This window comes from Pipra filicauda, unplaced genomic scaffold (genome assembly GCF_003945595.2).
Source record: "Pipra filicauda isolate LSUMZ 115617 unplaced genomic scaffold, ASM394559v2 scaffold49_size4853605_pilon, whole genome shotgun sequence".
NCBI lineage: Eukaryota > Metazoa > Chordata > Aves > Passeriformes > Pipridae > Pipra > Pipra filicauda.
In genome coordinates, this window is record NW_024104642.1 from 470,066 (window position 1) to 1,046,781 (window position 576,716).

Genomic DNA, 576,716 nt, shown 5'->3' on the forward strand with positions numbered 1-576,716 from the left:
TGCCAAGAGAAAGGGATGCTTCTTTCTACAGTGTGTTGAGAGGGTTACCGCGATCTCCTTGCTGCAATATGTCAAAATTTACCTGGCTTGGAAAAATCTGGAAAAGTCCTGGAAAAGAGGTTACACAAAGACTAGCTTTGGTCCAGAAAGTCCTTGAACCATGAGTCACTGGAGCCTGGGAAAATACTGTTGAGAAATATTGCTGCACACTCGCCTTGCTTTCACAGTTTTGTCTCTGTATTCACTAGTACTCACTCCTCCCATCACCCTGATCCTTCAGGGGCACTGCATTGCTATGTCAAGGCACAGAGCAAGTCCCAAGTTTACCTTGGATATTATACCCATGTAATATCAAGACCTCAAACTAGAGATATGTCTGGCATTAAATTGACAAGAATGGATACTACACTAGATCTTGGCTAAAAGGCCAAGAATTTATGTGGAAACGAGATAGCAAGCCGGTTTTATCGAGAATGGCGGTTCCTATGGTCTCATTGTGGAGTTAGTCCTGTCTGTGTCTCTGTAGAGAAAATCAAGGACCTCAAAATACAAAGAAGCCACTGTTCTGTACTAATGCCATTACTGGTGCGAGATATCAACGAGTGGAAGAAATACATGCCTTCACTTTTGCCTCCACATTTTAAAGTATGTAAAATTGTATTTTAGATTTTGATAATGTCTTTCTTCATTTGCTAAATTTTGTTTCCATCCTAACTACTAATCCATTTTGCTTCTTTTCCTCATTTTTCCTTAGTTCTACAACGTTTCAACATACCCTCCCATTTCCTCAATGAATCTCACTTGATTGCTATAAACACAGCTCTTCTGGAGCTCCTTCAGTCTTAGATTCTTAGAAAATAGGAATACATTTGGCCCTTTGTCATCCCCAAGATTTGTATTGTATTAATCTGATTTTTAACAAAGAAGCTTTTGCCACAGAAAAATTAGTGCCTCATCAAAGTCTGTGATATTTGTGGAAAAGAAGATAAGCAGGTACCAGGCTGCTTGTCCCGTGCTCTATCCATAACATATTGCTGCATCCTTCAGACTGGAACCCACAGAAAAATACTTCTGCTATTGTTGGTCTGAAGACAGCTTCCTTCATACCCTTTCCTTACCAAATGATGGTAAATCCAGCAATTCTAGGTTCCTGAACAAAGTGACAAGGCTCACTTTTGTGGAAAGAGGATTTAAAAACACCTAAAACTGTGAGCAACTGCTCAGTGAAATATACACATCCTCCCACCACAGGTCAAAGCAATAAAATTCAGAAACTCTTTCATTTGTATATTCACAAATGCTCCTATATTCTAGACTGAAACAAATGGTCAGAAAAGGCAAGATGCAAGAGAGACTTCAGGTGTGTTCGCCCCAATGATGTTGCCAGTTAGCAACCCACTTTGTGCAAATTATGTAATATATGCTCTGTGAAACATGTGACTCAAAAAATGTTTCAATAACACAAGTTCACTTCATCCCTTTTGTACCAGACAATACACGTGGCACCAACTTTGTACCAGATTTGCCTGTAAATATCGCTTCAACATTCCTTTTTTTGAGATTTTTCTCTATCAGACTGAATAGGAACCATCTGCAGATGGTAGTTACCTTTAGATAAATCCTGATAGGTACCAGATATCCTCAGTCAATGTGCCATTTTCATTAAATGAGCAAAGACAAACATCCCATTTAAAAGAAAACTAATAACTTTTGAGAAAAAGGGAAGGGCTTGATGAGATGATACCATACTATAAGCTTTTGTTGTGGGCAAACAGAATCCTATAGTTCAAAGTAATTATCTCATCAGGTTCCACCTCATTAGGATTGAAACTAGACATCATAATGAACAGTGGACTAATAATTCACCAATGAGAATTTGGTTTTAGTCCAGCTTGATATCTTTTCTGTAATATATTTGTTGGTTTCAGCTCATCACCCCCAACTTCACTGGACAGGATGACACACCTCTTCATTTTCTATTCATCATAAGCCTATGGGTGAATTAGTAAATTAGATTAAATTTCCTTTCCCAGTGCCAGAGGGGCACTGGGAAATTTGCATGAGCTCCCTTCCCAGGACAAGGCACGTGGAGAAAAGGGAGAAGCAGGAATTGTCAGAGCAAGTTCAGTTTTGCCCCCTGGACCTTCTGCATTTTTGTGGAGGAGGGCAGAATGTATCAACACACCCTCTCTTCCACTCCAAAAAGATAGTGCTATGCCGATAAAGTGGAAGATCACTTCATAAATCAGAGGTGGATACAAAATATTTTGGGACATTAAGAACTATCTGCAGCAGGGCAACTCTGTGGTAGATAGGAAATGGCAGAGTACAGATTAGGGAGTTATTAGTCATGCTATCACTAAGAGGATTAAATTTTGATACTTTCTTTTCCTTAATATTCTTCTCCCCACTGTGAGTTTTTTTTTTTACCCCTGCACCTGCCCTCTAAATACTAGATAACCTGAACATGAAAGAGAAGAACCTTTTTGACAGTAAAGCTGAAATCCTCCTGTTTCGTCATGCATTCAAATGGGAACCAGACCAACTGAATCCTGACCTACTTATCAGACTGAAACTCCTGCTGGGAAGTATCAATAAAAAGGCCCACTGGGAGGTCATTCAGACTGGTCACAGTTATTATGGGAATTGTGAAAGAGAGGGTAGCTATACTAATAAAAATTCATTTTTATGTAGTCTTATTTCTTAAGTATGTACCTATCCAAAGCGTGATAACTTTCCACTGCAGTTTTCCTTTAAAATAAGCTTCCAGGTCAAGTTCCAGTGGCAATAAATAAGTCTGCCTCATTAATCAGACTACAGCACTTAATGGACCACTTAACAGAAATTGTTTCTCTGAGGGTGGCCAAGGGTCTTCACTGGCAGTAAACACAAAATGGCTGAAAGCTTGCACAGTATCCCATCATGTTTAGCACACTCCTTAGAGCACGTAAAGTGATTTCAGACTTTTTAAAAAATTATTTTTAGCCCACAGAAGGTAAAATAAAATAATCTCACTGGAATTTTCACTAATAACTTTTTAAAGCAAAAGATAAAAGCATTGCAGCTTCAATCCAGCACAGATGCAGTGAGTAGCAAAGCAGGCGGCTCCACACTTGTTCCTCAGCATGCATGTTTCTACCCAGCCTTTTCCCACAGTAGGCACAGGGAAGGAGTTTTCAACAGCCCTGCAAACGGCTGAGCGCCTGGCCTGTTTCTGCCTTTATAAAATGAGCCCCAACCGAGAAGTCTCTGTCCTGCATTACATTTTTGGCAATTTCTTCAGGGTGAGGCAAGTTGTTTCTCTCTGCAGGCCTCTAATCCCTCCCTGTGCTGACTTAATATCAAGTATAAACACTTCACCACAGAGGCCCATGATGAGTTGCATGTGAAGGTCATGCTACCTTCTGCCATCCTTTCCCAATTTTCCTGTCAGTCTATATACCCTTTTAAATATGAGGTCATCTCTATGGTGGTGCCAACTATTATGACAAATGAAAAGCATTTTAAATGTGTGTCCGCACACACACCTGTGTATTTTTATATATATACATGTATGTATGCATTCTGAAAACAAAACATAAATTAAAATTACAGTCTTAATTTTAACAAAGAGTCAGATTGAGTTGAGCACAATGAGGGATCAAAAGAAAAAAAAGAAAGGAATAAATCTCTCTCTACTTTTGAAATTTAGCCCAAGGGCAGCAATCACTGAGTTAAATTCTCTGGTCTGTGTGATGTAGAAGGTCAAACTATATGGCTGTAATGGTCCCTCTTGGCCTTAAATACCTACAAAAAAATATGGTACAGCTTTGCCTTTGCAGCAGATAGTAGGACATTTGCTTTATCCCCCCGTGTTAGGAGCCTGTGCCTGAAATCTGCCAGGGCAACATATATTTTTATTAGTAATTTCAGATTAAAAATATTAAGCACAGCAGTCAAGAAATTCATAGAATCATTCAATACTGTTTTTAAATACCTTGTCTATGATCTCATCGTTGCTACTAAAGCTTATGCTGTTTCCATGGCATTTAAGATTTACCGGTGACCCACCTTCTAAACTGTTTAAATTCTTATTAATATAAATTGAAATATATTTGCGATTTTCATCGTTTTCACTCATTTATGTTAACTAGAGCTTATTTACAAGAAGTATTCTTCAGTTTATTAGATGAGGGTACTGTACGTCTTCCACAGCAGGAAGCCCCTTCTTTGTTCAACATAGGTAATATCCTACACATCCCAACTTCTCTGTGTCTCATGATAAGCCTCTTGCATCCACAAAATAGACTTAGCTGAAAATGTCCCAATAGCATCTAATTATATTTATTTTACCTTACCATTAAAATGGTTACTTTATGTTCTGTTTATAGGGCAGTCGGATCTAGAAACAATTAAGATTTTGACAGAAAATCCAAATCCAGTGTATTTTCTTCCAACAGGGCTCTGGTAGCATGAAACAGCTCTGCTGGCTTGTGATTTGGCAACGTAATTTCTTGATTTTGAGTGATTTAAAATACATATTACTTAAATATTTATCAGCATTTTATAATTTTGCACCTAATTTTAAACATCCTCCTCCACTGCACTCTGCCCCAGAGGCATGAGATACCACATAAAGGTAGAACTAGTCAAACAGCAAGAGAAAATACCACAAGACCATACATAAACCACAAATATAAAAGAATTTTTGTGCTTGGTGGAAAGAGGGAGAAGTGTAAGTGATAAGACAAGTACAGGGTCCAATATTTAGTTGAAAATATTTCTGCCTTTCCTTTGGATTTTTAGAACAAGGAAACAATATCCAAAGAGGTGGGCATGGGCTTTGTCATTTGAAAAACACAGTTTAAATGCTATCACTCTTTCCATTAATATGTTGCAGCACAAGGTAATGGAAGACATTCCAGTATCATAGTTTCAGCTTGAGAGAGATGCTCAGGTGTATTTTTTTCCTGGATCCTGGAAGGCAACATATGAGTGGCTATTAACATATTCACTTTCAGGGAGAGGACACACTACTTTGAGCATCTAATGACACCTTTTCATGATCTTAACTTTTTGGTTATAAGTATAATGTCTACTCACTGTTCTTTGTGAAATAAAGCTTATGAGCAGGGAAGATCTTGAAGGGATTTAACACTTCATCTAGCAATATTATCAGCTCCTTGCATTCAAATATCATGAATCAGCCTCTCTAAAATCACAAGATTTTATTAAATGTAAAAGGTAATTATGCTGTATTTTAGTTTTTTGGTTTTGGTTTTGGGGTTTTTTTCCCCTTTTTTTTGGCTAATTCACTTTAAAAGAAAGGAAAAGAACTCTTATGTAGACACTTCAGCAGTGTTTCCAACTATTTCTTGGCAACCACAAGGCAAAGAAATGTGCTTCAAGAGAATGCAAGCTAAGATCATCATAAATTTAGGTGATACGTACTGGGACTTGGTGAAGAAGATTCTGAAGTCATCCAAGCTTACAAGGAAATATGATGCAATTATAGAAGGGAACAACTACAAAACTCAGCTCCTCTAACACTTCTCTAAACCCTTGCTGTCTATCAAAGACTCCAATTTCTTCTTCCCTTATCCTAGCTAAGCAAATTCCCAAGCTTATCCCACAGGTTATGGCACTTCTGTCCTCATACAAACACCCACAGTACTGAGAGTCAAGCAAATGGAGATGTCTCTGATATGGTTTTCAGAAAGCACACTTAACTTGTTAAAACAAATTCTGTAAAAATTCATGGGTATAAGGAATAAAACTGCAAGTGCCCAAATCCTAAGCCCAACAGAACTGCAATGGCAACACCAGCCCAAGATCCCCTGACCACCATGAAGTACCACAACTTTTTTATTGAGCAAAATGATGGGAATTGCAAATGCAGGTATGCTGCACCAGCCATGCAGACTGAACAGAGCAAAGAAAAAGCCTGCCAGTCTTGCAGCTGATGGGCCCAATAGCCACAGGTAAGGACAATACAGTACATTAAAAATGACAACTCGGCACCAATGACTAATCAATGACATCTCTAAACTGCTTATTGAGGTTGCCATAGCAGCCTTCCCAAATGGAAAGTGCAGCTTCTCAGTGTACAGAGAGTATCTCCTTTAAAAAAAAATAAATAAAGAAGACTTTTTGAATTTTCTAAAGAGCCCTTTCTGAAATACTAATTTTTTTCTACTTCTATTTATTTTAACCAAGTTTCAGTAGTTGAAAAGACAGATAAAAAGAATAATTAACTCCTAACAGATAGGAAGAATTGCAGTCCACAGTTATGTTTTCTTTTCATTTTGTTGGTTAGTAGGTGACTTTAACCGTGAGCCTGATTGAATTAGAGGTCAATGAACAAGCTGTTCTGAGGTTGATACTGGTTTTTTTCTTGATTTAGAAAAGTGAGCAGTGGCAGGCAGGATTTCCGCCTCACAAATTTGTTCCACAGTCCACCAACAGTAATTGGGTGTTGGTGCAAAATTTTTCCACATCTCTGGCAGTTGCTGTGCCTTCTAAAAGGACTACTCACTGGTCCTCCTGGACACAAGGAGGCAGACTGTGCAAGTTCATTTTGAAGACTGCAGTATCAGCAGTCTGTTAAGAATAATCTTTTATTTCTCTCTGAATTATTATCTAAGGAAACAGGGGAGGAAGTAAGGCTACCTCAGTTAATGAAAGGTTCTGGATGACACCATGCTCGATGATCTCGGAGGTCTTTTCCAACCCAATCGATTCTATGATTCTATGATTCTATGCTGAGACTCAGAGGAATGGTCTAATCTCTCGAGAAGAATAAAACATTGAGTCATCTTTGTTACAACATGAAGTCATATCTTTCAGATGTAAGAAGAACAGGGAATCTCCAGTGAAGCAAATATGCCTTAAATAGTCTACCATAGGTAGACTTCTCCTGAGAAGCATATGACCAGGAGTACAGCCATAACCACTTCCTCAGTGTCATACCACCGAAGCAAATAGCTGAAAAATAGTGTTCTGTAGGAAAGCACGGCATTACTTTCATGAGGCCTCCATTTCACAAAGGAGCTGAATGAAAAGCGGGGATGACAATCATAAAGGCCATCAGAGCATGGGGAAGTCATACTCACTATGTCATTTAGAAAGTTTTACTGACTACAGTGAACAAATGATTATCAAAAAAAAAAAAAAAAGAAAGTAAATCATCATGTGAAAAGGAGGCAGCTTTTCTTAGCCATGATTTTCAGAAATCTGAAATTGAACCACAAACCAATGTTCCAGGCCAGCTAACAGACTGGAGGGATAGACTGGGAAAGCAGGAAATACTTAACCTCGTTTCACAGTCAGGAAAAACCTCAACTTTCACTATCAAGAAAAGAAACATACATCAAATCTACTGCCAGAGATGAGGAGAAATTGGAAGCACAAATCTTAAATACTCCAAACCACAATAATGACAAATAAAAAGTACAATATATTTATTTTTAATGGTATTTTCTTTTGATTATCTTAAGAAAGATACCATCATATCCAAGAAGGTTATTTTTGAACACAGAGCATTGGCCAAAACGTTAGTTTAAAAAAAAAAAAAAGAAAAAGGAATGAAGGTAAATTTTTCATTAGATGCCATGTTATGTTTCTTGTATATTAAAGACTGCATCTGTTTCCCAAATAAAAATGGGCATTTGGTCTACGCACCAGCCAAATCCCTTGTTTTTAAAGTGCAAAAGAAACTTCGGTGAGGGCCAAATGGATTCCTGCTGGCATCTACCTGAACACTGTTCAAAAGCCTCCATTGCTGAATCCTTGTGTCCTCAGCATAGTGATGCCCCACATGTGAGCAACACGTGCACGTGAGACTTGCCAAGGGTAGGCTCTACAGTCACTTTAACATGGTAGTCCATGAAGTGTTCCTGTTGGACATTATTTCATGATATCCATCTATTTGCTAATTTGATTTGGCCTTGCTTTCGGAATGTAAACGAAGTGCTTTGGCTGTATAAAGCCCAGTTTTTTTGCCAGATCTGCTCCTGTTCCCCACACCTTTTTTCTCACTGTTTTTTGATATTTATAACTGCAACATTCAGAGTTGCATAAGTGTAAAGCAGGGTGTCTTTCTGTTTTCATGCATCTGCCCACGTGAAATTACCTCATTACTAATTACCTCATTATTAAAGTAAAAATGCGGCTAACATAGATTGCTTTTGCAGCCTTATTACTTCAGAATGCCTTAAGACAGTGTAGAAGGATATGTGTCATTAAAATGTGTTTTCCAGAAAAGAAAACTGATTTCCTTGCATATTGCTCGCATGAGCTTTATCCCTCCCCCCTTTAACAAAACTTAATATGGGATGAGCATTTTGTCACTTACTACTTACATTGCAATACTGCATGGTTCTGACCTTGAGAATAGAAAGCAATTTTGGTCAGCTTAAAAAAAATTTCATCCATTTTGTTCTTAGAGGCATTTTAAGATAGTAAGCCCCTAACCTTTTACTATCACATTTCTGTCCAGTATGGCTGCAAAGAACATACAGGCTCTGATTTCCAACTTGTTTATACATGTTTAAGAGAGAAGAAAACGGAGAAGGCAGAAGTAAAAAAAATGATTTTCCACGGTCACAAAAGCCGGTCAGAGAAGCACAGCTGGGTGTCGGATCAGGATCTCTTGGCAGCCAGCCACAAGAGATGCACAACAGAGAAAAAACATTTCCTGTAAGGAAGCATTTGATTTTCAAAGCTGCATGAAATGTTCACAAGAAAACCATGTAAATGCCCACTGGATTGGAGGGTGGGGAGGGGAGGATTTCATTAGTAACTGGAAACCCTCTCTTGTTTCACCAGAAGATTTGCTTGTCACAAGCATTGCCAGCTAGCCTGAGGTGATTTTCATGTTTTGTATCAAAACCAAGCAAACATGAAGTCTCTAGCAGTTTCAATGTGAATTTGCTTTGAAGTTCATTTCAGTGAGACACTAGTAAAATTCCATGGATAAGGAAGGATTTTTAGTTCCTAAAGAAAGACAACAACATTTTCCTGAGTGTCTGCAAAAGGAAAGGACAACTTTCTCTGAAGTGCTAGTGAGTATAGTGGTGCTGTAAATACATACTTAAACTGCAAGCAGTTGCAAGGACTGAAGACATTACAGCTGCTCCTCCTCTCCCACACTACGGCTGTTTTCCACCAACCCACTATCAGAATTTACTGCCCCAAAGGCACCCCAGTGGGTCCACACATGCCCCCCCAAGCCTGCAACAGTGCACACCGAGCCCTGCCATTTTAAGCCAATAAAGCAGTTTGAGATAAGCTGATGAATCTGTGCTGCAATAGATGAAGGTGTGCTTACATCATCTTTTTCATCAGCATGGCAGTGGGGCCAGCTGCCAAGTCCTTAAATGCACTGGTTGTATTTGGAAGTGCTGCAGAGTTCACGGATATCTCCCCCAGTACACAGCCCAGCTAGTGGTATCCTTTGGGTGATGTCACTAAAACTCACATCCTCAGGTTTGGGCATGAGCTATGTCATGTAGGAGCAGAAAGAGATGTGATCTCTTCTGAGTGTGGATGAGCCAACTGTGGGTATAAAGATACCAGCAACTCTGCTTTTCTCTTGGATTGCTTATTTCACCAGAGGGAAGGTGACAACTTTACTGTGCTACTACACTTACAGTGCTTTGCTTTTACAGGTGCATTCCTTCGGCTTAAGTATTTATTACTGAAGTGTTGTAGGAGCCCGTTTCACAGACCATGTTCCCCTTGTGCTATGTGCTGTACCTGGGCAGAACAGCGTGACAGTCCCAATCCAAAGAATTTATGGCCTGTGCATAAAATATTGGGTCAGAATGGCCAGGGAAGGGAGTAAAATAAGCAAATGTCAGCCAGCCAGAAAGCCTTTTAAGAAGCAATGTGGAAAGGAAGAGTCCTATGAATGGATGATAGGATCCAAAAGAAGCTGCTTTGCAGAGCTTCACAGGATGGTCCTTCTGAGTGTGAAAAATGTTTATAAATGAAATGAGTGCTCAGAGAAGACCAGGACTGTGTATTATCAGAGGTGGAAGCTAACTCTTCAATACTGAGGAGGTGATTATAGGTGGGGAGAAGACAGGTCACGATAAGCCTTGAAGTGAAAACAAGTAGCTTAAGTTTCTGGAGCAAGGCAATGGGAAAGCCCAGAGAACAGACAACATGGTTAAACTTAAGCGTTGGGAAAGTTATCTTTGCAGGAGCACTGGGGATTGGTATGGTACATCTGTCAGATTTATGATGGGATGAGTACAGTGATTGATCCATAAGATAACAAGAGCTGAAGTTGTAACAGCAAAGTTGTAGTTGTCTGGGTAGAAAGAGAAGTATGTATTGCATAGATGGCATGCAGAATGAACTTACGAGACTGGGTTATAAATGGAAGGGATAGAAGGGATGTCAAAAACAGTGAGGCTAAAAGAGTAGGCAGTAATTCAGATTCACATCTTTCCTCTTCATGTAAAAAGGATAAAATGCCTTGGTTGTGCAGCCATTGCTGTGGCTTGCCACTGGAACAGAAGAGCCAGTGCCAAAGGAGTTCCATGGCTCTGAGGCTGAACAGCATCGTCTGGCCCCAGTGCCCACAGGGAAGAAAGAAGGATAAAGGTGGAGAATATAATGAAATATAAGCACTGAGACAGTGGCACAGGGAGGGGCCACAAAGGAAAGTGGGTCAATGACCCTGTTATGGATGGTATAAATACACAGTTGCAGAGAAGAGGTGTGGAGGATAAGCAAAGGAAGAGAGGAAGATGACACATCTGCTCACTTGCTTTTGTGAGAAATTTGCAGAATCAAACAAAGGATCTGGTCAAAGGGGTCAGTGTCTAAAAGACCATCAGTAACAACAAAATCTTTTACCTGTATAAAGTGATCGTAGTCCCACACCTGTGAAATGCTCCTAATGTAAACTTACCTCAATCTTGCTGTTTAAAACAGTATCCGTCCCAGCACACCTCTTCTGCTGCAGAAATACCAGTACACAGCACAGTGTAGTGCAGGATGAATGCTTCAATAAAGGCAAAACTGCTTCTCTTATCAACTCAGTACTAATCCTTCCCTTGGCAGCCTTCCTTACATACAACCAACACACACCATAGTAAAAACAGAACGCTCCTCAAAGTGTTTTCCACTTTCTGTGGGTCAGTGGTACAGGAGTGTCAGTCAGAAGCGGTACCATCACTGTCTTGTTCACATCAGACTTCCAATATTGCTCTGCCACAGGTTGTCCCCACTTATCTCAATTGTGCCTATGCCCTTGCCTTCCTGCGCCTCCACTCCCACAGCAGCGTGGCCAGGGCGTGCACTGGGAGAAGGAACCCTGCAGGCCCTGCCACGTCTTGCTGCCTTCACAGGCATCCTTGGTTCTGGATGTGTTTTCTCCAACTCCACTGTACATGTTCCAGTCATGTGGCCCTATGCCTGGGGACCTGGCCTGTAGGCCTGTGCAGGCACTATATACCTCGAGAGTTCATTAGAGCTGTGATTAGTCAGGACACGAAGCACATGGTAGTCACTCACATAATATTAAGCTGAATTCCAGGGATTCAGTTCTCTGCTTTAAGAAACAGGGATTCCAGCAATTTCTCCTTCTCTGCTCCACTGCTGTTCCTGTTTTACAAAGTTCCCCGCCCCATGCTTACTTCAGCATGATCCCAGCTAGAGAAAACAGAAAAGGGAAAACAGCTTCAGTGACTAAGTTGTTTGGATGCAAAATAACATTGTTGCATAAGATTTTATTTACCTCTTGGCTAAAAAAAAAAAATTGGGGAAAAAAGGCCTGAAAACAGAAAGCTTTCACCTCTTAGAACTGAGTTCTCTTGTTAAATCTGAATCCCCACTACTCTTAGATAGAGCACAGGCTTACCTGAGTTATCTGTACCTTGGCTCATGATTCTCTAGCAGCCAGAACCCCATTCTCCCAAGTTCTGCTACCTCCCACAGCAAAATGGCACCAGATGACACCTGGTTATGCCCAAACTCCAACTTCTGCCATGAGGATGAGGAAAAAGACTACAGTGCCAAAGGCGTTGTGCCTATGTAGGACATCTTTTTTTTTGATTGCCTTGTATTTTTGCTGGGGTGTGAAACAGAACTCTGTCCTTGCCTTTTCTGCTTCCTGCTGTTAGGAGACTGCTTAATAATTCAGTTATCTCTCCCCAAAGGAAGCTCCACTGGCCTGCTGCTTGCTCAAGCCAGTTATTGCTGCTCAGCAATGAAGTCTGAAGTGTCACAGACTTCCAGGGGCCCCTTTGGCACCAACTCTTTTGTATTCCAGTGGCCAGCAGCAGCTCCTTAACTCTTTGACAGTCAAAGCTCATTATCATTTTTGTATAATTAAACAGTGCTGCTCATTCCCCTCAGTAGATTATCACAGCAAATTGATGGCTATTTGAAGGAACTACCACAATAGGAGACAAAACACTGGCAACAGATAAAACAAAAGGATGCACACAAAGCTCTTTAATTAAACTCTGTGAAGAGATATGAATTCTAGCAGAGATTTTAGTTACCCTGCTGAGTCTCCTTCTGATTAGCTACAATGCATCTGCTGGCTTTCTTAGTATCCATCTGTACTGCTAAAGAGAAATTTATTCTGGCTGCAGAAGATGACCTCAAAGATGTCAGTTGTGGATAGTCTAATAGTTTACTTACGTTGACAAAGTGGTTCTGAGTTCTTCGCGATGTGTTGAAGCGAAGAACCTTCCTCTTTACATATAATGATGTGCTTAATATGCGCACGCACACACATGTGTGTAACCACAGACAAATAACAATGAGAGGGTAGCATGAAAGCCAAAAAAGGCTGGAAAATTGTGAGGGAAAGGATTTTTTTCTCCAGGTTGCTAAAACTTCTTATCATCACAATTACTTTTTCTTTTGGCATATGTTATCTGTTTCCTCCCCTCCTTCCCTCCAGCATCCAGGTGCAGAAACTACAGTGAAGGTTAATGGATGGGACAAGGAAAAAAAGTCATAGGATACATACTGTAAGGCATATTAATCATAAGTTAGGCTGTCACTTTGAAGTTTGTTTTTCTTTCAAACAATTAAGGAAAAAAAAGAGGAAAAAAAGAGAGAAAGAATAAGAATTGAAAACAGATCTGTCATGGAGCACTTGTAAGAGCAATGCCACAAAACCCTTTGGGGCTTTCCATTCAGGTCATAAGAGATCTGCTTAAAATCGCATTGGTCCTTAATCCACAGGTAATTGACAGCGCAGCTCTCAATGACTCAGTGTGGTATACTGCTGCAGTGCTCATTACTATTGCAGACCTTTAATCAGAATATTTTTAGTCACATGAACCTATTGGGACAATAGACACTATTTAGTCACAAGCCTATTGAGACAAAAGACAACTTGCACATTTATCATAATTAATTACCTGCTGACATATTAAAAGTCGTTACCATCTAGCATCCAATTCAGAGGAATGTATTTGATGGAACGAGGCCAGACCATATGATGTACATGTACAGCCTCAAAACACTCATGAGAAACAGTTGTTCCCTGTGCAGGCTTTTTTCCCTTTACATGGTGTAGGCTTTTTTCCCTTTACAGTCCCAGGAACTTGGGTGGATGAAAGACATCTTCCTCATCCCTTATGGAGCTCTGAAAATATCCCAATTCTGCCTAATTTATACAGCTCAGTCCTCAGAGTCCTCATCAGTTGCCAATATCCTACTGTGAAGGCTCCATTAAATCTTTTATTTATTTGTCCATAGAGGCCACTGAAGAATGTCACAAGGTATTTCCTTTTCCAAAGTAGATTCAACCAAACATGAATTAGGCCCTAACATTATTCTGGGTAAGGGTATATTTTTGCCAGACTACCAACAGTCTGCAGGGAGTAAATATTCCCATGCTTGATTTCTGACCACCTTATGTGCAAGTAGGTGCAGATTTGTTACAGTCATGACTTGGCAGTATTTTACATTCATGCTTTGCAATGTCACATGCAAATGAACACAAAGTTCAAAACAATGGGGAAAAAAGTATCACACTGATTCTCTCTGCATATGCCTCAGACTCTTCTGTCCCACTGAGCAAGCTGAAGTCTAAGGCCAGATTTTTTTTTAAATTATAAGTGAATAGTAATTAAAAGTGGAATGTTCCAGCACAGTTCTGTCAGAGATTTCATTTCAGCATTAAACAGTAGGTTTACTGGTAACTCAGACAACTGCCCACCTACAAAAAACTCTCTTTAGCTTAATCATCCCCAAGGATTTCTGTCCTGAACTATGTTCAGAAACAGCTGAACAAGAGGCTCTGGCCAGTTTCAAGTACCACCAGAAAGGACCAATATTTTCCCACTATGAAAACACAACTCAAGAGGATCTCTATTTTTTTTTACTAATCACATGCAATTCTTATTACAAAAGTAAAGTTGGTTTTCCATTTGACTCAGTCTGGGTAGAAAATACATTCCTCAGCTGTAATGTTGGTAATGCTCTGCTGACTCAAACCCTAGCAATTCAGTTCAGGTATTCTGCACAGAAAACAACTCCACCTCACCCCCAAATGCCCCAAGTGCTTTCAAGGTATGCTTTTAGAGCTTGTCTCCCTTATAGCTTCTGTCTCCAGCTTCTTATCCTCGAAGTTACTTAATTCCTGGCACCTTCTGCTTCCCTAGGTATAGAAGTCCAACGTCTTAAGGAGGGATTTCAGCACTATTACTGTAAATATCTGGAAGCCAGTGTGATGACTGGTTACTTGTATTTATTTAAGTGTTCCTGTGTAGTATCCAAAGTCTGTTGACACTGAAGAGCATTGCATTCTGCAAAATGCTTTAAAAGCAATCAGAAAGTAAATTTCTGTTTCTGACAGTTAGTTCTTTTAAACTTGGAAAGTCATAAGCTAAGTGGTATATTTCCAGGTCACAGCAACCTTTTATAGCAGCATGAACTACAAGCATAATTTTCTCACATCAAGCAGTTTGAGGAAAACGAATCTGCTTCTCTATCTATTTCCAGTGTTATGAAACCATGATATAGAAATACCCAATGGATGTACATAGCCCAAAAACATACTTGCAATCTGGAACAGCTGAAGTAGTTGATAAAAGCATTTGATGACTTATGCATAATGTAAGTAATACAGTTCCCGTTATAAATTTAAAAACCAAGTTACGTTGCTGAAACAGATGACGATGCAGATGACGTACATGACCAGCGGCCTGGCCCTTCCTCCTGGACAAGTCTCTTACTGCTGTTGATTATTACGAAAGCCCTGAGCTGTGAAGGACAGGAATTGTCCCTGGGACCTCAGATTCTGTGGGATGCTGTTAACAAGCTAAATACATTAGGTTTTGCAAACTCTGAAAAGCGGGACTGTGATATATTGACCCAAGAGGATTTTCCAGAAGGAGGTTTCAGTGTTGCGCTGCAACAGGGCCTGAAAAAAGGGTCAACCCTGTTGTCCTGTTAGGTTACATATCTTTCCAAGAGTTAAAAGAAGGGGAAAAAGAGTTCAGAAATTATATGATAGTTAGTTCCTTCCAGCTACAGCATGTCAGGCCTGAGTACTTTAGCTAGGTGAAAGACTGTCTGAAGAAAAGCACTTTTGGGAGGCTTGTTCAGTAAATTGTTTTTTCATGTATTTCTGAAGAGGAGTTCCTGGTACTTTGCAAAAGTTGGCATGGAAGTCCCCAGGTGCACTGATACATTCAGTATGTACAGCTACAAGAGCTACGGAAAGCTTTTTTTCTATCGAAATTTAAGTACCTGAGGCAACAACTGCTCTCCAGTCTGGAAACTAAGCAGACACTTTTGTCTGTTTACTCCTAAGGGAAAGTAATGTGATCATCATAAGGCTGTGAGTTACATCAATTTTAAAAGATATTGCTTTGAATTAACAGAAAAGTGACTAGGAAAATTCTTCCTCCTGCAAATCTAGTCCTCAGCTGATTATTTATGTGTTGATATTCATTCTTTCCAAGTAAACAAAGCAATAAGCTCTTCTTACAAGCCAAGTGAATCAACATTAGTGGAATGAAAATCATTCTCTTACATTAACTATTTTTCCCCTTCCTCCAAGCCCTTAAAAAAAGGCCAGAAAACACACCTCAGAAAAAAAAATCTGTCTGTAGTGACTTTATAAATTAAAACAAAAAGAGTGATAAAATAATAGGAAGAGGAGGATTTAATCTTTCATTTAAAACATGCATTAGAAAGAATTTTATACTCTAATGGATATTTGCAGAGAAAAATGAAAATATGCCCTGTCTAGTGGACAAAACAATATGAGATCAGCAGATGTATCCAAAAATTTGAGTTTTCAAAAAACTAACTTTGCATACAGTTCTGGTGCTGCCTCTGTACCCCAGGAATGTAGTCAGTGTAGGAATCCTTGACTCATATAAATCCAATTCCAAATAAGAGGGAAGCAGGTCCTTAAATCACTTTGCTCCATTGGAATTAAATGAGCCCACTCAGTTCTGCCATCAAGATTGTCTCATTCTGACAGCTATCTCCAGCTGCAACTGCTGTCTATGGAGCCTCATGCTAAGTGCAGACATTGACAAGTCACTAAAACTCATCCAACTGCATTTTAAGTAGACACCAAACAAATATCACAACAATGAAGTCTGTTTGTGAGCGATTTTTCATTGTCTGCAATATAAAAGTCAATAATGGTCCCAAATATTGGTAAAATGCCATTTCTAGTAGACACAACTGAAGGGGAAATTCACACTAGAGAAGACACAGGACAACAGAGAGAAGTTTCCCCTCCTAAGGCAGGGTGAGGTGAGGAGTATCCTCCCAAAATCTTACAAGATCATATGGCATCTTAAGATGCCAAACTTTTTAGCATGGTTCTGTTCCAATTCTATGACAGCTAATTATGAAGGACACTACATAGTGGAAACCATCTGTGTAATTCAAGAACAGCACAAAGCTTTTTATTTCCTGTACATGGTCAGAGCAACAGGCAGTGATATTAAATACGTCAGGAAGATTTTTTATTCGGAACATAAGTAAGTAAGAAGTCTGCCAAAACTCTGTGATCACTGATCTTCTGTGAAGAACTGTTTCAGCCTAATGCAGAACAATACCAACAACAGCCAAAGCAAAGATCACCAGCTCACCAGCACTGCTGTGCCTTTTTGTAGTATCTGATCAGCCTGCTGGCTGCTATATAAGCCCTAATGTCTGTGGCAACTCCTGTTTTTAGAACGGAAATAAAAATCGTCTTCTTTATAGCACTAAAATTAAAAATCTACATGTTACTCCACAGCTTACCTTCAGCCTTACCCTAGGCCCACTCTCCTCAAAAGTTGTACAGTCCTCTGGAAAGCCTTCACAGCCCAGCTTCACCCAGTCCCACCCCAGGCTCAGACATCTGCAGTCTCCCAGCTTGCTGTTTCCACACCCACCAGGTCACCTACAACACACGTGGATCACGTAAGGCATAAGTACATAACTGCATTTCTGCAAACGACAGAAAGCCAATGGCAGCCTTAGGTTTTTAGGCTGGCTGTGGAGGGAAAAATGATACTTTATGTGGCACAAAGCCTACTGGTAGAAAGTCAGCTGCTTGACATATTTTCATCTAGCAGAATGAGTAAGTTTACACAAGCTCAGTGCTTTGTGTTTTTACTGTACCACCAAAACACGGTTAAAGAGTACACAAGCCTTACCATTACTGACTCCTTATCTTTAAAATCTTCTATGTGTATTTCATCCAAGTTCTTTAAGTAACTACTCAGTGTGTGCAGTCCTGACCTCCCAGGACTGGTGATATTTGCACACCCCAGAAACAATGGAGCCATTTGTCTTGCAAGCAGGCCCGGGCAGGGGAGACAGCTCTCTCCCTCACAGGCCCCAGCCAGGACATTTGTTACAAGAAACTGAAATGACTGAATTTCAGAGCCTTTAGAACAAGACACAGTACTGCTTCTTAAACCTCATTTTCCTCTTTCTAAACTCAAGCAAGCCTTCTCAAACCACTGGCTAAAGAATGAACAGGAGAAAGAAAAAAATAGATCAGAATACATATACAAACAGTGTATATACACTTAAGTGACTGCAATTCAGGGTAAAGACTTGCAAAAAAATGTAGTTTTAGAAATAGCAGGATGCCCATAATACTCCATTAAGAATACTGATCATAAAGTGCTCTTTTTTTCCCCTGCTGTTTCACAATATAAATGTCTAGCCACTTACTTGCCACATATTATGGAAGCACTGGACAGAACATCAAGCAAGGACCATTTCTCTTCTCACATATTTCCATTAACCTCTCACTGACAGTCATTGTTTTCATAAATGCTCTCAGAAAACAAACTTGCATGTACAGAGTTTCCTCCTTTACACTAATTGGGCTGTTTAAAGATGTTTTCATCAAAAGCATGATAGAAACTTTTGAATTGTACCCCTTGAAATGTTCTGCTGAATTTTTGCTAACATTTGGTAACAAATCTCATGAGAGCCTTTAATGGAAGTTAACATTTTTTCATGTGTCATACTGCAAGTCTTCAAAGCAGAAGTTTATAACAAAGCCTTAATGTGAGTTTAAAGCTCCAAGTCCTTTTCTAGATATCTGCTTTATGTTTGCTCACGTTGCTGACTGCCCAGAGTTGGCTGGCTCTGACCAGATCTAAGCACAAAGGCAAACTGAAATGACGCAGAACTTACTTCTTCCTCCTTTGAACTTCCTTAACAAATAGAAATTTAGCAGCATGTGCATCGGGAAAGTAAGCAACAAGAGAAAAGAATCCCCAAAACCATAAACAATTCAAACCACCCACTCACTTGCCAGTTGTTTTTTAAACTGATTTCTACAGCTAACAAAAGAGACAGATTGGGAGTCCTGAAAGATGAAGTCTGTTCTACCCACATGAACAGCACTTCCTGGAGGCAACCAGCATGTTGTTCTTTCAATTAAAAAAAAGAGAAAGAGAAAAAAAAGTCATATTATGTATGTATCTCTAGATATCAAAAAGGAGTTACTAGCCTAAGGGAGAGGACAGGTTGACAGAAACTCTGTATGTTCTTTATGATCCACTAATCCTGAGCTGATCATAAAAGATCACTGAAGTAAATCCTGTAGTTTAGCAACATCCTGTCTGCACTGTGGGCCATGACCTTAGCTCTGCAGTTCCCGAGCATACCTTACCTCTAAAGCTGTGTGGAGGTCTTCAAACAACAAGTTTATGGCTCTGCTCCACAGTGCTTGTGCAATACTACTCTGCTTTCAGTCACATATTTGTGTGTCCGCAGCATGCTACTGCAACTCTAATTCAAATAAAGTGGTAGAGTAAGGACCTTTTCAAAGCTGTACCAGCAAGAGGCAGTTCAGACACACAAAGACACAGAAAATTCTCTCTGGCAGTTCGAGCCAATGTAAATCAGCCCTTTCCTTGCAAAGATGCTCACAGCAACATGAGCCATCTCAAAATGAACTCCACCAAAACACGGTTTCAGCTGGATGAGCCACTCGAACTTCTCTTCAGGCAGTGTCATGACATTACTGCTGGTGCAAGCAAGAGCTGTCAATAGAAGGAGGCAGGACAGAAAGGCAGCATCCTCAGTTTAAATCTCGTTGGGCCACTCCACTTACTTCCTGAGGTTGCCATATTGATTCTAGTGTCCGGGAAATTAGTTTCAGCCCATAGAAACTATTGTGACTCAAAATTTGTTTCCGTAACAGTACCGTATGAGTTGCAGCTATTCTATTTTGAAATGAAAATGTTTAATCTGCCAAGAATTGAGGGGAAACATAACATTAAAAAAAAAATCAAAATACCGTAAGTGGCCTTTTAATGAATATAACACTTAAAATGTAGTTTTAAAATCCACATTGCACAACAGAATATAGTTATTTAAAATTCTTCCTTTGTTTTATTTAAAGCTTGTCCCATATCAACAGTTACAAGGTACAGAAAGAGCCATCTATAGCATTGCTCTTTCATACAGCCAAAACTGTTGCTTTCCAACCAACTATGAAGTGCCTAAGAAAAGATGAGAAAAGTTTTACACTTTCTTTGGCCATCACACCAGCTTGCTTTTATGCCTGAAACATGAATAGCATGTTCAGATAACTGAACTCTGACAATTGGAAAATCAGACTAGTTACTGCACTGTCATTTCTTTTTAAGCTAGGAGACCTTGTCAATTCTACCTGTCAAGTGAGTCTGGACCAGATTGATAAACATTTCAAGAAAACAGAATAAAACCTGTTCCCTCCATGAAGCAGACTTTCATTTAATTTCTTTGCTCACAAGCACACCATTTGAGAGCACAGTGCAAGACTGTCCACAGGACTAGACTTTATTCCTGCCATTATTCCAGGTCTTTTGCTCAAGCTACTGCTGTGAGTGGGAATGACTAGGAATTCAGTTCCATGGATTTCCTGGCAGATAAGATAATACTTATGAGTTGCCTTAGCATTCCTACATTTGAACCAATATGTAGTATGATTGGCAGCAACCCAATTTCTTTATTCTTAGATGAGTCAATAAGTGTGGAAAGAGAAATGAAATGGGCAGTTAATCAACACACACACACACACAGATCAGATATTTTGAGGCCAAGAAAGTATTTATATGCTGATGACTCAACTTTCGCAGCAGTGTTTGAACCAAGAACAGGAAATATACTACTGAACCCTCTTATGACAACAACTTCGATGTGAAAGGCTGAAATAGCTTATTCTCCCTGCTGTGACTCAGAAAGCTGGAACTGTAATCCTAGATTTCTTTAGAATATACTCACAAGAGCTTATGAGCTCATTAAAGGACATCAGAGAATACAAGGCTTCTGCAGGATACGTGGTAAGTAAATGTCTTTCAAAGACTATGGAAAGAAACAAAGGTGGCCAAGGGCTGGCCCTGGAAGCTCTGCCACTGTTTGACATAAAACATATATAAGGCTCATCCACCTCTACAGTGGTGGACCATTGCTGCTATGGGGCAGCAGGAGAGAAGAGGTCCTCCATCCTTCTCTACTGGCAGGAAAACTTATTATGCTGGAGTACAGCTGATAGCCATCCTAAAACAGACTTTCAGAATGAAAAAACTACAACATTTGAATATGAACATTTGTACTGAGGCTCAAGACAGCCACTTCTTTACAAAGTTTAGGAACTGCCTCTTATCTGCTGCCTATTGTCTGTTTTTCTTCTTGCCCAGCAGATGTCATGGAGGACGTGGTGAGAGCAATGTATAATACCATTGATCTACAGCAATAATTCTTACAGCAGATTTATGCTGGGGCAGGGCTATCAAATTATCTGTGTGTCTGATTTTAATGACACTATAAATTGGTAGAAACTGGAAATTTGTCAGTGGATTTAGATTACTTAGCTTCAACAATTTTTAGTATACAATACTGGCAAATCTCTAGATAAAGACAGTAAATATACTAAACTGATTGCCAGCCAAGCTTGATTTTCTTGATCCCCCAACCACTACTCCAAAAATCAACTGAAAACTTCCATTTTATGTTCAAATCAATATAAAAATTAATCCCACCCCTCCTACAATTAAGATACTGGTTGATGCAGGCTCACAGGGCATGTAACAAAATGCCAACAAGCTTGATCTTAAAAACAAAAGTATAAGTGAATGAATTTTTCAGTACTGTTTCAGAGTCAGATAAAATAAAAAGGTATAATAAAAAAGGTGTTTGCAGAAAAAAAATGCCAAAGAAATTCAAATCAAAATAAGGAGATGTCTCTTTAGAGCAGCATGGGGAGAAGATATGGAAGCACAGGAGGTTCAAATTTGTACAAACAATTTATTTCTCACATATTCAAGGCTGCTAACTGCTGTTAGGCTCTGTTTTATCCTTCTGCTGGAGACTGACATTCAGATTGCCCTTTTTGCCTGCTAAACAATCCAAGCAGGACAGAAGCAAATTAATGCTGCTGCAGCATGACCAAGCTGCTATCTGTCTTTTTTAATTTCCTTAATATTATCGTAATACTTGGAGATTAAGCTGTCCCTCGAGTGGGAACATCCTTCTCTCTGTTATTGGTTATCTGTACAGTTGGCTCAGTAACTTGCTCACTTGTTTCCCTCTGCAGTCTCATACTAATACTCTGCAGACCACGCACGTGCAGCCCTCTATAATCTCTTGTATAGAGATCTTGTAGTTAGCAATTGCTAGTTATTGACTTTTATGGCTCATAAAGCCACTAGTGGATATCAAATTTTATACTTTTAACTGACATCAATGATGTATTTCTTGCCCCGAATCACTACATTTCTGGTGTTTGCAAGATTAATATAGCACAACAGAAATAGGCCTTTTAATGCTGCCTACTAGCAAATGGGAGTTTCTGACATACACAAAAGGCTGTGGCAACCAGACAGCACACAGTTAAAGGACAGACACTGCAACACAACAGTTTTCAAGCACTGATACCTCTGGCAAATCAGCTCCACCAGAGAAGTAGCATTCTTGTTTTCAGGGAATAAGCCACCTTGCTCAGACTAATACTTGCCCTTTTGAAGACATGTCATCTTCCATAAAACAAAATGAGTTGCTTGGAGAAAGTAGTGGAAGAAAGGATAAGAGCAAACACAGGCTCACAATGGAATGCAGGTACTTAAAAACCAAACAAGTAGTCAAAGCTTGCAACCACTAAATAGCATGACTAATTTACTGAATGCCATTGGACAGAGCAAGTTTCTTTGCTGGTCACAGTTTACTCATTTTCCCTACAGAGCAATGAGACAGACATGTAATACTCCAACAAAGCAGGGTGAGAGGTATTAGAGTTGGAATGCCCTCCTCCACAAAACTGTATGTTCCAAGTTCACAACTCTAGGCCAGGTGAGCTGGACTGCTTTTCTCTGGCTGTGACATTAGAGTGGTGAAACAGGCTGCTCTATCACACCACAGTAAGCCCAAGAGTTATGAGCAGTTGGGAAGGGTGTCTGTGCAGCAAAGCCTTCCAAGCACCATAAAAGTTTTATTCTTCAGATTACACTATAATGAGATCCTAACTATGCAAAGTTAAATTTCCCATCATGTCATAATTTCATCACATTAATTTCTCTCAGATCCCCAACTCCTACTATATGCCAAACAATCATGGCCCTTTTTTGGTGTGTTTTATCATCTCCAAGCTTCTCCTATAATCTGTAACCCATTGCCAGCTAACATTTGTAAACCCTCCCCACAAACACTACTCAGGAAGGGAGCAAACACAATATTTTATGCTCAGTTGAGCACAACTAGCCTGTTTTCACACTCAAAGACAGATGGGACATTTAAAGCATGCAAGTTGTAGGCACAAATCTGCATCACACACTGGTCACCAACATGGAAATTCACTCCATTACCTACAACCAGCATTCAGCAAACCATGCGAGGCAGATTGTCCTCTATAAAACATCATGTTAACACCACTCTATAATTGCTAAGCATTTTCCAACAAAATAAAGGTTGTTGAAAAGATACTCCAATATTACTCTTTCTCCATTCACGGGACCTGAATGGACAGCATTAATGATCCAAGTCCACAACCGCAGTTTCCCAAGTGGGAATTAACAGACTTTGAGATACCAGCACATACAGTGACATGATTTTTTTTTCTTTTTTGTATCGGGCTTCTTTAAAATTAAAATAGGACGATTCATAATTCATCTCCCCTCTACCAGCTACTGAAGCACCTTCATTTAAAGATAAAAAACATTCACTTGAATGTTAAAAGAACACATGGAACTAAAAGACATTTAATGATATTTGCAAAAACACTTTCCAGCAATCATTCTAATTTTAATGATCTAGTGGATGAACCCTGCCTCTGAACAAGTCAAAGGGTGTTTTGCAGCCAGTCCCCAACTCTGTGGGCTGTGTCTCCTAGTTCAAACTGGCTCTGCAGCTTTTGCACTAATATTTTTCAATTTGCACCCTAGCTTTACAGCCCCTCAATTTTTAACTCTGTCTTTGATTTCTAAATGCTCTTTGTTTCTATCTATACAATCAAACACAGTACATAGAAAACATAATGTGGGATACAAATACGTGAAAAAAAAAATTTGGGAAAGTTGCAAGCAATTTTTCTAGCAAAAAATACATGTTCAAAGAGCCATAAATAAAGATTTTAATAAGCCTCACAGAAACAGGCACATGCCTACTCATTCCTCCAAATTCTCAGAGCTTTTGAATAAGACTTCTTTTATATTCATCTTAGTCCCTGAAGTTACACACGTCTTAAAAGTTAAAAAAGATAGACTTGTTAATAACACACAAATGTTCATAGACATAACATCTTTACAGATATCCTCTGTGAGCAGATCAAGCCACCCTCCATATGTATTTAAACGTAGTGGAAGGCTGGAGTTTTTAAGTTGTCAGATCCGTGCCTGGGTAAGAGGGGCTCTATTTTCACTCTTCGAGCAGCAAGAGATTAGCAGCTTGAAATCACTTTGACAGTTTCAGTTACTCTACTGCATACCACAGGGAATTTTAATTCCAACCTGTGAAATTGTAATTGCTTCTCAAGAAGAGCGGAAGGATTCTGGGTAATGGCCACAGCCAAGCTCAATGTCAGAGTTGCCAGTTGCTGCCACTCCAGATATTACTTGCTGTTATTCAAAAATCACTCCAGCTTTCCATATGGGAAGTTGAACTGTGGAGTGAAACTAGATTAACAGAAGCTGTCAGATGTTCAGAGATGTGCAAGGAACGATGTGACAGAGGTGAATGCACTCTTCTCAAAAGGTACCTTCTTTTCCTTCTTTCTCTCTCTTGCTTTATAGAACTACCTTTACATAAACCATTTCTTCTATTTCATATTCTTTTTCTTAAGAAGTATACATTAATAGAAAGCTACAATGAAAAGATTAAATGAAAAAGTCCTCCAGCATACAATGCACAAGTAAAAAATAAAGTGTGTACTTAATGTTGTTCACAAGAGATTTAAGATGTCTTTGCTATTCAGGGTCCTGTGGTTTGCAAGATTCCTCATTGGAAACTACCACAGACATTTAAGAAAAATAGTTGACGCTTTCTTGGTACCAAATGGAAGTTATATACTTTTTTGCTTTGAAAAAAAAGACACTGAATGTAGATTGCTTATTAACAGACACATTCTCTAGTGATGAGTGTGTTTAGGATGTGAAAACGTGTGACCAACTGACTGTGGGGAAACTTCTCCTGCAATGACCTTGATAAGTTGGAGTACAGTAGATTTCTCACTCGCACTGATGGTTTGTAAAGAGAATCCTTGGTGGAAGTAGGCCTTAAACATAATGTCGAAGGAAAAATTAAAAATGCTGCCTGGCATGGCAGTTAGAAGCATTCAGGGATCCAAATGGGGTCAAAAATCACAGATCAAATATGTTCAGGTCAACTCGTTCCATGAAGTAGATATACTTCTGCAGTTCACTTTACACTCACTGAGGCTTCCCAACCTGCACCAGTAGCCCCAGGCACCATGCAGTCTTGGCTTGGCCTGAAAGTCAAGGTGAGCTATTTCACCAGAACTAATTTGTTCAGCTCAGAGGCTTTGAAAGCTATAGTTGTACATAAATGGAAAAAAAAAAAAGACAAACACACTACTGCCCTACAACACAAAGTGTCAAAACTCCCTCTCAAAAATCTAAAGGAAGATAGCAAAATACTCAATAAACAACACTTCCTACTTATCAGATTAAGACAGTTTATGAATATACTGCATCTGCAGTGGGCAATGTCATTTACAAAGTCTTCTTTGGCCTCTTTCAGTATATTGCACTATTTCTAAGGAAATAAGCTGGTCCCATTAAAGTACACGATGCACAGTATCTAAATCACAAGCTCTGTAAATCTCTGTAATAGCTGATGCAATGAATCTGCAATTGCTACGATTAGATAAGCTAGAGTGGCTGACAGAGAGAATGCTAGAGGCATAGAACATATCTGCATAGTTTATTCTCATCACATGCAAAAATTTGGCTCAGACATAACGATTTTGTCAATCTGTAGTTTTCCTGAGAATCTTGCAATCTGTGGCACTTTCCTGAAAATTTCAACTCCCTCAGTCAAGCTTGTGCTTTTTTTAAAGAATTTCTCAAATTTGTTAAAAATGTAAATTACTGATAGTTACATATTCCTGATTGTAAAGAAAAGCATGGAAAAAAACCAAACCAAACAGAGGCAAATCAAAGGCACAGTTTGGTTTTGGTTTGGATTTTATTTTTTAAAATCTCATGAATTTTGAGTCGTGGCTCAAGACCTTCCATGGTAGCAATAAGAAGTATAATATTTGAGTCATCACATACCTGATTTCCTGAAGACAGTTACATCTGTTGTTATAATTTACAGGCTGTACTGAAAGCATCATGGTGGAACTTCCTGATTAATTGCCTGTAATCATTATGCATGCCCAGCTTATAAAGTACAAAGCATTCTTACTAGTGGACTATTCGCCTGCAGTGTAGAGACAGTGCACTGGTTTGGGCTGGGATAGAGTTAATTTTCTTCATTGCAACTGGTCTGGGGCTATGTTTTAGATTTGCTAACACAGGGACCTTTCAGGCTGTTCCTGAGCAGTGTTTGCACAGTCAAGGCCTTTTCTGCTTCTCACGCTGCCCCACTAGAGAGGAGTCCAGGGATGTGCAAGGAGTTAGGAGGGGACACAACCAGGACAGCTGACCCCAACTGACCAAAGGGATATTCCAGACCATAGGGTGTCATGCTCACCAACAAAAAGTTTAGGGGAAAAAGGAAGGAGGGGGCACATTTGGAGTGATGGTGTTTGTCTTCCTGAGTCACCGTTACATGTGATGGAGCCCTGCTTTCCTGGGAAGGGCTGCCCACCTGCCTGCCAAAGTACTGACCGAATGAATTCCTTGGTTTGCTTTGCCTGCCTGTGCAGCTTTTGCTTTACCTACTTAAGTGTCTTTATCTCAGTCTATACGTTTTATCAGTTTTACTCTTCTGATTCTCGCCCCAATTCCACAGGGAGGGGAATGAGCGGGTGGCTCTGTGTTAGCTGCCTACTGGGGTTAAATCACGCCAGCCATGTAGGCAGTTCCACTCCATCTGGGTACCACACAAACATCCCAGAAGTAAAAAAACCCTAAACCCTAGAGTTCCTGTTCTTAATATTTTAAACAGCCTTTGCAAAAAGAAGTTTAGATGAAGATTCAGAAAGGTGACAGGGCATGAACAAATGAACAATATCAGGCAGAAGAACTGGGCACACAGTCCAGCCCCTGACTGACCAGTACACTCTCAAGATGTATGGAGATCCCATCATGACAAAAATGGCTTGAAGAAAGTAATTAGAAATTTCCAGTGTGCCCAGTGCAACCTCCCCACTAACACAGCAATAGTCTTATATACAGCATGATCCAACGCACAACTCATAGAGATTCACATGTACTTCTCTGAGCATTGTATTAAATCTATAGACTGTATTAAATCCATCTTTTAATAGAACTCTACATATTCCCATTCAATTATAAAACCTTTAAAAGAATTTCTATGTAAAAAATAATTCTTGTTCTATTAAGAATAATTCTTGTTGCATTAAGAAAGCCTAGTGATTCACTGCGAAGTTGAGAGAGGTAAGACGGCAGGCAAAATTCTTTCAGACATGACAGCAAAATAAATAGCAACAAATGACAAACTTTAATGGTCTTGCAGTGTTTGATTCTAATGTAAAAAGACACATATCAAACCATCACACTGCACTAAGAAAAATCTTTAAGAAAGTTTTAAATATTCTGACCATAAAAGATTACCAACATCACTCAGTGGAAACATTTCTTATAAACTTCATGCAATTTTACCTGATACAGCAGTTATGAAAAGAGTATGCAATGCAAATATTGCATCATTTCAGAAAAAAAAGAAAAGGGAAGATGCAACAAACTGTTCTGCCAAACAAAGATCTCAGGTTTTGACAAGATAGGTCTCCCCACAGCTTATTAACATTTTCTCCACTGAACGACAGGAAAGGCATAGAGTGAGTATGAATTACTGCCCAATTTATATTATTTAAAAAAAAAAAAAAAAGATTTCTTGGTAAAAGTGTTTCCTTTGAAGATTTTAAACAGCAGTTTTATTGTTTTCATAAAAGCCTCATTCAGTTCACAGTCCTGTTTTCATTCCACCGTAGTAAAACATAACAAGAACCGCCAGTAAAGCCAGGCTGGCAGACAGTATCTTCAGTCCACCTCCTTGTTGCCATGGGAGCTGCAAAGCCATCCACGAGCTGAGCGGTGTTTTCACTGGGATCTCAGCAGAAGGGTGCGTTTTGCAGTTTGTGCCATTCTGTGCTCCACATCTGAACTCCTGTGAAGAAATGCACATATTAAGATTGAAACAGTGTTATGTATTTCTGATTGTACATACCAAATACAACATCCTCTTTATACTGAGGTTCAAATTAATATACCTTTTCAAGACAAACAACAGTTCAACCTGCATTGCGTCATCAGGTCATCAGTTTTTCATACAGAAATCTTATCAATGCCATACAAAATCAATATTTCTAATGAAATTAATCATCAAATAAATTAAGGTGTTAGCAACAGAAACAAATCTCCAGACCCCAATGTCATCAAAGAGAGTTGTTTGACAATTATTTTTTTATTTGGTTTGCGTTATCTCACTACTTTCCCATTTTTGGCTTCTCCAAAGGAAATGTCTAACCAGTGATAAAGGGGACCACAACACTACAATCCTTTGCACAGCAGGGCTCTTCTAAAGTCAATCATCGTCTCCTGGTGTGCCAGCTCAGTGGTGCTTGAAAATCCTCCCACAGGGCTTTTCCTTTCCTCTGACCCTCAGGAGTGCTAAAACACTCACCTTCTCATTCAGCATATTGCATCTGAGTTCCCTGCTGTGCCTGCCATTACCATTCCCAACCTGACTGCAAGCACCAAGATCCCCAAGAATATGAGGTCTTTTAACTGCAGCACGTTACAGATAGTGAGTCAGTATTTCAGCAGAAAATCCAAGTGAAAAACAATAAAAAGCTCTTCCCTCTTACAACCTTGTTCAGTTCAGCATGCTAGCCTTGTAGATACTAAAAAATAAAAGCATCCATTGCAACTGTAGTCTGATGACATTTGCAAGAGGTGTAAGTAGGAAAGGTGTAATTAAACAAAGGTGTAATGATGTTGCATCATAAGATTCAGTATTTCTGTTGATAATTGCTGTTTCCTTACCTTTATTTCAATAATCTCTCAGGAAGTCAACTGAGTTCAGCTGGATTTCTAATTGGCTTGAAATTTTCCAGTTAAAAAAGATTTTTTTTATCCCCCCCCTTCACATTTCATATAAAACAAGTCAGGAACCCAGAAGGTACCTATCTGGATAATATTGTATTTCCAAGAAGCTGAAACAGAGCCACATGAAAATACAGACCAGATGCCCGCTCCCTCTTTTACCAAACATATTTCTGGGCAAACTCAAAGAAATATCAAAGTTCCAAGAAAGGTGCCTGCCCACAAAAGTGTGACGGCACAATTCAAACTGTCTGTTACTGCCTCCTGTTTTTGCATTTCTGCAATCAGTTCCATTGTAATAATAGTAAAAGGAGAATAATGATTACTACTGGTTAGGTAAGTAAGCATCAAAGGGACAAATGACAGCCCGGAGTAAGTCCTACTCTAATATCTGAGTTATTGATGAATTAGATTTTAATTCACACAGGCAAAGGGTTACTAATCAAGTGAACTATGAAATGAGGATGACTTGTCATACATACTGCACCTAGAACATCATCAATTGGGTAAAGAGAGGAAAGGCAATAGGTAAGCAAATTGGGGTGTAGTAGTTCTTTGCAGTGTGAGGCACGATAAGAACAGTACTCCAGGACTTCAGTCTATACTGTGACAAACATGTTACCTTCATCAAAAACTAGGAAACTGCTTCATCCTGTTATTAATTACAATCAATTTCTAAGGCATCTGAAATTTTAGTACCTGGCCACAGCTATTTTATCCTCCCAAATCAAAGTTGATTAACCTCTGCCTGCAGAATAAACTGGAAAATGTACAGGATTCTTTATAAATCAATTCCTTTGCAATTTATTCTTTCTAGACATTTATAAAGCCTTTCTTCTCTTTGCAAGTCTCACAAATCTCTACCAATCTACAGAGCATAATTTATGGTAATGACCAGCTTTTACCTGTATTGTTGTTACATTAACACTAAGGCTAAAGTGATTTAAAAGAATGAATAAGGCTGTAAAAATATCACTGTAACTAAAGCCTGATTTCTTCTGATATTTATTTTTCACTGATTCATGACTTAAAATTTGCCTGACTACAATCAAACTACCAACTCCTAATTAAATATTTCTACACCGCATGATAAAAGTCCTGAATATTTAGTTGCATAGGTCTAGATGCTATCCCTTAGCAAACAGATAAAAAGGGCCAGTACCTCATAAATGATGTAATTTTCTCCTCAATGCTCAGCTTCAGTTCCTACCTACCTGTATCTGTGAGACTAGGGATAGCCAGCAAAACGCCCCAAACACGAGTTACAAGTTGTAAAATGTTTTGAGAGTTTTTTTTCTTTTCCCCTTCACTAACAGTTAAACACATCAGTGTCTCACGCACCCATTCATGTTTCTGTGCCGTAGTTTTCAGTACTGATTTAACTGGCATGTCATTTATGTTTTACAGCTTTTCTGTTTTCCAACGTAAAAACAAACAGTCTCATCTTGCTGGTATAATTTTGATCATGCATAGCCTACACAGCCTTTTTTTGTTACCATATTGTTTTCTTATGTCTCTATCGCAACATGCAATGCATATGCATTAGGTAGTGCTTCACGCTGCTTATAGGACAGAATGGCAAAACAGATTTTAGCAAGGTTTAAAAAGTTCCAGCAGTGGTGAACACCACTGGCCCTATGTCCCAGTAGCATTTCATCTAAGTCAGTTGGTAAACCTGTGAGACCCACTTTTAACTTACTTTATCATATTTCCCATAAATGAGATGATCATACTGATACACTAAACCCCATTTTTTATTTTCTTTCCGTAGATGAGATTTTATCTCACGGTATTTAATTAATATCAAAACCTAACTTGGTTAGAGGTACAATTATCACAATTTCACTCTTCTTTTGTTTTCTTCCTATCTTACATTTTGAACTCTGATGCAGTTGTTTCTATTGGTAGTCACATTTTCTAAATTGCTCAAAACTTTAGTTTTTTACAGTATCTTAGCTCATATAAGAGATTATCAAACAATTTAAACCAGAAGCTTTTTTTCAATGGATGCATACATGAAATACTACTCCTATTATCTTGCTAATATGATTTCTTCACAAATTTTCTCATGGATTAAACAGTTCTTATATGGACAAAACCTCAACAGTTTGCAAACTGAAATGACCCTTTTCTTAAAGATGCACTTCACAGCTTACCACTTAAAACACTACTGCATTTCTGTTTGATAATGCATATGTCTTCAGATGATCCTGCCAAATACTTTCTTAGAAGAAAAGTAAAGAATATGTTAATCTGATCTGTATTTTCTAAGAACTATTTGCTAGATTGGCCCAAACTTCTGCCTTGCAACATTGACACATGGGTAATACCACTGGCTCCCTTGAAAATTTCCCTCATTATTGTCACAGAACATGTATTTGTAAAAAAAGGGTACATCTGGTTCCCTGCAAACGAAAGGCTCCTTTAGCAAATGGCAGTCTTTTGTCCCCCTCCTGAGATTCATACAAGAGCATTTAAACCCAGGATAATCACTCAGAGACACCTGCAGGTGGATGCCTCTTCCTAATAGTCTGCTGTGCAGCTCTGCAGGACATGGCACAAAACTCTCAGCGGGAAGAGGAGTCTGCTAAGCTGACCATGTTAATGCACTCTCGTACTCCTGAACTAAGGGCTGAGTGGCCCTCACTGCACTCTGGACAACAGTGAAGGGCCTGCCAAAAATATAAGCAGTTCTTCCTAACACACAAGTATCATATAAAACAGATGTATTAGTGAAAAATACTACATATATAATCTCATTTGGGCAAAAGGGCTTCTGCAGGCTCTGTCTGAGGAATTAGTTTTCAGGTGAAGTATACAGTAGTGTATATTGCACTCACAGAGAAGGAGGGGAAAGGATGAGGCTACAGAAACTAAAACTAAAATTAAGCCTTCTAGGGTAGACAAGGCAAATTACAAGAGATTATGGGGGCTATCATATCAGCTTCAGAGTTTGCAATACTGTAGAGCTTTATTCTGAGATCCTCCCATACCTGTTTTTTCCCCTAAAGCTTTCCATATACTGTGCCTCGAAGAGCTATCCAAATCACCTGCAGAAAAGATCTTTCATGTTTTGTGAGGAGGGTAGTTTTCTACAGAGAACAAAGTTTATTAGAGCTCTTTCATGAACCTTTGGTGTAAAAAACCTGGGTTGAGGCAAAGAACTCATTTTTTGAACTAGTATTTACACTGGTCCACTCCCCGTGCTCTCACTTCATAGAAGTATTAACTCTGAACAGCCCTTATTTGTACCTCTAGATAAAATATTTACAGTACACTAGCTTTTCAAGGAAATCTTTATGTCATTTTTGTTATATTCTGAACTGATATGGCTGCGATATTTACCATACACAATCCTTACTAAGAGTGCAACAGTTTCTTAAGCTGAGCTCAGAAATCATACTTTTGTAGCTGCAAGACTCAGGAAGATTACCATAATGAGTCAGTTCAGTGGAATTTAGGACTAAATTCAAAGCCTCTTTTAACCAAAAAATACTTGGAGGAAACCCTAAGGTAAAGAAATTCCAAAAATATATGTTTATACTAGTTTCAGTCTTGATAGGACATAAACTCTTTGGTAGACTTATTAAGGAGCATTGCTCTCACTAAAAAGGACCACTAAAAAGGAAGGAAAAGGTACTCTAAGATTTCACACCATAGACTATTAATCAAAATAAGGGGAAGAAGGGAAATTATGAAACTGAAATGTGAAGACAGACACTTTGAGCTAAGCATCTTGTATTTCCATGGAGGCAGCCTTTCATCTTGTTTTGGCAGTCACAAAGTAAACACAAGACTTTGCTAATAAGGTATAATATAAATTATTAAAACTTCTGGTGTATGATCAAATGCATTTCAGATTATTTTTTGAATAATTCTGCCTTGACAACTGCCAGGAGTAATAAATTTTGTGTACTCTTCCACAGACCCATTGATTGCTGTCTTTCTGAAACTCCAGTCCTAGAACTAAACCACCGTGCATGAAAGAAATATATAATCACATCAAAACCTAAGATTTGGCATCTGTCGATCATAGGCTAGCTTTTTGTAAGATCTCACTTCATGTTAGTCAACAAAGACATGAGAGAAACTCTTTAGCTCTGAGCTGAGGTTTTAATAGATTCAAAACATTTCTTACATGCAAATTTCTTTTATGGCTCAGGGGCACTGTTAGAGCTTGAAGTGTTAGCTAACTGCTGAGAAAAACTCCTTGGCTGAGTATATCTCAAGATAAATTAGACTTCTGAATTTTTTAGCCCAACCAAGTACATTAGACCCTTATACTACTGGCTTTAAAAATATGGACTTTTATATAATCATGCACAACAAGTCTGTGTGACAAATTAAAAGAAAACACGTTAAAATATGCATTACATATCCTGCTGCACCATTTGAAATTCTGGGCCATTACACTTTGAAGGCATTTTTCAGATTTAAAAAAACAAACAGTTACTGAAGGTCACATAGATTACACATCCAAAAAATATGTAAATTGAATTTTATTGAATAGTTCCGGAAGACACATTTAGCTCTGTAGGTATTAAGAGAGCTCCTTTGATTTATTACTTGAAAAATTCCACCAGTCTTCTGCAAATGTGGAATGCTGACCTTAATTGACAAAATAAATGGCATAGAAAATGTTTTTTCCTAGAGGAATTAACACAGTAATTCCTATAAGCAGCATCCCTGCCACCATGTATTATAATGTACAGTGCTATGTTGTTAAGAGAAAATGCTGTCTACAAGCATGCTTGTGTCAGATGTTATCAGCTGTAAACGATTCCTAGGAATTCAGTGATTCCCAATACCAATTTTAAGAAATGGGAAAACTTGAAAAAATAAATAAGCCAGCACTTTTGCAAACGAATTTCATATTGTTTCTTCTTTCTGTGTGCATATATACTTGTGTGTTTGTGTATGTGTGGGATGTATGACTGTATGATTTAATATATAAGTGAGGGAACAGAACTGAGCCGAAGGATATACAGATTTATTACTAATTTCTAAGTAAATGGTCAGAGTCTTAGCAATGATTAGAATTATTAATCATTAAAACTGATGCTATAGCAATAAAACAAATTAAGCAAAGTATCTTGGAAATAGCTGTAGTCACTTAAACTGTCTTAATGCCTCTCATAGGATCCTGGGATAATTCAGACTGTGTCTGGTCCATCTTCCTGCTCAAAGAAGGGTCAGCTATGGCCTAGTTTGCTGAGGGATTTAAACAGCTGGGCTTTGAAAATGTCCAAGGATGGAGACTGCACAACCCCTCTGGGTCTTTGTTCCCCTGCTTGACCGTCTTCACAGGGAAAATGTTTCCCTTCATATCCAGCCTGAACCTCTCATTTCGACTTAGGCCCAGTCTCTCATCCTACCACATGTGCCACTGTGAAGCACTTGGCTCATTCTTCTCAGAAACTCTCCCACAGGCACTGCTTGGCCTCCATCAGGGTGTCCTCAAGCCATCCCTTCTCCAGACTCAAACAAACCTGGTCCCTCAGCCTCTCCTCAGAGGCCAAGTGCTCCAGGACCTGACCATCTCTGTGATGCTAAGCTGAACTCATTCCAGTTACCAATTCCTAATTTATGTCAAGATCACTGCAAATGACTCAGTCAAATCAGATCAGCAATACTCCTAGCAGCTGGATCATGGCCAAATACTAACACACAATACATTTAATAACGGGAGGATATAGAGATTGATTTATCTTAAGCTCATCTGCCTTAAATATGGCAGTTTCTTCCAGTTGCCATCCCTTATGGAGACCATCTTTAGAGGGCCTACTTCTAACCTGCATAGCAAGTCAGCAAAATCTTTTTTCTTTCCAGTAACACCTGCATGATCTGTTTGATTCCTTTGATCAGCATAGGAAAAAAAACCCCTTTCTCATTACTCAACTAGCTTTTGCCTTGATCACTACTACAATCCCTTCTGTCTCTTCTGTTTTCTTTCCTTCTGCTTCTCCCCCCTCTCATATCATCTGACCATACAGCCTCTCATAATAAACAGAGGCAGAGATGCCAGTAGGAACACAAATTTGGAATGACATGTCATATCATGACTTTCTGTCCCTGTCACACAGACATGTATCTGGAACTTCCTCCTCCTAAATTAACATTAAATTCAAAGTTGAATATCCCTATTTAAAAGTATAAAATAATTCAAATTTCTCTCTGTAAATTCCCACCATTACTGTAAGGCTCCATTGGTGTTTTTCTTGGCAGGTATCTCTCTGCTCTCTTCCATATTCTTATCTAAGGGTAGGCCCTTGCCTACCTACTTCTTTTTCTTCATCCAAACAGTCTTTAAGGATTATTCCCTTAATCAGCCCTCAAAATTCATAAAACACTTAGAAGCTAGACAGAAGGTGGAGTAACTGGAGCTTATTAAATTACTTCCTTTTTGATGTACACTTTGAGGAGGAGTGAAACAACCAAAAAGCTCAACTAACAAAAGAAACAATAAAAAGAGAGAAACAACCAACTGAGAAAACACAAGCCAAAAACCACCTCCAAAATGTTTAAAACACAGTCTTGTACTGTTTTTCATTAAACCCACTTGTTTTAGCCTGTTTCTTTATATTTATTTATAAATGCTTCCAGCCAGGAGTTGACTTTTTTTTTTTACTTATTTGTATTTTATGCTGCTATTAAGCTTGGTGACTAAGTATGCTTCCACTACACAAGCAATGCACTGTCAAAATAACTTGCCATTCAAAGTCAGACACGACATTTTTAAAAAATAGTGTGATGTCTGGATTCTGAGCCTTTTTTTTTTTTTTTTTTGTAGTAAGGTGCGGGGGGTATGTGTGTGTGTGCCAATCACTCTGCCCGAAACAAGGGACATGCAAGCCAGCATTCCAGTCAGCACTTGCAACCACAACAGAACTGAGAGACCTTCTAAATGGAAGAAGTTTACGATTCAAAAATCACAGTCATCCAAGTAATGACTTGAAGAATGAACCTAGCAGCACAATGTGGACAAATTCAGGATAGGGTTCTGTCACTATTTATCTCCCTGTGCACAGCACGGTTTTATGAAAGAGATGGCAGGTATTTGCTCTGGGCACTTATCTGGTAATTAGCTGGCTAACAGACAAATCTGTTTCCTAGAGATCACCAGCACAGGCTTCACGGCTTTGAAAATACATTACAGTGAATTACAGGATGTACATTTAGATGTAGTAACACTAGATATAATATTTCAGTGTGCATACCATGGCCTGTCTTACTGGATATCATTCCAAAGGATTCCATCTTGCTCCTTCTTTAAAGGATCACAGAGATTTTTTTGTTGGTTTTCCTGGTTGGGTTTTGTTGGGTTTTTTAAAATAACTATTTTAAGGTTATAACACAAAAATTTCCCCAGTTTGTTGGATGATGAAAAAATGACAAAAGGCTAGCAGTATGTGAATGTTTGAAGACTGTTCTACAAATGAGATTATCAAATGAAATATGATTACATTTTTTACAGAGCTTTCAGAGATCATCACCTTTTTTGCTTCCCTTTTAAATCTTGAAATAACAATGACAATTATATGGAGGTCAACGGTAGCTACAGGCAAAGACACAAAAGGTTTCAAACAGGAGCACCCCAGTAAAATGAATAGCTAGATCTGAAAATACATATTCATGTCACGAGAACCACTAATATAACTGAATGATATTCACGTATCAACAGTGAAATGAGTAATACTGCTTTTACTCAAGGGATGTTCTCTCTCAAAATCAAGAAAAGCTTTTAAAGATCTTTCACGTGGAGTAAAGTAGAATAAACTGATATACATATTCTTGGCTAAAGCCTTCTCCCTAATCCCAGAATATGTCATAATCCTGAATTTATGGTGTTTTCATATCTTTCTACAGAAGCAAACATTAAATTGGAATGTTTCACATAGACTTATACTATATAACAACCCCAGAGACAAAAGGATACAGCCCTCATGGATAATAAACATGGTTAAAAAAATAGCATTTTATATATTTTGAAATGATACTAGGTTCCAGAGTTTCAAATTCCATAGCAGTAGGTATCTGTGGGATCTACATGCCTCGCTCGTTTTACAGGCAGAGAAACAAATACAGAAGATTGAAGTGCCTCCAGTGCCACAATGCATAAGTCAGCAATCAGGCCTCTATAACTCCTGCCTCAGATTCCAGTTGCCACTAGAAGCCAAGATAGCCTGTAAAACCTTTTATCTCTGTTAAGTTTTAGTTCTAAATACATTTTCTTAAAGCTAGGCAGTGCCTTAATATGTCGTCTCCTGAAAATTTCTCTTACGTTTATTTTTACAGATTTTTCTGTCTGGTATTAAACACCTCCAGTTCCTGGGAATGCAAATGCTCACCAAGCACAGCCGGAATCAGACCTTGGAGAAAAGAAGCATTTCATGTAAGCCTGAAATTTAACAGTTAATAAAGTGTCACTGATCTTGACCAATTTTGTGGGTTCAGTGATAATACAAAGGTTTTCTTTTCATATTGTCATGGTCTCTTTCCTTAGTTGTTCTAGGAGGTCTCCCACACTGCCAGTTAGTATAGTTTTGAGCACCTAAGGGAGTGTCTGGAAATCTGAGTCTCTTTTTTAATTTCACACTCAGTCAAGTTCAACTGCAGTTAATGGAGGACTCTCTCATGGAAACATCAAACAGTGGTTACTTTCTGTGATTAGCAAGCCTAACTGCTCTAACACAGTCTCTCTATCCTCAGTCTCTACAAATGATTCGTCGGCCCTTCCCCACAATAAAGATTACATGAGAGAAACCTTTCCTGGCTTGCTGTGTATTTTATGCTAGATAATCATGATAGCACCTTGGCGCTCTGTCTAAGACATCAAAGAACAGTAAGTATCCAATCTACAGGCTGTAACGAATATCTACCCTCAGGAGAGCATTTGTATCATTCACAGGGTGGTCTGACTAGACAACCAACTTCTGTAGCTGTAAAAGATTGAAGTGCCTGCGCACGAATTTTTGTCCTGTCACACTCAAATACTGGTAATTTGTACCCACTGGACCTCAGTCTTCTCTCACACTGGTTTTACATGATTGTATCTGATTGTAACAGATTGTATCTGATAATTCCTAGGATTAGCTAATGAGGAGAAAATCAGTTCCTCTGGAATTAGCCATGAAGTAAAAAGTACTAATTTCCTCTATTTCTTTGAGACTTCATCCCCTGGAGTTGGTTTCTCTTAAATGCTGAACAGTCACTGCTGCAACTTGCTTGAATATATGCTACAAAATTTTCGTAAGTATCTAGTCCCAGGTATCTTTAACTGACCACCATCAAATTTGTTTTTCAGACTGACCTTCTAGTGAACACTTTGAACATCTGCCTCATCCTCACTTGTGAAATGGGAAGACAAAAGCTGCATTTCAGGAGGATAATAAACATAAACTTATTATTGTTTCTGAAGCACTCAGAAATTTAGTTATGGGGGTCATAGGAAAGGTTAGAAAGAAATTAGTAATTCCCTTGAAAGTGAGGTTTGAACAGCATGTAGCAAATAACACTGTCATTACATGACAAACAATGAAGAGGAAAAATACCTAACAGTACCTTATTAAACTGGATATTAGGAATCTTTTTTTACCAAAAAGGCTGTTAAGTATTGGAATGGGCTGCCCAGGGAGGTGATGGACTTGGCAGGGCTGGGTTACTGGTGGGACTCGATGATCTTAAAGGTCTTTTTCAACCTAAACAATTCTGATACGAAATTAATAGTCTCAGCTCTGTGCACAGGGGAAACAAATTTGCGTGCTGATGTGTGCGATAATACTGCATGAGCACCTAATTAAAGACTGAAATATAATACTGTTGGCATTTACATGGAAATGAGGACCTAAAACTCTAGAATTTCCTTAGTTCAGAGTAATTCACTTAACACTCCAAATAATCCGTGCACACGAGAAATAGAATGCTTACGTTCTTCTTGTTATCACATATTATAGGTCTTCAGTATCACTGTAGTGTTCTTTTCTCTATATAGAAAAGGTTACTGGCTTGTAAGAATACAACCCATAGTATTTGAATACAGCTTTCTTTGATGTTTTGTTGTTGGTTTTGTTTCTAGGTGAATACAACTATTAACATCATTTTACTGCTGGGCAAGTGGTGTACACACCATTTCAATATCTCTGCCCATCCTAGTAATATTTGAGCTTACTCACTTAGTTCAACAATAGGAGAACAATCCAGTAAGAGTCATGTCAAGGGCTGGTAAGAAAACCTCACCCAAATCTTAATCACTGCTCCTGCTGGGGGGAAGGCCAGACCCCAGCCTCCACAATCTGTTTTATGCCATCACCCTGCTGACCAGCTGGTACTCCTAAAACTCCAAATCACACACAACAGTTACACAAGCTGGGAAAAGAAATTAAGAAAAATGGAGAAAACCACAAATAAAACAGAAGACAACCTGAAAACGGCAAACATATACCAGGTGTGTCTACAGGGCTGGCTGAGAAATGCAAGCCCAGAGGATAACTGTGGGGCTTAATGCAGTCTTCTAACAAATTGATGGGTTTGGATTTTAAAGTGCTTCATGTCTCCATACTACAGCTTAGCAGCACTACAACAGGCTTTTTTAATCACACAAGATACTCTCCCAAGTATAATTCATTCCTTTCCAGCTATTAAGAGCTGCACATCTGGCTTTCCCCTGTGGTTCTGTGACAAAATCTGATTATGCTACAGAATCTTAAGCACTCCTCACTGAAAAAATAATGAACTAATGTTTCTTTGGACAGAGACACACGAGTTGAAAAAGGAAAAGAATTCCTGTCATTCTAAGCACCACTTCCATCATTTTACCAAATTAAAGTTCTTGTATTTTGAAAAAACTATCTGTGTCAGAAATGGATATTCACAGCTGTCCTTTTTGTATGATAATTACGTTATCTGCACTTATCAGAGATTTTGTATGTGAGAATTGCAAAATAGTTTCCATACGGATAAGATAAATCACAGTCACACTGACTGAAATGACTTACAATCACATATGAAGTCATGTCAAAACAAGGACGAGATTTTTAAAAAAAAATTCTCCAGTCCTGATAACAAGACCCTTTATTGAGGACCAGAGATCCATCTGGTCGCTATTATGCATAGGTAGTTTTTGTAGCTATGTGATTTCTTTGACAAAAAGAGCTGAAATGTACTGCCTACACATCTTTTTTCCATCAGAAGTACTTTCACAAAAATTTCCAAGTCCCTCCAATCCAAAATGGAGCATTTGCTCAAGTTCTGCCACAGTGTACATATACAGGTATGAAGAAGAATCCATCATTTGAAAGCCAAGACATTTAGTGAATAATTTTCTCCTATAATATTGTTCCAAGGGCCCCTTGGTTCTACCGAGACTAAAGAAAAATAATGGTCATTTCCATGGGGCTTTTCCTTTTTATTTCACATTTGACATCTGGCTCTCTAGCCAGTCAGGTTTCATTCCTCTCACTACTTATCAACCCCCCCTTACATCTCACGTTGTAGCACTTGGGTGGTCAGACCTTTTTGAGAGGTCACATGAGTCTACCAAGACCCTTACACCACCATGCCTTGCCAATCACACCCCCAGACATAAATGCATCATGTGACTAATTCATAACTTCTAGCTCTCCTTCTCCACGTCACACACGCTCCACCATATGTGACGCCGACCTTGTAGCAATTGGAAAAGAAGGTATTGGATAACGCCAAATGAGGCAGGTGAGCTCTTTAGGTTGTCCTATGCCAGAGGCTGGCCATTTCTGCACTAGAGTAATGACAACATGCTCACACACCTGTGGAGAAGGCTTCTTTATAGGCCAAAAAGCACAAAACACTGTTTCTACTGGTAAGACCAGGAAAAAAGGCAAAATGAAAACTGTCATAAAGAAGACATTGATAGCACAGTAAAATCAACACTCATTACTGCATTTGTTCACTTAAGTTGAGCCAGAAATAACTATTTTATAACTATAACTTGGAAATAAATATTTTGTTATGGGTTGATGGCTACCTAGGCCAAAAAGGTTCTGCCATCAGGCCCTTAATTATTCTGTGTGATTGCCATCACCAAGAATAACTAAAAATGTAAATTTCTTTTTAAAAAAAGTTTATAATTGAAAAAATTTTAAATGTATGTTTTTATTTTACAAAGGATTTGTCAGCCCTTCTCTACAATAAAGAATACATGAGAAAAATCCATATTATTTCCTTTATACCTCAGTGGCATTGATCACCATATAGAAGTTCTCTATCAACCTGCACCTCAGGAAGTCCTCCATCATCCCCATATCACCATTGGCCACTCAGAGCTCAAATCAGTCCAGCAGTTTAATTACCTAGGCAGTCTCATCTCGGATGGTAAGATTGATGGAGGGATAGACAACAGGTTAGCAAAGGCATACAGTGCTTTCAGAAAACTCCATAGAAGAGTATGGTGTAATAAACACTTGAAGAAAAGTACCAAGATCAGTGTTTACAGAGCCATAGTGCTGTCTACTCTCCTGTATGGTTCCGAATTGTGGGTCATCTACCGCCACCACCTGCGTCTCTTAGAACACTTCCATCAACGCTGTCTCCGTACAATCCTAAACATCCACTGGTCAGATTATGTGACCAATACATCTGTTCTAGAGCAAGCAGCAGTCCCAAGTATTGAGGCCATGTTGCTGAGAACACAGCTGCGATGGGCAGGGCACGTCTCAAGGATGAAGGACCACCACCTCCCTAAGATCCTGCTTTATGGTGAACTTGCCACCGGCTGCCGCAAGAGAGGGGCCCCGAAGAGAAGATACAAGGACTTCCTGAAATATCATCTCAGCCTTGGCCATATTGATCAACGTAACTGGTCTACTCTGGCCTCCAATCGGGAGGCCTGGAGACACACCCTCTATAACGCTGCTGATGCCTTTGAGAAAGCACACAGGATCACTCTTGAGGAGAAAAAGCAACGCAGAAAGAACTGTGTCTTGCAGAATATTCCACCTAAGGGTCTTTCTGCTGTGCCTTTTGCAATTTGACATGTCTATCTCGTATTGGTCTTTTTAGCCACCAGTGCGCTTGTAACAAATGTGGATGGAGCCTTTCTCAAATCTTTGTTCACGAAGCCTAGCCATGATGATGATGATGATGATGAGTTCAACTTTGGTTTTGACTTTACACCACTATATTCTACTGAAAAATTACTTCATACCAGTGCTTGTGATCTCAACAATTAAAAGCTGAAGCAACAGTGAAGTACATATATCTTCCTCACAATAATTCCAAAACCTCAGGTTTTTATAATATCTAGTACGGAAGAAATATGTCCTAGATAGCAATTTAATTATTACACCAAATCTGGGTCGTGATCCTGACTCCAGTAAAAGAAATGAAAGTAAATATGCTGAAATTTTAGAATCCCGTGGGCTTGAGTTTTGAATACAGAAAAGCTGTGCTTTAAGCCCTCTGACTCTTTTGGAACCTCAAAACATGAACTGTTTCTGATGCTAATCTGCAAATTTGCTTAGAGTCAACTCCCTGTGAAAATGAAGAACAAGGTTTGGAACATGTTGTGTTGAAAAAGAAAGGCATAATACCTAAAGGACCGTGCAAACAGATGTAGCACTAATTTTACTTTAGTGGGAACATGTACAAGATTTGAGCTATCTACACTTAACCCTATCATAGCACCACCATAACCTTTCATGCTAACTTGAATACATCTTTCAATGCAAAATTCCTTCATCCCAATGCTGAATCAGACAACTGCACCAAATCTAGTAGTAATTTCTGGATTTTTGCTAGTATGAGTGACTGACATTGGAATAAGTCAGTAGAAAACCTTTTTCCGCCTTTAAGAAAGGTTCTAACATCTGAAATAAGAAATTACAGGTGGGGGAAGCCTTCAAGTAATTTAAATACACAATGGGAAGTAGTTAGAGGAAGGTTATCAAGACTAGTGTACTGTACACTAACCACAAGTAAAGCTGTCTTAAATGAAGTACTTAAATAATCGGTAATTTTTCTGTTTCTTTTACTTAATGGTCTTTGATAAAGCCCACAGGAACAGCTTGCTTTGGAACTGGCTACAAATAAGAACTGATCCTAAGGTCAAATTTAAGAGTCAGGTCTTGTGAAAACTAAAAGGCAATAAGCCAAGTTTCTTAGAGAGAGAATGTAAACTTTTAAAGCAATTATGCCTCCTGCAGTTTGAGAGGACTCCTTTAAACTTATCTTAGGGGGAGAGATTGTAGTAGGAGGGCAAGGGTTTATTTCTGTTGTTTTTTGGTCCAGTAAAACTGCAACAACATGCTTTAATGGCTAATGGCATGATAAAGGCTTTGATCTGGTTACAGGACAAAGGATTCAGACTGGATGTTAAACTTGATATGGAATACAGCCTGCATAAACACAAAGTTACTGTATGCAGCCTTCGAACAAGCACTAGTTTTCTAAGCTTACATAGATGCTACAACATTCTGTGGACTGTCTTTGAGGATGCAATCATTCTAACATATTCAACAGCCACAGTAAGTTCTTCGGATATTCTAGTGAAACTAGGAGTATATTCTTGGTGGACTAAATTTAAGGCTCTGAATTTCACATCCACTTCACTGAAATATGGTATTTGAATATTTTAAGATACCATTTCTCCAATGTAGCCACCAAATACAATCTCATCCTTATTACTCAACTGCAATTCAATTTCAAAGATATAGTCACTGCTATATATTTTTATATGTCGATATCTCCCCAACTATAATTTAGTACTGACGAACCTTAAAAAATCTGTTTCTTTCTCTTAATGACAAGCCTTTTCCCCCCTTTTCTCTATCTTATTACCCTTGACACCACAAAAAAATCTCTTATCTGATGTTACAAGTATATTAAAAGCACAAACATAGATCACTGTATCCAAATATTATAAAAGTCTGACTGGGAAATTATGATTACAAATGGATCTTGGTTTCCTACTATGACTCACAATTAATCCTAATATTGCTGGATCAGTTCAACAGCGTTTCAATAGATATGTCAGAATAAAAAAAAAAGCTATTTGCAAAATTTATACAAATCTTAGTAAATACTCATTATCATAAAGGGAGTCAATAAGAACACAAATGTTGATTTTAGACTATTAGAAAGCCATTAATATACTCAGAATTCAATAAAAATTCTGAACGTGTAATAATATTAAAGGATACAGAAGACTCCAGTTTACCTTTAACGTGGCTTGCTAATTTCTTTGAAATGAGATACACTTTAAAAACAGTTTTCACATAAAAAATAGATTAATCTCAAGTCTGTAATTTTTATTGCTTTTCAAAACGATCTCAAAGGTAATGAATCATCTGACCAAAATGGTTCTGGCAACAAATACAATTCTAAGGGGCTGAAGTTGAACATTCCAGAACCTGGTATGTGTAAAATCAAACCTCCTACTGACCTTTGGTGATGGGGAAAGTTATATCATAGGTTCCATGTGCCTTTTACATGCTGTCTCATTCAAGTATTCATGTAGAAAGACTACTATGATTACAGCTTCAATAGATGAGGAACAGATAGAAATAACATTCATCCAAGACAAAAATATCTGATGCCTCTGACTGTGTGTTTGCTTGCAGGAAAAGGAGAGAGAGGGAAGAAATTGAGAGAGAAATACTGTCAGTGTGCGCTTTTTGTTGATCTAAAGAGTACTAATAAAAAGAAAAGGGATGACTAAACATTACAAGCAGAGATAAAATGTACACACAGACTGAATATCCTTCGCCTACCTTTGTATTAAACTCTACTGGAGAGCTATAAAAGTCAAACCTATAATGACTTTTGTAAATTGGAAGTAGATGACCTCCAAAACAACATAAAAATTGAGAAAAGTTGTGGCTGCTACATTTTTCCCCTGAAAGCCAATTAAAACTTAGTGAACTTATAACCTGGTACATTAAATAATACAGCATTATTAAAAAAACAAATGCCTTTTGATTCTTTCCAAAGAGTCTGCTTGTTGGAGCTGTGATTAAAAGGAAAAAAATATTTTAAAAGGAGCTCCTAAATATTACAGGGAGTGTCAAGTAGTTAAAATTACCATGGCTACACTCTTCCAGTTTGCCCCTATGCCAATAGAGAGCAGAACCCACCCCCTCATCCTACAGTGCAGCATCAGCAGGTTAAGTATGAGAAATAATACACAAAAATGGCAGAACTATTTTAGCACTTGGAGTTTTACTTCTGGAGGCAGAAGCGGGAGAACACTTCTGTTTAACTTTCTCTTATTCTCCAGAAAACGACTTAAAGTTGAATCATCCCAGCCATTACTATTTCCATTTACTGCATGCACTGCACAGGATTAACATAATTATGTGATTTAAAGTGATTAAACAGTGACATTCAGCCAAATAACACTGTCTGTTGAGGAAATTAAAAGTAAACAAACTAAAGTTCAGATATTTTCACCTGAAATGGACTTCAGTGAGCATTTGTTTGAAAAGGAGCTATGTAATAAGAGCTGTTTCAGCTGAGCTTTGATCACTGTAGTTGAAATTCAGCCCTGCCAGAGGGATGGGCAGAAAGACAACATGCCCATTAAATTAAAGACCTCAGGATAAAACTGCTTGGTGAAAGTCTTATGCTGGCTCTTGGGTTTCCTGCCTTAAATCACCTCTTTTAGTCCTCTAACCAGTGCAGAGAAATGTCTCGGATCAACGCATTACCTTCTATTCCAGTTTTCTTGTCTTCAAATGATTGTTGGTTTAATTAAAATGTTCATAGAATTATATAAGATAAGGCTGGAAACAAAGCTGAGAGGTCATCCTGCCCATACCCATGACCTAAGGTGGCTGACCTGCATTTCAAGTGTTTGTTATGTAAATTTGCTAATTATATTCCTAAGGACCAGCAGTGATTAAAGTTCCCCAACCACTTCATGTGATCCAATTCAGTGTTTATCTAAACCCAGCAAGAAAAATCTATTCTACCCATAAGAAATAATCCATCCCAAATTTCTGATTCTAAACTGAGAAATGTTGGGCTTTGAGGTAGAAGAAAAATTCAAATCAACTCAACCCTCCAAATAAACACCACCAACACCGCATGCAGATAATGTGTAGATCACAAAAATCTGCATCTAAGGAACATCAGATTAAAAATTTTTGTTCTTTTTCCAGGAAAAAATAAGACTTTTGAAGGTTCTTTTTAAAAACATCCATAGGTGGCACTGAGCTCTACTCTTCAAAAGGAAACATCTCTTTTATTATGTTAACTTTATAGTGACCTTCATGAAATAACTGAAGAAAACATAAGAAAAAAAGATTAATTAAGAAGGATTTAACACCATCTTCTATGACCTCTATATACAACCTGAAGGGAACAGAAGTAACACATTAAATAAAACAGATTAAGACATGCAAAACCACTATCTACTTGTATGCCTTGCACTACAATCCGTTCTTTCTGAGAATCATAGAATGATTTGGGTTGGAAAGGACCTTGAAGATCATCTAGTTCCAAACCTCCTGCTGTGGACAAGGACACCTTTCACTAGACCAGGTTGCTCAAAGCTCCATCCAGCCTGGCCTTGAACACTTCCAGGGATGGGGTATCCACAACCTCACTGGACAACCTGTTTCAGTGCCTCACCACCCTCACAGTAAAGAACTTTTTCTGCATATCTAACCTAAACCTACCCTTCTTCTGTTTGAATCCATTCCCCCTTGTTATGTCACTACATGCTCTTCCGAAAATTTGCTCCCCATCTTTCTTGTAGGCTCCCTTCAGGTAGTGGGAGGCCACAATTAGGTCACCCAGAAGCCTTCTCTTTTCCAGGCTGAACGTGCCCAATTCTCTCAGCCTTTCCTCATAGGAGAGGTGCTCCATCCCTCTGATCATCTTGGTGGTGCTCCTCTGGACTCAATCCAACAGGTCAGTGTCTTTCCTGTGCTGAGGATCCCAGAGCTGGATGCAGAGCACTCCAGGTGGGGTCTCACCAGAGTAGATTAGAGGGGTAGAATCCCCTCCCTCACCCTGCTGGCCATGCTGCTTTTGATGCAGCCCAGAACCCTGTTGGCTTTCTGGGCTGCAAGCACACAGTGCTGGCTCATGTCCAGCCTCTCACTCACCAGCACCCCCAAGTCCTTCTCAGCAGGACTGCTCTCGATCAATTCATCCCCCAGCCTGTACTGATACTGGAAGTTGTCCCAACCCAGGTGTAGCACCTTGCACTTGGACTTATTAAACCTCATGAGATTCCCATTGGTCCACTTCTTGAGCTTGTCCAGGTCCCCCTGGCTGGAATCCCATCCTAGAGTTGTGACAACTGCACCACTCAGTTTGGTGCCAACCACTCAGCCTGGTGTCACAAAAGGGGCGTCAAAAAGAGGGAGAAAGTGCAACTGAGACAACAAAAGGTATGCTCCTAAGAATGGAAGAGCACCAAATAGCACACCACATTTTCATAAAGCATTACCAGAAAATGATTTTACATAAAAAATGTTCTTTTATTTTTTCTGTCAGTATGTTTCTCTTAAATAGAAACTTCCCCACTTGTTTCTCAAATTGCCCCTTCTTGGACTTCATGATACAAAGATCCCTTTGTAAAGTAGCTTTCCAAGAGAGGTAGAAGGTGTATTTTATATTAATTTATATTTCTTCTTTGGAAATTCCAATCTTTCATTACCATTACTCATATGTTCTACAGTTTCTGCTTCTGTAATTTTATGAAAGATTCCTCTCCTCACACCTCCATGCCATTTTTTGATCTAAAATTTGTTTCCTCATTCTCTTTTTTTCCTAAATCTCTAATCTCTACTTCCTGTTCAGGAACCAGATTTTCCACCAGTTTGAAACTCCAGCATATGTAAAAACTGTCCTTAATAATTAATGCACATCTTCCACATTTCCTTCCAAGTCCTTGAAGGAAGTTTCCAATACAGAGATTTCAATTCTGACATGATTTCTTTCATTTCTGTTCCAGGAGAAGATATTTTCTTCCCCCTTCTCCATTTTGATTTGCCTGCAAGTGAAGCACCCTTTCTACCTGAGATCAGAGACTTTCCTTTAAGCTATGCTTTGTTGAATTTTCTTTCTGGCAGCCTATAAAGAAGTCTTTGATATATGCATCTTTTCTGTTTTCTAACATCAGAAAAAAGGCTGGGTAATGTTTAGAGGTCATCTTTTGCTAATGTAACTAGAACATACTTGTGGCTACCTGGAAGATCAGGAACATAAAGCTTCTTCATTAGTATCCAGAAGTACGATACCATAATAACCTACTCCAAAAAATGCAGGCAGGATGAGGAAAAAATCAGCAACAAGCAGAACAACCAAATAATTGGTTGCTAACTGAAAATCAGTAGCTCATTCCTCATTTACTGCAAAGAGCCCAATGACTTCAATAGCTATTAGCTTAAGAGGCCAGCTGTGGATATTACCATGGCCTGGGAGCCATCGAGATGTGCACCACGATCCCAGACTCACTAAAAGAGATATTGCAAATGGAAGCTCTCAGAAGATGTTGATTGCAGAGGAAGAGAATGTTATCACATAAACCAAAGGAAAACGGAAAATTCAAAGATGTGCCTGTATTTGTTTGAAAAGAAAGTCAGTCATAGATGCCTTACAGAAACAGGAATTATGAACATAATCTTGACTATGTAATTAAATAGCCTGTTAAAATTATATTTTCCTCTTGCCTTAATTTTCCATCAGATTAAAATTTCCCACCAAAGATCCTCAGACTTATAGGGCTTTGATTCTGGCAATGCATTGCAATTCTGGCAGGTAGCAGTACTACTGCAGAATTCTTTTCTTTTTATCCCCCAGCCCTTTGGTCTCTTCTTCATACATTTATGATCTTACAGTATTTTTTCTCCTCTAGTCACGGATCATATGTAAACAACTAGAATTATTTTTGGAGTACAGCAGCATAACACACTCTATTTCTGTTTCTATCAAGAGATCACATTCTTGCAGATTCTTACTTTTTTTCAGTTATTAGGTTTGGGCAAACATTTGTCTGTCAAAAGGATACATTTATTAGGTATTTTATTTTATGCTTCCGATAAACTGTCAAGATCCCTAAATATGGCCAAATAAAACTAATAAAAATATTAAATTTTTTTTTTAATTAGATTACATTCCTACAGTTGACACACTTTGCTGACTTTTCAAAAACATTTACCCAGTGATAATATACTCAGTACTATGTATATTGCAAACCCATCTCCAAAATCTCAAAGACAAGTTTACCAAAGCACTTACAAACATAGAAGACATGCTAAATTGCTTTTCTGAATCTTAAAAGGTTGAAGTATGCCCTTAATGATTTGTCAACTCCAAGCCTATGTAAATGAAAGGGTATCACATCTGCAGCATTTACATCTTCTTTTTTTTCCTGTGAAACTTAGTAGAACTGATTCTCGATCTAAGCTTTGAAACACTTATTCACCAATATTTTTAATTGCAGCTAGTAACTTGTAACATGCTTGTTTTCTCTGAATGTTCATTTTTAATGTTACTGTCACCATTTTAAATGCCCAGTTCACATACATCCTATGTTAGACTTACTAGAACCAAATCTAAAAATGCCTTTATGCATGTGCCCATGCTTGATTGATTTCAACTTTCACTCATATATTCTCTGCTATATATGTCTTTTAAACATGGTTTTATTACTGAATCAGCAAATGCGCATTTTAAAACAAAAAAAATCTACAGAAGATCTGAGTTAAATGAAATTTCTGAATGTGTTTGCCCCCCCGAAATAGCCCTCCTGTAAAATTTTGTAACTTGGAGACATCATTCCCTTTTGAGTGACTTTTATAAAGAAAGCATTCTGAAATAAAAAAAAAAAAAACACCACCAAAACATCCTGGCAAATATCTGTGCATTTTGCTACTTACCACTCAGTTGGTAAGTCTGATTGTTTTGACAGCTTTTTAACCTGAGTTGCTGATTCTAAGACTCCTCTGTCCTTCCTGTCCCAAATTCTGCCACAGAATCTAACATTACTGAATGTCAAAACCTTACTCAAAGCCCATCTACTTAGTCACAGTTTTTGCCTTAAAGAATATAATAACCGTAAGACATTCTACATCATTAACACACTAATGGATATACACATTAACTGTGTTTTTCATACACTGGAAAAGCATGAAAAAAGATATGCTAGAAATACTCTGAATTAATTCTATCAATATTTGCCTCCTTATTTGTTACAGATATATAATGTGCGAGTATTTTATGGAATCTCTAAACTATCCATTGTATTTTTGCATTTTGCATTCCCTCTTTTTCAGGCAAATCTGTTCATTCTAGCTGGTAACCTACTTTATTTCTTTGCACCAATTTGCCACCACAGTCATGTAGTCAAAAGGGTAAGAAAAAGGCCTACCATTGTTCCTTCGGATGCCCACGTTGCTTGTGGTGCTCCCTCTAAACTAAAAATTATTGAGGAACGTGTATGATGAGAAAGAGAGCACACAGCTGCAGATAAACTCTGATCTTTTGGAGGTACTTCTCCTCACAGCATCTACAGAAGCTTCTTCGTGCTTAGCATCCATTTGTGACTGGCTTTAACATCCTCACATTATGGTGCTCTCAATTTTTATAACTTTATTTTTTAGCCATATGATTAATTTCCTTAAAAGCTACAGATTTGAAAGCTTTCTGTGAACATTCCTCATTAGAGAGAAGTGCAGATTTTACTGTGTCCTACGCAAGCTAATGAAGACACTGTTAATAATAGCAAGTGATGCCTAGCATAAACTACAAAAATAGCATATTTTAAACTGCTGCAGACTGTCTACAATCACGTAACAGTCCTTGGCAATCTATCCCTCTTTATCACAGTACCTGCACAACACGCTGAACTGTAAGGTATGCACTGCAGCCCCAGCAGTACACAGGGTCAGGAAAGAGCCAAGTGCTTTCTTGAATGGGAAAAGACTGAAGCATAGGAATGTTTTACTGCAGTACGGCCTGTTATCACATTCTTTTGATCTAGATCACCTCAATCTACAATTAAATTCGTGTACTTCTCTGAACTAGCTCTCATCATGGACCAGCAAACATAAAGCAGTTCAGAGGAAGTCCTAGCATCAACAGGGTGACACTGGAAGTCCACTAGAAACTTCCTGAGCACTTCAGACAGCATACCAGCTACAGGATGTTAGCTGCTGCCTAAAAGAGCTTCTGCCCAGTTTATATCTGTGCTGAACAATAGAAATGTGCCTGGTTTTAAAAGAGCCACCTGGCAGCTGGCTACTCATCCTTTCTAGCCTGGGAATGTAAAGCAGACCCTAATTCTTGCTCATTTGTGTTCATAGGACATACGTTGCCCTTTTTATCCTGTTTATAGCACCTTTGGTTAGAATTATATGTCTTGAGCACACCTAGCAGGAAATGTTTCCCAGCAGTCCAACCAAACAGAACAACCCAAAGAACATCTTGCACCCAGCCAGAAGCCCACATTAACTTTTGTGACAAAATGACTTTTTTTCCTGAAAACCTAAAGAAAGTTCCTGATTTGCTGCTTACATATAAAATTTGTCAGGAGGAACTTCCCACTAAAAGTTTCAGTTCATGTTCTATATATTATACATTGGTCAAGTGTGATTAAAAGCTTTCAGCTGCAGTTTCCATGTACAAAAGACATTCCACTTACTGAAATACCGAGATTCTATTTCTTCCATAAAGCAAAAGTTCCGAACATTTCCAGTGGACCAAACATAAATAAGATGCTCCCTTGAAGGAGCACTGGTAACCACAAAAGTCATAAAAAGCAATTTGCCTTATCATTTGCTTGCTGCAGCCATTTACTGGTGCATTCCATTACTTGTTCATACCTATTCAAAGGGCAGGACCAGATCTATGTATCTCAATGAGTTCTTACGGAAATTATCAGTATTCTTGATTTTAATAATTTTATCTCTCATTTTTACCATAAAAAATTTCAGTCAAGAGTCTGCTTGCTTGTCACCATGCTACAAGCTTCTGGCAGCACGTAGTCAGTTTAATGACAGTCTTGGTTCTATTCCAGCAGATTATTTAAAAGAAAAATGTCCTGATGAAAAAATCAGCTGTGTTTAAATAGCTACGTAGCTCAACCAGACAATTTGAGGGCTTTGGCTGTTTTTTCCTCTTACAGACCCTTATCAGGCCAATATACACATACACACGGACAGTATTCAATGGAGGGCTTAGCAGTGTGTTTGTGCTTAAGTTTCATGATCTGCTGAACACATTACAGTAGGTGCATTAGAGAGAATGCATTATTTTGTTGCTCTATGCTTCCATAGCCAGGCTTATTCAAGGGACTACGGAGCTTAGCTTAACACTAGTCACCTAAGGTATGTCTTGATAATGTATTTTAAATACGAGTACTTAGAACTTAAACAAGGATATGTATATACTTTAATACTTGCCAGCAACTTACTGCAAAAGCAGTAAGGTGGCTGATAAACTGCCAATTATCCTTCTTCCATGTGCTACATATTTTTGGAGATCCTAACAACAGTGCTGGAGAAAGGACATCAAATGATGCTTAGAAATGTGATACACATTTTCATTTCACACTCCATCAGTTTTTACAACTAGAGCTCCATGAAATGTATGAGAATACTTGGCAAACAGTCATATCTACTGAGGTGTAAAATAAGGATCAGATCTCTTTTTAAAAGAGTTTCATTTTCTTTACATGACTAAATCAGATGTTGACCTTTTTCCAAAATATATTGTAAATATTCCATACCTCTACCCATCAATTAATTTTGAATCTCTGAATTGTGTTTTGACCTGTTTTAATAGACATGTAATCAATACACATTTTTTAAAAACAGTTAGGTAAAGAAAAGAAAACTGATTCATCCTTCCTCTAAACTGAAATACATTGAGTTACTGATGTTAAATCTTTTCAATTCTAGTAAGTTCTTTCCCCATCTTGCACCTTGAAAGAAGAAACAAGTGTATTATCACCTTTATAGTCAGCAAAGCTATGGACATCAGTAAAAACATATTTTGAATTCAAATTTCAATCTGTCTTAAAAGACTAAAGCTTCATGCATATATAAATGGGAACTATAAAATGATAACAGATACATAGCATGGAATCATGTTGCTTGAACAGCTGTTGATTTACCAGTGTAGCAAAGCAGAAAATGTCTTTTTCTCACCTCTCTTAAACCAGAAACTTCTCCTTTTGCTAATGGTCTGGTGATGGATGCAGTGTGAACTCTGGCATCTGACACTGGTTGCCCCTTCATAAAATGTTTTCCAGCTTCATAAATATTCACTTCTACCATCTTACCCATCAACAGAGGATCCTTTGGCACAAGGACCTTTCAAATAAAGATAAAGACATAATTACTAAATACCACAAGGAACATCAGAGTCTCCAGTTTCCACTCAGAAAACAGATGATAAACATCAGAGAAAATTCTAAAACTTTAAAATATTAGTCATCGGCATACACTATAGACCCTGCCACATTGACCAATAAGATCTCCAGCTTGCATTCTTCAAGAGCTTTGCAGTGTTAGCTCAGCATTTTTCAACTCCAACTGTGAGTCCTGTTTTTTGATTGATGAGAAAGTTGGGCCTCAACTGCAGTTTTCGAATCCAGACCCAAACAGTTCCCAAGGGTACTCATAGTACACAGTTCTAATAGCCTGTAAAGCTTCCTGTTTTCATGTCCATGCCGTAACACTTCTTTAAAAAATGTTTTTGAGTCTGTAAATGCTTCTGGACAGAAATTATGCCCTTGTTTCTCTTTGCACAAGCCCTTGTTTCTCTTCGCACAAGCCTTTATTTTGACTGTGCAGAACCTTTGCAGCTGAGATGCATGACTGACAATGAATGCCTGTAAAAATGGACGAGTGCGTTTCTTGGGTCAGCAACTAATGCCATCCTTTTCTGAATTTGCACAATCATGATATCAGAAAGTCCCATTTCATAAAAAAAGCAGCACACAACAGATATTCCTAGCTCATGTGTCTTACAAAAGAAAGAGCCCAACATAATTGAGCGATATTTTTTGCTGGAAGAATAAAGGGAGTAAAAAAGGCTTTAAAAAGGTTCTAAAATAGACAAGCAGTTAAAAAAGAAAAGTGGAGTAATTTCTTGGTGAAATTATTTTTTATTTCTTGGTGAAATATTTTACAGTGTTTACAGTGAAAAATTGAATCATGGGAATTTATTTAATCACATGTACTTGAAGCTCATCCACACACAGAATCTCAGAGTGGGTCAGGTTGGAAGGGACCACACTGGGTCATCTGATCCAACTTCCCTGCTCAAGCAGGGTCATCCTAGAGCACACTGCACAGGACATTTCTGGAATATCTCCAGTGAGGGAGACTCCACAACCTCTCTGGACAATCTGTTCCAGTGCACAGCCACCCACACAGTAAAAAAGTTCTTCCTCGTGTTCAGGTGGAACTTCCCGTGCATCAGTTTCTACCTATTGCCTCTTGTCCTATTGCTTGGCACCACTGAGAAGAGCCTAGTTCTGCCTTCTTGGCACCCTCCCTTCAGATACTCATATACACTGATGAGGGGTCCTCTCAGTTGTCTCTTCTCGAGGCTGAACAGGTCCAACTCCCTCAGCCTTTCCTCATAAGAGAGATGCTCCAGTCCCTTAATCATCTTTGTCATTGTCCACTGTACCCAGTCCAGGAGCTCCCTTTCTCACTTGTACTGTGGAGCTCAGAACTGGACACAGCACTCCAGATGTGGCCTCTCTAGAGCTGAGAAGAGTTTTTCAAAGATCACATTAATATATCTTGATTCTTTGATGCTGAAACTGAAGTTCCTTAAAATTACTTGATTTTTAGACTGCCTGTGCAGACGATTTTCAGAGAAAAATTCTGTGCCAACCACATCTGGAGAGCATTTTGTTGCCAGGCAATGCCTCTCCATTTTCACCTATCACAATTGTTGATTGTTCTACTTGGAGGAAATCACCACCAGTAGTTTCCCAAGCATCTTTTTCCCTAAAGGCTCAAGGTGTTCATGACTGTAAGTGTTTCCAGATCGTAGGATTCTGATGAACTTCCTAAGCATCTTACAAGAAAAGCAGACATCTTTGCCTTTCAGAGATGGGCAAGCTGAGACTAAACAAACACAAAGTCAGAGTCCTAATGCTGGGACAATGTTACAATACAACTAGATCAGAGTTCTTCCCATGTAATTCATCATGGGCAAATTTAAATCAAAAGAAAATTAGGCAGCTAAGTATATCACTGGGCTTGTGACCGCTGTAAATCTTTGTGTCTCCATATGCAAAAGGACAGTAACTAAGTTTAAATGTGACTTCAGAAAAAGAAAGACGTTAAGTGAAAATATCTGGGAGGTTCTGTAAACAACCAAGCAGCCAGGCCTGACATACACTCAGACATTTTTTTTTGATATCATTATTTGTAAGGGGAAAAATCCTCAACCATATTTCTAATAAACAAAGTTACACCAATAGAAACCCTCATCTTGACTGTTGATCTGGCAAAGTACCCTTAGTCAGTTTAGACTATTCTGTTCAATGCAAACTATATTACCAAAGCCTCCACAAATGTAAGGTGCAGCTCTACCAGGAAGTCTGTCAGTGTAGCTCTATCGATGTGGCTTTGATAGCAAAATCTTTTAATATAGATGAGGTTAGTGAAGAGAGAACAGGTTTGATAACTATTTGAGTTAAAAGAACATTACATCAGGACTCTGAGCTTCACCTTCCAAGAATATATAAAATGATACTTAGTGACTCTAGAGTGGTTTTCAATTTACTATCATTCAATTTACTGCTATTAATCTTAGTCACTAGCACCAAGTCTTGTACTTACCTGGGTGAGCAGTAGGATATTATCCTTGTGAAACACACCCTACATAGGATTTTAGGGAAAAGACTTACATTTTAATAATGAAAAGTATTTCTTGCATAATCGAATTCAAAATTACTCCCTATGTATGTTACTATGTGCACGTTGTGTATTTTTTACCAGTCCCAATGAGGAGCTGTATTAGGTGCTGTACAAACACATCATAAAACATCAACACATTTTTTTTCCTGTACATATTGCTTTTCATTTAATTAATTAGGCTTTCATCAAACAAGCACTGAACACTGAAAAGCCCCAAGCAATTTCTTTTTAATCTCTATATGGAAGACTGTGTTTCTCAAATCTGAGTGATAAGCTACAAAAGCAAGGAACAGTGATACATAAGACTTAGACAAGAAGTGAAATATGTAAAAAACAAAAAGGAGATTTATCAAAAAAAGAGAAAGTGAGGAAAAAATAATTATTGAACCAGATATCTAACAGAAACAGATATTTCATGAATAGTAATGTTCCTTACTACTAAGAAAAAATAAATAAATGCTGTAACACAACCCAAAACCAGAAGAAAGCACTATTGGTGACTATGTAAGCACACCTATAGCCTCTCCAGGTTCAGACAACTGAATACCTAAAGGTAGCAAAAGCGAACGGTAGATAGCTCAGTGCAAGGAAACGGACAACGACCCAAAGGTAAAATGAGAATAAAATCACAATGATTCAGAAAAGCAAATTTTCTTGGGTCTTAGCAAGTCATCTGCTTCCGAGTAAAAGTAATAATTCTGTGAAATAGATGTACTTTCTTCCTAGCTCAAAGGTAATCTTTTTGTGTGGAAAGAATTTCCTTATAGAAAGTACATAGAAGGAAATGACAAAAAACAGAAGGAAGGGATGCCATTCAGGAAGGCCTAAACAAGCTTGAGTAGTGGACCCACGAGAACCTAATGAGGTTCAACAAGTTCAAGTGCAAGGTGCACTTGCACCAGGGTTGGCAATCCCAGACAGGAGTACAGACTGGGAGAAGAACTTATTGAGAGTAGCCCTGCCGAGAAGGACTTGGGGTTCTGGTGGATGAGAGGCTGAACATGAGGAATGCATGTAATGTGTCTTGCAGCCCAGAAAGCCAATTGTATCCTGGGCTGCATCAAGAGGAGTGTGATCTCACAAAGTTCCATGCTTTGTCAAGGTCAAGGTTGGCAATTCTGCCCCTCTACTCTGGTGAGACCCTGCTGGAGTCTTGGGTCCTCAGCATAAGAAAGACATGGACACAAGACAGAGCAGTTTTAGGGGAGGGTCACAAAGATGGTCAAAGGGCAGGAGCACCCCTCTTATGAGAAAAGGCTGAGAGAGCTGGGGTTGTTCAACTTGGAGTAAAAAATGATCCAAGACCTTATAGCAGCCTTCTAGTACCAAAAGGGAACTTATAAAAAAGAGGAAGAGTGACTTTTTACAGTGTCAGATAGTGATAGGACAAGGGGGAACAATTTTAAACTAAAAGAGATTTAGATTAGTTGTTAGGAAAAAAATCTATACGCAAGAGGGTAGTGAGGCACTGGAACAGGTTTGCCCAGAAGAGAGAAGTTATGAACACCTCATGCCTGGAAGTATTCCAGGCCAAGTTGGATGGGATTCTGAGCAACCTGGTCTAGTGGGTGCCACCCCTGCCCGTGACAGAAGGGTTCAAACTAGATGATCTTCAAGCTCCCTTCCAACCCAAACCATACTATGAATCTATGAGATAAAACATATCACGCCAAAGTGGTAATCTAAGAAATTTTCTGACCCTTCTATTCCTAGAATTATTTTTTTTTTCCAATTGGATTGCCTGAAATACTTTTCAGAAAGATGTATGGAAACTATCATGACTCAACTATTCAGAAAACAATGCTTTGGGGTCACAGTAATTAACATTGCTGCAATAATTAACAGCTTCTTAAACCATGCTGTATACTCAAACAGCCACTGTGCATTTCTTAATGTAATTTCAGGTTAATTATATTTATAACACAGAAACAAAATATCTCATAAACAAGTCTTGTTAGTCACATGTTTCCTGGAAAATACTTATTTCTTTCCTTGTTTTTTTTGTATCGTAACACACTGTGCTGCTGAGATTATCAGAAAGCAAAGATAAAACAAAAAGATGTTATCTGGTTTATTTAACTGTACCTGCTCATAGAAAGGATTGTGAGCAACGTAGTAATTGGAGTCAAATGATTCTTCTGTCACCAGAACTCTCTGCCTCTCACCAACCTGGAACATAGAAGATGAGAGAGATGACTCAGAAAGGAAAAATAATTAATTATGCTGAGAAGAGAACTGCAACTACAAACAAATGCTCTTAGCAGAAATAATCAAATTCTCTGAGGAAATTCTGTGTCAGCAAGAAAGTGGAACAGGAAAAGCTCTATTTTAAACTGTCTAAAACTGACAGGGTTAAAAGTCAAAATTAAGGGCTAGAACTGTGGTGCTATAATGGCTTAACATGAAAATCATGTTCAGAAATATATACCGATTTTTACTTATTAACATGATAACAAATAAAAATGGTAGATATGCACAGAGTCCATTACATCTTCATCCAACTAATGAAAAAATTGGGCAATCAATTACTCAAAAGGTATATTTTCTTTAAAGGCCACACTTGTTATTTACAATGCTAGGGCATCTCTTTATCCCTTTTTGGTGATCTCACCAAGCTGTGCTTGCAAGATCACACTGATTTCCATTACAGTGGAGCCAACACTGCATATTACAAAGACTCAAGAAGAAGAGTTTTTAACAACTCTCAGACACAGCGATATTATGTAAGGCAAAATGGTGTAAAAAGCCCTTTATTTAAAATTCCCGACTTCCAAATGCTCCAATAGAGTTTAAGGGAAGCACCAGTTTTACATTTAGTTAAATGGAAGATGCCAAGACAAATCATTTGCATTTAGGGGCCAAGTAGATATGAAACTAAATCTGAATTTCCCCACTGTTCAAAATCTCCCACATAGCACCTTTTGATTTTGTCCATTACTGAGTTGTGTAATGAAAATGTATAGCTTAATTTCTACAAACCTTGAAGACATTTAACTCACATTTTTAGTCTGAGCTCATCTCTATTTTTTTCCATCTAAATGTGCCCTGGATTATTTCCAAACTATTTGACAAATGCATTCTGCAAATGACAACTGTCTAGCAAGTTAAATTTACTCACTGCTTTTATTACTATTTTGAGACTCAAAAAGGTTTCACATTTTACTCCAAAGTTTTAATATCTATGAGTAAAGTTACATTCAAGACTCTTCCCCCTCCCTGAAAGACTTCCACCACATCCTAATGGCAGTTGTTACTTAGAAGTTTTAAGGCCTCCATCATAAGGTTGATGTGAACTAGCAAGAACTTGCAGATCAGATAATAATGTTTTGATTTTTTAAGGTACAAGCAGTAAAAGTAAAAGATAAGATTAGAAGTTTCTCTAACAGTCAATGGCAGAAAATAGAACATTAAGAAATAAGAACAGCAATATCACACCTACATTACAGTATATATATACTGTATATATGCATATATATATATACACACATGATACATATATAATTCTGCACTTGCTGAACAGAAAGACTTCATAGAATAACTCTTGCCTTCTCTTCCTTGTGCACATATCTAAATATTCCCAAAGTAAACCCTGGAGAGAAAGGGAGACAGTAAGCACCCAGCTCACTTCCCCCAAGGCAGTTAGAGTTCATTCTCAGGACTGCAAGTGTGGGGTACAGCAGAAGGGGTAAAATCCCTGACTTCCAGGCCCAGTAACAGAATGTGAATAGCAGAAAAGATGTATATATTTGCGTACTTTTAAGAGGTGTTTAAGAATTCTTTATAGCACATTTAGAATTTCCATGCATGTTTCTCTAGGAAGTCTGCAATTACATATAACAACAGATACAACATACTCAAATTTTAGTAAAAATTCGGTGTAACCAACAGTGAGGTGGTTTTTTTAAATTATTTTCAAGAAAACAGTTATTCAGTTCAAATACCCAAAGGAGTTTTGCAAAACATGTCAATAAGACACTTGAGATAACTACTCCAATAATAAGATTTCCCCTAAACTGAGAGGTTGTGTTACTTCTATAATATTTGAAACCATAGCTTTTAAAAATCACAATTCAATATCTGCTGTAGCACTAAAGTGCTAAAGTCTCAGATGTCATGCGATATTATGAAAAAGAGGAGGACAAAATAAGCAACATTCACCCTTGGGCAAACATGCTACCACTGAAAAGCACCAAGGCCAATCACCAAGTCACATCCTCACATCGCATTCATTATTTACTGATACTTAGCAAAACTGGTTCAAAGCAATACTGGGCCTGTAACTCATTTCACAATTGTCTTGTGGTTCCCTGGGTCTCTCTTATCACCACATTCTGCCCTTATTGCCGCTATGAGTCCTGCCCATGAGGTAGGCTGAGCTACATGTGTTATCTTCATACTCTCAGATGAAAGAATGGCAACCATATTATTAAAAAAAAAAATCAGAGGGAAGAAGAAAAGAACACCTGTGTTAGATCATTTGAGATAAATTGTGGTTTCTTCAGAGACACGTTGCCAGTTTTTCTCATCTTTGCTTCCATGAGCAAAAGAGGTCAGGTCTCCATGTCCCAGTGGGCTAGACTGAGCTTTTGGGCTCAGAATTTCTTGGGAATGGGAGGAAATCAGGAAGACTAAATTTTTAACATAGCATCAGAACTGTGGCATTTAAATTGAGCACCAGAAATGCAGAGGAGCCAAACAGCCTATACCAACTTACAATACACACATACAGACAGACAGGCACACAAGACTAAGATGGCACACTGCAGGGAATGCAGGTAAACCCAGTAATTGTTCACTCGATGAAGGTACTGGATTTGTAGCCTTGGCCAAGACCAAACTCACAGAAAGATACAATATTCAGCCATTTGCAGACTCTTTTGCCATAACAACAGAAAAGGAAAATTCCATTTAATGAGTTAGGCCATTGAGTATTCATGATCTACAAGACTAATTGGCTACATGCATTTGTAAGACAGAAAATGACTATCTATCCTGCATCCAAGCATAATTAAGAAGAAATGTAAGTACGCAGAATGCAGCTTTGGTATTGAAATTTGTTCAAGAAGTGTAATATGTCATCATTTCTGCAATTATTCCCCTGGGATCCCTAAGTGCCTAAGTTTCACCTCTCTCAAAATTTAAATACGCAGAAACCAGACACGATATCTAATAACAGTCATAATTATAATAACCTTTGATGATTTTTTTCAGGCATGTACCAGCAGAAGTAGTTCAGTATCTTATTTTTATTCCTATTCTTTCATCTCCTTCCACAGGTACGCACGAGTTCCAGCTCTCAGGGAACTACAATTCTGCCAAAGCATCTGGAACTTAGGAAACTCAGCCCTGACATCTCAATTTGGAAAGGTTTCCTATAGAAGCATTACTTTTTTTTCTTTATGGATGGCAGTATGAAAATTCTTATGAATGACAGCAAAAAAACTTGCCTGGCAGCCTCCCCCATCCCAAGGTGGACTGGTCATATAATTTACACAAAGAGAATTTGTTTTCACCAAAAACAGTGCAACAAGCGCTGCTGGTCGTATCACTTCCTACACTGAAACAGTTACCAGGAAGTTTGTAAATCTCAGAGTTAGTAATGAAATCACTTAGGAACTTTTATTTCATTTTCATTTATCCTACAGGAAATTCTGACATGATAATTCTTTAACTCAGTTTTTCCTTTACTGGAAGTCATGAAAAGCAGTTTTTCCAGCTGGCTGATTTTATAAAATAATTGAACAGTAAGATATTTCCAAAACCCTTATTGGCTGCAGTCAAATTAAGTTTCTTTTTTAAACCAAAACTGACTGAATCACCTAAAACACAAGACTGGTTTTTAAACTCTGCAATAGTTTGGTTGTAAAGGACTGTCCCTTTTTTACATGCTTTGACAGAATATTGCTACATAATGTCAACAGTGGCCTGCTGTGATTTACTTAGATAATTTATACCTCTAATTTTTTTTTTACTTAATGAAAACTATGATTGCACCAGTTTTGATTTATTGCTTATTACAGCCAGAGCATGCAGCACACGATCTTTCTCATTGTTTTCTTCTCATTCTTTTATCTGAATTTTGTTAGCTTTGTTTGTAAGAGCCTCTGTTGGGCTAAAAAAAAAATAAATTAATAATCACTGTCTTTCTATATTTCTCCCATAGAAGACAACACGCTGCACATGTAGCATCACCACTGATTTAGAGACAGTTGCTAAAGCCTCCTTCAGGTTGAATTCAATTCATAGTCGAACTGATGAGCATCTCTCAATTCATGTTGAAGGAGGCTGGCTTGGATTCTGACCCCAATCATTATGGAACATACTTAGTACAAAGCTTGGAAGCCACATAAAAAGTTGCTTTCCTGTATTTGTTATTTAAATACATCATAAAGCAGGCAATAAAAAATACAGACTGTCACAATTCAAGTGAGTATATTTTAGTAGATTATTCTGATGTACAGAATATTTCTGGTAAACATGCATACTTTGACCTTTACTAAGTATAGTAAAGTTTAAGCAAAAGTAATTTAGAAAGTGTTCATTCTACATCAGTTTTGGTGTACTTCTCTCCTGATTTTTCAGTTGCAGTCTAATTATTTTAAATATATTTTAATAATTATGCAGATGATGTATTCTTCCCCATAGAGCAGGCAAGAACTGCAGGACCTACTTTTTATGAATCAAGTGAATCCTTCTGTAAATAGAAGCCAAATTTCTTGAAAATTATAATTAAGCATTCTCTAAGTCTTTTATTTATACATTGTAGGTATTTTCTCCTCCCGACAGAGAAGTCTAAGTGCGCCACAACCTCCCTGAAAAAAGATGTTCATAGAAACTTACAAAACGGTCCCATTTTGATGTCACCAGAACACATCCCTTTTCAAACTCTCCTTTGTACTGCTTTGTTCAGCTATGCAGCACTGCTCCTCCAAATTTAGGGTGTATACATACATCCCTTTCTGAAGGTAGTACGGGAGAATGGACTTGTCTCAGAGCTTTTCTACAAAGTTGTTAGGGTTTTAAATGTGGAGACTGAAAAACAGTAATATTAAAATAGTTCAGCTCCTGAGCATGACAATTTTTATGCCAGGATAAAAATACTTTTCAGCATACAGCATAGACAGCTGCCACTTCACTACGGCTTATGCTACAACTGCTGTCCAATTCCAGATGGGTAGGTGCCTCCTTTTTATTCTGTTATGTTCAGTGCATAACCCCGTACAGAAATGCAGTAACACAGTGACATGAATATTTAAAATTCTGTATCTTTTACTTCATACAATAATTAATCGGATTAATCTTTATAACATGTGTCTGGCCCATTTTACACCTGAGGAAAGGAACAGAGAACCTGACCGCTACAAGTGCTGCAGAGTAAGCAGCAGATTTCACCTCATGGGTTTCAGATGTTCCTGCTTCCTCCTCCCAGACCTAGACATTGCTACCTCAGTCCTACACCACCACTGATCAGCAACAAAACCAAAATTCTCAGTCTCTTACATAGATTACAGAGCTATGGATGCTCTTAAATTTGTTAATTGACAGTGGATGTTACTGGTCCCCCTTTACACAGCAGACTGTTTTGTACTTATGTCCAATGCGCTAAATTTTACCATTTCACACTTGCTATGAGTCAGTGTTTTTCCCTTACTTACACTGCTCAGTTTTTTTGCAGCCTTGGAAACAGCATTGGGTGGTCATCTTCACACATAAAAAAGCACTTAGCTCTTAACTAGTGAACTCTAGAATCCCAAGTGAAAAGCAGACAATCTTCATCAAGGTGTCTCATTTCACTGTCAACCAATACAGCTTTGTTAAACCACGAATATTAAACTGCCCATCTTTAAACAAAGCTGCCGAAATTTTACTTCAAAAGGATTGTGTGAAATGTTTGATTTATAAAATGCCTAAGCAAATGGCCTTTTTTTTGTTTTGTTTTAGGCACACTTGCTTCAGACACGCTGCTCTTTCCACAGCATCATTCAAAATTCAGAATGGACACAGGCAACAGATGCCCACAGGACAAACTCTTTCAACCATTTTCCAGGCTGGCTTGAGACTGTGCAAGCAGGAAAGAAGGATTAGATATAAATTAAAAGACAGCCAGCTCTGATAGCACACAATCAGCATAACAAAAAAGTGTCTCAAGCCTTCAGCAGCAGGCAATGCAGCTCATTAAAAGCAAGTGAACCTCTTCTCTTTGGACCCCTTATGAATTTGTTGGCATAGCAATGGGGGAGGGAAAAGGTAGGGAGAGAAGGAGGCGAGAGATAGAAGTAGACTGTTTCTGCTGTCTTGGCCCATTGCTCACGCTTCAGGGTAAATAGATCCTTTCTATTACTGTGCACCTGCATCTGACTGCTTCATTTTGATTTGGTCTCCTGCTGTGAAAATGTAGCTTCTCCCAGCACATACAAACTCTGCCATGCAGCTCAGATGAAAATTATATTCAGAGATGTGAGCGGTGACCTAAAAATGACAACTGGTCCTCAAAATATCTGATTCCTTTTAAATTCTGTAAGTTTGCATTTTGCTTGTCTCTTCTTTTCATTGCCTAGAAAAGGGGTAATAAAAGCAGTATTTTGACAACTCTGTCATACTACCATTCTAAATTTCATTGACTGTGTACAATATTATAAAAGGAAAATAAGTTTTCCGAAATGGGAGATATATTTCGCCCCAAAAGCAGTCTCTCTCATTTGGATCTTTCTGTTGTAAACCTGGGCTTAAGCAGTAAAAGGATGAGATGTCAGAATCTGGTTTTATTCTGGATCCGGCACAATATTGCTAAGGCACTCTGTCTGTTTTCTTGTGGTCTCTGAAACGCTGTTTTCACACATGCAAAATCCAATTCTGATTATTACACAGAGTAGTGACCACAAAGATGGGGAAGTTGCTACAGTAATATAAAATACTCTAGGCAGAACTGGTATTTGAAACTATCACATAGCACAAGCCCTCAAGCAACTGCCTTAATGTAATTCTGGCAAAAGCCTCTCCCCTTGTTTTTTCAGATGATCTTACAATCCCCATAAAACTGTTGCAAATACCTACAGAAAAAGTCCAAACGAAAAGATCAGCTCAAAATAGGAACAAGAAACATCTGAGAAGGTAAAATATGTTTAAGGTCTTCCTTTCATACCCCAAATATTTCACAAACAAAACAAAAAACTAGACAAAGAGTCTTCCCCTAAGGAAACTTGACATTTAAAATATAAATATGGGAAAGCATACTATCAATGCTGATCTTTTAGAATGGAGGATGGCATTTAGGAGAATATTTTAAAAATATTTTCAGCTTCCAGTCAATTTGGCAATCAGATGGATTATGGTGTAACAAGTAAACAAATATTTAGGTTCTTTAAATTTTATTGGTTTTTTTTCCTAACAAGCTAAGCCTGTGATGAAGTGAGGTGACCAAGCTTAAAACCATGATTGGTCTTTGTTAGGGAAGGCCATGTTTTATACTTCTTCTGTGAAATTATTTAAAATTACTTAAGATTGGGTGTTTCTGTTGGAAGCAATGCCTTAAGATACACTGCATATTTCCAAGTGATTTAAGCACAATATGAAGTGGCAGTTGCTAAGGCAACAATATGCAATTCCTGTTTCAGTGATCTCTTTTAACAGCTGCATAAGCCTAGACAAGTATCAGTTATATGAGAATTTATAAATCATCTTGGTAAATACCCTATCAAATAACTCCTCCAGAAACTGCTTTAGGAACTTGCAATACCAAACTGTTTATTCAGACTAAAGTCTTGTCTACACTACGGAAATAAAACTGCTCACCAGTGGCTCTGTCAGAAGGGTGCTGATGTAGCACAGGCTGATCTAATACCGTGTTCAGCAACCCCAGCTGTTGGAGAGAATTGCCAGTAATAACAAAAGGCCCTAACGTAAGCGTCACTCCAGTAAATTGCAGGCAGAACCGCACTTTGCTTCCTCACAGACAAAATAAAGCAGGAAAAAGTTAGGAATAAATGGAAATACTGGATTGAAGAACACAGGTGACAAAATGAACACAGCACTAATACACAGCACTAACAGCCAGTACTGTCTTCCCTGACATGATACTGGAATCCCCACAGTAAGACTGGGTGCTCCTAGAATACATCTATAGTCTGATATTTTTTTAATTAAATACACCAAAAAGACTGCTCCAAAAAGCTGAGTTTCTCTCCAAAATATCACTACAATTTTTCTCACCCTACAAGTGAGGCCAGTCTCCTCTGTTCATCTCATCTGAGAACAAAGGGAGAGCAGATGGGATAAAACAGAAAAAACAAAGGTCCAAAATGACCCTGGTATGCAAAGCCAAACCCAACTCTCCCCCCAAATTCACTAAAAGCTGTGTTAATATGTTTAACAACACACAAAATACGTAACATAACATTGCTGCAAGGTAATTAACTTAGAACACAAAATGGTGGCACTAACAGAGAGAGTTCAAAAAAAAGGTATAAATATATATCAGCTTTCTTTTCAAAAGAATAATAAAACTCCTTTTGCATACACGAATCACAGACTACTAAAAAAAGCAACTGAATATCGTCAGAAGCTGATAATGTTAATGAGGATAGGATAATGATATTATTTTATTTTGAAGGTAGACGCTACATGATCAAAAATTGCACACTTCAGGGGGTTACTTCAATCTAAGGAAAGGTAAGACCCTAGAACTGCTGACACTTCCAGAGGCATAGTGCTGAATGACAAATAACATCAAGGGCTTACAGAGGGAACAAAGTGAATGATTCATTAAAGAGTGATAAATGTAGTGTGACTTTATGTTGTTTAGAATATAATAGTCACTACTGTCAAACTAGTTGTAATGCATTTTACTATTTTTAAACTATATGCCAATCATATGCATCTGAAAAAAGTAAGTAAAAGAAAGACCTCTTCATTAGCATACTAGAATAATAATTCTAACCAATTCTTTATTATCCATTAAAGGAAGTTAAGAGAAATCAGTTCAAGAAAATTGTAAGATAAATCACTTCTGTTCTAGAAAAAAAAGAAAACCATTACTACTATGGACTAAGTTTTTAGTTTTTCTTTCTTCTCCATAACCTACTCAATTCTCAAGGCTAAGCATAAAGTTATCACAGAAACCTCAATCGTGTGCTGTTGTATATGCCTGAGCACACTACCTTTTGCATGACATTAGAAGGAAATATGTCAAATTAAAGGCTTCACTACTTTGTAAATTCTTTTCAACACCTATACCACTATGTGCAACCTTCTTCTCTTTAAAAAAGTCCTTATGTAGACCAGGCAGTAAGAAAAATTGGAATAACACTAGGGGTTTTTACAATCTTTCAAAATAAGCAGACTTTGCTGTAGTCAGATTTTAACGAGACAAAAAGAGAAACCAGCCGGACAATTTAATTGCAAGTGAAATTAATTATTGAGATGGGTCAACAAGAAATATGCTAGAGTTTCTAACACAGATGTTAAGGTCAAATTATGAACTCCTTTACTAAAAAAAAATTACAGCTGATGTCAAATATTTTGGCTACATTTCTGTGCATATCACACCACTAATCAGACTATTACATTCTCACCTAGTACGTTTCCAGTTCCACACCAAGTGTACCAGTTACATTATCAGTAAAACCAGCAAAACAGTTTGGATATATACACTAAACGATACAATGCCTAGACAGGCCTGAAACTTCTTACAGTGCAAAGTCTTTGCTAACAGATTAGTACTAGGAAAATAATGATTGTTCAGCAATTGCATGACAGATCTTTTTAACCCTCTCTGTGGGTATGGCAAGAGGGATAATATAAGTGTATATGAAAATGGGGATTCAGAGGGAGTTTTACACATTGTTCAGCAGTCTTGGACAGTCAAGAAAGGAGTGATCCTGCCTGTCTTTATGATCTTTGCTGACCATTCACAAAGGAGGTTGATGGCTGTAAAACAGGGCCTCAGGAATAAAGAATCTTCTCAAGCCTCTGTGACAAAAACCTGCACATACAAATAGAATGTGTCATGTAAATACCACAATGCTCCAAGGGAAAAATATTTCAAAATTCTATTTATGGTCATTCACTTTTGTAAGTAATCTGCAATTAATCACAGTCAGAACGCAACATAAAATCAGAGGCACAGGAAGCAAATCACCTTTCATTAAGAGAAATGTATTAATGAATGTGGCACACTAGGCAGAAATCACTGTTGTATTCTCATAACTGCTGTAAATCCTGTATTCTAATGTTCTCAAAGCCAGACTTATGAATGTAACAGAATTATGTGGAAATACTTGTGAGAAAAGTTCATCCATTTGTTTTTGCTGATGCCTTCAATCAATTTGGATAATATCAGAAGGTCAGTAGTATGCAACATTTTATTTTCCTACCCTGACATTTTTCTCTTCAGTTTCCACCTTTCAGAGTATTATTTTACCCATACCTGACTGGAATGAAAGTAAACAACATTCCCACTCCTGAGAAGAACTCTCTAAAAACTCAAGAATGGCAAGACTTCTCCTAGTTTCTTTCCTCCTTCTGCCTCCATCTTACTGATTTGCCCAATGTTATTACACTTTTCCACCATGCCTGGCCTAAGACAATTGTTCTTTTTATTTTCCCTGAAAATTGCTCTGCTCCTGAAGGGACTCTGTGAACCAGTTTCATGTATGGAAGAGGAAGCACAAACCATTGTTTCAGTTTCATCCACATTGAGATGCTCCAAACATGGAGAAGGAAAACTGATGCCTCCATGAAAAAAAATGAAACTTACTGTTCTCCACTTTCAGAATCTACACCTCTTTCCCCTTTTACACCTCTCTCTCTATTGTACACCAGTAAAGGCAACAAAACAATAAGCTGCCAGTTTTCAAAGGCAAAATGCCAGTAATTAACTAAAAATTGCCTTTTAAACAACTGAGATGGAGCACAAAATGAGACAGGCTTAGGTCTTTTTAGTCCTTCTTACACTTTAACAGCTAGCCACGAATTCTCCAAAGAGAATTCTGGATCAAAATCAGCCTTTGTGTTTTATCTCTACGTCAGAAACAGCAAGAAGAGAATAAACTACTTTCTGTGAGGTAAATACACAAAACAGGTATGAAAGATAGGAGAACAGAATAGTAGTTAGATTTTACACTGTTTCGTGCCATTATGAAGACTAAGGTGCTTTGCACAATACCTATAGCTGGGTTAATCAGCAGTACTGGTGAACAGGTCTGGGCTGATGCAAGCTTTGTATTACACAAACAAAAAAGATTGTCAAGAGCACCAACACGGGGTCTAGAGTTTTATTATAGTATACCATAATGAGAAAGAAATGAGAATGAAGTTTACTGCCTAAAAATAAGAAAGCTCTTGGTTAAAAAAAATTAGGATTGTTCCTTTCTCCAAAATGATGTGGTAGAAATGGCACCACAATTCACCACATTAAAAAACATCATATCTTCACACAAACCTGGATACTTTCATCAGTTCTAGCTACCAAACTTTTAACCAGTATCTCCTGCATCAAAGTGACTCTCCGCATATTTGCACTTTTGTCCTACCATCTTTCCTTGCTAATACGGTAAAAACGATACCTCGGGTTCACTGAGGTTTCTCTAGAAACTTGACAAGGATTACAGTAAAGATAGGGATTCATGACGGAAAACTGCGCACAAATTTAACTGAGAATTACTAGAAATCTTTTCCAAATATTTAAATAATATTTCAATGGTGATAACAGAACTGAGCAACACAAAGGCTTCGCACGAGTTTTTTAGAATTAAAGGGCAACGCCCTCATCACAACCGTCAGTTAGTTCAGCAAACCACGTAACAGCGCCAGTTTCAGACGCAACGGCAACACATTTCCATGTTGTTAGGGATATGGTAAATTTACATTTTTGGAGACCAAAGAACAGATCTTAAATTTCAATATTCTCAGAAGCAACGTGATTGACCTGGAGAATTCTCACACTGTCTCTACCACTCAGGGGCACGCTCAGGGCTGGTGCCTATCTGATGGGAGAGGAAAGGCGGCTGTGCTGATTCCAGACTGTTTTCAGTGAGCTAGGCCAGGGGCCTACAGCAAGAGGCTGTCATAGCATGGGACAGGATTTCTGTGGCGAGGTGGTGAGAAGAAACCATGCCATACTTTAGAAACCATAGCAACAAACCTGTGAAAGCAGTTGTTGCCTACTACCACAGTACAGGTTAGTGTTTTGGAACTTTGATCCATTTCATGCAATAAGGGAAGGATCACATTTTTCCCTAGCTCTCCTGTTTGCTGCACTGTTATTTAAATGTATTACATAGTACATGTTATTGCATAGTATATAGAATTCTAGGTGAGTATAAATCATAAAATAGATACCTAGCAACTGTTAATATATTTGGTTCAAAACCTATTATTACATGAAAAGAGTCTCCTTGTCTAAAGAAGTCATGGCATAACAATTTTTGTCTGAACAAAGAGAAACTCTACAACATCTTAACTGTGAATATCAGTAGCTTCATCATTAAGTCAACATGAAGTTGGGCATATTATTAGATTGCTTTTTAGTTTTCAAGATCATAAATTAAAGCAGGTTACAGAGATATCTTCCAAAAAAGCCTTGCCATTTTATATAGTGAATTTTGCTATGTTGCTATGCTTGAAAGCCAGCAGAAAGAGTAGAGTTTTTGCTATATTTTTTGAGGAATACTGTTAAACTTAATGTCTGAAGAGTGCTTCTGATAAAGGAAATATTTTCCCTTTTACTTGTTCTATTTAATAAAGGACAGGATTTCTTCAGGTAGTACGAGATAACTAGCCCCATTTGTATTTGAAGGACTTTGAAAATACATTTTTTAACTTTTGTCATAAAAATTCTGACCATTTAATAAATTTGTCCAACATTTTTCCAAATAAATTCCTTTAAGCTATAATGCGGTAAGATAAGCCAGAGCATGTGCCACAAGTGATCTGATGGGCAAAGAAAATGCCCCCAAACCAAAAATTCATTCTAGAAACCTAGAATGGTCCCAGGTCTGTTTCCTTTTATCAAGGCCAGATGGCAAGGCAGGAAATATAAAGGCTCATGACTGCTAGTACCTTGCAATCCTCACACAACAGAAGCCTGAGCGCTGAAGTACAGTATTTATGAATGACATTAAAAAATGGGACTGATTAAAAGAAAACAAGGACTTCATAAAGAGGCAAGGAAGATGAGGGGCCCTGGTAAGTCATGTAATCTACTCTGTCATATAAAGAGCCCATTGCTAAGAAAGGGCCTAACTCACAGGTTTCCCTATTTAGATGGTTGCTATTGGTAATAATTGCTCACAGTTGATATTCCCTCTGCTCCAGGGTTGAAGAAGAGGTAATGCCTCACTTTCTAGGAAATTATTCATGACCCAGCTTCAGTGAAGAAGAGGTTAGCCTCTCAGAGAGGCTGAGATGAGTTATATGATCCAAACTCAAGAGAGCATGAAATAAATGCAGAACCTGGGAGAGAGGATATGCCATTTCATTTACACAAAGAGAAAGGAGATTGAACGAGGAAAGAAGTCAGTAACAGAAAATCTGTTTATGAAAGAAGCGGATCAAGTAGAACAGAGTATCTGGAAGGGCTTTTTGCAAAATACAGATCAAATAGCATTATCTGCTCATACTTCAGGCTTCTCATGCATCAAGTATAAATTATTGCATGGAAGAGAACATGCTTTCAGAATCTGTTTATTGAAGAGAGTCAGGCAAAGAGTTTGCTGCCCCGCTCTCAGAGAGAATCAGCTTTAGGCCTTGTCACATCAATGATTTATAGGGTGACACTAGGGAAATCAATTAAGCTCTCTACGCGCCCCAGTTTTCCCATCTGTAGTATAGGGGCAAGCCGTTATTCAAGGAGAGTGCTTTTCCATTTTATAGCCTTTCTTCTTGTGTTCAGGTGTTCGTTATTTTGCTAGTTTCTATACTAGCAAAAATATTAGTCTTATATGAATGTGGTTTTTATTTTAGCATTAGACTACAACTGTTCTTCCTTCATTTTAACTGTTTTGTTTTTATATAACTTCATGAGTACTTCTATAATTTCAGCAGCAAGATCAAAAGCATGGTATACAATGTGAAGGGAACATATATTTTTCCTAGAATACAGATCCTTCCAGAAGCTATTAAAAGAATCTCATGGTAGGCATAGATAGAAAATCCAAAGATAATGAAGTCAGGCAACTGTGGAAAACTGCCATTTGTTTTCACTTTAAATTGTTTAACAGTTTTGCAGCATTTTAACATTTCAACATTTAATGATTCTTTAAAAAAAAACTTCACAGAAAAAAATAATTGACAGAATACAGTCTAATCCTCTCAGGCATCTTGGAAAATAAACATATAGTTGTCCTTCGGCTACTTGTTTCATAGGTTTTTCTTTGTTCTCTGGTGTCCACAGAGCAAGAAATCTACAAGTCAGCAGCAACGTCTAAATAAACACCTTGCTCAGGTTTTAGAATGGAAAAGAAAACTCAGTCTGGGACAGTGGTACCCTTCTTATTCCTACACAGAGACATAAAATACACAGGCCACGGTTGCCTTCATTTTTGTAATACACTGCTTAAAAAATGGGGTGAAGGATGGGAAAAAAAAGAGCAAAGTAGTTCAGGAGCACAAAGATCTAATTATTTATGAATGACTGTCAGGAGGACTTATATTTATACAATGCTTTTGCCTGTACGAGGAAATTTACCCTTTTGCCTGTAGAGGTAATAATACATTCAAACTTGTAAAGTGGGAAGAAAACAGCTAAGGAAATGTTTTAAAACAGAGTTTCTGCTTCAGTATCAAATACTGCAGTCTCTTCTTAGGAGGAAGTCAGTGTGAATGAGATTGGCAGATACAGTAATAAGGATTTTTTCTGTCCCTGCCACCTGAGCCCTCTCTTACACTGTGACTTGCATGAAAAATAATGATATAACTGCAAGTCCAGTTATAACAGTCTGACTCCAGCCCTTCCACGGTTTTGAAATTCTCCAGCAGGCAGCAAAATTTCAACAACTAGGTTCTTCAATTATTGGAGGACTGGGAGATTAATTTAATGTGTTTAGATACTTGTCTTGCCATTGCAAATGTAATCTTCTTACTCAAGACACACCAGCTGCCTTGGGCATTAGAAAGAAAATTATTATTCTGCTACGGATGGAATGGTGCATAGGACATTGGCTGAAAATAAAGAGAAATGATGGTAAAGCAAACATCAGTTTGTGGTTACATTGAATCCTCGGCAAATGGCAGATGACTCTGAACTGGCAAATCCTTTTATTGTTGCAGTTTTTACAGCAATCTCAAATCTCTCCTTTATCTGCTTGTTTTTTGGCTTGTTTAACACAGAGACTGGTGATCAGTGAAGCAAATGATTTAGTTTAAAGGTGTCAGCTAATATCTACAACAGAACTGCCACTGCTCTTCAAACTGGCTTTACAGATAAGAGCTGGCTGCTTGCTGGGTGGCCACAACAATATTATTTGAGAAAATATCTTAAGGTGTTCATATTGGCAACTGGGCTGCAATGCACCATTCACGTGTCCAGAAATGTTATCTAAAGTCACTGAGAGGTTACCAGTAAATATGTATGCTTTGTATACAAGATACTATTTCAGGAGAACACTGTGGTTGGGTGCTCTGATTTAAGCAAACCAAGTCGAGTCATCTCATGGAGCAGCCTGTTTTTTTTTTTCTTGTTTTGTTCTTAACAACTAATTCTTTTAGCTTTGTTGACTATAAGGTACCTTCTGTTTTTAATCCCATTGCACTATATTTTAAAAGAGAACACATCTCTGTAGGCTTCCATTCAGTTGATACACTCCTCTTGACTCTAGCCCTTCTTCCACAGATTGCTCTTTACACAAACTGCACTGCCTCCTCCTCGGATAAAGCATTCCAAAAAGTTGCTGCAGCTCATTCAGTCAGTGCAGTTTTATATATAAAAGCAACAGTGTAAATTATAAACAAAAGAAAGCTAGTCCTGAGTATAACCTGGAGACCCGAAGTATGTAGCTGGCTGGATGACAGTCCACGGCTCTGCTTTCTGGTTACAGTGACACTGTATTATATTTCTGATTGCTCCAGCTGAGCACTCGCTTCTCAAAGATCCATGCTAAAAGTCACTAAATCTCTCTGAACTCACTGTTACATGAAACTCTGAAAGTACTATCTTACTGTTCACGCATGCGCGTGTGCGTGTTACTGAAATAACAGACCACACAGTAAAACTGAGTTCACTTTAGCCATTTAAGTTTGAATAACATTTTTGTCATTTAGGATAAGATGGGATAAGAAATCTCATGTAACAACAGTCAATGTTTTCACAAAACTAGTCTGAATCAAGATCAAAGAAGCACCTACTTGTTTTCACTCCTCTCACGGTTTGAAACTTATTTCTATTTCTTGTGCATGTGCTTGAGGGAGTTAAAAATAAATAATGAGTTTAAACAAACTTCAGAAAGAAAAACAGATAGAAAGGAGGACTCCTTTCAGAACTTTAGTGTATTCCAAGGAGAATTTCAGAGACTGCACAGTAAAGCCCCATAATTTAAATTAATTTTAATTTTATGATAGACTGATGCAACCTTCCAGAGAATTATTTTCTTTAAAGATCATATTCGTTTTAAAGGTGTATGACACACAAGGGAAAATGGATAGTGAGAACAAAATTCTCACTAGGAAATACTAAGATTAGAGTAAGAAGACTTGTGTCTTTCAATACTTTACATTGTATACACCTGACATTTGGATTACATAATAAATACTCATCAGTTTAATCAAAAGGGATCTATTTTAAAACAGGAAGACATTCTATACAATTCTTAAATTATTTGAAGAATCTAGGATTTCTCAGTACAAGTGTCCCAGAGCTGCACATAAGCTGTACATATGGATGCAATGGCAATAAATCAGACACAAAAACGTAACACTTGAAAGTAGACAGATTGCTTCTTTACAAAATGTAATACCACATATTTCCCTGCTTTCCTAGAATTACACTGACAACTCAAAACTTTTAGAATTATGGGTTTCACACCTTGAACACATGTCACAGAAGGCTGAGGGAGGCACTGCACACAGTTTACTATATAAGATGGAAACCTAAACATTTGCTTGCATCATATATAAAAGAAACACATGTACAGTAGATCCATCTGACATTTTCACAAGTATTTCAAAAGATCTCTTCAACTTCCTCATGATTTCAGTCTACATTTAGTTCATTACTAAGTCCTGCAATTGCTGAACTAAAATTAATCAGAATCCCATTTACTTTCTGAAGAGCACTCAAAAGTCTATGATTTTAAATTAATTTATGCAAAGAGAAAAGCTCTTGTCTTTGTAAGTATAATTCTAAGCCATATAAATCAAAAGTAAAGCTTTAAACCCGTAATGACCCCTTTTCCATCCAGTCTTAAATGGAATAATTAAGCAATAACTTCCATTCCATCTAAGTACATGCAGCAGTGATGGGTGTCTGCTTGCTGACTAAACCCTGAAGCATTTAATTGACCTGTGGGAGCTGATTATTGCAAGTACAGTCATATGGCATAGAAGCTATCTACTTTTTACTAGAAGAAATCTTTCAAAGTAATTAATAATTTTGGTAATTTAAAAAGATTATGCATAACTATGCACTATGAAGAGACTTAAGCTGTAGTCAGCAAGCCTGCTACCGATTTTTAAAGATAATAATATCTGTAGGTGTACTCATCTGAGTTGTAAATTTGACTCTTCAGAGTAATAGAACAAAAATGAGTCACTGGCCAAGGGCTCAGTTCAGAACTCATGAATTATCCCTGGATTTTCCTGGAGAGACTGACAGTAAGGCATCCCTCACTGACTTTGCTACAATCTGATATTTGCTATTTATATCCTTGCAGCAGCATTAAGAAATCTCCTAGGTAAATGAAATTCATACAATTGCAAACAGAATGCATGCTGTTTCAGGTACCCTTCATAGTTGCATACAAGAAGAGACCAGTATTAGAAAAGGCAATCTTCTTGAAGCATGTGTTCAAAAGTAATGAGACTGCTGAGCATACAGAGAAATTACAGTTGCTACAGATAATGCAATATACATGTACTTTCTTTGGCCAACCTGCACTGCAGACTCAAAAAGGATATAAAATTGCTAGAGGAAAAAAAACCTGAAAAAACCCTTCTACTAGAAAGTCACGGTGTGTGACAAAAAAGGATTTAGAAGACATTTGTTTGGAAGTTCCCTTCTGTCTAAAGAATAGCAAAAGAAATTAATTTTCAGTACTGTGTCCATTGCTTGCTATTAATAGATACTGTCTCTGGAGTACTGGGATCAAAAGCAGATGAATGTTTTCTTAGCATCTCAAAGCTCAGGTGATATTGAAATCCTTCTCAGCTCAACTTTTTTAAAACAACTAAGAAAAATTACAAAATGTAAATACCCAGTCACAATCGTGGAGTACTTAGCATATTAGAAAATGAATACTACTTGGTTTTCTACCTAATGATCCACCTAAAAAAAATACCAGATCCTAAAACATCTTGGAAGAGAGGAGAAAACTTGGTAGTAATTTGCACAAGAAAAGCAAGCTGTTCCTATCAAAAAGTTTCCTCTAAACAAATCTTTTCTCATAAAATAGCTGAAAAAGATGTAAAGGTCATTGAAAACGCAGTTCAGCTGTCCTCAAGGGATTGTCTCACCCTTGTCACTAATGCAGACCTTCAGATGGAAGTTGATCATCTCAAGCAGCTTCTTAACAGACAACATTGACCACACGGACCTGGTGGAATTCAGATTATCAGATCTCCTACCTTACAAAAATGAGCATGCTCAATTAGAAAAAAAAAAACAGCTTAACAGCCAATTGTTTTTTTTTTATTAAAGACTGGGATGTGGGAAGGAGGGGTATGGTGGGTTTGTGTGGTGGTGTTTTGCTGTTGGATTTTTTTAAACAGCTGTCAAAACTCGGGGGATAAGAAAAAAGTCATAAGTACAATAAACACTCCTTGGTAAAGCACTTTATAAAGTATAGCACAAATTACCATTGAATAAGATTTTGTATATATATTTTAAGGACAGAAACATTGTCACATCCTAGTAATGGAATGGGAATTCTTTGTAAGAGACAAGCTGTAATATCTTAGATTTGTTGGAAGCATCAGATGGAAAATATCAAAAATTCAGCTATCAGTTACACATCCATCTTTATTTAATATATTCATGTATGATCTGGAATAGGGAGTAAGTAATATAGTCTTGAAATTCATGGAGGACATTAAAATGGAGGGGATATGCAAACACTGTAAGAGAAAACAAATTGAACTATGTACAGAAAAACAAGATTCCCATTCTGAAAATGTCAACTAATCCATTTGGAAATATGTAATCTGAAACACAGATGCTCTCTGGGAAATTTGGAAAGCAACAATGCTGAAAAAGATTGTTGGGAGGACAGAACACTGGACATGAATTTGTAACGTGACACGGTAGTGGAAAATAACACAGGCCTACAGTATTTTAGAATAAATATGCATATTTTTTATATCATGAGTGTGGCACTGAGCCACTAAGCCTAAACATTCCTTCAGGGCCCTTGAAAAAGAGCTGTATTTTTTCCTCTCAAAACCAAAACTACTAACACTATCTCATTCCCCTGCCCTTTTTGTTGAAAGTTTTGTTGAAAGTTAAACCTACACTAAACTAGAAATCACTGCAATTTTCTAAGGCTTATTTTGCCAGTATTGAAAAGAGAAAAATGCACAGATAAACAGCCAATCAGATGTGAGCAATGTTCTGCTTTGTGGTCACTGGACCTCAGTGTATGGGTTAAAGCCAGACCAATCAAAATATTAAGAAAAAAACCTGTGGTACACAACCTGCTGCAGCACGTTTTGCCTTTGAACGTCAGGTGGTAATGATGGCCCTCAGAAAGAAGATACATTTTCATCTTGAAATTGGATTGTCATATTTTAAAGGAAAACATTTTTTATTTTCTCTCTTTGGTGCCATCAACTTCAATATGTTGCTCAGTACGTGAAGCCTGTCTACCATTCTTTCCACTTGTATTAGCAGTTTGCTTGTGGTGTTTTCATTTAATTTTTTTTTAATCAAAATAACTTTCCATTCTGACAATTAAGGAACGCTATGTGCAATTGTTTTCATCCCCATTTGAGTTTGTGTAATAATGAAGTGAATTTTGCAGTTTGTTATCTAATCTGTAGGGTGTCTGGCACCCATTAAGTATAAGTCATCAGAAAAAGGCCTCAGAATTCTATCCAAAAGAAAACAGGCCAAGACTATTTTACCTAGCACTAATTTTTATCACCCTTAAACACCCTGCAAGAGTTTATGTTAAAAAGAATCAAATACACTTAGTATTCTCAAAAGTTCTCTTTGCTTAGCTTTACAATTTATGTGGAGTGGGAACTGTCAAAAAACCTTACACTATTATGTAAAAATAATAAGCAATATCTTTTTCAGCTTAAATATAGAAAGAAGTTTGGCGAGTATAAAGCAGCAATGAGATGGAAAGTCAGTGGCATGTGCTCATCTTTAATGACCAACCCTTTAATACCAATGCTTCTCTTTTAACTGTATCTTTTGCAGAAACCATCATAAATGAGGCTGGTTCTTAGTCTGCATTACACACACAGTTTTTCAGGCAGTATTGGTTCATATTCTCTGATGTGCTATGAATGCACTGTTGGATGACAGGAGCTTTATAAGATGTCAATCAACCAAACTATTCCAACTTTTAGATCGTATATTCATTCAGCTTCTCATATTATAATGAGAAGTAGTGGAGGGAATACATTTTCTGGTATTTCTAATGCTAATTTGCTCATCTGCAGCTGCAAAAGTCGACTTACTAGATTTTGGGGGCAAAGTGAAGGTTCAGTATTATTTTCCTCTCTGACATTAGCCAGCTCTCAGACAATGAAAGGTTCAACTTTTCTAGCAGTTAGAATTCACTTTGGATTCAGTGAAACGTTATTGGAAACTTTGCAAGAGTCACCTTCGACACAAAGTATTCTGTCCCAGCTGACAACCCAGCTGTATCCCCAAGACAGACATTTGTACACTTTAGGGAGTAACTAACAGTAATCTTTAGTTGGCAAAAGACTGCAGCCACTTTTGGAAGGTTATTTAAGCTACAATTGGTGGTGTTTACTCTTGCCAACTCGGCACTCACAAACTGTCCTCTAGCCCAGATGACAAATAAATAAAGGAATATTTTGGAACTTGAGTCTGCTTGCAATTCAAATATCTAAAAAGGCATTAGCACTAGAAAGTATCAATACTATGTTGCCAATCTTCTCATTTTACAGATGGAAAAGCTGAGACTAGGCTGAGAACAAATATCTAAAATTTAAGAAAGCCCAGAGACAGCCTCCCTGGCTTTTGACTCCATAGGGGTGCTAAACACAGGCAATCTCTGCATCCAAGGACACCTGCTTTGTGGTGAATGTGCCTAACAGAACTGTAGTTTGCCATCCTGAAATACTGAACTATTCCCGAGTCTCCTACCCAAAAGCTGTGTCCCAACAAGCCTTTTGAAGACAAACAAAAAAGTTATTTCCTGCCTTTTAATATCAGTCCTTTTAGTCTACTTAATATCAAACTACAATGGCCAGAAATATTTTTAGAATATGTAAATTATACTAAAAAATCCATTCACTTTGAAGGCACTGGAAAAACCCCCACTTTGAAGTAGAAAAAGGGACATGGTAACAAAAAATCCCCCAAACCTTAGAAGTGCTTGATTTGTCTCTTAATTATGTTTCTGAATGATCAAACCTACATATAACTTCAAAAAGACTATCTGAATGCAAAGATCATGTAGCTATAGCAATAAACTCAACATAAATCCTTCTATATTTCTTTGTCCATACTCTCACATTTCCATTCAGTTTGTGCCTAAACAAGACATGTCCCTGTCAGTTTATGTTCACAGTTCACCTTCATCTTTAACCTTAAACCTAACCAGAGCTGATAGCCCCTCTTTCAAGTCAACACGTATTTTGTTGGATTGATCCAACCCCTCTGCCCTTAACAGAACGCAGCAGCAGCTGGTTTCAAACTGCTTGAAACCTTGGAGATCAAAGTTTGATGAACTCCTGTCATTTCTCCAAAGAATTAAGATCTGTGAAGAATGTACCTTCTCAGGCTCAGATTTCAGAAATACAGCAACTGAGATGAAGAGAATTTGTTTATTAGAGAACCATGCTGAGCGTGTTCACAATGCTACAGTACATATTTTCAATTAAAACAGATAGTATGTGGAAAACTGGCATACTGGCATAAACCACATACAATAATTTGAGGTTTCTCTTGTCAACTAGATGCTGTTTATCATGCTATCTTTCAGCAGTGCTCAATATACTAGAGAGTTTTATTAATAATCATTAGGTTGCCTTTCATCATTCAATAAGAAACAACTACTACCTATTTTGATTGCAACCTAACTAACCAAAAAGCATGACTGCCAAGACCTGAAACAGTCTGATGAAATAAAGGGTGAAGCAAGATCCCACCAAAAGTACTTCAAGGAAAAAAAAATCAATCTCTGAAAACAATTCCTGTCTCTCCTATTGGATGCTTTGTAGTCAGGGTAGACATTTGAATTTATATGTTCAATTAGCAAAAAAAGGTGCTTCATATTTGCTTTAGCTTTTAAATGAAAAGATACTTTACCCAACAGTTAAGACTTCTTTTCCCTGTAAATGCACTTTTTGCTGTATGATGACAACAAATGCAGTTCTTTAGAGAGTTACTGAAGTCCTGGGTAATATTTCACACAACCTAATTATGATATATAGAAAATCATGTCAAATTTGCATTTTTAAATGCAAGATTTTACAAGCGTAAAATATTTTTGTTTTCAGCTACCTTCTTCTCTGAATTAAGACATGTATGTACATATGTATGTACAACTGATCAACATAAATTGAATTTGCTCTGCCATATGTACAAACACATACACACAGACATACACTCTAAATGTCACTCTGAATGTGAAATTCTTCCATCATATCCATTTATTTATCATATGGTCCTGGAAGATCAATCTCTCTTCAAGATAATTGTACACACCATATGCAACCTCCAGTGACTAAAAAAAATCCTCCCTAAGAAAACAAACAAAAAAGCCAGAAAAAAAAGCACGTTATCCTTTAAGGATCAAAAGCTGCAGAAGGGAGAACAAGTGCATCAGGTTTTTGTGTGCTGATCATTACCCAGGGTCCTACTTCCCCTCCTGCATTCTGTGCAGATTCAGTCTCCTTAACACAAGAATAAGAGTTGGATTCATTAGACTGAATAGCATGTGTGAAATGTGAGTTTCCTCTTCAACACAGGGAATTGTTACAAAAAACCTGTACACACATGTTAGTGTGCTTCTCACTCCCCAGATATTTCTCCTCCATGCAACAAACACAACTAATGAGCTAGATGTAGCAAACTGAACATCTGCCAGAACACACGACATCCATAAACACAGCACTCTGTTCACAGATCAGGTGACCATCAGTGACAAAGTGGGCTTTAGGCAGAAATTTGACTTCTTCAGTTAAAGGAGGAGAGCATGTGCTATGGGACACCTAAGATCCTGGTGTTCTTTACATGATATTTGATGAATTATACCGTTTATTTCTGTTTGGTTTATAAGCTGGAAAGTACTTTTTCTGTTGCTAGTATGCTATGCTTTGACTAAATTTTTGAATTGGCATCCTTGCTAAGGATCCTTAACAGATAAAAAGCAGCAAGAGCAAATCTTACCTTGGCAAGAAACAATTTCTACTCAGACACAAACAATGAAATCCTTATTCAGAATATCAGATACTTCTGAATATCAAAAATTAACCTGCTAATCACTTATACTTTTTATTGTCCAGTGTTACTTGATACTCTCCAATTTTTCACAGTATAAGAGGGCAAAGTTTAATTTTAATGAATGCAGAAAGAAAAAAGAATTATTAGTATACGCCAAATTTACTGAGCTACTTTTTAGAGTGCCAAATCGCATTTAACTGTGAAATCTAATCTTCCCTGGTGTTCTCACATCCAATTACTTAACTGTATGGAGCCCTAGAATTAATAAACAAAACATTACATTTGTTGAATTATTTTCTATAATACATTTCCCATATTGATGATGTGTAAGAAGTACAAATGGCAAACAGAAAGAAGCAAATCTTTGTTACCTCTGAAACTGCTGTACTAGTGGAATAACATATCATAATGTTATAAGAGAACCTCTAATGTTAAACTCTGAGCTTGGATCTCCAACTTGAAATTGTGCAACAAATCAAGATGCATAATGAAACAGAAACTTCTTTTTTTCTTTACTGAACACATAAGCTCAATATCTTTGTAAATCAGGCTCTACAGTCATACTGTATACTGTCAGAAAAAAATTTTAGGTAATTCTTCAGATTTTACTTTCTGAATACAATTTTACTTCACTATTCTAAGTAGATACTACGGTACAGTAAGATGTGTTACAATACCACTCTTAGGAAGAGTCCCTTTAACAATCTTAGTAAGAACTAGACTACACACTTATAAACCAATCTACATTGAAGAATGAATTCATTATTATCAGCTCAGTTATTCTGATGCAAAGAAATTGTCTCAAACACTTGTCAACAAACAATGTGATCATATTAGTCTGAGTAGTATACAGAAACTTCAAATTCAGCCATGCTGTCCCTATTTGCAAAACAAAGAACAACTTGGTAAATCCCTCAAGCCACAGGTTTTTCAATCTAGAGAAGGTAAGTCACCCACTAGGTGCCTATCAGAGACTCAACATATCACAGTATTTCACAAGCAAAAAACACAGACAAGTTGTCAGGCAGGGATGCAGAGCAGTTTAACATTTACTGTGGGCACAAGCAGTGCTTTGACAAGCCAACATTCAGGATGCAAGCTTCCTATATGGCCAGTGGAGGGAGGCTGAGTCAGAGTCTGAATGAGTCAGAACATCTGAAGAAGACGATTTAGTAACAAATTTATTACCTTAGAAGATGATTGAAGGCATTTTTGTCTTTGTATTTCAGGACATTTTTATAGCAGAAGATCTACAAACCAAGTGCATATAGATAAATTCTGCACAAATGTAAATCAAAGTATTTTTTCAAAAGCATACACCCGAAGTATTTTTAGGTTAAAACTACAACAGTAGAAAACCTGCAACGCTAGAATCCCACTTTTGGGTCTCAGCTTCAAGCGGAAGACTGGATGATGTATAGCCATTACAATTAGTATCACTGGAAAACAACGAAAAAGGTAGAATAGGCTTTACAGTAAAACTGAACACTTTAGAACTGTGACAGGATTCCCCACCTCCACACCCCACCCAGCCATGTCATCAAAGTTCTCTGTAGCTTTGTTAACATGTGCAAAAAATTTTATGTCATCTATGGGAAACCACCATGTAAACCCACAGAGAGAGAGAGGAAATAATACTGGTACACACCTAGCAAAGCCATAAAGTTTTGTGCCATTACACTTTGGAAGATTTTAGTAAAAGAGAAAAGATGTGCAAGACTGGCCCATCACATGGGAAGTCAGAAGGTTTGAGACACCCACCGAATGACTGAGAAGGGTGCAGTCTGATCTCTAGAAGACACCACCGCTACACAGCCCCAGAGGTTCCCAAGGCCTGCAGTTCCCTGGCATGCTGCCCTAATGATGCCTGTTTGATGGTTTCCCCCCGTGTAATGCAGGGGAAGCATATCGGATCCCTGCAGATGCTGGAAGCTGAAGGCAACAGAAAAGAAAAGCTTTGACATTCTGTCATGGAGACGACAGGACAAAATGGCCTGCAATAAACAACAGTTTGAGCAGGATAATTTGATGCATTGAGTCCTTAAGCTTTTCCAGACGCCAAACTTAGCTTGGGATGTGAGATAAGGGGACAGCAATTACTTCACTGAATGGAGTGTGGTTGTGTGAAACCAAAAAAAAGGAACCTTTCTGTGAATGAAGAAGAAATAACCCGCATGCTCTTTTTTATTTAAGACGATTCATGTGCAGGTCATATACACTGCAGACTGAAACAATCAGTGTTTCTAACCAATGTCTAGTAATTTTATTTTATATTTTACACTGCAAAACAAAACAAAACAATTAAAGCCCAATAAAAACCAGCAAACCTACATGAAAATGCTCTTTTCCTTCTCCATCTTATAGCAATCAGATTTACAAAAATAGCTTTCTAACTGCTGCATATGTTTTTAAATCTGTGTAAAGCCCCAGTTTCATACATCATTGTGGCAGTTTAGCATCTCTACACCCACAAAAGAATATATGAGCAGAGTTATGTTTCTTTGGAAATTGGCCCCTTTTATTGGCACATAGGCAGACTCACAGAAAAACCATGCTGCAGGAGTACTTTCCATAAATAACAACTTGTTAACCCATGACTGTTGGGCCCAGTCCATCCTTTCTAAGTAGTTATTTAATGATATTCCACATGCAGGGGAGCTGTGGGTAAACATGCAGGGAAACTGTCTCTCTGCAATTCAAATGAGAGAAAAATTGTGAGCCCCAGATTTACATCATGCTTAAAAAAATAATGAGCACCACAGGTAATTTTAGAGCTAGAAAAAGTATTTGCAAGTCTGATGGGATAGTATATGCTCCTGCAAAAAAATATCCAAAAGGCAAGGATCATCTTATTGAATACCTGGACTGGCCTTTGTATACTGCACTTGATATCTAAAATATTTATTGATGTTTGAATTTTCTCTTGTAATAAATTTAAAGATAACTCCCTTTTGGTTTAACATACTAATTTTAATAATATTACTTATATCACAGGGTGAGTTTAATCTCAAAGACTCTTCATATATTTTAAGATAAAATGAACATCATGCAGTGCAAACCACTGTTATCACAACCCAAAAATACAGTTATCCTGTAAAGATGCATATAAACTGTTCAATCTTATATTGTCATAAGGCATGAGAATTACAGGAGAAGAAATGAGACAGACCACAGTCACTTTAATGAGTTTAGCAAAATACAGCTGACACCAGCCTTTGCCTAAATGGCCAAACTTGGAACACATCAAATTCTTGTAGGAAGTTTTGCAGGAGCAGGTGAATATGGCAATTTAAAATTTCTCTTACACATTACAACCACCTAGCACTACAGTCACAAGAAACAGCTCTGTCTGCAGAACACTGTCACTGATATGTTGGCTTTCATTCGAGGTCATACTAGATAAACACTTGCCTACATTTAGAAAGTTGGAAATTGGTAAAATCAAAATACACAACTGTATCTTGAACAGACAGAATCCCAGCTTTCTGATTACTAAAGATTTGGTAACAAACATTAAACCTACTTGACAGCACAATATAATAAACTAATTGGCAATATGTCTTCCAAAGTATACTAACAATTACTAATGCCCCAAAACTACTAGTCCCAGTTCTCCCCCCAAAAAACAGTTGCTATTCACTCTTTTCCAAAAAAGCTTGCCAGAATTTTCAAATTTCAGCACTTGTTTTAAGGTCAGAATCAGTATCATAAGGGAAATAAAGTATTTCAGAGCACTCTGAGAAAAATGATATTTGAAAATAAATTTTACACTTCATTTGTCAGGAACATCTTAAGGTGTTGTCAACACAAGAATAATAATTTTCTAGAGATGTTTCTTTCATCACCTCAGTTCCAAATTTCCAGGGATGGAGAAATTACTCATAAGATGAATATTTTAGCTAAGGCTATGTCCCTTTTTATGTATCACTGAAGGAGAAAAACAGGGTCATATATGTTCCCACATCTCCCTTCCAGTAACTGCTTGCCAGAAAAGTTTTAGTGGGATTTTGCAAAGTGGTCAACCATTTTAAAATTTTTAATATTTTCCCGGTACTTTTTTTAAATAGCTGAAAAATGAACAAACTATAACCTTCACATATACTTCAGGCAGTATATATCTATATATCTACATATCTCTCTGTATATCTAAGTAATAGATTAAGGATAAGCAACACAGCTACAGCACCCCCTCAGAAACTTAATATTCTACTTCAGTGGTCCAATGCCAACCTGCAAAATTTATATAATATATTCAAAGTTAAGATTTGAGAAATATTTTAGAGCTTTCTTAAGTGGCAAATATACTTAAAAAAAACCCAACAGCTTTTAGTGATTTTTTTTTACATAAAGAGTAGCTGGACATAAACAGGTTTAAGGAAATGTCAATTTTTATCACTTCATAAAATACTCTCACCTTACACAGTTTCACAAGCTGACAGAGACCACTTGGTTACCTAACATTGCTTAATTATACTAGCAATCCAAAATTGAATATTCAAAGGTTACCCAGTACGCAGCATGAATACTACTTCAGGACTGAATCAGCATAACAGTTATTTAGGATTTTCTGCTGAGCTTTCCCTTCCCTAAATCAAGACAGCAGCAGAGGAAAATGGTGCTGAGTGCTATTAAGATTTTATTTGTGAAGTATTAAAGACCTTATTTAGATATTACTGAAGTTTAACAGATGAATAAAAACACCATCTCTGCCAACATCATCTTTTCTGCCTACTCAGCAGACATGTTTTCTCCTTTCTGAATGACTGATTCCCTGCCAAATGCCCTTGTGACTCACTTTTATTTTTGTCAGGAAATAATACCATTTATGCACTTACTTCTTAAGAACTCACTTGTGACTAAAGTTCTTCATATTATCTCTAACTTACAAAATACTACTCCCTGTATATATGTAAATAAATTCTGAAAAAAAGCAGGCTTTAGACACCTACAAGAGAGTAGTCCCGCTCTGAGGCAGTGAGCTAAGGCATTTCTGTAAGGTTTGGTCATCAGCTCTCTGTACTTCAGATCCCTGATTTTAGAGTAGTGCTTTTTCACTATTCTACAAGTACTTGTGAAAAACTTGTGATTGCAGACATGGTTGATGTTAATTATAAATAGGTAGGAGGCCACATGTGGAACAAGGATGATAAGAAACTAATGGACCAAATTCATCGTTCAGTGAGGACTTGCATCCTATGTAGTACATATGATAGCATAAGATCATGTAAACATAATTCAAATGTACAAGGGAGTAGAATTAAAAGCTGTCAGACAACCATGAACTTGGTCTTGCTGATTCAGGGAATCGGACTTTGTACAATGTACGCGACACAGCACAGGTGATGAACTTGCTGCACCAGTGAACACCTGACTCAGGTGTGTGGTATCAGGGCTCTTTTTACACATCTCCCATAACATGAAGACTCACTAAACCTTGAAGGCTAATCATTCAAGTGGAAGCTTGGTGAAACAGTGGGAAGTAAGAAAAGTTGGCCAGCCAAGCTTGCCTAAAGAGGAGGAAGTCTGGGGTATTGGACTACACTTAAAAGGAGAAAAAAGCCTACATGCTACAGCTGGATCTTATACCTCAAGGCACTCAAAAGACTTAGAAAGAATGCATGAGAACTAAAAGAAATAAATGAAGCTTAGGCAAGGGAGAGGAAGAGTGGGTCATATTTTCTTGGCAAAAGTGTATAATCTATCTGTAGGATCAAATACAGTAAAAAAACAACAGGTAAAAATTGGACAAGATGAGGACATACTCTGTGAGAGGAAGAACAATGAATCTGTAGGAGAAGTAAGGCAGAGCAAATGAAGCTGTGAAATGGAGGCAGCCATTTATTACTTTGTCTGGGCTTGTATACTACTTACATAAAGAGTCTGGCATTTGGAACCTTTACAATGTCCATGTGCTTGTTAGATTTAAAGATTGACCAGCCTTGAAGAAACAAGTTTTAATAAGAAGCAGCCACAAACTTGTGCAACCTGAGTGTTTCTGAGCAAGTAATTTAATGCATGACGGCATATGTGACATAATTTTAGTAAGAAATGTATGTTTGTGTTTATATATGATGTTTATATAGATGTACTGGGGAAGCAAAAGAGAAAAGGCATGTTTCTCTTGGCCAGACTCATTGTACATATGAGAAAGTACATATGGATACTTATTTGCTCTCCTGGTATCATTCCCAGGCCTCCATTTTCAGATATTATTTCTGTTATTCTTTCTTACCAGAAATCATGTGCTTTTGCATTCACTTGCTGATACCTTTTCATCCATTCTCTGCCAAGAGCTCTGCCATTTCAAAAACTTTTTGTACACCCCTAACCACATTATCTGTTTCCTTCTTTCTCCCAAAGTCATTACTTTGTTTCTTCTCTTCCAGGGAATCAACTTTACAAAAAATACTGAAATAATGAACAGAATGAGCTGTGGGAGTTACTCTACTAGAAGATGTAAACAAGGCAGAATCTGGTGAAAGTGGACCAAATGACACATTGGGAAAAAAGACAAGCTTTCCAAGCATTCATCTTCAAGTCATGAAGGTGTTAATAACTGCTATCAATCAGGTCTTTCCTCTACAGACAGCTACAGAGGTGAGATGTTTATCTGCTAATTAGGTATCAGTACTTCAATATGTTCTACCTTTTCCCTTCCAATTTTCCCAGAAATAATAGTGTTCTGTCCTCGAAAGTCTAAAAAATCCCTTTACATGATCAGATACCACTTTCAAAATTTGTTTGTGATATACAAGGGTCTGAGCAGAGAAATGTCATCACATCACACATACAGGATAGGAATACTTGCCCAAATATGACCCCCTATCAATATTATACACATGCTGGCAGGCCTCTTACTTTAACCACTTCTCTTTCACTAGATCTGTAACTACTTATTGTAATTACTTATTTTGTAATTTTTAACTGTTACTGTAATTACTCCTTGCTCTCCTTTGATTAACCTGCCAGCTTTACATAAATAATTTTTCCTAGGATCATGATTTTTTTTTCACATCCAGTGAGAGACATTAGCTCTGCTGGCACCTGAGGTGTCCTGCAATAGACTTAAATGAGAATGGAAGATATATCTTGCTAAGAGGTTTACACTGCTCTTTGATCTCTCTGACTAAATCTGTAATGGCTGTAACTCCATGATAAAAACAGCTTGTGAGCAATTAAAATTTCATTTTAATTCATTTCATTTTCACTGAGAGTGAGTATTCACCCAATTTTCCACTATAAGCACCTGGTACAGCTGTATGATAACAGGAGAGTTAACCATAGCGAAGAAAACAAAAATATCCCCCCACAGTTGCCTGCTAGACTCAGATCTATTGTCAGCCACCATTACACAAAAAATTTTTGTCTATTTACCCTGTTTTCCATATCTGATATCTTTTGCCAGAATACTGTATTCAACAGTGATGCAGGGGAGAGGACCAACCTTCTATAAAGTTTTGAGAAAATTGGGTGATATGTTAGCTGGTGAACGGATGAAAGTGAGTATAATGTGAACTACCTACCTAATCAAAAATTCAGACTGATTTATCATACATATTTCACCTTTGTCATTCTCCCTGTTGCTAGTAAATTTTTGCACTACTGCAACTGCAAGAGAAGCTTTAGCAGGCCTTATGCCATCAACCCATATACATTTCGGAAAGGAGCCTCATATGAGCCTGGCCACAACAGTTTTTCCGGCCTCCTTCCAATATGGTAAATTTTAGAGGAAGAGAGCACTATCCAATTACGTCATTGTTTGCCTTGATGGACAAGGAAGATGGAAACAAATTTCTACATAGGATGCCTTTCTCCATAAGCTACAAACAAATAAGGTTCACTTCCACCATGAACTACTGTATTTTTTGATTTTTTGTTAATAGATTTCTATTTGGTTTTTTTTTTGGTGTTTCTTTGTTTTTAATTAAAAGTACAGAAAATGTTACTTTTTGTTAAGTACAAGGCTTTGCTTTTCATTCTTAATTTTTATTAAGTATTGTGCTAAAACATCTGTTTGTCCATACTTATATCAAAAAAGTTATCACACTTTTCAAAGCACTAGAAGAGATTTGTAAACTATTTGTATGCTATCTTTGTTAGTAAGGACATCCTGATACCAGGTTAATAGTCATGGATTAGTCTTGCTGCAATTGAAATGATAATATTTGTTTTAAATTTAGTTCTTACTGGTTAGAGGATACCTGCTACCGAAAAAGCATTGCAATTTGTACCAATGTTATAGTAATTTCTAATTAAACAAACCAAAACACTTGGTTATCTCAAACACTATAAAGTCATATTTCTTCTACAAGTAGCTTTTCTTGTCCAAACTCCTCAAGGCTATGTCAATGCAGCTGTGTGTTTTTCCCCATTAACAGTAAGGTATATGACCATGAACTGCTTACTATGTTTTAATTGCTTATGCACGTGTTTAATTTAATTCATATCACCATTTACCTTCTTGCTGAAATCACACAATTCTTTCAAAATTTTAGCCACCTAACACCAATATAATGATCCAAGCTGCTCTATCAGATTTTTATATTTAAAAGATTTAAAGACAACAGTCATAATGTCTTACTAGACATAATGGCATAATTTCAATGCTGTCCTATCAACTTCATCCTGACAGCTTTTCTATTTCCCACAGCTGCCTTGTTCACTTATTCCTCAGCGCATAGAAATAAAAGTATAAATCCAAGTAATGAAAACAGTCAAGCTGCTCATAAAATGTCATATTACTCTGAGACTGCACATCACTTCTCAAACAGTATCCTGTCAGTCACATGCTCATTCTTTAAGCGACAGAAGCACTGGCCTGAAACATTCTTGGAAAAAAAAAATCCACTCCCAAACAAATAAACAGAGAGCCATCATCAGCAAAATTTAGAAATTTGCCCCTTAGTCCTGTACTTACAAGGCATTCAATACTATTTAAAAAAAAAAAAATTTAAAACAGCTTTATACAAATTGGAGAGGAGAAAAGGTGACAAGACATCACTGTGCTCATTGTGTCACTGACAAATCAATAACCTAGATGTGAGGATATGGAAATACAGCTTTTTTTTTTTTTTTTTTTAGGATTATGAAGGATGGAAAATGTGACACTAACAAATGTCACTGCATTCCTTCAATAGAAATTTATGCTGTGAACAGCAGAGTTTTAAAATGCTGGGGGTTTTTTTTTAGGGTTTTTTTTTTGTTTAGTGTTTTTTTTTTTTTTTGATCTTCAGGAAAGTGGAGTTAACAAGTATGTAACTGCTGTGACTCATCTGTAAGCTTGTGATTAACATCCCTATTTATTATCGATGATATTCCTAAAAAGATTCATCATACTTATGCCAAACTTGCAGCTTTACTTTTAAATATGGCCTTTAAAAGATTAACTTGTATCTCTAAACGACATAAATCTCGCGGCACAGAAAGACACTATGAAAACTTGCAAGATTCATTAACAACACCTGAAAGCTCTGACTGGCCAGTATAATCCACTTCATTTTTTCATTACAGAAGCATACTCACGTTTAAGTACGTTTGGGAATGGTGCACCTGCTGGAAAGTAAGTAGCTCAGGAATCAAAGTTACCTCTATGCATGCTAACACAGTAATAGTTTTACACTGATTGGCATGGTATGGATTTTTCCTTGCTGGTTTATTCTACAAATTGAATGTGTTAATGAACGTAAAAGCACCTCAGTGTGAGGACCAGTTTTCCAACTAACCTCACACAACTGAGATCCCCTTTTGCGATGCACACAAGTGACAGAATCTCAGTCATCATTTGAGAACAGTGAGAAGCTTCAGAGACATAACTGATGATCCCATTTTGTTCAGCCTGTAAATCTGCAAAAATATTCATTGTCATTATTCTCTATGAAGTTCTGATGTTCGCAGAGTACATACTCACTCCTATTACAGGAAAAATTACAATCGTTCTTAACTTCAAATCTTTCAGAATTGTTGTTTATGTGATTTATATCTTGTACATTAGAATATACACAATATGGTCTCCTTAATAACAAAATCTATACTTCTGGAATGTCTTCTTTTGCAGAGTTGCTTTCTCACGATTAACACTGCATTAATTAACAACTCTCACATTTATGCAATTAAATCAAGTGCTTTTAAGTCAGAAGACTCTTTTACAGCACAGTAGCCACGCTGGCCATTCTGGAATTTCGCTAGATTCCACCTCAGTGCTCTGACATGACACAGTCACAGTACAGAACAAGAAGAAACAGGCCATAAAAGCATGCCTATAGCTGAGGCAACAAAACGTGCCATTGCTATTAAAGTAAAGCAACTTAAATGGTAAAATCAGTATATGGAAACTTGATAATTGTGATCTTAGTAGCAACAAGAAAATTGAGGCTGTAGATGTAGTCACAACAGATGCTGCATTACCTGGAACCAGCTGCTTTTGCAGACAGAGCTAGTTCTTCAGCTGCTAGCTAAAGAAAACAGTGAACTATATGAATACTTAGAATAATCAACAAGCAGACATAAAAATGAAAAAATGTTATAGAAAACGGATGTAAGTATGTGGCATGATTTATTTTTGTATCTTTTATTTATCAAATCCCAACATCTGCATCAACTAAAGGCTTAGCAACACCAAAACATGAACTCAGGAATATATTCCTAAGGATCTTTACATGCTTAACTACCACGTAAATGCCTCATCTTCGCTACAGTTCAAAAAGGATGAAGAAACATAAATACTTTTCAGGGCCTTAAATTTCATGTTACAGATGTTACAATTCTTCTCCTTTCTTTTCAGTTTAATCGAGCATTTCCAAGCAATGCCTATGGGCTACCAAGGACCTGCAAGGCATCACTTAGTAGTGAAGCCATGTGAACAGAAGTATTTAAGAGTCAAGTCTCTCTGCATGTGGTACAGACGAGGTCCGAACATGAAAAAGAATTTTTTCCTTAATGTCTGACTGTTATCAAGAATCCTCACAGTGGGCTTTGTATACTGTCTTGCACAGGTTTAAGATGACACTTAAATGTTTTGCAAGATTAAAAAAGAAAACAGAAATATTGTTCTGAGCAAAACATACAACTAAAATTATCACTGTGAAATATAACTGAATGGCTTCACAGTAGCTGAGTTACCTAATAGTCACCAAATTCTTTTATTTATGAACATGAAATATGTCAAATGGCTTTGGCAGATGACCTTGGGCTGTTCTTCTTCATTAATAAAACCTTATCATTTCTGCTCCAAAGAATAGAGCAGTTTGTCATTCAAGCAAGAGTAAAATATATACAAATATTCATTAAGAATGTAATAGGCATATACGATAATTTTAAAAATTATCTGTATTTTAAAATAATTACTGCTACGTGAAAAAGTCCATTGATCAGCAGTGCAAAAATAAGCCCCAGAATTAAAAGGTACCATTGCAAACAACTTCTCCAGATCTTTCTGTTCTCTCTTTTCCCGTTTTACAACAAACATTACATCTACTATAAAATCCACTGAGAGATGCAAATTATTTTTACTTTTGTTATAACTGCATTTTCCATTTTAACATCACTATATTCACTGCTTTATTCAGTGTCAGTAAAGGTCTGGCAATGAATCAGGATAATTACCAGTATTCCCTAACTAACCTGTTTGTGAACTGTGAATACGTTAGTAAGTTGGACAAAGCAAAAAAACAAAAAAAGAAAAAGAAGTCCTTGTGGAAGTGTGAACTTCTTACTAGACAAAGCAACTCCACTATCTCAACTGCAAGATACTTCTGACATGATTCAAGATTTGGGAAAAATCTTTTTTTTCACAATAACAATAAGATTACACCGAAACACATAACTTCCTACTAAACTGTGCAGGAAATAGATATAATAAGTACATATAAGCAAATAACACAAGAATATGCAAAAGCATAAATCTATTAATTCTATGAATGAATAAATCAGGATAGCAAAATATTAATAAGCTTAAGTGATCTTAATACTACCTGCCTGTTGGGAATCTATAATGCCTATGTCTGTCACAGAAATTAAATTAAATTAATAGAGCACCCTGAAGAATCCTTAGCTAGTTATTACTACTAGTGTATCTTATATATAATACTGACTACATATCTACACGTAAAATTCTCTATGCAGCATATATCCTTTAAACACAGACTGCACGTTTTTTACTCTAGTCCATACATTTGCATACTAGAAGATTTTCCTCACCCAAACCAATATTTGAACAATGAGTTTTGCAGGCTATCAGTTAGCCATAACACAACTTACTACATTAGTTTCATTCCCTACCCCAATGAGTTATTAATTTACACTCTATAATGCAGTAGTCAATACATCAGTGCCTAATGCTACTTAATTAATGGCTCTGATCCTGTTTGATCCTAAGCTCTAGTACATGGTGTTGAATCAAGGGTTGGACTTGATGATCTGGGAGGTCTTTTCCAACCCGGTTGATTACATGATTCTATGGAGTAAAGTCCCTCCCACTGTAAGTAAAGCTCAGGTTCTTGACTACCTGAGGAACCTGAATGTACATAAGTCCATGGGACCTGATGAGAGGCATGCCAGAGTCCTGAGGGAATTGGCCAACTTCACTGCCAAGCCACTCCACATGACATTTGAAAAGTCGTGGCAGTCAGGTGAAGTTCCAGTTGACCGGAAAAAAGGAAAACACTGTACCCATCTTTAAAAAGAGTAGAAAGAAGGACCCTGGGAACTACTGTCCTGGCAGCATCACCTCAATGCCTGAGAAGATCATGGAACAGATCCTTCTAGAAGCCATGCTAAGGCACATGGAGGACAGGGAGGTGATTCGGGGCAGCCAAACCAACTTCAGCAAGGGAAAGTCCTGCCTGACCAACTTGATGCCTTTCTATGATGGAGTGACTATATCAGAGGGCAAGGGAAGGCCTACAGTTGTCATTCATCTGGACTTCTGTAATGCCTTTGACACAGTCACCCCTAACATCCTCGTCTCTAAATTGGAGAGAGATGGATTTGATGAGTGGACTGTTCGGTGGATAAGAAATTGGTTGGATGGTTGCATCCAGAGAGTAGCAGTCAACAGCTCAGAGTCCTGATGGACATCAGTGACAAGTGGTGTCCTCAGAGGTCTGTATTGGGACCAGTGCTATTTAATATCTTCATTAAGAAGAGACAAAGGGATTGAGTGCACTCTCAGCAAGTTTGCAGATGACACCAGGATGAGTGGTGGTGTTGTCACACCCGAAGGATGGGATTCCAGCCAGAGAGATCTTGACAAGCTTGAGGAGTGACCCCACGGGAATCTCATGTGGGTCAAGACCAAGTGCAAGGTGCTTCACTTGGGTCAAGGCAACCTCCAGTACCAATATAGGCTGGGGGATAAACAGGTGGAGAGCAGCCCTGCTGAGAACTTGGGCTTGCCCATGGGTGAGGGGTTGGACATGAGTCAGCACTGCGTGCTTGCAGCCCAGAAGGCCAACTGTATCCTAGGCTGCATGAAAAGCAGCATGGCCAGCAGGTCGAGGGAGGGGATTCTACCCCTCTGTTCTGCTCTGGTGAGACCTGCAGTGCTGTATCCAGCTCTGGGGTTCCCAGCACAGGAAGGACATGGACCTGTTGGAGTGAGTTCAGAGGAGGGCCACCAAGATGATCAGAGGGATGGAGCACCTCTTCTATGAGGAAAGGCTGAGAGAATTGGGCACGTTCAGCCTGGAAAAGAGAAGGCTTCTGGGTGACCTAATTGTGGCCTCCCACTACCTGAAGGGAGCCTACAAGAAAGATGGGGAGCGAATTTTCGGAAGAGCATGTAGTGATAGAACAAGGGGGAATGGATTCAAACTGAAAAAGAGTAAGTTTAGATTAGGTAATCAGAAAAAAATTCTTTATTGCTAGGGTGGTGAGACACTGGAACAGGTTGTCCTGTGAAGCTGCGGATGCCCCATCCCTGCAAGTGTTTAAGGCGAGGCTGAATGGAGCTCTGAGACATCTGGTCTTGTGAAAGGTTCAAACTGCTAAATATTTTGTAAATAGAGCGAGAGAGCATGGATGTACTACCAGTAGTTTCCCAATACATGCAGCAATTTACAGAAGATAGAGGGCTAGGGCAAGAGATTTATTTGGGACAGTATTTAAATAAAAAAGAGCAAGCTCAAGTTGGAACAAAACCAGGTACGGATAGGAGTAAACCATTTCCACTACTCCTTCCATCTACTGTAAATTAACTCAATTAGTTCACGAATATTTTTCCCCTCAATTCAAACACCTCCCTAGATCAAAATAGAAAACATTTATTAACTGATGCTTCCAACTGTGACAGAAATTACAGTCATTTTTGTAGTACAGATGGTGTAAAAATGCAATCTAAAATACGATTAAAAGCTCAAAAGATGAGTAACCCAAGTTCATCTTAGAAATGGCTGTTTGGATGCTGCTAAAGAAATGTATTTGGAGTTAATTAGTTTGCTTTTCATCTGTTCGTCAATTAAGAACTTCTTACTCTTCCTTAATCATGAAACAGCCATTAAATTTAACAGACCTGTCTAGATGACCTTATATGAGAAGAATAAATTAATTCAACAATTTTTCTTACAAATATGAGAATCATTTTATGAAAATAATGGTACTAGCAACGTTCTGGTCCTTTTAGACTTTGAATCATAGCAAACCCATTCCATATATAACATGAATTCTTCTTGTAACTCTCATAAAATAAGTATTTTGGAACACTGTTTATTCACATATTTCCTGAGATTACATTAATTTTTTCACTCTTTATTAAAAAAAAAACCAACCAGCCAACCAAAAAACCCAAACCCAAACCAAAGAAACACCATGAAAAAGGTGCTAATTCCTAACAAGTGAAAGAGTACATGGGGGTAAAAAAATGTAGTTTTCCAGTTATTAACATTACATTGCAAAGAATTAGCATAATAGAAAAAAACCCTCTGGAAGATGTGATTAGAACACATTTCTATATACAAAACAAGGACATATCCCCTCAGTGTAGTTCCTTTAAATCCTGCTGTGTTGGAATGTGTTTTTTTGTCCAAGAAAGTCTTCATGTGTCAGAGCAGTTCCTTAGCTGCACTTTCTCCATATGTGAATAAGGAAATAACGAACTACAAAGAGCTACAAAGCTGGATAGTGATGTTCACAGATACATTCTGCTTTCTGATGTATTCTAGAAATATGTTTTTTTTCAAATCATGACAGCAGATCTGCTGTGCCATCTTCATACACTCCAGAATTAATTCACTTGATTAGCAGTCAAAATGCCCTGCTTAAACTTTAGTATTAAATTTTAAAATGTCAACCATTTTTAAAGTAAAAGATTATATTTTCTCGGATCTCAGACCCTTTAAAAAACCCCCACACTGTGTTGTTATGTTCTAGGTTTGCCAAAAATCATGAAAATACACTGTCATAAAGACAGAATCATATTCCTACTCATGCTATGAAGATGGTGGTAATGGGGAAAAAGAAGCACAGACATCCTAAATAAAGTCCGAAGCTGCTTTACCCATCAGGTGGGTAAGCAGGTTAGATGCAGAAGCCCACCTCAAATGGTGTCCATTAGCCACTTCTACCATTTTAAAATTTTCTCAGAATGCAGCTTTGTCCATTATACAGTAGCAGAAAGGCTAGTTCTCTCTGGTTTAATACAATAGCAAAATTATCTTTCAAGCATACAGCTTAATAAAATGATACTGTGCACGCCAAAGAAACAGGTCTTTTAGAGGTATCATGAACCAAATTCGATAGTACTGTAAAATATAGAAGAAACAAAGTATTAAATACAGATGAGAAAGGAAGGCCCTTTTAAGATTGGGGTGAAACGATAAAGGAATGTGTCAAGATTTTTAATCTACGTGCCTGACCTCAAGGCTAATTGAGAGTTCCTGCTGTCTGTACTGTCAGCCCCATATTATACGGACGACAAAAAATAACAATCAAAAAACAACAGTAGTAAAAAGGCACGTTATTCTGATTTGCAAATTTCACCTATTAAACAACTGCCCCTCTTGATGTTGCAAATAAAAAAACATTAGCATTCTTCACCTCAGAGAAGAATCATGATTTTATGCAGCTGCAAATGTAGTTGTGCCAGGCATAAGAGTTATACTGCATTTGCCTGAAGGTTACAGAAGAACAGCTTCAACAGTTCCTTGACTTGTTTTACAGCAGTTACAGCACTGCTGACTATTGAAATAATTCCTGAAAGCATACGATAAAAATGAGGTGGGATTTGACTGTCTCATTAAACTCACTTTCTTATTCTGAACCTAAGTGCAGTGCCAGAAGGCTGAATTTGACTGCTCCAGTACCACCTCTCTTACCAACTCAATCAATCCTTTTTATTTAGAAAAATTATTTTTATGATATGATTATTCCAGTCCCTTGCATTTGATATATCTACTGCTATAGCGTTCTGCAAGTTGACGTCTGTTCACAAAGAACACGACTCAACTGAGTTAAGACCTTAGGATGATAACTTTCTGTAGTCAGGGCAAGACCGTAAGATATAAAATGTGTAAATCCGACTCAGCTCTCATGGTTCATATCACCCTGGGCAGCAGAACAGCACTGAATAACCAAAGGTAGTCTGAACTCTAAGCCAATATAACTAACTTTTAAGAAATATGATTCGAAGGAGATTCATACCATTGCACCACCACCATTAATAACCACCTTCATTCAAAATCTCACTGTGTAGGGTGTTACTGCTATTATTTTAAACAAACACACAATGCCCTGGAAACACCTGGACCCAAATCCCCATAATTCTATGGAATTTACCTCATTTTTTTACTGTTAGTAGAAAAAAACCTGACCAAGTTTACTTGGTCGTTTACTTCCTTCTTGTGCCTTGCAAGAACTGCATGGATACAAAAAAGCACGGGCTTCTTTCTTTTTTAGGTGGATACAGACAGTAACACTGTTAATATGGGAAGCAAAGGTGCAAGAATGGTAAGAAACTTGCTCAAGTCTCTTTAGAGAAACCAATGTTGGGGACAGAGGTAAGGTTGCAGAATCCTCAGTTTCAGTCCAGAGAGGATTTGCTAACTTGAAGCCCAGCAGTACATTTTTGAAAGCAATCTTCTGGTGCAGAATTTTGTATAGCATTCCAGCTCTTTCTATTGTGTCTATGTCACTTCTTTCTTCCTCCTCTCTTATCCTCTAGCAGGGTAAGAGGAAGTTTTTGAGGTGAGGTAGATGAAAGAGATGGGAATCATAAGGGAAGACTCAGTCTACAGCAGACAGAACTGTGGGATTCTCACTCTCATTTGCTCTCCTGCTAGAAGCACAAGACACAAAAAAATTGAGCAGTATTGAGCTATGTTAGCAGAATCACATTTCTGTGTATTTTTTTGTGGAAACAAGGGGAAAAGGAGTATATATCTGTTACATTTATTCAGGGACAAGTCCCTCCTCCAATCCTTTAAAAACAATTCTCATGTGATCTGCTTAAAAGTCTCTTTTGAAACCAAATAAAACACTTAATGTCCTAAGTAATCACCCTAAACGTTCACCTTTACAGCTTCAGAAGTTGGCAAGTGTAAGAGAACACACCAAAGATAAAACATGTGGTTTCCACTCCAAGAAAGAGAACACGTAAACCAAGCCAAGTTGTTTCCATATTTTTTAATATGATTTAAATAACAGACCTGTTTTCTAGGCCTGTACATATCCTTCAACACACATGCTAACAGCATTTCCAAACTGGAAGGAAGACTATTTAGAAACTGCATTCCCTACCACCCACCTCCCGTTTGAAAGTTTCTATCTTCTTTGACCCAAAGCCAACATGATAATTTCACATAAAACAGGAGTGTAGGAGGGTAATATTGGCACTAAAGCATGGGAATAACCTGCAGGAGAAAAATAATTTTTCTTATTTCTTCCTTCTGCAAATAAAATAGGAGGAGTTTGGACAGAAGAAATGTCTATTTTAGCACAAAAAGGCAGAATATAAGGAGGTATAGATGAGAAACAATAAAATACCGGAGGAGTGAAAAGTTTACAAGAGATTACTTTGAAACTGAATTCAAAGCAAGAAATTTATTCTATGTTTAAATAAAGAAAAGCTCAATTTTTTCTTTTCTTACCTGTAACACAGCAATTAGGTGAGCCACAGGGATTTACAGAACGTGCTATATGTGCATGGTGAAGGAAAAAGGGATATCTGTCTGCAGCAGGCATATGGGAATGACAAATACAGGACATAACCAGAAGCAACCAGAGCAAAGAGCAGCACTGCACGGCCCTGGCTCTGCCTGCAATGTGCATGTCTTGGCAGACCCTCCAGTCAGCAAGGCAGGAGCAGTCCCATGGACTTGATAACAAGAGCTCAGTCCTCGAGCTTCCATCAGCTGATAAATGCCAAGTTGAGCTACAGGTAAAGTTCTTTATTTTGCTCCCTTGCTCATACTTCCTCTTACTCATGCCCAGGAATGAAACTCGCAAGGGCAGAATACGGTGATAAAAAAGAACAAGGAAATAAGGAAGCTGATTGCTGATTTTGTTCCCCTTTAACATTGCATCTTGTGCTTCATGGACCTGTGTGTTATATTCTAACTATCTGCACCTATCACTTCAACAGACACCAAGACAAGGCCACTGTCAGCACAACAGCTGGGATTGATTCTTCCTGGTACAGACAGACCCTGCTCCATGGGAGAAGCAGACATTTTTAAAGAAGTCTGAAAGGAGGCTGCTAAAACCAAACCAAGCTTTTTTAGTACCTCTTAGCTTTTAGAATACCACCTGTGTATTTATACCACTGTTTCTCATTTCAAGCATTTTCCTGGGAAGAAAGTTTCCTTTACAGAAACATGGGGAGCCTTCCTTGCCCATATTATGTGTTTTTCCATTTAAAGCAGCATCTGGTCTAATGTGTGTGTTTCAATTAAATGCAATCATTTGTAGTTCTGAAAACCATATACAAAAGGCCATACTGAATCAACATAACTGCAGTCAGTGACATCTATATTCCATAATAAAACAATAAATACTCCACAATAGTATAGTTCTAAGATTAAAAACGGGGGGAGGTAATTTTAATGAATTATGATCTGTGGTTCCTGCCGCTATTTAAAAAAAAAATATATCCTTTGATCTTTGCTATAAAGAACAAATAATACTTGTGCTGCAGTGCAAAGAAAGCCTGGATTTCTACTGAGCTGAGGTTCTATTCATTTATTAAAGAAGGAAAAGGTGACTGCACGGAAACCAGTGCCATGAATCATTCTAATAATTCAGAACTATGCCACCCAGCTGCATATATCTCTTAGAACCATATGCAAAATATTACTGTACACAAGCAGGCAGATTAGCTCAAATAATGCTCTAGCCTAGCAAGACAGACCTCTTTTTGTTGGCTTGAATAAGCTCATACAACTTTATAATATGCAAATCTGAGACCGGCTTAATTGTATGATGCTATGTATGACAAGATATAGAGTTGCTTCTAGTCAGGAAAAAAGTGACAGTTATACCTATAAATCACAATGCTAAAAATAAATATAATCCAAATATTCTGCTGAGAAAACACCAAATTAACATGCTTCCTTTGCTTTGTGTTTCTGTTTCCACTTGCTTCTATATGTTTCCCTCTAGTTATGCAACCTTCTTAACTGCCTGACCCACTGCCCAACCTCAGTCTTGCTCTATTCCTCCTTGTCAGCCACAAGTGCACTACTTCTTCCTTTCACTACTACAAAAGAGAAATTAAAATGAAAAAAGCTACAAAACATTCTGAAGTTGATTGTATATGTTATACTTCGGTACTTAATAAGAAAGTAGTAAGACAGAAATCAGATAACTCTCCTTTTCCCCTAAAACTCAGTTCTGGCATCTTAAGCTATAGCACAGCTCAGGAAATCCAGAACTACTCAGAAAATGAAATAAATAAAATGGGTAGAAATAACCTATCTTTTCGCTGATTTTAAATAGTGGTGGTGTAGCCATAATGATCTAAGGATACAAGAACAGCAAAATTCATAGGGTAAATTATTTTTTAAAAAATAAATTAATACTACGTGATACAGTTGGGAGAAACTTTCAACAGTCTGAGAATTTTTTTAACAGTAGCAATTTTGCTTATAAAGGATATTATCTCTGCATACAGATTGTCTTTATAAACTTTGCAGCCATCTTTACCCACAGAGCTTTCCAGAATGGCACAAGGCACTGTGGACTGGCCAGGATGAGGCTTATTTAACACCAGATACAAACTTCACTGACTTTGATGGACTTGCCCAAATCCTCCACTCAAGATTTTCTTCCTGTAGAAACGAATGGAGATTGTGGGACTATTGCATGCGTCCTCTACAGTGATCTGCAACTCCACAATGGCATTTAGCTGAGGTTTTCAGACAACTGTGATCAAACTCAGAACTATTGCTTTGACCTGCATATTTGACATTTGATAGATTACTTCAATGAACTTCCTCTTCCATGACACTGCGTTTGCGAAAACAATGTGTTTGAATATTCTCTGTATGAGGTTTATGAAAGGCCACTGAACTATCTTGGCCTTTTCTGAAGCAGCAGACATCTGACTATTCATTAAAATATACAAGAGTTAAACTTGGACAAGACAGTGCAGAAGAGGAAAATGGACTTCCATGAAATTTTATCTAAAAAGACAAAAAGTCCAAGAAATATCTGTAAAGGTTTTCTCATTCAAGAGTCCTCCTAGTTAAATCAAGATTTCACATTATATTAATTCTAATGAAAACTTTTTTCTCATTCTGATAGAGAAATAAAATCAATACTTTATTTTGCATCCACAGAAAGATTTTGTATTTAATTTGACCTTGCAAATGTAAACCCCAAACAATTTAACCTTGTGTACTACAGTTAAGTGGAAATGAATTTTACTTCAGAAGATCCAAATTAAAATGGATTAACTGCCTGATCAAGTAGGAATTAAAAAAAAACCAAACCACAAAATAAAATTAGTACTGAGATTCATCTATAAAACCAAATGTACAAACAAAGTTGAAGGCTGTAAAAAAATACTATAAACATTTGGAAATCACTGGTACGGCTTTAAGTCAATGAAATACAAGAAGGAAGCTCCCCTTTAACTAAGTGCAGCATGTCAGGGCAGTGTTAACTGTTGTCTTTTGCTTTGCAGAGGTTTGGTGCATGCAAACATGGAGATGATTGGAAACAACTGAAATATGCCTGTAAAAAACCAGGTAGACGATGATTCAAATGGTATGTAATCTTCTTGGGATTTAGGATTAGGCAGAAGCAGCCAACTAATTATACATTCTGTTTGTTTTAGCTGAAGGAACAATGAAGGTTTTACAGTTGCTACATTCATCACACATTTTTCAGTGTTATGTGGCAAACAATATTTATGTCTTTCCTCCAAGTGAAACAGACAGTGAGTCTGGCAGGACTGTTTTTTCTTTCCCTAAGCATTTGTTTCTTCACCTTCTGTTTTTCTCATATATAAGTCTCTTGAGATATATCTAAAGGCACATTCACCTTGGTATTCATAAACAGTGTTTATATGAGGCACACCATTTACAATGGCATTTCCCCATTCACATCACTTTCTGAGGAGAGGGGCCAGACATTAAAAACGTCATATGTGTTTATTATTGACTACAATGGTTTTGTGTTTTTTAATCTTCTTTTCCTTCTTCTTTCTTTTAAGATTCCTATACCTGGAATATTTCACTGAGAGCAGAGACAGCATATAACATATGCAGGCACAAGTTCTATTCTGTAGAATACTTTAAAGAAAAAAAAGGTAGCAAGACCCTTTTGAGTTTTTTAGAACAGGAGATTGAAGTGTATTCTAGGAACAACTTTTTCTCCTTTCTGGAACCCAGAGGGAAACTTCTCCACGGTCGGGATGTGTGCAGCATGATGTGAGAAAATTCATCTGAGCTCTGCCCTATGCTGCATGCATGTTGGGTTCTCATCATCTGAAGGGACAAAAGATTTATCATTATCTCTACCCCTCCTTTAATTCTATCTTAGAATGATCCATTCCAGTGGATCATTGCTGGCCATTTTATGGAGATCCAGAAAGAGCCCTGCACCATCTTAGCCTCCCTGTTCCACTGGGAACAGCAGCTACTGTAGATACACAACAAAGCATGCAGAGTAAGAAAATCACATCTGAGAACGTACCTTCTTACCTTTCAAAACAATCTGCTCCCCCACCAATTCCTGTATGAAATTCTTATTATATTTTTATATTTTCAGAAACAATAAAGGACTTCTTTCACTTGTGTACAAAGAAAAGTACTTAATTATACCGAACAGACATTTTCAAGATGAAAATATATTCACAAAATTTTCATCAAAAAGTTCCAAGTGACTGATGTAAGTAATGAAGGTAAAGATGCTCCATCTTGTATATTTGTGCCATTACAAAAGTTTTCTTTGCTTTACATAAAGGGTATCTAATTCCATAAGATAGCTTATGTTCAGTTCTTAAAATACAGTTTGCTGTCACTTGGTACATAAAACCAAGCAATTGGGATTCATGGCTTCACACACTGTTTTTATTATGTGTACTCACTGCAAACAGTTACAGTGTGGATATCCCTTTCTTAAAATAGAGTGTTTAAAATAATTAAGTCTTTTACATGAGGTCACCTTTTCTCAAGGCATAATGTGATTTTTAATTAATACTGGAAATCCTGTATCTCTGACAGAAAGACTATGAATGCATAGACTTTATAAAAACGCTTAAATTAAAAAATGAAGCAGGTGCTTCAGATTTCTGCAGAGACATGTGCAGATCTTTGGTTACAATTTTTAAGTGTCTATTCATTAGACCCCTCATAAGACAAAGCTGTGCATAGAGCCAGCTGGCTTTCAGGTACTTTTGATGCTGTCCAATGTATTCAACCATGAAACTGGTGCAGCATAACAATTCAGGATCTGAGAACACGAGTACAGTTAAACCTTAACAAAACTGAAGATGATGAAAATGTTTGAAAGTGGAAAAAGCAGCACTAAGACAATCAGAAAAAATACTACTTCACTGAGAATTCTGGTAAAAAAACAATTCACCCCAAATGAAGTTTGTTTATATGGAAAAAACCAGGAAGGTTGCATTTGAAAAATTATCCAGTAATTTCAAATCTGACCGTGCTGAAATTAAGATAAAGAAATACCTAAAGACACTGTCCACAATATACTATCAGCAAAGAGTTTAAAATACAAAATCACACAGAAGTCCACCTCAATCCCTCCTCCCCCACCCCAACTATTAGAATATCTTTTAAATCTTCATTGTAGATATGCAAGTTAAAGATAATTACTTTATTACTGTGATCGTTAAAAAGATTTTTTCTTATACAGTATGTTTGTATACAGACTTGTATTTGTAGCACAGCATAATATAGCACACACAGCAATAAATCTGTAATATTTATATATACACACTTAGGTGTAAACCCAAATTTACACCCCCAGAGACAAGGGATATCACTACTAGCAGGGCCTCACTTGGAATTTATCCAGCTTTTGAACTGCAGATTAAGTATTATTTTTATTTTCTTGGAAAAATAAGGTAGAATTTATCATATTCAGGCAAGAACAGAATGTCAGGGTTCACAAGACAGATGGTGCCTGAGTACCACAGCAGTTGTCACTTTGTTGTTCACTGCTGAGGAAATACAGCAGAACAATAACTTTGGACTGGTATTTGACTTAGACACACAAATACATGTCAGCCAAGTCTTCTCCACACACTCATACATCCTCACATGCCTGTTATTTTTCCTATGGGATGCAAATTCCTTTTTCCCCCCACAAATAAGCTGCTAGCAATTTTTGATTCTAGATAATTCATAGGCTTTAGATTGGAAGTCAAAAGCTATCTTACTTTCCAGAAGAAAACAGGCTGACACCTCATTTCAAATATTTCACTGAAACTGGGATTTTGAAAGATTCTGAAAGAGGAGACTGTTCCTCAAAAATCACAACCGCCACCACAATATATACACACACAGATATATTCATCAGTGATTAACTTTCTCGTCTCATTGGCTCTCGGTTTTTCTTTTTGTGGAATTATCTTCTCAGAATCCGGGTAAGCTGTAATAAAATAAAAAAAATACACCAAGGCCCAGCAGAGCTCTTTCTAAAGATAATTTGGAGAACATTCTCAGCAGAAATGATGTATATGTATTGGATATAATGGCATATTATCTACCACTAAAGACAAAATAGCTTTTTTGGCAATCACATTATCCTATTTCCAATATGAGTAACTGTATTAATTTGATTTAGATATGAGGCATTACAAAGGTTTTACAGTAAGTACTTTCACTTTCTCTACTTCCACAAAATGTTTTGATGTACAGGCGCAATTTCTTACCAGATGCACTGAGCTTGCACAGTGTACACACTTGCCAACTATTAACAGAGGGATCTACGCTACATACCCACAGAATCCAACCAATAAAGGGTTTCCCCTCACCTTAAAACTACATGCATCACAAGGAAAGGAATTGCTCAAAGACAGTATTTACAGAGGAGTTTAAAAGCAACAAAACCCTGCATATAGTCTCAAGAGAGCAAGAATCCTTTGAAATAATAAAAAAAAAAAAAATCTTCACACGCATACGTTCCCAGATCATTATTCAGGTCAAGTCCTCTAGATTTCTAAATACGAACATGCCGAATTTTTGAAGATAACTACCAATGTCATCTCTTTTCCAAACCCAAACATCCTACAATAAATTGACATCTTTTGATACAATATTGCTTATAATCAGAGCAACAGCAAAACCAGATACCAGTATATTAAATATCCCTGGAAAGGAGTTCATTAAAAGGTTTAGTCATCTCGTTTGCTGATTTGTTATTGGAAAGCTTCATAAAGAATGGAATATGCATACAGAAGCAGGTAAAACTTAACAAATTTTAAGAGTATTTGCCTACTCCTTACATTTCTTTCAACATAAGGAGTGACAATAAAATTAAAAAAGAACAGAACAAAAATTCAACCTCGAATACAAACCGAAATTCAAATCCCTGTGTTCTCCTTATTGAAACAGAAACAAAACCACAGTGGTGATAAGAGAACATGCAGCATTACTACAGCAATGCAGGGCATATTTGTGCAGAATTAATTGACTGCATTGACTTCAGGAAGCTAGGTCATTAAACCTGCACGGGCTAAGATAAGATTGACTGGAGTTGTTCAGCTGAAAAGCATAGGAAAGCCTTGAACTTCAGAAAATATGATAATACAATGTTTCTTCATATTAAGCTGCTTACTCTAAGTTGAAAACACTAGTAGTCTGTATGAGAAGTTGTTGTGGGTTATTTTCCTAAGCTGGCATATACAAATTTGGAAAGAGACAAAAGGAGTTTCACAGTATAAATCTTTCACTTGTTAGGGATTTCTATCAACCATCCTGCAGGCCCTGAACTCACCCTTTGACACTACATCCCAGTGTTTGAATGACAATATCAATAATCCTTCCATTCTCAGAAAGACACTTGCATGCATATATATATATATATATATTTTACTTTTTTCTTCATGTTTTTAAGTGTAATATATCTTGTTCATATCTCACAAAGCTCAGAAGATCTTTTGCAGAATGCTACTATGAACAACTGTCCTTTTCATTGTAGACCTTTGCTATCAACAATGTATTGGGTGGCTCCAGCTTCCACAGGTCTGTACACTGATGCTGCTATTCCAAGTTGGAAGTTGAGTAATGGGAACACCAGGGAGCAGTGTGCATTCTGAAGGCTGGAGGATCCAAGCTTTTATGAATTGCTAACAGGGAACTTAAGAGAAGATACTGATTATGCCTGTTGGCAAGACTTTAACTTTTTAACTTTTGTAGTGTCTCTGAGGTAAACTATATTTACAATGATTCAGGCAAAAGATGGTGGGAGTTCTATATCTGTGAGGCCATGGCAACACTACTCAAGATCAGTTGTTGATTTACTAGAGAACTGTAATTCAACGCTGGGCACAGTTTGATCACTAGTGAGGTCTCATGCATTAATGTTTTCTTGCACATTTATTTTAAAAACAATGTTTGCTTGTTTGTTTGCAGTCTCACAGCTTTTTAGAACAGACATATGGGGTGGAGAGAATCATAATTCACCAATAATCTGTGTTAAATTAAGTATTGGTGCTGAAAATTAGGATAAAGAAACCCTACTTAAGCATTGTTGCAAAACCTGATGACATTCTGTTTCAGAGTATGGTGCTAATAACACCAAGGTTGCAGGCTGGATTGCTATATGGGTCTGTCTTTCCCTTAACAGTTGGATGCAATGGTCCTCGTGGATCCCTTGCAACTCAGAATATTCTGCGATTCTGTGATCTCATGCTAAGTTTAAAAAGAAGCAAGGAAATTCAGCATATCATCAAAGCAGCAGAAAGAAATTTTAAGATTTACATAAAACACTTGAAATGCAACCCAAGTGCGTTAGACAAGCCCACTATTCCTAACAAAAAACAATGTCGACACCAGGCAGTGACTATAAACAGTTGATAGAAAGCAAAATTAAATAAAGTTAAAACTAGGAGTAAAATCGAAATATGGGCATTCGTAAGTAGAGATTTATTTAGAGACCTATTTAACTGAACACAAACTGCACGAGAGGCTTGTTGCTCCTTTTATAAGACTGGAACCTACAGGAATTAAATACACAAATACATATAATCACGCACTTTTCAACATACATCATTAAAAAATCCTGTCTAAATTTTCATAGTTCGGAATATGATTAATGCAGCCTATCAGAAGCCAGATGGTGCAAAACCAGAGCCATCAATCAAAATGAAAAGACCACTGAGCGCTATCCAGAGCGATGTGCTCTCAAATGGAATTTCTGGTCACAGATCCTAATGCACGATGTGAAAGGGAAGTCATAAACACTGTGGCACTGCCCCTGATGAACAGCCAGAAACACAGCAGGCTTTGTTAGGCAAAAAACACTGAAGAATTAGTACTTTGCTGCTGTAGGCTCTGACTGGGAAAGGCTCTGCAAGCCAAATATATGTACTTTAAATAAAAAATTAAAAGCAGTGTCTTTAATGAGTTTAATAATGTTTTCACTGATGACAGTATCTGTCAAACTGTGCACTTGCCATTTGATTTAATATGGGATTGTGCCATACATAAACAAAGCAGCTGCCACTGTCTGTCTGACACGTGAATTGGTATTTAATGTCTGTTCCCACACAGGACTTAAAAATGGTTCATATTTTTAGCTTTATTACACATCTTCTGCAAATGCTATACAGAAAACAAGGTTGGGGTTTGCAATGTAAAACACTGATGGCTTACATCTTGCAAAGTTTTTTACCAAGCAGGCCTATTATTTAAAAAATGAGCTTGTAAAAATAAAAGGCATAAAGAAGCATAATTCACCATACACTTGCTTCATAAATGATCCTAGCAATATTAAAGGAGATGAAAAAGTGAGCAGCAGTAACAACACATAGGTGTTTTTCTCCTGGAACTAGCATGACAGTATGAAATAAAGGATTTGTCAGCATGACTGCTTGTATTTGCAACCTGAAGCATTTTATCACAGCATATCTCTTATGTGTGCTACATATATCAAATTTCACAGAAACATATTTTGTAAAAAAAAAATTAATCTCATGCTCCGATTTAAAGACCAGCATCAACTAATTCCATATCCATTTCTTTTTCTATAGGGCTAGGTGACTATCTATGACTGTCATGATTGCATGAGAAATGGGTGAAAGAAAAATTAAACATGACCTGCAGCAGCATTTATATGAACTAAAATGTCATCTTTAAAGATCAACTTCTTACTTGCTTTCAGTGATATTAGAAAATGCCACACTTATCATGAAGAAATTGTAATGCTTTTGGTCCTTTATGGAGATATAAACCCTCCATTTTTATCCTGATGGATCGTGAGATACCAAACCTTAAATTTGCCATTAGCCCCACAAGCATCTTATACTTCACATAATGCAATTCAAAGAGAGGTAGTCTCTAGAATCACATTTTTGGATGGATGAAAACCCTTTAATGTTCATAAAATATCAGAACACAAGGGAAAAATAATATGAAAAACATGTCATATTAAGGGAATGAAATGGGCTAATGTGCGTTTATAACAACATCCAGGTTTGTACCTCTCTTCCTACTGACAACACCACTCCTTCCAATACACTAAAACTCAAGTACAGCTGAAATTGAGTCATGTGTCTTAGATACTTTCTTGTGCCCTGAACTGCGACCTAAACCTTCGTGGTATGTCCACACTGCAGGATGAACTCAAAGCCTACTGACTGTGGACCTCCACCCTGGAACAAGGTTTGTAAGTCTTTCAGGCTTACACCTGAGTATACGTTAGGATGTGGGAAATTTAACTCAATGTTGCTAGTTTTACTGTAAGTATGTATACTGAATCATCAGAACACTGACATCCTTCAGCACTCATCCTGCAATTTTCAGAAAGAATGAGCAATTAGTAAAAACCACAGGATGTTTTTCTAGTTACATCTGAATACAAACACTCTTGTCCCCTAAGATCATGAGAGCTTCCCTCAGACACAGGCAGACTGAGTGCAAGACCACTGAGAGCAGTGTTTGTGAGAACCCTAAATTTCACACGCAGCTAAAATAAGATGCTTCACTGCAGGTGACAATCACCTAGATTAACCATGCAAAATCCACATGGTTTGCTGGCAAATTCTGAGACTCCTCCTCCAGCTGTCCTTCAAAGTAGAGCATTTCAGGTCACACAGAGTGGTCGAACTGCACTGTGAGGACAGACGGCAGGAGAACTAGTTTCCTGTGCAGAGCAATCTGAAGCCCAAATCATATCTATTGTTTTACATGGTCACTTCACTCAAAGTTATCTTTTCAACTGTGTAACTAGCCTTTCTTCATGCTCTTGAGTGGGATATAGTACAGAGAGGAAATTATAACAAAATAAAAACAAATGGAGTGTTTCTAGTTCCAGGAGTTTATATGACAGCAGAAGATGGAATAGCAGCCAGTACTGACTTATTACAAATCGGGGAAAAATGTGACCCCATCCTTCCCTGACTTATTTGAAATACAGCAAGTATCATCCAGAAACAATCTTGAATCAAAGGTTTTGTTGGTTATGGGGTTGTGTGTGTGTGTGTGTGCGCTCATGTATGTGCATATATGCAAGGCTATGCAGAGGAATATTCAGAGAGGATAAGGAGAGGAACATTTCCATACCTTATTATCAGACACAGAGCCAGCAAATCCACACCTCCTTCACAGCTTTATGTCCAAAGGTCATTAAAACAAGAACATTTAAACAGGAGTAAGTAAGAAGAAAAATAAATGGAATATCCTCCCTCCATGCAAGAAAGTAAAAATTTTACTCAAGATTTCAGGTACTAGAAAATTACTCAAAATCTTCCAGTAATAAAAGTATTGATGCCTTCTTGATTAACATCTAAAATTTTAAATAATATATCAAATTAATTCAAGTATACAGGTCTCCAGTGAGAAGATGGGGAACAGAACATAAAGATAGTTATCATATCTATTGGTGAAGTTCCCAAAATTTTGGTCTCTTGATATGTCATTAGTTAAAAGCAAGCAAGCTCAAGAGCTTGGTCATATGAATATGTAGGTCAATAGCAAAGTTGAAATAGTGAAGAATTCTACTACCACCTCTGTGGATGGGTTTCCACAACAGCGTGCTCATGCACTGCTACACTTGATGCACTGATGCCTTCTCCTCCCACAGCCACTTTAATGCCATGCCAAAGTACAGCTTCACAGGGCAGGTGGATAAAAGTAAATAAGAGAGACAATACAATGTTAATACCTGAAGGAGATATTAAAGAAAGAATAGCTCGGTAGGAAGAAACAGAAAAAAAGAAGGTAGAGTACATAGGGAAAAAAAAACCTTTTTTTTTTTTTTTTAGGGGAGAAATGGCAATAGAATAAAGAAAGAGGCGGGGGTAGGGTGGGGAAAGGAGAGAAAGTGAGAGAGAACTGGGAAATCCAATCCACCACAAATTGTACAGCCACAGAGAGATATAGGTCAAATGAGGAGTTAAGGAACGGGACAAGGAAAGATACCTGAATTGAAATGTCCATAGAACTGTTAGCTAAACACTCCATCACATTGCCAAGATAAGATTGAAGGGAGCTTAAAAAAACTCTAACAGGGCCAGGCCTTTTTATTTTTTGTGATGTAAAGGTTTCCCAGCAACTAATTTGAAAAAAACTAAAATACCTTTCTTTTTCGTACTTTTGTGTCAGTAATAGAGCAATGATGGACAAGGCACATAAATGATACAAGACATGTAGCAAAGGGTAATGCCTCTCTCTGGAAAATAACAAGAGGATTAATGTACATCGAAGAATTTGTTTTACTTGAGTTCATATGGCAGATATTTAATGTCACTGTAAAACTTGTCTCTCATTTTCTGTTTCAATATTTTTTTGGACGTAGAATATACTTATTTGAGGCAATCTGCTCTACCAGGTAGCATTTGCATGCTGTACCAAGGAGAAAACCTGTGAAGTAAATGACCACTATTTTTACAATTGTTTAGCTGAAAAAGTGTATACATGTCTTTACATGGGGGAGACGTATGTGGATTACATCAGCTCATTTACTAAAACTCTTCTCAAGATCGTTAATGAAGATGTTTCAATAATACATCAGTACCTGTGAAACCATGTTTGACATCTAAGCACATACATCACTATATAGCAGTACCTTTATGTGTAGATGCAAACGTGATTTAACAGACTACTGTTAAACAATTTTTTGAAAGACCATTTTAAAAGGACAGAAAAAATACACTCTAGCCTAAAACTGGAAAAGCCTCCCTTCTGGTTGATAATTGAGGTAACAATCCCAAACCATTCAGTTAGCATCAGACAGGGTTAGATGCTTTAAATATCCAAATACAGCAGAAGATACTAGCATTAAATATGGTTTTAACCAAAATATTAATCATATATACCTGTCTGTATATATTTTAGGTTTTGTGTAAAAAAATGTCTACCAACAAACCACTGGTTTTAGAGCAATATATCCATGAATTGGGTTGTTTTTTCATTTTCTGGATGCAATATATACTTCAAATAAGACTGCAACTCTTTTGTCCCAGCATTTCAGCTATACAACTAAAACACAGCAGATTTGTCTTCCTCTATAGAGCATATTCAATGGAGAAGTGAGCCCTTTCATTGTATTGCTTGCCTTGTTTCTTTGTCTGTTCTCTACAAATCCTGAAAAAATTCCCAGTATTTGAACAGTCCTTTCCAAACTGTCTGTATATTAACTTGCTCTGTGTTAAGAGATGGCATGAACTTCAATGTAGCTCAGAGTTAAGTCAAGAATAAGCAGGAGCTTTTCAGGCAATTAGATTTTCTTCTCTATCATCAAGTAATGTTCAAGTGTGCCATTAACACGAGGCCACTGCACTGCTCTTCCAAACAGAAATTGCTTTTCTCTTTCAGTAGTCTTCTTTGAAGCCTCACATTATATCAAGAGCATAAAACAGCTTTATATAACCTCCTCCAAAAATGCAGTTCTGAACATGAGGGAAGGGAACAGATAAGAATGGATGTAGGTTACAATAAGAATATTTCCATAAGACACAGTCATATCTGACATCTGAGCTATTAAATTAAACCTGAAATCTGTTTCAAGGCAGGAGATAGCAAAAGGCTCTGTCCCTTTTCAGCAATAACCTAGAAAACCTTTTCATCTTACAGAAGAACAATTCAAAGCATCTCCTTTAGGAAATTCAGACTATGGCTTATATCACAGGCATTGCAACCTCACATTTGCCTTATGATTTAGTACAATGCTGTTCCTGGAATAAATGAAAGCAGGTTAAAGGATTTTTATTATTTTCAAGAATCATATACCCAAGTCATTATCCAAAAAATCTGAAGGCTGACACAGTATCTCAAAACTGCCTTTTTTTTTTTTTTCTGGATAAAAAGTAAAACCTACACATTCACAGCACTTCCACAGTACATCTTAAAAAACACAGTTAATAACTGAGCAAGATTACTGTCCTTAGGAAAAATGTTATGAATTGTGTGTGGTTTTAAGCGGTTCTGTAATTTCCCATTTCCAGACTCCAAAAAGCATCCAAACCTGGTTTGTTTACACATGCTAGCTGCCATCTCTCACATATAAAACAAACCACTTCATAATGCCAGTAGCTATGAAAGATGACAGCAGCACACACAGAAGCAGAAGATGTCAAAATCTGAGAGATCTGGAACTGTGAACACAGATTACTGAAAGATGTAAATCTCACCTGCCAGATATGTTTAATGCTGCAACTACATTTTAGTCTTTCACCAGCTTCTTTTAAGAAACTACTCTCATAGCAACACTTCCAACTCCACAAGTGTCCAGCATTTCAATTTACATATCCACTTATAAAAGCACATCATACCACAATGCAGAAACATCTTCAAAAACAAAGCTTTTAGGACCTAATTAAAAAGAGTAGTATGGTGATGTCTGCCATTAGAAAGTTAACCAACATGAGGCATTTTAAAGTGGTTTCTTTCCGTAGACTCCAGAATTCCTTTTGTTCAAATCTCTTTATTTGTAAAGGATTCTCTGTACATGGAAGAAAAATGAAAGGATGTAGCTCATCGGCAGGAAAACTGATGCCAGCTGAAGCTCTTAACTTTCCATCTCCCCTCATTTCTGCTGTTTAACTAAACAGTCCTCACCATGGTAAGACAGTTTTTTTGGTTCTTGGTGCCACCACCGCACCCTCCATTCCCCTGCTGCAGCGTGTGGTCCCCAGAGGCCACCACCTACAGCACAGAGGTGGAAGGATTGCAGAACTTGACCTTTTTTTTTATCAGAAGCCAACTGACTCCAAATCCTCACCGTTCACCTGAGGTGTCCATGATGATTACCAGATAATGCCACAGCCTTGGGCATTTCTATGATTAACATGTTGTGCTACTGTCAATGAAAACCACTTAGAGCATACAGTGCCAAAAGAGATCCCACCTATTTGATAGTGGCTCCTGAGATCCCACCTATTTGATAGTGGCTCCTGTCTGTTTCATTGGGAAAACACAGTTTTACTCCTTCATTATTTACAGCTTCTTTCAGTGTGTAGTAGTACAATTTTCAGAAATTTTCTGACACAAAGGATCAACTATCCAGAGGATTTACAGAAGTCAGCAAAAGAATCCTCATCTTAAAGAAGCTAGATTATTTAATTTTCATTAAAAACTGGAGCAAGAGACTGTATACTATTGAAATAATTGATTGAAAACAGGGTAGGTCTGTAAGTGGCAGCAGCAACTGGTACCTTAAGGACAGACGTACATAATCTTGTATTAACATTCCTCGAATCAGTTATGTGCATAACTATCTTTATCAAAGCCGACAAAGTACAGGACATCACACCCCTGCCTCCCAAAATTGCTTACTAGGCTAAGAGTTAACAAAACCCCCCAAAAACCCCACCCCAACAATCCTAACAAGAAAAAAAACACCAAGGAACAAACAAACAAACAAACAAACAAACAAACAAAAAAAGCTTTTTGTTACTTACTTGTGTCTTAACACAGTGCTCCATACAACTTGCCAAACACACATGCATTGTTGAGGGGGTTTTAGTTTTTTTAGTAAACATTTCCAAAACACATTAAGAAAAAATATTCAAAAGCATGAAGATTTTACAATTATATTAGCAGTATTTCATCAATTGAAGCACATTTTGAAATAGGAATTAATTTTTTTTAATCCTGAGCAGTTTCAGTTTGGCAGAAAATATTTCAAAAAACTCTTTTCAAATCACATGAATATTGACTTTATTTCTTACTTGGTTGGACACAGTATATGCTAAAATAAATCCCTAACGCTATAAGACGTGACCTTATTTTTTCATAGATCATGCCCTATTTGAGAGCAAGAGATTCAGGTTGCAAAAGGCAAAACAAATACAGAGCTGAGTTTTAAGCACAACTCTCAGGGGATTTCTCACTGTAACAGCTCCATGCTGCCAGAGGCATGTATGGACATGCCCTAAGGTCTCTCTGGCTATCCTCCCAAGGAGGCAAAGCAGTAAAATGAATAGTACTTCTGCTATACTGTGTTTACTATATGTAAAAACATTCTTTTGCAGAGCATAAATTGAGGATTATAGTTTTAAACAACTGCTCCAGGGCCAGACTGAATACTTAAACTCATCTGACAAAAAGAAGGAACTAGGGCTCTGTGATGCTGAATTTGGACACTTGATGCATATGGGGTCGTGAAACTCCTATTAAGCTTCTCAAACCTGTTGTTCTGACCAGGTGACCTACTATCACAACTACTTTAATAGCTTTAAAAAAAATGAGACATAAATATTAAAAGACAAACATAATTTGGGAGAAAGGTCCAACTCCATCATTTTTAAGTTAAACATCTACTGCAAGCAGAGTAAAATTCTTCCTGTGTGCAATGTGGAACCTCACAGTGTACACACAAAAAAACATTCAGCAGAAATTACTCGTGTGCAAACATAATCTTTCATGAAATGAGCTAGTAGGAAACTGGCCAGATTATAGCTAAGGGTAAAAAGAGTGCTCCTCAACTACCTTTTAAATTTTGAAACACTAAAATTATTGCTGGTACAGCTTCACGAGGATGTCAATTTTATATTCCTTTTCTGACTGTCCTAGAAAAAGATAAACTGTACATATAATTGGAAAAGCTGTTATATTGCTAACTAGAGAAAAGTTACAAAGCAATCAGAACTTGACTCTCAAGAAAAGCCAGACTATACATATTCCCACTCTACATAAACACAGGAAAAAGCAAGTATTTCAGCACAAGGAATGGCTTCATCTACAAATAGAGTTCTATGTATTTTTACACATGCTAAGGGAAATAAGTTTAAACAAATGGGAATCACACACCTGGAACAGTTTTTCATACCCAAGATATAGTCAGCGTTTCTTAAATAATTATTTAGTTTTGAAAAGAATTAATTTTAGAAGACATTTATTTTAACAATAACAAAAGAAAAGTCTATGAAAATGGAACTCTTTGAATGTGTCTGACATAAAGAATTCAATATGTTTGCCAGGCATTCAAGACTGATGCTGCAACAAGCTTTTTCAGTGGCACTGGAGCTGAGAGACCCACAGGTTCTGTACTTGGAGGCTCTGTAAGCAGTATGGTGACACCAGGTTAAAGAGAGCAGGTTCAAATCACCCTGGATAGGATAAGTACACAACCGAAAGGCAATTTTTGAGATTTGATGCTGTATGGTTTCATCTAAACAATGAGTAGGGCAACTAGATGGTAATGTAATACAGAAGCTTAACTACTTCTCCCCTGCTATCAGCAGGAGCAGGATATCTCCCACTATTCCATCCCTTCTGCAGAGAAGAATTTAAAAGCTCTGCCCCCTTTGGTGCTGAATTAACGCCTCACTGGATAAGACTCCACACCTGGAAGGGGAAGGAAAAGTAAATCCTTGTTTCCACCTCCATAAAAGAGCTAGCTTTTCACCTGGGAATGCAGGACCACAAACATTTAAATCTTTCAGGATACAGTGACTTACACTAGATAGGCAAATACATACTGAGGTAAAATTTCCAGGAACAGCTACTATTTCTAAGAGCTATTGGTCTCCTGACCATGCATAAATAGCAATAAGATCAGTGTAGTTACTCCATTAGTGTAGTTACTAAACACTTTCTGTTTTAGGGAGTGAAACACAAGCATGCAAGAACGAACATTTTCTGATTTTTTGATTGATTTTTCTCTTTTCTGTGAGATATCCCATTACAAAAGGAAGACGTACCATCAAGTCTTGGTAGCAAATCCTGTTTCAGCCACTGTAGTTCATAAGCTTTTTACATCTGTTTTAACTACTGCCACTAAGTGCCAACTTATCCTTAAGTTTATCTCTTTTCTACTTTAGAAAGGTTCTCAGGGAAAAATCTTTTAATCAACAAAGTAAGAATCCTGAAAGTCACTAATTCCAACCATTTGTGCCATGATCCTATCTCACCCACACTTTCACAAAGCCATCACGAAATCTCCCTTTATGCACCATGTAAATCAAGCAAAACTGAGCTACAGTAAAACTAATATAGACCTCCACTTGAAATAACTGTACTTCCAATTAATGCTGATTACTGTTAGATTTAATATAAAAATTAAAAGCCCTGGAACAATTGTGAAAATGGCAGCTGAGGTGGAAATAAAAGCACAGAGCAAGAAATCTGCAGTGAGTTTGTTGAAGCCACTACAAATAGGAAGTAGTTAGCAGAAGGAAAACCTTCCCTGTCAAATGGTAGATGAGGAAAGATCATAATTTTAATAAACTTTATTTTAATAAACTTTATTCCTCTTCCCCTTCCTCTTTTACACTCATATATGTATATATATGCAGAATGTGCTTAGGAGCAAAAGAGTGGAGCTTGAAAAATCACTCATCAAACAATTGTGCTACTTTTAATAATTTTTTAAAGGTCCTAAAACAAAGATCAAAAGGGAATATATCTAAGCATTTATATTCAATTCCACATTGCCTGATGACTAATTTGTAAAGAGTGCAAAAGTCTTCACAACTGCAGCCAAAATAATTCGAGGATACTTTGATATAATGCCACAAAGGATATGAGCAGGAAGGCAGCAGGAGTTACAAATGGCCAAGTTCCATTAAAAGTGCTAATAAAAGAATAATGGAATTTCCTTGTACTATGAATAAAAAGTGTTTGGTACAGGAGTATTTAGACATGGAGAGGAATATCAGAGCTTCTTGTTCATCAGTTGCGTCTCCTTATTAGATCTTACTTGACTTGTTATTACATTTACCTTAAAATGCTTCAGTTCCAAAAAGCAACAATCCCATTCAAAAATCTCATCACACAATTTTCCTTTATTCTTCATGTTTCTCCATTTTCACAGGTCCTTAATATCTGGTTTACCAATCCTCATAAATAATGGGAGACTATCTATAAAAAAGTACTTTGAAGTGATGGGTTTAACTTGAAATTATACATAATTATTAAAATTATAGAATATACCTACTGATTGACAATATTTTTTTAAACCATAAATTTTCAAGCTGCTAGTAACTACAGAACTCTCATAGCAACCACCTATCTGATAAATTTTATCCATTAATTTACACACTGTACTTCTTTCTCATAGACATATGTGCAGCTACACACATTTATGCATATGTTCACGCAAAGAGATAGGTGCACATACATACACACTTCTGCCACCTTCTTCTCCCAGATATAAAACCTAGCTGATTTTTCTAATGTGTTTGGTACAGGGCCAGGAAGAGAAGAGGTAGAGAGCAGAACTTTCCTTTGAAATGTCCGAACAGCAACAGAAACATCTCAAATCTTCCTTTGTTTTAATGGATACTTGCAAAATCACACACACTTCACAAAACAGAAGCAGCAAAGATAGACATTTCATGCTGCTGACAAATTGTTAAAGAGTTTTGTGCGCTTGCTTAAAAAATTTGCCCACAGATGCATCCAAGATAAGAGGAACTCCCCAAAAACATTTACAAACTTACTTTACTCTCCTTCAATCTGCTGCTTAATGCTCTCTTTTGCATAAGGTCTACAAGAACACCATGACATAGTTATTGCACAGAAATGCTGTGATCTCTGTCTCTTGGTTCTCCAAAATCTTCTTGTAACAGCTTTATTTTTTTATTTCACATTGCAATGTCTTTAAGGAAGTGACCTTTTTTTTTCCATTTAGTACGAATTATAATATATAAATTTTTTGTTTGGTTTTTTTTTGTTTTGTTTTGTTTGGTTTTTTGTTTTGTTTTTGTTTGTTTGTTTGTTTTGTTTTTGTTTTGTTTTTTGTTTGTTTGTTTGTTTTAAACAGAGTTCCCAGACTTTACAAAGAAGAATCAAGTTATAATGTTTATGAGCATTTCTTCTTCTTCCCCCAGACAACCATCAGGCTGCTAGCAAAGCAGCCTCTTCAAACCATGCTCCCAGAATCAATAGATAATTCACTAGTATCATGTATCTCAGGGCCTAATTGACACAACAGGCTAAGCAACATACTCAAGGGTAACACAGTTTCTAAAGAGAGAGCAAAAAAGAGGGGAATCCAATGCCACATATGGTCACTTTGCAGGATTTAGTGTCAGTCTATAAATTATACTAGACTTCATGAAGTTAATGTCAATCATGGGTTTCACAAATCAGAAAATGCACCTTCTCAAGCTTGGCTTGAAGAAACAAAGAAACATCTATATGATAGCAAAATTTAAGTAAAATGAATACCCTCACGCTTTCAATTTTATAACTTACTGTCATTTTTGTATTAAACATGAAATATAGTTATCACAAATGTCTGGAATTTTTCTTAACAACAAATATAGGTAGTATATTTTTTTCTTACCTTATGATCATATGGATTGTATGAATGAAACAGTTGGGACAGATCCTTTGTTCTCTGTTTTTTCTGTAAAGGAATATTAATAAATAGACCATATTAGAAAAGTTAGGGGAGAAAAAGAGACTACTGATTAAAAAGCTGTATTCAGGAACAAACACATTCTCTCCCCACTTTGTTAATGGAACTGTAGGTATGAAGAGTGGTGTATGCAGATGAAGGACATTAAATATTAGAGGAAATAATTAACATACATATTAACAATGTTAAGAAAATATCCTTAATAAATAATAAACACTAATCTGTGGAACATCAGTGGAATGTGTAAACAATTCAGATTAGTTTTAATTTTGCACAATAAAGTATAAATAACATTTTAGAATACAGATAACAAAACTTAGAGATTAGGCTACAATCTTGCAAAGACTTGTCTACTATTCTAGCATGTACGTGCAGTCTTGCCTTATAGGAGATTAGGTTTAAAGGAAATCAGTTTAAAGAAGAATAATTTATTATTTTTCTATTTCTTTTGATGCTAATACTCTCATTGCCTTGATTGTGGAAAATTAATAGGTGATATGCCATTTAGTGCCAAGGCAAAGGGAAAAAAATGTCTTCCGTCAAGAGCATTGTTCAAAGACAAAACCTGCTTAATCCAGCTTCTACTGAATTTAATGAAAGAGCTTTCAGTGATTTCAGCTGATGTTAACAGACTCTCTCAGCTGCATCCTATGGAGTGGGGGTGGGGAAAAGAGAAAAACACCCTTCATCTTTAATGCAGGGATGAGTCACAAATAAGTTCAAAGTTTTATTATGTCAAAATCAATGTTTACTTATAGTTTGGGAAGACTATGCGTGTTGGAAAGTGTGTTAAAGGCAAGACAACTGCATGAACTCCTTGTTTGTAGTTTGTACCAGTGTCTTATTTAGCCATCATTTATGTAAAAATAATTTTCCAGCTAAATTGGTAGGACCTGTTCATGTTTTCAGCATGCTGGGAACTAAATAGACAGCTGCATGACTGTAGTATTTATTTTAACTTCTGGAAACTACGGAGCAATTTAGTAATTTTTGATTGTACAAGATAAACTATGTATTTCCTTTCTTTACACAGTTTTTATTTTCAATGAAGCATTCAGCAACTTAGTCACAAAAGTGGTAACTTCTGTTACTAGCACAAATTTATGACATCTGGATATTCTGAATCATTAAAGATATCAGATTAATATTACTACTTTTGTCAGGTGTATATATACCTATGCTTTAGACCACCAAAGAGTCAAGAAAATAAATTTTTACTCACTACCCCTCTTTAAGGTGAGGGAGAATGGTAAATTTTGTTCTCAGTATGCAAAGGTTACTTCTGTCATTCACAATTCTATTCAGTTACTATATTTAATATCTAACAGGACTCGTTTCTCTGAGTTTAATACAGGGCTTTAAAACCAACAGAAGTTATATTAAGAAAGACATTTCTCAGTACAGACTTTCTCAGCAACTGAACATGCCTTTGCCATAGGAAAGATCTCCCTTGATAGAAGAAACTTCACCCTCTAACCCTCATTTGATATTTCTTTTACTTCCACTGGGGAAAAAAACCCATGCTCAAATGAAAGCATCAATCCAAATTCCAAACCAATCAACTTACAGTTCAAATCACCAACTTAAAATGGCTTCTTTCCTGGTAGTACCATTACACACAGTCAAAATGCTTAAAATACTATAAAGATGATTTGGAGAAATGTGATAATAAATTAAAAGGAGATATCAAAATTATTAATAAAAATATTGCTTTAAAAACTTATTTAATGTTGTAACATGCAAGAAGACAAAAGCATTTTACTATGGATTATGGAGGCCTTCACTGATCTTTCCAGGAAGAAAACCCTATGAAATTCAGAAAAAGTATAATTCTTGCTTTTTTTCCTGAAGATTATGTCTCTTGTATTCATTTTGATTGCAATAGCTTTAATAACACACAATAAAACTGTATGACAGAAAATGTCTATCTTTCAGACTTTCACCAAAATGCTGGCTACACACTCAGCTAGACTAGATGAAGAATGAAGATGGCTTCCCTTACACAACACACTGATAGTCTTCCACTTTTTATTATAGAAAATTATGGTTCCTTTCCTATCTTTCCACAAAAATTTTGGGTTTTGTACAAAACCAAAACACTCCTGACTAGGGAAATGCTGAAAATCCATAACACAGAAGAACATGGAATAAAACTTCTTGAGATGCACAATGCATCTTGAGATGCAAAAATGTCCCAAAATTCCCAGGATGCCCCATATGCTTAGCTGATGTAAATCTAAACAGCATTCGACAGTTTTGTATGGACTCTGAATACACAGAGATAAAAATGCCTTAAGCAGAGAGTAAAGGTTGCTTAGTGATAATTTGCGTCTTTCTAGAACACCAAGTGCAGTTAAACTCAGACCTTTAAAAAACAGAAATATAAGACATTTCAAAACACAGAGACTAAGGACAGAACAAGGAATTCATGATGCTCTAATGGTAATCTCTTCAACAGAAAGTACTTCAGGAAAATAACAAATTAAATAGCTACACCAAATGCTAAACACTGTAAGCTCACACACGTATATTGCACTTATCTGGTGATCCTTTTTTCATACTCAGGTGATAATTACCTGTCTTTCAGATGATTTTAATGTAGTCTAAAACTTGTTTGTTTTCCTTTCAAGCATGGTATCGTAGGTCTACAATGTTTATTGGGAAGGAGAACTACAATATTGCCAAGGTATTTTTATTACAGATTACTTAGAAGCTACTTAAATGGAATATTGTCAGTTTTCATCTAGGAATAAAAGGGACAAAATTAGTCCCCAGTATGAAGGTATTACTGATTTCCTTTAGACTTAACTTTCAGTTTAATAAAGTCTATTTTCACCTTCAAAGTTCTCAATAATTTCAGCCTAATACTGTGACAGATCTGCAGATTCTAGCAGATCCACTGAAGGTGTCAGCCTCAATATATCGCCAGCAAAGTTCTCCTATCTCTGTTTTTTTTGCTCCTATGATTTAAAATCTCTCCAGTAATTGGGGCTGCCTTCAGTAACACATACCTGTTCTGTTCAAATATTCTTCTTTTCCTTCATGAGCACAGTGAATAAGAATGTGTCAAGGCACCCAAATGAATGTCTTTATTTCAGTTCTCTTCCCTCACCTATCAATCTTCTCCCTCATTTCTGTTCTACATACTGTTGATCAGAATTAATAAAACAATTTTATATTGCCACTGGAATCTTACTTAATTTAGAGCTTATAGAGCATCTCACACCCTTGAGCAAGCTAACAACCAATAGCAATATTGTGTTTTTCTTTCAAACAAGTCTGGAAAAACCACAATACCTCCTTCTGCAGTATCTAATGGATTACATAACTAAGAGTTAAAACCACATTAAACTTAGTGGGTGAAGGAAAAAATTAACTTTGACAGACTTTGGGAGAAGAGTGAAGCAGCTTTGCAAGTATTTTCAGTTTTCTTCATCAGTATAACTGAAAGCATAGAGACTCCAGCATAACAGACACTTGCAAAAGCCATAAGATCGGAGCTTTCTTTTCTGAAAGAGCAACGTCTAATGCGTTTTGTGCTATGGCATTCTCTAACTTCAGCAACATGCATTTTCTGACCAGTAACAAAGCTGTGTCCTTCTTTTTCCCTATGTTACATCTGTGATCTCAAAACTAAAAAAGGCCTTGAGTAGTTCTAAACTCTGAACTTCCATAAAACAGAATGGAGCTGGGAGCACTCTATATAAAAACACCAACTGGACTAACTTTAATCTCCAAAGAGTTCCTTGGCAAAACATCAGTGAGAGAGATAGTAACTCCTCCAACCAAGGCATATTTAAAAGCCTTGCTTGGAGATTCAATCCATAAAGCCTTAAATCTATGTACCTACAACCACAATACAGATATGAGCCAAGCCACTGGAACCGCCATGTTATCGAAGTTTGCAGATTGCTTTTTGTTCTGCAAAACAACTTTCAAAAAAGTGATCAGAAACCAGTGAACCGATCTCTTTTGACCTTGAGTTATTCAGTGCATCACCCTCTTAGAAATGATCCTGAAAAAACCATTGTGCCCCAGCCAGATTTCTTGATAAAATCATCACTGATGTTCATTATGCTCTTGCATCTGTGCCCTGTGAGGTCTGAAAGGGCAGAAGTGACAATACAGGCCTGACAAGTTTTCTGCTTACTATGGCTAACTCACTTCTACTGATATGCTTCCTGTCTTTCTGATCACATCTATAATGAAGCATACAAAATAATTTGGTGATTGGCTAGTCTTTTTGATCTAACCTACCAGAATTACTATGTTAAAACAGACTCACTGTTCTACTTCAATTACTGACACAGGCACATATTCAACTTGCTTTAAGAAATTACTTTCCAATAATTTTTGATCCATACATTGAAAATATCACATCCTGTATAGTGTGTTATTCAGCACTCCCCCTCTATGTTACAGGACAGTGGACATTTTTTCCAACTCCAATTAACGACAGAACTGTATATTGATAATTCATTTTGTATACTCTTATACTGAGCGATTCTTTCAAAAAAATAGAACAGTTTTATGATTTCATGCAATGTGTTTTTCTCTAAAACAGAAAAATATATAAAATTTTACACACCTTTACTAACCATTAATACTAGAAAATTATTACAGACATTAAAGCAATCCTGTCCTCAGGATTATAGCAACACAAATAGTCATGGTTTAGTCTAGTTTACATTTTATGTAGAGATTCTGATTTATGGAAAATTACAGATATTTACAAAAAACAGCACAGGATCTTCATAAGAACATCTGCCAACCTATTTGAAAATAGTTTCTTGAAGGATTCATTTTCAATTAAACCATGTGCATTGCAATTTCCTCCTTATCTCCCATATAATTTCAGCTATGTAATACAGACTCTTCAATCCCATATATTCTACAAACATTGCTGAATTTTATTCCTTCTGGTACATTTCAGTTATTTTAATTTAGTTTAGTATTAATTTGCTATTATTGTCATTTTTCATTAGAGAGATGGGCAAATCACCAACCATACGAAGTTTAACAAGGGCAAGTGCCCAATTTTGCACCTGGGATGGGGCAACCCTTGTTATATGTATAGATTAGGGAACGAGAGGCTGGAGAGAAGCGCTGTGGAAAGGGACCTGGGGGTCCTGGTCAATGGCAAGTTGAATATGAGTCAGCAGTGCCCCGGCTGCCAGGAGGACCAACTGTGTCCTGGGGACATCAGGCAAAGCATCACCAGCCGGACAAGGGAGCTCTGCATTGATGTGGCCTCACCTTGAATATTGTCTGCAGTTCTGGGCACTGCAATGTAAGAAAGACATGAAGCTATTAGAGTGTCCAAAGGAGGGCAACGAGGATGGTGAAGGGTCTGGAGAAGAAGTCATACGAGGAGCAGCTGAGGTTACTTTGTTTGTTGAGCCTGGAGGAGAGAAGACTGAGGGGAGACCTTGCTGTGCTCTTCAGCATCCTTGTGAGGGGAAGAGGAGGGGGAGGGACCGATCTCTTCACTCTCATGATCAGAGACAGGACTCAAGCAAACAGCATGAAGCTGAGTTGGGGGAGGTTTACGTTGGATATCAGGAAAAGGTTTTTCACCCAGAGGGTGGCTGGGCACTGGAACAGGCTCCCCAGGGAAGTGGTCACAGCACCAAGCCTGACAGAGTTCTAGAAGCATTTGGATGATGTTCTCAGGCATATGGTGTGATTCTTAGGGATGACTTGTGCAGGGCTAAGGGTTGGACTTGATGATCCTTGTGGGTCCCTTCCAAATCAGGATATTCTATGATTCTATAAATTATGCAAAATTTATTCTGAAGACTTTCACAAAGAAATTCTTAATTTCAGAAAAGGCCTTCAGCACCTGTTTATCTTAATGGTCCTTAAATTGAGTATAGTTTGTAAAATGCTCTGTCTCACTTTTGGTAGATATTTATGTCTGAAATTCATAAGAAATGTCATAATCTATGTGAGGCGGGTATTTTCTTAGGATGTCTGATGTAACTGATTAGGAAGACTGTTTAGCTTAAAAAAAATTTGTAGGACAAAAGTATCTGACAGAAACTTGGCCTGGGGTATCAGCCATATTTCAAATTAGATTGACACTAAATCAGAAATAAAGTGATTGGTCACGAGGGGTAGACTGATTTTGAATAGTTATTGCAGCAAGTAACACAATAATATAAACCAGAATGAACTGAAAAGTATATTTTAGTAATGAAAAGTGATTTTTATATACACCTATTAAGCTCAGGACATATATGGGCTTACATCCATACACCTAGAAATGACTTATCTGCAGGGCACTCTTCCTTCTTATCATCTGGTGAGCTATGTGTGTGCTCTATCACTCTATCACACACCAGCAGCCTTAAAAGCACCAGGTTTTCCAGCACCCTCAGAAGAACAAAAATAGAAGTGCTGCAGAGGGCACAGCATGGTACAAATAGTGAGCAGCAAACAATGCTCACGTGCTTGCTGCATGAGAGATATCAAATGTGTACCCACTACACACAAATTCACCAGACACACGAAAATGCCCCGCACTGTTTTACCTTAATCTATTATTCAGTCTTCCACTCTACTTCCAGTTTTTCAGCAATTCCAAGTTCCCAGATTTTTAGCCCAATGACCAGAGATGCAGGCACAGCAAGGAAAACAGCAAAACATACAAGTTCCAAAGCACTCATTGACCTGATTGATTGTGATGGCTTTGAAAGAGTGTACTGAGATTATCAAAGACAGATGAAGTTCAAGAAAGGGTCACCAAGAACCCGTCTCAGGATATTTCAGTGTCCTCTTCTTCCAAAGCACATTTTATGGGCCATCGCAAGTGTTACATTATTTGCAAATTATGGACAAGTTTAGTTACCTCCATGATACAAATTAATTCGCTATCTGTGTTAAGTCACAAACTATTAGATCTAAACCACATTGTCATTTGAAGAAGTCCGGAATTTTGAAAATTTTTGAAAATTTTTCTATTCTGATGCCTTACATCCAGTTTAATGGAATAATTTATGGGCAATAGTTCCTTGTGACTACAGGTGTTGGCACTGTTTCAGCTCTGAGCAGTCTGGTTTATAAACTGAATTAAAAGTCCAAATTAAAAAATAGAAAAGTTTTCAGTATTACATAAGTTACCTAGCTGCAATTCAAGCAAACATTATAAAAAGGCACAGTTCCATGGTTCTTCCACTTCACTATGAGCCAATGAAGTGGACAGAAGGACAAAGCATATCTAATCTAAACATCCAGTCACCACAGAGGTTCTTTCTGTATGAGCTTGTGTGAATGGGTTCTATATGCATCTATAGATTTGACGGAGCTGTAACAGAAAACAGCAGGCCAAAGGCAATACCATTACCTGATGAAAACGTAGCAAGTGAAAATTTTCCAAGGACTAATAAGCTCTGAAGACTAGTACTCATGCCAAATCTGCAATAACTAACAAATTCAAGACAACAGCCTGTTCAATCTGCCCAAGGCCACTACGACCAATAGCAGATAGAGACGGACCACATCCAGGAGGGTGGTGACTCCTCTATGCAGAAGAAGACTATAGGATTTCATTTGTACCCAAAGGAACGCAGATCCCCCTGAGGTATTTTCCAAGTACCCCACCTGGAAGCCAGAGGCTGACCCTCCCCATCTGAGCACACAGCTGCAGCTGGCCTCTTACCTGCTGCTCCTCTGGTAACCACAGGTGAGCATGCGAGTGAATGCCGGCAACCAAACAAATGTGTTGTGCAAATAGTTACCTGCTTCTAACAATAATGGCTTGGTTCTACTAATAACAGAAGCTTAATAAGTAAAAGGTGTTTAAAGAAATGTTTGGTTCTCTCTCTGTCTCACTTTAATTCCCTCTCAGGGAAGAGGGAGTTTACAAAACAGTCCTTAAACTTCCTGTAACACTCTAACTTGAAGCCCCAGATCAAAGTACATAATTCATAATCACTGGTAAAGGAGAAAGATGCACAATTTTCAGCTTTTATTGCCCTCATGTCAACTAACTGATCCAATCCTTGTAAATAATGGCAAAGGCTTCCAATATACTCCATATATATATATATTCATGGTTTGTACTGTGATTTAAATATAACAGAAGTAAAATAAATTTATGCATTGATTTTACCCTGATGCCATGTTATATAAACTTCTTTTGCAGAACAATGTTATAATCTTGAAAATTTCAATGAACTAAGCTCAGGTGGGAAATACAGAAGAATGATATACACTTCTGACATTTATAAGCAACTGCCATAGATGCAAACCCATAAAAGCCTACCAAAATAATAATTAAAAAAACCCTCCAGGACACCACTAGATTTGTGTCACTAAATTACATTTCCATATTTTTTTTATTTTTTAATTTTTCTAAGAAAAATATTTATAGTGAAAGGAGAAATTTCCCTGAGACGCTGCCCATATGTATATTTATACTGGAGATAAAAACTGTTTTCTCCCTTAAAATCAAAGACTCTTTTACCTTATCTGTGAGAGTATCTTCCCTCCCTTCTATTCTGCACAGGAGTATGTGGTGTTCCAAACTCCTGATGCCATGTCAGCTTCCTTGCAACTAAAAATCTCACAATAATATTAGACTTTTCAGACAGACTCACGGGGGGAGGATGACAGGTCATGAATGCTCATGGCCACTATAAATCTTACAGGACTACAGTTTCCAAAAAGTAATTTTTTTTATACTGAACTGTCAACATGTGGGCTGCACATGGCTGCAAGTACCAGCCCACAAAATTACATGACTTTAAGAGTACTTTCATAATCTTTGCAAATTCTGTAACTATTTCAGGCTTGCCAGTGAATTTTAGAAAGAACTTTGCCTCTTCCTCCACGTGTATATTCTCCACATTTCACTTTCCAATGTTCCTTAATTGTTTTTCTTAACAATATGGCCTAGATTGAACCCGTAGCCATATTTTACTTTAATATGCTCAAATTTTCAAATTGGATTTATAAAGTTCATGAGGAAGCTGTTGGTAATTTTCATCCCAATCAGTGCCTGCTGTAAAAACAAAGCAAAGTTAAAAAAAGTGGAGGACCAACTTGGTTTCCTAAGTGTATTTCCAATCTAGCTTTGAATTTTGACTTGTTTTCTCAAGCAAGACAGTTGTGCTCCTTGAAAATGTAAGACTTCTATTCTACCAAGTGTCTGAAGTACACCAGTGTAGGATTTAAGAGCCACAGCTCCAGGCTAGAGTAAAAATAGTTTTGTCCTTTCTCAGGGGTCTGACTCTGCACAGTCCAGCTGTTACTGTGCAATTTAACTCATTCCCCAGATTCAGCTATGAACTGAATTTTCAGCAGCTCCATATGCAGATCATTTATAGCTTTCCAAAAGGGTACAACCTATTTTAAAACCTACCAGCTCAACTGTCTCACACAACAACAAAAACAGATTTTCATTTCAGCACCTGGTCAAATAACTTGAAGTGGTATGAACTCTAGCTGAATCTAGCTCCAAAATAAAGCGGTCTTTAAACTTCTGTAAAGTTCTATTTAGCAGCTTTGTCTAACCACAAAACCCCTATTCACAGGTAATTACCTTCCTTTGAATTCATTGCAAAAACCCGCAGTTCTGGCTACACACCAAATGGTGAGCACTGGGGTAGATTTAAAGATACAGCATAAAAGTAGTCAAATGTTTTGACCATATTTCAAAAAGGGGAAAGGAGGAACCTGGCTTTCATGGGTCAGCCAGTTCATATAGTTTCTGGAAAAAAAACACCAGGGAGGAAAACATGCAAAACTATTTGTAACCATCTAGAAAGTAACAAAAAGAACCGACATCGATATGCCACTAACCAACAGATATCCTAATCAAAATAAATCCCATTAGAGAATAACTGGGTTTGTAGATGAGAGAATTCATAGCTATCTTGGTGGTTTGTAGGGCTTTCTGCAGTACCTCACATGTTTTTCTCATAAAAATCAGAAGGGAACAAAATAAAACTACTAGAAAGCAACTTGCTGGAAAATGTTAACTTGGAATACTACAATAGTTCAGTGAAAAATATGAAGAATTATATATTGTTTTTTTCTTCATGGTCTGCCTTCCCCTCCAGCGTTCACATTTTTAACTTCCTGCTCCCAAAGTTGCCATAAAAGTCTTCACTCAGGTCTTTATTCTGGCAGAATAGCAAGCAGTAAATATAAGTGCACTGCTGAAAAAACAAAGTTTAGTACAGAGGTTCAGCAGTCAAACTCAGACATTAATCAGTCTTGGCTTCTCGAACACATGAAGTACATTCTGCATGTTACACCATGCATTATTGCATGTGTTGGGGAGGGGGGATATGTGTCAGGAGCCAAGAATCTTTGATACAGCAGAAACAGTTACCACAGCTGCATCTAATTCCTGGGGCATGTAATGCCATTTAGTCACAGCACTTAACAGGGGAGCTCAAAGGTAGTGATGGTAGGCTGGAGTAGCAGTACTGCTGAATAAGCGGCATTGTTCCTTTTTCTACTCACTTTTTTTCCTTTTCTCTCACCTTCTCATGTCCCCGTATTTTGGAAAAAGAATATCCCTACATAATCCCATTGCATGATCTTTAGATTGGTCACCGTTAAGCTAAGGCAAGAAGTATTGGTGACTCTGCTATGCCCATATTAGAAATTAGATGGTTCCTTCCTTTCTGGGCATTTAAATCACGTTAACTAATTAACACCACCCCAAGTTGCACTCTCTCACCTGCAAGTGCTTTACAGTGCCACTGGTTCTGTCAAAAATCACAGAGTACATGAAACCCTATCAAGGTATTTCTAAATCCATCCCAGATAGCGGATGAATTCTTTCCTTGCCTTAGCTCTAACCCTGGCTTCCGTAGGCACATTGTGCTACATCACTACCCACTAACATCCAAAGCACACGCTCAAAGGCAAGAGCAGTCCTCAATTGTCATCTCTCCCTACTGTCTGCTCAACAGGGAGCTTACCAGTCTGTTCTTTGATGGTACACCTACAAGGTCCAGCTGTGCTAGCTTTCCTTTAGAGTTCTGAATAGAGCATAAGGTGTCCCTTGTACAAGCAATGCTGTGCCATTTGCTGTCCTGCTGCCTGGAGTTAAAAAATGCTGAAGGAGAGGACAGCTAATATTGCCCAATACAGGACCGGTTATTTCTCAATCAGGCTGGGACAGTCTAGTGACAGATTGACAATTATTTATTTTGAATAGTTAGGAGCACATGAGCTACCACGGAAGATTCAGCTGTTTGTGTGTAGAGATGCATGACTACAACACCTGTATCCATCCAGCAAAGGAGGAATTAAACATTATACTGTATCCACTGTATCCCAAGAATACCTATTGCTAGTGCCTTGCAGAATTTCAATCAAAGAGAGATATGGTGGATCTGCAGCCATTCAAGTCATGCAAGTGTCATAAAACTTCTTGGAGACCTCCTAAAGGGAAGCAAAAGCAAAGCAGTCTAAGAAAAATAGGTAGCCATCATACAATAAAGGCATAAAATACAAGATGGTTGGTTTGCTCCCACAGAAATGTCAAGTACAACTTGTCTGGCAGACAACACTGAGAAGGTGTACATTGCATTATGCTATCCTTACAGAAAAAAATCTCAGTGCATTATGTACTGCTCCTACAATTGATAAATATAATGACAGATCTAAGTGACAGTTTGATTAAATGGAGGGGGACACGATGTCTGATTATAGATAATTTTTTTCTACTAATAATGATGAGTATATTAACAGTGTGCTCCTTTTCTAACTCTTCTGATTCTCTCCCCCTGGCCACAGGGGAAGGGTGAGTGAGCGGCTGCATGGTGCTTATGAGTGGCAGCTGAGGTTAAATTACATCAAACACATAAAATGCCCAGTATAGATGAAATTTTAGAATCAGGAGAATTTTTGCTTGAATACAGTATTTGTGGGTAGATGGATGGCAGAGGGGCAAACCATGTGCAGTGTGCTTGGATGGACATGGTACATTCCTGTGGAAAAGAAACAGACTGTAGGCCTGGCTGTCCTTGAACAAAAAGCTAGCCTAGGGCAAGTACTGCTTGCGACAAAGGCTGCTGAAAACTGAGCTTTTGGAGAGTGGGTAGACACTTGCAGACACTTTGTCCACCATGGACATGGCATGCCCATCACTCCCTTCATGTACTGAAAGACTTCAGTAATTCCCCACTACAAACCATAAAAGACAAGATAAGCACCACACAGCTGCTCATCTGCTCCTCCCTCCCACAGTGGGATTGGGGAGAGAATCAGAAGAGTAAAAGTGAGAAAACTCATAGGCTGAGATAAAGAGAGTTTAATGGGATAGAAACGGAAGAAAATTATAACAATAATATCCTCCTCTGGCAATATTCCAAATTTGATTTGTTTGATTGTCCACCCTCTCTATCAAGTGAGGAAGAAGAAAAATTTCAAACGAGGCCTTAAGCAACAACTAGGCTTTGAACAAGGGGACTGCTCATGCAGTAGTCCTCAGGCCTGTCCAGACAGGGCAAGACGGAAAAAATGTGCTCTACACTGCAGCTGAGGAAAATGGTCATACCTGGAGCCTCTGGTAGAAAGCACCAGGGGAGCCTCTAGGTTGACTCCTAGGGTGATTTTGGAGCTGGAGATACAAAGGCTCTGAAGCCTGCCATACCCCCAATGGAAAAAGAGATACTGGCAGGGGTTTGAGCTGCTTTGGAAGTGGTTGGTACTGTAGCACAGCTCCTCTTAGCATCCTAACCGGCAGCATTGAACTGGATGTTCAAAGGACAGGTCTCCTCCACACACCACCCAACTGATGCTACATGGACTAATTGTGTGGCACTGATCACACAAAGGGATTGAACAGAAATGCCAGTCATCCAGAAGTCTTGGAAGTGATCATGGACTGGCAAAGATGGCAAAGATTTCAGAATTGCCAGAGAACGAGGTGATTCGTGTTGAAGAGGCCTCGCATTGGGTGCCAAAAAGCACTCCTGTGTTTTAACCCCAGCTGGAAACTAAGTACCACACAAAGCTGCTCACTCAATGCTCCCCACCTGCCCTCAGCAGGATGGTGGAGAGAATCAGGAGAGAAACAGTGAAAAAACTCTTGGGTTGAGAAAAAGACAGTTTAATGGGACAGAAAAGGAAGAAAATAATAATAATAATAATAATGATAAAAGAAATAGAATATACAAAAACAAGGGATGCACAATGCAATTGCTCACCACCCTCTGACCACTGCCCAGCCAGTTTCCAAGCAGCTGCCCCTGGCCAGCTTTTTATACCAAACATGATGCCACATGGTATGGAATATCCCTTTGGCCAGTTTGGGTCAGCTGTACCAGCTGTGTCCCCTCCTAGCTTCTTGTACCCCTCCAGCCTTCTTGCTGGCAGGGCATGAAAAGCTGAAAACTCCTTGACTTTGTATAAACACTGTTTAACAACTAAAAATATCAGTGTGTTATCAACATGATTCTCATATTAAATCCAAAACACAGCACCATCCCAGCTACTGGAAAGAAATTTAACTCTATCCCAGTCAAAACCAGAACTGTTATGAAGTTTGTAACTTGGTTATTCACCTCAGTATAGTAAGTATAGTGCTTAATACATCTAATAAAGAGAGAAAAATTTAATGAGACACTTCAGAGGAATTAAAGTAACATTCAATAGTTGAGTGTCTAAATTTTCTAGGTAGATGATATACGAAAAGACGGAAGGAAAGAGAAAGTGAACATGTAGTCTTATCCAGATATCACAATGCCTTTTTTTAAAATCTAATAATTACACCAATAATTGAAACTGAATTGCTTACACTATTGAAAATAGATAAAGATTAGAATCCACACTGCAGTTAATGGCAGTGTAATCATGAAGCTGCAGTCACATTACTGCTCTCAAAACAGCTGCCATCTATTATTCTCAGTAGAGATTAACCTAATTGTACTTTACTATGATTCTTATTTTCAAAATGGCTATTTCCTCATGTAATTTCCAAGTGACAGAAGTTGATCCTGAGATGACAATCTCCCCTAATGTTTCAGAAATTGTAATGGATCAGATCACACAGGATAGAGACAAAACTTTCCTTGCAAGTCCCCACATGAGCAATAGCTGCCTTGAAAAAATAAAGAACAGAGAAGTTAAAATTATCAAGAACATAAGGTGTTACACATCCTTAATTTTAGAAAAAAAGAGTAATTTTCACACTTAGAATTAAAGTATTTTGATCCTTTGTAATGCAGCTAAGTATGAATTCCCTACCAAACACATCTAAATCATGTTCTCTTAGATTGCTTATTATATTATTAGTTTGACTAGAATCTGTAATTTGAGTTATACAATTATCAGCACTATCATTTTTATAATTAAACACAGTAAATAAACGGATAAATTCAGATATATAATAATAATAATAATAATAGCAGCAATAACAATACACAAAACAGCATTTCCTCATTAACACACTTCAGAAGGAGAATTTTCTACTGACAGCCCACTGGACATAATGAGCATCCAGACTCATCTCTGAAACAGTTTATTTAGCAGTAGGTAGATAAGATGGGGGCAAAGGCAATGAAAAAAATGGGATAGTATTTAAGTTCTGAACAACATCTTGTCTTGTTTTCCACATACATGACTCAGCATCACCGTAATTGCTTATCAAAAAAATAAATCATGCCTAGGTTTGTTCTAACTTTTCTCTGAACTGGAGAAAATATTTATGGTAAGCGTAATCTAATTGATGGTTATGAAATGATGAGACCATTTAGACAGATGTCTGATTCTCCATGGACATTCTTTCTCTAGGAGAATTAAGAAAGGCCTGCAGCCTTAACTGTTTTTTCTGAAATTATGGTGGCAGAACCGTCCATCTAGATTAGTGTCATCTGCCCTTTTAGAAAAATACTGGTGCCTGTAAGGCTTTCAAAGATAAATTATCTATGTGAAGGGATGATTCCATGTTGAGCTACTGATTCTTTTTCTATTAAGATAAACTCAAATGGGGATCTTCTCCAAAAAGGCAATTACATTTAAGATCTCCATCCAAACTATGCACTAAAAATTTGAAAATACTAAATATTACTGTGCTTAATATTCTACCGATTGTCCCTAGAAGTCATAAGGTCTTCTGAAAAAAACTAACCTAAAAGGAACTGACATGGCAAATATCTTATTATTGTGGCTGTGATACTCGAGTAGAATCCCTGAAGTTGTTGTGAACCTGAGTTGGAGAAGCGGAACTCACTAAAGTGGAGCAGTTTGCAAATAACAACAGATCTGTCCGCTGCAGAAGTATTGCAAAACTGAAATAACATAGCACATACATGCAGTCTTGAGAAAAAAAATCCTACAAGAATAACAATTGTCAAATAACTTGCTCGCTGGTCCAGCATCAGTAGTTAAACAATACAGTCAAAATTCTTTTCCTATAAAGAAATCCTACCAACAGATCCATTGCAGAGGATAATGTTATGAACATCCTATAAAAGCACTAGCTCACAAGTTCAGACTGGTGATACAACATACCACATGCACACTCAGACACTTGCGTGGGCCAGTTGTATGTCAGTTCATGTGCTATTTCTTTCCATAGGCAAATGCAATAAAATAAATTTATTAACATGGATAATATTTTACTGGAGGATGAAAGGGTAAGAGTGCATAATGTGGATGATCATGTGCTACTTCCTTTTCCTAGCAGAGAAACATACGTAAGTTACCCTAGGCAAGGAATGACAAAGTAAATGCCTGTCCATTCTTGGCAAAGCAGGAAAGACCATCAGCTGCTGTCTAGAAGTAATGTGAATATAAAACATAAGAGATTAGCACAAGCTCTTCCTGCTCTGTTTGACTAGTTACTCTCCATTTCTCCTAAGAGATAAAAGAACAAAGGATCTCATAACACAGGATTTTTGAAGGACTACAGGGGGGGAAAAAAAAGAAAAAAGAGAAACAAAATCTATTAATTACAGATTTTCATCAGCCCTGGATTAGAGGCCCCATCTTCTTTGAAGGTTCTAATTCACTGAAAGCAATAAGTACTAGTGCTACAAAGAAGAAGAAAGAATGTAAAACTGGGTTAAATTGACAATTACCATTTTCCAAGTAAAACTTCTAACCACAGAAAGCTAATGTTCTTCTAATAATTTAGCTCTTCACATACTGTCTCCCCATAGCACTCAGTTAAACAGAAGAGGGTAAATTAACTTAAGCTCTTTGTACCTCTTGTGAAAATAACACGTTTCAGAAATTGTGAATGAAGGAATGCAAAACAAAAATATAAACTGATGTTTTGATTTTTAAGCTTCCTACCTTCCAAAAACTAAATTTCCAATTTTTTTTCATTTACTAAGGTCTATAAAAAGCATTCAAAACTAACAAAAATAATGCAACAGTGTGAGTTGGTTACACTAAGTAGACTATCTCAACAGCAGCTACTTATATTTGAAAACACTATTTCCTGTTATGACATGGTCTATAGTAATTGAACAGTCATTGCTTAAGCTGTACTTCTCTAAACAATAAACTGAAAAAGCCGAATATAATTTCATTTTATGTCTCCACCAGCTGACACATCCTATGGAATTCATGGTATATACTGAGAGTAATCAGAAATACCTTGTTTAGCTTTCAGACATATAAACAAAGGGATACAAGTTCTGCTATACTGTTTTGACTTCATGTTGGTGTACCAGGATACATACATTGAAAGAAACAGGTTTTTATTTAAATTGATTTACATTGCTGGCTGACTTTCATTCTTACACTGAAAGGAAATATGAATGTTATTTATGCTGATAATAATGAGCAGAATTACTACAGGCATCAGTCTTGTATGCTTTCCTGTTTTGAGATTCAGATTACAAAAATAACAAATTCAATTTTTTTTTAAATAAATCAAATCATGCCTCTAGATATGATTGCTATTATTATTGCTTATAAATAGCTATTTATATCAAGGAAAATACAGTCAATAGCCATCTACCCTCTATATCAGAACAGGTTGTTTTCCTCATGGGAATTTAAAATGAGAATGTTGGCAGTCAGGAAGTGTTGAAAGGAAGGGAAGGAGAGGAAGGAAGGGAAGGAGAGGGAAGGAGGGGGAGAAGGAGGGAGGAAGGAAGGCAGGCAGGCAGGCAGGAAGGAAGGACAGAAAAAGAGAGAGAGAGAGAGAGAGAGAAAGAAGGGGAAGAGAGAGAGAAAGAAGGGGAAGAGAGAGGAGGGGGTAAAGAGGGAAACAGAGATAGGGAGAACGGGAACATCTAAAACATGAAGGATTAAATGCAATTTTCTTAATGGCCTCTAACATGCAGGCTGAAGGAAGTAAAGTTTATGAGCAGAGTATAAGGAGAGTCTCAAGAAGCGGCCTGCAAATTTGATATTTGACAGATAAATCAGAGACTAACATTGCTCTATTAATAATATTTTGCATAATTATTCACAATAAGCTTGAGATTGATGGAGTCACAGAAGTCTTAAAATGGAAAAAAAAAATAATACTTGTAATCAATCAGCTATTGCTCTTGGTACGCATTCACCCCAAACTTGATAGAAAGCAGACAAGACCTTCAGTACAACCACGATTTTACCCTTCCTAACAATCTGAACAAGTCACATATATATGAAAATGCATTCAGTGATCTAGCTAACATCTAAAGGCAGTTCAACAATTAGTCACTTACTGGACTGAAATAAACCTTAAACTGAATTGTGGCACAGTTATGTAGAAAAATCTCCATTTTCATGTACATGCTTTATGTATTAAAGGCATTTGAGTACATTGTGTACAGCAGCATAAGAAAATGGATCTTACCACTGCAGCTGGAACTTGAGGCATTTTTGCAGCTGGTGTTCCTGGGCGTGGGTAAAACTGATTAATAAACAAGCTTGGAAACCTGTACTGTTCTACAAGTTTCATTGTTTCTCGAAAATCTTCATCTGTCTCTCCTGGAAACCCACAAATGATGTCTGTAGCAATTGTTATTCCAGGCACTCTGCAAAGAAAGTACAAAGGAAAACTTAACCAAGGAATGTAAAAGTCTTCCTCCCTTAAAAGCTCATTTACACAGACTTACAACTCTTCAACTTTAGCTACAGAAATTAAGACCTAAAATGATTTTTGGAAAAAAAAAAAAAGAGATTTTAACACCATTGCTTGGTAATGAAGGATGCTTTTGGTACTCAGTTGAGAGTGAATGGAATAGAAGAAAGATATTGCAGCAAATATTGGATTAGGATTGTGACAGAAGAGTGAAAACATCTGGATCAACACTTCCTTCATTTGAAATTAGAGGTGATCAGCAGAGCTCGTTATTTCTTGAATTCTAATTGTTTAATACATAACATTTAAACTGTTTGAGACTTAGGTGCTAGAAAATGTCAACCATTTAATGTTTTACAATGCTGCTATCAGAGTAGAACAGGGTATCCAAAAGAGGGGACTGGCATGTCACATAACCCAGCAAATTCAAACAAAATTGGCTTATGAGCAAAAAAGACATCTCTTAGTCCCAAGTTAATTTCTAACTCAGTACTCTATAAAATCAGCCTATGCCTTTCTTCAAAAGAAAAACAAAAAACTTAAGTTCACAAATGCACAAATGTTATTTAAGCAAGGTCAACATTTCCTAACCGTTCCCCTTGGACTGAATATGCAGAACCCACACAGCACACAGCAGCTCAAGAGAGAGCAGCTAACAAGAGGCAGCCACCACACACAGCAGGTAGCACAGAAGGATGTACCAAAGGGGGTGAAGTGAGGGGGCCTTAGCCGAAATTGTGCCACAGTAACAGTCTTGGACATGGTGGTAACTGGTCACTGAGCGTTTTCCCCAGCAGACATTGGAGCAGCTGTCAAGGATCTTGACCAACCTAAGGGATTGCAACTGCAAAATATGCTCATCACCCTTAAAGTTGAAGTGGAGGCAGATGCGACGACAAGCAAAGTATCTGGCCCACCTAACCCCTAAACCATGCAAGGCTACCAGGAAGAAGCATTGAGTCACCATAATGGGTGACTCCTCACTGTGGCAGACACATGCACTCACTCATGTGTTAACCCAACCAACCACCTCGAGAGGTTTGCTGTCTGCCAGGGGCAAAGATCCAGGATGCTGTGAGGCTTATCTGGCCCTTTGACTGCTACTGTCCACTGTTACTTCATGTGAGCACAAATGATCCTGTAAGTGGAAACCTGGACAGTATTGTAGAAGCGATTCCAGAGCTCTTAGGGGCGGTTGTCAAGGGCACGGGGCTCAAGTGATGCTCCTCATCAGGAAGCACTTTTGGACTGAGAGTGACTAAGCACATGTTGCTCTGGGAGGTCATGGAGTCTCTCCCTCCTTGCAGATATTCAAAAGCCATCTCATCACGGTCCTGTGCAACGGCAGTAGGTGGCCCTGCTGGAGCAGGGGGGTTGGACAAAATGAGCTCCAGAGGTCCCTGTCAGCTTCAACCCTTCTGTATTTCTGTGACATGGCCATAAAAAATGAGTCCTACAATCAAGAGATTACTGCATAGTACTTCCAGAATACCCTATGGGACCCAGGAGATATCAACTCAGTTTTCCAAATCTGACACTAGTCAGCTGGATGACCACTGCCTTGGGAGAGACTGTAAAGCCACAGCACTGTTTTGTATTCGGCCTGCTTGTGTAGAATGGGAATAATGGTAACATCTTCTGCTGAGCACATATAGTGCTCAGTGCTCCCTACTGACATAGATGGGACTACTTCCATAAAGCAGAGTTGATTCTACACTGTCAGTAATGACGATTTATGAGGAAAAGTAAGAACTCTATAAAGATATTTGTGGTACGTGACTTAAAACTGTCCCTGTTTCAAGTGGGGGAATAGATGAGATATCTTCCAAAGGTCTCTTTCAACCTAAATAATTCTACAGTTCTTAGGTAGGCAAGGGAACAGCTGAAAGAGATTCCTTTAGGGGTGAATGGCAGAAGGAGAACTGTCACAACCAAAGCTCACACCTGATCTTAAGAAGGGATCTCCAAGACTGTCCCCAACATAAAGAAATGGCTGGAAGCTTCTATTCCCCTCATTAGGACAAGAGAATGCAGAACTGTAAATACCAATGATAGCCAAAGAGAACTATCATTTCCTATTATACAGTACACCACCACAGAAAAAAAAAATAATGCTGTGATTACAGTGGGTGAAGAAACTTGAGTTTGAATAACTGAAAGAAACAGTTCCTGAAACAATGAGCTCTAATGGAAAAGGTGAATCTGTTTGCAAAAGATCCAAGAAAAGGGAAGCAGAGAATACTGTTCTTATTAATTTGATTAGGTGCAATATTAGAGCATAGTTCATATTCACCACAATGGCCTTCACACAAATAGTACATGGTAGTAAATATATCCTAGTTTGTTTTGTTTTTTAACTTATATAATTTTTTGGTTTTTTTAAGTATTGGCAATAAGTTTATACTAAAGCAAATGTCCTCCTTTTAATACATGTCTGCATATATAGGTAGCAGCATGGGAATTTGTAAGACATATTATTAGAAACTTCTTCCACATTCTCCTTACGAAAAATCCCCACCAAAGAAACCAAATTCTATCTATTTCTCTCTGTGTTGATGAATTCAGACTCCACCATTTGAGATGAAGTTAAAAGATGGCATTTGAATGACAAATCAAAACCAGTAAAAACCTGAATATTTTCAAGGCCTTGGTTCACTAACCATAAGTGGTAAACACAGGCTGAATATTGTACAGAACAGCAGAAATCTCCAGACCTGTTGGCTAAACAGTCTCAATTACCACTGCTCTTTTAAGACTGACAAATGTCAAGGTATGAAGTTCTCCTTGATATCAACAGAATCCATTAGCTTTAAGGACCGAGTGAACAGCAGCATCTTATTCTGCAACATGATTTTTTTCATATCATAAATATCTTGTGCAGCAATAGTTAGCTCATGGAAGAAAAAGTACATTCCTTTATGAATCAGTACCACCTAACATCAGCTGCCATGTCTCAGAATATGAACAGAACATTCATTACATTTGACAAAACCATTATAATGAAGTTATTTTAACCATTTTAATGACACAATTGGCAACAGTCAAAGCATTTATTACCAATGGTAGTAGTAATACCATCCTTTACAAAGGCTTGGTTGTTTCTATAGCAACATGAATTATAAGGTCCAATCAAGCTAGATACAATAAAATATGCTCTTTTTCTCCATAACACAAGTTGTCATTCAGTTAAAAGGAAATTACATATTTTAAAAATTCATAAACTCTACAAATGTCTGAACTCCATTTGCTGATAAGGTGTTAATTATCTTAGTAATTAGATTTATTCCTGGATGGAATTATTACACACAAAGAAAAGCTTGGGTATGAAAAGAGAATAAGAACCACAGTGTATTCAGCAATAGCAATTAATTACAGTTCAATCCAGTATAACTGCCTAAAATATGACATTGCACAGTGCATTTTTATATCATTGTTGATTATGCTGTTTTCAAAGAAGTTTAAAAAGGGGAGAAAAGCATAAGATTTCACTCAGAATAAAATCCAAAATGTCAAAAATCAAGCTCTTAGTCTTTTTCAAAGCACTGATGAACAAAAATATGTACAATTAGTTCCACATGAGAAACATAATTTCTTAATGAAAAAAAAGAGCGGACAAAAGATATAACACAGAAAAATATAGAACACACACTCTTGAAAATTGAAGTGACCTTTGCTCTGACAGCCTGAAAGAAAGCAGCACAAAATTCTTTATTACATAGATTCAGATGATGTTTAAAAAATTGCCTCCTCTATGAAATATGATGGAAAACTACACTAGAATAGGTTCTTGTGCATCAGCCAATATTAAATTTTTTTACATGAAATGCAGTTCATCTATTTTGAAGTAAGAAAAGAAAAAACTGCTGAACATCATCAGTAAGCATTTTGTAACATCACATAAACGCATTTACAGTCAGTCTAAAAATTCAATTGCAACGTGTTTTCTAGGATGCAGGACAGAAGCTCTGAAACACATTGTTCAGTGAATCAGGAATGCACAGTGGCTCTTATGAAAGTGAAAGCAATTAAAAAAAACCCAGGAAGTTGCTTCAAACATACAGAACTTAGGATGCTCCTTATTAGCATAGCTAATGGACGTGGTGAGTCTGTTTCAGTTCTTCTGAGTATAAAATGACTAAAGCTTTGCCAGCCATTTTAAACCTATGTAATTCTGACAAAAGTGAGAAAGATTGCAGGCAATCATTTTATCTGGCAATCATAAATCTTGTAAGACTTTTTCTCTGAAGACATACAATTGTCTCTATTTCAAGTTGACTCTCAGTTGGAAAATTTTACAATAAAATTGTGGACTTCCAGAAAAAAAGATTAATTTGACGAATAACCAATGCCATGTATGAGATAATACAGCCCTAATACTTAGGATTCCTGAATATTCTCTCTTTTATGTCCCTCTGCATACATAAATCCCTTCCATCTACTCAAGCAGATTTATGCTCTGTCATCCTGAAGTAGATCAGCAATACAATCACTGTTATCTTGGGCAATTCTGACCATCCAAGAAGAAGCAACTACTTCATCTTACGGGGGGGAAGACGTGTCCATTTCAGTGTGATGCTATAAGGACCGGCATACCCATGAACAAGTGCTGACAGCACAAATATCCAAAACCTCACAGAAAGAAGGAACAAATGTTTGAAAGAATACAATGTTTGAAGAAAAGCAACATCTTACCCTCTACCTAAGGAAGAATCAAGTCAGCCACTTGGGGCACTCTACTTTCCAAAGGAGTGACTGATGCCTGGAAGTCACCTTGTGGTTAAGTAAAGCATGTGCTGTGGGTAACTGCGGCCCTGAGAATTGCCTCCTCACATCTCACAGGTATCTGAGTCAGCTCGAAACAAGTCCAGAAAAATAAATCAGTCTGAGGTGAGCTCTGTGCTAGTACAGGTGGTTCCTGGAGCTCTGTTTGCTCAGGTATCTCTATGGTGTTATCAATAAGCAGAAAGCAGTGCAGGCATACCCTTACAGTGCAGTTACCTGCTCTTTTCTGCCCAGGGGAGAAAACAGACACTGAAAAAGCAGTGACAGGGAAGTATAGGAGATATTACAGCAACAGTCACCACGGACTGATTCACCAGTAAGGGGAGTTAAAGAACTCTTGATGGAAGATAAGTTGGGAGTGAAATGCAAAATTCCTGGTCATTTGATTTAAGAAAGAGATAAAAGTGTCTAGCTGCCAAAAATAAAGCAGGAAGTCCCTTCTCTTCCCCCCCCCGCCCCTCCATTTTCACAGAGTAAGATTTCTAAGAAAGCAGCAGCAAAATTGTGAAACTTTGTGGGATTCACTTGTTACTTGAATTATTTCATGTGGTTTTAGTTACACAAAACATTTCCTTTAGCAATAACCATTACAAACCAAATCCATACTCAGAGAAGAAATTATGTAAAGAAGCTAAAATTATCACCTTCAGCTACTCACATGACCACTTGAAATTCTTTTGCATGATCACATATTCTTCCCACTTCCATTTCAGCAATTAACATTTAAATCCAGAAATTACTTAAAGCCACCAACTTGCTCCTAAGCAAGATCACCCACCTCCACCCTTCCCAGCATAAGAAAATACTGGATTAGAATAAAAAATTATATGAATAAATTTAAAACACTATATGGTCTTACAGAAGGGTATTAGAACTGCCTGGGTAATCTATAGTAACTAAGGTCAAAACAAAAAATGTGAGGACCTAGCAACTTCTTGGTTCGTAAGTTCGAAATTTACATTGAAAAAATGTTAGGGAAAAAGAGTGGAATTCCCATGAAAATAAAACCAGTCCTCTCTGATATGCTATTTCAGCATCATAAATTATTTTACATTTTAGAACATTTCTGCAGTATTTCCCCATTTAGAGAACATGCAAATGAAATGAGGTTAATGGATGAAATAATTTGAAGGTATGTGAGTTAGTCTTTCAAGTATATTTACAGAACCTAACAGGCACCGCGCCATTTTGTGTTGGAGCTGAAGGAGATGTTTGCATCTTCCCCATGACCACACACAGTCCTCCAAGAGCCCTTTTCCCCCCTCTTTCTCTTTTCTCTACAAGGCCTAGTCTTGTGGGATTTCTGACTTCAACTTGAATTGCTCACTGCAGAGTCACACGAGCTGGAGCTCGCACAAGAGAAACAGACTGCTCAGCTGGAAGCACTGCCTCTTTCAAAGGCTAATAACAACATGAAACTTCACCCTGCTCCTCTCTTGACTATATGGAGATTAACCTGAGAAATAAGCCATGGAAAAATCCCCACACTTTTAGAAAGGAATTCAGTCTGTTTCTGTTCTGAAATCCTCCTGCACTTCTCTCTTTTTTTCCACAAACTATAAATGCAGTACAGGTCAATATATTCCTAATTTAAGTGTCTGGAGTTACAGGACTAAACCTGAAAATAAGTTCTGAAGTAGGGGGTTTTCCATCCTTTTCAGTTTTCGATTTACCCTAAATTACACAATGGATGAACAGGCTTCTAATAAATGGATATCCACTGACAATGTTTTTCTTAGTAATCTTTTCCATATGTGTTTAAAAGTAGTCCAGGATGTACAAAGTTCAAAACCTCTGCGTCAGAAAAAAAGAGTTCTTCTGAATCCTCATATCAATTGCTCAACTGATTTACACATGGAGTGAAAGTGGAAAGTATGTTGGTTCAATGACAATAGACATGTCATAAACATTTCTGTGTGAAGCCTTTTAGATGCTAACAGACTGAGTCATGGCTAGATATAAATTATCATTTGGTAAGACAGCTTATTCAAATGCAGTTTTTATGTCATGAACATCAATATTTAAGAAAATATGTAAGAAAACAAGTAGTACTTGTAAGAAAACAAGCAGTTCACCACAGAGCCTATGCACTTATTTTTTATATGAAATTCTATTTAATGCTGCCATTTCCTTTTCTGGTATTCAGTTGCTTTGGACACACATAATGACATCATCAAATTTCCAGGACAATTATCCCACAAGAGTGGGAGATTTTGCAATTGAATGTATGGTGAGTAGGGAAGATCCAACCATAACTTCGCAAGAAAGATATTCAAAATACTACTATAAAATTTAGCAATGAAAGTGTAAATGGAAAGATAGGACAGCCATTTCACAGACTGCAACACAATTTAAAAGGACAAATGGCAAAATATTAGCGTGAACCTGGCCAGGGAGTTGGACTGCAGTAAAGTAAATATAAATGATGCAAGAGTAGTATCAGTTTCCACTCTTCTATAATTAGTATTAATATCTTTGACTTCAAGTTTTGTTTAAGTCTGAGGGTCCTTATGTTTGCTTCTATCAAACCATTCCTCAGATCACGGCAACTGAAAAGATGAATTTACTGCATTTTGATTGACTTTCTATTGGAAGTGTAATAAAGGGTATTGGAAAAAACCTAAATGTATATTACATCCAATAATGTCAGATCCTGAGAGCAATGGGTGAAAGCCAAAGCTTCACTCTCTAAAAAAGATTATTTAACAAACTCTCAGGCTTAAACTTAATTGTTTTTAAATTGTGTTGCATGTTAGTTTTTCAGATCTTCTGTTTTAAATAGTTTTACCAAATTTAGACTTGTTTACAATGTATGTATTTCTATTAAATACAATAGCATGAGATTCCACACCCTGGCAGGACACCTGCTAACATATTTTATTCAGGTACATGTTCCCACTGCAAAGCCAATTACATTATTTCAAATCTTTTAAAATGTTCTCTATTACTGCCTAACACAACACCAGGTTGTCTCACAAATCAAATCTCCTTCACATCACAGTTTGCCTGCATTAAAGCAAAGAAGATAACTTTATGTTGTTATCGTATGTAAAAGTCTGTAATGGTTTCATTTAGAAGTCAACTTGCTTACTTTCACTCAAATATTGAAATGCTGAATACTAGCAAATGTTTAAGTAAGTCATATTTTGTTTATGTGTGTAAATGTATAATTTTAATACTTTTTTTAAAACTTATTTTCATAGCTTGGATCATATCTCTCTGAAATGAATGCCCAAGACACAACAAACCAGAAAAAGAAATTGTAATGCCATATTGTTTATATGCCTGTTTTGATTAAAAAATAACAAAACAGACAAATGAAATCCAGACATGACCACAGAGAAATGCTCAGAGAACTTTTTCAGACTATCCTTGCAGATTTCCCTGACAAAAGGTATATGCACATGGGAGATGTGTATATAATTGGAAAGACCATTAAATCATACCATTTAATTTGGAGGTGATTCATAGTGAAACACTTTAAATTTCAGGGTGTGCTGATTTTGACTGGAGTAGAGTTAATTTTCTTCATAGTGGCTGGTATGGGGCTGTGTTTTGGATTTGTGCTGAACACAGGGTTGATAATATAGGGATGTTTTTGTTATTGCTGAGCAAGGTTTATATACAGCCAAGGCCTTTTCTACTTTCCATATTGCCCCCACGCTGTTGAGGGCAATGGGGTTGCATGGGAAACTGGGAGGAGACACAGTCAGGACAGGTGACCCAAACTGACCTAAGGGATATTCCATACCATATGACATCATGCTCAGTATATCAAGTTAGGGGAAGAAGGAAGAGGGGGACATTTGGAGTGGTGATGTTTGTCTTCCCAAGTAACCATTACATGTGATTGGACTCTGCTCTCCTGGCTGAACACCTGTCTGCCCATGGGAAGCAGTGAACTAATTCCTTGTTTTGCTTTGCTTGTGTGCATGGCTTTTGCTTTCCCTATTACACTGTCTTTATCTCAACCCACAAGTTCTGTAGCTTTTACCCTTCCAATTCTCTCCCCGATCCCAGTATTGGGAGAGTGAGTGACTGTGTGGTGCTTGGTTGCTGGTTGAGGTTAAACCATGACACAAGGGTGGCAGAAACTATGTATTAAGTCTAAACAGCTACAGACTCACTGGGTGTATTCTGCTTTTTGCATTCCACATCTTACAAAGCACTCACGGCTGCTCACAGTGGCAGATCCCACAGGGAACACATTACATTTGAGCTTTGTGACCTGCAGTAATGTCCAACGGATTTGCAAGTGCAGCTTAATAGGCTGGGTTTGAATTTGGAGTCATTTGGAGTCAATTTGGAGTGGTTTGGTGTAAGTCACCTTAAAAAGGCTGTAGAATAGTATCTGTGATCAAGACACACAATCTAACAGCTCTTACAGTTTAATCGAGGGTGAGAATAGGCATTTTTTATGACTGTTCTCTTCCAAACCCACCTCCTGCCCCCAGAAGAGCTCTTTCAAAAATTGGGCTGAATGACACCTGGAGGCAGCTAGGAGACCTGATTTCCAGAACTCAGCTTGAGAAGGTATAGGTATGAAGGACACTGTGTGAGTAGGGACTGGGTTGTCCTTGTTACGGGGGAATAGTGACCTAGATAAAAAGTATATTTCATAATTAGCATGGCTCACTGCCTGAGGATAAAAGAGTACACAGAGTTTTACTCTCTTCAAACAATTATAGTGAAGGTGGCTAGAGTTTCTACTAGATGCAGGCCCAATGTTTTAGAAGAAACTTTGTAATACTTCCTATTATTGATTTTCTTAAAAAAACCCAAACAGTTGGACTAACTTTATTCAAATACAAGCCATTCTACTCTCCCCATAAACATGAAACATTTTAAAGAACTTCATTACAGATTTACAACTTCAGATCATTATTGTTTTATGATTAAAAAATGAGTGACTTAAGACAAAAAGCTCAACATCTTTAAACTTCATTTCCATTCAATCTCTAATAAATACCATCTGCTGTGTACTTTAGGGATATAATACCCGTCAAAAACTCAGCCGTATTATGAGAACCGGCACCAAGTTGATCTGAAATGCATATTTGAACAGATGTGTTTAAATTACATCTCTCTGTCTATCCACACACATAAATTCAGAATAAGCGTGTGTTGATTTAAAATGCATAAAAAAGGGATTTGGAGATGCATCAAAAGTGAACAGCATCTCAATGGATCAAGGCTCGCATTACTAAAGGTCATCCCTAAAAATAAAGTTTGAATTTATTATGGGTTGCACCAGGGAACTGTTCTTGGGAACTGACTTAATGTTTGCTGCACTGAAGCAGCCATTGAAATTACACTAATTTTCTATGACCCTTCATTGTTTAACATTAGAGCTGTCAGGCATGGTCAGAAATAATAGGATCTCAGCCATAAGTAGCTGAGAATATGATATACTTTTTCTCAGTCTGACACAATGCTTATCACCAATACTAAACATCTTGGGCTCTGAGGACCCATCCACGTCTGTTCCAGTGACAGTCATTTAGCTCTTCACTCTGACACAGAAATCAGGCACATAAAACAAAATTATTAACATGCCTTTTTGGCATGATGAAACCAAATGAAAAAATTGCAAGCAGCACTCCCTTAACAAATGCTAATTAAAAAACAAACAAACAAACAAACACTTTCCGAACTTGTCTTTTTGCCTCTCTATAATCTACAGTCCTGCAATGTTTCAGGGACTTTGAAGATAAGACAGACCAGTCCAAAAGCCCACCTGAGCCAGTAGTCTACTGATAGCTATGGGCAGCAGAAGCAGTCCAGGTTTAAGAAGCAGAGGCCTTCAGAATACCTACCTCTTTCCAACAACTGGATTTTGTCAGAGAGATGTTTTTGTAAGCAGTAGCCTCTGATGGACTTCTCCATTAACTCATCAGTCTCCCCTTGAATCTAAACCCCTCCATATCATAACCACTTAAAAGAAAAAAAAAATCTCTCCTGAGCCTGCCATCTGCTAATTCCATTTGATGTCTCCTGATTGTTATGCTGGGTGAGATCAGTAACAACTCTGTTCACCTTCTTGGTACTCCTCATGATTTTACTGACCTCTGTTCTAGTCCCTCTCAATCAGCGCTTTTCCAGACTGAAGAGTTCTAAATTTTCTTTGTGTGACAGATCTGCCATATCTCTGATAATCTCTGTTAGTCTTCACAGTAACATTGCCCATTGTAACACATCCTTTCTGAGAGAGGTGTTGACAGCATCTGTTGGTTCTACTTCAGACAGAAGCCTGTATTGTGCCTGTTGACAATACAGGCACAAGATAAAAATCTCTTAAAGTACTTCTAGAATTTAGATAAATGACTTGCTTTTAAAAATTTTCTTTCCATTTTGGGTTAATTTGTTTTCTAGTACGCAGGTAGCAAAAAGTATTGTACCTCATACAAGGTAAAGGACGAGAGAGAAATACCAAAGACGGTTGTTTATTTGTAAGAAAATGCAAGTGCAGCACTGGGAAACATTCCACACCTAGAGAAACATTACATCTCAAAATCATTAAAATACACTAACGTTGCAACAGCCATGTTCTGAAATTTGCTTTAAGAGCAAAGTCTGCAACAGGGGCTACAAACTGGTAAAAATCTCTATCCAATACAATCAGTGTTAAAATTGACAAAAAGAGGACTCATACTACTGCTTTCCTCTGCTATGGGAAAACAGAAATTGCCAAATAAAAGATGGAAAAAACAAAGTCTCTCAACAGAGACAGAAACACTATGATGCGTCCCAATGTACCTTCTTCATATGAGAAGCCCAAGATTACCAGCATATCTACACCTTCTTCATATCAGTATCAGCCTTCACTTCTTTCTGAGCTATTACTGAACAGAAATTCAGAAAAAAACCTGTCATTAAAGAGACCGAGCAATGAATATGTCTTCTCAAAAATAAAGCTGAGCAGAGATGCCATCTCAAAAAGTCAAAGACTGTGCAGCTGACTTCAGCTAGATATTAAATAGTTGAGGAGCAATAGCCCTCTCTTAGTATCTTATTTCCCCCTAAGGTATGAATCTGATGGAAGTGAATAACTTATTGCAGAAACACACTGGCTAGGTGAAGCTTTAGAACATCAATAAGTTAGAACTGAAACTGAAAAGAAGGCCAAGCACGTTTCAAAGACAGGCCAAAGTCAGCAATAGGGCAGTAAAGGGGAACAGAAGAAGTTGTCAAAGAGTAGTAGTATGACAAGTTGCAAGACTTTAACAGAGAATGTAAGATTTCTGTCTGAAGTAGAACCAAGAACTGATCAAGAAAAAAAAATTAAGAACTAAAATTGCCACTGGGCCAGATGTTTTATTCCAAGGTTTTGTTTCAAGATCATTTATATTAATAACTTCTACAGCACAAAGAAAGAGAGGAGAATGGCTGCTGCAAGACAGACATTAAAGCAAAGCAGATTTTGAGGAAAATATGCTCAGCTCGAAAGAGTTACCCCCAAACAGCTGATAGATTTAAAAAAGACACAATTCTTTCACATCACAAGCTAAACAAACAATTTGAATGGACATTTTTTGGTCTTATTCCTTTGTGAGAAATCATCACATGAAAAGTTTTCTAGTTGCAAACATTCACAGGACTGATACTGTGAAGGAAACACCAATTAACAACATATGCATGATGTGCACTAAATTTAACATAATCTCCACTGCATTTTCAAACTACCTAAAGAAATACAACTTGTACCCCGCTAGTTGATCATCCAAAACACAGCACCTTATATGCTACATCCTTATTGAGAAAGTACTTAAAAAAGATGTTGTTAGAATTAAATTTCAGAGTCACAGCTTTAAGAGAGAGCCACAGGCAGGTTGTTTGGGGCAAGGTTTTAGTAGCCATAAGCAGTTTTCCTGAATGTTAGCCAGAGACATTTAAATCATAGTTCATGTACTCTAAACAGTGCTGCAGTTCTACACCAGTCAGTTTTTGCTGTACATCCCTATACATTCCTAAATGTGAATTTTTCAGACCCTTATACCTCATGAAATGCAAATGGTCCAATTTTCAGGGATGCTTTCCACTTACAAATGTAGGACACTACTATCTCTGAAACAACAGGCTTTGAATATCTGAATATGGAAGAAAAGACTAGTAGTTAAACAAAGTTAATCTGATATTAAGAGGATGGATCTTGAAATTAAGAACAGAATGAAAAATAACAAAACAGAACAGCACTTTGGATAGCAAAGCTATGATAGCTATAATTGTACATCATAATTCAGAAATGTTCACAACTGCAGACTTAATACTTGTAAAGCCAGATAGTTTTCAGGACTAACAGCTGCACAGAAGATGTAGGGGGCTGGAAAATGTTTCAAGGTAGGCTTGAAATTTATGGCTTTGTAAAGGGAAGATCTGGTAGGTCAAAACCTTTTACTATCACTGCTCTACAACATTTTTTTCCTTAAAGAGCAATATTTGTACATGACCACATGGAAAAAGGCTGCACAGGGAACTACTACTTCTGCGAGCAACAAAAAAAGCAAATTTGAATAATAAAAATAAATTTGTCAGTTCTAAGAGTAAGTGTAGTATTTGGCTCAAAACTCTATGCATACAACCTCCCGACTCCATAAAGATTCAAAGCTGCTATTGTGCAACTCTGAAGTTTTTCGGTTTATGCTACACTGACAAATGTGACTATATGGTCTTAAAACTTCAGACCAATGTGTGACACAAGGACTGTGATGTGCTCAGAACACAGCCCTATATAGCTTCAGAATTAAAGTTTCAGAGGTAACATTTCAGACTTACAATCAATAATATTTCCTTATTAAGCCAAAACCCATGAGCTTAACTTCAAAGAAATCCAGTGTGCTTTACTAATGGAAGTGTGATAAGATAAAGTTAATTATATTTCTATATAATCATATTTCAATCAACATAATGCAATACAACTTAGATCACTGGGAAATAGAGAATTTACCTTGCAAGAATTAGTTTAAAGAAATTATGAAGTTAGTGTTCCAAAGGACATGTGTATAAAGAATTATTCACTTGTTCCCATAAAATATTAATTGGAACAATATACAGAAAGAGCTGGGCATGACTGCTAAGTTAATGGGCATCACCAAAGTGATAGCATACTACAAATACTGTCTGTAGATCATGGTCTCATTTCATTCATTATATATTCTGATAGCAATCTGAATTTAAAGAAAGCACAGCAGAAACAATATCAACCTCTGCGAGCAAGCACAGTACACTTGGCTAACTGGAAGGTGGCAGAATGACTGTGAGAAGTATCTGTTTTGATCTTAGGTTCACCCAAGCAGCGAGTTCAGAGTATAAGAGATCCCACAGGATCGATGCATAACAATAAAACACTAATTTATGTATCAGTTAGTAAAACATAATTTAGAGAAAAATACTGCGGCTTCTCTTCCAAGTGGAGGAATGCGCTTAAGTTTTCTATGCAGTTGAGGACATTGGGCAGAAAGAACAAAATCATCAGGAAAACAGCTCTAAAATCTCCTAGTTCACCTCTCAGAAAGATGGACTCAACCAGCCAGGTTCTCACGTACGTTATGTTCTTAACCCTTTGGAAGTAGCTTCCTTTGTCTAGAATTGCCAGTAACTTAAGAACATTTCTTTGTAAAAGACAAAATCCATTTAGTATATTGGGTTCAATAGAAGTAAACGCATTCCTTGAAAAGTTTTGAAGAAGAATGTTCAGATTTATACATGCACACCATTCTACACATACAGGACATTACAAGCAAAATCAAGAAAAGATGATATTTTAAATGCAGACTAGTTTGTCAACGACAAAGTTAAAACCATACAAAATCAATAGACACTGTTGCCTCAGGTATGCTCTTACCCATTTCTCTCTGTTCAGTTCAATGAACTACTTCACTTTCTGTGGGTCACTGGCTGCAGATGCCTTAAAGATTACAATTAGCATAGTTTACCATGTTGTTATCAGGACAACAGTATATTTTGTCACAGTCAAAAACTTCAAATAAAATAAAGGTCTGACCTTCACAGGTTGCACACAGTCACAACTCCTAAAGTCATTCAAGCAGTAACTTTGCTGCCTAAAGGTAGGCTCACTACGTGGGAAATTAAAAAATATAAATTCAGACAAATTTAAGAGGAATGATGCTCATCAATATGAGGACAGGTATCAGCAAATAATAACAACAGCAAAACTATTCAAGAAGTCGAAATAAATTTTACAAGTTTGGAAAAGATAAGATAAATGAAATCACCCCAACTATTTAAATGGAAGCCTGAAAGGTGGTCACCTGAAACATTTTGGGCTTCTATGTGTCAGATGTACTCCATTAAGGTGGAGAGGGGGCACAGTACAAATGTGTTACCACATTTTAAAGTAAAATAGCCAGAAAATGAAACTTTCAAAGTTAAAAAACTCATACTGTGGAGGAATAATTAAGGAAATTTGATGTTGTGAGCAGTTACCTCATTTGACCTATCAGTGACTGAAAGTTAAAAAGAGAAGTACTAGCACAAAATCATTAATATGCTGTTATCACTGAAGAACCATCAAAGACAAAATTAAAAATATGTTTGATGAAGAATTCAGAGATATGACAGCACTCCAATTATGGCAACCATTTTTTGGCATCACTGAACCATTAACATTGGAATAGGTAATGTATGAAAATTGCATTTAGGGAATAAGGTTTCAGGTAAATTTAATAGCAGTGTAAGATGAATAAAGATGTAGCTGAGAAGAATTACTTCTTTCTCATATATGAATATATATAATTAGATAAGAAATCGGTACCAATTGGGTTTAGCAACTTGATTCAAAGCACAGGAGTAATATCTAATGATTAGGGGAAACAGATTTTCTTGTATCTAGACAGGGTAAGACAGAAAGATCTGGCACATGAAGTCTCAGAACCCAAAGAGAGTCTCTGAGGCTCCCACAATTAGAAAATTAGGCAGGATGATTACCATGGAAAAGGAAATAAGAATCAGCATGAAGCAAGGCAACTGCTTAAGAACTAGCATCAGTCATATAGAGGAAAATGGTAAACTTCAGAAAAACCCCAAAGAGGTGATAAAAGCCAAGAAAGCAATATTTACATAAGAGGAACAAAACTGAAAACCTTTAAAAACATCATTATAAAAGGACATCAGCAATGTCCTCAGACAAGAATACTAAATCTTAATATTAAATACTTCTGATAAACAAAAAAAAAACACTTTTGTTACTAAAGAGACAATTACAGAAATAAAGAGAGAGTATCTTGATAGCGAGACTGACAGAGATGAAACAAGTGCTATTTTTCAGGTTCCCAGTATTCTAATTAGAGAATCATATTACAATTTGCAGGGGAAATAACCTCTCCAAAACAGATGCTGACAAACTTCTTACTTACTACTACTGGAGCAGGCTTCAGCTGCAGAATTAAATCAAATCAATACTGAGAGACCCAAAAAATGTTTCAAATTAGTGGAAAGAGGTGGTTACAAATATTCAATTTTGCATGATGAACACAAGTTTGAATTTAATAGTTACCATGAACTCTCCCTGTTAAAGTCTACTTAAACATAATGAATAATTACATGAGATGTGCACACTATGATACAGAGGGAGTAGAATACAAAAATGGAATCTAATCAATTCAGTGGACACAGCAGTGTTTGCATTCAGACCATATCCCTGAAATCAATTTTATCAAATCACATAATGTTCCCCAATAGCCTTTGGGCATCAGTTAAAGAACCTGAAAAGCCTGCCAAATGCCCACCAGGCACAACAGTACCCCTTTGGCTCTGCAATGACAACACGAGACATGAAGAATTCTTAGGCAGAAAGATGGATTCACAACAGTGGTGCAAACACTGTAAATTCCCTGAAAGCTGAAATCAAGTGTCTGGGTATAACTTGGTGGGCCTAACACAGACACTGGTTTTTCTACTTTGAGAAAAACAGAAGATACAGTATAAAAGGAGGTTTGAAGGAATTGGCGAATTGGGATCACCGCAGATGGAACAAGCTGTATCTCAGACAATTTAAGCTCACTTAGTATGGACAGAATACTGAGCAACTAATACAAAACTGCATTCCGAAAATACTTATTCCATGTGGGTGGGAGGTTCAGATATATTTGAGTAGGTGAAAAAAACCTGAATAAATTTAGAAATTATTTATTGATTTAACCTTTGAGTCCATTAATGAAAACTATTTCATCCTCTGTGATCTACTGTAAGTCTTTAAAGTTCAAAACACCTCCCTTCTCTCAGTTTCAGTGCCACTACTGAAATTCCAGGAATTTCAGTAGATTTGGTTTACAGCTGGGTAGTTAGGCCTCTCATTAACGATTTTTATAGAATTTTACCTTAGCAGGTAAAAATCTCATTAACGATTTTTATAGAATTTTACCTTAGCAGATTTTTATAGAATTTTACCTTAGCAGAACATTATCTTAGAAGAACATTTGAAAATATTTATTTTATTTTACAGTTCTCACTGTCTAGGACATTTGTGTTCTCTTTTAGACGATACCTCAATTTTCAGCATAAAAATAGGTTTAAATGTTAGTATTTCTCCCTTTAGGGAAAAACTGAATATTGGAAACATTAAAAAAATTAAAATCTCTTTGGCATTTGGATTGCTGTTAACAAAAATTAACAAAGCAGAAATGTTCTAGGGAGAAGGCAAAGAGCAGTTATCCACCTATATACCACTTCAGAGAAGATGAGTTATATACAGTGGTATATGCAAACACTGTGAACTGTGATGTGTTTTATGTCAGCAGTATCCAAAGAAACATCCTTCAGGCCCATATGTTTCATCCAGAAGCTCATGAAGGGAACTTTGCTCAGCTCCCTTCAAAGACAGAATACACAGATTAGACTGAATGCTAAGAAACACAGCTAAATGGAAGGGTTAAACGTGTACATAGCATATCTCAAGGTAAAATCTGTTATGGATAAGTAAATAATCTCTCTTCTTCAGATGGACTCTGGCAGTCACTGTAGATAATCCAAGAGTATGGAAAATATGAAGAAAGGTACATTGTATCTCTAAAGACTGATGGAGAGCTATCACTCCTAGGCAGCCTCCTCAGTAGAGTATCACTTAGCACAGATGTAAATGGTTTCAAATGTCCACTTTGCATATAAAAATACAAAAGTATGATGCAGAGTATAGTTGCATAAAATCTAACTGAAGGAGCTGTTAAAGAAACAGCAGGTGAACCCTATTCATGATTTTGTAACATTCCTCTCATCTCCTGTGAGACTCTCAGGAATCTGCTAAGCTGTATGAACTCTTCATCAATGGACACAAACAGTTCAGGGATTGCTCCTTGGGGTTGTCACCTAAAACACAGAAGGTAAAATGTAGGTACGGTACAAAATAAGCATCCATACAGGAAAGCAGGAGGTTTAAGGAGAAAAGCAAGGCACATTGACTTTCCTAAAATAACTTAAGTTGGATGTCATCTTGGAAAAGCACTTCTGAGATTCTACATGGGTTACCTTGTCTTTACGGAAAAAAGGAACAAAAAGAGAATCAACAATTAGAGTGCAAATCCCTTTTTTCCTTCCAGCTAAAGAACATATTACCTTCACAGACAAGGATGACAGTGAACTCCCAAAAGGTACTGAAAGGCCTAAAATCCATTGAACTTTTGCAAAGGTGGATAGAAAGATTCAAAATTTTAAAATCCTATGGTCCAGACTCCCAGTTAATAATTCCAGAATAAACTTGTTTTGGTGAAAAAGGTAATTTTGCATTACCTATGTAAGCCTGCAGTGTGCAGCAGTGGGATCTCAGTACAGCCACGGGCTATGAGCATTTATCAAACTTGCAAAGACAGCATTTCCCACTGTGAAAACATCTCTTTTGGCCTGCTTCGGGTCTCAGAAACTAGGAAGAAAGTTGTGTATGAAGAACACACACTCCTCTACCTTGGAGTTGTGCCTCGCCAAGCCCTCAAGTCTGGCTTTCTGTGGAGCCAATGCAGATGCTATTGGAGTAATTGAGAACTTGCACTGTGAGTGACTTCCTTGACAAAACAACACACTAAATTTAGGAAGTAAATACTTTGAAGATGCTATTGCAAGTTTCTGTCTTAGGGTTCAATTATCAGAACGATAAGATATTTAGATGCAACGCGTTCTTTCTCTCAGAAAGTAAAGGCAGTTTATTTAATTATGAAGGAAATATACAACAGAAAATTAAAAAAGGTACATACAGGTAAATAGGAAAAGTCAAATCTATACCAGGTCAGAAATTACATTCTTGTTTCAAGGGAATGAAAAGGCAGAATGTCAGAGGAAAAACCTCAGGATAGAAGTTTAAAATGAAAGGATAAACTATTACAAAGAATTCATTAGGAGTATTAGAAGAGGATTTAAATTGAATGTGAAACAAGTTTTTGTGACAGGGTTAACAAGTGAAAGCAGGATGCTCAAACTCAACCAGATGTCTAATGAAAGAAAAATTAAATTCTGTGCAAACTTTATGCACGGGATGGGAGCATATACCCTACAGATGCTACATTACAAAAAAAGAACTAAAAGTCCCCAGATCATTGTCATTGTATAAACATAATCACAGTTGGAATGCACATTTAGTTCAATAAACAAAACAATTTTTTGTTCTTAAGAATTATCTGAACATTTGCCTTACAAAAAAAAGTTTATTTGCATTATTCATGAAAACACAAAAATATTATCTCATTTAATGTGATAATTACTGTACTTCACTTTAATACTGTCAAGTAAAAGCTGTAGTTTGTGAAAACATACGTTAAAAGACAGCCTTCAGCTTCTGCTATTCTTGTAATGATGAAAGCCCTCAAAATACCTCAAATAATTTTGCATTCTGTAGAAAGTATTACTAAATGATCTAAGGTAACCAACAAAAGCATACTGACTTATTGCCATCAACTCCATAGGATATTTAAGACAAATCAGAAATGTAAATCTTAACACAATCATGTCTGATTTTTTATGTCAAATTTTAATGTTTTTGAAGACAACTCAGACACTTTCTTTGTACATCACTCTGAAATACTCTGGTACAGCACTAAATGTTCTGCTCACTAAGTTATGATAAATGGCAACAAGGACTTTTTTTTCTGCAGAAAGGTGTACTGGGCTTGTGTGGCAAGGCTCTGGCAGTGGGGGAGGCTGCAGGGGTGGCTTCTGTGAGAGGATACCAGAAGCTTCCCCCTTGTCCGATGGAGACTATGCCAGCCAGCTCCAAGACGGATCCACCACTGCCAAGGCTGAGCCCATCAGGGACAGTGGTAGCACACCTGGGATAACAGATTTAAGAAGGTGGAAAAAAACCCTGCACAACAACTTCAGCCAGAGAGAGGAGTGAGAATATGCAAGAGCAACAACTCTGCAGACCCCAAGTGCGTGAGGAAGGAGGAGGAGGGGGTGCTCCAGGTGCCACAGAGATTCCCCCGGGGTGAAGACCATGGTGAGGCAGCTATGTCCCTGCAGCCCAGGATGTCCATGGTGGAGCAGAGATACACCTGCAGCCCGTGGGGGACCCCACACGGGAGCAGGCAGATGCCCAAAGGAGGCTGTGACTGTGTGGGAAGCCTGTGCTGGAGCAAGCTCCTGGCAGAACCTGTGGCCCCTGGAAACAGAGGAGCCCATGGTGGAGCAGGTTTTCTGTTAGGACCTGTGACCCGGTGGAGAACCCACAGTGGAGCATTTCATGAAGAACTGGAATCTGGGAGAAGGACTCGGTTGGAGATGTTCATGGAGAACTGTCTCCTGTAGGAAGGACCTCATGCTGGAGCAGGGGAAGAGTGTGAGGAGTCCTCCTCCTGAGGAGGAAGGAGTGGCAGAGACATGTGATGAATGGAATGCAACCCCTGTCCCCCATCCCCCTGCACTGCTGCAAGGGAGGAGGTATGTTATATCATAGAGTGATCTGGAAAGGTAAATGTACAAAAAAAATCAGTTACTAATGGTAAAATTACATTATTCATTACAACTTTTATTTACTGTGTCCACTGGATTTCAAATTAAGCCACGCACATAAACTTCTCTTCATTACATGTAACATTTTCCATATATCTGTATTTCTGACTTTTATTGAGAATCCGTAGATTGGGAACTGTTTCAATTTGTATGAATCGTTTTTTATACACATAGCTCAAAATTTTTACTGTCTTATTATAGATATATAGCCACCCTGCTTCAAGTTAAAAAACTGAATCTAATATACAGAAAAGTTGATAGAACACTGGTAGGTAGCTAGTAGGTATGACCTGCTACCATTTTTAGAGCAGATGAGCTGAATCAGATATTAAGAGAATGGTAGAAGAATTATTTTCTGTTTCTAAACCAGCTTGTATTCAGATTTAGAACTGCTGTATTTATTAGGACAGACAAAAACGGAAAATGAAAGTTTAACCTACATTCTGTTTAGATGGTATGTGATGAGAGGGGTTAATACAAACTCACCTATAAGAGATATGAAAGTAGTTCAATTCAGCAAAATACTTCAAAGTAGTAAACATTCAAAAAATGCAAACAAAATGTCATAATAGTTTTGTTCAGGAATTTAAAAAGTTTTGATGATCATTTCCTATTGTAAGGAGTTAAGGAAATAATCCAAATGACTGGCAGTAACACAGTTTCTCATTTACTTTCATCTTAAATTTGAGCTAAAAATGATCCTCAGGGAAAGTACTCCCTGCTAATTTCTAATTAATGTTAACTGTCCAGGGATTGCAGGCTTCCGTGGACGGGAGAATACAAGGTTAAAATTAACTTCTGCTGCGTAAGACACAAACCTTGACTCTCAACACCTACGTACATGCAGGTCCTAACATAAAACCTAAGGGAAGATGATATCCTCATGCACGGGTACACAATAAAATGCTTCAAGAAAGCAGATAAAGAAATAAAATTAAACCCCAAATATTTTAAACTTGGTTTTCTTCTTCCATGGTATGTGTGAATAACATTGATTAGGAAGTGGAACGACTCGCAAAGATATCTGCCTTCAATTACACAGGGTTGTCAATGCTGAAACAGTGCTCTGCAAATTTGGGCTAGAAACTATCTCCTCTTGTTTCAAAGATACAGAAAACAATTTTATGGAATATCAATTTGAGTGATTTAAATATACTTTAAACATTTCAACCCAGCTTTTAAAGTTTTGTTACAACAGCTTCTGCATTGAGGATCAGATTTCCAAAACACGTTCTCCTTCTTCTAGTCTTGGATGAACGTGAGGCACAGTTAATATTACTGTTGCATTTAAATTCATAATTTGCAATCACAGTCAAATGTTTACATGTTTAACTAAAACTAAGTGAATCCATAGCAGCGCATGCACCCAAGTATCATGCTGATAAAAGTCACAAAATCACGCTCAAAATTTTAGTCTACAAGGTTTCATTTACAAATTATTCTAAACATATTTCTGCTGATAGCAATATTGGTTAAAGAAAACTTCTCTCTCACAATATTTAAATTACAATGCACTGCATCCACAGTGTTCATTTTGTACACCAACACACACAGAATTAAGGTATATTATTGTACCTACTAAATGGAGCCATAAATACACCCCACAACCCACCCCCCCCAACAACAACAAAAAGCAGCACCAAAACCAGTAACCCTTGCACTTTCCATTTTTGTGTATTTAAATTCCAATTTTCTTTTGCCTGTGTCCTCTCAGCTATTCTCATGCCTATTCTAATTATCACATAAGATCATAACAAACTTTGGTGACAATAAGGTTCAGACTCCAATTCCTATGCAGGCCCCAGTAGATGATAAAATGCTGTGGCAGAACTCCCTAAGCCATCATTCTTCGTTGACTGCAAATACATTATACTACATGGTGGTTACAGCCTATTACTACAAGAACTAGTAGGTAAGGAAATGTGAAGGAAGCAAAGATTAAAAGGAGATTTAACAGAAACTCTATTTGCTTGCTCTCTTTTTGGAGAAAACGAACATTTTAAAGTGTTGTACCATTAAAAAGGAGGAATCTCTACTGCTATGTTTTTTCCCAGCTGTTAGGATTTTACAATCAGTCTCAACAGTCACACAAGTACAAACCAGAACTCAGACAACTAAGCAAAGGACAGGGTTTATTTCCCTCCATTCCAAAGTTATGTGGGTACACAGTAAGTGACAGAGTGAAATGAAAGAGAAGTCTCATTCTTCAAGTGTTCAGGTTTATAACCTGGGTTTCTTGGTACATGGTCTAATGCAGGTGGGGGAGGCCCAAGAATATGCTACATGGAAAAACAGTTTGTTGGTCACAGTTCATAGTCCAGCTGGCTTCCTTAGCAATTTTTAGGATTGAGTGTGTGAGTCAGGTACTCCCAAAAACTTAAACCAACAGTGTGGGAGCGATCATCCCACTACAGCGGAGAAATCATGCCAGCCTATTGTTCAAACCTGAACCTACAATCCATCTGTCTCCCTCCCTGACCCTGCAGAATCTTGCATACAGCCAGACCGTGACAGACAGTAGATCTCCTCTCACCAAGCACTAGGGCTAAAAAATAACTGTGGCCAGTTACTGTGGGACACAGACACACACACTCAGATTCAGCAGTAGAGCTACAAACAATCACATGACCCATTTTTCAAATGTATTTACCACTTCTGTAAGAAAGTTGAAGGCTTATGTTGGAATTTGACTCAATGGAGACAAATAGTTCAGAGAGACCACTATTTTTCTTTAATACAAAGCTTTTTGAAGGAGACTGATTCAAATCTGTTGGGGTTTGTAATGCCCAAAAGTTATTAGCCCAAAGCTGACTGCAAGTCTGTATGGAACTGTGCTCTGATCTCAAAGTTGCCTCTCCTGCTAAGGGTCATGAATCATTCGAAAGTCAACCAGGGAAGCATCTGACACAGCAAGCCAGAAGACATTTAATTTCTGTGGCTTTTGAGTCTTGACAGTACATATTTTTTCCAGATTTAAGATGAAATGGCTTACAATCAGCCACTCTGGCTTTATATTCTTCTATGCCTAAGGTGCTTGGACACACTAACATATTTTCCAGCTTGAACTTGCATCTGAATCACAATTTTCCAGTAAGTGGTTTCAGAAGAATTTATATTGCTTCTTGTGCCTTTACATATAACCATATTTCCAATATTGTCTTCCTGCTATGAAGTAATTTGACAGCTGTACTTTGACAATTTCTCCTACTAAACAAAATGAGAATTCTATAATGATGAGAAGTAAAACAGAAAGACAAAAAAAATTACAAGTGCATGAGATAAGCAATTCAGCTGTGGAAAATAAACTTTCCTCTGCTATAGCCACTACTCTTATGCACAAATCTTTTAAAATTTCATGTTTGTGATTACTTTGCCATGAAATAAATAAGAAGTTTACAACTATAAATTGCACTCTCATTAAAAAGAGGTGAATCATCAACTCATGAGTACAAATTACAGACCAATATAAGATGCACATGAACACAAAATTGAGCTTCCTTAAAGTAATTTGTGATCTCATTGTCCCCAAATGAATGTACACACAAAAATTCTGGATAGCAGAACTACCATGCCTATTGCATGCAATGGTGTTTTAATTACATAGCTACACTTTTAAAGTGGCTTAACAGCTTTTTCGTATTTCCACATACTAGTTTTCTTCATTTACTCATCTTAGGTTTAAAGAAATAACCATTAAAGGGACTGACTGGCTACAGAAGTATTGCTTTTTTATTTCTTCAATATTCTTTCCAACTTATTTTCACTGAAAGCGCGACACAAATGTAACTTCAACCAGCGCTTATCAGCTGGCCAACTACCACCTTCATCAAAAATTCTTTTGTGCTGTATTGTCCTACATGGTCAGAATAACATGGCTTTCAAAATTAATTTATTACCTAGTACTATGCCTAAAATCAGAAACATGTACACAACTAAATAAACAAATACTTTTCTTAAATGTATGAAATATGAAAATTTAATACTGTCATCAGAATTTTCACATCTGAGCACTATAATGTATACACATATCTTGGATTTATATGTATACTAATATGCTATCACAATAAATACTTATGCATCAACATACGTTTGGATATGCTTAAAAACACAGGAGCAAATTAAAGCTGAGCATTACATGTCAAATCAATCTGCTATTAAGCAAATTGACATGAATTAAAGTTATTATTGTTTTAAAACCAAATTCCACTCCCTCTTAAGTTCTAGGTTCTTTGTTTCAAGACACTGAAAAATAATGCAAATATTTATTCAGGAAAAAAAGTGATTTTAGTTATTTTGTTTAAAAATACTAGAGAAATATAGTATCTTAGTAAGTAAAAGCAGGCATTTAAACATTACAAATATTAAATGCTCTAAGAATACTTATTTCTACTACTGCAGGATGCTTAAAATTCCTCCCTTTTATTCCTTACTACAGATTTTACATAATTACTTCCAAAAAAACACATTTACACACCTTCAGGGTGAAGAGGAAAAAGAAAAAAAGATACCATCTTGGTACACTTAAGAAATGGAATTGGATGTACTTTACTAATTTCTACTCTATCATCTAACAATACTGCCACTAGGATTTTGCAGAAGGAAACTGCAGATAAGGTTCCCAGAAAAAGGAAATCCTAACCATAACTGCATATGGAAAGTATCACTCCAAATGACTTTATGGATTCTAAAAAGAGTAAGCCAGCTCATATGAAAAGGATAATAATAAGACTAAATTGTTTTTACATTTAATAAGGGTGTGTATCTTCTCTTTTCAGCAACCATTCAAAAAATGATTCCTCCAAATTTTGGCCAAAGCAGAATATCACAGTGTTGTGATCTTCAAGCATCCGAACTACAAATGCCCTGTGTGCACACCAAGCCTGCACTCAACAAGCTGTGCTCATCCTGGGAACTTTATTTCCCAGGTTTCACCCTCCAGTTTTTACTATGGGAGTGGAACAGTAACAGGAGTACCAGGAAAAAAACCCAAACTAACCCTCTCATAATGATTCTCTTATCTCCAGATAAATATGTGTATTATTTAGAAGAAAATGCTGTAAAAGGTGAATATCATGCACATCCTGCTTAAACAAGTCAATTGCTCCAGAATCCAAAAATATTTCATATAAAAAATTAGGGAGCATATGGAAATTTTGAAGTCATAAGTTTCATAAACAGTATCTTCCCAAAAAATAAATAGGTGGAAGCTACATTTAGTGTCCACTAATTTTCAAAGTAGTCTCTAACTTTACGAATCAAAGAATACGCGGAGTTGGAGGGGACTCACAAGGATCATTGAGTCCAACTTTTAGAATTACTTTAACATCACATGAACAACACTCTGACAGATGGACAAACAACAGAACAATTAAGAGCCTACAGCCCAGAAAATTCTTAATATCCTTGATGCATTTGGCTAGAAAACGGTGACTAGTGATTTATAAAGTGGCAACATTATAAATATGAACCATGACAGCAAAATGTCTCTCCATGAACTAACTGAAGCCTGGTTCAACAATGTGTAGAAAGTGAAGACAAAGATTAAGAAGATGCAGATATTTGTAAGTGACTTTCCTTCCCTCCTTCCATTCCCACTCTAGGAAAGTATATGTCCTTGCTAAAAAGTAGGGGTACAGTAGCAGTAGCTGAGAAAAGGGCAAGCGAAAACAGAAAGACTGCCCTCCTAAAACAACATTCAGCTTCGTAGAAGTAACGTTACAGTAAAAAAACCAAAACTATCCTGAAATGCCTAATGCTTGTCTCTCCCCAGTCAGTTCCAAACAAAAAGAAACTTTTAAAATTCAGGTAGTTGCATGTTAAATATTAAAAATATCATAATGAAATTAATGGACCTGAAAGTGTTCATCACCTTTGAAACCTCTCGCCTACTTGTATCTCTTTCCATGACCTTGTAAGGCAAATGCAAGGCAGGAAGGCTTATAAATTTGGCAACTGCTTTAGGCAAGCCCAAATTTAAATTTCAAGACACCTAAAGACAACTAATCCTGTGGTAAAGGGAGCTTATAGTCCATCAGAAACTACACCATGAAACACTAGGCTCAAGTCTAGACACAAACTTAAATGTACCTTTGTGCTGTATGTGTTTGGTGAAAACCAGCCATGTTTTAACTTTTGGTGCTAATTCAATACTTTCTAAAAACACTCAATTCATGTAAAACATAAAAAGAGACACATTTGGTAAAGTGATTAGTTCAGACTCCAGGAGCAGACAAAAGACAGAGTGAAGAGAAGAGTCCAGAGACTGAAGTATAAAATTACAGATAAGTACCAAATACACTCAGCAATTTCTTAGCAGAAAACGTCATAAGGATTTTAAACAGATGACATTTGCAGTAGTTAGACTGACAGAACAGATGTACTAAAACCCATTAAAAAAGCTGAAATCTCCAAGACTTGTCACGGTTTGTTAGGGACACGATTTGCACATCTGCAAAATGAGCTCAACAATGTCTCTTCTCTGAGAAACAAAAGTGCATTTTGAGAAAGAAAATAAAACATATTTATTTACACTGTAAAAACGTGAGGGATTTGTTATAGTCTACTTCATAATTACCTGCATTTTGAAACTGAGTAGAAAAACATATATAAATAATAAATGGTTCTTTAAAAATTATTGCCTTCAAATTCTAGTTTCAGTAGCAGTCATAATAACGCGATAAAGACAATACTACTGCCACAACACTTGAGATAGCTTCAAAACTACAGGTTGTCTGGAATAGCTGCAAATTTGATGATGATTCATTTAGCTGTTTATCTTTCCTTGTGGATTTAGCAATATTCAGGAGCTCACCATATGGACATCTTTCAGAAGAAAATTATTTAGAGTTACAAGTTACATGCAAATATTGCTGTAAAAACTGACTAACATGACTGGGAGGAGACAGCAGCAGGGTCCACTTTGCTCCCAGCCACACTACTTTACCCTGAAGCAGTCTGACAAACACCCAAGTAGATGAAGCCTGACTGCAACAAAAGAGACGAAGTCAGGGCAGACAAAAAGAAACACAAGACAGTCACTCCTGAATCCCCCCAAACCCTTAAAAACAGAATTAAGAATGGCCTAGGAAGCTGCTGAACCTACATTTGCTGGCCTAACTCCTTGTAAAGCAACAGGGAAGAAGGGACTCTCACTGAAGCCAGCTGTCCCAAAAGGACTATATAACACCTTCTCTCAATTTGGACAGTATCTCTAGTTTCTTCAGACGGGGCAGTTGTCTGTAACTGCTGTAGGCAACGAGGATTTGAGTTTACACTTGAGTGATTAATTTCCTTCCAAGCCTGTGATTTATTTTCCACTGCACACGTTTACTACTTTTGGTCCTTTACTGCCTTTTTCCAACTGCCTGTAATAATGTATCTACATATGCTGAAAAATCAAGAGTTGATTACAATTAAATGGAGGCTAGGAGAGCCTTACTAGCAGGTCTTATTTTAATGGAGAAACAAGAACCAGTGAAAAAAAGAATAGAACTTTCCGCCTGGCAGAGTTGTGGCTTCCCCTCTGGCAGCCCAAGTTTGCTGGCTTTCCAGTGATATTGGAAAGCTCAGATGTTTCCAGCTTGAATTATGAGACAGTCTCAAGTGAGCAGCAGCAGCCACCCACAATTAATATTATGCTTCTCTCTCAGAACACAAACAAAAGCATACTGGGAGGCAAACCCAGCTTTTCCTCAGTATTACGCTATTTTCCAAAACAGAAAGATATAGTGTTTCAGTCTAGCTCTAAATTTCTTTACTTTTTTATTCATCTAGATTTTGGTTTTACAATTCTCTTATCAAGCAGCAGTAATAGGAAAGATGAATATAAACTTTGATGAACACCGTAATCACTTCACAAACTATAAAGGTAAGAGAATACAGTCTGGACACCAAAAGCAAACAAGACATTTGGAAAACACATTATCAGTCTAAGGATTTTTTAATGGGTATATATTCACATCGCTGATTATTCAAGCAATTACAGAATATGACATTCAGATCTCAGGTTTCTTTAACTAAAATATATTCCAATTGTTTGCTTTTATCAGCAAAAGTAAATTTCAGGGGATTAAGTTTCAAAACTTCGAGATAATTAAAGCTGTCTTGCTCTTCTTGCAACTACAAACATCACCTTTCAGAAATATAATCTATGCTGAATCTTGAAAGTTGAGATCACTTGAAAAACAACTCACATTTTGATATAATGACACCACAATTAAAAGACTTTCTGATATAAGACTGAATTGGTCTCTGGATTAAATTTACCTAGCAGCAATTTCTAAAGATGCTGTATGTAGTTGCAAACACATTGAAACTAATATCTCATCCAGGAATCAGTCTTGCAAATACTCCCTCCAGACTACTGTACTAGTTTCCAAAAACCACAGAGTAGGGCACTAGTCCTTAATCCCTACAGACTATGTACAGCCCTTAAATTAATCAATGCATCCTCACTTTATACTGCTGCTCTCTAGAGTAGTTTACAATTATATGCGCGGTAAATACAGACACACATTATATCTGTAGATCAGCTACTGACATATCAACTGCTCGATGGTATTTTCTTGAATACCTGAATTTAGTGAAATTGCAGTGCAAAAAAGCCAAAATATCACAGAAGGAATTTCTTTAAAAAGTATAAAACAAGTCTTCTGTACTTCAGTTTTTCACAGTCTAATGGATTTGCCTCTCTTGCTTTATATGCTATTAATTTTGCTAACTGAGCTTCATAATAAACCAAAAATGTTGTCACCTGGCTGGGGAGAGTGGCTCTGAAATACAAAGTGTTGCATATCAAAAGACGGTGCTAGAATGCCAATACTAATTTTCAAGTTCATTTCTATGGTTCATGCCTGAAGAAAGTCTTCAAAGAGAGGAAAAAAGCGACATTTCTAACCTCACAGTCCCAGAGGGTCAAGAATGCTTCATTCTTTTAAAAAGTGAGTTTCAATATAAAGAGTACTCTAACTAGAGTACTCTTGGAGAACTCTAGCTTCTCTGTAAGGTGTACAGTGCTCAGCAGGATATAAATAAATCCCTACTCTGAGAAGAAGATACGTCTGCACTCACTCATAGCTCCACAAAGGAAAGGTATTTGCTGCTTCTTGAAGAAAAAAGCCCCACAGTGTTTTGTTGGCCCCATTGAGAAAAAAATTCAGAAACCACTTGGTATATCTTTGAGATTCCAAAAGCAAAATTATGAAATGGGTCATTCTTTTGCTTTTTCCTTTCATTTTTACGGACTTAGATGATTGAACGCAAGTCGTTAAACACTTAACAGATAACCATATAGTTCCTCGCTGGGTGGTATCACTTCTTCAGCAGATCAGCCTATATAATTATTGGTTTAATAGAGTTTTTGGTGAATCTACTATCACAGCAGACATCACATTCTAGAAACAAAGGTGCCATTTGGAATCCACTGATAGGCCCCCATACATTTTGTGTAGGAAGCCTCCAGACAACTTTATGGCCCCAGCAATAGAGAAAGGAGATATAGGGAGTTCTACTTTGTTTTATTTTTCCTTTTTTGATAAATGGAAGATAGAAATAATATCTTTTGGCTATTAAAGTAGTTAAAGCACATATTTAATTTTAGCTATTCTGGCTCTAGGCTCTGGAGTTCTCTGCAGCAATGTTGAGTTCTGGCAAACTTTGTGCTGAGATCTTTATAGGAATATTTACATGGGAATGTAATAGCTGGCTGCTGCCCTAGGACTAAAGCCTACAGACGAGGACTTTATGCTTTTAAGTGCAAAGAAAAAAAAATTATTTTACAGATAAGCACGTGTTCAAATATCCAAAATATTTTCTCTGCCTTGCATAGCTTCTTTATACTGCTGCCATATGGTACCAAGAATTTTCCATCTTAATATCTGGAGACTATTTTATAACAGGAACTCCTAGATAATTTGGTAGTTTCTTAATAAGCAGGATAAATAAAGTTTATTATTATTTAAAATTAAGACATCAAACCAATTATTTCTTCCTTGCTAAGTTCACTACAAAAAAGCCCATGGAAAAATACGTATGACATAGATTACTATATATTCAGTGACCAGCTGTTTTAAATTTGGATATTAAGTAATTCACTCTTTTCTGTGTGCAAGAGCTGAATGATTTAATAAATTCCCATATGCCCCAACATGTGCCAGCTATACTAGGTTATCGAAAACCCAGCTGCTGTTATGATAATAGTTGGCAATGCTAAAACTATGGAAGAGAATAATGAATCAGCTTCAAGTCAACTAAGACATAAACCGACACAGTTTCACTTAAGATACATGGGAATACAATATATTTATTAATTAAAATCTAGTGCCAAGAATCTATGGGCATTGTTCATGGTGGAAAATTAATGCAAATCAGGCTGTATGAAGACAAGCAGCTCCATTTTCATCAGCTGTCCTAGATGCACGGGAATGTCCTGTAAATTACACATATAGTTTGCAAAACAGATTCTATTGTGTCACAGTTCGCTTTTCTTTCTTACATATCATATTACATTACATATTACATGATGTGTTTTACATAGCTAGACTTCTAGATTTTGCAATAATAATAAAATGGTTATGAAAATGATAATGACAAATTGATTGGTTTATGTACAAGTATTTTAACATGATCTAAGAGACAAAGGTACAACACCACTGTCCTTAAGTCATTGAACAGGCATACAAACAAAGGAAGTAAAAAGAGATGAAGTAGCCAAACAAGGTGACAGAAATAATTCTATCTCCACACACATAATTTTTTGACAATCAGTGCAGAAATATCCTTCAAAATATGTCACTATTAACATTTTAAAAACTAAGAAAAAATTTCCTTGGATATTAAATTATTACTTGTAGTTACAAAAGCTTTGCAGGTGGATGCAACTTTCAACTTCAGGCCAGCACAGTAAACACATTAATGATACATTTTATTTCTCGCAATTAGCTCAGTTGCTAAGAGAAATAATTTTGAAATTATCCTACAATTAATCAGTCCCATAAGCAAGATTGGAGTATTATTATATTGAAGTAAATTTACATAAGATATAGAACATAAAATACTTATTAAAACAAACAAACACAAAACCAACCCATTTACATTTGCTGGAACTGGAACATCTCCAGTGCACAAAGTATAAAATGCTCAAAAGCCACATTAAAGACAACTTCAATAACTCCAAGAGATCTATATATAGTATTTTCGGTATAAAAAATTATTTAAGAATGTATTATTTGAAAAAGATTAGGAATATATTGACAAATTAAAAGCATGTCATGCAGAGATTTAAGACGCTTATAAAAGCTCAAGTAAAGGGGCAAACCACATCAAGCGGCTTACAGAAAACTCGAAGACTTTGAAAGCTTAAAGAACCTCATTCTTTTTCATACCTTAATTATGAAGTTGCAAATAACTGTTTTCAGCCACATGTTCTTGACATTGCAACAAACCCAACACTGTTATTTTTGTCAAATATTAGTCGACTTACTTTTCTTTAAGGAAATCCACTACTTGTTTGAAGTCTGCCACGCAGTATTCTCTCTTCATGTCCATGAGCACACTGTCAGAGGCTGACTGGACTGGTATGTGCAGAAAAGCATACACCCTTGGATGATTGAGAATCTTTGCCATTTCCTAAGAGTTATTAAAAAAAAAAAAAAGAAAAAGAAGCTTTAAAGTATTAGGAAAACAATAAAAAAAACCCCTTTAAATTATATGGGGTAAGTATTAGTAGTAATGCTTCTGAAACCCAAACAATACTGAATTGCAATAGCCCGGTTTGGAACAGTAGAGACAGGTGAAAATATTTTAAAGCAATTTTGTTTTAAAAGAAAGTAAGAAGAAAGAGATGAGATTGAATTTCCTTTAAGATAGGGATCACATTCCCTATGTAGCACTGATTATGCAATTAAAAGAAAATTTAAGAGGCAAACTATTGTGAAAATTAGTGCTTTCAGACAGCGGTTGTTTTCAGCCTCAGAAGACGGCAAGGGTTAGTTGCTTTCTTGCCAGAGTGAAATAACTTCTTAGATACCAATATGAGAATGTCTCTAATTGGAGTACCCTTAAAGGATACTTGGCCATTTGGTAATTAAGGTACACCTTGTCATTTGCAAAGCTGCTCCAGTACTGGTCTGAAATGTTACCTCTGTTATTTCAGAGAAGACTCCAATAATTAAAAGTGCTTGGCTATAAAATGAATAGGATTAATCAGGGGCAGCTTAAAAGAAGAGTGACGGCTTCAAAAGAGACACAGGATGCTACACATTTTGTATAAATGCAAAAGGTCGGAAAGAAAAAAAAAAAGTAAAGGTAAAGTGCAACCAAACCTCCAAATCAAAGCCAAACTAAACCCCCAACTGAGGCTTAGCAGGGTGAAGGAACGTGAGATGGTGAATAGAATATGGCAGTTGCATTTCTTTAATTATTATTATTTACACAATTAAGGACATACAGTCAACCAAGAAAGTTCAAATATTTTTAAAAGTTGATACAAACCAGAATCTAGACTGTGTGCAATATGGTACCATATAGCCTTTAATCTTTATCCTGCAAGAAATAAGTGAACTTGGATAAAGAACCGTAATACATGCACAACCAGGTTTTCACTTCAGGTTTTCCCTTTTTCCCTGTGCTGTGATCATATAGGAGAAGGCCTGGGACTGGGCACTGCGCTGCCTGCTCTTCTGCCATGTGCATTCTGCACACTCCAGTCAGGCTCACTCAGACCATTTCTCCTTTTTTCTTTGTTAGCATATATTCTGTCTGACAACACATACTGCTGCCAGATTTAGTTATTAGATGCAACTATTTGCAAATTCTTTCCAATCATTAATCAGCAATATTAGTTGTGCACCTAGATTTTCTCTCTCTATTTCTACAAGGTTGGCCTAGATTGTTCAAAGAGAAGGCAAACATCCTCATGTCTGTTAAAGTTCAGGAATACACCTTTTAAAAGCACTGATTTTTAGACCAAGAATTAAAAACGCTCTCTCAACACTCACCTTTCATCTGACAAACACATGTGTACAAACCCCAAACTCTATCAAATCACTTCTGAAAGCAGTTTTGAAAGTTTCTGTCTAAGATCCTATTACATAAATGTCTAAGAGAAGTGGTTACATTGTTCAGCTATTCTATCTCAGGCATGTAAGCTCGACATTACAGTAACAGCTATACTGATAATGGATGGCACACAATTTGATTCACAGAAAGGCTAAGTGCAGTGAACTTGGCTCTCACTGGAAGCTGGAGGCAGCTGGTTTCATGAAAAAAAGAGTAAAGAAAAGGCTACCATGCATGCAGACAAATTTTATATGCCCACTTCAAATGGAACAACTTGCCTATGCCCTTAATAATTTCAGATGTTCAGCTAGAATGTATTTTCAAAAATGAATGGCATAGAAGAAGTTCTGTAAAATAAAGCAACAAAATTCAGAAAACTTTTATATTTTTTTAAGCTTTAGAAAATCCTGTAAATGTAATTTGTATGAAGCATCCCAGTAGTTATCTGATTTTTTTGCTTATCAGTAACAAAATATATTTCTAAAATACGAGAAATAGCAAAAGGGATGAAACCTGAACTATGGACCACAAGCCTACTATTATGCTTATCTCTTAGTTCCAAGTACTTAATTTAATCCTCAAAAACACAGCTATAAGAAACTAATAAAAGTCAAGTTTCATAACATGTTTCTGAATCTGCCAAGTTCTTAAAAATAACTCACCCTACAACACAGAAAAAGAACTTAATTCTTCGCAACTCCTCTCAAGTTTTGCATCTTCTGATTAACAGCCTCTTCAAAACATGATTATTTTGTAAATTCTTTTTGAAAGTAATAAATGATTTATTAGAATTTCTAGATCCAAAAGTGTTATTTTTCCAGCTTTTGTAAGGCCAAAAATCATTTCATAGAAAAAAAAGTACCAATTCACTGTGTCTGTTTGGGATAGAAATATCACATTTAAAAAAAAACTACGTTGTTTTACCACAAAGTTTTGATTTTTAAAGTCACAAGTGTGGAAATTCTCTAGTTACATGAAAAGGTCAGCTTCATTTCTCTTCTTCGCCCTAAAAATGAAAATTTTGCTGCGAAATATGAAGAGTGAAAATCAAATTCTAAAATCTCAAAAGTGTTTTCCTATCCAGAGGATTATAAAAATGCCCCCACCAAATCCCAAACCCACTAGTTGCTTATCTTACAGTGACATGCAGAATCCTGCTGGTCTCACATTTGATCTCCTTCAGGGGGATGTGGCCAAGAGGGAGTTTATACTTCCTCTGCAAGGAACTAAACCGATAGTGTTCAGCAGCCATAGCTAAACAAGACTAATCAGAACTGCTTCTTCTAGTTATCCCCCATGTGAAAAAAAACAAAACCCACATCTTCTGCAATCACTGCTCTCGATTACTTTCAAGACTAAGAACACAACTGTTGTCATTTAAAGTAATTTCCCTTGGTTCTGTACTAATGGGACACAAAATGCCTGGCATTAATTAACTGAACTTTCCAACTGTCACTACAGGTCCCTGTATGCAGTGACAGCCACAAATGTAAGCTCAGAAACATTACTGACTATTCCACTGCATCATTTTGGTGTAAAAAGATGCACATCAGTCCCCCAATATCAAAAAACTCGCATCCTTCAGAAAGTAAATTTCTTGTCTTATGTATCAGAAATGCACATACAACACACACATTATGTATCTGGGAACCCTAATACTATCTAGCTGCTTGTACTTCCAACTAAGAATATTCTGTGAACTGTGAAAGAGATGTAGCAGGTGGTGTTGCAGGGACATCTCATCCCACCCACAGCACTGAAAGGTTTCAGCTATGTTTTAGATACTCAAATCTTCTAGTGATGAGGAGGTTGCAAACAACTCCACTGTGAACTCCATTCTTTTCTTATTTTCTGTATCTAAAGCTAAAATATGCTGCACGTGCTTTGAATCAAAGGTCCTACTGATGTCCCAGCAGGTACTTGAGGACTGTAACAATTAACTTTGTGAATTTAGCAGAACACAAATTATTAACACAAACCAAACACAAGACAGAAATACCTCACGACCCACTGTTTCATTGTCATTCACTTTTAGGTACCACTGATGGTCTTAAATTTACCTTTTAAAATCAGAAACTCAGAGTGAGGCATTCAGAAGGAAATAGAATAATGAACTAAACAAAAGCTTTGCATGATTACATCAGAAATCCAGAGAAATCAATCTTTCAAACTTTGCAGTGTTCAGATATAAATATCATATTTTAACTTGAAGCTTTAAGGCAAGTTTGTTCCAGTCTTACCTTTTATTCTCCCTACACCTAAAATGACACTGAAGTTCTTTACCATATAGGTTTGATTAAATTACAGTTACTATGCACTGAACAGTCATACTTAGTTAATGCAGTCCATACCACAGATTGCACATAGAATACTATATTTCATCACTTAATAAAACTATTAGTTAATATCATAAAGAGTATTTGAAGGACATCAGGGGCTAATGCATAACTGTACTTCACAGTATCTCAACATTCTAAGCTTAACATCTGTTTCCTGGTCTTTTTTATAAATATATATATTCTTTTTTTACAAAGTGCTTTGCATTACTAGATATAATGACATATTTCAGTTAGAAGAAAAAATGCAATATAGAATTTTATTTCCATCTGGAAACAATAAATGAAAAACTTTCTGAAATTATATGACTGTGAAAGAAAATTTCTGTCTTTCATCATGACTGAAAAGCTTATTGCCTTTTCTCCCTCTTCCCTAGAATCTGATAATACGTCTGTGAACGAAGGGACACAGCACACAAAAATGACATTTCGTGTAGGAATGAAAAGGTCAAAGAGTAGCACAATTTGTTTAAACCAGACTCTACAAAACACAGGAATAATCTACATTTGGAATCTAACAATGTATGTGAAACATCCTTTAGGATACTGATCACATAGGAAATTATTTTTTTCCAGTTTTTAGCAGCTGGAGTATATCAGAACACAAGGCACATTACCAGAATTATTTCTATCTAGTCAGTATATTTTATCCTAGCAATTACAGTACACAAATTTAACCACCTAACCAGAAAATCACTTCTCCTCTTTGTAATGACACCACGTGCAAGCACAGAGAACCACAGAGACAATAAACATCAGTTTCTGTGCATCTTCATGTCAGTACCAGCAAGCTGTTCAGTCAGTGATTCTTCCCCCATACCTAAAGTAGGCAAAAATCCAGTATTTGAATTCTGCCTCGTGTTTGAGTCATGATAATGTGAATAACTTGCTTCCTAGCAAAAGGATTTTGTCCTCTGCCAGCAGTGAAGTCCAAAGAAACACTCGTCCATATGGAAACATGACAAAATGGCACTCCCTCAAAACTTCATCCCCTTGTGGCAGATGCTAGTTTGGGATATGTCATGAGGGGTGTCTGTTGACTGTTTTTTTTTTCAGAAGCCGAGTGGTGCCACCACCAGCACAGTCTGGATGAAAATCAAGTGGTTGTGGCCCATTTTATAAATTCCTCTGCTGCAGTGCAGCTCACGAACAGATGTGATCTTGTGATGCAGGCACGGGAACGATGACACAGTATGATCGAGTCTGGAAAGCCCATAACACGCTCCTGTTTAAACTAATGAACAGGGAACTCTCCCCCCCACTTCCCAGCCCCCTGTGAGTAATGGGGCTGTAAAAACTTAAGAACGTGTGGGATGTATAACCACAAACCTCCCCAAGGACACCGGCTGGAAGGCAACGCCTCTCCCTCATCTGTGTATGAAACGGGGGAGATGTAATGAAGCTGCATGATGGGCAAGCTTAGTGGCAACCCCTACCTCATGTAATATGACATGACAAACTCAGGTCTTTATCCTATCATTAGGATAAAGGCAAGTCACACTGGAGCAGTCAGAAGCCCACGCAATTCTAACCAATGTAATTTGAAACTCAAAATCAAATCTTTGGGTTGCCAGATGGAGGGCAAAAATCTGTTTTGTCATATGGGAAAAATGCCTTCTACATTACCAAACAGAAAACTGGTATTAGCTCAGGCCACCCTTAGAAGTGGATATAAACCAGACTGCAAGCTGTGACTTGCTGATAGGAAAACTAGCCATGAGAGCCATATGCTCAGCCCTAGCTGTTCCCAGCTGTTCTCCTATGTGCGGGATCTCTCTGCTGCTTCCAACCTCAGAAAGCAAACAACCACAGTTAGCTAAGCAATTTTTTCTCCCTCATAGCTACATACTAAGCCTCATCTCTTAAAAAACGAAACCAAGCCATACAAAAAAAAAATAAAATCTAATATGCTTTCAAAAGCTTGCCACATCTTCCTTTATTAAAAATGAGGACAGGCTAACTCAAGTTCTTGCACAAAAAGTGATATTCAGATAGTATCACAATACAATAATTGTATTTCACAGTCCAAAGGTTCACTTGAAGTTTGTTGCTTCTCTTCTCGTGAGTCAGTGTACAAACAAGGAAACACACAGCACCTGATTTTTAAACACAAAACCATCAAGAACTCTCCTACTTTGTTAACAGGTACATACATTTCTCTTCAAGATTATACATGGTATACCCAAGAATAAAAAGAGACTCCTTGCAGAGTACCCTTTTTTTGCATTTATCTGATAAAAATGGTGACTCCCAGTACAGATTAAACGCGAGTTACTGGAACTCTTCATAATAAGCAAGTTCATATCCCTGTCACAACATGATTCCAATATTAAAGTAGGACTGACTTTACATTGGGTAAAATGTTAAGCATCAGCATCTGCATTGGTTAGATTGCTTATTACTCAGTCTGTAGTGAGCCCTGAGCCCAAGCACATCTGAGTCTCTGCATCATCAAAACACAGCTGGTTCAGTGACACATTCAGCATTAATACCGCACTAATTTCCGCAAGGTATTGCACACCTTCAGTTCCCACAGGAACTGATGGAAGTTGTGTGGCTGGAAACATGCAGTAAAATGGTTCAGTGCTTTCAAAGATGAGAACTGTTATTGTTGCTGCTGCACCCATCATTACAATCCTAAAGAGATCTTTATGAAGCTTCAGAGTGCAGTTTGTCCAGTTTCAATAAATTGATTCACTTTAAGATAAAATGTACATTTAATTAATGGCTAGAGTGATGGTTTAATGACTTAAAGCCAGCCAACCAAATACTAATTCCTTGTGAAATGATTAATTCTGATGTGCAAGAAAATACACACTTTTTCATTTTCTCTATGGTGCTCTCTAATTTCTCATCATTAAGCACTCCTCATATTAAATATTTTTTTCCAGAAGTAAATTAATACTCCTCTTTGCAGTATGTATTAGAAACACATATTGTGAAGTTCCCTAAAAAGGTGATTTATTGCAATAACACACTGCTACTTTAAATAACTCTCTGTCTCAATCATACTTTATGCTAATAAAATCTTGAAAATAATTAAAGCATAGAGAGGCACACACAATAGGCGAGTAGGACTGTCACACTAACTTTTTGTCTTCAGAAAGCTGGATGAGTGGAATGCTCATCCACATGCTAGTTTCATCCACACTACGCATTTGTTCACCACCTCAAACATGAGAATCCCATAGGATAGAAAAGAATTGATGGTTCCTGCTCAGAAGGAAGTCATAGAATGAATGGCACACCCCTACAGAATTCAGCTGTACTGAGACAAAGCAGTGCCAGGAAGCCTCTCTCTTGTTTCTCTCTATTTCTAAAAAGCAAGTAGAACACCTAAAATAGCATCTGCTTTAGCAGTTTCCAGTGGAAGAAAAATAGTGGAAGGTTTTAATCAGAACTTAAACCTTTAGGCAAGCACTACCACTTTCTTTTGTGAGCTGACCTAAATTTCATAATAAAACAGAATAAAAATATTCTAAACCATAATGACAAGATTGATTATCACAGAATTTACATTCTTCAGTAGCCCTTGCACATTTAACACAACTAAATCAATTGAATTCAAAGACTGGGTAGAAGAAATTTTATGTCTTTTCCTCAGTTAATGGTACAGGATGGTACAGAAACCCAAAACCAATATTATTGTGCAGTTTTATTAAAGTTTCTAGAACGCATTATATTTCCTTCTTCTCATTTTTAAAGAATAATCACCTAAAAAAAGATCAACCGTTTTTTAAACAAATGCCAAAGCCTAACGAAGCAAGCAGTCTTACTGAAGATTATGTAGATGATGTTGCAAAGCACAGCAAATGTGACAGCTCATCTATCAAAGAAAACAAAAGGGTTTATGCATCTAAACTAAACAGAAGCTTTTGGAACAGCGTGGAGAGTAGTTGGTAGAACTTTACTTATTATAATACAAATAACTAGGAAAGTGAAATCTTATTTGTTTAACAATGAAGGCAGAAATATTAAAAGAAAATGGCATAGCTTGTTATGCAAACTATATATTTGATAATAGCTTCTACCTCAATGCCTTGAAGAACATGGCAACTGATAAAATTCCCGCTTTACTGAGCACAAATGCAGTGTCCCATATATGCATTACCCATTCTGTGAACATATTGCTCAATTAATGGTGACTTTTATTTTCTGCTAGTAATTCACCAAAGCTCCAGCTCCAAAGGACTGCTAGGATGAGACAGCATTATAAGTAATTGACAGACAACCTGACACTCAACACAAGATTGAGTGTGGATCTGTCTGCATTTAAATGCTCTTCATTCTTACGCTATCTAACGAGCAAGAGAAACATTCATATGAGCAAATCATAATTAAGGTACAGTTAATATGCACACCTTTAACTGGTCAAATAGTGTGCTACTTAATGTTAACTCCTTTTTGCAACACCAATTCTTATTCACAGATTATTTAATACAGCAGAGCAATAGATGCATGCATAAAATATTCCATCTTGATGGAAAACTGAATTTTGCATAAACAAAACCAGTTCTTTCTCTGTTTATCTCAAAGAATGTTTTCTACTAGTGTTTATAAAGAACAGGAGCTTTGTTCCCAGTAACACAAATCTTCCTTCCACATTGCCTGGAAGGCAACCTTTATTGTTCATCAAAGTTCTCAATACAATAACATTTTTAAGATTTTTGAGGGCACCCAAGATTCACAAATACAACATAAAACCTTCAGGAAGAGTAAAATGGGTTCTTATTTTGACATTTATTAAGCCAAATCATATTCTACCAGCTGGAAATGAACATGTCAGCAAGCATTTACAGACACTAGGATCTGCTGAGTCTGAGATCTTAAAACGCTAGATTAGAGGAAGTGGTATGACAAAACGTATCCCAAAGCACAGTACAGTTTCATCCACTTCCTAACCCCATAATATCAAAAAATATATTCACTCTGAGGTGAGCTCATGTTCCCATGACACCATGTCTTAAGGAGCAATTGCAAGGAAATGTGCTATATTTGAAAACCCCAAAGACAAAGAACACTATCAGAGGAAGAACAGGAGAGACAGATTATTTTAGTACTAAAAAATAAAAAGCAGGAATACACAGAGTAAGCAAAGATGCACACACAGCTTACATAGGACGAATAAGCACTTAACATAATACCAAAGAAAATAGTAAATGTCCCTTCATTCCCCCCCCATTTTCTTTCTTAGAAGCCCAGATGCAACTGCCCCTGTCCTCCTCCCTTTAGTATCCGAGATTCCTTTCAATTATACTGCTATCAAAACAAATGCAGTTTGCATAGAGACAACTTTGTAATTATGGTAAGGGAAAGTTGCATGGTCCATCGACTACAAAACGCTACAAAACTCACAGTAATAAGAAGTCAAGAGCTTAACTATTCATTTATTTAAATGTATGCTGCAGTTTTCATTTTTTCTGGTCAAATCAACAGATTTTAATTGGCACTTTCAAAAGCAGCAGTCTATGAAAATGACAAAAAAATAACACTAGAAACAAAACAAATACATACCCTAAAGGCCTTTTAATTCTTGAATAATGCTGCCCTTTTATTTACCATTGAGAAATGTGTGCATATTATTCCCTTTTTAAATGCAGTTCAAATCAGCTTACACTCTAGGTTATTCAAAACTTGCTTATGCACAATGCTCAAAAATGCTTGGTGCACTCAGAGGAAAAAAGGACAATATAGAAAAAAAGAAAAGTGAATTAGTTATTTCACTGTGATACATTTCTATGTGCTGTGTCAGGGCACGTTTGAGGGAGCCATCTGTAGGGTATCAGCTTCAATGAGGGTACGGAACATGAACACTGAGCTGACGTGAAAAATCAAAGCAAAAGAGCAAAGAAATACTATTGCAACTCGTGGTACACTTGGCACACCTTATGCATTTAAAGACACTGCTGCCATCCAGACTCCATCTCAATGGCTGGTGTACCACTCAAATGTCCTGAATTAATAACGGAGATAAAGCCCACAGATGGCATATAGTATGGTTTGAGACAGACTCATTTTGACAGGTGACAAAGATGACTACTCATCTAGTCATGTGAAATTAAGCACTTACGGGAATGGCAGGTGTGAACTGCCTCCTTTATACAGATTTGGAAGCATCCCATCACTCACAGAAAGTGCCATACTAAAATCCCAGACAACTCTGGAAGTACAGTTAGACTTAAATCTGCAAGAGAGGTAAACTGAGGCTGAGACGTGAGTCCCTGCCTTTTTAGAGTCTGGATGATCTATATTCCCTTGTGATTTGGACAGAGCCCCAGTTACTTAAAAAGAAAATTCAGTTATGGAAAACTGAAATATAATCAGGGCAAAAATTAGTATCTAACACTATGCCACAAACATTAATTAATTTCAAGCTGCTATACGTTTGGCCTTGTTTCTTACTTTTCAGACTAACTCCCTTTCATCGTTTATCTCCTGCCACTGTTTTAATGGACTTTTTCCAACCCTCCCAATCCATCAGTCACTGCAAGTGGATGTTAAACACCATCTCACTGGAGCACTAGCGAATAGCTTTGTAACAGGATTGTAGAAAAAATGCCTGGAGGTTACTTCTAAAGCAGGGTGTATTCCTTACGTACTTCTGCTACATGTTGATACTATAAGATGATAAAATCTTTGCCATCTGGCAGTGTGTGTAATTAGAGCAGTAGCTCTGTGCAAAGACATATGGGCAAGAGTACACAAGGTAACCACACACACATGCATTCCTTTTAGGTTTTGCTAAGACTGTAAAATGGACTCTAACGCTAACCTTCTCCTTCACCTTTAACATCATATAAAATTTAGAAAAAAAAATAAAATCTGAGCTAAATTATTTTTCCCTGACCATAGTTCATGTCTGTTTGCTAAAATTTTCTGCCATGTAGATAAAATTCCAAGTTTTTCTCGATGCTGTGTTGCACCAACATATTAAGAGAGGACTGACACTGGACATATCTCCCACTGCACATATTGCAAAATCTCAGTTTGAGACCAAACTTCAAATAAGCAAGCAACATGCTTCATTATGTATATGTTCAAAGAGACTCTAAGACTGCGAAAGAGCACTTTGGAAAACCACAATACTACCTCCATTGCTCAGCCAGATTTTCTCCAAGAGGAAAACTGAAAATGTCCTCTGCAGGTAAACCACAAGCTCCAACTTTTTTCTCAGTCTTAGTACTACGATCAAGAGAAACAAATGTTGAGGTCTCCAGTCCTTCAGTTTCTTTAAACACACCAAATAACCCTCTCTGTCATACCAACAAACCTCATGTGGGAGAAGTCCTACAACGACTGGCTGCGTTCACATTCATTGCCTGTTGAAAGCAGCAGTGAAATTTTAAAGTGCAATTTCCCATGCTCCCTTTATGGCCATTGGTTTGTTCAGTCTGCAGGGTGACCTTGTAGTGGGCAAACTAAATTCACATCCAAGGAAATCAGTAGCCATACTCCAGGTTCACAGTGAGTGTACTCCATTGGTGGGAACAGAGGGATTCAAATCAATGGTCTGTCTTTGAAACAGCTTTGGATCATAGGTAGTGGGAAAGTCTAACAGAATTAGACTGATTTTGAAGTAAGGACTCCAAAATGCAGGTAAACCTAAATATAGTGGTTTCACTACCAAATTTTGTGATTTCCTGATCTGATTTTGCTACTTCATACTACTCACTAAAGTAAGTGCAGACATCATTTGCAGCTGAAGAAAATAGCAGATAAAATATTTAGTATTTTTACAGCCTGAATAGTTGTGATAAAGGCTCTTTTTGTAATGACTCAGCTCAGTATGCAGCATATCAAAAGGTGTTTAATATTTTGCATGACTGTAAAAAAATGTATGGTTCCAAATATTTCTTTCTTTACAAATAAAAAGGTCTAACTGAATGCAGAATTTACAGTTTGAAAACATATGGTTGCTTCTCATCCCAAGACTGGTCATGCTCAACATGGCACTATTACCCCCATATTTACTGAATAAAAAACTAAAGTACTAAATTGTGAGACCATACAACACAAGCATATTGAGGACTTTCAAGAGATTAACAGCATCCCCTGAAACAACAACCATCTTTAAGTACAGGATGACATTTACCTGACAGCAGCACCTGAAGGCACTAGGTATGCTCAGTATTTTAAATCATATGAAATCTTAAACTGACTCTGTTCAATCACATTATCCATAAGTGCAATGTTTTCCTCATTCACTGAGGACATTAGCATTGCTGCAACGTTGTCCAGGGAGTTCTTTGCTTCTGCTGCATCTGTGCCATCAACAATTCACCACGCTAATCTGCGCACCCCTGTTCTTTTTATCTCCAATCTCCTCACATCCTGAAAACTGAAAGGTGCAGACACTCCAGCAAAGAGTAAAATAAACCTGTGAATTCCAAGGACATAATCAAGCCAATGACCTGATGCTTTGAATGATGAGTGATTAAAATGTACAACAACTGGAAGGAAAACAGATTTTTGTAAATTGTTAAAAAACCTCATAATTGAAGTAGCTAACAAGTTCTAATGATAGAAGAGTCCATGTATTACTACAGATCAGTATTGAAAAAAATATACATAGCATCATCTCTGGAAACACATATTTTTAAAACATTTAACTTACAACTGAGTGTAACTGGAGAAAACAAATATATGTTAATAAACTTTGTTACTAGCTTTGGAGGTTAGAAGAATAAGACAGACATAAAACTGGCCAAACCTTTTACCTGCAGGTAAGCTCCAATAAATATGGGAAAAGTGTAAATGAATCAAAATAATTGCTTTTAGACTGAGTCTCCAGGGAAGCTCTGTCTAGATCTTAAAATTAATTTATACTTTTACATGACTACTGTTGCTCTATTCTACATATCAGATGTGTTAATTTCTAAAGTGAAATAAACTCTTGCCTAGCAGTTGCATATGTTCAGTTGTATGCAAGCTGTATTGCTGAAAATTTCTGATTTTTAAAAACAATAAATGACTGGAATAACTTGGTCCTTTTCATTGTATATAAAAAGTGACACAAGATTAGTACATTTTCCAGTGTAAAATTTTTTCACAGAAAGCCAAACAACATCCTAATTAGCAAGATGATTTCTAACAAAATAAATTATTAAAATGCAGTACCTTTTAAAACAATTAATGAAAGATGTTTGCAGCAAATAACCCAACTTCATACCTTTCTTAAGAGATAACAAATCTACATCTGGATTTTATCCTCATCAACTGACACAAAGGTTAATCACTTTCTCATTTAATTTGGGGCTTTTTTTAACAAATTATACTTTTACCCTTTCCTCAACTGAAAAATTAAAAGCACATTCTCCATAAAAAGTTTATTTTGTTTAGTGAAAATGTATACAGAAGACTGCTAACACTGCCCAGTGATCCTTCAAAGACAAGTCTGGTGAGCTTAGAAGAGGAGATAAGATAAAAATGCAGAAGGCAAAAATGTTTTTACAAATTTAGTTTGTCAAATCATCAAAATTATGTCACCAAATTTCAAGCTCAGAAATTCTTAGTCACACGTGAAACACAGAATTGTGATTAAATAATCCTTTAAAAAAAAATCATATGAACTGGAAACTGTATGGAACACTGAAGATGACAAGCAACAGCAGATGCTTTCATTATACAATAAGGCTGGTGCACACATAAAGCATGCTCTGCACAGCGACATTCAGGACACTCATTTTCAATAGGCTCTCATGAATTCCTCATGACACCTAAAGATCCATTTTTAAAGAAATGAGAGTATTTTTCCTAAATATGAGTCAGATAAAAGTCCTACCTATAGCACTTTCTAGAAAATTTAGAAACAGGAAGAACAGAGATCACAAATTTACAGACTTGTGAACAGAAAGCTCACACTCACTATGTTGGCTACGGATTGAAGCAAAGCAATATTCTTTCCACTTTTCTCAGATTATATCAAATTAAGACTACTACAGTGCCTCTTACCTGGGCAGAGCAGTTTGCTATTTACAGCAGCTGATTTTTCTTTTTTTTTTTTTTTTTTTAAAGCTTCTAAAAGTATGATGACCAGCAGTGACAAAAGCAGCAGCCTATGCCAAACTATTAAATAATAATGCAAATAAAAAATTTAAGCAAAGACACTAACTAAAAGCTTGATTTGCTTTTGTACAAGATGCTGAAAAATGTTAAAATAAAAAAAAAAGAAAAGAAGAAAAACTTGAGACAGATATGAGAGTCTGAGACACAACACAAAGCTCTCACAAACAACCACACCACTTCCTAAAGGCTTCTGTCAGGTCTGCTGTTAAGACTCTTAGTGAAGCGTATGTTAAACCAAAGAATAAAATAAGCCAGGAAGTTTCTTGCAATTTTCTGCACTTTGTGTTCTGTAGCTGGAGAAGTGAAAACCTGCTTATTCCTATCAAGATGAGATTCTCCTAGTCCACATGCTTCAACATTAGGGAAAGGTACAGTTATGGCACTCTGGTGAGAAAATACTGCCCTTGACACCTTAAGGAAACACAAGTGCAACTATTAATGCTATAATATCTCTGGCAAAGCAGCATGGAACACCAGCTATTTATCTGGGTATTGCTGATGCACATGGTTACAAAATTTACCTTAAACTACATCCTTCCCTGCTTTTTTCTTCCCTTTAAAATTGGGTTCATTCTGTGAACAGTTCCTAGGAATTTCAATAAATTCATCTGGTGACAGAATCCAACAAAACCAACCCAACTTTGAGAAGAAACTCTCATTTCCTCCTCTCTATGCACAAGATACTCTTTCAAATTCACACTTTTGTACACTCTGTAGCTTCTAATCTCATTGAACTACTTTGTTACGTTTTTTATTTAAATACAGTTATACACTTAGATTTCTATTTCTTATCATTAAGTCTACAGACTCTAAAAATAACATGTGAAACAGGATAATGAATACACCATTGAGAGAGACCAGCATATAGTGTTTCTGGAAATATTTGCCTGAGTTGTAGCAGGAAGGCAAATTCAATCGCAGAGTCTATCACCTCCTAATGACATTTCCTCTAGTTATTGGAAACACTAGTCATACACAAAAATGAACATCACTACAATAAGGTCCTACACGTCAGAGATCTCAGTAATATTATGATTCCAAAATCATTTGAGTATCTTATTATTTCAATAACTTGCTGTGTCAGGCAAATGGCTTAACACTTAGTCTAACTCTATAAATTTACGTGAAGTCTATAATTTTTTCGAGCTACCGCTTAAAATGAAACACACTGCACACAAGGTTCCATGCTGACTCACTCAATGAATGTCTACGTCGGCACATAAATGATTCTCTTTTCTTCCTTACCTCCAGATGCTCTAAAATATAGGGAGGGTTTGTCATGCCAAGCCTCAGCATAGCTCCCTCAGGAATAACTTCAACCAGCTTCCACAGAAGGGTGGGGAGGTCTGTGCCAATGTCTCTGCCATAAGCCCCTGTGTCTTCACTGGTCAGCCATATCTCACAAACACCCTCTGCGAATAAAAGAAAGAGATAATTAACAAATCTGTTTTAGAGCTGTTTATTTTATCATACAGCTGCTCACTCTTTTAAATGCAGTATTTCACAAGGCTATTATGCAGCCAGACTGGATATTCAATTGCAAGGGGGAGGGAAGGAGAAGGAAGGCTTATCCCATGGGTAGCAGTGGGTTATTAAGTTCATTTTATGAGCACAAGAGTGCTACAACAATGCTGTAAATTATCATTGCTGTGGAGTGATTAACATTCACAGCCAATGACTAATTTTGTGCTGCCTCTACAGCAAGTCAGTCAAGTTTAGTACTCTATTCTATTTTTTGAGCTTAATTCATTAAACACCACAAGTGACATTACTCAAGTAGAGTTTGCATTAATGGTTATTACTAGCAGTTAGCTTATTAACTGGTAAGCTTCCAGTAAGCAAATGCAGCTCTAAAGCACTGTGATTAATGTTCCTCCTAGAATAAATATTAAAAACTTGTATTCTTTAAATTATACAATTAGCAATGCAATATCAAGGTTGTATTGAAAAGGTTAGTGACCACTGAATGATAGTACAGGAAAACCTGCTTCCTGGCAGTTAATGCTTTTTTTCTCCATCAGTCAGAGCCTCTGGAAGCAGTATATTTGATTTATATTGTAAAGAGCAACCTTGAACACTGATATGTGGTAATAATATCCTCCTACTCAAAGAGGGGAAAGATTGTACCACCCTTTAATAATAGTTGAAAGGAATAAGGTTTCATGCAGCCAATTCTACTGGTCTGCGCCACTTTCATCCTTTTTGCATTGCAACCCCTCTCCCCTTTCCTTATCCCCCCAGAGCAAGAAACAAGCCACCGAAAACAGGATGTCTGTGAGGAATACACCTGTGATTCCTAGCCAGATAAGATACCATTAACTCAGTGAAGAGTTCAATTTCTAAAAGGACTGATGAACTGGTAAAGGACACATCCAAACACCAGAAGGTGCGTAATTCATCAAAGAATTCTTTAGACCAGCAGAGAATGTATCATAAAATGTATATATTACGCTACAAATATATACTTAAGATGAGGAAAACATAAACATGTACATAGACTTTAATCACATAAAATGTAATAAACCTAGAAAACCAGATGTTTTACAAAATGCAAACTCAAGACTGCTACTCTTAAACTCACACTGTAACAATAAAGGCAGAGAAAAAGTTTTGCTAAACATCAAAATTAATCCTGTTTGTACAGAAAGGTTTTCAAGGTCACTTATTATTTAGAATCAAAAAACTCATCACTTTTTAAGTTTAGCTTCATGAATTAGTCAGTAAGAGAGATGTGTAATTCTGATCTTGTAAGATGTCTGGTATAAAGCATTCCTAATTTCTCCTTGGTTGTCCAGTTGCAGTCACAACTTTGTAGTTCCTCTCAAACTGAGCTCCCCATGCAGAATCTACTAGCAGTACACAATCACACAGTGGATTCTACTGCACATACTCTAGGGTTTGCTGCCTGCCCTACATTTTCCTGAAATGGAAAAAAAAAATGACTTGTATATGCTATATGCTAAAAAGAAGAGAAGTGTAAAGGATCTAAATGATTGCTAAGGTCCTGTTACATTTGGTTTAGTTTTGAGTCTTCAGTCTGCACTGCAAAACTGTTATTTATTTGCTGAGTCTCTACTGTCACAGAGTAATTCTCATTTGTAAGCTTTCAACCTAAGGAGTTGCAGGGGTTTGGATTTTCTTTTTTTTTTTTTCCCCACATGAAAATGGCTAATGGAATACTGCCTCACAGTTACCAGATGAACACTGAGGAAAAAATAATAAATCACTGGCTAGGAATGGAAATAACATTCCGGTGGAAAACAACAGTGAGCTTTTAAAGCTGCATAGGTGGGGACCATTAGCCCCCTGGTGGGCTGAAACTTCAAATTAAATCACAAGAAGAGGAAGCAGCTGTAATAGTAAATCAGCAACAACAGGAATAAATGTCTCATCTGCTCTCCGATCAGGGTGTTGAACAACAAGCAATGGGAATAATTCATGCTGAGAGAGCCAAGGACGTAATCTTAACGTGGGGGAGGGCAGGGAGGAGAAAGGACACCTGTATTTTAGGAGAATGTTCATGTCCCAATTTCAGGTTGACAAAATGAATCTTCAAATACTGAAGTGATAAGTGAGTGATAAGTCTTTACAAGCAATGTAAACCAAATTCATGCAAAACTGTGTGTGATAGAGGTTTTGTGTCAACTGTTTTTAGGCTGTTTATTCTAGTCCTTTGCATCTCAGTTTAGGAGTCTAAACTTACACCAGGTAAGAGGAGAAAATAACAGATGTCTCAACCAGCATTAATGAAGTCAACCAATAATTCCAATAATTCCTATTTTCACTTTACCCTGTTGCCCTCCAAACTTCAGCCCTAGGCAGAATTCTTTTCCTTTCTTTTGCAGCGAACCTCACTCGATCATTCACCATTCTGTTACTGGGTAATTTTGGTGCTAACAAAGGCAAGCTGATTTTGTAAACAAGAAAATTGATCAAAACGGCAGAGTTCAGATGTGCAAACTCAGAGCATTTGTTACAGTATTAAGGCCAATTATCATTATAGCCAAATAATTACAAGTCTGCCTTTGGTCACAGCTCGTAGTTTATTTCTCACCCTGCCATCACTACCCAGCACAAAAGAGAAACCTCAATAGTTGGCTTCTGATCTCTGCTCGGCTGTAATCAGAGGTGACTGAGAATGAAAAATGTTGGAAAAATAATAGGTTCCAAGGAACTGAAGGAAGTTCTGAGCCTACTTCTTCTCCAATTCTCTATATAAAGAATATTCATAGCAGATTATCTGACATGAGTTTTAACTTCACTTATGTGGGGTAAACAATCCTTGTCATAAAGAAGATAAATCCTACAGTTATCACTTTTATGAGATATGTGCATATCTGTTTCAGAGACCACTTGAAATAAATAGTTTTTCTAATAAAAAACTTCCAGCATTTTTATTTTGCTTTATCTTCATGTCACTATTGTAAACACTCTTTTCAGTGGTACCAAACATCCTTTAAACTGAAGTGAAACCTACTCCATCTGAAAAATTAATTTACTTCAATCTACAAAAACACCTGAAGATGTTAAAATATTGGACACTTATCCCAGTGAAATTCTCCTATTTGTTAGCCTGCTGCACCTTTGTACAAATTACATTCAATACCCAAAGCCCCTTCTTTTTTATTTCTCCTTCCCTTCATTCTCTTCTTTCCTGGCAGAGTTTCTAATGCGAAGAGGAGTGGCTTTTCCAACAGCACAATGCTCTGCAGGCTGCCTCAGTGGGAGGCCCCCGAATCTGACCTTCTCAGTAGCCCACATATGCTTATCAATAACTGCCTGACCTCCTTGCAATTCCTTCTCGAACAGTGAATTCTTATGGCAGCCTGCAGTGCTGTACAGACCCCAGAAATACCTCCCCCACTGCACCACAGAAATCGTATAGACCATCTGCCAAGGGGAGGCCTGACTTCAATGTTTGTCAAAAACTGCTTGCAGGCTTGAGGTCAATCAATCTGACCATTAGAATTTGACACCCTTAGAATTATTAAAAAAAAAATTATTAAAAAAAATCATAGCCAAAGACAGAGAAAAAGGCTTGGGAAAAAAAATTCTTTTGAAACATGCTCATTGTTCAGAATGAGCTTAGCCCACATTAATTTATTTTGCCTTCAATTATCTGAGTTTCCCCTTCTTTACTCAGTGTGGATTTTACAGGTACTACTTACATACCTGATGCAGTGCATGTGCTAGATTACTTTGCTGAATGAGTGCCTTAACTGGGAAATTGTGAAGGCATCTGTGCACAAAGCATATCACTGTATCAACCTGAATATAATGCAAATTTAAACAGAAACTGAGATTTGGAGGAATCAAGTTCCTCCTATAATTCTGAAGTACTCTGCAAGCATTGATTCACCATGTAAGACCCTCCTCTTAAGACAGCCTGTTCAACCACACAGACCAGCACTGAAGCATCTCATTGCAGAAACCTACTGAAAGAGAAAATCAAGGGAGCAACTCACTGATGCTAATAGAGGTTTAGAAGGATTCATTTCCAGTTCATCAAGAAACCCTCATTTGATCTGTATATATACAGGGCTTCTAGAGGAGAGAGAGAATGGAGTTAGACACAATCCTGTACAAACTCACCCCAGTTACTCAGGAAGTAACTCACACCTAACTGTCACAATTGGAAACTACAGGATATCTGTCAACCAGATGACAAAAGAAGCAGACTGAAGAAAAAAATACAGATCTAGGTGCAGAGCTGGTGAAAGACGCAAGCTGTCAAGCCTGAATTTCTAGAGGATCTTTATTATGTCAAAAAATATTTCCTCTTTTCGAAAGATCTATCTTTTCATCCTTTTGGACAGTCTTAAGGACATGAAAAATGATTATGCACTCCTGTTTTCTTAATGCTTGCCACAAACAGGAAAACAACATCTGAATGACATTACAAATGTGGGCTGACCTACTGGAATGCAATGCTTGGAGAAACTACTAGATCCCAAAACTCCCATTAAAAGAGAAAGTTTAGCAAAATGAAGGCTGGCCTAACCAACCCTTCACATCACAGGAGGAAGCAACGGCAGGTTGAGCGGCCAAGAAAGGCTGTTCAGAATTAGTGCACTTCAAAATGAGGACCAGAAAAATATTTCTCTGAATTTTTGCTATTAGACTCATAATCAAGAATTTTAAAGTACCTCTTTAATAATATAAATTGATCTGAAGCATTGATTAGTATTACATAAGGACCTGCTACACAGAGTGACTTAATCTAAAAGCCTGAACAAATTCTACTTTATGTGGTCATCAGGAAAGACAATTCTGTACACACAGTGAGAATTTCTTTTCACTGGATCACAGAATAGCTTAGGTTGTAAAAAACCTCTGGGGGTCATCTAATCCAATCTCCTGTTCAAATCAGGTCCAATTAGATGAGATTGCTCAGGCCCTTCTGCAGTTGCGTTCTGAATATTTCCAAGGACAGAAATACCACAGCCACTTCAGGTAATCTGTTCCAATATTTGACAACCCTATGGGTAAAATATTTTTATTTCCAGCTAATTGCAATTTCCTGTGTTCCAACTTGTCCTGTTACCTCTCATCCTATCTCTGCAAGACCTGTCTGACTACAAGACAGTCTGGCTCTGCCTTCTCCATACCCTCCCATTAGGCAGTCATAAACAGCAATAAAATCTCCTCTTAGCTTTCTTTTCAAAGGCTCCACAAATGCGTTTCTTGTGTGCTATGTGCTCCTAATCATTTCAGTGCCCCTCTTCTGAACCGCTGCAATATGTCAGCAGCTTTGTCCTGGGGCGTCCAACACTGGACAGAGCGCTCTCTCTGTGAGATCTCATAACTGCCAAGTACAAGGCACTAGTCACTCCCCAGGGCCTGCGGCTGTACTCCGGATAACAGCATCTAGGGCAAAGCTTATAATTGCTCAGGGGTTCCACTGCTGACTCATGGTCACCAGTTTGCCCAGTGAAACTCCAAAGTCTGCAAAGCTGCTTCCCAGACAGTCAGCTCTCCACATCCACAGTGCAGCATGGTGTTACTTCACCCTAGATTCAGGACATTTTACTTGACTTTGTTGAACTTCATGAAGTTTACAGTCAGTCCATTTCTCCAGGTAGTTGAGGTCCTTTGCAATAATAGCCATACCCTCCAGACAGTCAAGTACCCCCCTAATTTGGGTATCATCTCCCAGATTCCTCAAAATGCACTCCATCTCACTGTCCACCTTAATAATATAGACAGGAAACACTGGCTCCAATATCAATCCCTGCAGAACATCATTAGTATCCACCAGCTAGACTTTATACCTTGGATCACTACCCTGGGAGCCTGACAGTCCAACCAATTCCTTCAGCCACCTTACCATCCACTTATCCCATCCACATCTCACCGATCTAAGAATATTGTGGGAGACTATGCTGAAGTCATAGCTAAATTCAAAGTAAACAAACCAAAACAAACCACACTAAAAATAACCAAAACAGAAAACCCCAGAACAAAAAAACCCTCAACTCCACTGCAAACCCCAATGACAAAAAACCCCCAAAACACAAAACAACCAACCTACTAAACTTCCCCCCAAAGAAAACCCCAAAAATACCACAAAACCAACCCACCCCAAAACACCAAAACTCCACTGCTTTCTTCTCCGCTACAATACCAGACACATCCCATCAGAAAAGTCACTCGGGACAGTCACAGGATTTGCAGTTGGTAAATCTATGCCAGCTGTTCCCAAGGACCCTCTTGTCCTTCCTGTCCCTAGAGGTGACTTCTAGGAGGGTTTGCTCCACAGAGAGTGAGGTTCAGTTGCCCTGAAGTTCCCTAGACCTTACTTCTTGCTCTTCCTGAAGGGCAGGGTGACATTCCCCTTCTTCCAGTCACCGAGAATCTCCCCTGGTTGTCACGTCTTTTGAATGATGAGAGAGAACAGCCCCATAATGACATCAGCCAGCACACTTGGTGCACTTGGATGCCTCTCATTGCAGGATTATTTCTATTACTTCTGGATGTCAGTCTGCAGTTACAGAGACTAGAGCTATGTTTTGCTAGTGCTCAGTACAGTATAAGCCTTTAAAGCAGTTGTGGTTTCTACTACCCACTGGATGACACATATATTAGAGTGCTTAGGAAATGAACACACTAAGTTTTATGGTCTACATATTTTTGAGAAAAAATGTTTGGAAACTAATGCAAAGTGACACACAGACCAAGTTATACTGACTGATATTATTCGACCCATGTAGGATAACGGTATTTTAAAAGTAGAATACTGACCAATATCACTTTGGAAGATTCTGTTTGGCAGTGTTGTCTACTTAGCAACACTTAGCAACAAAACTCAAGATACTTCTTCTTTCTCCTTGCCAACATACTTCAGTAAATGTTTACACTAACAAATGATTCAAGTTCTCATGTATTTATATAAATGCTATACATTAGTATATATTCATGGTATGAAAGTCTCAAATCATATGAAGCCATAACAGGAACTTGATTTAAAGGATCATTTACCATAGACGTGACATAGGTACTTACAATAAATTCCTAATCCTGCAAACTAATGTAAAAAAGTTTGAGCTATTCTTGCAAACTGCAAGACAGAAAAATTAATTGCATCTTGGATCCCCTTAACTCTTCCAGCAATTACTTTTTCAAAAGTATGACACACTTTTTGAATTTTGGTTAGATTAATTTATATTTTAAAAAAGTAAAACGTGTTCACTCTCTCACTTCCATACTAAGTTGTAATCAGAGCTTAAATGAACTGTGATGCAAAGAGCTAAAGAAATGCCTTACCAAGCAAAATGCAGAAGAGTTAAAGAAACAGCTTGGCTCCATCTCAATGTAAAAGTGTTATTAAGTTTTAAAAATTTTAGGTTTTATACATTTTTTCCCCTCAAAGTGCATCTAATTTCTCTTTATATATTTTAAAAAATCAAATTAGAGCTGAATCACAGTGAAAAATTACAATCATTACAAATAAGAACTTTTCTTAATTACTTCTACAATAAAATAACAACACACTGTGGGTTTGTATATAATTAAAAACCAAAAATACCCCCTCCCCTCCTACAACAAAACATATGCACCCACTTCTGCTACCACCTTTCACATTAATTTTTAGGGTTACTTCAGAGATTTTATCAAAACCTCCATACTTAAACTAAGAATTCTGGCCCAGATACTTACCTACTCTTTAGTAACATCAAGGCAAATTTTATGTAACAATCCTCTGTCATCTGTTTTATATTTAGATGTGAAGTCTGATAGAAGAACCTAATAGCCATATGACTAACAGTGGCTTTCCATTTTATTTTGTATGGTTAAGAAAATGGAAGCTGCAAGAGGATTTACTCAAAGTTTTACTTTTCCAAAGTCATGCATCTGACAGATGAAACTGATGAAACCATTTAGAACATAGAATTTGCTTATTTAGCTAAATCCCTTGCATAAACGTCTCAAAACCAGAACTGCTCCTTTTGCAGAAAATGTTTTGCCATCAAGGTGAAGGAAGTTTACTACCTGCGACTGTTGTAGGGTTTAAGTTTTACAATTTGTATCAAACAGTTTATTTTGTTCACTTGTGCTACTATACTGTAAGCAAAGTATTTTGATATGAGGATTTTTTCAAGAAAAGGAATAAGAAAGCTTGCAATCGTACTAAAAGTTTCATTTAAATTATTCCTTCTTCTTACAGTATTAACATAAAAGAAAAAAGTTTGAGAGTTCCCAATAAAAAGCATGCATCACATAGAGCCAAGTAATCATTAAATATCAAAGCAAGCATAAAAGGTTTCTCTCTACCACAAAGCAAACTCTTGTCCTTGCTTATAAAAGAGGTCATTCTACCCCTATAGGGACCTCTGTTCCTAACAGCTTACTGCTAGAGCATGAACTAGCAGCCCTGTCTCGCTCGTTTTCTAGCTATAGCACGTTAGCAAAGGGGAGAGGAAGGAGGGGAAGGGAATGGAACAGTATAATAGGTCACTTGCTGCTGCAAACAGCATGATAGCTAAACTCATTATGAGTCCAGCTTCATTCTGCTAGAACAAGAGACTCAAAAGGGCGTGAAGACAGGCCGCAGAAGTTTGCTCAGTGCCAACACTGCAGCATTATGCATCTTGCTTTCAAGAAGGATTAATGATACCATACATCATGATGATAAATTGGGGTTTGTAGCCACTTTGAAGAGAAAGGGGAGGAAAGGATTTTTTTTAAAAAGGAGGTAAAAAACCAGTTGAATTTCATGAGTTGGTCCTATTTTTCAGGTTGAGGAAGTTGTTCTTTAAGAGAGAGGTCTGTGCTTTTTCTATTGGTCATCTGCCTGTGACCCTCCTATTTCCAGGCATGTGTGTTATCTACACAATGGCCTGTTTTGAAAGTTAGCTCTTGCACAAATGAAAAAATAAAATAAATTTTTAAAAATTTGCACTTAATCATTACACTTGCCAGCTGAAAGGAGATAAAACTAAACTTTGCCATTCCATATAGAGACATCCTACAAGAATTCAGTTGGTTTTCACAGACTATGGACATCTATTGTCTGAGTTAAGAGAATAAAAGTCTTATATGTATTAATGATCAGGGGCATAATTGCTTGATGTTAATTAGTTCTTTGCTGAACCAAGAATATTATTCCAGGAGCAAGTTAATGATAGGCAATGGTACCTGCATCAAGAAAATAAAGCATAAAGGGGTGGGTGACCATAGGGAACGGATTTGCAAAAAGAGACCTAAATACAGCAGAAAGCTATCTTAGAAAACACAGGCATGAGTTTAGAATTGTTCTGCACCCCTGAACACAGCACACAGATATGCAGGTCCCTGAAGTGTGGAATTATTGTTCTCTGCTGTATGCCTCACAAATACGCTTTCTGAACTATTGACACGCTCATGTTGTTCTGGTACTACAAGCAGACAGAGAATAGTCGACCCTCCACCAGAAGGGTCAGTCCAGCACCCTGCAGAAATACTCTTTAGCTACTGAAAAGAGAAAGAACAAAATTTCCATACACTTAAAAACTGAAGAACTAAAATTTGTTATTTCTATGCCTATTGTCAAAACACATATGAAAAACCTGCATTGAGCTCTGAATTCAAAATGAGGCATACAAGAAATCTTGTTTATGACTTTGAAATTCATTGGGAAAAAGAGAGTAACGTGCCACTCATTATAACATACGCTCGCTGTTTTAAACCCAAAACATAGGCTATCGTTCTGCTGTAGATGAAGTATCAGATGCAAAAGGTCACACACTACACAAATTCAAGGAAATGGTCACGAGCTGTAGGCATATTACAGGATGCAGTGCTAATTAATGGAGGCTTTTTACTGAGTATCCATCTCTGTAGTGCTAATGAGTTTGGATTAATTTAAACAACATGTTTTCGTGGAAACTGATTAATTCTTGGGAAGTAACGTGGCATACCAAGTTTCAGTCATTAAAAATGTTTGTAGCCAAGCTAAATAACCCTCTGAATCTGAGTATATTATCATATAATCTTCTACAGAAAGAGAATAACTTACAAATTCTAGAATAGCAGCTTGCACACAAGCTACCAAGGTGCGTTAGAGGTAGTTGACATGGAAATTCATAGAGCATTCTGCTGCCAAAATTTCTTGCATTTTCAAGATTTGAATCCTATAGTCCTACTTCATTCAATGTTTTTGGCTTTTTTTTTTTTTTTTTTTTTTTTTTTTTTAAATAGATGAACAGCAAGAATAGAAAGAAATCACATTTTGGGTATTTACAGATGACATTTTAAGTCTTAGCTGAAAATCAGCTGGAAAGAATTTGGGTTACAGTAAAATGTTGGTATTTTAAAGTGTAATCAAAGAAAGAAGATAGATTATGTCTCCCTTTGACTGAAAAGCTAACAAGAAGGAATAAATAATCTCTGTTCTGCTACATATCCCAGGATTAGGGGAGATGTCTTTTAGAATGTTTCATGTTCTAATCATAAAAACCCCCCTAGAATTCAGAACAAAGTACTATTGTAAGGGACAAATATAGCAGTGTCAAATGCTTTCTTGCATCCTAAGTTATGAGCCAAGACATAATAATGGAAACCTCAAATGCAGTACAAAATACAGAAACACTTTAATAAAAAAAGCTTGCTTTGCTTTGTTTTTCAGTAATTCTTCTATATATCACCATCACTTTACATTGAAGTACTGAATTCTAACAAAAAGACTGATTTTAATTACAACTATTCTTTGTATGAAGTATGAAAACAGCTCAAGGATCTGTCAAACTGATGTATCATAGAAGAAACGAAAGCAGGGGAAAGAGTCAGCAACTGCGAGGGCAAGGTGGTCAGCTAAACACGGAATGGACTTAGGGGATTCCAGTTCCATAAACCAACAATACAGATGGGTAAATACCATTTCCAAGGATGATAATCCTTATCTAAAGCATAGAAAACATCATTCATTCCTTAGGGCCCGTATCTACAAGTGCGCCAACTCATTGCTGCACCTGACTACAAGCTAAAACAGCTATGCAGCGAGTCACAAAGCAACAAAACTAAGGTGGTGTTATCTTTTTCTTTTAATGAGAAAAACAACAGTCAGGAAAATATATATTACAAATTAGAAAGCCTACAGATAGAAAAAACAACATAATCCCCTGATTTCTGTCAAACCCCTCTTTTAATGGTCCGTATTTCTTAAAATACTTTCTCAAATTAATGGTATTTTCTCTGCAACTTTAAATGGGTCAACTTGACCAGAAAGGAGACTGCTTGCACTGCACTAGTAATATAACTTCCCCAATTCTAAATCATGAATTTGTTTAATTATATCCACTGAATTCGCACAGAGAACTCAAAGCCTCTTTGCTGTGTAATCACCTTAATCTAAATTTATTTTAAGCATTCAGTGGTAGACCACTAAAATATATCATCAGCAGAATGCAATTAAAATGTGTTGGAGATGTCCACAGGGAGGTCAAAGTGAAATCATTCATGGGTTTTGGAGGATATTAATGCATTTTTCTCATACAGATTAATGCCAATAAAGGTCTCATTCTAAACAATAATTTACCTTTTGATTAACTTCCTATATGGCAACATAGGAATATGAATTAAATCTAAGTTAAGAGAAATGAGCTTCTATCCATGAATCTTTCACAAAAGAATATTCAGAGTGGAATTACCGAATCTTTTAAACAGTAGCATTCAAACAAGAGCCTAGTCACTCAGAAAAAGTTTATTATTCCATCTAATAAAAAAGCCCACCAGAAACACGACACTAGGGAAAAAAAAACCTTAAAAATATTATTGAAATAATCTAAGAATATATATCACTGTTTGTTAAATAATTTTTCTTTAAACTTTTGGTAAAAGTCTCCCAAGTGTTATACAAGTTTACCTTTGTCTTGATTTAAAATTTTCTGAAGTATGTTCCTTATAGCTATTACCAACATCTTTTTAGCCTATATTTAGCTCTGAAAGACAAAACTCAGCAGCGCAACTTGAGGAAAAAAACTGTAAAGGTATCAAACTTCAAAAATCTTACAACAGCTGCTCAGCTGCATTAACTGTTAGAAACTCATCATTGGGGAAATCTTGATTAAAAAAAATAACACAGTAATGAGTTATCCCTAACACTAGGAGATCCCATTTCCCTTCAAACCAGGTAATAGCATTTAAATACTACTTCTCTGCATGGTAGTTTTAATGGTTGAGGAATCACGCTGCTGTTACTTGTTCATTTGTTTCCCAAGATGGTGTTTCCATCAGGAGTACTTTCCACCATTTCACAGAGCGTTCAGTTTTAGAAGACTCCCCCAGCCCACACCGGGCATGTCAAAGCACCAGTTTATGGGTGACTATGAAGAGAACATATATTTGATTTTAGAAAGTGGAAGAGCAGGGAGGGAAGGCCAGGTTCCAAAGCCTGACTGTGGTTCGTGCACATGTGCTCCAGCGACACATCACGGGACAGGAACACGAAAAACATCCCAGTAGTTATGGCGAGTGGTGCAATATGTCTGGCATGGTACTCTCGCCAATGATCACTGCTTACCAGAAGTTTCAAGGGGCATGGAAAAATTACTTTGGAGAAAAATTCTTCCAGGCAACATCAGTTCTGTCAGTCAGCATGGGCATGCCTAAGAAGCTGCATTAAAGTATTCAGACTTTCAACACTTACAATAATATTAGTACAGCATATCAATTAATACACTTAGAAGTAGGATTGCAATCAAGCCATAGACATCTACAACTGATATGTGGCTTCAGAATTCCACAAATACATTACTTTTAGAGGAACATCAAGAACCATTTTCTTTCAGAACCCTTTGAGCCCTGAAGACGAATTCTAACCCAAACCTTCTAGAGCAATCCCAAATCAAACACAAATGCTACTCAAAAATGTTTCTCATTTTTCTGAAAGAAATACAATCCAGCAGATAACGGAGTAGTTTTCTGCATATGTTCATATTTTTTGATAGTGATAGATGGAATATTTTGTAGAACAGTTTTACTAAAAATGCCAAATGCATATCACTAAGTTGGATAAAGAAATAAAATACAGACAATGCACTACAAAGTAATCAAATATCCAACCCAAAGCAAACTAAAAAAATAAAAATGTCTACTATAATATACTCTGCCCTGCTGCAGAAGAAACATGCTGCATGTGCATATGCCATTTGTCACTTCTACATATAAAAAAAGCTTTAGCAATTCTAGAAACAAGAAGAAACCTCATGAAAGGTCTGTTCTTAGTCTATTTTAGAAATGGGAGAAATGTAATTTCTTACATAGCGCATCTTGACTGCCAATAATTCCGTTTTAACAACATGAGTTTTTAGCCCTAGGTCATGTGCTGTAATTTCCGAATAATCTAATAAAGGGTTTACAGTAACTCTTAAGTTGTAGCATAACACATCTTTTTGTCCCTTTGCAACAATGACAATTTCACTGCAACTTCAAGCATGTTAAACACCTTTACTTTTTTTTTCTATGAACAGGAACGGTTGGTTAATAGAGATTGGAATTATTGAGTTTACTATATTTTCTGAAAGATTCTTTCTAGTATTTCCTCTCTCCTACCTCCACTGTATAGTAAAATACAGAAAGCAATTATCTATTTCAACCTTTTGCCCTGAAGAAAAATTAAAAGGATGCAACAAATTCTAAATACAGACAAAGAATACAGTGAAATATGGAAGCATAAAGCCAAAAGTGATGCACAGGACGAAAACACTTTCCTGAAACCTACAGAGAAGTCCTTGACATACGTGCAGTATCTCAGCTCAGATACTGTTTGAGGTTCAGCCATGGGAAAGAAGCCTTTCAAGAATGAGTGCAAACACTCGAACACACACAGAAATCAGAGAAATTAGCAAAACTGACTGGGTTAAATAACACCACAGAGTATTAACTACAGATTGGCACAGAAAAATAAACTGAAACCTCTTAAAAGAAAATTTTCAAAAGAAATACATTCCTTTCCTCCAGCTGAACAAAAATATCCAGTCATCTTGGGATTACAGTGAAGGTTTCCCTCATTTGTTTAGGTTTAGAGTTACTATTCCAACAAGGATTTTGATGCCACTCTTACTTATGAAACATTAGTTTAAATCAATCAGATCAGTTTCTAGGAATACAGAAGAATGGACAACGTTGAGCTTCTATTTTTTCAAACAACTGCTGTTTTGCTTTTACTAGGAATTGAGTTACTGGATCCCAGTAACTGGAACTCAAGTCTCCAACATGGACTCAGATTCCTTAAGCTTGTATTTAAGAAGTATATCTTTAATCAGGATACCTAAGAAAACAAGGCTTCCGTGACCATGCTGTGCATGTATCATTCTATCCCAGTAACTTCTAAATCCACTGACCAATTTCTACCAAATTTAACAGAAAAGCAGAATTCTCAACAACAGTAAGTTCCCAAAAGTGTAATGAACAACAGTAACCAGCTGAAGAAGCATTCCCCAAACATGTGTCCCACTTTAAGAGAAGGCAGGCAGGACTCTGCCACTATTCAGTTTATTAGGGTGCAACCATCAGGCTGGGATGTCACAGGCTCCATAAGGAAAAGAAGTGGGGTTCATACCGGTGAAGTCTATCAGCATCACAGGGCACCAAACTTTAGGCTTTATCACATCACATAAAAGCTGATCTTCAAATAAATACCACAGCATTGCATAAATACAAGTACAGACTCACAAGAATCTGCAACTTGTAATTACAGTTACTTGTCCAAGTACTTTACCTCTACTTAAACCTAAAGAATAGTACATTACAACAGTGAAATTGTCCCATACTAATCAATAGTATGGGACAGTGAAACGATTTGCCGTCTTCGGGTTGTTAATATCCTTTATAACTAGGGCTCCAAGCAATTCATCATACCATATGCTTGAATGCAAGCCACTGGAGCAATAGTTTTTCTGCATATTCTCTCTGTGTATGTTTCTATGCATGACAGAACAAATATTGAGACTATCTGACAGTCTCTATTTTATTTTGCAGGTCTGTTCCAACACATTTAACCACAATGCATATCTCCTCTCTTTCCTCCCCTTCAACCTGCCCTGTCGATGACCTTAAATGCAATTTAAATGAACCACTCTCTGCTAGTAATGAGAAATAATTCAGCCTCAATGATGGTTTGCTAAGGCTTCTCTCATAAAAGAAAAAGAAAGCACACATATCTTTTCAATCATTTTGAATCATACAAAGATTTTTTGGCTTAAAAGAAATCATTCACTAGTGACGTTATGGAGGTTGGAGGTAAGTCAAAATTCAAAGTAAAATAATTTATTTGTTCCAGGCCCTAATTATAAATTCAACGTAAGGGACTCATAGCATGGGCAATTTCTATACCACTGTTTCAGAATTACTAAGTTTTGCTGCTCTCCCAGATTAAGAGGAAGGATTTAATAATTCTACCCACTGCACACTAATGCCTTTTCCCCCTCTAGGAAAGAGCACAGAAAACACACAAAATTAACAGTACAAATTGCACAAAAGGAATACACTTGTAAGTCCAATAAAGACAATTAATACCAAACTTTTCTCAACTATTCTGAAATGACTACAAATGGATGCACAAAGGGATTCAGTCTCCCAGCTCCCATTGATATCCTTGAGCACTGATCTTTGCAAAGCCATTTAAACAACTCTGAGCTTATTTTCAGGATATATGAACAGGGAACCTTGCTAGTACACTTTGTATGCAGTTTGTAATTCTTCTTCAACTTCACATGAGAGATTCTGGGATCTTTTTTGTTTAATCTGATCATTGAAACAGAATGATCCGGTATGACTCAAATTCTGGACAAGAAGCAAAAATTTGCAGAAATAGACTCCACTTTAGCCCGGATAAACAATTTAACATGTAAGGATCACAATGTAAAAGTATTACTGATTTAGAGAAGGATAATTCATATGAAAGTGCCTCATTAAAAACAGGATCATAAAACAAAAAGCTCTGTGCTGCTAGACAAACTGCATTGTGTCTTGCAGAAGTGTCAAGGCTTGGCTAACATCCAGTTGCTGAAACATTGCCAGGCACATCAGATATATATTAATGCAGAATAATCTGTAAGAAAAGCATTCTTTCATAAACATTTTTTTCTTTGTAAAACCATCAATCAACTTCCTAGCTAAGCACCATGTGGCTCAGCTTAAGAGATCCTCAGGAATGCTTCAGTGTCTATAAACCACTAACTTACTTCACAGACTTGGTGCCTTTCAGTGCCCATTGTCCTAAGTATTTGCTGAAGTTATTTGGCTGGCTGTCAGCAGCTAATTCTGATTTGTAACTTGGGAAACGAGCAGCAGGAGGTCCTCAGACCTGACTAGTGACATCCTCAGCACCAATTAGCCAAGGTGCAGACTGCCAGTAAAGAATGTTTTGCAGTTCCAATTATTTTAGAGAAAGAACAGGAAGATACAGGACCACCTAAACATCTGTCAGAAAAAAAACTTGACACAAGCATCTTGTTATTTAGCCCACCTTAAACTGCAAAGAGAAACAAAATGATACATGTTTTTGTTCGAAAGCTGTGTTTCCTGATAAAGATATATCCTAACAAATACAAGTGCATTGGCAATTCAAGATACCAGCAGTGCAAAAATAAAACAAAGCACAACGATTCCAAAGAAACCTTGCTACAGAACAGTAATTTTACATGACTTATAAGGACTGAACTCATCTATCCAGGGAATAAATACATTGAAAGAATGGTTGAAACTATTTCTACACCAAAAGGAACTCTACTAATGTTCTGTGGAGTTCATCTCAAATTATCAATACCTGGTCATTTACTTAAGAATCTGATCTTCAGGGCCACTCATTAGTTTCTGATCCAAAGCATTCCAATGTTATTACTTAAAATATATGTTCCAATTTCGTAACATAAATTAAAGCACTGTTATTTCTATGTAAGTTCACAAAAGTCAGGATGAGGAAATTAGCATTGTTTAAGTCAGTGGGAGAAAATACAAACAACTTCACTATAGCTGTAACTACTGGATTAATTTTTTGCAGTCATATTTATGAAATATGAGAGACTGGGTGATTCCATGTAATGGTAATAATGCATTCATCTCAGACTCAAGAGTAACTTGAATAGAATCCAATTTAGAGGTGACTAAAAACCTGAAAGATTTCTGATGGCTTACATATCACCAATTTGCTGCCTGTATGAAGTTCTCAACAAAGGGTTAATTTAAAGAAATAATACAAACTAGTGCAAACATCCTGCATTACTGTTTTTTCTTGGACATGTCCAAATGAGCTGGCTTACAGCAGCCACCCCAGGCACTTATTTATAGGAAAAGAACTCAGAAGAAACCTATTAGAGAACCTTGACAAATATAATGGTGACCTGAAGTTAAAGTAGTGCAAAAAAAAAACAAACCACCCAACCGGTGGCTTATTTCAAGTTAAATTGTTTGTGTTTATTCTGCAGCTATGCTTGTAGTCTGGTCATATTTAATTTCTTTTAAAATGGTTCTTTAAAAGAGTCACATCACACTCTGTGATATTAACATTATTTGTTGATACCTGAGTGATCTCAGCAAATAAATTACATTCATCTTATGCTATAAAAAGCACTTAATTAGCTCTCTCTTAAACTGAAAACACTTCATGGCTACATCATCCAATGGAGATATGCTTTTTACTTCAAATAATTAATGTATTTTAGGAATGAGAAAATAAAAGTGCTTTTCTGAAAGAAAGCCCTTCCTCTCATTTCTGTTTCTATAACTAAGAAGTCAATAGATAAGTTTTCTTCTTACCATAATTAGTTCTAACATAGTCGGAATGCACATGAGTCTAATCAGTGTCAGGTACTCTGTAAACATCAACCCAATGCATCTTTTCTGGAAATCGCACTCTTACGTAACCAGTTCAGATATTGGAAATGAAAAGCATATACATGACAGTTCTCAGAAGACACATTTGTCTGGAGCAGTTATTTCATGAGATATTTGTCCTTCACCCCTCCCTTCAAAGCCACCTTTATATGATATGAAGTTATGACACAGCAGTTTCAGTACTGCTGCAGCCTAAAGGCAGCTCTCAGTAGACACTTCTTTATCAAACACCAGCACTGCTCTGCAGACAAAGCCTGACAATCACATCTACTTGCCTTGCCAAGTCTGTTCTGCTTCTTCCAAGTCCTTGTTTTGCTTCTAAGGGTCCCATCCTACAAGAAACTTCAGAGGATCTATACTGGATCTACAGTGGTCCCATTCTCCTATCTGCTGCATGTTTATGTCCCCTACCTTACCTTTGCACAAAACCAAACAGCAAGCTGAGAAGTCAAGGGGGTTTTTTTCCTCTTCTCTCTGGCCCCCCTTCTTTCTTATTTTTCTGTTGAGAAACAGCTTTCTCATGTGGCCTCCTGTTTGGCTACTCAGTAAGCAATGTAATCAGAAAAGGGAGTTGGAAAGAAGAGCACGTGACAGTGGACAGCCCTGACAGTGACCAAGGTAGAAGTGCTGGAGATGAGCACCCTTAGAAAGAATGAGAAGATGTGTTCAGGGAAACAAAAATGACGAAAACAAAACAAAAAAGAATGGCATGGCATCTTAAATAGTCACAACTTTTCTTCAGCCACCTATTTCTCTTCTCTTCCATTCTGCAGTGAAAAGGATAAAGACAATAATTGGCTAACAGTGACTAAACCTAACCTCTCTGCATCCTCATAAGGCTACTTTTAATTTGGACTAGCTCTCCAGATGTTCACAGAGCAGCGATAGAGTGCATCATCTTAAGGGAGAGGACAACATAGGAACAAGTACAAATGACCAGGTGTGGGAGGAGACTGAAGTTGCCTCCTGGAGCTCATGCCAAGCTTTTGTTAGCTTTGAAAGTAAAAACATTTTGCCTGTTCATTTTAGGGCTTCTTTCCCCTTAAATCAACTTCACATTTTCCAAGATAAGCTCAGTAGCTGTTCAACAATGGAAGTAGCTACTGTGTTCCACTTACAGGCTCCAAAATTTCAGCTGTCACAAGTGCTGCAAAGTGTTTTTCATTATACACACAAAGTTGATAAAGAGGATCTAGAAAAAGTTCTGTAGTAGCTACCATTTCAAGTTTAAGCCTAGTATGGTGCAAATCAAATCAGACCTGCACTACACCAAAGGACATGAGCGATATTTAACTCCTCCATTCCTGATGCAAGAGTGCAAGCCCTACCGAGTTTCACTATGGCTTGTTTTAATAATTGATATGCTGCAAAAGCATTCTTCATAAAGAATGCATCTATTAAGTATTTAAACGAAGAATTTAAAATTAAGTACTGAAAATACTATGAAGAATTTAAAACGTAAGAGATTAAATACCTTTGAGCCCCAAATTGCATGTTATACGTAGGTGAGTCTTACATCTTATTTTGGTACCATTATATCTACATTCTTAACTAACCCCCCTGTATTTATGTCAATGTTAATCCTTATGCCTGTGTGAATTCCCACATTTATTACACTTTTCCCATAATTTAGTCAGCATACAGACAAAACAGTGCATATGGATTTCAAAACAGTTCTCAAATGTTCTTCATCAATAACTTGTAAAGAAGGTAGTATCTCACAGGATAGAGGCACTGATGCCTCTTGTGGACTGCCTTGCTACAGACAGGAAGCAACTGTTAGGAATAATTTGCCAGTTTACACAACAGAAAGAAATTACCAGGTTTCTATGAGGATTGGTGTGTTCAACAGACACACAATCTGAAAAACCTGTGGAATAGGAACACAAGAAAAATTTGTGATGACAAAATTATCCATACAAAGTCAAAGCTAAATTCACTGCAACAACTTGCAGATGCTACAGAGAATTAAGGGGTAATAATAGTAATAATGCAGCTCCATAAAAAAAAATTAAATGAAGCCCTGAAAAGGATGGGCTTAAAAATATGTACTACAGCCTGGATAGAGGAGATAAATTTTTCTCTAGATATTTTTTTGAAAGCATTGTCTGACTAACTAACACCAATCAAAAGAAGTTGGCAGAATGCTAACACTGAATAAAGAAAGAATACAAAGCTAAGGGGAAGCCACTGCTGTGCTTCTTCACACATCCTTGGTATTTCAAAATTCTGAATTTCATTGTGACATTTTTTCATAAAAACTATCATAAAGAAGATTGTAATAAAATGGACACAAGAAAATGGAATGAATCTCTCATTAAAAAAAATTATCTCCTCAGTAAAAAGAAAAGTTCTCAAACAGTGTATTATTGTTGATAACAGAAACCATGAAACTGGTTGCTATGGGCGGCTACAGAAACTGGAAATAAAGTAATAAAGTATAAGAAAATTTAGGGAAGAGGAGGTTATTAAACACTATATTCAGACTGCAATCTCTGGCATGGGTGGGCCCAAGAAGCTCTGAGACTACGCAAAGCTTAAGCTAAGCCTCACCTTGAGCTGCCTCACTTCTTTCACTCTTCCCAAAACATCCTGTACTGGCCATCACTGGAGAAAAGCAGAAGGAGCTTACTGTGTATTCATGGCAGTTCTCTGGTACAACAGAGCAACACTTACAATACCTACTTCAGTCATTTGTCAATATGTAAACAAGGCAGGAGAAAATGCCAAGTTAACTGATTATAGATGAACCTATGATTTTATAATAAAAGACAGTGTACTGAACAGCAATTTAAAAGATGGCTACAATTCTCATATCCTCTCTATTCCAGGCTTTTGTCTCAATTCAAGGGAAATGTAGGTTTAGGAAAGACATACTGAGGAATCCTGTGTTCTAAGGCAAAATCAAGTACAGATTTTGCTCAAACACCTTGTCAGGTTGAAAACATAAACCAACTTAAAGACAAACTGAAATGTCACATTAGAAGAAAAGGTAAGTGCTACCTTAGCACTAACTAACAAAGGGCTGTCTAAACTATATCACTCTTCTTAATAAAAGGAAGTGTTTCTATTTAGAGTATTAAAATATTTGCACTTGAAAAGTGAGACAAAGACATGCAATTAGGATGCTTAAATGTTGATATTTGAATTCAGTCTGGTGATGTGTATCAGAATGTCATTAGGCATCTAAACAGGACAGGAACACTTCAAGACCACTGAGAATAATGTGTCACAGAGTATGACATGATGCAAGCATGGCAGAGAGCATCAGTGGTAAGTGCAGACAACTGTGCCACCTGGATCAGGCAATAAGATGTCCACCACTTTGTTTTATTCCAAGGAAAAAGAACTAACAAAAACTAAGAGGTCTGGGCTTGCTTTAAAAATACTCATCCAATTGAGATGATTTTAGATGAAAGAAAAAGGGAACTGTGTAATTATATACACTTACCTTGACAAATAGAAAGCAATCTGTGATTAGAACGTAGTAATTAGTTACAAAATGCTTCCCATGGATTTAATTACCCATCAGTCTACATGTTTCTTAATTACTTTTATCTCATTGCATCAGTAAAAATTTCTGCCTGGGGCAACTGCCACTCACTTATTTACACAGCTTTTAGTTTTTACAGTGAATATATTACAGCAACATGGCCAAACAATGCTAGAATTACAGTTTAAATTTCATGCATAAGAAATTTCTCCCTTAATTTCCTGGAAATTAAAATCACGGAAATGATTTTCTTAGGTTTGAATTCAGACTTGACTTTATTATCCATGTGTTCAAGAAGTTTCAAAATATCCAGTATGTCATTTAAAAGAAATTCAAAGAAAAAACCACAAGTTCTTAAGTAAAAAAAAAAAAAAACAAACAAAAAACCCCCCCTAAAATACACTATATTCACATAACTGAAAAAAATGGTTGACAGGCAAACTGTAAACCTAGTTATACATACAACTTTTCAGAGAAATGTAGGAGATTTCTAAATTTGAATAACATTTTCAGATATAAGAACTTCTGAGGAAGTGAAACTGCCTCCAAAACTGCCCTGTTGTTGGTGACATGCTCCAACACATGCACGTCCTCTTCAGTGCCATATTAGTTAAGGTCAAGAGATATGATTAAGTCACCCAACCTGCACAGAATACACAGCTGTTACAGTGATTCACATGGACAGAGAACAATTACAAAAAATGAACCCAAATTTATAGTTGCAGAAGTAATAAGAATATCTAATTTGTCTACACAAAACCTGGAAGGGTCAATTCATTTGCTTGCATTTTGGGTATAGCTACTTCTGCTGTGGTTACACACTTTTTGCTCTGACAACAGACTCTTTGTAGCAAGAACTTTGGGCCTGATGGGCCCAATACTCCCAATATGAAATAAATAACTACTACACATTGTATACATATTAATAAGGTAATATGCAGAACAAAACTAATTTTTTCCCAATTGAACTTTTCAGAATCTATGAACAGCAAAAGCATAAATATGGTTTAAGTGGCAAATATTAAAAAGTCCAAATTAAAATAATAAATATGCTTTACAATCAGAAAACACGAGAATTATTCTAGCAAAGAACAAGAGCAAAAGGTAGATTCCTCTAGGTGGTAACACATTTCTTACTATATTTTTCAAAAAAACCCTTTCCTAAATGGCATGCTACTACTAAGAAGCTTGACTAAAACAATGCCTTCTCTGCTGAAAGGGGTTTTTTGGGTTTGTTTTTTTTTTCTGTGACTATTATATCCTAGTCAACTTTATCTGCCTCTTTATGCCAGTATTTCTGTAATTTCTCTTCCACATTATTATTTCTGATACCATCAATTTCATATTCTCACACATTTACGACTTAATGAAGAAAAAAAACCCCCACATTAAAATTGTCTTTCACATGCTATCTTCCTGCATGCTTTTCTAAATGTTTCTCTATCATTTTAAGTTTAATTTTTTAAAATGTAAAGTTATCAAAAAAGGCAATGACAGATACGCCTTTAGTCAAATTAATTCAAGTGTCTGTAAAAGACTGCATCTCTTATACTATGTTTTTATTTCTAGAAAACACACCAGCTTAGATTTATTTTCTCATGCATATGGGTATCAAAAATGTTTCCATGAGAGTAAAGGAAAAGGGGTTAGAGTATAAGCCTCTAGCAGGAAAAAAAGCAAAGTCAGTCCTTGCATAGCAGCAGAGATGCTCATGGCATCTTTTGGAGAAATAGCAATATGAAGCAGTAAGGTCAGCTAGCTGAGGCAAAGTAGTAGTCAACATCAAAAGCAACCTTTGAGGACCTGGGACACCTCACCTGCCTGACACAACATCATCCCTTCTGCCCTGCTCCTCTTACACCTGGCTAGCAGAAATCCCAAGTTACCAGTGCAAGTCTGAAAATACACGTCTCAATCTTGTCATCAAAAGCCAGATTTTCCTCTTAGCTTTAGTATTTAAAAATCAATGAGTAAAGTAATCTTAATGTGCAAAAGTTGCAGGTCTGTTGAATTATTAATAAGCAATACAACTGTAAATGCTTTTGTTCACCATTCTTCAGTGCACTTGCAAATGATTTCAAAATGAAAGGTGCTGAAGCATGAAGATTGTAGGCAGCCATTGCCTTTTGAAATCACAGTGCAGGGAATTGGTGGAATTCTTGCCTGCCTGGGTTATAATCAGACACTGTGAACTTTCCTTGAAAGCAGACTTCAAATTCACAGGGGTCCCCAGCCTTCAATCAAGAAAATGCTTGAAACGACCTCCATCTGCCATTTTAATGTATTCTTTCCAAAGACTTCCATAAATATTTAATATAAGAAACTCACTGTTTAAACACAATGAGTAGCTTGTGAAATTAAAATTGGCTGACGGATTACACGATATAATACACAGTAAACAATGGTAGAGAAACCATAGGCAGAGCCACACTTTCCTTCTGCTCTTCAACTAAATGAATCAGAAAGGAACGTGAAGGCAAATTTCATGACACCCTTATTAAAGATATAGCAAGCCTTGTACAACAGCCTTAATACAGAGCATGTTTCTAATCTCATATGTGCACAAGCACACAACAGACGCTTGCCTGTCAGCTGGAGAGAAGACATACACAGAATCTTTTTTTTTTCCTGAATCGCTTCTTTGCAAGGCAATAAGCCTTCCTCCCCAGCCTCTTCAAAGCCCTACAGTGACAAAGCTGGGAAGACAAAGCTCTGTCCAAGATCTTAAGTTGGGGCTTAAAAGGTGCATAATTAAACGACCCAATTTTGAAAAACACAAGACATCATATGACACTAAAACCATAGCAAATGCTTTGCAGGCTACCTGACACACAGCCTCAACCAAATCACACTTAGACAACTGCATTAGCAAATCTGTCAACAAAGCACATCCTAGCATTTTTTTCACACATTTGCACTTTCTGGAAAAGCGGTGGTATGTAATTTACAAAATTCCCAAATTTAAACATCCACAATGAGCTTAGCAGTGTGTGCTGCTTGCTCTGTGTGCTTGTGTCTGATATTTACATATAGATACATATACACACATATACAGGAAAAGATATAAGTTTATGTTTACCCCACCACATTCACTATTTTGACTCTCTATAACATCTGAAATACCTAAATATAAAAGCACAAATATTAAAAACATTTGTATGTTTTCAACCCAAAATCACATCTCTTAAATATTTCAAAATACGTCTCTGGTAACATAACATCAGAATGTACTTTTCCACTAAAACCTACAGTGTTGGTTTATCAGTATTGCTTCTGCAAAAAAAAAAATAGTTCTTTTCCAGAAAACATTATGTCCTTTTTAGAAGAAAAAAATCCCCAGCATACGTAGGAAAACAATCCTTACTCCTAAATGGAAATGTATACCTAGATATACATGAAGACACAAATATTGAAATTCACTGCAGAAACCAACCCTAACATTTCTTATATGTGTGTGTACATATATGTGTTTGTATATATATATATGTATTCATATGACACATATATACATTAATTGTTTTGAAGATTACTCAAATTCAGAACCTTGTAATTCTGTGAAAGTACCAATAAAAACACACATACAGTACTAAAACACTGTAACTACAGTCCTAATTTTTATAGTAACCTTATATACTTGCTTTTTAAATAAATAAAAAATTAATTTTAAAGCATATGAATTTTAGGAAAACAAATGGTTCTACTAGATGTAATTTTTTATTAGTAGTATTTTGATTCCTGCTTACCTACAATTTCAGAAGAGGCTCCTTTTCTCCTTTTTGAAACCTAAAACTCCATTAACAAGTAACCAAATTTTATTATAAAAGCAGTTACAGATCAAACTGATACCTAAGCATTGCCAAACTCAAGTCTTCCCAACCGAGCTGGCGAGATCTAAATCCTTTAAACTGTAACTCATTATAAAATTTACACTTCATATAATTCTAAATCTCAATACATTTAATTTTCTCAACAATTCACAAAATTTCACAAAAATTTACTTTACTCTCTCCCACTCTTTCTCTCTGGATACACACATATCTGCTTCCAAAAAAAGCTCACTTCGATTATTACACCAAATACATTTTCTGTACAATATGCAAACCAAAGGTTTTGGAAACTTGGTGGATGGTCCACTAAATAAGGTTTCTAATCACTCTTGATTCAAGGACATAAAAACTAACAAAAGAAATCCTACTGCACATACTTCAAAAATGATTCCTGGTTCCCTCACACATACATCATTATACATACCTATAATGACATATCTTTAATAGATAGCAGTTTCTGGCAGACAGATGAAGGTGTGACAGGGCCCAAGAGGATAATCAAGACAGCATTTTAAATCCCTTAACAATTTTCAGTTCAGCCAAAAGATTCTAATACAATACAGAGCAACATGAAATGATGGGAAACGTCTGTTTTTCCCAGTTTTATTCACAGGCCTATATTGATGGGTTGTTGGTCAAAAAAAGAAGAAGGGAGATATTAATCTTTGGAAGAAGGAGAATAAAAAAGAATAACCCTGAACATGCAGAAAAACTGAGAGGAGACAGAGTAGGAGGAATGCAAAAGTCACAGAATAACAGAGGTCACGAGTTTGGTGTTTCCGCGTGGCTCAGAGTACTAAATCTGAATTTACTGTTGACCTCAGAGAGTAAAAATGTTCTCCAGTTGTTCAGACCCATCAAGCAGATCATAAAAATTAAGATCTATAGAGATGCTCCTACTTCTAAGGGCAACTGCTCTTTATCATCTTCACTGCAATTAATTCAAAATACTTTAAAAAGTCCATGAACTAGGAAATTACTGCTTTCAAGAACAGATTACAACATTAGATAGCAGTGGCTTAATTTGGATTGCTGACAAGAAAATCCAGAAAACTCATTAATTTTATAACAGATACAACTCCTTATTTCATTACCTTGTTAACGTTTTTTTCTGCTTAATGTCTTCTTTTTGGAAGAAGAGCCTTGCTTCCCCCTCATCTAAACCTAATAATCTGGTCCAACAAAACCACTTAGCTACATTCATTTGGAATGAGTTTCCTGTAAACTGGTAATAAGTAAGTATCTAGTTATAACCACCAATGTACAAAAAATACACAAGTTTTAAATGTCAAAGAATATCACTTATAAATTATTTCCTTTTCAAGATATTTGTAAAACAGTCAAGAATTTAAGCACCAGGAACAATTAAATTGTGTTTTTTCTAAAAAAAAAGTTACACTGCCTCAACGTTTATTAACTTTTCCTTCCTTGTAAGTAACATACAGAAACATAGTTTTGGAGAATTAAGCCATTGTATCACTTTCAAAAATTAACAGACAAACCAAACAATGCTCCCAAATGATTGGTCTGCATTAAACTGAAAACTAGGTTTATTCTCTTGCTGGTAGAAATCTTCTGCTTTGAGAGAAATGAAGACTGATAGTGGAGGCACAAATTTTGGCATTTAACTGGCAGCATGGGCCAGTTAAAGAAGTGGTGCTCCATAAATGCTGTTTTAAGTAAGTGGTGCCCATAGACAATGATTTAAAGAAAAAGCAATGCTTAAACACTAAGCTGCAGTTACTCCTATGCCAAGTTAGAGTAAAATAGCTGGACTATTGCTATTAGTGGGACACAGCCATCATAACTGACGATATACCATGACTGCACCCTTACACAATTCTGCCAGTCCAAAGAATTCACAAACATTACGTTATAGACCATAAAGGGTGAATTTCCCCATTTATAAGAAGTTAGAAAAAGCAGATTCAGTGGTGAGTCAAGGGACAGAAAGCACCTAGGTGGGCAGTGCTGTGCTGAAGGTGGTGCATCTGTCTTCCAAGAAGCCAAGAAATCAAAAAAATCGACAAAGCTCAAATAAATGCTTATTTACGAAAAAATCACCAATAGTGATGAAAATTAAAAATGGTACTGAATACAAATAATATCAAAGGCAAAGGCATTTGTTGGTATTCTCAACATCCAAAATGCACTACATCTCTCTCAGATCAACTGGAAAAACATATATTCTGAAACCTATTCCTGCCTGAATAGTATAAGGTAGCAATGAAATTTTGCTGACTTATGAATCAAAGTCCATCTTTTTCCACCAGGTCAATATCCAGGACAGAAATATTTTATCTGATTTGTGGAGTAGTAGAAGCCTTCAACAGGCCTATAAATCCACAATACTTAGTATCTTAAAATGATGTATTTTGTGGATGAAAGTGATGCTAATAAAATAAATTTTCAAAGAGACTTGGGAATAATCACCAATAAAAGCAATTGAAACACATTATCTTCAAAAAAAATAGAATTTTGTATAAATAAAAGTTGCCATTGAATAGTTTCTGCTTGAAACATTTTAAACTGAGCAAACAGTCTCCCCTCCCCCATCCTTTTTAATTAATGTTTTCAATGTACCACTCACTTGGAAAAGTGACCTTACTTTTACCCTGTATCTCCCTCTGGTGGTTTCCTTTTCTGTCTATTTAAAAGCAATTGTAATAAGTAGATTCTTCTTCCTTGTTCTAAACCAAAACACATCCTAAGTTTCAACTATTTTCATCCCCTCCTCCTTTCACTAAAACTGAACTAACACAACTAAACTCAAGCTGTCTAACGCTCATCTCCTTTCCCCGCTGTCCTTGCCAAGCCACCTTTGTTGTTTCTCTGTCTCTTCTTTGTCTGGCCATTCCTTCAGCCATATCCTTGAACACCCATCAGTTTTCTGAGAGAGGGAATTAGCAGAATTACAGAAATGCTCTTCAAATGTACATAGTGCAAACATTAATGCTCTCTAATACACTGTAAATATTTCCTTATATATCAGCATTACTAGTTGTCTTCTGATGAACTTGAATTATTGGGATTTACAAACCTGAATTGCGAGTACTCCCATAAACTGGCGAGTATAAGACAAAAAACCAGGTAGATCTGCAACAAAACGTGCAGTTTTTACTAATGTATTTATAAGGAGAGATGTTGGAGAAAACAGCTCTCAAAAGACTTGATGAGACAGTAGCAGCTCTCAGATTTCTAAAGGATGTCAACCTTTAGAATGAATTGAATATACAGACACACACATTCCTGTAATGTAAAATGTAAATCTCAATTAGTATTGAAAACTTGCTCCTACAACAAATAAAAATCATCAACCAGTGCACATAAATATCAAATTTGCTACATTTCATGATTCTTTATCTGGACTGTTTTAGGTTTTTTGTCCTTCTAGTGGCCATTTTTTCATCACTACTTTTTATATGCTGAATAATCCCAACGATGTCTGATGCTCTTTGAACTTTAAAAGAATAAAGCCCAAGTTTTGAAGGGCACTGGGTAGTGTTCTGAGAGGTTCTCTAGTATTTATATCATTTTTAACTATCAGTGGTTTAAGTTGGTAAGCCATTACAGATGGTTCTGAAACTTCTTTCCAAAACCTCATTTTCCTTAACTTGGTTACACTAAAACCATTTGCTTTTCATAACACATACAAATAGTTTCTAGCTCTGAAGAGTCACTTTAGATAAATGATTCCTCAGAGGCTTACAGGGCAGTAGAGAGCAGAAACTGCTACTGTAGCAAAAAAGAAATACTTTAGAGTGTTAGATGAGGAACTAACTACACAAGTTGTTTCAACTCAAGGAGAAACATTCAGGGAAAATATTCATCAAGTGGAACATGAGAGCTTTCCTGGCTTCAGAAGAATACAGAAAACAACGGAGAGAAAAATGAAACGTGTTGAAATGATTACACAAAGTCTTTTCAAATTATATGTAACATTAGCACCATCCTCCTCTCTCTTTTATACTCCTGAGACACACGTCAGTGTACCAGAGAAGCATCAATCACCGAGCAAGAGAAAAACATAAAACCTATCAAACTGTAGGGTGGTCTTTTCTCAGGAAAAATGTCAGAGCATTTCACTTTGATCTTTTTGGTTTTTTTTCTTTCAGAAACAGAACAGGAAAACTTCTCCACCCTATAAAAATAATAAAGCACAAAGCCACACAACTTTCCAGTCCAGAAAATAATCTCTAATAAAAAATGTTTCTTTCCAATGACACCAAGTGACAAATTAACATTAAAAATGCTGGATCACAAATGTAACAATCAATTTCATTTAAAAGCAGAAATTTCTGCTTTGAGCATTGATCAGTAAGGAAAAGGAAATACTGTTTTAATAATGACACCAACAGACTAATTACACATCTAATTTTCAGTGTCTAAAAACCTACAGACTTCATTGTGTCATGTCCAGAAGCCTGTAAATTGAATATAATCAACACTATAATTAAGATTTCAAAATAGTCTTTATTGTAAGAGTTTGCCTTTGGTAATTAATTACTTTCCAGGAAAAAAATAATCTTCTGGGATTAAATGACAATTTCACTCAGGAAAAAATCCAACACAAACACACACATACACACATTTTCTATATATAATTTAAGTAAACTTATGTTCTGCATAGAAAACAGACTTCTCCTGAAAGTTTTTTTCCTCAGCTGAAAAGCAGACTATGACCCAATAATTTCTTAGCAGCTTGAGAATACAACTACTACATTTTAGTAAGAAACTGGTCACAGTTTTCTAAAGAGAGAATACTCTGATGAGCAGAAACCTGGAATGCCAGCAGACACTTCTGGAACCTACAACTAAACTTCAACTGATGAGAAATACAAGTCAAATGCACATTTTCGATGAAGCATGTAGTCTTGAGCGTGATGGGCAAAGTTTGAATCTTTAGGCAAAATTCAAGTCTTTCCCTGAAGGTTTTTTTACCCAAGTTAGGTGACTATCAGAATTTTAGAGCAAGAAGTCAACTCTAAAAAGAATTGGTCCCGAATCCTTATATGTCTACAATGAACTGGGAAAGCAAACCTCAGCATCTAAGTCTATGTAACATCCACATGTTAAGAAACAGCTAGAAATCCAATTACTGTTCTGGATCTGTATCGTATTGAAGGCATTGAAGTAAATGGGTAATAGATCGGGAGAGTAAAATACAAACATATAGAAGCCACTTTTAAAAAATCTGTATGTTAACTTCACTGTTAAGTATTTGCAGCACCTCGCAAAAAACATCCTCCGCCACAGAAAAAGAAACAACCAAGAAATTAACTCCTGAATTTTCAGAAGTTTATTTTCCTAATACTAGAATGCAGTTAGATATGCATAAGCGTTTCTTGTTATGTAAAAAAGTAAATGAAACATTTTTATTGTAAAACTTTTCTCCCTGTTCCAGGCTTTAGCAAATAAAAGTCCGAGTCATGCAAGTAAACCAGGGAATGGTTAATGACCCAATATTGAATGAAATTTCCCTCTTTGAAATATATGGTCATTAGAAGTCCCAACATACTAGTAGTACACATATTTCAAAACCATATTTTGACAAGAATTAATCTTAGCATATTTTTCTTCTATACAGAAAAGATTTTTACTGTGTGACTATTAAAAGAGCCTGTCATTCCTGTGCAATAACTGATCTATAAAGGTATTCAATCACCTGATCCTCAGTGAAATTAAAAAGCAGTTGCGGTAGGTAGGTATCTAAATGCCTTTACGGGTCATGTACTTCTATATTTTCTTGTTACTAGACACACAGAGCTAGGCTGATTTCACTGAAGGTGCATAAATGGTATAAGCAAGTAACAGAAGCCTGAAAGGTAACTAAAAATGTTGGTGTAATTATGGATCCAATGACATATGTTTTCCTATCCAAACTAGGATATAAACTGCTAACTTAAAGCTCAGATAATGGTGAATATGATCAAGATTATCCCACAATATTAGTTTCCCATTCTTCCATTCAGCTGGAAAAAATTCAGGTCCACGTGGCTGAGGACGAATGTTCAGTTTGGCAAGGAGAAGGGCATCCCCTATACAATCAATACATTGGCCTCATCAGGGTTTTTTTACAGTCCTTTGAAACTGCTGACCCAACATGGCAAGAGCATATCGTGTCCAGTAGCTCAACTCTGATTAAAGGAATTATGAGCAACATAAGCAACAGAAACAATATGAAAAGTAGCAAGTCAATATCCAATCTCAAAGGAAGTTCTTACTGAATGAGGCTAAAGTCTGATATAGTTTACATGCAAATATGGAAGAACTATAGAAATACTTATTTCAGAAATCTAACAGCTCAGCAGATCTGTAGTAAGAAGCCTTTTCTATTTATCCCTCAAGTATTTTAAATTCTAGTTGGGTGAAAATTATCATCTCCAGATAAGACATTTTACCTCGGTAGAAACAGAAAAGTACAGAAACTGATGTAATTTCAAGAAGTCCTTTATGCTTGCAGGAGAAGCCCATAAAATTGCTCAGAGACCTCTACAGTCAGCAGTACAATCACATGAGTTCTTGATTATGTTCTTGAAAACTAAAAAAAAAAACTGTATAGAATTCAGAAGCGGCAGGAGATTTACTCCTGAGCCAAGGAATCTTCAAGCAGACTCACAACACTCCAGCAGAAACCCTCCTTCTGCTAGTCAGAAAGAGAAAAGAAAATGCCAGAAAAGGAAAATTTAGAATGAAAAATGCTTGTGGCAACTGCAATTTAAAGTGCAATAACAATAAGCTGGACAGCAGTACAACTACCATGCATTACGCACAGCTGCAGAACTCCTGAAGACTGCACAGAAAAATAGAAAGAAGGGGGTGGGCTTATGGAACTGTTGCCTACTAAGCATAATCTCCCACATTTAAAAAAACCACCCCTGCAATAAGCAGTCACAAAGTTTGAGCAGTTTATTGACAGAAAACAGCAATAGATACAATGCTTCTGTCACAAGTTCCATATGTTCTTATCAAAACTCTACTTACTTCCCAAAAATCAAGATTTTACTATTTTGGACTACGAGGGAAGTCTGGACCACATAAAGCTTTTTGAACAAAATCTTGATGTTAACTTGAAAAGTAATAAATGCTATAAGCATTTGCAATTTTAAGAGTTTACCAATTATCAATACATATCTTCTATAGAAATTATACTAATCAAAATGCACAAGAAGAACAACAATAACAACAAAACAGCAAAGAAATTCATCTATCTATGCAGTATATATGTAAATGCAATCAAAAGTGTATGTGCTCTGTCAGGACTTAGACAAATATCAGTTACCTCATCAGCTGTAATTTTCATTTGCGAGAAAGTCAGCCCAAGGCAGAGGTAAGTTAATTCAATTTAGATTCATCTGCAACAGGACGGTCTGAATTCTGTGTCTGCCTATGATACAGTGAAGTTCTAGCAGTTCTCACAGATGTAAAGCTAATATATTTCCAAAGAAACAACAAGAAGATAGTTACATATAGACCAACATCTTAGTTATAGCTGTGAAAACCTCATCTTATGGAAACAGAAATCTTAAATCAATACATTTAATATTAAAGGCTAACATGAACTTTATGAAGTTTAAAATACTGGAAAATGGAGAAAGCTATATATTACATACACTGAGCTTTTCTTATGCTTATTAGGTCTTATATTAGCTGTAATGAAGTATTTTAAGGTAATGATGATAGAGTTATGATTTACCCAAATAACTACACTAAAGTCAGACACCCCTAAAGAGGATCACGCAGGACTGAAGTCTTCAGCAGTCATGAGTGGTTTATACCGAATCTTTTTATTGCTGTTTCTATTAAAATTACATTTGTATAGTTGTATCAGCTGGTTTGGTTTTTTTAGTGCAGCTAAAAATATGTAGGATTTTTTTCTTTGTTTTCAACCATATAAACATGGTACTGACAAGGACTTATAACATCAGTTCAAAGGACATAATAAAACCTTTAAAACTGAAAGGTGTATAAAGAAAGACTGTCTCCTGAGATCCAAAATAGTACACCAAAAAACTATTAGCCATTACAAAGTCTACTCTGTGATACAAAACAGATGACAAATTAAGTCCTATCCAATCTGCTTGCTGCTACAGTTTCTATATTCTCTTGTTCAAAAGCATTAGTTGCAAATAAAGAGTATTAATAAACATAATCTCATATGAAAACTTGGGGGGAAAATGATTGGACAGCCATTATATTAGATCTAAACGCTTTCAAAATACTTTTAATTTGAAGCTTGCTGTACAAAATCTGAACACGTCAATTTAGTGGCTGAGGCCTTTTATGCAAGTTAAGCAGTGTTGCCTTTGCTAAAGAAGTACCAACAGAAACGTTTCTGCAAGCAACAACTGCTTTCACTACATTCATCAGTCACTCTGAAAAGTTATATGTTAAAGAAGCTTCCCACTGGCATACCAGTGCCATTGGAATTAATAGGTCTGTATTGTATCACCTGCAATGGTAGCAAATAACAACACTGTCAGTGAAAGCCTGTCAATACTGGCAGAAAACAATCCCACACAACTTCAAGTGAAACCACATCCTTAAACTCAAGGTTCAAGGATAGCAAAAAGAGCTGCCTGGACAAGAAAAGGAAAACAAAACAAAACAAAATAGCAACAAATCATCAAAAAACGTGCTAATAACTTTGTAATACTCTGAACCACAACAATTTAAATACCAGCACGCTCTAAACAAACAAGTAAATTTTTTGCCATCTGACCTACAGCAGTTATTCACAACTTACCCTACTAGAAGTAAAACCTGTTTACATGTCTGGTGTCTGAGACAAATAGGAAATGAGTTGCCTTCCCATATTTTCCAGTAGTTACGGAATTCAACAGCAGTCAACTATGCTTTCTACCAGCGGGCTTATATACTTCAGGTTTTAGGACATATGGATACAATGGAACCTCACTATATATTCAAACAATTCCCTGTGGTTTATGATAGACAGTGTGCATGACCCTTGCGTAGCTTTAATAAATTTTAAAGTTTGGATAAAATAAATTTGCACCTAAAAATGGATTGTTTTAGATGCTAATCCCTGCAGCTACCCCTAACAAACACCTCGCAATGAGTTTTAGCATTTGCACAGGGAGATTATCACAGTATGCTCCTTGACATAGCAGAGCTCGCAGTGATAAAAAACAAAACACGTCTTCCCCTTCTCCCTGGGGGTGTGCTGGATTCTGAACCATTAGCAAATACAACTCCATTATGTGGGAAGGAAGTGGGAAATGGTGGTGCTCCGCAGGTGTTCAAAAATACATTTTCAGTTAGGGAGCAGATGCTTGAAAAGAAACAATTCAAATAAGCACATGGCACCATAATCAGTCTTACTACTGTATTTGAAAGCAACTGTCTTCCTCTCAAATATACAAGTTACTCGGTTTTGGCATCACATGTATTTACTGCACCTGCAAGTGCTTGAATATATTACACTTCCACATTTCAATGTACATTTTTTTTAAAGCAACAGGACACAACATACACAACATATCACAAAAAATGATGAACAAGTCACGATCCTGACCACAATAAACCTTAACAATTCACGTGGCACAGGGAGTTGCCTAAAATGCATTCTAATTTTCAGGCTTTAATGCCATTAATGTATACAGAATGAGGTGTAATAAAATGCCATTACCTTCATTTTAGATGTTTCTGCTACCTTATATTGCCAGATAGCATTTGCTTGTTATTATACTCTGAATATGTGGAACAGTCATTGTTACAGAACATCTTGGTTCAATTCATCTAGAGGAGCCAACATATCCAGACAGAGCCAAAGTGCATTGCCTCATAAGTAAGCGTAAGGAAAATTAAAGTCTTTCACTGCAAATGTAAACCCAAAAATCCAAAATTTTTAAATCCAAAACTGGATCATTCAAAAATGCTGAGTAAAACAGCATTTAAGATATCCCTTAGGGGATATCTGAAACAAAATCATAACTTAAGTGGTTGAATTTTCTTATCGGTGCATTTTTCTTTTACACAGAGACAGGACCAAAAAGTTACAGGATAGTGCTATGCACAACTACTGCCTTTTAACAAAGTTTCATTTTCTTCTGAATCCTAGAACTTGAGGACTTCTAAATAAGACACTCAGAAACTCTGACCAAATCCTCAATTAGTGTTAAAGGCATCTAAAGGACAAACTGTTGATTTATGATTTAATCATCTAGCATTGGTCTAATAGTTCCAGACGATGGGTTAAGAACTGAACAGCTCAGAAGACTGAACTGTCCTCTGTTTATTCCCAGGTGGCCTTTGCAGGTGAAGAGAGAAGGGTATGATTGGGCCAGAGTCAGTCTGCCTCTTGTCATACTGAATTAACATTTAAGGAGAGATACCAGTCTCCAACTGCTATTCTGATACTTCTCATGAATATCAGACCATTGTTTTGCTTTTTAAAACTGCTTAATGATTTTCATAAGAAGCAATTTTTAACTGCCTTAAAACCTGTTTTATATTTTACTCTTTGTAAATGAAACATTTTCTTTGCCTGCATGCATGTAGATTCTTTGCATTAAACCCCCCCCTTTTTTATTTCCCCTCAGGTAGTACACCCTATCTAGGTAGGCAGCTGTCTTTATGCTAATAAAAATCAATTTTAACTTGAACCAGTTCCTCCTTCCTTTTTCACTCAGACTAACAACATAACCCCAAATGGAAAGTTAACTTCCACCCTTCCCTTTCTAGGCTTGTTTTTTTTTTTTTCCATGTTCTCTGGGGACTCTGTTCACCATGACTGTTCCCTAGAGCAAAATTCAATGTCAGAACAGCTGCTTCTTTTATCTATTTGAATTCCTCAAACATCCTAAACCATTTTCGCTCTACCCTGATTGTTCAGATCTATTTCTAATAGGCCTACAAATAACACTATCAACTTGAGAGTAACTACAGAACTCTTTTCCAACCTGTTAGGCTATAAAATAGATACTGTGCTACCAGATCAAATTTTCACCAAGTTCCAACAATCTTTCAGCAGCGACAACATTTTAATAGGTCCGTATTCTTATTTCAAAGATTTCTATTTCAAAAGTCAGTATAGCAGTTGGATTTTCCAGATAACTCTTCTGATCTGTCTGGGTTCTTTACTTGCATCTGCCACTCACATTTACTCTACCCAAAATCAGTTTCTCTCAGATGTTATTCATATTCTGAAGGACAGAGTAACAAGCACACCAGACAGGTTTGATAATCTAGGCCATTCACTGCTTGTTACTTCAAAATCCTCTGTTTACAATGCTCTCAGAAGTTCAAGGAAGCTCAATAAAGACACAGTGTGTTTTGACTTAAATTTATTCTCATCATGGCTAATTACAGTTATAGCTCCTTTAATATATAAATGATGCACAAAATCCTACAGAGTCCCAGCAATGAAGAAATTAAAATTAGAAATTTCATTACGTTGAAGTATAATGAATTCTCTTGTGGTTTATCTGCTCTCTACACTTAACTATTCCCTAAACAGTACTATTGATATACAAACACTTTGTACACAACTATGCCTTAAAGAAAAAAAAAGTTGTAAAAGTGCCCTTTAAAAGTCAACATTTACTAAACCATAGTACTGACCTACAGTGGTATTTCCTATGCTTGGTACACACAGTGCAGTAATATATTTGTATCTTAAATTTTCCACTCTAACTGTTTATCATTAATGTACTTCTGCTTCATAAAGGGAGGTAACAGCAAGAAAGTCTCTTTCTGCCGTTCAGTATTGATAACACAGCAACCACAGTCCTTTATAAAAACAATAAAGTAGTATTACTTTCTATTCTATTCTCTTCACCCTTTCACCTATTGCTACACCGCCGCAAGCCACACAAAGGAGTTAATGTTTTCTAAGTTAAACAACGGGCTCTCTGCTTATCTGAAAACTTAGAGTGGTGCAACTTCCAGCTACCTCCGAGCAAGCACAGCGCCCTAGCAACCCTGCAAAATGCGAGGGCTCCAGGTTTAAGTCTTGTCGCGTGCCTTCGAGCGAACATTCCCAGTCTGAGCAGGCATCGCCAGCACCCTTCCTCCCCACTGCCTACTTGCACTGTAAACTGTGCTTCAAAACAGCTAATAAAGCCAAGCTGCATAAGGAGGGGGGGGGGGGGAAGCAGATATTTGGGCCAGGTCCAGGCCCACCTACCGGATAATCCCGGTTTACATCCGACAGCTGTTTATACTTACCTGATGTGTGGCAGGTGCAGGACAAAAGGGTCACACAGCCCTGCAGCACCTGCTGCCTCCACCCCTGCCCAGGCCACCCGGTAGCACCCAAGTACCTTCCAGCACCTCAGCCTACTCCTGGCAGTAGGGCATGGGGAGCATGGTCCACCACCCTTGCCACCGGGCTGTGCCCCTCTGAGTCAGGGAGGCCCTGTGGAGAGCAACCACCATCCCGCCCTTGGCTCACCAAGGGCAGCAAGGCAGCTGAGGAGGCAGCCTGAAGGCTGAAGACGCCCAGCTGAAGGAGCTTGCTGAGCTTCACTGGTTCCTGCTGCCCAATTTGGGATGGGGCACAACTCCATCTCACCAAAGGGGTTCCTCCACTCAACACACTGGCTGAGGCAGCTCCCCACACTCTACACTAAACACTACCATGCAGGAAGTACCAGCCCACCATGGCCCCCTCAGTGCCTCCTCCAAAACACACTTGGAGAATTACTCTGGCTGTGCAGAGTGAAAAGCCAGCTGCTGGTGCTCATGCGTTTCTTTTGGCTCAGTCTTAAAACCCTCAGAAGGTTTTTTGATTTAATTTGCCCAAAGTGCACAGTGAGCACAATTTTTGGAACAAGTCCTCAAGAAAAAAAGAACAATAATTTAGGTGCAACAGTCAGAGGGCTGGAGATGTCACTACTCTTTGTTCTAAGACAGCCATTCAATCATCATTGTGTTGTGCTCATTTTGGTGCTCCTTTAATGCAGTGTGCCCAAATAATTCTTTCTACATGAAATATTACTGGCAATGCTATGTTACAGCCAACAGTGTTTTCAAACATTTTCCAGCTAGCCACAGTCAAGAGTCCTTGATGAACAGAGCTGACAGTCTTTCTTCCTCTTTCATGGGTGAAACAGAAATGTGCAGGACAGGAAAGAACTGGGAAATGACTGACCAGGCCTAAACATTACAAGATATAGGACTAAGGCAGCACAGAGGCCTAGAAAGAAGGAGAAATGAAAAAAAACCCTAAACCCAACAACAAAAGCCCAAAGCAAACATGATGGCCACAAGTGCTACTTTTATATAGGACCATAGGATGATGTTTTCATGAATGCAATTTAATGAACTAAACTGATTTCACATACAGCTCTGAACATTTTTGTTTGCCTGGAAGTCCATGAACTTGTGCAGTTAACTGAACAAACCCCTCTGCTTTTTCATGGGGGAATCACACAGCTAGTTTCTCCAGATTAAGAAAAAGAATCTAGGATCGTTTGATCTAGTATCTCACATCTATCATAGGAGAGAAAAAAAAAGGAGAAAAAAAAAAATAAAGAAAGCTGATGGTTTTAAAGAAAAAAAAAAAAAAAGAAGCTCCTAAAACCTGCCTGCCTCCACCCTCAGAACTATCTATGAGTTTTACAAAAGAGGGAGCACTAACTGCTTACACTTGGAGGTTGGGCAACACACATCTGAAAAAACATTTAGTCAAAGTGGTAGAGATGCTAAACCCAGCTCAACCTGTGGTGCATTTGACCAACTTTTCAGATATGTTAATTATAAAATGTACTCATTGCAACTAGTACCTGACCGAAAAGACACAAGTACGTAATTCCGTAATTGATATTCCAGAGGGGGGGAAAAACCCAGCTGTAGGTGTTATTAAAAAAAAAAAAAAAAGAGTAAAACGTGGAAGCACAAGAGCACTGTAGAAAAAACTAAATAGTAAATAAACCTCACTTAAGCACATGGAGAGACTTTTACTGTTAGAAGAATCAAACCCTACACAAAGCCACCCAGAACCCAAGGAGAGACAGCTTTTACAACATAGTGTTAAAAACATGACACGTATCTTGTTCAAGTACATACCTTAATCCAAACAGTGTACTCAGTAATAATACAAAATTAACAAACCAACTTTTTGAAGTATTTCATAGAAGATTCGGCACTTACATTATATATATTAGTTGCAGCATGGGTCATAACAACTACATGAACAATTGTGAATGACTAAGTAACCAAAAGCAGCTGATAGGGCACAGTCTAATCAAACTAGGACCAGATTACATTTGTCACGGAACACTTTAAATGATTACCTATTACTACAGTGAGAACAGGAAAAGATGATCAAAGTGTCCAGCAATATTTCCTATGAAAACAAGACATACAATATTTGAAAAGAAATCCAAAAGTAACCTTGTAATTAAACATGAATATTGCAATCAGTAACCCAACTAGAAAAATGGAAGTTTCCAGAAATCAGATTGTGTAAATTTGGTTTACATTTCTGCATTTTACACAATAGTAACACATATTCTTTTCTTAACACCACATCATAATACAGTCTAAAGAAACTCCTCCGACTTAATAATATCAAATTAACGGTAATTTATACATTTCTCATAGTAAATTGGCCAGGACTGTCGGACGTTTATCCTGCCAGGTACCTCTTATGACTGAAGAAGTTAACATTGCAGCCTGCCCTGCAGGTAAAGAGCTAGGACACCCATTAGATCAGACCAATTAACAATTAAAAAATCCCTCCACAGAAAGACCTTCAAAAATCTGTCCCTGCCTGAGCAGGGGCATGGGACCAGAGGATATCCAGAAGTGCCTTCCAACCTCAACCCTTCAGTGATTCTAGGAAATAAAATTCTCCCAGCTTCCACATAGGAAAACATGACATCAGCTAAGATGTTATTTGAGGTTTGGCAAGGTCCTATGAAGGTGGCATTATGTACACTTTCATCTATAACTGTGCTAGGGAATTTTCTGAATACTTTGGAGAAAACAGATGTATTCATACTAAATTTAAGTGTCTCATTTAGGTGTTTAAAAAAGGAGATTATTTACCTATATAGTCAATGGAGACTGAGCTTTAGTTCTTAAATCCTACATGTCTTGGGTAGGTAACCTAAGTGCATAGCATACTAAGAGAAGCCAGAAAGCAATTTTCTTCTTTCTTGGAACAAACTATCTAATTTTAAAAAATGAAACTATGGAAAATAACTTGTAATGTGTTTGAAATCCTGTTTTCTTGTATCATTTTCTGTCAGTTTGACAAAAAGCTTAAAAAACTCTGCAAGATACAGACTTACGCACATCAAGCCAAAACTGTTCAATTATACATCTAGAGTCAAATAAATGCATCTTTAAGACTGAAACCCACTGCATCAGATGATGTCTACCAACATTATCTTTCCTTTACATGTTCATTTAATGGCAAAAAAATCCAACTTGCACTCCCTGTGTTGAGAATTGAAAACCCAAACCACCACTTTTAAGTGGAAGAGCAAGATTCAGAGAACAGTAGAAACATTTAAGTCTTGCAGGCATTTTGCAGGATTTAATTAAAAGCTGCAAGACATACTTATGGATATGTCCTTTTGAAAGAATTCATGCCTTTGGCATGTAGTAATACATGAGACTTCAGCCACTCAATAGTTCCTTGTACTACTGCCCAGTTTGTCTTACTGTGCATACATTATGGTTAATATCACATGATTTCATCTTTAGTGTGTACCTGGGGGGAGGGGGGACTGCCCACTGGGAGGAGCTTTTGTGCCTTACTAGCACATATTTCTGCCTTCTACAGCCTTGTCTGCATCAGAAATCTGGAACCAGAAACTCCACATAAGTAATTGCAAGATGACTGTGACAAGTAACATGGCTCAGGTATTCTTAAACAATGCCATCATCGTAACATCTTCAAAGGTTTCTTGATTTCTAGATTTCCCCTTAGTCATGTCTTAGTCAAGATTGACGGAGGACTAAAACACGTCTAGCCAGGAAGCATTTTAGATAATTATCCGTACCGAAACAATGGAAGGGTAAGTTTGTACTTCTTTTTCCAGTGGGCATACCCAATAGTAACCTAGATGTACAGTGCTATTTAATGATGGCATGTTAGCATGCATTGTGCACCACATTAAGGAAACTATTAAGGATACTAATCACCACACAGACTAGTTTAAAATTAACATGTTAGGAGAAGTCCTCTAGTGTGTTCAGACAGTGAGTCAGCTTCTAAAACCAGAAGAGAAGTAGCTAATACAAATGAAATGCTAATTTTCCCCCAGACAGTGAAGCAACACCCTCTGTGTATTCCAGGTCTTTTGTAGCTTGCAAACATTTGAGTTTATTCTCTCAGACTACAGAACAGTATGGGCCCTTGAAGAGTTCCTGGCTATTTCTTTCCCATCTGAATCAGCACTGGGAAAAAAGAAGATTCAAACCTTACATTTCCACAAATGTAACTCTACACAAGACATGCATTTCCTCAACTCAAAACCTACACACTGCTGATGACACAAAAATAGCTGCAGTTATTCTTCAGATGTTCTCTCAGCACCAAAATAAGCAATGCAGACTTGTTTGTCTATCTTCTCTTCCACCTCACTTACAAAACTACATCAGCACTTTTGAGTGCTGAGGAGTAGGTCTGTTCTATAATAAGAATATGTAGGACATCACCTTCCTCAACAGACCTACTTTCCTGTATGTATGGAAAATGAATTGAAACTATTCCTCTCCTCTTACACTACCTCTTAGATCACACTCCAAAAAGAAGACAACAATTTTTTCCTACAACCAATGAATCACTAGAAAGAATCAACTAAGTTTTAGTCCTGCATATCCAAGAACTACCTCACATTTAGTATGCTCCCCACTCTAGTTTACACACAAGTATTTAATACTTCTTTTTTACTCTGGTACATTTGTGCAATACACTAGTGTTTCTACAGTCATATTCTGATTACAGTAAAGTCGTTAAAGTACAACACATTTGGCTAGCATAGCTTACTGCTTACAGCATGTAAATCAGAAAGTACACAGCTTGATATTTAATTCTCTAAAATTAATATGATTGTGACAATTGGAAAATAAAAGATTTTATTCTGAATTATCTAAGAACAGACATAGTAAAACCAGAAATCATCACAACACCGTAAAATAATTTTTCATATTAGAAATATCTGTTGGAGAAAATAAGTCAGCAGGTTCTCTACATGTACTCTTCAAGCTGATACCTTTTGGCAGGATGAAGCTGTTCAAAGAAATAAAACTGAAATAATAACCACTGCAATGGTATTAACAGACTTTTTTTCAGGCTACTTTAATCTTAAAGTCTGTCCAAGAAATTAGCAGAGCACGTACATGTGACTTACTGGCAAAAGAGAAAAAGGAAGGTAATTGAGCCAAAATTATTTTTTCATAACATTGCTGCCCTCTTCTGGTTTAAAATATCTCATTCTCCATATTTCATATATTAACTAATCCATCTCAGCTAATTACATTACATTCATATGGAATATGTTCAGGATTAATAAATTAATTTAGTTTAACACACAAGCAATTCTGGCATGCTAAGAGTCCCACACACCTTTAGCTGTTATGATTTGAGAGTTGTGAACTAAAACCTATTATTAAAATTGATTGCTAGTATAATTTTTAAAAATTAACTGTTGATCTAAAGTACAGGAGTCAGCTTTGACACCATGACAGGTGTCAACTCCAGGTTATCAAGAAAAGAGAAAACCAACAGAAGAATTTGAAAGCGCTTATTCAAAAAACTATAAGGAGAAGATGGAATCAAATTTTGTATCTATTCAGCTATATACAGGTAAATACAGGTTTTTATTTGTTCCATTACAGAAATATAATCAGCAAATGCAATTCATTATAAACAGAGTAATTCATAATTAAAAGTTTATAGTGTGTTTTATTGTGAACTAAGCACTTTTCATATTGCCAAGATCCAGAAAACCAGGCAGACATAAATAAGATCTTCCCTTCTTTCCTGACAAAATATCAAACACCTCAGTACAGAATTCCAAAATAAAACCGCTGAGTACAAGTCTACGAGCTCCTCAAGAGCTCGAGCAATTCAGCATATTCTGCCTGCATGATGCATAGAGCATTGTCCATTCCCTTCCCTGTTCCCACACACACCTTGCCTCTCACTAGCTTGGCAATGGCATCATAACCTCTCTCACCTTTTGCTGAAAACGGTGCTCCTCAGAGCAGGCTTAAACAACGTACCACAACAGTTACCATGGTTTTGTATCCAGCTCTAAACTCAAGAGAGCCCTATGTTTCAGATGTAACCACCTTTGAAGTTCTTTCTCTGCTTCAGGAACAATGGTTACACTTCTTATTGTCAGACCATTTCATGAGCTTTAACTGTACTGTTCATGTAAGTGTTCTACTGAAGACGGAAAAGCTTAAATATATTGTCAAACGAATATAAAGAAGTTTTTCATTAACAACACCAAGTATTTATAGCAATTGAGCCATTAGTCACACAGAGAAGTTGCACAGTAATGGATATTTCACTTGTGATGACCTACAGATTCTAGGCAAAAATAAATCCCCTTTCTCTTGCTGCTTAAGTTAAATTTCTAATGTTGAAAGTTTTCAATGTAACAGCTCATTTTTGTGCTAAGAATGCAAATTATATGAGTGAAAGCCACTACAGTCCAAGCTAGAAGTTCGTCTAGAATCAACTAACTTTTGAAGTTATGCCTTTGTTTCAGTTTGTTTGTTTTTGTTGGCTCTTTCATCAGCTGTTATAGAGTTAAAGGATTCATCTTGATCTTTAAAAACGTAGCATATATACTCTGGAGGATGGAAAAGAAGGGAAATCCCTGGAGTTTGAGAGCTGCTGCTTCCATTTAACTTGAAAATGCCATTGCTGTGGACAGTTGCCACCTCATATCACAAGCCAAGAGAAGACAAACAGAAACAGTACCAGAGGCTTATGCCTGCAAGGACAAAATAGGCTATTTTTCTCAGGAGTGAGACTTGTCTATCTAGGAAAGCATGACAGAGAGGACTGAGGTAGAGGCAGAAACTGTATTTAAAAGACAAAAACCAACACATACTAAAATCTTGTGAGCTATGGTCTTGTCTGAAAAAAATGTGCTGCTATTTGCCACCCCAAAACCAAACTTCCTGTGATTTAGGACAGAAACACTTAAGATATTTCTTGCCTAGTAGTAAGCACTTCACTAGTAAAGCTTTCTACCAAAAAAACCACCCCAAAATCAAACAACCCAAACCAAAACCTTTCATATTTCAATTGCTGATTAAAAAATGCAATCTTACCCCCATCCCCAAATCAACCCACTTTTCAGCTGAGGTTCCTAAACAGAACACACCTGGGCCTTCCTCACTGGGCACGAAACAGACGGAAGGAGGAAAAGCTAACTGAACACCAAGTCCACACCAGGCATTAAAATTAAATTCTAAGGGTAGCTCGTGGGGACAGTTAAAAAATGCCACCATTGTTCTCAGTCCCTGAACTTATAACCAGCAACAGCATAACAACATAGATAAGCTATGTGGGTAAATGGACTCCAGAGTTTTCACAAGCATATGAGATACACAGCTGTACATTAAAGTATCATCAGCTCCAATGCCCATTTAAAAGACTAATGCATATAAAACATGGTATCTGTCTTTTGATTGCTATTAGAGAAAGCAACATGAATAAAAGAATCATCCTGGACCCCACATCCTGAAGAGAGAGAAAAATTAATATATGTGGTAGTAGGACAAAAAAACCCTGAAGCCTCATTGCTTCCCTTGAGTGTTACAAAATGTTCCACCTTAGTAAGATCAACAGGATAAACACAATACTCCAGTACACTAATCAAAAGAACTATTTCAAGTATACTAAGAGCAGCACATCCAAGAGTTGTACAGCCTCTCAGCTCACAGGCTGCAGAGGTAATTTATCTACCACCAGGCCATGAGATGCTGATGTATTCCTCTGATAAAGGACCGCCACCAAATTAATTCTAGAAAATGGATCGCTCATGCTTTCATTCTGCAAGGGTTCCCAGAAGTGACATAAAGGATTTAATAATATTTAGAACTGACTGGCTTTTGTCAAGCTGATGTCTTTGCCATCCACAAATACTTTTTTCATTCAAAGTTTACAGTGATTAAACTTTTATGTTCTATGTATGTGCAGCATAGATTATCATCCTACTTGCACACACATTTATTTCTAAAATTTCCATTGTTTCTTTCCCCAAAGTAATCACTTTAAGATGTGATGGTTTTTTGTGCTTACCTCATAAATCAACACTAACTTCTAAAATCTGGGTTTGTTTGGTAACTTAAGCTAAATAGCTACCAGGAGCCACCTCAGACATTTAGAATTGTTTTTATACCTAGACAGATTATTTTTTTTAATACTGTAACAGGGTAGGCTCCAGTTAAAACTGGGTGAAGCTTATCCAAGGTATTACTCCATTGACTTCCCTGTACTTACATCAAGTGTGAGCCTGACCCTGGTGCACACTATTAAAATTTTTAAAAGTCAGATTCAGCAATGTTCTTTTTTTATTATTATTAGGAAACAAGCAGTGCAAAATTATATAATTACCTATATTCAGCAGGAGAAAACTTGAGATTAATCAAAATGTCAAAGACGTATAAAAGATACATTAAAATAGAAAATCTATATAAAGTACAAAACATTTCACAAAAATACAATCTGACTATGGCCCTCAGTCCATTAAATGCTTTGAAAACATTGCACACTCTCAGACAAGTAAATGTATACACGCAGATCAGCTACCAAGTGCAGATGAATACAAGGCATCTAAGATACATTAAACCTACTCTAAATGAAACTGTAACCAAACTGCACGTGTGCCACATCCAGCACATTTGGAACATTTGATGTTCTTGTGTGAATAGTGTCCTTGGAGGCACCAAGCTCCTATTCCTTTTTTAAATTTGAAAATATACATCCCCATTTCCCATATTAATTACCATAAATGAATGACAGTTGTCATTTTCTAGTTTGCACAGTGATTCCACTGTACAAAGACACTTGTAGTGTTTTCAGTTACCAACCATTTGTTCCCATTACTTACTTAGAAGAAATGCAAGTAGTGTAAGGCTTACAGATTTCCACTCAAGTAAGCACAAAATACAGATGCCTGCCTGGAGGAATTCTTAGTATTTTTTCATCACCCATTTAAGACACATACATATCAGTACAGACAACTAATACATGCACAAAACCCACAAATATTAGTTACTGCCTTAAAATATAACAAGAGCAGTTTTTCCTACAAGCCCTTTTGAGAGAAGTTAAAGACATAAGCAACGTATGTCTCAGTGAGCTCCAGAAGGGTGTATTAATACATTCTACTCACAAGAGCTGCTGTTTTGCATCACATCTACTCCAGCATTTGGGGCTATACCCAACTAGAAGGAGAGGAGATACTGAACAGACCAAGGGCTGTTCCAAGTCTGTGCAGTCCATGCTTGGGGGATAGTAGAATTAATGAGGAAATGAGAAAAAAGCAGATGGTGCTGCAGTATTTCTTCCTACATATTTGTCACCTCAAGCGATTTCTATACAGGCAAAGCCCCGGGGCCCCACCTGGTAGACATATAATTACCCTAAATGTGCACTTATGTTTCATTACACCTTAACCATCACTATGCACACTGATTACAAGTATCAATCCATTTCATTTTCATACACCTCTGCAGTTGTACAGCATTCAACTGTGAAAATTCAGCACTCTCGTCACTTCTAAAACAAGGCCCATGCTGATAAACAGCAGTGGGCAAATTATTTGTCACTCTGTAGGGTGCCAGTAGGGTTTGATAAGGATGACATCACTCCCATTTTACCAATAACAATGACACTAACAAGAACATGTAATCAGCAAGCCTCAGTGCTTGGTCTAGCTGTGTGGCAGGTGCAACTCTTTTTATGCTGCAAGTAAGCCAGCCAGCATTAGCTTCCAGCACAAGTACAAAACTATTTATTTTATCAGAATGTTAAGCAGAAGTTGGCTTCCATAAGGCACTGCAGCTGCTGTCCCTGCTTCTACAGATGCTTTCATTAATTTTATCAAGGACATACTGAAGTAAGTGCTTGATCAGCACAATGGCTATTTAGGAACAGCTGGAGAAATGAAACAATTAGCTTAAGGAGACTATGTAAGCCCAATGTGCAAATAATTAAATATTTTTTTTTAAATGCATTAAAATATATGTAACAACGAAGCACAAATCTTTATGAAGCAAGAGTTGCAGTGGGGATGGGAAAGAAAATAAAAGCTTCACAGCTCTAACTTTACTATATCTAAATAAAATTTCTGTAACCTGTAAAATTACCCATGTCACAGAGATTTTAACATTATAATACCTACTTAGGTACTTTAAAAAGTAAGTTACAGTGAAGGATACTGCAGTTCATAATAGCCAAGCATGAAAATGACTTTAAAATCCTTATAGAGTTTTCATTTTAATATTTGCTATGAAGAGATATTTTGAAGAGTACAGAAGAGTAGAAATGTTAAAATATGATTTGTTTTATGACACCTTTACTGTTCGGAATATTTAAAGGACCAAACACTGTACTTAATATATAAGATATAAATTATGTTTTATTTCTCCTTCTTCAGAAAAAAGCCTCATATCATGCTCTAACAAAGCATTAAAAAAAAAACAACGCTTACTCCTTCTTCAAACTCTCATGGATAAGCAAACACTGATATCTGGTTGATTAAACCCCAAAGAAAATTTATATGCCTATGTTTGCGAAAAACTTTCCACCTAACAGTGAAAGCTGAGTAGCTGAAGTTTCACCTCCTTGCATCTTCAGGGCCATTCAGCTACCACTCCTCACAGATTTCTGAAAGAACAGCAACAGAGAAATTAATGCTAGTTTTATTATCGCCTCTGCTTCTGTTCAGGATACTAAGGGTTTTCTGCAACACTATTATTCTGTCTCATTGTTGCAGCCTGGGAAAAATACGAGCAGATGCAGGTACTAATTTATTTACAATGAAGGAAAAAGAAACAGTTCTGGGGAATGGTAAAAACAATAGGGAGTGTTCTTCACAGCAGAAAATCTGGTGCGGGACGACAATAATTACTTCTGTAAAAGTGCTCTGGGTAATTTCACTGCAGTCAGCTCAGCTGGATGCAGTGTTCCCACATGTGACAGACTATCCTATGCTGCCTTCAGTAAAGGGTATGGCACTGGGGAGCTGCAGCAGGCGTGCCCAAAGGAATCACTCTTATGATGTCGTGAGTAAATTTTGTCCAGACTTGCCGTTTGAATCTCTCTTATTTCCACACCCAAGAATGGTAAGATGCTTCTCCTTGTATGGAAGACAGAAAAATCTACTTGCAGAAACAGGAAAGCACTGAAGTAGGAAGAAAAGATAAGTCTGCTATACCCTTCCAGTCGTTGAATGCACTTGACATTTACAAGGCTTAGCAGAAAATGTATTTATTCTAGGTAATTACCTGAAGTAGTCTGCAAGCACATGTATTTCCAGTGAACATGAAATACACCTCCATAGATTAACCAGAAGGTCTTTAAAAACCCCAGAGTTTCTAAGTAAGAATGTCTTCTCTACTGATAATGAAACAGAACTTCCTTGAACTCTTCATTAACCCTTCCTCTTTCATATCCTACAACCAGAAGCTCTACTTATTCTGCTTTGCTATAATAAAATGTGTTCTACACAAAATTCTGTTCATGTCATCTGTGTTCAAATAACAGTACTCAGCACTTCTTCACATACTAATGTAACATTAGCTCATGTGAATAATGTAGTCCACACATATTTTAGTTTAAATATATAAAGGTAAACTTTACTGTTTGAAGAGTATTACATATTACTTGCATTAGACAGATCTCTGTTAAGTGAGTGCTATGAGTATTTGTGGCTGTCTTCCAGTGAGACTCTGCACGTTAAAAATTAAATCTTTTAAGAAGTGTTATTACTAATGCTCAACTTTTGTTCAAAAAGTATGTCTGTCAGCTTATTGTTTATCCAAACCCAATGAAAAGCTCTACTCTGGTAATGAGTAGGATTCCTACTGTGCAAACAAAAAGAGGTTTGGGGGGAAAAAAAAAAAGGCAGCTGGGAAACTGGATTTTTCTGCTCTGCAGAATACTCATACAGATTAAAAATCGTATGTTTTATCTACATGTAGCAAATTTAATTTTAATATACACATATCTATGCTGCTCTCCAAACAGCTTCATTTTCTTAACCATTACTTATTCCTTTCCTTAAATAATTTGGAAATTTCTGAGGTTTTCACCGCAAACTGAAAGTTAAGCAATCTAGATTCTGGTGAGCTAACCACAAAACAAGCCTTCAAAAAATCTAGTCAAGAGAGAACACCTTGTTCCAATTCCAGAGGAGGAAAGTCCAAATGAAATGCCCCTTCTTGGGGGGCAGTGTTACTTAGGTAGAGGAAAAGTGCTTACTCCAACCAACATGGACTTTTCAACAGTGACGCAGACAACTCAGATTTCACCTTTAAAATTTACCAAAAAAAGTCTCAGAGATTTCTGAGGCCTGGTTTACATGGCTGTGGTGTTTTGGGCTAGGCCTTCCTTGGTGACCAGTTTGTAACCAAGGAAGGGCCCAGATTTATCCAGTATTCCCTACGATTTTTACGTAAGCCAGGCTGTAAGAAGAAAGGAGGAAAGGCCTTTGTTCTCTTTCCTTCCGGCGGCTTGGAGGTGCAGGTTCCCTGCTGTTGAGTCTGTCGTGTTGGGGAGCGAGGCCTGGTTAGGCCTTGCCGACCTTGGGAGACGGAGGTTGCCGTCGATCGTTCCAGAGCGACTCTCGGTTGTCCCAAGGAGAGTAGTGAGATATTTCTTTGCTAACTCTTTTAGTTGTTAGATATTGGGCCACTAATCGGGATATATATATATATTTTTTTTATTTTGGTTTTGTTCCTTTTCCCTTCCCCCTTCCCTTTCCCTCGTGAAATTGTATATACTTCAATTGTATATAACTGTAACATAAGTGTAAATATATTTATATATATTTATATATATCACTTTAGCTGTCTCTCTCTCGTTTCGGGTTTTCTTAGTTGTTTTTCTCCCTCTTCTCCCTGAGGTTTGGGGGTGGGGGGGGGACTTCTTGTGGTAAGGTTTGGAGACTTGGCAGGGAGCCAGCTTCAAACCATATCAATGGCACACCTCAAAATTTCACTTAACAGTACACATTAATTTTCTAAAGTGAGTCAGGTGTTACACCTCATGCAACACAGCATTATAATCCTGAAATAATAAAAGTAATTTAACTAGCAGGAGATACATTTAGGAAATCAGGCAACAGGCATGCTTAACTTAGGATAGCTGAAATCATTTTGGGCCATGACAGCTACAATCATTTTAATACCTAACATTGTGTTAACTTTCAAATCAATGCTTGTGACATGAAACGCCTCGATACGATGGAAACCAATACAGAGTTCAATCATTTCAGGAAACTGTGCTGTTATGAAATGGTATATTGAAAGGTTAACATCTGCCATTCTAGGGAAAGATAAAAACTGGAAAAGAGAGGCAAACTTTCAGGTTTGGGCAGGTCCACTTTTCCATCATCACTGCACTTCTTACCACAATTTGATAAGAAGTGGATCTGGCAGATTTTGCTAAAACTTACTTTCGAAGGAAACCATTAAGCCATTTTCATAACAAGAAGGACACGTTCAGGTTAAGGAATGAAATGCTTTCAAATGTTTTCTTCCTCTTCATTGCGACATCAGCAGACACTTAATTTGAGAAACTGACACTACTTAGCCTGTTCTCCACAACAGATCCAGACAGACGAGCTAATTAATATCCATTTCACAGTGATTTTCAGTGCAATCCATGGAACTGTAACACAAGGGTCTGCTCCAGTGTTTCAGTGAAAATACATTTGTTACATGTACTCCACGTTTGCTTACCCCTAAAACACAAGACCTGAACTTATTTCTAAGACAAGGTATTTTAGCATCCATTTCCTAATTAGTTTTTTAGCATCATTTGTTCTATTTCATTTTTGAAAGAGGAAAAATAAATTGCAAGAGGAAAGAAAGCAATATTCTCACACAACACCCCACCCCCCCACACCTCCATGATTTGTACTAGAGCATCCTATAAGTTATGACACGTTTTTCATGTCCTTTCCACTTGGTATATCTCCAGCATATAAGGCATCAATTTTTTGTCACCAACAGGACAGTTTCTGATAAAATAGTTTCACAGTGGAGTAAAAAAACTAAATGTCTCTCCTAAAAAGTTTCCAGATGACTGACACACATTAAACTCAGAAATAAAAACTGATATAAAAATACTTTCTAGACAACCTGGGAAAAAAAAATCTATGGGTACAGAAACATGTGAAGTTCACAGTTTACTATGTATATACAATTTTTCAGGTTATGTACAAAATCAATGCAAAACTAATAGACCTTCATCACTATCATCCACTAATACAGAAGACTGAAAGAGTAATAAAAATAAGTAATGGGTTTTGTTACAAGCATAAACTCCCAACACACTTTTTTAATTAAGAATCAAGACTAAAGAAATTAGTTCTGTGAGGAAATAATTGAATGTATAAAAGAATTTTATTTCTTTTAACATGCAAAGCAAATAAGAACTTGTGTATTTTAATGTAGCAAAAAGTTCCCAATTCTCGAATATTTTACATTAGATTCTCTCTCGCTTTTTCATCTGCTAAGTTAGTTTTGCAAAAAATTTGAGAAAAAATATCCCTGTCCAGAATGCCTAGCAGCATGGCCATAAACACTTTCCACTTTTGAGTACCTCTGATATTTGACAGCTCTACGAGCACTTGAACATCATTTATCACGTTTATTTTTAATAGCTCTCCCTGGGCACAGCTGCCTTGGATGCCAATCTTCTTTTCTTTTGCCTCCTGTAAATATTTGAAATAGCTATTCATTAACAGTTGCAGATTTATTTGGCACTGTTGTACTGCTTGTGAACTGGAAATAGCTTTTATTTTTCTCTCCCTATCTTCTGGCTGATCTGAAAAATGCCTGCTGTTTAGGTTCAATCTGTCAGGATTGAAATTATGCTCCAGCTGAGAGCTAATCAAGGGTATCTGACCTGGTTTACAAATAAACTAGGAATAAGAACATTATTTTTTTTCGTTTTTGCTTTGGGACATTAGGCCCATATATGAAAACAAACCATGAACAGGTCACAAATACAGTTACTCTAAATTAAAGCAGAAACAACTGGTCCTCACAGGTATCTTCCTAAAGGTTCTGGAGTATTCTGAACCCTGACTGACAGCTCTTACACCTCACTTACATGCAATATTTGAATTTCAGATTTCAGTACTTTTGAACAACGTACACAGCATTGAAAAGGCATATATTTAAAGCAATCAAGACACCCTGGTGTGCACATTAGGAGTCCCACATAGCTGTACAAATCACAGATTTTATTTTCATGGGGCGATATTGCAGAAAAAAAAATTCTGTGTCATTCATCATGATTGCTCCTAATCTATTTCCACATACAACCAAACTGAATAAAAGCCACCTCTCTAACATCTGAACAAGTTGTACAAAACTCTTCAAAAGTGCATTTTAAGACCTGTTTGCTTTGATTTTAGACTAGAGAGGCCGCAGAGCTTCCTAAGATTTATCAGTGCAAATTGCAACAGTTATCATTTCCGTAGATCTTAATAATAAAATCAAATTCCTGAACATCAGACACTTGTTCATGTAAGACGGTTTAAAGACAAGAAAAACTGCAGCCATGTCCTGTCTAATGAAAAGAGCCAAACTTACACTTGTTTACACTTGAGATATGCTGTGAGTTGAGTTGCTTGACGATGAAGTCTCTTGCTTCTGTAAACTGCACCCTTTTCATTTCATCACATAACACTTTTTAAAGATCTTCAGAAGAAAGTTATCTCAGATCAAAACAGCTCTTAGTTTGCTATTATATTAATCTTAACATTTTCAATGTTATATTAGCATTAGATATGGAGATGACATGGCCTTGAGACACAATGGTACTGCACAACATACCAACAAGACCATCAGTACTGCAAAACCCAACCTAGACTTGTAAGGTAAGCCTTCATCACAAAAGGTGATAGAGAGCAATACTAAAACTATAAGGCACACTTTACCCAAAGTAAACTGGGGAAAATTAGTTACTTGCTGAAATACGGCTTAAAACCAGTCATGAGTAAGACCACTAGTCAGTTTAGCCTAGTGTCTTCTCCCACAAGATGCTTAGTGGAGAATATAAACACAGGCAGTAGTTATTTGCTGAATACTTAGCAAATTGCAGCACCCTCTCCCTGGTAGAGTCTTGAACTAACGGCAGTGGCATTACTGAACCTCATGTTTTACACTCCATTTCAAATAATGCAAACTAAACAAAAATTAATTTATAAATAAAATTACTAATGCTATCCAGCTTTCATCTGTTGCTGTTCCACTGAATAAGCGTGGAAAGAGCATAACATACACTACTCTTGTTTAAAACAAACAAATTAAAAAAAATATAAAGGAAACATCAGATTCATGAGCTCTGCTCAAGAAGTCACAAGTTAGCCAAACATGCTATTAGTAAGCATGAAGACAAGAGTGTGTTGCAACTCTCACTTTTCCCCTTCCCCAGTTAAGGCATATCCTGCCTTTGGAGGAGGAGAGAAGACACCCCAGTATGTCCAGTATCACATGAAGGTTTGTAGGGCCATTTCTTATCCCACGAGCCACATAAACTGGCATAGGAAAAAGCAGCTCAGTGATGAGAGAAGAGCTTGGGCAGATCACTACACCTAGTTTTCCTGACATCCCTCCAATGCCTTTCTCCAAAGGTCTAGTTCCATTGGGACATTGCAGAACTGTACTTCTATAATGTCAGCATCTGGGAAGATTCAACTTTTCTCAGTTACTAATGTCACCCCTTCAGGTTTCTAAAAATGCATTCAGTTTTACCCCAGATCAGTCCCCCAGCCTGCTTCATACATAGAACAGTCTCTCAGCAAGAAAGCAGGTGGCCTGAGCAAAGGATGAAAAACAAAAAAAAGGGGGGAGGGGGAAGGGAAGAGGGGAATAGAGATGGCCAAGAAATGCTCCTTTTACTTGTAATGGTTGCTTAAAATACAGCTGAAACTATAGTGTAAGGTTGAAGATGAAGCAGTATTTTTAATTGTATACATCTCTGCTTTGGCTCCTTTCTATTAAACTTTTATTTCAAACAAAAATAAAAGGTGCTTTTTTTTCATAATGATACAAAATTAAACAGACTGGCTGTCATTCAAGGATTTAAACAGCACAAATGCAAATATTTGAGTAGAAAAATAAAAAGAAATAAGAAGAACAAATTATATAGAGCAAATGTGACCAAAAATTGGAGTTTTCTTTCTGTTGAAGAAAAAAAAATACAACCTTTGTGAAACAGACTTTTCCGGTTCTTTAAACTGCCAAAGCTAAGAGATTAGTGGAGTCTTATTGTCTGTAGAAGTCTTAGTCAGGCATGCAAAATAACGGTTCACACACATTTTGTAATCTTATTTCCAACACTGTAAGCTACAACAACCCCTGCACAGTCAAAAAGACTTAATAAAAACGGAACATTACTAGACTAGGTTTGATGGAGACAAAAAGGTAATCTGGTCATGCTATGAGACATTTTGGCAACAGCATCAATACATCTGGCAAGTTATCTTCTGGACAATGCTTATGTACCTCTGAAAACACTAAAAGAGAGGACAATATCCTAAACCAACAATTGTCTGGATTTTCAAAAAATATGCATTTTATTTCACATTACAGCATTAATAGGATTTATATTTTGGAACCAACAACCATGATATGAACAACACTTCGAAGCATCCAAGGAATCTATTTAAAGCTATTCAAACACAATAATCCCCGTGGAGGGGAAAACATTACTTTCAGAAACACAAGCCAGCACATAGAGACTTTGACTCGTGATGAAAATCTTCATGTAAACATGATTTCTTGCAAATTCTAGGGGGATATCTCCTCATTAAATGAATGACCATTCCTTGTTACTGCATTATCTTCCTTCCCATCTTTCCTAAATAACAAACTTTCCTTTGCCATCACACACAAGAATCTGGACAATGCCACAGTAGTAAATACACTGACCAAGCACTTTTATCCTGAATGCAATATTGTATTATTCTACCGCATTTCTCTTCAGCTGTTTACATCACAACATTACAAGCTCTTTGGGGCCACAGGTTTGTTTTGTTTTGTTTTGTTTTTTTAAAGGTACACAGTACTTATACAGAAGGAATTATGCAAACGGTAAAGAGTGACAAAGTGGTTTTCCTTGCAAAGCAATGGCCCACTTACAGTTTTGCATGTTACAATGCATACTTGCAAAAGCTAGTGTGATTCATTTGTGTCCTAATGGAGGCATGGGCATGACTTTTTGGCAAATTAACACCTATGTCATGATTGTTCTATGAGGCTGTAATATGCACAGTTAAATGGATTGAAGGGATTAAAACCTCTATCAACAGCAGAAGACGACATTAACACACGAAGCAAAAGAGAGAGGTTTCCCTTCCTTGTTTCTGATGCCTAGGATCAAAGGAGATCCGCAGAAAGGAAAAAAAAAGGCATGAAATCATATAATATTGATATAATATAGAGTACGCCTATAAAATCTAACCAGCAAAAATCAAGTGAGTTTCCACAAAACCCACCAGAACCAGGCATAAAATTTAATTTTTTTTTAAAAAAGGTGACCTGAGGCAAAGTATCTACCACACAAAGGCATGAAGGCCTCCAAAACTTTTCAATAATAAAAGTTTTTCTGGTTTCTAAACCTGTCATGAATAACATGTTTTCCTAACGTAATTCTTTCAAATAACTAGATAATCTTAACCAGAAGTATCAATTAAAGCTTGACAGAGTTATAAGGAAATGAAAGCAAGATTATATTACCGAAAGTTCTTGGCAACTATAAAATTAGAAGATGCCATGGTCTACACCCTTAATGAAAATATTAACAACATTTTAAACTAAATCTGAGCCTGCTGCTGATTCTTAGCGTTTCTGTGAAAAACAGTGGCACGTTGTAAATCCCAGAATCCTCTGTGGCCAGAGGGCACAGAGATGATCAGTATGTTTAATATTTTGATGACAACATCAAACATACTGCAAGTGCACTGCAGAGTGATCAGCCTTTGGCAAAAGATCTTGAAAACACCGAATTTATTCTGCATGAGTCTATCACTTAGCATGTGCAATAGGTTTGAAGCATTCTGACAGCAGTGGATTGACTGCACACACAACACACTACAAATGCACAAGAATGGCTACACGGCTTTTGGCTCAAAGTCAGCTCACATCTGGCCATCTCAGAAGGAGACATCAACTCTAACTGCAAAAGATCAAGTAAAAACATGCAAAATAAAGTAAAAACATGCAGAGAAAATTGGGTTTTTTAAACACAACTATTTTTAATAAAATAAAGGATTAGCATAAAACCCACATAGATACATTTTAACACTTTTTTAAATGTCATAATAAAATGAATGGAGGCAATTTTTTAAAACATGTTAATAATGGTGTTGTCCCAATGCTTCTTCAACACTGACCAGCTCAGGGTATTGACCACCACTGCAGTAAACCTGTTCCAGGGCATGAGCATCCTCTCAGTTAAGAAGTATTTCCTCATGTCAAGTCCAAACCTCCCCTGAGGGATGCAGCTTTGAGCCACTCCCATGCTTCCTGACACTAGATGCCAGAAAAAAGAGATCAGCACCTCCCCCTTCCCTTTTCAGAAAGCTGGAGAGAGCAATGAGGAAAAAAGCTAGACACCAATAACTTCATGTAATTGCCACATTTCTGAAGTACAATTTAAAATAATGCGAAGGAACTTTTTATGCAACAAGACATGCAGAAGAGAACAGAAATAACAGCAACATCTTTGTCAACTTGACTGTATAAAAAAGTGTGCAAAAAAGATGGTAGGGAATTTTGTTCAGTGCCAAGAGGAAAGCTCACTTAACTTCTAATTTTCTTACTCAAAAGAAGTTTGAAAATATCCATGATATTGTAATCTACTATTATGAAAAGACATATTTTTATCCTTTAAAAATATCTCTTTGTTGTACGATGTTGCTTATGTGTGTTGAAACATCTGCTACACAGCAGTTCTTACATACCTGAAGACACTGCTTCTAATCACTACTGATGGATTGCAATTATATCTTTTTCTTTAAGGATCATTAGAAAAAACTACATGCAGCCAATGAAAACTGATTCATTATGCTATCCCATATAACTCTAAGAAATGACAGGCTAGTACCAAAATATTTACTTTGGCCTAAGTGTTCAATGAATTAGAAAGGTCAGAAGGAAAAAAACTTAATACATTCATAAGACACAAAAGACAATACAGAAAGAATTTTAATAAACTTAATAACAACAACAAAAAACCCTAGCTCTCTAGCTATAGCCAAAAAGCACAGAAAAACAAAGAGAGGTTGTTTATCAAAGTGCCTCAAATACAGCAGCCCAAGCTCCCTGGAATGCAATTTCAAATTATACTGCAGGAGCAATATTAGAATAAAGTCTACTTTCCCTACAAGTCAGTAGAAAGGTTGACAGAAGAGGTTTGCCTTAGAAAAACACTGTCACCATTTTCCTCCTTCCTCCCAAGGAAGTTAAAAAACTCAGTTCCCAGACATCAGTGGGTAACAGCAGTGCACTTTTCTTTGTGTTGAATTTGTTATCCAACATGTTGCTCAACGAAGTCTCTTCATCCCATGGCTAGCATGGAAGAACAGTCACATTTCTTTCACGATAGTTGAAAGGAAATAAAATTTAGGACAAAGATGCATGGAAAAAATGTTTGACTTCTGATAATGCTGAGAGACCACAGAAGCGTCATTGTGGGTGTAATAGGAGTACATATACTTGGTTAACCGAACACTGACACTTAGAGAGCAAAAACATTAGTGAGCAAGGAACTAAGATGAGTAAGTTCTCCTTGTGGGGCAGGCTTAGGATCATTGGCAAAGGCCTTGTTTAAACAACCAAGACAGCTTATTCACTTCTGGGTCTGTGTCCAGGCTCCCAGTGTTTCTATCACGTCAAGGTGAGACCTGTGTCTACAACTGCTCTCCCTACAGTGCTAGTTTCAACTCTAGAAGGACCATGAGTACACAGCCCAAGTCTCCATCTGGATAACTGGGCACCCATTCCCTGTCAGCATGTTCAGAGACCAAACCCACCACTGAGAGCGTAGCCTAAGCATCCTAATTTGGTACCGCTTCTGCTAATTAACAGGAAACTAAAAACACTGCTGATACTTAATATTTGTCCTTTAATGACTGTCAGCTGCTCTGAAATCATACAGAGAACTTAACTGGTAGTTGTGCAGGTGCAAAACAGCTACTGGTAATAAAGCAGAATGTCTTGACAGTACTTCTTAAGAACTACTAAAACCAAAGATCCTCAGCACAGCTCAGAGTGATCTGAAAAGCTCTGAAAACCAGTCACATTATATGAAATCAATTCTTATCATTATGAATGAACATCTGCTTCCATTAAACTTGTAGAGAGAAAAATATTTAACGTGAATCTTCTTTAAAGTCTCAATACTCCAAGATCTACCAGATTAGGGATAATTGCTAAAGATAACTAATGAAAGCCAAAACTCCTAATTGTATTGCTACTCCTCTCTTTTGTAATGTCACATGTTGTCAAGACTTCCTAACCAGAATATTGGAATAAAAATAAATTATATTTTGCCATTACAATTATCCATCCAGAAACAATTGTTCCACATAGTTTGAGAAACAGTGTTTCCCAACAAGATGTGACTTTCATTTGAGTATCCTGGTTGCTACCATAAAATAAGCTAATATAGTAGTAATTATAGAGTGTATATTTTAATAGCAGTATATTCCCTGCCACCTGCAACAGGCAGGCAATGCTAAAGAAGTGTAGTTTTGTACTGCTAAATGCAGAAGATTTTCATTCTAAACTAGAAAGAAATAACAGCTAACTCCATAAAAACAGTTATATTTTTTATTTAGTTTGCTGAATGGGCAAAAAATTGCTTGCAATATAAAGCATTATCTTTGCTCAGAAAGTCTCTCACAATATGTAGGTTTTACAAATCACTAGGTAGCATTTTCTGTTAGGTATCCTTTCATGATCATGGAAATCCTGCTTAAGGAAAAAGAAAATCAACTTAAAATCCTACAATTTATCCAAAGCCATCCCAGGACACCACTCCACACAACATTCAAACCTCAGACTTGTTTAACTTTTGTGTCTCCTTGGCACACTGTTCACCAGTGCCAGCTATGCCAGCCTTCCACTTCATGTACTAAGCAAAACCACTTTGTTGTATATAAAGTAGCTTTGGGAAGGAAAGAAAGAGCCCTCTCATAACTGTAAATGCAATCCCTAAAATAAAGCATTGAACATGACACAGCACATTTTGAAAAAAAAACATACTCATGAATTGATGAGCCAAAGAAAGTGCTGTACAATCAGCTATAGAAAAACTCATTGCATAAATAACCTTACAGTAGACATTTGTTCTCTACTCAAAGACCACTTCACTGTATTTCACAATACTTTTTCTATTACTAGCTGTCTTACACAAGTCTGCTATATATTGTGATTTGACAAGTCTGACCATGTAAAAAATTTAACTACTTACTAAAAGTTGAACTTAAGAGAAAAAAAAATAAAGTTAAATAAGAAAAAAACTCAATAGACTACTTTCAATTTGAGATAGATTACTTTGTCAATGAAACTTTGTGAATTATTGAAGTTGTAACTTCAAAACTACTGTGGAGGTCAGACAGGAAACATGACCCATACATACAAAGTATGCAAAAACCCCTCCATTTCAGTACACTTTAACACTTAGTCCAATGTATTAAGAAAGTATGCAGCATGTACGAGAACCCTACAACACACTATTTGTGCACATTACACTGAATTTAAGACATTACAATAATATACAAAAAGAAAAACAACTTATTTCAGAGGTTAGAAATCTATAAGATATAGGCTGATACTTGTTCAATCACGGCTATTTCAGCCATCTCTTTTTAATCAGCTGGTTTAAATCAAGTTTATGTTTATACAAATAATCTGAACACTCATGTAAATTATTACAGCTCCACCATCTGCTGGCATCTAGTTACCATTCTCAGCTGAGTATTGATCTTTTATTTTAAAAATTGACCAAAAACATTAAGGTTTGGACCCTAAAGTATACTGAAATAAATGCCTACTTACCTACGTCACGTATGCAAAACTCTCAAAACCCACCAGCTAAATAAAGTCACAGAGCTAAATTTTGACTGAAAAGCCTAAGAATTTCAAAAATCTTCAGAAGTCATCTTGGAGAAAAACATCAAAAAGAGTGATACTGTCAGGCACCACCTTACAGCTGCTGTCACACAGATGTCATACTATTATCTACCATATTATGGAAGTCCAAGAGTGGTCCACTAATTACTTGAAATGGCTTGCAGACAAGTAATGCAGCATATCCTACAGCTTGGAAATTCTTGCATAGAGTTATCCTACCCAGATGCTGCAATACAGAAGTGACTGAAGAAAAATTGGGAGTATCTGACCACAACACTAAAGCTAGTTCTGGCAACATACTGATGATAGAAACGATGCTTCTAGATGTTAACTGCAATCTTACCAAAGTGTGATCACCTGAATAAAGCATTTTAGAGAACTTCTTTGGGTTGAGATTTATGGGCCTGTAATAAAATGTCCCGAAATATAGGTCTTCTAATCCATTTTCAGTGTGTTCCACAATGGAAACATCCCATCTTTCGAGCCTATCAAGTTGTGTACTGCAGGAATATATACATACTAAACACTGCAAACAACATCAGTCTCTCTTTTCTTATATGACTCAATCGTGCAGTTATACAAAATAATCACATACTGTTTTGCTGCTGTTCTTCTAAGATACTTGAGTTCTCCCAACAACAATTCCAAAGTGGAATAACTTTTCATCACACATCTGTAACTCTCTGCATTTTTCACTAGATCTTCAGCAACACATCTTCTGAGAAAACAGAAGTGATTGTTGAAGAGACTGTGGCTCAGTAACTCAGCAAGAGATTGAATAATGACTTTGAATTGCTTAAGTCTTTCACTTGATTGATGAAGTTTCTGCAGCCCAGCTGCAGCAAGCTGGCAGCAGTAAATTCTCCATACACTGCAAACTAAGTATCTGACTACTTCATCCCTGTTTCTAAGTATGTGAAAGCTGGAGCCAAAGCCTGTCATTTTACAACTCAGTACTTGCTTCTTTCCTTATGTCCCCTAACAGAGGTACCACTGTAAGGCCAAATAAGAATAGAACTCCCTGGAGATGCCTGCTGTGAGACATGTCATAGCATTTCTTCAAGAAATTTCAAAACAATACCTTAAGGGTAACTTTTTCCATTAGAAATCAAGTTATTTTGAAACAGCCAATATTTATAATAAAGGCCATAGTGCAGCAGATGAATAGAATTACTGATTTTTCAATCCAAATGTACAATACTTGAAGTTAAAAGTACTTTCCAAAATTTCACATTCATTGCCGGCAAAGACAAATAAAACTCCAGTATTCTTTCTTGTTATATTGAGTAAATACATCTTTATGGTAATGTAATGTGGACTTTGTGGCATATAAACACAATTATAAGAGGACAGACAAGTCTGATTTTTTTCCCACACGTACCATAAATCTAAATAAAATTTAAATAGTTAACTTAAGAAAGATCATAATCCTGACTATATTGCCCAGATCTTCTCTTATCTTTGCCATATTTCCTTGCTGAATAGTTCAAAGTTTCTTCAGAATTTTTCAACAGCTGTGTAGTGCTATCTGAATAACACTATTCTTATGCTACTTATAAATGGCAGCTTCTCTCCTGCTCAGTGACTACTTATCGATTTCAAAATCACCCATCTTGTACTTCTAGCTTTCTGAAACGTTTCCTGAACTTCTTCTCCACCAAAATAATAAGTGTTTTTACACATCTTGTATTTCAGTTACTGACCATTTCATAATATGCCTACAAGTTTTAGAAAATTGTGCTACTAAACAAGAAACCTGACACATGACAGGATTCCTGTCTATCCTAACAGACAATCCAATCCACAGCAATGACAGCATTAATTCTACAAACCTAAGAGAGGAGCTTGGCTTTTAACAAAAGCAAAAGAAAAAGGCATTTGCAATCTTAAAGGAGACCTTTCTGTGTGGATAATGTAGAAATTAGAATTTATGAACATGGGCTTTGATTACAAAAAGATCTGTTCCCTGAATACTACTGATAGAAATAGCCAGAAGTTCATCACTGGCATTAATGAGGTTCATTATGGATCTCTAAATAAGGATGGATTTAAAAACGCTTTTAATCATTGGAGACCTACTTCTTACTAGAACAGCTGCAACACTCGGAGCCATAAGCAAAACCCAATGGATGTAGTTTGTACATGCAAAGAGGATGGGACATCAAATGTTGCATTTATTGCTCTGCTTTCAATTCAAAGTATTTGATACAGAAAATGAAGGAGCTGCTACAGCAGAATTACCTCTGTATTGTAAAATGTACATTTAATCTTCCAGAATGCCTCTTACCGGCATCATTTGGAAATCTGTATTTTTGAAACATAGGCAAAATTTAAAGAACAAATATTAAGAAACAATAAAGCTATCATAACTACCAGACTTACATGAGTTTTAGGCAGATACTGGCACAGAGAGTGTACTGCAGGAAAAACTTTTGATGTTTGATTGAATCCACGTGACATTATAAATATTCTAGTAAACTTAAAAGCTGTTAGGCTTTGTATAACTCTCAGAAACATCCCAGAACTTCTCTTGGAAATCCATTACCAGAAAAAGCAATGTATCGCTAAACAGGGTTTTAAGAATCCTAGGGAGGCTCATGAAATTTACTTTATAGTTGAGTGAAAATAGGTTACTGTCTTACTCTTTAAGAAACCAGAGATAGAGTAAAATGACCAAATTTTACAGTTCTTCTATTACAAAAAAAAAAAAAAAAAGTTCCTTGCATAGAACTTCATTTGAGCAATCCTAAAATGAAAATGAAGTATTCCTTATGGTAGGACTAAATTTTGTAAACAGAGGTGCACAACACAATGAAAGCATGGCTTTCTACCACAAAGGCACTGCCAGACACAGCTACGACTATTAAGAACATCAGTACAGTAACAGTCATAACGTATCACAATCATTACCTGTGAAAATAAGATGTTTCAGTGTCTGACTTTTTTTGTAGGGATAAAACTCCTTACCTTGAAAAGACTGTTTGGCTCTGTCCACTAGTTCTTCAATCGGATAACTTGCTAGATCTCCTCTGGCATGCTTAGTTTTACAGTAGGTACATGCATTGAGACACCTGTTTAAAAAATTAAAATACTCAGTGTTTCTAACCGAGAAAACTTTTACATGCACAGCTATATTTTAAAGTACATCTGGAAAAATGAGCTCCTGTATCTATGACCAGAAAATAGTAGTATTCCATTTTAAAATCAATGAAATAGTCTGAAAAGCGTTTTGCCTTCCTAACTTCTTTCATATCTATATAGAAGGTGAAAAAATAATCAGTGGAAACCACATACAAAACCCAAGCGTTGGAATTCACATATTTTTAGAAAGTCATAGGTTAATAATTGTCCATTACTAAAGAGGAATCTTCAGTCTTCCAATCCCACTATTATATAAAAGATCCAACCCGAATAAGTCCTGAAAGGTTTCAAGTAGGTTTTAAAAACAGCGTGTATTTTTGAAAACACATTTCAGCTAATTTTTCCTTCTCTCCTTTGGCTTGTATAAACAAAACAAATAACATAATGAGGGCAGAATCACCAAGTAGAAAGACAGCTTGGCACAAGAGATTGGGGAACTAATGAAAAGTCCCATAAGATAATGAAAGAATAATGTGAATGCTTTTAATTTACCTGACAATATAGTAAAGGCAGACTAATTCGAAGTACAAGGAGGGAAAATCAAAGCAAACAAAAACTACCACTCATTGTAAGTTTTTCTTAGATTAGCTTTTGGTTCCTGGTAGTGCCATGAATGCAATAAGCAGAACATTAAAAGAAGCTTGCTGTGCTTTTTTTTTTTTCCTTCTCCCCTTTTTAAAGCTGATATTGCCCTACAGCTTTTTTTTTGCATGGGGTTGTTGTGACTCATTTGTAGGACCTGGCACTTCACCTTTTTGATACTCGTACCATTGGCCTCAGCCCATCGACCCAGCTCCCTCTGCAAAGTGAGCTACCTACTCTCCAGTTGATCAACACCCCTGCCCACCTTAAGTGTCATCTGCAGAATTATTGAAGATGCACTTGATCCCCTACTCCAGGTCACCAATAAAGACATTGAAGAGGACAAATAAAACATTTGGGTGCCGGACAAGGTGAATGTTCTAACTACAGGAGTATTACTATAGAACTTTCAAAACAGTACTGAAAAGGCAAAGATAGCACCAGGTGGGTTCTGATGAAGGCATCAGCTACAAGACTGTTTACTGCTTGGATCTATTTTTTTCATCTCTTACAATGTCTAGCATCTCCATGATTAGATGATTACTGTTTTGCAAACTCTAAAGATTTTCCCTCACAAAGACTGCTCTCACATGTTAGTTCTACTTCATTTGCAAAAGCAGTGGTTCAGATAGGGCAAAACACTGCACAAAATGTTTGCTTAGGTGCCCTCTTGCCCCTGCATATTACCTTCTCCATTCAACAGTCTTATTTTCTTCCAGAGAACATCGAGATAGTTTGTGATTGTCTCTGCTAGACTGGATATGTTTATTATTTTTCCTGCCTATCAGACCCAAATATCTGATTTTAGCATCTACTTTAGATTAGAAAACTAAAATATACTGTTTAACCACAGCAATCACTGTTCCATTAACTAAAAATATATACAAAAAAGGCTGCCAGTAAAATATCCAACTGTCTGTTAAAAATAGGGGAAAAAAATCCCTAAATCTGAACCTCTACAACTTGCTCCAAATAACCGATTCATTCCCACCCAAACACAACTTATTCATCAGATGTATCTCACCTTTCCTTTGCAAATCAGAAGCTTTCATTGTACAAGATCTGAAGACTGATTAAAAGGTAGTATTTGAAATTAAGAAAATGTAAGCAGATAATTGGTTTATGCTTTCTCTATGTAACCTATGTAGCAAACAAAAACGTTTTCTTCTAGGTCACTAACATAAAGTATGCCACAAAAGGCTCTCCCTCAAAGCCCACGGATTACTCCTTTCTCATCCTCCTCCCCATACACAACTCTTTCAAATTCCTTCAGTTCTTCCAGGGTTGCAAAGTATGTCTCCCTCTTTTTTTCCCCCTTTTCTTTATTTTCTTTTTTTGTTTGTTTTTGAAGCACAACCCTCCATTCAACCAAACACTTCATTTGTAAGTAGGCTCCTATCCAGACATCCCACTGTCACATTCCTTCCCCTCTACATCGTTCACTCAGTTAAAGCAGCCTTCTTCCATACAGCTATACAAATCCATACAAAGATGGATTGGTAATGCATATTGCCATGTCCTCAAGAGCACTACTAAGCTTGCCTCTGGTAGCCTGGCCTTGTGTGTCAGTGGGGGCCAAAAGCCAGGCTTCCCCTCCCCCTCAACGGGACAGGGGCAGCAAACATGAAGAAGGGGTCTACATACAGATGGGGAGATCAGGTACCAAGTACTGTCCTAGGCAAAACAGACTCCACTGGATGGCCAAAGATTGCAAGCAAACTCCTATCCCTTCACAAGGGCAGCTCACAGGCAATATTGTATTATTTTCTCCATATTTTCATAGTAGTATTATATTATTTTCCTAGAGATAACTAAGGCAAGGTGCTGGTTACTGCACCACAGCTGCAGAGGGACCTGGCAGGGGCATTAAAAGGCAACATTCCTCACAGCTCTTCCAGCAGTGCAGATGGCAAACAATCCTCTAGCATTTCAATAGCCACTTTCATGACAAGAGAGCAAAGCAAGTAAAGAAAAATAATTATTTGTCCTATATAGGCTAACCCACAGATTTAGGTTTGAGGTTTGGGGTTTTTTGGTGGTTTTTTTCGTTCTAGAGTTGTCTGGTTGGTTTTTTCCTCAACTTTGCTTTCATTTCAAGGAAACATAAAATCACTTTCACAGCGGACATGTCTGCCCTTATAGAACCAACACAAAAAGGTGTGGTTTACACTGATGATTTTTGTACTAATCTTTGTTTTCTCCAAAGAATATAACATTACCAGCTACTTTCTCAATCTTCTCAGGTCATCAAGAAGAGATCTAATTGGTGACAATCCAGGTTACTTTAACATCCTCCCTTTCACCCACAGAATTCTGTCAGCCATCAGTAATGTAGGTATGTATCAAGATTTTATTTCTTGGCACGAATTTATTACCCTTAAATTTAAGCTGGGATTTGGGGGGGGGGGAAAGCCAACAAAAAAACCCACCACCACTAACAACTTTTATAATTTACTGAAATTTTCAAATTCTGATTTACTACAAGTTTGGTGTAAAAGTGAGTTTCAATAAAAATATTATTACAAATTTTTTTGTCATCTTGGAGGAAAACACTGCTTTTTTTAGACTTTCAAGTGTGTCAATTGATCATAAGATTCAAAAAAACTATAATGTTAGTAAGTTATTTAAAACAAACTTCTAAATTTATTCCTGTATAATAGATCTAAATAAATACAAAATCTAAACTGGTATTGTCGTACAATAGAAAGGATTACTTATGCTATTAACATGGTATTTTTCTGTTTCCTTATCATGTATAGTGCATTTATAAAACACAGCATGTTACCTCTTTCTCTCTTCTCCTTACAATTTATGCACAAATCATATATTTCCTTACTACGTATTTTGCTTTGTATTTGTGTAGCAGTATTTGAAAAGCTCTACAGCAAGAGTATTAAACACTAGAAGTATTAAGCACTAAGTAACAGTACTAAGTACTGAAACTTATACCTTGAGGATAAGTTTCACATCTTCCTTCAATGTTCCTTTCCTACAAGACTGGGCTACCTGAAAACATACAGTAACAGCAGTTCTTCTCTGGTACTTCAATAAACTTTGTCACAAAGACAGAAAGGAAGTGTGGAGCAAGAAGTATGAAGAAAGAAGGGGAAGATATTTTCCAAATATCCACAGTATTATTGTATTATTTCTTCATATTTTCATGGTATTATTATATTATTTTCCAAATATTCATAGTATTATGTGGGAGTGTTTCCAAGAGTTTTGTTACTATGGTCTTTAACTACATCTTCAGGGGGTTTGTTGATTTATTTTTGGGTAGGAGCTGAAAGCTGGGATTTGGAAGCAAATTTTTTTCCAAGTTTTGCTGCACCAGTTAACTTATTCCTACTATAAAAAAAAGTATTGTGGAATGCCTACATAACTTAGTTTTTATCTTCTTTGGTATTTAAAGAGATTATATAACAAAACCAAAACGAGGCAGACTTAGATGTAACATAGAAAGAGACCAATTTTAGAAAGTAAATCGAAAGAGGCAAAACTTTTAAACCCTATTTGTACCGTATTTGTTAATTCCAACCTGGAAAAAGAAATAATCTATTGGGCTACAGCTGACCAACAAAAAGATGCAGGTTTCAACTATTTGTAAAAAAGCTGAACTAACCATTTTTCATAGATTTGAGAATTACCAATTCTTGAAAATAGAAATTTAAACCAAACCATAAGCATAAGAAAGTATCTGTAGTGGTTTTTTCCCTAGTAAGCCAGCCTCTATTGCAAGTTTCCAGCACAACAAATTACTCATATGCCCATGCTGTCACATACTCAGACCACAGGCAGTGGAAAAAGGCTGTTGGGAACTCTGAGAATCTGAGCATTGCTTCTTACTAAGTGGCATTCACCAGCAAGTGGATCATCAGCCCAATAGGTAAAGCTCTCCCTAAAAATCACCCTACAATTTGGCTATTGCTCAAATACATAGGACTAGGAGCTGCAAGAGAGTATTTGTGTTTAAACTGGAAGCCTTCTTCAAGCATTTAAAGCTGGTTTGCAAATGCTAGTTCATATTAATACAAGTCAAAGGTTTCTTCTGCACAAAGAAATCACAGACATTTCTAGAAAAAATAATTAATGATCATTGTGTTCATAGTTACCAGTATGTTTTGGATAAATTTTATAGTGATTCCAGTAAAAAACCCTGAGTCCTGGTTTTCCAACATACTAAACAGATTAAGGTATTTTGAATTATTAACCTTTTGCTTCGCATTATTAACCTTTAATCAGCTATGTGCCCAACACACAGAACTACTCACAGCAAAGTAAAATATTATTCACAGATAAATTACTACCATGTGGCTAATTAAAAACTTTCTGAACATGTTACCAAACTGTGTAGCATCAACATTTTGGTCAAGTGTCTGAAATTTTCTTGTAGACATAGGTAACAGTGGTATTCACATTGTTTAGCTAGTATGTGCTCAAGTTGTGCATTAGATTAACCACACTCTTCATTTTCAAAACAGTAATATTGCTCATAAAACACATATTTAACATGAAAGGCTACCCCTTGCAGATGGAACTAATTATGAGTAAGAATGCTTATGACACAGCAGACAAATAAAGACCTTCCTTGAGCGGGACTAATCAGTGGATTTCAGCAGCAGATGAGAATGAGGTACAGACACGAGGAGCAAAATCTTGGTTCCTCTTAATGGGACTTGTGCCACTAAGTTTAGTGAAGACAGGATTCCACCCTCAGATATGAAAAGTATAAAACATCTTCCATTCAAGAATCAGAAAACAACTCAATTACAGATCTTAATGAGCCATTAGTGTGCATGTCACTCAAATTGAAAGTGATTGATCGAGACCAGACATCTGTGAGCAAGATGGGAGAGCTGAATGCTGCAACAGTGTCACATGACAGAGAAGATCACTGCTGCTCTGCAAGTGGTTAATTTTGGGGAAATGTTCCTTTAATATCTGGAATAATCCAGTAAATTCTTGCTTGGTAACAACCTAGTAAAATTCCTGTTTGGCATCATTCTGGTGAAAAAAATGAAACCAAAACCAAGCAAACCTCAGTCCTGAGTTTAACAAATTAGAAATTTGCATACAATCATTAATCACAATTCAGACTAAACACTAATGTGAGCCTTTATGAGATTGGACTAGGTATACATATTCAAGATTTTATGAAGTTCACCCTATTGAAAAAAATAATAACAAAATTCTGCCAGTAGTGCAGTGCCCATGATCATCACATCAGTATAAACATGGAAAGATTGCTCATCACTGTCTCCCACAACATCTCGCTGTATCTACCATCAGACTTCCTTAGGCAGCCTCAATAATTCCAGGCCAAGAATATTTTGTATTAGTAAACTGTGGTTTTCCTGAAAGGGGAGTGTCATTTACTTGTTTCAAAATACAGTTTGCAGAAGAGATTTATGCTTTTATAAGATACTTTTAGAGTTTATATCAAATGTAATTTTGGTAAAAATGCTCTGTAGTAGTGTGAATAAAGAGAAAACTCCCTTTGCAGGCTTGACTGAGCAAAAGAAAGATGAGAAATACATACTCCCAGCAGATGAAAAGGAGATAGATACTAGTCACAAGTTACTAAACAAGAGCTAGTAGAATTCTACAAACATTTTTCTCCTTAGGCTACAAAGTTTTGACAACCTAAGAACAGCACTTGCACTGCATTTATAGTTAAATATCATACTATATTTATAGAATTAAATGACATTAATATTTCATAGTATTCTGTCTCTATGAAGTCTACTTTGTACTTCCAAAATTTCTGAATTCCCTCAAATAACTGCAAATGGATCAGGAGGAAAAAAAAAGTAATTCACAAGAAAATAAAAAATAAAATTAAAAAAAAAAAAAGGCATGCCTAATATGCCTGACTTTTTTTGGGGGGGAAACTGTTCTTTTGCTTGAAGTTTGCACATTTTAGAATAAAGCTTTTCAATCCACAATGACAGGGAATATAATTTCCTGTCAAATATTTGGGGCACTAGAGGATGTTTGCACTTTAAAAGTATTCAGGATTTAAAATACTTTTGAAATAGTGGCAACCTATATCTCATGAAGGCTAATTAGTCTAAGCAGAAAACAACATTGTTACAAAAACACTGTTTCTAGTATCCCAGCTTGTTGAGACTGAGCTTGGACACCAGCCACAGGTGCTATGCTACATAGCACTCAAGGTTACAACACTTTCCATTTGAGAAAAGCAGGACTCGTTTGAACCTTCGCAGCCAACTATTTGACAAATATGCTCTGATAAAAATTCTGCTCTGAAAGTGCAATGCCAGCCTAAAAAGAAAAAGTCTCTCAAAAAAGTTTTAGCAGAAAATAGGATGGCACTTCAAGCAATACTGTACAGCGCATGGGACTGTACACACTTTTCTCAAAGTAGAATGCAATCATAAAATGATGTTTTTTAATTCTGCAACCCACGCCATGCACAGCAAAATGGCAAGAAAGTGTATTATAATTTTGTTCTCTGAAGAGCTTTGAAGCCAGTGCTTTATTAGGTAATGTCTCACTAGTTACTAAGCAAAAGGAATTTGGAGAAAAGGTACCTCCATTGGTTTGATAAGCCATAATATGTTTTAATTTTGTACTTCAAATATTTGCATTTTGTGAAACTGAATTCCTACAGTCAAGTGCAGGTAATTCAAAGGTCACAGCTGTGTAGTTATATCATCATACATGCACCTTGCTCGCTTCAAGGCCAATGATTTAAACATCAGCAAAATCAAGTACATCAATGGTGCTTTCCAATGCCTGTCTGAATAACTTCTTGAATAATTATTCTGGCCACATAGTTCTGCAATTGTTTTAATTAATTCATTAAGGCATTCTAAATTGATATTACAAGATAAAACATTCCACTGTTAAGCTGCATACATTTGTGTTCCGCATCCTGTCTCAAAATGGTGCATTGCTAGATGCTTACTGGAAACTGCAACGTTTTTTTCACTACACTGAAACTAAAGTTCTCTGATTCACAGAGACTTAAGTCATTTTAAAAGCATTTCCAAACATCTGCTTGGCTACGTAGACCACAGCTTTGGGGGCAGATTATGACAGGCATTGATATCAAGAAAGGGACTCAGCTGAAATAGCACAGGTAGATAAGTCAGGTTCTGTGGTTGCATGGAGCAGAAAATGCCATGGCATTGTAACTACAAGTAATCAATTCTTCCAGCACTTCATAAAGAACAACAATATTTGAAAGATGATGACTGCTGGTCTCAGGCAAATAGTAGTAATGAAGATGGTAAAACGAAGAGTTATGACAGAAAAACCTTAGATAGAAAAGATACTTTCTTACATATCTGCTCACAGCTCATCCCCAAGACACAGTGGCAGAATACCCAACATCACTATTTCACCATGCATAAGGCACTATTACTTTCAGACTCTTTCTAATGAACAGCAGTGGTTGGAAAATGACCTGTGTAGACAGGATTCTTGGAGATTTGCTTTAATTTGTCAAGTTTTAGAGGACTGACTTGACAACTGCCTTAGTATTTAAAGAAACAAAAAGCGTAATTTTCTTAAAATTCTGCTGGAGGCAGACAACTTAGCATAACTTACACAGAATGTGCTGCAAAACATAATTGGGATAGTAATGAACAATTTCGTAAGCTTTTAAAAAATCAGCTTTTGAAGGTTTTTTTAACAAAATACTAAGAATTTAATTAAAATTGTGATTTCTAGGGGCGTGGGGGAGTGTAATGAGCATATTTAAAGTTCTGTTTCAGGAATGAAGCATCACAGCAGATCTCCAAGACTGGAAGGAGAAGGGTAAAGGGAGTCAAGTGTCTTTCTACAAGCAATCTACTTCATTTACCATGCATCTTCACAACATTAGCAGTTCCTGAATCACCCCTACAGAAAACATGGTTGAAAAGTAGACCACTGCCTGTGATAAGGGCTATTGTTTTTACTTCCTGAATGGCTTTTGGGACAGACTCTTTTAGAGTGGTGAAATCTCACAGGAAACATTAGGCTGCAGTTAATTCTGTAACATACAGCAGGTACCACTCAGATTCTCGGCATAAAAGGCATTGTTTTTGTGCTGGTCAAAACATCCTGGGGGAAAAAAAAAGTTACATTTCAGCAGCACTAAAACTACCAGGCTTAATTTAGAATTTATCTGAGGTTGCCATCAGACCAATTTCCAAAAAACCATTTGTAAAATGTCTGTGGGAAAGTGGATCTGAATTGTCTGGGTAAAATAATGGAAATAAGTGCATAATGAAAACAAACTCACCACTTATAATCTAGAAAGAATCCCTTCCCAATGATTGCATCAACACAAAGCTTTCTGACCCCAAATGGTTGTGGTAGCTGTAGAAATTTTAGAAGCTCCAATGTGGACAAGGATATAAGCATTATCTGCAATTAATACTATGTTGTTGCTCCTAAATGTCATTTCTGTCTTGTAGTACAGTGGTTAGTCTTGCTGGGAAAAAACTGTTCTGTGCAGCAGTAGACACATTCATGCTTCAAGTACATATTCTTTGCTATGTATTACTTTGTCAACTTAAAATGAACGAAGACCACACATTTCAACATAATTGCCCAATCCTAAATCTAAAATTTTCCAAGCAATTTAACGGACTGATTTACAGTTATTCTTACAAGAATCCAATGACTGATGTCTTCTAAAAATAGAAATTTATACCAGGGTCCTGATGTTTGCCTTCAAGAGTCTTCAAGGGGATTTTCAGAAGCAAATTAATCCCCTCTTCACACAGTTATAGAGCTAAGTCAGTCAGACCATGGACACAACTTCCTTACTACCCATGTATCTCTTAAATAAAATGCAAGTTAAGGTACTCACTTTGAATAATTAGGGAAACAAACAGTAATGAATTATTTTATTTTCATTATTTTATAATGTCATTATTTTATTTTCATTATTTTATAATGTCATTGTTTGAATATATTTAACTATATTTTGCAGAATTTAAAATTAGTGACAGTGCAGAAAAACAGGAAATTGTAGTCTTTCATTACTAATGATCCTCAACTTCTCCATCTGCTTTATTTCTCTAAAATTCTCTCCTTCTGATGATTCCTCAGATCTTTTCTTCTACTTTTCTTTTTTTCCTACCATTTTCTTAACCTTTTCCTCTTGTCTTGCATTTGGTGACTGTTAATGCCATGTAATGCCACGCTTGTAACTCTCCCGCAGTGTCCTCATGTCCCAATAACTTGGAATGGTATGACATTCTTCCAAGCTAGTTGGCAAGTGTTTGTATGCTTTGATTTCCTCTTTAACTACTCAAGTCTGTGGTGAGCCTGAAATTCTTCCACTTCAACTGCTCCCAGCTCTGACAGAAACCATAACTTGCTAGTCTTTTTTTTTTTTTTTTTTAAAGCACAAAGATGAACAGCTAGCTTTAGACTTAAGATGATGGGGTTTTTTTGTCCTCTCACATCCATTGCCACTCAGACAGTTATGGTCAGTCATTTAAAAGAAAATCAGAAAGACCATGACTAAAGCACTTAGTGCACAAATCAGAACATTAAAAACAGGCCACAGAACCTCTTGGGGATTCAGGATCTAAACAGCCTTCTAGATATCACAGGCTGGAAAATACACAAGAGGCAGCTCTAGTCATCAAATGCAAGACTTAACAGTAAAAAGGAATGGACAGACAAAACACAAAGTAGCTCAGCAATTCAGTTGTTTACAGGCCTTAGTCAATACTTAAATGGAATCTTTCTTCATATTTCCACATCTACATCTGGTACAACATTATCTTTGCAATGGCTGACTTGAAATATTTTTTCAACTGTAACAAAGACACAGGCTTTTGGATGAGGGGGTTTTTGCACAATCTGCCTATTGAACAGACCCGACAAGCCAGTGTAGCAAGGAACACTATCCAATGACTTTCCCGCAGGAACACAGATATGGCTGATGACATCATACTACAAGATGTTTATTTGCTTTTATAAACATGGGTTAAATTGACATTTTCCTTGAGAAGCTGAGTTGTCTGAAGAAAGAAACACGAATCTTGCCTTCTACTAAGAGGTGACTGACCCTGTGAGATGGAGAGGACTGGGAATGTCATATGCCTTAATTTTAGGCAGGCCTTTGCAACAGTCTTATAAAGAATCCGTGAAGTCAAACTGCTGTGATACAGACTGAGTAAGTGGACAACAAGGTGGGTTTACTGTCTGGACTGCTGGGATTTGGTGAAGCAGTGCAAAGTCTAACTGGTGGCTGGTTAGTATTGGTGTTCCTCAGGGACTGACTGATGAAGATGCCACTATAATTTCCTGACTTTATTAACAGCATGGGTGAAGGCATGTAATGCGTCTGCAGCAAATCCCAAGATGGAGGTGGGGAGAGCACTTAATGTGCTGAAGGGCAGGTTTTCTATTCAGTGAAATATCAACAGCCTGGAGAAATGGGCTAACAGGAACTTCATGAAGAGAATTGGCCTGTTCACTGTTAGTATGAGGAGATCTTACTGCTGTCTACAAAGAGCTGATGGGAGCAGTGAAGGCACAGCTGGGCTGTTCTTGGAGGTTCAAGGTCACAGGATTAGAAGCAATGGATGCACACTGTAATATGAGAAAATTTGATTAAGACCAAAGAAAGTATTTTACTATGACAGGGTCAAGTACTGGAACAGGCTGCCCCACAGCTGATCTCATCTCTTTGGGATCCTGGACCCCAACAAGGACGCTATTTCTTTCTAGAAACCAAATTCTTCCTCTGCTCCAGGTTTACATGTGCGTCTGCATGTATGAATGTGAGCACATATATGTGTAAGTGACACATACACGAGAAGCCGAGCATGCTTCCAACCCCACCAGAAGCTTAGATTCAACTACCGGGGTAAGAAAAGCTAGAAGATGAGAAATTAATGCAGAGAAGGACCAAATCTGGTCTGTATAAGAAGGACTAGACAGAAACTTTAAACGAAAGACACCACAAGCAGTACCAGCATTTAATCAATTTTGTTCCATTTCTAATCATATACATTCAGAGTACGATACTGATACTAACATATTGTCTATAAAAACACCACAGCACTTTGAAGGCTAACATGAACAGACAAACAAGTATGGCAGTTTTTTTGAAGCATATAGTAAGTAACCAGTAATGAACAAAATATTTCCAAACATTTCCAAACTCATCCATATATGAGTTCACAAAAAAAAAAAAAAATTAGAACACTGATTTTAGAGATTACAACAGAGATAATCAGTTCTGTGCAAATTAGTTTTCTGCTTTTGTCATGTTCCTCCACAGGATAAAAGAATACAGAAAAGGGGCACTGTGTCCACACCCAGAACATTGTGAAAGTGGGTATATGGACATTCTTTGATGCCCATGGAATTGTGAATTGCCATTTAGACTTGCACCTTTTTTCCTGTCATACTTCGCCTTCATACAACATTAATGAATACGTGTCTAAGCTTTAAAGAGTCATACTGATGGTAACTGCAAAGCCCGAAATTTAGTTCCCTGAGTGAAGTATATTTGTGCTTCTCTTACTAAAAACAAGAATAAGTTAAATTTGTCAGTTTTGTTATGAGTTACATATGGCCATATTTAATCTTCTGAATTCACATAACTTGAACTCACTTTAAAATCCTAAACTCTCTTCAGCAAACATGCCGTTATCACTCGTAAAAGAAATGGATGAGGGGGAGATAGACCTGAATGCATTGTATAAACAACAAAGAGAGGTTCCCCAATGAGCAGATATGCAATAAGCTGTTGTGTGTGCTCATGTCTAAGGCACTTTATAGAAACTACAGAATCCAACTTTCTAGTCTCACTAGACTTGATGGTGATAGGTCTCTATGCTTTCCTTTACAGAAAAGCATTCATCCCTTTGGAAAATAAAGTCATTCAGCTGATCTAGACTAACATAAAAAGAGTTGCTGTATTTATTACACATTTATGCTATTACTTTCATAATTTCATTTCAAAAGGGACCTTTGCTTTTATTCACATATTGACTACACAAGAAAATAAATCAACATACAATATTCAGCAATGTTCATAAAATATTCAGCATGGACATAAGATAAACCATAAACTCCTAAAAAGAGAAGAGCAGGAGGAGAGCAGAGACCAGAGTTCTAAGTGGAAATCAGTATAGCAATACTATCTTTGAGACATAACGAGCAGTAAGAGCTATTTAAAAGAATATACATAAATCAGGTACATATTCCTTTGCCAAGATTATATTTGTATTTAAGTCTTGTAAGCATTATGTATTAAATTAATTTCATTAAAATCATAGAGAATACCAAGTCTTACTCTTCCTTATTTTGCTGAGGGTATCAAACTAGAACAACCTATGCAGCTGAATATCCTAAGCACAAAACGTGTTCATAATAAACACAAACACCCAAGAAATCTGAAATATAGCTGAAGAAACAAAACTGGTTAGCACTGAAAGATCCCATTCCTACTATTTTAATAGCTGTCAGATAGAGCAAGGGCATGTAGCTATAGGACAAGCAGGAATGGATTCAAACTGGAAGACAGTAGGTTTTAGATTAGATATTGGGAAGAAATTCTTTACTAGGAGTGTGGTGATACACTGGAATAGGTTGCCCAGAGAAGCTGTGGATGCCCCATTCCTGGAAGTGTTCAAGGCCAGGTTGGATGGACTTCAAGCAACCTGGTCTAGAGGAAGGTGTCCCTGTCCAGAGCCAGGCTGTTGGAACTAGATGATCTTTAGGGCCCCTTCCAACCCAACCAATTCTGTGATCTTAATTTTCTGTTCTGTTTAACTCACTTTTATTAAGAGGTGTGGCTTCACTCCCATATTTAACTTAAACACCACAAACTGTGGGGCCTCACTTCCACTCAAAGAAGCAACAGTTGAAAAGTACATAAGCTGCTAGAATGAACTGTCAGTACAGGAGCAGGGCCTAGTTTAATGACGAAAATTTCCATTAGAGTCTCTGCAATAAGTTCAGCACCTGTCTGAACCACAACAATGGGTATGTTATATATTAGCTGGTTATAAAGTGTCTGCACTTGCTTGGCTTTCAATACAGTTGCAAGGATTGTACACCAATCGTGTGAGTGAAACACTGATGCGAGAAGGGAACCTGTAACAAACCACCAGAGGAACCAGACAGTATTTAGAGTAACTTCTGTATTACTCTGATGCTTTCACATACACATATCTCTACACTTGGAAAACACTGACGGTTTCCACAAAATATTGCTGGATTAGGATTTTAACATGTCCAAGAAACACTTCTGAGATCAGCTGCAGATACAGCAAGACTCTCTTGCAAACCTACTATTTCCCTACAAATTGCAGATACAGGCCAACAGGCACAACACCAGCTTATGTCTTCTGTTCAAGCAAAATGGCCAAGCCTAACGAAGACATCACTTCATACCTTTAATTCAGAATCAAGGATTATTTACACATTTACAGTGTGCTTGGTGGACAGACATCACTGTATTATTGTGAATTACAGAATTCTAAGTTACTTCACTAAATATGAACCAACTACACAGCTGACCTTTCCTAAAGATATTGATACTTACATAAATAGTTTAATTTGTAATATTTTCTCTCTATAGCTTAAACCTTTCCTTTACACTCTTCCTCACTTAACTGGTAAATTAAAAACAAAATCTCAAAACTAATTGCATTTTATTTTACTAAATAATTAGAATATACCTAAAACAAAAGACAAAAGTTTCAATATGTATTTGACTAGTTATAAATCATTATATTATTTTACCCATACTTGCTATTTAGAAAAGTAAGTGATGTATAGTTTTGGAAAGGAAAAATAAATTTTAAAAAAATCAGTTTTAAACCCTAACTTGCAGGGAAAAAAAAAAGCCTCTACACCAGTAATAAAGGGAGTTCTTCTTTAAGCTCTTTAACAAATGATCTAAACCAAACTGTAGGAACAGAGGAATGTGAATGACTAAACAAACCCTTCAGTAAACATTCCCCAGCTGCAGTTTTCAGCCTACTACCAAGCTAAAATGTGGAGACTCAATCTACCTTCTGCAAAATTATAAACTTCAGAAACAAAGCAACATTACATGACATACATGACTCACAAACATAGTCACTGAAAACAAAAACCACTAGACGTTTATCTTAAAAACAGAAAAGACACCAGGTCTGGCACCAGTCTGCAATGCAAGAAAGACCATGTGATAGTTAGACACTTGTGTATTAGTTTAAAAATAAGCTAGATAAGCATGTGATGAGTGACAATTTTGTACTTGACCTTTGCTTAAATAGCTTCTTTTCACAAAGTCCACACAGACATCAACAAACTTCCTAAAAAAAAAGAAAAAGAAAACAAAAAGCTAAAACTCTACATCTCATCCAGTGTGTTGAAAATAAAGCCTAAAACCAAAATTCTACATGGTTACTTCAGAAAAAATAAAAAACATATGTTTTTAAGGACAAATTCAGAAAAATTATTTTTCTTTACAAAGCATTGAGCTCTTGTAAATCAAGCTCATGAAATTCAACATGTTAAGTTACAGAGACAGAAGCATGGGGTGTTTATTTCCAGTGGGAATATTTCACTCTGCCTAGCAGGCAAAGAATTTGGAAATAGAGTTCCTCTTTCCTGAGGCTGACCAGGCCTACAGAATTGCACAGGAAATGCTTTTAAGTCAGGAAATGAGGATGCATTCTGCATGGGACAGGGAACCCTTAATTTAGGGTATTACTTTCTGAAGTGTCAAACCACAACATTTACCTCTGGAGTAAGCATTAAGCAAATCCATCAACATCCACAGTTTTGTATCTAAATCCTTGTGGGTTTCTCTGTTTCTGTTTATATTTATCTAAAATATCACAGAGTGGTTGAGGTGGGAAGGGACCTCTGGAGATCATTTAGTCCAATACCTCACTCCTCAAAGTAGTGGCAACTAGAGCAGGTTGCTCAGTACCATGACCAGGCAGCTTTGATTTTCACCAAGGATGGACACTCCACACCCTCTCCGGGCAGCCTCTGCCACTGTTCAATCACCTCTACTGTAAAAGAAGTTTTTTCTTACATTTAAATAAAATTTCTTGCATTTCAATTTGTGCCCACTGCCTCTTGCTCTGTCCCTGGACACCACTGAGAAGAGCCTGGTTCTATCCTCTTTACACCCACACACACTGAGATCACTTTCACGGCCCTTCAATGCCCCAGTGTCTCGATGCCTCCCCTGTACCGCAGAGCCCAGATCTTGACCCAGTACTCCAGGTGTGCCTCACCAGGGCTGAGCAGAGTGGAGAGATGACCTCCCTCCACCCACTGGAGACACTCTGCTGAGTGTAGTCCAAGAGGCTGTTGGCCTCCTTTGCTGGGTCATGTTTATCACATGCTTTTATTTGTGAAAACAAGGTTTAAAAACGTGGTTTGCACATTTTAAACAGAAGGTAATGAGACGTATGGGATAGAGCTTCATATTTTAGGCTAACCTCGCAGTAAGTTTTGTGTTTTACCTAAACATGAATGATGATTTCAGTGCTGATATTAAGTTTCAGGGGCAAAGTTGTTAACCATATTCCTAGTAGCATAATGCATTTTTCCTCCACTTTCATTCAGTGTATTCAAGATACAGAATAAAGACTTAAAGTCCGTAACCGCTCCTGATGTAGACACTGAGAACCTCCCTAAAATGGGCAAACAACAGTGATTCTGGAAAGAATAATAAATCGTGTAATTAATCATGACCAAAAGAGGTAAAAAATTAAAAAATTGGATTTTCACTTCTTATCACCACCCCTCCAAGAGCAACCGTTCCTTATTCTGAAGTCAAAACCAAATATGGCAACAGCAGAGAAAATTTCTCTCTAAAAGTCAGACAACTGAACTCCATTTGTAAGGATAAAGCCTGTTTGAAGTAACACTGACACAATCCCACCAACAGGCAGCCTGGTTTCTTAACTCCTTGACAATAATAAGCAAACAGGAAAGCAGCAGCTTTCAGACTTGCAGTTGTGTTTGCAAGACAGGACATTAACAGCAACCAAACACAAAATTCTGCTTTCATCATGCAAGCTCATGCTGCCAGGGCTGTTTCATTTGGATTCGTTCTTGCTATACAGGACAACAAGGTGAGTCCCTAAAGATGGAAATAAGCCAAAGGAAAAAGAACAGATTAAACAGAGATCTAAAGAGCTGCCTCCTTCACACAATGATAAACACAAGTTAATGTTACACTGCTGACTATAACTGTCAAATTTAGGCTCAGTCCATATAGGTCTTTCATGTTTGGAAAAATGGTTTATGTAATGATTAGTCAGAAGCTCCATCAAACCTATGAAACACTTCAAGAACAGTACCTGACATACTGATGTCAACTTTTGGGAATTTTATCTACCAATACACTTCATACGGATAGAGAAACACCGGATCTTAATTTTCTAGACACAGTAGTTGATGCTTATTTGACTGAAGCCTTCTTTACATCTTACAGTATTAACTATACACTATTACTGTACACTACTACACCATTATTATCAGAGCAGAAGGGAATACAGAGCACTTGTACAAGCCTCACTCTGGTGAGGTAACAGGTACTAGCACACTGAAAAAGTTATACAACTATTTTTTGTTATAGTCTAAATATGAATCTAAGATCTTACTTTGCCACCTTTTTTTCTTCCAATCAATTGAGTCTGGACTCAAGGAAAAACAAAGATGACAGCTTAAATAAGGGAACTAATGGGTGATCTCTGTAAAGAGAGAGGGAGTATGTGAAAGATCTTCTCTAGTCAGTGAACTAATCCAGTTCAGTTAATCCCAAATACAACTGTGAATCAGGGTGGGACTGTCTCCAGGCACTTCTCAAATCTTCACTTCTGCATTTGTACTCTTCTACTCAAAAAGAAACCACCTCCTAGACAAAAAAAAAAAAAGGCAAAACAGACATGGTTTTCCATTCCATTCCATAATTGGCATCAAGTTGACAGAGGAAGTAATTACCTTTTGTTTGTCATGACTTTCCCTTCTCCCCACTTTGTACAGTACTGTGCATAGTGCTCTGCAGCACAGGAGTGCAGAAACACCTCAGAGTATTTTTTGTGATCTGCTGAGTACCCTCAGCTCCTAAGGCAGCAACTTACAGAGATATAAGTTGATCCTGAAGGGACCTGAACCTCAAGAGTTCAATCTCATTTGGGTTAGTAGATAATTAGTAAAAAAAAATATGATTTATTAGATATGATTCATCTTGGTGCAATGGAAAAAAACTAAAACAACTAGTCAGAAGAAAATTTAAAGCAAATATTTCAACAGGTTTTTATTAAGACACCCTGTTGGGAAAAAAGTTGTGTGTCCACAAAAATTTACCATTTATTGACTAAATTGCATCATTGGGGATAGGGGACCCTTCAAGTGCCTCTTTTAAACTTATTTATTCTTGGTACAAACACTAGCTCTTCTAACATGCATCTTGTAGTAAAAGCAAAAGGAGGAGCAACACAAAAATGTGCTCTAAGCATTTTACTTTTCTTTTGAGTATCTGAAGCACAAATAAAACTATCACTGAACTCAGTGCAACTTGTTTTTACAATTAGGAACCTTATCTTTTCCAAAAAATTGTATCATTTCAAGAACAGTCAAGAATAATAATGCAGAAAATATGCAAATTGTGAGACTTTTCAATAACATTAACAGATCAAGAAATAATAGAGATAATGTAAATTATCTTAAAAGTAAGCTTGTAAGCTAAGAGGTTAAAAACTTGCAGCTTATTGGAACTTCACAATAAATGTCAAGATTAAAGGGTGTTAAGTTTTAATTTTTTCTTTCCCACATAAAGAAGCCATACAAGGAAAGATACTATCACATACAAAACACATGAAATAATATTAATAATCCTGGAACATGTCACATTGGATTTTATGTCACCCATTACCTGCCATTACCACCCATTACCTGCCATGTACAATCTTTATATTCAACTTTACAATTATTATTTGTTTAGTTTTTTTCTAAAAGCACCTTTACTTCAGGGATTTTGCTCTTATGTCACATACTGATAGCACAGTTAAGTGCCCTACTCCTCCCTATGTTTCAAATCTTATAAATTCACACATGTCAATGAGATTATCATAAAAACATGCGTTCGTGTACTCAACAGATAAGGCCAAATACAGATTTTATTGAAGACCACACGTCTTATTCAGGGAAAACTATTTTTCTATTAAAATTATCTCCAGGTCAAGTCTAAGAACAAATTCAAGCACAAGACATTTCCCAAATCTGATTCTTATTTTTACACTTCCCTAAACACATTTTCCCATCTGGTCTCCAAAACAAATTCCACCTTGACCTGAAAGGGCACAAGAGACACTTCAATCAGACTGTTTGACAAGCTGTTTTCATTTTTAGTGGCATTTAAGAAGTCATACTGATGCTTGCAAAATAGATTGTTGTTATTATTATTAGGCAACTAAAAGTAACCTGATTCTGCTGATGAGCAGTAAAGGCAGGAGCACTTAGCTTTAAACACTTAAGTTGTACAACACCTTAAAACAGGATATTAAAACCCCCAGAATAATGAGTACATAAAACACGGGCATTTCTCATACTAACATTCAGCAAGATGGTGTTTTTGTGAAACAATGGTTTCTCTAGTCCTTGTCTTTTTTTTTTAGTTTGGTTTTTGTAATGGGAAAAGCTGGTGCTAAAGGGTAACACACTATCAATTATAAGTATGACACAGGAATTTATTTGTCAGTATTTACTGTAATCTGAGAAATGAATAAAATGTTTCTCAGGATTTTGTCCAGATTTCTCTTAGGAAATACGTATGTGGGCGTTAAGAGAAGGGACGCTCAGCAAGGAGGAATTTATCTCCAACCTCAGAAAGCATACTGATGTCAGAATTATGGATATATGAAATTGCCAACAACTTCAAAATGACCTCTTCTCATTCAAACAGACTAGAAAACGTAGCTTGCTGTGTGATCCAAAACCACTTCTGTCAGTAAGCATCTGCCCAGGAGGTAGGCAGGAAATCGCCTGTGTGCTAACCTGCAGTCAGGTTCCAGGATATTAAAGTTCTCATTTTCTGAATTGGTCTTCAAAATAATTAGGAATGTAGCACTGAAAGGAACGAGCTGAAACTGCAGGAAACTATACGTCGTAGTTACACAAAGCAAAATCAAGTTTTTTTACACACCCCCCCATGTAGCTTAACTTGAAAACTGCGAACTGTGTTAAATTCTGGTGATCTTCCTCTTGGGTTAAGAGAGTCACAGAACTGCGTAGTGTGGGAAGCCACCTAGTGACGGAGGAGCACAAATATGCCTGGAGCTGCCCAAAGTTTTAATGAGATGACGCAGTTGGAGCATGTGATTACTGCTGTTTTTCTCACTGACTTGCAAGTTGTGTGGTGTACTGGAGTTTAGAGAATTGCATGGTGATTTCTGGCAACTTTTATGAGTCTTACTAAGTCTTCTAAATGAAGTGTGAAATAGCAAATTTTCTCAAAATGGGATGTACACAAGAGCAAAAGGAAATGTATCAAAAGATACAGAAGATCTGATGCAAATTTTAAACTAACTATGGCACTATATGCAGAAAATGTTCAAATTTGTGAGGCTGGGAGGAAATAACCTAAGGGAGGCAAAAGTGCAAAAATGGAAACAATCAAAATGAACTATTTTCTTCTAACTCAATGCAGAAGTCATTCAGCAGACTCAAAAGAGGAAGTTTTCATGACCCAGAAAAAAATACTTGTAGAATTTACGTGTACTTAAACAGCATTTCTCAAAAACTGAGAGCTCAAAAAAAATGGCATGAGCACAGAAAACTGCACAGCAAGATTTCAAGGCCAGTAATGCTTGTGTACAAACAACGTGTCATCATGTTTTTCCCTATGGCAAAGAACTTTACCAACACGCACCTTCTGACTCCGCTGAAAAACCTCACTGCACACGAACTGCATATGATTGGACCACGTAAAGAGCCGAGTGGATGATGTAGATTAGATGTCAGTTTAATTTGACATGTCACCAAATAGCACCATTGAAGAAATCCATCATCATAACAACAGCAAAATTAAAAATATGTGTTACAGTACAGCTGGCAGTACTAGAATATAGTATGGAGTCGCCATTGTATGTCACTTTGAATAGCAGAATAAAGCCAAAGAAACAACTATTTACAGGAAAAATTCTTAGGTGACATATGTCAGCAAACTTAATGAAGGATTGGCTGAACACTTCTTGGAATAGGACATTCATTAAACACATGCTTATTCTAGACCCATTCAAACAGCATTTAACAAGAGCAATGAAAAATACAATCTCAGAAATTAATACAAGTCTTCAAGTCATACCACAAATGATGTCACAACTGCAGGTATTTGATGTACTAGTCTTTTAAAGACCCTTTGAACCCTATAAATTTCTTTCCTCTCAAAATTATTCTTGGCAGGGGATCATGCTCTAATCCGTATGGGGAAAGTAAAGAAGCCCAGTTCAGGATTATTTTGTCATTGACAGCATGACATCAGAGAAATTCTAAGGCTATAGCTAAGGGTTTTCACAAGTTCTGTACTTGAAATCTCAGGGATAGAACTGAAATTCAAAAAAGTGAGTTCAAGCACTGAATACTCTAAAAACGAGAAAGTAGCATTGTAAAGAGAGTAACGGTGGCAGAAATCATGAAGACGTACAAAGCTGAAAAACAGCACTCATAAAGCATAAGAGAAAAAATTAGCTTGTTTCAGGCAAATAGTGAAAAAATTATATCCTAATTAGGTATTTCATACAGGTATTTAATAAACTTTTTATGTATAAAAATCTTTCTTTTTGTGAGAGATCTTCTTGAATTCAAGATCATCTTCCTTTCAGGTTAGCATGGTAGCAGATATTTACTCTAGAAGGATCCACAAAACATCTACATCCTATTCACTATTCATCAAAGCAATTTTGTATAATACAGACTAGTGCAAATATCAGAACTACCATGGGCAACAGCAAGAGAAATTGAATATATCAACAGCAAAAGGGAATTTATCATACTAAACTCCAGACAGTCGAAAAAAGTTGACCAGGCCTAATACTACTGTGGAATGAGAAGGACCATGGCCACCTCCACCAATATAGACAAGGGGTAACTCCTCTGCCATCAGCTGTTGATTTCAATGAACAATTAACAGCAAGTTGCATCACAAGCTGGGTTTCTTGGCACTGAAGGAAGCACCCCACAAAATCAGTTGCTTTGATGCTTGGGAGAAGACAGAAATCAAGCTACTCAGGATGGAGGAAACAGCTCTTTTCTGTTGGCCCAATCCATCTACTTTCTTTTCGGCTTTCTTCAATTACCTTTCTACATAAGCTGCTAAAGGAAACTAACTAGCAAAATGTAATACTTTTCCGCACGAGGAAGAGTAGGTGAGCAGCACATCCTCAGCAACGGGGACGCAGAAACAAGACAGACACAGAGAGAACAGAAATGACTATGAGCACAACAGCTGGCAAGACCAGAAGGTGAGCCCCACTGATATATCCACCTCCGTCCGACACACCATGCTTTTTCGCCACGTTTTCAGTGAAACTGTTACCATCAAGCACCAAGAGATTTTGTAGCATTTTTTGTAGCAGACTGTTACATATAATTTTATATGCCTTCAACAAATGTGAATTAGTAATTACTGAAAAAAGAGTAATCTTTCAGAGTGTGTCATCAATACACTGCTTGAATATCTAATTAGGAAATAATGACCTTGGCTGTGAGTTACAGTAAGTTGCAGTGGAAAGAGACCTTAGGCAAAAAAGTAGATTGTTAAAACTTTCTGTTGTAAACAACTGTTTTGCCTTTTCCCTCAGTTACAGCAGTGTGGTTTCTGCAAGCTTTGGACTACTAGCTTTTCAGATTTTATGATTAGAATTAAAATGCCTAGATACACACAACTATGTCATCTATCATTTTCATTATGTAAAGGATTTTGTGAATTGTGCCAAAGAACAGATTGATATGTGGTACATGAATAGTTGAAATACACGCTTGGTATACTATAGCTAAAATCTAAATATATGTACATGCAAATACTGACTAAAAAATAAACAAAAAAGCAGAGGTTTTCTTTCAAAAACACATACACTTCCTTCTAGATTTTCTACCTTCCCTGTTTCCTGAAGGTAACTGGCACAATAGGGTCTAGCATGTCACACATGTTTGAGCTAAATAGTTATGCAAAGTACCCATTTCAATATTATAAGCTAAGGTAGCGTCAAAGTAATTGTATAACTTCATATTTCCTGGGGAGTTCACTCTAAGCATTTATCTTGAACTAAAGTAAAACTAAATACAACATGTGGTAATGTAACATATAATCATATACTAACTATATTATTATAATAACCAGAAAAAAATTATTTTGCCTTTCCAAGTATAATATTGAATGTAGATCAAAACATGTTTTGACCTTTTATTCTAAAAATTAAAATCTTCTTTCAACTGCAGTGTCACTTACCTTGAAAAGTAAAACATTAAAATATAGAAAATCTGTATGTCATTAATGAACAAACTAAATCAGGTAAATTGAAGATATGGAATTCAACCTTGTAAGTATTCAATCAGAGATGTTTGCCAAGTATGAAAAGATTTATAATTCAGGCTATTCATTCAAAATGGGGACAGCAGTATTTTAGAAGATGGAAATGATGAAAACACTGTGTCATAGCTGGATATACAAAAGTATATAATCAGTTGCCAAAAAACCAAGCCTATCACTGTCAAACACTAGGTGATTTTTCACATACCAGAAGGATTTTCATTTTCCAACACACTCTATATTTTTATCTAGAGATAACATTGTACTAAGGAACAGATTTGAGTTCACAAGAGTAAACATAGAAAGCCAAAAAAATGCAGTTCTTCTGCTGAACTGATGAGATTATTACTGAAATATCCCACTAATTCCAGCAGAGAAATGCATTGGTATCACAAGTTGTCAAACTTAAGCCGCAACGTCCTTTTCTGAGAAATCAAAGATGTTTTGGTACAGTTTTAAGATGGTGACTCCAGAAAACTCATCCCTGTTACAAAGGAGTCAGAGGTGATAAGAATTCACAAAGCATTTTCAAAGGTGGACCCGCAGGGGTAGATAATGTTTGCTGAATGCCACAAAAAGGTAGAAATCCAGGTCAAACAGCTCAATTAGCCAAAAAACTGGACAGGCAACACAGGCCACTGCAAGAGTTCGGGGATTAAACAACCATAATAAGGGCCTCTTTTTATGGACTTAACAAACAGTAACTTGTTACTGTAATTAGAAAAAATCTAGTGCATCCTTGTTGATCTCTGTACTACTTTGCTAAATATTAATTTTAAATCACTCTTCAGACTGGCTAGACTATATTCAGTTAATCAGCACTGAGTGCTGCCTGTTTATGATCATGTCCACGATGTTCAGTTCCCTTTCTTGCAGAGAGCTCCTCAGTGCCAAATACTAGTGTCCATCTGCAGTCACTCCACGGTATACGGGTCTCCATATGAAAATGGAAAGTTGTATTGTAACACAAGAGGAGGAGCAGACCCAACTTCTGGAGAAGAGACACTGAACTGGTAGAGCAGGAGCAGAATATTGCAAGATCAGCACTACAAGCCCAAGCCAGTGTAGCCATGCAGCATCTCTCTGATATAGCTGGACAAGAGCCAAGGTAAAACAGAACCGAGAAATACCGGACCCTTAAATTCATTAGACCCGTCTCCTGACTCTGTCTTCTATGTCATCTGCTCCTGGGCCTCTGCTTTTGCACCTGAGCCTGCTAACTTGACTCCCTGCAGTACTGTCAGACTAATAACTAATGCACATTTCACTGACAAAAACTGCAGTGGCATCATCAAGTGTTCCCTAGGCCATCAGTATCTTTGTCTGGAGTATCTTATGCTGGCAAAGGAATAAATACTGTTCTGACTGGACTCTACACATCTGTCAGTGTAATGGCATCAAATGATTGGGAAGTAATAACTATTCCTCCATCAGAGCAAGCAAACAGAACCCCCGTGCTTCTCTTCTCGATCTTTCTGTTTGCAATCCCCTCATTTTTGAGATGATGTCACTGCCCTCCTGACGTACTATCATCTGGGGAACCTACCGATAGTTGTTGTTGAGTCATCTCGCCAATTGCAGCAATGATATGGGAATATGATCTACTTTTAACAACAAAAGCAGCTGGAAATACGTGTTGATTCAATGACAGCTATCTATAGCAAAAGGAATCCTTGAGTACCACCAAAAACTTTCCAGACCTCTTACCAGCATCATTTTACATTTTTTTTTGCAACCTAACACCTCACAGATACCTGTTTATTAATCACTAAAAGTAAGGAAGAAGAAAACTAGCTAGTGCTGTCAAGTTTTAAATGTGACAAGAGGTAACTAAAGTAAATATTTCGGATAACCACATTAAAAAATTAGAGAGTTGAAAGCATTTCATTTACGTTTATGAACTCTTCTTTTTGGCAAATTTGAAAAAAAAAAAAAAAATACCAACAAAACAAAACCAGAATTACCTGCACTTTCATGGACATACAACTCCAGGGTATTTTATATATTCAAACCTAAGCAAATGCTGAACTGAAATCTATAGAAGAACTATTACTTGACCTCATACAAAATTAAAATGCAACTCTTCAAGAAAATTAAATCCTCATACTCCCCAATTCATCATAAAACTGAAAAAGCTGCTTATAAGAGAAAATTATGAAAGAAGAGAATTTTAACCTTTCACAATTCACAACTAGGGAAATATTCCTGCCTGGGAAAATCAGGATTGACAATAGTAACTTTATAGCTTATTTTAATGCTGGATTTTTTGTTACTTGATTCATGAAACAAACCAAATACTGTATGTAGAACTACTTTTTTTTTTTTTTAATTCTTGTGCTAGATTCAGATCCTATGGCAGCTTAGAAATATTTTGAATGACCACCACTTGAGAACCTCAAAGCTTGGCTTAAAACAAACCTACAAAATTAGGAAGACACATCAAGCTTTTAAGCACTACTATGTATGTTCACTCTTAAGATAAAGTTTGCTACCAAGGACTTTCCTGTGAGGAGAAAGGTTGCAGTTCCTCAGCACTAAGTTTGAAGTGTTATATTTAAGACACAAAAGCAGATCTGAAAATCTTTCTGACATAAGGTATCGTGCTGATATTCTCTAAGCTGCTCTAGCACTACAGGAATAGTCTATCAAGCTTGATTGGATAGGTAATTTGAATTTATTTTTCACTTTAATAATGTTTTTAAAAGCCCTTCTCCCAAAAGAAAATATACACAGATGTGAAGATTGATAAGTGGACAGTGCTTCCACTGAATTACAGAGTTGTCTCAGTATGACTGTTGTTCTCAGAAATACACTCAAACCAGATGCTCATGTTTGCTGGGCTGAATCCTAATCATCTTCCTGTCCTCTGAATAGCTTCTTTATAGGGAACTCTAGAAAAGTAACAAGAGAATGAGACTCCAGAATATATGGGATTCATGCAGTATCTTCATATAAGGGAGAAAACCAGAAAAACCTGGACAGAGACTTGGCCTTTTAGATATGTTCACACTGCAAGTTTGACATGGGTTGCAACAGATCTGCACTCTCAAGATCGTCTAATACATGCATGTACACTGCTATGTTCCTTTTGATTTTGAATTCCCTGTTCAATGTGTGTTCATTCTTCTCTAGCCAGTCACATTAGCAGTACAGTAAATTGTCTGCTCCAGAAGGAAAGAGAGAGGTAGAAACTTAGAAAGAATATGGAAAGCACTTTGGCAAACCCACCCATCAGTAAATTCTAGCGTGGGCTCATATTCAGGCGATACTACACTCCTCTCATGCTTCCCAAGGCATCCAGAAAAAGTACAAAGTTGTATTTGAAACGTATAGGAGTGCTAACAAGGGAGCTCAAGTCATGCAAACAACACAGATACATTAGTAATAGTCCAAGCTACAGAGCAGAGAGCTCAGGATACAGAATTAATTAACATGTGGAAGACCAAGTCTTGATCTTATTAAAGAGAGCTAAGTGGCTACATGGGTTATGAAACTGGCACTAATGACAATTAGACCACAAGGAGAAAAGATTTTTCCCTAGACTGAAATGAAGCTGTAATGCAAAATGAATTTGAGAACACTTCCCTTCCTTACTTCAAACCAACAGATGGAATAATCACATTAGGAGATTAGTTAAAAAATTAACTGCCTTTTCTTCAAGCAGCATTTAACCCGCTATTCCACTACTGTTACTTTGCTTGTTCCAGGAGGATGATCTGTATAATACATGCTTACGACATAAATAAAAGTGAAAGAGATTTAACCAAATGCCCTTAATTCAAAGCGGAAAATTATTTTGGAGTACAGGAACAAATCAATGTTTCCAGGCTCAGGTCTCCTAATATTACTGGGAAACTTACTAAGACAACTATCCAAGCACTGTCAGAATCACTAGTTTTTATTAACTGCCTGCTCCTTTAAAAAAAAAAAAAAAAAAAGAAGAATTGATTTGAACAACGTTGATAAGTTTTCTAAGCAATAACAGAGAAAGCGAACAGTACAGGAAGAAAAGGTCTCTTATTCAAGAGGTGAAATACAGAGGTCAATCTACAGTTTGTATGGGATACTGGGATGGTAAGGACTCATATATCTGGAACATGGAAAAATGAAAAGTCATTAACATATCTTTGTGTGTCATCATGTCCAGTAAGTCTCTTATGCCCCATTCTGGTAACTCACCATAGTCTCTGCAAACATACTTGGAAACTGAAACATGTTGCTTCTCGGATGGAAGCTTTTCTCTAGAGATCTAGTCTCTTGACAGAAACCACTAACTTCCATGGTAAATTAAAAAGATAGTTTGGACTTCTAAAGGAGAAAACAGCAAACTTCAGTACAACCAAAATTAACAGTATAAAAAACCTGTCCATTATCTTAAAAAAAAAAAAAAAAGCCAAACACTGAACAAGACCCTGGTCTCTCCAAGGACAGAGCAACACCTTTTTAGGTACAAACATGTGAAAACTCTGAGCTGGCTCACAACAGACAGAAGTAGCGCTTAATCTTCACAGATATTCTACAGTTAGTGGGTTTTCATTTTGGTTTATTTTAAATTATTATTACGGACTGTATACTGTAATGAATATGTTTGTCCCTCAATAGGACAGTCTTGATTCATGCAAAGGAACAGCTGAGGAAGCCCTGAGGAGGCTCATGTACAGCAAAAGTCTGGAGAAAACAGACATGAAGGGATGTACGCATATGTAGGCCTCCATTTGTGCATGGATAAGTAGGGAAAAAGTTCACGGTTATACAAAGAAAGAAGCCTTCAAGGCAGGATTTTTTTTTCCTCCATGTCTGAGAGAAGAAGGAATCAATAACAAGAAGTCTCACGGTTTTAATTACCAAATTTGACACCATCCCGAGTTAAGAAACAAATTTTATTCTACGGTGTTGCACTTCAATTGTGCCCATGTTCTCAGACACAGTTGTATGAGAACGAGACATATCTTAACAATCAGCATTTTTGGAGACTCCAAAAATAAAGTGGGCCTACTGAATTCTCAGAAGAATAGTTCCAGCTGGCAGATGTCCTTGTACATAAAGGTATTCCTACTACTGGAAAGGGAAAGGGGTTAGTGTGAGCCCTCAAAGACTCCAATATTTTGGGGGATAAGGGATATATATACATACTGCAACAAGCCTTTTCTTCCCCCACAGAATTACAGAAGAGGACAAGAGTTCATTAAGACCCCATGTGGAAATGGTAATACACCACTGCCTCTCACAGTGCTGACTTGACCAGCCTCAGCTGCTGTATCCATCAGCCTGCTCTGTGCCAGGAGCCCCAGTTAGGCAAAGGCCTATGTTCTCTGTCCTGGCTTGAGCTTAACTACCATGCCTGCTTACAGCCCTGCGCTCATCTCCAGGATAGACCTCAGACCTGTGTTGTTTGTACCTTTCTCCTGAGTCTTGTCTCCAGCTCATATCCTTTTGATCCTGACTGGAGCCCCTGGATAGACCCAGGCCCTGGGTGATAATTCATCACCCAGGCACATGGTGTGACTCTTAGGAATGTCCTGTGCAGGGCTAAGAGTTGGACTTCATGATCCTTGTGTGTCCCTTTCAACTCAGCATATTCTATGATTCTGTGATTTGTCATGTCTGGCACTGCTGGTGGGTCCTACTACCAGCCCCCAGCTTTGCCCACACTGCTCAGGCCCCATGGCACCAGGTTGGGTGTGGGCACTGCCTGTGCTGGTGGCATCCTCTGGTCCCTTCTTGTCCTCCCTCATGGAGAAACCCTGCTCATGCTGCTGCTCAACAGTATCAGACAAACACATTTCAAAAGAGGAAATCACTATTTTTAACCAAGTATTTCTTACTATTTTAAGACTGACAGTCTGATCCAAACTCACCTCAGTAAAGAGGACTCTCATCTCTCAATAAAGAGCACTGTATCAAAAACTAGTCTTCAAAGTTTTCTCCAGTCTCTACACAGAGAAAACAACTTGACTCCAATATGGTATTGGTTCTGAAAGTTGCCATAGCCAGACTAGTAAGGCAAATCTGATAAAATTAACACAGCAAATCACAGTGAGTAATATGTGTCTTGTTTTTCATTGGTTACATTTTTGTATTTTCAGAAACTGTGAGTGCTGCTGCTTTTCTAAAGCTATGCTTTAACTTTCAAACCCAGAATAGTAACCAAAAACGTCACCTACAATACACAGGTGGAGAGGCTGGGGAAGAGGAAAGGGGAAGAGAAAGACAGGAAAGTATAAAATTACAAAAAAATGTAATTCAGGAGAGAAGGAGAGGAGGTAATATAACAGATTGAGATATTAGTTAATTTAGGTGTCTTATACACCTGACTTGTTTGTTTCAGGCTTTCAGAATGCTTATCAAGTCATATTTGACTTTATTCTCCATGAAGTAAATATACTTTCGTCATTTCTAGTATTTTTTAGATTATTTTATGGTATAAAACACATATTCCATTGACCTGAGAACAGCAATAACTGCTAAGCGAAGCAATTGGTGCTTGTAAACTATCAGGTCCTGAAGAAAAGGTTTTCCTAATGTAACATCTTAAGGAGATGTTAATTGTCTGCAGTTTGATCAATTTGGGAAATAATTGTTTTTTCAAAACCCAGTATGCAAATACATCTGTTCAAAGTACATTAAAAAGAATTTTCAAATGATTGCTACTCTCATCAGCCACCTATGCCTAATACCCTACAGTACCCTTATTGTATTAACCTCTCTAATTACGGTAGCAATAACCTGGTATCAAAAATAGCAATACATTCTGCCATCTTAAATTCACTACTACAAGTCAAAAGATATACGAACAAGACCATAGCTCAATTAGCTTACCACCTTGACAACATTTACAACTAGAAAGATATTATAACATTAGATTGTGATAAATTTTAGTGGAAAAGGAAAATTTATGACATCTGAAACTCAGCTCAGACATGGCCAAATGTAAAAGAATGCTTTGCTCATTTTTAATCACAAAAAGCATTTTCGTGGGCACAAACAAGATGTCAACAGGAAAGCCAATAAGGGAAAGAATTTGGATCACTTAAAGTAACTGCATCAGAAAAGCTCATATCCAGACTTCAAAAACAATCCATGCACGAAAATGCAGTTTAAAAAGTTATTACAATTCAGCAACATGACAAAACATCACCCATATATTTACCAAAAATCAGAGGAAGAAAAAGCAGCCAGACTAAAATTTGAACTGGTATTCTGACCTAAATAGCACACTATATTTTACAGCAAATTATGAAGGTCACATTACTTAAAGACAAGGAAGTAAGAAAGAAGATAGTAACAAAACTCTTTTACAAAATGTTTATGAATGTGCTAATCTAAACTCAAAGTGAGGGAAGATCCACCACGTTTTTTTTCCTCTACGCAGTAAATTCACACCCACCTGGAATGCCTAGAACGATGCATTTTAAATCTTGCCATCAGGGAAATTTCTATACAACTTGGAGAAGATACAAAAATCAGAAGAGGACTTGTGTGGGATTTCTTTTGTTCTTGCTGTTTTGTTATTTTTCTTTTTAGTAAACTGACAAAATGGGACGTTACCAAGTGGAGTTGAGAAAAGGAAAGCATCAAGGTAAGGGAGATTAAAATAGAATTCCTCAAAATAGGAATACAGAACAGAAGCTTGTGGTCTTATGGGGAAATTGCTGATTGATAGGAGAGAGTAGCTTGTTCAAACAAAGAAAAGAATAAATATATACAGGATATCTCCTGATCTTTCAACATATTAGAGGGGCACAACAGAAGTAACTATATCTAATTTAGCAATCAATACATCTGGGCTGACAATCACGTCAGATGGATCTCAATGACATTTACAGATCTTAATGAGCTACTAACAATATTCCGGAACTACCATCTTAGAAATCAAAAGAACATGGGAAAAAAACCTCTCTCTATACTCTTTTCTTCTCATATCCAAAGAAGCAGGGATTCATTTTCCAGAAAGAATATAATTTCATGTCTTTCACTATTCAAAAGTGGTCATCCTGCCTCCTTCTGTGTAGCTTAGGAGTAATACACTAGGCCTGCAGAAAAAGATAAAGGGAATTCCTCAGCAGTACTGTATGTTTTATACATTTTGAAGACTCTTACCCTGTATTGATGGAAATTATTTCTATCAGTGGATTCTTCCTAATCTTTGGCAAATCCAGTCGTGCTCCCCCCAGACGTTTTCCATTATCCTTTTTCTGACCCAGCAGTCTCACAGAATGACCTTCAAATGAAGCAAAAAAATGCAGTCAATACAAAGAACAAGTCCCATCGTATTTGTTTTAATTTGCTCTTCTTTAGAAGTAGTGTTTATACTTCAAAGACTGAAAATGAGAATGAGATGTAATAATCTATTTCCACCAACTGGAGCATTTAAAAAGAGACTCTGACAGGTAAAATACATGATCTTAAAACGAACAAATTATTTCATCCAATTATCTTTTCACACTTGCATTTTCTGTTTTAGCCGATTAAAATGATCTAAGCAGTTTCATTTTCAGATTCTCTAGCAAATATCAACATAGTAGTAATATTTAAATGGCAGGATTAAAATATTTTTCCCAAAAATTTCACTCAAACCTAAATTAGTAGGTAATAAGCATCTAAATACTTTTTTAGCTTGTAATATGGAGAACCAACACATTTCAAAGGTATCTGACTGTGTAAGTCTGAGGGAAAGTGCTGTGAAGCATATCCTGACAACATGTCCATGGTTAAGCTGATTCCCAAGATTTGAGCATATTCCTCCCCACACCAAGACAACTGCAGGTCAGAAAACTGCCTCACAACTCCTTTCCTGAAACCAGTAATATTCAGAGAGTAAAATACAAATAATTTCACCAACTGCCTACAACAGTACATAAGTCATACCACAACAAGACCTATATTTAAAGAGCACAAATGACAGGGTTTGCTGATATTCAGAAGGAAGAACTAATAATGAAGACTCAAAACAATTATGTATATTATTGCAACGCATAGTATAAATGTAAGACGTATCATTTACTGCACAAAGCCTAGAATAGGCAGATGAGAGACAGCAAGGGAAAGCTAATGCTTTCCTGAATGGAGTTGGAAAGTAACCACTACTTGCAGGGAAGGAGCAAGAGAAAGCATGTATTTGTTGAAAACTTTTTGATAGCTACAGCTACAATCCCTCAAATCTTTCAGAGGAGAAAAATTTCCCCTAAAACAGGAGTGGGATGAGAGGATTGCGTGCAACTGTGAAGTTACAAGTTGAGCTACATCCACCATAGCAAAGTCTATAAACAAATCAATTAAAACCTGTGTTCAACCAAAGTTCCTAACTTACATTACCAACAGCTATTTACAAAATTAATTCCTTCATCAGCCAAAGCCTTTCTTCACTGCCTGTTGTGAGAAGTCAAAAATTATTTTTTTAATAACATAGCATTCATACTCTGAATTTATTTCTGTGATATGGCAATGACAGCCTGCATGAAAACTACTAGTATACCATCTTTCTCAGGCTTTTTAAGATACATAAAAATTCTCAATCAAATACATGACCTAATGAAGAAGTGAGCAGTGACCTGACAGTATAATGGTTAATACCAACAGTAGACATAACACTTAATACTGATAGGACACATCATAATGTCAACACGAAACAAAAGGCATAACTTCTGCAGTTGCATTTGACAAAAATTTCATTATATCCTGCTGTGAATTTAGTAATATGGTATTTATGCTATTAATATTTGCTAACTTATTCACTTCTACATTTTCCTAACAACAATAGCAATATCTTTGTCTCACAATACATTCAGTTATTTCCCAATCTAATGCTTCACTGAGGAGTTGCAAGCACGGCACCATTTTATTTACTTGTGTAACAAAAGTTACTGCATCATGTAAAATGTAAGAATTAAACTAGAAGCAGAGAACACGCCTTTTTGTATTTCTAAATAGAGTGGTTTACTTGGTATAAACCAGTTTATCCATTTTCAAAATATTCAACTACATTACTATATTAAAACTGTATTTGGATTTATGGCTGAAAATACAGTGGAACAATTCACAGTAATTAAATATTACTTAAAACAATTGGGCTTAACAGCAAGTTACCCAAAATTTAAAATTCATACACTTAGAACTGGGGTCAAACCACCATTCTTAACTTTAAAAAACAAAACCAAACCAACAAACCACAAAACCAACCTGCCACCTCCCCCCCACAAGTAACATCTCAGAGTACAGAATCAGTGAGGCTTCACTTCCACACACTCTCATAACTAACAGCCATGTGAGTTACTGCTGTCTAATAGGAATTTAGCTCATGTTCTCCCTTTCTCATACTGGAAGTATTAATCAAACAGGCAAACTTTTTCATGGAACTTCTGAAAAAAAGTGTGTCCTTTAGCCTACAAAACTTGTCAAAAGTCTGTTTGAAATTTGTCAAAGGACGAAAAACTTGTAAGGAGGGAGGGAAATGGAAACAATGACAGATTTGTGCAGGAGGCACAAGTTTATAATCTATCTCTTCTTAGGAGATCAGGTAAAAAAAAATAAAGACAAACCACTACTGTAGCCTAAAAAATCTTGTTCAAAAGCACTGCTTCTATCTTCTTACAGATCTTTGTCCTTCAGATGCTAAATAAGTTACCATATATATTAGGGAGAAAAACAACAACAACAAACCAACCAACCAAAAAACCTTAGAACATTCTACACAGCAAACATAGCTCACAGGGAGTATATGACCCAGCCTCTCCTACCTTCAGAAACTTCCTTTATTCAGGAGAGAAATCCCTGCTCTGTGACCATCTCCCAAGTGATTCACTAAACACTAACATCCACCCCAACCCCGCTCCTGAGCTCAGGAAATCCATGGTCTGGCAATCAAATATGGCAGCTTATTTTCACATGAAATACATTTCCCATATTCCTACTTTTCAACATCAGAATGACACTGACGTTCAAGTTAATATGAGGCTTGCAAGACCTGTGTGGAACTTGGGGATAAGAACATCTCTGCACTTTTCAGTCCAGACACCAGAGGCTAAAAAAAAGCAGTACTGGGAGATGACTTTTAGCAGAGAGTTTAAAGCTTCCAAAAAGCAAACAGCACATGCCCATCCACTACTGTGACCTCTTTGCAGACACATTCAATTTTTTAATTTTTTTTAAGAAAAAAAACCACTCAGTTACAGTATTTGTGACCTTAAATCCTTTTTCTCCTACTCCATACAAGGACTATTTTTTGTTTCATTTTAAGTAATCACTAAAGCATCTGTTTACAGAATTGTTGCTATTAATAAAACACAACTTGATAAACACAGAATCATACTGCAGATCTTTTTTTTCCCCTCATATTTATTTCAAGAAAACTTAAAAATAAGTATTTTGTCGTCTTCAATAAGGAAATGGCTAAGTAACATTTTTTTATATTTTTCTAGTCAGCACTATTAAGGTCACACTAAGATCAAGCGTTACAGAAAAAACAGTAATTTTAAATCTCATTTATAACCTCCTTTCAAAGCTTAGAATGGGGCAAAACACTGCAATTAAGCTCTACTTCCAAAGCATTTTATCTGATTAAGTTACCTTCTCTCTGACATTACAGGTTGGATAACTTACCTAAGCAAAACAGGTGTCACAAACTTAAAAGGAGTCTTTCTTTTTATGTTTGTTTTGTTTCTTTACTTTTTCTTTCAGTTTTGAAAGAAACATTTCTGAAATCTGAGTTAATCACAAGTCTACCACCATAATGATGAGTGCTCCACCTCAGATATCAAACAAACAACACACCTTTTTTTATGGCTCACTGGATGATGCAAACTTTGAAACACAGCTTAATGACAAAGAGAGCTAGTCAGGTTAGATATGAGAGCCTAAACAGCCTAGGCATATAAATCTCTTCTGCTATAAAAATAACTTTTCTACTTCCACATAGTCTAACTGCAGACAAAACTTCCCTAAGAAAAAAAACAAAAACCAAAAAACCCTCAGAAAAACTCCACAAACAAAAAAAAAAAAAAAAACACAAAAAAGAAACCACAAATAACAAACAAAACAAACAAAAAATGGTTTAGGTCATGATTCAGAATAAATTTTCACTAATTAGTAGATAATTAATACAGATTACTACCCAACAGTACTAACCAAGTCCAGCAAGGACAGTTACAGAGCAGAATCACTCATAGCAAGTGTAAATGAAATCAAGCTAGAAAGAATTAAAAAATAAATCAGAGCTCTCTAGTTTTCAGAACTGTTTAAAACTAAACTCATCTTTACATAGAAGTCAGTGGATGTAATTCATATCACTTGGCACTGTCTGGAAAAACGATGAGGTTGGAATGAATTAATCAGGATATTAAATCCTATTGTTAGTCTAAAAGAGGGCATTCAAATGTGTCTAGCTTGATAAATCAGTGTGCAGAATGAAAATATTTTCAAGGTATTTTTTTTTACTTGCTAAAAAGGACATCAAAAAGTAACACAGCATTAATGGCATGTATGTCTTTAATCATGGATGCATGTGCTTCAGGACTGTGATGGAGAATGCCCGATCCTGACATAGAAATATATGAACGGAACAGGCAATGGAATTTCTCTGCCATAAGATCATAACATGAAATGTCCTGTGTACCTCAGCCTACCATCAGACCCATCACCTAGAACCACAGAAGCATGCTAATGACATTAGAGCAAATAGATTCAAACTGGAGCAGTATTTTCCTAGTTTATTACAAGAATAAGTGGCCTGGATTATTCATCCTTAGTTAACTTTAACTGACTATCAGTGTTGTATGAGATATTAATATAATCAGCTTCACTCTGTCCATAGGCTGGCACCCCTCAATTGCTGCTGGGAAATAGTATCTGGTTGGACAATGGAAGAGGGCATCCATTGAGGATCCCTCCCCATCCCTGCACACCCTGCTGGAGCTACAAGTGTACCTCTGAAACACAACTCCCAGTCAGACACAGAGTTCTCTTAGCTGTTAACTTCAAAGTTCTGTGCAGATATCTCAAGCAGCTCAAAAACATGAGTTTAAAGAAAATCCTCAAAGATGCAGGAAATCCCAGCCTTGGCAGCAAAAATTTCTATTGTTTTCTGCTCGTTCTGTTACCCATTCTTTCCTTTTCCCAGTTACATCATGATGCTTAGAGGTTATTCACCATTTCCTGAAAGACACTTTTTTCCTCACAACACGGCTGCCAAAGCACTGTTCTATACTTCCCTGATGTCTCTCACCAACCTGTCTGATCTTCTACAGCATCTTCAGGGAAAAGGATTAAGCACTATTTCATGTACTCTTGCACACATTTCCTTCCACCGTTATTTGCTTCTAATGAATAGAGAGTTTCCTTTCCTCAAGGCTAGCACTGCTAAAAATGGCACATGGGAGCAGTGTAGCTAAGGAAAGTAAAGCTATATGAAGGGAAAACAAAGTAGTAAATTTCTTCAAAGAAAAACAAAAGGAAGAAGTGTAAAGAAGAAGCAAAAGCAGTGATAAAAACTCAAAGGAGCATCAAGCAAATATATAAAAGGTGAAAAGTATTAGAAGTAACAAGAGAAAAGAGAGTCAAGAAGATCAAAATAAAAATATGTGTAAAGGCAGAAGAGGCAAGTCAGGAGCTATTACAAAATTTGAGTACTGGATTTATTTCCAGAGTTATGCTCTTCTAGCTCTGTAACTACTGGGTAAAACCGACCTTCTAAACAATTATTTTGGATCTTCTGGCAGGACTAACAGAAAAAAATACCATCTGAAATAATAGGATGCAACACAAATTGCCTAACACACTCTACAGCTAAGCCAGGCTGTTAATCATATTTGAGTCTAAACCTCTTTAATTTAGAGGTGCTTTAAACCCAGACTTGGTAAGCTTGTAGAGAACAGGTAGGCTTAGAGCCCATGCCCTGGTCTGTCTGATGGAAGAAGCCCACGTGTAGCAAGGGCAGACCATAAGCTCCTCTCCCATCTTTTCTCCCTGCCCTGCAGCACAAACAAGCTGTCCCACAGCAGACATGACTGATTTCAAAGGAATTCCCGAACTCCCCAGAGCAATCACAAGCTGCCAGACACACACAAGTGCGAAAACAAGGACACTAATTGGTTTAGGACTTTGCTGTGTGGATGCTCCCACCCAAACCAACCCCAGCTGGCCAGCAGCATGTTGGCATCCCTGAGTGTCATCAGTGGGATTTCCTGGCTCAAGTACAGGAAGCAAAGAAAAGCCAAACCTAACTGCAAGGTACCTGGCCTGCTCCTGGCCAAGCAACTAATATAAATTATTCCTCTTCTAGATCAGTGAAGATGGGAATATACTGTAACAGTCAGACTGCTTCAACTGGTTTAGGAAGGAACTGGGTCCACTACAAGACTACAAGGAATAATTCAGACTAAGGCTGTCAGAATTACTGATCTTTCCCTGAGTAGCATGGTAGCATGCCTTTGGCCAGGCAACCAATCCCATCAGAATGCCAGCAGAGGGTGGTATGTTTGATCCAGTCTCTGCAATTCAAATTTTTTCATAAAAAGATTGCCTTGCACCCTCTACCAACTTAAAAAGCTTCATAGAAATGTGCAGGTATTACTAAGCATACAGCACATATGTTACAAGCTTGAAATGCTGACAACTGCTAAGCACTGCACTTGGAATTAGCATCCAACAATAATATTGTTTCAGAAGACTCCAGAATGTGAGTGTCATACAGGTGACAATAGGAGCTTTTTAAAATTCATTGTATGTAATTTCAAAAACAAGATATTCAGAAGAAAAGCTCTGCAGGTGGCCCAGATTGCTAAAATTCATACATCACTTTCTCTCTATTAAACATACAATACCTCTTTATTCTTGGTATGTCTTTAATGTATGATTCAATCAGAACAATATCTGTAAGCATTAAAACCATACTGTACAACAAGTAAAACAGAAAAAGAGAAAACTATTAATGAGGAGTTACTGTCCATACAAAAATTTCACCAAGTTAAATGAAGAATATAAGTATTCAAGTAACACATGAAATGCCCTATAAAGACACTTCCTTTTTTCAGAATTCAATAGCTTCCCCTACTTATTTTGGGATCATATGATGTTATTATTGTCTTTCTGCAAGAGTGACTGAACGATACATCTCCTCTGAACTCAAAATGCTGGCTACCATTCTATATCTCGGAAGGACAATACTAAGAATCGACTACAGGAAGAGTTCCCCTGACCCTCTGTCCTCACCTTTCTGTGAAGAAATGCATTTCATCTGCTAAAAACCTCAGGAGATCCTGGAGAGAAACTTTCAAGGGAAAAGACATTTTGAATCAGATGAAACAGGCTGAGTTCTGAGGAAAGGTAATGCTGAAAGGAGGATTGTCAGAGCCAGCTGCAGCAGCTCAAGTAACCTGCCTAATGTTTTGGGGGGTGCAGGTTGAACAAACCAAATTTAGCCTTAGAGCTGAACTTCGCTGAGTTGAACTTAGCACTGTATGCAAAAGCAAGCTTTTATTAAATTCCACTGGTTTAAACGAGGTACTCTTTACATTTACGAGCCACAATGACTCTAACAGAGCTAAACCTAGCTGAGTCTAACCAACGTGAATAGGACAGAAAAAACAGGGATGCTGTAAGACGGTCATTCATTGAAAGCATGGAAAAGAGCACATACAGGTCAGGAAGAAAAGGCATCTTTTCTGTGCAAATCACAGGCTCACTTAACGATGAGCAATCACAATTTTGCTACTGAGATTTTCAATGTGTTTCCCCTCAACTGCTTGTTTTCTTCCTCTGTGGCACTATTTATCTCCCATTCAGTTTCTGTGAACTACTTACAAAATAAAGTCACAACAATGACCATCGTAACAGAGATAGTCAGCTCTATTGTTTTATAAGCTAAATCAATGAAATCATTACACTGAGAAAAATAATTACAAAACCTATCTAAAACCCTGGATCATCTCACACATCTAATAGTCACTGCATGCCCAAAAGCATTTGAACAGGCACAGCAAAAACAGCAATAAACTGTGTTGTAAGAACAGAAACGAATTGATGGCAACAGAAATCTCTTGCCCCAGCAGGTAAGATTTTAATGTTGAGCCACACAATTACTGTTGTTCTATAAAAAGCAATTAAAATCTGTCTTTGCAGAAGCAGTTCCCACACAACTAATGTATATTCCTCATCATGCTCTACTGTTTTTTGTTTTTTTTTTTAAATTACAGTCTACACAGCTAAACTCCCAAAATTGATACTGGTACAGATAATGGTATTACTATTTTGAATTCATTTCTTCAGTACATTGCACTATTAGTAAGCAATCAGAAAGGGCAACCGAAATGCAAGCTAGTGCTCTCACTGAAGCATCTGGCTGCACGAAAACACTTTCACTTAAAAGCCATACAGTGGAACACCTTCCAGACAGGTCCTTCATAAGCCAGTGCTTGGTGTCACAGTAGTTCTTAAATAATAGAAGAAAACAAAATGCTACTGGTTTCAGTAGTGACAATCTTTCTACTCATAATGCTATTTCCATAAATGTTTCCATATTTGTTTAAAAAGGAATAACTCCAAAATTTCCAATCTAGGGCCACAGAAAAGGGGCAGGGGGTGACATGTACCACATGATGCTGTTAACCTCAGTGATTAATATGTACACATGGGTGATGATAAATCTTTTAACCACAGTCATGTCACCAAGTTACTGACACTGTAGCTCTATATATTGCCTATTGAAAACCTGATTTCATCCCCTCCACTTCTTTTAATCTGTCAAACACAGACAGCCCCTGGCATAAGTTCATAGAATCACAGAATGTTAAGGGGTTGGAATGGACCTTAAGGATCATCTAGTCCCAAACCCCTGCCATGGGCAGGGGCATGTCCAACTAGACCAGGTTGCTCATGGCCTTATCCAACCTGCTCTCGAACACAGTGTTTCTGGTTAGTACCTTTACTTTTCCACAGTCTCAGTTTAAAAGGTAATTCTGCCTCCTAGAAATAGTGTTACAGATGTGGCACTGTTCACGGAGTGTGTGGATGGGGCTGCAGGGGCCTCTGCGAGGAGAGGCAAGCAAGGACTGCCAAGCACCAGACACAGCTGGATCCAGCTGGCTCCAAGAGCCCTGCCACAGGGCACAGCTGAGCCCCACAGCCATCGGAGGTATAAGAAAGGGAAAAACTCTGCCTGGCAGCAAGTAAAAAGAGTGTGAGGGACAGCCCTGTGAGCACCAACGTGGGCGAAGGAGGAGGCGGTGGCCCAAGCACCCCATTAGGTTCCTCTGCAGCCTTTAGAAGAGCCTGTGGAAAGCACATGCTGGAGCAGGGTTTCTGGCAGTAACTACACATGGCCTGTGGGGGACCCACACTGGAGTAGCCTGTTCCTGAAAGACTGCACCCCATGCAGAGGACCCACACAGGGCAGTTCTTGGATGACCACATGGGAATGCCCCAGGCTGGAGCAAGGGAACAGTGTGGGGAGGCAGAAGCAGCTGAGAGAAGCTGTTATGGGCTGACCACAGCCCCCATTCCCTGTCCCTCTGCGCCACTCATGGGGGAGGAGATAGAGGAGTCTGGGATGAGAGAGCGAAGCTGAGCCTGGGAAGAAGAGGGGTGGAGGAAGCTAGCTCTGGTTTTCTCCTCTGTTTCTCACCACTCTATTTTTAATTGGCAATAAATTAAATTAATTTCCCCCAAGTCAAGTCTGTTTTCCCCCTGATGGTAACTGGCAAGTGATCTTCTTGTCCTTATCATGACCCAAAACTTAGTCCATCTTATTTTCTCCCCCGCCCTGTTGAGGAGAGGGAGCAAGAGTGGCTGGGTGGGGGTCTGGAAGCCAGCCAAGGTCCCACCACACAGTGAAATAAATAAAACAACCCATCCCAAACTCTCCCCCCCTTTCTGTGTCCTTTCAAATGAGATAGAAACAGAAACAGATTCAATGAGGCCACTACCCTCCCTCTCACCCTCCTGAAGCTGCACTTTGGCACAAACAGTCAGTTTCCTGACTGGGAGCCAAATGATACTTTTCCTCAAATAGGAACTCCCGGCTCTTCCAATTTTTATTCTTCATTTGGCCTGTCATCAGCTTGTTAAGTCAACGCTACTCTTCCCACAATTGCAGAAATTGAAAAGAGACTATCTACTGTAATCAGCAGATTATAGTGAAATCAAAAACCATACACAAATATTTAATATGTTGGCATTCAAATACATACATATATACACATACTCACTAAGGTAGATAATCCAGTATACATTCTACACATTAGCTTATATATAATATAGGTACCATTTATCTGCTCATTCTCATACAGACAGACACTGCAACTATCAGCAATCCATAATTACTAACCACATGAAGACAATTTAACAGTTTAGTAAATACTGGTTAATGTTTAAACTGGGAATGGATGTGCAACTTCACCAGACAGGTCAACGTGACTGAAATCAAGAAAGGTTATGCTAAGTATAAAAGGCTCAACCCTGAAGTAATTTCCTTTGGTTGTTTTTTATAATCAGGTCTAATGGCCCATTGTAAAACTATGTTTTATAGACACAATGTGGACTAAACTCAATTCAACCTGTGTCCTTCATCTCCCTAAGGCCTAAGCTAAAAGGAGACTGTACACAAATACTCTGGTTCCATGCCTTCCACCCCCACAAAGCTTTAATAACATGGGATTTGAGAGCATGTCTAGAAAGGAAAGGGGAAGACCCATATCTCTGAAGACCTAAATTCAAAGCCAAGAAAACAGGAATTTCTGCATTTAGTAGTTAACATTTCTCCTTTAAAATACCAAACAAATATATTATCTTGCCTACTGTAAATTGTTTATAGCCAAGCTTGTACACGCACAGTGATTTTTCTTTAAAAAAAGCTTTTAGAGTGGTTAATAAAATGCTGACTTGAGCAATCACCGTAAAGATATTCTGTGGTTCCCATCAGACAAATCTTCAGTTTATTAGCGCATACTATAGAGACTGATCAGCCCAAACAGCTTTTTCGCTCTGCACAGAAATTTTACTAAATAATGGAACATACATCAATTATAATCCTGTTTTCTCATAGCTCACCAACACCACAGCTCCTTAGCAATACTTTCCTAACATACTACATCATCATAACACATAACTGGAAAACTAAGTACATGAGTGGGAATTGGTGCCCTAATGTTGCAAAAACTGCTGTAATCCAGTCTTAAAATCTGGGTGATGTGCAGATGAAGCAAGGTTTACTAAACTGTTAAATCAGAACCTTGCATGATGAAACCATTCTGTTAATCAGGAACACACACTGGCTACACAATTGTGCCTGTCACTTAGAGAAACCCAGTTCTGAGACTGAGATTGAATTAATTTGTCTAGCTACTCACAGGCAGTATAGAGGTTTCAGATTATAAATTACAATGTGATATGAAAAGCACTTGAAGATGCCTCTAGTTAAAATATATCTTGGGACACAGTAAAATATTAATTAGATATGACCTGCATACAAATACTGCACTGCTATTAAAGACTGCTTCTGGAAGTGACACTTTACCTGACAATTTACTTGATAATTAGGATATTTCACAGATTCAATTCAAGACCTGTGATAAAAGTCAGGATGACATAAAAATGAGAAATCCTTGAGTCTCTTAAAAATTCTGTCTCTCTTTTGGTCGTTAATGCAATAACAAACATGCACATCCTTGTTCATTTTCTGACAAGGAAGGATAAAAAAAAAACAAAGTCACAGAAAAAGTGTTTATCATAATTATCTCAATGGAGAGTTGGGAACTGACCATTATGCTATCTTTACACAGATGAGGTAAAGACCACCACAAAGACCACCACTTCTTTAAACTATCTCTTGACCCAGCAGAATGACACTGTTTTTAACAGGTTTTCCTGACAATGCCCTCAAGACTAAGAAATAAAACTAGAAGAAACCCATTCGTATTTCATACAAAGAGCTCTAAATAATTCCAAGAAATCAGTTTTGTTTGGGAGTACAGTAAGCTTTCAACCAAATGCAACAGGGAAGCCATTTTCATGAAAAACTAAAAAGATGACTAATAGGAAAATAAAAAGGGAAAACATTCTTTCTACAAAGTTTCCCTTTTTGTAAACCATGCACTATAAAATTCAAGCATCCAAGAAAAAAAACCCTAAGGTACCCCTCAAGAAATGGGAACCCAGGGAAAGCCAGACTTTTAGACTTAATACTGGCAACAGGGTAACCACTTTGGAATCTGGACAGAAAATCCAGACAACTCAGTTAGGTTGACCAATCTAGAGAGACAGTTGCCCTACAGAGTGCAGACACTATGAAGTTCATACTTATTCAATTTAAATACTCAGTCAAAACATTTTTTAAACTTTCAATATATAATATTTTTTAAGCTTTCAATATATGCATGGCCACATTACAGGAGTATACCACCCTGGTAAACTTCAGATTTTCCTTAACAAAAAAAAAAAAACAAAAAAACAAAAAACAAAACACAAAAACAAAACAACAAAAATTGAAGAAAACTGTGTCATTCAGCTATGAACGCTATCCAACTTAAAACTCACTGCTCTAAGCTGGCTCTGAATTTGGAATTTGTATTTAATCCTTTGTCCCACATCACCTCCATCTCCTGAACCCATTAGTGTCTTCAGAAGCTGTTACTAATGATGTAGACTCATGAAGACAAGAGGGTTACATTTAATTTGGTTTTACATTAATTTAATCTTCTACCATGTATCTATTTTATATTATAAAATATTCTTAATCAACAGTCCTGTTATCTACAGCATTTTACTTCACTTGGATAATGAAAGTTCATGATTAGACTCTTCCCATAAAACAGTAAAAAAGAGGTTCACATTCTTCTCCATTAGTAGATGATTCCCAAATACATAAATTAATGCCTCTTCTTTAAATAATTTTAAATTAAAGAAACATAAGTAAAACCTCCTATTTTTATCGTTGACTCTTACAAAAGTAAGCCATTATCATATGCTATGACCTCTGTGAATTTGTTGATTTCCTTTCCTGTAGTTTTATTGTCACAGATGGATTACAGCTGGAAGTGACCTCTGGAGATCATCTTTTCCAACCCCCTCACTCAAGCAGAGCCACTTAGAGCCAGATCCCCATGACCATACCCAGACAGTTTTTCGATACATCCAGAACAGTACCTCCCTTGGTAAGCTGAGCCAATGCTCAGTCATCCTCCCAGTCAAAAAGTGTTTCCTGGTGTTCAGAGGGAACTTGCCATGTTTCAGGTTGTGCCTATTGCCTCTGGTCCTGTCACTGGCCACCACTGAAAAGAATCTGCCTCCATCCTCTTTACACCCTCTCATCAGGTATTTATGTACATTCTTATGATCCCCCCCCAAGCCTTCTCTTCTCCAGGATGAACATCCCCAGTGTTCTCAGGCTCTTCTTTGAGGAGAAAGGCCTCAGTCTCTTAACCATATCTGTTGGATTCTCTCCAATATGTCCATGTCTCTCTCACACTGGGGAGCCATTTTTGTTGGGTTTTTTCCAATAAAACTTCAGAAATCCTGTGTTCCACTACCTTTCGGGAAATCTCTGATGAAATTGGCACTACGTACGGAATTCGACAGTGCACTTTCTCCTTTTAATTCAAATTACTTCTAGTTAGCTAGAAAGGAACCAAAATCTTTCCAAAAAATCATGCTTTTTGAAGTTTAAATGTTTCTCAGTGTGTCTATGAACCTTATTTTCTAGAATTGTATCAATGATTAAAATGCAATCTAAAAATCCATTCCGTGAAAATCATTATTTTAACAGCTGCTCTAGATTATTTATAATCTTTATATTTATATAATATTCAGTCACAACAACCTGAGTAATTATGTTATCAAAAAGCAGTAATATCTGGAGTCAGTATAAATATTACAAAGCCCATTTTTGAAAAGGGAGGGCATGCTGACCTAGGATATCATCTTACTCCCTTAAGAATAAATAAATTTCAAGAAAAAAAACAGACAGGGATCTGAAATACTGTGATGTGTTAAAAATCATGAAGCATCCTCATTTCCAACACATTGTCATAAATACCATTATGCTTCTGGGAAAACAGTTTGGCTTGTTAAATAACAAACATGAATATGTTGAATGTATTTCTTCTTTGTTTGTATGGTACAGTAGGTTTTACCCAAAAAATCAAATGGCATTAGTTAACGACAAACTTGAAAAAGTTTTGGTTGGGAGTACATAAGAGTACAGGTTTCACTTCTGAAAACATTCAAAGCAACATGACTCTCAAGGCCTCAAGCCACAAGCTCTAGAAGCCTTACACCACACTACACAATTTCTTGATAGCAGCTTTTTTTTCCATTTACAATTTTGTACTGCTCTAAATCTGTTGTAGTTCAAAAACATCATACTCCAGCATTAAAGTTACAGACAATGTCTTGTGGATTAGACACTTGTTTATATTGAAAGTACAGCCAGTTAAACTAAACCTTGTAATTTAAAGCTTCATGGAACAGTAATTTTTATGGTCTGATAAGTAATGGAGACAAACTTAGGTAACCCAGAAAGACCCAGACAAATATATTTATTTAATAGCAAATGTTTACTAGTCAGGCTGCAGAAACAATACTCTTTTTTCTCTCCTTCACTGCAAAGTACTAAGTGTACACACACATGAACACAGCCAGAGAGGAATACAATTACAAAGGACATTAAACCAGAAGATAATTTATCTGTCCTGCTGAGGAAAGTTTAGGGAAGTAAGCCAAAACATCGGAAAAGAAGAAAACACTAGAGAACTAAACAAAAGAAAGTAGACATATAACACTGAATTAAGATAGTGCAGGAGCTTTATACAATACCCTACACCCACCTACACTGGTGCAACTTAAAATGAATCCACAGAGCTCCTGACAGAAAACATCCCTGAAATTATCACCTACACAAAGCATACATGACAAAGTATAGCACTGTAAAAACTAGAGAATTTTAGCTAGAGAAGAAAGCAAGCATTAGGTTGATAAAGAACATATCAGCAGCACTTCTGCTAGCTAACATGTTTCAGGCTAGCTGCAATTATTTCAAGTGTGATGCTTACCTTTAATAGTTTCTTCCACGACTTCTACTACACGATCTATCTGCTGAACCTAAAAAAAGTCAAAAGGCAAATATCTAAGTAGACAACAAATGGACATACTTTTATATAAACTCTTCTTTAAAAAAGTGTGTCCTTCTGGACTAAGGGGAAGTAAAGAGTTTTGGGCAGTGTTTTTAGCCAGGGTTTTTTTCTGTGCATCTTGGTCCATCTGCCAAAAGTAACTTTAAAACTCACCATCTAATTTAAACCAATTTTTTTCCTCAAAAATAACAAGGTCTTATAATTTTGGCAAAAATCATCAAATCACTAGACAAGAGTGACCTAAGAAAAGAGTTCAGGCCTTAACTGCTGTTCATGGTCTGTGAAAGGCAGTGGTCACCCTCAAAGAGACCCTAAGTGCTCCCTCACCCCACCCTCCACAGCAAAATAGGAGATGGTAGAGAATATAACAAGAAGCTAACTAAGGATATTGTCAGGGCAGACTACAGGGGAGAAAATCAAGGAAGTACTGCAGGGGAAAGACACTGGCACATGGGAAGAAATTTAAAAGTACTGTGGTGAAGTTTAAGGGAACAAGATATTCTCCTGAACTTAAAATGCAGGCACTGTTTGGAAATGGAAGGAAACACCCTCATGCTTTTAGTAAGACAGAATAATACTTAGTGACCATGCCATAGCATCTGCAGCAAAGACAACAAATTTATGTTTTAGTGTTACACTTGCCAATATTCATCCATAATGAGATAAATAATTAAATTATTTCTTATTAGATACATTAGTCTTTATTTAAAGTCAATGGTCAATATACTGTAGAGGTTTTGGTATACAGAGTAAAAGGAATCAGCACTAACATTGCAAAATTAAACACTCAGAAATTCTTGAAGTTGAGATTCTTCCTACAGCTTTCATCCAAACCACTTATTCTATGTAATGTCTACTATAAATGTGTATAGATGTTTACATACAGCAAAGGAAAGCTTACTTGTCACATTTAAATTAGTTTATAATTTTCCCACAATAATCCTTTTTAAACACTGTTTCTCTAAGCTGTACATTATATGAACTAAATTTAGCATGAGTTTTGCAGCCTTTTCCTTGGAGTTTTTTATTAGTTTGTTTCCAAAACAAGCAGAAAAGCACAATTGCAGAGGCTTCAAGAGCAGAACCTGGCCTGCAACAAGTAGCCTGGAACTTGGATCTCTAGTATCAAAGCCATTAAGTCTCTGTGCCCTAAACCACCGAGTTTGTCATTTTCTGTAAACATACGTCTGCTCAATCTTCTCTATTTCACATTTATTTTACCATCAGTCTAATAGAAGGTAAAAAAAAAAAATCTCATCTGTAGCTAGAGTCTGATCTAGGGTTCCCAACTCAAGTCAGTAGGAGTCAGTTCCTTTCCTTGTTTGGGTGTTGGATCAAGTCCATGTAAAAGTACTTTTTCTTTTTTTTTCAACTTTTTGAAATAAAGCCTTTTTAAAACACAAATGTCTGCCACTTCAGATTTCTGAATACAGTATATTACTTTTGAATTCTAGAAATTAAATTATTGCTAATATTTGCATTTTAATAATCTTATTAAAAGATAAATATATTTAAACAATTTTCTGAAACACAAGCATTCATATTATAGACATACATATGTATATTTACATACTTGTGTACATACCCCTTTCAGATATAGCTTTAAAACTTATGACTCAAGAAACTTAACATACAGACTTTCTATTTAATGTTTTAAAAATAAACTAAAAAATGACACTTGAAAACAAAAGTGCACACACTTACAACTACAAATATAGACAGAGAAGAAAGTTTGTGCCAAATACATTGCCTAAAATATTACTGCTACATATCTCAATACTAGACGGTTTAAGTTCATAATAATTTTAATCCTTTAAAATATGAGAAACCTGGTTTATAACCAAGTTTATAACCTCAGCCACCTATGATTACTTGCTATGTTGCACATCTGGGGAATTTTTGCATTGCTCTAAACCCCCTGTTAAATAAAGATAAAAAAAAAGTCCTCGACCACTATATTGCATTTTCATTTTATTGGATAAATTAAATTATTCTCAATATGCCTGTCAAGAAGATGGCTCATGTAAGTAATTAAAATTACAGGTCTAAGAGATAATGAGATCTGCACCTAGAAATGGATGTTTGTTCTGCCTTACTTGTTATTTTCCACATTAAGTATTTTTCATCTCAAATGACTGGAAATTGTTTGCCTAAAGTCCCAAGTGGTCAAGAATAATATGTGGAATGCTTCCAGTCTGTACTGATGAAGATAAAAGTATTTAAGTAGATCTGAGGTGAATCTGGTGTGGAAAGAGGGAAGGGTTTAGTGGATTCTTATTTGAAAAAAAAAGAGGGGAAAAAGAAGAAGAAAAAAAAATGAAAGTCATGGTAATTAAGTTTTCTGGGGTATACAAAGCTCTGCAGGATTCTTTTCCTCACATCTCGCTAACCTTATGGAAAATTCTGGAGTGGTGTCAAAGGCATCTGTAAACTCAAGCGAGACCTAAAATGTCTCCATCAGGCATCAGGAAGCCCACAAAGTTCAGAAACTTTAAGGTTCTTAATGGTGTATAAAGGGAAAAGACACCATTCCTCAACGTTTCTTTGCAGCACATCTCAATAAGCCAAACCCCCAGGACTGCTGGATGTAGTCAGTGCACCACACCTGGCTCCACAGAACTTGTGAGATCCTGTTTGTAGCATAGGCAAGTACACGGTGGACTTAATGTCCATTACAAATGAGTCTCCATTAGGACTTGAATACAACAAAAGCTACTGGCCAATTGGAGCAGGCAGCTAAGTAGAACTACACCAAAAAAAAACCCCACTCAACCACCACAACTCAGGCCTGATGCAGAAATCTGGGCTGAGATTGATATAAGCCAAGAGGACAGGCAAGGTCAGTAGGATGAATGAGTTGCCAAAGCAGGAAACTGACTGGTCAGAAAGCAGGGAAAAAGAGAGTTGTACCAAAGCATGAAGCCCAAGTTGAAACAAAAACCAGGAAAAATCCTTGACCCTTCCTGGTGGGATCAGAGCTTGACCTAAGTACAGCTCAGCAATCATATGTATCCAGCCCTTATACACACAAGGAAGACATGAGGCAATCCATGCTGGGGCTGAAGCCGCAGGTCGCCACTGAACACACAATTGCAAATCATACACCTCCCAGAACACCCCAGCACTCCTCTGGGAGACAGCACTCCTGAGCTCTCCAAGCTGAGCTCCCATAATTAGCAAAAGGAGTGTAGAAATGCACACACGGTTCATCTGTCACCAAAGAAAGTCCCCCAGTTCCCTTGTACTGACACAATCACATTCAACAGATGACTGTTAGGTGGAAGAGACCCAAAGACATGCCTGCAATGTGCCATGTCTGCAGTCTCACACTACGTGATCTGTGAGTGCTGACAGACATGAAGGTTGAGGATGGTGGTGCAAATTCTTCCAAGCTCTCAGAAAGGATCCAAGTTGCCTCAGAACCAATATTAATATCCTGGAACTGTTTTGCAGGACATGGAGTCTGGGAAAAAAAACATAACCTCTAAGAGAGTTCCTACAAACTCAGAATACCCTTAATGGGCAATTAAGAGCGAAGTTGCACATCTACCCTGAGATTCTGCACTCTGTATAATCAGTGAGTCTCAGACCAAACAAAGCTATTTAGAAAAGTGCATCTATGAATCTATTATAAAAGTAAGAGAAACTTTCTGAGATTCTCTTCAGGGAGGCATCAAGACCTCTGAAAAGACCCTTCATTACAATTTGGAAAGACAAAACCTCATACAAGGCTTACAGCGAAATAAATACATGTTCAGTTTAATGTGTCCGCTGAAATACAGACAGAAGCATTTTTGGGGTAAAGATATTTGGACCAATCTCTCTCTGAAGTGACAGGATCAACACAAAACAGGAGAGATGGTCTTCAGATGTCCCTTACAAGCAAAGCTGAATAAAAAGTGCTAAACCTTATAAAAACAAACAGCTCTTTTCAGTGAAAATATTCAGTGTCTTAATGGTCTTTTCTGAGAGAGAAGCCTCTTCATGCTTCTCTCAGTGGCTGCAGCCATAAGAAAATAGAGGGTGGTCACAAAAATAAGCAATTCATGAACATCCAATGTTTTCTGGAGGAGACAGGCTGCCTTTTAATGGAATCCACTATGCAGGCATCTAAGGTACCTCAGTAAAGTTGTTTTGTTCAAGCTGCACCACCAAAGAAGTTGAGGAATGATCTGGCCCAACTACTGCAGAAAAGGTAGCAATGCGTAGGGCTTCCTAGAAGTCTATATGATGAAAGAAAAGATACTCATTTTTCCCTCCACTAATATAGCCTAGACATAATTTCAGATGGAGTCAGCTGCAGGAAGCATATTTACACCAAAGACACACTGTCCTTTGCCAACTATGGCAGTACTTGTGCATTCTGAGTTATGCCACTGCCTGTTAGATAATGGCTATCCTGGTCTCCTCTGAAGAGGATTAAATCCCACAAAGTGAGCATTTCAATTCCTTCAGAAAGCATCTCCTCATATTGTGATTGGACTTTACCTCAGCCAAGAGTGCCTACCAGGTCATGAAAAGTCACTGTAGGAATCGGGAAGCATCCTGACATTCAAATTAGCACTTTTATTCAAATTATCTTTTGATTCTTAGTGCAGTGGTACCTCAACATGTGTGACTGTAGAATATACTATACTCTTTGCTGCATCCAAATCAGAAGATCACAGAATAATTCCTGGAAATGACATGCCATTTCTTGTAAGTGGTCACAAGAAATCCACATCATCTGGATGATTCTGTTGTTTCTGCTGGGGGACTGGGATTAACCTGGTAGAATCAAAAGCAAATAAAAACAAACCAGAGGCCTTGCCACTTGCCACCAGTGACTATCTGTTTTGGCCAAAAAGTCTGTGGTTTCACCCTCTGATGAGTCTCAGCTCTCAAGGCTGCTGAAACAGTTACCATCGCTTGTTAAAAGTGGCAGCTGGGTCTTCATCCCAACCAGCCTGCTCCATGACCCTCCCTCAGAGAGAATACAATTGCTGCCCAGGCCTGCTTCCTTTCCACATGAAAGAGAATATCTTTCACTAGAAGGTGTGAAGGTTAAAGCTTCTCTGACATTGACAGGACAGTGACAACAAGAAATTACTCCTAGAACCTCCTTCAACTGCCCTTCCCTTGGTATAGTGACTGAGTTTCCCAAAGAGGGAAACTTCTCAGGGGTAACACAAGCAACGTCTAAGCACATCAAGTATCAGAAAGATCTTGAAGAGAGTCAAGAAGGCACAAAGACCAGAAATATTTATTAGAGTAGAAATGTTTATTGAAAAAACACTGCAAAACAAAGAATCCTTAGACAATAGTTGAGAGAAACTGAGGACAAGGTGCCCACAATAAGGAGGGAGCAGCAGCTTGTTTGCACAGCATGAGGCTATTGCTGAAGAAAACATCACCAGCACCCAGCTGCTTAAGAATCACAGAATATTTTAGGTTAGCAGAGACCTTTCCAATCATCAAGTCCAACCATTAATCCAGCACTGCAAAGCCCACCACCATGGCAGTGAAGAAATTTTTCCTAAGATCCAGTATGAACACCCAAGGAATAAGCATACATATCTATACATAACTACTTGAAGTAAAACAACCTTTTTTTCTTCTCTAGGAAAAACCCTACACATCTTTGATTCTCTGACATATCTATTCTGACATAGATAAGAAACAAAATGGTTACTACATAGATAAAATAATCAGTCTTAGGTAACCAAAACCCGCTATTCGTAATCATAAAGATTTTAACTCCAGTTCACCAACTCTCAGCTTCATCTCACCTTGTTTAGGCAGCTCTGTCAAATGTCGGATGATAAAAAACAACTCAGCCTATCCTCTCTCTAAAGTCAGTAAAAGGGAAATACATGGCTTCAAAAGGCACTTCAGATCTAAAAATCTAAATTATTTTAGAGATAATTATCTTCATTGACCATAAAGAGAGCTGAGCAAAACAGACTCTCAAATTACAGCACTTAGGCAGCATAAATCCAGGCCTTAATACATAACTTCAAAAGGCATGTGACTAGCCATGCTGACTTCAGAGGCATAACATCTGTGTTTAAAACCCTGCTGACAATAGTGACCATAGTAATGGGCAATACTCTGGTTTATGTAGGTATTTTGAGAGCAGAATCTACACAAACGTTAAAGGGAAGCAAGACTAGCCCAGAGAAGCACATAAACAACTCATTTTCATTGCTAAACACTGACACAGTTGAAAGATAATGCTTATCTAAATTAATTCCTACACCTTTTGATACATGGGATAGTGTGTAACTGCTGTAGAAATGAATAGTTTCTATTTGCATGTCCGCTTTTCAGTTTAAAAGTAGGTGCTTTGCTGACATTGTTTTCTGACTTTCCAGGTTCGAGTGTCCTATCTGAATATCAACATGGGAATTCAAAAGCCAAAGCTGACCAGTTGAGAGGTACTGACGGAGCTAGAAATTGGTATGAAATCACTCTTGGCTGCAAGTTACAGAAGAACAGTGTGCACCTGTCACCAGGCTTTCAGCATGCCTTCCAAGAAGTTCTGCCAATTCAAATCATTCAAAATAAAATTCTATCAAATTTGTCTTTCATGAAGTACACATTGGATATTTGCATTTATGCAAGGCTCCGGTTTAAGGGCAGCAGACAGGCTTGCAATCTTGAATGTAGTTTGACTTTACAAACACTGCAAGGTAGGCAAGTATCACTATCTCTGTTTTGCAAATATCACTAAAACTTGTATGAACTGAACCACAGAAATACCATACAATGTATCTTCCTCATTTATGAGACCAAAGCAGTAGAGATGTCCAGACATTTAGCTTCTTGGTAAGGTTACACTGATTTTCTTTCACAATGGCGCTGTTAAAGCTCTGCTCACTGGAGGGTTTTACAAATGGAGAACTAAGGCACATTAAATTTAAAAGTGTATACCAATTACAGATGTAAAGCTTGAGAAATAAAGTGCCTGGTTTTTGTCATGCACTTAGCATTTCTTATACTGAACCATCTGTTTTACAGCAGTGCCCCTCGTGTTAGGCGCTGCTACTGGGAGTGTTCAGCACTCCCGCTACTCAGACTCCTGAGTTTCAAACTGGATATGAAAAACAAATAACCTAAAGCTTGCCTTACAGAGTAGAACTGCCAGGGAAAAGGGTTATTTGGTGGTCAGGGGAATGCAAGGAGCCTTGACAGAGAGCTTTTCATGGCTATATATTTCACCTGGAAGCAGTGGCTTCAAGCTCAGCTTGGCCAAAGAGCCTAGAGTAACTCTACCATGCACAGGACCTGCACCTTCTGACTTGGAGAGTAGCAGCAAAGAGGGGGTTACAGCCTTGGCAACACTGGATTGTTTTTGTGATTTTATGCAGATGAAAGAATGAACTGAAATTCTTCCCTTGGGTGATGGGTGTATGGCAGAAGATGATAGGTCTTTGATGTTACATGTGACATTGGGAAAGACGAGGAAGGAAGAAGAATTGGAGTTGATGTTCTCATGCAGGATCATTCATCTGCGGAGCTATTGTATGCCTTTAATGGAATACACATGTGCATTAGGCCCCATGCTTTCAGTATGTACTGCAAGTTTGATGATTTCAAAGTACAGATACATGGCGCTTATGAAGCATGTTAAGACCAGTAAACTGGTCAGGGTTTCCAACACAGCATCGTTTGGACATCGAATACCTTAAAACTCCAGACAAATGTCAATGAAATAAAATATCTCATCCCATTCCAATGGCTCAGCTTATTACTGGGAACAAGGGTTTTGCACGTCCTTGCATGCAACTCGAGAAGTGAGGAAACATTACGACTACCTACATCCATTCACAAGTCCTAGACTGTCAGCTACATCTTTCATTCCCCCTTGTCCCTCCTTTCTCTTTCCCAATAATCCCCTCAAAACATTCAGCACAAAGTGACATATCCTTCTTTTTGGCAACTTAAAATGAAAAGTGAGGGACAACTCGTAACTATGAGATTTCTCTTTGCCATATGTGAGCTTAAGTTTGAAGTGGGTACATACACTGCAAACACAAAGGAGTGAGGTTTGGAATCCACCTGAGGGTAAATGGCTGTGAACCTCTGTAATGCATCATTACATGTTTCATGTACTTTTCACCTCACCCTTGGCAGGTTTATTACCACCAAGAGTTTTCCCATTTCAGAAAACAGCTCCTTCACCTTGCCATGTTAACAGCTCCTTCACCTTGCTGTTCCCAGTTTTGTGTCATCTTATGGTTTGCCCCAACCCACATTATTTTTAAAAAGCAGCAATACTTAAAAAACAAAACAAAACAAACAAACAAAACCAAACAAAAACAAAACAAACAAACAAAAAACCAAACCAAAACAAAAAAAAACCAACACAAAAGCACAGTAACATCACAAATGATAACAAGGATATGAACTTGCCCTTCCTTTATTTCTGTTCAAATCAAGCAATAAGAACAGTGGAAACTAAGTCCTGTAATTCTCAAATGCAGATCAAAACAAACCCTGACTTACTAGAATTTCTCTGGTAGTTATATTGCAACTTCCTTCTCCATTATAACAAGAGAAAAAGAAGAGCCCTCTGACACACTCTGCCTTCAGAAAGCCACCCCGAGGGAGTTATATTTGCTGGTAAATAACCACATTCTCAGACAACACTGTTTTTTAAAATAAAATATATTAAAAAGAACAGGAAAAACTCACAAAAAATAGCAGAACTTACATAAGCAACAATAAATCATCTATGTCTCTCAGCCAAGTTGAAGATGAGACCAACCTGGTATTAAAGCAAGACTTCCAAAACTGTACTCTTAATGTTTAAAATTTTAAAGTAGAATCAATATCCTACTGCCAACAGAACATTTTCTATTTCTTTATTCTGTCGAAATTGCCTTTCAAAAATATTTTGAAACAGTAAGACGACTCTTATCCTTTAAATACAGTCACCCCCTCACACACACTCTTTGCAAAATCAGAAGAAAATATTAAATATACAAACCAGAAATGTTGATAATAGTTGCTCTTAGCTTTGCTTCTGTTAATAGTTATGCCTCAAGTTTAAGACCTTTCTGAGCTGAAAGATCTTTTACTTAAAGTACAGTAAGTTTTACCACAGCAACGACAGTGAGAAAACAGTGTCCTTATTGTGAAGACAACATTTCATCATTTTCAGGTCTAGTTACAAAGTACTTTGAAACACCACATTAACAACTTAAATTCCTAACAAAAATCTTTTTGTAATAAATACAAAATTACAAATATTTTTCACTAAACACTGGTTCTAGGTACCAAAATGAAGATAAAAAGGTTAATTTTCAGAAATTGCATGTTACCTAACAGGAAACTTAAAAAAAAAAAAAAGGAAAGAAAAAAAATTGTTAAAAAAAAAACCCAAGCTTCAGGTCCCCCAATTTTTTCTAAGTTAAATTCATCAAAACTGAAATATCAAATTACAGTCTTGGTCAAAGGATAATGACTCATTCTTTTTTTTTCCTGTCTTCATATGTGTAGATATCACTATAGTCACTAAAACAACCAATTATAGATCACATAACTATGTCGCCTCTGAGCCAAAAGGAAATTCATTCACCAATTTTTGTTTTTCCTGTCCTTCAGCACAGAGTAAGTTACACTTAATTAGTCAGTCTTGGAGATGACAGAGCACCCAGTTCTCTTGCACATATTTGTATAAAGTAAGACTTCAGAGTCAAATGGAAAGCTTGCTCCTTTCTTAAACTGTAACCATTAATGTAATTTACTCTATACCAAATAGCAGCAGCCCCTGAATCTAATTTCTGGGCCCTGAGTTAATTTATAGAAATAAACATAGCTGAAAGTGGCAGTTGGGTAAAAAATGAGAGATACAATATTTTGAGTGACAGCAGTAATTAAAAATTGGAATAGCACGAAGTCCATCTTTATAAAGCATTGGAATAAATTAGTTAATGAAGCTTTTTCCTAATTACAAACTAACTTATTTTACTTCTAAATTACTTTGAAAAACTACATCTTGTATGACCTTCTAATGAAAGAGAAAGCTTCACAGAATCACAGAATATGCTGAGTTGGAAGGGATCCACAAGGATTGAGTCCAGCTCCTGGCCTTGCACAGAACCATCGTCAAGAGTCACACCATGTGCCTGAGAGTATCATCCAAATGCTTCTTGAACTCTGTCAGGCTTGGGGCTGTGACCACTTCCTCAGGAAGCCTTTTCTAGTACCCAACCACGCTCTGGGTGAAGAACCTCTTTCTAATATCCAACCTAAGCCTCCCCTGACACAACTTCAGGCCATTCCCTTAGGTTCTGTCACTGGCCACCACAGAGAAGAGATCAGTGCCTGCTCCTCCTCTTCCTCTCATGAGGAAGTTGTAAGTGCAATGAGGTCTCCCTTCAGTCTTCCTCTTCTCCAGGCTGAACACACCAAGTGACCTCAGCTGATCCTCATACGGCTTCCCCTCAAGGCCCTTCACCATCTTCGTGCCCTCCTTTGGACACTCTCTAAGAGCTTAATATCTTTCTTATATTGCTGTGACCAAAACTGCTCACAATATTCAAGGTGAGGCCATAACAGTGCACAGCAGACTGGGTCAATCCCCTCCCTTGACTGGCTGGTGATGCTTTGCCTGATGCCCCCAGGACACAGCTGGCCCTCCTGGCTGCCAGGGCACTGCTGACTCATATTCAACTTGCCATAGACCAGGACCCCCAGGTCCCTTTCCATGGCACTGCTTTCCAGCATCTCATTCCTCAGTCTGTATGGACACCCAGGGTTGCCCCATTCCAGGTGCAGAATCCAGCACTTTCCCTTGTTGAACTTCACATGGTTGGTGATTGCTCAGTCCTCTCATTTGTCGAGGTCTCTCTGCAGGGCCTCCCTGCCTTCCAGGGAGTCAACAGCTGCTCCCAGTTTTGTGTCATCTTCAAACTTGCTTAGTATCCCTTCCAGTCCTGCATCCAAGTCATTTATGAAGATGTTGAAGAGATGGAGGCCCTGTGGAACCCCACTAGTGAGAGGTTACCCCATTCACTATTACCCTCTGTATTCTACCTGTGAGCCAACTGCTCACCCACTGCTTTGGAAGATTTTTGTTGTTGTTCCTATAAAATCCTAGTTTCAAGTGAAATTCATTACACTGATGTGGAAACACATTGATCTCTTTACATTTTTAACATAGAGACAAGGCTGCACAGTCATCTGCTCTGGCTTGACACAACACAGGACAGCTTCACTGTAATGCTCACACACTGACTCCACTGCTTCAACTCAAACATGCCTTTTACAACTAAAAGGCTTAAACAACTAACAATTAAAGGCTTGAACAATGAAGAATCTTTGTGAACTTATGCTTTGACTCCCAGATTCTCATTACTATTTTCATTACTATTTTACAAAGGTGATTCAAAATACAGTAGTATTGCATAAAAACACTGAAGGCACTTGACTAATTGAATGAAGTCAAAGCTCTCTGCTTACCTTTTCAAGGTAACGTTTGGTAACTGTTTAACAACCCAGTTATCAGTGGATTTAACTCTTCAGACTGCCTCAAATTTAAACAAAATAATCATTGCTATTTGCTCTTTTTCTTGATAGTGTGAAGTAAAAAAACAACCACCAAACTCTCAGTTGTGTCCATGTAATTTATATGCTCTTGTCTCCCACACTTCATCCGCTGACTTTAACGAAGGTCTTAAGGCTTGTCTTAAAGCAAATAAACTGTGATATTTTTAAGACCACAGTAATTGATATCTTATCCTGCATGAAGCCTCGAAATTTTCAGGCTACAAAGGGCACAGGAACTCAGTTCCAATAACAGCATCTATTTCTTTCTCATGCCACAAACAAAGTAAATCACCCCAGATGAAGGAAGGTTTAAGTGTTGTATAATGCAAGAAGACTAAATGGGGGTGGGGATGGCAGAAAGCTTCTCTGCTGTTTTTTCCAAGAGAAAGGCAACGAAGTCTATATATTGACATTGACCAATTGAAAACATTTATGAAAAACTTCGGTTCTTAATTTACAAAGATACCTACCCCTATAATACTCAAGCCTTTCAGGTAGTCCTGACGAGGTTGGGCTTGTGGCACACAGCCTGCTACAACGACTTTCTTCTTCCCTTCTTGGGCTTTCCTAAAGAAGGACAAACAGTGTGTTAATAGTTTCTGAAAATTATCATTTTCAACTTCAAAGTAGTCATATTATGCATGTGACACAGGAAAGCAACTGCGGTGAAAACATTTCAAAATCAGAAGCAACTTGTACGTGTTTGAACCTCAGAAACCAAACAGATCAACACATGAAAAAACTCTATATGAAGCTCTCAGGCTACAGCACTCACGGTTCAATTTGGGGAGTATCTACGGAGAACATAACCACTGCATATCTTGGACAAAAATACAATCTTGAAAGTTCAGTTAACCTTTATTTGCCACAATGGCAGCAGAGAAACTGGTCAAGAAATATGGGGGAGAGATATTAACCTTGATTCAAGAAAAGTTACACAGAATGCAAGGGACAGCCTATGCAGACAGGAAGCTCTAGCTCAGAACAGACCCATTTATGTAGTACCAGTCAGAATTTACCAGTTACATCAGTCTTCTGATGTTCACTTAAAATGTTTATTTACTTTAAAATACGCAGTTACTTAGAAACATTTAAGCATATTGAGCACTTTCAAACCTTAAGTGCTTGCCTCTGGCAGAGAAGCATATGACTGGATATTAACTTACATAACTCCTTAGCTTTGATGCTACCTTAGCATCAAGTAAGAAACCAAAACTCTAAGATTAAATGGTTAAAGTGTTCATTTCATTCGTAACATTTTGACTCATTTTGAATTCAACACTGAATATCAAGCCTTGGAAGTAATGGAAGCCCTGAACAGAACTAGTGGCTGTATACGAAACACTGAGATGCAGAACCTGCTCATGTTTGTTAACTTTGAAGATCATCCATTAGCACATTAACCCAACATGACTACTGCATTATAATGTGCAAAACATTAAAGAAGAGAAGCACTGAATAATTTTACCAGACTTGCTAGGTCTAACATATTACGGGGTTGCTCCAAGAACGATCTCTCACAGTTGCATGTTGTATCACAATCTCCCGACAGACTTCTGTCAAACTGGAACCTTGTAAATCCATATTTTCTCCAGCAATGTATGAATTCATGAAGTGTTTACCGTTATGTTGGAATAGGCTACGACACGTCATAACACTTTTTAGAAAAATTATCCAAAAGACACAATTACTTAGACAATTTTATACTCTTCAGCTTGGTTGAGCTGTCTCCAAGCTGAATGCACTAGAGAAAGTGATGTTCAACAAGCACATGGATGCTACATGAGTATCTGTAGGTCCTCAGCAAAGGCAAGTTCAACCAAAGAAAAACAAACACCAAAACAAAACAAACAAACAAAAAAACCAACCACAAAAAAGACCCCAAGCTCAAAACAGACTAGTACCACACAGAGTTACGCTACTCACAGTTTTCACTTCACACTTACGAACAAATCTATTTGCAAATTATAGCTCAAAGTGAAATCTCACAATATTACACAAATTGTAATAATAAAGGAGATCACAGGCCATTTTGCCAAATACCTCGTAGTGGCTGCTGCACTAAAATGCAGTATTTTAAAGGAAAAAAATAAATATCCTACACAAACACAAGTGTAAAATAACAAGAAAATGGATTATGGCTATTACCTCTATCCAATATAAATGCAGCAAATCTCTATAAAGCATCCGATTTTGTTTTAGTGGACTTTCAGGAAATCTTCAAACATCCATCATACAGAACCTCACTGGTCCTCTACTTGCATGCTAAGGTGTATAATATGACTGCAAATTTTATTTCACCTCTTTCTTACTCATATTTCTGTGGATAAACAACTATGATGAAACACTAATTTAGTATTCTTCTTAGGTATGGAACATTTCTTAGGTAGCAACATGTCTCCAAAGTCTGCAATCCCTCTTTTCTTTCAGTGGTATATATTTAAGGGTTTTGCAATACTTCAATGGAGGTTACCTACTACATACCCATGAAAAAATAAACAAAACAAAACAAAAATTGTACTTCATGTATAACCTAAAAATGTCACATAGCACCATGTGACACTCCACTAACTCAAAGGATAAAAATCACTACTTATATAGTTTTACAGACTCAGCCTAGTGCCTGGAGGCAAGACAATAAGCCCTGTCTCCAGCAAACAAAGCACATGTCCCTAGGCAACTCAGCATCTGGTATAATCTGCTGCTAGCAACAGCCGTCTCCATCTACTTGAAAACCTGTGAGCACTACAGAAGAAAAAGCTTTCATTCAAGTCTTTTTATCGGAGAAAAAAAAATAAACAAAGTTTCCCCTGACACATTAAATGGCATTTTAATGTTATTTCACAGCTTTAACATTTTGCCATATCTTCTGGGACTATAACTAGAGCTAGGGGGGAAAAGTTAAAATGAATATTCTTCATAATAAGCATTGCCTGCATTTAACTTTTTTAAAGTTGCACAGGTCTCTACAGAATAAAGAATTTTGTACATTGAGATTTTTTCCTTTAAAATGCAATTAAGTGGACATGCCAGAACTAAATTTTCAATCATAGCCAATTTTCATTACATCTATAATAAACCATACAATACATGAAAACCATCATAAATGAAAAACCCTCGTAAGGAAATGATGAATTTTTTTGCCTCATTTTCAAGAAACCACTTCTCAAAATATGCATTCCACTACTATATTGTCACTTCCTTTTAATATTGTTTAATAAGCCCTGTCCATATTAACAAAAGTCTACAAAATTATTCTTCAGAAATCTAGTTAGCACAAGAACTGTATTAGAAGAGCCTTTATCCCTCCAGAACATGAATAGTAATGAGAATAATACCTCATGGAATCTGGTAGGTGGCATGAATAAAAACATCTTCTCTTTTAGAACCCTTTCTATTTTTCAGTTACACGAACCTTACCTTGAACTTTCAATTTAATTGATTCAGGAAACATCTTTTAGAAATACACTCTTCTCTAAAAAACTACTTGCAAGGTATACATCTGAATAGAAATTTAATTAGAGCAATTATTTTTTTAAAAAAGCAATTATTCAAGCTACTTCCTAAGTAATGGGTGGAGAACAAAAAACAAGTGAGAAACAACAGGGGCATGAAGTACTGCATACAGTAGAGGACTCATATAAGATCACAGATTATACTCCATTGCATAGAAACAGCCACTGCAACTATAATTGTACTATCAGACTTAATGAAATATGTTCAATTTATTCTGCCTGTTACAAAGCAAACTTAAAAATGTAACTAGAGAATTCCTGCCTTGCTTATGTGCACTTTCATTTATGCTGTTAGGAACCTGCTCAAACTGGAACATTCTGCTCACAATTTTACATAACATGTTGTTGCATTGATCCTCTATTTTTCAGTTTTCAAACTCCAAGAAAATTTGGCCAGTAATATGACAAAGAAACACCTGTCATCCTCAAAAAAAGCACCCCCTAAGTGTTTGCTACATCTGCACTGTGTGTACAGCAACAGTGCTGGATACCATGGCAGCCAGTGTAGGAAGCTGTTCCACTTTTTCATGACTCATACGGCTACTCAGGTTGAACCACCACAATAAAAAGTTAGGGACCTTTCCCTGAGGTTCAAATCTGAGGAAGCCAATAATAAAGTGGAAGCAGAGAAGATGGGCCAAGTTCAACAGAAGACAATCTGTGACACTGAAAGTAATTGATAACTTGCTCTTTGCTGGAGGGACAAGAGAAGCCAGATCACCACCACTCACCTGCTCACTTCCCTTTCCATAAGCAGAGCTGCCCACTGGACACTCATAAGCTGTGAACTATTAAATGAGTAACTCATAGCTTTCAGAGAGCCATCACTACCACCCACCAAAGTATTCCAGCTGCACAGGAAGGCTTAGCAGGCCTCTGAAATCAAAAGCAGTCTGGTCTGCAGTGAGGTAAGCTGACAGACTGGTCAGCATGAAACAGGCAGTTTGTAAAGTGCTGCTCTAGTACCAGATATGTGAAACCAAATATTATGCCTACAATCCCGAATTTTTTTCCTCCAAAACCCATTGTTGGTGGAATTAAATCACAAAAAAGTGTATAAACAATGAGCAGAAGGCTGCTGGTAGCAAGACAGGTAACAGTCAAATACAAATAAGAGTGGAATTTTCAGCAAAAGCAATAAAATAAGGGGGAATGTGCTTTACAGTCAGCTTGTTAAGCTTTGCATTGATAGTAGTTGGGAAATGTTTAAAAATAATAAGAAGAACTATTTCTAATGCTAAAGTACAGCAAGAAGTAATTTTGTTATCTGAAATGAAAAAGGAATTATTTCAACCTGAATCCAGGAGATGACAACTGACCATACTCTCAAGTAAGTTTTTACACCAATGAAGTATCCCTACCAAACACAGTACTCATCTCCTCACTGTTGCACCTGCACAAACCTGGTAACTTTCACATAACATGAACAGTTAAACTGAACTGTGCAACGCATCAGAGTAGTCTATTCATGCCATTGTCAGGGCCTCCTATTACACAAAATATACAACATTCCTTATCAGGTATTTTAGAAAGGTGTGAAGCCATAAATCAACAGGACGTTTGTGTCTAGAAATGCCCAAAGAAATATTAGTATACATGAAAAAGTTCTGCTACAGTAGCTCTAGCTGAATGCAGTATTAGCTGGGTATATGATGAGATCAGGCTGCCAAACATTATAAAAAGTAAAACTGAGGAGATGCTACTTCCCTCCAGAAATGGTGTTGTGATGTCTCTGAGGAAAATGAAATGATATTTGGCTAAAGATGTAAGTATGTGAAAGATCTTCCAACCATCACATCTACTGAATTAATCAGCAGAAAGCCATAGGTTTTAAAGAGAGCACAACACCCCTGGAATGAAAAGATGGTGCCTGTATAGAATTTGGAATACATTGCTGAAAGTCCATAAAATCACACAGCTATTTTCTGTTTGAAAAATTACAAATTGCAACTTAAATTGTAGCTTTACAGGCTTTGAGCCAATTTAATGTCTCATTACTATCCAAAGGCTTGCATCCCATCCTCTCTGCTGCTGCTAACTCCTACCTTTCTCCAACTTCAACCTCTCCTCTTTTTCAGTTCTGGCCATCTGGTATCTCTGTTCTGAGTTCTACAGTTCGCTGGGCCTTCCAGGGCCCCGTTTAACTCACTGATATAGAAGACACCTATTGAGCCAAGTTTGGGGGGTTTTAACCATTTTATTCCATTAAGTTAGCTCATGGGAGAAGGGGTGCAGCAGGGCCAAAATGGAGGTCAAGGGAAAGCTGTTAGGAAGGAAACAGAAAAACAGAAGGACATGGGAACTCCTTGTTTCATCTATGGTGAGTTTGACAAGTCTTGTGAAACCTTTGAGGTCACAATATGCTGAGCAGCGTGGGTGAACAGAAAGCAAAAAGAATGTAGGAAACTCATACATGTTCTGCTTTCAAGGTTAGGGACAGCCCCACAAAGGCCTGTGGGAAACCTGAGGGAAGTTCATCAACATCACTAATCAGAGCAGAACCACTTGAGTCTACTCAGGCCTGTCAGTTCCCTTGTACACTTCCACAGCCCCCAAAGAATTACTGTAATTTGTCTGCAAGGCACATGAAAATGCAAAGTTCATTTGAGGATGCTTTATTGGAGTTTACTGAATTGCTCTTAGAGGACCAGGCTGCAGCAAAGCAACCATCTTAGTTACCATGCTGCACTCACTGAACTTGTCTCCTTTGGCAAAAACCATCAGGTAACATGCAAATACTCTGGGGGAAAAATAAGTTGCAAGTCCTCCCCCTGACAAAAGCAAGCATGTCTTCTCTGAAAATACTTGAAAATACTTCAAAAAGAAAAAAATGCTTGCCCCATCAAACTCCAACCTAAGGTTGTACAGATGAGCTACAAGCAACAATAAATAAATAAAAGTACAAAAATATCCTCCCCAGCAGAGCTTTTCATAGAAGGTGAAATGTCAGCTCTGAGAATAACTTCAATACTCTCATGCTACATACCAAATCATTCCCCAAGTTTCTGAGAGGAATGGAAACTTGTTTTCATCCAGCTACCCGGCATGCAAGTGAAGTGACTGCAGCTTTGTCTGCAAAAGGCAATCTGATTTGAAATTCTAGACACAGTCAAATCTGTGCGCGAGTTTTACTCCAATTTTCTGTAAACGTAACTTTATAGGCAGCAATTAAAGATGCAAGAGCTATTATTCCTGGGCAGTCATTACTCAAACAAATATAATATTTTAGTGGTAATGATGGTCTTTTTTTCCTGCAAAGGCTTTCAAATTAATAGTATAAAGATTTTCTGAAATTGAAAAAGCAGACCAGAATATACTAAGGAAGAAGATGAGATGAAGGAATATATCATAAATCTCATCTTCACCCAGGCTGGTAATTTTTGTAGCCCCAAGCAAGGCTGAATTGACCAATATGACAGAAAATTCCAGGATGGTCTTTGGTCAGGCTAGGCAAACATGGTTACAGGCCAGTTCCTGTCCCTCCAGATGATTGAAAAAAGCAGATTTAAAAAAAATCAATAGACCATCATTTGAAAGCAAATCTGCAAACCCCATAATTAGAAATTATCAGCCTTACAACAACAAAAAAAAGTTTTTAAAAGCAAAGTGTACTTAATCACAACCTGCTCCTTAAAAAATTTTGTCTTGGTTGGTGGCGAACAGATTTTTACTTGTTGGCTAAAAACCATATATGTTTTAAATTATTTTTTTCCTTATTATTGGAAAGGGGGGCTTTTTCTTTTTCTGTTTATTTAAAAGATTGAGGGACCTTGTCATACAACAGAAAATACTAGAAACAGCATTTGTCCTCTCAAGACTGTTAAACAGGCTCTGTTAAGGGAGGTATCAGACCAGGTGCCAATACACCCACTCACCTGTTCAAACCTCCCCCAGCTCTAGTCAAGTGAACAGTACAGTCTGCCAGGACTTGTTAGACACTGACAAACCTTCACTGGCTAACACAGGTGACATTCATGCTTTATAGAAGCTATTTGCTAAAACACTGAGAAGCAATTTCTTTCTGCAATATTTTGCAACTGTTTAGGCTCCTACCATTCTTCTACAAATTTTGGGGTTTATGACTTATTTTTAAGCACATTATTGGTAAGAACACTACTATGTTTTCTTTCTCCCTCCTTTGAGTTCTGATCTTCAGCTCTCTGCTGACAGCAGAGTATCTTGAATTTCTTTGAGGCACAGAGTAACACATATACTGAAGTTCTGCTTACTTGGTCTTGCAAACACAGAGGCTGCTGGCAGCCACGTGCCAGGGAAGTGCTGCAGGTGGCAAAAACTGGAATTGTCTTTAAAAAAAAATTTACCAGTTTTTGCACATCCTTGAAGCCTTATGTCCTTTATCACATAGATGACAAGTTGTAGTAAGGTTCTAAAAATATTTCACTTTCTTTCTACATCTCCAGTTTCATGTTAGTCTTTCTTCAGCAAGGATCTAAGAAATAACAATGGCAAGAGAGTTTTCAGAAGTAGAAATAGCTCCAAAGCTATAGAAGTAATTTTGTCCTTTTCTCTTTGCCTTCTTCCATTACCTTCCTCCAAGTGCAAGCATTTTCACATTCTTTCTACTACTTCAAAAAAACCCACTTCATTCTCCCCCTTTAAATGTGAAAATTTAATCCTATTCTGAATTTATTTTTGCATATATAGATGAACTGTTCAAAGATATACTTGTCTCAAAACCAGAGAAAGAAAATCTCACATAAATTCACTTGGAAAGGGACATTAAACTTCTGACAGATTAAAGAAATGGAAGTCAAAATCATTACAGTGAACTTTTATATAGCCCACTCAACTATACCTCTGTTCTTTCTACACACATTCCTGTAGGAACAACAATATTCTATTGTAGTATTTGTGTCGTATGTTGCCTTTATGTTTAGTTAACTGACCATTTATTCTACTTTACCTTCCCAATCTTCCCCCTCTTAGTTCTATTCATCCCTTTAAAAATAAAAGAAGTGCAGTTTAGGGCATAAAATAATGATTCTAATTAATTTGTGAAATACTACACGGCTTCTCAGGTTCAAAGTCAAGGCAGGCTTCAAGTTACACGTATGCATGGTCAATTGTTGTAATACAAAACCTTGTTGATACAATGGCTAAAAAACGAAATTAGTTTTGAACGAAAATTAAATAATCCATTTTTCCCCCCCAAAGGTGTAGGATGACTCTCAGTAACAGACTACCTACAAAATTTAAAAAGGATCATCAAAAGAGGTTGCTGTTCTAGAAGCTATTATAAGTACTTTTCTAACATTTTTGGTAAGTATAACACACCAGGATTTTTTTTTCCATAGGGTGAGGACAGTGAAAATCCAGAAAATGGAAGCAGAATTTACATGGATTAAACACACAGAACAGTACATGACACTGACAGTATTGTTTTATTGAGTCATCAGAATAGAAACCCCTGCAGGATTCTATGGTGTGTCTGACATGGAACATTGTGATTAAAAGTCAAGGATAACAAAGGAGCTAACAGCCAACTCATTTTCTCTTGGACTCCTTCAGGGCAGCTGAGAAAGAAAACCACAGACCTGAGGGGCAGCCAAAATTCTGACCATCAAGGCTTTTTGTTACTCAGAAATAGGTGGCTAGAACTACTACATGAAAAAAGGAAAAATAACTTCTTAAGAGCCACTAAATGTAGTTTTTATCTTATGTGCACAGAAGACTGTCAGAAGTTATCCAAAAAAAAAGAGGAAACAAAATTCAACAGCCACACTGTGCCTAGTTTTTGTCAGGAAATATGAAACAGATAAGGTGTATAGCACAGCGTGATGAAACAGAAACAAGTGACGAAGAACAGAGCAGAAAGAAAAAAAAAAAAGAGGTTTAGGTCCTAAATACTGGAACCTTTATTCTGTCCAAATTGCACTGTATCACATTTTTATTAACCTCTGTTTGCTTGTTTTAATTAAATTCTGCCAATAAAGACCAGTAAGCTCTTCCTAATCTAAAGATATGAGAACTGATCATAATATCTGAATAGCAATAGAAGTAACAAACTATATAGTATTCTGTCTCTTATCCTCTCCATTCAACCTCATTTTTATAAAATCAAGGAAAGGTAGATTGGAAAAGACTTCTAGAGGCCACCTGGCCTAACCTCCCGCTCACAAGTGGACTCCTGGTAACACCATTACCCAGTCAAGGCTGGGAAACTTGCTGTCAGTTATGTCTTCCTGGTCAAATCAAGAAGAACTTGGTTCCATAATCTTTGCAATTGTCTTTCAAGCAATTACAGAATACTATTAGATTACTCACTAGATTCCTACGTGCCAAACTCATGACAGCCTGTCCATTTCAGTAGTTCTCCAATGGACCTGCTCCAGTTTCCTTGCATCCCTCAACTGCCTCTGCTACACTAAAAACACAGTAATCCAGGTGAAGCCCCGCCAAGTAAAGAATAATAAATGCCTCCCCTCAATCTCCTGCTTATGCATTACTTTTTCCACAACTGAGACCAATTCATGAGAGTTGGTTCACGTTTCTTGGTCTTCACCGTACATCTCAAATCTTTGCAACAGGCTACTTAGCCATCAGCCTTATCTCAGGAGATTTCGAAGCTACGACAACTAACTCTTCATTGATATCTTTAATTGTTTCATGCCACATCTAAAAGAATGGTAAAGGTCTAAAAAATTCTCCATGGACTACATTTTGACATATGCATTTGCTTGTATGGTTTCTTTTTTTTTAAAAAAAAAAAATTGGTTTCTGTGTTGGTAAAACATCTTAGTGCTTTCCAAACTCACACAAATTCACCACAGTTCCTGAAAGCAACAAACTCCTACACCGCTTTAACTTGATGCTTTAGAAGAGCACTGCACTACACAATACAATACAATACAAACTGAACAGATATTACTACTCTATTTCCTTAGACTGAAGCTGAGTCTGTGTTTCTGAAGTCTGAGTGTGCTTCTGAAGAAAAATGATTTTTTCTTTTTCTATTCAGGCATTTTTAATCACATTATCAAAAACAAAACAAAAATTCCTGGGTGACTTGAACGATGACTGCACTGTGCTTTTGCCTGTACATGGCTGAAAAAATTCTCCACTCAGTTGTTGTCACTGATGTTTATGCAGGGGAAGAGAGAAGATGCTATTAGAAAGCAGGAAGCTCAAAAGCGCATCAAGCAGTGTAAGATGGCTTTAGTGCACTCCCATTGTGAGGTGAGACTGATCAGAGTACCTACATCTGCTCATTGCTAACAATTTATGCAGCATGCTTCCTTCCATCCTGGCTTAGGCTTTTTGATGTGTATGGTTGGGAGACCATTTGCAGGGGGGTTGCTGAGAAAATGAAGAGAAAGAGACGAGTCCAAGAAGTACCTCAGAGAAATTACCAGTTTAGACATCTAAATCTAGTTCAAAATATATTATTTAAAGAGCTAAAAATTGTAACTTTTATCAGAGCTGAAGGGGTAATTTCTCTAAGCATATTAGCTCGCCTAAGAATGTTTCCTAAAATAACCAAGATATTATTCTAGTACTTTTCACAATAGATGATATTGTACAAGTTTAATACACTGCCAGGCATTTCATAAGGATAGTAATAAATGCATGGGTTCATGAAAGTTTTAGGTCACGTGCATATCTGAAAGGACAGAACAATTTAAAGGATTCTAAGAAAAAAAGTTAGTTTCTGTCTTAATTTCTAACAAACAGCAATCCAGTGTGGATTGAATATAAATATAGGCACATGACGACAACTACTTTACTCCCAAGGCTCTATTTCCTTTTTTTTTCCTCCAAATTTCCCATAAACTTTAATTCTAACAGATTCATACCACCATTTTTATAGCATCCCTTTACCTGTACATAGACATAGATGAAATATTCTATTTTTGAAGAATAGGCAGGCTCTAACACTGCACAGCACTAAGTATGCAACATATAACCAGCAGCAGTAAGTATTTGAGCATAGTAAATCACATATAACGCCTCATCAGGATTTCACAGTTTTATCACCCATTCCAGTGATCAGGAAGGTCAGGAGAAAGGCCTCATTGCAGCAGGTTATTGATCAGTGGCTTTTTAGAGATAATAATCTATCATGAGAGCAATGAATCATTTTTAAAGGTTATTTCACAAGTCCTATGCAAAATGAGCTAGGTGTTTTACAGATAAAGTTTCTGTAATCATCTTTAACCTTTTCCTCAGTCCCACTTCTGATGAGCGATCACCCACAGGTCAGGACAGGAAATGGAGGCAGACTCCACCTGCACATGGAGCTTGCAAACTTCCCTCGTGCAATGGATTCATGCTCTTATTAAGGTTCTGATTAAAAAGGCCCTCCATGTCAAAGCTCCCTCCCTGGACTTCAGACACATAGTAAATTCATACCAAAGTTGTAACATTCAAGTTCTTCTGTAACATACAAACAGTTCATAACAATGATGATATCAACCTTTAAGCAACTTTAAGAAATATAAATTGCTCAAACAGCATTTCCTATGCAACCAGTGCGTATTTTTAATTCATTTCCATTTTTAATACAACATACATCTCTGCAGACTTCAAGACACCTCACACCAGGAAACTACACTAAATAATGCAGTGCTCTGCATTAAGCTCACTTAGCTCAGAATTCAACTGAATCTCACTGGAAACTGTCATCCTGTTATGCAACTTTGGAAAAGAAAACCCTCTGCTCCTACCAGCAGTTTCAAAGAAATTCTGTTCTATGGTTCTCAAACACTGCAGAATTTGAGAGGATGGGAGAAGTGCTAACTGCACAAGTTACGCCTTTGAAATATGCTCTAAAAGATTTCACGTGTCTTTCTTCTAAATTGTCATAGAAACTCAAGTACAGGTTTCAGATTCTGATTGCACTAAGCGTATAATATGTTTTCTTTGAAATACTACTTCATTAATAAACATCATGATTTTTTCCTACCATAGCCTATATACAAAGATTCAAAGTATTAAATAGGCAATTGAGCCTTTTTCTCTGAACAGTATACATACACAGGAAGATCTTCGCCTGCCATCAAGCAGAAGTTTGTCTTTAAACAGGTGCCAGAGGAAGCCAGAACTTTTCTTTTGAATAAAGCTCAAATTGGGAAACTGAGCACTGCGCTCCCTGAAGAGCCCTTCAAAATCTGTGCCCCATTCATCACCTTTTCACATTTCTTGCTAGCAGACAACACAGTCCAGGTTTCCCTAGCATTCAGAAGAGAAAAGTCTGTGTTAATCTTATTTAAGATGATACAAAACTCCGTATCTGTATGAAATAGGCCTACCTATATCAGCAGAAAGCAGGTTAATTCTTCAGTAAGGGACAGTATGCATGAATTTAAATACATTACATGCATACTTCAAAATACACTACAGAATTACAGAAGTAAAAAAGTAAGTTCTGCATTGCTATAACCAGCAGTTCAACATGATTTTTTTAACCAGCAGTTCAACATGATTTCTTTTTTTAGGGCATCTTAGATTTAAAAGTATAAAACAGGAAGGAGCAAACATCTTAGGTTCCTGACCTGGTTTTAATAATCCCCTTTACATACAGCTAGACAGTGCTGCACTGCATACTTGTCTTTTTTTTTTCCTCCTCAAATTAAAGCTCTTACCCTATTGTGTGCCCTGATCATGGGTCAAGTGAAGGCCAGATCTACTCTGATGACCTTCAGAAGACCTGAGAGCCCTCAGTCCCCATGCACTCTCCTTAAAATGTTGTTATAGCTACATTCTCCCTCACTACTCCCAAGAGTGTACCAAAAATTGCTCTTACTTTCCGCCTCCATTCACAATATATATCAATTTATTTCTGCCAGTATTTGCCACTTTCTGAAAAAGCTATCAGATGTTATATTGTAAGAATGTCTTCCCTCTGACAGGAATTAGGCAGGCCCAGACAACATGTGTAAAGCAAGGTTAGCTTAAAGAGATGCTGCACTACCATACTCATTCCTCTCCACGGAAATAGTTGTAGCTAAAATAACACTGAGATGGATAAAATGTGTTTCCCTCCAGTTTGAAATGTCATCAATACCGCAAAATCACAATGCCAGTAATAGAGACACCAAATTAGAAAACATAAAACTAGAAAAGAATTATTTGCTGCAGGAAACTTCTCTCAAACTGTGCCGCTAACAACCTTTGCTTTAAAAAGCAACCCAGGAGAAAAAGCAGATAAATATTTTACTATTCGTACATTGGCTTTATCAATTTTAAAACACAAAACCAGAGCATGTGTGGTGTTGACAATGAGTTATAATGTTCAATAGGACTGCTCAAGCTCTGAAAGTACATGAATAATTTGAGAGCTTGCACATAACTCTCAAAAGTTATAAATTTTAAAAAGCCAACTCCTTAATTTCATGTTCTGTACTCTAAACTATGTGCACTTGACCTTGACATCAAAATTTTTCAACTTACTATACAGTTTAATTATATGTTACATTCCTGCTTTATTGGTATTCCATATCCTGATATTAGAGAATTTGCAACACATGTATTGGATTTACTACTGATCAATACAGCACAAAATGTTTTAATTTTTACTACAATTTTTCTTTCTGCCAAACTGGACATAATAAAAGGGATGCATGAGTTGAAACTGTTCAATATAGCAATGTTTTCTCCAAAACAGATTTTGCTGACTGTTACTAGAAGAGGAAGTCATACAGTGCTAAATTAGAGAAAGCATTGCTGAGGCTATGGTCTCTAGTTGGTATCTATCCAGGCATCATCTTCCACAATTTATCCAATCACGCACTTCACTTCCTATTTGTACCACAGAAAGTGCATGGGAGCTGTCTGAAAGCCTACATTCTCCCTCTTGTTGCTCTCAACACTCTCCAGCTACACATACCCTTTCTTCTATAAATGCAGAACTCTACCTGCCACATGACCACCAGCCAATATTCCAGAAAGCACAAATACAAGACTGGCAGTTCTGCACAAGTCCAAACAACACTGGGTGCTTTTTTCATGATTATCAACAATAGTTTCCTCTGTGGACTATAAACTATGCTCTCATATCTTTTGCCTAGCATACAGTTCTCTCTAGGTCAAAGAGAGCTTCAGATTAAAACAAAAATCTAGAGCATCATACTCTTCCTGTTGTTACTGTTTCTTTTATTATTAACCCAATATTAGCTTTCCCCTGGTCTAATGGAACTTTCTCAGCATTGCAGATTTGTTAGATTTAACACTCGTGAATTACTACCACAGTTATGGCATTTTAAAAAGCTAGCAGATTTATATGCTTTGTATAAATTTGTATAGGATACACTAAAGATATATAATAGATATACAGTCTTAGTACCACTTCAAAATTGGTAGAATGTTTCTTTTTAGTTCTAGTGTGCATAGCCTTCCCCTTATTCTTAGAGCTCCCCACCATATATATTCCCTTAATAACATTAATGTCTCTTTGCCAAAATTCTAGGTTATGTAACCTTATTGTAACATTTTCCACTTTCCTATGGATATCTAAAAACACTGCCTTAACATCACCTGATTAGACCTTTATTCCACATTTCCCACTCTTCTTGATTATGGAATTGCGGACTAGCTAAGGAACTATTCCCACATAAATCTCAATGTAGTCTAAATTTTTCTTCTCAGGCAATTTTGCTGGTTTCTCTAGTTCTTTCCAAATGTTAAACACATTTTTCACTGAGATAATTCCCATGAACATAATCAGCTTCATACAGTCCCTAATCCTTATCAAACTATCAGTTTGAAAACCATTTATGATTTCATCTTTCCCTGACACAGTCAGTTCAAAAATAACTATCAACTCCTTACCATAGAAAAACTTCTATGGTAAAAATACAGACATACTTAAATGTGATGTTTTAAGTTTTCTGAAAAACACTGTTCAGTTTGGAAAACAGATGAACAGTCCAACAGGTCAGAGAGACAAATAGTTGTGTAGGAAGGTACCTTGTTACACTGAACTTCTATTTGTCAAGTAAATCTCACTCCAGCAGAAGTTCCCCATCTGTTGCATATAAAAATAGCAAAACCAGTTTGTTTGCATTCCCAGTAAAAGCTAATCAATGAGGGGGTGGAGGAGCTATGACGTGTGGGAGCAAGATACATCTTTGCTTACCAACAGGCTTCCTGGAAGAGCGAAGTTCCTACTGACGGGGACTCCTCGCCACTGATAGTGGGAGGGTAGCAGGGGAGGGAAGGAGAGCTTCCCAGTTTTACTGAAAATCACCACTGTCGACTATGATAACGGCATGAAAATAGTGAAGGTCTTAAGAAATTCAATAAAAGAACTATCTCAAAGTAAAATCATATGGTATGAGTTTCAGAAATTCTTGTAACATCACAGATCATGGTTTTACTCGGGGACAGAAGAAAACCTCTGTCTTTAGGAAGCTGAGGAAATTACTCTTTCTCCAACCTTAAAAAATAGAACTGCTCCTGGTAAAGAACAAAACTAATGATATTAAAGACTGACAGTTCAGTAGCTGTTTTCCTGCTATTTAACAAGTCACTTGCTTTCAAGAAAAATCACATTTTTGCCTTAAAAATTATGTGCCCGAGAACTTAAGCAGCTGAATCTTCCCAACTATTTCCAATGCACATCTATCAAGTGTTGTTTAAAAAATAATCCAAAGACACTAAACCATTTCACAAGTGTGCTGGTTTAAGAGTTAACCAGCAGGGGAAATGAACTCAACTCAAAGGAGAGATTATAAGTCAGAATAACAATTTATTAAAATAATACAGTAAGTACAATCATACAAACAAACAATTGGTCTTAACCCACAAAACCCAAATGTATAACCCAGTACCCTGGGGCATGAACAAAGTGGTGTTCCTTGGGCCCCGCTTGAGTCCAAAGTAAAGGGAGAGGGGAAGAACCTGCTGGTGGGAGAGCTGTTGCAGTCTGGTCAAAAGTGGTGATTGCAGTCCAGTTGAGGGTGGTCTAAGTCTGGTTGAGAGCGATGAGCTGCAGTCTTTCTCTGGATCCCACAGAGTGGTTAAAAATGTTCCAAGACTCCAACATTATATATCCTCCAGTTCAGGCAGGAATGTTCAGTGCTTCCCTCAGGGTGGGGAGTTCCACAAAGGGTGTGAGGACAAGAGCATCCTCCTATCTCACAGGCCTCTTAACACCTAGTTTAAAGCCTGAGGAGTCAGGCTCTATGGGCAGAGGGTGCGAATAGTCTGTTGACAACAGTTTCTGGGAAATGGCATGGAAGGCTATAGAATACACAGTTTTGGGTTACACCCATACCATGATGAACTGGTCTCAGCTGTCCTAACTAGGACAACAAGAAAACACAAACACCACTGTGTGATATCAAGTATTTTAAGTACCACCTGCAGCAACAAGAAACAGCAGAGCAGCAAAGTTTCTAATTACCTTCTATAACAAAAACTATACAAAACTTGAAATTATTACAGGTAAGTAAGCCCCAATAGAAAAAGCTCATCTTTTTGTTACTTCTGTTATCCCAAACCAGAGTTTCCAATAATGATTTAACATACTCAAATGGCTAACACAACACTTATGACTCCGTATTCTAAAGAATCAACAACCTCTCCTAGAGGAGGGCAATTACCAACCATCAACTGCCTGAACATCATAAGTTCGTGCTATACTCTCAGAAGTCTGGGGTTATTGATGCAAGGTCTCAGACACCACTACTTTCACAAAGATCTCAGAGAGAGTGATTTTTCCTGAAGTGAAAGAAGTAAAAGCTACAAAGCCTGTCAGCATAAAACAGAAATCTAACTCTTGTACATGTGAGCCTCTGGAAAAATTGGCATCACTTCTACCAAAGCAGTATTTGCAATAAAATGAATGTGCTGAATAGGCTAAAGACTTGTGACAGTCACTAGATGACAGACACACAGACGAACTATGGTTATGAAAGTCAACATTGGATCTTCAACTCTGCTATTGGAAGACATAAATATCAAAACAAAAGCTCCTAAAGCTCGCAAAACAGTTGAGATTCACTAATAAGTATTGCTCACTAAATAAGAATTAAATTGAGCTGAGGATTGTAGGGAAACATGAAGATATTACCACATTAAAGAACAATTAATGGCCTGTATAAAGTTTTAGTTATAGAATGGTTTGAGTTGGAAGGGACTTTAAAGATCATCTAGTCCCAACCTCCCCTGACATGGGCAGGGACAACTTCCACTACACCAGGCTGCTCAGAACCCCAGCCAGTCTGGCCTTGAACTTCCAGGGATGCGGCATCCACAACTACTCTGGGCAACCTGTTCTAGTGCCTCATCATCCTCACAGTACATAATTTCTTTCTAACATCTATTCTAAACTTACTCTCTTTCAGTTTAAAGAGAGTAAGTTGTCCTGTCACTACGTGCCCTTTCAAGTACTCTTTCCATTGTTCTTGAATAAAACATAACAGATACTAGAAATTTTCTTTCTGCAGTATTTATTATGCACACACGTCCTTTCCTGAGTGTAAAAAGTCAAAAAGTGAGGGGGGAAAGTAACTTCTTTACACAAATATATTATCCACTTTCTAAAAAGTATTGTATGCCAAGTACCTGAGTAATACCACAAGACAAGGCAGAAGCTGAAATAAGAATTTCTAGTTTGCCAGAAAGATCTTGTAAACAACTAACAATCAATAGGTTTTTTATTCCACATGCAAATTTTCAGCATTTGTTTTCCTTTTCCCCAAGACTTGTGGTAGATTAGGATTGGACTGTTGTAGAAACTAATTTATGTAAATTTGGTTTAGAGTTGAAGTCTCAAAAGGCGAAGCTTTCATTGGGCTCTGACTGATGGAGTCTTGGCTGAATAATTCACTTAGGTCAGAATTCCTTGTCTCACAACAAGGTGGATTTGTCCCTGTTAAACAGTTTGGCAATTTACAGTAGTAACATGGATTGGGGCAATTCCATACCTTCTCTGCGGGGGTGGACAGCTGCTGGAATGCTGCTTTCCAGCTCAGACTTGGCAGTGTTTACACGTGAAACTCACTTCGAGATAGGAACCCTTTTATCGAACTATAGATAAACCAAGAATAAAGTTACAATGTGGAGTAGAAGAGTACTTCATAAAATCTTTTATGAAAACAAAACCATTATCCCTCAGACGCCCTTTCAACAGTACCAGATACATTAGGTAGCCTCAGGGAAAAAGTTCTGAGATCAGTCTCAAATGGTAGAACAAAATAAGAGGTCATGTATTTGCATGTTTAATATGTTGTTAAACACAGTATAATCTGATTTATTATCTTTAGTTTATTAGGCAAATTTAAGAGACCTTGAACTCCTCCTGCACTAACTGAGGGCACCTACTTTATCTAACTCGTGTCCTTCTCACATGTTCTCCTTCCTATTAAAACAGTCTTAGAACTGACAAACAAAAACCCTTCAGTAAGCAAGCAATACAAATGAAGACCTTAGTTTCTGTACACAGAGTTACAATCTACATGGATAGCTACCAAGTACCTTCTGCAACAGTGTCTTTTATAACTGCAACATCCTAAAAAAAATGGGGGGGAGGGAGGCAAGCACCAAGACGATTAAAATATTCCTTTTCCAGTGGAAATAGAATATGTCTAGGTAGTACACAATACCTTTCACTCATATTTTCTAATGTTCTTTTAAATATTAAATCTCCTCATACCTATCTGGTTAGTTATTATCCACTTAACGGTGGCACAAATCTGTACAGACACTGAAGTGGACTGAAGGGGCAGTAAAAGAAGAATTATTATACCTGAAGTCTTTACTGTGAATTCTTTAACCTACCTAGGTCAATAGCATATCTGTTAACATATCTGATCTCCATTCCAACTCTCGAAACATTTCATCCACTTTTAAACTGAAGGAATAAAAGGGGGAAAGAACAAAAACCCTGATCTTCCCTCCAAAAAAGTTATTGCTCTAAATTAATCAAGGACTACTGATAGAAAACAAAACACATAATTGCAGCACATGTGCAAGCAGCTGGATGAAAGACCATCTCAAGCATCCCATTTTTACTCCAAGTTATTTGTTATGCTGACTTCAATAAAGATGAGGTAACGATTCAGTAAAAAGTAACAGTCCACTTGATTTATTAAATGAAAGCTTAAACTCAGAGGGGACCTCTCATTCAACTATTTTTTCATCAAAAATCCATGTTTAAAAAGACTTCAGCACTTCAAGTCAGTCATTCTGTGTTGTCTTTTCTCTTTGTTCCCCATTCCCAATAGAAGAGATTGCATGAACATTTCCAAAGAACACTTTGAAGATTAGTTCAGACACTTTTGCTGGAAGTTCCCCATTTCACTGTTTAACTTGTTGGTTGGTTGGCATAGCTAGAAGGCTAATCGAACTTACCCTTGTTGTTACTGTGCCAGGTACAAAGAGGAAAGAAACACTTCACAAGGAATACTCAGTACTCTGTGTCAGAGCAGCGTCCATTTAGACCAAGGTTCTTGTGCACTGTATTTTCCTAAGATTTTGTTCTTGGAGGTAGATGAAGAGGGAAGCATTATTAAAAAATACATAAATAAATAAATCTAACAGTATGTTGACAGGAATCTGGCCTGCCAGTCATGACCAGCAGTCAGATGTGCCAGGTCAAGAACATGAAAACAGAGGGCATCATACTGGGTGAGCCAGTATGAGGCAGAAGCAGCAGGTGATACAGGAATGAGTAGAGCAGCAAGGAAGTAAAGAAGAAGGAGGGTCAAGAAAGCAAGATGTGAGGGGGTAAATACATTACAGGACACATTTAGTGATTTACCAATGCTTAACAAGATCTGTCATCCTGCCCTCAAGTTTCACAAGCGCTATTGGAATCCGTTCCCACCAGGCTGACAATCTGGCAACTGAATTATAGTGCTGTAAAGGCTGACTTCCTAAATGCTCTTCCAAAAGAACCTGAGGATGGTTTCCACCTTTACAGAGCACCCTCATAAGCTTTCATCCTAATGCCAAAAGCCAGAACAAGCAGTTGCTAACCGTTTTAAAAATACACAAGCAGAAAGATCACAAGTCTTCTCTGTCTCAAATAAAATATTTGAGGAAACAATATATTTCAACAGCTGTACATAAAATTCCCTCCAGACATATATTAAAACACTACAAAACTCAGCATAGGTATGCAATGGATTATTGCTGATTTACTATCACTGTGGCATTTAGTAATGTAAAATAAGTTAAAAATGCAACTAGTAGTATAACATTACTTCCTGGAGAGCAGGGAACTCATCCTCCATGCTAACAACAAAACCAGGCTGTATTTCATGCATTCATTTAGAGTGCTATGTAATAACTGCATTTAACTAAGCTCCCAAACTTGACAGAGTTCTCAGAACACATACATGTGACTTAGAATAACAAGTACTCTAAATGTCACAGTTCAGCCGATACAAAAGACTTAACATTTTTTTTTAAGATTGCAGTATGCAGATTTGCAATTACCATCAAAAAGACTTTTAAGACCTCGTCTACTTTCAGACAATTCTCATGAGCTAAAGCCAACAGAGTATGTGTTAAGGAACTAACATTTTACAGAAATTTTGTTTGCTACATAAAAACAGTGCTGCTAGAAGAATATCATGCACTGTAATGACTGTAAAAATATTTTATAGAACAATAAATTACTATATATTTGTTTATCTAAAAGCATAAGCACACTGTGCAGGTTATCAACTTCTCAAAAATGCATTTTTCCTGTAACTACTGAATAAATATAAAAGGACTGTCCAATGGTACTCCTATTCTAATGCTGCACATACAATAAGGCAACGAAAAGCAGTTGCATACTTCATTCCTGCAATTCATTACTGCTTCCCAGAGAGCACACTGCCTAAAAGCCCAGTTCCTCCCACCTTACTGCTTAGTTTCCTTCCCTCCAGCTTTTTTTGACTTTCTCTGCCCATGCAAAATTTTACCAGCCAAAAGAACAGTGCAGCGTAAGTGCTTTCTGCTGTTGAACAGAGAAAGAGATCTGCGCCCATGTCTGATCGCGAGACAACAAAACCTCTCGGTGAGTTTTGTGCCGGGGCTGCCTTGCTGTGCAGGAGCCAGCCCAGCCCGAGCTGCGGCTGTCGGCACTGCACTCCCAGAAAACCAGGAGGCTCAGGGTGAAACACAAACACATAGAGAGTGTGAACAGATGCCTAAGGAGGAGGCCAAAGTTACTTTCTTCTGAACCCATTGGCAGGCAGGTTTTTATTTGTTTTTAATACAGAGAAATGCATTATTTTTATCCATTTAGCAATGAGGTTCTGTCATACATTTACCTCCTAACTTCACTCACACTCAAAAGTGGCCAAAAGTGCTAATTCTAGGTTGTTGTAGGTAAGCAATTAAAAACAAGAGAAACTATGATCACCACTGTATTAAGTCAACCCAACACTAGTGTATACACAAAACCAAAATTTTCAGTGGGGCCAGCTGCTGAGAGTTCTACCCAGTGACCATTTTCAAGTGGATCATATTTGTTATTTGTGTTGTTCAAAAACAAATCCATAATAAAAAAAAAAAAAATAACAGGTTGAAGAGCATAATTATTCATCACCACTGTGCCTAAGGGAGAATTTTTAAGTGCTTAAATTTTGTCTTGCAGATTTGAAAAGCTGGCCTCTAGAGAACTGTATTTCTAGGGTTGTGGGTTATCATTAAAGAGAATGCAGATGGCAGAAAAAGAGATCTTTTAGATTAATTCCATAAAACATGGTTTTCTGACATTCCTTCCCAGCAGTCAGCTGAGCAAGTAAACAGAAGACCCACCAAGTAATACAGATGAGAAGGAGAACACAGGTGGAACACAAAAGAATGCATTTCTTGACCATAAGCAATTCTGTCTTGCAAAATGTTTAGGTGACCAACAGATCAGTGGTCAGCTCACATGTTCAGCTATGTAGGCATGGGTCATCTTCTGGATGCATTGGCATTTACACAGTGCAGGAACAGCCAACTTGAAATCTTAAAAACAGTTCCAAAAGGATTTGGTCTTCTTATCCCTGATTTTATCTGAAGCTCTAGCTAGAAGCCCACAATCTGCAAAGTGTTACTAGTACTAATGTGGAAAAAAGCACAGTAATTGTAACAGTTTAAAATCCACATAATTGCTTGCAGCATAAATTATAGAATCACAGAATGGTTTGGGTTGGAAGGGACTTCTAAGAGCACCTAGTCCCAATCCCCCTGCCATGGGCAGGGACAACTTCCACTATACCAGGTTGCTCAAAGCCCCACCCAACCCAGCCTTGAACACTTCCAGGGATGGGGCATCCACAACTTCTCTGGGCAACCTGTTCCAGTGCCTCACCACTCTCACAGCAAAGAATTTCTTCCTAATATCTCATCTAAACCTACTCTCTTTCAGTTTGAAGTCATCCCCCCTTGTCCTGTCACTCTTAAACAGTCTCTCTCCAGGTTTGTTGTAGGCTCCCTTCTGGTAGCTGCAACTTTGACCAGACCTACCTACAAACATAGAGAATACACATAGATAATTTGATACAAAAATCACCAATCTTTACTTTCTCTGCCCAGTTTGATAGTTCAGCATTAGAGAATACAGCCAAACTAATGGAAGCTATGAACTTTTTATTTTGGAAGTTAACAAATTCAAATTTGAACAGTGGGACAGATGGGGGAACTGCTAAGCGAACATAAAATTGCATATTTCAAAGGCTGTTTTCTGGCATGATAATAAAAAAGGATAAATCTGCTAGAAACCATGCCAGAGGCAAGTGGATATATAATCAAATCAGCGCCTGTAAAGCTCACCTTCTGAAGTCTATTTGCTCTGTTCCCAAGCAAGCAGCTATAATTACCTTCTCAACTACCTACAGGAGTTGTTAAATTTAATAAATTGTACCATTTTTAAAAGAGTTAAATGCCGCATAATAAGAGTTAATACATTCCCTGTTATAAATAAGTAAATAAATAGACAACTATCTCTTGAAATACACCTTAACAAGTCATAATATGTGGGAATAAGCTGATAGTTTTCTGACTCAGTAAGACCCCTACCAAAAGGCTCTACTTCAATATCACTATGCATACGTGGAAGCTAGCTTGGTAACCATATGCAGCACACAGATGTTTCAGCATGTCATGATATGCTAGAGCTGACTATCCCATTGCAAAGTAGAATGATCTTGTTATTAAAAAGAAAAAGGATTCAGAATGGTGCTGCTTTGCATTTTATGTATCAGCTTTCATCTGAGGATCATAAATCCCTTCTTTGTCCAAGAACCATTTTTCTAACCTCATATCCACAAGGTGGATATCCTTCTTTATCGCAATTTTACAACCCCAAAAAGTAAAGACTGACTTGTTCAAAGTCACTCAAGCAGTAAAACCAAAACCATGTTCCAAAATCCAGACCATCATCCTGTTGTCAAAATTAAGCCAGCCTCGATTGGTGCGAAACAAGAGACAGACTGGCTGCAACTTTTTCCAGTTCAGTGGACAAAGCTTTCCCTTTAAGTGTGTTACAACACTGGAGCCAACGGAGCCAAAAAACTGCCTAACATAAAATGAACCACATTCAGACTTTCACTGCCCAAGTGTTGCACAAACCTTCGCTCTCAAAGACGACTGGCACACATTCAAAGTGATGAGTAAACCAATCTCCTTCAATATGCCATTTCTGATATGGTGTGAGGGACAAAAAAAACTCTTTGTACTTAAGAGGGAGTGCATTTGGTTTTAAATAACTCAGACTTCATTTTACCTACCTCACATCACTGATTTAACTTTACAAGGTTAAATCAACTAAACCTTTTAGGAAATTAGACAGTGTCAGGGACATTCTCTTTTCCAGAAAAAATATCAAAAACTGCTAAGAGAACAAAGAAGGAGTTACTTGTCTGGCTCCAGCCAGCTGGCAAACTTGTATCCCCAAGGTCAGATCTGGAGCTCAGCTCACTGGGTCTGAGATGGGGAACTCACAACCACCTGAGGAAAAACTCACAAGACACATCCATCAAACTTAAGGGGCATACTCTCCTTCCCAAGTCCATGCATGGAAACAACCCTATGAAGCTTATTCAGTGTTTACACACTAAAACAGTTTAGCTGAGCCCAGACATGTTGCTTGTGTTCTTCTATGTGTTTTAGATAAATTGCCCATGGGTTCTCAATGGAAAATTGTCCAGAAAGATGATGAGCATGTATCAAATGCAGTGTCTTCATACATACACTGTTCCAATGAAGACTGCGGATTAAATCGCTGTGGGGATTTAACTTCACACAAGGATTTCCAAGATGTCAGTATCAATCAAAAGGAAGAATTTTCAAAATTACTTCTTTTTTCTTCAAAATATTCAGCTGGACATTTTTAAACTAGAACTACAGTTCAGCACTAGAGAACCATGGCACAGGCCTGTGTTATCAAATTGTTAGTAATTTCTGTGTTATCAAGTAGTTGTAGTGAAAGTAAAACACCTTTTTTCATATCCATCCCAGTGCACTTCAGATGCATTTGAAATATTTCTCCAGCTTAAATGATGGTTGGTATACAGGGTTTTTTTCAACAAGTAATTTAAGAAAATTACCAATTTTTCTGGCAACCAAAATGTAGCTGCTCACATTTTAAAACTTTAGTATCTTATCCCTACTATGCTTCTACTGTAACAAAACTACTACCACACAAAATTTTTTCTTGTTCGAATATATTCACAGTTGTCTTTTGAAGGAAAACAGACGAGTTCAAGCTATGAGAAAGTTCAGCTGGTATTTATTTCCACAACAATATTTAACTGCTTTACCGCACTTAAGTTCCTAGTGCGAAACTCATCGTGCTTCAAAACACGGGGCCTGCAGAGGCCATGCTATCAGAGTGGTTAGAAAGAACAAGGTCATATGGCTTTGAAGGGACTACAGCAGCTACTGGAAACAACCCCTCATCGATATGCTCTACATATGCTAAATTATTTTAAAAAGTCGAGCAGGATTTTGCTGCAGCTGATTGCTTTCAGTTTGAAAGTCAACTCCTTTTGAAACAAGCTGAGGTACCGCTGGCTACACCATCTCGTGGTACAAAACATGCCCCTACAGACTAATTTAGTTAGTAGCTGATAAGCTGTTATGATTCAAGGTAGTGTATTTCTAATGCAGAAATAGCTGTAACTTCACCAGCACTGAAGCTTCCCAAAGCTAGGAAACAGGGTTCACAGTAGGAAGACAGGCAAGGGACAAAATCAAGAACACAGTCAAGGGACAAAATCTGATCTAACAAATGTGATACTTGAAAATTCTAATGGCAATTTATGAAATGCCTTGAGATCCCATGCAAGCCTAAGACATAGTTTGTTTATATAATCCATATCCACATGAGAGCTGAAAGCTATTTAAATGCCTACCAGTTTAATGCAGACAGAACAGACTCAAGTTAAGCAGCTTCCAGGATGCATCAAATAATATTGGAAGCAAGAATACAAGGGACCAGCATTTGTCAGTTAACAAGCTGACACAGAAATATATTTGTGATAATTACTCAACCTATGATTTATTTTTTTTTTCAGTATCTGATTTTGGTCCCTGTAAGCAAAAACTTCTAAAAAAACCCCAAACAAACGAACAAAAAAACCCCAAACAAACCAAAACCAGGAAAAAAAAAAACAACAAACAAGCCACGACAAAGAGCACACTACACTAGGTTTCTGCTGATATTAAAATTACAGAAATCTGCCAATAATGCTCTTTTAAAAATCACAACAGATAAGTGCAAAGAAGTTTTCAAATAGCAATAGAAGTATGTATTGTACTGTATTTCTCACTGTTTCTGAGTGCATTTCCCAGGCAAAGAATATTAGCCTTCATAGTAAAAAATCACATTATATCTGTAGCCTAAAAAACAACTAAATTAAGATGATTCATTTCAAATTATCAGGATCTAAATATAGGCTACAAAATACTGCCAATGTATTTCAAAACAAAAACATTAGCTAGAAACTAATTGTGTTATTTATTGTAATTAAAGGATTTCCTTCAGAGCTTATTTTGCAGTAAATACTTTCCCCATGATTATGTAAATTTAAACATAACACACTAAAAAAACACTCTAATATACGTGTGGTGCTTTATGGTAAAGTTTTCAGCAAATTACACAAAAAGGTTCTTCTTGCCACTCTCCCTTTGGCTTCCTAATCAATACTCAAACTCAAAAAAAAACCAGATTGTAATAGTAAAAAAATTACACACCTATTAACATTTAAATAATTCCCACATTACTGGGGGCATCAAAACTTCTCAGTGAAGGAATAAAATGGGAGGAAGCTGAGGGTTACACCAGCAGATCACAGCTGCCAAATCTAGGCTGGAGGTTTTTATCCAAATGCCTTGATGGAGAACATTGTAACTTGCTTTTCCTCAAGGACAGATCATAAATATTCTGAGTTAAAAAAACAAACAAGCAAAAAACTCTCCAAACAAAAAACAACAAACCCCCTGTCAAGAGCTATGTCTTGCACTGAGCTGAGCCCACTCCCAAAAGAAGCCAACTACTCCAGCACCTCCCTGTGACCTGGAAACACAAAACGAGGGCACAAGCAGCAGGTGTTGGGACAGCACAGGGAATTACATTACCTGAGAGCAGTGCAGCCCTTTTTATTTCAAAGATTAGCAAAAAGAAGTAAGTTAGCCTATGAAGAGGTTATAATTTACCTGTATGTGACAGTAACACAGTGGTGCATTTTGTGATCATTGAAAGAAACCTTAGCAGTGTGGGGCTTTTGTGTGCATTCAAGGGCCAGTAGCCAAGCATTCTCCCAGCCCAGCCAGCCTGCAGCTCTCCTGGACGGTTCCTAACACACTCGACAAATAAAAGCGCCAAAATAGCGCAGCCACTTGCCAGATTGCCACAAGAACAAAAGTACAGCAGGTGGCCATCCACAACTCCAAATTAAATCACACGCTCCTCAGAACTTTATACCAGTCCCTGTGTAGTGTTGGATCTGTTTAATGTTACTCTTCATCCTCAATTTTCAAAATTAAAAGAAAAGGGGTTTTAGTGACACACAAACCATGGCAGGAGACAACGATCCAAATGGTATCATTCAGCAGTCAATAAAACAGAGAACAACTATGGCATCTTTTTCCCCCTGTTCTCCCATTTTTTTTCCCTTTCAATATTTATTAAGTAAACCAGTGCTTATCTGGGCTAAATCCCTAGGCTCAGTGAAACACCAGGTGGTAGACTGGGGTAGTTTTCTAGCAACAGATGGCTCAAACATTTTATGACAAACTGACATGGAACTATTGCTAGTCAGACCATCTTTCAGTTACTTCTTTATACAACAGCAACAACTCTTTCGGGGAGCTCCAACAGCTGCTCACCTGCACCAGGCCCCCCTGAACACAGGGAGAGTGAGGATGTAATGTGGCTGTGGGAGCCTCCCTGCCTGCTCCCTGTCCACTGCTCAGGCTGACACCACAGCAGGAGCCAATGCTGGGCACTGCAAGAAAACCCAATGCTTGCCATTTCAGACAAGAAACTTGGGAAACGCTGGTTCTAGAGAAAAGCTGCAAAGTGCAACCTATGACTCTCATGTTAAAATTTATTATTTCTCAGTTATTTTTACTTACTCATTGTCTTATCTGTCCTCACCCAAAGCAATTGTGGTCAGCTACTTTTAACCTTAAATAGGAGAGGAATTTATTGCCTTACACACTTTGCTATGCACCATAAAGGAAGATTACTTGGTTCACCTGAAATGAAGAAAACCATACAGTCATCACAATTATGCCAGCCTGAATAAAGAGAGAACTAACCATAAAAAGAAGCACTGAATACTTCAATATTTCAGTGCATTACTCACGGGTAATTTAATTGCAGTAGATTTGTACCTGAAATGCACATTGTAATACTCCTTGTCAAGTCATTCAAGGGGGACAGGGACAGCACACAGGCCACCCCAGGCACTGCCACACTTCCACACTCCCCCCTTCTCTCTCCTGGATTTCTCAGACAGGGACATGGGAAAAACATCTGCCAGTCTCATGCTGGCATTATTATTTTGAAATCTGAAATAGCATTTTGCATTCACTTTGCAAAGGTTAATAGTATGCTTGTAATATTTTTAGTGATAACACTGCTGAACTGATATGACAGAAGTCAGATATGCCAAAAAAAATCTCAACTCCCAGTACTGTCTGCTCTGGGATTTTGTTTTCTTGATTTTATCAAGACATCACCACTTGTAGAAGTGAAAAGGCCATGAACTAAAAAGCTTACTACCTAAGAGAAAGGGGTAAAGGACAGAAAATCAGTGGCAGAAGTCTGAAGATTTTTTACACCCCTAAAAATACATTAAAGGTTTGTTGGGTTTTTTTTTCCTAAAATGAATTTAGTAATCTGAGATCACACAAAATTTGTGCTACATGCAGAAGCACTAAATTATGTAAAATTACATGGTATGAGAAAAAGAATATTGTTAAAAGCATTTTGTATCATTTTTTACATCTTCAGTCTGTGGCTTTCCTCTTGCAATTTCCATTCTGCTTACTGCAGTAGCTGCCCATCTCAATCAAAGAGGCACCAGCTCAGATGGGGAATTAAAAACAGTTGCATAATCTACTTGATATTTAATAAATAGAAATGTATAATATAGGAGTACTGTTGAAATAATGAAGCACTCTACTAAATCAGATCATATTCTTCAATTCCTCATTTGTTCCAGATAAAACATTTATAGATGTTTCGGTTGCTGTTAAATAAGAAATTTGGATCCCAGTTTTGGTATCCAGGCCCATGCTACAGCATTTTTAACATGGCAGTATAATAAAATCAAACATTATAAAATCTTTGTTATGTTAAGACACTACCACACTACTCTGATCAGATACGCAAACCAAATCCAAATAAAACAGTACTTATTTCAACTCAAATAGTACTTATCTTTCTTCCAGAAAAGAAACAAACCCAATGAACGCCCAGTTGTTTTTTCCTGTTAAGAAATTAATATCTCCGTGTTGCATGGGCACATCTAGTTATACAGTAACTTCCCAGCAAATGGGAGAAATTGCAGAAGGTAGTCTATAAAACAAGGGTTGCAAGATGAATGTGGGAACTAAACGTCCATATTTCTGCAGTGCTAACTATGCACCTTGCAGATGACCTCCTGAGCCTTCAGTCTAGAAGTAAGGCAAGGAGGACCTAAAACAATGAAAGGAAGATGCTTTGAGGTCACATTGCCTTCGCAAACTTTTAGGGCCCACCCTTGTAATGCTGACAAGGTAGGAGGGAGGAGATAGACATATGCTCATGCCAATCAATAATAACTAGCTCATCCCAATTTCACTGCTTTCATAAACTTGGTGGAAAACAGAGCGGTACCACCCTTGCGAAGCCAATAGTAACCCTTAGACACAATGTATTTACACAGCGGCCAGGGCTAGCACATAGCAGTTACCAAACCTTGGCTGCAGGGGCCAATGGTGCAATTCTTCCATTTCTTAAGCCATAGTGGGGATCACTCTTCCCCAGGGCCACTAGTCAAAGTATTGAAAGCAAAACAAAATTCCAGTGGAAACAGCATACAGAATAGTGTTTATTCCATGTAGGTTTTTTCGGTCCTGTACTGAGGTGGGGTGGTCTTGCAGTTTGTTAGCTGGTTAGTCTTCCTTGTCAAAAAACTCACCCCTTTTTCTCATAGTGATCAGCCAGCCTACCTATTATATGATATTTAATGTGGTGTTATACACGTTACACTACAATGTAGTTTTCCAAGGAAAACAAATACTTCGAGTAGTGAAAGATTCAGATTGCAGCAGAGTAAGCAAACATTATGTTTGCACACCTGTGCAGATTCAGCTCAACGTTGCCTTTTATCACTTGCAGCTGTAAGGCTAGACAGGCACTAATTTGATAGAAAACAGGAGGACACTTACAAGACACAGGGCTTAAAACTGCTTGTCTAGATCGTAGCTTGAGGTGCATGTAAATATCTATCTTTCATACTGAAAAGGCTTTTTTAACTGTATACCACAGATATATTTTAATAAGTAGTAAAAATGCCCAAAGACACTACAGCAAAGCATTTTCATGTACAAAGACATAGAGGGGGAAACAGTGAGAAACATGGTCATGCCTTTAACAATAGTTAATCCAGACAGGAAAAAAGTAAGGGACTGTCTTACGTGCTCTCTACCTTTGTCAAGTGACTCACACCCCTGCACCTCTCAGAGAGGCATATGTGTAACTAATTATGTATGTGCTCGCTCCAAAGTGCAGTCTGGGGCACAGCTGCAGGCTGATGATGCTTACAGGGAAAGAGAGGTGGGAGGCCAGCTTTCAGTTTTCAGCCTCAGGTCAAGCTTGTCAGTCACTCACAGCATTTAAATCATTAAGTGCACGTCAGATCAGATCAGCCATCTGACCTTGTGGGTTGGATACACAACACACCAACCTTTTTTCCATTTGAGCCTTATTTTTAAGTACCAAAATGGTGAAGGAACAGACAAAAATCTAAGTTGTTCTTGAGTAAGTCCCTACTTTGACATCAATCCATAAAAATGGATAAATATAGCTGGCTAAATTCCAGATGCAGAGGAGCTTACCTTGAGACAGTGTTGAAAAACAGGATAGCACAGTACTTGAGTCAGACAAGAGAAGCAAGTGGATATCATAAAATCCAACAACTTCATGGACTAAGAGCTTTCATTTCTGTTAACATTTCAGGAAACAAATTCTCTAGCCATAGAGGCAAAAACAATTTTATAAAGAGTTAAAGCAGTATTGAATATTTTTGAATAGTTCAATTGGAAGGGACTTGCGATGTTCAACTACTCATCTTGTGCAACTGGCTCCTCTAGACCTACCACTACCTCTGCCTGAAATCAGGATGGAAAGCACTTACCCATTCAAGGTGCAAAAATCTTAAACCAGTTAATTGAAAAATTATTCTCTGAAATTTCTGCTTCAAGGATTAAGTAACATCACTTTAGAAATTGTACTTTCGGGAAGAAAATGTCTGTAAACAATTAAAAATTACCTTGTTTTACTCTTCTACATTTTTCCACTGTGCCTCCTAGCCAGCATTATAAATGTGGTACTCTGGCATTAGTCGATAATGAGACCATTTGAAAGTGTATATACTTCTATCTTGCTACCCTCTTTTCTTAAGAAAAGGACAAAGACCATATTTTACAAATATCTGGACTTTTGAACAAAAACAAACAAGGGGACAGCAGTGCTCCACACTAGCTGCATGAGCAAACACGTAGTCTGTCATTGAGAGCACTTCTATTTGTAAGAATATTATTTTCCACCAGCTCTTGTTGGCTTTGCTCTTTGACACTAATGTGTTTCTCTAAAGAAGCCAAAAGAAAACACCCCTCTCCTTCCCCCTGTTCCCAGACAACTAAACTCTTCCCCCACAAAAATTGATTGAAATGATATATACATACACACACTTCAGAGCTAGACTGGCACAGTCTCCTGGCCTCAAAAAACAAGATTTTGTTAGATGTGCCTTGGCATAAGACAGGTTAATATAGCCATATAAAAAAGATGCCTTTGAAAATTTTCATCACCAAGGTAGCTGTATAGGCCTACAGAAAAACTCCTGTTAGACAGGATCTCTAGAGTCCCCCTTAACTTCCCATCTAGTTCCAACAACTGCTTAAAGCTTGGCTAATTCCAGCATTCAGTTAGGAAACCCAGAATTGTCCAGTTGATCTTTGAGCATATCTAAGGACAGAGACTCCCCAAACAAGGATACAAGCCTCTCCAGGCAACCTGTTTCTGCTACTTATCCCTTCTTGCCACAAACATTTTTTTCTTTACAACCAGTCAGAATTACAATAAAATAATTACTCCCATGTTCCCATTACTACACCAAGGTCTTGCTGCTAGAGCACTGGCTCCAGTCCTACCACTGGGCTCCCTTGAGAAAATTTGGGTTCCACTTTCTCTGTAGCTAAAAATTAGGCAGCTGAAGACAGCAATGAGATCTCATCTCCAGCTCACTGATACCCATTTTGTCTTAAAAAGTCCAATGCTGGGCACAGTTTTCCAGCTCCATTCTTTCAAATGCTAACCAGGACTAATGGTTTCCACCAGTTTGCTGAATACATTCTTGCTGACGGAGAAATATTTTGGCCCTTAATGTTGCAAGGGCACACAGCTGACTCAACATAGTGTTCAACCAGGCTTATTTTATTTTAAAAAACTCCACAAATAAACATAACCCACACACAGGAAGTTGCTCCCTAGACAATCAGCTCCCAGCCCACACTGTTATCAGGGGCTTTTCTACTCGACGTACACGTGTCTTCACTGAAGCTCATGAGGTTCTATTTGCCCATTCCTGCTTGCTGAGGTACCACCTAATCACAGGATACTGTGCCATCAAACACTCTACTCCCTTTGGTGTCATCTGCAAACCTGGTAAGGATGGTCTTCATCCCATGATCCACATCAACAAAAAAACCATTGAGCAGGAGCAGCACCCAAGAAGCCCCACTGATACATGCATTATGATCATGCACCTTCAAAGAACCATTTAGAGTGACGAGGCTGTCAGTATTAATTAAAAAATGAGCAAATAGAGTAAAATTTACAGTACGTAGTATATCTTTGCCTAAGCACACAGAGTTGGAGGGCCCTACACTGTTACAGGCATGACTAGCTGACCATTATGGTACATTCTCTGTATGAAAAACAAGTAGGAAACAGCCATGAAGTGTGCAACACCATAAATTCAAAATTAACAATCAACTAGTATTTATTATCTGTATAACAAAAAATTGCAGGTTGGTGCACTGGAAGTGTCAGTGTTAAGGCAAGGCTGCCTGTTACTACTGTTTCACAGGAATGGTGTGCATGGACCACGCAGTCCTTAAACAAGGACTGAGGACAGAAAAAAGCTTCACCCATATCTAACTGGAGGTATGGTCCTTGACCCAGATAAACTGCTTGGCTCTGAAATACTAAATCTTTGGACAAGGTGTACAATTTTGACCCATGTTTGAGTTCTCTAATGTAACAATAATAAAAGTCAACCAAGGATGATGAGAGAATTAAGAGTGATGAGGCTTCACACCTGAGACACTGAGCAACAACAGCAATGCAGAGCAGCGCTGTTGTGTCCTTGAATTGCATGACCATATTGAAACACAGCATCCCCATCGTACAGCAATTACTGTGTGAAGAAAACACAGCAAACTGACTTGAAACAGCAGATGTAAGTGCCAGCAGCCACAGAAGCATGCGACTGCATAGACCAGCCACAGCACAAGTTTCTGTGCTCTTCTAGGTAAGCACATAGAGCTTTTGTATCCATTCAACTCCCAGTTAACAAGGCACACGAGATCAGCACGATAATGAATACTAGACAAGCAACCTGCAGTAAAAAGAAAGTAGCTTTGTGTTAGCTTGAAGCAAATTCAAGATCCTTCAGTACAGGTTAGCAAGGAGATAGAAATTTTTGCTGTGTTTTTGTTTTTCTTTTAAAATAAGAATAAACAATACAATTCAGAGTCTTAAAAACATGATTGGATTTGGCTGTAAGCTTTGGCATACACAAGAGTAAAATCCTTAATGCTGCTGAATTATGCATTGCTGTGGGACTCTACTAAACCAGTTCAATTTCCTACCTCTGCCTCCAACTTCCTGTGGGACCTTTGTCAGTTCTCCTAATTCCTTCATTCTCTTAAAAGAAAACTGATGACGTTTTCCTTCTTCGCAAAGCAGATTAATTTCATGAATATTTGTTAGATGCTGATTATGCAAAATGCAATTAAGTACATAAGTACAGTTTTTCTTTCTCAAGATCTCACACAGTTTTCTCAGTATCTTCATTTCTAAAACACTTGCTAGCTGCAATGATCAACTACTCCATGGAAGATTCCACAAGAAGTCTACCAGACAAAGTCACAGCCAGGAGCCTAGATAGAATACTGGTTATTTCACAGTCTTGAACATTCGCATTGTTCTCAAATCACCTATAGCTGGGTCATTTACAGCTAAAACCCTTTAGAGAGCACAGTTGCCCTTCTTCTCATTTCCTGTCACAACAGCTGATGTCACAACAACCCGTCACCACAACAAGTTTCCTTTTTTTTTCCCATCCTAGAAGTCAGGCTTTCCAAGATATAGTAAGAAACCTCACATGGAGAGCCAAAATTTATTGGGCCACCTCACTCTGGGGGTCCACATGTTCTCAGTCCACCTAAACAAATCATGTTTTATTGCTTACTAAAATACTGTAATTTTCCATAGGGAAAAAAACAAACAAACCCTAGTGGAGGTAGGTGGACTAACAGCTATATTTCTATGGTAAATCTTGATGCAGTTTACTACTATCATGTTTACTATAAGCAGGTACAATAAATTTACCAGAAAATTTCACTTTTTTGTTTCTTTACACAATGAAAAGTACAAGCATCCTCATATTACTTGTATTGACCAAGGGAATATGAGTTATGCAAGAAGCTTAATATCAAAATAAATTATCAGGATAAAGCTCAAGCTGCTGCAAACACATGCCTTAACCAAGGACTCCTGGGGGTAATTCAGCTTTCAGTCCTACTACATGTAAATTATTACCAGTCCTATCATTTTAAGTTTTAGATTTTCTTTCAATACTAGAGAGTTACTGCAATTTTTGGTTCTCCAACTGTCATGCCTGAAAATAAGAAAAAAAAGTCTGAAAATAATAGGAAAACTTTCTATCTTTGAAAATTTATCAATTAGGGCTGAATTAAACCATGAGCAGCATTGAAATGTCAGTGTCTGCAATGTTTTTTTCCACGTTTTGAAGTGCTCAATAATGGATTTCTAGTAATAGAAGCACCTCATGGCTACTTAATTTAAGAAAAACAAGGGTGCCAATTCATGCCTACGAAAAAGTGTTAGTGTGTCATTTGGTCATTCCTGTTACACAGCAGTGGAGAAAACACGTATAATTTTCCTAATGCGGCTAATAACTGGAGGGTGGCTACACCTCTGACCTGAAGGCAAAACTAAGGGAGGGTCCATGATTGGAGAGGCTGCCTGTAACAAGACCAGCCGAGACGGCTGGAAAAACACTTTGAGCCACATTCAACACAAGTTACAGAAAGGCTTTCCCTACCTCCCACCTGAGTGCAAACTCCCTTCCTTACTACCTCAGCTATTCTCTCCTGTGCAAACACCACACCTGTATCCCATGGTTTCCACACAACAAAACACAAATCAACTTTGCACACCAAAAGCTCTGCTTCCTCAATGCACTTAGCCCAGGTACCTGCATATACCCACACACAGGGCCTGGCAGCTGCTGTGCAGCTTGTGTTTTGGGTTTTTTGCTTTAGAACGGTAATTATTTCCAGCATTTGACAGGTGCAGAGCTAAGAAACCTCCTTTGTTTCTCCTGGTCTGTTGATAGTTAACCCTCACTGTTTAAACTTTAACTCATGAAAGGTGAGACAGATTTTTCTTTCATTGTTCGAGCTCAGTGAGCCTTCCAGACCAACATGCAACTGAAGCAGAAAAAGTCCAAAACATATTAAATGTTGTCTTTAGAACTACTGAGGTAAATGTATCAAGTAGTAGCTAATTTTTCTGATTAAAGCTGAGCCATAACCATCATTTCCATTTGCAAAGTGGCAGTGATGACATTGGGAATGTTTTTCAATTTCATTCTTAAAATAATGTGACCGCTTTAAAAGTTCAGGGAAAACCCAGAATCCATCACTCTTTCTTCGACCATTTTATAACCTACAAGGACCACAAAAACTAGCTTTACAGACACACTTCAAGCCACTGTGGCTATAGTTGTTCCTCAGAAATGTCAGCTGGCCAGCCTATTAATTAGTCATAATGAGACACCATTAAAAATGCCATTTGTTGAGCTTTAACTATCCCACTCAGCTATGAAACTGCTCCAGAAGGCACAGGGCTATTTCCTCAAGAAACCATTAACATTTGTTAAACAAAGCGTATCTTGTAACTACACCTCCCATCTGCAAGAACACATACAACCCCTGTATCTCCCTCCACCACCTGTCAAGCATTTGGGTTCACAGCTTACTGAGGTGGAGGTGCAGGGCAGGTGAGGTGGCCAGAGCACTCTGTCATCTCTGTACCTCTTGGCCTTACCTCTGCCGAAGGCTGACACCGGGCAGAGCGACACCAGATTCACACCTCACTGCTTCTCACTCCCGAGCACACCTCCTGCGATCCACCTCCATAAGCCTGGAGCTCACCATGTTTCAAAAGTGTACATCAACCACCCGTAAAACAAGATGCAGATGAATTACTTATTTCTGTAATTTACTCTTCTGGTCTTTTTTTTTTTTTTTTGAGCCTGAACCATTTAAAAATTGATTTTTATCAAAATCAGTGAACATGCAGGGCTATGTACTCCAACATTTTTCCTTGTAGAAATATAATTATTCTATTAGCGGTCATTTGAAAAGAATTTTAGGATTCCATCAGGTACTACTCTGCTGCTGTATTTTTCAGATTGCTTACAAAAAGCCTATTCTAACAGTTGGCCAATACCTTATTTTTCAGCTCAAAACCCCTCCTCCCTCCAGTAGTCTGTAATTTCCAGAGTATCTGGAAATTCCAGAGTGAAACCCTAACTCCAGAAACCACAGTTCTCTCCCAAAAATAAGGCTGAAGACCCAGTACAATGATATACAATGCTTTGCCAAAGAATTTTAAAAAGTAAGGATCTTTTTAATAGCCAGATTTCAAGATGGGCAATGGAACAGGCTTTTGTGACAGACGTGATTTCAGCCAACACGATGAGAAAAGGCTTGAATTTGACCAACTTACAGGCTTCTGAAAAACTGCAGGTGCATTAGCTCAGCAGAAGGCACCAATTTTAACCATGCCCTTCAGAGAGACTGACTGCACTGAGTACATCCAGGTAGGACAGCTTTCCCTCCAATCACAACTCCAGGATGCAACAGGCTGCAGCCCAACTACCCAAATAGCAAGCAGTGAGCCTCTGCTGCCTCTGCTTTCAGTGATTCAAGACTGTTCAACCAACAGATGAATTGCACAACACAAAAGAAGAATACAGGTAAACCAGGGAAAGGTGTTGGGGGAAACAGCTTGGCAGCCCAGGAAAGACATGACGGTGATGTACAGAGTGCAGCATCATGTTACAAATGCTGTTGGTTTGTTTACTAACTTGGAAAACAATGCACACAAAACCATGGTAAAAGCACGCTACTTAGGTCACAAAGTCAAAGACTCAAAATGCAAAAATGCCAGAAGTGAGGTTGCCCACAATTCACTTTGGAAGGATGTTCCTGCTCCAGAATTCGTGTATACTTCTAAATAGTACCTATTTTCCTTTTAGAACACACTACCCTGGGCAATCCTGTCTGACTTGCAGAAGCAGCTATCACCAACAGGCACTGGGCATGGAAGGTCACAGCCACAGCTTAAGGTTCAGAAGCATGAAACCTTTGGGAGTCACATGTTAGATGACCAAGCTTGGGGATGCATTTGACCCTGTTCCCACTTGCTAAGTCTCCAAACAGTAAGAAACAAGGAATGCCATGAAGCTCTGACCACAAAGAATCCTGTGAAAATAAACCATTTGTGTAAAGCACTTGCATATTAGAGAAATGGGAAGTACAGAAAAAAACATAAGAAAAGTAAAAATCCTGCCCTCTACAAGAATTTGCAAGTTTTAAAAAGTATTAGATACCAGTAAATAGCACCTGAGAATGTGTCATGGAAATTGTATTACAGCACTGAATATGGCAGAAAACTTCTGCAAACAGCAGCAAGTAATCACTTGCATAAGAACTGTCACAATGCAAAAAAAAAAAGGAGGCTGCATAGCTGTTCTTCATATTGACCTTCACTTCTGAGAGCTTCATTCTGCAAATTCATTAATACTCTATAGCTGTACATTGGCAGCCACAAGAGAAAGGAATTTTCACTATAGAGTGAAGGCTGCAGAGATAGCTACTGACCAAAGCTTTAGGTTTGAAATTATAAGACAGGTAGATTTCAACTTATGGCACCTACAGAGTGACCTTAGTCCTTCACTCTACAAACTTTCATTCCCTTTATTAAGTTTTATGGAAGACTAAAGAACTGCTTGAAAGAATTGAAGAAAATTTAATATAGATTTTTCCTCTGCTAAATCTGCTGTAGGTGCTTATAACATCCATCACAGACACAGTGAGGTCTCAAACTATCAGAAATGTTTTTGTTGCCCTAGGGGCTAAGTTAGTTTGACTGAAGCCATCAGTTCAACAGGCTCCAGGCAAAAGGGCAGTGCTTCAGTAAAACACTTCAAGAATAAAACACTATTAGTTTGGTTTGCATTTCTTCTATCCCCCCTCAGTCAATCTGTGTCTAACAAAGCAGCCATTCACATTGTTATTTCAATTTACTCCCCTGTTTTTCTGTATTTTTACATGCTGCATTTTATGTGCTTAAATAGCTCTCCTATGACATAAGACATGAAATACAAATGGAAAAGAAACATATTTATTAAAATGTTTGTCCACACTTGCTTTTTTTTAAGTCTATTAGATATTTGGCTAACGATCACTTACTGGTAAAAGTTTGTCTCTGAATACATTTTCTGGGAAGAGTCACAAGGAAAATCACCTGCTCCCTACTAGAAGCATTTGTATACACTTATATAAAAAAATATCTTTTACCAATACATCAAAAGTAGGAATCAGTTTGTATTCTGATATCCACTACGTTTGAATGAAGAAAATGTTCCTCAAAGAAATGCATGGATGTTTATGATTTCCCATATTCCACATAAAATAGAAGTGTGTCCTCCTTGAAGCTTACTACACCTGAAAAATTTACAAAAAAACTGTGCAATTACTAACAAGACAAGGAAATGATGTGAGCTTTGAAAGAAAATCTAAAACTTTCCTAAATAATTTGTGCCACAGAAGACACTATCACAATCCCCTTAGTATTTCTTTTAAACATATGTTTAATGGTAGCCTTTTACATAAAATAACTCAGAATCAGTAAAGAACATTGCAGACAATGGAGACCTGACATTTCCCACATAAATATATTCCTGGAATCACCTGACATCCATCACCTTGGCATGAGATAAACACTGATAAGCCAGGGTGCCTGCTTAACCTTCCACAAACCAGAAATAATTTCTGCTTTTAATCTGACAAGACAGTTTAAGGCTAGTTTTACCAGTGTTTCTGAATTGCTAAAAGCCATGGGAACTTAGGAGTTAAGGAGCAGATGGTTTGCTAAGTCTGCACCTTTTGAAGAAATTTTACCATGAGACCAGAAATAGAATTGCTAAATACATCAGGGATTTACACCCAGAAATCACTTTACATCATGAAGTAAGTCATGATGTAAAGGCCAAACGTACCAGGCCTCTCTAGAAGTGCCTGAATGGGGATTTTTCAATATCTTTCTTCCAGCCTTTACTAAGAAACATCTGTAAGTTATCTAGGATTCCTTTGCATAAGTGAGCAAACAGGATGGAGGCAACTCAGCAGTATTAATATCAAAGATTAGATCAACACAAAGTGCAATTTCAATTCAGCATTAGGGCATAGGTGTAGTACTTCCCAGTGGACTTTGTATACACCTTATCAGCATTCCTTCCCCTCCATATTTTGAATATATTTTCAATTGAAAGTTAAGCAAGGATGCAAATTTCATATCTCCCCTAACAAAAAAATCATGTATATGTTTATGGGCAAATATTTAGAGTACGAAACTGAACTGCAATTTATGTTTTACTCATGACTTCTCTGGAAATTGCCATAACAAAGTGATAACCATAACCACTGACAAAGCTACCCATGTTTCTTACTGTTGTGGCTCTTATCATCCCAAAATCTCATTTTGTAAGGCCACCAAGTAAGTCTGGAAGGCCCAATAGGAAGTTATTTTGTTTCTTCACTAATAATTCCTTACAGTAGGAGAAGATCACATTCAAGATAATACATTATGTTTCATACTGGTGACAGTGAGAGTTACAATTGCTTAACTCCCACAGAATAAAGCTTGCTTCACATCCATAAGGAAGTGGGAGACAGACACAAGCACTCTTAAGAATTTAATTCCTTAATCATTCCCAATGATACCACTTTCGATAAACAAAGTAAAATTTTGCTCTCAAAGAGACATTAATAATATTCTTAAGTGACATAAAGCTAGCACATAATCAGAAACCTTAATAGATATATATATACATATAAAGAGGGGTATATAAATTCTATATATTATATATATAAAAACATTTTTAAGTAATATTCAAAGCTTCAGTACTTGATGTAGCAGCACTTGATTGCCATAGTACAAGTACAGAAGTACTTGGGGGTTGGAACTAGATGATATTTACGGTCCATTCCAAATCAGACCATTCTGCAATTCATTCTAAGTAGGGATGGTTTGTTTGTTGCTTGGGTTTGGTTGTTGGTTTTTGGGTTTTTTTTTGGTGTTTCCCACTCACCAACTGCCAAATGCTGTATTTTCCTGCAGAGAAGTATGGACATTACAAATGCCCAGATCAGCACAACGAGACCACGCTTGTATGTGGAGAGAGTAAAGCAACAAATAAACCAGACGACTTAAATGACATGAAGAACTGTTATTTACTGCACGTGCAATAGCAACAGGGAATTTGGATAATCCACAAAGATGAAGAGGGACTATTTGTGTTAGCCATTGCTTGATGACGGGGCAGTGCTCAGAATAGAACTAACTCAGATAAGGAAAACAGAAACAGACCTTAGGAATGACTAATCCACACTTGTACGTTCCAGTTGTACTTATTTAACTTCTCAACCTGCATGGACGCTAATACACATAAACAAAATGACTCAACATATTTATATCAAATATATCAAACAAACATGTTTGGTTTAGGTTAATTTTAAAGAAATATTTAAATAGTTTCAGGAAATTAAAGTACTTTATTTAAACACACTCAAGAAAGCAGTGGTACTACACTATTTTTGAGTATTCTCTTGTTTTCCATCTATGACAGAAATTCCTTAAAATTCGGACTTGACCTAAACCTTCCTAATACCTATATTCACCTTGTAAAGCCTTGGGAGTCCTAGGAAACAAAGTATTAGAAACAATGCATTAATAAGGCACGGCATTAATAAGTGCAATGCATTAATAAGTGCATTTAATAAGGCACGGCAAGCAAGTACAGCTGCCTTTGAATTTTGCACGTTCTCAGCTCTCCTTTCAATCTTAAGGACAGGTTATACTGGATAAAAGAAAGCATGGCCTTGTAAAACAGCTCAGTAAGAAGAGGTCCAGCAGAGCTGTTCATCTGTGGGCATGGAGAGCTGTTTTAACTGAAGACAGCTGCTTTATTTCAGTAGCTGTCTCAGAGTTCTTGAACAGGTAACTGTGATATACAAATACAAGCACACTTATTTTCCCTGCTGCTATAACTCAAGTTTCTCAACATCACTTTAATAATACAGTTAATAATACACTTACCCTCCCCCACCCCACCTGCAGGGATATCCTGGAAAACAGCCCTGCTAAACTAAGACAAACCACAACTTAGAAAACAGGATAGAAGCTTAAAACCATGCCCAGGCACAGGACTTCACAGAATCGTCGAATATCCTGGGTTGGAAGGGACCCACAAGGATCACCAAGTCCAACACTTAACCCTGCACAGGACCATCCCCAAGAGTCACACCATGTGCCTGAGAGTATCATCCAAATGCTTCTTGAAGATCCTCTTTCTAATATCCAACCTAAGCCTCCCCTGACACAATTTCAGGCCGTTCCCTTGGGTCCTGTCACTGGTCACCACAGAGAAGAGATCAGTGCCTGCTCTTCCTCTTCCCCTCATGAGGAAGTTGTAACTGCAATGAGGTCTCCCCTCAGTCTCCTCCAGCTGAACAGACCAAGTGACCTCAGCTGCTCCTCATACGGCTTCCCCTCAAGGCCCTTCACCATCTTCGTTGCCCTCCTTTAGACGCTCTGTAAGAGCTTAGTATCTTTCTTATATTGCTGTGACCAAAACTGCTCACAATATTCAAGGTGAGGCCATAACAGTGCACAGCAGACTGGGACAATCCCCTCCCTTGACTGGCTGGTGATGCTTTACCTGATGCCCCCAGGACACAGCTGGCCCTCCTGGCTGCCAGGGCACTGCTGACTCATATTCAACTTGCCATAGACCAGGACCCCCAGGTTCCTTTCCATGGCACTGCTTTCCAGTATCTCATTCCCCAGTCTGTACAAACATCCAGGGTTGCCCCATCCCAGGTGCAGAATCCAGCACTTTCCCTTGTTGAACTTCACATGGTTGGTGACTGCCCATCTAATTTGTCGAGGTCACTCTGCAGGGCCTCCCGGCCTTCCAGGGAGTCAACAAATTCCTCATGATTTTGTGTCATCTTCGAATTTGCTTAGTATCCCTTCCAGTCCTGCATCCAAGTCATTTGTGAAGATGTTGAAGAGCACAGGGCCTAACATGGATCCCCACTAGTGACAGGTCGCCAGTCTGATGTATCCCCCTTCACTATTACCCTCTGTGCTCAACCCACCCCATGATGTGTTTATCCAGCTGTGTGCTGGACATTTTGTCCAGCAGGATCCTGTGAGAGACAGTACCGAAAGCATTCTTGAAATCCAAAAAGATTATATCAACTGGCTTCCCTTGATCAACTTGATGGGTTACCTTGTCATAAAAGGAAATCAGGTTTGACAAGCAGGATTTTCCTCTCGTGAAGCTGTGCCGGCTGTGACCAATGACTGTGTAGTCTTTCAGCTGTTTCTCAGTAACTCCCAGAATAATCTTTTCCATAATTTTACCAGGCACTGAAGTGAGACTGACAGGCATGTAGTTAGCACGGTCATCCCTCTTGCCCTTCTTGAAAACTGAGACATTTGCCAGCTTCAAGTAAGGAAGGGACTTCTCTGGGTTCCCAAGACCATTGTAAAACCATTGAGAAAGGTCTCACAATGACATCAGACAGCTCTTTGAGTATCTCTGAGATGATCCCATCAGGTCCCATAGACTTATAGGAATCCACTTGGAGCAGGAAGCCCTGCACAAGTTCGGGGTTGGCTGGGAGTTTATCATTCTTACAGACATATTCCTCCAACTATTTCATGGTCGCTATGGCCTCCAATCACCACTTCACCAATGAATGGTGAAGTCCCAGAGATACCTCTAATGTTGGTGCTATGACAGTTTTCAGCAGACACAATATTTCAAGTGAAAATAGGCAATCAAGTCTCATCATTCCAACAAAAGATAAAATTTACTACTTTTCCCTGTGTTTCTAAGTATCACATGGAGAAGATGGAAAATGAAGCTCAACAACACGTCTCAAAGGCAAACCCAATGGGATTTGATTTAAGGCATTACTCATCACTCCCAAAGAAAAATAACAAGTTTTGCTTGTTGACATTTTTGAAAAGAATGAACAAATACCAGATTGCTATTCTGAAATTTATCTTGTTGCAGCAGCAGTAGCCTGTCATTAACAGCAAGCAGGATGACTGGAAAGACAGCAAGTCAGCTTCCACTGACTGTTCAAAAAGTTCCAAGCGACGTACAGTGCTCTGATCTGAGCAGTGTGATTTGCAAGACACGCCTTCAGTCAGTACCAATGCAACGAAAGAAAACTCTCATCTCACCTCAAATTCAGGAACTTGGTGCATCAGTCACAGTAGACTTCAAAAACTGAGATATTCCACAAATAACAGAGAGAGTCCTGACTAGGCAACTGCACCGAATTAATTTATTTCCATTTGGTGAAGTTTTTCTACTTCCGCAGTAGCCTGTATTATAAAAAATGTCTACTCAATTCACAAAATGCATACTTAAAATAATTAAACACACGAGTTTCAAATGTGATAATGGAAAACTCAAAATAAGATTAAACACTCATTTTTAGTCAGGTATCTTTTCACTGTAGATTGTTGTTGGGATTTGTAATAAGGAACGTTTTAACTGGTATGATTAGTGAATGAACGGAGCTGCAGGGGTGTGGAAGCATCAGAAGGGACATGAAAAGGCATGTGTTGACGGCACATGAACTTGCAGGTGATCCAGATCACAGCACCTCTGTACGTAGCTGCCCAGGACACCACAGTAGGAGAACATGTGGCAGCCTAGAACAAGGTACAGTCTAGACCTGCTCTAAAACAAAACTCAAGCCAGTAACAGAGGTTGGCAGGAAGACAAAGAGAATCGCTGAAGCTGATAAGTAGACAGAAGTAGACTGATCAAACCCTAACACTGGCAGGCATGACACAAGAAAGAAAAAACCAAAGACACTAACCCATCAGAATGGGTTACAGAAGACAGAAGGCATATTAAAAGCCCAACTAAGAGTGAAGGACGTTCTTCTAGTCATCCCACAAATACTACCACTGCAACACATATATCACAGCACCTGAATGCTGGACACAACACATGGTTATGCCTTATTGCCTGTGAGTATGCTGCTATGAAACAGTATGAGTTTTTTCAAAATATAATCTCTTCCCCCATAAGATCTTTCATCAAGTTTTGCTACAGTATTGTTACAATACCGCGCCATTAATTCCTGAGGAGGGTACAGTCAACATGAAATTACTCATCTAATGAGAGGTTCCACAAATATCCTCAATTTGAATTTTGGGTTCCAGTTCAGAAGGAATATTTCCTCTCTCTTAAAAGTAAACACAAGGAGAAACATGCTACAACTAACAAATCAGCCTGTAATAGCTACTAGACATGCCCCCCTTCTGCATGCACTCACATATCAACATATATTTTTCCTCAGAAATGCAAACTGAATCCCTGTGCAGCTGAATAAGGATGGTTGGGCTAATGATTCAGTCTGTCCACATCATTCCAATAGATAAGTGTCCTTATTAAAAAAAAAAAAGCCAACCAAAGGAAAAAGCAACTACAACAAAATCCAAATTTACTGTGAGTCTGTAACAAAACATCTTATTATGCAACTTCAGATCTCAATGCTGATAAAAAAGTAACCTCATTAAAACACACTTCTCATTATCATTCAAATCAGACAAAGTAAAAAAAAAAATTGTTGTATTGTAAAGGTTTGTCTGTCCCTATTGTAAACATACTAAAATTAGAAACCAAGGGAAAATACAGAGAAAAGCATTACAAATCATCATTAGAGAAGTAAACAGACACCTCACACACTGATGTAATGATTTCCTAACTATTTTAAACATGTGGATACCTCAAATCCTCAGGACAGTAGGTAAAGGTTAAAAAAGAGCACCAAGGCTGCATTACTTCAACAGCTTGTCCCTATCAGAGAAGATGAAGGTGACAAAGGAGCACGGAGCATCAGCTACTTGAAGCATGTTTTAAGGAGACCAAATAAAGCTGCACCCTTCATCCATCCTGCCACCTGCCATCTGTTTGAGGCCAAAAAACAAAGCCACATCTTTGGCAGGGGGTGAAGCTGGTAGCAGTTGCACCACTGGGACAGTTCCAGCACGGAGCAGGGGAAAGAAAAGAGAAATGGGGTAACTCAATCTGTGTTCTGCTCTTCACATGGAAATATTGCACCAAGCAATGATCCCCAGCTGGAAACCTCATTATGTAAGTAATATCATTAAAGACATCAGAGGAAGTCAGTTACAGCCCATCTCCTCAATCCAAACATACTCCCAGACCATTTTCTTAGAATATGACAATGTCATCTTAGCATGTGGTTTCTGAGCAATAGTCACAAGAAATTCGAGATCGGCACACTGCATCTCAACCGCAGCATCAGTAAAGAATGAGAACAACAGAGTGCGCAATACCTGGCTTATTCTCACTAAATGTCCTTCCTCCAATAATTGTAATACGTTAAGTAGTATTTCACAACAGCTTAACTTAAAAATTTTGCAACAGGCCTGCTTAACTGGTGTCTTTTGTGAAATACAAATGGAAACCACAAACTCAAGAGCATGCACTGCTTGCTGTAAAAACTGTGAACTGTTGACTTAAAAAACATGTAGCTCAAGAGATATTTTAACACTGCATTATGCCATTAACACTGAAAACCAGTGTATTTCAAATACGAAGCAAATAATCCCCTTCCTCATGAGAGGAAGCCAAGAAGGACTTGGGGGTGCTGGTGGATGAGAAGCTGGATGTCAGCCACAAGTGTGCTTTTTGCAGCCCAGAAAGCGAACCCTTTCCTGGGCTGCGTTACAAGACCTGTGTCCAGCAGGTCGAGGGAGGTGATTCTGCCCCTCTACTCTGCTGTGGAGTGCTGCACCCAGCTCTGGGGTCCTCAGCATAGGAAAGACCTGAAGTGGGTTCAGAGGAGGCCATGAACATGATCAAAAGGGTGGAGCACCTACAAGGAAAGGTTGAGACAGTTGAGGTTGTTCAGCCTGGAGAGAAGGCTGCTCTAGGGAGGCCTTTCAGTACTTAAAAAGGACTTATAGGAAAAATGGGGACAGACATTTTAATAGCACCTGCTGCAATAGGACGAGGGGTAGTGGTTTTAAACTAAAAGAGCTTGTCCGGAGATATGGTGGACAATCCAGCCCTGGAAACATTCAAAGCCAGACTGGGCAGAGCTCTGAGCAACCTGAACTAGCTGAAGTTGTCCATGCTCATTGTAGGGGGTTGGATTAGATGGCATTTAAAAGTCCCTTCCTACCCAAACCATTCCGTGATTCCATCATAGTAAATCCTACAAAATTATCACATTCTGAAGCTCCAGGTTCACCACACGTTGGATTTACATTAGTTCAGAACTAAATTAGAAGTAACTCTGCTGAACCATAGAGGGAAGGTCAAAACAAAGCCTGTGCAAAAGCATATGTTTTCTAGACCTGTTTTCTAGACTGCTTGAATATACTGTGTTAGATGCATGTGTACATAAACGGTCAAATTCACAGGTCATAAATGTAATTACATGCAACAGGACCAATAAAGGCCACAGAGATTTTTTTCTTTACAGAAACAAAATAACTATCGATTCCACTTTTCATGTAAAAGTTCATCCACTTTAAAAATCCTTAAATTTTTGGTCTGTATCTTCAAAGAGCTTAAATGCCTTTGTTGGTTCAGTCCAACACAGTTCATATAACTAAGCTAGTAAATGTGTCCAATAGTGCCTCCTACTAAAACCTAGAAATAGGAAAAGAGGAAATCTCTGAAAGAGTAATTCCAAGTTCAGATATTAAATCTCAAAGTGGCAGCATCTGAAGCTAAGGGCAATCCGAAGTAAAAATTCCATTTCCTGTAGCTTTCCTTGTATAAGAAGTGTCACGACCTGGATTCAGTATTCTAGTTAAACATGGTATTTATTTTCTGAAAGGATGTGAAAGAAATTTCTTAAGTATATTTGATACATCCACTGTTGCATTGTCTTTTCTGACCCTAAATTACATTTTTTACTCACCTTCATTTTTTGGAGTTAGAAGTATCAATTGACAGCTCCACAAAGGAAATGTTTTTATTTAATGACTGGTATAAGGTAAATGCATACAAACTAGACAACTATTACAGAAATGGGCTGCATTAAGGGTATTGTTTTCATAAAAAAAGCACAAGGAAAGACAAAACAAAAACTGGAGGCGTATAAAATATTTATGAGAGAATCCACGCTACCCACTATGATATGAAGTAATCACAAATTGCTTCTACAAGGAGTTTTGCTACATTTTAGACAATTTTGTTTAACACTGTCCTTTTGTAAAAAAAAGAGCCTCTGCCTCTCAAGTTTCCCTTGAGATCATGATAATAAACTATAATACACTCAAGAAAAACAACTGGCTTTTTCCTATTTGGAGTAAACACATATATAATTTGTTGTTATGTTGGTAGCTGGAGGCACTAACAAAGGTCAGTTTCCACTGCGCTGTGAGCTGTAAAACCAATACATGAAAAAAGTTGACTACTTATCCTGTTAAAAGCAGTTATCAGACATTATCTCTTAAGAAAGTTTCAAATTTAAACACATACTTGGAGTGAAACAATTCTGTGGTCAGCTGTTTCCTTCCATTGGCTTGTGCTTCTGCTGTTTCTTCACACAAAGTTAAAAAAAGCTTGCGAGTAAAGAGAAAATGTTCACTAAAAAGTTAAAATCAAAAGAAATAAATTGTCCCTCCTTGAGTGGTGCACCAAGGGTCAAGACAGAAGCTGAGGTGTGCAAAGACAAATGTGAACTGCTGTACCGCATTGGCAGTATCCCATCTTGCCTTGACTAAATATACCAAAATAAAGTCTCAGCATACCATCAGTCTTTATAGATGTGTGTTAGACAAAGAGACACAAATTACAACAAAACACAGCATAAAAAGCAAGTGCTTAGTCAAACACACACAAAACAGAAAAATCCCCAACACTATTTTTGCCCTTTCTGGGTTAGCATCTAACACAATCATGGGACAAAACCCTTTCAGAAGTATGACAAAGGATGCTTTTCACACTCAAGCTCACCCAAACAAGGAAGCATTCTCTGTTTTAGGACAAACACACAAAGTATCAGTAGATAATCTTTTGAACCAAAACCAAATAAAACTACATTTGTCAGTGAGGACAAGTTTAGATCGTGTTGACTTCTGCATTAATCCTGCTACAACAAATTTCTAGCATGCTTTCCTATGCTCCCTCCCTAGGAAAAGTCAGGCCTGCTAGAACAGCCAACGTGCAGTTAATTACATAAATATTCAAAGCTACCAACCACCTGCTTCCAGCACTCAAGGCATTAACCTTTTCTGATCAATTCATCTGCCCTGAAATGGTAAAACAAAATACCTGTTGACATAGGGGGACATATAACATTCAAAACATTGATTCTGTAAAGCTCATATAACACATCTGAAAACCAGCTGACAAGAACTCCTCTTCATACTACTGAACCATACCCTTTTATCACTCTACTATTCAGCATATATTCTGATATAAGCTCAAAAGAGCAAGGGGGAAAAAATCAACCAAATAAAACCAACAAAACATGCCAAAGCCTTTTTCACGCCCTATGACTGTACTTTCTGGACAGAGGCAAACCAGATCCTATCCCATGTCATTTCAATGGACCTCAATTAATATTATGTCCTCTCTCAGTAATGGTATTACATATTTGAGGCGAATCTAAAACCTCTTAGTCTCTCCTGCACTCTTTAATGCTGGAGCAAGTAATTCAGTTACCTCCCACGAGAAGGAAAAAATAAATTCCCCAACAGATGGGAGATAAATGTCACATAGCAGAAGCAGCAAGAACTCCAACTGCGCATCACCAAATTAATTGCAATACAGAAAGTTCAGCTTCAGTAGTCCACTAGTGGCCACAGTCTGTATGGTTAGTCACAGATATTGTTCCAAGGAAATAAAAGTATACGTAGCCTACCGCTTGAAGTCATAAAACCCCCACACTACAATGTCTCAGACTGCTGCTGTTTCCAGCAGTTGTCCACTGTCGAACCACAGTGCGAACCACAAGCTCTTAAGGAATCATCACCACCTCTTTGCTTTTGCAAACCCCATAGAAGCAAATTCCACCTGCAGCCATGCCGACTTACAAACTGTTAATTTTCTAATTCTATTCACGTTCCTTAAATTCATATACACACTGGTGGATTTTATTCTTTTGCACACCATAACCTAAACTAGACGTTTTAAATCTTTATTTAGTAGCCTATTTTCTGAATCATGAACAGAAAACACTCCAACAGACTAAGGACAAACTAGAGGTTAAGCTGCTAATCTGAAGTGTGAGTTTAATCAAGTGAGGAACTTTAACCAATGCCTAAGAAATTTACCACTAGTGTATTCAGAATGAGGCCTCCTTCGGTGATGAGAAATCATTGTCCTCATCCTGCTAAAATAGGTGAGACATTTTCAAATAGGTTTCAATATGCTTTTCATGCATATGCCCGTAACAGGAAAGCAAGCACAGTTTTGCTCAAATTTCTCCCATCCCTCAAAAAGCCACTTCTCTAGAGCCTTTGATTACTTAACAAAACAAACCTGAAACTTCTGGCCCAAAACAGTGCCTCCATCTTCCTGATGGTTTCTACCGTACCTGACCCTGGTCTGGGCAAACAGAGGGTCACCTGAGAGGGTCATTCACTAAGAGCCCAACAGGACACCACATCCCCAAAGCAAGCAAATGGCAGAACAGCATGAGAAACACTAAGAAAGTCTCATACTTACTTTTGCTAATTTGATTAACCCTGTTTGGAGAGGTTTCCTAAAATGATGCAATTTAACCAAGTCTTAGAGAAGGGGAAAGAAAAACTGTTTTGTCTTTCATCTAAAGATAACATCAGCAATGCAGTCTGAAGAGAATTAGATACCCTTTTCAGTGTTGCTCATTTTCTTAAAATAGGTTTCAGATGGTTATACATGCATGAAAGTTCTTGTTCTAAAACACTGAATAAAGACCAAGCGACAGGACTCAAGGGAATGGCATGAAGCTGTGTCTGAAGAACTTTCGGTTGGATATTAGGAAAAGGTACTTAGGGGGTAGTTGGACACTGGAACAGGCTCCCCAGGAAAGTGGCAACAGCACCAAGCCTGACAGAGTTTAAGAAGCGTTTGGACAACACTTTCAGGCACATCATGTGATTCTGTCCTGTGCAGGAAAGAAGCTGGACTTCGATGATCCTTGTGGGACTGTTCCAGTTCTGGATATTCTATGATAGCTGTGTCCTCATTTTCGTTGGCAAGGAGAAAGGTGAAAGAGTTACTCCATGAACTACCAGGGGAGCTATACTTTCCAAATCAGAAGTCTTCCTTGTTTACCTACATCACTAATGTGTAATGGTTGACTGCATTTGTTTGCAAAGAGAAGTGTATCTTGTATGTTTAGTAATGAAACTAACTGATTTTCAATGTCTGTAAACACTACTTGTAAAGCACCAGTGCTCCTGGAGCCTGCATAGCTGGGGACCCGTAACTACAATCCCATCAAAAAGTTCAAATATAGATATATGAAGTCAAGAAACAGAGTTGGTCTCTCACGTCCTGGTAATATTTTCTTCTCTAAAATGGTGATCAAATGTACATCAGTCCTTAATGATCAGTCTCAACACATAGAGTATCTAAAAGCTAATTAGTCCATTAAAGCATCTGAGGCTTAATAAGCACTGTGCTATCTAACCTCTTAAAGCATCAATATCATGGAGTACTTAGAGCAGTCCCAAATGTGTTCTTCTCAGAGCAGAAAAGATTCCCAGAATAGCGTTTAGAAGTTGATTTTAACAGGCGCTGTTCTTGTACTTTTTTTTTTTAACCTTTTAAAATATTAAACTAAAGTGCACACAGGTTTATAACCCAGGCTTTTGCAAATCCCTGCAAAATGTGGCCATGTAACATGTGCAATCAGAAGCAGTCCATAACCCTTTTATCTCTTAAACACTATGCAATGGAAAGCACTCAGTTCTATATGGTGTGCCTTTTCTCTGCATTTTGTAACATCACGTCAATCAGCTTTTAACTTTCTCTTTTACGGTAGAGGTGAGTGCAAAAAAAAGAATGCACTCAAATGCAGAAAAAAATCTTCCACTAACAAATATCATTTAAATCACAGAATCCTTCACCAACAGCTATGTCTTCCATCAGCTTAAGACACTAAAAGCATGGATGACAATATTCAGTAAGCTTAAAAAGAATAAAAAATGCTTACCAGGCTGATAAGTTTTTAAATGAAGACTTCCAGCTCAATAACATTCTTGTTCTAATCTTATAAAATCCTTCTGCAGCATTTGGAAGCCAGACATCATTTGGGGCCAGCTAGGCTCCTTCGTAAAGCTCAACCAATTACATAAGTGAAACTGGTATTGCTTAAGCTGAGAATTGCTAACTAGTAGAATGAACATAAAAATGAAATTGATTGTTTTGAAATATGGATGAGCACAGCTATAAAATAAAATAAATCTCAAATGCTCAAGTAGAAAACCCTTCTATAATTTTTTGCCAGAAAAATACTGAAGCTCAAAAGAACAAACACATGAGAAGTATTCAGTGTTTTCGACTAATTAATCTGTACACATTATATCAAAGATTAGAATGCCTTCTAAAAAAAAATTTATATCTTTTTAAAACAGAATGAGCTATAATACACTATAAGACTAATTTTAAAACTGATTTTGGTTAATAGTGTGTGATTACTGAGATCTTTACAGATCTCTGATGACTGTAAACACGCAAGTGTTGTAGCTAAATCTATCCCAATCAAAGTTTTGATGAAGCAACTGCATCAGTCACATAGGCTTCTCTGGTTGTTCTTAGGAAAGAACTGCAATTTAAAATTCTATTTAACAGATTTACAGCCTCCACTCAAAACTAAGTAACTCCTGTTATCTGGGGAAGAAGTTCCTCTTGCACAGTGAGTATAGCATATATCTTGAATACAAGCATTTCATCAATCTGTAAGCCCAGCAAAATGGTAAGATTTTCATCAACATTATCTGAATTAGTTTAGAGGTTCTGAGCAAGAAGTATTATTGGCAACACTTTTCAAAAAAAACCAAATCAAATGAAAAAAAACAATTGCCAAGCTTCTTCCCACCCAGCGAAGTTTGTTCTGCAGGCATTTTTACTTTGGAGAATCCAGATCTTCCTCACATTTTCTTCAATACAAGATGAACAGAAAATAGCAATACCCCTAGCTACAGTTCTCACTACTGCCCTGCTACCTTAAGTACTCTGACACAAACACCAAAAGTCACAGCAATACACTATTTCTGTAAAATGCAATGAACAGCCAGGCTCTGACATTCATCTCAGAAACCTGCACTCAGTGGAAGTCATCTTCTTATGCTAACAGGATCTATGAAATAAAGAGCTTTGAAAAACTTATGTTTCGTCTTCCAGAGGTATTTCACAGCTTAAACTTTACTGCGTGAACAATATAAACAAGTGTAAATCACAGTCTACTTCTACACTGGAAATGTATTAGTAAAAGTAAGTGTTAACACTGCACAGTGTACAATTTTTGGTTTTGCTCAACTTGCAAAATGTATCATATAAACATACAGAAATGTTAAAAAAATAAAAGAAACAAAAAACCTTCTTCCAGGGTTATTTTCACTTGCAAAGATGTCAAGCAGCAGAAAATTACTCTTATCTCTGAAAAAGCTTTTGTACTTGTTAAAGAATAATTTCCTTCCACAATTGCATTTGGTGAAGAGAAATTTTGCTGCATCCAAAGGCAGTCATGTCTTTTACTCTTCAATTTAATCCACTGAGAGCCTTAAACAACTTGCATAGTCTGCAATCATTGTCCTCTTAAACTAACATTTCAACAAATTCTACAGGTTTTGATGCTCCTTCTAGCATAAAAGTGAGATCCCATACATAGTGTTTGAAGCAAGGACAGAATAGAAGTCACACGGTGTTACTGCAGTGCTAAAAGCCTTCACATCTGTCACAACTCATAGCTATCAGAAAGAAAAGGGTTGAGTACACACTGAAGAGTCTCTTAAATGAATGAAGCAACAAATACATCACAGAACACTGTTAATGTTGTTAATTATATATAGTAACAAAGATGCTCACAGTGGTCAGATTTATTCTATACCATGAGACAGGTCACGAACTCCTCAACAGCATAACCACATTACACCTCCCGGATGACCTCATTCTTGCTATGTTGATAAGAGAGACCTCAGAATCCTATCCATAATACTTCAACCAGCAGGAAACCTCCCTAAGGAAAAGCCTATGTCCCTGAACACATGAGTAACTTACACCAGCTCTCAGGAACAGATCAAGCAGTGGGAAGACGGCTAGCTAGAAACACACATCAGTCTCTGAATTTTCAGAGGTTATTGGGAAAAGTGAGTTACATATCCAAGATGTTACAGTCAAGAAAGAGTATTAGAGCATGAAACTGGAGAGCAAAATAACTGTATTTTAAAGGAAGTGAGCTCCTGTAGAACATGCTTTTCTGATTAATTCTCTTCATCAAGTAGCCTTAAAAGATTTACTGTGGTTTACAGAAGTTAAGATTAGTAACTTACCTCTTGAATGTTTACTGTTACTGCTGCTAACAGCTAAGTTTTAAGAAAGTTATATTTGAATAGAATAAAAATTATAGCAGAAAATGCTATTAAATATTTAATGTCAACCATCACGTTGAGTTTTTCATCAACTCCCTGGAACTGCAACCATTCACAGATACTTAGGACTCTAAGAAACAGGCCAGGGCAAAGAGGTATGTTCTGTGGCATGCTACCCCTGACATGGGAACCCACCACCTTAGCAGGAGTTTAATGCCACTAGAGAAAAAATTATCAGAGGTATTCAACACTTCTGGAACTTTCCAAAAGTTGGTAATTCCCTGGAATGGCCAGCAACTACTCTACTAAAGCACAATAGGTATATTCATTACCAACCAAAATACAACCCATAATTATTATTTTTTAAACTCCACCTACATAATTATACTGAGAATTCTTTATTGCCACTGCCTACCTCTACTTTAATCTTATTTCATGACTAGCCAACTGAGAATAAAATCTGCATAGGAAAAGTTCTCAATTCCCATCCATAAGTTAATGGTCTTTAAGCAACTCTTTGCTCTCCATAACATCACCCTTGCTCAGCAGCTTCTACTTTATTGATATCGAAGGGCAGCAGACCACACCTTAACAGCTACATAAAAAAAAAAATAAAGCATGAAGATTATACTGTCAGTTGGCTTGTATCAACTATATACACATCTGCAAAGGTTCAGAGAGTTTGGGAGTAGTTTTGATTCATTTTTATAAGAAAATCAGATCAAAAAAGGTGGAATCTACAGGCTTTGTTGGGTTCTGGCACATCCTTTGGCACATGGTATTATGAGGGATCAGCTTTTCAGACAGTCATTCTTCAACCACCAGTGTAAATATGCTACCACTGGTTTCAATCAGTGCATTTTAAAGTCATATATGCAAGGAAAGTAACTGTTGCAGAGGGCAGAGAATAAACAAATCTGAAATACTTTTCCCACATGACATTCATAATGCTATATAACACTTTCAGTCTGAATTTTTTTTTTTAATTTTAAAGAAGAATTTTCCTGTGCTGAGTATTAATTTTTCCACTCAAAGTATGTTTGCTTTGACAACACACACTAAATGTTTATTTTGTTACTGAAGCGAGAAAAACAAAGATCTCCATAGCTACCAACAAGCTGCTAAGATAGGATATAATGGCAGCTCACTCTGTATCACCCAAACTTCATTCATTGGGTTTGTTTCTGTAACAAATTAAGAGGTATTTGGGTGAATTTGTGTTCTTTAGAGATACAAGCTTTCCTCATTATTGTAAAACCCAAATACACTAGTATTGCATTTTTCTGGGATGAAGGATGTTTAATCTTTCAGTTCCGAGTCCCGCAAATGCGCACCCACATATGGTTCTCTCCTCTCTATTTAATGCACCTTATTGAAAATTAATATTTAATGCACATTATTGAAAATAACAACAAAAGTTGTCATTCTTCACAGCTGGGAACTAACGGGATCTGAGAGTAGAGAATGAACAATGCATGCTACTGGAAAGGAGTGAGCATATGGAGAAGTAAGGATAAAGAGGAATAGACCCAGGCTACAAATAACACCAGGTTCATTAACAGAGCAGCAACAGAAACATGAAGTTCAAAGGAATATTTTTGGTCATTTGCTTTCAGTTAAGCCTTCTTTCTTAACCAACTCCATTCTACTGGCTGGGACACACACCGTACCACATCAATTCTGGCACAGCATTAGTAAAATAGAAAGATGGTCACAACTGAACTGGAAACGATCTTATCATCAGTTCTGTTGGCCAACACACACTAACTGCTGGAAGTGTTCTGTGAATAGCTTGCCCTTTTTTTTTTCTCTTTTAGCAATGGCGAAAAAAGGCAAAAAGCCATTCTGGTCACCAAGTGCAACACCAGCAGCGAGGAAGTGAAGCTCTCTGAGGGGTGGAGGAAGTTTCTGTTGTGCCACCAACTGCAGGCAAACAGTTTCTGTTCCGGGTTACAGCCCTGGGACACTGTTAGTAACTCCGACACTGCAAGCAGGTAGCTTATATCCAGCTTCTCTCTCTCCTTGCCCTTCCTGAGAACTATGTTTTTCTCACCAAAATGGCTTTCAACAAACAGTCCATCTGCAGAGTGTACCACACTAAACAAATGACTGCACAAAGAGCCATTTTATCTTGTAGATAAAATCTACAAGAAACATACCACGATGTTTCTTTATACTGGGCAATGACAGCTGTATGTGTACAGGTTTTTCAGTTACTCTCATCACAACTATACACCTCTGGAAATCAGAAGCAGCACTTGCTACCGTGTCATCTTCTTCAACGTCATTGGAATGGTACTGAGAAATAAAACACATTCTTCACAAGACTTCTATTATAAGCTAATCAATTAATCTTTCAAGAAACCATATAGTGAAATAGATAGTTTTAAGTATGCACCTGACACCTTTTTCACAGAATCACAGAATTGTTAGGGTTGGAAGGGATCTCTGGACATCTAGTCCAAACCCCCCACTAAGGCAGGGTCACCTAGAGCAGGTTACACTGGAACACGTCCAAGTGAGTTCTGAATGTTTCCAGAAAGGAGACTCCATGACCTCCCAGGGCAGCCTGTTCCAGTGCTCTGCCACCCTCAATGTAAAGAAGTTCTTCCTCACATTGAAGTAGAACTTCTTGTGGTTTAGTTTATGGCCATTGCTCCTCCTCCTGTCACTGGACACCACTAAATAAAAGGTCCCAATTACACAAAATTTAGTTAGAGGAAAAAAGAAACAACCTAAAAATTCACATATTTAAAAAAAACCAAACAAAAGCCAAAACCAAACAAACAACAAATCAAACAAAAACTAAAAACACAAACAAACCAAAACCAAAAAACGAACTCAAAAGAGTATTACAACATTGTCTTGAAAAGTGATATAGAAGCCCCTATCTAAATAGACCAGCAGTTCTCCTAAATATAAGTGTAGTGATAATCACGAGTTACAGCTAATTAAAAAAAAAATCCACTGCACCCTACAAATCCATTCTAGAGAACTCACCATTGTAACAGTCAAACTCGGCATACTTCCTGCTCTAAAACACAAAATTACTTATAGATTGAAAGTATGAAACTTTAAGACATGCAATATTCATTGATTGTTAAGTACCTTTGTAACGAAACAACTTACTTGATTGAGTTTCTGAAGTGGTCCTCGGCAGGATTTTTTACTGTACAACTGTTCAACAACCACAGATCTGCTTCAGCGGAGTTGTCTAGAAAACAGAAAGAAACAAACCTCTGTTAAGAATTATCCAACCCGCCAACTCCTAATTTATATCACATTAAAAAAAAAAAATCAAACTAAGCCATTTAATAAGTTGACTACTTGCAAGATTATATTCAATCACATTCTTGGAAGAGATTTTTTTGCTTGTTCATTGTTTTGTGTTTTAGGGTGAAAAAAAGGCCTTTCCATTTCCATCATTTTTTTTTTTTTTTTTGCAAATGGTGAATGAATCATTATCTCATTTACCAGCTGACATACCACTAGGCTGCCCATCATGGAAAACAAAGTCAAGAAAAATGGTCACTACTCCCAGAAATGCATACTCCCCAGAAAGATCTCGCTTACACAAAGGTAAAATTTAGTAGTCGACAAAAGAAACAAATGAGAATTCAGAAAACATGAACCTCTACTAATGAGAAAAGTCAACAGAGCCAGTTTTGAAAGAAACATGCATTTTTCTAGTTTTGATTACATCTTAGTTATGGTATAACTATAGTCCAGCAATTTTCAGACAAAATATATTCATGCAACCAATATCTGCCTCCACTCAGACAAGGATATTATTTTCTTCAGGATCCAAACCTTTCTCTATGTTCACAGCCTATTGATATCTAAACGCATTCACAGAAATGAATCTCAGAATTATCATCAGAAACACATATATGAACTCTAATCCTGTAAAACATGACTTATAATACAGAATTACTAGAAGTTATTTTTCTTGTGTAATTAGAGCTTCTTTTTTCAAACAAAAGAATAAAGATAATCTATCTCAAATAGTTTAGTGCTCTAGCATTCATCAGAATAGCTTGTATCAGTCTGGATAAGTAAACACATGTCATTCTTATTACTATTCAGTACATTGAGCATTGAAGTATTGACTGAGGTATCTTTAAATAACATAAGCCAGTGAGCAATGAATAGAGGTAAACCATCATTTTTAGGATGCCTTATTTAACTTTATTACTGCTAAAGCTGGAGAAAGCTTGCAAAGATTTAAGCATGTTTACATATGTAGTCATCGTGACTATATCCATACAGGCACAAATATCCTTTTCTTCCATAACATAACTAGATGCTGAAAGTGAAAAAGCTTTCTCCCTCATTGACATTTTCTTCAAAGAAATGATCATTTTCGATTAACTATTGGTCAAAACCTATGAAGCAGGTAAATTGAAAATAATACTTAAAATGCAACTGATACTTATGTTAAATAAGAGAAGACATTCACAAGGTTTCTAATCACTGACAACTGAGATTGCACCATGAACTTGGCTCAAACACTGGTTTCTTCTATGACAAGGAAAGGCCACAAAGGAGTCATCAAAACAACACTCAGACCTTTGGCTACTTTAAACAAAACAAATATACCAAATCTGACACTGTCAGGTTGGGAAAGAGGACCAAGTTCAATTTTAGTCTACACAAGTCAAAATAAAAATGGAACAAGATAAAGAACCTCTCCTCCAACGAAGGTTGCATGAAAACAACATTTTCAGACTAGTGAACAGACTAATTTAGTGTTAGACAGATAATTAGAGGTTAAAAAATCAACTAGGAATGATGTACAGAAAAGTAAAGAAACATACAGTTTTTAAGTCAGAAAAAGAATGAACTCCTGGCCTAGTCAGATGCACCAAGTATGAAAACAAACACATTTTAAAAAGTTTTCCAATAACACTGCCAAAACTTTGTATTTCTTATTCTTTTCAGCAGCATAAAATGTTTATTAATCCAGCCCCACACCCACCTGAGAATTAGGGATGGGACACACACAAACACTAAACAGCAAGAGGCCAACATTTAAGTGAGACATTGCATTTAAGAGACAAGAGTTTCAGTAGCACTCAGACACCACTATAGAACACAACAATTTTCAAGAGATGTCTTTATTCAGAGGAGAGATGCCTTAATGCAATGTACACCAGTTCTAGGCTTGGTTTCAGTTCCTCCTTGGTCTTCAGGTGTGCAGAAAGAGGCAGCCTCACGGTGACAAGACTTCTCCCTTAAAGCCAAACCTCTCTCTTCAAAACAGCATTGGAAAAATGAACACATTTAAGTTTGGAAAAACCCTTTATCCTAAGCCAACGGGAATCATTTCATACAGCAGTTTGGTTTCCAGGCTATTAATATATGGGCTCTTTGATTTGGAGGCACAACTGCAGTGCTTCCAGATACTTTACACGTAAAGTGTAAATACATGTAAATACATGTAAATTGATTCCTTCACAGGTTTCCCCCTCTGAAGAACAGAAGATGCAGAGCAAAGGCTTTTGCAGAATAGAATCTTCTGAGCAGTTTGGGGAAAAGGAGTCTCATTCATGTATACATCTAAAAATAATTTAAGAAAAATCAAGTGTAGCAGAGGTTTTTCCTCTCCTTATGGTAACATTGTTATTTTATCATATTTAGCTGTTCTATTTCTCTATTTATTTTCAGATCTTATTTTCCTAGTTAAGTCCACTCTCTCTCATACAAGTTTTGATTATGCATATATAAATCTATAGACACACACTTATCAGTTATATGAATTTATTAATAAGAGATCATACTACAACTCTTCAAAATGATAGCTGAATTATTTAAGTTCTTTACTGCCCTGTTCATACATAAAATAATTACATGCACCAGTGTAAATTCATCATGATCTACTGTATTTTCTCAAGAAAATTTCAGTATTTAAAAAAAAAAATTACCAAGAGAGCCTTTTTGTATCAGGTTGCAGGAAGATATGCACATTTACAACATTGCAGGAAAAACTTGTCAGTGGTCACATTTTGCTTTGCAAGGCCTTAATGGATGTGCAGAAACAAACACAGACCAAAGCAGCAGACAGGAGATGGCACGTACAAACAAGATCTATGGACTTCATAATTACTAAATATTAAGTAACACCCCGGGCAATGCTTCTTTATTCAGGGCAGGGGGACTGGAACAACCAGCTACATGTATATGTACCTATATATATGTATATTAATCAGTGCTCTTACATGAGTAGTTGCTAGTGTTCAGTGCTGTGCCTAAAGAAAGAGTAAAACAGCTCTGAGAAATAAGCTCAAGCTTCCAAATGCAAGCCTACACAGGCAGGGGCAGACAGACCTGAGGTTTCTGTGTTTATACTCCAAGCAGACAGATGAAGTATTTAGGTCTGGATGGAAAGCATCACATGTATGTAGCGCTGCATCTACTAAGGCAGCCCATGTATCCTCCCTTGGAAGTCTCCACCTGCCACCTTTTCCAACTCCAGCCTCCACCTCCCATCTTTTCCAATTCTAGCCTCCACCTCCCATCTTTTCCAACTCTAGCCTCCATCTTCTAAGGTTACAGTGAAGCCTGGATTCATTCACTCAGCAGGTTGATGCCCATCGTCCTCAGAAACCTCCATTAGACCATAATGTTTTGGAGAAAACTCAAAAATTTCAGTGAACACAGTCCTGTGTTTGGGAGTTCACACAGATATGACTGAAGAGGACAAGGCACTGAATATGATATAGGTACATATGTCCTGCAACAAGCTTCTCAAAGGGGATCTTCTTTCTTCAACTTATTTTTGCCATATATTCAGTCTAACAATACTTTTAAAGTATGATATTTTGCTGCTGACCCTTTCTGTATGAGATACAGTTTCCTGTATGCCAAGACATTTTAGAAAAATAAAAAAGCAATGTCAAATCAGCATTGTACTAAATGCTCAAAAACACAACCCAAAACCATGGCCTTTTTGCATTGTGACATCTTTTCCATAAAAGAAAGGCTACACTGGAAGTAAACCACAAAGTCTATCATACTCTCTGCAAAACAACATAGAGTACAAAGAAACCTAAAGGTCATGGAAACTTCTGAACACTTAACTTAATTGGGAAGCTCTGGAAAACATGAATTGGCTGCATTATGCAATACTAAGACGATAAATTGGCAAGAGTCTGAAACATCAGTATACCTACAGAGGAAAACAATATTTACAATTCTTTTCTAACTAGCAGTTTGGGGCTTGTTATCATTATAGAAATCATAAATCAGCAGAATTTCTTAAGGAGACTGTAGTAATACTATCAGTTGAAAATTAAACAACTGACTTGGTTTTGCCCTGGTGTTTTAGACTTTTTTTCTTTCAAGTCTTTTTCCAAAACTTTGTTTTCTTCCAGTCTCCCCCAAAACCACATCTCCTTGAATAATCAAAACACACACAGAGCAAAAATGTAGAAGAAAAACTGCTAGTGAAGACCTAAAAGAACAGCCCTTTACTTTCTTCAGCACATCACTCCCCTCTGCACTGAAACTGCTACCAGATCTCCTCAGCACTGTTTGCTCAAAAAACATGACTCATAATTTGTATGACATCCTTTTAAATACTGTGCATCAATCTGAGTGACTGCAGTTTGAAAGAAGATCTTTCTCTGTAATCACTGAAGGCTCTTCCAGGCCTTTTCCTCCAGCTGTCCTTATCCTATTCTTAATCTCTCTGCGAGTCTTCCTTCTTACCCTTTCTGACTTTCCTCTACTTCTAACTCTCTTACATAACAAATATACCTTCAGCTTCTCTGTTTCCATATGCTGTATTCTAGCCTCTGTTCCCATTTATGGACCTCTTCATTAACACTTAGTCCTGTGCATTCTTACTTCCGGAACAGCTCTGCTCCCTTCCCTTGACCCCCTGCTTGGCATTTTATCCTCTGGAGCCAGACCCAGTAACACCCAAGTTACATATCTGGAACATGTGCTCACAACTGGACTCCATGGGAATCATCTGTCCCCAAAAGACACAAATATCTAAGCATGAGGACATCTCATAGCCAGTTACAAAAGTCATCCAGCATCTTGACTGGAACAAAGTTACCAAACTAGTTCTTTTCTTTCAACATCCCTGTGTCACAGAAACCCACTCTTACTTAAATTAAGTTACTGAAATTAGATGCTGGTTAATTTAATGATTTCTTGGACCACTGGGTATTGAGAGACTTCCACAAGTATTGGGAAAGAATCTCCTCATAAATACTAGTTCACAAGTGCTGTGAATCATCAGTGCAGGAGGAAGGTACATTGTCCTCTGGGGACATGGAGTTTGGCTATTTGTTTGTAGACAATAGGCTTTGCTCCTCAGAATAAAAATCACACAATAAGGTTGAAAAGAACAAGATAAAGTTGGGGTGGGTTTTTTTATTTCCAGACTTTCTCACAGTACACAAAATACTTAGTTACCGTTTGTTAGTTCTCAATATTTTGTACCAGATATGGTTAACTACCAACTTTTCTATAACTTATCATACAGAAAAGATTCCAAGCAAACAAGCACTTGTTTGCACTCTCAAAAGCAACTACAAATTAAAACCACAAGTTATCATGAGTTTCCAGTTGGTACTTGTTTGAAATATCAGAGACACATTATCATTTCCCACCTCTGAAGACCTACCATGCATTTGCCAATGATACACAACACTCAAATGCATGCTGAAAATACTAACTTTGCAGATTGCAAATGGCTTTCAAAACAGTCCCACTCATCAGCAGTATTAGGATGTAAAATATAAAAGGATCAACTTGCTTGCAACATGAATTCTGTTTTCTCATTAAATTTCTGGTCATAACAAATTACTTCATCCACAATTAATGAAAACACAGTGACTTGGTTCACCCTGCAAATCTGTTATTTAAAGTTTGAAAAGAAAAGCAAGGTTGCTTATCAAATCAGGTAATGCAGACAGGCCTTCATTAAAAAAAAATAATTCTCCCATCATGTCTTTTGCCCTAATTTAAACTCCAAACATACAAACTTGCCATTTTTATTCTCAATTAACATTTCCATTACTGAGCTAGTTGTGCAAGTAAGCTTTTCTGTTTTCTCTTGTTTTCAAGAAATCAAGTATTATTGGTAAATTCATTCTTGAGCGGGCAGACATCTCAACAGTAGCTACTGGTGGACTACAAACAGGTTTTATAGAGCCTTCCAGATTAGAATGCTGTGTCTGCTATCAAAGGACATTTCCCTCTGTCCAGCACCAAAACAGAGGTGCACAGGGACTGTCCACTAAATACATCAAATTAGTAGGAACTGAGCACATTTGAACATGTAAGATCTCCACTAAGGGGAGGATAGAAAAAAAAAAACCACCACCCAATAATACATTATTTATTGGATTCAAAATGTGACATGTTAAATCCTTGCCTCTCTTCATTCCAGTATAACAGACAAATAACTCAATTTTATTTACTCATCAATACTTTCATGACAAAGTTTTATTAAAAAAATACTGTTTTATTTCCAGTCACCTCTGAAAGCCCATTCCCAAAAAAGAAGCATACTGTAACACACACCTCTCTTTTCAGCTGTTTGGGTGGCAGTGTGCAGCTACTGGTACTATCAGTTGACATCCATTCAATCTGTTCATGACCTGGAACCTTGCCTTATCACTCTTTCCAAGCAACAAATTCCTTCAAAATGTAGTAAGTTTGCAGCTGGAATTTACCAACACCAGCAGAACAGCTCATGGCTTCCACTGCCATCACTAAAACTAAGGGCAACTTTGAGATCACTAAGCAGATATCTTTTAACTAGAACTTGAAAAAACACAGTAGGAGAACACTTGAACAAACATTAATATATTTCTAAATAGCGTGGACAGGAGGATGCACATTAACAGAATCCTTCAGGCCTGGCATGGGTGTGCTGTGTGGACACAGCACAGAAGAAGAAACACATGAAAGAACAACTTTAGCTTCAAAACATCAACCATGATAAGTTTTATTTTCCACTTCTACTGTGCAACCATCAGTACCACTTAGTCTTATTTATATTGGGATTTTGAAGTGAGCAATCCATTCTCTAAATACTTTTCATCTCTGCTCTAGACACAGCACAGGCTGCGGTCTGGGTCCGAGATGATCCTTGGAGTAAGCCACCTTTTTCTCCCACTTTCTACACACTTGTGTAGAAATCTAGCTGGATACTCCAGCTAGACTCCTGCTTGGAGCAGCTCAGGGCCTGCACTGCATCACCCAGACACACAGAAGGCTTCAGCCCATTCACCCTTAGCAACACCTAAGATCCACAAAGTAACAAACAGGAGAATTAAGACTACTTCAATGGTTTAATGTTTTAACAATGTCAAGAATCCAATGACAGCATAACTTGCATTTCCACTCCTTTTGCAATGTCCAGCTGATTTTTCTGCCTCTTTACCCAGCACAGACAACAGGAATTAACAAGTTTCTTTGCTCTTTTGTTCATCTTCTCTAACTCACTAAATTTTCCATGCATTAAGGCACCTCAGGGTACTTGAGGTTGTAAAACGATTTAGGTTTAAAAAGGCTAAACCTAGAAGTGTTTCTTTTTTAAAAGCACCAGGTAATTATGCCCTAAAATTGCAGTACCCATAGGGCATTTCAATAATTTCTCCCTTTAAATGGTGACTTTCCCAAGATCACAGCTACTGCCACATCTGCAGCCACTGAACCAACTCATACTTCCAGTCAAGAAACAGACTGATCATTTCCACATCTTATCTGCTTGATCAGAAAAAAACTCACATAGTTCAGTTACATCCATCTTCAACTTTGGGTACAGTTCTATGTGCCACAAACACCTGGAGTTTAGTCTACAGTCTACAGTTCAACTTGTCTGTGTGGGAGCTGTTTGACAAGACATCTTAAAGGAAAAGTACTCCATTTACAAGTACACAATCACGACCATGTTCTCAGTGAAGCTTATTCCAACTTGACATGAGCTTATGGGTTACCTTTTTCTCATGGCTCTTTGTCGATATAAAATAGATGACTCAAAAATGCAGGCTGAATTTTAGCTCATTCCTTCAAAATAAAGACTTCAGTCCTTTGAGAAAAGTGGATCATACAACTATTGCTTGAACAAAACAAGATCTTAAAACAAGAGAGGATAATTCTCATTGCTAGGTAACAGGTGTGTTGACAGAAAGTCAAAGCAATGTCTGTTCAGCACAGTAACACCTAATGTTAAGGTACCCAAATTATCTCAGGCAGCAGCAGATGCAGGTGCCATAGCATGGTGCTCTAAGGTGGGTATTTCATCCTGCTCTTGAGCACAAACATAATCTCAATGTGTTCCAAGAGTCACCTGCTCCTTTCAGTCCACTGAAGACTTAATGATCAGTGTAAATAATTTCAATATGCAAAGCAGTGATGAGTGATTTATCAGACTCACAGGGAAAGCCCCACTATATTGGAAACAAGGTCAAGTAGCCTATTTCAGCCAGGCTACACTACAACAACACACAAATAACTCCAACTCATTCTGATGATTAACACGGGTAGAATTTGTTTTGTTGACAGAATTTGGAAAAATCCCAGAAACTCCTCCTCCTCTAAGTCTTAAGCCTGCTTGATCTTCCAGAAATAGCACACACAGTATGACTCAGTGCTTTTCTGTCCCTACATACAGCTTCATACGCAAAACACAAGTTATTCAAATGAGCAAATACAAACTGATGACTTCTGTCTTAGTCACTTGCAATCCAAAGTCAACCATCAACAAAACGTCTTGCACAATACCCTGCAACTGAAGTTTCAAAACACACTGCAAATATTAAATTATTTACCTTCAACATCCTCATATTAAATATGCACCCAGACCTACACCAACTCCTTTTCATCTTATAAATGGAGACATGTAGCTTCAGAATTTCCACAACTTGATCAAGCCACAAAGGATGTCTATGCAAACAAGGAAAGATCCTAGCCAAGTTGTCCCTGACTTTAGGACTGTTCCTGAACACAAAGCCATTGCCCAGATTCATATGCACAAGCTATTGCAGTCAACATCATTTAGAGGCCGGATCGGCAATATCCAGTAAATTTTTGACAAGTTTCAAGGCAATCCCAAAACCCAACCCTCCAGTAATTTGGGTAGCATAGTAAATTAATAGAAAACACTAACAGCAGATCAAACCGACTTCTTTCTATGGGATAAGGTAAAAAAAAAACAAACCAAAAAACATTCCCTCCCCCAAAATAAAATGCAAACCAAAGAGATTGCGATGGTTCTAACTCCTCAGGTGTGCTCAAACACAACTCTTGCATATGTGTTACCAACTGTCTTAGAGCATCTACTGAAGTCTAACTACTGCCTTAGAAGGACGACAGATGATGTGTGAGCTCCAGAAGAATCTCTAGCTTTCTCAGAGCTCACTGAAAAACAACTGCATTCTCATTTTGGTACAACACTTCAGAAATCTCTGTAGTCTCAAAATAAAGCTTGCTTAGTAAAAAAGATTAGGAGGATTTGACTGTTTTGCAGATGAGAGTTTCTAAATAATTGCTAAATTTTAAATGAAATTGACAATGTTGAGACCTGCAAGACACAAAATGCAAGTCAAAAATATTGTCTAAACTATTTATTGAAAATATCACATACTGTGTTGTTTAAGGTACAAAAAACCACTGCAGTCAAGCATAAGCAGATAACTTCATATGCCAATAACAAAGCCATAGGTGAACGAGAAACGAAAATTCTATGTTTTCCTGTATGATTCCATATGATTTTGCTATAAACAGCAATAAATACTTCAGAATCGAGAAAGATTGACTGGAACCTGCCCCAGGAATATCATTTTAATCTCCTTTACATGTAACATTCTGACAAGTCTCACTTATACAAATGCTTCAATCTGCAGAGGTAATTAAATGTTAATGGGTCTTGCTCACTATGTCTGTGGGGTAGAAAGAAAAAAAAATAAATTGAGAGTTGGTTCAGTCCTATCATGCACCCAGGTACAACCTGCTGGGCTGGGCTAGGCACAGAAGACAGAAACCAAAGGCCTCTACAAAATGCAGTGGCATTACTCAAATTATCTATTTGGAAAAGCCTCTCACACTTCTAGCAGCTTTACTCTACAGATTTCTTACTTTTTCAGTACACCTAATTCTGTACAAGTTGGCTCATGGCACTGAAACTTTCACACTTCCACAACTTCCTAATCTCCATTCATTTCCACAACAGACAGGATTAGTGTTTTGCTGCAGTCTGCAAAATAAAGCCAAATTTTATTCCTATATGTGCTTCACAATCTTTTTTCCCTAAATTCTGTCTGCATTAAGTTGTACCTAGAAGCCATTTATTGATTTCAAATGCCTTGCTTCCACTTATTTCTCCTGATACCTAATGCCACAGGGGATACGGATTGAGGTTCTATCTATCACTTCTAAAAGAGTTAAAATATATAAGCTATTTGAGCCAGATATGTCTAAACACTTATTAAATTGTAGCTTCCGGCTATTTATTGACTTTCTCAGAACTACTTTCACACCTCATCTATTTGCTACTTTATCAGTTTTCTGAAAACCAGGAGATATGAGCTTAAAGGTACCATACCCAGCAGCCAGATAAGCCTTTGCTGTGGTTAATTCCCAGCCATCTTCCCCAGTTCAGATTATCAGCAGAATTTAGTGCTTGTGAAAGCTCCAGACTGAGCACAGCAGAAATTAAAGCTCACTCTTTACACACACAACCAATAAATGCAGCACAGCAATCAGCTTCTTCTCAAAATCCCACCAACAGGTCTGAATTATGCTTCATCTAGAAACATTTAGGACAAAGTAGCAGATCTACTTCTCTGCCCATTTATTCAGAATAGTAAGGAACTCTATTCATGGGAGAAGAGAAAAATAAAGATGCACTGGGAAAGAAAAACAAAGACAGAGCATAGGCAGGTGTGCAACTGTCCCAGCCCCTCCTGCTCTTTCTCCATGCCCTGACTCATACTGAGCAGACACAACAGCCCATGTAGCTACTACAAAGCAGTTCCTCAAAGAGGCTGGATATTTCTGTACCAATACAGAGATACCCATTACGGCCTCACATGTGATTTCTATATCCTGTCTCTTCTCAGTCTTGACTTCAGGTTTATTATCCTTGTTATAGAGACAGTCTTATTATGTTCCTGTCATTTGTACCAAAAGACACCCAGAAAATATTCTTCCAGTACTAATAAGGCTGCATGCAATAAGATAAGCCTATTTTGAAACTTTCAGCATCACTTAAAAGTTCCAAAAGTTACAACATGCCAGTTTGGCACAGAAAATTGTGGCTTTATGGCCTCAGTGGTCCAATTTCATCAAGCACAAACCAGTCAAACACTACTTTGAGGCATGTATTATTTGATGGAACAGCAACTCCTAAAAATAAAAAGGAGATCATTTCAACAAAGTGGGTGAAGATCCATTTTCCCATCTTATTTGGAAGCAACATCTCCAGATTTCAAGAACCGTCACAAGGAGTGATGTTAGTGTAACAACATTTCAGAGTGTACAGTGCTATCTAGCAGTTCTCCATTTCCTTCAAGGAGAAGGCAGAAAATTTACTGGAAGGGCTCCACAAGCCAATAGCATAAGGAGTCAAAGTTTTTTTGGTCATTACCTTCTTCCTGCCCCAGATTCCACATCTGGGGATGTGGAATAACAACAGAAAACTCTACATTTCATCACACAGCTCAAAGTAACCAAGACACTTCAGAAGCCATTTTCACCTTTCTCCTTTCAAAAGACTGAAGATACTTCATTTCCTTCCTTGTAAGACTTCAAGGCTTGTAGTTATCCACAATTTAATTTACATTTTCTATTGTGAGAGGGATCTTCATGCAAACTCCTCTTTTTTCCATGTCAATGGCTTAAGCTTAATCTGGCATCTCCTATGATCACTATCTGTCTTTGCATATTTATATCTTATGACTTCACCCTCTTCACAGCTGTTTTCATTTAGCACATGTTCTCTAATTTACCTGTTCTTTGGTTTCAAAGATGAATTTAAAAAAATAGTATATCAAGTTCCTACAAGTCACATAACCCAATCCACTCTGGCACGTTACCCACTCAACCACTTGATACTGACATTTTTAGAGAGCTTTTGGTGAACTCTAGTGGTAAAGCTTAAAAAAATAGTCGCAAACCAGAAGCAAACAACTATCTTTTTGATACTTTTAATATACAGAAGTAAAAATGCTTACAGACATAACTACTCTTTGCTAAAGAGTAATGATTAATTTCAGTAGAAGATATGAGCTGTTTCTCTTACCACATCTTTGGTCTTTTCAACACTTCTGAACAGCAAAGCCCAAGAAAAATTAATAAAACATTGCTAGATATAAGGGGAAGTGGTAACAGCAGCAATACAGTACACCAGGAGGTGTACGTAGGTCCACGACTACATGGAAAGCTAGACTACCTACCTTCAGTCCATAAAGTTACTGGTTTACAATCAGTGGTATTAGTTTATAACTAGTTTTTATTTATTTCATCTGGCCTTGAAACCATAGCTCTGAGAAAAGAGTATAACCTGTAAGTACATTAACAAACCTCTTTAGGTAAGGAAAATAAAAAATTCATCTGTGAGTGACACCCTGTCAGGATGCGCGCAGCAAGACAGAGAAACACATGTATTGACTCAGCTTTAGGGTCATTGGCACAGCTGAGCAGTCACGATCTATCTAAACTGAAATACAGCTGGTAAGCCAGCCTAACAACACAGCATGGGTCACACACAGTGAGAGTTCCAGCTACAAACAACAGAGAACCAGCAAGTTCTCTCTCAAATGCAGGAACAGCATACGGCTTCCTGTCTTTGCAAGCACTTCATTTCAGGTTCATCCACACATTCAACCTGTATAAAGCACAAAAGGTAGCTGCCACAGAGTGCTTAACCCCTTGCATTTAACTAATGGTCCTGGTCTAAACTCTTCAAACTAAAATTAAACTCAGATAAAAGTATTTACTATTGTTCTACTTTTAAAAAATCAGGAAAACAAAGTTGCCATGAGACAACAATGTAAGTTCACATTTTCACCTTGTCCACTTCCTCAGTAACACCAGCCCACTCCTAGCATCTCTTTAAAGTTCTGTCAGCATAGGTATTTAGCAAACAAGGCTGCAATTTAGATTGAAATTAAGCTCTATATACTTAAGCTTTATAAAGCTAATTTGTTTTAATGTTTAGTATGTATAACGATATATATGGCACCCTGCCTACTGATCCAATAACCCTTCTCTTACAGAAATCAATTATCACTGTAAAGTTAATAATATTTCAAATATGCAGCAGGTACTCTTCTTTTAACTGTGGAAAAAATGGCTGTGGCATTATCCTCCTTTAAAGGTAAATGTAGAGAATAAAAACCCATGTGCCGTAACCCATGACGTAAACAAAATTTAAAGTTAAATGTCTTCCAAATGCCAGAGATGAGGAACATCACAACATCCTTTAGTTGGATTTAACTCAGATTCGTAAGAATACCGTCATGGGAAAATCCTTTACAGTTACCATCATGTTCTATCGGACTCCAGGAAACACTGTGATGCTTTCCAATAGATACAGTTCAGAGAATGCTTCTCCTCTCCTGGTTGGCGAATCACAGGAGCCGGAATGAAGTACATGCAGTGCATGGGCAATTGACTAATACCCACACACAAAGAAGTGTTTAATGGTAACTTGAAAGTGTTAACTACAGTCTTCCATCAACAGATGTTTACAGTCAGTTTTGATAATTTATTTCCCCAACCAAACAGCATTAGCACTAATCTCCACAGTTAAAAATTATGCCAAGAAGGAGAGAGAGGGCATATACATGTAATGGTACTGGTACTGGTAAAGAGGTGACCGTAATGGAGAGGGAACTAAGGCAGACACAGAAAATTCAGGAAATAAAATCAGTAAAAGCACTACCACTCCAGGACAATTTTAAAGTGTATTTTCTCTTGTTTGAAAGCTAAGTATTTGTTACATTCTGGATATAATCTGTCAACGTTGCTTGTTAAAAATAACAGATCTTTTATCACAAAAAAAAAAAAAAGTAAAGTTTGTTTGAAATTCCCTAGTTTCCACAAAAAAAGAAAAAAAAAAAAACAACAAAAATATCTGTATCCAAACTTACATTAATAATATATTAAGGAAACAGACATCACAGCATTTTCATAGAATCATTTAGGTTGGAAAAGACCTCTAAGATCTTAGAGGTCTTAGCACTGCCAAGTCCACCACTAAACCATGTCCATAAGTGCCACACCTACGGGCCTTTTAAATACTTCTGGGGATGGTAACTCAACTGCTTCCCTGGGCAGACCGTTCCAGTGCTTGGCAACCCCGTCTGTAAAGAAATTCTTCCTAAGGTGCAACCTGAGCCTCCCCTGGCACAGCCTAAGACTATATCCTGTCACCCTGTCACTTGTTACCTGGGAAAAGAGGCTGACCCCCACCTGGATACAACCTCCTTTCAGGTAGTTGTAGAGAGTGATGAGGTCACCACTGAGCCTCCTTTTCTCCAGCCTAAACAATGCCAGCTCTCTCAGACACTCTTCATCAGACTTGGGTTTCAGATCCTTCCCCAGCTCTGTTGCCCTTCTCTGGACACATTCTAGCACCTCAATGTCCTCCTTGTAGAGAGGGGCCCAAAACTGAACACGGGACTCAAGGTGGGATTCCACCAGTGCTGAGTACAGGGGAATGATCACGTCCCTGTTCCTGCTGGCCACACTATTGCTGACACAGGCCAGGATGCCACTGGCCTTCTTGGCCAACGAGCACATTCCTGGCTCAAGTTCAGCAGCTGTTGATCAGCACCCAGGTCCTTTTCTGACAGGCAGCTTTCCAGCCACTCTGCCCCATGCTTGTAGCACTGCAAGGGGTTGCTGTGACCCAAGTGCAGGACCTGGCACCTGGCCTTACTGAACCTCATACAACTAGCCTCTGCCACTTTATCCAGATCCCTTTGCAGAGACTTCCTGCCCTCCAGCAGATCTACACTCCTGTACAAATCGATGTTGTCTGCAAACTAACTGAGGGTGCACTCAGTTAGTGCAGCCTCAATGATCATTCAGGTCATTGATAAACAGGACTGACCCCAAAACTAAACCTTGGGGAACACCACTTGCAACTGGCCACCAGCTGGATGTAACTCCCTTCACCACCACACTCTGGGCCCAGCCAGGCAGGCAGTTTTTAACTCAGCAAACAGTGCACCCTTCCAAGCCACAAGCAGCCAATTTCTACAGGAGAACGTTGTGGGAGATGTGGGAGTATCAAAGGCTTTGATACTCCAGGTAGTCCAGGTAAGCAACATCCACGGCCTTTCCCTGTTCCCCTAAGGGTGTCACTTTGTCATATAAGATCAGGTCAGTCAAGCAAGACCTGCCTCTCATAAACCCATGCTGGCTGGGCTTGATCCCCTGGTTGTCCTGCGCATGCCATGGGATGGCATTTAGATGACCTGTTCCATGACCTTTCCTGGAACCAAGATCAGGTTGACAGGTCTATAGCTCTGCAGATCCTCCTTAGGACCCTTCCTGTAGACAGGTGTCACTTCTGCTAACTTCCAGTCAAGGGGAACTCCCCAGTTAGCCAGGTCTTCTGGCAAATGATGGAAAGTGGCTCAGTGAACACTTCTGCCAGTTCTCTCGGTACCCTTGGATGGATCCCACCTAGCTCCATAAACTTGTGTCTAAGTGGCATAACAGGTCACTGACCATTTCCTCTTGGCTTACATGGTGGCTTCATTCTGCTCTCTGTCACTGTGTTCCCCCTCAGAGGGATGGGTACACTGAGATCAATTGGTCTGACTGTTAAAGAATGAGCAAAGAAGGCATTAAGTACCTCAGCCTTCTCTTTGTCCTTTATTTGTTTACAGGCTTTTAGTAGCTATAAATCATCACTGAGCCTTGCAAACACACGCAGTGTATTTTCCATTAATCATTTGGCAGTTAGTACACAATGTTGGAAGTGGCTTTGAACAGATATATTTTTGCCAAAACTAACTAGTTGTAAAACCAAGAAAGCATCTGCTTCACTGCAGAGGTCCTGTACTTGCCATTCCCAAAGCTCCATTATCAGGTCCCCACCTGCAACCCAGGTGTTTTCAGCGTCCACCACCCCACAACAACTCAGTCGTGCCAGGACTCCCTTCAACTTTTGGTAAGAAAGCCCACCTTCAGCTCTAAGAATGTCAGCAGACTTTGAAAACTTCAGCCCAAGCTCCATGTCCAAGACTCACAAGAGCCCTGAGATAAGCCCCAAGCTCTCAGAGTGCCCCACATGGGGTGACTTCAGTTCTTCCAGACCCTCCAGTCCGCTGGCACTCTGCCCTGCCTGTACCCCTAGCCAGAAGGTAAAACCACCAGCTGCACTCAAATCTAGAAGCCCTGCACAGCCTGGCTGCTGACAGGGAGACTGTGGAACCCTATCTGGACAATGAAAGCAATTTTCAATTCCACAACAAAGCTACTCCCATGTAATCATTTACTTCAGAATCATCCTGAAGTGCCGTTTTCTGAACTTCAACATTACCTTAACTTCTGCTTTACTTGCAAGGGAAAAAAATAATTTGAAATTATAGCTTTTGCCCCAACTGGGTTCAAACCAAGTAGGATTTTTCTTACAAGCAGGGAATGATCTACAGCAGGTCCACTTTCACAGCACTACAAATGCCCATTTTAGGGAATTGCTAAGTTTTGTTTTAAAATGAACTGAATTTTATTTGTATTCCTGGTGCTGAGCCATGTATCTTTGCCATTCTGTATCATCCTTAAATTCTCAATTGGTATGGGATCATCAAAATAATTACTACAATAGCTGCATTTGATTTAAACTGTACACACAGTCCAAACTCCCCAACAAATGTGATTACTTACACACACCAAGCAAACTTACATCCTCGGACCAATGCAAACACTCAAGATAACAGGCATAATTTCCTCAAAAACGTCCTGCACAAAAGGACATTAATTATTTACAAGTTAGCCCATGTTATTAAGTAGAAAAAAAGAACATTCAACAGCAGATGGATTGAAGAAATCAGTTTTTTGAGCACTGTAAAAAAACAATTTAAAATCAAATGTTTGTTGTTTCTAATAGAGTCAAAGTTCTTATAACATCCTCAATTTCTGCTGAGGAATTTGATACCCAGTATTACAATTATTTTCGAAAGCAGCATTCAGCACTCATGGAAAATAAATTATTAGACCCTGTTCAAAACCTTGAGTGACTTCCTCTCTTTCTGTTACCCGCTCTCTTTTTATGGCATAATGTATAGTTAACTGCTTTCCTTAAAAATAACAATAGTGAAGGTAAAGCTTTACTACGTGTCATAACATAAACAGCTGACTCACTTTTTTTTTCACTTTCTGATTTATTTCAGTATTATTGAAATCCTATCTGAGGACATTTAATGTTTATCCTTTCAGGGAGGCCATGACTTCAAGAAATTCTTGCAAGGCTTAAACTATTCAAAAAGTTAAGGTATGCACTAAAAGGGTATAGATCAGTCGTCACCATGCACAAGGCTCAAGACTTAAATTAAGTATGGGCAATAAGTGTGCATCACAAATACATCAAAGATGGTACCAACAGCTTCTGAATTTTCACAGGGTCTCTGAGATTAGGAAGGAAGCAGACTCAGGCTAAGCCCATGTTTATGAAGCACACAATAAAACCACAGAAGGTACACTTCTTTCAACATATACACAGTAAAACCTGTACAACATTAATGACTAGAAAACTGCCACCAGCATATATAGACAGGTATATTTACTGACCCATCCACTTGAAACAGATGATTGGTGAAATAGATAGTTAAGTAGTAGAATGTAATTGCATAAATTCATTTACTAAAGCAAGTAAAAGCCACACATAACATTCCCATTCCACTGACATACAGGAGTCTTCTGCAAAGTATGGAGAGCTGATGATTTGCTAGAAAATTGCCAAATGCAGATACTCTGTACCTCCCACCCCTGATTTCACAGCAAGATTCTAGTTTCAACATAGGCATTTAAGTGGTCTCTACTGTACTGTGGAAGCAAATTTGGCACACACTTAAGAATGACTACCACAAAGAGGAAAACTTATTACACCTCTTTTAAGCAGGTGTATATTTAGCACCAGTGCCTCTGAAAAGAGTGTGTATTGTTTCTTTAAAAAGTCACTATTTATAATTTTTTTTATTTCGCTTTAATAATACACAGCAAGTAATATGGTAATGAAGTTTCCTTATTTATTTGCTAATTGCATGTCCAATGTCTTTTCTACCACGCATGAAAATATCAAAGGAATCTTAGTAGTAGAAGTAATTCTAGTTGGCAATTACTTGACATTTGTTCCCCACATTTGGAAAAAAAATAATTAATATAAGTACAAATAATCGGCACATCTAGAAGTAAAATCCAATATGAGATATAAGGTAGTTTGGGTTTGGCAGGTTTTTTAATCCCTTCAAAGAGACTGACACAGATTTGAAAGAAAAATTCTAGATGAAGCCCTTAAAACTTTTCTTATTTTTTATGCATGTATTACCACAAAAGACAGTCATTAGCCAGAATCGTGTCTTCAGTTCATTTTACATTATTTTCTGATGCATTAAATAATCCTGCAAAAAGATTGAATACACGTGCATCTTCTATTTTTCAGCATTCAGGTTTTGCTCAAAGTGTATCAAAACAAGCAAAGTCAAGTTCAGTGTCCCCAGCCTCATAACACAAAGCACTACCAGAAATACTTTGCAGAGCTACACTACAAGTATTTCAGCAACTAGAGGAGTCTTGCAAGAAATATATTCTCACTGTGTTTAAGGAATAATGAGGAAAAATTGAAAGTGGTAGCATTTAAATCATATGAGACCAGCAGTGAATTTGACAGACTGGTTCAGTGGGTCAGAGCCTGGTGCTAATAATGTCAAGGTTGTGGGTTCGATCCATTCACTTAAGAGTTGGACTTGATGATCCTTGTGTGTCCCTTCCAACTCAGAATATACTATGATTCTGTGATTTAATAAATGTTTATTTACAAGTCTGTTCCTGCCACTGAGGGTACAGTAAGATCTGCAAGTAAATGGGAAACTAATTCTTTGCCTACCAGACTCTCAAGAAATTGAATTAACACAAACTAATATAATAAGGCATATGAGTTTCAGAAATATAAGTACCACCTTGCTGGGGGAATATTACACGGAGAAATGGCAAGATATAGATTACTAAAAACATACTCAAAAGTAGCACAGAATTTGCAGGAATTCCCTCAGGAAGCAAGCAACTTTCTGGTAAATCTTTAAGAACTAAGGACTCTTAGAAACCCTAAGGACTAGCACACTCATCCAATAATGCCTAAAACTTTATGCCACCACCACCCTGAGCTACCTAGCATACAGCAATATTTCCAGACATTTAAATCAGGGCCATTAGCCAGCAATGTCTACCTAACAGTGTACTTGCACACACCAGAAAAACCAAAACAGACACCCCACTACACCTTGTAATCTCCCAGGTGAGACAATTCATCACCCTTGGAAGCCAGATCAGCTACCACCCATCCCATGGAAAAGCAAGTCTCTGTGCCACTGCTCCTTTTACTCCACATGAGAACTTCATCATCTATGAGAAACAAGTTAAACTTTCTCTTCTTCCCCCCAAAGAGAACCCTTTTATATCCTTATCATTGTCCACACCCTAAGTTCCAGCTGTCCTTTTGCTTCAGGGATATGTGGCTGAGTAGCAATTCCCAACCTGTACTTACCTTTGAAGTCAGCTGTTTCAGTTTCAGAGCTTATCCCTGTGTGTCCAAAAGCACATCTACTTCTTCAACTACACTTACATAATAAAACGGGGTCAGCCTTACCCATAAATGTTGTACACATTATAAAGATTTTACGGGGTGTATTTTCCAAATCTGCACTTCAAAGGTGATTAACCACCTTGGAATCAAAATAAAAATAGGAACAGGCACAAAGACTCCTTGTGGCAGTGAATCTGATGAGAAACTTGTTTAAACATGTCTTAAAATGGCTCTTTGTGGTCCCTGTGCAAACACGTGTTTCTTCTTCCCAGCACCCCCCCCACAGCAACTGTTATCTCCCATGCAGCAATGTCCTGGGAAAGGTGTCCTGAGGTGTCCCATTGGTCCTTTGTTTAACCCCTTCCTATTGGCTGTTGACCCCTTACCTGATGGTTTCTTTTGTGTGACCCTGAACTTGTGATTGGTTCCCCTTTGACCCTCCTAAAAGCCTTATAAACCCCTTCCCAACATAAATCCAATGGAGCCACGAGGGCACCTCTCCCCTCCAGGCTCGGGGCCTGAAAAACCCTCTGGAGTTCCCCTTCCCCGTCCCACAAGACGTCGGAAATGGTTCTTGAACTAGAGCTGGGTACGTCACCCATATCTGGTGCCCACCGTGTGAGGAAACGAATCTTGCTGAACTCTTCTATGAAGATAGGTGGATTCCTAAAGCACAGATGCGATATCTGTGTTCCCCGGCGCCCCGAAGTCTCCCCCATCCCCCTCAATTCGCCGTAATTGGGCCACGTGGTGAGGCCAAGATTGTTTGAACTCTTCTGTGAAGATAAAAGCAATCCCAAGCACAGGCTGGGGCGACGTCTGTGTCAACGGCGAACCGGGTCTAAGCGGCAAAAGTACTAGCAAGTTGCATCACCACAAGAGAGCATCCTGTTTTGAGTACTTCAACCTTCCTGACGACATTCAGGTAGGAGCAGACCCGGCATATCCCCTTTTAAGGAAACTTCGGCATACTCCCTAAACCGCTCCCCCTCGGCTCGGCGGGAGCTGCAACTCCTCACAAAAGAAGAAGTCCAATCTGGTGAGGTATTCACCAAGTCATAAAGCATTCTAAAAAGACAGAGAGGCCTTTAAAAATGTACAAAATATGATTAGATTAAAACCTGTGTTTAGTTATTATTACCTGAAAACAATGAATTCTCTCCGACATGATGTTAAAACCTTATTTCTATTCTCATGGCTTTTCTGTCACATGAAATTAATATTCAAGATGCTAGAATGTTGCTGAGCTGTGAGTATGCAGTTTTGATAATTAATGAATCAGTTCACAAATGTCAGGAACGAGTTGGTATTTGCTCCAGATAATCTGTCTCCTGCCCTCCAAATATCTGACATTACATCAGTTTATAACACATCGTGGAATATTATGTCACATAAGTCAAGTACACACATGCTGTGAAACACATTATAATTCAACTGGATATTGCTTCTGACAAGATAAATTGGTTCTTGAATCCCAAACCAATCCCTTTCTGCCCCCAACAAACTGGAGAGCTGATGGACATAAGAAATATACCCTTGGGTTTAAATGAAAGGATTTCTAAGTCACATATACTGAGTTTGTGTCACGTAAATGCACGCCAACTCTACAGCAAACTGTAAAAAAGTAAGCTCTTCGATTCGGATCAAAACTATACTGAATACTAAAATTCAAGCTGCTTTTCACTAGATAAATATTCATCAATCTTATTTATTTCTTTCCCATACCAGTCACATATACATAGTGCATTCCTGCTCTAGACGTTACCAAAGAACCCAGGATAGGCTTAGCACACTAAAAATACATCAAAAAACTTGGCAGTTAGTTAAGAGCCCCCCTGCTGATTAAGATTTTTTGGGGGAAAAAATACACAAATACACACAATACTTGGGCTGGGTTAAGGTTGTTACCTTGATACAGCAAAAACACATCCCCCAATCTGAATTCTCTATCAGAAAGTAATGCATGGAAGAAGCAGCATAAGATCATCCCCCCATGGCTAAAAATCAGTAGAAAGCTGGGGTTGGAAGGGACCTCTGGAGGTCACCCGATCCAACCACTTTGATACAGCCAACTGCCTAGGACCATGTCCAGATGGCTTTTGAATATCTCCAGAGATGGAGATTCCACCATCAATCTGGGCAACCTGTGCCAGTGCTCAGTCACCTTCACAGTAAAAAAATGTGTTTCCTGGTGGTCAAAGGGAACCTACTGTGTGTCACCATGTGCCCATCACCTACTGGTCTGTCACTAGGTATCACTGAAAAGAGCCTGTCTCCATTCCCATAGGACCCTCCATTAAGTTATTAATACCTTAAAAATATTTAATAATTGACAAGATTCCCCCAAACCTTCTCTTCTACGGATTGAACAATCTCGGCTCTCTCAGCCTCTCCTCATAGGAGAGATACTCCAGTCCCTTAATCATCTTTATGGTTCTTGGTTGGACCGTCTCCAATATGTCCATGTCTCTCTTGTACTGGAGTCTGCTCAGGACTGGAAACAGCACTACAGGTGTGGTCTCACCAGTGCTGAGCAGAAGGGAAGGATTACTTCCCTCAACTTGCTGAAAACACTTTGTCTAATGCAGCTGTCGTGGTTTGAGATGCCATTAACCTTCTTTGCTGCAAGACCCTTCACACAGACATTCTGCGAGCTTTAAGTTCAGTCTGCATATTTAGTCCATACTTCATCAGCTTCTCAATGAGAAGTGTCAAAAGCCTTACTGAAATCCAGGTGGACAGTCTCAACTGCTCTTCCCCTCATCTACGAAGCCAGTCATTTAATGGCAGAATGTTATCAGGTTGTTCAAGCATGACTTTTCCCTTCGGGATGTCATGCTGACTGTTTCCAGTCAACTTTTTGTCCTTCATGTGCCTGAAAGTCATTTCCAGGATTAGCTGCTCCATCACTTCCCCACAGATCAAGGTGAGGTTGACCAACTTGTAGTTCCCCGAATCCTCCTTCTTGCCCGTCTTTAATGTTAGAATGACATTTGCTTTTCTCAAGTCATCAGGCCCCTCTCCCAATCACCAGTCTTTGCAAGAATGACCTCAGAGGGACATCTGCTAGTTCCCTCAGCACTCACTGGTGCACCCCACCAAGTGGCTTATGTATTTCCAATTTTTCTCAGTATTCCCTAACCCCATCCTTTTCCACCAAAGGCAAGTCCTCCTTTCTAGACACAGCAACCATTCCTGTTGCAGGTGATTATAATCCCACTTGGTAAACTGAGCAGGCCCAGTGGTTAGCGCAGTAGTGTAGGCAGGTAGCTGGGGAAATATGGGACAGCTGTTTGCCAAACTTAGATTGGCTTCGGTTGTTAGAGATATTCAGTTTTCCACAAACATCGTGTCACAGATCCAAGTCAGAAAGCAGATGTAGAAAGAGGTGAGGTGACCCAACCAATGTGATGATAAACCCAAGCAGGAAAGGATGGAGTACATAGCTTGCTACCATCAGAACATCAATGTGCAACTACAGCATTAGCCAACAGTAAAACATTTAAGCAGCAGAAACTCATTTACCCATAGATGAAGTTGTGCTAACTTAAAACATACCCTCAGATGCACTTAAGAAGCTATCCATTTTGAAATTAAGTTCATTATCTACATATTAGAGGGTGATGAGCACGACTGGTTAGAACAGCATTTAAATAATGCTTTCAATTACATCTCTACAATGTAAAACCAGCCTTAAAAACTATAGCAACGATTAGAAGATAGTTGCAATCATATACTTATAATGAAAAATGGAACCGCTACTTAGTCTCAAGGAGAAGATGGTAACACCAAAGAAAAAGTAATCTCTATTAGAGAGCTCTAACTGAAACAGGTAAAATCTACCAAGACAACTTTCAAGGGTACTGTTACCCTATTCCCACAGGATGTCCAAGTTGTTTGTAAAACAGATCCCAGACAGCCCAATATTTTAAAACAAAACTAACTACTAGCTAAACAAAATGCAACTTAAGTTGTCCCTGCTCTTACATCAGTGAAAAACCCAACACTCTTAAGTAGACCAAGGTGCTTGCAATGCTCACAAAGCCATGTTCAGCCACAGCAGGTACCAGGAGATGATTCTTTATGACTTTTCCATTCTACAGGAGAGATGAGCTGTAATGCTAAAATACACAATACGGGTTGGTCTATGGGATGATTAACTTAAAAACCCTGCTCAGCTTCTATTCCAGAAGATTTAAAATTTAACATAGTGTGAGAGGATAAAAGCAAGCCATAACATTTTCTAAAAAGTGAGACAACAATTTTTAATTTCTAGGTCAGTTTTCAAAGAAAGAATATGGGGCAGACTGGAACAGGCCCTTTATCCATGATCTTCTGTTGATGCTTTCCACCACTGTAGAATGAGTTCAAGAATGTCAGGATGACGGCCCATGAACCCGCTCCCAAAACACTACCTGAATACAGGTGTGATGTCCAGAGGCTTCAAACACAAAGTGTTTAGGCATCTGAGGAAAAAAAATTTAAACCAAGGTCTATCCCAAAGAACACCCTCACTATAAACAACAGAGTTTAGTGATTACTCTCATTCTACAGTTATCAAATTTTGCCTCTCACGACACCATTCAACCTGTCTCTATTTAAAGATACTGTGTAAATGTATGTCACAAACTAAACAAATAACCAAAAGCGTAGAATCCAGCTCTTTGGATACGGCATTTCTCCCATGCTCACAGAAGGGGAAGCAAAGTAGCCTGGTCACCGTTACTAACAGGAGTCAGTTGAGGAAAGCAGCAGAAACGGAACAAAAAAAGGCTTTGATGATTTTTTTTGGTCAGCTTTCTCATATGCTGTTGCTGTTATTTTTAGTACAATCAAGACAATGGAACATTTTTAAACCCCCCTTTCAAATAACATCCTTTACACGTACTGTCTTTGTGAGCCCACAAACACTGCTACCCAATCACTAAAAATGGCTATCAATCTGTACAAGAGTAATTCTTAAATCTCAGTAGTTAATTTCCAACGCATTTTTACTACAGATATGAAAACTATTTCTGAAATCACCAGCAATGACTTTCAGATACTAAAGTTAAAAAACATTTCTTGGAGGAAATGCATATTTATCTGTTTTGTAATAAGTTTCAAAACACATTTTCCCTTCAAGGAACACCGACAGACTACGTAATATACTTTCTCCTGCATAATCAGATCTACTTTGAATTTCTGATGTTCATACAGTGTTGACATCAACCAATGTAATGAAGAAGTTATTATTTTTTTCCTGTTAATCACTTAAATAGGGAAAATTAATAATATTTCAAGATCAGCATGAGTACACGAAAAAAAGAGAAGTTACTTTCTTTGAACTTAGTCTTATGAACTCCAAGTATGCTTTTAAAGATAAAACATGCAAACTGCAGGCAAAGCTCAGGCTTACAATCACAGGTCATTGTTCTACCTAGTGCAGTGTGTTAAGCTAAAGAAACCTGAAGCCATCACTAACAGCAGTAAATCACTGTGAAAAATCAGCCATTTCATTCCTTATGGAAGTTCTTCGGTCCTGTCCTAGCAGCACAGTAGCAGGCCCGTTTTGGCACACACACACAACTTACAGCTAATTTACACACTGAACAGACTTATGGCACATAAGCTTTAGCAGCTTATCTCTCTTTGTCATACCACCCTTTCACTGGAATGATACAGCTATAAAATTAGCTGTGTCTCTGACCTGGGATATAAAAAATGCACCAGGCCAAAATTGTTTCGGTACTGAACTCCAGCATGCAGCACGTTTACACAGGCCCAGCTGGGCACATAAGGGGACACAACTGCTCACACTGGTGTTGCTGCCTGTACTCTGCAGTATTTAGTGACCAAAATGTAACCAAAATGTCACCAGCAAGTGACACAACTGGGATCATCTCCAAGTCTCAAGGACGAAGAAGGAAGATCTGCGAGTTTCTCTTCCAGAGCACTGGTCTGCTGCTACCCCTGTTCAAAATACATCTTGCAGTGCAAAACAGATGTTCTCGATTTCCCAGACCAGTAGATACTTCTACCTTAGATAAGATTTTTTTATTTTTTCTGTTCTACAAATGAAGAAGACTATCAGGCAATATTGAAGAGACATTTGATATGGCATAAAACTATAATTCATAAAAATTATGAAATATTTTTATTTCATAAAAATATGAAATTTTATTTCATATATGATCTAGTGAGGAACATTGTAATTACTACTCCCATACATTACAATCAATTTTATCTTTGCATAGCACCCTTGCATTGACCCACTCTGATCATGACAAAAGACAAGAAGCCAAAGTAGAGGAAATCACTTTCCAATGCCATGAAGTTGAAGGTAAGGGCACTGGAATCTATGAAAATGTAAAAAAAATTTGTTTGCATACATGAATATGCTAAATAGGTAAATTAGTTACTGTTTAGCAACCATACTAGGAATTACCTAAGTAATAAAGCTACCACACCTTAGAATTTACTGAAATCAATTCAAGTTCAAAAAGAACTAGTTCTACACATATGGCTGGATTATTTTGACACACGCAGGTGGGATTTTTACACGCATACTGCGGAACTACAGAGCCCCACAGAGTAAAATTTGTTAGTGACTTGACAGCCAGGCCTTGAGTACAGTTATTTTCCTCTCGTCTTTAAAAAAGTGTAGGATTTTACTAACTCTTCACGGATTTGAGTAATATCAATTCAAGACTGTAGATCTGAAAGAACAATGAATATTGATTAGGCCTCAGAAGGAAGCCAAAATTCATGTACTAGGAAATATTCTGAACACAAATGGCAATTTACTGTCAAGAACACAACAAATCAACAGCTCACGCTATCAATCATGAAAGTGGCAATGAATCAGTGCTTCTGCAACAAATGAATGGAAGAACCAACGGGGCCGAAAAAAAAGAAAATGGTAACAAAAAACCCACACACAAACAATCTATCCCCTTTATTTCTTTTTCTGCATCTGCTATGAAGAATAAGTTTCACATTTGAGTCCTTGGTAGGATACAAATGACATTAAATCTGGAAACGTGCCACTCAGCACATGCATTTGTTGCTGAAAGGTACTATTGATAGAAACACATCATACTTGTGTTGCCCTTTTAAATCTCGTGTTTGTTACAAAATGCTAAATAGTACCAGGGTTTTTTTCAAGTGCCTTCTACCCAGTAGTAGGTCATGCATAAAAAGAGTCAATGCCCTGAATTCTGCGTAAAGCCTATTACACTCAACAGAAAGCAAATCATATGCAAATTTCTTAACTGCAAGTATAGTGTGGGGTTAATAAGCCCATAAATGCCTCACTATGCAAAATCCATGCAAATACCTGTGAAAGATTTTAACCTGGGAATATTCAGTATTCAAAATGCATGCAAATACCTATGAAAGATTTTAACCTGGGAACACTGCCTGCCACACTGCCTTTCTGTGGTTTTGTGCACATTGTAATATTTTTCATATCCATAACATCTGCACTCCTGACAATACAAAATAGTGAGTCAAGCGAGTAGGCAAATTCTAAAAAAATAACCACTTTGAGAAACATCAAGCAGCAATAAGAAAGGTCATATTTATATAACACACAGACTGTTTGCATATGAACCTAAGTTTGCACGGGTTGGGTCAAACTGAAACATTCAGAAAGGACACTTCCTCCATGAGAACATACCAATGCTGGATTTAGAGAGGTTTGTTAGACTGTTTTCAATGAAACACAATTTTTGTCCAAATGAAGCATATGTAACACCATCTCCTAAAGTCTTTGCAAACAATGCAAGTTGAATACAGTACAATAAGAAATATATGAGTACAGAACAGTGTAATAAAATAAAATGTATATTCCTAAAATGTCATGCAAGCCTCAAATTAGTAGGCTTCAGGTAGCAGTACAGATTTACTGAGATATCAGAATGAATAATTTTCTCAGATAACATGACTTTTTTACATAAATTAACTGTATTTATAGTTTTTTATCAGGCATTTAACATCCGAGTCCCCTTATGTTAACAAATACGAAAAAAATGTTTGTTTTAAGCAACAACAAATTTGTAACTGAGATTTCTTCTGCAAATACTGGAAACGAAGGAAGGAACTACACTGAAGCAGAAGTGTTTAATGAAATTCAACACACAACAGCATATTCTCACCAAAAGAGAAATAACCACCCTATGAATAAGAAAATGATGGAATTTGGAAGTGATGGACTTCTTTTAGCTAGCTTTCAGTAGGAGAAAAACAATTTCAAATTAAAATTATATACTTGGGATTTTTCATTAGACTTGCTGTGCCCAGTTTTCATCTCCTAGAATAATGCAATTGGCTACCAGTGTTGTTGAAAAGTCAGAAAGACAGTGCATGCATGTTTAACATCTAATAGAACAAACCAAACAGATTGAGTAAAGTATAAAATCCATGAAGTGACAAAAACTTAAAAATCAAAATGGTTTGCACATGAATCATTCAGACCAGTTTTTACAGATTAATACTGAAGTCATGCATTTTCTATTAAGTGCTTCTTACACATTTCAAATTCACTTCACATTCATCTTCTTCCATTACGTGTCTGCCATCACTGACTTTTGTTTTGCAAAGACATGCAGGCAACATGATGCAGTTATATGTGGGCTGCAAGTGTATTGTTGTTATTAAAATTATGACCTACTTTTAGTTAGTGGTGTAAAGACCATGAAAGCCAGTACCAACCATAGTACTGTGAAGTTTCGGTGCTGAGGCTAGTATCAGCTCCTGCAAAAGTGCACTGGACTGTAAAGTTTGAAATAAAATCTGATATTTAACTGTCCTGTAACTGATGCCTCAAAACTCTGCTGCTTTCTGTGCCACTCTTCACTGAATTTTGCCTAACTGCTATTGTTAGAAGACTGTAATCCAGAACTGTATCTCATCTTCAATGATCTCTTGTTGCTAATGTATGCTTTTTCAGAATAGAAATGAGTAAATTTCATCTGTTTTCAGATTGCTATTTACACATATTTTTGTTTGTCTGTATACCTACTGTTTAGCATCAACTAACTAGGACTAACAGTAAAGTTTGTCTCAGTTTACTACGAACAGGCTCCATGTACACTTAAATGTTTGGGGGTTAGTTTCTTTCTTTTGTTTTGCTGGCTGGTGTTTTGTTGAGGTTTTTTTTTTTCCATTTCTGCTGCTGAGGATTACAAAGCTTAGACAGCTTAGAGTCCCAACCTTCACTCGAGATCAAATTTAAAGTCATTAACTAACAAAGTTTGGGACTTCTTTCATTCTTTATTTTTTATACCAAATAGGCATAGAGATCAAGACACTGCTGACCCTCACAATGGTCAGACAAAATTTGGTCATGCCAAGAGCAAAGTCTAAAACAATCCTGAAGAACGTCTACATCTCTGCCTGCTGTTCACATCATAACAACAGACCTACATCTCTATCAGCACTGCTACATGACCTATTGAGGCAACAACAGTATTCTCACAAAAATCCTGGTGCACCAACCAAGCCTAGTTTAGCACTCAGAGGACTTTCTTCCGAAAAACAGAAATACAGAATTAAAACAACTTTGGTCAATGAACGTGACAAAAAGAACAGTACACCTTGTTCTTCTTAACATTCCAGTGACATGGCCTCCCTGCACAAACTGAGCAGCCCAGAAGCTCGAACACAGGCGCAAGAGCTGCCATCCAGTTGCTGTCACTGTCAGCCAAGTACAGCAGGTGATGCTGCAAGATTAAGTCCATACTCCTGCTTAAAGGACAAATGACTCACTAAGTCCACTACCAGATTTCTCTTCTCTTCAGCTCCTTTTACTTCACAAGAAGGTATCAGTCAAGCCTCAAAGGAGGCTTTCTCACTATTGTACAAATCTGCCTGTATTGGCCAAGATTTCTGAAACAGCAACAAATCAGCCTAGCTATGAATAACCAGGAGACCGAAATCCATGAATATGAGGAGATATTTTTATCCACTAAATGAGCTGCATTTGTGGAAGACTAAGGTAAAGAGAATAGTTTCCATTATAACAGCATGAATAGAAGCCTTTTTCTTTAGGCTGGTAACTTGCCAAGTAGAAACTAAAACCCCCCATCTCTTATTAAGGATTTGGAATAAATCCAACATCTGTTGTAACTTAATGTCAAAAGGCAATCTCAAACCTGCACTTGAAACTTTTCAAACTTACTGTACACTCTCTCCCATGATAACTGACTTACTAAAGGTGCCATCTCACCTTCAGTGCTATTTACAAAGAGCTGATACACAAAAGTAAATTATTGGCAAACACGTTCCCCAGCTAGTGGGCCACTACAGTTCAAGCCAGTGTTTTAAGTATGTTTGCTGCAGGCAAATGTGCAGGCAAATTACTGTAGCTCAGCTTCCACGGCTGTCTTTAAAGCCCACCAACTCTTGTAGACCTTTGAGTACAAGAACCACCTTGTCAATGAGCTGGCACGATAGGCCACTCAAACTCTATCAAGTCTGCACTAACGAATTGTTTACTTCATGGTAATATAAGTTTAATTTCCCTTTACTTAAAAAAAATACCTACTTGAGTTTCGAATTGTTTCATTTTCAAATTCAGTGCTAACATATTTCAAATACATCAATACTGAAGTTCAACAGAAAATCTATCTTCCATTTGAGAAAATACAGTAAGTGAAACACTTAAAATTTCCTTAAATATCACTTCACCAAAAAAGTGAAAAAGACCTTTATAGTGTTACAAACTAGACTTTCAATGGTTTTCAAACAGAACTTTTTTGTCCTTTTATATTACAATCAGTATTAAATGTTTAAAAAATTCTCATTAAATGTCAGTGGAAATGTTTCAGGTTCCTATTTCATTTTGAAGGAAAATATACTTTTTCTACATCATTCTTAACTGGGACTATGAACCTCACTATCTCCCATTCCAATCTTAAAGTTCTATTCATTTGGGACTAGCAGCTTGATGAAGCAGAAAAATGGCCCAAAACACATTAAAAACTTCAATTAACACTTCATTGAAGAAAAATTTTCCTCCTTTGCCCAAAGTCTGCATCTCTCTTCTAACCAAGTTGTAACATTTGATGTAACAGAACATTTCAGTTAGAACAAAGAATGTAAGAATTAAATCAGTTTTTCTTTAAACAAATTTAATTGTGAACAGTAGCTTCTGACAAAACAGTATAAAGTTACATGCTGAAGTTTATGCCACCACATAAATAGCAGCAAAATCTTAAACATTACAGTCTTTCAACAACACTAACCACAAAATATGTCACCACTTCAACACTTGCAAAGATTTAATGTTATCTTTAGGATAACTCTGCTGCTTTGAAGCAGCTTTGAATATCAGCTTGGTTTGAAAAGTAAGACAGCAAGGCTTCAAGGTTAAGCACAGTTATGTAAATGCTTTTAATTTTACTGTAGTCAAGAAGCATAACTTAAAATCAAACTTCTAACTTGTGTAATAAAGTAATAGGCTGTGTTGAACTTCAGCCTCTAAATAAGTTATAACCTCTATACCAAAATCCTTCCTTGCTAACCACGAAATATACTTCTTTATATACTTAACTAGTCCTGCAACTTCAACATAGCCTTTTGCAGATTCTTAAATTTCACATTTTCACACGTTAGGAAAAATTGCTGGTTATTTTTGTTTACCAAGTAAATAACGGTTAACTTTTCACTTGTCACTTATGTAAATCTGTATTTTGGATGGAAATGAAAGGACATCATTCCATATTACGCATGGGAAAACCTCCACTTTCTCCTCCCTTCACCTGAGCAGTTCTAGGAGAACATGCTCAGGTGGTGTCACCATCTTTCATTCCTTAAGCTTTAGGCCCACCAAAAACACAATCAAGTCTTGTTTGCTGTTAATAACTTTTTATGAAACATTTAGAAACTATACATGACATGAAGGTTTTCCTGCTAGATAGCACCATCCCATTTCTCTACACTAGAGCACATGTCAGTTTGAAATTTTTTCTGTACCAAACATAGACTACACTTAGAAGGTTCACTACTTTAAATTTTACTCAATAATATTTTCATTGAAAGAGGTATAGGCAAAGAATGCAATGAAAGAGATCTGCAAATCTCTTTCTCTAGAAGGCTTAGGGATCAGGCAGTGGCAATATAAATCTCTATTTCATGCACAGTCACACGTTTTAGGAACACAAAAGCCAAGAAGTTTAGTTCAACACTCATTTAATGAATGGAGACAGAAAAAGCAGTACAGTACAAAACAAGAGGTTTGTGTACAGGCTGTAAATATTAAATATTATGAAGAGCTTTAACTTCTTGATAGGCATATGCTGGCTACATTTATGAAAGTTACAGAAATCATTCTGAAGCTGTGCAAGAAGTACTTACTCTCCATGAAGAAAATAAATTTTCTTAAGAATTTTCACACTTAATATTATTGTTGTTTGATAAAACCCAGTGATTTCATAAAATAGGCATTTTTTTATTCTCCACACTGAAAGCTGCAAACAATACAAGAGTACTATCTGCATAACAAATACTCCTTACAACTTCTTCCACATACTCTTTGACAGTTAGCTGATGCAAAATAAAGGTAGTAGGATAAGTTCTTTTTATTTAGCAATTTCCTTATTGCTGACATGCTGGCCAGTGTCTCTGTCTAGCAGTTTGGCAGAAGGGCACACAGGCTCTTTTAGAAGAAGGTGTCAGAAATGTAAGAGTAAGTGAGTTACAAAAGAAGCTGTTTCTAGGCCCATAGAGAATTATACCTTACCTAATTTATGAGGTAAGAAAATACTTTGTTATTTATAAACACTTGAATTCATTCCTCAATCTTTGCCCCTGAAGATACTTCCAGCAATGAATTTCAGGAGCTAAGCTTGCAGCACACACAAAAACACTGTATCTTAAACTTTAATTTCTTGCGGGTTTAGCTTAGTTGCCTGTCACAACAGTAGCAACAGAAAAATATAACAAGTCATATTCCTTCCAATGGTTCTGCCCTAGTGTGAGATGAAACCCTCATTTTTGAGCATTTTCTCACTGATCATTCTCCACATCAAAAACCTTATTTTCACAGCTCCCCTAATTAGCTGTGTCCATCCCATAACTCAGAAAACACTGCTCATATGACCACTTTAATCATAGGCACTTCTTTAAATCAAAGAAAAAAAGCATCCATAGGACCACAAAAGCAACACAAAAGACTTGGATATTTCTCACCAAAAGTGAGTCACATGCACTAACAGAGAAGAATAAAGTACAATCAAACTGTAAATTGTCTACACACAAATCACCATACTAATAAACCTAATTTTTTTTTGTTATTATTATCATTTTCAAGAGAAGGAAAAATTAGCTTGCTAGCTTTAGCAATCCCGGTCATTGTGATACCAGTAGGAAAAAACCCCCACCAACTTTCAAGATAGCTTTGCTCTTTTTCTTTCACCATCTTTCAAAACAGACACATTCAACACAAAAACAAGCATTTTCAAACTCTTGATCAGTGCAAAGTGAACACTCCTCTTCAGCTTTCTCCTCCTGTCTCTCTTTGCTCAATGCCTGCCCATAACTTTCTTTGAAGCAAGCCTTAACATGTTGCCTATGCAACTTCTGTCTAAATATATTAAGCAAACCATCCATCAACAGTAACAGCTTTTTCAAAAAGCCCCTCAAAACTAGAACATTAATCTCTTGAGAACTTATCTAAAATAAATTTAATAAATATAACTGCCTCCAACTATTCTTTCCTGGATCTCTGCAGGAGATCGCGCTCTTCACAGAGAGCCAGTGGATCAGATGTGATTATACATTATTTTTCTCCTCTCTGTCCCTTTCTTTTTACTTTGCACCTTGAAAAGTGATGACATCTAAAAGACCTTTGGTGGATGACTATTTCAGTGCATTTTCTTGGTGGCCACACACTGATACAAGGGAGCTCTGGCAGGGACAGAGTGGCTCTGGTCAGGCCGGACGGCAGGTCCAGTGGACAGTCCCGAAGCGAGAATTCAAATGTTGGTCTGCGCAGGCCACCCGTGAGCTCCACAAACAAACGTGGAAAAGCCTCCACACGTGCAAGAGTGCCAGCTTCATCCCCTGATTCTGAACACTACAGACACAGGAATATAGATGGAAAGTGCTGTTCACAACATGCCCTCTTGGGCAGCCTATTCCCTTTCCCTGCAGGTCAACACAAACACCACACATCTAATTTAATGTACAGACTGCGAGGAATTACAAGATACCTGCCCCACAGAAGCACACGAAGGCAGGCCACGTTTTCCTGAAGAACAGTGTTCCCAACGCCAGCTTTTCATCTCACAAGTAGTCAGACGTGCTTTTCCTCCAATACAAAGCAGTGCAATCCAGCAGCTGGCTACCACAGATGGCAGGCAGGGGGGCCAACTATTCTCTTGTTATCACTACTTTGTATTTGGATGCCTTAACTATGAAGAGAAGACATATTTTACCCTGTTACCTCAGGGCTTATCAATCCAAAAGAAAACAAATCAAGTAAAACTCAGTTGTGCTCAGGATACCTTAAAGGAGAAATCCTGTAGAAATATGACATTTCTGTTTAATAATAAATAAATTGGTGAATAATAGCAAACAAAGAGCATCTACTTACAACAGAATAAAAAGTGGTATCTTTTTAATGGTACACAAAATGATTTATTTTAGAACTCAAATGATTTAATACAGAGATATAAAACTGCTTTGTGCCAACCTCTGGACAGACAGCATCTCTCAGTAAAATTTGTAATGTAAACAGTTAACATTCAATATTTCTGAGAATATTAGCTTCTTAGCAATTAAAGCCTCTGTCCTTTTACTTTACATAAAAAAGAAAACTGATCTAGTCAAGGAAAAATGCAGAGATGTGCATATCTCAAAAAAAATAATACTTGCTTCAAAATTCAGAGGAATGGCAGAATTTCATCAGTAATGAATGACCTAGATAGTTTGACACAACCGAAAACCTTGAAATGTGATTTTTTTCCCCTGAATTGTTAGTCCATTAGCAAAGCAGATTTTCAATAGTCTATTAAGATCTATTTGATTAAACCTTAGAAAATGTGTTCAAAACTCAAACAAATTAAACAGCAAAGGCTTTCAGAACTGTAGACTATAAGAATGACACTTTCATAACAACCATCATCATCTGATTTTAGACCCATTCATTATTTAGCTATTCAAAAAAACAAATTTCAGGCAACACATGCTAAAAATAAACTTTCTAAAATAGTAAGCTCCCCCATGCTGCTTTGTCATTTAAGCAATCCTGTTTTTCAAATAAGGAAGTTAATTTATTATACATTTATAAAAAATACATTTAATTCTTCACATAGCATTGCTAAAGACAGACTCCCCACTAAGCTGCCTGTGGCATTAAATGGAGAGACGAAAATCCTGTGGCATGATTTAAGGTTTGGTGCATAATTGATAAAAAATGTGCAATTTCAGAAGACACTTGTCATATATTATATACAAATACACAAGTAAAAGCTCTAAAACTGAAGTTTCCCCTCTTACCAAGTGCTCAGCTCCCACAAAAACTACAAATGCCAGGAAGATCTCAAATCCCACCCTACCAGTACAGATTCCAATAACAATGAGTTTTGCTAGGTTTTCTGTTTGGGTTTTTGTTTGTTTGTTTGTTTTAAATCTGAGCTCATACTATACAAAAGAAAAACCCGAGGCAGATGTCTTCAGGAGTTAGAAAGCGTGCAAGTTGTGTATATACCTTATTTTTCAAAAAATGCTTAAATAGGTCCCTGCAAGGTTAGGTCTATGCAATCTACAGCTTCATGATTGAAAAATATCCCTCATTAGACTGCTAAAGTATTTTTTTCCTGCCCTTTATTTAGCATTTGGGGAGCCAAAGAAAAGAAGACCACATTTAATTACAATTGTTACCACCCGTGCCTGGCCAGCATGGCTGGTAAGCTTGGAAGAGTCCAAGTCAATGTCCAAAAACTCATTCAGCTTTTTGTGTGTTAGCCTTAGGAACTCAGCTGAGGCTACAGGGGTTATAGGTTGTGAGACTGGAAGTGTCTGACGGATATTAACCATGGAGTTGTGACACCGTGAAGGCCCTGTGGCAAGGTGAGTACGTAGGAGGCACAAGTCTGTGTCGTGCATCACAACCTTCTGTCTGGTGCTATCAATAATACTTCCGCACTACTTTCTATTTTCAAGTTATACAATTGACTTTCAGTAGACACTTGCATGTCATCTGTCTTTAGAACAAGGTGCTGAATAATCTAGTCAAAAGGGCTAGAAGGGAATTCACACAGACTCGAACTGGCTTCTCCCCCACTGATGATGTACTGTCAAGTAGTTAAAGCACTTTTAAATCATTATGCAAGCACTTTTCAGAATTAAATTACAAGTGTGACATATGGCACAAAACGAAGGAACCAGACCACAATGCTGTCATTGCTGTTAAAATCCTGTATCATTCAAAACGTGAGCAAATTAGTTATGCCAGCCACACTTTTTAAGAACTTGTACATTCTGAAACAGCAGTATCAAAGCTACGGCTTTTGGCATCATGCAGCTCACAGTTTAGGTGAGGTTCTTGTACTCTGGTAGAACTGCACTCGTGCTAGAGCTGGTGAGACTGATAGCACTAGGGCACTCTGAGCTACATAAACCAGATACCAGACCGTGCTCTTCCACTTCCCTAGTCACAGCCACTTCCATCCCCCCTGCTTCCTCCAGTTCCCCAATTAAGATACATGCACTGCCCACGTACAGGCTCTGCCTGCCTCTCCTCCACATGGAGGTAACTTTCTTTGCCCCAGATACCCTCCACAAATAGTGTACTTACAAAGTGGTCACCAGTACAGAGTTGCCCTCTATTTTCAACTGTGAACGGCAGTTACCAAATTCACCTTCCTGTTCCTGCAGAAGCAAGGCTTTTTTTTTTCTTTCACACATAAAATAAAATTTCTAGTCAAACATTAATAAATTTTGTTTTAGGAAATCACCCACTGTGGTAGACTGTGGATAAAGGATAAATTATGTTATCTATACTGTTATTTACTTAAGGCACGCACAAAAAAAATATCCAAATGCCCCCCTCCAAAAATGGTTTTGCAGATTCCTCGCAATGTATTCCAAAGCTCTTCCATAATTTCTAAGTTAAATACAAATAAATGGGAAAATCTGCTTTGTGCCTTAAAACAAATAGCAAAACTGCTTCCACAAGTTTTTATCAAGGTCATGGGACACCATGCCCTGTTGATCTATCTGCCTCAGAGAACAGAGAAGCAGAGACCTACATACTGGAACAAAAACACAATTCCAAGATATTTTCTTTGTGTTCCAGGAAGGCTGAAGATACAGGACTGATGTTAAAAAATAAGTAATTCTTCCAAGCTTTTCGGGATCTGATACACCAACGAGTGGCCCGTAAGGCCGCGGAGTTGTGAAGTGCAGCTCCAGCTGTGAGCAACCTCCTCTCAGGTGATGTCCAGCCCCAGCCCTGGGCAGTGGCTGCAAGCTTCCTGTGCCCTACACTGCTACACCACAGTGACAGAGTTAAACCACCCAAGTTCTGAAAAACACTCCCTTCAGCAGCCCACACCACCCTTTCCATTTGCACAGAAAACTGGAGCTGCGTTACCACAAGGAAGGGGATCCATGTGAGAATCACCTCCTCCTTCCCAGTCACCGGCCACAGAAATCAGGTGGCCATGATTTGGAACAGCAGTGAGGGAAAGTCTCTGACTGCACATTTTCACTATTTGATCATATTTGTTGTTTCTCATGCCAAAGCTCTCATGTGCTACTTATATCAGCATACAGTAACTGAGTAACCCAAACCAATTTTGAAACCTAAATTCAAGACAAGGACTTTTCAGTTTGATAATCATTACTCCTTTAAAATTTTTCTATCTATAAAAGCTTCTTTAGTCTTATTAAAGAGGTCAACGAATTACACTTTGGGATATCTTTCATTCACCAATTTTTACAGCCAGCACAAATAAGAATACAAAAAAAGGCTCCTAAAGATTATTTCTCCATCAGTTTGCATTCCCCTCCATTAGTACACCTCTCCACCAGACAAGCCAGGGAAGGACATGTAGTCTTTCCCCACACACAATTAATCTTTAAGACAGCTCACATTGTCAGAATATCCCAGGTATACAGCAGGCTGACAGACACCACTCGTTTGGAAATTACTTTCAACGCAAACTAAATTAGTTGTTGTAAAAGTAAAAACCACGCTCTTCAAATTCTAATTAGTTTTATTAGTTGAAGCAGCAAATCTCAGAACAACTGCAGAAACTGGAAAAGAGCAAACACAAAGCTGAATTCAGTGTTGAAACTATTTAAAGGTCTCCCGCACATCAAATAATGCCTGGAAAGGTTAACTTTATTGCTTCAAGTGAGAAAAAGCAGACAGAAGCTTGAGTGCAGGTTTTGTCTGATACATAGTTTCCAATATTTTGTTTCAATACATGAAAAGAATACAACATAATTAGGGCAGATATGTTTAAGAAGAAACAAGCATCTAATATATGCTACTGCAGGTAGATGCTTTCGAAACCGCTATAACAACTTAAAAGTCCATGGCGGAGCAGATTAAAAAAAAATATCTGCATCTGACCTACAACATTCTCCTCTGGTAATTTTTTTAATGCAGCAGACCAGAGACAAGGACAGATTTGAAAATTGTTCTCAGACTTATATGAAACAGAATCCATCATCTCATAATGCATGGACTTTGCAGTAAGCTAAGATGAAATTATAGCAAAAGAAAGTATTAGTAAACACATGCTGTAGATGACACAAGCACAATGTGTAAAATAACTCCATAGCTAATTCAGCCTGCAATTGCTTTCTATCACTCAATCTAACTGCAAAAGAACTATTAAAGCATCATTAATTAAATCACCAATTTATTCATAATTATGTACATGTAGTTAAGCAGAATCTCAATAATTTAAAGCACTTAGGGTTTTTTATATCCTAAGGAGAGTAGGTTATTTGTAGCATACCAGATGTTTGCTGACAAGGAAGAAAATACGCTAAATCAGCATTTTAAGTAACGTGTAGAAATATATCCACATAATTTATCTAGTTCAGATGAACAACAGGTACCCACTCTAAATTCTCTGGGTCACATTTTCTGCCCCTGATCTAACCTTACTCTTTCTACAGGGATAAAACACCAGTGAGCTATTTCCTACGCATCCTCTACAACAGAAGGCAAGCTCTTCATATCTTCTTCTTGCAATATCCAAGAAAAAACAGTAACTTCTACCACCTAGCAAGTGTCCCATTAATTTCAGTCAAAGTTCTGTATGGAAAACCTTACATATGAAACTCTTCCAGCAAAGTATAATATTCTACCAAGATGAGAATCAATAAAAGTATAACTAAATCCTAGCAATAAAAGGTGAAGTTATACATAGCAAGAAGGTAAAAGGCTGTCAGGAAGAGAAAAAAACTTCACAAACTGACAACAGCATAAAAGAAACATCAGTTGGTTTAATAAAGACGAAGTGCTCCATTCAGCCTTCAAAGTTTAAGAAGCACTTTATGTTCACTTTGAGTTCTTTTTCATCCCTCAATAGTATTTCACACACAATCAATAACTGAGCCTGAACTGAGTGGAAAAAAAAAATGAAGCTATTCTTCCAATCAGTATGTTATTTCTAAAGTTTTGATCATAGTTTGACCAAAGCAAATGGTAACAGAATTACCTATTACTGAAACTTGGGCAGTTTCATTACAAAAAGTAAAAATGATAAAGACAACAGCACTCAGTTAGTACAAAATTCACCTTTTCAAGAACTACCTAAAAATGAGTCAGAAAACACTTTCCATGAGCCAAAGAAAATTATATAAAATTCTCCTCTGTCTTCCCCCACTTCCCACAAGTACAAGACAACCAGCTCCCTCCTCCATATGAGAAGTAAATCCTAGTAACCTAAGTGCAGACCAACAGTCTAAAAAAATAATACAAACACCACTGAAAATTTTGGCAAATAAGATAACCAGAAGAAAAACAGCCTGCAATTCAGAAGACTTCATATAAAAAGAAAAAAAAGTCTTCCCTCCCCTCCCCAACATCTTCCTTCTTATCTAGAATAGCTTCTGAAGCTTACAGTATTTTGTAGAATTACAGAGTGACTGAGGTGGAAAAGGACCACTGGAGATCACCTAGTTCAACCCCCATTCTCATTGCAGGGGTAACTAGAGCAGGTTGCTCAGGGCTGTGTCCAGTTGGGTTTTAAATGTCTTCAATAATGGAGACTCTACATCTCAAGATGTGTTACAGCATGTGACCAACATCACTATATTTAAAAAAAAAAAAAAAGCCTTTCCTTATATTTAAATGGAATTTCTTGTGTTTCAATTCATGCTCATTGCCTCTCGTCCCATCACCAGGCACCATGGAGAAGAGTTACATGTAAAACTTATCATATACTGGCACCACTTACTTGCACATGCAGCAGGGACATCAGTCAAGCCCAGCACAGAAAGGTCTGGCAGCATTCATCAGAGAAAGCAGTAGATATATTTTAAGCAGTGCTATTATAAACCCGCTGCCAGATCCCAAAGTTAGGAAAGTAATACATTTATGCTGTTACTGGCTCGATAATGAGCAACAGAAGTGTTCACATTTTATATGGTGACCAGAAAGTAAACTGACCTATAGGTCAGCCATGCTCAAACTTCTTTATTTGACAATTCCCTTCTTTTCCAAGCCCCTACCTCCACTTTCCCTTCCCATCTACAGACCCCAGCTTCCAGTCTGTTCCAAACCTCTGCACCTCAAACTCCTGGCATCCACCCCTCACAGAGGGTAATAGTTCATGGCAACTACTCCTCCCCAAAGGAGTAATACCACATACCCACTGGCCAACATCCACCCACGCTAAGTCTCCCCAAATGTGGCATATCACATTCCAGCAGTTAGCGAGGCGAAGGTATTGGCACCTCTTCAGTTTCCACACATCATCACTGACTGAAAGAAATCATTACCTTCTCAATATAGCTACTAGAGAGAAGAGTTTGTGTGATGGAAAGGGAGACAGTCTTGGACAAGTAGTAGGCAGCTTATCATACTCTTTCCCTCAGAACATTATTCTATGTGCTGTTTTCCCAAATAGCTCATCCCTATTAGCTGTTACAGATGACTGAAAGAATCCTAGCAGCAAAAGCCTCACAACATTAACAAAAAAAAATTCCAAGTTGTGCATATGTTTCCCCTAAACACTCTAATAAGCAGCCAGAAACTGACAGGTGAAAAGTTTAACTTCATTTTTAATGCAAACCCGCTCCCCATTTTCCACTACTTCAGTCACTATAAAACAAGACACATCAGCAACCCTAATACAGAAGTTTAAACTGGAACTAGCTACTTAGAAGGGCCTTAGTAAAAGATGCCTGTCTTAGTCCAAGCAGATCCAAGGTCCTTTGATCATGCAGCATTCTCTGAACTGTACGTAGACCGGCAGCTAGCAAAACACACCTGCACCCCACCCTGCTGCAATGTGCATCCACTGTGTGACTAACTAGAGGGTCTGGAAACCCCCTCCCTACTTCCAAAGGCAGTCTCTTTCTAGTTCACATTTTTCCAAAGGTATAAGATAAACATATCCAATTAAGATACACTAGAGACACCTGTGGCCAGGTGAATAATCAGCAGTCTCCTCTAACTGTTCATGTGGACATGCTTATTCCACCACCTGGTTATTTCTTCCCCAAAAATCAAGCATTTAATATCCCTGCTGGTCACTCTTCAAATCTTTATTTTTGCTGATTAAGCGCTAATTCAAACACCTAATGAAGGTTTCCAAAACACAAAAAAAAAGTGCATTTTGTACTAATATTTGGATTAACCACAGTAACTCATCCATATTTTCTGTTTGCAGAAGTTCCAATAAATCAGAAGAAAGCTATAGAACTTAGTCCAAAGGCAAACTCATGCTAATAAGCTACATCTGGAGTTTCAGATTAAATACATCACTCCTCCGCTTAACAGACTTTTACTCTAAGATCCCTGACTTTTTAAGGCTGTTATCAACCTAAATCCAAATCATACATATGCCTCCCTGAACCAGGCCTGCCTTTTTTTGTGGTACCTCTGTTTACACAGCTTATCCCTTATCACACTGCCAACACTGGGAACCACAGCAGATGGTCCCCTCAGACACAACTCTAACAGGTTTTCTCCACTCCCCCATTCCACTTTTTTTTTGTGCAAACAACAGATAAGGAAGGCTGCTGCAATGATTTACTGATATCTGAAGTTGAAAATTGACAAAATGCAAACTGCTTTTGTTCTCCCCCAGCCCCCCGTGAACTGCTTAACCTCTTAACTACTAAGCAACACAGACAGAGAGTATTAATAATTGTACAAACCATACAGTGTGTTGGATTAGCAATTCAAACACAAGCAGTACTGGTGAATTTAAAGATCATTACTACCTTTAAAAGTTATGCCAGTTACAACAAGCAGCCTACTACTGGTAAAGGAGAAAATATGAGGCAGTCTCCTTTACTATTAAAAATACACATCCACTGTTTTGGGAATGCCTTTAAATTATATTCAAAACCATTTCTAACGGTCTACTGAAAACAGGCTCTCAAGTAGAATTCAAAACAGAAACTGGACATTTCATTTGTAAATACACATTTACTTTCATCTAACAACCCAGAGCAACCTGAAGCTCAGTGACATAAAAATCAAAATGCTCTCACTATTGCTGTTAGAAAGACAGAAAGATGTTTCAAACTAAGCTCCACATAAATTCTGCTAAGCAAGTCAGGTTTTTACTACTGGAGAGCATGAATGTGCAAAACCACTGTAGCAAAATGTTCCAAAAAACCACAGAGGTCCACAAAAGCATCTCAACTAACCATCTACAAAGAAGCATCTGCAAGTAGACAGTAATGAACCAGACAGACCCAGAGGGCTTTCTTAAATGTAGGTCATGCCTGTCAGACCATAGTAAAAGACACAGTAACATTTGCTGAAGAGAACCCCGAGTTGTTATTATTGCACTACTCCATAGGCAGACATTAATAGTTACATATTTGTGATGATCACTATCTGATGTTTAAGAGGAACAAGAAGGAAGTGCTGCACAAATTCAACAGCTGTACTGAATTTAAGAATAGGAGTCATAAAACATTCCTTATAACATTTCACACCTTATATGCTTTTCTCTTCATAAAGTGGTAACACAGAATAAAAATTTCTGTTTAAATCTGATATTTGTTTTACAGTGGAGCTTGGGAGGGAAGGGGAGAAGTAGGTACTACAGGTGGTTTTCAAACAGTAATTTCTGCTGACTTATGCCATATTAAGCTGAAGACTTAAATTACCTAAATTACTGAAACGAGATAGTTAAAACCCTGAGTATCATTATTCCAGATTATCTGCTGTGTTCCCTGTCCTTAATTCATGTTTTCAGTATGTGATTCTGAAATACGTAACATGTTGTACTTTTTTAGAACAAAAATCCCGTAGAAAAAGACTGTCTAATAACTTAAGATGTGGATACAGATATAAGAACAGGAGACAGCATAATGGAAGTACACATACCAATAGCCTGATCCCTGGCTGGGTTTTGTTGGGTTTTTTTACTCACACAAGTAACATGCCAAAAATACCATAAGAATGTAAGAAAAACTCCTAACAACAAAGAGGGTCAGCAAATTAGAAATGCAACTAGTTTTTCACCTGAAGATCTAAACATTATATAGCTAAACAAATAGTATTTCTAAGCATAATAAAATGAAAAGGACATCACTCAAAAATACCTGGATCTGTAATCACACATATGCATGTCCTGATGTAAAATCAAGGAGATGAAACAGTATTTATTTCTTTCTAGGGGGAGGTAAAACAAGATAAAAAGTGAGGAATCCCTTTTGGCCTGCAGATAGCTTAAAACCAGATTCACAGTCAACTACAAAACAAGAAAAAGTGCTGCAAGATTCACCATAGATGAATTTTTCTGGAAGCAAGGTATTGAGTGAACCCATAAACACTATAAATAGGACGCAGTAAAAGACTGGAACAGAAAAATTAACAAATAAATCTCCACACTCAAGAAATTCTATAATTAGACAGTAAAAGTTGAATTCAAGCTAGAAAATTATCTAATGAAGGAAAGATTAAGAAGTACAAAAAACCCTGTTTGCTCATTCTTTCTTCACCTAGCAGTCATCAATCACGAGTTCAAAAGAAGAAGAAAAAAAAAAAAAGATTCTTCATTGGCCAGCAGCAAGGATCCCCATTTAGAGCTCAGTTATTACGGGTTATCAGTGTTTACATTTCTCCTGTGAATCTACTGAGATGACATATACCAACAAAACCCAGTATCAGGATGACTGACACCTCTTTCAGATTCAAACACAATCCACATGCAGATACAGTTACACCAACAGAAACATTTTTACACTCATTTATAATTCTATATAAACTAGGCAGGGGGGAGGGGAGGGTTAGAGAGAAAATAGCATGGTCTGTTTTGTTTGATTTTTTTTTCACAAATTTATGTCCTTGGTAAGTTTCAGATTGTAAAACACTGTCTGCTTATCTGAATTACTTAGAGCTGAACGCTGCTCTACAGGTAACACTTCTGGCCCTAAATTCATTATAGTCTCAACACAAGAAGACAGATGATGTACCAACAGGCTTTTCAGTCATTAGGGTTATTTATTAATTTTTAACAAACAAAAAGAAAAGAATCACTGGAGAGATTTCCCCTTGCCATGCTATTGTAAAAAAGTAATTGACGCAGCAGCCCATCGATTAGCTTTCTTGCCAGTAATTGTCATTTCTGCAGACACATGCATGAACCTCAGTATCACAACATTTTAAAGTTTTGTCCTGCCTGAGAAGTACTTAAGTGCTTGAACTTTACATGACTTACAATCAAACAAAAATTAGCATTAAAAATGTTTGTGCTGTTAGAGCTGCAGCTGTCTGTGCTCTCTTTTAAATATACAAGTTAAAATGATTTTGCTGTAGTGTGATCAGGGATGAACTAAATGGCAATATTTAGACAAATTACCTTCCTCTGGGAGCTTCAAGAATACACATCTTAAATTAAGGGAGGAGATACTGTAGTCAGAATCAAATCTCTGAAAGGTCACAATACTGCTCATTGGAAAATGTTTCTTCTGAGACAAGAGAGTAGTTTGCTGTCTGACTACAAAATCTACAATGATTTAAACCTTCTTGAAACAAAATAATAACTTCTAAGACTAATTGCATGTATATACTCAACTAGAAAATACAAAGTTTAAATCAATTTCCAAGACATAAAAAAAAAAAACAAAACACGAAAACCACACAGTGCACACTGAACCATTCAGAACCTGAACCCTACAAGTGAAATGTTTCAAAGGCTTTTCATAAATACCATTCACAAATAAGAGGAAAACTAGTTAACATAATTAACTTATCTGCTAATATCACAAATTTTACCTGCACATACTGTAAATAAAGAATAAAAAAAGCACTATGTATTTCCATTTAAACTCGCCTGAAGATAATTATGAATGCACTCTGGCTGAACTTCAAGTATTCAGATTTTAAACATTAATTTACTTTGACTATGTGCATGTCAAAATGAAAGATTGCTGTCTGGATCCAGACATGCAGTATTAATACTGAACACGTGCATTCATTTCAGGTCAGCAGACATTCCAACTCTACTTCAGCAGGTGGTAGGAATAGCACTCTAATTAAAATCTATATTAAAAAGTTCACAATGGGCTATCTATTCTGAATAGCTCCCATACAGAAACATCACTGCAACCTAAGGACTTAGACCACCTTTACTCAAGTCTGAAGAAAACTGAATGGCCCCTCACATAACCCGCTAATTATGCCCCTTTCTGAACAGCTTCTACTTTTTCATGCTACCAACAGATTTTTCAAGGCAGGCCAACTAAAGGTTTCAGGACCCATTTTAAATACTAAGAAAGGTACCAAAATACTTATTAAAAAAAATCTCACATTTAGATATTAAAGCAATGAAAAAAAAGTTAAGCTAAGTTCATCCCCTATTAGATATTTGTCTCTGGTCACTTCAGAAAATGAGTGCCTTTCATAAGTGATACATCTGAGAACAGTGCACACAAAGTCAAGGCAGTCTCAGCCCAGATTACCTGATAAGATACTGATTTAGTCACAGTTTTAGGTTAAATATCTACTTACGTGTGGGTTGTTTTTTTTCTAACTTAACATTTTTTATTACGCTTTTAGGGGTGGGTTTTTTGGTGTGCAGTCAGTATGTACTGTACTGAAGCCCAGAAATAACATGACAGTCACCAATGCACAGTGCTTCAGTTATGCTTCTCACAAACAAAAAGAGCACTAACTGACTGTAATGCCACACAACACCCACAGTCCACCTACTAACTTCACTCCTTGCACAGCACTTCTGCTGCTGAATGAGGTGATGATGTGACCACCAGGATGAACACAAACACTTGGAACTTTGTGGCAACCACAGCAAATGAACTAGATAGGGAGATGAACTCAAGAACCCTGAAATGGAGCACTTAAACCACACTTTTCAACAGTGACCGTACTTTGCTCCTCAAGTGTAATTGATAATTGCATTAAACATCTTCCAAGAAAACAGTGATATTGGTCTTTTAACTCAGAAGGCACATAGGTCCGTTTTCTTCATATTTGAAAGAGACTAGGGATTAAGTGAAGAACTATTCTATTACTGGTATCAAGAATAGAATCTTCTTTTTTTTGTAATTATCACTTCCATAGAGGCACTTAACTTTCCACAAGGGAACACCAAGCTCATGATACCTCCAAAAGTATTCTCTCTCCATGTTTCAGAAACCACTTCTCTGCACTCATACTGATGACCCACAAAGAGAAATTTTTAAGTGTTGCCTAATTCCTTCTCTCTTGAAAACCACCTATAGCAGACACCCTTATACCCCTTTCACCCCTTTAGTGGACAATAAGATCAAACTGATGCACGTGCTAGCCAAGGACAAATACCAAGAATGTTGTATGCCACACAATTTACTATATTTAATGAGAGTCCCATGTAAATGTGATTCAAGTCTGAATTGCAAGTGCTAGTCAAACAACATTGGATGGTACCTTAACAACAGGAGCTACTTTAGAACTATAAATTCAAATATTATAAACAGTGGCACATGAGTTTAAGAATCTTTTACAACAGCTGTTCATCTTTAGATGCCTGTGAAGTTTCCAGCACTCAGAGAAATGAGTCTTTCCAAATGTAAACAGAAGTAAAGGAGCATTTTGCTTCCTTGAGAAGAGTATCTTGTTTTTCTCATGTGTGGCACTTCATTTTAACTAAACCAGTCCAGATACTTACAATTTTAGTTTGTCTACTGCAAAGCTAAAAACATATTTATTTGACATGCATCTTCCTAGTAAGCAGAATCTTATAACACACTTATATTTTAAATAATTTTGGTTCCTATTCAGAAACATCCATGGCCAAGCAGAAAGAAAATCTACATACAATAGTTATTAACTCCTGTTGCATTGAACTTTTGTTACAAAACAGCACATTTATCTTTGACTATTCATTTACGAAACAAAAACATCATTTCAATATAACCCCTAACATACAGGTACATACTAAGAATATTTAAAATTCATCATATTAGGAAAAAACTTTAATAGACATTCTTCTCATAGGACTCAAAAATAAAGCATTTGTGAATTTTGACATCACGGATAGAATTCAGCAAATGTTCACAACTCCATCACACAGCATCACAGGATATGAGATCAGTGTCATTCCAAGTAGTTCCTCCACCTTTTGTTTTGTTTATTTTAGCTTATAGGTTACTATTCCATGCAAAAATATTATTACAGAACTTGACTGAATCTGTTTCTTTACAGACAAAGACAGTATTTTAAGAGCAGGTGGCAAGATAGTCCAATAAGCAGCTACTGTCTAATGTCAGACGCCCAGACAGCTCTGCAGCTGTTTATAGGATGTGTCAAAGAACTGTGTTCCTGCTTCTCTGCTTTAAGGGTGATCTATGGATTCAAAGATAAAACTATCACACAAGACATGTCAGAAAGGCATAGCAATTACGCTTGCCAAAACAAAACTGGAACAAGGACCATTTTTAGCAACTAATTCATGGGTAACTAAGTACACTGTAGAAGCTCTGAACTTAAAACAAAGCCCTGAGCCCTCCAAAATAATAAAATATCAACTAACAAGAAATGAAAAACTTGAAAGTTGAACTGAACTTGAAATTATAGTTAGCCTGACCACGTGACTTTCCATGGTAACTTATTAACACACTTCACATGCTTACCTATACACACAAAAACCCTGCAGAACTGTAAGGTTGACTAAACATTGAAAGGATTTATGCAATTTGAGGGAAGATAAGATTAAAAAAATATGCTCAGTCTTACTGCATTAATAACTAGGTGTTCATGCCAATGACTATGCATCTCTCCTATGTGTCTTGCCTTAGTTAGGAGCAGAACTCCCTGTATCATCAAAAGAAAGAAACCAACACTGTTGAACTCCTTACCTCCAGGGGGTGCTTCAGGAAAGCAAGTATATTATCACTTACCTAATTAGACTTAAGTTAGGAACCTAAACTATATCTCTAAAGATGTATAGTAAAAACACTTTTTGAACACCTATTTTGATAGATATTTCAGCATTCCCTGGGTAGTCCTTTGTTTATCATCACTTTGATGTAGCAGCTAAAATGCATCTTTAAGCAAGGATAGAAAGTGCCACCTTAACAGTTTTTTGCTTGCGGGCTTTTTGCCAAAGAAGTCTCTTCATTGTTTATTCCAGAATGACACTTTCAAAGACACTATTCTGCTTTCAAGGGGTAACTATGAAAACATTCGTGAAGCAACGCTAGAGGAAGTACTCTGTAGAGGTTAAAAAATGTATGTTTTAGCATATAGAAAGATATACGAGTAGTTCCACTTAAAACACATTTTAAATCCACCTCATTCATCAGACTTTAAATCTTTCATTTTAGGAATCAGTTTATTAAGAATATGGTTTGCAACATAGATGGCACATGTGTTTTCAATACTGAAATGTGTCTAAAGTAATTGGGTACAACTTGGTATCAAATACCACACAGTTTGTTCCATAAGTCACACACTCCTTGATGTTAGCAAGACATTAACTAGTTCCACACTTTCTGTACATCAAAGTGTATTCTTGATTTAGTTCCTGGTACGTGTTAACGGGAATGGAATTGCTTTTACAAAAAGCTAGACTGTATTAATGAAAAGGAAAAAAATACAGCTACGAAAGCTCAAAACACATTTTTACAGGGGTGAGTTGCTGATTAGCAAGCATTTCTCTCAGTGTCTCGGGTCTCACAAAAACAGCAGATCCAACCCCAGTTCACAGAAGTTTTCAACTTGTTTTTATATACCAAAGCTTAGAAAAGTGTTTCCTTTTTGCATTAATTTTCCTTGTGTGTCCATTAACAGTAAGTTTGAAAAATGCAGATCCCCAAATTACCTTCTTGAATCACAATTTGGGCACAGGTCTCTAGGAAAAAAGTAAATAATGGTCCTTCAACAGGTTGTTCTCTTAAAGGAATAAGAACCTATAAATCAGTTAATACAAAAACATTATTTTCATTATTAAACCATTTTCCTGATAACCAAATTAACTGAGATACAGCAGAAAAGATCGCAACTTGAATCAACTACGTTACTAATTCATCCTAGAAGCTGCTTTACTGCTTCAAACCAAAGGCTGTGAAAACCTGCAAAATAAGAAAAAGAGTTATGTTAAACTAATTCCTACATATTTTAGACTGAAATTGAACTACTTTAGAAGCACTGCATCACGATCAGGGTATTTTTACAGCTGCAGGTATATTTACTACAGTTACACCTTTTTTCTAAACTGAGGAAACTTTTACCCAAGACAAGAAATCTTCACTTTTCCATTGTTTAGATACAAACATCTTACTTTCGCCATCCAGCTCCACCTAACAAACTAATCCAGAGCACCATCACTTCAATGCGTTGAGTTACACATGGCTAGAATCTATTTTCCGTTTCCTCCTGGTATACAGTATTTCTAAGACCACTTCTTCAATACAAATGAGGTTCCCCTCATAAAAACTCAGTGAAAAAACTGAGTTTAATAAAGTTTTCGCAGTTAAAGAAAAGCAAAAGTAACTGCTCAATATTTCCTTAAAATCTTCCTACATGAGAAGCTCCTGTGCCAATATCTGCTAATATTTTTAATTTATTCATTTACAAAAAAAAAAAGTGTTATGTCAAATATTATATTTTCTCTTTAGTGTGTGCTAGGTAGCACACCTGGAACTTCAAGTACAAATTCATCAAGTGATTTCAATTAGTGCCAGGAAGGTGAGTCAAACCAGAAATGTTGTATATACACAATGCAAATAATCACTGATACACCAGTACAGGTGTGATCAAAGACGGCAGCCAGCAAGATCTCAGGAAGTAAATGAAGACCATACCCTAATAATTAAATAAATCCATGTAATCGTTACTGTAAGAGACAACTACAGCATTCAGCAACTCTATCTCTTCCCCCTTCCCAAAAAACAAGTAAAACACATTTAAGGATTAAAAAAAAAAAAAATTCATACATGCACACAGAAAACATGCAGTTCAGTAACATAAATGCCATTTTTGCACTTCACAGACCCTTTGGAGTTTGGTTGGGTTTTTTTTTTAATGATACACAGCACTAGCTGCAGCTGAAGCAAACTTTCTCTTTTTGCTGGAAGAATCCACATCTTTAAGAGATGCAAACTTTCCTGGTGTACGTACCTGAGAACCATGAAAATCTGCCTTGCCAAAATTTCTAAAATGTTTTTGACCACTACAGTAAAGGAAACGGACTGCTTAGCACATTGTACCTCCCGCACAGTGAAAACCTCTTGCTAATGCTGATCATTATGAAAAAACCTTACGCCCTCCTGATTGGACACAGAAAACCATGGCTGCATCACGCTGTAGGCGTCCTAGTACCACACCCATCAGCTTTATTTGGATATGATCTTTTCCACGAATGAACAACTACCATGCTCTACAATTATACAGCACACTCGGAAACCAAAAGTCCAATTTTAAGAAGATAGAAAGAAAGTTAGAACTTTTTAATTTTTTTTAAATTAAGCTTTCCCAGCTAAGATTCTGAAAATAAGGAGTTCATGTAACTAGCATGAACATACACAGATGATGATCAATTAAGAAAAAGCATACAAATCTCACTAATCTCAAAAGACTTTTATACTAATCGCTGCTTCATTTCCTTTGTGACCATATTTGAACTGACAGTGGATCTCATTTCTTCTGAATAATCTTCTAGGATATTTACACAAGCCTAATGTATGCAATGTTTTGCATTATTAATAATTCTGCAGGAAACGAAGGAAAATTTTACCTCACTTACTAGGGCTGCTTCTGAACTTTTAAGTCCTTTCAAACAATGCACAGTAAGGCCCTGAGCCAAGAGATCATTTGTAGTGGGATCAATTAAGTGACTAAATTGAAAATAAAATTCAATAAAATGCCATTTTTAACCTAAATGTTAATTTAAAAGGTTCCCTAGAATGTTTCAGTAATAATTGTGGTGAAAGCGCGGTCATACAGCGCCATCTAGCAGTGACTTACAGTATAGCAGTTACCATGACACCGAGTTTGACACATTAGTTTGTGAAGTTCTCATTTAAACAAACTCAAAGAAACCAGTGAAGTGCTCCGTACGATTGCCATAAGCAAACCTAAAGCTAAAACTTTACAGATCGTTTACAGAAACTTTACAGATCATTTACAGAAACTTTACTTCATGCCAACGGCTACAATTCTCTTCCCACTGACCTAAACTCTGGCCTCATAACAGAAGAGGAGAAGGTGTTTAAAACATCTTTCTTTGATAGCTTACTACTTCTGCAAAAAAAGCTTTCTAAAATTGATCTGGAAAAGCCATGTCAGCATTAAAAGAACTCTGATTATAATGTCGTCCTGTGTAGCTCTTACTGTAAGTTTGACATCAAAATTAAATTTTGACCTAATGTTTCTCCAAAGTGCTATCTTCATTAATTTTAAGTGGCCAAGATTTCTCTGCTTGTCATGACTAAAGCTATTGAAACATCTCAAGTTACATATGCCAATAAATTCAGGTTTTCTAACGTACTGGGTGGGGGAAGGATAATTTAAGGCCACAAAGATTGGCATCGAGATGGATTCTTTACCAGATCAAGTTGCACAAAATACCTGCAGAAATCAGTCATGGCACAAAACACTAAAACAAAGCATTCCAAGTCTAAAGCTCCAGTTTCACAAGCACATACTTTATCTCAGTATCTTTAAGGAAGCCATAGTGCTAAATGAAAGACAAGCCATCTCTTGCACACTCAGTCCTGGTAATGCTCTGTCCTCTTTATTTCTCAGTGTCTCAATGCATATGCATAGACACTTACAAAAATTTGCAGTAAATCAAACCAAGGATCTAGTATAGGTTTAGACTAAAATGGCCAAAAAATAAAACAAAAGGTTCCAGAGTATTTTTGAAACTGCAGTGGGAGAAAAATAAAAGCAAATAACAGAAGTGTGATGACAGTCTTTGGCTTAGCAATTCAGAGTTTCTATTACAAAAAACAATTAGAATACTGCTTTACGAGTAACATCAGTGTCCCCAAACGAGCCATGAAAGCAAATCCTTAAAAAAACCCCAAACTTGTGAAGCTCTATAAATTAGTAGCATTCAGTTCAGACACATGAAAAAAGGGAAGCAGAGAAGCAAGCTCTTCTGACCAGGATAGCATACAAGCTAGCACCAACTTTAACTTCCTCATCTTCAACAGTTTTATTCTAAAAACTATCTCCCATAAGTATTTTTCTATGTAAGTGTATTTCTTTTTTTTTTTTTTTTTTTTTAATTGAAGCTGAGTATGATAGAGTTATTTTCTAATAGACTTTGATCCAGATTTCAGCTGTCCTGGGACCTAAATTGGAAAGTTTCATAAACAATAGTTTGAATAAGGCAACAAAAAAATCTACCTACTACCCATTTATCAAAATTGTACACACTAGATAAACAGACTAGGGCACTTGAAGATTGATGTAAATAAACTGGATAATGTCCAGAGGAGTGGAACAAGAAAGGTCAGAGCTCTAGAGAACATGACCTATGAGAGAAGCTTTTAGGAATTACATTTATTTAGCCTAAACACAAGATGCCTATAGGGAGAAGGCATAACAGCATTCAAATATGTGAAAGGTTGCTATGCAGAAGAAAAGAATCAGATGTTCTCCACACTCACGAAAGAAAACACAGGCTTGAACTGTGCTAAAGGATATAGGTCACACACTTTTCAACCAGAAAGGTAGTTAATCATCCAAAAGAGGTTATGAATTCTCCATCACTCGAGGTTTACAACAACCAGCTAAAACTAATGCCAGTGAAGGGCCCAGCCCTGGGAAAAAGTTCACCACACAGGTGGCTTTTGGCCTGTGACCTATGACAGACTGCAGCAGTCTAAGAGGGGGCTCCACCAGTCATGAACACCAACTCAGAACCTACTCCCTGCAGGTGGTCAGGGAAAACAATCTTACTTAAAATTCCTCTCCCAATCCTCCTCTGCATCAGTTTACACCGCAGAACTAAACTCCTGCACCTGGCTGCTATTCTGCCTGCAGCAGGTGAGCAGCATCACAATGAGGTGCTGATAAACTATGGGAATTTCTCCCCAGCTCACTGAAGAGCAGAGGCAAAGTTCACAGACCCCTCCATTTAAATGTAGTTCTGCCTCAGTAAAGCGAGGAACCACTGACAGCATTGAAAAGCTACACCCATAAGTGAACTGGCAGTTACCTACAGAAAATGCTGTTTTTCCTGCTCTACCATGTTTGTATTTGGAAAATCATGGATAGGCGCAAAGACAATTCTGAACATGTAAGTTTTCCAACAAGCCACTTTTTTACAAAAAGACACAAGTGTCATGGCAAAAGTTTGTGGAGAAACTTTTCCTCCCTCTCAGGTTTCCTTGAGTTTGGGGTTCTATTAAAAACAAGACAAGCAAACAAAAAGACCCTTTAACAATGAGATTGTTCTCCTTTAACAAAAAATTCAAGTCGTGTTTTTCCTATTCTACTGTAATGTTACAAAGAATATTTGGAACCATCAGCAATATATAAAGGTGACTGTCTCACAGCTAAACTTATTTTTTTTAAATTTTCTGGTTAGTAAAATTCTAAAGCATATTCAGCTGTTATTCTCCTTCCATCACTATCAATTATAAGACTAAAAGTTCTGTTTAAATAAATACTGGATGCTCAAATTTACCATCATCTGATGGTCTACATCTTTACATTCACAAAAGAAAATTAACATTTCCAGTGGTAAGTAAATTTTTCAAAGCACGATAAAGACAAGCAGAAAAGTGGCAACCAATGAACAAACAACAGAATTTCAAAAGTCAACTATCACTTAGGGAATCAATTACTAACAAGCACACTTCTACCCTTAAAGCCCAGCCAACAAAAACTAAGGGTCCAAAACGCCTAATAAAATCAGCAGCCAAGTGTTCTGTCTTTTATTAAATTGCAAGCCAAAAAAATCACTTCTCTATACACCAGTGTCTTGTACCAATCAACAGCAATTCACTTTTGGCACGATTAACTCAAATCCTATTTATAGTTATCCAAGACAAAGTTTCTGCTTAGCTTCTTTCTGTAAGCAAATTCCAAAGCCAGGGATTTGAGACACAAGACAAATGCTAATGTCTTCTGTTGGGCCTGTTCCTCAGCCCCAACACTTAATCTGCTAACTCCAAATGGTAGCACAGAAAAGCTACAGGATTCACGGAAGTGAATACAAAATTCATGGATGTGCATTTCTGCATGCACATCATACCCTGGCTAAGCACAAGTGTTGTAAAGGCTGCACCAGCTAAGTCAGCTTAAGGTCTCCACGAGTGCTACACTGTTGGGCCACAACAGCTATCCCACTTTGCCCAAGTGGTTGAAAAGAGCACAAAAATCATAGAAACTGGCTAGACGAAGCTGAAGTTTCCTATGAACTGCAAAAATAGGTTATGAAAATATAAAACATTCTAACAGAATTTTATGATGCAATAAAGCCATTTCTCTGCACCTTTGAGATGCAGAGCAGTTCATCACTTCTCTCAGGGTGAAAGAGATCTCTGTCTATAGTATTTATGTGACCAAATAATTACTCAGTTTCTGTGAAAGGTTAAGAGCTTGTGCATAACTTGCTCAATTTCAAAATAGGCTTTCAAGCACAGCAATGCTAGAGAAGAGCAGGACTGAATATCCAGTGGTTATGCCATAATCTCTACCAGGACGATACAAGTACCATGGGAGTCTGCTCCAGCTTTGCCTAGGACTACAGTAACAATGCCATTCCACTAATACAGAGCTCCTTCCCTGCAAACTCAGGTGCTTCCCAGTGCACACAGCTCTACTGCTCCCAACACACACGTGGGACAGACTGCCCTTTGACAACTTGCTTATCTCCACTATTTCAAACATTATTCACAATAAAAGATTTTACAAAACTAAATTAAAAAAAGATTTAGCTGAAAAACCCCAAAAATTTATACAACGCCGAAGTTCCTGAAGATAAGCTCAAGAAAATTATATACACTCAACCAAAGCAAATTTTAAAAAAAAGTATTTGCACAAACCCTGAAGTTAATCACACAAAATTTACAAACACATTACGTAGGCTAGACACCACATTCAACTTAGGATGTTAATTCACAGCAAGTAGCACTTTCCCTCAAAAAACACATTAAATCAGATCCTTCATATTGTTCAGAATGTGCTTGGACAAAGTAAAAACCTAGTTTTTGAACCCTAGGATAGCATTGCACTTACTACAACAACTACCATTTACCTGAAATACTAGCCTTAACAAGCTGTAACAATTAATTACCAACATCCAACTGAACACCATCTGTCTTTACACTCATGGTTTTACTTATGCTGTTGTTATGCATTTCAACAACTAGTATTCGTTCAGTCATCCTCACCATTTTTAGTGTCTTGATGTAATACACACTGTAAGAGTGTACTAAGATTATTAAAATTAAACAAATTTTTTAATCATTCCTTAATGAACAACACATCAATCATTATAAGCAAAACCCTCAAATAACATTTCAGAGAGAAAGTCTTATATAAAAGTAAAGCAATGTCCCCAGACCAATAAAAATAAAGCAGAAAGGTGCTTCCAAATGGAATAATTCTTAAGAAAGGTGAATTTAGCAATTACACTTCATGAATCTCCAATCCTCAACACAGACTCTCTGGAAGGGGAACTGATGAGTCTAACACAAAACATAACTTAAACTACAGAGTGGTAACTGAGACAAAATAGAAGTACGAAACACAGACCTTCTTAATGCTCAATAGCAAACTCAGCAACTAAATTGACATAAGATTGGAATGACAGCAAATAATTTAAAGCCGGTTCAGTTGAATGCACATGACTGCACTTCAAATTTGACTACTGCTCCAGCACCCCTAAATTCAGTCGTTCATCCAGCCCAGAAAGAATGGGAAGCCTCAGTGCCCTCCCGGCTGACGGGAAGCGGGAGCGCGGCCCACCGCGGCACTCCTTATCCACTGCTGCCCCCTCTCGGCTCCTCCCGGTACGGCACCACCGCGCCCAAGGGCTCTGCCCAGCCCACCCAGAGATTTAAACCCTCTTCAGCTGAAAAAGCTACCCGTCTAAACTATTTCATGCATTACCGACTGTGTGTGTGTGACTACTGTAAGATATTTTGATAGAAAGAAACCAGAAGGGTAACATCTGAACTTGCTCATGCCAACCAGGTCTGGGGAGACACGATGCTGTATCATTTAAAAAAAAAAAAAAAAGAGAGGAAAAAGGCATAAGTAAAAGCACAGATGACCTGAGATACACTCCAAGGGTGAGATGGGACTCTGGAAGAGATAAGAAATTGCTACATGCTTTATTACTTGTTCACTCAGCAACAGGACCTGTTTTAACACCTGGGAGCCACAAAAGCACCTACCAGGCTTACATGAACATAACCCAAAATGGCCATGAAGAAGGAAATAACAATTACACTCAGGTCTAGCAGGCAGGGGAAAAAATAAATAAAAGAGAGAGAAAGAAATGGACTTAATTTGCTTCCATCAATGAGGAAAAGCACCAAAACCAATTTGTGTCACTTATCTGTTTAGTGAATTTCTGCTGTCTCCAGCCAGACTCCATAATCACATGGCAGTCTTTTCTCTTAGCATGCCCTCAGGCCTAACAGAGATAGAACAATACAGGTTAATGTTCTGTATTTGGAGACACAGCACAGTTCAAGTTCAGTTGTGCTACACTGACAATTCTTACAAGCAACACACTGGAAAGCAACTCACTCGGGCTGTCCTTTCCTCTGTGGAGTAACATACAGCAAGCAGCAACTACACACGTGGAGGCACCCACACTGCAACTGGGCAAAAAGCATTCCCAAAATAAATGAGAAGCATCTTAATGCAAAGCTGTAACCATACCAAGTTCAGAGAACTCCATCCTCATCCGCAGTTTCTCAAAACCAAGGAACATCTACCAGCAAATGAAACTGTAGCCAAATTTTATCAAGAGTCTGCAGTAAACATTAACCCCCCACCACTATTCTCCAATCACGCAGGGCAACAACTCTTTCGGATGCCCCTACAAATGTTCCTGATCAAAATATAATCTTGTTCCTACCTCTGAGAGTACATGGTCAAAGAAATCTCTTCAGGTTATAAAAAAATGGTCTGTTCTCCCATTAATTTTCATAAATCTTCTAAAAATTTTCCATAAGCCCAAAGAACCGTGAGACATGTGGAACTAAGCTCTCCATAGAGTGCCCCACAAAGCTCCCCATCATGTGTATGTCTATGTTGCAACTCACTTCATCACTGCTATTTATGCTTCATTTACTACAGGGGCACATTCCAGATAGGAGGATATGTTACCACAAGTTGAAATTTACCCTTAATGGTTCAATCCTTTTCAAAGTCATTCTTCTGGATTACATGAAGTTCAGCACTGCCAGAACTAAACCCCACTGTACAACCACTAGAGCATGCAGCCAACACTCCATCACTAGAACTAATCCTAAACATGTTATGTATGCTTAAATTTACCCGGCGGGCTCTCTACAAGTGTCTCTGAAGATACAGTACACAAAAGATTTATTTGGCCTCTCCAGCCTGCTCCCAAGTTTCAGCTGCCAGCCCTGCAATTGAGAAATTAAAATACCACAAGGAAAAAAAACATTCACAGATGAATTGTAAAATAGGTGATTTTAAGCAGGATAAAGAAAACGGTACACACTTGTCATATCAAGCTCTAAGGGCAGTGATACAGGATGCCATTATGAGGAGAAAACACAGACTAGTTCTTATCCAATTCTCCCATGACCAGGAGAAACACTTCCCAGTTTGAGAACTAGGAGTTCTGTCTGGTACTGAAGACAACATTCTCAAAGCTGGATACCCCACTTAACAGAAAGTTGCCCAACAGGAATAAGAAGCTGATGCTGAGGAAGCTGAGGTAGGAAAAACTCTCCGCAAAGAGGTTGTATATCTTGCACTGTGCTACAAGTCAGCAGTGATAAGTAACAGAAGTCTAGCCACACACAGGTTAGGAAGTTTTACAGGGAACACTGAAGCAGTAATACAAAGCTGCCAAAACCCACAATTATACATTAGTTTACCGAGACCTGGGGAACATGCACCGCTACAGATAAGTCATAGCATGGTATTGCACGAACTCTACGCTGCAAGAAAGCACCACAACCATTTCCAGACTCATCATCCCACTCACTGGCTTATGGGACACTTCGGCTTCACTGGGAATACCTGTATTCCTCCAAAGAACTGTGAAACCTTGATCGTCTCCAGTTGTGCAACTCCATCTGCTATATCCCATATCATCTGTCTTCCCCCCTATGTCCCATTTCACCCTCTCTCCTCATCTTCCTAAGCCATTTCACCACAAAAGTTTCAGATGAAAACCTCCCCACCCACATCCCACGCATTCATTGACTGCGCACAACCGAGCAGAGTTTTCAAGCCTGAATACCAAGAATCAATGCACAAAGCAAACTTGTGACAAGCAGCAACTCAGATCTTCTGAGAGCAGGAATCCATATCGCTGGTAAGGCAATTATCTTAAGACAACAGGTACAGAAACAAGCTACTTTACTGCCTCTCTCAGTATCAACATCCAAAAGCTTTTATATCCAGATGAGTCAGCTTGAATCTGAAAGAGAAATCTGTTGCAGGTAAGGTTATTAAGCAATGCAAAAACCATACAGGATTGTGACTCTACAAGTTATAGACAACAGGAGAATTCTTCGCTGGGGGTACAAAACACTGCAGGCATTTATGCCTCTGTTCACTTTCCTCCATTGCTCAGCTGCTTCAGAGGACAGTTTCGTGACTGTAGCGCTGTCACAGAAAACAGAAACACCTCTCATCACCAGAAAAGCAGTGGGGTGTTGTATTTTGTGGATTTAAACACACACCACAGACATCCTGTCCCCCAAAAAAGGCTGTAAAGACTCTTTTTTTCTAAATTGGCTCTGCACTCACAACCATTTGAAAAGTACAAATCCAAACAAAAGGGATAAACTTGAATTCTGATTGATAAGGCACTTAATGAGCATGTAATAAAGATTCTTTTTAGATTAAAAAAAGAATATTAAAAATACCTCACAATGAGGACGGCTCATCCCAAAAATTACACAGTAATCACTACTGTTTTACATTATACCTAAGAAGGAACACATGAGCGTGATCAGCAGGGTGGAGAGTAAAAAATCTAAAGACCAACTGCTGATTCTGACCAAGTAAAAGCATACACTAGACATCAGCAAAAATCTTAGCCAAAATACTTCATCAACCAGTATGCAAGCTGCAGAAAGCTTATTTTAATAGTACAGTAAACTATTTTAGAGATCTCTACTTTAAGACAATAAAATAAATCAAAATCTAAAATCATTAAAATTTCATTGTGCAGTAGAAAAGTACTTTTATAACAACACTTACAACAAAGCACCGGATTCTGAAGTGATTCACAACCCATGAATCAATACCTGTACAGTCTTAGTAATTTTCTTTATTTTTCACTTGGATGAATAAAATCTATGCTGCAGCATGCTTTGCTATGTCTGTATGGGGATGGCCAAAGCCTAAGCAAGCATGGTTTATGCAACTCCACCAACACTAGACAATGCTGTTGAACACCAAAGTCCATGTTAGATTGTAGCACCTCATCTGCTTTTCCACAGCGGACTGTTTCCTTCTACATCTGTCTTCTTTTCAACATGAGGTCTTAAGTAGATCAAAAGCATTTGTTCTTCCTTGTCTTCTTCCTTCTTTCTTCTACTCAAATGTGCTGTTTAAGCAGATGGACAGTCTTAAGGTAGGTAGGAAAAGCTATATACCTCAGCTATATCCGCTGGTAAACAAAACTGACAAATGTTTAGAAAATTAAAAAGCAGAAGGGGCAAAAAACCCTAGATAATTTCTTTAGCAGTGTTTCAAAATATTATTTGATATTTGCTTTAGAGAAATACATAAATTCTCTGCACAGGGAATTATAGAGCTGTAAGACACATAACTTGGATTATAAACACTACGCTTCAATAGCAATTGGCAAATCTCACTGATACAAGTCCTGCCAGCAAATACCATAATCACAATAATGGAGTGACCTCTATACAGCATCTTTCCATCCAACAACCTCACCAAAAAAACCTCCTGAGACAGTAAAAAGGAAGCCTGACCAAAGACTAGTCTAAAACTGCACAACTAAAGCTAAGGGTCTATAATATAACCTAGTTTCCAGGTGCTAAATCAAAACCAAGACAAGTGAATTAGCAACACAACAAATCCATCCCTTCTTGCTTCTAGAATCCCATGCTACAGGAGGAAAAAGTTCTGTGCTAGCATTTATTTCTAAAACACCACAGAAGTGTAGTGCAGATAAGCTGTGACTGGTTTAGCTTTGCTGAATGTTTAATAACAGTTTTTGCTTCCTCCTCATAAAAGAAAAAGTTAGAAATATCAGAAGAATGAACACTAAGTCATTAGCAATGCCTTTTCTGCCCCCAGCATGTTTTACAATGACCAAGGAGGAAATGCTTTGGACCTGAACAGCCTCAAGCCAGAAGCAATCACTACAAAACAACAAGCACACATAACAGCTTGATCCATCAAAATGCATTCAAGGCTGGACCAAAACCCATTAATTCCACAGAACCAGAAACCTACCAATGTCAACATATGCTAATACAACTACTCGCTTCAGAAGTCAATGTCTTCTATGTCTGACTACACATGTTCAGTTCCACTTTTCAGAGAGAAAGTACTATAAGTGGCACACGTACTGAACTCTCTTTCCAGACAAAAATCTGAGTCACAAGATTTGAAAGCTCCCAGTTTGCCCACTTCCTGTTTTTCACAGGAGGCATTACTTGTCTGTACCATGAGAGTCTCTTCCTCCAGGGCGTATCTCAAAGGGAACATTCCAGTAGGTTTGCAGGCATATCTAAACTATACTGCAAGTCAAGCTGCCAAGAAACCAAAACCAGTTTTAGAACCAGTAAAGCCATCGTCAGCTGTAGTGCTTTCAGAATATGAACAAGTACCCGTGGTACAGCCCTTCACTGATAGCAGCTGGTCCACACATTTCTGGGTGGCTCAGACTCACAAAAGAGCTTTGTGTTCTCACAGTATGGTATGCAAGATTTGTTCAGAATGCTGCCTACCTTCACCCTGTAAGAGCAGATACAAAAATAGGTTTGGCTCTCCTGGTTTCCCTTTACTTATTTTTAAGATGATGCAGTCCATGACTTTTAATCATCATTGCTGTTTTGCAGTATCTGGATGTTGTTGATTCACACTCCACTCTCTCCCCAGACAAAAGTAGTCTTTGGTGTGAAGAACTGTAGCACAGCCCTCAGCCTTCACCTTTGGATACAGACACTCCTGAAAGCAACACAGGCTGCTTGTACAGAAAGAATGTTTTTAAAACACATGAAAAGCCAGGAGGACATTATATTAATATTCACTTTCAGGTAAGTCAACTTATAAGGCAGGTTGCACTGTTACAACTTTTAGTTACCAGCAGGAAACTGTCTGATGCTGCTTTTCTCCCTTCTGTTTTTTTTTTTTCAATCTTACAATTAGACAGAAGACACTAGAAACAGTGCTTGACCATTTCATTTATAATGGAGCAATAATTGCAAGCAAAGCTCACACCTCATTCCCTAAAACCAGGACTTTATTCCATCACCTTTTCCGTAAGTGTTGACTCAAAAGCTTAGGAACATGTAGGAAACAGACTGATCCAAACACTTTTATTTAAGTAATAGTTGTCCAAGACACTGTAACAACAGATTCTAGCAACAGAGACAGGCATTGATTTAGAAAATAGTTCTTGCAAAACATTTTCTTTTTTTTTTCCTGTCCTCCATACTGTAAACAATATTAAGCTTAATTTCAAGAAATGTTTGAAATTTGGATTACTTCAAGCAATAGTTACTATTACTGAGTAACTAATTCACTCTATAGGACAAAGAGATTAAATCCCTACTTAACATTCTATCTGAACTTCCCAGATGACCTACTATAAAAAAAAAAACAACACATGCTTTCTTAAGAAGAGATTTACAAGAGACATTTGAGAAATATTGGGAAAATTTCTACATTGGCATTTCCTCTAAGTAAAAATCAAAAATGGATAGCATGAGCAATAACTTATGCACTGGATGCTAAACATCTGAACTGCCATTTTGTCAAGAGCAAGACTCTGTTGTCTGACTGCACACCTTTGAGAAGCAACTGACTCCATTTTCTCTGTACTCTCCTACTGGACATTGCTGTCTGCAACTAGAATCTTCCATGAGCCTTCTCTTCTTAAAGCTGAAGAAACCCAGTCTTCCCAATCTCTTCTCATACATTGTGTGCTCCAAAACCATCTTGGCTCTCCACTGGACTCACTCCATTACACCAACCTCTGTCTTTTCCTGTGGAGTCCAAAAAAGGACCAAAGCTGGATTACTGGACACAGCATTCCAAACACCATCTCACAAGTACTACACAAAGAAGAAGGATCATTTTCCCAGACCTGCTGGCTGCACTCTTGCTAACACAGCCCAGGATGCAGTTTGCCTTCTTTGCTACAAGACTTCACTGCTGACTCATGCTCATTTCTTGTCTACCTCAATCCCAAAATCTTCTTCTGCAAAGTTGCTTTCTACTCAGTCTGCCCACACTCACCCTTAACACTAGCTGAAGTTATGCCAATCCTAGGATTTTGCATTTGCCTTTGGTAAATGTCATATGGCTTCCATTACCCCTTTTTCTCGTCTATTAAGGTCCCTGTGAACCACAGCACTAGTTTCCACTTCAGATTCTGACACAGTTGCTACACTTGCATTCAGTTCCAGCTTCATTAACCACCTACTAAAGAGAAAGCTCAATAGATGGGTTTGTAAAAATTTACTTTAGCCAGAATTTGTAGCAAATATTTTTGTTCCATTGAACAAAAAGGAAATTTCCAGAGGACCTTAAATAATATCAGCTTAAAAAGAAGTTACCTCATTTCAAAAAGAAGAAACCACACTGCGTAATTTCTGCCTATCTCCTAGCATTGGGATTTGTTTAATATATATATACACATACACAGAAATTAACTAAATCAAAACTTCGATTTAATAATGACCCGAAACGAGAAGTTGATTTCATATACAACTACCAAAATTACTCTGTATGTATTCCTGTCCCTGCAATTGCAGCTTTTATTCAATTTTTAGTTCTCAGTTTCAGATTCTAGATGTAGACTTCTACTCGAAAGTTATGAACACTTAATTTTCTAAAAAGATAAGGTATCAGAAATTTAACATAGTTCATTTCTTCACTGCACTCCATCTTTCCTACATTTCTCCCAATAAAATTCCACAAGCACAGGAAAGCCATCGAAATCCTGACAAGCCAGAATTAGCTTCTGGAACAATATGCATTAAAAAAATTCAGGTAAAGAGAAGTTAAGTTTAAAAAAGCCATAACAAAGCAAAGTGAGAACTCATTTGTAATCTTACACAAACAGCTGTCACAAATAAGACTTTTTGGACCAGCACTCCATTTGTCTGTGGAAAGAGCACACCTACTCCAGAGTTGCACCAATAATTTAAGAATCACCTGGGTTCCATAAAATGGTTCAAGCAGTTGAATAATTCAGTATCTAATTTTTACTTATACAAATGCAGAAAGATCAACCACAATAAAGGAAAATGAGATGCAACTGCTTAACGGTATCATGAGATATTCAAGAAAAGAAAAAATCATTTTCTGAAATCAGGAGTAAAATACTTTTAGAAAAATGTCAGGACAGACAACCCTGCAGTCTTTCAGTACAAGCCAGATGCAAGTTTAAATGCAAGACAGACCTGAACTTGCATTAATGACTAAAATTTATTTCTATTTTAACTAGTCATAAGCTAGACCAAAAAATTCAGATAAATACTTAGCTATTGAAATACGACATTAATCTAACTCTTCAACTCTTATGTCAACACATTTGCATTAAGGAGATGAAATGTAGTCAGCACAACCACAAATTTGGGGTTTTTTTTTTAGGACTGGGAAGGAGGAACAAAATGATGAAGAGCGTTTTTAAGTACTTGGAGGAAAGGAAAAATAGCATTTTCAGCTCTTTGGAACCTGCATCATCCCACCTCCATCCTAGTGATCATCTCTCCTGAAACAAAAGATCATTCATCTGGAGTAGTTCATCTCTGCTCCAGCACCAAACACACACTTCACCAAGTGACAACACACCACCTTTCTCTCTCTCCCCCTTGAGTTCCACCGCTTGCAGTCAGAAAAGCAAGAATTAATATCTTTCCCTTCCACTCTTATGAAAACTTTTCAATTCAGTTAGCAAGCAAAATGCCCAAAAAAAGGCACTGCATGACACCTATTAGATGTCTGCCCTGTCAAGATAATCTAACCATTCTGAAAGCACTCATCTTGTAATCGTTCTGTTTAATGCCAGGAAAACACTTTACCTCTGCACCTTCAAATCAGAAAGGGATCGGAAGGGGATTTTTCAAAACTGTTATTAAGACTAAGAACATTTGATGTCAGTTTGACAGCTCTGAACATTCACCCCAGAAAAACTGAGTTACTCAAGTCATATCATTACCTGTAATTTTGTATCCATATGCAGCCAGCTGTCCAGCCATATATTCACCATCTGAGTTATTGTGAGAACATCCCCATGTACGAATCCAGATTTTCTGAACACCAGGAATAATGCTGTTCAGGAAAAATGAATGAAAAAGGCAAGTTAAAAGATGAACAAGTTTCCCCTTTAAGCCCACTGAACAGACTCAATGAACTGTAATTCTTCAAACATAAAATATGCAACACAAACAGTAACAACTCCAAAACAGCTGAGGAAAACCACTATTATTATGTGATTTTAGTGTAACAGGTATTAGGTCTTGCTGGGATAGAGTCAGCTTTCTTCAGAGCAACCTGTATAGTGCTGTGTTTGGTATCTGTGACCAAAGCAGTGTTGATAACACCCCTATGTTTTAGCTGTTGTTGAACTATCCTTGCTTGTTTCCCACTGTGCTCCATCTCACCACAAGTGGGTTGGAGACGGACAACAGGTCGGGAGGAACATGAACAGAATAGCTGACCAAAAGGATAATTCATTTCAGACGACATCATGCTCAGCAATAAAAATTGTGGGTTTGATCTTTCAAAAATAGCCATTGTTCTGACACTGGCTGGGCACCAGTCTGCTTGTGGGAGGTGGCAAATAATCGCTTTTGCATCACTTGGGGTTTTTCCCTACTCTTTCCTTCACTTTAACTGCCTTCATCTCAACCCACAAGTTTTCTCACTTTCACTCTTCCAATCCTCTCCCTTGTGGTGGAGTCAATCCACAAACAGCTGGAAGACAGTTTGAAGAGTTTTAGAATGGAGAAGGTACAAGAGCTGTAGGACAAGAAGAGATTCGGTACACTGTAGTTATGTTAAAGCAAAAACAAAAACCCCAACAAAACCACACAAATAAGCAAATAGCAAACAAAAAACCAAGAAAATAACCCAACAAAACTCCAACACCCCTCAACTTTCTGAAAATTATCCTATCTTGTAACAAGTAACCTTCAAGTAATTGCACTGAAATTAGACCACCAGCAAACAAACTGTGAAGAGTTAAACTGCAACCTTTTATATTATGGTACCCACTGGTTGTAGCTCCCTCCATACAAGCCAGCTTTATAAATTCTTAACTTAGTGGCCACCAGCCACACGAATATCTGAAAGCACATATCCCAATCTTTCTGGGTTACAGAAGGAGCATGACAGACATGCAGCCTGGAGATAGCACACACAGTGCCCAAAGAATCAACAAAAACTTCTGCAAGAAGCTCTCATTGAAATTCCTGGGATAACTGCCAATGAGCTAAAGATGTCAGTACAAGAACACCACACATCCTGGTACACAGTGCTTCGCCCTGCATACATCTTTTTTTTTCCTTCCCCTCCACGCTTCTTTTTTTAAAAGATGCTTCCCTTAGCTAGAAATAGAAATTTGTTGATGGAACATTAATGATCATTAAGTGTAAACACAGTGTATCTAGACTTCCTACTGTCTAAACAACACATGCTCAACGTGCTTTCTTGGGTCAAAAACACTAAAACACAGCTTGTTAGATTCATAGTACCTGCATACTTTGGTGGATGACGTGCTAGTGTGAAGTATCTACAGAGCACCAGTTCAGCTGTACATACACTCCTGGCAGACTGGAGCCAATGCACTTTTAGGGGCATTCAGATAAAGATGCATTGTTATGCTTACAAAATCCCTTTTGAACACTAATGAAAAAACAAAATTTAATTTCCCCACAGGAAATTAAATTCCCGTACCTATTTTATTTTCATCTTTATCATACAGGGAGATTCTATACACCAACTTAAAACTAATGGAGGAAGAAAGAGGAAAAAAAATCCAGATCTCAGAAATGCAGTAGAAATTGGAATCAATAAATGAGCTGACCTATACTCTAATCAATTCCACTGCAGCAGAAAGCTGATTCCATTCTTATGGGAATCACAAGTAGGAAAAATGCAAAGATACATTCCATGGTTATTGCATACTATTTCCACTGAAATAAAACAGCAAGTTCAAAAGTTTGAAGTTTCACCGTTTCACTTGCAGGATGTACACACAAAAAGTACAGCCTCTGGAAATCCCAGGTTCCAGAAAACAGGATGAAAGACAAGCAAGGAATATGTAACCTTTGTTAAAGTGGACCGGGTCAGGAATACTTCAGCAAACTGGGCATGCATAAGTCCCTGGGCACTGACGGGATGCATCCACAAGAGAAATATGGATGTACGGGAGATAGTCCAACAAAGGGCCATAAAGATCATTAAGGAACTGGAACATGTCTCATATGAGGCAAGGCTGAGAGTGCTGGGACTATTCTGCCTGGAGAAGGCCCAGAGAGATCTCATCAAAGTATATAAATACCCAAAGGAAGAGTGCAAAGAAGACAGAGCCAGATTCTTTTCAGTGGTGCACAATGACAGGACCAGAGGCAACAGGCACAAACTGAAACACAGGCAGTTCCCTCTGAACACCTGGAAACGCCTTTCTTGCTTTAAAAATGACCAGCAACTGCCACAAGTTAAGCAGGGAGGTTGCAGAATCTCCATCCCTGGAGATATTCAGAAACTATCTAGTCCAAAAAGCAGTCCTGACCAACTGGCTCTTGGTGGCCCTGCCTGGGCAGGGGGTTTGGACAAGACGACCTTCCAACCTCAACCCTATTGCAGTTCCCAGGATTTTGTTCTTATTTCTCATTAGAGATGCCAAAAGGCTACTCCAGGACTGCTATTTGAAGAGCTCAGATTCTATTTATGTAATTAAGATGAAGCAGACAGTTTTTCAGAAATTTTTTTACATATAAAAGCGTAACAGAAACCATTTTTCCAGTCTGATTATTCCATTCGTCAACATCTCAGTGATTACTGATTTCTACAGAAAATTTACCCAGGAAAATAAATTTGCTTAGGACTTATTACTTATTCTCCCTACATTTTATGAAGACTATTTTACTCATTTTTATCCTGTGTTCAGATTTATGAGATAATGAGAACTTCCACCTTATTTTTAGAAGCTGACAGTGTATACAAGCTGCAAGAAAAGTAACAAGATCGGGTCGATGTAAGACTTTACCTGTCACTTGGGGGATCATCTTCTGTCTGAACCTTTTTTTGTGAATTGCGTTTCCGCACTTTTGGAAAAACATTCCTTCTCACAAACTGTCGGTCGTGTGGTTTCACATCTTCTGCTGACACAATGTCTTCAATATCCTCAAGTACTGAATCACAGGCAGCAGGCATCTTCAAGAAGTGTTAGAGAAGGCAGGCATTAGCAAGCATTGGAATACAAATCCAAGGCCCAGGATCTACTGTATATGTTCTCACAAATAAAAGTCAGATATATTTCTCATATACATGCAATATATCATACACATGAGGGACTGAGCACATAAAAACCGATATCTATGGAGAGGTACTTTCTGATGCCCTCTTCCCCTGATACCTCAAACACAGGCAGGGAGAGTCACAAATGCCATACAGACTTTTAGGGGCATCAAGCACAGGCAAAGACAAAGCCACAAGCCATACAGACTTTTAGAGCCTTTTTAAAATAATCTGTACCTTGTCATCTTCTAGTTCAAAAACCCTTCAGCTCCTCTGACACAACATATCCAAGACACAAGTACTTTTAATCATGTCTGCATCATAATAAAATAATGACTTCATGTTATGTGATGGATGTGCTTCCGCTCACATCACAGAAGAATGAAAGATACAGAATTTAAGCTCCTGCTTCAGAGGCTGTTGTGGCTCTTTTATTTCTATGCTGAAAACAGGTGCATGGTATTTCTTCAAGACAATATGTCTTCACAGTCTTTTTGAAAACAAACCAAACTGTTTCTAGAATTCCTGATCCCACAGGCCTTTCATCTGAACTACCTCATTCATTAGGACAGCAAAATATTTCTATCTTCAGGTACGAGACGTTAAACCTAACTAATATAAAATAAACAGTTTATAATATGGCTAGTATAATATACTAAAAGATCACTAGAATCTAATTATATTTTCCACAAGGAAGTAAATAAATATGCATATATATCCTCCCAGCAGATGTCAAGATTCAGATTAGTTTTCAGGAATTGAAAAAAAAAGTTATTTGCTAAAAGAGCCTATAAAAAGTTATTGCATTAAATACACATTTCACACTGTGCTGTGTGTAACTAACTCTTAATTAGAATATAGTCTGATGTACCATTGGAAACCTGGGGTTTTATGTATCTCAACATTTTACAAAGGAAATCACGCAAGGGCATTTCACAGAGTTTACAGGGAAAATACAACACTTTCCTGTCTCACAGAGAAGAACAAAACAACCAAGGCTTTAATTTCTTTAAAACCAGATTTCAGGAACAGAAGATTCACTACTGGCATAAAGATACTTCCAGATGTTGCAAATGAATTACTGCAGAACATAAGAAGTTAAACACCTGTGCATTTTCCCAGCATGTGTCCTTCAGTCAATCTTTCAAAATATACTTCAAAATAAAACTTCATGTAACCTGAACCAAAACATCTGTGTTTAACTTAAAAAGGAGTAGAATGATGTCACAAAGAGGATGTATGTGCCACAGCAATTTAAACATTCATCTTGATAGAAATCCCAGGATCTATAAAATAATGCAGCAAAGGATGAACAAAAATAAACTGCCGTGAAAAGTCCAGCAATAAAGGGTATGAGGGGAAGGTGACATCTCTTACACTACTTCATACCAGTGACAGGATGTACAAATAGGTAATGTTATCAACTGAGTACATGGGAGGGAAAAAAAAGTTTTGATTTGTTGTTCTTTTCTCTCTTCCAGAAAAATATCCAATATAATGGAGCAGCTAGCAAAGCAAATAAGCTTAGCTTATTCCAGCGGCCCATGAAAGAAAGAATACAGCCGAATTAAAATTCCTACCTTTTTAAGCGAGGTCTAAATCCTCTTGGATAGGAATCCTGGGGGGGGGAAACAAAAAAAAAAAAAGGAAAAAAGACATGGCATGAAGGAGCAAAACTAGAAGACAGAAAACCATGAGTTCACGTCATCGTCCAAGAAGCATTCGTCCTCCCTTTGCAGAAATATGTTTCTTGCTCAGTGTGACCTCATCTGACTGGGTACACGCACTGACTGGCTGACAAGGTGGAACAAGGAGCCATGCTTTCCCTATCCCCTGAGCAGAGGCACTGTTCTTTTTGTCCTTCTCTTATACAGCCATTTTTGTCAAAGTCAGACATATTTACATTATCTCAGACCTCCTCCAGATTTCCATCTTCAATCAGGAGTTTAAACTTTTGAATGAAAGAAGGGAAAGAGATTAACAGTAAATTTTAGGTAAAGCCACCCACAACTTTTTTTTTTTCAATTACAAACACCGTGAAGTTATTTTAAAACAGATAACTCGATGTCTGCACTAGTTAAATACACATGAAAGAAGCAAATAAATAACTACAGATTCTGGCAGCTATTCTGACAGATTGACTGAAATCAGAGGCAAAAACAAAACCAGAAGTTAGTGTATTCTTCTCATAGTACCAAGTTGCACCTACAGAACTTTTAATTTCTCTTTAACAATATGAATGCTAGTAAATAAATAGGGAAAAAAAAAAAAACACAAAAAAAAAAATAATAAAAACGGTTTTAACGCCTTGACACAAACGGAACTCCCCTTGCACCAGCTTATTTCAGTCACCCCTGCTCAACCTCCTTGCACATACCACGGGAGGGCTTTCCACAGAGAACAGTTTCATGCATGTGGAAGGCGACCGCTCTTTTCCCTCTATTTACCCATAGGTGTCTCCGGTAAAGCTCGGGAATGAAATCCCGGGGCAGAAGAAAGCAGTGGCATTAATACACAGCGAGACCAACTATTATATATATGTATGTGTACATGTATATGTGTGTGCGTATACATATACATACAAATACAGCCACCCAGACGGGCCCACCCCAAGCTCCCAGGGAAAGGCTGGGCAAGGGGCAACCCAGGGGCAAGGGGCGGGCGCCTAGGAAAGGAAAGGGAGAGGGAGAAGGAGGAGAGGGAAAGGGTAGAGGGCCCCGTCCGGCTCCGGCCCCGCCACTCACCCGCTCCTCTCCCGGTCTCCGCCATCGCGCCCCGCCCCCGCTGCCCCGCGCGCGCAGCGGCGCCACGACGGCGGCCGGCGGCGGCCACAACGCGGTGGGCGAGGCGCCGCCGCTTCGCCACAAGGCAGCGCCGTCCCTCAGCGGGACGACCGGAGCGCCTCCCGAATCCCTGGAGGCACCCACCTCTGTTTTAACTGGGAAATTAGCTTCGCGTTTCCAGTTAAACCAGTTGGGGTTCTGATGTATCTGATCCAGATGAGTGATGAGCTATTCATTCCTCTTCTGGCCGCAAGGCTTTTTTTTTTTTTATTTTATTTTAATTTTAATCGTTAATTTCCTCAAAATACAATGCTAGTAGCTACTCTTCTGAATAGTCTGAAATATATTGATATTACATAAAAAATATTTAATATGAGATGGTTAAAATTTCTGGCTTTGTTTTCCTCTAATTTCAGGCTAGTAACAACTTTTCTTATTGATATTTAGGAAGCAGACAGATTATTAAGTGTATAGTGTCCTTGGTGATCAAAGTGCTATAGCGTGTGAGCATAATATTATTTCCTCATTATTAATATACACAGCTAGCCTAAAAAGATTGTTTACATTGTATCTTTAACACACTTATTTTATTTTCAGATAGTCAGCTTTGGGGTGTAAAAGTCACCATTTCTTGTAATTGCATTTTGAACATTAAGTTGCTCTCTTTAGAAGGAGCCATTGGAATCATTTTATTCTCCAGATAGCAGATTATAGTATCCCTCGGACTGGAGGGGAAGTGAATGAAAGCCCTGAGTATACTCCAGAACAGGTCTATTGGTCTGCTCACTGATAAAACTTGGCAACTTCTGCTTATGAATATCCCTTCCCCCTCCTTCTACTTAAAAAACGGTGCTTATTTTATGCCATGCTTATCTGACAGTGTTCACAGGCAAAAAAAAAAAAAAAAAAAAGTAACAATGAGAACAAAGTAACAGGAGCATTTTGAAGAAGGGAACTGGGACAGAAAGAAATAAGCACTTTGTTTAAATTGGCCTTTAAGAACAAATCTTTCTGGGCAGGACTGAGCACTATTAATATCACTCTGGCTTCATGGTAGAGTCATTGTTACAGCTTAAGATATATTTGCCTTTGAGACTGGTCTTTGTCTAAGCGCACAAGTACTTTTCAGAGATACTCTCAGCGAGACACAGTGTGATGTGTAATTTGTTATTTTCTGTGGCACTTTTAGCCCAGAAGAGAATGGAGGAAAACATTTCAAAGTCGGTGGTCAGGTTGATCTTTTTCAGACATAGTCCTACACAGTATGGTGTAAGAAGTCCTTACTATGTCAGTAAGTAATGATATCTATATAACCAATCAGTGTCCTACTGAGGTTAGCAATTCTCGTTTTTTCTTTTCAGCTTCCCATATTCAGTTTTCTAAGTGTTTCACATGCAGTCCTGGAATTCAGCTTCTCTATTCTGGGAGCATGGCACTGCACTACCTCACAGTTGTCCTGACTAGCCAAGTGTTACCCCTCTGATTAAATGAAACAGGGCAGACACCAGTGCTGGTTTATGGTTGACTACAAGAGCAAAGCACAGATGGCCTGCGAGACATAACCAAAAATCTCCAAATGGCCAAGATTGACAAACGCTGCTCATTAAGGTTAGGCAGTGATCTCCAAGAGCAGCTCCCAGGCAGGAATAACCCCTGAGTCCCATACCTAGTGACATAATTAGGCCACGCTGATCAGTTTCAGCGTGATCCAGCAGAGGCTTTACTTTGTCCCGCTGCCAAGAATTCATAATATCAAGCAGTCCTTGTTGCCAGCACAGTTCTGTTCAGTCCTAGGATGTAACCACAACGTGGAAGGCACTCTTCCAGTGCTTTTGAAGCTCACAAATCTAAATTATTTTGTAGCATATTCATAGTAACAAATAAAGCTGCATGCAGGCTGCAGGTAGCACAGCAGGTAGAAAAGAAAGCAGATGATTTCCTACTGCCTCCCGATCGCAGGAAGAAAGTTTATCTATACCTACCTGGGAAAACTGCTTTTTAAGTGACAGTGGCTGGCAGTACAACTCCCAGTAGTGGCCTTCATGCTCCAGTGCTCTGAATGTCCAAGGAGCAGCTTCAGAATACATCCTTTCCAAGCTGCCTGCATACCTTACTTCCTGCTCTTCAGAGGTGGTAGAATCGAAGACACCAGCCTTGGGCTGGGGTACCATCTGAAGTCATTACAGGTTTTGCAAGAGTAGGTAGTTGGAACATATAAAAACTACTAGGAAAATAAAATCCAAATCTAAAATTTAGCTCATGGTTAGTAGGAGATACATCCTTAGCTGTTTTAGAGCAGCTCAACTACAATCTTAAGGGAAGGGAAACAGCCAGGGAGGTGAGGGCTCAATTTTTATATGGCAGCCTTATTCTCTGATAACTAACATGTAGTTCTGGGTAGAAATAAGTGGGAAGGTATTGAGGAAAAAATGGAGAGTCCTAAAATAGATACAAGAAATCAGATTTTTTTTCCCTCTATTCTTGGAATTTAGGAGAATCTGGCTCACTGTTTGTGAGCAACATTCAGCACCACTCAGAATTGGTAACAATCCAGCCTGTTATGTGTGAAACTTTCTTCCTGTCAAGTTTTCAAAAGAAAATAGTGGGTTAAGAAACTCCCAGACTTAATAAAGGCAAAGCATTCTGCCGATCATTGCTTAGCTATAGCATAATATCCAGACAGATTTTGCTTCAGCAAGAAAAGCAGAACGGGGAGATGGATTCTACTTGTTTATGCTTTTGTTAGTATCACTCCATTGACTTTGCTATGCAGGCTCTTGGTTCACTTAATCTTGAAAATTGTGGGATCCAGGAACACTAATGGCATTGTGCATTAACTGAGTTACATACAGGGGAAAAGAAAAAGACATATACTGCTAAATTTGATGCTTCTGAACATGTAGCAATATCTCATGCTACAAAAGGTACCTTACATGTCTACTTTCTTTCTACAACAAAATTGTTCATATATGCTTCAAGATCATGATGTAATTTACTCTTTCAGGTGTAAGTCAGAAAGAGAAAGTGATGGTGTCTTGTCACTTGTAGGTGGATGAATTCTTACTGTAGGTTCAAGAGCATGAAACCCCCCCTTTCCCCCCCCCCCTTTTTTTTTAAACTCTTTTCCTGTGTGTAAAGGAGTAAACAGTTGCCTGTCATTCAGACCAGTTTTGACAGATTTCTCTGAAACCTCTTCCGTCTGCTGGCAGCTGAGGAACTCAGCACAGAGGCCCCAGTAAAACCTCCCTGAAACAAATACTTGTACACTGAATAATGTTAAGGTACACCTCAATTCAGGTCAGAGGAGCAGAATTTTAATTTAATTGGCTGGTTTTTTAGCCTGTACCTCAGCACATCCTAACTTTGCAAAGCAGATATAAAAAGCAAAAGAGAGAGAAAATGACACAAAAACTGGTAATTAGTAGCAGATTCTAGGGGCAAATAAGAAAGTGCTTCTGGCAGTTGTAGAACAGAGAAAGTGAGAACAGACCAGGGAGCTATGGCAGATAGGACAGATAGAGATTGTAATTTCTGCTTCAAAGGGAGATCAGAGAACACAGTCCTCTAGCCCTCCTTTATTATTTATTAGGAATATACACAGGATCTTTGCAATCTTCCTTTCAGTACTTTCTCCTACATGCAGAAGTTAGAATATGTACAGGTGCATGGTGAGAAAACAGGAGCTTCTCCTAGTGTGCAGAAGTTGACAAGACACATAAGGCTTGCTCAGAAGTGCAACATTTAAGCAATCAACCATTTACTTTGATTTTATGGATGGCCATGTATCTAGAAAGGTGCAGCACCAAGACCAGAAAGGATGTACGAATTTGTAAATGTAAGTCTGGTGCAAGAGACTGTTGGTGGTGACTCAAGAAAACAGAAATTCTTTTCAGAGCTATTATTAGGAAACTTTTGGAGAATTATCAGTAGGAAGGTCAAGCAGAACTGCATTGATGCGATTTAATCCTAAAATAACACAATTTCTATGAAGTTTGCAAGAAGTCTGTTTCTAACTCATATGGGAGGAGAGGGGATAAATAAACTTGTGTTATCCCAACCTCTGGATTTCCTACTGTGTCTCTGTACATGTGTCTTTTATTCTTGTTTCACTCTGGCTTAAAAAACCATGAAAAACTTATTGTTGGTATAATAAAAAATGGGATTGAGACTATCTGGTGTCAAATGAGTGTGAGCCCTAATAATGAAAATAGGAACAGGTTTCAAGAAACAGCATGATAGGTACCAAGAGTAAGAAGAATTTAAATAGGTGTACACAAATCTAAACTCTTTAAAAAACTCCTTTTTATTGATTCATTACCATACAAAATTTATTCAAATTACATCCATTTGAAGTGGTAAGATCACAGCTAGAGAACAGGTCACCCTTTAATAAATCTATTTACAAAACTCACCATAAAAGCTATTTTTGTTGTTTTTTTTTCTTTTTGTTTTTTTACAGTATTTTACAGGTTTGTGGTTTTGTTTTTTTTTTTAAACTAGCATACAATGCAAAGCTAAATTAGATTAGTATTTCATTTGTACAAAAAAAAAAGATGGTCTGCATTAGTCTTCATTTTCTCTTCCCTCGCAAAAGTGCCCCTTTGTCTCGCAAAATCTTCGTGCTCACACAACTTTTATTTTCCTCTTCCACAAGACAAAAAACTTTAAATACTACAATTTTATTTACAGATCCACATCTAAAAAAAACTCTTAAAAAATTACAAACCAGCTAGAAAATATTCTGGCAGTGTTTACAAATTAATTCTATTGTACAAAACTGCTAGATAACTAAAGTGTGAGTTGAGAACATATATCAAATTAAATACAACTGCTGAATGATCTATGCAAACATTTGTACATATAAACACACACTTAACACTGTTTAACAGTTCTTTATGTGTTGCCCTTTATACATGTTATATTCCAAAACTCACACAGTCATACAGTTTTCTTATTAGTACTGTGACTTCTTGCCTTTTCATGTGTGAGCTTTCATAGCAGCAACTCAACGGTACCAGAAAACCTGCATACATAATATTCTACTACAGTACAAATAGTACTAATTTTCTGAGTATGTCAGATAAGCACAACAGTAATGCAAAAAAAAAAAAGGATTATATGGGCATCATCTAATCAACATTACATTAATTTAGCCCAGAACATGGCAAAATATTTTACACTCAAGAAAAAAAAAATTATTTAAGACTTCTTAGAATTCCTCTGACGTTCAAAAAATAAATATTGGTACTATACTATACTAGCAAAGATCTTCAAAAAATAAATGCAATTCAGTTGATGTGGTACTTACAGTTATGTACTTTGGAAAAAAATTAGTTCCATTTTGCTGGCGAAGAGAATTATAAAAAGCTGTAAGCAGAGGAAGCTAACCCACTGAGATAAATATGATATATATTGAACAAACAAAGCTTGGCATAAGTGTTTTCCATAGAGGAAAAAACCCACAGTGCATCTCTAGTAGGCACTTAACACGAAGCCCCACTTAGTACCACAAAAATTCATGTACCAGTTCTAATGCACACTGGGGGCAGTAAAATCGAACTGTGCATCTTCGTTCTAGTTTAAAAAAAAACAACCAACAAAAACTACTTTCACACACACACACACGCACAAGCATTTTTAAAAATCTCTTATTACTACAAGAAGTGGCAGAACTTTATACTTTTCAATATTTGCAATATACACTACATTTACAGTGTATTTTTTTTATTAAAAGCTTTTAAGGACATAAGTATTTGACCTCATAATGAGACATATACACAGCTCAAAATGAGCATTATGACAGCAATTTAAACATTCCCACAAGTAGCTGAAGAATCCCATTTCACTCTTTCGCGTTACTTCATATACACGTTCACTGCATGTACAATCCATGTTGTGACACTCAAAAGACATGCATTCTCTGCAGAAGGCACGACCTGAAATACTATTATAAAATTGTTATTGAGGACTAAACCAGTTCGTTGAGCCCTTCTCCATAAGCCCACTTGTCACAGTAAGCAGAGACTGGGGGAGTGTGAAGACAAAAGATTTATGGTCACCTGCTTGCACCTGCTGACTCGCAAGGCACTGGAGCTCAGGGTCAAGGAGAAGGCTTTGCTGTACAAGTCTTCACTTGTCTATAGCATTTTAGGGAGTTTTCAATTAAAATATCAGCACTGTTCAAGAGCCTAGTTTATTTAATAATGCTATTTTATGGTAAGTGGAGGACAACTCTGAATGACAGCAGGTTTTTTGATTCCATTAAAAACATGGTTTAGATATGGACAGCACTTAAGACAATCAGCTGTATATAAATTCATCCACCAATGAAGGAAGCTTCTCTAAATCATAAGCATCAAAGAGGTCACTGATGCCTTCTTCATCCCCAAGGCTCAGCAAATAATCTTCCTGAAGCAGAGGAGGCAGCAAATTCACAAATGGTCCTTCAAAGTTTGAGGGAATTTGGTCCTCGGTCTGCTGTAAAAGGTTGGCTGGAGAAGCCAATGGAGAGATTGTTGCCATATTTACTGAGCAGTCACCTTGTCCTGAGTTAGCAGAAGCCACTTCTGTAAGAGGAGGGAGAAAAAAAAAAAAAAGATATCAACTTAAATCTCAATAGAAGTATCAAAATTTCTATCAGACCAAACAAAATAACCACTGCATAAAGGACCTTTCATAAAGCCTCATTTCAAGAAAAAAAAATGGCCTCTATAAAATTTCAAGCTTGTTTTTGATATGTCACAAAGGGCTTCTCAAAAATGATCATTTTGCTATCATCTCTGATTTTTCTATTAAAAATTATTTTAAAATATTTAAACAACTACAGGGGGAGTAAATCAAGAATAGTGAGATGCCCATTTTTCAGTGTCATTTATAGTCAAAAGTGAAAGCTTTCTAGGAAACAGATGTCTTTAATGATACAGTGTAGCTGCATATACATATACACAGAGATTTCTGCCTCTTGTTTTGAGGTTAATCTTTACTGCTACAGTCCTATTTGAAAATGCAAAAGGAACAAAATTGGTTTTTTCTTCATTATTGCATAAACTTTGGTTACCTATGATAACTTTGGTTACATATGCAAATAGGAAGCTTACTTTAAACAACTGATGGAGAGAAAAACGTATTTCCCGCTACATAGACCAGAAATGCACAGTGAAACATCGGTACCTCAGTTCTTTACTTCTCAGAAAAACAAAGCCAAAAAATAAGAGTCGGATATCTAAAGTTCAAAATGAAATCTTGAATGTGAGCTTGAAGGAAGGCCTTTAGTATTACGAAGAAATAATTTTTACCTTTGGAAATGGTTTTGGAAATATTTCCGTTGTGGTCCTGACTATAGGTTTTCATTGGACTGAGGGCATCATTTTCCTCTGGGCACAGATAAACTTCAATAGGTCCTTGAGTACTAGATAAATGTATCAATGCATTCTGCTAACAAAACAAACATCAGTAAGGTGTTATAACAATGAACAGAACAGAATACTGATGATACTGAGTAAATTCTTACTGGGGTGTCAGTGTTTGAATACATTTTTTACTAATCAAAAGAACCTGAAAAGAACCCCAAGCCTTTTTTTCACAATGTGAAAAATTAGGCTGATGTATCTTGTTGACTAGAAGACAAAATAAAAGCTTTTTCCACTGTCTGTAGTGCACAAATCTCAAAAGCCCACCATTTTGTGTGGTGTATCATAATGAGGGACTTATAAAGGATTGAACTCCTAACACTTTTTTACAGCTACAATAACCTGGAGCATTCTGATGGAATGGAACTGTGAGAAGCAAGTCACAGGTTTTATTATTATTCATAACAATAATATTGGATGTAGTTGTGTAAATGTTTCTGCTTTTAAAGGATGCCAAAACATCTTTTCCACTCCCCCAAAAACCTTCAGCACTTATTCATACTGAACTCAAACATCTATATGCAAGTTCACCTATTTATCAGGAAACATTTCCCAACAACAAAAGAACCCCCAAACCAGATGCCTTTTCTTCATCCAAAATTATTTAAGTCCTTCTGCCCTCTGAAGGCAGTGATTTTGACGGTGGTTCTGAATAACAGGATCTGCTAATTCGGCGCAGAAAGCTACGTTTTTCTTACCTTTTGCACATTGATTCAATAAACCAACATGACATACCTAGGCATAGAAAACCTGCAAAGTTGCTCTTTGTGTTATGACGGAAAATCATAAATTACTCTGGTTACAAATAAACCTGCTCCTGGTGTTTTGCATTAATAGTTTTCTAAAAAGCATGAACACAGGCATTATATACCTCTTCGCAGACTTGTTTCAAATACATCTTATTGTGCCCTTTGACAAAATGTTCCTCATATTATTTGTGTTCTGACAGTTATGTAACATAATAGACAGCATTTACAAACATGGAGAACACCAACTGAACAGGGATTCCCTGGGGCAGAGAAAACAGTTAAGAGTACTTAGGGGCAATGTTATAGATAATTAGAAAAAAGGAGATGGGAAGAGCAGGAGTTGAAAAAAGGTACTCTTGAGTGACTGAGGTACGCAAAAAAAGGACACTGAAATGTAACTGCAAATGACAGAAAGAAAGAAGACTTTACTGCCTGAAGCTGAAAATTAAATGAGTAAGTTGGGTACAGAGGATAAGGGAGGTCTAAGAACTAATTTTAATGATGGTATGCATCTCTCTCTGCCTGCCTGATTTCACTGAATTAAAAATCAAAGCATAATGCCCAGGGGAAAGAAACAGGAAAGCAAACGATGATAATAGTATATATTTATGGATATTGATAAAAGATATCCTTTCCCCATTGCAGCAAAATGATTTATTCTTCCTAAACCTGCACCTAGGTTCAAAGGGAAAACTAAGGACAAAGGCAGAGAAAACAAAAAAAAGGATGGAAACTTGCCTAAGCAAGTGCAGAATAATCTTAGGAAAAGAAGTGACAGGGAATCTGGAGTCTGCTGAGTCTCAATAGGTATCGCTGAGTTCACTGGCCCAGTGGTAGGGATGAAGGAACAACGCAGAGAGGTATGAACAAGACACAGTGGTGTTTGGGGAGTTAGCCCCATCTCTAGTTGCTCCTTGAGTGAAGAAATTAGGTATATTTTTTGAATCTCTAAACCAGCAGTTTGTGAAATTTATTCATGTCTGCCCAACATATTTGGGTCTATCTCATCAAGTGAGAATTAAAATAAGTGTCAATCAATAAAGCAAAGATGATGATGACGGAAGAAGGAAGGGCAAGAATGCATTCTAGGAGTAAAACACAAGTTTCTACAATAACTGTAATACTTCAGAAAAGAAAATCCTACATTAAAACATATGTTTCAAAAAATTAGGATATCAGTAATATGAGTCATCAATATGCTTAAGGCATTGAGTTATCCATGAACTTTTAAACTAAAACAACAAAGCTGAATTTCCAAAAATTTTACATGGTTACAAACCAAGGAAATTTCACTTGTCAAGGAAGAGCTTTTCTTCATATAGAGTATGGCAAAAGAAAACATCTGTAAATAGAGTGGATTACTCTGAAGAAACTTGGAAGTGAATGAAAAGGAACAAATAATGATTGCCTTATGTAAAATTATTTGTAGAGTTTCCCCTTCATTTTTTAAAGAAACATCTCTAAATTTTGTAAGTAAGATGAATATAGGATGGTATGTCTGGGCATCAGATACCACAGTAAGACTCAAGACACACTTGCTCCATCTATAGAAAAATTATATGTAACATGGCAGACAGTTCCAGGTTCTTCTTACCTCCACTGGGTCAGGCACTTCAAGTCTTGTTTCTGGAGGAGCTTTCACAACTATAACAGTTTGGTCTTTAAGGCCACTAATTTTTCGAATATCTTGATACGTCACATAAGCTAATGTAATCACTGTTAAGGAACTTTCCAAGCCAGATTACAGTACGTTCAGATTATTAGAAGAGGCAGAAGTCTTTGAATTATTTTTCCATTTTCTCATAGCTACATTGCTCTTAGCCCAAGGTTTTCTGTTCTCTACCTTGTGATTGCCGTGACACCCTGTGAAAACTTTCCTTCAATGTAACAGCGAGGGTCACTACTAAGGGAACAAAAGGGATTCTCCACACTAAGTGCCTCTCTCCTCCTTTACACAGTTAAAACTACATAAGCTAAAGCTCAACAGTCTGAAATCAGTCACAGACAGCATAAAGCAAAAATTCTTATGCACTTGCTGTCAAAGTGCAGAGAACTGAAAATCACAGGAAAAATGTACAGGAATTACAGATGTGTGCTACAGAAGCGCATACCCAATATCATAAAATGGTTTGGGTTGGAAGAGGCCTCAAAGATCCTTTAGTTCCAACCCCTCTGCCACCAGACCAAGTTGCTCAGAGACCCACTTAACCTGGCCTTGAAACACTTTCAGGGATAAGGCATCCATTACTTCTCCAGGCAACCTGTTCCAGTGCCTCACCACACTCTCAGTAAAGAATTTCTTCCTAATATCTCATCTAAACCAACCCTCTTTCAGGTAAAGCCATTCCCCCTTGTCCTGTCACTATATGCCCTTGTAAAAAGTCCCTCTGCAGGCCCCTTTCAGGTACTGGAAGGTGCTTTAAGGTCTCCCTGAGGTCTTCTCTTCTCCAGGCTGACAAAAAGCATGATTTCATTTTAAATTTGAGGGAATTCATAAATGTAAGTATATAACACATACCACATATATAGAAACATATAAATGTATAAATATTTACACAGCATTCATATGTTTATATACTAATTCATATTATATAAAATTCCTTTAAAAACCTGTTTAAACAACTACTTTAAATCTCTAGACAGTGCAGGTGGTCAATTTCTGTATAAGCACGGAATGAATAGGAATATTTTGCTGTTCAACATGTATTTGTCAAAATCATCATGAATGTTTTGGTGGGTTACTGCACAGTGATGCCTCACATACTGATTCATGTAACAGAGGTGCTTTGGCTGGGAAAAGAACTATGACATGGCCATGATCACAGGCAAGTGCTTCCAGCTCTTTAGTTTTGTTGTCTGTGAGTTATCTAGCACAACTTTTATGCCATAAACATAAAAGCCTCACTTATTATATTTTTTTGGGGGTGTAAATGTGTACTGTTACTGTGCAGTACAGCAAGACAGACTGCTCAAAGCTTAAACTACCACTACATCTTCCATCTATCTCAGACCAAACAGGTCAAGAGGCAAAATGACAGGTCATCTTTCACCCAAATGGCTTTTATCAAGGCTTTTACTGTTTGTTTAGTAAGGTTTGCAAAGGCAGAGTACAAATTACAGCAGCAGTGACTGTCACTATACGAACAAAGGAAAGAATTTTATAGTTTTCAAATAATCCTCACCACTCCAGCTAAGGGCTCCCTCATGCTAATGCTGGGCATAAACTAAAACATTCAAGGTAGCAACCAGTTACTTTCCGATTCTCTTTATTAGGGAGACAAGGAAGCACACTACCTAATGGTGAAGTAAAAGAAAAAAGACTTTCAAAAGCAGAAACTTTGCCTGTAGCAATTAATGAAAGGAAGAATCTTCTCGGTTCCATGAGTATTCAGCAGGTCATCTCATGTCAGACTTCAGTGAGGTGAGCCTAAGACAATACTCATATTCATCTCCAGGTTTCACACTTACGCATTCCTTTCTCAACAATCACTAGTATTATCAGCGTCGCAGAGGCATTTGGGAAACACGCTCCCCTAAATCCAAAAGCATGAGGCCAACACAGTGCTAATGCTGATCCCTCCTCGCCTATCCCCATGGCAGCCAACAACGGCTGGGCCGGGATCTCTACTACAGCAATCAGCACCACAAAACCAGGGAATTGTAATGCTCCGTTTCATCTGGCTTACATCTCTTCGTGGATCATGCTCGTAGCTGAAGGCAGCGCTTACCCTAGTTCCTATGCCATTTGTGGTGATCTTTGGTTATATCTCAAAATGTCTATGAAATTCAGCCAAAAGGCAATGTTCACATAGTTTGTATACTTTTTACTGGTACTCCTGCAGTTATTTCCTATCCTCCAGAACAGAGAATAAGTTCACCTTATTAGATACTCTTTAAAAACTACTCATTACATAAAGTAATAAGTTTTCACATCAGCGTTTAATAAAATGCTTTCTTGTGTTGCTAATAGGTGGGAAATTAGTGAAAAGGTGAACTGGTTAATTATAAAGGGTATTAACAGCCAAAATGAGTCATATAAACCTTATGCAATTGAGTATTGCTATTACACTAAATAATTCAGACTAAAACAGACATATTGAGACCTCATAAAACCTTTCTCTATGATATTCTATTATAAGATTGTCAACCCAGAGGGATCTGAAAATTTGTTGCAAGTTTCAGACTAAACTGAATCCCAACTTTATTTTCCTCTCTGTGCCTGTAATTTATATACACATCAGCTTAAAATAAAATAAAAAAATAAAAAATTAAGTAATGACTAGAGAACTCTGTTACCCTACCAAAGACTTTCTCTTCATGTCTTTATAATTTCTGAACACATAAAACTGGGGTTTGCTCTAGGCTCAAAATACTTGAAAAAAATCTACAGGGCTATTAGATATTTTCACTCATTAATTAGTTAGATTCTTGGTTATACTCCATGTGAACAGAACAGAAATGTTAACAGTCTCCATCATACACCATCCTTTCTTCTTTTTTTTTAACATTCCAGAAGCATTACAGGTGCAAGTTGCTTAAGTAATTTTTATATCAAAATACATTAAAACCTATTGGCCATCTTCTTGAAACTTTTGATGCTTTCTATCACACTAAATAGAGGAATTCTCCCAGTATTGCTGGGCACAGCAAAGAGACTGACCACCTTTGAAGTTTTGGGAAAAAGGATATCTCTGATTTTCTGAGTCCTCCGTTAGCAGCTTGAGGTCCAGGGTGCAGCTTTGGATTAGCTCATCCAGTTTTTTCTCTTCCTGAGTCAGTTCCGTCACCTCCTTTGTGAGGCCTTGACGCTGTGCCAGCATGCCCCCATCCTCTGACAGACTGCAGCCCCTACAGATATAAAAAAGGAAGACAACCCTTTCAGCATTTGTAAAATTTGGTCCTATACTATGGAAAAGGGGAGAGGCAGGGTGTGACAGTAAAAATCAAGTTAATAGTGCTTTCTCTCCAAACCCACCCATAGCGAATCAACATAAACTATGCTTTCCAGAAAAAAGCATCTTTTTGTCATGACAACATATTTTGGAACTGCCACCAAGACGGATAAGTTGAATATTTCTAAGCACTTTCAAAATCTTTCTTCTAAACACTCACTAAAAAAAGCTGAGGAAGGCAGTAGGTAGAGATGGATACCTGAAAACCTACTCCACCCGCAGAAGCGAATGAGTCAATCCAGTATTCAGACAGGTTTCTAATTTCCATGACAAATGCTTTTTACACACCTTTCTTAACAGAAAAAGAAAACTTTATCCTTGGAGCAAAGTTTTAGAATGGAAGGTGGGAGAAGAAAAACACTGCTGCACTGTGACAGTGAAATCAGCCAGCAGGGATGGAAAAGGATAATGAATACTTACATCCATTGAATGTTGTTTTTGGATTTTTTCTTAATGAGATGGATGCCTTCCAGTACGTTGGTGATATCATAAATCCTCCTTTTTTGCACCTTGAGGACCTCTGCTGCTCTGTTCAAATCTAAGACCCCATCAGGAGACTGGCTCAGCAACTGAATGAACTTCTTTGTAAGAAGGCCAAGTGATGTATCATACCGAGTCTTTTCTGAAGGAGATTTTGGAGCTTGGAAAGAAAACAAAACAAAGCAAAAAGTTAAATCAGTTTTTCTCTGGTTTTGGTTCTGAAAGCAGCATCCAGAAACGAAAGGATATATATTACAGGTACATCTTTCATTTTTACTAAAGAAATCTCTCAAACCTCTGCGTTAAAACGCAACTTACCACTACATATTTATTTGTATTTCAAGATGTACTTTTCCAAAAGTCACAGGTACATGAGCAAACATATATATTTTTTAAATGCAAATATTTCCATTAGTTCGACAGATACATATAGCAAAATTCTACTTAGGCTTTCACTATGTGAATTTGTAATAGTATTTTTTAGTATGTAATTATCCTGGCAGCAAAACCAAAAAAAAACCCCTATGACTCTCCTTCATCAGGCTGATAGCCAGCTTTCATCAGGGTTTGATTTCCCCCCCTTCTAAATTAGAAGTCAGCAAGCGTCTTGGACCTTACGGGGCAAATCATGGTTTCCATGCACAAAGGCAGCGTCTATATACTTTTAAACTTTTAAATACTTGGATTGGAATGATTTCTAATTCTAAATGTTTCAGGCCTTTCTGTCAAAGTAAATGAGCCACCATTATTACAAGTCTGCTGGGCTGGTATATCTCAAACCCTTCATTTGCTCCCAGTATTATGAAGGATGGATTTTAGGCTGATCTGGTGATCTTCATGTTTTCAAGCATTGGGTCACACATTAAACTGCACAAGTCAGTCAAAACTGAAATCCTACCTGAGAGTGAACCTTTAGACTACACTGAAATATTTTGAAGAATATGATGGCTTTTCAACGAAAACCAAGACATTGCATGTTTGCAAAGAGAACCAGCTAGCTGTATTTCCTTCTTGGGTAGATTCAAGGCTTGTTTGCACTGGGAAATGGAAGAAGATTCACCGAAAGGCTTGGGTTGGAAACAATCTTCAAGATCATCCAGTTCCAACTCCCCTGCCATAGGCAGGAACACCTTCCACTACACCAGGTTGCTCAGAGCCCCATCCCGCCCGGCCTTGAAACACTTCCAGGGATGGGGCATCCACAGCTTCTCTGGGCAACCTGTTCCAGTGCCTCACCATCCTCCGAGTAAAGAACTTCTTCCTAACATCTAATCTAAATCTCATTCACATCCACACGTGATCTTGTGGATTTATAGTAGAGTGGTTGCTTTGTTTGTTTTTCTTTGGGGTTTGGAATAGAGTAAGAGGATCAGAGTGATAAGGGCAAGAGGTTACTTGATCCCCACCTTAAATGGCACGCATCATGTTCTTTGTACAGCCTTATCCACACTGCAGCAGCATCCTGTGCACCAAACAGTACTGAATTTCTATGAGAATCCACTTCAATTTAATATAGACTTCATTTAGTTTAATGAAGCGCAGTTTAATTAAAACAACTGTGGTTGTTTAACTTCTTTGCTTTAACGCTGTACCTTCAACTAATTTCACTTCTCCTATTTGCCTCAATAGAAACAAGTAGACTGGTGAGGAGAGACAAATATGTACCCCTTTGCGTTTCTTGCTCTCCAATCACTACCATTGCTGCCCCAGTCCTCTCCTTTCCCTGTTTGCCTCCCTCTGCCAGCCTAATTCTCCTGCTGAAATCCTCCAAACAAGATAGCAAGGCTACAGCCCCCAGCTCCTGCTGCAAGAAACCCACTGCCCAAGGCAATGCAGATATGAAAAAATTAGTACTTAGAGCAACCAGGCAGCAGGAGTAATATGTCCAGTCATATTGCAGGGAGAGAAGGCAGCTCGGAGCTCAAAAAGAGCATTTATTGTACCATGCTGCTGAGGCGCAGCTACCACTCTTTCCAAATACCTGCCCACGGAAAGAAGCCCTGGCAACCAGCTGCTGTAACTCCATCAGGGAAGGAGGCTGGCCTGATGAGCCTTGCCTAATAACTGTGTTTGATCCCATCATAATACCTTCATTTTTCAGCATCTGCCTCTCTAAGCATCCCAATATCATGTCCTTGGCTGAAGAGAAGGCCCTGGGTGGAGAGGATGCAGGCTGCCCAGCAGACAGAGGGATAGACCTGGAAGCCAGGAGCCTCTGCAGCCTCTCAGCAGCTCTGCAGCAATCTCTGCATGCTGCAAACTTGTTGTCCATTGCCTGCTGTGGAGTTGAGTTGTATGCATGTCCAGGTGAGAAGAGCAATGAACACACTCTCTAAGCTTGGTAATGCAGCCTGCTGTATTGGTTTGCTCCAATGTCAAGCTAGTAAAATAAAAAACTGTGCTGTACAGCATGGTATAAGTTCTCTTACTTTTTGGACTATCTGGACTTCTTGTTGCAGCTCTTCCTTTCCCCTTTGGAGTCTTTAGTCCTTCCGCAAGATACTGGTGGCCACTTTCTCCTAGCTCCAGCCTTCGTTTTGCCTGTTAAAAAAAACAATTTTTTTTAAATTTATGGACAGTTAAGAAGTGTATTTCACTTTATCAAACACAATATTGGGACTATAGGAAAGGCAGTGAACTTTTCGCAGCAAGGTATCAGGACAGGTTCATAGCTCATATGCATCAAAATGGAATCTGAATATTTACTGGAATCCTAAGGTGGACTTAAATATGTCACTCTCAAAGGCTAGGTTGATAAGGTTTTTATTGGAAAATTCAACAATTTTTTTAAATTTGAAAAGCTGAGTGACAGTTGCATGGTGTATTTCAGTCTAGTTCGGACCTTCTTAAATAGGTATGAAAGATTTTGACTCTCACTTGAAAACATTTTAGTTGAGAAAAAACCATGACAATCAATTTCTCAAGCACACACATGTATGAACCCACAAAGCTACATATCTTTTGAAAAACACCTTATATCCATCTAAGTTTATGCACAGGTAGTATTAGTGCAAGTTATGTTTTTCCTTCACCATTTGAAAGGATGGCTTTGAGAGGACCTATGAACTTTCCATCAATGAAATACAAGACATGACATCAAAAGCAGCATTGAACAACTCTTCTCCTCTGCCTCTCAACAACTGTTGTCCTTATTGAAAGCACAATCACTACATTTATTTCCCATTAACTAGCATGTGCATTAAAGCTGCCTACATAAAAGCAAGGTGGAGCAAAAGTACTATTAGAAAGATGATGCCTGAAAATCAGCTAAATGTTGCATTCAGCTCAAAGGAAAGCTGTGTACATCTTGAATAATGAAAAGAATTATGAAACTGTTAAACCATGCAACACACAGAAAAACTGCAATGTTCCTAGACAGAAACACAATATACTATCTTTGGAAACAATTCTATACCCTTCCATGCCACTCAGGTTACTGAAATGAAATCTGGGGATACTTGTTATCCTAACAATAGAAAGAACATTACCTGGAAGACAGAGGAAAAAGAAGAAAAAGAAGTTTTGTCTCTCTAATCAAGTTTAGACAAATAACTGCTTCTGAAGAATGTTGTTTATTCAGTTAGGTAGAGTAATTCAGAGTAACTCACGGTACTTTATTTGCTTGTTTTTTAGACTCACCCCAAAGGGTTGGATAATATTCTGCTCCAAGACAGAATATTCTCCAATATTCTGTGAACCAAGACAAAATAATACATTCTGCTAGGGAGTTGCATACAGATATTTCTGTATTGTGGATTTGTCTTACACATTTTACTTTAGGTCTGTGACCAAGAGAAAGTTCTAAATAAATTAATTTATATGAATTTGTTTATGGATAGCTAACTAACATCTTTGTATTAAACTCCACTTGCAAACCTCAAACTTATTAAAAGGCAAGTTAAAGCACATGAAACTTGTACAAGCCCATGGTGTTAACAGCATGTGCAGAGCACTCAAGCCACTCTTCCCTACATTTCGTGCGAAGGAGCACAAAATTCATTGGTGACAGAGCAAAACTGAACTGCATCCTCCTAACCAACATAGGCACTGCACTCCCAGCAGACCACTGGTGGCAGCTTCCAAAGGCCTGAAACACCTCTGCTCTGCTCAGCTCTGTAATCCAAGGACACAGATTTTAGAAAGGTCAACTGTTAACAAAAGCATTCAGCTAATATGTTTAGCCAATGTAATTGGATTAAATTAAGATTACAGCTATTCCACAGGGAGAAATACGTTTCACACTTTTTTAAGTAAGTGTTTTTCCACCCTAAGAACTAACTATAAGAGAAAAGGAAGGAGGGGTGAAAAGGGAACAATTCAGGGCGTGGGAAGACTAGGCTAAAGGGATACAATTAAAGATAAAAGAGAATCTCAAAACCAGGTGTGAGAAGGAGGGGTAGTGCTTAAGACTTAAAATCCAGAGATTTGTAGCAGCTCTCTCCATCAGAAGAAAAACTTAGGTTTGGACTATACATCAAAACTTTTTGTCTCAACTTGTTTACAAGACACAAACAACAGTATTTTGCCTCTGCTTTTGTGGTTAAAGACTTATAAGTTTCTCCCATGAACTTCAAATAATCAGAGAGAACACAAAACAGCATCCATTGGCTGCACACAGCAGCACAAGCCTGTCTACATGTGCTGGGGTTACTACAAACAACATACTCTTGTCAATCTCACCAGCATACTGTACCTGTGGACAGTGTGGGACTAGTGACTGGCTTCTGGAAAAATACCAAATGACAGAGAGAGTGCTACAAGATAGTAGTTTTTCAGGGTCCGAAGCATGCAGAAAGCCTGAGAGAGGCATAGAGCAAAATATTTTAGAGGGGTTTAAAAGATCTTGATTACCAACAGGCAATTTTAGCAAACTCTGAGGAATGCTTAATATCAGTCCAGATGTTACACGTCACTCAGCAAGTGCTCTCTTCCCCTTCCTGTTTTACAAACTACATAACTGATAAGATGCAGGACTGAAATGGTGTATTCTCTCCATTTCTTCTTCCCTGAATTACAGACCAAAAATTTTCTCGTGCCTTTGTCTTTGCAGGATCCTGGGTGACTCACAGTTTCTCTCTCCCATCTCCAAAATTATTCATAGTGCTTTCCCATATCAGGCTTCCCTTTAGGAAGCTCAAGATCTGTGCTCAGCAAAATCAGTGACCCTTTTAAAAAATATCTTGTATAACTTATTTCTGCTAGAGCACTATATTAATTATTTGCACTATTTGTACCAACTAGTATTATTTGTCTTTATTGCATTGTTCAATCAATCATAGCATGCACAATCACCCGACACAATATGTGGTACCGGCTAAAAAGTAAAAAGCCAAAGGATACCAGCACAAAGCATCCCAATGACAGGGAGATATAGGAAGCATAGGGAGTAAGAACTTCTCAGTGACATGAAATCTGAGTGCAACAAATGGAAGTCTGATTCCTCAGGGGGACTGTGAAAGGATACAAAACACGAAGGGCAATGACACCGGAAAAGCCACAAAGTGATACATCCAGCAAGAGACATAAAAGTAAGAGGAAAGCATCCCACTGAGCTGAACCAGACACCACTCTAACACCTTGGTAAAGAAGTAAAAATTGTGGCACTGTTTAACTTAAGTTTCTCTTCCAATAGTATGAACAATCCCTAATATAGATACAACAGATCCACTGTTCAGTGCAGACCACTAAAAACTGGTGGCATCTTGACTCCTATGTAGTTTTGCCCTTTTAGCTTCAATCCTTTTTCAAAAAAAAAGAGACTCAGATAGCTACCACAATTAACATCAGAGGCAAACCCACAAGAATATCTTCATAAAAATACTAGTCTATATAGGAAAATATTAATTTAAAATTATTAATTAATTATATTATATTATATTAAAATTATATTATTTCAAATATAATTATATTATATTTAAATATTAATTTAAAATTATTAATTTAAAAACTCCTAGGATAAGCTAAGTATTTTCAAGTAGGCAGGACCTGATGCAATTCACTTTACAATACTCAGTCTCAGGGATTAAGTTTTAAGAGGATGTTGGAGGCAGATATGCTTGCAGAGGAGTAGAAAAGGTACAAATGCAGTTTTCATTAATTGAAAAAAAGGGATAGAAAAGGTGCAAATGGGAAATTATAGCCCATTCCTCTTAATGGACTGTTTTGACTTCATGGCTACCTGGGTCTAGCAGGTTGCTGACCACCTCTTCTGCGTTCTTCCATCGTCCCTGTGCTCTCCCTGCTACCCTGGTGCAGGCAGCACCTGATTGATGCGTCCTCATTAGTCCCCCCAAAAAGCTGGTTGAAGGGGTCACAACCAGCAGTAACTTAGTCCCCCTCCAAAACAGAAGTGAGTTTTCTGCCGGGTTATCCCTTGTGGGTGACGTGTCTGCACTGAGAACTGCTGAGCAGAAGCGGTGTGACACCGCCCCATGCCCCTTGGGGTATCAGCTTGGCATTTGAGCGGCTTCACTTTCATGTCACACAGCAATCAACTTCACTTCTCAGGGAAAGAAACCGGCGGCAATTAGAAGGAAAAAAATAGACAAGTATGTGCTAAGCATTAGGTAACAGCCGGCACAAGGTTTTGTCAAGATAGCAGAGAGCACAGTTCTGTGGTGAGGCAGACAGCATGTTTTTGAAGACTGCATCATGTCCAACCAAAACATCATTTTCTACAAGAACTATATTTCTGAGTTTGAGGGGAGCAGTAAAACACCCTCTAATTCTTTCCAGTGATAAAATCATGGAGCATAACACTAAAATTTTTCCTGTTAGATGTGTCTCAGCTTCATTACTGAATGCAAGTTAGTTGCACTGTTTGCAAGAGACATACCTAAGAAAAATTGCATTACCTGGGCTACTTTTTCAGAATTCTTTGTCTGAAATATTCCTGCAACCATTATGCTTTAGCAAGCATGTAAAACTTGATAGAAGAATGATCTGAGTTGGGCGTATTCTATTACCCCCAACCCCAAAATTTAAGAACACCTGGAAAAGTGCAGTCAGAAGATTTTCATTACAAACATGAAGAGCCAAATTCCATTTCAAATTAGTGTCACAGCTCTTGGGCCTGCCCAGGCTCTGCACATCCCATCTCCTTGGAGGTCCCATTCAGGCCAGAGACACATCTAAGTCCCCTGCTCCCCTAGCAGCCATTCAAGGTATATTAGAGGAGCAGCAGTCTGATTTAAATACAAAAGGACAAAAGTTAAACTCAGAATGAGAGCGAAAGTGCCCTGGGACAAAGCCTGCTGAGATGGGGACAGAAGATAAAATAACTTATTCCAAACAAAGATGGATGAAGAGCTGAAAAGAAACTCCAGCTTAGGGTTGACTGGGCAGGAAAAACAGGAAGACTGGAAATGACAAAGCATGGCAAGGAATAAATTGTTTATATTAAATGATAGCTGATAGTGAATTAAGCAGCAAGTCAGAAAAATGTGTCTTAGGGCTCAGCTGTGGGTGTCTCAGGGCAAGGACTAAGATGGGCAAGTTAAGCAAGGGATGATGACTAAGCCTGGAGTAGTCTCTAGAAGATATTACAATTGCTAGGGGCAGATAAAATGGCAGCTTTTCTGTATGCCACGACAATGCTGATATTACTGGGGAGGGGATGCAAGCCTTTCCAGGCAGCACAGATAAATTTTGACCGCAGTGAGGAAGACATAGCATAGATGCTTTACCAATCCGCACACATTTTCCACAGGCTTTCAACCACATTTTCTAAATTAAGCAGTCACTTAAAAATATAATTTATAAGCTGAAGTTCTGGAGGCACAAACTCTAGAAAGCTGTTCCAGAGGTCACGAGCTGCAGAGAAGAAAGAAAACATCTTAAAGGAAGGGGCAAATTAAACTTGAGCTTGATGAGGAAGGAACACAAGAGAAGAAGCAAAGGAAAAAAGACACCTTGGGGTGAATGCACAGAAATATTCATACACTAAGGAAATGTCTCCACTGAACGAGGTGATACAGGCTGTGCATTTAGAACATACTCAAATGAACAAACCCTGGTATGTGGAGAGCCCTGAGTGCCTGCCAGAGGGCTGCACCCAGCTGAGAGCATGGCAAACAAGACTGCTACCGCCAGGAGAGACTGAAAAATAGGGAGAGGTGCAGAGAGGAAAGCAGAGGAGCTCTCAGCAAGGAAGGGGCTGAGCTCTGCTGGTCAGCTCACAGGCAAAGAAACACCTGAGGTCAGCAAAAAGATGCAAGAGGACTACCAGAGCTCCTGTCTTCGGACTCTACTGACAACTCATTTCATACCTACCTCCTCATAGCTCAACAGAAATAAGTCTGCAGTTCAAACTCCTGGAAGGGAGAGGAAATTCAGTTTTCCACAAAGAAATATTTACCCCAGTGGTCTACACACGGGTACCAATAATTTGTACCATACCACCCCAGGTTTCAGTAGTTAATTCTGACAGTATAAAACATTTAAAAGGAGGTTAAAGAAAAGAATAGGAAGATAAAGAAAGAGCTGGGAATTAAACAACTCATACGTAAAAGACAATAAACTAAGTATGTCCTTAAAAGGAGAGTTCAAAAAGTTCTCTCAACTCTTCCCAAAAATATAACTTCTTTGTCAGAAGTAGGCATTCCCATACAGAGGAACAAGTGGAACAAGACCAGGAATGTCAGTTTAATGAAAACATGACCTCAAAATTCAGTTTTACACATAGTTCATTCATTAGACTGAGGTAAAAGAATATGAAAAGACACATAAAAATAGTGCCTTGAAAACTGAATACATTGTAAAACCAACACAAGGCAGAAAAGGAGTCTGAAATAATAGCTACTTATTCACCAGGATTGTTAGTTGAGTGACAAGCAGCTCATATTTAAAGTAAAATTTAAAGAATCATTTTAAAGCAAATGAAAACACATCTTACAGAAATCATCCTGATCAACCTACTCCAACACAAAAGCCTCAAATTTTTTTCACACAAAACAGCAACTGTATTAAAAAAGGATCAAAAAATCCTTTCTATTATAGGAATTTCTGTTTCCTACACTATCACCTTATTTTTCAGCTTATTATAGTTTTGACTGAGGGAAATTCTTCTCTAGGTCTTACGTTGAAATTATTAATTCAGCTATTAATTGGCAAATCAGAGCTCAAATCAGTTCAGCAGTTTAATTACCTAGGCAGCCTCATCTCCTCAGATGGTAAGATTGACGGAGAGATAGACAACAGGTTAGCAAAGGCACACAGTGCCTTCGTAAAGCTTCATAAAAGAGTTTGGCAAAATAAACACCTGAAGAAAAGTACAAAGATCAGTGTTTACAGAGCCATAGTGTTGTCTACTCTCTTATACAGATCTGAATCATGGGTCATCTACCGCCACCACCTGCGTCTCCTAGAACGCTTCCATCAATGCTGCCTCCGTACAATCTTTAACATCCACTGGTCAGATTATGTGACCAATACATCTGTTCTAGAGCAAGCAGCAGTCACAAGTATTGAGGCCATGTTACTGAGAACACAGCTGCGTTGGGCAGGGCACGTCTCCAGGATGCAGGACCACCACCTCCCTAAGATCCTGCTTTATGCTGAACTTGCCACCAGCTGCTGCATGAGAGGAGCCCCGAAGAGAAGATACAAGGACTCTCTGAAACAACATCTCAGCCTTGGCCATACTGATCAACATAACTGGTCTACTCTGGCCTCAAATCGGGAGGCCTGGAGACACACCCTCTATAACGTTGCTGATGCTTTTGAGAAAGCACGCAGGATCACCCTTGAGGAGAAAAGACAAAGCAGAAAGAATCGTGTCTTGCAGAATATACCATCTAAGGAGTCTTTCTGCTGTGCCTTTTGCAACATGCCTGTCTCGTATTGGCCTTTTTAGCCACCAGCGCGCTTGTAACAAACATGGGTAGAGCCCTTCCCAAATCTTTGTTCGCGAAGCCCAGCCATGATTAATTCAGCTACAGTCCAATTGCTTGTTTTCAATGTAGATGACTATTAAAAGAAAATCCCTTTTGTATGTCTTAATTGGGTTCATAATTTAATAAGATGCACCTCACAGTTATCAAATTAAATGACATTCTCATCATCTGCAGTCTTTCCTTATTAGGCATTTGACACTGAGGGCTGAAGGCTGATGGTGTTACTCTGGTGAAGTTTCTTTCAAGGCCTAATTAAACGATCCTATTTTCCATTTTCATGATTCCCTCAGAAGTATCACAAGTGTCAAGGAAATCATGAACTGTAAGTGTTTAAAGATCAAACCATAAGATTTATATTTAGCTCCAAAAAGTTAAATAAGGATGGCCAAGATTCAACAAATTCTTGTTTAAAAGTAGGACCCAAGCCAGAGGAACTGAACGACGGCTTTCCCTTCTCAGGTTGAATATGCAGGAAGAAGCAATGCAAGTGCCATGAGTGCCTCCGAGTCATTGCTGCAGAACATCACACAAAGTCATTTTTAACACCCACAGAAAGGACTATATTAGCTTTCAGGCACGCTCAGCAGTTTGAGCACGGATAGCTTGCTCCTGTGTTAGTGGCACTGTGCATCAATGCCACCCCAACGTGGCAGTTCACACTTCTCTCATCTAAAATCCATCTGAACAGAAGTACATTTTCAACCTGAAGGAAACCAAGAAAGTACTAAGACGTAGCAATGACAAATGGTGGTTTCTCACTATACCTACAGCAGGTCACTTTTACTAAAGGAGGATTATAATCTTAGTGTACCAATTACCTTTGATTTTCATCCTGATATCTCATGTGACCCGACCTGCCAGAAGGTCAGAGTATCTCACAGTTACCACCGCTAACATAATTCTGATGTTGAGGTAAGCGGACAACTCCGTTCGATGCTATTCCATTTTTTGTTCATAGAGCTACTCAAATGCCATGGGATCAGCCTATGCCCTATAAGACTTGTGTTCAGTATAGCAGCCACCGTCAAAACGTGCAGCTTATCTCATTCTCCTACTCTGCTGCAGTACTTTGTATTTTCCTTGCACTAAAAGAGGAAGGGCATTGCAACGGTTATGCAAGAAATAAACCAAAGCATAAGCCATGCTTCTGGCCTCAAACCAAGAGAATTACACCTATGCTCCATAGGAAATGAATCATCTGAGATCTTTCTTATTGCAATTTTTTCCACCACATATGAAACAATTACTTCTTACTAGAAGCATTGGCTTTGCACTGTACTGAGGTCGAAAGCTCCAGTTACCACTTCATGTTGAAATACGAAAAGTTATTTTCAGGAAACTGCACCCAGTTTTTCATCTCAACTGCTAAATTGCCCAAGGTGAGGTGTGCATGTGTCTCTGGGTAGTCCTGAAACGGCTCCATCCCACAGCTACCCCCTCACCTCAACAGATGCCAGAGGCTGAGCTGCACCTGCCTGGTTAAGGTGGAAGCTCTGGAGACAAGAAGATGTAATGACAAACAGTAAAGACTTGCACGCAGAAGCACCCCACCTGTGGGGTGCAATCCTGACCACAGGTTTTTTGGGGTGTCTGAATGCAGCAGGACAGTTTCCCTCCCATTCCCTGGAAAGCATGGCCAGGGCCATGGTGGTAAGGCTAGACCTGCCACCAGCAGGCTCTAACGCCAGTCTGATCCTACAAACGGACGTCAAAGCTCCCAGCCATTCGCCCAGCCCCGTTCCCAGAGACATCACTTCAGCCAGGCTGCTGCCTCCAGAGCAAAGCTTGGGGGTTTTCACTTGTGGTTCGCATCAGTAATTTCTCACCACAGACATCCTTTGAAGGAGAAAAGACTGACATAAAGCGGGCCTGATGCTGAACTTCCAAACTGATGGCAAGCAGGTGGCGGCTGAGGATCGCGACGGGACATGAACAGAAACAGAACAGGATGTGATAGCAGAGCAGCCATGTAAGAGACTTCTTAGTGTAATTTCTTTGCATTGGATTTATATGTCACAATTACACCAACACAGGTCCACTTTTTATGTTACCCATCAAGATCAAAGTAAGCCAAATAAGGAAGTGATAGTTTAAATTCACATGGTGAGTGACAGGGCACCACATGTCCACGTGGCTGCAGAGCTGCTTGCAGTGCTTCAGTCCTTCAGACTTTCAGCCTCCTGATTAGCAAGGCTAAAATTGAACCGGACCAAGTGCAATAAATCTTTCATTTCATTTTAAGGTGGATCCCAAAGAAAAACCATTGCAAAGGAGTCAGTCTCAAAATATATCCTAGAGAACATTTTGACTTTAGTATTTAAGGACTGGTTTTTAAATTACTCTTTTTAAAAAGCCATCAACTTCAAAATAAGATTGTGATTGGATTAGTTCCACTGAATGGCTTCCACTCTATGTGTAGAAATTAGCACAGCTACTTAAAAAAGAAAAACTTTCAAACAGTCTGTTGTCTGCCAAATTGCCTGCTAAACAAACAAGCCCTGGGATTGGAGGAGGAAGGACACTGAGAGCTGGAGAATAGAATAGGATGAACTTCCTTGAAGGAAATTCCAGTAAATGCCATGGAGTATTACATAAACAGGTTAAAAATTATAGCAGCAGCATACTGGGCATATATACTGACATAGGGATCAGGAGAAGTGCTATTTCTACTTACATAATATACAGAATAAAGTCATAAACTTCTCTAGGAAAATGTAGTTAATAAGATTGGATCCATAAAAATTGAAAAGTGAGAAGGAGGAGCACTTACAAAGTCACACTAGTGCTATCTCAGTGTAGGTGCTCTGTAATGATGCAAGATTGGGCTTGCATCACAAAGTTTGCTCACTAAATTGCCAGCCTAAGCCACAGCATCTTGAGCTTTGTTTTCCTTGGATACAGGACATCTACAGGGAAGGACGATGTCTGTGGAATTACACCAATGAAATGCAAGTTTTCTTGTCTGCACAGGTCTGTGGTTCGAGATTTCCCAGCCTGGCACCCCAAACCTTCCTGTACTCCACACAAAATACCCATATGAAGTTATACCAGAGCAGTGCCAAGGGACTGCATCACGTGACTTACTGAGAGGTGATTCATAGGGAACTAAATAACTTGCACATCCTTTCAAAAATTAATGTCAAAAAGGATCTGTATGCAAACACTTCAGAAACTACAAATTAGAAGGTAGCAAGTTTTAAATACTCAGGTGCACATGAACATTAGTGTTAGGTATTCATGCCCCCAAAGAAGATGAATCCTTCCTTAAAAACGTTGACACCAATCTTGACTCCATATTTTTAATTCACTGCCTGAGGTACGATGGCTCTTACATCTTTCTTCAATTAATGTAATTAGTTATGAGAAGTCAGATCTGAAGTAGTAAAATCTTTTATTTTGAAGTACTTTCTTAATCTAGTTCTATACAAGTATAAAAATATATAGCTAGATTCCCCAAAAGTAATAAATGGACTTTGAATCCATTTAGGGTGATAAAAATATTATCAAGTTTCCAAAGGTCATTGAGAAAGTTGACAAAATACATTCAGAAGACCCAGATGAAATGCAATGATCTGCATTTACAGAGTCAGACGATAAGAAATAACATACGGTGCTAAGCATTTACTGTCATACAATTCTGTACATTAGGTCAACACTTAGAGTGTTAGTTCACTTTAAGGAAGTCTCAATATTGTTCAAAGAGATTAACCCTGATAAATTATTTCTGCACCTACAAGCAACTATAATGCTGACCTTGCACATGAGATTGATTTATCATTTGCAAGTTAATTAAGTATAGTTTTGAAAATGAAATTACCAGTATCACATAAAAAAGATCCTTAAGTAACCTTGAAGAAGTTAACACAATAACCTTCTCCTCATACCAAACCTCAAGAGTAACAAAAATAAAAGTGCCCAAGAAACAGGAAACACAATTTACATACCCAAAAGCAACTATTTCTAGAAGCAGTTGGAAAGGAGGCTCCAGATCAGCAGAAAGTCACAGAAATAGATAAAAGCATTATGAGAAGAGAGAGAGGGAGAGAATTACAGATAGCAGGGACCTGGAGATACCAGTTGTGGCTGACAGCCTCTTCCATCCAAGATCTGGAGCTGGTATTGCCATCAGAAGGTTTCTCCACAGCACATTTCTTTGACTACAAACTGATTTTCACCTAGTCTGGGTCGCTCAACTCTAGGAACTGATGATTTCCTCCCTCCACACATCAAGGTAGGCATGTACCCTTATTGCACAGGCCAGTTTGGCAACAGCTTACATGGTTGAAATGGCACAAAGATAGCCAAGTTCTTAATGTTTTAAATGCTATGTAATGTCAATGCTATGTAATGTCATAAAGAAAAACTAATGCACCGAGCTTTTGTTGTGATGCACATACTAGCCCAGCAGTATTTTATCACTCCATCAGCCACACCAAGGAGCAGAACAACCTGGGAGTGCTGGAAAAATGACAATAAATTATTTAGTTCAGATAGGAAGTTTTACTTATTCTCATTGACAGAGAGGGAACAAAAACAAGACAAGAAGGTAGTAGTTCATAAGAAAAGTGAATGAGTATTGGCAGAAAAAAAATAATTTTTTTTTCACATTTGGGTAAATTCTGTCATGCAATGCACAGGGCAATCTAAAAAATTGATGTGATAGCCTAATTTACAAGATAACATCCAAAACAGATGTGTCATCACAGGGAATAAATTTTTAGGGGAAAAGAAATTGAAGTTGCTCTTCTTTGTCAGATTATGTAGTGTATTTTTGAAAAGTTATCCCTTTTTGCTCCGGTAAAGCAGAAAATCTCAGGTTATGGAGTCAAAATAAGGACTTGAATCTATATGAAAACTGACCCATACCAGACACAATCTGTCCATTCTACTTTGTCTTCTTCACTGTGTATTTCCTAAATACCTTGAGAGGACTCCTTCAGAAAAAACTGTAACTACCTTTAAGTCTCAAATTTTAAAATAAAGTGAATTCACAATTTCCCTCTAACCTGCCCTTTGAGCAAAGAAAAGAATCCAGCTCTCTAATATGACCTCCTACATATCCCAGACTAGTTGCTATGCCATTGTAGCCAAGGATAGGAATACAATTTCAGAATCCTCTTATGAAAGGTAAATGAACAAGCACTTGTCAGGAAGGACCATAAACACAGTTGCTCTCACCAAAAAGCAGGTACATGGACTTGTTGACCTCAAGGCTGTTCAGAGCTGAAATTACAGAGCATAACTGCAGATAAATTAGAGCAAAACATTCATAGTGTCAAAACTTGAAGGTATCAACTCATGATTATTTTTCCCTCACTTAAAAAAAAAAATAATCTAATTTCCACTCTGAGTTTGCATTGTTTCAGTATTAAGTTCTCCATGTGCTCAAGTTCAGCAACTTAAGAAGTCCTTCAACACCAGAATCATCTCACTAAGCGGCTGAGGTGGGAAAGCATCTCTAGAGATCATCTAGTCCACCTGCCGCTGCTCAAAGAGGGGGCAACTAGAGCAGGATGCTCAGGGTTGTGTTCAGCTGGGGTTTTAAAATTGTCAATGAAGGAGACTCCACAACCTAAGAGACCTATTCCATCATTTGATCACCCTTGCTGTAAAATCTTGTGCTTAAATGGAATTTCTTCATTTCACTTAGTGCCCATTACCCTCCATCCTTTTACTGTCCACCACTGAGAACAGCCTGGCTCCATCTTCTTCAACCCCTTCCCTCATGTGTTTATATACCTCCAGACTCAACAGTCGCAGCTTCTCAGCCTCTCCTTGTACAAGAGATGCTCTGAGGCCTTCACCACCTTCACAGCCCTTTACTGGACCTGCTCCAGTATGCCCATGTCTCTCTCATAATGGGGAGCTCAGAATTGGACCCAGCATGTCAGATGTCTCTCACCAGGGCTGAGCAGTGGGAAAGGATCATCTCTCTCAACCTACTAGTAACACAATACCCAATGCAGCCCAGAAGGCCATGAGTGACCTTTGCCATAATAGGGCATTGTTGGGCACAGGATCCCCACGGCTCTTTTTTCTGCAGAACTGCTTTCCAGTAGGTTTGCCTCAGTCCATTCTGGTGCCTGGAGTTATTCCTCTCCAGAGGCCAGAGTTTGCACTTCTTTTCCTGAACTTCACGAGCTTCCTGTCAGCCCCTTTCTCCAGCCTGTCAAGGTCCCTCTGGATGGCAGTGCAACCATCAGCTATATCACACGTCCCCCCAAATTCTATATCTTGTATACCAATTAGTCATCCCTTAATATTAATTTCTTAAGTAAAATATTGCTTAAGTAAGTTGCACTGAAGGGTATTTCCTTTAGACCTCAAATAATTTTTGCTGCCCTATTTAATATCATCTTCTATTTTCAACATTTTCCCCTTACAAGTACTAGCCCTGAATTGCATGTTATTTTAAGTATCAGCTGCACCAAAACTGTTGACTGAGGCAAAAGTATCCCCCTCTTGTTCCTTTTTTTGTACATGCCAGGATGCAAACCTCAGTGCCATCGCTTCTCAGCGTTATGCTGGAAGCTGGTATGCTGTTGCTTGTCCACTACAGACTTCCCAGAAGTGCTGCTTTCCAGGATACAGGCCCTCTTTCATAAGGCATAGCCTGCATTCCCTGTTCTCTGGTATACAGTTTTGCCTTTTGCTGTGTTAAAGATGCAGTGTGTTTGAATGTGGCTACAGTGAAAGTTTTGAGAACTCCATTATCATTTACTATTCTGCTGGCAATAACTATCAGTAATAGTTTTTTTGTTTACTTCTGTGACAATGATGAAAGCTCCACAGTATTGAGATTAGTGCAAATACTCACTGGAATCAATCAAAAGGACTCTTTTCCTGCTACTTCACCAATTTTTAATTCAATGCCATGTTGACAGTTACTTTTTTTTTTATCAAAATGCTTTACAAAATTAAACATAGTTCCTATCAGCCTCAGTCACATGTCAGACAGCTGTATCTTTGCTAACTTTTAAATTCTGGTAGAAAGGCAGGAAAAGAAGAAAGGTGAAGCTGAGAAGAACTGTGCTGATAAACACTTTTGGAAACATCGCAAGTACTCTTTGCAGTGCTGTATGCAGAACTCCATCCTCATAATTGCACACTACTTAAATCCTCCAAAAAGGGTTATTTCAAGACTGCTGGCCATCCCAAGTGTTTGGGAATTTTTATGGGTGCTGGCATGAGACTGGAAGAGTAGAACATTAGAAGAGAAGCAAAAGAGATGACAGATCAAAAGCAGAAGCTCGCGTGTCTATTCAGGAGCTTTAATTTCCAGTCACTGTAGCCTCAAGTTTAGAGAAAGTCCATTTGGCTTCTATCACTGCTGCCTTCTCCCTCTTTTCCTTTTTGCTACCTGTCTTGCTGTATAACTATGCAGTTATTAGAACTGTCCAATAGGCAACAGACAGCTAAATGGGATTTTCCAGAAGCCTGGAAAAGTCTTCCAGTGGAATCTAGCACTAAAATACCACCTATTAAAGGCTGCACTAAAAATTCCTTTCTTTAAATAACTTTGAAGAGAGAAGAAATCTATCTACTCAATTTAGGTCCATGGATTCTTCCACAAATGTACCTGAATCTGTTCAGAAGATAAATGACCATATGGTTTAATTGTGCCTTCTTCGCAGAAACCGTAACTTTCTTTTATAATCAGTACACCTTGATCCTTTTCATTTTCAAATGCAGTCCCATTTATCCCTCTCACACACTTTTTAGTCTCTCCTTTTCATACTTTTCCTCTTGTTTTAGTAAAAGCTGTAGGTAGGGCAAACTAAAATAGCAAGTTTCACAACTGGACATGAGACATCCTTAAATTTAGATCAAATAAGCCCTTCCAAAGTACACGGGAGCTTTCCATCCAGACAGATTTATAAAAGCTACATATAATTATGGAAAGGAATAAGATCAAAAATAGCCTGTGTATATGGATAGGAAGGAGGACAGTCTTATTCTCTTAGCAGACAGAGGAAAGGTAAAACAACTTAGGACAGCCATGGGAAGCCTCCACCAGTCTGTAAGCTTGTTAGATGGCTAAAAATCCTTAAGCATGATAGATTCTCAAAACAATTCTCATCTTCTACACTAATTTTTTTCCCAACCCTAATTCCAAACTATAATCAAACTGAAAAGCTAAGATTACCCAAGAAAACTCAATTACATTTCACTATCTGAGACTGGAGGTTCTTATCCAAGCTAAAGCAAAGATGGTCTTGGAAGAAACCTGCTTTGCCAGTTATTGGTTTGTCTTGGAAGTATCAAACTCAAGAGAATGCAAAAACCTGCTGTCTTGCCTTGACATCCATAATTTCTACCCTTTCAACAGGCGCCTGCTGATGATAGCAGCAAGAGTCATCTTACTCCCAACTTTCCTCCCACGCTTTGCACTGGCAAGAAGCCCTCATGCACTCTGTGTTAACTTGGAACAAGTTTTGCAGCATGGTCCTACACTTTCCACCACAAACTGGAAATTTTGTGTCCACTTCAGGTAAATACATTTTATTGAATTAAATACAAGAAAGTAAATATGGCAAGAGTTACAGTGCTCCTTGTGTAAAACATTGACTTCCAAAATAAATAGGAATGCTACACAGCTTTTGCATATTACTGTCCTGCAAGTGTTTCAATGCACAATGGTGCTAAAGAAAGTATTAGGAGAAAGATGGAAATTCTGGCAGCTACTGAGGGGAGAGCTGAGGCTTCTGGCAGTGGGCAGTGTGTGTAAGGATTGAGAGATAAATTATGTTTGAAATTAGGAAACAGATTAAAGCGATAACTCCTATTTTGCAGCCCCATTAGTTACAGGCTGTCCCCAGAGTTAGTTACACACTAGTTGAGTTTGTATGTGGAGGTTTCCTTACAACCACGATACACCTCCTTTTAAGTCAAAGTTGAAATTCAGCGGTGTATTTTGGTCACAAAGGCAGAATTCTGCAGCAGCAGCGTGGAATAAGCAGGGCCCTGGGTGCTCCTAATGCCATGTAGGCTGGCTTTACCTCACTACTTGAGGGGCAGAAAAGTGCCTTTGCTAGGAGTGCAGTCATGAAGCTCAACCTTCCTTGACAAACTTTGCATATGACCAGCATTCATTACCACTCATCTTTCCAGAAGCTTAGGAGCCTTCCCACCTTCATAAACTCATATACTTCATAAACTCAGCTGTGGTTGCTGCGGCTGTTGGTTGTAAAAGCCATTGCAATTGCTATCTCCAGGGATTCTGTGACCTTTCCTGCAAGACCACAACTCCTTTACTTTCATCTGTTAACAATCAGTCACATTAAAGCCCCGGTCAGAGCGACCGTACCTGCCGAAGCAGCACAGCCAGCCTTTCCTCAGGAGGTATTCCCTGATAGCAATGACCGTGGAGAGGGCCTACAGTACTGCAAGTTCACTACACGCATAACTTCTAGGCACAAATTACATTTATATCTTCACCTACTTCAATGCCAGCCGTCAGACTGTAATTAAATTACACGTAGCCTGGGAGCCTCAGTCAGGGACTGGAAGCGGAGCGTACGAGGCATGGTGCAAATGGCACTGAGAGAACGCAGATTCTCAGTTTACGCAAATATGGGTTTCCTCTGTGAAATGAGAATGTTTTCAGCCATGTTTACTCCTCCACGTACTCTGTAACCCACTAAACTGCCACCAAGCCTTCCAAAGCTGAAAGTGGGAGATAGGTAGAGCGTGTGAGTTTCCTTCAGCCCTTGGGCACTGCCGGCAAGCCTCTGGCAGCTGCACGTCCTCGGTAACCTAAGCAGTGAGTAACAGCACAAAAGCTGCCTATTTCTTTACAGAGCCATCTGTTAGGTTTTCGTTACGCACAACTCCACTGGCTTCTAGGAGATGCTGAGGTCACACACGCAGTGAGGTTCTTGGTCTGTTGCCACATGAAGTGAGGCGTCCTATGTGTGGGGAGAGGGCATGGAAGGGGGCAGCCTCTGCCAGCCACCTCCACCCCAATCATGGGGCCAGCTGGGCCACGGAGATCGCTGGGTTGTAAACTAATCACTTACCCAGTGTTAACTTTCAGCTGGAGCAGGTCCCCAGTCTGGCGAGCACAGGGAGGTACAAGGGCAGGCACTAAAGCAGGGAGGGAGGGCAGCATGACCCTATTTGTGACAGCATCAACTTGGATCACTGTAAGCTGACTGTGAAACCACATGCTCAAAAGTGTCTCCCAGGATGGTTCCAGGAAATCCCCTCTGTCACAGAAAGCACTTCTAGTAGAACAGACCTGGTCCCCAATTCATACTTTCCTTCCTACCCCATCAGGTAATTAAGGCTATTCTGGCTATGAGAAGATTATATTTCATTTCCAAGAACATGCAGATAGGAAACAGGAGGATATTTTAGTGTCCAAGACAAACAGCCATTCACATGCTGCTGAAATGCATGAATCCATCATGTCGGTCTAGGGCATGATGGTGAGGAGCAATGGGAAGACCTCTGTTCCTCACCTCCTGTAGAAACCCATCATGACTGAATTGCTTTGCAGGTCAATCCCTGCATGAAGCTAGTGACCATCTAAAAGATTATGACATGGTATTTAATCATCTTCTCTGTGTTATGGTCTTCAGAAATACCAACCAGTTTACCAAGCAACACAACTGCTTAGCAATAGCATGTGACTATTGAATTTAACATGCTGAAAGCAAGTTTTGTTATATCTACCCTAAAAGAGTATCTTCAAAGTGTATCAAGGAAGGAACCGGAATCATCAGTCAGTAATATTATCACACTTTTCTCACAGTTGAAGCTGCGTTCATCATAGGCTCTGCAGGAAACAAAGAGAACAAAGCTAATCAAATACCACCACCTTTCTTCCCCTCCATTATTGCTTCTCCTAAGATTGACCACATTTGTGGTTAAATGCAGGGAGTCAAACTTCCTATAAGCAGTGTTGTTACAGTTCCAGATTTCCACTGTGGTTCAGCTGTATCATAGCTTTTGGAAAGACAAACTGGCACGTGCTCAAATCGCCACTTTCACTCCGTAAGGTGAAAAAATTCCCTATTGCAACTCTAAAAGTTTCTTTACCTGAAACACCTCACTGGCCTGCTTTCTTAAAGATCTTAATACTGAACCTGAAAAAAAAACCAAACCACCCGCTTTGTTGAAATTGGTATTCTGGATAAAACTGCTTAGTGAAGGTACTGAAGCAATTGCACCATACAAGGGGAGATACAACAGCTAGTTAAACCGGAGAAGCAGAAGCCCAGCTGCTCAGGATTCCCGGCTCACACTTCATACCACTGTTCCCAAGAAGGCCTTCTGCTCAACCCTCACAAGGCCCAAGGCTGCATATGACATGTCTTTTTGTCCAGGCAATCCAAAACCTTCATCAGTTCTTTTGCAATGTGAAGCTCACATTACCAAGACTGATAGTCCAATCTCAGCTGTTGCCAAGATATTACGTGAAGCTGCCTGATGGCAGGATCCTGGTGGCAGGATTAGCAGCTTGTTCCCTCAGCAATCAAATCTGAAGATGACAATCTCCACAAACTCACAGGTACTCCAAACATTTGCTGGTAAATGTAGCTCCTCACAACAATAGAAGGTCCTAAGTTTGTCTTCTAAAAAGGATAAGCTCATTGCAAAATGGACAGTTGGCATATTGCGTTTTGGGCCATTTTTCTGAAGAGAAAAATCGGGTCAGGATACCACAGCCAAAGCAGAATTTCAGCTCTACCTCTAAAAGCAATAGGAAACTGAAAGCTGAAGTTTCTCTACCCTATGCAGTTACAGACAAGAACAAGAAAGCAACTAATCCTGGCCCTGATCAATATTACTATAAAAAAACTCTGGGCTTAACATGTGTGAAGTGCAGACACACAGGAGTGGTGAGACATGCATGAAGATCTCCCCCATGTAAGGGGAGATCTCCCCCATGTAAGGCTGCTGCATCAGCCCTGACCTGTACACCCACCTCCATTCAGACTAATGCACCTACTAAGTCACACTCCTTTTTTTCCCCCCTCAGAGAAGAGTGCACCATGTACCCTCCCATTAAGACACTCTTAATTCAAGCTTATGGCTGGGAAGATCACTGCACCCACTCCATGCTAGGGCTCATGCCCACACAGTCATAGAGGGGCACTCAAACACAAGGCAGAGCAACAAAGAAGACAAAAAGCATCACGTATGGCACTCAGGGAGAGGCGAAATACTTGTAAGAAGGTCTTCAGCATTACTTTGCCACAAAAGGAACAATACATTTTCATACAATTTGAGCAACATTAACCAAAGGGTCTGAATTTAGACAAAGTATCGGACACAAGCTGTTCAGGAAGAAAGCAAACCTTCCAGGGCCATTACAGGAAGGTGAGCTATCTTCCAGGCGTGCTACCCTTGCACAACCAGCGGGAAAGCTGGTGTGGCTCTGGTGGGCAAGTATGTTTGCTGGGATCTTTGTGCCACCCCACCATCATTGTACTATTACGAAAGTTCCAGAAGTTTAACAGCGTTCCAGAGCTGTTGCCTTTTCCATTTTAACAAGGCATTGCCATTGAACAAGTCAGTAAGGTAAGTTCAAGTATCTGATATTTTTAGCTAGATACACTATAGCACCTCACAGATGCCTAGAGTTTTCTCCCTGCAAGGTGTGAAGGAGATTCCTTCCTTCTTCACTGCTGGTTAAGCAGAGTTTGGGGACTGCTCTGCACATGCTGAGGCAACTTGAGCTCTTCAAACACCTGGGAAAGGCACACCTCTCCACTTCAAATGAAGTACTTACAACAGATATAATCACTGTCTGGTACAAATGCTGCTGCTCCCCCATCTTGGAGGAAGTAGGGAAATGTTTTCAGAATGGCATTGAGGCCATCTAAAGAGTTAAAGGGTAGTGAAAAACTCCCCAAGAACTACACAAACATGAAGGGGAAAGAAAAAGGCTGAAATTCTGACCCTTTTTTTACTGAAACGTAAAGATTCAATAACTCTTGATTCACTTCAAGACAGAAAGACCTCAGCCTTAAAGAAAGGAGTTCATCTTAGTCTCTGCAATGCAGATGAGAACAATCATATTTTTGCTTGCTCTGACTTATTGCTGAATTGATTATTCTCCAGGACTAGGAAAGGGGGAGAAAGGAGTAAGATCATAATTGCCCTTATAAAATTCTTTAAGGTAAAAGGAGTGAATGCATCTTACTTTCCTAGCAACCCTCTTCCCTAATTCTGAAGCAAATAAATCACACTAAGGATAGTATCCTGAGCATATGGCTATGAATAAGGGAGATTTGCTTGATTTTCTTTTTTCTCTTTTCTTCTTTTTTTTAATTAAATATCAGTGTCTGGAACCCCCCGCACATTTCCTTTCACAGCAAAAGGGGTTTCTGTCCCCCTAAAAACAAACAAACACCACAAAAAATACATTATAACTACTAATTTACCTCTGCCCACAGAAGGCTGTACCTAAGCTTAAGATCTAGCCAACAGAATGCAACCTGTTCACTACTGCTGCATTTACTTCCCACATATTCAGCAAAGCATGATGCTACCAAGACGAGAATAGGGAAGGACTTCAGCATGCCAAGGCCAGCAGCAACATGAAGAGCATCTTTAGAAAACAGGTCACAAGCACACAACATTGGAGGCCTCAAAATGATCTTGAACCTTTCTTTACTGTCTTTCTCATAAATACCTACAAAGCACATGGCTCCAAGCACAGAAGCTCATGGAATGTGTTTTATTTTGCCCTTTTCCACGCACAAGACATTCCATGTTGCATGGTCTGGACTTTGAACGCTCCCATCTTTCTGCAGAGCAGCTGAAGCAGAGGACCACTGGGAAGGATACTGCTAATGCCTAGATCTGGAAGAACCTTCCCACAGTGGCCCTGCAGCACATGAGAAAGACACCCTGAAGTTCTTCACTCCTCTGCCTGCAGTCCAAGAAGGCAGCTGGTGGCACTGCATGGAAGATGATTACAGAGAAGTTTGCCAGCAGGAACAAGAGGGTAATGAGAATGCCAAAAAGGCAATGGTCATTACTTTTTTTTTTAAGCAAAAATAAAACCAAGCAACAAAAATGTGACTAGCAACAGAAAACTGGAGAGGAAATTCAAGTGATTTTATAGAAAGCATGAATCAGTCATACGAAAGCCACCTGAATTTTTCTCTATCATATGCAATTTCTCATGTTCTTTTATGTCATCTTCTCAGTGTCAGTTTTCGAGAGAACAATTCTCAGCTCAGCATGACAGAACAGTAATACCGACGGGCATGCAAAACATTAGCATGTTATAAATAAACTGCTAATTTGAGGTGGGAAAAATCATCAAGGCAGCTCTTATGATTAAGAACCAGAGAGAAAATGAGCAACTTGCTTATGCTTTCAGGACACTGTGTTTTACAAAAAAAGAGAGCTTCTTCTAACTCCTAATTCCTGAGGGAAAAAGAGAATAAACCCAGTGAAATACCCACTGTTGAGACAAAGAAGCCAGTGAAAATGCTATTATAATTTTTAAAGCCCTCCCTGCACCCACCTCAAGTAGTAAGTTGTCTTTTCTACTGGCTCAAGAGCTTTGTGCTTAAGAGTACTACAGTCGGGTTGTGAAGTTTCAGCTTCCTCTCACCCTACTCACAGTTTTACATAACTCCCAAGATACACTTTTCGGCTACAGATACTGCGCAGATGAAGAAAAAAAAAAAAAAAAAGAAAAAGAACCCACCCCAAAAAAGTGCAAGGTGCAGAAGCGTTATACAGCAATTTAGATCTGGGTTACTTGGAGCCAGCTCGATAAAACTCTTACCATGAAAAGTAAAACTTTATTCTGCTGAGCCGACGGCCAGGATTATTCGTGCTTGCGATAGCCCTGATCACCACCCTCCGTCTGCCCTGCGCGGGGTTCCCTTCCCACCCTGTCCCCAGCCTGCAGGGACAGATAACTCCCTGCCGCAGCACGGCTGCCACCTCGGGTATTATTTCTGTACCACTCCAGCATTGTCACTCTGTACCAGCGCGCCACTTACTAAGCATTATTACAAAAATTTCTGCGAATATCTATGTTTTCCACGAGCAGGGATAATGGCCTCATTGCAATAGCCTTGATAAAAGCTCCAACAAGACAGCTTTCAGATATCGCCACACAAAAGCCTTCTGTGAGAGCTGTAACCAACATCAATTCCCGCTATGCGAAGACATTAGACAAAGTGTGAACTAGCTTACTGTATGGGGACAAAAAACTGACTGTCAATGTGTGGGACCAACGCTGTCTAAAAACACAACGCTGGCAAGGCAAAATAGCACCCGAATATATACATGGCAATTGCCATTTAATTCCAGAATTAGCAGCACAAGAAAACAAGTTCTGAAGGCACTATTAGGTTACTAGCATTACTCAAGGCATTTTAATTGCACATAATTCAATTTCTAGCATTCCTGGTTGGAAAAACAACTTTAAAAACAGCAGATGTTAAAATCACCCAAGCAGAAGGTGAAGGAAAACCCAGTTTCCATTGCAGAAGCACTCAGAGAACACAGTAAACCCTTCGGATCTGCTCCTTAGAGTATGTATTTTCCAGCAGAGTCATAAAATAGTTTGGGTTGAAAGAGAGCTTTAAAGGTCATCTAGTCCAATCCCTCTGAGTGAGCAGGGACATCTTCAACTAGATCAGGTTGCTCAGACCCCCAACCCAGCCTTGAGTGTTTCCAGGAATGGACATCTACCACCTCTTCGAGCAACCTATTCCAGTGTTTTACCACCCTTGCTGTAAAAAACTTCCTATATCTAGTCTAAATCTACATTCTTTTAGTTTAAAACCATTACTCCATAAGAATCATAGAATACCCTGAGCTGGAACAAACTCACAGGATCATCAAGAACAATTCCCAGCTCTGCATAGGACCATCTCCAAGAGTCACACCCTGTGCCTGAGAGACGTGTCCAAACACTTCTTGAACTCTGTCAGGCTTGGTGCTGTGACCACTTCCATGGGGAACCTGTTCCAGCATCCAACCACCCTCTGGGTGAAGACCCTTTTCCTAATATCCCATCTAAGCCATGGTAGACAACCAGATACACAGAGACTGCCATCCCACCTATGGTACAAGATGAAACCCTTTCTGTGCACCTTTTTGTACTTTTCATATACTTATCTGCTTACACTGTGGTAGCCTCCAAAAAGTCAGAAGCCTATTGTCAACATAAATGGACTGCACCAAAATAATTGCTGAGCCAAGAGGTTACATTTTTACTTCCAGACCTGATATTTACCAGATGACACCTCATAAATGGGACTCTAGGAATGAGGGATGCAAGCAAGTCTACATGCCAGTTTGTTTCTGAACAACATTTGAAAGGCAAATTTGAAAGCTTTTATAGACAGCATAGTACACTCACCCTATGGAGAAGTGTTTCACTCTAAAATTACATCTGTACTTTAAAATGTGTAAAAAACATTAAATCCTACAGTGCAGATTCAGTGGCTTGCAAGAAAATATGTCTGTTACTGCACTCCAATTTTAGTAAGATTTTAACTAACCGATAGAACCAAAATTAAGACAAAGTTATATTCAGAGCAAACTAGTAGAGTGCGCCAATAAGCTTGACGTGCTATATAAGAATTGGACTCTCACACTGCATGGCGTGCACCATTGAGTCCTAGACCAGAGACTTTTAATGTCACCTTAATTAACAAGGAAGGAAGTTTGCCAATGAGTTTCTTCCTCCACCCCCCTTTCTAGCATTAAGTTATGCAATATGCAACAACCTTTGAACCAACAGCTGTACAACAAGCAAAACCACCAAAAACCAGAATAGCATGGTAAAGAGGAGAAATTCTTTCAAGAAGTTCATTAATGAAAATTACTTTTAGAATCTATGCATACATAACCAACACATGCATACCATAACTTGGGGCAGGAATGCTGGAGCTGAAGCAGCCAAGGTTGTAATCTTGTTATCCAGTTTCCCAATACAATTTATTTATACCAAAAATAGTTGCTTACATGTTTTCTACAGGTTTTTATTAGATCTTTGCAAAACAACTGGTGTCTTGCAATGTCTATGTGATGAGATTGTAAAATTCTGTTGTAAAGACACAGAAATGAAAGGCAAAATAATAGCAACTCTGCTTTTAACAGTGACTTGTTCACATAAAGCTCAAGATACCAAGGACCCAATATCTGCAGTACTGCAACTGTGCATCACAGGAAACACCCACTATCTTGTTAAAAATCAGGTCCTAGACCCTTGAAGAAAGGGTCTGATATGTCATCAGCCTTAGGCAGTGGACACTTCTGGGTGTAAATGCAGCCACATCCAAGTTGGATGAAATCCTGACAGTAGCTGCAGGTGATCAAATTAAATCCCCTACTTAAACAAAGCAGTGAAACAGGGGACTGGTTTTACTTTTAGAGGCAAGAATAAAGAAAAGCCATACTTGCGCACATAATTTAGCACACTCACAGAAAAGATGAGAGCTGATTCTGAAAAGGTGATCCTTAGTGCTCCACTTCCGACTCCTAACTTAGCCTAGGCAAAAGACCTTCAGCACAAAAAGCCTGAGAGCTGCAGGGCATGCACACGCAGCGGTGGCAGAGTTAGCATGTTAGTTTTCACACTGTAACGGGTCAGGTCAACAACTGTTCCCATTCATAAGTAGGACAGGAGACTCATGACACATACCATTAACCTTAGGCAAGTTCAGTTTGCAAACAAACAACACATTTGCTATGCATTCATATATGTATAAAAGGCAGTCTAAAATGCATTAAGTAGTACACTCCTACTACACAGAGGCCATTTTCAATATGCTCCGGTTTAATCAACACGTAGTCAAGTTCCTGCCTTCTCTCTTTACAGGGCTTGCAGATGGAAATATTTACCACACTTCACATTGAGCCCACAAAGCATTAAGAACTCCACGAATGCCACTAGATCCTGCAAATAGCAGCAGCATCCAAACAGACATCACAGTACTTCAGGAGACACCCATGCCAGGCATAGCACTTCCAAGGGTGGTTTTGGACTAACTTACTTGAGGAAAACAGAAGTGAAATAGTTCCTTTTTAAAGATGTGATAAATTGGGCAATTTTGCCAAGCCTGTCTTCAAACAGAACTGAAATTGAAAGAGAGTGCAAATACCTCACCAGCAGCACCTCCAGCACTGCAGCAGCCCCATCCCAGAGACTCAGGTAGCCTCCCTCCCACTGCACACCACTGGCCCCAGGGAAAATTATGGGGATTTCTTCTCCCCAGAACTACAAACACAGTCCTGCTCTTGAAAAATAATGCAGGAAGTGATTAACTCTGCCAGCCAAAACAAAGCCTGAAGTCCAACTTAGTCATTTGTAAGGATGAGAGTTACCACCATACATACGCACTCAGTGCTGCCAGCTGTAAATGAGATTATTTGCAGAGTCTATAAAAGCTGGAGATTTAGTTCCTCTAAGAGCTTTCCATCTGCTGAAGCTCCACACTGGGCAGGGTTGCATCTGTGTTATCACCACTGGTGCAAAAAACCCACCCAAGCTGAAGCCACAGCCTCAGACCCATCCTTAGCAGGAAGCTCCTCCACAAGCCAGGACTAAAGCCTGAGCATGCTCCTGCCCCTCCACACCAGTACCAGCCATGGCCATCAGCCCAACACACACCTCCGGAAGTGAAACCTGGAAGATGCCATACTTGAAGCTACCAAGACAAGCTCACATATTTGTTTGGCATCCCCCAGTCTCTCCCTTGGAGCCCCCGACAGAAGGGATGGGCTGAATGCCCCTCCTGCAACCACATCAGACCCACTGGCCTGCACAGGACAGGGGGTCCAAAGAGAAATGGTGCTACTTTGCTTTCCTTTTTGCACCCTACACTTCACAGTGAATCATTCCTACAGAAGTCATGACCACTTATACCCTCTGTTCTAGACCGCCCATTCCTCTGCCCAGGGCCAGGTTAAGATCTTGTGAAACAAGCTGGGTCTGAAAAGGCCTCTGGCTCCTGCTAGGCCTGCAAAGTGGGTCTACCATGTGTTCAAAACATCCTTCAAAGCTGCCAATCCCCAAAAGTTTCACAAGTAAAAGCTCCCAACTAACAGACATGCTTGTTTTCACACTCATGTGGTTCCTTTATAAAGGACATCTTTATTTCAACATTAATGACTTTCATTTCAGGAGAAATGAAATGGTCTATCTCTCTTCAGCTTGGAGAAGACATCTGAGGACAGAAGATAATTTATCATAAACTGTGCAGAGAAACATATCAGAAAATCATTTTTCCCTACCCTAATATCTAGGATCACCCAGGAACACTAGAGACAGCAAGTTCAAAATGAAAAAAAAAAAAAAAAAAAAAGGCAGAAACAAAGAGAATTGGTTTTTTTCTTTCATACAAGACAGCTAAATCATAGACAGAACCTATTGTTATGTAAGGTCATACCTAGAGCTATATTCAAACAGGGATTAGACAAAAATCACAGGCCACTGGTAGCTATAAAACACATTTTAGCCTTCCACCAAGGAAGTGCTCCCCTGAAGCAAGGGCTGTCCTGTGCAAATCCCTTCTTGTGTTCTTTCCTCAAATGTTTGCCACAGTCATACTCAGAGAAGTAGTGGGAGAACCCTTCATCTTGCAAACCAAAGCTGCTCCTAAGTTTAAAGATTATTTTCCTTTTAAATGCTTGCACATACAGATGAGCGCTGTGTAAAAATTAACAGAGCAGCATCAACACACCTGGGATAAAATGAGGGGAAATAAAATGCCTTTAATTGCTCAACCAGGTGAAGCAGCCTCTACAGAAGAATTAACTGGCCATAAAGTGACCCCATCCAGCTTTTTGGTAAGCAGGCTGATGGCACAAGGAAAAGAGATTCATAGCGAGAACAGGTAAGACCAACACCAGAAAATGGAGGCTTGGTGAGCCAATTTAGCACCTCAACACTAGTGCATTGGAAATCTCCTGTCTCCTTCCCTCATCTCACTCACTTTATCCTGGGCCCAAGATGCATGCCAGACCTAATGCTCAGATTCAGCTATTTTATCTCGTTAAAGCCGCAGAAAACCAACCTGTCACCCCTGCCAGATGCTCTCCAAGCACACTAGTAGGGGAAGAACATGGCCTGGCCATGGGCAGAGCAAAGGCAATGAAACAGAGGAGACAGTGAGAGAGAAGTAAACCTACTTCCAGCAACAGTAAAGCCTTTGAGTGCCTCAGCTGTTCAGGGAACCCTGCCAAAAGCCCTTATCATCACAGGGCTACCATACTCAGTAGTTCTGGTGCAGATGGAGCCACACCAGCACAGCTAGACTCTGTGCAAGGGTAGCAAAGCCACCATCAGTAAGCCACAGGCTGTTCCTGTAGGGTTTTACTAGGATGCTCTCTTTCCACAAGATGTTTGTCAGCATGGTTGGGGCAATCAGGATTGAATTCTCCTCAGACAGCTGTGCCAAAGGACCACATGGTACCTCCTTGGGCTCAGAAGCAGCCTGTTGCTGGAGGAGATGGATTTAAACAAAAGAAATTCCCTTAAATGGTATTCAAAAACCAAACGTCCCAGACTCATGCTAGCATTCATTTCTAGTAACACAAACTATCAGGCAAAGAAATATGAAAATGGGTCAGAAGACGAAAACACCTGTGTCTTCACATACAAACATTTTTATTCCTGCAAAATAAAGAAAAGCTCCTAGAGTTAACTGCCCACTTCCTTATGCAACTTACATGTTCTTCTCCAATACTTTAATTCCTTGCTCATTATTAATGTCCTATTTGGTTTGCTCCTTTATATAACACCTAGCAGAAAAATTGTGGGTTATCCCATTTTTCTCCCTTTCCAGCTGTGACTTGCTGAGAAGAAGGGAGGAAGGAAGAGGTGCTTTCTAAACCAGCAGAAAAATGAGAGAGGTACTAAGTATTCAGTTTGGAAATGTAAATCCTCCTGCCCCCTTCTGAAGTATGCCGAACCAGCCTCTCCACCGCTCATGTCATCTAAAGGCCACAGGAGTTCTCTAAAGATATTGTTGTTAAGAGGATTTAGCCCCTTTTAAAAAGGACTTAACATGTGGGTGGTGTCTCCATTTAAGCATTTTCTCATGGCTAAGAAAATGGCCCTCTTCTTAAAGGCTTATCTTTATAACCCAAAGACAGTAAGAAATTCTCCACTATTTGAATTAGGAACATTTTGAACAGCTTGCCTTTATAGCAGCCCCATTTTTGAGTACTGGGATTTGCAAATGGTAGTGACTTTCTCACACCAAGTGCAAAGGCAACACCAGCGAGACTGCTTTAAAGGTACCTCGTCAAACACTAATTTCTCCTGAGTTTTCATGGGGATCCAAGTTGATCCACAAACTCACTGACACCAAAACGGCACCACGTCACTACTCCTGTGTCATATCCGTGGCCACCACTTTCTCTTGATGGTCCCTGGCGCTTCCCAGACCTGCCATTAGCTGGTTCAACCTGCTTGCCCAGCAGAAAACCTTTATTTATTTAGGTCAGGGTTAATTTTCCATTGTGGGAATCCCAAGAGCCCAGAAGGGAAGAGGCACCAGCCTGTAGCAGGGTGCAGGAGAGCAGGGGAGGATGCTTGGGCCTTCCCCAGGAGCACAGGCCGATGGTTTGTTCTGCAAGGGTTAATTCTTCATTACCGCTTGTGTTTAAGCCATGGCAGGAGTTCAGATTCAACCGGTAACACTTTCTATTAACTCCACAGGAATCATGCAAGAGCTCCTCAGGTTGAAAGGGTGGGCAGACCTGGTCACAGCCTCCTGGAGCCCGGGCTCACCAGGGTACAAGAGCCCAGTTAGTGACCCTCAGCTGCAGGATCCACCACAACAGGCGGCAGCAAGAACAGGTTTTGGATAGTCACATGCTTTGGAAACAGAGGAGCGTGCACGTTCTCATCTGTGCAGGGCTGTAGATTCCCGTTGTTATGGACTAAGCCACTTTTCAAGGCTTTTCCAGCAGAGTTACACATACACAATCACAGATAAAACAACTAACAAATTCCCAGGGCGGAAGCAGCTCACTTTGGCCAAAGAACCTTTTCCATTTGCTCATATAGTCAACCACCTCTCTGAACAACCTAAACTATACTGCTGTACTGACACTTTTCCAGTCATACCATAGTTTATATTTAGAAGCAATGGGTGGGTTGCCAGGGCAGTTACATCTGCAAAGCTAGGAGTATTTTCATAACCCTAATCATTGCAGGTGTGCTGGTCAAAATTTAGACTTATCCCTACCATCTTTTGCATAGCAGGGCCTTGTTTTCAGCTGGGGGTGTCTCGGACCCATCCACTACTTGCAACTCAACTAATCACGAGCCAAATTTATATCGGTGCTACTCACCTGAGATCACTGCCTCAACTACCCACTGTTTTCTTGCTCCTCTCACAAGTCCTTAATAACAGTTTCTCAAAAATGCTCTGCTAGTAACTAAGGGGGAAATACCCTCTTCTCCCAGTCCCAGAAAATGCTCTACAAGTTTTGAAGAAAACTAGTTGGAAACCAGAGAACTGTGAAAGGGCTGGATCATCTCCCTGCCAAGCAGTTCATGGAGCAGAAAGACAGGGTGGAACACTAGGGTGCTTCAGCCTGACTTCCCAAAAGATGGGTCTGCAGCAAACCAGCACAGCCCCAAGAGGGGCACTCACGAGAACAGGGCTGTCAGGGCAGAGCAGGATGCAGAGTCCCTTTCCTGGTGAGTGCCATGGATGTGTTATCGCCCTGGGAGGGTGCCAGCCAGAGGCTGTAGATACCGCTGGCCTGACCACTCTCTTCCTTCTCCATCCCACATCTCTTCCCAAAGTTCGTACAGGGGCTGAGGGTATATGACAAACTCACAGCTTGCATGAGGACTTTTTTGCAGGTAGAGCCCTAAATCTCCTTCCTGCTTCCAAATCTTTAAGGTGGAAAGAAGCCTTCCTAGGTTTTTATGGCCAGGAGTTCCTCCCTTCAGAGGTGAACAGTATCTATATTAAAAAAATAATAACAAATAAAACTACTAAAACCACACATGAACGTCTTCTTGCACCCATTAATGAGAAATTTTAGGAGTTCCTGTGACATCAACATCCCTCCCACAAAGCCAAAAAAGCCTGTACAATTATTCTCCCAGAATCATCGTGTAACATATGCTCCTCTTTGAATTCGCTTACCATCACCTTCTAGGAATCAACCTTCGCACAGGACAGCCAAATATTTACAAAGTAGCCTGAAGCAGCCTGCTTGACAGTGAATGCTATTAGGATATGCTGAAGACCAAGAGCACAAAAAAAAAAATCAATTATCTTTTACCGCAAAGATGCTTATTTTAAAAATAAAAATATAATAATAAAAAAAGCTTTGGATGAGATTTGATGAGCCTTGAAACTTCCATGACTAGCTCAGCAACCAACACCTGCAAAAACCCATGCAAGAAGCAGCTCCTGTTCTCCTCACCGGTTTCCCAGCTGTTCTCAAAGCTCTTCCAGAAGTATTTCAGAATTACAGCACCATCCCATACCTGGACCATCATCGACTGGATGCAGGGGAGAGAAAGGGTGTGGGGGGGGAGGCGCGTTAAAACCCCTTTTGCCCAGGCAGGGGCGCACCGGGGCGGGAGGGGAAGAGGTGGGAAGGAGTACAGCGATCCCATGCCGCCGGGAGGGGGTCGCAGAGGCCGGGGGGGAGGGCAGGTGAGCCCCTCACGACGTCCACGACCCCCGCCCGGCGGGGATGCCCCGCGCCCTCCCCCACTCTCCAACTCGGCGGAGCCCACGAGGGCCAAGCGCACACCCGAAATCAGCGAGGACAAAGAAAACCCCACGAGTGGGGGAGGCGGATTTTTTTTTTTTTTTTTGGGGGGGCATAAATTTTAAGGAGGGGGGCGTCAATTTTAAAGGTGGGGAGGAGGGGGTTGGTGCTCGCCGCCGCCCTACGAGTCACTGACCTGCTGCAGGGGCATTTCGGAGCGCGGCGGGGGCCGGGGGCAGCCGGCCGGCGGTCGGGCTGTCCCAGGCCAGAGGGAGGAGGAGGAGGAGGAGGAGGAGGAGGAAGCGGCGTCCCCCTCCCCGCCCGCCCCGGCTCCCAGTCACAGCCGCGGCCTCGGCGCACGTGTGCCAGACGTCACCGGCGGCTCCGGGGGTGAGCGGAGACACCGGCGGGGCACGGCCCGGCCCGGCCCCCCGCCCCGCGGGAACCGGGGCCCTTCCCCGCCGCCGCCTGCTCGCTCCTTGCACCCGTGCGGCGGGACGTGGCGGGCGATTATTATTTTTTGCCCCTCTTTTTTTTTTTTTTTCTCTCTCTCTCTCTCCTCCTTTTTTTTTTTTTCTTTTCCTTTTCAATAAGACCCGGCAGCGGGGGGTGGGAAGGAGGCAGGAAAGTTTATTGCAACAAAGCGCTGCCTCCGCCTTTCCTGCCCTCCCCCCCGCACCCCGCCCGCCCCCCGGGCCCGGCCGGCAGCGGGATCCCCCCCCGTCCCCTTCACCCTCCCCGCGGGGACGGGGGGAAAACACAAAATTACCGGGGGGCGGCCTCCGCCACTGCCGAGAGCGGGCTGCAGCAGCGCCGTCCTGCCGGCGGGTCCGTGGGGGGTGCAGTACAGCGAGCTGCCAGCGGGCTGGCCCCCATCCGCCGCCGGGGCAAAGGCACCGGGAGCCTGGGAAGCGGCGGCGGCGGAGGAGGAGACAACACAGGGCGCCCCCGCCGCCGCGCCGGTGCTGCGGATCTGGATGAAGGTGCCGGCGGCAAAGCGGGCCGGGAAGCCGGCGGGGGCTGCTCTGGAGTCCGTGGACGGCGCGGGCGGCGTTGCTGCTGCCGGGGCCGGCGGCTGGAGTCCCCTTCTCATCCTTCCCTCCGGGTCTGTCCCCGCAGCCGCGTCTCCTCCTCCCCCCCGTCCCTCCTCCCCCCCCGGCCTTCCCAGCTGCTTTCCTCCTCGATGCCGAGGCCCCGCGCAAAATACTGGGGGCTGCGGGTGCCGGGGGGGGCCCGGCTGCAGGATACGGGGCGCCGGGGGGGGACGGAGGCGGCGGGGCGGGCAGATGCGGCGGATGGAGCGGGGCCGCTCCCGCTGTGTGGGGCCGGCTGGAAAATGGCTCCAGGAAGCGGCGGCTGCTGACAATGAATGAAGGGAAAGGAGACGGGTTACGCGCCAAGGGCCTCCCGCGAAACTCGGATTTCCCGCCCTCTTTTCAAACTAAATTTGCATGTCCCCGCCCCCGGGGCGCGCCCCGCCCGCCTCGCCGTCTCATTGGTCCTCACCGCCCTCCCCGCCATCCAACGGGGCACCGCCTCCCCGCCCCGCTCCCTTCCCACTGGCCCGGGGCGCGGCCGTGATTTGCATGCGGCGCGGCGATTGGCTGCGGGGGCGAGGCTGGGGGATTCCCCGTGCGAGGGGCCGGGATCCCGGTTCGCCGGAGCCCTGACAGTGACAGCTGCGCCCGCAGGGAGCGCCGGGCGCCGCCCCGGCACCGACCGGGCACCGCCCCGGTACCGACCGGCTCACGCCGGGCTCCCCCCGAGTGTGGGGGGAGCGTCGGCTCGCAGCCCGTGGAAGGCGCTCGCCCTCCCGGTGGGCTGAATCCCTGCCACCGCCGCCGCTCGGGAGGTGCCGGGTTGTTCCCGCCCTGCAGCTCTGCTACTCGGAAGGGGTCACCCGAGTTCTCGTTCAGGTTTTCTCGGAGAGGCACCGGCCTGTCGCCGGCGGGGAAGTTCTCAGGGAGCCGTTTAAAGGCGTCCCGGCGCGGGATGTCACCTCCGGTAGCTGAGGAAGCGCTTTCCGCTTTCTTCACGTGTTTTCAAATCAGGCCGCCCGAGGCATTTAATTTATTTTTTTTTTCTGCAAGAAGTGAGTGCTTAGCAAAATACTTCCTTTCGTTACGGCCTGTACTATCCCCGAGAAGTAAAACAGTGGAACTATATCTACTAGCTGTTTCTGCCTTCCTGTAGTGTCTTCATTTATTAAATGCCCCCTTAAAATCATTATGTTACCATAAATTGGCAAGTATGAACAATGGAGAATTATTGATCTCAATTAAGGTTGGAAAAGACCTCCAAGATCATCTGGTCCAACCTTCAACCGAGTACCACCATGCCCACTAAACTTGCACAACGTTGCCACCATGCCCCCTTAACTTATTAAATACCCCAACCTGCCCAGCATCCATTAGCCATGCCCAATTTTCCCATGTTTTGCTTCTACACGCACCTTCCCTGTGACTAGTTCTCCCAACAGGCACATCCAGGCTGGCACTGCTGAGTCGGGCAGATGAGAATCCTCTTCCTTCGTAACGTTCCCTGTTTCCACCTCTACCAGGTACATGAACAAGTTGCTCTACCAAATCCACAGTCCTACCTGGAGATGCCTCTGGTCTGACTCTAGCTCAGTCAGAGTGGATGGCTACTGTGGGATGTTGTTGCATCTAAAGAAAGGGCATCTTCCGTTCCAGGCATGCTTTCCACTAAAGGAGTAAATTCTGCTCCATTTGGCACTGGAGAAGCCTTGATTCAGCTACAGCTTATAATTTGGGGCACTGCATGTTAGGAAAGATACAGCATGGAGAGAATCCATAGGAAAACAATGGCAACAAAACATGGTCAGAATAATGTGTCCTACTACAAAGGTTGGCTTTTGTTTTGTCAGAGGGAAAAGTAGGGGAAGAGGACATGGTAGAGGTGATTTGATGCACAAAAGGTCACAGAAGATTGCTCTTCCTCTGTAGGGAAGGTAATGAATTTTTTAGGCAATACTAACTTTAATTTAGATAATTGGGGATGAATAGATTTTAAAGTGAGGAAAACCTACAGTAGCCTACCCAGGGATACTGGAGATTTTTTAACAGATGAAGACTTCTTTTAGCAAGTCTTTTAGTCTTGCATTTGTGTTCAGCATCCAAGACCTAAAATAAAAGCCTTTTGATGCCTTCGTTATGGTCCTTCCAGCCCAGGCAGGAGCAGAGTTTGGCTGAAAAATTTCATGTTCTTCTGCAGAACCTTAAAATGCTTTAAAATTTTACCTAAATCTGCAGTTCTGCTACTGTGGACTGCTCTTAAGGAGTCAGCCAGCAATGTCCAACTTTGTACCCATGCACAGGGAAAAGCTGTTCTCAGCGTGCCTTGTCCAGGGAAGATATAGCAGCACCTTGCTGCCCGGGTGAGGTGTATCCTCAGCAGAAGTGGGGAGAAACAGAAGCCTCTCCCTATTGCAGAGTTCATCCTCAGTCTTCTTCTGGAACATCTTTTACGGTTTTCCTCTGCCATGGTCTCTGCCATTTCCAGCTAATTATCCACCATGGGAGAGCATCCTGCGTCAGGACTCTGCCTTGTAGCAGGAGGTGACTGGGGCACATCCAAGGGCCAAAGCAGGGCAGAGTCTGAGGAATGAGAACAGCAGGTGAGGGGGTAAAAGTCCAGACATAAAGAAAGGTGCAGGCAGGCAGTGAATGTGCTTATAGTTTAAAATAAAGATTTTTTTTTTTTTCACAAGTATGGCAATGGTAGCACTACACTGCTTTTGCATATCCCAGAGGAAAGGGAATGGAAATAACAGGAAAAGGTGGTAACCATGGGCAGCTATGAAAGGAGTAATGGGGAGTCTTCAGGAAACAGAGAGGAAAAAAGGCACCTAGGAAACAATGTAGAGAAAAGAAAAGAAAAGAAAAGAAAAGAAAAGAAAAGAAAAGAAAAGAAAAGAAAAGAAAAGAAAAGAAAAGAAAAGAAAAGAAAAGAAAAGAAAAGAAAACCCTGCAAGATGAAGAGAAGAAACATAGGACACAATGTTACATCATAAGGCAAGAAACGCAATAGAGAAAAAACACAGCAAAGTGACAACAGCAAAAATAGAGAGTCCTTAGAGCTGACCTTTTTAAGAGAAAGAGCAGTTAAAGACTTAAGTAGAAAAAGAGCCATGTAGATATCGTAGAAATAGCCAGGATCCCAGGAACAGAAACAAAGTATAGTCAAACTGAGGGAGCAAAACAGCCAGTGTATGGGTTAGTGTATGGTACACTTCAGAATTCACTTTCATGTATCAGTTCTTTCATTATCTAAGTTTCTAATAGCTCATTGCTCTGTCAAGGGCATTAGTCAAACAGTTGAAATAAAGTAATGCTAAACTATTAATACAAATCCTATTTTGTTTCTTTGTCTGTTGTTTTTCATTGTGAACGACAAGGATCTGGCTTTGTGCATAAAAGATCTTGTTTCAAGAAACAAGCAAAACACTGTTACACTCCGAAGGACACTTTAACAGAACAGCAATAAACCTAGAAACTCATCTATTTCTACGTAAGAACGGGGAAAAAATTCTTACCCCACATTTACATCTGTAACTAGATGTCCCACAATTGCACACCGGCCAAATGGGATGGCCTGGAGACAGGGCCCGTATCATCTGAATGGGAGGGTTGTATGTTCCTGTCTTCTGGAAGTGGAGTTTTTCTGTGACTGTGGGAAGGCTGGTAGATAATCTTCAGATAAAAAGCATGGGGTTCATTTAAACAGCAGCTTTGCTGTCCATAAACTGACTTCTGCAGAAAACACTGCAGGAGAAGGGGTGTGTTGCTTTTTTCTTTAAACACAATTCTGTGCCAGATATTTCAGTTTGCAGTGGGACCTATTAAATGTGCAATTCACTTGCTAGAGCTAATGGAAGGAACATAAAGAAAGCAGCAAGTAAAACATACATAAGAAGTGTACAGAGAGCTAGATAAAGAAAGCTAATTGCAGGCCCACAGATCTCTGTTGGTCTATAAAAAACAAATTGCTGTCTACAGGGATGTGATCATCCAGGTATCTATAGCAGAGAAAATACCCTGCAGAACTCAAAGGCTTAGGAGATACTATAAGTAAGGCTGATGTACAGCTGTGATTTATCTTTCCTTGTGAGTATGGTACTATATTGCTATTCTTGTGAATATGGTCTTTATCTGTATGATAAGAAATTTTACGCACACAGTGTCATTTAGGGAAAAGGCTGCATTTGTTCTGAAAATGGATTGACCTATGTAATGAGAATTGCTTTCTTTGGGATTCTAACTTGTTGCAGACAGTGGAAGCAACAATGGAAGCCTTGATGTTAAAAGAGTTAAATCTGACCTGGAGACCTGGATTCTAACGGGATTTCTGGACAATGTTAAAATGAAGACTGCAAAAATACTCCTGAGTGAAATAGATTGTTCTAATAAAGGTTGGAATAGAACAGACAGTAAAACGATGTATAGCCCTGCATATAAAATACTTATGAGGACAGAAAATATACTGAACAGCTACTTACTCCGTGAGACCTGCCCATCCTTCATACTAAATGAAGAATTGTGCAGCAATAATGTTGACATCAGAAAAGACTGCATCATTATGCACACATACAGGGAGTAAAACTGAGATTATACAAAACCCTCCACTTTCCTATTATTAACCTTTAAGTAATTAATTTCTTACATATTGGAGCTTAACTTCACAAGCATCCAAGGAAGAGGTGAGAAGGGAGGAATGAGATAATGTGCTCAATACCACACATCTGGAATATAACCTGCGTGAGAGCAAAGGGATGTCTGGAGGGAACACTGAGAGTGATGGGATATGTGTTTCCTGCTGTCACTGAAAGTGTGACATCCCATAATCCAGATCATTAAAGAAGATCTTAAACACTGTGGGCCCCTGCACTACCCCTACCAGACATCACTAATGACTGGCCTCCAGCTGGACATTGTGCTCTTGATGAGAACCCTCTGGGCCTCACAATTCAGTCAGTTTTCATTCCACTTCACTGCTCGCTTCACAGAGCCCATGCTTCATCCATTTGTCTATGAGGATGTTACAGGAGACACTGTCAAAAGCCTTACTGAAGTCAAGATAAACATCATCCATTGTTCTGGCCTCATCCACCAAGCCAGTCTTACTGTAGAAGGCTATCATGTTGGTCAAGCATATCTTTGTCTTCATAAATCCGAACTGACTATTCCAAATCACCTTCCTGTGTTCGGAAATGAATCTCTTGTTCCATTACCTTCTTAGAGACTGAGGTGAGACTGACAGACTTGAAGTTCCCCAATCATCCTTCTTGCCCTTCTTGAAGACAGAATTAATAAATATTTTTTTCCTTCTTGTTGGGAAACTTTCCCAGGCACCATGACCTTTTACAGATTATCAACAGTGGCCTCACACTGACATTGGCCAGCTCCTTCTGCACTTGTGGATATGTCCCATCAGGTCCTATGAACCTGTATATGTTCAGTTTGTTTGAGTGTCCCCCCCTTGGTTCTTCTTTACCTAGAGTAAACCCTCTTTTCTCTAGACCTTCGCACCAATCTCTCAGGAAGCTGAGATTCCCGAAGGCAAATCTTGCCAGTAAAGACTGAGGCAAGGAAGGCATTCAATACCTTAGACTTTTTCCATGTCCTTTGTCACCCAGTCCCTTTCTCCATTCAGCCGCCAGCCCACATTTTCCCTCACCTTCCTTTGCTGTTGATGTACCTAGAGAAGCTCTTCTTCTGGCTTCCACATCCCACTCCAGATTCAACTTCACATGGACTTTGACTTTCCTAACCCCATCCATGCATGCTTGGACAGCATCTCCATATTATTGCCGAGCCACTTGTCGCTGCTTCCACCTCTTACATCTTCCCTTCGAGTTTTTCCAGGAGCTCCTTGTTCAGCCTCTTGCTGCCTTTCATTGTTTTCTAGCTCATTGGGATGTACCAATCTCTAATGTGGAGGAGGTCATTCCTGAGAAGCAACTGGTCTTCTGGTCTCCTCTCCAAGATGATATCCCATGGGATTCTTCCAGGCAGATAGCTGAAAAAATCAAAGTCTGCCCTTTTCCAGCCTGGGTTATGATCCTATTTTTTGCCTTGCTTCTTCCAGTCATGATTGCTATCGTAGGATGACACCTTCTGAATCTCTGCAAAACAATTGTGAGCTGTGATGTTTGCTGTTTTACTTTCAGAAAAAAATTACTTTTCAGAAAAATTGTTTTAGGTCTATATTTGACCGGGTTTCAAGGCTTTGCTTCAAAGAAAAGCCTGTCAGATTTTTTAAAGACAGTTTGTGTTCCCTTGCTTTGATTCTCAAGTATCCTTAATAGTTCTGGCCAAGAATGTCATGTTATGCTATTGTCTTTGTGAAATTTCAGACCAAATTATTTAGCTCTTAGAAGGTGGCAGATGACTGAAAACCTGGGTCTCAGAATAAGAAATGCTGGATAACCTTAAGTACAGGCATGTCTACCCTCCTGGAGAGTAATATATAGGCATCCCTTCTAGGGAGTCCTTTGAGAATAAACATAAATGCTTAAAACCTGGGCAATTTCATTAATCACATTTACACTTCTAAATTTACAGGGATTGTAATCATATTTTCTAGGATATAGTCCAAATTTTGAAAAAACAGAGAAATGAAACTGAAACTAAACTGACTTCCTTAGTCTGTAAATTCTGCTAAGAACGCAATCTGAGAATTTAGGACTGAAATGATTGTTACGAACAGCATGTGATCTAGTTAGTGGGTATATTTACTTAACAGTATCTGGAAACATTTAGAGGATTATAATCCCTTAATTTTTAAAAGGCATCAACCTTGAAATGTCACTTTGTCACAAAAATTATATATACACGGGCACAACTTTTTTTACCAATGAGCCATCCTCCTATTGTCAGAAGTTTCAGAGAAAGCAGCTGATACCCTGACTAGAGCAAGGGCATACAGTAACAGAATATCATTTGGTAGCATCTCCTCATTATACCTGTGTAGCATCCATTAAACCTAATTATCAAAAGAACTGAATGGTGGAGAAATTACTTCCTCATTCAGATGAGTTTATTTTTCAGGGTTAATGATTTTTTTTAACTGTTGGCAAGGTTACCACAGTCTATTGATATTCCAAAATAATCTCATTTTTTTGCATGTAGCTATGTATTTATGTTCAAAAAGATCCCTCATACATCTATAAACTTGTTAATGTCTTCCTTTTCTATGCTTCACTACCTACATACATTAGTAAACACAGAGTTTTAATTTGCAGCAAATGTTACTTATGAAAATAATACAAAAATCATGCATGCATTATAAATTCTGTATGTCAGCATAGTTCTGCTTTGGGGAGGATTTTAGTGAGGAATGTCGAGTCTGACCATCTGCTTGATGAGATGGAAGGGCTCTATACCCCTATCATGGAAAGACAGAAGCATACACTTGACCTTATGCAGACTGGTTATCACAAGGTGACTTTAAGTGTCTGTGTATTGCAGGATTAGGGGATTGGCTACTTGCTAGACTGTCAGTCCTTCTGTTGCAACTTTCTGCCTTTCCCTTTGTGAAATTGCTGCACACCTCACAGTTCTCACCCTCTGAGAGTATGGCCCAGTGCAAGGAGTTTCATTAGGAGTGAGAAGACATGTTTCTACCTGTCCAATTCTGATCCCTATTGTCAATTCAGTCCAACTTTAAATAAAGAGTTAATGTCCACAGTAGCCTTCTGCATCATGTCATCACACAGTAATCAATTGAAACCTTGTTCCTCTTGATCAAGTGCTATTTAAAACACAAAGCAATCTCATGTAAAGCTGCTCTCAAGCCATTTAACCCTCTTAAGTCTACTCCTCAGACCTTCAATCATTCTTTCAGTATTTGTATAACTGAACCAATTGCCTCCCAAAAGACCAAACAATCCCCTTGCAATAATCAAACCTAAGCAACAGTTTGTGAAGAGACTCTGCACCCAGAGATGATGGCTTCACCTCAGCCCCTGGCCTTTAGAGCTGTCTGTGGGACAGCTACACATGCAGGCACTGAGCCTCTCATGCTGTGAACTTCAGGAGAAGAACTGGTTTCAAAAGGTTTTTAAGATGAAATCATATAGATAATATATGTTTTGTCCATTTTTTTCTATTTTTATATTAAAGGTGGTTGTTTTACAGAACAAGTTATTCAGGGACTTTTTGGGTAAGTGACAGTTTCAAGGTATCCCAGTAGGGATCTGTTTCAATTTAAAACCTCTGGAGTTTTCTCCAGTTTTCCTCACTGGACCAAGGGCTGCAATCCTTCTGGATCGATCACTTGAACTCATTTGCTGAGGAGTTGCTCTGATAGTGGTCTGGCTGGCAGTGGAACAGCTCCATTGGAGGGTGCACTTTCCTATGGCAAAGACAGATGTTCAAACCCATTTTCCAAGGTAAGCAGAGAACAAATTTGAACCTAGACCTGCGATATCCTTTGTTGTGGGCAAACAATGAGAGAAAACTACAACTTGTGCTTCACACCAGCAACTTGGTGTGAAGAGCTGAGTAAGGACTCTTCTGAAACTTCCTGCTCATTTTTCTGGTGGGTTTTTTTTTTTTGCGGGTGTAAGGCCAGTTCTTAATTTTGGGTGCCTCTTTCTCTCCATATACTGGACAGGAAGAGTTTAGGTGTTTGGTTCAGACCCTCAGGTTTCCCAAGGTGGCACAGGAATGTCGGCTGAGCACACAGCTGCATGGCGGAAGCCTGGGCCAAGGATGAGCTTAGGCTAGTGGCAGAGGGTGAGGAAGAATACTGATGGCTGAGTGGCTGGAAGACCGTTCTCTTCCCTGAGTCAGGGCCTGCAAGACAGACATCACAATGCTCAACTTACGTTCCCTTCATCAATCCAGCTCGAAATTACCTCCTATTAGAGGAAACAGGAGCAGAACTACTTTACTAGGGCTCTGTCTCTTCTGTAATAGAAGACTTTCATCTCTGTATACACAAGGTCTCCTTTATCCTTCTTTAACTAGCAGGCTTATTGTAGGAAAGTTATACTAATGGAATGCCTTAATTCAATCCAGGTTTGTTAGGTTTCTTTTCCACATTCATTCAGATCAGATAAATCACATGCTGTATTTACTTTTTTGAATGGTTGCCTAAAGCATCTGGGCACTGAGACTGTTTCTTATGATGTGCTGACTTTTGGAACTGACTCTTTATTTACAGGCTTTGGCAAAATGGTTAGATTTATTATTTATTAACCAGAAAACCAACAATCCATTCTTTTAGAAAGGTACAGAGTTGCACAAAGTATACTGTGCTATCAAAATGTCAAGTTTTGTTCTGGATTTTTTCCTAATTTCTATTATCTATGGTTTGATAGATATAGTAATTACCATTTTTGGAGAAGAAAATACTTTCCTTCCTTCTCTTCTACTTACAGACTTCCCTAGCTCTTCAGGAACTTTCTTAAAGTTTGAGTCAAGAATTTTCGTAAAGCTTGCTTTGAGATCACAGTTAGATTTTTCCATGCCTTGTGAAAAGGTATGTCTTTACTATGCTATTAATTTTTTTAAAAAAATAAATCCACTTTTCACCTCACAGTGGGTTTCTATAAGTAAAATTATACTCATCCTTATCTTCCTCTTGAGTATGTCTGGATATAACATCAGTTAGCATTTTTCTTTGGTTTGAATTGATTTGCCAATATAGCTTTTGCAGGAATATGGCCTTGATTCTCCAGCACCTGAGAGCTTGTCCAAAATCTCGTAATTCATCCTTATTGGGAGTACAACTGCAAGACATGCACTTTGTAGGCACCAGAAGTATTTACTACAAATAATAATACTTTCAAATAAAGACTGAATATTATTTCAGCACATAAGGGCTTCAGAACTGATTCTGTTTAGACTAGTAGGGGAAACTGAGTTATCAAGAGCCCAAAGTTTCCACACATGGTCAGAACTTCTGTGGGACTATCGTGTGCCTTCCCTATCAGAAGCTGATGCTAACATGCCACAATGTTTATGAAGACATCTGGAAATTCCCATTTGCTGACTTCTGGCCTCTTGTTTTGTCCAGAGCTGTTCAAATTAAGTACTTTTTGGAAGCACATGAACATGGTGTACAGGCAGAGCAATCCAACATTGCTCCAACATCATCTGTAGCTGATCCAGGCTTGAGCATTGACCACAAGAGCCTCTGCTCTCAGGCTGTAGTTACATGCACAACTCGAGCATGTAACAGCAGGCAGAAGCTGTCACTGCCACCAGCAGAAGCAGTCCTGCCTTTCACTTATCAATTGTTCCTGTTCCTGTGCTACCCCTCCCTTTACTTGTGGCTGGGGAACTGATCTGAGTTAGAGCCAACTATTTTTTGAACTGCGTTAGTCTTAGCTTGTATTGGTTACTGATCTGTTTCACTGCAGTGCTGAATAGAGTTTTTTTTGTGGCAGCACAAGGGTGGAAACTGTGTGGAGGCAGGGATCATGCCTGGAAAAAGGCGAATGGAGATGCCACCAGCTTAAAGAGTTCATGAAACTCCAGACTTTTTCTCAACCGTGCTTTGGAAGAGTTTAGTTAATGAAGTCAGTTGAATTTTTGCTGTTCTGCCATGTTCCTCATCCACCTCTGCACAACAGGTGACTCACACAACTTCCCATTCTTCTGGACTTTTCTTACCTCCCCCTCCTGCTTTCCAAGGTGGATGCTGGGAGCACTGAGTTCCTGTCTATCACAGCTGTCTACATCCCAGGCAGGACAGTGGAGTCTGGTGGCCAAAGAGAAAATTGCAGACAGTGAGACCTCACCTGCCACTGCAGAGTCCTTCAACAAGCATCTTTGGCCTTGCAGCTTCTGCTCCACCCGCACAACACCCCCTCATGGGTTTCCTCGTGGCCAAGCCACAGCTGGACAAGCTGCTTAACACTGCACATTCCTAACAGCAGTCTCAGTTGTCTGTAGAAGGAATCTTAACAAGGCTGACGCTTTCTCTTGTTGCTGTGGCTCTGTGTTGTGTTTGATTTGCTAGAGTGCAGCTGCAGATCCAAGTTTCCCCAGACCTGGCAGTAAAAGTTGATACAGTAGAGGCCAGCTTGCATTATGCCACTCTCCAGGACTCTTCTGCATAAAATGTGTGTAGGGGTGATACCATCTGCCCCTGAACTTGAGGGAAGAACCAGCTGCAGATGCAGCTTGGAAAACCAGCTCCAGGAGCAGCTGTTGATTGGTTTCTTACTCTAAGTTTTAATGCACACCTATCCTTGGGAAGGCTCTATCTATCTACTTTTCTTATTTTCACTTAGGTTGGCTTTTCTCAGAACCTCCTCCCACCAAACCATGCCATTTCCTGCCACCACTTCATTGCAGTTGACTTTGATTTAATCTCACAAGTCTTTGTCTTTTTAAAATAAAAATAATCTCTATATAACCAACTATCATTGCACTCCATGGGTACCATTGCAAGAACACAGATCATAAATATTAGCATAGTTGGCTGTTGAGGTTCTGAGTTATAGTGGTGAGATGGAAGAGACTCTGAGTAATATCATAGAGGTGGGCAAATCTTTCTCCCTTTCTCTGCAGAAGTTCCCTATGCATAAGCGGGGATGCAATAATGTGGCTGTCAAAGTCTTACAGAATGATGAAGCTTGTAGAACGGACAGTTGTGAGATAAGACACCAGCATAAATTGCTCTGTACTTCTAGTAGGAAATACTGTCTGTTGAGATGCAGTCCTTCCCCACAAGGAAACCTCTTGTCAGATTTTCTGGTTCCTGTGTGTCCCCATGTTTGAGCACAATCTGGTCATGCATAAAGATTTTAGGACTCAATTCTCAAAATGACCAGTCTTGTTATGTATCTTTAAAAAAAACCCAAGGAGATTCAAGTCTGTGAAAATCCTTGTTAGCTAGACATCAATATTCTGAGCCTAAAGAGATTAGCTGTTGGAAGAAGCATTTAGTTGCAAAGCATATTATTATTTATCAGGGTTTGCAGAAGGGAAATGCTTCTCTGATTCTAGGTCTTTTTTTCTTTTAATTTTTTGTAAAGTACCTTTTTCTGTTTTAATCAGAACAAAGATAATTTTTGCCTCAGATTTAAACTCTAAACTTATCAGAATAGAAAACAGAGGCTCCGTTCATCATAAACAATTTATTATTTCAATTTCAGAAAATTGTATGATGCAGGTTGAATTAGCTGTGCTGGGTCATAAATGCATTCTTGTTTTGGTCCTCAATTCACTTTTATGTCTGATGCATCTGGGAAGATCTTGTTTTTCTGGGAAAGAGATGGCAGCAAATCAGTTGGGAAACGAGCAGATTTCTTCAGATCTCACATTCATCTGATTTTTCAATATGGCATTTCTAAGCTTGTAAGACAGATGGGAAACCTTAGGAACTTGGAAACTTCGGAGACTGTTGCACTGAGATTAGTGAGAGCTTCATGAACTAGTCAACCATTTCACCAATGTTGTATCAAATGTTATGTCTCTTTGCATTCCAGGAAACACCATGGGTAAATATGCAATCTCTCAGGTAAAAGAAATCTCATTTTTGAGGCAAAGACAACAGGATAATTACATACTTCCGATTTACCCAATGGGGCAGCACTACTGAAATACACAAAAAGCCTGAGGAGCTTTTAAAAATGCATAATTTTAAAATTATGCAGGTCAGCCTCCTCCTTGAAGTTGAATTATTGCCTGACTAGATCAAGTTAGATGTGACCTTGAAATGTAAGTGTCACGACAGACATAAAGAACAATCACCTGATTATTAACTCCCCTATAACAAATTGCAGATTTTGTTTTTCTTCCATATGCACTGGTCATAATCTTATCCATACACACTTCCTCAGTTCACTGACAGCTCTCTGTTCCCTTCCAATAGAGCCTACTCACCTACCAAAATACCTCCATGCAAGATGACAAACAAACAAACAAAAAAACCCTGCATATACAAGTTTTCTCAGCAGTTTCTCAGAATCCCTTTCCACCTACCACAAGTTGACTATAATTTTAAATTATTGTGTAGTTAGGAAAGCAAGGATTGCTACTGAGAAAATACTTACAAACTTAATAACTAGATGGTAAGCTGTTTTGACAGCTAGGTTTCCTTGGTGGTGCCTACTTAGGCTGATTGTAATTTAAGGTTAGACAAAATAGGCTGTGCTAGTACAAGTATGAGGTCAGTGAGTAATTCTATGAATACTGATTTCAGAGGAATGACAGTAGTGTATGTTAATAAAGTCAGCTTGCTTCTGCCTGCCACTGAGGTTCTTTGTCTACCAGGGCTGTTTAAAAAGCATCTTCTTGTGCTTGTCAAAATTATAACAACTTAAAACTGTTACTGTGCCTGCTCACTCTCAGGTGTCTGAAGACAGTCTCTAACAATACTAAAATGAAGTTAACTTTCACACAAAGTTAACTGGTTACATCAACCTCACATGCAAACATTAACGATTTAAATTGGGATGTAAATGAAAGGACTAGCAGAAGTTATACTGCTGTTAAGAGGTATGGAATGGGGTGCAGGCTAAGGAACAAAAATCATCCTCTGCTTCTGATTTTCGATATTTCCTCATCTTTTTTTTTTCAACAGGACCCATTTAGGTTCGGATGATGCATATATTGAGATCTTTTGGCATCAAGTGTGCGATATTAACTGTCTGTGCTGGATACATTTAGAAAACAAGGGTTGGAAGATATTGGGAAAGGAAGTGTTACTTCTTCTTGACCTTCCCCGGTAGGCTGGAGGTGGGCCCAAATAAGGCAGGATGAGGTGTGTGGGGGGGTTAATTCAGTGTTCTGCACTCATATACTGCTCCGTTGTGTAATTATTTCCCCTGGTTTTGTCTAACTTAGAATTTTGCTGAGAAAGAGCTTAATTTTTGGGTTCTACTGAATCACGTGGTATTGCATCTTACGCCTGAATTTAAACAATGGCCTAATTTGTGCCTTTTTCTGTAAGAAAGAGAGAAATGAATTAAGAAACCTAGATGCAAAAATCTCAAGTGAAGTTGTCTCTCCAGAGACTTATGCGTTACTAAGAAATTAAAGAGCATTAGGGAATACTTCTGGACGTGAATTTTTTTTGAATTTCTTTTTGTTGTTGTTGTTTTTTTAACTTATAAAGTATTAGAATAGTTGCTGGCATGATTTTGGAGTATTCTAATTAGTATTGTATGCAACCAGGTCTGGGTATAGTTCAGGAATTTTTTGCAGGCCCAGGACCATTCCTAGTAAACCATTTGAATGTGGCCACACTGTTTTGGAGGATATTATGGATTCCTAATTTTGACTGATATCTCCTACTAGTTCATTCAATGAGTTCAGCTACAGTTTCCTGCAGTTCCTCCCAGGGTCACAGCTGTCCAGTCTACAGCCTCCCATGCTGTAGGCAGAGCCTCTGTTTCACGTAAAAGTGCATGTTTAGCTACAAGTTGTTTGAAAAGGTCCAGGTCATCCCAGAACAACTCAGACCGCTCCTTACAGGTGCCCTGTCTGTTTGAGTAACTTTAGCCAGGCAAAAATGTGCTGTCCACAAATCTCATGGGAAGGGACACTTGCAGCCTTGAAACAATTTTTCTATCTTTATTTAATAATAGCCTCAAATATAATTAGGATGTCACACTAACAAGGCCCTGAAAAAGTATATTTCTGCCAACAGTAATTAATTGACCTTTATTTCCTTTTTAAAAAAATAATTTAATTTTTATTCTTCACTGGGTTACTATCTCTTCATCCTTTTCCCATGTATTAAACATTTGTTTGAATACTGTCCACTTTGTTGTTCATATGGGATTTTTTCTTTAAAACATATTATTAGTAAAATCACAGAATCATTAAAATTGGAAAAGACCCCCAAGACTATCAAGCCCAACCTCCATTCAGCATATATTTAAAGAGCTGCTACAAATCAGATGCCTAGTGATGACATTCAAGCTTCCTCATCATATTCTTCAGGACAGATTTCTGTGGCAAACGGATGGTTTCATAAAACTAGAAGAGCCTTAATAAGGGAAAGTCCTGAGCGAGTTTCACTGTGAATTACAAGGGGAAAATGTCAAAATGGAGCTATCTGGCAATGAAAATACTATTTGAAAATGCAGAACAGTACTGTGGAAAAGGTTTTGCCTTTTATAAAGCATTCATCTAATTCTAAAAAGGAATGTATTAGAAAGCAAACCCCCCACCATTTAATGTAAGTAACAGCTGATGATTGTGACTGGTTGTAAATCTGGAGTAAAGTATGATTGTAAGTCTGGAGTAAAGTAGAAGTTAAAGCTTTTATTCTTATGTGTTCTGATATACCAAACAGAGCAGAGCCCTTCATGAAGTTCAAGGTTCTCAAGTTTCCTGAGGCCAAAGACATACACATAGTTTATAAAGTCAAAATAAACAATTAGCACAGCTTTTAAAAATGGCTAAAAAATGCATTTCTATTTGTTATTAGCCCAGCTGGTGAATTATTTGCTTCTCAAAATGCCTACTAATCATCTAGAAGTTTCTACTGTTGTACTCCTGACCATGTATAACATACAATGTTCAGTGCTAACTATTTACAAGAGACTTTCCTCTTTACACTTTAGCTGTTAAATAGGTTCTTGAAATATTTGCTTGGGGTAATAAGTATTTTCAAGACTGTTTCTAGCTTTTCCTGTTCACAGCCTTGAATTCTGAAATGCAGTTCAAGTGCTAAAAGGTATTCGGTTTTACTTCTCAGCAGCAAATGACTAAGGTTGTCTCATAAGTTACAGATATTTGCACTGTATAAAATGCAAGTGAAACACAATCTTCAAGTACAGTCACATACTTAGGAAATGATTGCTGGCGTTTTCTTATAACTATGAAGAAGTGGCTGGGGTTTTTGTGTGCTTGGACCTCTCAGGCTGAGGAACCGCAACGATGGTGCCAGAAACTAAAAAGCCATTCACTGATGCATGGGACAGCCTCAGACACATCCTGCAGAGGTAAAGGATAGTTTGTTTCTCTAAAAGGAATAGCCCTGTCAGTAAAGCTATTGCAATTTGCAGATGGCAAGGAGTATGTTATGCAACAGAGAGTTAGCACCTATTGAAAGGATCACACTTTTTTGTGGATTTTTTGATCCACAGCTTGTTTCAGAATCTTTAGTGAGCTGTAATCACAAAAATATTTTAATAACTTAGTGGTTTTAATTTTGTTTTCTTTCTGTTACATCCCTTGGGAATATTAGGATTACCTGTGTGTTTTGCACTCTTTACTATAATCAAAAATGCAGATGAATGCTGTATCTGTGGGGATCTTGAGGCAACAAATTTGGGCTTTGAGATAGTATTTTTTTTTTCTATTTCATGATACCAGCATGAGTGAGAAACCAAAGGAACAGCCTGAGTAAGCAGTCAACTCTTAATTATCTGCACACCCAACCTGAGCTGAATTAGGCAGGGGCAAATTAGAATGGAGTTGCAACATTAGGTCATGTTTTACCATACTGTACAGCACAGACTAGTTTTACTCTTCCAAAAGTCTAATGTAAAACTCTGTAATGCTGTTATCAACCTGCCCTGCCACTCCTATGATCAGAAAAATCTTGCAGGAGGAAAAATGTGCAAAGCTGTGGTTTGCTAATGTGATGAGGATGAATAACCTTGCTTTACTTTCCTTCCCCAGAGTCAAATCTACACATGGAAAAGTTGGCAAATCCAATGGAAAGAGGGAGCAGGGATTGCTCAGAGTTAATACACTTTCAGCAGTCTTAATTCTTTGTTGCACTCTGTTGTTTTCTTCTGGATGTCACAGGAGTCAGGGTGCTTTGTGGGGAGAGTCAGGCCATGACAGCACAGTCACTGAATGAGCTCCTCTGTGGTGGCTGAAGAGAGGGCTTTGCCTGCATTGCATGGGAATTTGAGACTGAAGTCCTGAGTATTTCTATGTTTCAGATACTGTCCCACTACCTCTTAATTTCAGGGTGTGAAGAAGGTGCTTCTCATTGGTAGACACAGTAGAACAGCAGAGCTGACGCCACTCTTTGTCTTTTTCAAGACAAACAAATGGCTGCATCCCTCTGTGTACATGACAGAGGTAAACTGCAGTCCTCTGTGGTTTGAATTTAAACCAAAATCATTGCATTGCTTGGTTTCAAGAAGTCAGGAAGCTCTCTCTAAAAATCTCAGGCCAGGCCCCTAAAATCAGTAGTGACATTCAAAAAACCCACATAACTGGAATATGTTGCCCATAGTGGTACTCAGCAGCAATCTGCAAGACATTACCTGCAGCCTAGCTAGAGAAGATAAATTCGGGTTAGATGAGAAGCCTAAATGCTTCCTTATAGGGATAACTCAGGCAAGCTGAAAGCATCGATGGAAACTACAGGATTTCAATAACTATGTAGTGGCGATCACCCTCACTGTCAGCATTGCCTGTGCATGGGATGGAAAAGGAGACCTTTCATTAACTGTATAGGAGGCTATCACTGCAGCAGATCCATATCATACTCTGTCACGTAGAATGCAATTTGTCAGTTCCAGCGCAGCGAATTACGATGATATCCGTTTAAAAACATGTTTGCAAGCAGTCAGCTGGCAAGTGCATTGTACACTGGCCCATCTGTTACCACAGTAATTGGGTCATCCACTTCAGAAGAAGCTGTTTTGCCTGTGTAGTGACAGAAGCAATGACCTCATGTAAAGAAAGCCTGCACCGGACCAGGGGTTCTAATACTGGGATAGAGGAAAGAAAGTATGCCTATGGAACCAACTGGAAACTGCAGACCTCTGCTAGTCATGCGTTTAACTGAGGTCTAATTGCACCTCAGAAATGGTGCTGAAGGAAAACATGGAAAGAGGTTCTGAAAGTTATCATTACCAAGGGGAATGCAACCTACAAAATGAGCAGGTTGTCAGGACTGTCTTCTTGTCCAGTGCTACAGATCATCAGCCTCAGCACCCTTCTGTTAACACCGGATACTGCCCAGCTGAAAAAATGATGCTGGGAAGGTACTGGAAGGTATTTTTAATTTGTAGGTTGGCATTCTTAATTTGGAATTTCCTTTTTAATAGGAGTTAATAACAAAATTGGTTTCTGATTTAAAGATAATCAGGTTTGTGGTTACAAATATTACAAAGTTATAACTTCTATTTTACCTGTTCATGACAGGAGAATGTGCTGGTTTAAAGGTAAACCAGCAGGGGAAATGAACTCAACTCAAAAGAGAGATTATAAGTCAGAATAACAATTTAATAAAATAATACAATAAGTACAATTATACAGACAAGCAATTGGTTTTAACCCACAAAACCCAAATATATAACCCAGCACCCTGGGGCATGAACAGAGTGGTGTTCTTTGGGCCCCCTGAGTCCAAAGGAAAAGGAGAGGGGAAAACCTGTTGGTGAGAGTGCTGTTGCAGTCTGGTCAAGAGTGGTGATTGCAGTCTGGTTGAGAGTGGTGGTTGCAGTCTGTTTGAAAAGTGGTGGTTGCAGTCCAGTCGAGAGTGGTGATCTGCAGTCTGGTTGAGAGCGGTGATCTGCAGTCTTCCTCTGGATCCCACGAGTGGTTAAAAAGGTCCCAAGACTCCAACATTATATATCCTCCAGTTCAGGCAGGAATGCTCAGTACCTCCCTCAGGGCAGGGGGTTCCTTAATGGGCATGAGGACAAGAGCAACTCCTATCTCACAGGCTTCTTAGCACCTAGTTTGTAGCCTGAGGAGTCAGGTTCTATGTGCAGATGGTGTAAATGGTTCATTGATAACAGTTTCTGGGAAATGGCATGGAAGGCTACAGAATACACAGTTTTGGGTTACACCCATCCAGTGATGAACTGGTCTCAGCTGTCCTAACTAGGACAGAGAATCAGCCCTTCCTCTACATTAAGTATTCATTTTTCACCTCTCTGTTTGTCTTTCAGGGCAATTATCTGTTAAAATAACTTTGATAGGAATATAACTCTTTTCTATTCCCAGCAATTTTAAAAGCTAGAGAATCTGCCTTTCTTAATGTTTGGCTCTAATCTGGACAAGAAATAATTGTTACCAAAAGCTTATTTTGCCTCATCAGATGGATTTTTTCCCCTCAGTCTTTAACCCCCGAACCTCTTAATTTTCTGAGACAAGCTCCACTACTATGTGTACAGAATGAGAGTTCAGGTGTCCACGATGCCTTGGCCACTTCTGCAGTACAAAGTCAGGTAAAGGTTTTTTGTAGTGAAATTCAACATCTTCTCATTGATGCAGATATATGGAAAATGTGCAAAGCAAACTGAGAAACTAAGCAAAACTTCACTTCAAAAGTAAGGGAAGCATCTTATAGCTATAATTTTTGGTACTCAATTTCTACATTTAGTACATATTCTCCAAATGAAGTCCAAAACTGATTTAGTGGAAAGAAAGCTAAAGTAGGAAGACAAAAGGAAAGCTGAATCCTTCTAAAATGAAGCTTGTTCAGACTTTGTGACCATCACAGGATCACTTCTGGCCGTATAGCCATATAGTGAATCTCTACCAGCAATATATGAGTGAAGCTTTCAGCTACATTAGTCATTTCCATCCCTTCCTTCACACTGGACTTTTAACCCCCTGAAAGTATTTAACAGAATCATCACTTGAACAAGATAACAGTTGCTGAAATTCAGTAACATTTGACTTAATCTAGCAGATTGCATCACTGCCAATCAATTAATTTCTTAGATGAGCCTGTAAAATATGCAGTGAAAAACATTCAGCAAAGACAAGCTCGTGACATTCCTGCCAGCTTGGGCAAAAGGCTTGTTGCTAATGGTAAGGGAGCTGACTTTTGAAAGAGGAGCTGAGTAGTACGATTGAGGTAGACAGAGTAATATTCAAACATCTTTACAACAGATACAATCACATTATCCATATAACATCAAGCTCCTCAGTGCACATGACCTTTATGTACTCTTCTGTTGCACCATTCCAATGGCTTTTGGAGGCCCAGTTTTTCTATGCATCATCTTAGTCTTGTAGCAAATACGTGCTGTGCTATGAGATTGGTCCAGTTGGACCACTAATAAAGCTAAACACTTATTTGGATGCTCAGCTTTATAGTAGAGCAGATGATTACTTTTTATTTCCTGGCACTGCTAAGAAACCTGTAATTTGTTCACATACGGTCATTTAATACTGTAGACATGATGCTCTCTCTGAGCAATTGCTAAAGAAGATAATGGTCAGCTTCATCTAAATTGTTTTCCTTAACCAAGTCTCAGCAGGTCTCTTTCCTTAACCAGGTCTTGTGACAGCCAAGAAGGTGTTCCAACATCCATGGTAAGTTTATAAAATATCTACTATTGGATGTGATTGATGTCAGGAGACTTTGAAGATCTCAGTTTCTCTTCCTTACAGTATCTACAATTTTTCTTTGATGATCCTGGCTTGAGGCAGCAACACAGACTGATCCATCCAAGAGTGTCTGTTAAGTGCCTGCCTTTAAAACAAACATCATCAATGTTTTACTGATCGGTCAGCAGGGGTCCTGCCTTTGCCAGTGATGAAAATACACCTAAGGGTTTCATTTTTAATTGGGTCATGTTCTTTCTGGAAGGAGTTTACTGGGTGTTGAATCCAGTCCTTTCCTCCACGCATATAAATATTACATACATAATAATACTCACAGCAGCAATATGTTTATTACATTTATTATCACTGTGCCAAGCAGCTGCATTCGTGGAGGAAGACCCTATTTTGCTGGATGTTACACAAGCCCAGAATAAAGCAAGCGGCTCCGGCTGAAGGGGCTAATGATCTAAGTAGGAGGCAGGATTCAAAGCTGGATATAGACCAGCTGGCAGAGAAGGCCAAGGAAACAATAAGACAGCACTAATCAGTGACTGTGCTGTGATCTCAGCATAACAACTCTCTGTTGACAAGCTTTCATTAGGAAAGCATTTCCCCCTCCCCCTTGAAACAATAAGAAAAAAAAAAGTTTTAAGAAGTAATTAAAAAGAGTATAGTATATTAATCTTGCATGGTTATTAGGGTCAACTCCTAATTGTAAAACAGCAAGTTCAGAAGAAAACCCAAGAGTGCTCGTTTGAAAATCTAACATAAGGGCTAACGCTTGTCTTAGGGTGGATGAATAGACAAAGGGAACCTAGAAAAGGAAGAGTGACACAAGGCAGAGCAAAACAGAATAGGCAAAAATAAGAGTGACATGTTCAAAAAGGAGAAGTTGGGAAATAGACTTTGCAGTCACACTCTGATCAGAAAAATGTAAATTTGCCAATGCTGCAGGAAAAAAAGTTTCAGTAATTACAACAAGAGACAGCGAGAGGGTGGATGAGATTTTAGTTGAGCATGTGTTAACCATGTCTCTACAGGTGTTCAGTTAAACAGAGTAATGAAGTACCAATTTCAAGTAGAAAAATGTAATTTCTATGAAAAAAATATTAGAAAATCTTTACAATCCAGAATTTCTTGTAGTTACATAATTAATATTTTGGTCACCTTAAATGACACTCATCAGCTTCAAACCATACACATATAAGAGTAGTGTACACAGTTAGACCTCTTTAACAGTCTACTGAGGGACAAAGTGTTCAGTTAGCACTACTGTTACTAGATATTTTATTCAGGCTATACGTGTTGCTGAGCAGTGGATTTATCTAACAGTGTTACTTGATAGCAGCAGTGGACAAAAAACTTTGTAGACCTTGGCTCTCTAAATCCCTTCTCTGGTACTGAATGATTGCTGCAACCTAATTGAATCTTTTTCATGAGACTTTTAACTATAGTGCAAAGGGCTTGTTTCCTTATACCAAGTTAATTTTTTTATATAAAACTGTAGTAATACACCTACAGCTTTCAAAGCAATAAAATAATTTTCTGCTAACTGTAAGTCCTAACTGGTTTCATCATCTTTTTTTCCCCACACCTATTGTATTTATTGCAAACAGGATTTGTGGGGAAAAAAGTGATATGAGAAATTGGAACTTTTTATCCAACTTTCTAGAAAGTTGTTTTTCTCTGTGCTGTACAATTACCCCTCTAGATGGTAGCAGAGAACAAACTCTAAGAGACTATCACTGTGAAGACTGGGATGATACTAAAAAACAATGCCACCAGTGAGCTACAATTTAAAGAAGCTGAAAAGTCACTCTATATTAAATTATCTTCGTGTTCTCTTTTCATTTGACACAGATAAGAAGAGTTATACTAGATACACTGATGGTGCCTAGTAAACTTAAACCTGGAATTTTGAAGGAATGTTATTATCAAAAATCTTAATGCACTATAATTTGCATTTAAACAACTATTATGCAAACCCTTTCTTAAGAGTACAAACATTGTTATTTTAACACTCCTAGACATCTCCTATTTTCTTTATAAAACCTCTCTCTTGATTTCATGAAATGTAGTTGAACTGAAATCTCCATGTGTCTGATAGTTACTGCCTGGATTCTGAAATATTTGCATGAACCTTTTTTTTTTTTTCATATTATCTATGAGAAATTCTTATTAAACTTCGATTTTTTCAATTTCTCATTCTGTACATCACAAAATGCCCTTCCACGTTTTTACTTTCAAGCTGTATTACACAGTCTTCTACAGCTCAAAATGTTCCTAAATGAAGAGTAGTAGAGCTCCCAAAAAGATCCAATATAAATCATCTTCTTTTCAATTCACTAGTAAATGGAAAAAGAATCCTCCTATAGTTGCATGTGCCTGCCTTATGACCACTGATTTTACTGAAGTCAAGAGATCCCTCTGAGCAGCAGGAAAAGAAACTAGATGGCAAAATTGTCTCAAGTCTACACACAGAAGGCCTCATGTTAGTAGAATGAATCACCAGCTATGAAGTATATGTAAACCTCTATTCATTGCCTCCTATTGTCTTTATTTTTGCACCAACAGATCCACATTCTAATTCACTATTATTTGAAAATATTAAAAATCATACTATGATCTCTGAAGACTCCTTCAGCAGGTAACATTCCTTTTTGATAATAGCGAGTGCTCCTTTGCAGCAGGAGAGATGGGCAGCAACAGCAGGAGGAGGAAGGGGCTGCCCTGGTCTTTTGTTCTGCAGTGGAGCCCCATGGCTGCTGCCCAGTTCCCAGGCCAGATGGGCTCCGGCTGCAGCAGGGCTCTCTTAGGTCAGCCCTTGGCAGCCCTCTGTGAGGAGGATGGTGTGCTGCCCTGCCCATGTAGGTAAGGCAGCCTGGGAACAGGGAGACCTGGCTCTCCCTTCCTCCCCTCCCTGCTCTGTAGGGTTGCTCTGTGTCCCCATGGAGGTTGGGGGATGGGGGATCAGGCTCTTCACCCCTAGAACACGCTTTTGGTCCCAGGTCCTTTGCAGCATGAGGGAGCTCTGGCTACTGCCACCGCTTGCTTCTTCAGCCAAACAACTCTCCTGCCTCTCCCGCAGGAGCTCCTGGACATCCTGCAGCAAGGACAGAGGGGATCTTCCACTGAGCTGTCAGTGGGACAAGTCCTTCAGGAGCTGAAGGAGACACTGGACCCTGGTGCACCAGTAGACCTGCAAAGCCAACCTATGCTGCTGCTGGCCTTCCTCCTCAAGGTGAGGGGGTTTTCTCTCTTTGTGTTTTACTTTCTCTCCCTGTTTTCTAATTTGTGCCTGTTGCCTCTGGTGCTCTCAGCGGGCACTCTGGACAAGAGCCTGGCTCCCTCATCTTCATCTCCCCCCAGCACATTTGGAGAGAGACATATACTTTAGTTTTCAGTTGAGGTTTATAGAAAGATACATATTGATAAGATACCACAAACTCTGCCCCCCAGTGACAGAGGAAAGGCTTTCCCTGGGGAAGAGTTGTCAGAGAGTAGTTAAAAGGGAGGAAATCTTCACCACAGTTTTGGTGGTAGGTGGAGAGTTCTGCATCAGAGAGATGCAGAACTACCCATCTTCCAAAGCATAGCACAAGCAACTGGCTGCACTGTAAATGCACCTAGCTGGTGCTTTTTTTGCACACCTGAAAGCCTGGAACATAGCAGAACCACTTTCCTGGAAATCACCAGTGTTGATGCTGTAACCTGGGTGTTCAGGAGAGGAATTTAGCCTCCAAAAAAAATTTCATATTTTATTTTGGAGTTTGGAAAAAGTAAATGAGTTCAAAAATTATTCTACAGAGGAGTTTTGGATTAGGAGCTTGTCCTGCTGCACATGCATATCAGTGCTGGTACAAAAGCTGGGATCTAGATTGTTGACACTACTCAGAGAGTTCACAGTATAAATAGTATGCATAAAACTTTGAAAATCTTTGAAAATCTATGAACCTTAATAATGAAACTACATGTTCTTGATATACAACTGTTAATTGTTTTATAGAGAATTAGTTTACTGTTAGTTTATTCCAAAGAAGAGATTTCTGAAACCTTTTTAAGATTTAAGAGTAGGAGTTCTCAACTAAGAAAATGTGCATTTTTAATTAAATTTCTGTCCCACTGAGGAGAAGGGAAAAGTTGAATGAAAGTAGGGATTAATTTATAAAATTGCAAATATTAGAGCACAGATGTAGGTGACTGCAAGAAAAATATGAACATTTAAGGGCATTCCTTGTAACCACAGAGGTTGTTGGAAGTCTGCCTACTTTTTCAAAATACCCCTTTGTTTAGATCAGATGTTCCCTGCGCTGTAGTTAACACTAAAGACCTTTCAATGTTTTGGTATCACGTGTTGTAGTAAAGACTTGTGGTAAAGACTTGTTGTAGTAAAGACTTTCTCGAATTTTCCAAATCCTGTCCACTTCCTTATGGCTCCTGTAGCTCCCAGTGAATTTTAAGCTGCTATTTCCATTTTACTTCAGGGCTTCAAGAAATCTGAGTTTGGTTCAGCAAAGCACCAAATTGTACCCATAGCATAAGAAGATATGTCACCCTTTTTATGAGGTTATTATCACATTTAGATATATTTTCTTGTATAATTATAGCAAATTTCAGCAACAACCAATAACATTTTCTCTGTCACTAACAATACAAGAAGATTAAATTACTAATATGTACATGATTTATGTGTGCAGTATGTGTGAGCACACAGCAAAAGCCTTCAATTACAGCATTCACACATGTCTGTAAGTTTATGCATACAAATATGCACAGGCACAATAATGTATAGATAGCAGACAGCTTCGACGCCTATTGCCATGTCCACAACTTTTTTTGATTAAAACTTGGATTGAAGGATGTCAATCACTCAAAACCAAACATCCTTGAGTGCATCTCATTCAATCATTCTGATTGGAACTACTTAATAAATATACCCTTCCTCAAGGTACTTCATTTTGTACTTACATTTATTATCCAGCAGTTGTCTTAATGTACCTTCAGGGTAATGAATCAAAATACCCAGGCAACAATACTTTCCCTGTATTTTCAAGTAATCAGAATACTCACACTTACTTTTTTATTCTTCTGCACACAGTTTTATTTCACTTTACTTTAGATAAGACTGAGCGAGGATTATATTTTCCATATTTTCATCCATTTTTTTCCATAAACTGAGCTTATTTTCACTCTGATATGTCAAGGCACTAAAGCATTAGATAAAATTTAATGACAACTGTGCTCCTATGGGATTTAAGCATGTGTTTTAATGCTTTGCTGAAATTAGGAATTTCAGCAGGGAAACACCTTTCTCAAGAATTGCCAGTGAACAGATAAAACTCATGTTATTTTATGAGTATCACCTGAATAGTACATACATACCAATAACCCAGTCCTAACCTGAATGATGACATAAAAACCCATGGCAAGTTTAACTGTGTTGTTAGTAAGTGTGTAACAGCTACATAGTCAGCATATTTTCTTTCACAGTTGCAACACAAAACCTACCAAGTCTTTTTGGTTTTTTTTTGAAGTTTTAGTTATGGGAGAATCCTATCAGCTGCAAAACTACCAGGTTTATAAAGTCAGTCACCCAAACATAAATTTAACATCAAACAGGTCTTGATATGAAGGAAAACACAGGAATATCTGTATGCTAGTTCTCTTTGTTAGCAAGTTATTAAAAAAAATAAAAACAAAACAAGAAAATAAGTATTAAAAAGCCCACAGAAGTGTTACATATAAGCTTATAAAATAACATTATATAAGCTTAGCAAAATAATGTATTTCTCAATTAGAACTGAACTAAGCCATCACACACTGCAGATCCAGACAGAAAAACTGTTAGCAAGACCACCTATGTTTCTTGTTTAATTTCTACTTTAACACCAGAATTATTTGTTAGGTGTAAACTAGTTTGTCTTAATAAAAGAGCCTGATACAAAATTCATGTTGTCAGTGTTGTAAGGTGAACGATAAAATGGTTATATCTCTCTTTCCACAAAGTCTAATTTGCTCTTCTGAAGAAATATATCTTGTCTTTCTTACAAGAAAACAGAGGGGGAAACATTTTTAAAGCTGGAAAACACTCATAGGGATTTCATGTTCCCATGAAAGAAAATGATAATATTAGACTGTACTAGAATTTAGTTTAAGCTTTTTAATTACTCTTATTCATATCTGTAAGTCTTTTAAGCATTGAAGACTATTGTCTTCATAGGAAACTATCGTATAATGGGGAAACTATAGCCATTGCACAGAAGTTATACATCCTTGGTCTATTAGATTTCTCTAAACACTAAGGGTGATCCTGTCAAGAAAGTATATTTGTATTTACAGATACAAGAAAGGCTAAGGTTTCTCGCCCAAAGAAATACAATAATCACAGGGTCATAGGAAATACTCCCTCCTGGACTGCTAGCTGTTAAAAAGAAATAAATACAGGATGAGAATAAGTGTCTCATTGAAAATTGATCCAAAGAAATCTGTCTTGTTGAACACATTAAGTTTTTGGAAAGAACATAAGAAGACCAAGTTAGCATGGATATGAAATAATTCAGTATAATCGAAACTTCATTACAGAGTTGCAACAGATTTTACAGTGTTATATGTGGTGCAATTTAAAGACTGTTAAAATTTAATACTGATAAATGTAAACAGGAAAAAGCAAATCTTGATTATACATACACATTAGGCTGCAAATTACCTACTACTTTTGAGAAAATAGTCTTTGAAGTCACGAGGATGATGTTAGCAATTCTTGGTAAAGGAATACAGAACAACACATTATGTTACCACAAAACTATAGTCTCTTCCTTTCAAAAAATAGAAACAGGAAAATGTGAAAAGGAAGAACAAAGATACCCATGACTTTCATACAATGAGAGATTAACTAGACTCCTCAGTGAGGACAAGAGGCAACTCAGGGTATATGAAGTTATGAATAGAATGGGGGAGGCGATTAAGCAATGATTACTCACTTATTTCTCACAGCACAAGAACTCAATGAAATTACAAGGCAGCTGCTTTAAAACAAACCAAAGGAAGTACTTTTTCATACAGCACATAATTAAACAGCAGAACCCATGGGATACTGTGGAGGTCAAAAATATAAGTTAATTTAAAAAATATTAGAAGGGTAAGATAGGCTTATGAAAGGCTATTAAACATGCTATTCCAGATGAAATTTCCATCTTGGAAGTCCTGATAGCTAGAAGCTAGTAGAGTACAAAGTAAAAGGATTGCTCTGTTCCTCTGCATCTGTAGCCAACTTCCCTCTAGTTCCCTTCACCGAGCTTCTTGTGCTAACCCACTTCAGAGTTGTCATCTTCCTCCTTCTTGTGCTCTTGCGCTCGGCTTTCTCCATCTGTCTTTTTCTCCTTCCAGCTGTTTTCCGGAGCAGCTGTTTTCACCACCGCACAAAGCCCAGATGGCTGAGTACTGAATATAGAGAGTCAGGCACGCTCTTCTCAGTTCCTATGCCTGGAGCTGTGTGGTATCCCACTCTCCTCTTGCGGTGGCAGATATAGTCCAGTCACATGGAGGAAATGTAAAGGGCAGAAGAACGCTTTAGAAATGTTATGTGCTGATCCCTTGAGTCTCCACATGGCTTATTCCATCTGCAACTTTGGCGATTGATGACTCTTGAGTAGTTTCACAAAGACAAGGAAAGGCATTTCCTTGATTTCAGAAAAATTACCGTGTCTAAACTTGAAGTCACCATCCTAGAGGTACTAGATTTCCACAGTGAAAAAAGCTTTGCGAATATCTGTAGCGTGGTGTGTGTAGTATTTTATTCTGTTCCCAAAAACAGGTCAACATTTTTAGCCAAAGCTCAACAAGCAACTTGCTTGTGGTGGACACAGACCATGGAAAGTTCCATCCAGATAATTTCAGGCTGGCAAATTTTAAACAACTGGAGAGAGCGACTTATAATGGAAATAGTTAACAACTCTTATGCATGGCTATCTGGTTCTTCCAAACCACTTACTTTCCCTACTTAAAGTTTGTGTGTGCTTGTGTGTACGTATATATTTTCACATATTTTCAAACTGGCACCACTAAAATGATACTATTGAGAGAATGTTGCTTCTGTAAATCTCCTTCCCTACTGAACTGTTTTTGTCTGGGTTTTCCAGCACAGCACTCCGCTGTACAGAGTAAACGGGGCACTTTGAGCATGGCATGATACCATTTTAAGCCACTACTACAGTTTCCACAGTTGGCAATTAGTTGAAGAAGAGAAAATGACAGAGCCTATTGAAGAGCCTGTAACTGAGCCTGCAAGGACCCTTTGGTGTATTTCAGGTTCTGAGCATGCCAGCAGGGCGAGCCGAACAGAAAGCTGTGCAGCGTTGCTGAGCTCTCCTTGCAACACAATACTACATTGTCCGGGGCAAGCGCAAGAACACTGCTTCTGCAGAGAAGATGAACTTGGCAGAAGCACCTATTTAATGGCCATATTCCACTTACAAGATAAACATATAACTTAAAAGATCACTAGTCCTTTTCCCATTTTTTTTCGCCTTGTGAAGGAAAAGTCACTATTCCCCCACTATCACATGCATCTTAGTCTCCAGCAAATGCAAATCGCTGTGTCTGGATGCTCGGTAGTTCTTCACTTAAAACGTTAGTGTTTCTAAGAGCAGTGACTGAAAAAAAAAAGTCTCATTGTTAAATAAATACATTAAAAAAAATAAAATAAAAGTAATAATTATCATAAAAAAAAAGGGCAAAAAAACTTCTTCCTAGGACTGGTTTGGCTGTGACACCCCAGCTCTCCTCTGCTTGGGGCAGCTATGAACCGGCGCCTTGGCCCTGCGGGTGCCGGACAAGTTTGTGCTTTTGGCAAGAATCTGGGACAGGGGAAACTCCTCTGCGGCAGCGGCTGTCGGTGCGCACCCTGCCGAGCCGAGCCCGCGGGGCCCACGGCAGTCCCAGTGCCGCCGCGCGTGGACACCCTGCCGTGCCACGGGAGACGGGAGGCGACAGATGGAGCCCCGGGGATGGCGAGGGCTCCCCGCTCCCCGCCCACGGAGCCCGCCCCGGCCCGCCCCGGCCGTCGGCGACGGCCCCGCCCCGCGGAGCGCCCCTTGGCCCCGGCGCGGCGCGGAGCGGGCGCGGCGGGGCGGTGTCGGCCGGGGCTGCGCGGAGCGGGTGCGGCGGGACGGGAGGGGCGCGCAGGTGGGCGCGGGGGCCGGGGCCGTGCGGGGATGCGGCATGGCCGAGCAGCCCGGCGCTCCGCACCGCACCACCGGCTCCACCTTGCTGCACCCGCTGAGCACGCTTCTGGGCATCCCGCTGGACCAGGTGAGCCTGCGAGCCGCGCCGCGCCGGCGAGCGGCGGGAGCGGGGGGGATCCCACGGCCGTCTTGAAACAGGGGATCCTGTCTGGCAGAGGAGGGAGGTCCGTCGCTGTCACGCCGCGCGTCTGCCTAAGGGCCTCGGGAGCAGCGCGGAGACACCGTCCTCCGCGGTGGGAGCGGGTTTGGGCGGGGGTCGGGTCGAGCCGTGCCGCTCTGCCGGGCGGGCGGGCGAGCTGCTGTCACCGTGGAAGCCCTTCATTTTTCCCGGCAATGCCTGGTGCTTTTCCTACTCTCGCAAGAATTCGCTGCTGGATGCTGCTGGATGCTGTCAGTCACGGCGCTGGGCTGACTGCGGCAGTCTGGAATGCTTCAGGAGCTCGGGTGCTGGCCCACCTCTGGGAACCGCCGGGCCGGGGTGGCCTGTAAGGAATCCTTACGTTCAGGCGCTGTTTTTGTGGCTAACGGGACTGTGGAAGGCAGGCTCAGAAGTCACTTCCAGCCTAGTCCAAGTGCCTGATGGAATTGCAAAATGTGTGTATGGAGATAGGCAAAACACACAGACACACACACAGGCAGTCTTACGGGCGAGCAAGTTTGCACTAAATCCGTAACAGCACAATAGATTTTTGGCTGTGGTGGTGTTTTCTAATTGTTTATAGTCTCCTAGTTAAACTGACCCCTAACAGGCAGAAAACGTTGCCCTCCCCCACCAACACCTTTTATTGTCCCTCAAGCCTGCATGCACCTGCTGCCTTCCTGCATTCTTTCACTGATGAGGAAGTTAGGTCTGAAAGTTTGTGATAACCAGAACAAGTCTCCACCAAATTGCTAGGAGGTTAAACTGTGCTCTAAGAAACAAGGGCAGCAGAGGTGTGCTTGGTAAAAAACAAACAGAAGATTGAAATTTATTTGCTTTCTTCTGTTTGCAGAGTGACTGGTGCTAGGTGTCATTTTTTACTACTGTTTTTTTTTTTTCCAAGTTAAGTAAGGAATTCTACAGATTATACCCCTTCATCTAACCATGCAAGTTTTTCCTTTTTTGACAGGAAACAGGTTTTGATGCAAGAAAAGAGGTCTGTTGCTCAGTGCTAAAACAGTTAAACAATAAAGACCTGTAATTATCTGTAAGCTATTAATTTAGAACAAGAATGAGTAGCAATAGCTTCTTTTTTGAGGTGTTCCATGCCATGATTGATGAATATGAGAACACCAAAAAAACACAGAAATAGCAAACGCTTACTGTTGCAGCTTGTTTGTGGTGCCCCAGCGTACATATAGTGTTAGGATGACTCAGTCACCAAACAATGAAGTCTTGACAGAATGCAGTTTTTCTTTCTAAGCTTTCAAAAACTTGCCCTTTCATTCAGCCAAGGTGATACAAAGATGATGTTGTCCATGGTGAAAATTCTCCTTGCACTCTTCTGGGTCTGAGGATGCTTCACTACATCTGGTTACATGCTGTGTTTGTCCCAGGGCCCTGGTCTCATGGGTGCTGATGGTGGGCACTTCTGTATCTGGTGATTTGCACCTTGAGCCCACACCAGTAAGCGGGGGGGACGTGCTCTGGGGTCATCAGTGTGGCTGGGCTATGAGAGCGTGTGTGCAGGTGTAGGTGCCGTCCCTGTGAACGACCCTGTTGGCTCCAGCAGCACGGAACAGTGATGCGTCAGGAGGAGCCCCACATTGCTGGGGTTTATCACAGAACTGCAGCACAGCCGTGATGAAATAACAGCTTTCCTCACCTGAAAATCCACCCTACTTAATAGCTATCAATAATTTTAAAACGTCTCCTCTTGCCCTACTGCAACGTGCTGCACGATGCAAAGCATCAGAGATTTCTGCTGCCCTGGAATAGGAAATACCCAGATCACTGCATGGAAGCATTGTGCTACCACTGTCCCCTCAGATCATGAGTCTCAACTCTGACCTGCAGTGCTAATGCCCTTGGAAGCAAAATAAAAACATTTTCACACAGCTCTTCTGCCAGGTGGGTGGGTAACATTCCTCATTAGAATGAGAGAGGGATTTCTGTTGTGGGGGAAAAGTTCACTTGCTCCTCTAAGCAGAATGGCACTCTGCATATGAAAGACTGTTTTACTAGATATGAATCCCAAGTGGAGCAGGGGCAGGTTTATTGTAACGCTGACAGGCTCTGTGCCTTCTGCTAAGTGGCTGGGCTGCAACAGGGGAGGTGTCTCTGTTTTGTCACTGTGTGTTCGCACTGTTGTGCTCAGCCTGTTGGGTGGTGACAGTCCAGATCTCCCTCTGGTCCTTGTGGCTGGCAGTTCCCCATGGCTGGCCCTGAACCTTCAAAAATGCCAAGAGAGCAAGAGGCAAAGGTGCAGAGGTGGAACTTAGACCCTCTGTGTCACTGTGGTATGTGAAAGCCATCTGTGTCCACCTGTGTGTTAAGTGCACAGAGGACTTGTCCCTTCTTTTGTAGGTTTTCCATGAGGACTGTGCTATGAGGGAGATTTCAGTCCATGAAAAAGGCCAGAAAAAAATTGAGCTGAAGGTCTGAAAAATGAAATTGTCATTATTACCTTTCATAGCAGGGGCAGAAAAGCTGTAGTAGTGGTAGGTGGAAAATGTTTTGTCATCTAAGAAGCAGCTGTTGGATCACTCGTTATGGGAAGCATGGATGAATATGAAAATTTAATTTTTCACATTGGTTGTTTTCTTAATTTTAAAAAATTACAACTTAGGTTTAAAAGCAGCACAGAATTACAGAGGGTGCAGTTCCTGTCTGCACTGTGTACCTTGGCAGACTGTTCACATTTTGTTTAGTAGTTTACTGCATGAAAACATAGTGGAGTTTTCTGCTTTAGATGCTAAAATAATCCTGATTTCTCAGTGTGTATTTGCATGTCTCTTTAATGGATGATTTATCTTTTAATTTAGCATTGAAATATTATTTTTTAAGAAGTGCTATATTTGGTAATAAGATTAATGAGTTTGAAAGAGGATGAAAAGACTCTGTGTGTTCAATTCATTCTCATATCCCAGGAAAGCAGACTTTGAAGTTTAGTTGACTTGCGTTCTAAAAATATCTGGCTAGGTCAATGACATACCTTCAGCAGCATTTGGAAAAGAGTTTTGGGGTGTTTTTTATTTCCTTATCACGTATGCTCCAAATCAGTGATGCTGGAATGTCATCCCTCCCAGTACACTTATAGAGTGACTTTTGGCAAAGTATACAATTTTTTGTTATACATGCCCCAAATAATCAATTTTGGGATATAGTCCTCTACCATAAATCAGTGAGATATGGGAAGTTAAACATTAAACTTTTAATAATGTAATTTATGTAAGCAAAGTGTGTGAGTGTGTATAAATACAGTGAAGAAATAAATATATTATTTAAAGCTATATTAAAAGTAAATTTAATGGAATTGTTTATCTATATGTATTTTTACCACGCCTTCCTAAGGTCTAGGCATCTCTGGAAGTAATTAAGGTTCAAAGGGTTAGGACGTGATTAAAAAGTTTCACTGCTCAAGGTTATTTTGTAGTACTCTTTATATCCCAGGTTTCCTATTGTCTTAGAAGTAGCAATTCTAGTGCAAATGGTCAACTGCTGTACAATAAACCTTACATTTTAACAGGCCTTACACTGACCTATGTTGGACAGTACCAAGTTTGTGGACTTTCGAGGAAATGTGTTCTCTGTTCAGGGAGACTCTCTCAAAAACTGTATGAATGTCTTCTCATGTTTATATCAGAGGGCTTTTAACTTCAGTGTTTTCATTGATGAGGCTAGCCATGTTTCCCTAAAGAGGAAAAAAATGTTCATTTAAACTTAATTTTGAATGCTTTGGCTGCTGATTGTAGGCCTTATTTTTCATTGTAATTCTTTCATTGTAGGTCATCTGCATACTTATGTTTTGGCGGAAGTTTAAATAAAACACTAACTGTGGAGGGACATGTGTGGGACATGCCTCTGAGTCTTGTGATAGTTCAAGTATTAAAGATGTCCTCCCACCATTCCTTGAGTTTGAATAACTCTCTGCACAAAGCATGCTGGTTTAAAAAAAGAGAAAGGAGAAAAAAGTATATGTGTCTTTTTTTTTTCCTTTTACAAAAAACATGTATTCTGATCCCAAAATAAAGGGTGGTTTTGTTAACTTTCACATTTTTCAACTCTTTTGCTGTCCGCCTTCAGTTTCACTTCTACGCTTTCTGATTTAGCTAGTCAGCAGATCTGTTAGTTTCAAGCCTCTTTGCATGACTTTTCTAATCCACTTTTTGGGCAGTGTAAAGCCAAATAAAAAAGTAGCTTTCAAGGAACTCAACCAACTTCAGGCTATGAACTTCGAGGATCCTTTAATGGTTGTCAGTTGAGTCATTAGAAGATGTAATGCTGAGGAAGAAAGGTAGTTTGTTACAGACTGAAGTGGGATAACTGAAGATGGAAGTTCATTAGACTTAAGAGGGGTTAGTATCAGATTTTTAACAAAAAAAAGCTGCTCTAAAGCAATGGCAACAACTGTCCATGTTCAACTATGCTACATTTCAATTTCCTAATGCCACTCATTTTACAACTGAAAATTCTACATTTTCATTTTAAAGTGCAGCAGTACTTGTCATTTAATACCTCCCTGACACCCCCAACTGCAAAAAATAAAGCTGTGTAAATTTTACATATTTGAGAAACAGTAAGGAAAAATGAAATTTGAAATCAACATCTTAAAACACATTTATAGAGAAATATTACTTACGTTGCCAAAACCAACTTTAATTTTGATATTTTCTGACTTTTGAGTACCCAGATTTTGTAAAACTGTTCTCTTTAAAAGAAACCATTAGTGGTTTACTGTAATGCCATGAAGGGCATAACACTTTGGTCCCCAGTTAAAGAGGTGCCTGCGAGCAGGGCAGTTCACAGTGCATTTAGAGCAAATTCTCTATCTTCTGGAGACAGTACTGGGACAGAAGTATAGTACATTCCAAAGAATAAGGCTGTCTCCAAAGCATTTTTTCCTGTTCAGTTCAGCTATTACTAACAATTGCAATAATACACATTTTCCTCTGCTTTGGAAACATGTGCTGCCTTTTTCAGTGCGTTCTCACTCAGTTGGGCACTGCAGTCTTGAAACTCATGGCTGATGTCTTGATACTATGAGTGTAAATATTTCCACATCTCTTATGCCTTGAAAACAAAGTCTGTCCTATTAAGTTTTTAATTTGGCAGGGGACAAAAGTGCAACTGGAATCAGCTGCTTACAATTTTCCCCCTTTTAAGCACTTTCCTTCTTCATTTGTATTAAACAAGATCTGGAAAAATAAACGTTGAAGGGCTGCATAAAGTTTCCTGAAACCTTCTCTGCACATTAATCATGCCAGAACTGATTTAGTGGTGCTCTGCAGCTATTTTGAGAAAATATAGAGTACTGATGAATACTCTTGGGCTCCAGCCTAGGGTTCTAGGCACTGAGCACAGAGCTGGCTCTGTGCTTTCAGGGGAGCCCCTGATGCTTAGGATTTACTGAACATTGGCCAGCCTGGCACAGTATTTAATGCCCTGGCTGTTCCTTCGCTCCTATTACAGTTCACAAGAGTGGGCAGCGCTTGAGGCAGAGTTGCCAAACTGCAAGTGGTGCTGCTAATCCCTGGGCAGGGGTGGCTGCAGCACTGGGCTTGGCATTACTGCAGAGGTGAATCCAACCTTTTGTACTTATCTAAAACCGCGTAAAAAGTCTGATGTCAATGGGCCGTGTTTCTCTTTGGAATGAAAAAAATCGCTCTGTATGTCACCTAGTAGTTACAGGTAACCTTGAGGGTACCAAGCCTTGTCTCCTGGATGCTTGGGTAGTCTAGTGAGGGTGATTAAGGAGACCTTCCAGAAACTCAGGCTGGCTCTTAAAAGTACAGTCTGATGCAAAAATTTCTACTGTCCTTTATTAATAGTGGTGGGAGTCTTTATGTCAACATGTAGTTTGGATCAGTAGTGGGCTTCAGGAAGGAATCTCTTGACTGTCCCCACTTAGCACACTTTGTACACGAAGTGGCCCTGGAGCACCTACACAGGGTTGCTGTCTATGAATGTGAAGCCAAAGGATGTGGCCCAGAAACTTGCAGTATTTCGTCTGTTAAGGCGCACACAGCACTAGAGTTCAGCTCCTCTGAATTGAGACCCTTCCAGCAATTAGTCCCTCGAATGAGGGGTCCTCGCCCTCAGTTGTTTTACTCTTCAAAGCCGTTTTGCTGCACCACAGCACTTGGTAAGATGAACATAGTGGAATTCTCTGACCTTCATTTGGCGGTTTCTTCAGAGCACAGCACTGGTCAGGCTTGTTTGGTCACTTCTGAATAGGTGGAATCCAGCCCGTTCTGCACGGGGATCAGCTGGGTCAGCCAGTCCTGCCTCTGCCAAGGGAGAGAACAGCACGAGGAGAAAAACAGCTCTGGGAAACCCTTTGGGTGGTCCTTCCCCAGGTCAAGATTGCGTCATTCTCCCTTCGTACGATCTCGACTGGAAATGTTCATTTTCACTAGTCCTTTTTATTCCTGGCTCAAAGCACTTTAAACAGGTTTTGCAAAATTGTAGGTGAGCGCAAAAACAAAAGCACAAGCAATAGTTTCTGACATAAATGGTTTTTTAGAAGTTTTTTCGGAGGGCGTCTATTTGCAGTATGTTGCATTCTTAATGGAGTTGAGTGGAAATTTCTTTTCTGCTCATTGTGGGCTTCCCTCATGGTAAGAAAAGTCCAGGCTTTAAAAAAAAAATAATCTTAATAATGTGAGGAAAAAGTCTTGTAAACATATTTCTGAATCAAATATGTTGGAACATTTAAAGGTTCCCAAAGAATTTTTTCTCAATGATTCCTCTAAGTGTTAGGAAAATATCCAAATGGAAAATAATTTTTAAAACCAAAATTCAAGGTATTAGCTAGACAACTTTACCACCCTGGAATTATTTTTATTTTTTTCTTTAACAGGAAATGGTAGTATTACTCTGAAAACTTAAGGAAGTTAGTCAATCAATCTGTAACATGGGTGTTGCCATGCTGTCTGGTCTCAGGCAAAATGATAGTAGAACAATTCTTCACTTCCCTCTTTCTGGATGCCTTGTCCAGGTGGAATTTGAGCACCCTGAACATTTGCCTGGCGTTCCTGGGCGATTGAGTGGCTGGATAATGGGACTTTTACCTGTGCCCTCATGTGACACTCTGCAACACAGTAGGTCGGATGCTGTCTCAAAGCATCTGAGCTGCCTATCTAGATGACTTATGCAAAAGGCAAATAGATTTGAGTGTGTGTATCTGTCTGGTAAGTCCCAGACAAAAAACTGGCAATCTTATGGAATGAAAAGCAAGTTTAAAATTTTTGATCAGTGTGAGATTATATTCTGTGGTCTTTGAGTTCAGTGAGTGTGTCAGGCTGGGCATATCTGGGGTGGGAAGAGGAGGCAAGAAAATACTCTTTTGGATAATTTCTTTGGATTGCATGCAGAATACTAGAAAAACTTAACAATTTCAGGCCAAGAAAGAAACTGCAGGCTGTCATGCGCTGGGTGAGTGTTTGCTGCTTCTACAGGCCCCAGTCTTGTGACAAAAGCTCTAATTGGACTTGAGCATTTTCTTCGTTTGTGGTTCCTTATTCAAGTGCAATTTGGCATTGGTATGCAGATAGGACAGGAATGGGGAAGGTAAAATAACAAGGCAAAACCCAAGACATTTGAGGACCCCCCACTCCCAACATTTCTTGAATAACTTCCATGCTTGTTTTTGTGCTCATGTATTGGTTTTAAGTAAACCTTTTATTTTTTTAATGGACCACTGAGTAGAATAGTTTTAATTATTAACTCTTACATCTAGCTTAAATGACATTATAAACTGGTGAAAGTAGGTTTTTTCCTGTTATCAGTGAGAGGGATTGTTAAGGAGAGTACATTATTGACTTTGTTTATCTTACGTGTGCACACACAGAGGGCAGGTTCAAATCCCTGGCTCCTATGGTTTGCATTAAGTATTTATACCAGCAAATTCCAGCTTATAGATCAATAATTTATCTATTTTAGAGAGAGTTTTCGAATTACTTTGTTCGCTCAGAAGTGGAGTTTTAATAGTCTGACATTTACACTTCTTATGTGTAATGGTTTTTCAGGATGTTTTGCCAACTATGCTATATTGAAGGTGAAAACAAAGTGTAGACAAACGATCTGGAGACAGTGACTGAGAAGCTAAAGGACTTTTTTGAATTAAATACAGTTTTTGATGGCAGCATTATGTATCCACAGTGAGTTGTGGGCACTGTTAGCACTCACAACTTCTATGCCTTTGTGTGTGTGTGTTTGTGTTCGTGCTAATTCTCTTGAGGCAAAAAATTGTGGTCTGTAGTTGCCACAGCAACAATAACACTGCACTGGTATGGGTATGGGTGGGTTTTCCCTATTTTGTACAAGTATGTCAAAAGTGTAGGCATGTTGCTGTGATACACTGTAAAATACGATAGACTCTCTTGAGAGAGGAAACTTTTGTTTGTTTTCTATTCAGAGAATGTGATTTTAATTTTGTGTTACCTTTATTACCACTTCTGTGGTAGGGTTCTGGTTCCCAATTTTCAAATACAACATTGCAGAGAGGAAAATGGGCTCAGCAGTTTGGAAAAAGAAAGTTTCAGAGATGTTCTGTTGGTGATAATCAGTAAATAAAATGAGGATTAGAACAAAGAATGGTCCAGGGCAGAGGGAAATGTTTCTGTCCCGTTGTAGTTGCTCTTGTCAATCAAAAGATGACTACTGTTCTTTGTCATGAAAATAGAACGAAAATATGAACTAGGTAAAAGAGAAAAAAATTACAGGGTAAACTTATTTTCTTAAACATGCAAAAGCAAAATGAGGGAACTAAAGGGTTTGCATTAGAAATGTGACTTTTAAGAGGGATCATGGTGAAAGTATATGTGAGCAGCATAAAAGAAACAGATCCAGGACATGGAATCATAGAATTTTTGGAATTTAGAATGAACTAGAACTAAACGGAACAAGAACTAGTTCATTAAATGGAATTAATGAACTTAGAATTCATCTTGGGTTGAAAGGGACTTTGAAGATCATCTAACATCAACCCCTTGTGCCAGGGAACCTTCCAGTAGACCAGGTTACTCAGAGCCCCGGGTGATCTTGATCACCTCCAGGGATGGGGAGTTCACAATCTTTCTGGTCACAGGAAGAAGGGACTCCTTTCCTTCTGTCTCCCTGTGTTTCTTCATGTGCAGAGAAAAATGTGATAACATTGAAAGGCTGCAGATTCATCAGTGATTAAAATTAAGGTCTTTTGCATGCAGTCCAGACGTGGCTGTGAAACCCCTTTCAACAGGAGGTACTAACTTGGCCAGAGCCAGTGTGGACCTGGATGTTTATCTGAAAAACATGAGTTTCTAGAGTAATGTTAGCTTAAAAGAAAAAGCTTTTGGAAGTACCTGTTCTTTTTCTGGCTCCTTTCAGGCACCGTCCCCTCTGCAGGCACTGGTTTCTGCCAGCTCTGCTGCTGGTGTTGCTGATGCTTTTAGGATCCCAAGTCGCTGCTGGCAGTCCCAAGCATGGCCTCTTCCATTATGGGTGAGCGGGGCTGCTAAAGTTGTCAAGCCCTCCCAGAGCTTGACTCAGTGCTGGATTTATTACTCATGTTTCTTCACATGGTGATACTGCAGGAAGCACCAGATCTCTGTAGGGAAGATCAGCCAATGCCCAGGAGAGGTCACTTCTCCAACATCCCACTTTCAAGCAGCCCTGGCTGCACCTGTTCTTCTATTTATTAGTTTATATAAAAAGTAACTGACTCCTTATATGATTTACAATGTATTTCCCTGTTGGTTATCCTCTTATTTTTCTGTTCTGATTTTTAACTGCTGGGGGATTTTTGTCCCTATGCTGAGCACTTCCCCTCTGTTCAGTTCATGCTGCATGTCTTCAATGCCGTATTTGGTAGTTTCACAATCTGCATATTCTCTCTGAAGAGACTCTGCCAGCAGGTGTCTAGTAAAGTCTGCCTTCATCCTTTGATAGGTTTCTGACATCCTGATCAGTAGTCTGCTATCTATCTGTTTATCAATCATACCTTTTTTGTGCACCATTATCTCAGTTGCCTAGATATCTCAGTTAGGCTTCCTGGGTTTTTTTGGCCTGGATAAAGTTGAGTCAGAGTTTAAATGATTATTAGGGGAAAATGGATTCTGAATCTGCCTTCCCTTTTCCTCTGACACTTCAGTTTTTGAGCACAGATGTAAGGGTGATGTAGCAGTCCAGTTTAGAAGACCCTAAATGGCAAATGTGCCTGTTTCCAGGCACATGATTCGAGGATCATGTCTTTGCAGTTGCTTTGTCTCTTTCTGTCTATGAGACAGTGGTTTCATTTATTTGCTGGCAGGTGAAACTACCATCTTTTGCCCTGGAGAGGCTTCAGACAGTCATTGGGAACCCTGGTCATCTGCTTCTGAGGCTCCTCTCCCTTGTCCTCTATAAAGTCTAAAGTCTGTGCTGCTCATTGCTCTTGTGCCTTCCAGCATCAGAGAAACTGAAATGCTACCTGAATCTAAATCTGCACTTTAGTGCTATAGTAACAGTGGGGGAAAACTCCACGTGTGTTTTGAGATAGCTAAGTTTGTTAAAAATCAACCCTGAAATGCTTTCTCATCGTACTTCTGAGACGTCCAGATTTTAGTGGCATAAAGCCTTGCGATAGAAAGAGAGATGGAAAGCCTGAGAGATGGAAAGCTGTGCAGATCCTGCAATGTCCTAGTTCTCTTAAAGCATGTTTTTTTAGGCTTTATGTGTAAAGGGCTTGTTTGAAAGGGAAGTTATAATTGTTTATGCAACTTAAAGGATTGTTGAATTTCTTTTCCCTGGCTATGTTCAAATTCTAAGGGTATTTCAACAACAGTTCACTTGGAGTTTTTGGAATTTTGTTGTTGTACTTTCTTTCTTGGATAATGAGTTGCCTCTCACTGCATAGTAGGAGCATCACTGTAATAATTTTAAATTGTAAGAGCATTCTTCTCTTTTTTTTCCAAACTGTTGAAGAGGAAAAAATGAGACTTATTCCTGTTGCCTAACAAAAGCATGTTATGTTTCTGCTATTGCTGACTCATAAGCATGGCAAGAATACAAAAATATAATACTGTGATTAAGCAATATAAACGTGAGTTTCTTCCTCCTGATATTGCAGTTATCTTTGGAAAGTATTAGTGTTATAACCAAAAGTTCTGTTGTACTGCATGCAAAAAGAACTGTGCAGCTCTGGTGGAGGGATGTATAAAGAAGGCTTTAATGAGACAAGGAAATTAAGTGTTTTTTCCTCAAATATAGTATATTGCAAATAAAATTAATTTATAGCAAAATCCACATATCTCTTCTTTTTTGTTGTTGTTTATATTTCTTTATTCAGCAACTGACGCTTACTGATGCCCTGTATTTTTCTGTTAGTTTTTGTTTTGATTTGGTTGCTAGGTTTGAAAACTAGGAAATGTTTTGGGGGTTTCATTTGTTTGTTTGTTTGTTTTTAATCTGAGGGGTCAACCCTGAAATTCCTTCAGAGCATGACTTTTTTGGAAAGGTACTGATGATTTCCAGAGATGTTATTTCAGTCACAGTCGAGATGTTTGACTTGTGCCAAGTCCTGAGTACTTGTCATCTCCAAGTTACTTGTTTTCAATAATGTCTGAAGTTAAGCGCCTAAAATTAGACATGCTCCAAAGTTCAGCTTCCAGAGATATTTGCTGTAGATGTAAGGTGCTTGTAACAGGCATAACTAAACAGCTGGGGCTACATTCTTGTCTTTTTGCATGGTTTAAGATCCAAAATAAATGAGCATGAAGCAAGTATGCTGCAAATTCTGAGCAGAAATAAGGAAGGAAAAAAAACCACAACAGGATATTGTCACTGTACACGTTTTATTGGTGGCTTCTCTTCCTGCCACTGTTCTGAAGGGAGTAAAAGTAAGTCTGCAACCCACGTGAATGAAGGTTAGATAAATGTGTCATATATTAAAAAGCATAGAGCAATAATTTTACTTTTAAACTGCAGAACAATAGGAAAGAGCAGTATTTTATGGCTGTGAAATCTCAGGAGACTGAAAGTGAGTGTCTGGAGTTGGCAGTTCTGATTCCACATGGCCACTGTTACAGTAAAGGAATGAAAAAAAGATAATTTTGCTTGAATTGAAAAAAAAAAAACCAAAACAGCAAACCCATACACATCTCTTTGGAAAAAGGCTAAAAATGAAGAAAATAGCTATCCAGAAAATCTGCTGGTCAGCAGAATCAAGGACCTTGGTGAAAATGGGTGACTGCAAGCAACTGAAGAATATAAAGTTTTCATTGTTTATGGAAGCATAAAGAGTGAATTTTACTAACTCTTATGTTTGCAAACATAATTGCCAAAGTATAAACTGACTTTTCCAATCAAATAAATGGTTCTGACTAAAGTTTACTACTAAAAACAGTGCTCGTGCATATATTTCCTCCTCTTTTGCCATGCTTCTTTTTCTTCTTGTGTGAAAAACCTGTCAATTGTACATCTGCACAGGTTGAGATGACTGAAAATTAACTCTAAAACCAAAAAAAATTCTCAGCAGATTCACTGCAGATTTTCCCTGGCCCTTACTGATGGCTTCCCCAAATCTTTGTGTATTCTCTTCTGCCTGTGAAAGGTAGCTGGGAATATTTTCTGTACCTCTTTCAACAAATTCTGTGACTCTGCATTGTTGGAAAGGGTAGGGTGGCCCCTTATTTTGTTAGGTTGGAGCATGGGAGTACAACACAGATCCTCACCTTTCCATGTTGATGTACCCTAAAATTATATTTTTAAGCTCATCTGAAAGCATCTTTTTTGTTCTTCACTCCATCTGCAAATACTGTCACTCTGTGTTTTGGAGATACAAGACTGCTCAGGCAAGGAAGCGGACAGGAAGAACTGAGGTTTGTAGCACCTGCTTGGGGAAGCAGGAAACCGAGTGTGTTGACTACACCCATCATGTAGGAGCATTGTTGCCCTAAAACTCTTCTACACGTGTCTGGGAGTAGATATGCTAGTTTCCTTTTCTCCTGATTGGTACTTTATTCGGTTTGGTTGGGTTTGTTTTGTTTTTGTTTTGGTTTTTTTTTCCCCTCGGTTTTATTTCAGGCACTTGAAGTGGGCTTATTTTATTGCAGAATACCAGCTTCTGTAATAGGATACCGTTTTATGGTGTCTTTAAGTGTTAAGCCAAACACTGGAGCATGGGAAACTGTGGGTCATTTTTGGAAACCTCATTTCTTATAACTAAGTGAAGTCCAGTTTCACAATCCAGAGATTTCTTTTTGCTTCTGGTAAAGTTAATGCATGTAGTATAAATATTGTTCATCTTTGTAAGTCTTCAGTGTACATTTCTACATTTAAACGTATTCATCTAGATTACTTTTATAGTAGAAGTACCTCTTTTAGACTTGTGTTTTAGGATTTGTTGAATTGCAACATAAAATTGCCTTTTTTCCCCATCGAAATCAAAAGAAATTTAGATGAACTGCCTCAGGTATCAAAATGAATGTCAGGACAGATAAATTCTACCCTTCCTCTAGCAAAGTCCTTGCATAAATTTTTTAAGCATGTCCTAATACACTAACGTTTACAGTGCCCTTTTTTTAAGTTACTATGAGCATGACTGAGCATTTAAATACAGGATGTTCCAGATTTTTTGTGTGTAAAGGCCTAATAAAGTATTACAGAATACCATTGTGATATCTGAAAAGTTTAGTCTTTGATCAAGCCACTAATTCCAAGGATAATGTGCCTAAATTTAGCACAGTGCTGACAGTTTCTATAGCGGGGAAAAAAAAAGCCAGCTTTCTTTTGGCTTAGAATAACTTGTGAAGTTGGCACTTTTTTCCCCTTACTGATATTTGTTTCTTTCTGTTATGTCCACTTACTGGGATATAACTGGGATAATGTGAACAAAACTGGTCTGTTTGTGTTGGTTTGTATTTTTAAAGACCACTTACATTTTTCTATAGAAAAGGAACTGAAAATAGAATTGCACAGACATCGCAACAGCAAGAATGGGGCAAGTTATTTTAGATGTGCCACTTCCCATTCTAGTGAAGGATTGCACTTTAAGCCTACTGTTTTATTTTTAGATTGATGAATATGTGCATGTACAAGGCTTTCATCTGACCTGAAAGTTAAGCGTGTTTCTGAATTGGGTTTTTAGAAACATTGCTACAAGGATCCTGCCATTCCTACATTCATGCAATTCCCATTGGTATTTGGGGAAGATAATTGACATTGAAGCCACGGAAAGATATGTCAGCAGGGTTGCTGGGTTTACAAACACTTGTCTGTATTGTCTTCTTTCTTTTTGAATAAATCATCTAGGTACTGATCAGTTATGCAGACAAAGTGAAAAGGTGCTTGACTTGCTGTGCTGTGTTGTAAGTTTTTAAAGACTAAACCTTTAAATCTGGGGGGGAAAAATCAGGTCTGTGTTGATGCTATTCTTAGTGCTGCTACTTTGCAGTTATTTCCTGAAGAATACAAATGTAGAAATTTGACTGAAATCTCTAGAGCAGTTAGTGCTTGAGGTTGGTGAAGTCAATCTGGATCATGTCTAATGAGACCTGTTTTGGTCCTACTTCCTTTTTGTTGCTGACCCTTTGTCTGTGGTGGATGAGTTGACAGTGTTTGTAGAGCAGGGGTTTGGCAATGCTCTTGAGAGGAGATGTGAAATTAGTTGTTTGGGATTTAGGAGCACTCATCACGTCTGAAAAGACCAGTCGGGAACAATACCTATTATCCAAGAATTTGTTTGTGAGAAAAAGATGGGTAAGTGGTGTATTTAATGATTATGAAAACTAAGGAACCAAGCTCCAGATAGCTGCCTGAGCCCTGCAGGTGGCTAAGAAAGGGGGGGAAGAAGTGCTTGGTGTCCCCACTGTGTGAAGGCTTTCAGAGGAGGCTTTGCAGGCACTTGTCTCTGCTTTGTTGTATTTTACTCTCCCAGAGTTGTTGTCTTCCGTGTTTCTGCTAATTTTCACTTCAGCATGTGTCTCCTAACTTCACATACGCTTAAACGGTGTCTTTTGAGCGCACCCTGTGAGAAGAGCTGATGGACTGATGTGATGATAAGGTTAGTCTGTATCCTCTGCATCAGTATGAAACTTTGCATAAGCAAGGAGGGTAGATGGCACAAAATCACATCTTTCTTACGGGAAGTGCTTGATCCAAGTGACCCTTATTTCCTTGGGAAGCTTTTGGAAAAGCAAGGCTGGTATTGATTTTTTTGGTCAGACTTCTTGTTTGGTTAACAATATTTTACTACTCTTTTTCCTTTTTAGATTAAAATATCCTCTATACTCTGACCTGCTATCTGTAGTTCTGCTTTTAGACATATCTGACACATTATACTGTGTGATACTTTACCTGCACAGTGATATGTCAAATTATTCTTTTTAAAGTACTTTTTTTGGATTTAAGGGTACTGTAATTAGTGTGCTACCTCATTGCTGAGTAGGCTGAAAAAATGATGCATCTCTCCTAATAACCTAAAGGCATTCTGGTTTAAAAGAACTACCTGAATGAGTAAAGGCTCCAGATTATTTGATTTTGCTGCTGTTTCTATTGCAGGTAGGAATTAGTGCTGGGTATCTCAGGTACAAGGGAATGTCATCATTTGGCATTACTCGCTGAGAGAGGAGTAATTAGTGAGATATAAGTAGTGGCAGAACATTGCTGCACATAAATAATCAGTGCTTAAATATCTGTTCAACATACAGAGTCATTACAGCTCAATGTGAGAGCTGTTGACAGCAAACTAAAGCCAGTTTTGGATCAGGTCCACATGTTCAGTTTATCAGACATCAAAGGTAAATGTATGGGTGTGTGACTTAGCATTATGATGTAGATTTGACTTCTCAAGTTTACTTTTGACTTAAATGTTTTTCTTTAAAAATTTTTGAAGATTCAGGGTTTAATGTGTTCTATAGCTATATTTGTATGTCCTGCTAGTGATTATTCTGCTAGTGGCTTCGCAGAAGTAATCCAGAAAGAACATCTGTTTCAAGTTTATAGTCTAAATCATGGAAGGATATTTGACCCTGCAAGTACGGAAACAGCAGAATTTACCCAGGAAAACAGCACAGCAGGCCAAAATACTGTCAGTTTGGTATATTCTACTTTACCAGCTCCGTTTTCTGCATGCAACTGCACAAAAAAAGCCAAGGCTATGACAACTTAGTGCTGTTTCTGAAGAGCACAATAATCTTAAATTAGTCATTCATATTTGCATTTTATCTCTCTTCCACAAAAGAAATTCTACATTCAAACCTTTGCTTCTGTCCCCTCAAAATCTTCCATAGGGCTCCTACAACACAAAGCCAGAGAAATGAGTTGGTTTTGTATAGTGTTGGAGCTGTGATGTTTCAGCAGTCAAATCAGTATTTCCCCAATGTATATTAATTTGTCTCTTCTCTAATCCATGCCATTTGCAGTCCACAGTGCCCGACTATAAAAAAAAAAAAATAAAAAATACAAGCACCCTGCAAGTGGCAGTCAGTTCTGCTTTCTTTACAAATGCCTATTTGTGCTGGCTCTCAGCGCACCGAGTTCTGTGCAAAGCGATACCACTGTGGGCAATAAGGGGAGCTACACAGATGATGTTACACAAATCCTTTTTCTTTGTGGAAACCTAACTCAAAATTCTAGCAGTGGGAAACTTTCTATGATATTGCCTTCCTTTTTGGGGGTGTTTGTCCCCTCCCTGTGTAGAGCTAAGTGATCTCTGCAGAGAATATTTGCTCTTATAGTTCACAAAAATAGTCTGGAAGATCAAAATATTTTGAAAAATTTCAGTAAGTATCAGATATCTTTGACATCTGATTAAAGACTTTTCCATCTCTCATTCTTAACACACCCATTTTAAATATCACAATTTGGATGTTATGAAATGTTATCATAACAGCAGATCTATTTTTCAACATCGAAGTAGAAATATCTTCTGCAAAGTGAACTTAAACATGTTGTTTGCCAGGTGTCTTTTGATTATATGCACAAAAGAATCCTTTAAACATGGAAAACAAATTATTGCACTTCTGTAGTTCTTGCTTTATTCTTTGCAAGAAAGACACCATCCTGGAAAATGGGGCTGATCTCTGGCAAAGTGGAATCCTTTATTGTGGCATCCCCTTTCCAAAATACTGCCCAAGGACTGTTGGACTTCACAGACAGTGGTTTGACTTGAGGAGTTACTAGTGCTGTCAGTAGTTTCTGTTAACAAGGTTTTTTATGCTTTTACAAATACTGAAAACAGCTGTTTGGTGATCTGTGTTAAGTTGGTTAATAGAGGAGAAATTCTAATTTTCCATATAAAAACCTTGTAGCAACCTCCTAAACTAATGCTCAGTAGCTCATTAGTAGATAGCAGCAAAGTGTCTTGACTATGAGTTACAACTTTATGCTGAGCCACTATGAGAGGCCTCCGTTCTTATACTTTCTTTTGTTCAGCAGATGAAATGCTGATTTAAATCCTTATTCTCTCATTTGTCTGGTAATTGCAAAGCCTGGAATAGAGGTATCTTCTGTGATATCTATAATCTGAGGACAGACAGGATCATCTGCTACACATCGAAGTGGACATGGACCTGGATGCTAGCTGGAAATATTCTGGCAGCCTGACTGTGCTGTAACACACTTACACCTCTGTGAATATGTATAAATCTGCAACATGTCTGGTTTTTGTCCAAAGATTGTGTGCTGTTGGGGACACACTGGCACCTTGTCATCCAGCGAGGGACAAGTTAGCAGTGTGACTGCTCATAGTGATTTTCATGGTGAGTGAATTACAGCATTATTAGGAACTTTGCTTACAGAGGACTGTCTGGTTTGCGTAATGGACTTAATTGCCATCTGGAGTTTGGAGAGAACTGCATGGTCAATTTGTTGTATCCTCCTAGATTTTTGGAAAGTGAGTCAGTCTTTCTGATAGTGTAAGGGAGGAAAAAAGTACTAGAGGAAAAACAAAGTATTTCTGTGGTCAAAACAGAATGCAGGATATTTCTTTCTGATGCTTAACTATAAGGAAAAAGTTTAAAGCACTAAAATAAGAGACTATGTGCTTGTACTTACTATGTCTTCCTAGAGTGTGATCTAGTAACTCTCAAATTTATATTACCACTTTTTTAAATGGGGAGATTTGCAGATGCAAGGCTTATGGGGTGAGGGAAAAGGAAACTTCCTGAAGTGGGTGATTAGCAGCCTACTTTGAACTACAGCAAGCAGTGATCAAGATTCTTTGTGATGATTTGGTGGAAGTGTATAAATCCAGGTTTTGTCTCCTCTCATATTTTCTGTTTCCTATCTCCAGAACTCCTAGCTAGGAAAACCACTTTCCATTTTCCTCTTTTAAGATTTTTGTGGGTTTTTTTTCTAGTAATTTTTCAGTGCACCAAGCAACATATTTACCTGTCTCTTTTTGGGAATCCTCTATGGCTCCATGGCTTTCCTGTTAGAGGGATTTGGCAAGTTACTACTTTTGTTTTCTTTTTTTTTCTTTTTTTTTTTTCCTCCAGCCTTCACCATGGAGCCACTTTGCTTCCAGAACAAAAGGTGATAATTCTTCCTACTCAGTGTTATTTCCACTGGGCTCAGGTCCTCCAAATGGTGAGATTTTTAGATCCATGTATTTAATGCCAGGTATTTAGAACCTTTATTTTGTGATTTGCCAGCTGGTATTTGCCCTCTAAAGTGCCCACCTGCAAATGGTTAGTGGGACCCAATACCCGGTTGTCCTCTGAGAGTAGTTAGGAAGTTGAGGAGATGACTTTCCTATGTAATATGCCCTGCCTGTTGATGGAGATGTCTGGAAGGGTGCTTCCAAATCCCTAGGAGTTTGTGTGTCCCCTCCCTACAGTACCAGTCCAACGTTTGCCAAGTTGGTTTCACCCTGTTAAAAATGGTAGAAAATGCAAAGGCTCAAGGCAGATAGAACTAGCCTTTTATGTACTTTGAGGGCTTTGGTTATAGCATAATAGTATAAGGGGATTTTGAAACTGTTATGTTTGGTTATTCTTGCATCAGCATCATGGGTGCTTGGTCAGTTGGTTTGACCTGATTGCTTGCTTTGTATAAAACTCAGATTTGCAATCTAAATATCACTTTGAGTTATTGCTGCTACAGAATCTGAAGGAATAAGGGGAGGAACTACAGTTTATTTTTTTTCATTGTTGCTCACACCTGATGTTTATATGCTCTGGATCCATCCAGCTTTTTAAAGTTGAGACTAATAAAGAATAAAAGGATTCATTAACTAGACAACAATAATGATCAAGCCAGTTGAGCTGGAGCTGTTCCAGATTTTCTCTCTCTCCAAAAATGCAGATATCTTGTTTCTGCATTGCAAGGCTGTCTTCAGCTGGCTGTGACTCAGATACAAGTCTTCCAGATGTCATTGCAGGATACTGTGATGAAACTGCCTTTCTGTCTTCCAGTGTGTAATCATGGAAAATGAAAGGAAGACAGTGTCTTCTTTTGGCAACCTGTCATGTGCTCTGATTCCTAATTTTATTACATCTTACTCTCTAGAGCATGGAAGAAAATGACTGTAAAAAGCAAAGATATTTCTTTTCTGCTAGCAAAGTGGAGAGCAGATGAGCAAAATTTTTATGGCAATATTGAATAGATGTGACTGGCTAAAAAAACAGGTTAAATGACTTGAGATGGGGGATTGGAATGAGAAGGGTTAGTTCGCATATAGTTTTTATTTCCGTGTTATTTTTATGTGGACACCACTCGTCGATGTTCAGAAGCCCTCAGTAAACTGTTTATAAGGTGTTTTTAGCAACAGTGGAAATAACCAGAAGGGAATAGTATGAACCCTTTTCTTTTTGGGAAAAGAAAGGGAGAAAAGGGTGACATAGTTCACTTGTGATGCAGCACAACATTTCTTAAATTCTTAGGGATCTGTTTACTTAGGTGCCTTAAATATGTAGAATAAAGAATAAAATTAATGTTAAATGGAATGCAGTAAAGTCACTGTCAGATGAACTGGCAGCCTTTGTGTGTACACATGTGAATGCTGTATGTGTTTAAAATGGTACATATAAATAACCAGAGGTGGTAGTTACATGAAAAGCTATCATGTCCCTCTGTTACTCTGTGGAAAACAGACCAAATCTGTTCTATTACCAAATTATTGCTTGCTATGTGCATTGAGTCTGATGTTTGGCTGCTCTGCAGAAACAGCCCTTATAAACTGAAAACTAATTGAAACATAAGGGTGATGTGTACCTTGCTTTTATCCCGGTTCAAAGGTTTACCCCAACTCCTGCAAAAAGAGCACAGATAAGAAACCGTGTTGGTTAATTTGCACAACAAAATGAAGATATGATGGTTGGTGCGCCCATCCTGACTTTAATCCAAGTAACACAGGTGACAAATGCTCAAAAGAATTGACGGTGTAGGCAAGCAGCAGCATATGTATGCAGGGCTGATCAGCTGTCCTTCACTGCATGATGTGATGTAATGGGTATAATGTGATGTGATGTCTCTGCTGCTTGCTTGCTGCTACTGCCTTAGCTACTTAAATGCTATTACAAGTGTGTCTGCTGTGGGATCTTGCACTTTCATTTTGCTGTGTGTGAACCTCTGAAATCCCAGCATCCTTAACATCTCGAACTGGGCATACGAGAGCTGGATGAAAGTAAAAAGCAAACACTTGCTTATCTTGATGGCTTTTACTGGTGTGAAGCTTCTGTGAGTGTCTTTTAGACAATCAGCAACATCAAGTTCCTGTGAGTCTTTGCACTCTCGTCCTTTATACTGAATCAGAGAAGCTCTGCACGCTGCAGAGTTGAGCTGGACTGGATTTGCTAGTGTGACCCTAAGTGGGAGCAGGCTGAGGTGGGATTAAGGTTCACTGTATTGTCATTGATGAGCTGGCATCCATCGGTTTGGGAACTTGCTTAGAAAGCATGCAATCAGAGCAGCCCTCTAGGGGGTTCAGAGATTTCTGCTGTACCTCTGGCTGGGGAAGGATGGGAGCAAGGTGTTAATGTTTTGAGTGTAACTCTATGGTAATAGACAAGAGTTTGGGATTTCTGCTACAACATCTGTGTTTTGTGAGACCAGGGCAATTTTGTTCTCTTGCTTTATAAATCTTGCACTAAAAATAAGAATTATTTGCTTCAGTATAGTTCTCTGACATCATCTATTATAAATGCTGGTTGCTTACATGAGCAAGAAACCAATTGATATTGGCTCTGCTCCAAAGAACTAAAACTCAGCATACCTAAGTATTTAAATTATTGCATTATTCTATTGCATGAGTGCCTGCATGACTGAAATAAAGCAACTGCAGCAATGAAGCCAACAAACCTCTAATAAGAGGATTTGCATGAACTGCACCATGTCCACCAGAATAAAAGCATTTTGGGGCTGTAGTATCTTGTTAAACACGTTGTAAATGTTTTTGACAAGAAGCCTGGCTGAATCCAACCACCTCTGGGCAGCCAGCATGTCAGAGCATTTGAGTGAGATATATCATCCTGTCCTGGACTGATAGCTTTGGATAATCCTCTAATCCAAGTGATTGCTTAAATGTTGCAGCCTATTTAGTTTTGCTCATTCTGGAATGACTTACTTCTGTAGAGCTCAGCGTGATTTAAAAAAAAAAAAAAAAGGACTGCAACTGAATAAATGAATTTAACTCCAGCTGTCTAGGGTCCAGGGTGGACTTAAGGATGTTGTATCCTAGTGCTGTATTTGCTCTGTTAGAGACAGCTCCTGAGCTCTGCTTTTTTCTCTGACTTCTGGGATTTTTGCTGAGGCTGCCAAAGACAAGGTGACTTGAAGAAGGCAGCATGATCTCAGTTTTGCTCTGAGGACACTGAAGCTTTTGCTTGTCCTTGTGTCTGATAAGAGTAGCCTCTAGTCATGTACTGTTTGCCCTCTGTGTGTCTTGTGCTCCCACTGCCATCGCTACCTCCTTACAATGGGACCAGACTGATTCCCACATGCAGTAGCCAAAGAACAGTTGTATATTCCTTTAACTGTCTGCTTGGTGGTGGAACAAAGTTGTTTTCTTTGCACTGTTGAACCACAAAAAATGGTGAGTTGGAAGATCTGTGTGGAAGATGCTGTGGAGTGGAGGAATTCAACTAAGGCAGCTGTCCGGTTATTACTGCTTGTGAAACAGTGTCACATCAGGAATGTTGTTGATTTTGCCCTTGTGCTGGGATTGGAGAAAGTCAGGCACTGGGGTGATGCTTCAAAATCCCAGTCTGCTTCCTGACCTCTGCCTTCCACCAAGAGGACAGAGAAGGAGTCTGGCTGGAAGCCTGGTCACCTGCGTCGGGATGGCAAGAGAGTAAAGCCCTGCTCCAGGGAGAGTGAGGAACACCAGAGCCCTTCTCTACCCTGGGGTAGCTGGAGCCTGCCCTTCCTCTTGTATGAGTTTTTGGGTGCCTACGGGCTTGTTTAATCCCTTCTGTCATTGGCCAGAAGTTACCATATGGGCTCACAAGCGAGAATGCTAAGAAACAAAAGATACATAGCTCACTTTTTTGCTCCTTTTCCCGCCTCTACTGTTAATTGTTCTGAGAATGGAGAGACTTCTTCCCCTTCTCCTCTAAGAATAACAACAGCTTTCTGTTTTGTTTGTCTTTTACAGATCAATTTTGTAGCATGTCAACTGTTTGCACTTTTGGCTGCATTTTGGTTTCGTATTTACTTGAGTCCCAGTCATGCCAGCTCCGCTGTTCGCCATGCATTTGCAACCCTCTTTGGAATATACTTTGCTGTCTTCTGCTTTGGGTGGTGAGTATTTAGTCACCATGTAGACAAAGCTTGGGTAAAAATATTTTCAAACTTCGTATCAGCTTTTCTGGATCACATCTTTTTAGCCTTAAGGTACTTAAGGTTATCCTAAAAAAATAAATTAAAAAAAAATCTTAACCTGCATAATCTATTCCAAATCCTCAAAGTAAAATGAGTCATGAAAGTATTTTTAAGTGGAATATTTAATTTAATTTGTGATGTTTATTCTGGAAGTTAAAACCATGCCAGTCTGCTGTTAAGATTCCTCTTTTGGAAAAGATATATCGAAATTGAATGTGCACTTTGATCCAGGCTGCTCTTTCTCTCAGTGAAACACATGAATAACATCTTGTCAGTAAGTATCAGTCTATGTTGGATATTCAGGCTATAAAGATCTAATTGGGGTAATCCATGTTTACTGGTACTCTGATATGACATTGCATTTATGTAATTTGCATGGAAAAATATTCCCTTGCTCTGAAATGCCAGCACTTCCAGGTAACATAGAAATTATCTAAATACTCCCTTTCTTGTCTTTAAGGTATTCCATTCATCTTTTTGTCCTGGTGATGATGAACTATGGCATTATGAATATGGCGAGTATTCCCAACATCCACAGGTGAGCTGATGTGGCTGCAAGTGTGGAGCTGCCCCTCTGACACCTTCTCTGCTTTCAGGGAGAAGCATGAGGGGTTTTTAGAAGCACCTTCTCTTCTTTCCTGCTTTTCTTTCCCAGTTACTTGCGGGAGCTTTGTTCATCCAGTTACAGAAGCAGCTGTAATCTCAATTTGTGGTTTCTTGCATTGATGTATTTTCCTACAAAATTGCTGCCCTCAAAAGTTGGCTTTTCCAGGCTTAATAATTTATGACCAAACCTCTGGTTTCTTAAACATAATGAAGTCATGTTCTCCTTGGTCTTGTATTCTTGAGGATTGCATTTGATAATCCTTTTTAATGTGTTTTCCCCCTTGCTCTTTGGCCTTTAGGTATTTTCCACTTTTTCTTGAGTTAGGTAGTTCAAATAAGGTCACTGTGGCAGCATAACTTAGTGATCCACAAAATGAAGTCTTGCATTTGGTACTGGGCTTTGAGCCAGAAAAAGTAGAAAGTACCAGAACTGTCATTGCTGTTTAGTAGAAGCTTATGTTATGATCACGAGAAGTTCTCCACCATGGTATTGATCTTTTCCCTATACAAACGCCTTAGAGGAAGGAAGGCACGTAAGACTCCTGAAGAGCTTTATCAAATGAGTGCCCTCCTGGCCAAAAGACAAAAAGTGCTTTCTTATGAAAATGAAAACTGGGATAGTTATGTAGTATAGGATAGTTGTGTAGTATAGGATAGTTATGTCTTCTTTCACTGACTGAGAGAAATTTGTGTGGAAGAACTTCTCTGTTCAGTCACTAAGCCTTCTCGTGTGGGTACCATACTCTCTTGAGAGAGAGTTCAGCACCAGCGAGTTTTTAAAATTGTTTAGGTGGAGTTGTTTGCTTCCCATCAGTTTACATAAATAGGAATTTTTATTTGTAAAGCTGCTACTTTATAGCTGGTGGTTCTTCCCACTTCTGTACTTTTGTGTTGGTCTACCTAACAGCATGTGGTTAATACTGTGGTTTGGGTGTCTTACAGGTGATTTCTGTCTCTGCTCTGTGTGGCTGTTTCTGTAGCTGCTGCTGAATGCTCATAATCCACAACAGTCTGGGCTGGTGAATGGAAAACCTTTCTTCACTTGTCCTCAGGGCCAGGGCTGTCTGAGGATCTGATGTTCAGATAATCATCTCGCCTTCTTTTTAGTCACTTCCTGAGGAGAACTCTGTCTAATATCTAAGTGGGATCCCCACTTAAGATTATTTAGAAACATGAAGTATAAACAACAAGCCTGTCTACAGCAGTCACTAGCATTTTGCACCAGCAAGATAGGTATTAAGGAGGTTTTTTCCACCCTCTCACAGAGTGCAAATCCCAGAAGTCCAGAAATTATTAATAACTTCAGAAAAAAAAAAAGTAATTGGATAATATTTGTTAAAGAAATGCCATCCAGAGACCAAAACAAAAAGGTGTTAAAAATGCATATTACTTGTTTCCTGGGCATTGTCCCTGCCAGTCACTTGAGGGAAATACAGGAGTTAGTGATTGTAGATCAGGGGAACCAAGTCTACACAGGGAATCATCCAATAGTTATTTACATCTTCCTAGGTAAGTTGAGGTGATGATAGGGAAATGGACACAGTTGGGAAAAATAGCTGTATACTGCAACACAAAATAAGCTGGTTCATATAATGTCACCCACTGCTACAAGATAGCAATGAGTTGATTTGATTCAATGTGAAATGTCAATCCAACATGCTGAAAAACTTCAGGAGGTGTGGGAGGATTGGGTTAGGACTTTTCCACTGTATTTCACTAGCCATGGCAGTGTGACTCAAAGTGCATCAACATTATGAATTTTGGCAAAATAACAATGTATTCAGACTGCTTGAGAGTAAGCTTGACCAATGTCGCTTTAAGGTCTGGAGCTGTTCATACAGGGGGCCTGTAAAAGCACAGAATCCTTCGTAGTGGGGCTTCAAGACTTGGCTTTTTTTTCCCTCCAAAAATACAGTGGAAGAGAACAAATGAAATAAAGTACATAATTTAACCTTCATGCTCCTTTCCCTGGTTATTTTCTGATAGCTCGCTCTCTGGTGAGGCTGCTAGCCTTCAAGGCCTATAAATGGACAATTTAATCCAGGAACAGAAGTGCTCCCAGCTGCAGAAGCAGTTCAGCATATCTCTCCCTGCTTGCCCCCCTTTCAATCTAAGTGCTTTACACTTAAGTGTCGGGGCTTATTTTAGATCCTTCAGGCTGTCTCTTACTGTTACGTGTCTGAGATGGGTGACTTGCCTTCAGAGGGATGTTTGCTGCTCTCCCTATATGAGAGAAGAGTCCAAAGACCTTGCTGAGGCAGGATGCCTGGAATGCCGGACCCAGATAAAATAAGATAAATTCTACGCTGAATCTCCTGAAGAATCTGTTGTGTCCCCTCAGTCTGCCTTTCATCCAGCTGTTTGCTATGGGCCATGTGACCTACAGGATGACTTGCAATCCATCACTGTCGTTCACACTGCAGTTTATTAGTCCCCAGGTAGGAAAAACTCATTTCTTTTAAAACCAGCCATAATTTTACAAAGGTCTGGCTCTTTTTCAGTTGTCTGCTGAGTGATCCTATTGTCTGATTTCACCTTTAGTTCTCCCTTGTGATTGATCCTCTTATGGGTCTGGGGGGGAATCCTGCTTGGCAGTGTGTGTTTACCAGCCTCCTATGGCTCGGCTCTTCCTTGCATACCCGATGTGCCATCTTATTCTGTAATCTGCTGGTCTTTGTACCTTCTCCTCCACATGGATAACTTCTGCTACAGTGGACACCAGTAGACCTGGTCCTGGCATGTACATGTGATGCAAGCCTTTCATTCTGGTGCCCCAGCTCTCCATTGCACTGTGTAGATTGCTTCATGTGTCAATCTGTTTCCAAACATCCATCTGCTTCTTACCTCTCCAGTATCCTCTTTCTTGCTCTCATAAATACAGGGAGAAGTTACTTGTATGAAGGGCTGCATCTGCCCACGCAGACACTGCAGCACTTGCAGTCTTCAGACTGTTCAACTCTTAAGATAGAAAGAGTCATGCTACTGCCCTGCCTAACATAAGTTTGCTATCATCTTGAAAAACAGAGAATGAATTTGTCACACTCCACTTAAGGAATGCTTCTTTGGTTGGACACAGTGATCTTAAAGGTCCTTCCAGACTAAATGATTCTATGATTCTTCTGGAAGATGGCATGTTTCAGCATGCAGAGCTGAAAAGAATAGGCTATGTGTCATTATATGCCTTTATAGAAAATCAGAGGAGAGAAAATACCTGAACCTTGAAATATTTTAGTCTCTGCTAGATCTGAGGGAAAGTTGTAAATAAAGAGCATTTACAGATAAAAAAGTCAGTGAATAACTTCAGCAATGCACATACAGTATCATCTGGTTTCAAATGCTTTAGTTGGGCAGAAATTTCAAAATAATATGTGAAGGTGGGCACTCTGAAATTGAAATATGCAACTTGAATCCATCCTATTTCTTCTTTTGATTTTCCCCACCCCCGGAGTGAAGAGACATCTCCATAATGTTTCAGCTGGGTACACAAAGCTATCAGTCCTCTTTGAAAATTTCTTCCAGGTCTTGTAGCATAGCTTCAGACTTGTTAACAATCTAATTTGCAAAAATCAAAAGTAGCCCAAACCCAATTTAGTTCTTGTTGGTACTTGTGTTGGTAACTATGTGTTCTGTATGTTGTGTTTTTAGGTACTCCTTTGTCGTAGCTATGGGATACCTCACGTTGTGCCACATAAGCCGAATATACATATTTCATTATGGTATTCTCACTACAGATTTTTCCGGGTGAGTGAGTCTGGAAGCTGGTTCCTGTTTCAATTAGTATTAGTCAATTTTGGTACGTTTTAAGAATAATTTGTATGTTACCTGTGGAGCACCTGCAATTTTTTTCCCTTAAGCTTTTTCCAAGAGTTTTGTTGTGTTTTTTTTTTTAGTTTTTTTAAGGAAGGAACAAGCACTGTATGATTTTTGCACTGACTCATTGTTTCTACTGGTTTTTTGTGAGGCACTGTCTAGTTAGGAAGGTAGAGCTTGGTTAGCTAGGCTTCTACCTAGAGCAGCCTGGGAGGGTAAGTCTGTACAGCCTCTTACTGGAGCTGGAGGACTACTATGGTCCTGGTGAGTGGCATGGCTGGTGCTCTGGTCCCTGGTGGTCTGCCCTGAGAGGTGAGATGGGCTGCTCTCCTTCCAGCTTCCTAGGCACACCTGTTGGCTCTGTGTCATCCTTTCCCCCATTCTGATTTATCTTGAAGCCCCAGCTGGGAAGATATTTCCCACCCCAGCTGGGAAGGTGTTTTTTACCCATCCCAGGCACTTCAGTGGGCATGAAGGGAGGGCTTGGGCAGGGGGTGAGTTGCTAGGGGAGCTGGAAGCAGGCTGAGTAAACCAAACCGACATAAGAGATCAGCTTTGGTTGTTGGCACCAGTTTTATGGGTTCTCTCATGGGGGCAGGTTGTGGCTGCTGTTTAATTAGCACAAGTTTTTATATGCCATGCATTTCCATGAAACAGTGTTTTTCATATATGCTGTAGTCTCTGATTTTACTGAAGCAGAGGATGCTTTGCAAAAATAGAGACAGCTAACCCTACATGTTTTATGAAAGGAAGGTATGCTTTTGCATGCTTTAAAAACAATGTGCTCATCTGCATTCCACTTGTTTAATTGAATGTCTGAATACAGACTAATTAGTAACATACTATGAAAAAATTCTGTAAACTGGCACAGTAAGTTGTGACATGACTCTTCTTTGTCATCTTACAGGCATAGAGTAGGAGATTGAAGATTTTTGCTGTCTGTGTGCACGTGTCTCTCTCTGAGGCAGTGGGTTTAAGCATTTAATTAAATTCTAGGGGGTGGAGGGGAAGTTGCTCTGTGAATTTTGGGGTTTTTTATTAGAGAAGGGTGCAGAAATGGGAACTCACACGTTTAGAGAAATTTAGTTGTATAATTTTTCTGTGGTTCTTTTAATACAAAAAAGCATGTCTTGAAAGAGTGTGACATACCAAGAAGCCTGTAAATGAGATTAGAATGCTATAGCTCTGTGTGTGTATGAGACAGAGGCAGAGAGAGAAATGCAAGAGATCATACTTTTCTGAATAGTGCATTCAGAAATGCACTGTGAGGCATATTAGCTCTCTCTCTCTGAAGATATTTTAATAAAGATCCAGCTGAGACTGGGGGTTTATTTTATAAACCGGGTAGCATTTTCTTCTCTCTTGGTGAAAAAAGAACTACTCTTATTTAATGATGGGTTCAAGAGTAATAACGGCAGTGAAAGAATAATACCCGAACTTACTGTGTTATTTGATTTTGTCCTGGTGCTTCAAGATACACACCAATTTATAAACCTGAGTCAAACATAAAACTGCCAAGTAGTAAGCAAATGGAAAATATAGTATGGATATGAACTGCATCTTCATGGTATATTTTAAAAGCTAGCATAAATAAAAATACTGTAGTGGTATCAATAAAAACTAACAGTCCAAAGCGGTGAAACCCAGGTCTGCCTCATAAATCTGTCTTAAAACAGCTTTAAATAATATGTGCCCACTGAGGCTTTATGCACATACCTGAACAGATGTGATGACCCAGAGAGACAAAATATACTCTCACAGTTTTATCATGTATGAGCAGCAACTGAACCTCCTCTTGCTTGTCCTGCCATATTTGATGGTTCCTCATCTATTGCATAATAGATAGTTGATAACTGATAATAGGGAAGCATTCGGGCAGGTTCCTAGCTGGAAGGATGGTCTTAAATTTCTCCCTTAGGACTTCATAAACAATCAAGACAGAATCTGTGGAGCTGTGCCCATCTCTCTCCAACCTCCCACCCTTTTAGGTGAATGTGGTTGGGGATATACATTGAGAAGGCAAGACACTGGATTTAGGGGAATCTTTAAGTTGGAAAAAAAAAGCCCATCATCTGCAGACTTGTGTTTGAGGTCTCAATATCCTGTAAGTCTCTGGTGATATCTGGTTGCAAGGAGGAGTTTTAATCTGCATCAAATAGGCACTTAACCAGATCTAGTCCATCCCCTTTCCAATATCAGTTCCCTAAAATGACAAGCCAGATGTTAAATGAGTGTTTCCCAGCATCAGTGCTGAAAGCCAGCATCCTTCATTTTCTCTCTTGACCTGCTTCGTGCACCTAACAACTTGCATGCATAACCCTTTTGATGTGTGCTTGCAAATACATTTTTTTTTTTTAGTGATAGTTGGTTGTGCTATTTGTTTGGAGCCCCCATATTTTGTGAACACAGCTTGTAAAATGCAGGTAGAGATGGAGAGAACAAAATAACTTTTGAGTTATATCATAAGAAAACTGGAAAATGGAAGATCAAACTTCAATGCATCATTTCAGGGTTAAAAAATATGAAATAAGCGACTTGTTCCCTACTGGTGACTAGTTAATTCTTCTAACTCATGCAAACAGTAGGTTTAGTCGCCGAGTCCCACAGTCAGAACTGTACTCAAGCTGTTTGCAGCAATTTCTTGATTTAACAGTTTTTCATGTATTACATAGTACTTAAGGGAAAACTAATTTTTTTTTTTAACTATTTCCAGGTTTTAAGGAAAACCAGTTAAAGCTTGCTGCAAAAAATATATATAAATATATATTTTTTAAAAAATATATATATTCTATCAAATATATATATATTCTATCAAATCTCTTTCATTTATATGATTACTCAAATGAGTGGTGACATAATGTAGGAACTTTGTTTACTACTTTCTCAAAGAAAACTATTCTTTTTTTAACACTAGTTAAACAATAACTGAATGCTGTACTTCACCCTTAATTCAAATCAATCTTTGAGAGAAACATGCATGTTTTATTTTGCTTGACATTTATACATAATACCTGGAAAAACTAAATCTTAACTCTTTCTCTCTCTTATTTCTTCTTTATGCTAAGAGGATTATGCTGGTAAGTTACCTGCTTTCTATATAACTTTATAAAACCAGTAGCAATATCATACACTTTGTGTTTTTTCCATTTGTATCACAGGCTCAGATTGAGTATAGTAATATTATGGCTTTAAGGAAAAATTAGTTTAAAGTAAGGAATCTTGATTGTGATTTTTGGAAACTAGTAATAGATATGGTTTCAATCTAGCAAGCTACATGAACCAATGCCATATGCATATGATCATCTGGATGGAATTCAGAGGATGTCTGCACCCATATGGAACTTGTGTCTTTTTAATCCTTTGCTTGATTAAGCTCATAGAGCTTTTTAGTTTCCTCTTTGAATTCTTGCAGTGTCTGACCAAAATTTCCTAATATTGCAGGTCATTCAGTGAAATGTCAGAGTGATTGTGCAGATGTGAGTTTCTTTCATATATGAGGAGTGGCTGAGAGAGCTGGGGTTGTTTAGCCGGGAAAAAAGGAGGGACCTTGTAGCACTTTACAACTACTTGAAAGGAGGTTGAAACAAGGTGGGGGTCAGTCACTTCTCCCAGGTAACAAGTGACAGGAGAAGAGGAAATGGCCTCAGGTTGTGTCAGGGGAGGTTTAGTTTGGATATAGGAAAAATTTCTTCATGAAAAGTGTTTTCAAGCACTGGAACAGGCTGCCCAGGGAAGTGGTGACATGGTGCTTGGGAACATGGTTTCGTGGTGAAGATGGTAGTCCTGGGTTAACAGTTGGACTTCATGATCTTAGAGGTCTTTTCCAACCTTAATTATTCTAAGATTCTTGCTGCCATTCTTTACAGCGGAGATACTCACTTTGTGAAAATCACCACACACACTGACACTGCTTTCAATCTTCTGTTGGTCTTAGAGAGACCATAGCTGAATTATCAGGGAGATTCAAGCAGTTTTCCTCCCCACACATGTCAAATCTGTACCTCTTACATGAGTGTTTTGGTGGACATCACTCCTCAGATGTCATGGACATCTTTGTGCTCGCCCTATCCCAAATACAGAACAGCAGCAGCAGCAGCATTCTCAGCAAACTGCTTAGAAAGGGATGATCGTTGAAAGAGCCCTCTCGAAAAGCCATATAAGCAGATACTTTAGTAACAAGTGTCACTTCAGGCAGTGAATTTTTGCTGGGTTGTTAGTGCTTTGTTGCTGTTTTTTTCCCTCTCGGTGGCTTAGTATCAACCACAAAAGGAAGGAATAAAGGTACAACGGCTGTTTTTTACAAAGGAAATACATTTGCTGATGAGAGCAAAGATAGCTGTGCTCTGTTACCATGCTGAAACACAGTGCAGAGATGCTAACTGATCCTGCGAATTCGGCTGGTTATTTTTATTTTCTTGTCTTCTAAATGTATGACATGCAGTGAGTTGTTGCATTGTCCGTCCCAGCAGCTCTGGGTAACTTTGGTCTGCAGTTGGGGCAGTACAGCAGCGCAGGTGCAGGGTGAGTAAGGGGGGATCAGTCTGTTTCTGTGCCCGTTTGCTACTTTACTGCTCAGATGGGGGTCTGTCCACTTGCAACTGCACTGAGATCATTTACCATTGGATACACAGGATCCCTGCCAGAACTGCAGTGTGGGAACTAGGCAAAATTCAAGCAGGCAGTCACTGCTAGAGAGCTCCACGCAGATTGTGCATCCCAGGGCACCAGAACACTTCTCCAGAAGTAAACACTCTTTTAAGTGAAATGCTTCTGTAGTGAAGGCTTAAGAAATACTGTTTGGGAGCTCTCACAGAAAAAAAAAAAAAAGAAGAAAAAAATGGCAGCACATCAACACATGCAAATTGGAAGTTGCTTTGTAAGTGCAAGTGTGTTTAGTGAAGTGTTTTTCCTCTGTGTGCTTCAGTACTTCATTTTACTGTCGAAAGTAAAAGTAAGAGCCCACTGCCAGTGAAGCTGTTGTGGTGTCTCTGGCTTGGCCATCCCCTCATCAGCATGGTTAACGTCATAGTAGAATGTGACTGTGTGAGCTTCTCAGCGTGGCTTCAGGGCTAAAGAGGTAACCCTGAAATAAACGTTTGCTGTTTTGGAGTCTTTTCTGCTATGAGCCTTTTGACTCCACCTCCTCTCTTAGTGAAATCAGGTCAGTGGAAACTATTTCTAGCAAGCATGTGCCAGACTTCTCCACGGGATTACCTCAGGTCAAGCAGACTGTGCTTGGTAAATGTCTTTTCTCTTGTAAGCATCGAAGCTTGCTCAGTGCAAAAGCCAACCTGTAATGTGGGGAAGATCCCCACAACAGTCTACTAACAATGCTGACATCTTTAGTTCCACTGGCCTGGAAAATTTATTGCATTGGGGAAAACTGTGTTTAAAAATTACATTAACTGGTATGTTTTCATTTGGAAGGTTTAATTAGGGGGTAAAACCCTCTACTGAGCATTCTGTAAACTGTTGCATTTTAGTCTTGTGTTATTTTTCAGGGCATCTAATGTGAGGCAAACAAAACCCCAAAGCTATCTTTATCCTGTGTTAGATGCCTTGAAAAATTAAATTGTCCCTGGGACAATTTCTTGACTTTTTTTTTAAATTAAAAGTTACCTGCTATGGTTTATGTATAGCAGGTACAATGCAGTTACAACCTGAGATTAAACTCATAGCCAATATATAAAACATAGGGAAGTCACACCTCATGTAAATCAAATTCTGTGTTTCTGTGCTACTTTGTAACTGTAGTGCTTAATAGGGAGGTGAAGAGGAGAGGGTGTGGAATCCCCATTCAGCACGTGACTGCAAAGCGATTCCTAGGTGTTCAAATACAATGGATTTCAAGTTGTTTAGGCTTCTAAATTTGTTTTATTTCAAATACTTCCTTACTAGAGATAAATATGCTTCATCTCTAAATGCACATGTGGTAGGTAGATTTTAAATTCAACCTAATAATTTGCCCCACTCCAATAACCTCTGTGTCTCAAAATTCAGGAGTAAGAAAGGTAATTGGAAGTTCTATAATTTTGTTAACTCCCCTTCTTGTTTTTAGCACTACTGACTTTTCCAGTAGAATATAAGCGTTAAAATATTACCATGTTGGAAACAATTGACTACATATGATACAGTGCTGTATTTTATGTATTAACTTACTCAGTGTTTTATTGCTCTTTAAAACTAGAGCTTGCCTGAAAGGCTGCATAGAAATGACAATTCAATACTCTGGTATTGCAAAGTTTTAATAATCAAAATTCACGTGCTTAGGAATTTATGATACTGTTTCCCCCCGCTAAAATTAAGGGAGAGCTCCAGTAGTGTCATTATTTTGTTGTGATCTGCCTATTCCTACAGTGAAGGCATGGTTATCCCATGAGATCAAGTCAGTGGGGAATGGTAGATGGGTGAGAGAGGAGGAAGATGCTCCTTGTTCACCTGAAACCTTGCTTACCCTTACTGTGAAGTGTTATCTGACACTGCTCTTGTGAAAGATTTAGTGTGTGTCATCCCAGTGCCACTGTACAGCAGGTTTTCACCTTCCCAAGTAGGGTATAGAAGAGATCACAGGATTAAGTTGGAAAAGACCTCTGGGATCATTGAGTCCAACCTATGACCTAACACCACCATGTCAACTAGACCATGGCACTAAGTGCCACGTCCAGTCTTTCCTTAAACATATCCAGGGATGGTGACTCTACCACCACCTCCCTGGGAAGCCTGTTCCAATATCTAATCACTCTTTCTGTGAAGAATTTCTTTTTAATGTCTGACCTAAATCTCTCCTGGTGCAGCTTGAGGCCATTTCCACTTGTCCTGTCACTGGTTGCCTGGGAGCACCTGGATGCAACCTCCTTTTCTAGCTGTAGAGAGTGATAAGGTCACCCTTGAGCCTCCTCTTCTCCGATTCCCTCAGCAGTTCCTCATAGGACTTGCGCTCCAGACCCTTCCCCAGCTTCGTTGCCCTTCTTTGGACTCAATCCAGCACCTCAATGTCCTTCCTTAAGTGAGGGACCCAGAACTGAACACAGTACTTGAGGTGTGGCCTCAGCAGTGCTGAGTACATGGGGACAGTCACTACCCTAGCCCTGCTGGTCACAGTATTCCTGATATAGGCCAGGATGCCACTGGCCTTCTTGGCTACCTGGGCACACTGATGGCTCATGTTCAGCTGGCTGCCAACCAACACCCCCAGGTCCTTTTCCGCTGGGCTGCTTTCCAGCCACTCTGGAAAATACGTATGACATGTAATACGATGATGTCAGGAGGGAGAATGGAAGGTATCTAATGTACTTTATAGCTCTCCTTCCCACCCACGATGTCAGAAGCATCACTTTTGTGCTTGCTTGTCTCCTTTGGAGGTGGGATTTGAGGGAGACAGACTGTCTTTTCTGATTTAAGTGCAGGAAAGGCTGACTTTTTCTGCTGGGTTACAATGTGCCATCAATGAGACAATGAATTCCTAATATAGATGAAGAGAACATCTCTCCTCTGTGTTTATATGTTGTATGACTTTAGTGCAGGCTGTACTCTGGCTTCCCTCAGTTAATCAGCACGTCAGGATTGTTTGCATTTTGGTTCTCTCTGGCTTACCATGGGGGCCCAATTTTCTAAGTCAAGTGTCTAAATTTAGGCACTTAAAGTCATACGGTTATGGCTCAGACCCTGAGTTTTAAAGTTACTCACTTCACTTATTGGCATGAAGCGCTTACCATAAGAAACATATGCAACAAATTGAACCAATTTGAATCAAGTGTTAATGTTCCTCCATAAAGCTAAAAGATCAAGCACTGACAAAATAAAAATCTCTGTTTATTGCAGTAGAACTGCTGGTTCACTGACAGCCTCTGTCTCTCTTAAGGATTAAAAAAATCTGCCTTTTCATATGCTTAGAGGATTAGGATTTATGTATCTTTGAAAGCAAAACTAAATTTTGTCTGGGAAAATCTACTTTGAGAAACAGGATGTTGAAGATAATGGTGAAAACAGCTTATAAATAATTTTTCTTGAAAGATTAATTGGAATAAAATTTAGAATGACTATTTTACAATATTAAAGTTGTCTGGAAGGTGAAAAGTCATTGTTGAATTTGTCCATTCCTTAGCTGGTTTAGGTGACCCAAAGAGAGCTGATGTACAAGCCCTTGTGTTACAATTGTATTCAAGTTCTGTGCATATTTAAGTCTATTCTGAATTTTATGTGCAAACTTTTTTTGCTTACATTTCAAGCAGGGACTGCTGAAACAATAAAAATAATTTCTGATTATGAAGTTGGTTGATATTGTGTGTTCTGGTTTTGGGTAGAAAATGCAAATTGCCTACACAGAATTACTTGTGGACTCTGGAAAAAGATCAGTGAAATTTAGTGACAAAAAAAGACCATTTAGAATGAAAGAATGTCTTTTGCCAGAATTTGTGCATTTACCATGCTCCACGTATGAATCTTGAAAATCCACGTATCTTGAAAATCAGTTTGATTTATCTTAGGGGGATAGTCTGGTTGCAAACAGTTTATCTTAGCCACTGGGATTGTAACCAGTAGGTCAGTTTAGCCAAGGATGATCCAAAATCTCTTGAAAATCTCTGCAGAACGTGAGTATTTTAATGTTATTTTAGATAGAGACATCATTGAATGTAACTTTTGCACTTTTCTTCTTTCCTTACCTTGAGAATTTTCTGGAGAAAATACAGTTCTTGAACTAAAAAAAGCCTTCAACTTTTTTTTCTTTAATTGCATTCCAGAAAATATGTTGCAATAGTTAAAATGAGTAGCTGTAATATTTGGATTAATCATCTACATCTCTTAAAAAAGCTCTGTATACTGGTCAAACTGTGTAAATAGCATGTATACAAACTTGAGTTTTAATTTCCAGGTTGAAGACATCAGTTGTGTTCAAACAGAAACTTCTATATGGTTAATGTTAATTTATCCTCAAATTGAGAAACAATCCATTGTATAAATCCTCAGTGAAGACAGTCTTTCATGTGGAACTGGTTTTACATGCAGGCATCACAATTAATGCTTTAAAAATAATGGTGAATCCTCATCACCCATTTCCACCTCTTGGCTATTATGGTTGTGAAGGTCTCATAGGTAGTGTGAGATCTGGGCACCTTGTGCTGGTGTCCCCGGGGGCAGAGAGGTGGGGAAAAGCAGTGTGAGCAGGTGCTCATCACTTGCTTTGCCAGCCATGGGTCCCTCCAGATTGCAGTTGTTCAGTGCCAGGTTTTGTGTTCAGAGCTCCAGAGCCCTTAGAAGCTGTATATGGACTACAGTTACCCCTGGAACCTCTGCCAGTGAGGAAGTGGTCAGTTGTCCCCATGGTGTTCCCCCCATCTTTCTTCTAACCTACCTCTAAATGCTCTTGGCTGTGTCCTTTACCCTCACGGGAAGCAGCTCCTGATGCCCCCATGCTGAGCTTTGTCTTTTTTCCTAGTCATTAGCTGCAGCAGCTCACATTTGCCTTCAGTGCCAAGAAGCTCTGTCAAGTTGGAAATGGGAACTATAAGTGGCTCTATTGGGCATACTGGTTATTTCTATGCTGCATGTTTAGTTGGCACCAAAGCTTCTGGGGGGTTGTAAGCCTGACTCAGGTACAGCTAGCTCATGTTTTCAGAGGTTCCAGATCCCACATGCCTGTACACTCCCAGTTGGACAGTGTATCTTGCACAGGCTGTTCACAAGGCAGTTGGACGGCCAAGAAGCAAGTGGGAAACTGCTGTGCTGACAGCTATTCTGGTATTTGCACACAGTCCTAATTGATAGAGCTATTCATGTGGGGAAATAAGCATCTGTATCTGCAGAATCAACATTTTTTTAGGGCACTGAGGAGACAGACAATAGGAGAGTAACAGTAAGAAGAGCTGGAGTTATGTTACAGAAGCGTTGCTGTATTCTAGTGTTGCATTGAATTTGGTCTTTGCCTGAAAGGAAGCTCAGTGGACTGCAGAAGCTGGTATTTCCTAGTGGTGTGATTTCTTCTGAACTACAATTTGCACTGCTGTGCGATAGGGAGACATAAAATAAGGCTTTGTGTGTACTTAGCAATTAAAAATTCCAGTGCAAGTTACTGTGGGGTTGTTTTGAACCCAGGCAATTGTCTTATGCCTGAGTGCCTCCTTCAGTTTTAATTGGATGTTTTCCACTTGTTGCTAATACAGTTATGCCCTTTAAAGGAATAAAGACATTCAGTAAGAAAGTTGGGAATAATTTGTACCACAAGACATGTAACTGTTGTTTCTGTCTTTGTTATAGTCCGCTGATGATAATTACACAGAAGATCACAACACTTGCATGCCAGTTACATGATGGTAAGAAAAAGGAATCTCTTCCCGCGTCCTGATGACGACCTTTTTATTCCAGTGCATTCTGTGGCTGAGATATGGAGTGAATGAGTTGTAGTTCAATGAGTTGTTTCAAATGAAGAAGAAAAGTGCTTTGTGGAGGAAAATGAGAAACTTCAAATTGTGATCAGTTCTCTAGGATCAAATTGTCTTTGCAATGTCAAAGACAACTGTATTTTTCCCTTTGGGTACTCTAGTTCCTTTGGGCCCAATTTGGATTTTATCTAGTACTGGTATCTCCTGTTTAGATGCTACGGTGCATCTCCATGAAGCTCTCTGAAGCTGTTATTGGTTCTCAGAAGTCAAGAGTTCTGTTTGGTGCATGGTTTCAGTCATTAACGTTAATTTAGCAAAAAATATGCTAGCGCTGATATATTCAGTGGTAATATACTCCATGAGTTGTGAGAGATAGAATTCAATAGCTTTTTCCCAGTGCAGGGAGAAGCACAGTTGCAAGCAAAACAGCATTGTCTTCAGTCTTGTGCTGTGCTGTGACAAAGAACACTATTATTTCCCAGTAAAATGCCTGCGTGTAGTACAGTGTACAGTGCAAAGGCTACAAATGTCAGTTGTCATCAGTAGCAACTATTGCTTGCACCTGCTGATGTTGCAGTGTGAATTTCTGATGGTCTGAGGCCCCATTGCATTATAAGATGTGGGCAACTAAATAAGTAACCTGCTATAGAGTTGTTATGATCTAGGATTTAGGTGATGGCCACATCACAGACTGCAGGGTTTGCATTTTTTGCAAGCCAGGTTTGCACTAGTGAGTCTAAAGTACAGCTTGAAGCTTAGCTAATTGACCTTGTTATTGGCATTCATGTTGCTGGGGCTTCCCTGCCTCTGTTAGTTAAGCTAACAGCCAGCTCAGCATGCCACAGCAGTGTGCAGCCTAGGTACACACCTAGAATATGGAAGGTAAATGAACAGACAGAAAGGAAAAAGATAACAGCAGAGGCACGAGTGTTTTAAACAGATCAGAAATCCTACAGATTAATGACAGTGGAAAAGGCTCATTATATTGTGAACACCCATATGTGGAGCAGTTGATCAAACGGAGGCAGCTTGCAGTTCAAGCATCAGTGACAAATTTCTATTTGTAAAAGTTTAACACAGCTGTCCATAAATGGAAACAGACAAACAAAATAACCAGCCCTTTAAGTAATTAAGTGCTTAATTGTTTCTCTGAAGCTCAAGCTCTCTTAATATTTACAAACTGAAACAGTAGAGAGAGAATGGAAATGAGCAGCTTATCAACAGTCGTTTTAGGAAATGGGTCCTCTGTGTGTGTATTGGTATTTATGGCCAGTAGGTTTAAAACAGTAGTGTAAGTTGATGCCAAGCCCCTCATCCACATGCGTGCTTGGATCAGTGCTGTGAATCATCCCCTGGTGAGTTCTGCTGAAGCCAGTGGGATTCCTCACAGTATGAGCAGTTAAAGCTTCAGAGTGAAGATCTGGAGCTATTTGCTATAAGCAACATCGGTTTACCGCTGGCCATCACACAAGATTTTTCCTTAAAGTTTTCCTGGGATGTTGAGTCTGTGCTCTACCTCTGGCCCCAAAGGTCTTGTGCACTCAACAGGAGGTCACCCTTCCAGTCTGGACCTTGTACAATTCCAGATTATTACTGATGTGTATGTTTAGGCTTGCTCCAGCAGCAGGCAGCTGGGCTGTTCTTTCACACCAGTGGAGCTTCTGTTCCCTGAGAGCCTGCTTCCCTTCCACTGCCCACTCCTCCTGCTGTGAAATGCTCCATTTCTCACCAAGGAGCCAGTGGGAGGCTTGTGCTTAAATGAGCCAGCGGCTTCTGGCAACTGAGGTTTTTCCAGCCCAGGACTGTTTGTAGAGGCTACTGGGGGTCACTGCCAGTTGATGGCATTGCCAGTTCCATTGTGTGTGTGGGAATGCTATGGCTGCTCTTCCTGACAGTGTAGGGTGAGAAAGGGGGAATGAGGTAAGAAACTGGGTAAAGAGATAGGGTAGAACATGAATATACTTGACCTAAAAGTTAGGAATTGAGATGTATTAATTGCCTGTGACAAAGAAATTTTGAAGTTTGTGGTTTTAGAAAGTTACATGTCGGGTGCAAACATTAGGCTTTGGGAATAGCTTTTACTGTTTGTCTTTTGGAAAGATCTAATGTGACTTTTTTTCTAGGAATAGGGCGACAAGCTGAGGAACTCACTGCTGAGCAAAATCGGCTTGCTGTAAAGTAAGGATGTAATTCCCCTAGTGATTTGTGTTTAATTTCTCCCAAAGAAGTTTAGGGTGTGGGTTGTTTATTTGTTTTTATTGTTTTTTCCTTTTCCATTGCAATGTTAGGAACAACTTCGTGTCTTGGCCATGAAAATGTTCCCTGCTTCTATCCAGTCCATGATATGCCAAAAGTCCTATGTGCTTTTTCTATTTGCTTGAGTATGTGTTTTTGTAATGCTGCTGTTATTGCCCACCTTACACAAACATAACTTCTCTCCGATATTCCTTATTTCTTCAATCCAGGCTTCAATCCAATCCCTGTGCTGGTCAGTAAAGCACTGAAATACTTGGCAATGTCTTATTGACTTAAATACATACTCCACATGCAACAAAACTAGTCTTTGCTGAATTAACTCTTTTAAATTCAGGCTAAGACTGTACTATATGGACTTTTTGGCTGTTATCTTCATCTGATCTATGATATGTTATTTTCCTAAGTAGAATACTTCTACCCTGTCAGCAAACCACTGCATAGTAAAAATTCATTTTGGTTTGACTCTGAAACTTCAAGTATTACTTTCCTTTGCCATCATTTTTGAACACTGGAATTTTATTTTTTCTGTCTCCCTCCATAATGTTAATACTCCCGGTTCTTCACGTTATGTGACCAGTCTTCTCATTTTTCAGAGATCATGCTGATCATCTCTTTTAAATGCCTTTTTTTCTAGTTTGTCTCTCAATACAAGTGCAGGATGCAAGTCAGTTTGTTGGTTTTTTTAAAGAATCTGTGTTACAGAATTTGTCTTAAAACCGTAACTACTTTTCACCATGAAGTGTTTGTTTAAGGCCAAGGAAATTATTTCCTTCATTTCCAAGGCAGAAGATTAGCCATCAGAAAATCTACCTATGAGCGTCAAAAAGTAGGAGAATAATTTCTTGAAAAGCAAAAATCCTGTAGGTAGTCTTGTATAGCTTTGTGTCTGTTTTTAAGGCTCGCAGCATAATGTTTAATGCACTGGGCCCTTGTGACCATATGATTAATTCTAGTCAAATTCTTACCAAACAGGCTTTTTTTTTTTTCTTTTACAGTAGATGAGCTCATAACTGAAGAGTTTTAAATCCCCTTTGGTAATACAGCCTTTTGTCTTCCCTCTTGTTCTTGGTCTGTTTTTGTTTCTCACTCATCCTCTGTACATTCCTTCATGCATTGCTCATGTCTCCCCACCCAACCATGTGCAGTATCTAAGCTGAAACTAATGACTTTATTTTTAATCTTACTGTAGACCTCAGAAGCTCAAATCATGGACCTGATTTTGTAGAACAGAAAGATGAGACTTACCCCAAATTGTTTGCTGCATCTTTCTGTGGAATGCTTTCACCAGAGAACATACTGTTCAGGCGCTAACATCTACAATAACCAGTAGGGTGAATGCAGAAAATCCTGGCTAATCTAACTGTTTATTCGAACTAATTCCACTTCAGAATAGAAGTAGGCAACAGAAAATGTTTAACTGTTGCTTAGTTTTTCTGCTAGAAATTTGTTTTAGTCTGAAAGAATTTTAAGCGGGTTTTGGTTTATGCTTGTCCATCTGTACCTTGAACAGGAGAGCCCTGAAACACTGTGCTCAAGTTTGTGCTCTCATCTCAGGGCTCCATGTTGACTTGAATGGTGACTATTATCACATTTGTGGAGAGCACTCAGTGCACGATATTGATGTTGGCATTTTTTTGCCACATTAAAAAACTGAACCCCTGTGCGTCTTATTTTTCCTGTGGCAAGGACAGTGAATCTTCTTCATTTTACATAAAATGTAAAATTCCAGAAGGAACTGGTGGGATATGCACGTGCAAAATGAAAAAAAATAAACATGATGGACTTTCTTTGACTTTCATCTTCAGCTGTCTTAGAATTTATGTGGTTTTCTTTCCCTTAGTTCCTTTTCCTGTTCATGATGCAATATAGGCAATTACTTCCTTTATTTGCACAGTAGGAGAGAGTCTCTTCATTCTCTTCCTCTGTGTCTTACATGACACTTCCCATTTTTCAAAAGGGTGGACTGAAGGGTGAGTGAGAGCCTCTCTCAGGATTGAGAGCCCTGGTCTTAAAAGCTCCCTGCCCTGCGGTTTGTATAACAAGGCACTATGGTCCCTGACCTACTGGACAGATGTCCAAAATTAATTACCAGCTTCTCACTCCTGGTACTGGTGGCCTGGTCAAAATGCACAAGCCAGTTTGTTTGAAAGTGGATATTTAAATTTATTACTGTTTTAAACTAAAATCTTTGTAAGATTACAACTTCTCAAATCCTTAGCGTTAGTTCACCTGTAGCTTAAGCACTTCATGTTACTTTTGTTCTGACTACCATCTGCCAGACATCGCCAGAATATAAGGCAGACTGTGTTTCATCTTCCCCCAAACAGATCTAGTGAGCTTTCAACTGGGGTGAGGTGATAGGAGAGAGGTGGGGAAATGAGGCAGACTGTGCAAACAAAAAACTGGTGAAAGCCTTTGCTGTGTTTTACCTTGGTTTTTTTGTTTGTTTTGTTTTGTTTTGTTGTGTGTGGCTGATTTTTCACAGGTCAAGACCTTCTTTACTGGAGTATTTAAGTTATCTCCTCAATTTTATGAGCATCATAGCTGGGCCTTGCAGCAATTACAAGGATTATATCGCCTTCATTGAAGGGAGGCATGTGCACATGAAACTGTTAGAAGTGAACTGGAAGCAGAAGGGTTATGACAGGCTTCCTGATCCTTCTCCAACTGTAAGTTTTAAAATGACGAAGATTTATTGCAGAGGGTAGGAGAGTACAGCTTTGTACATGATTCTCATAATTAAAAACTAAGAACTAAAAACAGTTTTGGATTATCTTCCCAGTAAATGTTACACTGTTTTTTTTCTGTGTGTGGCTGCTGTTTTTATCACAAGGTCAGGGGTGAAGGGACTAGTGAATTCCCCAAATGGGTTTGGCTTGCCGAACGAGTCACTGGTTAATGTGCGCTCCTTTGTGAAGCAGTGGGAATGGTCTGAAGGTTCTGACAATGACAAGTTGCAGTTAAGCTCCAGACAGAAGAGGAAACATCAGGAAAAAAGTAAAATTTCCCCTGTAGTGCAGGAGATGTTAGAAATATATGATTCATGGCTTATCAGAAGCTGTAGCCTGTCCAGGTGCTTTGCAAGAGAATCCCACACTGTAATATGACTCAGAGGTAAGTTTTTCACATACTATTAGCATTAATTTTATTTTATATTTTTTTAATATTACTTAAAACCTTCTTATAAAACAACCTTCTGGTACAACAGTATAACACATGAAAACCAGATTTCTGTCTCTTATCTTAAGGTGACACTGAACGTGTAACTTTGTGAGTGTGGGCAGAATGTTTCCTCTGAGGTTGAGTATGAGTTTATGCATTGCTGATTCCTGTTGCACACAGTTGTCTTTCTACTGGCTCTAGAGGTGTCACTTCTGATTTACATTAGTCTGACTGAGGTCAGAATAAGGCCTATATTGCATAAGATGTAAATCAGCAGAGAATATTATAATCTACATTAAAAAATAATTTCACAATAATTTATTCCAGAATGTGGACAATATATAAAAAGAGTACTTTGGTTCATAAACCACATTATTGTTTCAATAGTATATTGCATTTTTATTAGTCTTTTCAGAACATGAGTCAGTTTTTACGTGGTACCAAAGTGTCAGATTTAGTTTTTAATTATGACTGTATCTAGAAGGGTTTACTCATTATGTGTGTTTGACCCTGAGATTAGCAGCCTGGTGCTAATAACACTAAGGTTGTGGGTTTGATCCCTGTATGGACCATTCACTTGAGAGTTGGACTCAATGATCCCTATGAGTCCCTTCCAGCTCAGAATATTCTGTGATTCTGTGAAAACAAGCTTCAAACTACTGACATGATTGTCAGTAGTAGTATATAGGAAGGTAGGTAGCTGTAATAGAGAACATTGTGGCAGAGCAGATACCCTGTACCATGGGTATAAGTGTGCTGTACAACACATACACTTTTTGGACAAGTGATTTTTAGCAAGACCTCTGGGTGGTAGCTGGGCAGGAAGACCTACTCCTATACTGAATATCAATGCTTTTGGCTTTGAGGAGGAACCCAGTCTTCAGTTCCAGGAGATGATAGTACATATAGAGAGGATTTCTGCTTTCCATTGTAGGGTTTTGTTTGTTTTCTTTCTCATTTTAGGACCTCCACTAACTAGTGTAGGAGTCTTTCTTGAAGTTCATCACCAATCACAATTGACTCGTGACTGATTGTCCCTTGTATGTATCTATAGGTAGTTCAGTAAACCAAATGAAACTAAACCTTTGACTCTGGCCTTTTCTTCATCACCTCTTCTGAATTAGTCAGTATCAACTTTATAATTTCTAACTTTATTGGTTCTTGAAGCACATTGTTTTTGTATGTCATGAACACTGCCTTGTTTTCCCCTTAATCAAATGTTTCTAATGAATGTTTCATTGTTTTGTCTTTTTAGGGAGCAGTGATGTACAAGCTTTTTATCACACTAGTATCTCTCATTTTATTCCTGACGCTTACCAAGAACTTTCCTATGGTGTATATTATTGATAACGAATTTCTTGATAAAACACCCTTCTTGTCAAGACTTGGTTACCTGTATGTTGTAACACAGGCAGCAAAACCAAAGTATTATTTTGCATGGACGTTGGGTAAGTGTGGCTACATCATGTATTTTTGTGTGTAACAAATAAGTTCATAAATGGGAGAGAGGTGAAACATTGCGGATGGGGACAGAATAAAATGGTCCCTAGACCTGTAATTCACTTGAGAGATGTACTTGTGTTCCTTAGGCAGTGAACCCTGGTGAAGTGGGGAGATGTCAAAAGTTTTGAAAAAACATGCATAAAATCTATTCCAGCTTGTCTGTGAAGATTCCCTGTGTCTGGAGCCAAATCTATTTTTCAGCTTCTTTACGGTAGAGTCAATGTAACGATTTCCTCTCACTTAAAACTTTGTTAATATATCAAATTAATTATTACAGGAAATCCTCCTTTTAACATTGATTTTTATGCTTTACTCATAGCTTTTCACTTATATCGATGGGGTTGAGAGGTTAAAATTTGTCATGCTGGCTCAGGCTTTGCATGTTACAGTGCAAACAGACCCCTCTCTTTCTTTAGGGCCCTCTTTAGCACATGTCTCTCTATTAGAGAGCTGTGGTGCATGTTGTGGGGCTGAAGTTAGGCTGTGCCTCTAGGGCACTGTGGGGTCCTGTATACACCTTGGCTTTGAGCAGTCCAGAGAAAGGACTGGATAACCACAGGGAACAAAGGAGAGGTGTTGGGAAGGACCCAAAAATCTCTGCAAGGAAAAGGAGAAGTAAGACAGCTCATTAGAAAGAGAAGCAAATTTCTTTTAGGAACCAGCTAGACTGGTGGTCAAAATAATCTTTTTGCATTGTACCTTCTTTCTTTTAGAAGTCACGTTTCACATCTGTGTGTGAGGAGTCAGATCCTTTAGGCCAGGCTGAAAATATACTGAATTTTTTTGCTGGTATTACAAGACACTGTGTGTAGGGGAGATCCTAAAAGCCCAGCCAGCAATGCATATACCTGAAGCTGAGAAGGATGTCACTGAGATGGGATGGAAATAGTCAGGGAGATTCATTGCGAGACTGTGATTAAACTGCTGGGAATAAAACTGTCAGATCGAGGAAAGGCAGCCAGGACTGGCATGTGTGGGATGGGAAAAGCTTTAAGATTAAGAATGGCTTGCTCACAAACTTATTTTTGTGGGATCCAATGTCAAATTGTTGCCTCCATTTTTTCCAGCATTATAGTTAACTGAAAGTCCATTATTGAACTTGGATTTATGACATGACTAAGCCATAGAGGCTGTAGAAATATCTTACAAATGGGGGGGGCGGGTGGAAAGCATGCACTGCATACTGGAGGTTGAGGCCTCCTTTATTCATACTGCAAATCCAGGCAGCAGAACAGCAGACACTTTATCCTTTTGCAGTTTTGCTCCTGGTGGTGTGGCCCAGGGCATTACAAAAGTGCCTGCTGAAATGGGCTGATAAACGCTTCCTGTCCTCAGAAAAGGACAGGCACGCTATTGTGTGAGAGCTGCGCTGCTGAATTCCTCCAGATCCACGGAAAGAAAATTCAGCTTCTTTCTGCATTAGCGATAGTCATGGGAACGTGGCTGCAAATCTAACTCTGAGCTGTCAAACCACTTCACATCTGAGTGCCTCCACCCAAGGAGTGGTGAAAGCCATACACCAGAGCTGTTCAAGTCAGCAGGGAGACAAACCTCTACTGGGCTTTGTGGAGATTGGGGTTTTGAGAGCAATTCGAGTGTGGACAATTGTCATCTTTCTGTGCTTCACACCTCGCTCTGCAGACAGCAGCTTGGGGAAGCAAGAGGCTGAGGGGTCTGCTATATTATAACTGCTGATCCTATGGTTTCTGATTTCTTATTTTTGGCGAATAAACACTAAATGATTGGTCCCTGCAACCTTTAGGGCAAGAAGGAGCAAATGCAGGAGTTCCCCTGCTCTGGGGTGACTGTTACATGCAGCTCCAGCCTCTGAGTTTGGGCAGGATCCTATGGGCCAACTTCATGCAGGGTTGTTGTTTGTCGTTCGTTTGGGTTTTTTTGAACAGGGAGATGATTAAAAACATGGAGGCCTGTCTTTCCATCAATAAAATTTGGCTCATTTAGTAAAGTGGAAAAATAAAATGGAAAGTTTCAGGTTAGACAAGGCTGCTTGTTTATTTATTTGTTGTTAGTCATGTTGCTTTTAATTAGATTCTCTCCCTAGTTTTGTGCATTAGGGCTTCTCCATGAGCTTGTGCCTGTACTCATAGCATTTACAAAGCAAAATCAATTTTCTTTATTGGAAAAGAAATACTGACCTTTTTAAAGCATAACCAGGCTTTTATTTTGTAAAGGATCTAGAAGGAAAAGCCTTACCTGTATTTGCACTTCACTTTTTCTTCCAATGATCCTCAGTTTTGGCTGCAACTAGTGATTCAGAGGTGATAATGAATCCTCCCTTCTGTTTTCTTAGTCCTGCAAGAAGGTATTTCTAGCAGGGGCACACTGAAAGCAGAATCTCGAGATCCAGTGATGAGGTGACTTCCAGGCAAGTCTGAGGGGGGGAGATAGTTGACCAGCACCCTGGGCAAGAACAAGTGTGTAGCAATATGTAATGCCTACTGTTATCCAAGCTTTTACTTGTGCTTAAAGTAACTAAGTCTGTAACTGAAGTTACTCAATATTTGATTTGTAGAGATGGTGAGACACTTTAGTGAGGCACTGGGCAGCAGGATTAGCAAAAGGCTTTGTCTGTGGAAGTCTGAATGCCAGTCTTAATTAGAACAATCATGTTGGAACTCTTAATAGAAATGGTAAGCATGTCTTTGAGACATTACAGCTTTTCAGAATTCTGGAAGATGCTGTGACATCCAGTTGCCCTTTTGAAGAAAATACTCATTCATTTTATGGCCACACTTGTATATCTATCTCAGGTGAATAATAAATGCAAAATAATAGGAAAAGTGATTTCTATTCATTGTTATTTCTTTTGCCTAAGGGGTAGCTAGTCTTTCCTCTTCAGGAAATGACTCTTATGTAGCCTAATTGTAGTGCCCCTTTGCAAAGAAAAAGCTTTTCTTGGAAAGAGAGGTTGCTAATTGCTACAAAGCTGGTTTGAATGTGTGTTTAGTGTCATACTGACTTGTAAGAAAATATGGCGTTTCCAGCAGTCTGATTTTGACCTGTTTTGCTTTGACATTGCAGCAGATGCAGTCAACAATGCAGCTGGTTATGGATTCAGTGGAGTTGATGAGAGAGGCACTTTCCGCTGGGACCTGTTGTCCAATTTGAATATCTGGAACATTGAGGTGAGATAAAGGAGTGGCTGCATTGGCATAATTGTAGAGAAATGGGCATGATAATGGGGAGAGGCTTTGTTGAAAGGAAAATAAGTCCATGCCACCAGACTGCTCCTCTTTAGCGTGAAGAGGTTTTGTGTTTTATCTGTTGGGCAGATAAAAAGCATCTGTCTCACAGGCTTCCTCATGGTCTGCATTCAGGTTGTATTTCTAAATATTTTCCTGAATGCTAATAAATAATTACATTGGATATTTAATAAATGAGCAGTCAAGTGCTGTAGATTGTGGCTGAGCTCAGTGGGTCAGTAAATTGCTCACAGCTATGATTCTTCACCATCTGTGAAATGTCTGTTTATTTACTTCTAACACTTTCACTTTTGTAGCCTAGTTGAGATAAGTGGTAGTAGTGAAAGAGGCACAAGCAATCATTACACAAACACTTGGAAGGGCTGGAGTGCCTCTTGTAAATGGAGAAAAGCAAGGGTAGGAGGCATAACAGGTACAAATCAAGCAACCTGAATGGGAACTGACAGAGCCACATAGAGTTTAGATGGCTACTGGTCTAGAGCGCCATCCAGCAAGCCACACTGTTTCTCAAAACATCTGTCACACATTTCTTGTGACTGCAGTGTACTTTTAAAATCCATTAGTCTTTTGTAAGCTATTTATGCTTGTATCTCTAATGCAAAAGATGGCCAACTGTTTCCCCTGAAAAATATTTTGTGAATGCCAGTGAGATAGGAAAATATTTATGTGTCTGAGACTACTTTCTAAGGGCTTCTTTTTTAGAAATAGGAGGAGCTTCCCTCTGTAATTTTGTAGTTATGATTTTAAACATAATCATGGAGGAAAATAAGTTGAATGCTTTATTGCAGAATGATCTGTGATTAAGTAAACGTGCTGTAATAGCTCTGCTCAAAAATGAAAGAGCTCCTGTAATTCTTCATTGAAGATGCCAAAATTGGAAGTATCATGATACACTCCCTCTTTTTCAACATTCTTTCTTTTTTTTTTTTTTAATATTAATTAATTCTCAGTGTACATCTCTCCTTGAGCAGTACAGAATACAGAGCCCAGAAATGCTTTACACTCCTCAATGACAGCAGCGCCCTAGGTGCCACTCTGAGATCTTGAATAAATATCTGATTCAGTCTTCGGCAGGAGATGATTCCTACTTTGATGAGCTGAGGAAACTTTTGTTTGAAGTAGGAAAGTGAAGAGCAAACAATGCTCTTTAGTCGAGCCAGATTAAGGAAATAGGAGCTTTTGCTCCTCTCTAGCCACTGAACTGTAGGCCTCTCAAAACTTACTTCCTTTATTGGTCTCATGGACAACAGAGATCAGATATTGTTTCCAAGAGCATAAAGCAGAGTGCTCTCTGATCTGATCATGTGTGCAATGAGAAAAAAAAGGAGCTACAGAGACCATGACTTCGGGTATGCCTTGAACCATCACTTTATGTGCCAACAACAATGCTGGAAATTGAAGTGTGATTGTGCAGTATGTACAGGTATAGTCTGTATATTCAGCATATGTAAAATTGCTTAAGAGTTGGGAACTTGAGTGCTAAATGGGACTATCTGATCTGTAGTAAGAAAAGCACATGGCAGGAGTGGTACAAGCATTAAAATGTGGACAGGGGCTAAACACATGTTGGGGACGTGAAAGCCTTGGCAACATGCTTGTTTTGACAGCCAGTGACTACTTTCACTCTTGGTAATGTAACTGGGGAAATTAAAGGAGGCCAAAAGAGAGTGACAATATTAGTTGGATGAGAAACTGTATTTTTCTTGGCTTCTCTTGGTGCAGTAAGGCAATTAAAATGTGGCAGTGCTGCACTGGGAATTGCTAATCATTTTAACTCTAAATTCAGAGGATGAATTGCTAGCCTTGGGATTCTTTGTGGAAGTGCAAAGATATCTGCATGTTCCCTTTGGAAATCATTGCCCTTAAGACATCTTTTCAGTGTGCGCTTGCCTGCAGCTGATATGGCAAAATAATGCAGTGTCACTGAATCATGACCCTGCTTGGTGAGGGGGCCCTTGAAGGTTTTTGTCAGCAGGCATGGAACCAAGGCAAGGAGCAGGGATGGAGAACCACCAGATGTGAATTTGATCAGGATTAGGGAACTGATGCTGAACAACGGAGTCCAGCAGTCTCTTAAAGCTGGGGGAACTCAGAGGAAGTATGGGTGGTTCTCTCAGGACCCTGGAGTCTAGTCTGGTTTCTCAAGCTTGGCAGTGCACTGACAGTTGGCTTCTAAATTTAGTCCTAAAATTTTTTATCCATGTTTTTCAGTCTCCCCCCCTTCCTTCTCCAAATAATAATGCATTTCTTTTGATTTTTTTAACACATTGTTTTAATTGTACTCTAGGAGAGTCCAGACTGCATAATTGGGTGGCAAGGTATCTCTTCCAAAAATGAAGCTGTTTATGAACTGAAGGGAAGACCAACCATATAAAACAAGAAAGCTTTTCAGATTTGCCGTTATTTGAAAAATAACCAAACATTGTATTTAATTTTATGTAACAAAGTGAGACTTTAGAGCAAGTGCCATGTTGGCAGTGAGCCATCAACCTAGTTAATGTCCCTCCCAAATCATATTAATGTAATGGTGGATTGTGGCACGGTCTTCACAAAAGTTAGCAGCTAGGATTAATATTTTCCATGTACCTCCTCATGAATTTAAAATGCAAGTAGTATTTTACAGGTTTCAGTGCTAACATTTCACATGAACTTCTTTCTTAGACTGCAACAAGTTTTAAAATGTACATTGAAAACTGGAACATTCAGACAGCTGCCTGGCTAAAACGGTAAGAGTAATCAAACAGTAACATGCATGTGAGACCCAAAACCACTACATGGCATGGAAAAATGCTGACTGGTGGATCTCATAAATGTATAGCCTCTTGTTCTTTCTTTGTTTCGGTGTCTTAAACAGTTGGTGGTATACAAGGGTATTTGGTGCTGTAAAGTTTTATTGCTGCAAATGTAAAATGTTCATATTTTATATATGAGCAGCAAAGTAATAAATGAACTGTTTGAATCCCTCATAATAGGAAGTAATAGCATTTTCTTGTTTCTCTCTATTATTCTTCCTGTACTGTTTTGCTTTACTGTGCTACATTTCCCATGCAGAGGTGAGCCTTGCTGTGTCACTGGGATCCAGTTCAGTAAGAAGTGGAGAGAAGTCAAAATCTTCAAAGTCCAAGTGTAGTCTGGTTTGGAGTTACCAGAAGATGCTTGCCAAGGAGTCCTTGTTTAGGATATGGCACTGAGATGACTTGATTTTAACCTCTGACTGTTAAGGCACATGTTATAAATACTAACACAAGTACAAATTTTGTAGATTGGGCTATGTCTTGTTATTCATTACACTTTGTGGCATGATTAAAGCTCAGTGTACAGTCAGCATGGTGTCTGAAATGCAGGCATAGATTTATTGTAGCTATCATAACTATAATGATGTTAAATACATACATCTTAAAAGTCAATGTCTACTATTTTTCATTATTCAAATTATGTTCCTGATAAGAAAAGAATTTATCTTGACTTGTTTCTTTGGAACACAGTGTTTCAGTTAAACTTTGGATAGCCAAATAGACCTGCTGTTGTGTTCTTAACAGTTATCCTTCACTTGCATCTTGGGAATAAGATTTTCAGGCTGCTAAAGTTAGCAGGAATCCCCTGTTTTGCAATAGCTTACGGCACTCCCTGTTGTTCCCAGCATCTGCCAGATAACTGTGCCTAAAAATATCTCAGTTCACCACTGAAGGGTGGGGTCACATCTCTTTGTCTTTCAACTTGCTCTTGATCTGTCATCAGAGTTTTGAAGGGTAGTGTATGATTCCAGATAGTGATGTAAAGGTGAAGGAAGTCTTGCCTGTCCTTTATTCCATTATTTACTTAAATGCTTTGAGCGCCAGGAATGAGTACAGGCACTCTTTGGATATTCAGTGCAAAAAAGCATGCTTCCTCATTCCATCTAAACCTCCATTTAAATGAAAGGAGAGTGCCTCGTGCCCTAGTTCTGTAACAGAGGCAAGATAAGACCATTAAGGAAACAGATTAAGACCTTAGAAACAGAGAAGTATTTGAAATGCAGTGTCCATTGTTCATTTATATTCAGCCTCTTCTCTTTTGTTTTCATTTTTGCAGTGTCTGCTATGACAGAGCTCCCTGGTACCCTACGGCTTTAACATTTATCCTATCGGCCCTGTGGCATGGTATCTATCCTGGATATTATTTTACGTTTCTCACTGGAATCCTTATCACACTTGCAGCCAGAGCAGTATGTACCTTTCGTTGTTCTCTTCTAAGGCCAGTGCTAGATACTATCCAGTTGCCAACCGCACCATCACATGGTCAAGCAGCTTGTCCCTGCTGTGAGCCCTCTTGCATGTCTTTGCAGGCTCGATGTTCATTGAAACTTTGTTCTGTATTGACGCTAATTGCAAAGTACCCCCAGCAGTTAGAACCAGCACTGATTCTGCACGTGATGCACTGCTGTCCCTGGCTGTCACAGGAAATGTTGTTCGAGGATATACAGTTAGTAGAGCCACCAACTGTGTCCATGCAGTCAAATTAGCTCGGAATTCAAGATCATGTTGGATTGCAGACTTTTGCTGGGTCATGTTGCCTATATGCTGGTGTGTAGTTGGCTCTGGGCCCAGTCTTACACAAGAAGCTGCTATGGGCTGAGCATTAGCCCAAACTTGAACAATTTATGTGGATTCAATTGATGCAGTAAACTGGTCAGAACAGGTTTCATGTCTCACTGTTGATAAATTTATCACTGCTGATCTTTCAGGCTGAACCAGCCAGTTGGGCAAGGCTAGGAAGCACCACTATTGTCTTTTATTAGAGTTTGACTATGGATAAATAGTCAGGTCAATTTGAAAGGTGAATTAAACTAGTAATCAGTATTAACCACTATGGCTAAAGGAGGTTGCTGAACACGCTCTCTTAACGTGTACTTTGCCTCTCATTTATGAGGATTTCATAAATGTGAAACTAACCCAAAATCTCTATGGAACAGCACATACTTGCAGGTATAAACACTTATTTGTCCAATTAAAGTAACTTTGTTTTACTGTTGATAACCAGTAATAAATGAAAACAAGGAGGGAGGAAGATCACATCATAACAGCTGCCCTCCCCAAAGATGCTGTGCCAGACACCCATAATGAGAGTCTGCTTCTGTGATTATGAGAGAGGAAATTGGGGGCCACTTCTCTGTTTGCCACTGACTGTGGCATCTTGGATATGCCAGTCAATACACTTCTGTGTTCCTACTCAGTGCTTTCTAATGGGCGTATAAACCTTTCTGTGATACTAATGCTGATGGTAAGTGGAGAGTTATGCACTGCAATGTGTCCACGGTGGCTTTGCCTAAGAAATGGATGTATATAATTTTTTGTTTACTTTTCCCTAATCTGCAGATAAGAAACAATTGCAGACATTACTTCCTCTCATCAGTGCCTCTTAAGATAGCCTACGACATTGTTACCTGGGTTGTCACTCAACTGGCTGTGTGCTATACTGTTGCACCGTTTGTTATGCTGGCTGTTGAGCCCACAATTAAGTTTTACAAGTAAGTTTTCTCCTCTTGACTGTTGTTCTCCACACCGGCATAGACTTTCGTTAAATAGCCCAAACTGCACTGAAAGACAGTTGGCATTTCATCAAATTTGAAAGGAGTTCAAACAGGATGCTTCATAATGTATAAGGGGTGATTTTTGCGCTTCGGTAACATAGTGAGGTATTCATAATGCCGAGGCAGGGCACTTTGCTTGTACTTCTCTGTGTCCTTATGCGACTTTTCATATACTCAGTTCCCATTTTCAGAACAGCTGAGTCTCAGCCATTAGCCATAGCCAAGGCTGAAGAGGTTAAAAATAGCGTGAGTTGGCAGTAGGAAGGACTTGTTGAGCAAAGACCAGGTTTCCAGCTGCTAAATGGGTACAACAAGAGATGTGATCGATCAGGAGATATGGAGGGTTCTGGCAGCCCATTACTTTTTGAAATGAGTATGCTTTTCTTTATTAAAGTATGCTTCTTTTCTTAGGAAATGAGTACTTCCCTAGGTTCCTTAAAATAAGAAAACACTGCTGTTGCAGAGTATATCAAATGTACTCTAATAAAACCAAATTGAAATAGGGAAATTGAGAAAATAATTAGAAAAAGGAGACTGGAGTACATTGCTTTGCTTTTCTTTCATTCTACAGTGAACCGTCAACATAGAGTAACAGGTTTTGGTTCAGAAGACAGACAATTTCCTCCTCTAACATAAAAGACACAAAACTGGTAGTCAAGATAGGCTGATGCCAGTCTGTTTGGAGGGGTTTGAATTTCGACATTTTCTATTCCTGTTTCTTAAAACATTTGATTTCAACACAGAAAACTTACCATATAAAAATTACTCCAAATATTTCTTAGTTTCATTTCTTAATATTTTTTGCCCTGGTGATTTTGAGCATAGTTAACATTTAAACTTAGAGACTGTTAAGCAAGGAAATTATACACCTTTGGACTAGGGCATGAATTTTTTGAGCACTGCTCACCTAGCAGTGGTCTTAAGCACCTTACAAGGATATTAAGAACTGTGGTAAGGAGCATAAATGAGACCATGGAAAGATGCATTTCTGTGGTTAAGAGCTGGACTGTACTGCTCTCAAATGTCATCCTTACCAAGCTGCCAGAGCCTCACATATTTGGTTTAAGTATTTTTTATTTCTCTTCAATCTTGTGTATACTGAACTATTTGAAATAAAAATATTTGATGTTTAGTAAGATACCAAATAACAATATCTCTGAGTAGTTACCTTCAAAAACACAAGCCTTCTGTAAACATCATTACCTGACCTTCCCCAGTTAAAACTTGAGTGCTTTGATTTATTTCAGATGTCAGGACTTTGAATGAATTTTTTGCTTTCTGTCACTTTTAAATTTTTTTTAAGCATGAAGGATATTTCTTCAGAACATGGCCTTGTATACTGTAACATTAAAAGAGAGATGGGCTGAATAAGTCTGGGGTTGAATTAGATGGGTTTATCTGAGCTGTCAGATTTTGGATTCCAAAGTTTGCTGATTGTTTCCTTGCCTCATTAACATTCACGGCAACGTTTTCATCCATGCCAGCAGATATCAAATGTGGATCTGTGTGAAATGTGTGACTGTGTGAAATTCAAGGGTGTATTTTTGTGCTTTCTAGGTTTCGTACATTCTGCATTCATCCCTTAGCACTTAATTCTGCTTACTGATATTGCACAATTCATGTTATTGCCAAGAAAAATATAATATTCTCCTTCTGCTTTTGTTCCCAGGTCTGTGTATTTTCACATGCACATTCTAAGCATCCTGGTGTTGCTCCTGTTACCAATCAGACCTCAAACCCACTCCCTAAGAAGGGCTCAGAATCAGGCCATGATGAACTCTGTTAAAAGCAAAGACAAATGATGCCTCCAAAGAAAATTGCCAGCATTGTGTAACCGAACTGTCGTATTGTAAACAAACGAAGAAGAAAAATGGGTGGCATGAGGGTTGAAGTGCAAGACAAGTGGCATTTCTGTTGGCTATCTTAAAATCTTACTGGAGAGGGCAGAGAAGAGCCTGAATGACTGTATTTCAATTTATTCCAGTTAGTGGAGATTTTACAGGCAACGTTTACAGGCTCATGGGGCATTTTGATTTTTATAATAAATATTTTTATGAAATGTTTTTATATATTTAAACTTTTTCACAGAGAGGCATTTTTTTCTCTTTTACAGAAATACATAATTATTAATCAACAAATAATCCTGTGATTAGAGAGAGAGGGACAGAAAGCAACTAGTAAAGAGTTAGGCCAGCTGCCTGATAGCCTGGTGCTGTGGGCAGCTGGGAGGGGAAACTTTTCATCTCTTGGTAATGGAGAGAGATGGTGCAAGTAGAAGACTACAGACATGGGGTTGCTCAAGGTGCTGGCACTGACTTCTGCCCCAGCAGGGGGACGGGGGAATGGGGCTTTCCCCAGCAATCCCCAGAGCAGGGACTGCAGCCTGAGCTCGGCAACAAGGGTACTTCACATCCTTCAATGTGACACCTGCTGGTAATGAGGGCAAGACAAGTCCCTTGGGAATAGATGTCTGGGAGCACTGATAACTGCTTAAGCCAAAATCTAAAGCCAAGTAAAGGAAAAACAAAGGCAGAAGGGGGAACTCAAGCTAGAGTAAAAGAAGGGACATACACCCTGTGGTGTGCAGAGTTGTGCTTCTCTAATGATGCAGCTGGAGCTCATTGCTACATCAGCCTTAATTTGCAGTTTTAGAGTGATGCAGCACTTCCTTTTTGGTATCAAAATAAGTGAGGCACCATGCAGGGTTAGTGTTTTAAAGCTTGCAGTTGTGGGTTAAATCTGAAGAAGCTTTGCAATGGATCAGACTGTTCTACTGAAAAACATCCCATCTTATGGTGTGGTTACATTCCAGCAGATAACACTAATAAGAAACCTGAGCAGTAATTATCATAGTCATAATAAATCATTCTCTGAAAAATATTGTGATGTGATAGGATGACCACAAGTGTCAAGACTGAGTCCTTGTATGACCTTGACATCTGACTTAACTGTTGATGCAAGTTTCCCTGCTTGTAAAGTCCTTGACTTATAGGGATGTTTTGAGGCTTAATTTCTCAGAGCTTGTTGTGCATTGAGATAACCTACTGCAAAATACTGTGTCAGGTTTTTTTTCTTTTTTTTTCTTAAATCCACTTACCCCAATAAAATAGGCTGGTACTGCACATCAAAATCCACTAAACCATGTTTTTAAATGTTTTCCAGGAATGCTTTTATCAGGATTTTGTAGAAGCAGTTCCCTTGTTTAAGTACTGGTATTGCTTTATGAGCATTTAATCAGTGTGTGATTGAGCAGAGAATCTGCTATTTACAGCATTCTGATTTTTGTGTCAGATTAAAATTTTGCAGAATCCTAATGTTTTCAGAAGAAAAAAATCAGGGAAACCAAAACAAGTTCCAAAATAAGTGATTTTTTTTTTTCCTCTGTGGGAAGTTCTTGTCCTATGACCACCTCACAATTTAGAGCATAGTTCATGGAAGAGTTTATTTGGTAATTTATTTTAAAGAGTGAGATGGGATTAAAAGATTGATCTGAATAAACCATTTGCTTTGTGTCACCGCCTGGCGTTATTAATCACAAACATCTAATGTGAAAATGGGTGAGTGGGTGGGTGAAATCCCTCACACCTGTGAAGGGAGATGTTCAGGTCTGCTGGATTTTGCAGAGCAGCTGAATGTTCCATCCAACTCCTGCTGAAATGGAGAAAAGATGACCACCGTTCGTTTTTGTGGCAGCTTTGTCCTTAACTTGGCAAGTCTTTTTTTTGGTCCTCATGTGTGTATTCTCCTTGTGACACCAGCCTCAGTTGCACCTTGGGCATCTAATGTTTCCCTTGAGGTCTAGCTGTGCCATCCCTGTTTCTTCTGGGAGGGAACCAGGGTGCCTCCCCAGGAAGGGATGGGGACTTGGATGCTGCTGGCTGTGGAATCCTGTGTGCTGAGCCTGTGTTTACCTCCCACAGACTGGAATGAATTGCTGTGATCTCTGGCAGAGCCAGCATAATGCACAACAGGGCTGCAGAAGACTGATGTTCCCAGCAGGTTGGCTTCAGCACCTGCTTTGGAAAATAAATGCTCAACTCAAAGGTGGTTGCAGGTCTGTACCTGCTGCTCTGTGCCCTGAGATCTGCCTGCACAGCCCGTGCTCTGGTCTGCGTCTTCCTGAGCTGTACGTTCAAGAGGCCAGATATTATCAGTGGGGTTTCGTTTCTACAGTTTCACCTAAGTGGAACTTACCATCAGCTTCTGTTGTAGTTTCAGCTCCTACAATGTGATGAATTAGTCAGGACTAATGAGCAAACTCATATTCTCCTGTCATATTGTCTCCTCAACCTGAACTCTCCCTAAAACCAAGCACCCTGGGTGACGATGAGAACTGGTCATATGGATTTAATATGATGTGTTACATGAATTAAAATTGAAACTGTCTTTTTGAAACCTTGTATTTGCAGGGAAGCTTCCTGGTTGAATTAGTCTTAAAGCCGAAGGGGAAATTTTCTAAAATCTTTGCTGTACCATGTTACTGTGGACTAGGCATCTCACCTAGCCAAATGTGGTGGCTCTGCAAAGCTAATACAGAATGGATTTTAATAGCTGTAAAACATTCCTTTGAAAAGAGGCTGTTAGCTATGGGGCTAACCTGATCAACCCATTGTACTGAGTCTTTCTCTTCTTTTGTTCTTCTCAGGGAAGAAACTTTGGTTTTATAGAAAGACTGCAAATAGCCACTACTATTTAAAGGACACTTGTGCTAGTAATGTGCATCTACTTTGCACAGGAGAATATAACTCAAAGAGCCAAAGTAGAAATTCAGGTTATACCCTTATAAAAGGGTGATGTCAGGAACTTGAATTCTGGCGATTCTAATTCTAGTGTAATTTGAGAGTGCGCTTCAGTGATTAAAATAGACAGTGGTGATTACCGACATGTTATTAGTTTCTAATCCCTTTCTGGGTTCTTTGTGCTGCAAAAAGCTCAAGAGCTGAAGCTTCTAGAGAGATTCTGAAGACAAAAACAATCGTGATGGTCTGTAAGGGAGAAATACAGGACTATTAGACAGAAATAAGAAAGGTGGATTGTACTTAATGGACAAAGGTTGATTTTAAATATGAGAACACAATAAAGACACCGACACCATTACACCCTTGGATTGAAGGCAAATTCTAGCTGCTATTTTTCAGCATATTTTGATTTTTCTAATCTAGAAGTTGAGATGCACTTGGAAGAGAGCAACGAATGAAGAGTAAAACTTCATTTCAACTAAACTATGGGTCTGGTATTTAAAGAAGCAACAGCTCAGCAATTTCCTTAGTGAACTGAATGCACAATGTGCATTTTTACTGTCCTGTAAGCTGTCCCATCCTTAAGTACATTCCTTCATGTCCTCTTGAAGCTTGCCAAGAAATGGAGGCAGCACTGAAGTGGGACACAAGGTGGGCAGATATTTTTCCTCCCTGTATGGCTGCTCTGTTCTATGTCCATGCATTGCACATAGCTGGGATTTTCGTATCACTTAAAATGAGATAGGTGTGTGAGAAGGCTGCAGATTTTTACTCCATTCGTAAGTGTTTGCATAAACCTGCACTTACCTCTCTGCACATGTAAAAGCAGGCTTGGCAAACTAGATCTGAGTCCTTTCATAGAAATACAGGTTGAAATCCCAACACCCAAGGAAGTCTGAGGGTAAAATTCCTGTCACTGGGGTTAGTAACTGATATTTAAAGCCTTTATCTCCTTATCCCTGAACTGAGAACTTTAGAAAGATGATCTACTGGCTGCGGTAGTAAATAAAAACTTGTCCTTGGCATTTAAGAGTGGAATCCCTATAGTCCACCTCCTGTGGACAGAGGAGGAGCATATGTGTCCTCATCCTTGCCCAAGATGAAGTGACACACATGGTTGCATATATGGAAATATCGAATATCCTTTGAGTACCATTCTTTCCTTATGTCATTGACTGATGTAGTTCAGCTCTCGGGGCCTAGAGGCGTTCCACAGCAATACAAAGTGAGAAGCCTTGCCTGACATCTCAGCATGAGCATGAATGCACGGTGTGCGCTTTAAAAACATATTCTTTTGTGTGCCGTCAGCCTGCTGCTTCCTTTCTTCCTAGAGATGACAGCAGTAATATGCATCAAGGGTTTGGGTTTGTGCTGGTGAGACAGGAAGCGGCAGCGCGTTTGCTCGGATACATTTACGAGTGGTGCCCTCTGTGGGTGAACAGAAGAAGATTCTTGTGTGCTGAGTCAGGGATGCTGCAAAGCTGAAGGGTTTTGCAGCAGCAAAGCCGCCCTAATTGCTGGGCAGCCTTGGGTTTCACATCAGCGATAACAAAGGTGTTCTGCTTTGGGGCAGGAGAAGGGGAGAAATTAAAACGCCTAGATAGACTGGGAAAAAAAATATTATTATAGGAGGAAATGCTGTTGGTTGGTAGAAAAGATGGTGTTTATATGCCTTAAGAAGTTGGGCTACACTTCCGTTCACCTGGCTCAAATATGGTCTTTGTAAGGGAACCACAGGGTGGGGGAAAATCAGTTCTGAGAAGTGCCCCTTGGGACCTGATTTATTGTCCATCCATAAAGCAACTCGGAAAGTGAGACCCTAAGTTTGCCTGGAGGCTGTTCTAATGCAGTGTGGCTCTCTGTGCACCCGAATGAGAGGCTTTGCAGCTGGCCTCTGAATCTCTGGCATGAATGGCAGGCAGCTGATCCAGGAGCATACCATGCTCACAGTCAGTTTTTCTGATCCCTCTGCCAGATGTTGTACAGGTAAATACTGTGCCCAGCAGTACTGGAAAAAGTGTGGAGGGTATCAAGGCTGAACCAGTCACAGTGGGACAGGATGAAGAGAAATGCTGCCACAGCCCAGAAATGCTATGCCATGCTTGCCTTGTCCGGGGATGGAAACTGGTACCCCTTTTCATCAGAAACATCTTCAGATGGTGACATTGTCACTGCTCTGAGACACTTGGATTTCTCTTTATTCATACTTATTCTTGCCTTTAGGGCTTCTGTATTAGTGCACCGTGGTTTTACTGTTTAATTGTTTTACTTGTGTTTGAGAAAGATGGTGCTATGTGGCTGTTTTATATCTGATCAGGCTGTTACACAACTAAGGGCAACCTCAAAATATGTGGCAAATAATGTGAGTATTGGAAAAGATAATATGAACACATTCTATTAGTTCATTTACCTGACTGTTACTCTGATGTGGTTTTTTTCCCCCCCTAAGTACTCTTAAATGACACTTTCCTGTGTGGAGCAGATGGTACAGGTTTTCCTTGGAAAACCTGCTTCTCAGGAAGCATCTTGGACAAAAAAACCCCTACGTTTCTGACATCCACAGGCTCCTCTGTCTGGCCTGGTGAGTGGCTGCCTGGGACACTTTGAGGTAGCTTGGGGTGCCATGTGCTTTCTCCTTCTCCCACCCTGGGCACATGAGTGCGACCCACAGCATGTGTGAGGAAGTGCTTGCAACTGCAGTCCTCAGTGTGCAAACCCGGGTGCAGGGTTCCTTGGATACAGGAAATAAGGGACGATTCTCAAACAAACGGTGAACATAAAGATAGATCACTTCAGGCAGCAGACAGCAGAGATAATTGTGTAGGTGGGGACTGGAGGCACAGAGAGATAGTGACAAGTGACCATGAACAGGCAGCTCGTGCCACAAGAAGGAGCTACAGGCAGGTTTCCACAGTGCCAGCCTATGGCTTTGCGTATCTGCCGCCAGAGACAGTGGAAAGCTTTGTCTGCTGTTTCACAGGGATCTGTGTTAGACCCAGCACCTGCGGGGCTGGACACAGCCCCCGGGTGAATGACTGTCTGCCCTGGCATAACCGTAGGACCTGGGTGGCACTGAGGGAAGGACTGCAGCCCTGAAAGCTGCCCCACTTTCAGGGTGTGCCTGATTGCCAGTCCTGGGTGTTTCAGCTCCTGGGCTAGACCCTTCCGTGCTTCCCCCCCACCCCAATGAAATCAAGAGATGCTCTTAAAATATGAAATGTCATCGAGAATCTTTAGTGTCTTTATATTTGCCTTCTGATCTTGGCACCTTTGAAGCCCGTGCATCCGAGCTGTTCCCAGCTGCCAAGGCTAGAGTGGCATTTAAAAAACACGTCTGTCAATAAAACCTTTCCCACGCGGCGCCCAGATCCCCAATGGGTTTTGAAAATGGTGTAAAGCCACAATGACAGGCATGGGAGCCCTCCTCTCTCCTTCCTACCTGGAGTTTCAATGCCAGGAGTGGCAGTGGCAGAACTGCCCAGAGGATGGGAAGTGGCATTATTGGCGGCTTTCAGAGAGCTGTCTTCTGTGGAGCGGTTTTGTTTGCAGCCAGCCGCGTGGTCCCAGCGGCATGCTATGGGCCTGCCTCAATTAGACTTCTTGACTGATGGCCAGTTTAATGAGCCTATGTGCAGAGGGTCATTCAACATGGCAATTATACCTATAAATCTACTTGCAGCAGGGCTTGAATAACCTTTTGCGCACAGTTCTCCATAAAATGACTGTCTGATTAATTAACATTAATTTATCCACTGTGTGTAACCAGATGCAGTCTGTATGAAAGCCTCTGCTCTGATGTGCAGGCGCTGTGTGAACTGGGAGGATTTGGGGATGGGAATGTCTCTGATGTTGTTTAAAGACACTCTTTTAGATTTTTTCCCCCCTCTTTCTTCCTCTCTCCCTCTTTCTCTGGTCCCAGTTGATTAACATTCCAGGGCAGCATCATATAACAGGGGGCAAAATTCAATTAATTGAATATGAAATATTTATAACCCTACTCTATGTGTCTATCAGAGAAGGGTCCTTAATAGATCTTCTCATTAGCATGGACTGGTGACTCACTTCTCTGCTTTCACAGTCATTTGGAATTAAAATCCAATTAATCTAATGTCCCTGTGAATATTATTAAACTATTTGAAAAACTGCATAGAAGAGATATGAGGCAGGGGGTGAGGGGCTAAGAGAAGAAGAGGGAATATGTCTTGAGCTCATGAAGATTCATTTCTTCTCTGTTAAACACGTAGTCTGGAAAGACTAATTCCCTGTTTTCTACAAAGTGGATAGCTAATTCTTAATATAAAAGCCCAAGAATGAAAAAATAACTTGCTTTCTACAAGCAGAACTGTGTCGTCTTTGAACAGGCAAAGGTATGCCCTTATGTCCTCCTACCTTTCAGGTTGTTCCTACTTCTTGGGTGCCTGAAGCGATGGAAAGATTTACGTGAGGTGTTTAGACACCATGAGATAATTCTGGAGCTTGTGCCCAGCTCTTCAGCTGCTGTAAGCCACAGGGCTGGCTCTGTGGCCAGAGACCCCAGCTGCCTACCTTGAGGACCAGAAAGGCACTGTGTATCCTTCCTGACCCTTGCAGAGAATTTTCCTTCCTTTGGGAAGGGGAGTGTGGGGAGAGGCAGGGTGAGACCATTCCTTCATGAAGCAAAAACAGTCAGGGCACGTAGACCCCTGGGCTGGGGAGCACTCCTAGGCTGCCTCGTACAGACGTAGCCTAAAGGACTATTTAATCGTTAAATATCTCTCTCTCTTCAGTGGAGAGGGCACTGACCTGAAACTCAGCGAGGAGGGATCTTAACTGTGAATTTCACATGCAAACTTTGAACAGCAGGCAAGTTTCTAAATTGAATATTCCCCTAATGGGAATGACTTGAGGACAAAATCCTTTAATGACTCAAAGGAATTCAGAGACTGCTGCAAGAGCGCATAAGTCAGGAGATAAATATTTCTGAGCTGGAAGAATATTCTGGATATCCAGATAAAATAATATTCCTTTTCTATTAAAAAAAAAAAATAGATCGAAAGATCTAGCGCCAAAGTTTTGCTCTAGTTTTGTTTGTTTGCTTTTTTGTTTTAGAGGGAAGTAACCTATTCCTTTGAACACTAGCCCCCCCCCCCCCTTGCTTAGTCCAAACGTTATCACAGACGTAAATACATATCAGAATATGGCTACTAT

The 576,716-nt window shown here is 38.3% G+C and overlaps 3 protein-coding genes and 1 non-coding gene across 8 annotated transcripts; 1 reads left to right on the forward strand and 3 right to left on the reverse strand.

The window, feature by feature from the left end:
* Window positions 1–277: 277 nt before the first annotated feature.
* On the reverse strand, window positions 278–439 carry LOC114002403. The gene has a single exon (XR_005565589.1). It is a non-coding gene; the product is annotated as a U2 spliceosomal RNA (small nuclear RNA).
* A 19,721-nt stretch (window positions 440–20,160) lies between these two features.
* CDKAL1 (CDK5 regulatory subunit associated protein 1 like 1) lies at window positions 20,161–435,724 on the reverse strand. Its single transcript, XM_027748305.2, has 16 exons — window positions 435,679–435,724; window positions 434,515–434,552; window positions 432,684–432,850; window positions 429,630–429,742; window positions 364,797–364,881; window positions 307,757–307,853; window positions 295,671–295,719; window positions 280,735–280,855; window positions 249,348–249,451; window positions 185,670–185,836; window positions 170,447–170,592; window positions 138,010–138,190; window positions 120,171–120,233; window positions 58,115–58,198; window positions 53,294–53,458; window positions 20,161–28,221 (listed from the first exon to the last, which is right to left on the reverse strand). The coding sequence occupies exons 3-16, from the start codon at window positions 432,848–432,850 to the stop codon at window positions 28,018–28,020; spliced, it is 1,746 nt and encodes a 581-aa protein (XP_027604106.1). The 5' UTR covers window positions 434,515–434,552; window positions 435,679–435,724; the 3' UTR covers window positions 20,161–28,017.
* A 4,273-nt stretch (window positions 435,725–439,997) lies between these two features.
* On the reverse strand, window positions 439,998–484,109 carry E2F3 (E2F transcription factor 3). Of its 3 annotated transcripts, none has more exons than XM_039386671.1 (7): window positions 483,649–484,109; window positions 451,737–451,848; window positions 449,248–449,467; window positions 448,565–448,723; window positions 445,470–445,584; window positions 443,013–443,148; window positions 439,998–442,283 (listed from the first exon to the last, which is right to left on the reverse strand). In XM_039386671.1, the coding sequence occupies exons 1-7, from the start codon at window positions 483,970–483,972 to the stop codon at window positions 442,018–442,020; spliced, it is 1,332 nt and encodes a 443-aa protein (XP_039242605.1). In that variant the 5' UTR covers window positions 483,973–484,109; the 3' UTR covers window positions 439,998–442,017. The 3 variants fall into 3 exon arrangements, with proteins under 3 accessions (XP_039242605.1, XP_027604109.1, XP_027604108.1); XM_027748308.2 differs by lacking the exon at window positions 483,649–484,109 and adding an exon at window positions 483,076–483,145; XM_027748307.2 differs by lacking the exon at window positions 483,649–484,109 and adding an exon at window positions 483,076–483,145 and having other exon boundaries at window positions 443,013–443,151.
* A 29,171-nt stretch (window positions 484,110–513,280) lies between these two features.
* On the forward strand, window positions 513,281–570,305 carry MBOAT1 (membrane bound O-acyltransferase domain containing 1). 3 transcript variants are annotated; one of them, XM_027748323.2, is made up of 14 exons: window positions 513,285–513,427; window positions 536,055–536,200; window positions 536,742–536,819; window positions 540,533–540,628; window positions 543,763–543,774; window positions 550,952–551,007; window positions 553,200–553,254; window positions 555,818–556,001; window positions 557,750–557,942; window positions 561,040–561,143; window positions 563,883–563,947; window positions 565,293–565,425; window positions 566,576–566,727; window positions 568,460–570,305. In XM_027748323.2, exons 1-14 carry the CDS (start codon window positions 513,338–513,340, stop codon window positions 568,590–568,592), a joined length of 1,497 nt encoding a protein of 498 aa, XP_027604124.1. In that variant the 5' UTR covers window positions 513,285–513,337; the 3' UTR covers window positions 568,593–570,305. The 3 variants fall into 3 exon arrangements, with proteins under 3 accessions (XP_039242606.1, XP_027604124.1, XP_027604125.1); XM_039386672.1 differs by lacking the exon at window positions 568,460–570,305 and having other exon boundaries at window positions 513,281–513,427; window positions 565,293–565,360; window positions 566,576–566,718; XM_027748324.2 differs by lacking the exon at window positions 543,763–543,774.
* The last annotated feature ends 6,411 nt before the right edge of the window (window positions 570,306–576,716 follow it).

Coding starts and splice junctions, on each gene's coding strand:
- MBOAT1 (XM_027748323.2), top strand. CDS start 513,338: ATGGCCGAGCAGCCCGGCGCTCCGCACCGCACCACCGGCTCCACCTTG. Junction 536,820..540,532: donor AGTATTCCCAACATCCACAG/GTGAGCTGATGT, acceptor TTGTGTTTTTAG/GTACTCCTTTGTCGTAGCTA. Junction 556,002..557,749: donor TTCCTGATCCTTCTCCAACT/GTAAGTTTTAAA, acceptor TTGTCTTTTTAG/GGAGCAGTGATGTACAAGCT.
- CDKAL1 (XM_027748305.2), bottom strand. CDS start 432,850: ATGCCTGCTGCCTGTGATTCAGTACTTGAGGATATTGAAGACATTGTG. Junction 429,743..432,683: donor GATGATCCCCCAAGTGACAG/GTAAAGTCTTAC, acceptor TTTCCTGAACAG/CATTATTCCTGGTGTTCAGA. Junction 295,720..307,756: donor AAGGCTTGAGTATTATAGGG/GTAGGTATCTTT, acceptor GACTTTTTTTAG/GTTCAGCAGATAGATCGTGT.
- E2F3 (XM_039386671.1), bottom strand. CDS start 483,972: ATGAGAAGGGGACTCCAGCCGCCGGCCCCGGCAGCAGCAACGCCGCCC. Junction 451,849..483,648: donor GTGGCGGAGGCCGCCCCCCG/GTAATTTTGTGT, acceptor TTTTTTTAACAG/GCAAAACGAAGGCTGGAGCT. Junction 445,585..448,564: donor GAGGACTCAGAAAATCAGAG/ATATCCTTTTTC, acceptor AACAGTGATTAC/ATTAGCTTATGTGACGTATC.